Source organism: Maniola jurtina, chromosome 16, assembly GCF_905333055.1.
Source record: "Maniola jurtina chromosome 16, ilManJurt1.1, whole genome shotgun sequence".
NCBI classification, from domain to species: Eukaryota; Metazoa; Arthropoda; class Insecta; order Lepidoptera; family Nymphalidae; genus Maniola; species Maniola jurtina.
In genome coordinates, this window is record NC_060044.1 from 10,026,187 (window position 1) to 10,573,673 (window position 547,487).

Genomic DNA, 547,487 nt, shown 5'->3' on the forward strand with positions numbered 1-547,487 from the left:
TAAATATTCTTACGTGATACAGAAACAAGTTGCATCCCGGGGACGGGCTATTACGGAGAGGCAACTTTTGTTCTGGGAAATGAAAGGATCGGGATTTTTAAAAACCTAAATCCACGCGAGCGAAGCTGCGGGCATTAGCTAGTTGTAAATATATTTAGAAGCTACTATAAGATAATAGATAAGGTACTTATTTCCTTATATTTTTATTGTATGGCAGCGCGCGGTTTTAAATTATAAATTGCACGTCCTGTCCTTTTCTGTAATACATTTTTTTCTCAATATCTACCGCTTTATCTCATAGCAAGAGTCCGTAAGACATAATACAGTGAAAATAAGCAAAATATACAATTTTTGCAGTTTCCACGTCAGTACCTGTCGAATTTTTCTAACAGTGTAAGCAGCAGAGCTGAGTTTACCATCAAGTGTTGATATGTGGGTGTTCCATAGAAGCTTTGCATCTAACATTATACCGAGAAACACGGGGTTCTCCTTTATTTTCAACATATGATTATTTATCAATGAATTTATGTCATTTAAGGTCCTGGTTTTGGGCAGTGTGAATTCAACACACTTAGATTTCTTTGCATTTGGAAGTAAATTGTTAGCAATAAATCAGAGAGTGACCTGTGATATGGCATTACATATAGTATACATTGTCAAAAATTATAATATTAAAGCTGTGCGTATTGCGTGAGGAATAGGTTGCAAGAGAGTTGCAACTTGCAGGGTTTGATGCATGCGCTATTGCCAGCAAACATGAGACATATTTTTATCTACAGGCAACGTCTACGCATAACGGTAGGTAACGCATACGTCTAACGCAAGTTGAAATGTACCAGTGTATTTAGTTAGACCTATCGACAAGTTTGGAGTTGGGTGCAGTCTAAATGTGGCCCGTGTGTTTAGACTGTCAGTTTCTGTCAGTTTCACGTGTCGTCCCCCGCACTTCACCACCCCGCTTGCACAAATCGAGACAGCACGAAATTTTCAAGATTTCTGGGTGTAATTTCTGGTTTTCGTAGTTCCCACATAATTATAACAATATAAAATATATAACGATAATTTTTTTACTACATAATATTCATTAAATTTTCTAGGTCTGTGGTTTTTCCAAATTTCATTAAATTGCTTCGTTGTCTAGAAAAACGAGCACAAAGTTGGGCCTTTTTTTAAAGAAAAATACAAATCTTTGAGCCCCTGTAATTTTAAAACTACATATTTTTAGAAAAATCTAAAACACCACAGACACAGATATTAGTTTCTAGACTATGTCTGCAAAATTTCATGGACTTTGGTTGCTTAATATTCAAATGAAATGGGAACTACGATTGTATGGAGTAAGTGACGGAGAGAGCTCTGTTAGGCATGCGTAATACGCGATTCCTTTGAGTTTATAGCTAGCTATATCTGCAAGTTATATGTTAATACCTGAACTGTCTCTAGGGCGAATTAATTATACAAGATCTTCAATTGAATCCCTTCCCCGTAAAACGAACGCACCTGCCCCGCGCCCCCTTATCCGACCATCTTTGAAGCATTATTATAGTCTTCGCAAAGGCCCGAACAAACCTATCCACAGATGTCACCGACGCAGCTTCCAACTTGTGTCACGATCAATCTGCGTTCCCCATCGCGGACAAAGAAATCAGATTGAAATCGACGGACTGGTCTCTCAACTGGTCGGGCAACTGCTGATTCGTGTACTGCGCTGCGCAACTGATCCGTTGATTAGTTTAGTTGTGTGTACGTGGCGGCTTAATTTACGGTGTTGAAGATAATAGGTGCCGTTAAATTTGCTGTAATGGTGCCCTTTTTGGAGACTTTTTATATTGTTGGTTAGGCCGTCTCGCTTGTAATGAGGTTGATAGCTGTTGTTAATTATCTTAGATTAAGTTATTATCTGTAGGTATGTATGTCAATACGTTAGGCAAACTTTAAGGAAGCTCCATACTTCTATAGGTTGGTACTTTAAATTGCTCAAGTTTGAGATTCGCGGAATAAAATAATAAAATATAAATGTTTGCAACAAAGATGCTAAGTTTAATTAAAACAGTTAAAACAATAAAATTATGTTTGTAGAATAAAACAAATTTTGTAAGCCAAACCTTACACTAATTAGGACCACAGCTTATACTTAGTGCCTACTTATTTTAATTGCGTCATGTATACTGACCCTATACCCTATATACCATTTTATTATTCACTCGTCTCACTAAAGGTTGCCTGGTAGAGATGGATCTGTAAGCAATAAGGCCGCCTTTGCATATAAGTAGGTAGTAGTTTTGAGCTAGCTATTTTTCATGTGTTTTATATCTTAATATGTGCAATAAAGTATTTATATCAGCTCTATCTTCTCACAATTTGTCAGACATTACATTTTTAACTTACTGAATTCGTGATTAAGTCAGTTAGTTAAAAACAGGTTATTTAAATAGGCTACCCCTAAAAAATACTGTTCTTTTTCCAAGAAATATTATGTACAGAAAATGGCACACGAAAACCACTTGACTAGGCCATGGCCGACTCGAGGGCCGAGGCTTTAGCGCCAAGGATGAAGTTTATACTAGCTGATGCTCCCGACTTCGTCCCCACTCCGTATACCACTTCTATGGGCGAATCTTAATGAATTCTGTGATCGAATATTACTATGGTATACTATGGTGTGAGGGAAGCAATCTATAATGGCAATGGTTTTTTTAAATAAGTAATTTCTGCTGTTTACATATTGTAAAGCAATATGTAAATAGTGGGCGAAAAGCTTTATCGAACTCGTCATGGTGAGCCTTTTACATTGGTAAATTGTAGACTCCTCTTTCATTTGATTAATAGCCTTATTTCTATATCCATAGAACTGAAATTCAATTGACGAGGCGTTTCAAGTACCTTCTATGGTTTTCGCCGTTGCTCGTTCAGTTACAGAGGCTTTTTAATTTTTTTTAAATTATTAGTACCACTGAAATGGACGTGTACAAGTACACTGGAAGAGGTGTGCCGATTCGAAACGCCCCACGAGTGTATCGGGAATAAAAATTGTCTGAGATCGAGAAAATCGTGAGGTAACGAGTTACGGCTTAAAAATCAGAATATGGAGTTTATGCCAAATGATCTTTGTGTTGACAAAGATCATTTGTAGTTCCAAGTAACTCTCGCTTATTGCTGCTATCAGGGCCAAAATGGCGAAAATCAAGTTCTTTCAATAACAGGTCGGCAATCGCAGGTCTATCGTACTTGTTTTAGTAGATGTCAGTGATTAATACGCAGTTTGTTTGAGTGATTGCTAACTTTATATCGATATAAGCTTTTGCGGTTATTATGGCCTTTCCGCTAAATGTTGTCTATGGCTTCATCAAATTAATTAGTTAAGGACGTGAATCGGTAATTTATGCTATATTTGGATACCCATTAGTTAATGAGAACTGTAAAGACATTAGACAATGCTTTGATATTCAAATTTCAAATACATATCCTATATTTAGGTCTTTAAAATCTAATTTTTTCAGAAGAAACAATTATTTTGATAGATAGCTCAACGGTTATAGGAGCGGACTGAAAATCGAAAGGTTGCAGGTTCAAAACCCCACCCGTTGCACTATTGTCGTACCTACTCCTAACACAAGCTTAACGCTTGGTTGGAGGGGAAAGGAGAATGTTAGTCATGATTAAAAAAATTACTAATATTCTTTTTTTTTTTTAAAAAAAGATTAATCCCAAAATTTTCTTCAAATATTAACTCATATTAATATTATAAATTCAAAGATGTATCTGTAAGTTTTTCGGGTTGTCTGCCAGCTTTTCACGGCCCATCTGTTTAACCGTTTTTGAAGAAATTTGGTACAGAGATAGCTTGCATCCCAGGGAAGGAGGATCATACACAGGGGATAAAAGTTCCCTGCGTCCGTTTCCAGGATATCAGCTATTCTGTGCCTTGTGTCAAGATTGGTTAAGCCGAGAAGGTAACAGACAGACAGACAAAATGTCGGATTGATATTTTACTAGCTGCGGTTTGGTCCGCGTGGATTACACAATTTTCAAACCCCTATTTTACCCTCTTAGGGGTTGAATTTTTAAAAAATCCTTTTTTAGCGTATGTTTACGTCATAATAGCTATCTGCATGCTAAATTTCAGGCTGATTCGTCCAGTAGTTTAAGCTGTGCGTTGATATAATCAATCAGTCAATCACCTTTTCGTTTTTAATCCCTGACCCAAAAAGAGGGGTGTTATAAGTTTTTTTTTTTTTTTTTATTCTAATATTTTTAAGGGGCTTTTATAGGTGTCCTATATGCCAGCCCCATCGGTACAATCTAAATTAAAATTAAACTAGGTTTATATCTAAAACTACAACAATTTGAGAGAATCACTAACAAATTCATACACTTTCATTGCCGAAACGCTCAAAGGTTTGTTTAAAATACAGTTGAAAATACCAATATTCATAAAATTTAAATTTAGTTCACACATTAGTGTTTCTCTCAAATTGTGATTCCGAACACATTCCAGTAGCAAGTGTGAGACATCATCTACGTTACCACATACTTCACAATTGGGAGAATCCCTTTTCCTCATTAAATGTTTAAACTTGCCTAACGGCACGTGTCCAGATCTAAGTCTAAATGCTATAACTAACTTATTTCTACTAATTTTACTATTTACAAACCAAGGTATACGAGGAGGCTCGGATTGGATTGTTCTATACCATATTCCTTTGTCAAACGTGTGTATCTGTGTATCTGTCTGTGGCATCGTAGCTCCTATACTAATGAACCGATTTTAATTTAGTTTTTTTTGTTTGAAAGGTGGCTTGATCGAGATTGTTCTTAGGTATAATCCAAGAAAATCGGTTCAGCCGTTTGAAAGTTATCAGCTCTTTTCTAGTTACTGTAACCTTCACTTGTCGGGGGTGTTATAAATTTTTAATTTACACTTGTAAGTATATTTAGATAATAATGGTAGTTAGGTATGGGTGAGAGTTTATGGTTTTGTCAGTAGAGTGGTAACCACAGAAAACTAAATAACAATTAAGATTGTGGTGGTAGCTATCCGCGACCGAAGCCACCTATCAGCCAGACTTAATGTGAATTAGCAAACCAGCCATGTAAAAGTAGGTATAAAGTAAGTGTACATATTTCGGCTAGTCGATGAACCCGCGCCAGACGCGCCGTCAGTCTAGAGTCTAGACTTAGATTGCACCAAGTTTGATCGTGACGAACATTTTACCTTAGCGTGAACCCAAATCCTAGCTTGAATGGGTTTTACAAAATGGTACCAATTTCGACGTAAGTACCTACACCAAAATTAAACTATAAATTGGACGGGGCTAAAAATGGTTTTATTTTAGTTTAATTTAAGGTGCAGGGTTTATAAAATAGGTGAAGATATGATAAAACTCTAGTTAGATTTTTTACAAGCTTCCTGGCGCAGTGGTGAGGGCGCTGTAGTCTGGTCCCGGGTTTGATTTCCAAACCTAGGTAGAATGGGTTTTACAAAATGGTACCTATTTGGACGTAAACAAAAACTAAAATCGGAAAGGCTTAAAATAGAGCAGGGTTTTTAAAGTATTAGATATGTCATACAATTTATTAAAGTTCTATATTGTTAGAAGTGACGTGACGTGATTTCTAGTACTATTCCGAATAAAATATTTAAAAAATATAGGTACTTTATACGTGGACGTAACTTTCACGTTTACACGTTTATTACCTGTTATCTGCCAAAGCCACCATGATCCAAACTCCATAGTCGCGAATCGTTTTGTTTCTGTGTTGGGGACAATACGCAGAGAAACTTTTAGCTTTTATAAAATAACGAAGGTCTGGCCTTTGCTGGCTCTTTCTCTATGGGGGCTGCCGAGAAAAATGAAAATTGAAACTATGAAAAACAGAAGGTTTTTTTTGGATTTCTCCTTTCATATAGGTAGTACATATTTTATATAGATAAAATACTAGAAATATTGTGTCAAAATATATACCCTAATGGAGTAGGTATAGTCAGCCTTCTGTGGAACATTTCAAAAAAGGCTCGTCGCTTCGCCGTGTATTCATACTTTGATCCTTAGAAACCTTGTTAGCTCTAATGACGTTGGTAGCCGATAAAATTGTATCTATTTTTGAAAAGTCTCACTGTTTAGGGAAATATTATGGAAAAACGAATACTTATAAATAATAAATTATAATAATTATAAATGCAAAAGTGTGTCTGTCTGTCTGTCTGCTAGGTTTTGACGGCTCAATCATTTTAACCTATTTTGACGTTTAGCAAGCACAGAAATATCCTGCATTGCATCCCGTGGATATAGGCTATTTTTTTCCCCGGATAATTAAACCTATATTCTATACGTAGGTATCAAATGGGCTACATTTTGGGAGCGAAGTTCGCAGGACTAAGTTAAAGGATGTTGACCTAGCTCGCTGAAAGGAGGCTGTGTCTTAAGAGGTTGCGCCAAATATCATCTCCATGCAAGCTTCTGTTACGAAGATTGTAAAACGAAGGTAAACAATTTTTTACCTAACTATGAGATTTGTGTAGACAATACTACAGAATTAACATCATAGTCTTATTTCAGCAATGTTATCTACATTTTGTACCGAGGTACTCGCTAAGTACATACTTTTTTCAGTTTCTAAGGAATTTTAAAGGTTAATTATTTGAAAGTCGTAAATTAGTTTCTAAAATAGATAATGATGGCAATTCTGATGTATTTCTCTATACTAAATTTAGAATATTTGCATCTTTTCCTTTTTAATATTGCTAAAAAGAGGTTTTTTTTAAAAAAAAAGGAATTAAGGAATCATTCCTTAGAGCGAGGAGCTGGGATTTTGAAAAGATAGCTTCTCTATTAAACGTCATCGCTACACTACTCTTTAAATCACAATAAAAATACTTTATTTAGGTATATTTGAGCAGCATAACCCGTAAAACAGCACTTTATTGTCCCCATTCACACATTTTTATCAACGTATTAACACCGGAATAATCGTTGATCACATAAACTCGGCTCGTTTCGAGAATTGTAAATATTATCTCGATCTAGACATTCTGACCTTTATGTAGATCATGGGGAAACGGAAATAAATATTCGTAATTACGTGTACTTGTAACACTTCTTTTGAATGACAATATTATTAATTACTTGCTAATGCTCGCGACTTCGCCCGCGTGGATTTAGGTTTTTTGAAATCCCGTGAGAACTCTTTGATTTTCCGGGATAAAAAGTAGCCTATATGCTAATCCAGGATATTATCTATCTCCATTCCAAATTTCAGCCAAATCCGTCTAGTGGTTTTTGCACGAAGGAGTAACAAACATACAAACACACAGACACACACATACACACAAACTTTGGCCTTTAAAATATTGGTATGACTTGCTTATGCCCGCAAATTCGTCTACTAGGTATATTACGGTCGTCTACTATGTGGACTACACAAAAAGCTCCTATTTTACGTGGTTGTATTTTGAAAAATCTTTTCTTAGTTATCTGCATGCCAACTTCAACCTGATTCGTCCAGTAGTTTGATATATCAGTCAGTCAGTCAGTATGTCATCTTTTGATTTTAACTTTTCAAAGATTTGATATAAAATAATACCCTCGCTCGTGGAGATGGCGCCTTATTCTTTTGAAATACTACATAACAACCACACTGACACCACACAAGTATATCTCTATATTACACGCGTGCGTGCGAAGCTGGGAGCGGTCGCTAGTTTCGATACCAATCACTGCCCAAGTTTCGCCTCCCAGCACAAACTCTCCCAGGGAAAGTCTGAAATAAAATCTATCTATAGTATCTAACTAGTCTATTTGACAAGTTTAAATTAAAAATTTATAACACCCCCGACGATCCAAAGTAGGTATTTGAGTTTTCCAAAACATCATTTTCAAATAAATAATTATGTATTTAGGCAACGTCCATCTTGACAGCTTGACATTTGTCTATTGACATGATATTATGAACCTAACGTTTATCTAACCTTCTTTTCTACAAGAAAACTAGAAAAGAGCTGATAACTCTTAAACGGCTGAACCAATTTTTTTAGATTATAGCTAAGAACACTCTCGATCAAGCCACCTTTCAAATAAAAAAAACTAAATTAAAATCGGTTCATTCGTTTAGGCGCTACGATGCCACAGACAGATACACAGATACACAGACACACAGATACACACGTCAAACTTATAACACCCCTCTTTTTGGGTCGGGGGTTAAAAACCTGTGGGCACAAAATATCTCCTTGGAGAACGAGGAGTGTATTACGTGTTGATTCATGCCTTTGTTACGAAACTTTGACGGTAATTCTATTAATGTTAGTGCTCTTAAGAAAATTTGGAATGATCTTAGTTAATTACGTACGCCGTATCTTCCTATTTTAATCTTCACTTGTTTTAATTTATTACTTACCAGTACTGGCTTGCTCTAAAAGTTGAAACTAAATAACGGCTCGTTTAAAGTTATGAGATAAAAAATATATTGAAACTAGCTGATGCCCGCGACTTCGTTCGCGTGGATGAAGGTTTTTTAAAAATCCCGTGGGAACTCTTAGATTTTCCGCGATAAAAAGTAGCCTATTTGCTAATCCAGGGTATAATCTATCTTCATTCTAAATTTCAGCCAAATCCGTCTAGTAGTTTTTGCATGAAGGAGTAACAAACATACACACACACACACACACACACACACACACATACAAACTTTCGCCTTTATAATATTAGTGTGATATTCATTATCGTCATCATGCTCAACCCATTGCCGGACCAGTGATTCAGAATGGGTCTCTTCTCCGAATGACAAGGGTAGGTAGGTCCCTACTACATAATGTTACCTAGGTCCTAGTTGTTTAAAAAAACTACTGTTGTCCGAACTTCAAAGTCAAAATCATTTATACTAAGTAGGTAGGTACATACAATTGAACTCCTTTTGATGGTCGAAATTGTTAAATTTGTACGATATAGTGGTGATAATTAATTACGTAACTTAAACCTAAAGCTACGAGGTTCCAAACGCGCCCAAGTCTGAGAAGAGTCCACATTAAACGCAGCTGGGTATTCTTTTTTTTTATTATCACCATTCCTTCCATTTAATGAACCTATTGTACGAGTATCAAGGAACACAACATAAATGCAAATTAAAATAAATTTTCACTTATATAAGGGGATCCATCCTAGACCCCTAATTTTGAAAACAGACATGCCGACCGCTGCGCTCGACGCCGTCACAGGCTTATTGATTTTCATAAGGCCGGCTATAAACTCACATTACCGTGAGTATATTTCCCTGTAAGCCCGCAACTTAAGTAGGTATTTGTGTGTATAATATATTTGTCATCTACTAATGCGCGGATGCTATATCCTCAAATCCACCGTGTAAAGAGGTCTGTAATGCATCGATATTAGTTCACAATAGCTATGTTTATAGTAAAGTTTGTGATTTAGCTTGTACTTAAAAATTGAAGCGACCATAAACATAAACTATGTACCTTTATTATTGTATAGAGAAGGTAAATATTTAGGTAAGTAGCTGGTTTAATGTCTCATATTAAAATTAATAATATTACCCAGTCATATAAATGTGAGAGTTTGAATGGTTGGATGTTTGTTACTCCTTCACGCCACAATAACTGAACCGATTTAGCTGTTTGGAATGGAGATAGCTTAAAATATCTATTGAATTTCATGATTCTGATCAAAGCTGTTTAAGCTGGATCAATGGATCGGTCAGTAAGGAGTCATAACAAGTCATTTAATGTTGACGGTTTTAGTTCATAATCCGTTTAACAACTAGTAAAAGTTTCTTCTTATCAAACGCCAAAACTATGCGAGCTTCTATGAAATACTGGCATGTGACGTCACAATGTTTTGTCTTGCTTATTTTAGTTTAATCGATAATTTAAAATGATTATTACACTAAAACTAACAAAGTAAAGGACGTGGAATTTACGTATTTTGGAATACGCTCTATTAAAAATAATTAATCACTGAGAAATAATTTATTTTTGATATAGCCAAGTACCGTAGGTATTCTTCGAAAATTGATTTACCTATGTTCCCAATAAAAAAGTCTAAGCCGCGTAAAATCGTCGACTTGGTGGAAGTTGAAGCTCAATATTTCTATTCCGAAAACTGCAGTGCAGTTTTCGCTCGTCGGAAATGAAATCTATACAAAATTATCCCGGCTTCGCGAATCGAAAAATATGAGCAATTTCACTGGCGTTTCATCTGCATTATTAGCTGTACTATCTTATATTAGTTACTAGATGATGCCAGAGAACTTCGTCCGCATGTCTTAGGTTTTAAAAATCCCGTGGAAACTCTTTTTTTTTCTCTCTCGTCGTCTGGCTTTACAAAGATTAGCTAATGTCAAGTTTGTAGTTATTTGAAACGATTTATGGAAACTATACAAGTATGGACCCCATCTGTGCCGGCGCTCGCCGACATTTTATTCGGGAAAATCAAAGAGTTTCCAGGTGCGTACCTGGAAACTCTTTGATTTTCCCGAATAAAATGTAGCTTAGGTAACTAACTCTGTACCAATATCAAAATCGCCTTTATAATAATAGTATTGATTACAGTAAGTATATCCATAGATATTGTACTAAGTACATATAAATGGATAAACTGACTGACTAACATTATCACCACGAACTTGATTTTGTATGTAGGTTCTCTCTATGGGTATATCATGAAGTAGACTCGAGCAAAGCTGGGGTGGGTGACCTAATTAATCCATACTTGTGATAATATAAATGCGAAAGTGTGTCTGCCTTGTGTGTCTGCTAGCTTTTCACAGTCCATCCGTTAAATCGATATTCATGAGACACAGGAAAGCTTGCCGCCCGCAGGCAAGGTACTATTGTTCTGGAAAATTAAAGAATACTCAAAAATTAAAAAAAAAAACTGAAATTTACGTGGGCGAAGTCGCGGGCATCACCTCGTCGTTATATAAATATTATTTAAATTCTTACCCAATGAATTAAAATAAACTATAACTTTTAATTTCGTTATAACTTGAATACAATAGTTTTAGACCAGTGGTTCTAAAACTTTTTCTCGTCGCCCACTTTTCAGAAATTATGCCCATAACGATGTATATTAATATTTACTTATTAAGGAACAAAGTGTGATTTTGTTGGCAGTATATTATACAACGTGCATACGTTATCTTGTTAGTTTGGTACAAATAATGCTTCTATAGCAAAGGACAAATTCTTGTTTAAATTAATGCAAGGAGGTTCATTCAAATTTCATTAGAGGTCGACATGAAATCTTGCTTGATTCGTAAAGATGTCTCGTTATTTTTTGTTGCCTTATAAGTCTTGTACCTCGATTTCTTATAGAGGCAGGTGTTGAATACGTTATTGAACTTATTTATATTATACGACAACGATACCCATCGAAATCGTTAGTACTAAGTATTGTAATTAATCTACTTTTTATATGACTTTTTCTATCCATATTTTCCATCGCACAGTTTTTTGTGCGAACTTCGCTTTATTACTTGGATAATTAATAGATATTGTGGTGTAGCTTACGTAGATTATACACCTTCTACAAAATAAAATAAAATACGACTACAATATACTTTTTAAACACAAGCTTCCATTTATATTTGAAGCATGTGTTTAGAAATGTAAATAATATTGGTTCAGAATATTCAAGTTATCTAGGTAATTAATGAAATTCGTATTCCCAAAGTTGAAAAGTTGATTGTAACATATAGTATAAGTAGCTCTTTGTTATGAAATATTTTATTTTTTATTGTAATACTGGTTAGTGAACCTTATTAAGACTGATATGATTTTCGTGTAAAATAGGTATAAATATTTTTCTCAGGTCGTGTCGGTGGCTGTAAAAAGAGTTATCGAGTCGTTGACACTGCGAAACCAAAATGACATTGACAACTAAAAATAATGTTTTCAGCAACTTGCTGCTGTTATACGTTGTTTGACGTACAACGACTATTTGTGCCTGTGATTAATACATATGTACCTAATTATTTCTATTAATAATAATTCGACTAAGAATATTGGTGTCATTGTGTGACAAATGATTTGAATATGTAATGCGATAAAAATAACCTTGGGGATGGTCATCCGATTCAAAATAAACTCAAACATAAACTATATATTGTATAGTATACTATATACCATATTATAATGATTTTCGCATTTTAATAAATTGCCTGAAATCTGTAGGTATCTGCCACTCTTTTAGATATCTTTTCTCATATACAATATACAATACATATTTGAGCAATTGTTTAAAATCGTTAAATTGGTGGCTCGGAATTTTATTTATTTGCACCGTATTACACTTTCAAATACTAGCAGGTGCTACCATTAAAGGTTATTTTGGATAAGCAAAACTATAGGTAGTCTAGCTTTAACAATTGTGAGTATATTTTAATTATATTCACATAGGTATATTTATGCTTTCCATTTTAATCCTTTGTTCTTGGTCGACGACCGATCAATGGCCAGGTCATTATTGTTATAAAAATGTTACTACACCTTGTCACCAATAAATGGCATGACCGATTTACAAGGATTGCCTTTTTAGGCTAAAGCCGAAAAAAATAGTATTGACTGCTATATGTGCTGAATATAAAGTATCCTTAAATTATTGTGAGACTTTGGTAGGGAATTGAAGCTCTGTTGGGGACTACCATTGCTTTTATATGTATTCTACTTTTTTCCATGGTTGATAATATTTCGCCACTCCGTATATGGATTTTCTCTAATGTACGCATGGGCGGATTTAATAAGTTATGACATAGTCTATAATAATATGCGTAGGCACTGTTTTTCATTACTGTTAGAGTGTTGACGTTAAACTTGTTAAGTTCTATTAGTTTCTCTCAAAATATGTCTTTCAAGTACGTTTTTACTGCATCAGTTGCAACATAATATGTCTAGGTTTTAGGTTACGATTTGAACCGCATACTCTTTGTTTCTTACAACTCCTATTTTTTAAAGTTTGTCTTTTTTAACTAAATCACCTTATATTTTATTAAGTACATCTATTTAATTGTTGTTGAATCAAGCAGTGCATTAAAAACTATAGTTCGTTTTTCACATTTAACTATGTTACAGATAGTGTATAAACCATTATAGCTCCCGTTTTACATTATACACATCCATTGAGTTCAATAATTATAGTATCAACACACAAGTAGATAGATATACCAATGTATGCGTGAAAACATTTTTGCAATTTATTTAACGGAATGCTACGCTTGCGCGCAAATATGAGCCTGCCATTGTCGGTGTATTTTTCACATATTTAAAATCTTATCTATTTAGAACTATTTTTTGCCTGCGCCTCCTTTCACGATAATTTTATCTCATCACGTCACTTTTCTTTCTTTCACATAAGACTCAGATAATATTATATTTCTGGAATAAAAATAGTCTAAGTTATGCTTATCAATATGTAAATTAAGCCCTGTTACGGTAATTTACAGATAGATATAGGTATGTACCTGCCTATTCTCCCATTTATTTATACGTCATATTTAGATAAGTATTTTCACATACATATTATGATCAAGTTTTTCATTTTTGATCAAGTGAGATTCTTTGATGGTTTCAGTTACACATTTCATTCGACCTATAAGAATCTAAAAAATTAGGTAAAGGTATTTTTAGTACAGAATAATTCAATGTTACTTAGTTAGTATCTTATAATAATATTATGAAATCTAAAGTGGAATGCCAAAGTCCATTTCTGAGTTTATTAATCGTCAAAAGTCCTAAAATCTTATTCAGATCACAATTTAAGTAGCTATAAAGCCGTTTAGTTAATAACCGTAAAAAGTTGATGGAACTGTCACTACATTTTTTCAATAATCAAGGACTGGGCATTGCGGTGTGTGGGTATTTTGAACAAAACAATTGAATTTAAGCCTTGTGGTCCATGGATAAAGTCTATATTTGAATATGGTGCAGCCGTCCAAGCCTCGCGGCGTATCGGTGCCACAGCTGTTCGTGTATTTTCGACTATCCTCGGCAGACTTCGTGCAACGTCTTTGTTCTCGTTGAATCGTAGTGGTAATATATATTTATCACCACTGTTTCGTTTTCAAACTTAAATGTATACCTAAACAAACTGCCTACCCATTGGTAAGGAACTGGACTGGTGATTAAAACCTTAATTAAGTGAGTTATAGTAATTGTTAGTTAAACGGATTTGGCTTACTAATGGAAAGGGTTAAGTGTTTATTATTATATTAAGTTATTGCTAACATATTTATACACAAGCTGGAGCCCAGCAACACACATTACGTTATGTAGGTAACAATTCACCTACATACTATACCTATTTGAAACGTTAAAAATTTAACCCTTCGTTCGCGGCGGGCGGCTTTAATAACATATTTATCTTTCATCGTTATCTGTAATTTGTTTAGTGCATTATTTTGCAAACACTGAATAAAAGTAGGTAAGTTATATATATTTTTATTTTTTGTTACATAAATAAGTTTTGTTGTAAAATTTTTACTGTCTAAAAGTTACAAAATAAAATAAGTAGATATATGTTAGTTCAATCGGTGGTAGTTATGTTATGCTTATAATTTTTTCTGAGCTTAACGATGGTAGGTCATAATAATAGTAGCTTTTTCAATTGCAATTCAGTAAGAATTTATGTATTGTGTAATAACCAAGAATTGACGCGCTCTACACACGAACGCACTTTGGAACGGGAATAAACGAGAGGGGGAGAATGCATAAATGGCAATCGCTCACGCAAAAAATCTTTACGTTACCTACGCTAAAAATGAAAAAGGTTATATGAAAATTGGAAGGTCAAAATTCATATATGTATTTGCATATTAAAAGTTAAACACCGGAAACTAAACTGGTTTTCATACTCATTTTTTTCAACTTAATATCATAACTTTGGGCAAATATTATATCCAAAATATACTTACTAATAAAGATTACATTAAATACAAAAAATATTATTTGTTAGCGATTTAAGTATCTACTCCCTTTAGTAAGTCTCATAACTGTCTTTAATAAATCAGCCTCTCTTAGGTAAGTAGTTACAAAACGTCATAATAATTGCACGTCGTCTCTACTTCATGTTACGTAACTAAAATATATATAGCATTAGCGCATGCCATAGACGTATTAACAGCTTGTTAAATGCTTACGAGGTTATTTTTCACTTCTTTTGCAGCTATTTTTATAAACTTTCTACAGACTTGCAAGCGTACTCTAATACACCAATATGGCTTTGGTACGTCATTGTGGGAAATGTTTTTGTTTGACGTGGTTCTATCGGATCTAATGCAGCAGCACTACATGTAGGTTTTCTCTATAAAGTAGACCCACATAAATAAAAGATTTTAAGAAATTCCAACAGAATCGCTAACAACCGGACGAAGTCGCGACAGTCAACTAAAATGAAATAGGGTGCCTTGACCATGTTAGTTCACTAGGGTTCAAATGAAGGTAGAGTTAAAATTTTACTACTCTTAAACAAGAATATTCGGCAAAAATAAAACAAAAGTCAGTCAGTAACTGATTTACTAAAAGAACAGGCTTAAATTCTATAGGATATGGAATAAGATACTGCAGAACCGTGAAGCCGAGACTAGTTTGTGTGGGTACTGTTTTACACGCGGCCCATATTGAGAGAGCTGCGTATGTGTGGGTGGATTGTACCTATTTGAGGCGTGTAATACATTTTAGTAACATCGTTCACCGCATAAATGTGTTGCGTTGCATCTATCTTTTTCAATCGGTTGAATAATTTCGACATCCCAAAATAAAGTAATTCGCTTGTTGAGTTTAAAATGATGATTTAAAATGAAATCCTATGCCCTTGCTTTATTGAGTTCTTTATTATCAGTAGGTATTCTTTCTATCAATATCGTCTACTTACAGGCATGGCCCCAATGCATTGACAAAAAGGAATAATAATAACTAATCTTTATACATCATAGAAATATTTATTTTATTGATTCATCGCATTACAAACTGGTTTACGATAGCGGACTAAATACTCTTTTCCCTATAATTAAGTAATTACTTATTACAAATACACATTGACATTACCGATAAAATAAAACTATTGATAGAACTTCTTGCGTAACGTAGGTGCATTATTTATTCTACTACCTTTTTCCAGCGGTTTCGTGTTTTTGAAGATCACTTTAGAATATCTCAATGTTTACATATAGAAAGAACCTGCAGGCAAAATCTCAAGTTTGAGAATAGAGATTTAGGATTGATACGTAGAATAGAATAAAGTTAGTTTTATTTGCTGATCCAACACGCCCGAACTCAGTTAAATGTTGTTAAGAACTCATTCTCTCCTCTTTTTTAATTTAATTGCTATAGAACCGTCCACAGTCTTATCTTCAATTCAGAATTACCAAAAAGTTACCTCATGCTACTCATCCAGTTACTTAGTTACTGGTTTGAGTCACCGTTTTTAACCAGCATTACAGTTAAGCCACACTGCACTTATAGATACATTAAAACATGTACTTAATAAATATTTATTTGTCGAAATATGTAGATATACCTACCGCGCCTGCCTATCTACCTATTGCGCGTGGGTCAATACACCTAAGCTCTGGGGGGTGAAATTCATGCGGGGACCGTTTGACAGCCTCGTCCCCTCAATTTGTTTTTGCTATTTTTCTAAATTAGACCTTTAAAGTGATTTATTAAACCTTCTCGCGTTACTACGTTGAGGAAGTATTGCTGTTACCGATAAAAGTGAAACAAATTAAAAATCTGTAAATTACAAATGAATATTTTATTCAAAAATTATTTAATTCCTTTCCTCAACTTTCATTACGCCTTCTACCCAAATGATTTCTGATGCCTAATCTGATGACCTTCTACAGTCATATTATAATATTTTAACACTTAGTTAATATGGAAAACCGCACACTTTAGAATCTTATGATTCTTCCTTATTTACAACTTATTCTACTGTCAAAGTGTTTGTTATACTATTTTATAATTTTCTTATCAATCGTGGGCAACAATCGCACACTTTGGAAACCTAAGGTTCTTAACACCATACTTGCAATGTCTTTTCAATTAAACTCAAGAGTCAAGATACATTTATATATTTTTTTAAATTCAGACAGGTACCTTTTTCTTCTTCTTCTTTATTAGCTCTTATTTATCCATTGTCAGGTTTCCACGCCATTCCTCCCGATGTTAGGCGAGCCTCCTAGATTTACATCATACTTTTTTAAATATTTTATTGAATATTTGAATATTTTGTTTTCTATATTTTTAGAGGACCAAAGCCATTTTAATTGGTACGTTTTCGCCGCGTACCTAAGTACATACCTGTGCTGTTGAAAAACATTGCAAGATCAACTGCGTATTGTTTGTCTCGGAAATTTTCCAAACAAACAACACGGTTCGAAGAGAGTTCAAGTTATTTAATAATCACACGTCAATATTCTTTCATATTCAAGTTTTTTAAATAAAAATAATTCCTGGCTTTAATGTTTTGATTGGAATGCTGGAAAATTATTGAGGGGCACCAATTTTTAGGGTTCCGTACCTCAAAAGGAAAAACGGAACCCTTATAGGATCACTTTGTTGTGTGTCTGTCTGTCCGTCCGTCGTGTCTGTCAAGAAAACCTATAAGGTACTTCTCGTTGACGTAGAATCATGAAATTTGGCAGGTAGGTAGGTCTTATAGCAAAAGTACAGGAATAAATCTGGAAACCGCGAATTTGTGGTTTACATCATTAAAAAAAATTAAAATGTGTTTAAATTTTCGAAGTAAGATAAATATACCAAGTGGGGTATCATATGAAATGACTTTACTTGTACATTCTAAAACAGATTTTTATTTATTTTTAAGCATAACAGTTTTTGATTTATCGTACAAAATATTATTATTAAGTGATGATGCAGTCTAAGATGAAAACGGGCTAATCTGGAAAGGCTGCAGTTTTTAACCCAAACCCCTATGGTTTCTACACGGCATCGTACCGGAACGCTGAATCGCTTGGCAGCTTTGCCGGTAGGGTGATAATTAGCCACGGCCGAAGCCTCCCACCAGACCAGACCAGAACTTAGAAATTATAAAATTCCAAACCCCTGCGGGGAATCGAACCCGGAACCTCCCACTAATAAGACCACTACGCCAGGAAGATCATCAAAACCTAGGTCTACCCATCTCATTCTAAGAGGAGACCCGTCCTTGGTAGTGACCGGGAGCTGGGTTGGTGATGATGATGAAAATGACTTATAGTATTTGAACGTGTTGATTAATTTGACAGAAGGGCTGGCTCATTTTTTGCGCAACGGATCAACTTGGCTGTCCAGTGTGGAAATGCAGCCAGTATTCTTGGCACCATTCCACGCGGACATGATTTGTATAGTATGTAAGTAAGTTTTCTTGTAATATACCCATAATAATGTTTATGCATAAGTAATGTTATAAATAAACGTGTTGTTAATTTCACATTCACGTGCAGGGTATTCGGCATAAAGATAACAACTAATCAAACTTAACCGTTATCTTTCAACGTCAGAACGACCATTTCGCGATAAGGAGATAAACCGGGGAAAATATTGTCAAACTATCGTTTTGTTTCGACTTAAAAATGTTTATCGGGCGTTGTCATTGTTTGCGGAGGGTTTTTATGCTAAATTCTTCAAAGGATGACGCGAAAGCTTTTAGTGATTTTATGAAATTACTTATAAAAAATAAAAAATAATATTTTTTATTTTTTATAAGTAATTACTATACGACCTATTGTTGTTGATTATATTTTAGATAATCTCTAAACTTTTAACAGTCTTTATCTGGTGCTATCTTTTTTTGCAACGGGCATTGTGAAAGAGATAGCAATCGATTAAGGACTGACATTTTAGTTTAGTTATTAAGAGTTATTTTATTATGTACCTACAACAGATTTAGTCACAATAATAGGTATAATTTTAACTATAGGCAGTTACAATTTGCAGTCAAGGGATTTTGCTTTGGGGTGCATGAAAAATATATTTTTTTAAAGGACGACGAGACGGGTTAGTATTACTCGTACGTTTGTTCAAGTGATTTGACCTACGACATTTTCACTGTCTTTGTCAAAATCATATTATCGTCGTATCAGGGCAGTGGGTGGGTGTCGGTGCGATCTAAATGTCAGTAAGTTCTGTACCTTTGAGTAGGTACTTAGGTATTAACTACCTATTAGTTGCTCACCTCCTCAATTGTTTTTAAGAATTTCAATATAGTTGTAATATGTCCAATATCTTCAAAGTAGAACGGAGCTAAAGATCGTTACTGTTAAGTTGTACAATTTGCACCTAAGTAGATGCTATTACAGATTTTTATTTTATATAGGTAAGTAGTTCTCGCTACGTGATTAGAGTAGAGGTCTTTACGCACTGCATCTGATTCGAATACGAGAATTATTATCGATGCAATATCCAGTATGGTATTGGTAGACTATGGCCACCAAACCCTTAAGCCATCAGACTCCGACATGTACAGAGGATCAATTTTTCGTCTTTGGGAAGTGGAATGATAAGGTATTGACTGTTGACAGAGAAATGAAAATAAAATAGGCGCTTGGCTTTTTGGCTTAAACGGGCACACGTTAACCCGCTCTCATCTTAGACTGCATTATCACTTACCATCAAGTGAGATTGCAATCAAGGGCTAACTTGTATCTCTATTTAAAAAAATCTATCTTCTGGTAATACCAAGGTAGTGATAGGCAACATCCAATGTGACTCGTTGGGAAAACATTTTCGATAGATACCCAACGGTTAACACTGTTACCAGATTTGGTGTGACTCGTTGGGAACCCATCGACAACGATGTATAGGTATCGTAAAGTCGGCCAATATCCAATCCAATTATCACAATGTGATAATAACAAGTTCGGTGTAACACCCACAAGTTAACATTACGCACGTGTGCCTACACACCGGATTGTATAAATATAAAGGAGTCTCGAGTCTTGACTCTTGAGCCATCATCTCTATTAAAAGCATCGATTTAACGAGCGGAATGAGACCGTACCGGACCGTAAATATGGGTCGGATCTAGACGACCGTGTAAAGAGATCCGCCCACTGTATAACGTAATATAAGTAAACCTCTAATTCCTGCGTCGTTCCCTAAATTATGAGGATCGTGGCTACCCGTAGATGCAATCTTTGCTACGATGTTCTTCTATTGCTCTCTGTTTCTTGCCGCGTGGATTGCATCGCCGATAGGTGTGTCGACCGCTTCTTTTATTTGGTCTGACCTACGCGAACTACGGCCGCGGTCTCTTTTCTTTCCTTCTATATCAATAAATTTTTCAATATTACTGGCGTTCTTCCTTACGAAAATAAATAAATAACTGTGGCATAAAACATGGGCGTCCTTCTTTACGCTTTTGATAAGCTCTTTCGTACTTACCTAGTGTAATAATTCAGAATATTATTGTTATAGAAAATTAAAAGAGGTTATAAAACAGGTACTACAAGTTAGCCTTTAACTACAATCTCACCTGGTGGTAAGTGATGGTGCAGTCTACGACGGAAGTGGGCTAACCTGGCAGGAGTGTGGCAGTTTTATCAAACCCATACCCCTTTGGTTGACACTGCATCGTACCGGAACGCTAAATCGCTTGGCGGCACGGCTTTGCTGGTAGGCTGGTAACTAGCCACGGCCAAAGCCTCCCACTAGACAACGATGCGATGGGTTGATCATGATGAAAATAGTCTATAACTCTATACTACAGACGGAATGATTATTGTAATAGTATAGTAGTATAGTTGTAGTAGTTTAAAGTAGAAGTAAGAAGAAGTGTAGAAGTATAAAGTAGAAGTAAGACGAAGTAAGAAGAAGTGTAGAAGTATTGTAGTGTATCAGTTTTCCCTTCCACTTATAATGTGGGTACCTTCAAGAAGAGTGAATAGGCAATTTCTAGGCAAGCGCGCTCCATCTTAGGCTGTATCATCACTTGCTAGCAGGTCTGATTGCAGCCAAGCGCTGGTCTATTAAAAAAAAAAATTGTCTATGAATATGGGTCGGCTGGTAAACTCGCTCCGAGTTCCGGCCCAAAGCAGGTAATGAATAACAATGGGTGCTATACTGTAGCCGTGAACAGATTCCACCTCGAGGCGGCCCGTTACTTGATTTCAACGATTTCTTACAAGCGGTGTCGAAACTTTTTACTTAGGTATTTATTCAAATGGCTATTTTACCGGCAGTGTGTGGAATTTAGTCATTCTATAGGATACCTAACCATTCCATGAAATACCGGGTTTGTTTTAACAAGGTATAAAATATGTAATCTATCGTTTACCATTTCATACATTTCCTAGTATACAATTCTTAGGCATTCCATACAAATCGTAAATGCTCCTGCCTGTGACTTAGTCCGCGTGGATTAAGGTTATTAAAATCCCGTGGGAACTATTTTTCGGAATAAAAATCCGTCAAGTGCGGGTCAGACTCTTATACGAAGGTTTCCGACCTCTATGGCGGGTACTACGCTCGATATGGGTCAGTCAGGAATTGTAGGTACCTTATTTTTAACCGACTTCCAAAAAAGGAGGAGGTTCTCAATTCGTCGGAATCTTTTTTTTTTATGTGAGGCTGATAAAATTAGTAGGTATGCTAATAATGGTAAAAGGGTGGTGGGTCTAGGTCTTTTCAAACAAAAACTAGACGTAGAAGAGACTTTCCAAACAAAAACTTTATTTTTATTCTTATAACGAATATTAGTCATGCTAATTATGACTAATACTCCCCTTTCCCCTCCAATTAAGCGTAAAGCTTGTGCCAGGAGTGGGTACGAGTGGTTTGAACCGCCGACCTTTCGAAATTCAGTCCGCTCCTCAACCATTGAGTTATCGAGGCTTAAACGCTTATTGTGCGTAAAATACCTAAGCAATGTTTTCCCAAGAGCAAAGCTAGTGACGAATAAAGTAAGTGATAAAGTAAATGATCAATGAAACTATAGATTATTATCCATGACACTATTTAGCCCGAATGCAGAAGGATGTTGGAGCGAGGCTCAATAATCAAGACTTTCACCTTCGGCGCGCGCGCAAGGCCGCCCGTTCGCCGACCACTTCCGCGCCACGCGACCGCGCGAGCGGCGCTGCCGTCATTTGACGACAGTATGACGTTTGCAATCATCTCCGACTGACTGAGACGATGATGAAGACCTTTTCGACGGCCTTCCTGGTGCAGTTGCAAGCGCTGCAGTCTTATTAGTCGGAGGTCTCAGGTTCGATACCCAGTTCGGTTTATAATTTCTAAATTTCTGGTCTAGTCTGGCTAGTTCCCGACAAAGCCGTGCCGCCAAGCGATTTAGCATTCCAGTACGATACCGTGTAGAAACCAAAAGAGTATGGGTTTAATGAAAACTGCCATACCCCTTCCAGATTAGCCCGCTTCCATCGACTGCATCATCACTTACTGCCAGGTGAGATTGCGGTCAAGGGCTAACTAGTATCTGAATAAAAAAAAAACTCTCACTATTTATTGGCCGAAATGCAGTTGCAACAAGAATACCATTAATTTAACCGATCATAGCTTCATTATCCTCATTATTATCAACCGGTAGAGGTCACTGCTGGTCGTCTCTTGTAGAGACTTCCAGACGGCACGGTCCGCGCCGCCTAAATCCAACGGTTCCCTGCGACTCGTTGGATGTCGTCGGTCCATCTAGTAATGCTTTCCGGTGCCAGGTCGCCCATACTAGCACCTTGAAACACGATCGGTTTTTCGAATTATATGCCGACTGGTCATTCCACTTCAGCTTTTATAGTTGAGATTAGCATTTAGCAATCTGAGAATCATAGCTTCGTGAGAGAGGACTGACTTGTAATCTCAGCGATCATACTCACTGAAATAGAGCCTTTTATCTGTGATCAGACTTTGCGATTAATTACGTAACTATACCAATGTCACAAGTCACAACTCACAATACAAACTGTAGTTCCTATTACAATTAATTATTGCTTAGAGTTTAGTTGTTATTAACCCCCGACCCAAAAAGAGAGGTGTTATAACTTTGACGTGTGTATCTGAGTATCTGTGTATCTGCCTGTGGCATCGTACGTGTGGTATCGTAAACTAATGATTTAGTTTTTTTGTTTGAAAGGTGGCTTGATCGAGAGTGTTCTTAGCTATAATCCAAGAAAATCGGTTCAGCCGTTTGAAAGTTATCAGCTCTTTTCTAGTTACTGTAATCTTCACTTGTCGGGGGTGTTATAAATTTTTAATTTACACTTGTTCTTGTTGAGGTACATTCAAATTCAAAATATCCGCTACGAGATTCCCGGTTTCACTCTAGTAATATTTTTTAAAATCGGTGACGCGGTGAAATTTCCAAAACGTCACTACGTCCTACGTCACTAACATTTGACACTTGCTAGTGACGTCGAAGCCTTGACATTTTTAGGGTTCCGTACCTCAAAAGGAGAAACGATACCTTATAGGATAACTTCGTTGTCTGTCTGTCTGTCCGTCGTGTTTGTCAAGAAACTTGTAGGGTACTTCCCGTTGATCTACAATCATGAAATTTGGGAAGTAGGTAGGTCTTATAACACAAATACAGGAATAAATCTGAAAACCGTGAATTTTTGGTTACATCATTTAAAAAAAAAATTAAAACGTGTTTCAATTTTCAAAGTAAGATAACTATACCAAGTGGAGTATCATATGAAATGGCTTTACCTGTACATTCTAAAACAGATTTTCATTTATTTTTATGTATAATAGTTTTTGATTTATCGTGCAAAATGTTGAAAAAATACCTGAGTACGGAACCCTCAGTGCGCGAGTGTGACTCGCACTTGGCTGGTTTTTTTTAGCAGTTCGCTAACTGTCGTAAACTATGGCACACTGTGGTATACATCGGTGTGGCACAATGTGGTAAGACCACAGAAATAGGAAAATTATTAGGATCTCTGTGGGTAAGACGCTCTGACAGATGCGGCTTGCGTCACACTGCTTCACCTCCTCACCTCGTCTCTGTGGTGAGTGCATGGTGAGTGGTCCCAAGTCCGTTGCTCCTGCGGTGCAGCGCCGTACGACGCGACATCGCAACGCGTCGTATAGCATAATACTGGTACTATGATGTGTGGTGTAAGATGCGACACCGCTCAAGCGCCTCAACGCAACGTATGGCTTCATGGCTTCACTCTAAGGCTAGTAAGGTCTTAGACTGAGATCTATAGAGCGCCCTTTGACTTTGACACTGTTAAAACGAGATAGCGTTATACTGCTGGCATAAATCTGTCTCGTTTTAACTGAAACTCAAGTCTAAGCAAAGTCAAAGTGCGCTCTATAGATTTCAACCTTAGATAAGTAGTAAAGTCGAACGTCCTAGCAGGTTCCGCATCTTTCGCCTCACGACAAGACTCGTAATCGTTACAATCCGGAACCTGACTTGCGATCTAATTACGTAATTTGCACAATGTCACAACTGTAAGTGTAATGTCTTCGTAACTAGACCAGTGGATCATATTCGCAATATATAGGTATTGTAATTTTAGCATTTAAACTATTGTGAGTGATCTTATCATCATGATCAACCCATTGCCGGCTTGGTGACTGGTACTGTCTCCTCTCAGATTGAAAAGAGTTTAGCCATAATGGCGCTGGCATTGGCAGATACTCTCCCCCTTGTCTTCTCTCGTCTCCTTAGTACCGCGTTGCAAGCAGAGCCCCATTGAAGAAGGACCCCGGATGGGTTCGAAACTGATCGGGTATACTCCGACAAACACGTGAGTTTAGGCGTCACACATTATAATAATCACAGATTATAATATTTTGGAACTCTAGGTAAAAGCAGGTACGTAGGTACAAGACGAAAGTAAAGACTGGAAATTTTCCGATGTAACTTATTTTATTAAAAAAAAATTGAAATATTTCCTTCTAACATTAGATTAGTATATAGTACTAGCCGATGCCCGCGACTTCGCCCGCGTGGATTTAGCTTTTTCGAAATCCCGTGGGAACTCTTTGATTTTCCGGGATAAAAAGTAGCCTATGTGCTAATCCAGGATATTATCTATCTTCATTCCAAATTTCAACCAAATCCGTCCAGTAGTTTTTGCGTGAAGGAGTAACAAACATACACACACACACACACACACACACACACACATACAAACTTTCGCCTTTATAATATTAGTGTGATATACTTAACTAGTATGGAATATGGATCTCTATGACCTAACAAACGGCTTGAGAAAAAACGAGAAAAGTGATGGAAATTTTGTATTTTGACCGACTTTTACGATTCAATTTACGTAATTTTCACAACGCCCAAAGTTCACAACTGTACCTACGAATAATAGCAGTATTTTGGAACAAAAATGAAGAATTCTTATGTAATAATTGGATAAGTAACTAAGAATAATTATGTATGAGTTTTACAAAGTTTTGGTTTAATAAGATAGAGCAACTGGTTTAAACAATAGTAGCTAGTATCCAATTGCACAACTTTTTCAACTGATTATTTTATCAAACATTTTGAATCAAAATCATATTTTTTTTTTGATATCATGCAGGCCTACTTTGTGCTTAGTTTATATGCATAGTGATAGGTCGACTCAAGACTGCCACAGTATGGCTAGTATAAGATTTCACAGTTTTTAAAATACTAAACTCGAAAACGAGTTTTTTCATACATCTACAGCCAGCGACACAGGCGGAAACATTACGAACTAAAGTTGATCGAGCAAATGCGAGTATATCTTTTACTTTACCATACCAAATACCACATTAATACGTCACCATCGAGAATGGCAGCCGTTTTCGTCGACACGAATACCAATACCACATCAATACCAGCAAATCCGAACCACGAGTTCATCGTTTGACACCAATTTGACACGCTAAAACTAGTAAATGACGTCATTTTCGCGTAAGTTTACGAGTCGGTGGTCGAATTGTAACTCACCAAAAAATACTAAGTGAGAGAAGCTTGAGAGCAGTGATAAATAAACAAAATGATGAAATTTTATAAGTCCCTGGGCCTTAATTTGCCCACGGGAGGCGAGGAGAATGATCAAGCAGACTGTGAAAGCTAACCGTCGTGGTTGTGTAACTAAATTTGACTCAGCGGCGTTATTTGTGATGTACATAGTGCATCCGTCAAAGAAAGGTTCTAACATAGCCCAAACCACCAGCAAGTTGAAGTGGCAATGAACAATCCATGCCTGTCGTATTGGGCGGAGATTGGGTACAAGCACAGCGTACCTCAGGAACCTACTTAAGTGTAGTGTGGGATACCGTGTCATTGACTGGCGATATTACAGGTACCTTACGTTAAGTGACTGGATGAGGGCACAGGAAGCCTCAAGGCTGGGTGTGGTGAACCTCTTTGAAAAACCCTACATTTAGAAGTACCTACCTAGACGACAGACGTCCGTAGACTGAAATGATAAAAGTGCATCTCGAACGATCCATTTTGTGCAGCGATAGCCATTGGCTCGCAGAATGCATTTAATAATGCTAAATGCTAATGGTAGAATAATTGTAATGTTAGAAGATCGACCACAAAGAGTACCTACCATATCACCCTCACCATTGAGGCTAAGTTAAGAAAGTCTATGCACAATAGGTAGGTACGCTACCTACCTATATCTACATAATATTATTCTAAGCCTTATAGTAGGTACATAATACGTGTGACTCCAAGTATAAGCAGGTAGGTACTTAGGTGTTACTCTGTTTTTTCAATTCCTGAGTGATAGATTCATTAGTACTTGTCTCTTTATCAGAATATTTAGTTCTATTCTATTTAAATTTCTTCATTGCAGCTGTTTTTACCATCATTTACTTACCTGGAACATTTTGCCATGATTGGATTCACTTATAGAAAGTAGGTACTACCTACGAGTATCATAATATCTGATAAATAAAATTAATCTATTAAAATTCCACCAGAATAGTTACCTAGGTAGGTACTTGTGCAAAGCCATAGTGAGTTGGCTTGTTGCACAGCTGGGTCACGGTAATATTATCTAGTTGTTTAAAAGTATTCACCTAGGTAGGTACCTAAACACTCAGTACATGTTCTTCAAACTTATTACCTCACAGAGGTGAAGTGGGTAGGTATACTTATACAATTGCAAACAGTACCTGTAACACCTACCATTCCTTGCATCCATTGATGATGGAGCCACGCCAGCTTGCATCCACTCAGACAAGCAAGTACCTACCTACCTAACATGGCATAAGCGTAGCATAAGTTAGTGAAATGTTGTGTTAAATGAACCTCCCTATGTAATTTTATGTAGCTTATATTAAATATTTTCTGAATCAATTTTTTTTTTCAGGTTGCAGATCACCAGTATTATTACCAGATTATGATGCCTGCCTCCCTGATCCCAAGTACCTACCTAACTCAATTCAAGACTAACCCGAGGTCATCAATCTTGTAGAATACCTATACATATATTAAGAACTGTTTATGATGTAGGTGCTTAAATACATCTTATGTAATTTAATTATACAGGTGTATGGTACCTACTTATTTATGCACCTATTGGTACCTAATACCTAGGTATCTAAAAGTATCTAGGTATTAATATTATTTCAGGTGTGAGGTATAGATCTTTAAGTAATAGTCATTAAATCTTTATTGTTTTAATTTGTTTTATTTCATTTTAAAAATAAAAGTTCTTAGGGTTTAGATAAGTAACCATTTGCATAGTTAAAAGGTATCCTGGAATTTGCCTGCCTGGATAGCCAGAAATCTATGTTCAAAACTAAATTAAAGCGACAGGTTTCAATGCTATTCCTTTTGTAATGCTCCCTGCTCTACGGAAAAGGACAGCACTAGATTTAGAACCTGTCATTCTAGTTTAAAGATTGCGTCTCACCCCAAGTCCCAACTGCTTGTGAAAGTCTCATCTAAATTGGTTCTGTCAATTCAAAGATTAGCACACCAAATTGATTACTTATAGCTTAACGATTACTACAGTAACATACAGACTTAAATTTTTTTATTTGTATGGCTCAATAAAAAATAACAATGAAGACTGGCATGCCTGCCACAGCTCTCTAACCTAACCAATAACTCATTCAGTATATCAAATCTTTGAAATGAGCAATCGTCGAGTTTCTTGCTGGTTCTAGCTATAAAAAACAATTTATTTAATTTTAAATTTTTATATTATTACAAAATTATACAGGAGTGTTACTGCACTGACAGCTTATGGGAGCTTATTCTGTAGAGTGTAGTCTTAATGCAGGAACACCACAATGCAGTCTTCTAGCAAAGTGGATTAGGCACTAATCCACAGGCTTTCAAGCTCAGGTTTCACTGAAAAAGGAATTATTGATCTTTAATTTTCTAAATTGCTAATTAGACAATTAGGTAATATTCTTCTTATTTTACTATTTATCTACTAAGATAGATAGTAGTCTTAGTGTTATTTATAATATTTAATAACTACATGATGCCCTTTTAAGTTTTAAAAATCCAGTGCTAACTCTTTGATTTCCAGGATACCTAGCCTATGTAGTCCAGTATGACACCAAATACTCCATACCAAATAAATGATAATAATGACAACTTAATTTGCACGGATTTATCCCACAAGAACTGTTTTATTTTCTGTAATAAAACATCAGCAATGTCCATCTCCGCGAAGAAGATCCGCCATACAAGAACTTTGTACCTTTCGTCAAAATTGGTTGAACAGGTGGGCTGTAAAAAGCTAGCAGACAGACAAACAGATACACTTTATTCTGACATACAGCTTAAACTCAATGTCCTGATTCTGCATATTTGTAAGTTACTAAGCATAAACATTTAAAAATTTATAACAGCCCTGACAAGTGAAGGTTACAAGTAACTAGAAAAGAGCTAATAAGTTTCAATTGGCTGAATATAACTAGTTATTTAAGTAGGTACAAAATAATAATGAAGTTATGATTTCACTATAGGTGGCTAGATACTCTTGAAACCTGACCACTTGCTTGCCTAATTCAAATCAAGGTATGTAGATAGTTATATCTCTAGTCTTTTCTAGTTACTGTAACCTTTACTTGTCGGGGGGCCTTTACTGTATATCCTGTATATTAAATTCCTTTCATTCAGTTTGTTTTTATTTATTTTCACTTTAACAGACAACAGAACGGTAACTTTTTTTAATCTGACGAAAATTTGGCTTTGGATACCAGTGTTTTAGTGATTTCAGAGTGAATATAGATGAATTACCATAGACAAACATACCATAGAGTGTGGCGGTGGGTGTCGCTTGACTGTCACTGTCACGCTGTTAATCATCTGTCAATAGCGTCAAAAAACGAAATAATATATGCCAAATTAGACAAAATGTCAGCGTATATCTGTCCCACTTTTTTGTGAATGTGTAAGTGAGACAAAAGTTGGACCTACGTTTCCACATCACACATGTTAGTATCGTCGTTCTGTCGAAAACTGTCCGTTTGGACTAGCTCGTACTATGAAATAATACGTTAACCTTGGCAGTCGGGAGTAGTCGATACTATTAACCATGTATGCGGTGTTCAATGTTGTACTAACGGTACAGGTTAGAAATTTAAGTATTTATTTAAAGTTAGAATAAGAATTAAAATTTCGGCGTTTGTCGTTATTGCAAAATGTTACTCGGTTGTTGCGATCTCGTATTTTTAATTACGTAACAAAGTGTCACAAGTTTCTCGTTCAATGTGAAATTGTTGAGATTACAGATTAAAAACACTAAGTCGGTATAATTATTATCTAAGCAATTTTAAGTTTGTATGTGGACATGAATCGCTGAAAATGTTATTAACCTTGGAAAATTAGTCTATCCAGCTTACCTATCCCTTTCTCTAGAATTGTATTTTGTCGATTACTCCAAAATAATAGGTACACTGATTTTAATGAAAAAGGGTGGAATGATCTTAGTCTTTCCACCGGTCTGCACCCTGGACCGTTTCACTACCGTTCTACATATTATAAACGTTTCTCATACCAAGATAATACTGGATTCTTTCATTAAATAAAAAAATAGCATGTCGGTGACGTAACATTGCAGTTATTACCATCCCAAAAGAATCAATGCTTATAATAAGTAGGCAAATATCTGTTTATATTTATATCTTTTCACCAACTATAACTTCCAAGGTTTCGTAGAAGACAAACTCGTTTCGTCGCGTAGAACAAAATGTTTCTTGTATGATTAAAATTTCTCTGAGAACGCATCGTAGATACAACAATAGATTTAATTTGAATGAGAGCCAAGCAGCAAGTAACAGCTGCCGACCCTCGGATCGCCATGTCCGATCATGCGTGAAGGTGCACCGCACTCCGCACTACGTACTTTGCTGTAAGTAATCTATATTAATGTTCTAAAGAGGTAGAAGTTAGTTTATAATATGCAATCTTCTGAACTATTCATCCGATTATTCTTTCACTGATAAAAAGCTACATTATCTATTAACTCTTTGAATAGAAATGAATAGAACAAGTGTAAATTAAAAATTTATAACTCCACCGACAAGTGAAGGTTACAGTAATAAAAGAGCTGATAACTTTCAAACGGTTGAACCGATTTTCTTGGATTATAGCTAACTCTCGATCAAGCCAGCTTTCAAACAAAAAAACTAAATTAAAATCGGTTCATTAGTTTAGGAGTTACGATGCCACAGACAGATACACAGATACACACGTCAAACTTATAACACCCCTCTTTTTGGGTCGGGGTTAGTTAAACGGAACGGAACGACGAGATAACAGGTAACTTTACAACAGGTAATAAAGGTATACCTGGCAGGTGAGGTTACCTCCCAAACCATGATCAAACTTCGTAATCGTTCCTTCCTGTATAGGAGATAATACACAGAGAAACTTTCAGCTTTTATAAAATAACGAAGGTCTGGCACGCGCTGACTCTTACCAATAGAGATGACAATCAAACATTTTCCCGTTTTCACTAAATTAACACAGAGGTAGCTTTAATTTAAAAAGTTAAATTAAAATCTTGGGTTAAGGACCATAATTTATTAGTCTTTGATCATAATGAAATGCCATAAATATAGAGTATCCAAAAAAGAACATTGAAAACCGTATAAAATGCTCGAAACAAAGGAATGGCGCCAAGATGAACTAATCTCGGAATCTCGGTAACAATACTCCTAAATCTTAAATTCCTCTTCTAGTCGGAATGTGTTTGTTCTAAAGTCAACTTATTTCGAAAATTTGAGAGTAAGAAAATGGAAAATTTTGATGGATTTATGGATCTTTGTTCACACCCAATGCTTTTAGCTGCTAGTTTTCTATTTAAATATTAGAGAATTTCAATGCAGCTAAAAATATTTGATAACCGTTTTTTATGCTCGGATTTTTATCATCATCATCGTTAACCAATATCCTGCTGATAACTTTCAAACAACTGAACCGATTTTCTTGGATTACACTTATAACTTATAACACTTGGAAACTTATAACACTCCTCTTTTTGGGTCGGGGGTTAAAAAGGTGATTGATTGACCGATCTATCAATGCAAACTACTGGACGGATCGGGCTGAAATTTGGCATTACTGGCAATGAAATTGGCTATTAGGTATGACGTAAGCATCCGCTAAGAATCTTTGTAAATTCATCCCCTAGAAGGGGGTAAAGTAGGGGGTTGAAGTGTAGCACACGCGGATGAAGTCACGGACATAAGCTAGTTAAAATATAAATTAAAAATGTATTAACCAACCTAATAAGTCAGGAATGCAGTTATCCTATTTCATTTAGTGATGTAGAAGCAGCCTTGAATAAACAATTGAGCAATCACGATCATACATCATTCGCGCGAACTAGTTTCGCTGTTCACTTCATTATGATTCGGTTCATCATTTATCAACTGTCTTTGGTTTATTTACACACGTTTAATTTATTAAGAAATAGCTGATTCCCCTCTCCCCCCCTCCGCAATTTTGTTCGCTTGGATTTAAGTTTTTGGAATTGTGGGAACTTTTTGACTATCTGGGATGATGAAAATTTCCAAAATTTCTGCTTGAATTTTCAAAAATCCTTTCTTGGCGGATGTCTACGTCATATTAGCTCTGCATGCCAAATTTCAACCCGATCCGTCCAGTAGTTTGAGCTGTGCATTGATAGATCTCACCCTTTTTCTTTTATCACACTTCACACTAATATTATAAAGGAGAAAGTTTGTATGTGTGTGTGTGTGTGTGTGTGTATGTTTGTTACTCCTTCACGCAAAAACTACTGGACGGATTGGGCTGAAATTTAGAATGGAGATAGATTATACCCTGGATTAGCACATATGCTACTTTTTATCCCGGAAAATCAAAGAGTTCCCACGGGAATTTTAAAAACCTACATCCACGCGAACGAAGTCGCGGGCATCAGCTAGTATATATTTATATACGAAAATTTCATAACTAGGTATGCAATGCACATGCAACCTGCATACAATTATGCAATTTTTGAATGAAACCTAGCATGGTAATTAGTTAAAAAAAACACTCTAAGTATATCTATCTATATATCAAATCTAGTATATTAAAAAAGAAAGCTTAACGAAGATCAAAGCTTATAAAGCTCTAGAAACTGTGGGGATGATATTCAAAAAGCTCACTCGTGACGGTATACCTACCTAATATAATAACAATTAGTTATAGGCATTACAATAACATTGAAAAAGAAAATTGCATAACTATGCACTATGCAGCCTGCATAGTGCATACTTATGCAATTAGCCTGTGCCTGCGCAATTTTTAAACGAACAATAATCGTGGTAATAAGGCAAAAGAAAATTAACAGATAATAATCAAATTTTGTAGCGAAGATTAAAGCTTATAAAGCTCTAGAAACCGTGGGGGTGATATTCAGAAAGCTCTCTCGCAATTATACCTATCTTAGTATAAATAATTACATAATATAGGCATTTCAATAATATTGTAAAACAAAATTGCATAGGTATGCACTATGCAGCCTGCTGAGTACTTACCCGTGCAATTTTTAAACGAAACTTAACAGGGCTCTCTCCGTCACTTCCTCCATACAATCGTAATTCCAATTTCATTTGAATATTATAAGCAACCAAAGTCCATGAAATTTTGCAGACATTCTAGAAACGAATATCTGTGTCTGTGGTGTTTTAGATTTTTCTAAAAATATGTAGTTTTAAAATGACAGGGGCTCAAAGATTTGTATGTAAATTAAGACCGCGTAACTTTGAAACCGAATATTTTAACAGAAATCTGGAAAACCACAGGCATAGATATTAGTTTCTAAAATAATATGTCTGCAAAATTTCATGGACTTTGGTTGCTTAATATTCAAATGAAATTGGAACTACGTTTGTATGGAGCAAGTGATGGAGAGACCCCTCTTAACACGTAATTAGACAAAAGAAAACTCCCAGATAACTCTAGAATGAAAGAAAGCGTAGATTAAACTTATAAAGCTCTAGAAACTGTGGGAGTGATATTCAAAAAAAGGTCACTCGCTATAAATATAAATGATTAAAGGCGATGGATTACAGTAAATATAATGAGGTATCCTTTGCAAAGGGCCGAGTCGTTCGTGTAGGGACTGGGGTGGTTCCCTGCGCCATCTAGCTTCCAAACGCCTCTGAACGTTACTCGAAACTAGGGTTGACACCTCTTTATCATATGTATTATTTAACCCAAACATGCAAATTAAAACTTGTTACATTTTAGCAAATAAGGTTGTTTCCAGACTCATCTACATAAAATTGCAGGGCAGTTATATAAATAACAAAGTACTTAATAATATTTATTGATTTATTCAGAATTGACTATAACTTACTTAATTTTTAAGTTTTCTTTTTCCTAAAGTACTTATGAAGCGGGCAATTGAAAATCAAATCGATTTAAATACTAATTTATAATTATGATCTTTTAAAATACAAGTCAAGATTAAGAAAATAAGATTATTGAATAATTGCGTTTTTGTTAAATACGTTTTTCTGTCAAATACTTGCGAAGAACCAAAGATATTTATAATCTGTACAAAATGAGAACTCACGCGCTATTTTTAACCCCCGACCCAAAAAGAGGGGTGTTATAAGTTTGACGTGTGTATCTGTGTATCTGTGTATCTGTGTATCTGTGTATCTGTGTATCTGTGTATCTGTGTATCTGTGTATCTGTGTATCTGTGTATCTGTGTATCGGTGTATCTGTGTATCTGTCTGTGGCCTCGTAGCGCCTAAACGAATGAACCGATTTTAATTTAGTTTTTTTTGTTTGAAAGGTGGCTCGATCGAGAGTGTTCTTAGCTATAATCCAAAAAAATTGGTTCAGCCGTTTGGAAGTTATCAGCTCTTTTCTGGTTTTCTTATTACTTTTATCCCAGGACCACCAGAGGTAACGTATTTTCTGACACAGGAAATATGTACGATTGAGTAGTGTTAGTAAGTACTAAGAAAGCATGCCTAGCCTACGTGCTAGCTTGCTTAGACGGCCAATTTTCAGGTATCTGATAATCAAGGTACATAAAACCATTACTTACCTCACGTAAATTCTCCAAACTGATTTTTATGTATATTTTAGGCAATATCCTTAAAAATATGTCGCCAATACTTCCAGACACTTCCCGCGTCGGCCGTATTGCTTTGCAGACGCTTTAAAGCTCCCAAAATAAGTACTTAATTACTTAACTGCACGTAAATTCTGATGCTCCATTTTTATATATGTCCACCAGACAACTATTTTAAAACCTTTTACAAGAAGACAGACCGATCCAGATCCAATTATCCCCTAAATTCAATTTTAATGCCTCTGTGGGTTTGAGCGCGAGGGCATCATTATCTACGCGCATGAGACTGAGTAAGACATGTATTAGGATATATTGACTTCTCTCTCACTCTCTTATAGTTTACTTATGTCAATTAATTATTAAATATAAAAAAAATCAGCTAAAAATTAAAAAAAATTGGAGAATTTACATGAGGTAAGTAATGTTTTTATGTACCTTGATTACCTGATACCTGAAAATTGGCCGTCTAAGCAAGCTAGCAGGTCTGTAGGCATGCGTTCTTAGTACATACTAACACTACTCAATCGTCCACATTTCGTTCGTCAGAAAATACGTGACGGCTGGTGGCCCTGGGATCTTTCACTATTGTAACAGAGGTTCATAATATTATGTCAATTGGCAAATGTCAAGCTGTCAAGATGGACGTTGCTTAGATACATAATTATTTATTTGAAAATAATGTTTTGGAAAACTCCGATACTTTGGATCGTAGGCGCGGAGTTTCTAATTTATAAAATATTATAATCACAGTTAAACGAGAAAACATCAATTCAATTATAATATCCAACAGTCAACCAAAGGCCACGAACAATCAACCCAAACCCAAACCATAGTCAAACTATTTTTAGGGTTCAGTAGGTATCTGTAGAAAAAAAAAAGATGTAGTCGCGTAGGTGTGCATGGCACCATCAAATATCGTAGGAGGCGATGACCCTCCGCGCGGCTGAGGTTCCCGCATCGTAGTCGCTTTGTCGCGCAGGTTTGGATGATGCATTAGGCGCACCTTCTTTATATTTTATCTGCTTGAACTCAGCTTATTTACTTTGACAAAATACGTTTAAAATTCATCATCATCAGGATCAACCCATCGCCGGCTCACTACTGAGCACAAGTCTCCTCTCAGAATGAGAAGCTACCACACTGGCCAAGCACGTATTGGCAGACCTCACGCACCTTTGAGGGAGCATTATGGCCAACTCTTAAGCATGCAGGTTTCCTGACGATATTTTCCTTCACCACTTCGTTGTCTGTCTGTGTGTCATCTTTCAAGAGAATCAAAACTTATAAATTGGGTACTTCCCGTTTACGTAGAATCATGAAAGGCAGGTAGCAATATCTTATAGCCCAAGCACTCTACTCCTGTGGCCCAAGTAAACAGAAAAATCCGACAACTGAATTGTCATTACATAAAAAAAAACTTGTACGGAACTCTTCATGTGTGAGGCAGACTCGCACTTGACCGGTTTTTGAAAGTTATGTCAAATAAAAATTTGACATGCAATAACAAACAAAATGACATACAAGCCACTTTATTCCTTATTTCATCGGGTGAAAGTCGATTTCAATTTAATCGTATATCTTAAAAAAAGCGAACTATTATACGACTACGTAAAATGGGTACATTTTTAAAGCAACGACATGTTAGAAAGAGATATTTCGTTTTGGTCATGTTAAACTATGTGAGTCATTCAGATAATTCTTGATTTAGTGATGTTCGGTCAAAAATATTTCATGGAACGTATAATTAACATAACATTGATGTTACTTTTGAAGAGATATTAGCTGCCTTATTGGATTTATATTATTATAGAAATTGGGTTTTAGAATGGCACAAATAAACGGTAATTTATGAATAAAAGTTTAAAAAGCGTGAAATAAAAATTAAATTAAAAATTTAAAAAACCCCCGACACATAAACCTCTAAAAAGTAAAAAAATAATAGGTAAGTATGTATGGGCCCTTTAAGAATAGTATAAATAGTAAAGTTTTTATCCAAGCGTTCGTTGCGTCGGGGGACCGCTAAAGACTATTCTTTCTACAACAGATGACTTTCATAGTTTATGATAGGTAGCGGTCCCCTGGCGCAACGAGCGCTTGGATAAAAACTTTACTATTTATACTATTCTTAAAGGGCCCATACATACTTACCTATTATTTTTTTACTTTTTAGAGGTTTATGTGTCGGGGGTTTTTTAAATTTTTAATTTAATTTTTATAACTCTATGTGTTAACAGTCATGTCAAAAGTACGGTTCACTTTTAAAATAAGGACTATAAACACATATAAAGTTAAAATGGCAAGTGAGTTCTCGTTTTGTACGCAATATAATTGGTTTAAAAAATATTTAAGCCTAAGCGCTCAGTGACATTTGACGCTTGAGGAATAGCAATTTTTTTTAATTCTTTTTGATTTTTTGAGTATGTGTGGCATTGTGCTATGATCATTCTATCACTTTGACCTCGGTGGCAAGTGGCAGCCCTATTGGAAAGCCAACATCGCGCACTGTTCCGCCAGTTTGGCGCGAGAAGCCCGTCATTGTACTCGTGTGGACTGTCCCTCGGTTCAGTTATGTAGTGTGCTTCTGTTTGGACAAGTGTGAACTCGATTGTTTCTTGTGTTATATCCAGTTGAGGATGGCATTATGTTTGAATTAGGCGCCTTAAATACTTGAGTGGACTTTACAACTTTTTGGACTTGGTGCAACATCACTTTTTTTTGTATCGGATCTGATTGGACCGTTTTCTTTGTAATCAAAAAGGTAACTGTCACTTATTTATTTTTTAATGTTACTTCATTTAAGCTTGTTTTAACACTATTTCTTAACGTTTTTTGTAAAGCTAAAGCTATTAATGTTTGTTTTACTTATTATAGATGCCAATCGTTTACGTAAAATTTTGTTTAGATGTAAAAAACATATTAATTTGTGTTTTGTACATTAATAAAAAAAATGATAAAATTTTTGCAATTTTTTTGTAGATATTTTTTATATATAAATTAAATGATAAAAACTTTTTGTGGGGTGCAAAAAGCTTGAGAATTTTCTTTGATTAAAAAAAGTTGATGAAAATTCTTGAAACTCGAAAGATCCTGAATATTTCAGTCTCACTTTCTGAATGTTACCGAACCGCCTACTCTTGACCTAAGCCCTTTAGATATTAATAACAGTTTTAATAAATTATTAGCGCGAATGGAATTGCTTTAGTTACGTGTATCTGATTATAAAATTATAATTATTATGTAATGTTTTACCTAATATCACTATGCCCCTTTGCAACAAATTGTAATCGGTAAAATTCCAAAACCTCAAAATATCGTAACAATAACTTTTTAAAGTTGACAGTTTTAAAGTTTCGCTCTTCTTCTTTTTGATTTCAGATTTTTTTGCAATTTTTGCAATGAAGTTTTTTTAGTGCTTTCGCTACTTAAAAAAAAATTAAAACATAGGTCGACATCTTAATTATTCTATACTTATCTATCTAAATGTATTGATGAAGAATCTTTTTTGAGGTCCTAAAATTATGGAACTTAAGGTCATTGACAACTTGTTAAATATTTTTTTAATACCGCCACGTCTGTCAATTTCTACCTGACCGTACTTCGCTCGGGCTCTAACAAAGTGGTGCTCTCTTTCACTCATGGGCGTAGAAGCGTGCGGTTAAAATCCCTATTCTGAGATCGGAATAGTGACTTTATGCGTCAACGTTAAGGTTAGGATGAATGATCATAAAAAAATGTTCATTCTGTGCCTTACATACCAGTCTCTTTATGACGAAACTTATGATCTTTGCATTGCGATGACCGTGTTTGTTATTAAATTATTACTGGCTTAGTTTATGGCGATTGAATTTTAGTCAGTATGACGAGTGTCAGTCAATCGGAAGTTCAAATTCAAATTCAATTCAAATTCAAAATGTTTTTATTCAATTAGACTTTTACAAGTTCTTTCGAATCGTCAAAAGCATCTACCACTGGTTCGGAATGCCTTTCCTACCGAGAAGAACCAGCAAGAAACTCGGAAGGATTGGATTTGAAGTGGATTGAAGGATTGGAACAAGAAAGAAGGATTGGATTAAAGGCAGATTAAAGGATAATGAAATGGATAAATAGGGAAGTTACTGTGCTGCAACTGTGCATTCTAACAGGGGTTTGTACAAGTGTTTAAAACATGTTTTTTATTTATTTAAAAAATCAGCTTTTTTATACAAAATATTTTTCTTTAAAACAGGTTTAAAACATGTATAGTTTTAAAGTTAAGACCTATTTTACCAAAAATATTTTGTTTAAAAACCTGTTTTTTTCCAACCCTGCGTTTCAATAATAATAATTTATCGCAATCGACCTACTGGTTTGTAGTATGGGTAGGTAAACTGTGATATGTCATTAAATCTAACAGCAATTAGTTAATCATAAGCACCACTTAATGTTATTAAGTAATTTGTTAATGCACTATTTTATACATAACAAAATGTTTTAATATATAGGTAGGTACTACATCCTGCTTAGTAGGTATCTAATTAAAAATATTCAAGAGTTACGCCGGCATATGACAAAGAAAATTGTAAAGCTTAGTCTCTCAAAAGGTAACTTTATTCTATTTAAATACATACTTGTACAGACAGCACAAAAAGATAAATTAAGTATGTACTTTTTTCATAATTAATTGATTAATTATTTCCTTAAAAGTATAACTTTTTAACTGATAACGATCCAAGATAGATACCTATTACTTAATAGGTCTTTAATCTTTTTATAATATAAACAGTTTTTTTTTCTTTGTACTTAAGAGGGGTCTCTCCGTTACTCGCTCCATACAAACGTAGTTCCAATTTCCTATTTCCTTAATCGTATACAAGGAAACTGTTTTTCCCTTTCCTACAAGTAAATTTTCCGCGAAAATTGCTTTACAATTACCCCCCAGGTCAGGTGCAAGGGGCAGGAAAATTATTTTTGTTTTTCCCACTCTTAAAAAGGAGATGGACGAAATAATTGGGTCCGACTAAACACTAAATACCTACAGAAAATAATATACAAAGTTCTAAAATATACAAAGCTATAAAAATAATATACATAGTTCAGTCGAGGATATTGGAATTTTATCATAAACTTAACTATTTTTAGTAAACATGATAATATATTAAGTATATTATCTCTTTTACTCCTGTGGTAATGGTTGGAAAATAACTTTAACAATGTAATAATACTACCGTAAGAATTACGTCATACATATTATTATAGAAATAGCGGTATTATGATGGATAGACGGTGTAAATCCCCGTCTAGTGCCAATTTGAACAACAAATATATAAAATTAACTGGTCAAGCAGAAGTCAGAACTCAGAACTCATAACGCGCATAAAGTTTGGTTTTCTAGTCATGCTAGTTGTCTTGCCTTTGACGATCATTACTCCGTAAACAGTGTTTTTTTTTCAAAATCTGTTTAAGAAACCTCATGATGATTTTAAAATGCCTATTCAACGAGGTATCACTTGAGGTTGTAAATCAAAATTCATTTTCGACTCGCTGCTATGTTCGTACTTCATAAATCGCTATTGCCCAGTAACAAGGACGTTTGTTAAATAAAACGAACTTGAATCATTGAGCCCATTTTACAGAAAAGTCCTACTCTAGAAGTATAACAACTCACTGCCCATGAACATATTGAAGACTTAGAACAATTGCACCCATAGCATCATATTATGCATTTAAATTGAGAAGACTATACTTTGATAATATAAGAATTACATATAGGTAAAAATAAAAATAAGCAGAACATTAGAGATATCCCGAATTTAAGTATGTGTTTTGATATTATATTCAAGCAAGGCGGTGTTTTTCTTAGTAGAAGGGCATATTATAATACCTACAACAATTTAATATTTTTCATACAGTTCCCGCATATTCGTTATCAAAAGAGCACCAGATAGCGGAGTTCAGTGGTAGTTAATAGAATATCACGGCCTTGTATCGCGGCCGATAGGCGTGGTCAATTACACACCGATCTAGGAATATCATTATGAACATCCAACCACAGAATTACGAATAGAAGTGGTAAAGCGCGCAGATTTATAACTTTTATGATAGTGTTATACCTACCAACCTATTTGAGTACTGAACAAAAATACCTACATATTATCTACTTATCTAAAATTTCGGCACTGCGTAGTAAGTGATCCTGATCCGTGGACAAGTGGTCGGAGGTGCATTATACGAAAGTTCCAGGATATTTTTATCCTGGAACTTTAGACCTAGACTGACTGAAATTTCAACTAAGGATGTAAAGGCAATTAGTAGGTAATAACAGAGAATTTTGGATATGGGTTTGTGTAGTTAAACCTTTTGAACTATCAGTTAAATAAACCAGTGGTAGATAGATGCATTTGACGATTCAAAGTTTAATTGAATAGACAATATTTTATTATTTTTCATTTTAAATAGTTAAGTGTAAGACACTTAAGTGTTTTTATTCGTAGTCACTTAAGTATACCTACCTATTTTGTGTTCCTAGATTTTTCTTAATTTCTTTTGATACTTACTTATACCAATAAAATCATACATTAAAGAAAACTAACTTCATACTTAATCTATTTATTATATTTTTACGCTCGACTACGATTCACGATCTTACCTGGCTGATGTAAGTGAAAGTGATGTTAAAAACGAACACTCCACACAGGCAAGAAGGCACTGACTGCCTTATTTAATATAGTTTCTATTAATTAGAAAAGCAAGCAGTTTTCCGTTACCTATTTTAAATCATTATTAAAAAGAATAACCTAAAAGTAAGTAGTGAAATTAATAAAAAACTTTTCATTCTATTCCTGCTGATCTTACAGATTAGGAGGTTTCCACAATCGTTCATCAATTTAGGTTAGTTACCTTCAAGCGAAAAATTTCATTTCAGAAAAGCATAACTATTGCAAAGGAATATAATTTTACAACATATTCATATAAGGTTAATTATTTACACTTACTAGCTATGAGTACATAAAGTCCATTTTCCGATAACAATTTAAATACTACACGCAGTCAATAATTCCCGAGAGCGTCGACGGCACACCATTGGCTGTGATATAAAGGCATTGGACCATGTCCATTGTCTACTGCGGCCTATAAACTTTATGCGCGTTTGAACATAGCGAGCAATGTACATTGGGGATTATAGAGCGATTCGCTTAGATGGTGTGAGAAATTGTTTGCTAATAGTGGTTAAAGTACTTTGTTGGTTTGAGTTTGATTCAATATGATAAACGTTGAATTGTTTCCTTGAAATTGTTATAAAAAGCGGGTTAAATAGAAGTTAAAAATAGGTGCTTGTAGATATTATACCTTAATCATAACTATGTTTAAAAGTTAGTGGTACATATTAATTTATTAACCTAATTGAAAATATAACTTTTTTTTTTGCTGGCAGTACTCTCAAGTGCCAAATACGATGCGATTATCTTCTTCTTTGAAACGGATAGTACACTTTGCTATGACTTTGTACATATAAGTATACATTATACATAATAACTAGTACGTCTAGTTCTAGTCACTAGTGGAATCGCCTCACTTCGCAGGGAGGGGTTACGCGTTGCCTAGAATCGATATACCTACCAACCAGTGTATATTAGGTATCTCACTATTAGATACCTAATGCAAAAGCAAAAATTGTATTAAAAAAATGGTGAATACTGAACTCCACTAAGTAGTTTAGATGTTATACTAATTAACGTGTATATTTGATAAATACGGATTGCAGCTTTGATTAATTAGGTATATTATTATTTACCAAACATAAAGTAAAAGAGTAGGTAATAAGTGCCAGCCAATTAGAAATAATTACAATTATAACATTATAGCTTTGGCTTCAAACTGCAGGCTCCATATGGTTAAGCAAACTCCAGGCTGACTATGCTTGTATTTCTACCAGAGCACCAAATTCAGAAAACAGTTTATTAAAAGCAGTTCAGGCCTTACACCAAAAATTGACAGCTCAGTGTAACGATAGCAATCTCTCATTGGCTAACACCTCTCCCTATTGATTTAAATACATTACAGCAAGAAAGCCATAAAGTCAGCCAATTACAAAAATTTCGGACACAGACTGGTCCTCTTGTCCAGCAGCGGTCAGGTTAAGGTCGTTTAGCGGGACCTCAACGCTATTTCCTAGTGACTTCTCTGCTCTTATTTTAGTCCGAAGCTTATGATAGTTAACTCAGATAGTTAAGCTTAGTGTAACATAAAGTAAGACGTACAAACCCACATAGTTCCCTAAATTAATTTTTAAACAGGCCGTTTACGGTTTAAAACAAATTAATCTGTATTCTAATGTGAGACAAAAGCTCATGACAACTTTACGTTATATTTAAAAGAACAAGTGAAAGTAACTATTATAAATATAAAGTAGTGTAAGTGAAAGTATCTACCTACTTAAGTAGTTCCATAAATGAAATGTTTTTTTAATTTAAATACCTATTAAGTAATATTTAAGTTGAAATATCCGAAAATACTCTCAAACAAATTAATCTGTACTCTATAAAGACAAAAGCTCATAGCAATTTTTCTTATTTGAAAGAACGAGTCAGAGTATTTATTTAAGTAGTTCCATAAATGAAATATTTTCTCTATCAATTAAGAATATGCTTTTAAGTTAATAATAATTAATGAAATTCTTAATTTATCTTTTTGTGCTGTCTGTACAAGTAGAAATAAAATAAAGCTGCCTATTGAGAGCCCGAGCTTTGCAATTTTCTTTGTCATGTGCCTACCAAACCTTTGAATATTTTTAATTACCTACTATGTAGGACGCCTATTTATCAAATGTTTCGTTATAAAATAATGCTTTAACTAATAAATAACATTGAGGTATTATTATGATTAACTAATTTTATTGAACTTTAATAGTTATAATAATAAGTGACAATTTTATAAAATAAACTTAAATCTAAATTAAAACTAAAAGAAAAATGACAAACTAAAATAAATTAAATTAAATCTTAAACCTCATCGAGACCACCGCAGCGAGGCATTGTACCCAAGATGCTGGCAGCATTAAGATGCCCACGCACTTGAACTGCACTGCAGCGGAACTGCGCGTCGCGTCAGCGCCCCGCACGATATTCTCTCCAGCCGCGCCGCGCGGCTGTAACGTACGCGCGTCGCGGTTGAAGAGAATATCGTTCGGGGCGCTGACGCGACGCTCGGTTCCGCTGCAGTGCAGTTCAAGTGCGTGAGCACCTTTACTTTTTTGGATGGCCAAACTAATTCTTTGCACAAATGAGCTACCAGCTCTCGGGTCCCTGGTTGACTCGATAACTCTTTTCAAAATTTTATTGAAGCTAGATTTATAGTGACATCATCATTATGTAAGGTTACTTTTAAAAATTGATTTGAATTGTCAACAATAATATAAAATTATTAATTTATCTAATGCAGGTAGTTTGATAAAATCGATATTTCGCTCATTCGATGTCATACAATCTGTTGCTAGGAGGCCAACAAGATTGAACTTGCATAAATACGGGTGTTTCGAAGGTTTTAGTTCAGTCTCCTTCTGAGATTCGGAGCGATGTCGCATATTTTCGGTATTTGGATTGTGAACTGAATAATTAGATGTTGTGATAGCAATCACGCTCTAATTAAATTATTTATTTTGGCATTAATTTGTTTAGATTAAAACTCTCGGATAACCTCTACACATTGAACCTGGTGTTTTTTGTGTTGGTTTTGAGAGACATTCCAATTATTCGATAAAAATATTTAAATAATACCTGCTTTTCTGAGTGACGCCAATAATTCAGAAGCGGGACGTGTCTCACGTTGTCTTAATTTCGCTTTGGTATCTTTTTGTAAACAACCCACATTTGATTAAAAATTTTATTGAGATTGATTTGGTGATTAAAATTTTTAGTTTTTTTTTTAAGAATTTAGTCTTTTGTGAAGTGGAAAGTAACTTGCAGTAAATAATTCAGATTTCGTGTACATCGAATGAGAGAATGGTCGTTTGGATTTATTTTTGATTGGATATCAAAACTGAGAGTTCGGCAGTTCAAGGATAGGTTTTAATGATTTGACGGAGGGCAGGATAGCCCATGATTTGGATTTGACTTAGGGCAGGGAAGCCCGCGACTGACATGACAAGATTGATTAGAAACACGAGGACGTGTTAAATTCAGGACGGCCGAACTGTAAGGTTACTTTTAAAAATTGATTTGAATTGTCAACAATAATATAAAATTATTAATTTATCTAATGCAGGTAGTTTGATAAAATCGATATTTCGCTCATTCGATGTCATACAATCTGTTGCTAGGAGGCCAACAAGATTGAACTTGCATAAATACGGGTGTTTCGAAGGTTTTAGTTCAGTCTCCTTCTGAGATTCGGAGCGATGTCGCATATTTTCGGTATTTGGATTGTGAACTGAATAATTAGATGTTGTGATAGCAATCACGCTCTAATTAAATTATTTATTTTGGCATTAATTTGTTTAGATTAAAACTCTCGGATAACCTCTACACATTGAACCTGGTGTTTTTTGTGTTGGTTTTGAGAGACATTCCAATTATTCGATAAAAATATTTAAATAATACCTGCTTTTCTGAGTGACGCCAATAATTATCATCATTCTAACTTTTTGGATTTAGGTGCGTTTCAAATATTAAATATCACTAGCTTTAACGGGGAAGGAAAACATCGTGAGGGAACCTGCACGCCTGAGCGTTCTCCATAATTTTCTCAAAGGTGTGTGAAGTTTACTACTCCACACTTGGCCAGTGCTTGAACAGTCCTTCTGAGAAGAGACCTGTTCTGATGATGATAAAATTAATCAATTCTGATTGGCTGAAACTCTCACTTTGTCAAAAAAAATCGGTGAAGTGCGAGTCCAATGCGCATACGGATACGGAACCCTAAAATGCACAAAAAATGCCAGAAAATAATTGTGGTGACAGTTAACAGACAGACAAAAATTAACTTCGTGTTAGCCTAATATTTAATTACTAGCTGACGCCCGCGAATTCGTCCGCGTCGATTTAGGTTTTTCGAAATCCCGTGGGAACTCTTTGGTTTTCCGGGATAAAAAGTAGCCTATGTGCTAATCCAGGATATTATCTATCTCTATTCTATATTTCAGCCAAATCCGTTCAGTGGTTTTTGCCTGAAGGAGTAACAAACATACACACACACACACACATACAAACTTTCGCCTTTATAATATTAGTGTGATGTGATAGCACCTTTATTTTGAGACCCCTTATGTCTAAGATACTCATATAGTAAATAGCTATAAAGTTACACCCTGTAGCCTGTCTATCTTTAAACAGTTTAATGGCTTCCTTTTTACTTTTTGGTAGAATACCTCTGAGAGTCTCGGTTAGGGTTGCGACTTGACAAGGAGTCAAGTAGACGCAATGAAAAAGTTTAATTTAATAGATAGAGTAATATTTTTACTGAAGTAATTCTTCAGTAATCTTTTCGTTTCAAAAAACGTTAATTATATGCAATTGTATAAAAGTCACATAAAAAGAAATATTTTGACATTATATTATTAGTTACTTAGTACTTCAAAAATGATAATATCTTGAAAAACATAGAATGTAAGTATGAAATACAGAGATTTATTGTCATAAACATTTGATCTAATTGAACGTACTTTTTTTATAAAATCGATAATTTAAAATGGTAGCAAACTTGAAACTTACCAGCGGACGTGGATTTTACGAATTTCGGAAGACCTTCTATTTAATAATTTCAATGAAATAATTTATTTATTTTTGATATAGGCATCATCCCAATTGACATGCGATTTTATACTAAAGTTCAAGACTTACCACCTATGTGGGTGGTTAGTGGTTACTACCTTTGACATTTTCAGTCGCTTGCCATAGTTAATGGCGTATTACTTTTTGCAACCTTTTATTAGATTCATGATGTACCTACCTACTAGTTGTTTACAAATTAGGACGAGTTTTGTAAGAAGGCAAAAAAGTTTCTTTGTATCGTTGACTTACGTTGTTTTTAGGGTTCCGTACCTCAAAAGGAAAAAATAACCCTTAAAGGATCACTTCGTTGTGTGTGTCCGTATGTCGTGTCTGTCAAGAAAAAACCTTAAGAGGGCTCTCTTTGTCACTCGTTTCATACAATCGTAGTTCCAATTTCATTTGAAATGCAAATCTGATTAATCTGATTAATCTCATATTACTGCTGTCAGTTAATTGGCTGAACATACAGTCATCTGAATGAGCGGCTCCTTAGACCGGTGAGTCCGCAAACCGGCTTCCTATGTAGAGACGGTCATCCAAATGAATGAAATGAATATTAAAATATTCGGTTTCAAAGTTACGCGGTCTTAAAAATTTACATACAAATCTTTGAGCCCTGTAATTTTAAAACTACATATTTTTAGAAAAATCTAAAACACCACAGACACAGATATTAGTTTCTAGAATATGTCTGCAAAATTTCATGGACTTTGGTTGCTTAATATTCATATGAAATTGGAACTACGATTGTATGAAACGAGTGATGGAGAGAGCCCTGTTAAAGGTACTTCCCGTTGACCTAGAATCATGAAAGGCAGGTAGATAGGTCTTACAGCACGTGTTACGGAAAGTATCCGGAAACCACGACTTTGTGGTTACATTACAAAAAAAATTAAAATGTGTTCTGAACAAGTAAGTCTTGTAGTAAGTCTTTTCAATTTTCAAAGTAAGATAACTGTACCAAGTGGGGTATCATATGAAAGGGCTTTAACTGTAAATTCTAAAACATGTTTTATTTATTTTTATGCATAGGTAATAGTTTTTGATTTATCGTCCAAAATTACCCGAGTACGGAACCCTCGATGCGCGATTCGCACTTAACCGACTGTAACATTTAGTCGCGCCGCGGCCATCACTGTCGACGCGCGATACCGTTCCACGCCCACATACAGCGACGCGACTAGATCAGACAGCCTCACAGGTGATTTGAGACCTCTTTCAACAAAATGCCACTTAACTATGACAATTATATCATAGTTATAAGTATTAAGGTGAACGCACACTTATCCGAGCCGAAAGCGTCGAACGAAACGAATTTTAGAATTCTGATTATGAAATCTCATGAAACCTCGCATACTTTTCCGCGTCGAATCGGCCGAATCGAAAGTGTGCGAGGTTTCATGAGATTTCCAGAATTCTAAAATTCGTTTTGTTCGACTCGATAAGTGTGCGTTCACCTTAACGAACGGATATATAAATAATATATGTATAGCGTATAGAAATAGCCATCACTACCCGTATTATAAATGTGAAAGTGTGCTTGTTTGTTTGTTAGCTTGTCTTTTATTGCAAGGAAGCAACGGATCGATGTGGTTTTTTGCATCGTTATACTCGTATAATAGTCACATAGTGAGTGACATAATATCTAACTTTCTATCTCAGGAAACCAAAGAGTCCCCACGGGATTTTAAAAAAACGAAAATCCACGTGGAAGATGCAAACGAAAACGAATCCAGTCCACATAGATGCATTTCATTTGAAAATGTTTAATTTTACACAATTTTCACATAGTGGTACAAAATATGGGTAGTTGTAGGCAATTTTCCTGTACTCTAACCATGCATTTCAATAGTTAATAACGATTTCCATAATTGAATATTAATTACTAGATGATGGCCGCTATTTTATCCGCGTGGCTTTAGGTTTTAAAACTCCCTTTGATTTACTGGGATAAAAAGTCGTCAATGTGTATCCATGCAAAAAATTACGTCGATTAGTTGCTCTGTCGCGGTGTAACATGATTGAAGCACATACATGTTTTCGCATTTATAATAATGTTAACTAGTAGTGATTGATAGTTATTTAAGTGGGCACCTACAATAATGAAATGGCACCGATCTGTTCTTTTTCTAAACTAAATTTAGAGTATCTGCATCATTTTCTTTTTAATATTGCTAAAAAAGAACGGAACATGAATTTTACATTTAAAAACTCTCAATTTTAGTGCAGCTACTTTAAATAATAGCCTCGCTGATTTGACCGCTCTAAATTAAATTTAAAACTGTCAAACTGTGTCTCTCCTTTTCATATTACACTAGTATGAAGAGAATGCGAATACTCTAAAATTAAGTTGTGCTCAGAACCAGTACCATTGTTATATTTTTATTTCTCAAAAGATATTGAATTCGGAAGCTGTAATTGTCAAAATGAAAACGTGTATTTACGCCCATACGAAATTTCCATTCGACGAAATTCGGACACAAGGGTCGCTCGGTCGTTGTACCGACGAAAACCAGTACCCTCAGTATGAGATTTTACTTCTCCCCAATTTTGATAGTATTCGAGAGTCGAAACAAAATAACGACAAAGTAAAATAGAACCTAAACTTCCTTGACTTAAAGTCAACAATTCAGTACCATAGATTTTAATTTCGCAACGTTTCTGCTTGGAGCGCTGGTTGTAAATATACGTACAAACTTGAGCATTTTTACTTTAACGCTAGAGTGTTTCGAATCTAAAATACTATCAACGTTGGTGAGGAGTAAAATCTACTGGGGGTACAGAACGAACTGAGCCCTATTCGAATACTCTCCGCACTATATTAATATGTTATAATACCTGGTAGAGCTGCCACCGTTACTTACCTGTTTCAAGCTGCTGCGGTGCTGGCAGCGTGGTGGACTATGGCCTAGTGGTTAAGGCATCGGGCGCGATTCCCTGAAGATGCAGGTTCGAATCCTGCCGGTCCCCGCAATTTTTGATATGTATTAAAAATTATTTAGAAATTTCCTTGAGTGTAGGTAAAACACTATCATAAACAAGTGCAAATTAAAAATTCATAACACCCCCGACAAGTGAAGGTTACAGTAACTAGAAAAGAGCTAATAACTTTCAATTGGCTGAACCGATTTTCTTGGATTATAGCTAAGAACACTCTCGATCAAGCCACCTTTCAAACAAAAAAAACTAAATTAAAATCGGTTCATTACTTTAGGAGCTACGATGCCACAGACAGATACACACGTCAAACTTATAACACCCCTCTTTTTGGGTCGGGGGTTAAAAAATATTTAGGTACAAATATTTTCGATTTTAATTTACCACAGACTTATGTAATAACTAAACTAGTCAATTCAACATAATATAACAAACTTTAAAAGTGTGGTATGTTTTACAAGACCGGTTTAGTGAAATCAGAGAGCACGCGCGATATTCTACTCACCTACCAGTTTAGATAAAACTAAGTGATGTATGTTTCTGTTAAATGCATTATTTCTCTGTTGTTTTAACATTAGTAACTACAGTTGTTTGTATGAAAATGTCCACTCTATAATAGGTACTTATTATGATGTTAATAGCCAGGCAAAGTAGCGGGCTGCATTTATATGCTATTACTTGCAAGTACCATTAATATCTGGGCAACTTCTTAGCAATTTGCATTACAGGACTAAATAGTTTTCTAAATAACATGTTACACAATCTTTATCATCATCTCCACCCATCGTCGGTCAACTGAGTACGGGTCCCTCACAACGAGAAGAGTTTAGGCCGTAGTCCAACCCTGGCCAAGTGCAAACTGCTACAATTCACACACCTTTCTGTCCATTTTTTCTTTTTTGTCCTTTTTGTTACAATTTTTGGTAAGAAAAAGAAAGATTTTTAGCATTTTTGATAATAAATAAAATACAAAAACAAAAAGACCTCGTCAAGTAAAATGCAAGACCTTCTTAAAATGTTATAGGTCTGGCGAACTTTTGTGGATTTATAAAACTAACATCCACAAACAAAGTACATATTGCACGCGTCGCGAATCATTTTAACAGTAAAAATACCAGATCATTGCGAAACTACGAACAATAGGTAACTCGTAATGAGAAAAGTTATTGATGAAATACAATATACACGTTACATACCTATGTCCATACCTACATTTATATATTCGATCTAGTTAGTTCTCTACTTGTTTCAATCTTTGTGTTGAAATTTTTAACCCCCGACCCAAAAAGAGGGGTGTTATAAGTTAGACGTGTGTATCTGTGTATCTGTCCGTGGCATCGTAGCTCCTAAAATAATGAACTGATTTTAATTTAGTTTTTTTTTTGTTTGAAAGGTGGCTTGATCGAGAGTGTTCTTAGCTATAATCCAAGAAAATCGGTTCAGCCGTTCGAAAGTTATCAGCTCTTTTCTAGTTATTACTGTTACCTTTACTTGTCGGGGATGTAATAAATTTTTAATTTACACTTGTATATATAATAATAAATAATCATTGTTAATCGTGGTATAAATGGTTATAAATCAATATAAAAAATAAGGCTATAATTTAGAGCATCTAAAAGAAATGTTTAAGTACAATATTGATAATTACAATTCATACCACGCTCTTCGTAGGACGAAAACGTGTAGAAATAAATCTCAAGAGATGTTCAAGATAGTTTTAATCTTCTAGTCTTCACGAAGATAAAAAAAACAACATTTAATTACCTCAATATAAATCTCGGTTATTTAATAAAACTAAAGACTGTAAACTAAGAATAGATAATCAACTAAATGCTTACTATTTTACTCATAATTTTTTCCACCATCCCAAGCGTCATATCAAGACTCACTTTCAGAACTACAAAATTTAGTTAAATAATTACCGAATCAAAACTGTTAAAAGTATGCTTACTTATTACTTACTAGGTAAGTGAGACGTAGGTAATATTATCGTAACAGAGACCAATCCTTAGGAATCTAAAGGCTGGCTCATTTTTCCGCGCAAAATATCAGCCAAACTTCAACGTATGCAGCCAGTATTGTTGGCACCATTAAACGCGGGCATAATTTGTACGGCACCTGTATTATAGCTATAAGTTTTATTATTACTACTTTGTTATTACTTTCAATGAAAAAAAAAATGTAGCGGGTCGTTTGGTAATCAAGACTCACTTTCAGAATTATAAAATGTTAGTCAATTAGTCAACTACCGAAATCAAACCATCCAAAGCGCACTAATAACGACTCGTGTGGGTGTAAAAAAAATAGCTCGGTGCCATTTGGTTTCATGCTAGCGCTCGTGTGAGACAGAGAAAAGAAAGTGCAGGTAGTGGGTAACCTCGAGGCGAATGGAGCAAGATTTATTAGATCGTAACTTAGGGGTCGGCACTCGGCAGCAAGCTGCTGTCGCGTTTTCGTCTCAGAATCAAAAAAACCGGCCAATTGCGAGTCAGACTCGCGCACTGAGGGTTCCGTACTCGGGTAATTTTTCTGACATTTTTCACGATAAGTCAAAAACTATTATGCATAAAAATAAATAGAAATCTGTTTTTGAATGTACAGATAAAGCCCTTTCATATGATACCCCACTTGGTATAGCTATCTTACTTTGAAAATTGAAACACATTTTTAATTATTTTTTTAGTTATGTAAACATAAATTCACGGTTTTCAGATTTATTCCTTTACTTGTGCTAGAGTAGGTAACCTACCTGCCAAATTTCATGATTCTAGGTCAACGGGAAGTACCCTATAGGTTTTCTTGACAGACACGACGGTCGGACGGGCGGACCGACAGACAGACAACAAAGTAATCCTATAAGGGTTCCGTTTTTCCCTTTAAGGTACGGAACCCTAAAAACAAAAAAGTAAAAACATTTCAGAATAATATGCTCGAGACACATTTTATTTAAGCTTTTTGTGATACGCTTCTGTTAAATGGATTACTTATTTATTGTCTCATCGTGGTACTTTAATAAGTATCTAATTATGTAGTATGTTAATAATTTGAACGTTTAATATTTTGTACTCTACTACTTTTAATGTTGAATTCATCAAATAAATCGATTAAATAATTTCATTTAGTTTGCTCTTCATCTAATATAATTTCCGTTACTTACGTACTTTTAATGTCACTGGAATAATTTTATTTAGTGTACGATTAGTTAACATTTCACAATTCTAATTTCTTTCGTTGATTAAGAACCTTCTGTTTGGTGTTCTCTTCAGCCTTATCAAAATTTTTGATTTTTTAAATTGGTGAAAATTTGTACCACAGGTACTAACTACTAAGTATGGGACCCGTCCAGATTTTCTGGATACCTTTACAATACCATCACCTTTTTAATAAGTTCCGACAATTTTGTTATGTTACCGCACTTATTATGCGGTATATATATTATTATTATGTTAGAGCAGCGCGACGACGAATATTACGTAAGAGTTGTACTTTGTTTAGTTACTAGGTCATAACGTGAACGAGTGCCTGAGAACTTTGTCAAACCTCAAGTGGTCACAGTATGAAGATTGTCGTCCTGAAGAGCGCTTTTGATATTTGTACCCAAGTGTTCTTCAGCGGCTACAGCGGAATTGATTTGTAGCAAAAATGCGAGGGTAGAGTTATTCACTGTACACTATCCTTAGTATCTCATATCTCCCTTCTTGAATCTATCAAGGTGGCAGAAATATAACATAACAAATTACAAAAAAAATCCTTACAGACTCCGTACAGAAAATTTTTAGAGCAGTTTTTGGAATTTGCTTTCATATAGAAAAAAGTTGTTCTCGATTATGTTTCTAATTCTCAGCGAATTTACTTAAGGTATACTTATTTTTCTTCTGTCTTTGTCTCTATACTTTCCGAGTTACGGGTTACTTACCAAAATCGCTTCTAAAGCCTTTTGTCAATGATTCGATTTTTCCTATTACTCGTCGGATGGCTGACCTCATATTGTCTCGGGTTTTCCTTTTGCGATTCGGCATGATGTGTTAATGAAACTAAATTGACGCAACAAACTGTGTTTCAAATATTGTCCGCTTCGTTTCATTGATGTAAAATATAATGCGTATTAGAAACAATGGAGCTTGAATTATTATTCTCGTAAGAAGTAGATCTTTATCATCATACTCGTAGTTAACTAATAGACATATTATTATACTAAGTAATAATGTTTCCTAAAAGTCCTACACTTGCGTCAGACGAGAATTTCATTGTCGTTTTCCTTGTGAGTTTTAAAATGCACAAGTGAATTTGCTTCTAATAAGTCTAGATCCGGTTTATTTAATGTACTTGGTTTAACCAGTAGCTGATTGTTCGAGGTGGTAATTTGGTTGTTTTCAGGGGCTGAAGAATCGAGTGCTCCTGAGGATCTAAACAGATTTCACTGATTAGCTTGTCGCTGGAAGCTTTTGTGTCGTAAACAAATAGATCGAGTCTTGACAGTCAATAGCGTCTAAGTGACGGTTTATAGCGTACGTCACCCGCTTCCTCTGCGCGCGTACGTAGCAGTGCCCGGTGACGCAATTGGCTTTTTCAATGTCTTATCTACAGTGCGGCATACTGTCATTCGCCGAGTGGTCGTCGGGCTGCGCGCGCGCCTCTCGCGCAGTTTCATTTTGCTTCACTTGTTTGTGTTGCCTTTATACTTGCTCACCGTCGAGGACGAGTGACGAATTGCGCTCTTTCTGTGCTTGTGTTTGGAACTTTTTGTGATATTTGACGAGTTGCTAATCACCAATTACCGGATTGTTAGCGATGTACATGTCTGGATTTTTTATTTTCTCTCCTGAACTATCGGCGAGGTAGGTGTTAATTAAAAATATTTATAGGTCATCATATTATTAAGTATATTTAAAGCTCGTGTAATTTAGTTTCTCGCTCGTTTCGATGATTGCGGTCGTACCGATGTCGGATTATACCTATCGAGTGTTATTCTTATTGGCCCGTTTAGGCATCGAGGCATTGTTCTTTGACCTAGTACTTGCGTCGGCTGAGTTTATTATTAAATGGTATGCGTTCCGCGATACGTTTTAATAAACATTTATGGATAGGACAACTTTTACATTTTTGGCACCTTGATTTCAAGTTCGGCTAATGACATTTAGAAGAGAATTGTCGTCTGTACATTTACACATGAACTGGAACATCTCTTCAAACAGCCCCGATAACCATATCTACAAGTGCTAATGTGGCGAGTGTGTATTAACATATTTATTTCATTGTTACAGAATGACTCCGCAAGAGGAGCGAGAAAATTCTCGCGGAGCCGAGATCGCGGACACGTTTGAGGACGACATGTTCGGGCCGCCTCGCACCGAGCCCGCCGCCAGGCCCAAGCTCTCCATGATCTCCGCCCGCCTCCGCGCCAACGAGGAGCGCAAGCGCGTCATCGAAATCTGCTCACAGAAATTGGAGAACATCGAAGATCCCGCCAGAGACCTGCGCAGATCCGTGTGCATAAACAACACGTACTGCCGCCTCAGCGAGGAAGCGCGCAGGGAGAAGGAGGCCAGAAGACGAAGGGCGCGGGAAGAGTGCGACGACTCGTGGATAGGGAAGAAGGCGCGTCGCGCGGTCGAGGACGAGTGCTTGGCGTTGCTGGACGCGATACCGGAGCTGGGGGACGCCAACCTGGGCTGCGCGCAGCTCGCGCGGCAGATGCAGGATGGCTCCCGACAGGACGCGCTGCTGCCCGCCGGCCTGCTCACCGTGCTGGACTCATGACCGCGCCGCCCGGCGCACGTACACTCCTCGCTGTGATGCCAGCGCACCGAGTGAAGACTCGCGCGAGCCGAAGCGCTCGAGTCGCTGACCGAGATATCGGCCGCGTTAGGAACAAATTCACCCGAATGAGCCGACGCGCTCCGGATCGCGGTCGAGCGCGCCTCGCAACCTGACCGCTGGACATCTCATTGATAGAATTCTTGTCACCCCGGAACGGACGGACGACGACGTTAGCCAATTCTTTGTTATTAAGAGGAGTACTTACTTTGTTAGCGTGTTTTTATAATTTAGTGAAAGTTGCTCAGGTACCGGCGGGTGCGGTCCGATTGTGTTCGACGATCGCTTCTCGTGTCCGAGGACCCGCAGTGTTCTGTCAGATGTGACGACGTGTCGCAGTGTAGGTCGGGAGTAGAGTGAGGACGTTCATCGGTTGACGTTGGGAGATATGTAGATTGTAAGCCATAATTATTAATGCATTATTGTACTATAAATAATTAAATGAATCGTGATTAAGGTATAGTGCAAAACAACTGGGAACGGTAGCATTTACGAAGCGAAGATAACATCGGATCGGAGTAGCTTTCTTTGTTTGATTTTTTAATGTTCGGTGGACTGAGAAAACGCGTACGTGAGCGCTACGACGAAAAGATAACGTGTAATGTAGAACAACAGTATTTCGCATCCGATAAAATTTGAAAGTAAAAGCCAAATGCGCTTCGCTGCGAAGCGTGAGCGGGAAGGCAGCTAAGCATATTAAGAAATACTTGGAGTACAGTGGGCAATCGAATGTTACGTATTATCGTCGTATAATATGCTCGTAACAAAAGAAAAAACCTTATAAGTGATGACGTGTAGCCGTCGTCGGCGCTCCACTCAGCTGCAGATGAGCGTATGTGACCTTACTCGTGTATTAGATAGGCAAGGCCAAGCGTTGGCCCAACTACCCGAACATTTGTTCAAAAGTGCATTTCAATAAGTCTGATTTTCTCATCGACTGTTAAATTGGTTTATGTTTTAGTTTTGTATATACTTTTGTTTTAACGTTACCTTATCTCACAATTTACGCCGTGTTACCATTTTGGTTTATAATTGGTTGGTGTGAAGTATGCGAATCATTATGTAGGTGGCTACTTATCGTTATTTAGCGAATACATTTATATGTGTGTTGTGTCATTGTTAATTTATTTTAGAATGATTTTAGTTGGAAGTGTAATGGAATGGTAAAGCAGGTTGTGCAATTGCGAGTGTTTCGTATGCGTTGTGCAATGGAATAAAGTTGAGAAGTTATTTTATTGAAATCTTAATTGTCGCAAAATATATCGGTTGTAGCCCGTTTCGCCCCTCTGAATAGTAAATAGGTACCTGTAGGAGGGCGAGGGGATGCGGCAGTGGGGGTGAAGTGGAGGGGCGAGAGGGCATCAGAGGGAGTAGGGCGCTCCGTTCCCAGCACCTCCTGTGATATTAGCCTAGCCTATATGTCGTATTGTATTTTGTGCTAGTTTCCCCAACCGACTTTTTTTGGACTTAAGACGCTATGTATAAAGAAAACGCTTGTATAAAATTGATTCCTTTTATATGTATTGGCCATTTTATACGGATTAACCGGTTTTTCGAGTCGTATACCCGACGTTAGTGCGTTTAGATGTTTTTGTCACTGTATTATAAAGAAATGTAGGTTTCCTTTTTTTGTATGGCGTTTGTATGTTGATAAGAATTGTGTATTATACAATTAAGTGCTTATACCACTTCGCCGCTGGATGACTTCCGGCCTTTGATGCAACTAATACGGTTGAACGGGACTTATTATGCAAAAATAAGTATTCAGAAAGATGATTTCCATAAGTTATGTCGATGTCCCTTTCTATTAACGGTAACGATCAGGTGAAAGAAAGGGACGGATAGGGCACAGCCGTTGCCTTCCAGTCCTTTCTGAATACGCGTCCTAAATCATGTTGACTAGTTGTTAAACCAGAGACTACCAAATGTATTTTTAAAAGAATATAATTGTGAAGCGCACATAAGATTAAGAAGTATTTTTTTGTTATTTCAACATTTAGGAAAAGTTTGTAAAAAAGAAATGCAGATAAAAATGTAATTGTTGTTTTGTAGGTTAATTATCGCCTCTTTTACCTCGCTAAATTTTTTTAACTGTTAGATTTTAGAGTGTCAAATGTTTTACTTAAAAAAGATAACATTCCAGAATCAACTTTGACGATTACTTTATACTTATACCTTAGCGTAATTTTGCCATTGGGATTTATTATGCTATCAACTAGGGATAAGGTTCAAAATTGTGAGAAATTATAGGTATGCGGTAGCTATCACGAACTTCAACGGTAAAATGAGGAACTGATATAATCTAAAAGCACTTTGTTATTTTCTAGGAAAATAGTGAAATTACTTAACAATATTATGATTTGTAAAACTTAAGTGTTGAGTAGCAAAGTTTTACAAAAATTACGTCAATGAATTTTAACAATTTTACTATGATCTTAAATTATGGTCACAATATACTTTTTAATTTTTTATGTTTAGTACAAGGTTTCTATTATGTTAACGCCCCTAAATAAATAAGATGTTTTGTAAAAAGATAATGCGTTTATATTTTTTATGAAAGATATAATTGTACAATAAAAAGTCATACTCATTATTCCTACTGTTTTTAGTTTTTAATCCTTAATTATACATCGATGTTAATTACCCGTCAAAAGTATCAACGAAAGGTGACATCTAGATAGCATTTATCAAGCTAAGCTTTTATTTACATCTTCATATTAAATCATTAAAAGCTAAAGTCCAACCATAGTCTAACTAAATCTGGTGAATATGGCCTACCACTTCTAAAGTGTTCCAGTTACCACCAAATGATAAAATAACGAGGATGATAAACGATTATAATATGACCTACCCGTAGTGACCTACATAGAAAGTCTCTATGCCGAATTTCTACTCCGTAGGCGTAGAGTTAGGGAGCAATAAGGGATTGAATCACCGGTATTTTGATATCACGCATCACGCGTATATTTACCGTTAATTAACGATAAAAATATAACCATTAACGTTACCTTTTTATTTTTTAACGTAATAATGAAATGTTTTGGTAGTGTTACGTTGAAAAGTAACGATAACCGTCACTGGTAGCAACTAACTATCTTTTCCATCAGGTGAAATCTAACATTAATAAAAGAAGTTCTAGGGCAGCACTACTACGCAGTATGAATTTGTAGGATTACAGATACATCAAATATTATTCTTGGTAGTTTTAACGTTAAAAACTAACGGTGACCACTGACCATCTAGGTAGTGTTACCTTCTCCATTAAGTGAAACCTAACATCAATAAAAGAATTCCTGTTGCGCAGTACAACTACGCAACAGGAATTTATAGGTCTACAGGTACATGAGAGATTATTCAATTACTATTGAAGGTCATTAATAAATATTTCGAACTCAGTTACAATTCTCGGGATCCCTTACCTACTTTATTCGGTTGCTGCTAAAGTCAGGGATGACTAAGCCAATGTGATTATTTATAAAGAAGTTAAACGCTAAAAATGTTAGTCACGCAGTTTTGAATATAACAATATCTAATAACTTTCAATTTATACGAACTACGCCTGTTTTGAACATGGAATGTTCTTTGTGTTATGTGAATATGAAACAAACATATTTTTTACTTAAAAAAAAACAATGAAAAAATTATGTGGACAAAAATTTTCTACAAAAATTAGCCAGTTAGTTTTGAGCATAAAATTATAAGAATTTCAGAGATACTGACCGAAAATGACAAAATTAATTAAATGCTTATTTATGAAAACAATTTCATCTATTACAAGATATATACAGATTCATATACAGGTGCTTATTTTGAATAATTCCCAATTAATTAACTTGAAGAACTTTACTTTAAATGTTTTTTAATGTTAAAAAAAAAAACAAAAAAGTTAGTAAGAAAGTACTATTTAAAAAAAAATTCATTGGTTCTATTAATTCGATTGCCTGTAGTAGTAGTACCATTTATTTTACAATGTTCTTTGCGGGAAAGAATGAGAAAAGCATTTAATTTAGAGCTGTCAGTTTAAAAATCGTACAATCATTATAGGCCACTGTATACGAGTTGGAAATCGGAGCTACTAAGCGTTACAGAAAGCAATGACATAAATTTGATATTAAAATATGTAGAGCTTCGATATACAGTTCACTATTATTGGATTCTAATTTTGGAACTCCTTACCAACCCAAACACACCTATCTAATAATCTGCAGCAAAGTTGTGTAACATTCCCCCGCGTCTAAAGTGCTACATTTAGCATATTATCAGAGGTTAATGAGCCAGCTTACACCAAAGAAATTAAACGCATTTTTAACCCCCGACCCAAAAAGAGGGGTGTTATAAGTTTGACGTGTGTATCTGTGTGTCTGTGTATCTGTGTATCTGTCTGTGGCATCGTAGCGCCCAAACGAATGAACCGATTTTAATTTAGTTTTTTTTTGTTTGAAAGGTGGCTTGATCGAGAGTGTTCTTAGCTATAATCTAAAAAAATTGGTTCAGCCGTTTAAGAGTTATCAGCTCTTTTCTAGTTTTCTTGTAAAAAAGAATGTTAGATAACTGTAAGGTTCATAATATTATGTCAATTGACAAATGTCAAGCTGTCAAGATTTTTGGGTAAGGTCTGACGAAATCACAAACACAATCTTTATGATAAATTATTATACTTTTATTTCCTATTTAAATTTATTAACTTTTACATTTGTGTCAAATAAATGTTGTTCCTCTTACGTTAGTATATTTTCGAATGTCGTCGTTTTAAAACCACTCTTACAGGTAACCTCTCCACGTTTATTAGCCACTCCCCTTTTTATCTTATCGTTATCGGCCAATCCAAATTGTACAATGAATAAACTTAGTGACTAATATACAAATCATCAAGCTCGTTTAACAAATCATCTAAGTAATAAAGATGTTTTCATCTTATATATTGATTACAAATATTATCCTTTATTATGCTACAATTTATCAACTAAAAACTATAAGAATTTTATATACAGTACGTTTATCGATCAGATGTTGAACAACTTCAGCCAATCAATGACGCCTTCTAATATGATGTTATGATTTGTTATGATTTGAGTGGCGCCAACTATTTAATCAGTAACTTCTACACCTTTTATAGATAATTAATATGGGCCAAGCTTACAGCTCGGCCATCCTGTTTTAAGCGAGTCTCATCGCTTTTAAAAAAAAATTAAAACTTAAGTAACATGTAAACTTCACAACCAAAATGACAAAGACTTAGTTCAACAAAACAAAAAAAAATTAAGATAGTAATTAATTAAATTAATATTCTTGCTAACCTTAACTAGAAGGAATATACAGTTTTATTGATACATTGGTATTGATTATGATTGCAACTTAATTTTAGAGCACTCGCAGCAACCCTTTCCATCCGATATAATTAGAAAATAGCAGATAAACTCAATTCAATTCCAAACTATTTACCCTCGCAACTTTACCTGCCAGTCTACAGTAGCACTCAAATTTAGCCTTTAATCTAAAATTCATTTTTCTGTTCTCTTCCGCTAATATTAAAATAAAAAGATGCAGACACTCTAAATTTATAAATAATTTTTCAAAAATCATAAAGATATCAAAAATTGCGAGACCAGTAGCAACTGAAGGAGGCCTCAATTTAATCAAAGAAGGTAGGTATATGCATAAAGTCCGAAGTATCAATTATAACTCACAAGCCAATATTTTACAGGAACACTCAATAGAGATTTGGGGATGAGCATGTAAAACTAATTACTAAAAACTACTTTAAAGGGTTTCAAGTATCTCAAAATAAATTGTTAAAAGTTCTGTTCCAACTAGACTCTCCTTCCCACTAAAGAATTATATAAGAAAACTGATGAACTATATTATATAAGTCAATTATACAAATTCAAAATATGTCTATTTGTTAATGACCCTTATCCTAGGGTCCACCTCCTTCCTCCTATAGGACTTTTTGTCCATAGCCCGTAACCTCGGGGCTTTCCTTCCTTGGGACTTTGTGTCCCTGACCCATACCTAGTTTTGGGTCTTCCTTTTCCTCATTTGTTCATTTCCAACATCCTTGGATCCTGCAAACATAAAACACTTTGAGTAGACCGTTCATTTAATTTTGTTTCATAAGCATCCATCATAATACAATCCGACCTAAGAGAAGTAATTTTACTTGGTAACCTAGAAAACCTATTATCATTATTATAATTTAGTTTTCTCCAGTTCCGTACCCCTCGAAGGGTGCCTACGAGACCCTATTTTCTAAACCTCTGCTCTCCGTCCGTCTGTCCGTCTGCACGTGCGTCACGGCCTGAACCGTGAACGGCGTATCGTGAACCGTGATAGTTAGAGAGTTGAAAGGAACGTGATTACGGATGTATGAAAATCCTATGCCTGGTTGCTTCCAATTCAAACTTTTTCTTTTAATGCAGATTACGCTTCCCATATTTCTTACAATTACCTATTGTTTTTTTTTTTTTTTTTTTTTTTTTTTTCTAGCAAAATCCACATTCTGAAGTACTAATGGACAATGTTAAACAAACGCCAGGGTACAGTAGTTGCGTCACTTGTGCCTCTTAACCATATAATATCTACATGCAAAAAGAATCTTTGATTTATAATTTCACATGATACTTATATATTTTATTTTAGCCATAATATGCACCATATGGCGTACTTTGTCGTTTCGAGTAACATAAGCAGAACTACCAAATTCGACCCTGGGAACGACACAGTCGCGACTCGCCGCCGAATGATACCTATTAGTTTATCATTAATTCCTTTTCATAGAGAAAAGCGATATCAACATAATAGCAGGAAAAAAATGAAATAAATATTCCGTTCGATACATCTCTATTCTCTACGACATCAAGATCTCTATCACAAGCTGATCGATCATAAAGATTAGAAGAAAGTAGGTACCTTATACATTATTTTATATGTTAACCGTAATGACCCGCATCTGTTCGATTTTCCTTTATTCGTTTCGTAAAAGATTCATCCTCGTACGTCCATCATCATCATCATCGTCATCTACATCGTCATCATCATAAGGTCACTGTTGAACATAAACCTTCCCTAGTAAGCACCACACGTACTGTCCTCAGCCTTCCTCATTCAACCCCTGGTTCCTATTGATACAAACCACTAAACCCCCCCCCCATCAAATGTCCTATACACATCCACTATCCACATCCCTCCCTATCTACATCCATCCATCATACCCAAACGCCGTGCTGGTTGATGTGATGAGCGACAAAGTGTTAACCTCTTCAATACGTCATGGAACTGTAGGAATAGCCATGGAAGACCTCCAAACCGAACGTTGATATTTTGTGTAAGTGGTCCCACGAGTCAAAAAAAATATTCTTGTCCATAAAGGAACAAGCCACGACATAGATTCTTCTATCGGAACTTAAATATTCCAATCACTGCATGTATTCCAACTAATCAGTTTGCTACTGTATATTTGAAGTTGATAATAAATAAAAATGTTAGCTTAATTAAATTCCTATGATAATTCGATTTTTGGTGCATCAACCAGCTTCACCTATTATGTAAAATTAAATATATATATTTTTTTTAAATTACCGGCTGTACATTTTAAACTAACCTAATCAAAATATACTTTCTTACTAATAACTTAATCTTAAAATTTTTCCAGAGGATCCTTCCGCCTCAAATTAACTCAATGATAAAAATGAACAGGAAACTTTAAATGTTGTAAAATCCAGCCAATGCTTCGTACCTTGCCTTATTAATCCAATAGGTACTTCTTTGGATTTTGTCAAAACAAAATACTTTTACTTGTTGAGTGTATAATAAATAAATAATGTAATAAATCAATTAACTGTTAAAGCTAATAACTTTTACAGAAAGCGAACCTCATGATATCTCTTATGAGTTTTAAGCGTAAAATTACCACGCCGAAAACAAAACATGAGCTGACAGTATTCTTATTTGATATACGTAATCCAGTAATACTATATCTATCTACATAATTCGTAAATATGTATGTATAGTTTGTAAGTTACTATTTCACTTTATGCTGTTTCAATGCTTTAAGTTATTATTTTTATCTTTGTCTCATTTTTTTAGTTTAGCCTCATTCTATTTTTAAACTTACTATTTCGCTATAATATTTACAAGTAACCTCATCGAAGACTACACGGTCTTCTGATAACCCAACAAGCATTTATCCAACAGCTATCGCTTTTACCCGAACGGAGGTTCCCTGAAATATACTGAGATAACAATACCTAGTTGACACATGGATGTACAAGAGCGGCAACAAGCTATGACCCCCTCTAGTCATAACTATATCTTTATGATTGTAACATTTCAAACAGTGAAAGTATGTATAAACGATTTCGTCCATAGGACATGCGCTCTAAAGAATGTTAATATAATTATCAGCAACTAAAAGCTTGAAGAAACTAATAGGTACAACTTGTCTTTGAAGTATGAAAATATGCACATTTATCAAGTATACCAGTTCATCAAACATTAAAGTACGCATTTATAAAATGATAACTCACTTATTAATCAAGATAACTACCTGTTTATCAAACCTACCCTACCAAATATAAATAACTACTCACCAAATGTAATACTTTATAATTTAAGTAAAAATATGAAACAAATGTGCATCAACCACATACATACACTCTTCAAATTCATCCATTTATCAAAATGTTATATAATATAACCATTCACCAAATCCATTATATACTTAGTTCATTAAATAGTTTAGTCAAACTTTACTCCACTTGCCACGATTGCAAATTTTCCAAAATAATCAGCCGCAAACATTGCAGCTCATCTCACTTGATAATGCATCCCTCCCTCAGAAAAACAGGCATTAGGAATGTCTTTCCAAGACGCGCGAGAGACAGCCACCGTGGCTTTTCGCGAGATTTAATCCAAATTGAACTAATGCCTAAATAAATGTTTTAATTAGAGGGCGATTGCTTTTGCAACCTCTAACCGTCCAATCAAACACCGAAAGTATTCAATAATCCGAGACGTAAATAAAAAACCCGTCAGAACACCGTATTTATAAAAACAGAGACAAGAAAAAGATTCCTCCTCGCAATGAGATCGCGTGACATCCAACAAGTGAATTATCGACTTTATTACACAACTTATCCTCAACATGTTTTACATCATTTCCTACAATTGAAATCTTTCTATTTTAAATACCCTAACTACAACTTCATAATCCAACCAAAAATCACACTAGATTTATCCCTCGGTCCCACATCTTTAATGCTTTTTTTTTTCTGTTTCGGTAACTAAAACAAAAAAATATATATATATACTCATGTTATAAAACGTTGTCAAAGCTTTCCTGAACGCGCTAAATAAGCAAAAACATAAAATCAGGCGAAATGCCAGACCAGCCGAAAAACCTTCAATGCTTAATCAGCCTAAAAAAAAAAATTATGATCACTATTCATATTATCATGAGATACTACCGGCGCTCCTAAGCGAAATTTATAAGGCACCGCATTTCGATTTTATCAAACAGACTGATCAATTTCGAGAGCACAACAAACGTGGTTTCCTGAGAGTTTCGTTAACTAAATGCATACCGAAACTGAACTATCGCGAAGCGAGTCAAGCGAGCGTGAAAATTTTTTTTTTAAATATATTTCTGGGATAATGTCATGCCACAAACGCGAGCGTAGTGCAAAGATATTTGCCTAAAATTTCTTTCGTACAACAAAGAAAATAGTATTTTGGTAGTAGGTACTTATTATCGCGCCCTGCCCTAAGGGCAGTACTGTAGGTATATTACCATTAAAAAAAAACTTACTCTAATTTTAATAGAACATCTGCCAGGAATTTAACCCGTCAAGCGATGTTAATCCAATAAAAACAAAATCATATTGCATTTAAATGCGGCAGTACACAGTTAATTGCGTGAATACAGGTAAACAAAAAAAAAAACCCCGCTGCCCATATACTATACCTACCTGCTACTCGTAGTACTCAAATTATTGTGCCAGTATTAAAAGTAAATTAGCTGTTATCTAGCGTGGTAGACTACGGCCTAAACCCTTCTCATTCTGTGAGGAGACACTTGTTGCTCAGTAGTGGGCCGGCCATGGGTTGTTCATGGTGAGCTGTTATCAGCAAAGTTATGTTTGAAACTCAAACATTATGCGTTTCAAGTGGTAAAAATAGATAAATGAAAACATTTCTCCTCACTTTTGTAAAAAAAAAAACACTTATTTATGCACCCCGTATTTAAAACTATCTGACTACCTACCTACCATAATTTTAAATTTAGTTAAAGAATAACCAGATAAGATAAACCTACTTTTACACCCATTTTAGGATTTATATTTCTCAAAATGCTCAATTTATTAACCCTGGTCACTATTACTTTATTACAACGGATCACCTTCATTTTTATCAATTAACATTTTATATCCCCAATCACTTAGTAACCATTACAAGTAGAGACGGATTATTTCACTGGCAGGCGTAAAACGAAAAGCTATTTCATGTAACTTTTTCTACCTTATCCCAAAGCGGTTTACAAAAAATAATAATTTCACAAAACAACATTCAAGATGCCCAACGAGTGCTGTGTGATAATATCGCGTCACTGTGTGCTAGAAAAAGGAAAACATCTATCTATACAATGAGTGCAGCAAACGATTGAACCTAAATCCAGAACCTACCTTCCGTAAAACAAAACCACTATGTGAAAATAAATCCCTATCGTAACTCTTAACCAAACTAATTCGGCACACGATTACAAGTGTGAAGATTGAAATACCACGTTCCGTGAGATATTCACCTGTGAAATCATTTAATGAGAAATAAAACCCCGGCAGGACATAGTAGATACATCCTGAAAACTATTTAAAAGTAACAATAACGCCCATCATTAAGTAAACCACACTTTTTATATTGTTTAACACTATGTTCACTATCTATTCCATTGTACCCACGATACAGGATAACCTAGTGCGGGTACCACCACACAGACACAGGAAAATTGTACAAGACTGTATTTTGTAAATAAACATTTTTCATTTTTCATTGTAAAATAAGCCTTCTAAATACCTCAATGTTATTTAAACCACAATTTGAAGGTCGATCGCATTTGTATAACCAATATACAAGATGAATTATAAACATGTGGGTAATTCTAGGTATCATAACGTTATATAATTTCCATTCCAACTCGGAGCAAAGCTTTTTAACAAAATGATAACTAAATGTAGAACAAACAAAACGAAAACCCACACAAATAAAAAAAAAAATTACCATTAATAGGTATCAATAAAAATAAAATCATGGAAAGATCCTACCCGTTTATCCAGAAATCCTTTGATGCCATGACTAGGTACTTTGATATATTGAGGCCCAAATATTGGCCTTGTGCTCCAAAATGTCTGTGGTCTACTAGACCTCCACTTCTTTCTCGTTCCTCTGTATATTTCCACTTGTTTCTCTGAGTCGTGAGCGTGACAAGAAAATATTATATTTTCTTGATGTCCCTCTTCTGACCTTTTGGGTAAGGTCTGACGAAATCACAAACACAATCTTTATGATAAATTATTATACTTTTATTTCCTATTTAAATTTATTAACTTTTACATTTGTGTCAAATAAATGTTGTTCCTCTTACGTTAGTATATTTTCGAATGTCGTCGTTTTAAAACCACTCTTACAGGTAACCTCTCCACGTTTATTAGCCACTCCCCTTTTTATCTTATCGTTATCGGCCAATCCAAATTGTACAATGAATAAACTTAGTGACTAATATACAAATCATCAAGCTCGTTTAACAAATCATCTAAGTAATAAAGATGTTTTCATCTTATATATTGATTACAAATATTATCCTTTATTATGCTACAATTTATCAACTAAAAACTATAAGAATTTTATATACAGTACGTTTATCGATCAGATGTTGAACAACTTCAGCCAATCAATGACGCCTTCTAATATGATGTTATGATTTGTTATGATTTGAGTGGCGCCAACTATTTAATCAGTAACTTCTACACCTTTTATAGATAATTAATATGGGCCAAGCTTACAAGATGGACGTTGCCTAAATACATAATTATTTATTTGAAAATGATGTTTTGGAAAACTCAAATACTTTGGATCGTCGGGGGTGTTATAAATTTTTAATTTACACTTGTAAACTCATTAGAAACAAATACATTACCAAGTTGAAGTAGTGGATTATTTTAGAAACTTGCGTGTTTCCGAGCTAACGTGAATATGCGTGTCATAGAGTAAAAATAGCGTTCTGCCTTTGTCGGACTAAAACTGTTTTTAATTAAAGCAGAATTTTTCATTCTTAAGGTTAAACTTCTATCGCGCTTCTCGATACAATCATATTACGCCTACATATTATTCTATTATTTGTTGTTTTAGACCTATAATTAAGCCAGATTTCGATTTATCTCTGCTTTATCTATGCCCAAAAAAAAAAAACAGTAAAATTATAATTATTGTGAAAGTTATGACCCTTGAAATACCTCTATTTTAAGCTAAATTAAGCAATTTCGTGCGTAGGTAAATAAACCCTGTAAGGATATTTGCAAAAAATAGGCTTCGAGGCAAACTTTACTTAATAATAATTTCAATTGTCTTTAGTTTGTTGAAAAATGTTAATTAAGTAAATTACAACTTAATGTAATAGCAAACGTTGATTCCCGTTGCTCACACATCACGCTTTTCTCTCTCTTGAGTACATCCCATCCGTAAATGTTGATAGAATAGCATGGTCTTATCATACTTATGAGTGACCATGGAGCACTTTATTTACGACTGACAGAGGTTGTATGGTTTTCGATCTTTGCCTATTCCCCAAAAAATAATTTTAAAAAAATGATTCCGACGAATTGAGAACCTCCTCCTTTTTTGGAAGTCGGTTAAAAAGAACAAATCTATTTTCGAACGTCAATAGGCTGAGTTTTTAATTTTCTTTTTAAATTAAAACCCGTTTTATTTATGCAGGTACTTCCGAATAATGAGAATATTGCCTTGAAGGTCAGAGATAATTATAAAAACGTGAGCATTTCTGGATTTTAAATAAAAATATTAAAAAAAGAATCTTAATACCGAGCGTTTCGGTAACAAAGAGGCGATATTACAACCGTTCGAACAATAATGTTAAGTGTTTTTGTAAATGTTAATTATATATTATTGTGATTAGCTGCTATTTTATAAATGTTTCCTGTCTTAAGCTAAGAGATGATCATTAAATAAATATAAATTAAAAATATTCACGAATTTTCATTTTTTACACAATCCACACCAATATTATTATTGCGAAAATGTGTCTGTCTGTCTGTTACGTTTTCAAGGCCCGATCTATTTTGACGTTTGATTCGGACATACCTAGCTTGAAATCCGGAAATGGACTTAGGCTACATTTTATTCTGGTAAATGAGAGCTCCCACGGGATTCATACAAACCTAACTCTACGCGGATGAAGTCGCGGGCATCAACTAGTAGCTTTCAAAAGAGCTTTTGCCGGTTCTGAATACTTTATCACGATACATATTCTGAATCTATCCTCAAACAAACCAATATAACAGAATTTGTAGAACAGACTGATTGAACCGTCCCAAATCTGCCAAAAGCATTCCTCAGTCCTTGCCTGTCTGTACCTACCCCTAGTACGAATTAGCACATTTCGAAAACTTTGATGGTTTTCGTGAGTTCGATATTATTTTATCAACCAACAGTCTCTACGAAACTATCAAAATTATTATGTAATTGTAATAAAACGGTCAAGTGCGAACCGGGCTCGCACACGAAGGAATCCGCACTATCGCACAAGATATAACACTTAACTTCTTTCATTCACTTGACTATTTTGAAATTTTTATTATTTGTTGTTATAGCGGCAATAGAAATGGACACTGTGAAAATTTCAGATCTCTATAATTATACAGTGCAGACCTTTGACAGATGGACGGACTATCGCAATGTGCTACAGGACAATTACGTGCTAAAGCTAATGAATGAAAGCATTGATCTATTCGATAGATCGATATATCTATGCTAATTAAGATTTTGTGCGATACTTAAGATGCTTAGCTACCAAGTAGGTTGAGAAACTGCAATCCAAAAAGATGCCAATTTCAACGAATATGTAGGTATTCAATCTTGATATATGGACCGAGCTAAGTAAAAGGATTGCAAGGTCGGCTGCTTGCGTTTTGGAACAAGTAGGTAGCAAGGTAGGTAGGTATAATACGAGATCCAAACGTAAGGTAAAACAGCCTTACTGGTGTTAATTTCTTTATTTACTTACTAGCAAACCACCCCAGCTTTGCACGGGTAGCTTATTACAATTTTTATAGGGAACTCTAATTTTTTAAAAATAAAATATAGACTAAGTCACTCATGTGGCCACTCAGGTCGCTAACCTGGAGACCACCATTGCTGCATCATTCGTCAAATTCTTCAAAAGCTGGCAACGCATTTGCGGTTCCTGGGGCGCCGCTGTTCATGGGCGGCGGTTATCACCATCAGATGACCCTTCCGCTCGTTTGCTCGCTTTTTATTATTAAATAAAAACCGGCCAAGTGCGAGTTGGACTCGCGCACCGAGGGTTCCGTACTCGGGTATTTTTTCGTCATTTTGCTCGATAAATCAAAAACCACTATGCATAAAAATAAATAAAAATCTGTTTTAGAATCTAAAGGTAAAGCTCTTTCATATGATACCTCACTTGGCATAGTTATCTTACTTTGAAAATTTAAACACATATTAATTTTTTTCTAATGATGTAATCACAAAATCACGGTTTTCGGATTTATTCCTTTGCTTGTGCTATAAGACCTACTACCTACGTGCCAAATTTCATGATTCTAGGTCAACGGGAAGTACCCTATAAGTTTTCTTGACAGACACGACGGACGGACGGATGGACAGACAGACAGACAACAAAGTGATCCTATAAGGGTTCCTTTTAAGGTACGGAACCTTACAAAAGGTAACCCTAAGATAGCCCTATTTTTCTATGATTTTACATCACCATAGCCGAATAAGTTAAGTATAAAATAGAATAGTCTAAAATATAGTTTGCCATCCAGTTGCAGCTATTCGGATTACGTAAGCGACCAGCCTAGATATTCGCAAGTCGCAACTGAGCGGAGAATTCGCCAGTGCAACACGTAATGTGTTATACAAACACTATGCTAAACATTTTAATATGACGAGTGGTACCTAATTACCTACCTAGGAAGCAATGTTTTTCTTAGGTTGATTCCCAACCCAATGATTGGGAGCTCTGCCCAACACAACTCTGCACTCGAATATTGCAGACGAGTAGGTACCGTAGGTAATGTAGGTACCTATACATACCTAAGACACACAATCCAACTCAGTTGTGCAGCGCGGTGTTCGCGAAGCTTCAAGATCTCTTCTCGTCCGAAATTCCTCAGTGTTTGAAGACCCAGTCTTAGAAGAGTGCGTGTTGCTGGTGATGACATAATATGGATCCGAGACATGGTTGCTAACTATGGCTAATAACTTCTTACCATCGAAATGCAAGTAAGCGGTACTCTTCACCAGCTCACCACTGAGCACGGGTACACTCAGAATGAGAAAGGTTTGGCCATAATACCACTACCACGCTACCCAAGTGCGCTTTGGCAAACTTTACATACCTTTTATGAACATTATGCAGAATTATCAGGCATGCAGATTTCCTCATGATGATTTCCTTCACCGTTAAAGCAAGTGATATTTGGTGAATGACTGATAGAATATTTCATATACATAGTCGTAACATTGCGTAACTATTCACTCGTAGGTATTATCTCTAATGAAATGTATTTCCCCAATACAATACAATAGGACGAATATTTTCCCTCAACGATGATTCACACATTCGTCACATTTAAATGCAGAAACGAAAGATAATATTAAAAGACTTTGTCTTCTGACTTTGTCACATTTCAGAATGAGAAGGATTGCGCTATAGTCCAGTACACTGATCAAGTGCAGTTTGGCAGACTTCACACACCTTTGAGAACAATATGAAGAAACTTCAGGCATGCAGGTTTCCTCACGACGCGACGTCTTCATCGAGCTTCTAAATAAAGTCTTTGTTTAAGAGGGCTCTCTTCGTCACTCGTTTCATACAATCGTAGTTCCAATTTAATTTGAATATTAAGCAACCAAAGTCCATGAAATTTTGCAGACATATTCTAGAAACTAATATCTATGTCTGTCGTTTTCCAGATTTCTGTTTAAATATTCGGTTTCAAAGTTACGCGGTCTTAAAAATTTTCATACAAATCTTTGAGCCCCTGTAATTTTAAAACTACATATTTTTAGAAAAATCTAAAACACCTAGAATATGTCTGCAAAATTTCATGGACTTTGGTTGCTTAGTATTCAAATGAAATTGGAACTACGATTGTATGAAATGGTATAAAACGAGTGACGGATAGAGCCCTCTACTTATGGGCTACATTTAATTGAAACAAGAAATGATCGAACTCATAACATAAGTCACCGGCTAAAACTAAAAACAGACGTTGTTCACATCCACAATACAAGGGCCAACCACCGTGATTAGGGTAGCTATGCGAAACTTTTTTCCTGGATTTGACCGGCCATAGTATTTTTTATTATATTCAGATATAAGTTAACCCTTGAACGCAATCTCACCTGGTGGTAAGTGATAATGCAGTCTAAGATGGAAGCGGACTAACCTGGAAGGGGTATGGCAGTTTTGGTTAAACCCATATTTCTATGGTTTCTACACGGCATCGTACCGGAACGCTAGATGGCTTGGCGGCATGGCTTTGCCGGTAGAGTGGTAACTAGCCACGGCCGAAGCCACCCACCAGATCAGACCAGAAATTTAGAAAATATAAAATTCCAAACCCCTAACGGGAATCGAACCCTGGATCTCCCACTATTAAAATCACAGCATAAAACACACTATTAAAATTGGCATAAGAGTTCCAAAGATGTAACCGGAATAGCTGTGATAGCCTAGTGGTTAGGTTAGGCCTAGGCCTTAGGACGTCCTCCTCCTAATCGGAGGTCGGGGGTTCCATCCCGAGCACGCACCTCTAACTATTCGGAGTTGTGTGCGTTTTAAGTAATTAGATATCACTTGCTTTTACGGTGAAGGAAAATATCGTGAGGAAACTTGCATGCTTGAGATTTCTCTGTAGACTCGTGCTCTGTAGTGAGCCGGCGATGGGTTGATCATGATGATAACCCTGAATAGCCTATAATCCCATACCCACGGATCATCGTCACGTCATCGTCATCAACTGATAGACGTCCAGTGCTGGACATAGGTATCTTGTCTTGTAGAGACTTCCACAATCCACACGCAACGGTCTTGCGGCGCCTGAATTGTTTACCTAGTGGTGTTTGCCAACGCTGCTCTTGGAACCCCAAATTCTATTGGTTCTTCGAACTAGGATGGGTATTAGCATGGTATGGTATGGGCATTCAATTGTATTAACAAGTATTTACATTACTTTTCCGTTTACACTAAGTACTCTAATTAAATCCCTCAATAAAGGACCTTAATTACTTAATTATGAGCCCTTTATTGTATGTAATTACGTTTAAATCATAGGTAAATAAATAAGCTCAAAAGGTATTTTGTTTTCTATCTGGAAGAGTAAGTACCTACACCTAAACACATAACGAGTATGTCCTCAATAATATAATAATTAAGTACCAATTTTATTCGTAAACGAATAATAATATATGTATCATTAAGTAAAGCTTTTATATAAGGATTTCTTAGGTTACCTGGTAAATTACTACACGTAATAGAATTTTTTTGAAAATCATAGAAGGTAAGTAAACATTGATAGGTACGTGATGTAAGTAATTGAATTTATTTTCCTAATAAAAAAAAATGACAGCTACGGTAAGTACACAGACAGAAAACAGAAAGTACATAAATAAGTAGGTAGGTATAGAAGAATATGCAAAGAATTTTTGCAATTGTGCATTGTAAGGTCTACATCTCTGCATGTTGTACCATACAAAGCCTTTTTTAGCGGATTATAGTTAATTAAGCTTTTGATTCTTCCTATATCCACTGGACAGCAAATTACTTTACCTCGGGAGTTTTTAATGGCCTACGTATAGCTAAAGTGGCAGTGGAGCAAAGAGTAACTTTAAGATTATCATCCTGTTTTTGTCTAGTCACTTGTGGTGACTCTACGTTTACCTAGCAAGTGAATATAGGCTCCACACCATTCCCCGCATCTTACTACAAAGGCACAGCCCTTCGAGCATTGTGTTTATCACGAAGGGTAACTTTTATTATCCACCACCTAACAAAGACCTGCCGCATTCCATTCAAAACCCCCTCAGCCATACAACCGGCCTCACAGCCAGAGGGGGGCGGCAGACCAATACAGCTGGTCGTCATAACTATTGAACGATATGTGAATTAATGGTTTGCGAAGGAAATTGATTTTACAAGTCACACATTTCGGTATTGCTCGGGGCCAATTAAAGGCTATTCACTAAAATGTCACTTAGTCTGCTTCCTTGTTTTACTAGTTTACTTAATATACTTATTTAATGGCATTTTAATTTTATCTCAGACAAGATGTTGCTTACGATTTCGTCGGTGAAGCATATTTGTGAGTTCTGTGCATACTGTGAGATTTACTCGCAGATTTACTTACATTATGTAAAAGGCCCTACAAAATAGGTTTGACCGTTTTGAAGATTAGTCCAGAAAAACAGACAGACAGAAGTTTCAAAACTGGTGCTTAGGCAAAAAAATCATCTCACCCCATCGTCTGCCTGCTACTGAGAACAGGTCTCCTTTCAGAATGAAAGGATTTTGACCTTACTCCCTCAGTTCACTAGTGGCCAAGCGCGAATTGGCACATTTCAATACCTTTGAGAACATTTGAAGAAGTGGAAGGCATGTAGGTTTTGTGACGATGTTGCTTTCATCGTTAAAACAAGTAGAGATCACCACAGTTTTTAAATTAATTTGAAATAACTAGATATTTTGATACTTAAATAAAAAAATATTCAAAGCCATTTAAAAGTCACAGACAAAGATTATAATTTTATTTAGGTATTTTTGTAGATTAAGAGGTGTTTGAAGGGCCTTCAGAATTAATTTTTATGATAGCGTGGCAATTAAACTATGTTAATAAATACATAAAGGATTTAATTAGACTAAGATTTATTCATTTTCCTTTATCTTTGAACTTGAGTTATGTCTCACCTAGTAACTTATATTAGTATAATTACTTAGCAATCAGTATAGAAGAAGATGGCGGTAAGCGGGTGGATAAGGAATGCGGAGGACCGTGTTTGGTGGCGCGCTCTTGAAAAGGCCTTTGTCCTGCCATGGACGCATACAGACTGATGGAATGGAATATTAGAATTAGAATGAATTTATGTTTGGCAACAGTGTTAATAGTTAGGCGTTATATTGTTATTAAGGCGGCAAAAGTGTGAAATTTAGATAACAGCCACGCATAGGCCGCACGTTCGGCGATCGGAAAATAACTGCCACTGCGGGCAGCTCGCGATAAGACGTGACGTCACAGTGTCATCACCGCCAAAGTTGAGGTAAAACAAGTGCCCAATACACTTCACTAACGAGCTAACTGGAATATATTAGAATTTTGATAAGCATATTAACTAGGTGGGGTTTTAGTTATTGTAGAAATGCGGTCAACGAGCAGTACGTCTACGAGTATGTTACTATGCGGTATCTACACTACGCCACAGGTTGAGATGGCAATCCGGGTATGAAGCGAGGGAAGGCCCGTCACCCTAAATCCACGCGGACGTAGTCGCGGGCTCATCTATTAGAGAATTAAACTACCTACCTACTCACTTGCTACCTAGTAAGAACGATCAGTTATTATTAAAAGCAAGTTTATGCGATTTTTATGGGTTATCTCAGTCTCACATAAAGAATATTTTGATAGCCGATAAATATAATAAAATCGCTTTACATAATATTGAGTTATCAGCTTGTCTTGGTGATAACAAGTGACAATAAATTGAGGATAAGCACCGAATGCACAACTAATCGTATTTTTATGTAAATATTGTGAAAAGTTTTTTTTCTGAAGATTTTTCCTTGAACCGGTTAGAACAGTGATGCCTTTCGAGCGATGTAAAAAATTGGCACTTACTTATAAATAATCTATTTTTCTAGAGCTGGATGAGGCAAAAAAATCTTCGAAAAATCTTGAAAGGATGCTTATAGGAGAAGTAATAGTAGCGCGCTCCCCAGCTCGCCTTCCAAAAACGTAGTTTGATATTTGAAATATTTAATCAAACTCAATGAAATTTTGTAGAGAGTGCTCTAAAAACAAAAATCTGTTCCTGCGGTTTTTCAGATTCCTGTAAAAATATAGTAGCTTTACTAAAGATTGGCAAGTAGGTAGCTTGTGTAACTTTGAAACTACCTAACAAATTACTTTTATATGAAAAGCGCTGAGGACGCGCTTTTCCTGTCGCTTTAGACGTTCTAGTTGATTATTATTTCACTAGTATTCAGTACAGTTTTATTGCTAGTTCGCGGTAAGAATTACATAATAACCTATACGCCGTACACTGCGCGTCGCTTACGCGTTTCTCCGAGAAGCAACATGTTACCTTGAAGTACCTTGAGGAAAATATATTGTAATCGTTGTCGTTATACCTGGAAGGTAACAACGAGCAACGATTTTTATTTCCAAAAGTTCCTCAACTGAGTATCAAACGTGAGACTGGGGGTCGAACTTAGAATTTGCGCCGTTGCTCCATAGGGTGTGAAGTACTAAGTAACGTGAGAGTTGGCTATAAACAAATTCGTATGCCTAATTAAACTAGGTTGGAATGTCTTTCCATTTGTAATGTTTACGTTGGGCTAATTTAGACGTCGAATGCACGCTATAAAATCAATTTGATTATAATGGGTATCCTCCAATCATGGCTTTTTACCTTAAAAATATTATAGTGTTAAAATCATAGGTTAAAATAGTGCTATTGGTAGGCAAGTAATAATTTGGGTCTAAATAAATTGAGTCATGGCCGTAGGCAAAGGGGGAGTTTGGGCGTTCAAAGTTCAAATCGACATCCCAGACACACCAAATATTTTTAAAACTTAATTATTAAATTCACTTACACTCGTTCTTGATTTTTTTTTCATAATTCATAAAAAACTAACATTGGTAAAATTATGGAAGATTTTCGCGCGCGCTACCTATAGGTACCTATTTAGTATTTATGCCAAAATATTCTTCCAATTAGTAATTTAATTAAATAAGATTTTAAATAGGATTTTAATTACTTACTTAATTCAAGGTTCAAGATCAACTTTGACGAAAACTGAAAAATAGAAAGTTGAATCATAATTCATAATGCTGACTGGTCGTTACATCGATTTTTATTCTTCTTTTATCAGGGACGCTCTAAACATAAAAAGAATGCGAGCATGCCATTGACAAATATAACACGCATTCCTCAATACTTGTTATCAATCGACATAACTTCCCAAACAAAAGAAAAACTGTAACACATGTGACTACTAACGCCATCTAGTGGGAGATGCGACTAGCATAAAGCAATTTGTTTTGCTGAGTGGACAAGAACTTAGATACAAACTTATGTTACTAGCTGTCGTAGTCTCATCATTTGTTTGCAGGTGGTGGTGAAGATACGATTTGAAATTATTATTGATCTATGTTTTTTAACCCCCGACCCAAAAAGAGGGGTGTTAAATATAAGTTTGACGTGTGTATCTGTGTATGTCTATGGCGTCGTAGCTCCTAAACGAATGGACCGATTTTAATTTAGTTTTTTTGTTTGAAAGGTGGCTTGATCGAGTGTTCTTAGCTATAATCGAAGAAAATCGGTTCAGCCGTTTGAAAGTTACCTGTCAGCTCTTTTCTAGTTTTCTTATAGAGGTTTTTGTGTCGGGGTTTTTAAATTTTAAGTTATTCTATACTGCAAATAGATATATACCAATTGCCATATAATATTGTTAGGTACGGATAGGGTTGCCAGATGCCCGTATTTTACGGGTTACCCCTATGTCAGGATATGATAATACAGAAACCCGTAATTAGGAAAATAAAATACGGGGTAAATAAAGCTCCCGTATTTTTTACAACTCAGCCGGAGCTGGCTGGCAAAACCTTACCCTGACGTTTTCTCCAGTACAAATAATATTTTCCTTGTGCGGCAATGCGTAGACCAATACCCGCTGTGGCCAGGGGGGGGCTCTAATCCCCCCCTCCCCTAATATCTCAGGCAAAGGGAAATTATTTTTAAAATACTAATACTTAGTACTTACACAATTTCGTTTCTACCTGTGTACATCGAAATCTCCGAGTTTGCCTAATAGGAGGCTGACAAATTAACCGTGAGGCTATCACCACTCTCTAGAAGAGGATTCATACCCCCTGAGTCAATTTTAAGCAATTTTGACCCCTTATACTTTATTAATCCTTACTACTTAAAAACTTATTTTACGTAGTAAGGATTATAGTAGTATTAAAAAAGTATTTTACGTAGTAAGCATTTACTTAAAAACTTCAAAATTAAAAAGTCAAAATTGGCTCAAAAACGGCTCAGGGGGTATGAATCCTCATAATTTAACTACTTGAACATGTGGAAAGTCGGCCTTGAGTGAAAGAGGGGTCCAGGGTTGGGCGGTTATGACAATTTTGGTAATGTGGCACAGGGTGTGGCAATACGCCATTAACAACACCAATATTTTAATTCCTATTTATTGATTCAATTTGAACTTCGAACTCACAATAAAATGTAGCACAGGAAACACAAAAAATTTCAAACCATTTATTATAATATCTTCAAAATACGTGAAACAGTGATCTGAAGTTAGGTACATAAACCAGGGTTAAACTACGAACATCGAATACTGTTGACATCGAATAATTATTTAATTATTATTTATAAACATCGATTGGAATTATTTTCAATACCGACGAGAGACAGCTGATTTTGAGCAAAAGTTTTGTTAAAAAAATAAGTGGTCGGCTCGTTACTTAGTTATTAGTAAAAATACAGCGGATACGTGTTTGCAGGATTAGACTTACGTTATACAGTGAGTTATCTTACGAAGATGCCGTACAAGCTCGGGCGGGCGCCACGATACCTTCTCCATTACGACTCGCTAGTAACGCCATCTCTTGTTGCGTTCCCGGACCACGCGGAACTAGGCATCGACTCATCGTAGTGATGAAAGGGCTCAAAGCGCCGTGACGCTTCTGATCTGATATGACTTTCTTAACGTAGCAACGTCACAACGCCCATAAACAAATAGAATTAAGTGTATATAAATTAGCTTATGTAACAAATAAGCTTAAATGTATATAATACTGAGGCAGAATTACATCTTAACTACGGCGTAACATTAAGTGTGGTACCTGGGAATAGACACGAGCGCAAGCCCTTACATTAAACGGACGAATGCGATATATAATTATATTTTGCTTTATATCTATGTATCTGACGCTAAAACATCTATATAATGTATTACTTTTGTACATCTACTTATATATTAATCGTACATACACTCACTAAGCTTACTGCTTCGGCGTTACCGAGTACCCAATGTGCGCATACAACCGTTAAATAAACCGATTCTCTGATGCACCCATTTTTGACTAGATCATACGAAGCTCAGTTCGGAACTTCACAATTCACAAGAGTGGATTGCACGTCTCTCTCGCACACGTTGAGTACACAGTCCTCTCTTATTGGGAACTATGAGTATTGTCCCGCGGGTAAACGAAGAACGTTAAAGAGGAAGGGAGACAGAACAGGTCTGAGGTAAATCGTCCCAGACTAAAAAAAGATTTTTCAGTGACTAGAAGATAACTACGAAGGCTAGAGCGTTCACCCGCGCCGGCTTTGCCGCCCGTCCCTTTGCTAAGTACACATAATTATTATTAAAATATATTTTCGCATTTTATTACATAAAATTCACGTTATGATCTACCTACGTTAGAAAATGAAAGCGGGCTTTAAGAATAAGTAATTTAGGTTCAAATTTGTACGCGGAGTCTATATACACAGCGTACCATGGACGTTTATTCCGTTTTTCCGAGTGACGACATACAGTTCAAACCTAAGACATATAAATAAATATCTAGAAGAGTTTGTTGAAGTTAATTCGATTTGTCAACAGCGAAAAAGCATTTTTAAAGAATACGTAAACGTAGCGTGAGATATTTTCTCACCGTAAGTTGCCACTCGGAATGCGGTCTTGAAAACTTAATTTAAATAACTCGACTACAAGGTGACACTTATGAATTATATGACACTAGACGAAACTTAGATCTAACCTTAAATCCAAATAAATATTTTGGTGCAAACATAAAAAATAACATATACAAAACAATATAAATTCTAATATCAAGTATATATTTTGACTGATTGCGAGAGATCGCAAAAAATTATGTTGACTAATCACACAAGCTTTATTATTAAAATGAATGTTTTTGTACCACCAGGCTTGCTTTGCCATCCGTTTAAACATATCGCACGCATTCATTCCATAAAGAATTAATTACTCGAGGACATAGATATAAGGACGGGTCACGAAATGACCCAAACTACGGGGGTTCTAGCACACATCACAAATAATAGACATGAAAAGTTGTTCCATCCCTTTGTCGGTTCTATTGAGTTTAGCTAAAGCACCATTATCAATAATCTAGCTTGAAACTAAGCGATAGATGGCGTTACATTTGACAGTTCTTTTTTAAACAATAATTTCTTACTCTAATTTATAGATGGCGTTGTATTAATGGTTCCTTACTTCGATAGATGATTTTTTTGAACTATTAAAATCGCTTTTATTAAAAAAGTGTTACTCAAAAGAACCTCAGGGTTTTGTACGAGCAAAACGAGCTAAGGAACTGAATCCCTAAGCACTTGCCGTTGCCTATGTTTCCCGAAGAGAGAAAGAGAGGGAGGAAGGTAAGCCTGGTGGTTGGTGAGGGAGGGTGAACAGTTTACTCCTTGACTTCGAAGTATTTGTAGGTCGGGTTCTCGTAGCCGTTTATTTGCATGTTAGCTACGTGCCGTTCTTCGGGGGTAGGAGCGACGGCTCCCGTTTGCTCGACCTGCAAGAAATTATACTTGAATTTAAAAACTCTCTCGTAAATAAAAGCAAAGCAAAGCCTTACGCGTTTTTTAGGGTTCCGTACCTTGAAAGGAAAAACGTAACCCTTATAGGATCACTTTGTTGTCTGTCTGCTTATCTGTCTGTCGGTTTGTCTGGCGTGTTTGTCAAAAAAACCTATAGGGTGGGGACTTCGCGTTGACTTAGAATTATGAAAGGCAAGTAGGTAGATATTATAGTACAAGTAAAGGAAAAATCCGAAAAACCGTGAATCTGTGGTTACATCAAAAAAAAAAAATTGTAATGTGTTCATGAACAAATAATTAGTATTTTTCTCCGTAATTCGAGTGCATCTGAAAGCACTTCAAAATTCCTTACCTGCACGAAGCCTTGCGCAGAGGGCGCGCGGTCGCGGCGACGTGCGACCGCGAGCGCGACGGCCGCGGCGGCCGCCAGCGCCGCGCCGCCCACGCACAGCGCGGGGTACAGCGCGCCTGAGCTGTTGCTGCTCGGGCTGGAGCCGCGGACCGTGTACCCCTGCACAAACACAGATTTCAATATTATATCACATAAATGACACAGGACAGAATTTTTCCTACTGCTTGACTAATTTTTGTGTATGTGTAAGTTTTTTTAGGGTTCCGAATCTCCAGATAAAAAAAGGAACCCTTATAGGATCAGTTCGTTGCCTGTCTGTCAACACCCGTCAAAGGAATCAAAAGCAACCCTTATAGGTACACTTTGTTGTCTGTCTGTCTGTCCGTCCGTCCATCTGCAGGGTACTTCCCGTTTACCTAAAATCATGAAATTTGGCAGGCAGCAATGTCTTATAGCACAAGTAAAGGGAAAAATCTGAAACCGTAATTTGTGGTTACATTACAAAACATTGAAAGTCTTCACGACAGAATGAATCCAACAGCTCTATGCAAATCGTTTGATGTCTACCTGGTGGAGGAGTTTCCAACGCTGCACTTTCCGGTGCAAGGTCACCACACTTTGGGAACCCAAAATCTTCCGGTTTTTCGAGCTATGTACCTTGCCTATTGCCATTTCAGCTTTGCAACCCGTTTAGCTACATCGGTTATTGTGGTTCTCCTACTTAAGGCATTAGGTTTAGCACAGTATAAGGAGACACAGTAGTCCGACGCCTTTAATTTCGTGGTAAATGATGACTCTTCAATATAGGTTCCGGAATTACTGGGGCCGTATCGAGTCGCCCCTTATAGCACGATTGGCCTGCCTAGATGGCTCTTCTCTTCCTTACTCTGTGGCTTAAGTGTGTGCATACTTACAGGCTGGGTGTGTTGTAGTTCATTTTTGAGTGCGTGTGCTGGAGGTGGCGGCGCTCGCTCCTCCGCTTGCTCCAAAGCAGCGCGCAAGCCTTCGCCTTCCGTCTAAGACAATCATACAAACACATTTGAACACAGAATTTGAAACCTTTGAGGATATCACTAGTCCATCAATTGTGAATGGGCGTGTGGACTAGTTGTGACAACGCATATCAATTGATTGTGCAACGTTAACCCAAGCAACAAGCAAGTGCAAGTGTGTGTTAAGCAACGTTGACCCAAGTCGGTAACTGGATGGGCGGCCGACTTCAGAGGTCCGAATTTGGCCTTTGCGTTTCCTCCGTGCATCGGAGAGCACGTTAAGCCTTCGGTCCCAGTTATTATCACTAACATCTGATAGAATTTTGAAACAGGGTTTCTCTCGCAGAAGAGAGAATTTTCAGAATTTCTATCGCTTCAGCTAGATAGTAAGAATTTAGAATAATTAAACATAAATTGATCTTTTGATATTGATAAAGTACTTGGAGAATTAATTGAAAGTTATATTCATATTATTTGATTGAATTCTTACCTCGATAGTTGATCGTCGGCTGGAAGTTTCTCCAACTTCACTGGTCTCAGTTTCGCTCTCCGGAGCTTCGGTCATTGTGCTTGTAACGATTTCCTGTAGGTAAATGAAAAGATATCTCGTTACTCCGCTGTCTTTATCAATTCTCGCTCTTATCTTTTGGTTTTCCGAGTAGTACTTACCGTGGTAGTGGATTCTGGTGTGAACGCGGACCGAGTGGTGACGTCATGCACAGACACAGACGCCGAAGGGGAAGGTGAAGCCGATGGTGCTGGGGACGTCTGCGTCGTGGATACAGTGGTCGTATCTTCCGTCTCATTCACTTCACTGGCTTCGTCATCTGTTTCTTCGCTCTCTTTTACTCCGTTTGACGTCTGAAAGAAACAGATAATAATTCAGTGGTCTCATTTGCGTTCACTTTGGAAAATTAAAAGGGGAAGTTTTACTACAATTTGAAGGTCACATTAACTACATAGATGCATGTAAGCTGGCGTTGAACCCTGAATTTACCAACCGAATAAGTCTAGAGAAATATAACTTTGTATTTTTATTATCTCCTCACCCTAAGGTTGCCTGGAAGAGATCGCTATTTTAGCGATAAGGCCGCCTTTTGTCCATAAATCTATAATGTTATTTATATGTTACTATGTCTTGTTGGTGTACAATAAAGAATATTTTACTTTTACTTTTACTTATTATTTCTCATTTTCTGAGCGATATAGTGAATAACAATACAGTTTTGTAACCAGAAGCTGACAAGCAGGTTATTGCTGACGAAAAAGCCGTGAGAGAGAATGTGTTGCATTGATTGTGCTCGGACTGTTAAGGATTATTTTGCTTGATGAAATATTAACGTCACTTAATGGTCATTAAAAATTATGACACTTCTGACCTATTCACAAGTTTACAGCAGAGTAAATTTTGATTGAAAAGGTGAGTAACTAACTGACCGACTGATCTATCAACGCACAGCTCAAACTACTGGATGGATCGAGCTATTTGGCATGCAGATAGCTATTATGACGTAAACATTCGCTAAGAAAGGAGTTTCAAAAATTCAACCCCTAAAAGCGTAAGATAGGGGTTTTAAATTTGTGTAGTCCACGCGGAATTAGTCGCAAGCATAAGCTAGTATACCCTGAATTCAGAAATCTGTTGCAATTTAGCTACAACACTAACCCTTGCCCGTTCATTCTGGATGTCCTGCCGTTGCCTCGTGCGCTGATCTCTCTTAGCACTGAGCTGTTCCCGAGCGGCCTGCTCCCTCTGCACTTCAGCCTCGATGCGGTCCAGCAGGAGCTCCTCAGCTTCCGGCGTCATCGACATCAGCGAAACTGCCATATCGTCTTTGGATTGCATTGACTGGAACAATAAATAAATGCACTTATCGTCCACCTTCATTTAAACCCTTTTCCTTAGTGGTTTACAGTTTACATTTAGTGCTAAGCATTCCCTATTTTGATAATTAAAAAAAAAAACACAAAAATAAGTAAGCGTTCTTGAGAATCCCGTGGGAACTTTTTAATTTTTCGGGTTAAAAAAATAGCCTATGTCTGTCCTCGGCATGTAAGCTACCTCTGTACGAAATTTCATTAAAATCGGTTAAACTTTTGGGCCGTGAAAAGCTAGCAGACGGACACACTTTCGCATTTATAAAAAGTAAGTATGGATAGAGGGTGGCAGGAAGTAGTTAGATAAAGAAGGCTTCAATCCAAATGTGGTGGCATTCATTAGATAGGGATTAATTGATATGGGAGGAAAGTCTTCGGGCTGATAAGATATGACAACTAATGATTATGTCATACTCGTAGCATTAGATTTGTTACCTGTACGTAGTCTTCAATAGCAGTTCCGATGCTGGCATAGAGATGTGGGCGACGACGCAGGGAGGTCAAAGCACGTTGCAGAGCGCGATCGGCATCCTGGTAAAGAAAACAAACGATTTTTAAATTCTGATACAAGTTAGCCCTTGACTGCGATATCCACTGGCCACGGTTGAGGCTTCCAGATATCTCTCTTGCCAAATGAATTAATAAATTATTGCATAACAACTAAGTTTGTTGTATGTTACAAACGTAACTTTAGCTCAAGTTTTTAATCTTGCTTTGTTTCTAATTGGTCTGTGTACCCAATGAACGCTTTGTCCGAAATCTCCGGGTTTTGGATTTGATTTTGGCTGGGACAAATCGAGAACTTTTAATTCGTAAACTAGAACAGGTCTGGTCTGGCAGGAGACTTTGACCATGGCTCGTTACCAACTAGAAAATTCGTAATACCAAACATCCAAGTACCCAGTTATTTTTCATGCCATACGCCCTTTCCAGAATAGCGCGCTTCAATGTACTCCTTCGTCATTTACAATAAGGTAGTATCCCAGTCAAGCGTTAACTCATAAGGGAAATACATACCTGTAATCTATCAGCAGCACTAGCCCGTTCAGCAGCAGCGGCTTCCCTACCAGTGGCAGCAGCGCGGCGCCATGCTGCGAGCGCACCGCTCCGCTCCGCTGCAAGCGCGCGGACCAATCGCTGCAGACATTTCTGGACTCGGTGAGCCTTGATAGAAAAATATTAATGAATGGCTTATTCAGTATACCTGTCTATAAAAGAGATCTGTTTTTACAGGAAATATTAATTAATGGCCCTCCTGTCTCTAAAAGAGATGTGTTTTTGCAAGGGTTTAATCTACATCAGAATCTATAATTACATTAGGTGGAGTGTCGCGTAGAGAGCGGGTGTAGCACGAGAGTGCGGTGCGGCGTCTTTGAGCAAGATGAGCCAACACACGTTGCTGATGAAGAGCCGCTAGTCGCCGTCGCTCTGACACACCCTCCTCTTCTAGGGACTGTGAAGGAGAAACAATATGAACTAGGTACTAAAACGTTAAGTTCAAGTATATTGACTTGGAAATTACAAGGGTTTTTGGTCATTGTAATATTTTAAACACAATAATCTTTCTTTACAAAAAAAAAAGCTTTCGTTCATAACGAAATAAGTCCTACCATCACCGGCTAACTACTGAGCTCAGGTCTCCTCTCGCATTGAAAAGCATTTAGGCCACAGTCAGCCACGCTGGCCAAGTGCAGAATGGCACACGAAATAAGCGAAAAGCTTAAAACAATACGAGTAAGAACGACAGTAGTCCATCAGGTCAAATTCAGTGTTTCAGTGCACCTCCCAAACCATTGTGCTCAGAGACGAAGAATAGAATGGAGGTTTAATGGTTTCATTTTATTCTATCAATTTTATTATCATTCTTTTTATTTTGCTATTAATGAAGAGTGACTAAAAGGACATGACCGACTTCGTCTGTGTTGGTGTTGGCTGGCAGGCGTGCTCTGCCTTTTTGAAGTGTTTTTTTTTTTGTTAAAACTGACTGGAAAGCGCTCTAAAGGGGTACCGTGCGTATGTCGGCGAGTGCCGGCACAGGGTTCATACTTGTATACTTTAACTAACTTGTTACAAATAACTACAAACTTGACATTGGCTAATCTTTGTAAAGCCAGAAGAGAAAAAAAAAGGACATGACCAGTAAAACTATGGGCGCTCGCCTATTATACTTTACTGTTAAATTGAAATCGTGTACATTTTCCCGAATTGATAGGCAAACGCTGGTCATGTCCTTTATAACACTTGCAGTTATTTGAACTTACAAGAGGTAAACTGGAAGATGAATGGATACCTGAATATTAGCCTGGAACTTAGCAGTCATGCGTTGGCGGAAGGTTTGCGCAGCCGTTGGGTCGGAGGTCATCATTTGCTGGTAACGGTCCTCTAGTTCAGACCACTCTCGCATTACTTTGGTGATCTGGAAAAAACCAATTTAACATCAGCTATAAAAGAAAGCTCCAAAAATGTTCTGCCTGAAGTTCATGATACCTAAATCTAATTTAGGTACCATCATGAACTTCAAGTGAATTAGAACCTAAGGTTTCAAGTTCAATATTTTGAAAAAGTGATTTAGAAATATCTGAAGATTTAGAATACGATTTTATTTTGTTTGGGACGTATTCATTCGATTTTTTAATCAGACAGTTTTTTATTCACTCGCTCACTATTGGCTACAATTCATTGTTGTAACAAGAATACTATAAATTCAGTCAATCACACCTATTGCGATTGTAAAATGATTGATGCAGGGTTTTCGGAATCGACCTTCAGATGTGGTATTTACCTTTTCACGATGCGTTTCTTCAAGGCGCTGCTGGGCATCCTTGTAGCTCTGGTGTTCGGTGCGGGGGTCAAAGTGCGAGAAATACGGGTCCGAAGTAGCAGTTGACGCCTGCACAAAATGTACCGGTTATCTTGGATGATGATAATGTTTGGAATAATGTAGAAGGCGAGCAGTAATAAAAAATTTCACGATCTTCTTTGTTTAGTGATGAGCGCTGTGGTTCTATTCTCAGTGGAGTCAAATTGGGAATATATGATTTCTGGTCTGGTTTGGAAGAAACCTTCTGGATCATGACCTCCATATTGGCAAAGAGACGCTGTTAAGTAATTAAGCGTTGTGTTAGGTACGATGCTTGTGGAATGTGGGTTTAACGAGACAGAATCACACCACCAGTTGACATCACAGTCAAGGGCTGAGTAATCGAGTAAAAAAGTGCTTGTACTCAAGGCATACTTAACTGCAGAGTCAAAATGAGTCAGAACAATCTGTTCATAGAATCAATCTAGTCATCGTAAGAACGTCTATTGAACAACGTTTCAACGAAGTTACAGTGAACTTTACGTTCACTACGTGAGGTATATTAATATTATCATTATTAGCAAAGACTAACCGTAGTGGTGGTAGTAGTGGAAGCAGTAGTGGTGGAGGTGGTGGAAGGCGCGGCAGACGACTCGGGGCGAGGCCAGGCGGTGTCATCACCGTCGGTGTAATCATCGTCCTCAGCGTCATCGTCACGGGTTAAATCCGCGTCTTCGTCTTCATCCATATCTGTAATTGGTAAGTTTTTCTGTTCAGTTTAAAAACTTCATGTTATGTTCTACCATTCGTTCTTGTGGAATTATTTGATCAAATTCAATTTTTAATCCTATCGTTGGTTTTCTTGTGGTTCACAAACGCTAATCATTTGCTTCTCTCTTAACATTGTTGTTAACGGTTTTTGTTTTTTATTTCTTTTGTCTTGATCCGTATATTTTTAAAATTACTTTTCTTAGAGTAAGTACGAGTATACTTAGATTTCGAAAATTATTTAAGATGCAAACTGAATGTACATGCACATCAACATGAATTTTTAGATGGTTGGCTTAAATAAATTTAATAAAAAACAAAGTGAATACCATCGTCAGCGTCATCATCATCGTCGTCATCACTCAGGTTGAGGGAGTCATCATCGTCATCAGCGAGTGTGTCTTCATCATCAAGCAGTTCATCGTCCCGTTCATCCATAGCAGCAGATGCAGCCAACATCTCTTCACCGCCGGGGCTCACTGGTACACCTACGTCCATTGGTTTGTGCATTTTTACGTTTTCTGTAAAAAGAATAGTTGTTTCTTAGATTTACCTACTTAGTCATAAAAATGCTTCTATTTTTTATTCGGGGTCTGACTTCTGCAACCCATTAAGGGTAAAAGTTGCTCGGTTGGCAAAGCAGCTTGGCTCTACTCTAGTCTGCCTATTGAACCTAATAATTGCAATCAATTGATAGTTTAGCTAGGCCAGGCCAAGACACTAGCCATAAATTAAATTCTAAATAATGATAATTTTAAAATGGTCATACCCTTAAAATGTTTAGGGCAGCAAACAAATTCAACGCCAGAGAACAGGCTAATTCCACAGGGCAGGAGCATAGCGAAGGTCCGCAGCCTCAGTCCGCGTTGTGCGCAGGCGCGACCAGCGGTGGCGTTCCACCGCGAGAACTGCCAGCAGCGGCTCTGGTTGTGGATGTGGTCGAACAGACAGCTCTCCGGTACTAGCAGCGCATCCGATTGGAATGGGCCTTCTGCCGCCAAATAAACTTTGTAGTTAACGGGAACATTTTATGATTTATTTTATGTTTTTAGTAAAAGAACAAGGCTAAAAATAAACTATAAGTCGGTAAACATACTTGAGGATGATGAACTTGATAAAGAAAAAGAAGAAGAAAAAAATTTGAATAAGAAAGAAAAAGAATAAGTAAAAGAAGAAAATAGCGAGCGTTAGAACGTTTTATGATAAATCAGCAAATATCTAACATAACAAGAAGCAATTGTTTGAAATTCATGTAAATTATTACCGAAATCGTTTACTTTACAAAAACAATTTCCAAGCTTTAAGACAAAATAATGTACCAAAGGAATAAATTAACAAAGTCCGTTTTTGGACTCAAAAATATTAAGCAAGTATTTCCATTATACAAGTAATGAAGACACACTCAATATTATTTTGTCATTCCTAAAGTTTATGAATAAGTAGTTACTGAATAGGGAATATTCTACTTGAAATATTAAATTCTTATTGAAATAAAAATCATGGTGGCGTACGTACCAAGACAACGGAAGGGTTTCACCCATCGAGTGACCTTGCACTTGGCTGCATTGCCGGAGCCCAGCTTGCACCAATTGCTGACCTTTACGTAGTGGGACGCCTCTACGATGTTGGTGATGTCGTGACTTGGATACACCTGGATCATCAAATAAGATAAGCTTAAGAGTCATGGTAAACTGGAGAAGTCGTTGAGAGCTCTGCACTAGAAATTGTAGCTGAGTACACAGTCAAACATAAAAGTTATTGAAACATTTAAAATGAACTGGAAAAAACAGTCATAACAGGAGTCAAAATTTGTTTATGTGAAATGTTTTTAGAAAAGTGCAGAGCAAATAAAATTGTGAATGTAAAATTTACAGAAATTAATGAAAGATTTAGATTCGGCTTCCTTTAATTAAATCTTCGTATAGTAAAAAGTACGTGTATGAGATTTCTGGAATCTAGTAATGGTGGTAGCTTACATAAAATAATTTAGGAGAAGAGTTTCATTCAAACTATGTTAATGGATAGGTTATTGTAAGACCTCTACGTCCATACCAAAATATTGTTTTATTACTGTCTACGAAATGAAACTCTTATTTTTCATTTTACGTGTATGAAATTATCTAATATTTTATTATCAGATCAACAGGTAGCTTTCTTAGTCAGTTAGAGAAACCATTTCATATAACAATAGGAACAGTTTCCCATTTTGGCGCGACTAGTTGCATAAATTCGATTGTTGGAGAGGAATCATCTATGAAGCAAACACCGAAAACTTTACCCATAATCGAGAAAGTTCTCGCTCCGTCAAGTTGTTCGAACGAATAGAATATTCTATTTTATGCCATATAGTTAGTACTTTATGTAAAAGTTTCACCATCTCAAGCTTTGGTTGGGTGTTTTGTTGGTTTTAACTTTTTACTAAGTTAAACATATTTCAGTGGTTGACTTTAGATTTATCGTTCTTGTTACAAAAATCTTTTTAACCTTAAATACTGTTCAGTCAAGGACTTTTTGTTTTCCACCTTTATCTTTTTCTTTCTAGAGGTTGTTTTACTGATATGCCTAAACACTTTTGCGTAGTTTTATATTTAACTTCTTGCAATAGTCGAGGATTTCCATCTTATTGTTCAAGCAGTTGATGGTGGTTGATGGTGAGTTGGTGGTGAGGTGAGGCGTCCATCTACTTACGATGGTATGGTAAGTTACTGCGGGTGGGAAGTTGCTCCTCCTTCACAGTTAACGCAGCACTCCAGCTTGTGGCTCTGCTCCCCTTACCAGAGTTGTTATTTTCCGTGTTATATTTACCTTCTTGCAATAGTCTAGGATCTCCATCTTGTCCTTCAAGCAGTTGTGTGGCTTGGTGGTGAGGTCGGGCGTCCATCTGCCTGCAGCGGACATGTACTGCGGGTGGTAGGTTGCTCCTGCTTCGCATAGAACCGCGACTTGCGGCTCTGCTCCGCTTGTCGCCTGCAAATAAAGATACGACAGTGTTAATTGAATAATTCCTCAGGATCATTTAGGAGTTTCCGAAAGAAAAATTTCCATCTGTCTTTACAAATGTTTGAGAAATAAGGTATACGAACGATCACATTTTCTTTATCTTTTCTTTCCTTATGATAACTTGGTATGTAACTAGAACTTGACAGTAAGTAGGTGTAAGTCATGTTAAAATTCATACGAAAAGATTGGATGAACTCTGAACTGTGTCAGATCGCAAGTTGCACGTTTTAATTTGGATGGTAATTTTACACTTATAGGTCAATTAAACTCATGGTCAGCAAGTTTGGAGGAAAGAGACCCCGCGGACGAAGCCTGAGATGTCGGTCCGACCAGATAAGAGAAGCGGTCGACACACCCTTCTGCAATATTTTCCATACGGACTCCAAATGGGGAAAATGGCGCAACGGCGAAAATGAAGTGTTATATTATTACTAGATGATGCCCGTGACTTCGTCCGCGTGGAATTATGTTTTTTAAACATCCCGTCGGAACTCTTTAATTTTCCAGGATAAAAAGTAGCCTATGTGTTAACCCAATGTATAATCTATCTCCATTCTAAATTTCAGCCAAATCCGTCCAGTAGTTTTTGCGTGAAAGAGTAACAAACATACACACATACAAACAAACTTTAGCCTTTATAATATGAGTGTCCTCCTCAAAACTGTGAATTGATGCGAGAAAAAGAATATCAATTTTTAATAAGAACTATAATAACGTAGTTATAAAAATACTTTCTAGAATTTCTTCATATATCTATCAATGTTATGTGAATATTGTAACAGATCTATTCCTAAACGGATCCAGACGGCAAGTTTTACAGATAGTGTCTGGTTCTTTGCGTCTAGACGGCTGTCGGGCTGAGGAGGGTCGAATTAGGATACGTCGGAACTCGGGACGGGCAAATCGATATTATGGTTGTAAATATTAAATAAGGATATCTACGTCTTCCTTTACAATTTAGATAGGTTTGGCTGATAGGAGCTTAGCTTTGTTTGACAATATCATTTTGATTCTAACCCCCTAATTTTATTTATAATGAATTTAGGCGCACCTTGAATACTTATTACCACTAATAGGTATAGATAAGTTGCGCTTAACTTATTGATAACAAATTATATATGTTATTTATAATAATGTAATGAGGTAATATATGCTCAGGTACAACAAATTAAAATTAAACTAAGCTGAAATGACAATACTACTGTGTTTTATTATTATCAGACGTAAATAATTATTATAATTTATAATATTATATTTATGATACGCACCTCTGTTAAAACTCTTTATAGATATTGGAGGTAAAAATAAAAATATATCTACTGCTTCAGAAATAAATAACGATATTTTTATAATTCAAAGGCAATTTACTATTGCAGCGCAAGTTACGTCTATCTACCATTTCAAATCGTAAAACAAAGGAGATTTTGTATATTATTCTTTTGTTACCTTCATAAAAACCTGGTTCAAAGAGTAAGCGCAGGTGGGCACAGGTATTCACGTCGCTTTTTAATTAAAAACTCATATGAAGTAAGTACCTACGTACTTTTTGTAGACAATTTTTAAACTTTTTTATGTATCCCTATCTATTTTAAACCTTCTACAAGTTGGCTTATTATTTTAGTACTAGAGGATGCCCGCAACTATGTCCGCGTGGATTTAGGTTTTTAAAGATCCTGTGGGAACTGTTTGATTTTCCGGGATAAAAAGTTGCCTAGGTCGATGACAGGGACGCAAGCTACATCGGTACCAAATTTCATACAAATCGGTTAAGCGGATGGGTTTTTGGGAATCCCGTGGGAACTCTTTGATTTTCCGGGATAAAAAGTAGTCTATGTCCGTCCCCAGGATATAAGCTAACCCTGTACCAAATTTCGTCAGAATTGGTTACACTGTTGGGCCGTGAAAAAGTAGCAGACAGACAGACTGATAGACACACAGACAGACAGACGGACACATATTCGCATTTATTAAAGTAAAAGTAAATATATTAAGTAAATGTATGGATGGATTATAATGGAAATCTCTTACAGCAGTTTCAATTCAATTCAATTAATTTGAACTACCTTACAGATAACAGAAGTAAGATTATAAGAACACAAAGATATAAGATTTCATTTCCACCCTATTAAAAATGGAAGTAAAATTAAAAAAGAATAAACCATGTTTTACCATTTAATCATTGTTCCACGATCATCTCAATAAGAGATATTCAATTAAGCTCATCGACAGGCGTTGTGGATTATCGTTGACGTATTACCAGATTGCAATTAAAATGTGTACTATTATGTACACTTCATTTCTTTTTAACCCCCGACCCAAAAAGTGGGGTGTTATAAGTTTGACGTGTGTATCTGTGTATCTGTGTGTCTGTGTATCTGTGTATCTGTGTATCTGTGTATCTGTGTATCTGTGTATCTGTGTATCTGTGTATCTGTCTGTGGCATTGTAGCGCCTAAACGAATGAACCGATTTTAATTTAGTTTTTTTTGTTTGAAAGGTGGCTTGATCGAGAGTGTTCTTAGCTATAATCTAAAAAAATTGGTTCAGCCGTTTAAGAGTTATCAGCTCTTTTCTAGTTTTCTTGTAGAAAAGAAGGTTAGATAACCGTTAGGTTCATAATATTATGTCAATAGACAAATGTCAAGCTGTCAAGATGGACGTTTCCTAAATACATAATTATTTATTTGAAAATGATGTTTTGGAAAACTCAAATACTTTGGATCGTCGGGGGTGTTATAAATTTTTAATTTACACTTGTATAGTAATTTTATTCGTGTCATTGTTGGAGTAAAATATTCGTTTCGAGTCTTTCGTTTCTTCTTTATGAAGTGGGTGAATTTTGTTGTTAACAGGGCTCTCTCCGTCACTCGTTTCATACAATCGTAGTTCCAATTTCATTTGAATATTAAGCTTTATTTTGGTTGCTTAATATTCAAATGAAATTGGAACTACGATTGTATGAAACGAGTGACGGAGGAGCCCTCTTAATGACTTCATTTTTAGTCGCCACGTAATTTGAGGTTTAAATTTAACTTAGTTTATTCAAGTGTGATTGTGTGCGTAAAATTTAAAAGCTATGTTGACTTAGGCTCAAATGCTAACAGGAACGGTTTGACATCTGCTAAGTTCACTCACAAAAGTCAAAATGGAACGAAGTTGTGAGTGAAGTAAAGTTAGTAAGTGCCTTCAAACTGTGTTAGCATTTGAATAGAGTAATGCTTAGCGTTAAATGCCAATATGAAGGTGTAGTGGAAAATGAAAAGGCCGAGTCGTTGGAAAGTTTTGTTTATACGAGGTACGAAGCTAACCGTCCCGGCTTTGATCAGTCAGTCAGTCAATTTTCCCTTTATCCCAATCTGTATGATTAATTAGGTTAGCTTAAAAAAAAATTAAGTTTAGAATAATTACAACTTCAGTGTCTTCAAATTGACTTTACATAAGTTTTTATACATCACAGGTCTTCATGTAGGTGTCTTCCCTACATTTACTGAACAATTTATAAGTGCTTTGGTCAACACAGTCAGTTTGGGGCGAATTATAAATTAAAAATATACTAATGTTATAGGTAAATGCGAAAGTATGCCTGCTACTTTTTCACAATCTATCCGTTAAACTGTTGTTGATGAAATTTGGTAGGAAAGAGATAGCTTGCATTTTGGCTAATTTTTATCCCGTAAAATAGAAGAGTTCGCACGGAATTTCAAAAAACCAAAATTCACGCGGACGAAGTGGCGCGAGCATCACATCTATATAGTGTACAAATACCAATATTATATTTTCAATACTGGCATGCATGGTGTTTGTATTATGTAGTCGCGATTGAAAATGGGTTTATTAATTTCATCCGACTGAGATATTCACAGAATCTCGTCCCGTATTGTTTACCAATACCTAAATTGGTATGGTCCCATTGAACCAACAGCGATAGTGCGAAGGTTTAACATAATTCGGTGAATATACGAGTGGAATAACGTTGTTGTAGTTATTTGCTTTTGCATAAAGTTAGACCCCGTTCACACGGCATTTACAACGCACGTTTTTTGTAAGATAAATGTTACCGAATACGACAGACGATGTCAAGCGAATCGCAAGTAGTCGTTGGATCTACGCGACCCAAGACCGTGGCATGTTGAAGTTCTTACAAGAGACGTATGTCCGGCAGTGGACGTCAATCATTTGAATAAGTGTAAAACAATGAGTATTTGTTACTTAAATGACTAAATAATGCTAAGTTATCCAAATCCAGATTCTAATCATGCGTTTATATCAAAACATTGGACTAAACAAATCCCTCAGGAGGAGTGGACCATTCGGCCGCTGTCATCGGCAAGCACGCCATTTGTCACACCCCGTATTTTCGAACAAGGCCTGAATAAACGCCCCACTTGTCCTAAAAAAGCTCTTGTGTTCTGAAAAGCCTTGCATGAAAAACAGGTGACTTTTCTGACGTAACAGTGCTATCGTTTATTTCATAAGCGGATAGCCGAGTGCCCAGTAAAAATTTCATATCATTCATACTTAATCAGTTATGTTTAGACGTTATAATAGTGATGATGACTATTAGTCAAATCAGCGACTTTTTATCAACGCCAAAGCTTGATGAGATACACAAATATCACGTCATAAACGTTTGTCGTAATTTGATGTGCATAACTTAAAATAGTTTTGAATTTTTCTAATTTTGGAACACCCTATATTTAATAGTTCCTAAGAAATAATTTATTTTAGTCACCATCCCAAAATGAAAACACAGACAGACGCAAAATACGTTTGCTTTACTTTATGTTCGCACACACACTTGCAAACTATAATTTATCTGAGTTGCGTAGTTGATTAATATGCTATTGTCATGGCTGTGATTTGATACTATCTAGAGGTAGAGAAAAGGAAAGAAAAAATCTGAATATAAAAAGCTCACTAAACAAAACTAACTGACTGAACTGAAAGCAAACAGTCGCTCACTGTATACCTAATGGGGATACGGCCTTAGTCCGTATTTCCATTTCCACAATTTTCAACTAAAAGTTAAACTCTGTGAAGTAAATAACTTAAACACTGCTTATAGCGTTGCTGTAAAGTTACCGACTTTTCGCTTCGTTAATCTTCTCACTCCTTTCGGGTAATTAAATAAAATGCAGTCGCTTTTGCCTCAACGCTATTTTTATTTCCATTTCAGTCCAGTCTAGACACCACTGAAATATTTTGACTAATATTTAACACTAGATGTTGACCACAACTTTGTCCGCATCTTAGATTTCCCAAAAAAAAAAAATCTTTCATACAAACTATCCTGATAATTACAAACACAATAAAAAAGATTAAATTTGGTGCAGTCGTTTGGAAGTTCGATAATTTCAAAAGGAAGTGACGTAGACTGATTTTTACTCTAGAAAATCAAAGAGTTCTCACGGGATTTTTAAAATCCCTAAATTCATGCGGATGAAGTCCCAATTCAATCTACTAACTACCTAGTAAATCATAGCTCTCTAAAGTCTCTACTAAGGACAAAGTACAGACCTCCTGTCAGAATGTTAAAGGTTAAGCCATAGTCTACCACGTTGGCCGTTGACATTGGTAGACTTCACACACCTTTGAGAACTTTCGGGCCTGCAAGTTTCCTTGCGATCCTCCTTCACCTTTACATTTCCTTAACCGTTAAAGTAAGTGATATTTAATTGCTTAAAATGCACACGACTTAGAGATACAAATTAGAGATAGTAGTAGTAAATAATTCATTAGTTTATTTAAATCCATTTGGATTATCTAGAAGCACCCGAATCACTGTTTGGTAAGAGGTTTCGTTGAAGGCTTTCGCGCCCGTCCGTCAGTTGCCAGTGAATGGTGATCACTGCTTGATATGGGTAACCACTGGGTAACTGATAAGGGTAACTGAATATACCCAATCACAATACAAGACGGTGATTCAATTACATTAGCGAATAAAACCCATTTGGTCGATTATGGGATACGATCATTGTTATGAAATTGTAGATTCTCATATTATTTCAAGTGCTTCAAACGTAGCAGTATGAACAGACACTAATACTTAAATAAAAATACTGGTTAGACTTAAATGGAAATACTGGGTTTCATTTCATTATTTCATATTTAATTATAGACTAGATAGATTACGCCGGCGACTTTGTCTGCATGGACTACACAAATTTCAAACCCCTATTTTACCTCCGCCGAGATTGAATATTCAAAAATCCTTTCTTAGCGGATGTCTACGTCATAATAGCTATCTGCATGCCAAACAGTCCGATCAGTCCAGTAGTTTAAATTACACGATGATAAATCAGTCACTTTTCCTTTTATCTATCCTTTCTGTATAAGTGTTTGGTTCATTAAGGCAAATCAATGGGGAAAAAGTTATTAAACATTGAAAACAGTGCAAATCAATAGGTTTTTTTTTTCATGGTACAAAAAATATTTGAATTTTTTCGTGATTCCCATTGTCCACAACAACGCGACCTATGTCATTGTAGATCAGAGCCGTATTTGAATACTTACTGTTAATTTTGCTTGTATCCGTCGCCGGGTATGGTTTCTATACTAAAGTGCTCGTTTGCCTTTACATGGGTACTTATTATCATATTATTAACTATCACCAACTAACAACACGACGTAGAATCTCTGCGACCTTAAAACCTATTCAGCAGTAACGACTTTAGTGATGAGATCCGTATCTATTTACTGGTAGTAGCTTACTGTTAACGCATTTATCAACTTAGCTTAAATCTGACGAAGGATAAGTTAAGCAACCACAATTAGGAACAATAGGAGTTTAGAGAGGAATTTCATTAAGGTTTACGAAATGGCCGAGTTTTGGAGTACAAATTAGGCTAAAGCTAAAGCCTGAGAGAAAAGCGTTTTGCGGGACGGAGAGCGTGCACGCCTTTCCCTAAATTACTTGAGCTTACAGTATCCTAGAATAGTTTTGTACGACTCAAAAACTTCTATTGTTTTTGACAAGTAACTTAAGGTTAAGGGCTAACTTGTATCTGAATAAAAAAACTTAAGTTTCAACATTACATCTACAGAGTAAAGATGATAGGGTTAAAAAAAAAGAACCCGTATATCCCCTCTCAAATTGAGAAGTGTTTAGGACAGGCTCTCCTGTAGTCGGATACAAAGACACTTTGTTTTTAATTGGTATAACCAAATCTCCAAGGTGTCAAAGGGTGCGTAGACCCTGCACCAATATCTATGTAGTCTATGTCACACACATACAAGCGTACGAATTTGTCTTCACTTATTAAAATACAAATAATTGTATTACATGCTCATTGCTCACACAAAATATGAGCTTTGCTGTTTGCTTTGTATTCTGTACTCATCATACGACCCTGTAATTTTAGTTCAATAATTTCACTAGCGCGGCTCTAAAAGGCTGTGTTGCTTGTGTGAAAGTTTTCAAAAACTAAGGGTCCCCAAGTAGTACCTTTTTCCACTGGTAAAAATGCTACGCATCCCGCACTAAAGCGATATGTCTGACTCACTGGCTATGCTATAGCATACTTCAGCATACTCACTAAGAACCCATCGGTACCGTCCGCGACAGGTATGAGGCGTCTCAGGATTCCGGGTATCGTACATATATGCGACTGAGACGTCCCGATGTTGAACAGGTTTACACCTTCTAGTGCGAGACAAGGTGAACACAATATCTCCCTCTTCTCCCCTGTCTTCTTCTGCGGAGCGGGTGAGCTTCAGCGTCCAGCTCTTGTTCTCGCTCCGCGGCCTCCTTCAGCAGCACCACACTTAGTTATATCGAGTAAAGGCTGACCGAACGCTATCCGCCTCGCAAAACGCGCCTCACTCAGGCCTAGCCCTTCGTATCCAAAATAGTTTTGTTTTAGTCATGCAAGTTGTCTCGTTAGTGACTGACAAGCTTTTAGCAAGTTTGCGGACGCCGGCGGCGGGACTCTACCCGGATTTTGATGCTCGTAATTACTTATACATTCAAGGGTTGTGTGGCCTAGTTTCAACAATTATACTATATCTAGTAGCAGACACATGAAATATCAATTAATGGTTAGCAATGATCGCTTAAGTCTTGAGATTTCTGGTAGTTGGCCATAGATAGCCGACAAAAGCAAACTTTTTAAAAGAGCCTTTAAAAGTTTTTTTTTTTTAAATTTATAGACTAGCGCTTGGCTACAATTAGACTTGCTGCCAGGTAATGATGTAGTCTAAGAGCCCGCTTGCCTTGATGCTAATGCCAATAAGTAGGGTAATATTGTGTGTTCTAGCTCAAGTCTCTAGATGACGCGGCGCGCCAGCGCGCGCCGGATCTATAAGACTTAAGCTAGAACACACAATATTTTCACAATAGATATCAGTTACAAGAGAATGATCAGGTTATTGTTACTAACTCATGTAGAAAGATGATTCAATGGTTGATTTAGCACATTCTCAACTGATGCAACTACTTACGATACTGAGTTGGAATATTTTATACAAATTCTATTCTTAAGCATCGATTAGATTATTTAGAATAATTTATATTTTGTACTGGAACCCTCAAGAACCTACCTAATGCAATTAATGTAGCACTCATCTCAAATTTATGTTAAGCGGAGGTTCAGTTTATGATGGGAGCAAGTTAAAGCGGAACAGGTATGTCAGTTTATTAATATAAGTAATTAGTAACCACACTCCTTTATCGTAAAGTAAAAATTCAAGTGTTGCGGTATAAAGGTTCAAACACGATCGTTCAATTATTCAATCATTCATTTATTCAAGTATTCAACTCATGGTAAGTGGTGTGTCAGTTTAAGATGGAAGCATACTAAACCAGAACAGGTACGTTTGTCAGTTTATTAATATAAGTATAATTAGTGACCACACTCCCTTACCGAACATTCAAGTGTTGCGGTATAAAGGTTCAAAGACAATCGATCAATCATTCAATCATTCATTCATTCATTTATTCAAGTATTCAACTCATGGTAAGTGGTGTGTCAGTTTAAGATGGAAGCATACTAAACCGGAACAGGTACGTTTGTCAGTTTATTAATATAAGTATAATTAGTAACCACACTCCCTTACCGAAAATTCAAGTGTTGCGGTATAATGGTTCAAAGACGATCGTTCAATCATTCATTCATTCATTTATTCAAGTATTCAAAACATGGTAAGTGGTGTGTCAGTTTAGGATGGAAAGCATGCTATGCCGGAACAGGTAAGTATGTCGGTATATAAGTATCAATAATAATTACTAACCACACTCTTATAATAGAAGGTTAAAATTCAAGTGTTGTAGTATTAAGGTTCATCCAATTCATTCATTCATTCTAGTGTTATGGTATCCCACTAAAGCAAGTGTCCGAGTCAGAGGTGCATGCCCGGGATCGAACCCCTGCCCGACTTATAACCGGAGGCAGCGGACGTCTTAATCACTATGCTATCATGACTCATAGAGTAGATCGAGTTCGGTTGATAGACCTACTATTCCATAAAATACTTACATTAACACTTTTCTACCTAACTATTTTTGCCGATAAAATCATATTTCATATAAGTAAGTATAAGTACTTTTTATTCTCTAAATGGGCGATAATTTTTATAAAATTATTATTAATCGATCCGCTTTTGGTAAGTAACTAATGAAATATTATATTGTATTTTGGCATTACACTATTTCAATTGCTGTAAACATTACCTACATAGTGCATAATATGCATACTTATCTAATGTAGAAATACAGAACAGACGCCATGAGTGTTAAAAAATAATATCAAAGTAGGTATAGTCGGGATACATCATGTGTTAACTAAAAGTGATTCTTTTTCGGTGTCTAATGACTCGTATTGCAGGATTGCATATTTGCAGTTTGCTTCCTAATAGGGAATCCTAAACATGCATGCGGCATCTTATGTATGTGTGTAATAATGAGATCTTTGAATGTCATTCTAATTACTTTTATGTTTAAGAGTCATTATTCTATGCAAATACTATGAACTTTTGACTTTATTGATTGACTATTAGAAGAACCTAAATTCTGTAAGCACTGTTTTCACTACGCATTTCTTTTGTGAGCACTTCAACGAGCAAACGTTTACTTAATTCACTTAAAAAATCATTTTTTAAATTCAAAAAGCAGTTGTTTAGCTTCAGTATGTATGTATTTTTTTATTTTTTTATTTTTTACATATTTTAATGAAAGAGTTGTTGCATCTACAGAGAAATAATATTTTTTTTAATATTAACTTCTTACCTAATAGTATTTTAAAAAGTTACATTAAGTACATACATGTTTAAATTTCATTTCACCAAAAAATCTTTAATTGTTTCAGAACTAGTTAATAGTATGATGTAACAACATTAAAAAAATGTTTTTTCTATAACAGGGCTTCGAACTTTAGTAATAATCCTTTTAATTCGGATGACGACGAATTACCTATAACTTCAAATTCAACTTCAAAGAGTAAATCACTCAATAAATTGAAGAAATCGAAAAAGCGGCAGTCAGATTCAGAATCTGAACCGGAACCACCTGTAAAGCGTAAGAAAGCGCTTCAAAAAAAGCCTGTCAAGGCTGCACGTCCTTCATGGGAGTCTGAGGTGAGTTATTACACTTTATTTTTACTGTAAATATAATATTATTACAATTGTTTTCAAGAAATATTAGAATTCTGACTGAATATAAGCATCAACTAAACCCTTTAAGAAGATATTAATGGTTTTTTTACATCATTATATTTAATTATTTAATTATTAGTTAATATTAGCTTAGCACGTTTGAATATGGAGCCTAAGGTCTCAAGTTCGATTCTTGAGCTGGATCAAATAAATTGTTAGCTTTAGGGGAGGTTTCGCAACTCAACTCTGGGTTGTTGAATTTATTGATGGAAACCTATTTATTAATAAACATTTTATTAACTGAGTTAATATTTTTTAATAACTAAAAATATTATTTTTGTCTTTTCAGTACGAAGAAGAAGTGGTGCAAAAGCTTGAACCACTTAAAAATTTTATCACCAAAAAAATAGCATCAGGGTATTCTACCCAGCGAAAACCAGAGAAATTAATAACGGAAGGCGATTATTACTTAGAACTCCGCATCTATAACGCTGCTGAAGCATCAAAGATAAGCCCGGGTAATCGATGGCGTCACGCCCTTTTTACTTATAAGTCATGTATGGATACCAACTCAGAAATTTGGCAGGCAACGAATCGCTTGGTCGCTGCTGCTAAGGAAGATTTTAAAGGGGTTAAACCTACACTATACCCAGCATGAAAATTTTAACTGCATTTTACTAACTTCAAATAATAACTACTTAGTATAATCTCATAATGACTTTTTGTGATATTTGTAATATAACAGTGCCAAAATACTTTTCACATAAGAAAAGTTATATACATAAGTCTAATTGTTTACTTCGCACAGAATTCGATAATGTTCAAATAATTGGAACTGCTTTTAAGAACAGAATACTAAGCTATCGTGTATGTCCATCAAAAAAATTTTTGTTACCTGAGCAATTTTTATCTGAAGTTGTAAATACGATATGTAATTTAGTAAAAAGAAGTCTTGAGAAACATAATGCTCTTAAAATAAATTTTGAACTATTTGCGACTTTTACTTTGCCAAAAAATAATGAAAAATCTTTGAAGTCGTTTAATACTAAATATGTACAAATTTTTCAATCCACAAACATAAAAAATATATATTTAGAGTGTGTAAAAAGCCTGCTTAACAAATTATCAGAGTTTGAACATTCAGAATCAGGCTGGTCTTTTGACTCTTTGAATAATTTAGAAGTAAACATTAATAAATATAATCCTTTAAGGACAGGCTCCTATATTCCACTACCAATAAAAATTCTGAAAACTAGATCTTGTGTAAATATTAAAAATAGTGATGATAAGTGTTTTCTGTGGAGTATATTAGCACATATGTATCCCACCGATAAAAACTGTAATAGAGTATCTTCATATCCTCATTATTCAAAAGTTTTAAAAACAGATGGTATGTCGTTTCCACCATCTTTTGAGGATATCACATTATTTGAAAAAAATAATTCTGACATAAGTGTTAATATATACAGTTTAGAAAAAAATGGTGATATTAACGGACCTCTGTACAAAACCAGCAAGCGTAAACTTGTTCATATTAATTTGCTTTACATTACTAAAAACAATAAAAGACATTTTTGTTTGATAAGAAACTTTGAACGGTTGGTTCATAGTCAACTTACTAAAAATAAGTCTAAAATTTTTTTATGTGAGGAGTGCTTCATTTATTTCAATTCAGAAGAAAAATTATGCAAACATAATTGTGCTAGAATTAAAACTGTTCTTCCAGAGAAAAATAGTAAATTATATTTTGATAATTATGAAAGAACTCAAAGAATACCAATTGTGATTTATGGTGATTTTGAAAGTTTATTAAGAGAATATTCTGATAAAAGTAAATCTGGGCATACTGAAACCATACAGGTTCATGAAGCCACATCTTTCGCGTACTATATTTGTTGTGAATCTAAACCTGAACTTAATGAACTGGTTTCATACATAGGAGCTAACTGTGCTCAAAAATTTGTAGAAACAATTTCAAATGATGTCAAACGATTACATGCAATTTTGTTAGAAAATAATCCCATGAAACTACTTACTGAAACTGAAAAGAAATGTTTTCATAATGCAAAAGTTTGCTGTATATGTAAACAAAAATTTACATCCACAGATAAAATTGTAGCAGATCACGATCATTTTACAGGGGAATATAGAGGCGCGGCTCACAACATTTGCAACTTGAGTGCAAAGAAATGTCCTTTTATACCTATTATATTTCATAATTTAAGTAATTACGATTGCCATCTTTTTATTAAAGAGTTAGCGAGTATTAATGGTCGTATAAATATTATTCCAAAAAATAAAGAAAAATACATATCTTTCACAAAATTTATATCAATTGATTCAAAAACTGCTGCTCAGCTGAAATTCATCGATTCTTTTAATTTTCTCAGTTGTAGCTTAGATAAATTAGCTAGATCTTTACATCAAGATGACTTCGTAAACTTGCGTAGGTATTACAGTGATCAGTATTTATTTGATTTGATTTGCAGAAAGGGTGTGTACTGCTATGATTATATAGACTCTTTAAAACGTTACGATGAAACTGAGTTACCAAAACGAAAACATTTTTTTAATAAACTTACTTCAGAACTTATTTCGGAAGAAGATTATAAACATGCATTGATAGTTTGGAAAACTTTTAAAATAAAAAATTTAGGCGAATATACAGATTTATATTTAAAATGTGATGTACTATTACTAGCAGATAGTTTTGAAAAATTCAGAAAAATTAGCTTAGCAACCTATTGCTTAGATCCGTGCTATTATGTTTCTTCACCTTCTTTAAGTTGGGATGCAATGCTTTTGCATACCAATGTAAAATTAGACCTTATAACTGATGTGGAGATGTATCAAATGATTGAAAAAGGTATACGAGGTGGTCTAGCTCAGTGTTCTTTAAGGTATGCTAAAGCTAACAATAAATATATGTCTGACTATGATATCAACAAATCAAGTAACTTTTTGGTATATTTAGACTGTGTGAACCTGTATGGTTATGCAATGATGATGAAACTTCCTACAAGTAATTTTAAATTTTTGAACAAAGACCAAATTGAGACTTTTGAAATTGATTCTATTACTGTTGATAGTAACATTGGTTATATACTTGAAGTAGATCTTAGTTATCCATCTGAAATACATGACGCTCACTCAGATTTACCATTTGCTGCTGAAAAATTCACACCTTTTGGTCATAGAAATGCCAAGCTTATTGCAAATTTATACGACAAATGTTCCTATGTTATTCACTACATCCATTTAAAAGAATGTCTTAAAAACGGTCTAAAATTGTTAAAAATTCATAGAATTCTATCATTTGAACAAAAAGAATTTTTGAAACCATATATTGAATTGAATACCTCTTTGAGGCAAAAAGCAGAGTCTGAATTTGAAAAAGACTTTTTCAAAAAACAAAATAATGCTATTTTTGGTAAAACCATAGAAAATAAAAGAAAACAAGTAAATGTAAAACTTGTTAATACATGGACAGATAAGAATAATAAGACAAACAGGATTATTGGAGCAGAAAAGTATGTAAGTGCGCCTAACTTTAAATGTTTGTCGATATTTACAGATAATTTGGTTGCAATCCAATTAGAACAAACGAAATTAATTTTGGATAGACCAATTTATGTGGGGTTTACTGTTTTAGAGTTAGCTAAAACACATTTATATAACTTTCACTATTCTATAATGAAACCATTATATAAAGAAAATATTGAACTTTGTTATACTGATACTGATAGCTTACTATATCGCATATATACTGATGATTTTTATTCAGACATGAAAAAGAATATTAAGTTTTTCGATACCAGCAATTTTAGCGATAAAAATGTTTACAATATCCCTCAAGCAAATATGAAAATTCCGGGGTTTTTTAAAGATGAGATGGGTGGAGATGTTATTGTTGAATTTGTTGGCTTACGAGCAAAATTGTATTGTATTGAATCACAAAAAATGTCTATTAAAAAGGCAAAAGGAGTGACAACATCTGTTACCAAAAGGTTGGATATAGATAAATACAAAAATGTGTTATACTACAATCAATCAGTCAGAAAGAATATGTGTGTTATTAGATCTAAAAATCATAATGTATATACCCAAAAAATTAATAAGTTAGTTTTAAATAGTGAAGATGATAAAAGACAAATTTTAAAGAAGCAATTTAAAACGTTGCCGTGGGGGCACTACAGTACAATTTTTTAGTTGTTAATTTGTACAAGATTTTATGTTATTCATTACTGTGCAATTTTGATTGTTCATGTATGCATGCAAATATTGAAATAAATATTTACTACTCATCATCACTGTCATTTTATTATTTTACCTTTTAGTTTTTTATTTTTATATTTATCGAGATCAATAACTTGAGTTATAGTGATATCATAGCAGGTGATAATGTTTGCTTACTGACCTTTACGTTTGTTTATATAGACCTTCAATTTCAACATTATATCCTTATCACCTTGGTCAAGAAATGAAAATGCAGTAAGCAAACATTAAGCAAAATTAAAAAAAACCTTTACATTGAAGGGAATCGAACCCTTGAAATATTTGAAAAAACTTGATTGTACTACCTAATATTTACATGGAATACGTTAATATTATTAGGTACTTAGTACAATCATAATGTTTTCAATTAATAGTTTAAAATTTAAAAAAACAATTTTATTCTTTTAACTACGTTTATTTCATAAATAATGAATTCATGCTACAGCTCCTTACTCTAAAAAACACTATTTTTATAAACAAAAAAATATGATGATATTTAAAAATAAGCAAATTACATTTCAACAATAGTTCACATTTATATGGAGTGAGTAATTTTTGACATTATTTTACCTATCAAATTTTCTGTAGCATCCATAACTTCATCGTAATTATCCTTGACTACATACTGTGCACTAACACTAGGAGTATCACCATTTATATTTTCATCTTGTTCTCCTCCATTTAGTCCATAAATATTTATTTTTATTAAATGAAGCCGTCTTCCAGTTGCTTTGCGAATAACATAGGATGTTGATGTAGAAGTTGGGGGTGAAACAGGCTTCAATAGTGATAAACTGCATTTTTTCTTTTTTTTCATCTCCTTACTAGATGCTTGAACTGGTTCTGCTGCTTGTTTTTGAGCTAAATCCTCGCAAAGTCTCTGAAATTCAGTTTCCGCGAACCCGTTTACATCTTGTGCGTAGTAAAAAGGATTTGTTAGATTTTCGTTGGGTAAGATAGGAGTCGACATAATTCTGAAACAAAAAGAAAAATAATTAATAAATAACGGTAAAAAAATACATGCTTTATTAAAAGTCAGCACATTGTTATAAAATAATTATAATAACTTACCAAGTAAAATACTCGATATTTATTATGATAAAATTATGAGCGCGGCTACTGTTTTCTTCGGGAGCTGTAGCAGGAATGAAGCTTTAATAAATAATAATTAATCTAATACTGTCTTGCGATCTAAAACGATGTAATTTGAGCAAAACGAAAACATAATGCTTTAGTGACACAGCATCACATTCCAAGTTTTTCCCGAGAGCTGTAACAGGAATGAACATGCATCGATAGTAAAATCTTATATAATCTTGTATTCTCAAATGGGTAATTTGAGCAAAGTGAAAACAAATCTTTAGTGACACAGCAACGCATTCCGAGTTTACACGTGTATGGTGTCATTTCTTTAAATTGGTTATTAACATTATGTTACATTTTAGTTATAAAATTATATAGAATATAATGTGAAGACTTTATAACAGGATTTTATCTTTTTTAACAGAAAACACAATGAAGTTGATCAAACAACCAGTAACATTGGAAATTAACAATTTAAATATAGAAGCGTCATCAATCCAAAAAAGGCATAGTTTGCTATTGCCCGATACGATTCGCTGTATAATATGTGGACCGTCAAATTGTGGCAAAACAAACACAATGTTAAGCTTAATACTACATCAAAATGGTCTCAAGTTTCAAAATGTTTACCTATATTCTAAAACAACATTTCAACCAAAATATTGTTTTTTGAATAAAGTTTTAAGCATGGTTCCAGCTGTTAAGCTCTTTACCTTCAAAGATGATAAAGAGGTTATTCCTCCTACTGAAGCCTTGAAAAATTCTGTATTTATTTTTGATGATGTTACTTGCGAGAACCAAGTAAATATCCGAGATTATTTTTCAATGGGTAGACATAAGAACATCGACTGTTTTTATTTGACTCAAACATATTCTAAGATACCAAAACAATTAATTCGAGATAACGTAAATTTTTTAATAATTTTTAAACAAGATGATATAAATTTGAAACACATCTATAACGAACATGTCAATTCTGACATGACTTGGTCAGACTTCAAAAAATTATGTTCAGATATATGGAAAGATCCATACACATGTTTAATAATTAACAAAGATTGTGAATTAAATAACGGTAGATATAGAAAATCTTTCGACGTTTTTGTAAAATTTTGAATGAAATTATTTAAACAGATTGTAATTTAAAATTAGTTTCATTTTAATTTTTACTACATAGTTCAATGGTTGTGTAAAATAATTAAAAAAAGAAATGGAAACAAGTTTGAAAAAAGAGTTAATTAAATCAGTAAAGGCTATTAAAAGTAAAGTAAAAAGATTACGTGATGAAGATGAAGAGTTAGAACTGAGGCGGAAAAAAATATTTAAACCACTGTCTGATCCTTTGAAAGAAATTGTTACACTAAATAAATATGCTACAAACAAATCTTATCACGAAACTAATTGTAACAACGCAAGTGTTGAAAATAATCAATCGCCTGAAATTCCAAATATAAACTCAAAACAAGATGGTGATATTGAAATTACTCACAACGATAATAACTTTGAAGAAAATCCGAAAAAACAAGAGGAAATGTCTGAACCTTTGGAATTTCTAAATGATGAAGTCAACATTTCCGAAACACTGGCAGACAATGATCTGTTTGGCGAGCAAAGCAATGTATCTATACCATTTGGTATACGTCGCATTAACAAAAAATTGATGATAGGAAATACCCCCGTCAAATTTTCAACTGTAGATGATATGTCTTCAAACAAATTAACTTTTATTACTATTGATGATAAAAGTTATGAACTAACTGCTGGTTTAATAGAACTTTTATTAAGAAATAAACCAAACTTGAATAAAGTAACTGAAAGTGATAAAATCACATATAAAGATATCTTAATTAGTACTAGTGCTCATAAAAGGGATTACAATCCTGCTAATCAAATTAAAGGTGACAAAGGAAAAAAATATTCTCAAATCATCAAACCATTATTTTATGAAAAGGATATGTGTGAAACAAACAAATTAAAGTACGGTGGTAGGCTACCAGTTTTAAAGAAATACAAAACTGATACTGATCTCATCTATTGGGATGATCCTAATGAGTTAATTGAAAGATTAAGATTGATTATTGCGTCCAGAGACGCTGGCAACACTAATCATGATAATGAAATTCTTTCGATTATTGAAGAGTTAAAAGAAGCGGGTATAATAAAAGAATAAAAGAAAGCACATTTATGGAGCGTGTTCAGTATTGATAAGCAGGTTGAACATGAAAGTTGATAAGTTTGGACATCATGTTAATAAGATGCGAAGAATGAAAGGAGTGTTATTAGAATGCGCTTTGAAGTGTACAAACAATAATTTGGATGCTCAGCATAAAAGAGTAAAAAATCTTGCGCAGCCGGTAGATTCTAACGATTGTGTTACAAAAGAATACGTTGATGTTTTGGCAGAGAATCTTTCAAAAAAAATATCATCAATTAATCAGTTTATTACAGAAATAAATATTAAAGTAAGTAATTTGATCGAAATCACCGAGGCTAGTAAAGTAAAACATGAGCAAAAACAGCGTCGTAAATGAAATACATAAAAATGCAAGAGTAAACTTCCCTCGTCGACATGTTGTCATGAGAGATATAGACGATTTATGGCAAGCTGACTTGATTGATATGAAATCTCTTTCGAAACAAAATTCAGGTTATAAATATATTTTAGTTGTAATTGATACATTCTCAAAATATGCTTGGGCATTTCCACTAAAGTTTAAAAATAAAGATCAGGTCTCTAAAGCGTTTGAATCTATATTAAAGAAAGGACGTATTCCAAAAAACCTTCAAACAGATTTTGGAACTGAGTTTTACAACGAAAATTTTAAAAAGATAGTCAAAAAGTTTAACATCAATCATTATTCTACATATTCCACTAAAAAAGCTTCTATAGTTGAAAGACTTATAAGAACTTTAAAAAATAAAATGTATAAACAATTCAGTTTCCAAGGAAACTACACTTGGACTAAAGGTGTGCTAGAAGAAATAGTTGAAAATTATAACACCTCTAAACATAGAACGATCGGTTTATCCCCTAACGCAGTTAATGAAAATAATAAGAAACTTATACTTCAAAGATTTAATGTAGGAAAACAGTTAAAAATCCTTAAGAAGAGAAATTTAAAAGTTGGAGATTTTGTGCGGATTAGTAAGTATAAAGGTGTTTTTGAAAAAGGTTACACTCCTAATTGGTCCACCGAAATATTCCGTATTAAAAAAGTACAGAAAACGAATCCTGTTACTTACCTTATAGAAGATGCTAAACATCAGCCAATTTTGGGCTCATTTTATGCAGAAGAACTTCAAAAAACAGAAAATCCTAATGTCTATCTTATTGAAAAAGTTTTAAAAAGAAAAGGAAACAAGATATTTGTAAAGTGGTTAGGATTTCCATCGAGTGAAAATAGTTGGATAGATAGAACGAATATTTTATAACTAACCAGTTCCCAATTTATTTATTGTTATTTAAGTGATAGTATAGTTATTTTACATTCATTGTAATAAAAGTAATGAAAGAGAGCAGTATTCTCAATTGGTTTATAAATCATTTACCATTTGAACTTCATCTACCTGGATATAATTACTGTGGTGCTGGTACAAAATTGTATAAAAGGCTTGCACGGGGAGATCAAGGTGTAAATAAATTGGATGAATATTGTAAACAACACGATATTGCATACGACTTGTCAACTTCATTAAGTGATCGTCATAAGGCTGATAAAATATTGATGAAAAGGGCTAAGCAACGTGCTTTAGCATCTGATGCAACTTTGGGAGAAAAGATAGCAGCAAATTTAGTTAATAAAGCTATGATAGCTAAATTGTATACCGGGTCGGGACTGACTAGTAAAGCCAACAATTCTAAAACAGTGTCGCCAAAAAAATCCGCTTCAGGCACTGGTTTGAAAAAACACTTTAAACATGTTGTTGCTCATGCAAAAAAGCATGTGCAAAAAATGAAACCCAAATGTAAGAAAATGGCTATAGAATTAGCCATAGCAGCGGCTAAAGAATTGACTAAAGACTCGTCAATAAAACTTCCTCGAATTATACCAATTCCAAAAACTGGTGGAGTACTTCCTTTGATACCTATTTTTGCCGGATTATCTGCTGCGGGTAGCTTAGCTGGTGGTGCTGCAGGAATCGCTAAAGTTATAAATGATTTGAAAGACGCTAAAAAACGTTTTACAGAATTAAAGAGGCATCATGAAAAAATGGAAACCCTCCATATAGGCAAAGGTTTACATATCAAACCGCATAGAGGTAGTTTAGGAATTTACATTTCAAATGAAAAAAACTAAGAGAAAGGCTACCCAAACGAGCGCTCACCAATATCGACATCATCAACCATTCGCAAGACATTCCTTACTTTCGAGGGGTGTTTATGAGAGATGAGATGCCAAAACATCCTTTTCGAAAAGAATGTGGTATAGTTAATTTGGATAGCTCCAATAATCCTGGCTCTCATTGGGTAGCCTATGCAAAAGTAAATAATGAAATTCAATACTTTGACAGCTATGGAAATTTAAAACCACCTAAAGAGTTAATTCAATATTTAGGAACTGGTATGAGTTATAATTACAAAATTTTTCAAGGTAGTCATCCTTATAACTGCGGTCATCTATGTATAAAGTTTTTAAGAAGTTTTTGGAATACACAAAATAAAATGTATAAATAGTTCAGTGAAATCAGTAAATATTTAGTTTACGATCATGTCTGTAACAATCACTATTACCAGGCACAAATCTGTGTTGGAATCATTTTTTCAACCTCCTCTTATTCTCGATGGTGAATATGAATGCGGTTTATTATATTTTTCTGCTCTGAACTCAATACCAAACATAAATCATAGCAATAACATATTTGCATATGCTGATGAATGTAAATATTTAAAAATTCCATATGGTACTTATGATTTATATGACATAAGAGAATATCTTGCGAGTAAGTTAGACAACTGTGAAATTGAAATAAAACCAAATAATAATACTTTAACATGCTCGCTTTTTTGTTCCAAAACTGTACATTTTGACGTAGAAAACAGTTTAGGACGCTTACTTGGTTTCCCAAATGTAAAACTTGAAGCAAATAAATGGCATGAGTCTGTTAATCCAGTTAACATTCTTCCCTTGTCTGTCATCAGGATCGAATGTGATCTTATATTCGGATCATTTAATAATGGGTTTGCATCACATATTATTCATGAATTTATTCCTAACGTTCCTCCAGGATATCGATATATAGAAATTCCAAAAAATATTATTTATCTTCCTGTTAATAAGAGTAATATATCATCCATAACTGTTAAAATCATTGACGAAAACGGTAACAATATTGATTTTAGAGAAGAAAATATCCAACTGAGACTTCATTTACGTAGAGCAAAATGATAGTGTTTAATAAAACACTTGGATATGAGGTGAAAAGAATCAATCATTTGCCTGCTACTAAAGCGCGTACACGTATTAAAGCAAATCGTAATATTGTAACAAAAAGAAACAAAGATTTTCTCCGATCACTCGGATTCAAAGTATGAATATTCTAAATATTAATAACACCCCAGTATTCGATAATTCTATCGAAAGTTATGAGATCCACACGTACAATCCATACAATAACAGCTTTAAAGAAAATGATGAAATTCGCATTCCAATACATCAGCAAGACATATACATATTACCATGTAATAGTTCAATTTATGTTGAAGGCTTTGCCACAGTGACTGGAAAAGATCAATCGGGGAAAGAAATAAAGAAACCTGTAAATTTTACTAATAACCCTGTTATGTTTCTATTTCAAGACATAAGGTATGAAATGAACGGTATTGAAATAGATCGCGTAAGAAACCCTGGAATAACCACAACATTAAAATCATACATATCGATGAATGAGGGGGATAGCAAAGTCGCAGCATTGTGGGGTTGGCAAATGGATGGTTTTAAAATGACAGAGGGATATTTTAATGCTGTTATACCATTGAATAAAATAATGGGATTTGCTGAGGATTATAATAAAATTATTATAAACTGTAAACATGAACTTATTCTGAATAGAAGTAATAGTAATTTAAATAGTGTAACAATTCACAAGGATGATAATATAGATATAGAAGTACGAACAATTCAGTGGCGTGTGCCGCATATAAAAGTTTCGGATCGTGAAAGACTCTCACTACTTAAGTATTTAGAAAAAGACAAACCTATTCAAATAGCATTCAGAAATTGGGATTTATATGAATATCCTTTACTTCCTAAAACTACAAAACATTCGTGGTCAATTAAAACTACTTCTCAACTTGAAAAGCCTCGATATGTTATTTTTGGTCTACAAACTAATAGGAAAAACAGTAAGACTAATGATAGTTCTATATTTGATCATTGCAAATTAACAAATGTAACACTGTTTTTAAATTCACAGTATTACCCATACGATTCACTTAATTTGAAATTTGATGAAAATAAATACAGTATATTATACGAAATGTACACTCAATTTCGTCAGTCTTATTATAATCTTCCTGTTGACCCGTTGTTTGATCTGATCACATTTAAAGAAAAGGCACCACTGTTTGTAATTGACTGTTCAAGACAAAACGAGAATTTAAAGACAGGACCTGTAGACGTACGTTTGGAAATTGAAAGTTCGCAAGATATCCCGGATAAAACATCAGCATATTGTCTTATAATAAACGATCGCCTCTTTGAATATAAACCCTTAAGTAATATTGTTCGCAAGTTGTCATGAGTGTCATCATTGATGTACAAGGATTCAAGACGGATTCCAATGAGTTTATAGTAAAAGAAATAGCTATATTGTGTAATAACCATATCCAGACTTATTTAATCAAGCCACCATACCCATTTTATAATTTAACGAAAACGGAAAGAAAACAAGTTTGTTGGATAGAAAAAAACAGAGGAATACATTGGAAAGAAGGTTTTATTTCATACTTAAACTACAAAGATTATGTAAACATGAATAATTATTTAAATAATAAACGTGTTTATGCTAAAGGTGTAGAAAAAGTGCAGTGGATATCGAAAATGTTTGGTTGCGATAGTGTTTATAATTTGGAAGATAAATCTTGCCCTAGCTTATTAAGTTTGTATGCACAATACGAAACGAATAGTGATGTGTTTAGTTGTTTATACCATCCTTCAATATGTGCATTAAAAAACGTGCTTGTTTTAAGAAAATGGTGTCTCGATAATAAAATTTTCTAAAAAATATATATCTAGTAGTTTTTATTTACTTTCCTTTTGTTAAGGGTTGATTAGTAATATAAGTATGACTAGCAAAGTATAGTCAATATTTTTATTAGTTGTTGATTAATACGACTTTAGTTTATTCATGTACATGGTCTAAGAAAGTCATTCCTTTTCAAAAACTCAAAGTAATCATCATAATTATAAACAAATAAAAATGATATTAAAAGTTAATGATTTAGTTGACGTTGTTATTGTAAAATGGAATTTGTGTGGGCTGCATGATGTACATATATTAAACTATAAGGAATACGATGGTATTCTGATATCAACGATCTCAAAGAAATCCAACATTTATTATCAAGGTCTTAAAGTTTCCGCACGCGTATTAAGAATAAATAATAAGTATGTTGACTTGATACCATCAGCTGATTAATGTGTAACTAAAACCGTCTGATTATCATAAATAACCTTATAAAGCTGAGTCATTAGGATTTATCTAAAATTGACACATTAAAAGTAATTTGTTGAACGATTTAAAATAAACGATTACTTATATAAATCCAAATAATTCTAAAATGAGATGTCAATAGCGATAAGTAGGCTATCCAAGAATAATATCACCATTGAATCATCTTCGAGGAGTTTGTGACAACCTGATCATTCTCTTGTTACTGATTATATTTAACATCGATCGTGAAATTGGAAGTTGTAGCTCACGTCTATACGATGCGCGGCGCGGTGCAGCTACACCGCTAGACGCGCCGCGCTTTATCTAGAGACGTGAGCTACAACTCCCAATTTTACCCTACTCCAATATTTGACAGATGCCTTGACTTGAAGATACCTATATCAAAAGTGGAGGGCAAACTAATGCTGGAAGGGCGCTCTATATCCCAGTTGTTTGTATTAGATACGAGGAAGGTAAATCGCTTCGTGGAATTTCGACTAAGTATAAGGACGCAGACCTCTACGATGTCTTGCGATACGATAATAGAAAGGTGAAGGAATAAGTTGAAAAAAATTGGGAACACTTTCTGGAATATTAGGTCCTGTGGAATAAAACAAATCGATTTTTATCTATAAGCAACCGCAGTATGGCGTCTCTTGACGCGTCTAATATTTTCATATACGAATCAAGACCTATACACGAAATAAAAATTAATAAAAAGAAAATCCTAAACGAAGGAGTCAACGAACTCAAATAAAAAAGTAAAATAATTAGGCCAGGATTCAATTAGGGACTACGGCTCACGAAATGGGCAATATTATTCGCTTGATTGTAAGAAAAATACCAAGAAAGCAATGTGTGCTTTGCGTATCCCAGAGCAGTACTTAAGAAATGGAATTCGAAAATTAGAATTACTTAGACTGGATAAGAAAATTCTTTAGAAATTTTCTACAGTGGGAATTACCTACCATACAAATAAAATATACCATACCATAAAAATAGCCTCGATAGCTCAACGGACTGAATTCCGAAAGGTCGGCGCCCGGCGGTTCAAATCCCACCCGTTGCACTATTGTCGTACCCAATCCTGCCACAAGCATTACGCTTAATTGGAGGGGAAAGGGGAGTATTAGTCATGATTAGCATGGCTAATATTCTTTAAAAAAAAAAACAATAAAGACCTTTATTTATTGAACTTAACAAAATGAAGTTTTACAAATTATTGGTATAAAATTACTATATAAGTAAAGTGAAATTCAATAAGATTATGAAATGAGGTTTTTGGTCATTAACTGTATGTGGACGCCTATTTAGCATAACAATAAGAACTGGAATTAACTAATTAGAAATTTCAAATTAGATTAGAAAATTCCTAAGGCTTTTTCTTTAGTGGCCATTATAAGAGGCATTGTAGAATTTTTCAAGCCATTAAGCACTTTATTTACTAGCCGATGCCCGCGACTTCGCCCGCGTTGATTAAGGTTTTTCGAAATCCCGTGGGAACTCTTTTATTTTCCGGGATAAAAAGTAGCCTATGTGCTAATCCAGGATATTATCTATCTTCATTCCCAGCCAAATCCGTCCAGTAGTTTTTGCGTGAAAGAGTCACAAACATACACACACACACACACACATACAAACTTTCGCCTTTATAATATTAGTGTGAAGTGTGATAGCGATAGACTTACCTAATTAAAATACCTACTAGATCTCTTTACAGCATGAATATTCAAATGAAATTGGGAGTACGATTGTATGGAGTAAGTGACGGAGAGAGCCCTGTTAATAATAAATTTTATTGTGGTTGTTAACTAGAAAGAAAAGGTCTCGCTAAATTTTGACAGCATCGATGTGATTATCACAACCGCGTCTAATCAGAAGTTTGATTGTCTGTTTGTTATCCTTTTACGGCTCAACTGCAGAATTGATCCTGGTGTTTAGCACAGAGATAGCTTGTATCCTGGGGACGCGGGCGGGGAATTAAGATACTTTTTATCCCGGAAAATCAAAGAGTTTTCATAGGATTTTCAAAGGAAATTTGGATTTACGTTGAACGATTAGTAGCCGGCATTATTACCGTCATCAACCCATCGCTAGCTCACTACTGAGCACGGGTTTCCTTTCAGAATGAGAAGGGTTAGGCCATAGTCCTCCACGCTGGCCAAGTGCGGATTGGCAGACTTCACACACCTTTGAGAACATTGTGGAGAACTCTCAGGCATGCAGGTTTCCTCACGATGTTTTTCTTCACCGAAAAGCAAGTGATATTTAATTGCTTAAAACGCAGATAACTCCGAAAAGTTGGCCGGCATTAGCTAGTTATTAATGTTTCGTTTTGTAAAGCTAACAAATCATAATATTATTTCTAGTAAAAGTAACAAGATATTGCAATAAAGTTCAAGAAGATATCCATTATGGCTTACAAGCGTGTTGGGTTTGCTCATAAATTAGGTATTGTTCAAAACTTGTTTGTTTCTAACAGTCCTGAAACTTGCGAGCGTTAGATCTACAAGATTTCTCAACTTTGCTAAGACTTGTTCCAAAATATTTTGAACAAGAAATATTACTATTAATGCCTACAATTACATCCCTTAGTACGTTTCTCGTAACGTTTCAGAACAAAAATTCACAAGGCGATTTACGATTTACCTACTATAGAGGTTGGTAAATACTTGAGATTATTGTATGGCAAAGATTTTAGTGTTGAAACTATCATGAGTGATATTGACTAAAAATATAAATCTTTTACTTTGGTTACTCGAAAGTAAGTTTAACCACAGTCCGCATAGGTAGAAATTTTGCAAACGGAATTTCTCCAAAAAACGCCAATACTCCTTCCATCAAAAAAGCAAGCACGAAGCATTAAAATAACATGTCATACAAAGTCACACAACGACTTTTAGAATTGAAACGTCTTTTTCAGAAATACCTATTAGGTACATTTTAAACGACACAGAGTTCCTTTTATCCTTGTCGACTTGTAGGACCTCCGGGGGAGGTAAGTGCAAACTCTGGTAAGTACTGGAGTGGAAAGTTCTAGAGAATGACTAGATCTAAGTTCTAACATATTGTGACATTGCTTTCTATACACCTACTCGTATATACTTGAATTTACTTATATCTTAATGAAATACTAGCTGATGCCCACGACTTCGTTCGCGTGGATGTAGGTTTTTTAAAATTCCCGTGGGAACTCTTTGATTTTCCGGGATAAAAAGTAGCCTATGTGCTAATCCAGGGTATAATCTATCTCCATTCTAAATTTCAGCCCAATCCGTCCAGTAGTTTTTGCGTGAAGGAGTAACAAACATACACACACACACATACAAACTTTCGCCTTTATAATATTAGTGTGATAATATTAGTGTGAAGTGTGATAGTGTGATTGTTGTCGAGATTCGATATACGAGAATGCTTTCTCTACTAATGACTCATGAAATAATGTAAGTATGGTTCGCGACAGGTCGACATGGCAATCAATCGGAGTGGGGACGCCCCGCATACGGTGCGGGATAGCCCGAATGACCTGCGTGTGTGCGGGGCGTCCCGCTGCCTCATTCCCCGATTGTCATGTCAATCTGTCGTCAACTATAGGCAGAGTACCTACAATTTTTTGTATTTAGGTTAGGTAAGCTGTGGTTAAGTTGACCTCTTTGTCGAGGGGTCCGGGATTCGATCCCGGGTACACACCTCTAACTTTTTAACCGACTTTCAATGCGGCTATAACTAGGTTTTTTTTTCAAAGTTAACGGTGGTTTGTGCGTTAACAGAATGTAAGTACCTCTAGAGAACAATTGATAATAAAAATAATAATCGTCAGACACAAACCGTTAAACAAAGTAGAACCCTTCCATTTTTTGATTTTAAAATTTGTAAATAACTAGGACTCATTGTTGAAGCGCAAAAATTTATTCCCCACATACAAATGTAAAAACTTTTCATGTATTCTGAAATAGGAGTATTTAAGTGTGAAGGGTCGGGTTTTATTTAAATCAGCAGTTTTACATGAGCTTTATATTTTCAGCGCTTATATTTTACTAGAAGATGCCCGCGGCTTCGCCCGCGTGGATTTCGGTTTTTTAAAATCCCGTAGGAACTCTTTGATTTTACGGGATAAAAAGTAGCCTATGTGCTAATCCAGGATATTATCTATCTCCATTCCAAATTTCAGCCAAATCCGTCCAGTAGTTTTTGCGTGAAAGAGTAACAAACATACACACACACACACACACACACACACACACACACACACACACACACACACACACCACACACACCACACACACACACAGACAAACTTTCGCCTTTATAATATTAGTGTTATTTGTTAAGTACAATAATTACGCGCGTTTCAAAAAATAGAGCAGTTTACGCTAAAAATACTTTGTTTATTGAAGTCAAGTTAAGAGGAAAACCTATGCGAATGACATTGACGATTTCCCCTTCAAACTAGCAATTTCGACATGTCATGACCCTCTATTGACAATTAATCAAGCAGACATTTCAATCTGCGAAATTTACGCGGACTTTTAGTATTTTGACGTAGGAGGGTAAAAGATCCAGTAAATGAATGACTACCCTGACTTTGACCTAAAATTAAGATATATGAGAATCGTTCTATATATAATTTTTATATTTTTTTTTATCTGTGTCTATACACAGTAGGTATACACTCTTAAATTATTTAAATATCAAAAACGCAAAAAAATGCGTGGTATTAATTATTATAAATTATTTTATTTAACAAAAGGATAAATTGCCAGTAAATGAACTGGGAATTTCAGTGAATGAACAAACTCTATCTAGTGCATAAACTCTCGATTCCTATTAATAATTAATTCTTAAGTATATTTTCGGCTTGGAATTTAAAAAAAATGTCAGATTTTCAGTTTTTGACTTATTGTATATTTTTTTCTACATTTTGCGCGATAAATCAAAAACTCTTTTACATAATAATAATAAATAAAACCTGTTTTAGAATGTATAATAGAGCCCTTTCATATGATATTATCCCCTTTGGTATAGTTATCTTAGTTTGAAAGTCACCTAAATTTTCTGGAAAACAGTCCAAATGACTACAGAGAAAATGAAACTTAACGCTCTTGTTGCATCCAAGTCGCTGGAAGTGCAACATCAGCTACTGAATGTGTTAAGAGTAGTGAGAATAATATACCGTAACACAAGTGTCTGATGTTATCAGATTTGTTCCTTTGAGCCACATGTTCTGATGCTTTTTAGACAATCTAAGATCTCTCATTAAGTGATCCAAATAATTTTGATTGAATGGTCTAAGTTGAGATGTAAAAAAGTCACTACATCGTCACTACCTTCTGAAAGTTCTTGAAATGGTAGATTAGAGGTACTGGGTTGGGGCTGAGGTACAGATTTATCACCAGAAGTCAGAATCGTTCAAATTGCAGACTGCAAGTTACAATAGAGCCGCTTGGAACAATTTTTTTTGCTGTTTCTTCTGGTAATATTCACAACGCAGAAATAATAATCATCATGGTGTTTAGATGGTTCGCGCCAAATTATAAAATTTTTTTTTAGTAAAAGTAGTTAACTATTCTTATTTGCTCATAAACGCAACGAGGAAATACAGCTTCCACATATAAAAATTGGAGTCCAGGCCTTGCTGTTAGCTGCTAATGGGTTCTCAAAGTAGCCCGAGTATGCTTGTTTTACTGGGCACAAAAGGAAAGAATGAAAGGAGCTTACCCAGTACATCTTAAAAGATCCGTTATAGATACATGCATCCTGCCATGCCTTACCTATGCCAGCCAAACATGGGTCCAGACAAAGAATATAAAAAGAAATAGTGACTTGCTAAAGGGCGATGGCAAGGTGCATAAATTAAGCAAAAAATATTCAAAGTGAGAATTGAAGACATAAGAAAAAAGACAAAGCCTACCTTGAGACATGCCCTAAAACTGAAATGCAAATGGTCATATTGTATCGATTTTTACAGATGAAAGAAGAACAGGTAGGTAGACCGAAGACGCGTTGGTCTAATGCTATTGTGCAAATCGCGAGAGAAAATTAGCTTGATAGTACCAAAGACAGAGAGAAATGGGGATACCCAAGAGGGATCCATATTCAAGAAAGAAGAATACCAGAATAAATATAAAAAAAATTCAAAAGAAAAATAAAACCGACTTCAAAATCACAAACACTAAAAAGTAAAAAATAATTTAAGTTATTGTGGTTTTTGAAGTCGGTTTTATTTTTCTTTTGAAAATTTTTTATTTCAAAATTTTTAGTGGCCCCACTGTACTATAATAATGTGCCATGCCCAGCTAAAACCCTACTGTTTACTAAGCAATTACACTGATCGCGAGCAATTTGCTCTTATCCATTGAGGAGTTCTGTTCTCCATGTCAGAAGATATTCATCAGAACTTCATCAAATTTATATGGGACCACCTGCAAAGTATACCTAGCTTTTCAAAAAAAAAAAATCCAAATCGGTCCAGGCGTCTTTGAGCAATCGGTGAACATACATTAAAAAAAAAATTGAATTTGCTCTTATCCATTGAGGAGTTCTGTTCTCCATCTTCAAAGATATTCATCAGATCTTTACCTTTATATGGGACCACTTGCAAAGTATACCCTATCAAACAAAAAAAAATCCAAATCGGTCCAGGCGTCTTTGAGTAATCGGGGAACATACATAAAAAAAAAGATACCGACGAATTCAGAACCTCTTCCTTTTTTTAAAGTCGGTTAAAAATATACTAAGATTTACTAACATGGTGTTATACCACAGAGTAGCAAACAGAGGCAAAATTTATAACTATTTTGGTAGGGTTGGCACTGGAGGATACAATTTAATTAACAATAGTTATTTGTTCAACAAGATGGTAAAGTTTGTTTTTGTTGTGATTGCCTAGTTTAAATATCGATCTTTAAATATCGATCGATAGATCTAAATATCGATTTTGAACGAAATCAGTCAATTTAGAAAGAATTATAAATGGTGCCAACTTTTTTAAATTTTGGTTACAGTTTCCTATTTTGTGATCCCAGGGAGCTCTAAATATCGATTTTGAACGAAATCGGTCAATTAACAAAGAATTTCAAAATGGCGTCGACTTTTTAAATTTTGGTAACAGTTTCTTATTTCGTGATCCCAGGGAGCTCTAAATATCGATTTTGAACGAAATCGGTCAATTAACAAAGAATTTCAAAATGGCGTCAACTTTTTTAAATTTTGGTAACAGTTTCTTATTTCGTGATCCCAGGGAGCTCTAAATATCGATTTTGAACGAAATCGGTCAATTAACAAACAATTTCAAAATGGCGTCGACTTTTTTAAATTTTGGTAACAGTTTCTTATTTCGTGATCCCAGGGAGCTCTAAATATCGATTTTGAACGAAATCGGTCAATTTACAAAGAATTTCAAAATGGCGTCGACTTTTTTAAATTTTGGTAACAGTTTCTTATTTTGTGATCCCAGGGAGCTCTAAATATCGATTTTGAACGAAATCGGTCAATTAACAAAGAATTTCAAAATGGCGTCGATTTTTTTAAATTTGGTAACAATATCCTGTTTTGTGATCCTAGGGATCCTCAGATATTGATTTTGAACAAAATCTATGACAGTTCAAGAAAATAGATTTTAAACACTATTTAAATTATTATCATTAACATTAAATTAAATGAAAACACGACGCGCGACGTGTACTGCAGCCCCTGAGCTTGAGCACAGGCCGAGCCGGTATAAACCGATTTCTCTCCGTACGCGACGTAGCGCCTGTGCTCACGCACACACGCGCCTCAAGCTTGTAGTAGTGTACCTATCGTAGCGCGCTTGTATGAAGCTTTGACTCTGTTCGCTACTCATGTGGTTATACAACGCAATACCACACTAACAAACACTCGTACAAACATACAGACAAGTATATACTCACACACACACATGGACGCACGCACACGCACTTTTGAACGGTTTGAACGGAACACGGTTTTGAAATTGAAATTGAAAAAAGTGTAAGAATTTGTAAGAAAATATTTAAAAAAGGTATATCAGCCGGTTTTTTATTCCAGCTCTTAATACATGTAATAACGTCCAATCTGTTCATTTACTTGAGCCTTTACCCTAGTACCTAATTATATCGACCGCCCCATATCAAAACAAAGTAAAAGTCATTTTTCCGAAAATCGTTTTATGTCATAAGCCTAACTTTCATAGTATGTCCCGTTGTATTGTAAGGACACCCACATTAAAGTAAAATTAAAAGCTAGTAAGTCGCTTTGACCATTTTAAAACATAGTAAGTCTATGAACTGGCTAGGTTTTTTATAGATTAATGCGCCTTACTAAGTTTTTCAAAGGAATTAGATTAAATAAAATAAATATCACCCATTATCTAAATACCATGTCAAAACAGTAAATACTTAATGATGCATTAAAACTTAAAAGTAAGATAGGAAAAGTCAATGACCTCTACATGTCAACTGTTAAATATGGTTTGCAAGGGAAATACTTTGCATACTTACATAATGTTTTTAGGGTTGCATATCTCAAAAGGAAACACGGGACCCTTATAGGATCACTTTGTTGTCTGTCTTTCTGTCCGTCTGTCCGTCTGTCGTGTCTGTCAAGAAAACCGATAGGGTATTTCCCGTTAACCTAGAATTATGGGCAGGTAGATAGGTCTCAACTCTCATAGCCCAAGTAAAGGAATAAATCCGAGAACAAATTTCGTGATACTAGATCAACGGGAAGTACTGTATAGGTTTTCTTGACGGACGGACGGACAAATGGACAGACAACAAAGTGATCCTTTAAGAGCTCCGTTTTTCATTTTGAGGTACGGAACCCTAAAAAAGAAAGTGATGCACATCTAATGAATAAATGTGTAGGCCAGTCTTCACACTAAAATATTTAAACCCCTTTAATTTAAAAACTGTCATAGCCTAGTGGTTAGAACGTCCGCCTCCTAATCGAAGGTCGGGGGTTCGATCCTGGAATCACGCACTACTAACTTTTCAGTTATGTGCGTTTTAAGCAATTTAATATTGTATATCAAATCTTTGAAAAGAGCAACCGCCGAGTTTCTTGTTGAAGACTACGGCCTAAACTTCTCTTGAATTTAAACCACTTACTAGGTTTTGATCTGAGAAAGAAATTTGACATTAATTGACAAAATTGAGAGACCTAAGCTTGTATAAGAACACAGAAGTGTCATAATTCGTGTTCACTTTGCCTAACGTCTCTCGGAGAGCAGAGAGAGATTTAAACTGTTTCTTATAATTATTGGCCATATTTCAAATGCGAAAGTGTGTTTGTTGGTTTAATATTCAATCACGCTGCAACGGAGCAACCAGTCGACGTGGTTTTTTGCATGGATACATTTAAAGTGTGACCTTGAGAGTGACATCTCTCTCCGCATCGTATTCTTTATTGCTGAGGGTTGTGACCTCTTTCCATTATTCCTACATCTAATGGTAGGTTTTCTTGGGATGCGATGAGTTCAAAGAGCCTACGGAACTCGACTAGAAAAACGAGATTTTGACTCTTAGGTTTAACGGTTATGAATTAGTTATTATTATCAGTGATAAAATTGATTAGGGCTGCCAGGTAAAATGACATTTATCTCGGAAAATCAAAGAGTTTCCACGAGATTTTTTCCAAGTTTTCGCTACTAAGTACATATATTATGAAGAGGAAAGGTTTGTTTGTTTGTTATCGATAAACTCTGAAACTACTGAACTACTTGCACTAAAGACATAATCATCAACATCAACCGACAGACGTCCACAGTGAACATAGGTCTTTAATAGGGTCTTCCACATGCTACGGGTTTGCGCCGCCTGAATCTTTGCGCTTGCGCTTGACGACAATCATGCTTTAAAGAAAGCAATGATGAGGTCCAAGTTGGAGCACGCTTACCTGGAAGATGCCTATTCACTCTTGGCTTGCAGGTATCTATGGTATATATGGCAGGAAACACGGCCGCAGAAATGGCGTTCCAACCTTTAGGCTCTCCCCATTGCCCGCAGCATGAATCTGAGCTTCCTTATGATGGTTATATTATGTACATATAATATCTCATAAGAAATCTCTAACACACAATCCAGCTAAGTAGGTCCAATTTCAAAAAAAGCTAGCTAGCCGACAAATCTAACTCAGTTAGGCAGCCTTCGGGAACCTTCGAGATGTCTCTCGTCCAAAATTCCTCAATGCTTGAAGACCAGTCTTTGAATAGTGCATGATGTCAGTGATGAAAAATGGATCCGAAATATAGGTCTTTTTTTGTACACAGGAAATGCCTGACGCATACCCCTCCGTCATGTGGGACTTACACCAAACTTGCACTACTACGAAATCCATTTCGGAACACGGCGCCCGAAACGAGGCGCGCTATCTCCTAAAAAACATAGGTATAATACCTATTTAGAACACTTACTATCTGTCATCATAATCTATGACAACCTCCGAGTATTTACCTGGTAAAACCGTAACTTTCGAATAAATTTTAGTATATAAGCAGGCTTCATTTAGAAATGAAAAAATCCCTATTTTATTTTTCAACGATTATAAACACAACTTTCATTCAAAAATAATAAGCTTAAATTCATTTTAAATAATATTTTGCGACGAAATGACGCGCACAGTCCTTCCGCCATGACAGTCCAGTGGACACTGAATTCCATAGAGCGCCTGCAAGAAAATAAATAGCACAGGAAGTTTTTTGGTTAGTTTTAGATTATTTAAGAAACGAAAAACATTTAGTATAAAACTAACAGTTAAAATTGATTGCTAAACCTAAACATATCATTTTCTGGAGGTTTGCTTCAAAGTATCAAGATGTTAAAGAAAACTTTTACAGAACAAGTTGCGAACAGCAATGTTTTCAACTTGGTTTTTTTTTTTATTGGGATAATGTATACTAAATAAAAAGAGGCCCTTATAATCTTCACAAACTGAAGTTTTTAATTGCATGTATTTAATAGCTGTTAATGCTTTAGAAAAATAAACAATTTACTTCAAAGTACAGCATTTTTGCGATTTGTCAAATAGTAATTACCTTAAGTTTAAAGCCAAAGCCGGGACGTGGATTCAGATTTTTTTGAAATTCCGGGCGAATTCTTTGATTTTCTGGAGTAAAATTCTGTTGAGCTATGTCGGTTACACTGGTTCTCTTACGTATGTATCTCCTTATTTCTGATTTGACCACGTAAAGAAACCGCAAGCATCTACGTCGTCAGTCGAACAATGGTGCGTTCGGTGCGAGCAAATGTACGATCACGTTTAGACCGCCATAAAATTGATTGCAACTATAAACGCTACGTCATCAATATTCTAATTTGTCGAGCATAAATTCGTCTTATATTAATAAATCTTAGACGATAACGGGAAGATTAAAGACGCCCAGTCGACGTGATTAATCATATTATCTTCGGCGACATCGGTATCATTTACATTATTAATAAATAGACTAGCTGATCCCGTGACTTCATCCGGGTGGATTTAGGTTTTTAAAAATCTCGTGGGAAATCTTTGATTTTCCGGGATAAAAATTTGCCTATGCCACTCTCTAGGTCATCAACTATCTATTCAAACCGTCATTCAATCCGTTGCTCCGTTGCGGTGTGGTTGAAGAACAAATGAAAAGCTTACATTTAAGCGTTGTACTCTGTAAAGGTGAGTCCACACTCGGGCACGCGCACGAACCGTGCACACAACATGAATCGAACACCTATGGACGCGTCATTGTCTCTGTGCGCACGAGCGTAGGACTATTATATTATTCTGTGGCACGAGCAAGTTGGAAACGCGCGTATGTCATGTTTGTGTTCGCAATAACTAACAAGCATATGCACGCCTTGAATTGTAGGTCACTATCCTACCCTACTTTATCAAGCGGCAAGTGTGAGCAGTGGTAATTTAATAACACAATTATTTTTAACCTCGCTCATGCGACTTCTCAAAACTGGAGTCCAGCAATAAAGCTTGTATTTTTCAGTCCAAAAAGCTTCAAAGTTCAACCTGAAAATGACGCGATCACTTGACCACATAATGAAGCGAATTCTCAGAAACTAACTCGTTACCGAAGTTGCCAAGTTTTGGGAATAAAGCCTCAACAACAACTTCGACAATAGCAGACACTTACTGCCGTTTTATTTGATGCTTGGATGCATTTGTGCGGATTCGAAAGGAAAAATTTTCCCCGATATTTGATGGCAAAAATATAAATTGGAAACAGTTCTATTTTTACCTACCTTGTACTGCACGTTTTCAATTTATTCAGGAATTCCGGGGTTCAATCTCAGGTACGGACCTGTGCGTTTTAAATAAAATTTAGATACTATCACTTGCTTTGATGGTAAAGAAAAATATCTTGAGGAAACTTGTATACCTACATGAGATTACACTATAATATTCTTGAAGGTGTGTGAAATGGCAGGCACACAATTCGTTCTACTTGGCCAGCGCGGTTTGGACTATGACCTAAACTCTTCCCATTCTGAGATGATAAAACTACGTTTCAGACTCCGTCTGCTACATAGGCTGCACTAAAAGTATCGGGAATGGAATATTTCCACTGTCCTTGTCATATTAAAATCTTTTTAATTGAAAACTCCTTGGTTTTAAAAATGGAATACCATTTATTTATTTAAAAAAAGATTCTCGGTCTTTTCACAATATCTTGTTAAACTTGTTTAGTCGTTGAGAAAATGGAATTGACTCGAGAAAATTCTAGAGCGATGAATTATTATGACTTTCGAAGTGGTTTAACACAAAAATAGTGTGTTGACCGGATGATTTCTGCATTTGGTGATGAAGCCCCATCCAAAACCACAATTTATCGCTGGTTTGCTGAATTTCAACGTGGACGTGTCAAGCTCAGTGATGATCCCCGTCAAGGTCGTCCAAAAATTGCATTCATCCAAGTAAACGTTGATGCTGTGCGTAAGCTGATTGAGGAAGATCGACATGTGACATTTCGCGAAATTTAGGCAACTTTAGACATTGGCATGAGTCAAATACAAATATTCTTGCATGAACAATTAGGTGTAAAAAAGTTGTTTTCCCGATGGATACCGCATTTACTCTGTGAAGAGCAAAAAGCGGCTCGCGTTACTTGGTGCGTCAGAACTCTCGAAAGATTCCACGCAGGATCCTCAAATGCTGTATACAACATCGTATCAGGTGACGAATCCTGGATATACGCGTACGAACCCGAAACAAAAAACCAGTCACGAGTTTGGGTGTTCGAAAATGAGTTAAAGCCAACAAAAACTGTTCGTTCACGAAGTGTTGCAAAAAAAATGGTGGCCACGTTTGTCTCCAAAACCGGCCATGTTGCGACTATTCCTCTTGAGGGACAAAGAACGGTTAATGCAGAATGGTATGCTAGCATTTGTTTGCCACAGGTCGTTTCTGAACTCCGTAAAGAGAACTGCAACCGCCGCATCATCCTCCATCACGACAATGCGAGTTCTCACACCGCGCACAGAACAAAAGAGTTTTTAGAGCAAGAAAACATAGAATTATTAGACCATCCGCCGTACAGCCCCGACCTAAGCCCTAATGATTTCTGTACTATCCCTAAAATAAAGAATACATTGCGTGGTTAGAGATTTTCATCACCTGAAGAAGCTGTGGACGCCTACAAAACGGCCATTTTGAAGACCCGAACTTCCGAATGGAATGGTTGCTTCAATGATTGGTTCCATCGTATGGAAAAATGTGTCAAATTTCGCGGAGAATACTTCGAAAAGCAATAAATACATTTTTAAATAGTAATGTTGTGTCACTTCCTTGATTCCCGAAATTTTCAGTGCCGCCCTCGTATCACAGCTCTATTACTAGCTCTATTCAATAAAATCTGATGTAAGGTATACGAAAATATTGCGTTATAACGTGTATTTTTTATTATTTTTGAAAATATCAAGAGTCCAATTAGCAATTTTTCCAGTCCCATTATGGTTTATATCCATTACCGAACACCTATTTCAACTCTAAGTTAATTATGAATACAGTATTATAACTAGATTTAGATCGTGTTGTGCCAATTATTACTTTATTAACTAGATTTCACTATTTTGATTGGGTTTGGTTTGTTTATGGAAGTACAGATAATAATTATGTTTGCTTTTCATTTGTTGAAAATTAGGAATGATATTACATAGTTTCAGTTCCACACACAGTTAAGACCTATCCACACCTGCGAGAGAACAAAACCTTTGTAAGAACATAATGTAAACGAGTGGTTTGCGAGCGGTTCGCGTGAATTTTATATTTGCTAATTGAAACTAAAAACTGATTGTCCCTCGACTTTAAAGTTTTTTATAAATATCCGTTGGAACTCTTCGATTTTCCGAGGTAAAACGTAGCCTATGATGTCTGTCTCTGTTACTCCGACGCTGCAATCACCCTGAGAAAGGACCACACAGATAGAATTGAAGAGTTAATCATGGGCATGGTGGGATACAGCAGACTGGAACTAAGAAGAGAAGTATCCCTGGCGGCATACGTATTTAAGGTGCTAAGAGGGAAGGTGCATAACCCTGCTGTTCTGCAGGAGATACGCTTTTGCGTGCCGAATTGGTGCCGAGCGACAGCGGGTCACGCAGACGCAGGCCACCACTGCTGGCGCAACCGCGCGCTCGCACTTGCCTGCAGCAGCGGGCGCCGCTCACGCGCGCGACTTGCACGCTCAACTCGGTCGCTGAACACATAGACCTGTTCAGCTGCTCACTGAGCGAGTTCATAAGGGCCACAACGTTTTTGTTAAGTTTTAAATAAAGTAGGTTATTTAAGTTTAAGTCAGTTAGTTGTACATAATAAAAGTATGTAATAATAAGTAGATATTTTATTTTTTGTTGTTTCTGTTATTTTTTCTGTGTTTCTGTTATTTTTTCTATGTTTCTGTTATTTTTTCTGTGTTTCTATTATTTTTTCTGTTGTTTCTGTTATTTTTTCTGTGTTTCTGTTATTTTTTCTGTTGTTTCTGTTATTTTTTCTGTGTTTCTGTTATTTTTTCTGTTGTTTTTGTTATTTTATTATGTGTTGTTTAAAAATAGGATAAAATGGGAAAAATAAATAAATGAGAGTAAAAAAAGTAGATATAAATAATTTAAGTTAACTTAGCTATCGCATTAGGTTAGCCTGTAATGATAGTTTTAAGTGGTCAAATAAATAAATAAAAAAAAAAAATTTCTTTATAGACATATTATCTACCTATTCATTAATTTTTAGGTGGGCTAATAGATTTTAAAGTTGAATCTATAGTTTTCTTTATAGAAATATCTACCTATTCATTAATTTTTAGGTAGGCTAATAGATTTTGTGTTTTTCGATTATTTGTTTAGCTTAGACGATAGATTTAGACGTATATTATTTTATGAAACAGTCATTAGAAGTTTAGCTAAAGTTAACAAGAAGCCTAGAAAAAGATACGAACTGATATCAGGGGGCACGGCAGTGCCCCCGCCAAGACGAGCCTCTTGTTTACATACTTATACCTATAGTTACTAGATGGAGAGAACAATATAATTCACCTAGACAAACTCTATAAACCATAAACACTAAAGCAATTAAGTTGCAACTCGAAGCATTGACAAGCAAATCACTGTTCATAATCCCAATGCAAATGTATGCAAATACCCGTTGAGACACTATAAACGCAACTTGTTGCAAAAGTTGTAAACCTATTTCCCTTTGATTTAACCATCGAACAAGAGAATTAAAGCGCAAAACTTACGTAAGTTTTGCTATTTTATCTTAATACCTAAACTTTAAATTACAATCGGTATCTATTCATATTAGTGACGCGCTCAGTATTCTTACAATTATTACAATAAATAATTACAAGTGTAAATTAAAAATTTATAACACCCTCGACAAGTGAAGGTTACAGTAACTAGAATAGAGCTGATAACTTTCAAACGGCTGAACCGATTTTCTTGGATTATAGCTAAGAATACTCTCAATTACTATTAACTATTTATGGACGTTCAGAAAAGAAAGGTCCTCTATACGTAGGCTTTAGTACGCGACAGGTCGAAATTGCAATCGGGGTATGAGGCGGGGGGAAAGTCACGCACACCCGCACTATCCCGCACCGAGTTAGCGCGGTGTGCGGGGCGTCCCCAACCCGATTGCCATCTCGTCCTGTCGCGTAATACATTGTAAAAGAGGATTGCTGTTCATAAGTAGTGTAAGGACTTTAGTAGGTAATTGAAAATTTAATTAAGAGAAGAGAGCAAGTACGTGTATAATGTATGGTAAAAAGTTGCGAAGCCATCTTTCGGCGCTCTCATTACAGTGATGCTCCAGTGAAGTTCACCGAGAGTCACAAGTACCCGGGCACTCGGGGGCTACATAACGGCAATCTGCATACATTTGCACACCAACTACTGAGCTCTTACCAATTTCCTCTAAAGCAGAAACTTCGGCTTAAAGACTACTCAGATTTGTTCTCAAAGAAACTGAGCTGCTGATTACAAAGTTTTCAAATGAGCAAAAACACTTCCAGTGAGAAAGTTAGTAAAGTTCCGTGCCTCAAAAGGTAAAACGGAACCCTTATAGGATCACATTGTTGTCCGTCTGTCCGTCTGTCGTGTCTGTCAAGAGAACCTATAGGGTAGGTACTTCCCGTTGACCTAAAATCATGAAATTTGGCAGGCAGGTCTTATAACACAAGTAAAGGAAACAATCCGAAAACTGTGAATTTGTGGTTAGGTACATCACATAAAAATTTATTAAAATGCGTTCATGAACAAATAATTAGTATTTTCAATTTTCAAAATAAGATTACACTATGCCAAGAGGGATATATATGACAGACCTTTACCTGAACATTTTTAAACAGATTCTATTTATTTTTATGCATAATCGTTTTAGATTTCTCATGCAAATGACGGAAAAAAATATTCGTGTACGAAACCCAGTGCGCGATGCTGACTCGCACATGGCCGGTTTTTTATTAATTACGTTTCCACAGTGTAGTTGGCTTTTCCAATATTAATATATAAAACATGCACATTATAAGCGGTTATAACAAAGCTGAATTTTATTACAAACGTTTAGCCATCGGTATCCGCCAAACGCGCGAACCAATTTTCATATTAAACTGACGTTAACTGCACAAAGGGAGGTTTCATAAAACTCATACGTTATGCCAACATTTGAACGCTTCGAACTTTCCAAAGCTTTGTGCCACAAATTCCTTTGACCTTTTCACAAAATGCCTTTTAATTTCAATATAGTGGTTTACGGAGACATTTAAGAGGGCTCTCTCCGTCACTCGTTTCATACAATCGTAGTTCCAATTTCATTTGAATATTAAGCAACCAAAGTCCATGAAATTTTGCAGACATATTCTAGAAACTAATATCTGTCTGTGGTTTTCCAGATTTCTGTTAAAATATTCGGTTTCAAAGTTACGCGGTCTTAAAAAATTTCATACAAATCTTTGAGCCCCTGTAATTTTAAAACTACATATTTTTAGAAAAATCTAAAACACCACAGACACAGATATTAGTTTCTAGAATATATCTGCAAAATTTCATGGACTTTGGTTGCTTAATATTCAAATGAAATTGGAACTACGATTGTATGAAACGAGTGACGGAGAGAGCCCTGTTAAACGGTTAATAAATCATCATCATCATCACGATTAACCCATCACAGGTCCATCTCTCAGTACGGGTCGACTCTCAGAATGAGGTTTTGACCATAGTCTACCACGCTGGCCCAGTGCGAATTGGCAGCCTTCACAAACCTTTGAGAACATTACGGAAAACTCTCGGGTAAGCAGGTTTCCTTGATTTTGGCGTTTTGAAATCAAACTAATCACACTAATATAATATTATAAAGGCGAAAGTTTGTGTGTATGTGTGTGTGTGTGTGTATGTTTGTTACTCCTTCATGCAAAAACTACTTAACGGATTTGGCTGAAATTTGGAATGGAGATAGTTAATATCCTGGATTAGCACATAGGCTTCTCTTTATCCCGTAAAATCAAAGAGTTCCCACGGGATTTTTAAAACGTATATCCACGCAAACGAAGTCGCGGGCGTCAGCTAGTTTTTATTAATTGTTCTAGCGGCAATAGAAATAAACACTCTGTGACGACTCTTTACCTTACAGGCCGCTGACAGACAGGCGGACGGATGGACAGCGGAGGCTTTTAGTGATAGGGTCCCGTTGGCACCGGGTACGGAACCCTAAAAATGTATTTCTGATAGAATATATTTTTATCTACCCTTCAAATCTCTTCACTGATTTCCAATACATACAGCCAACATGATAAATGGAACAAGTGTAAATTAAAAATTTATAACACCCCCGACGATCCAAAGTATTTGAGTTTTCCAAAACATCATTTTCAAATAAATAATTATGTATTTAGGCAACGTCCATCTTGACAGCTTGACATTTGTCTATTGACATAATATTAAGAACCTAACGGTTAACTAACCTTCTTTTCTACAAGAAAACTAGAAAAGAGCTGATAACTCTTAAACTGCTGAACCAATTTTTTTAGATTATAGCTAAGAACACTCTCGATCAAGCCACCTTTCAAACAAAAAAAACTAAATTAAAATCGGTTCATTGGTTTAGGCGCTACGATGCCACAGACAGATACACAGATACACAGATACACAGATACACAGATACACAGATACACAGACACACAGATACACAGACACACAGATACACACGTCAAACTTATAACACCCCTCTTTTTGGGTCGGGGGTTAAAAACTCAGCGTTAGAACCATTTGTCTCGCCGTCAAAGAAAAAGTCACTCGTTATTTACATAATACAAGGCGGTTAACACAGCTGCCAAGTTGCCAAGTTTCAAACACTTGGTAACTCTTATGTGGTTGATATGAAATTGAAAGACTTTTCAAATCTTTGGATCAAGCTTCGTAAGGCTTTTACGAAAGGCGTCAGAAACAATAAAACGTTGATGCGTACTATAAAATTTTATATTTTGAGACTTTCTTAAAAGTACCCAATATGTGAAGCTACATATTTTTCTCTATCGATATGCATATCTGATGTATCTGATACCTATTACTTACAAATAAAATATATTACTGACACATATAGATACATAGTGGAAGCATGTTATCGATTCGACGCTATGTTGAGTTATATATTTGTCGTCAAAGTTGGAAACCCTCTAAGTGTTTATAACTTGGAACAAGTTGTGGATGAGTTCGATGTAATGAAATTTGTGTGCACTACCGCTTTATTTCTCTTTGAAATAAAGATGGGCCATTTCATAGGTAGCATGTGAAAAATCATATGAAAAACCTTTTCATATTAACACTTGCTATATGAGTTAAAGTAGCTAGTGAAAAATCACGATGCGAAATCTCACAAGGTTTAAAAATAATTATTATATTTCATCATCATCATTTCACATCATCATTACATTTCATCCTGCTTTATTGAATGAATTTTGCGTACGCACGGTCATCGACCTGAGTTAAGATAAACCCGCTGCATGTTAGAAAGGGGAAAACATCTAATTAATTAATATTAATGTAGCAAACACAAAAATAAGATTTTCGCACTTACAATCTTAAGTGTGAAAATTCACTTTCTGTGAAAAACCACCTGTGAAATATCATCATGATTGATCTTGATCATAATTCCTAATTTAATGAATGTAGGGTTCAAACGATTGTAAGTGCGTTATTTGAAAAACCGCTTTCCATGAAAAATCGCCTACGAAATCACTGCGAAAATAAAAATTTCACCAAATAGAAATAATTGACAAGTAGCAGTACTGCACATCTCTACTTTGAAGTTTTAATTAAATTGTTTTATATGTGTGTGTTGTTTTATATGTCCTCCACGGAGTGAACGAGGGACGAATACAGAAAATCTTCTAGGAACTTTTTCGGGATACACTTTGGTTAGTTTGGAATTGTAAAGCAAATTTAGAAAAACGTGGCCATAGCTATCTATTGTTTATCATGATTAAGTACTTTTCTGTATTTCTTGACTGGTATGACTGCTCAATTTTAGGTAAAATCATAATTCACGAGTTAATATCACAAATCCAGGTTTTCTTATTGCTACAAATTGCTACGAATTGCTACAATACCAAACCTTTTTAAAAGTTAGTCCCTTAAAAATTTATGAAACCTATTCCTATATCATTTACTCAACATAGTGGCTTTCTAACTTCCAACCGCCCATAGCATTTTAAATGGCTCTAGATACGACAGCAACATTTTATAGCGTAGCGTTTACCACATTTTAATGCATTTTCCTATATTTCTTCCAAGAAGGCAAGGAAATAAACTGTCATTGTCAATACATTATGCATTCGACACGCTCTTTAAAGCCCCCGATAATACTATTTATGTATCAGAGTCAAACGTGCAATAGAAAACTATTTCCAAGCGCGTTACTTTTCTTAGTAGGTACATTTCTGTCCACTTGACATGCTCGAATATGGCTAAAAAACTAAAAAGCTAGGAAACTGTGATGTTGTGTTGTCATCACATCACGTTTTTATTCTTTCCACGGAGAGAAGTTAGTACATTGTTCTCTCTGTTCCATACATCCCATTTTTAGTCTTTGTCAAAATGTATGTTTTCAATGAAAATGTTTTCAAAAACATTCGAAATTCAATTACAAAACATAGTTTCGTTTGTGATTGGTTGGTGATTCAAAATGGTTAACGGCTACGGGTTTATGTCTTAGTCAAAATGTACCTACATCGTACATTTATAATCACAAACGAAACTACGCTTTCGAATTGAATTTCGAATGTTTTTTGAAAACGATTTCGAGTTGAATTTCGTTTTTTTTTGAAAACATGTTTCCTATATCTACTTCAAAAATATCACTATCAATTAATTTAAAAAAAAATGCTTACGCCATCGTGACCTCTTAACCTGTTTGATATAAATTAACTTTGATACAAAAGAGCTCATAAATTCATTCCAGCCAATTCGCTATCAGAGAACGGTAATGGAGAGTCTTATAATTTGAATCACGATGAAGAAAGCCTCTGGAATTAATTGCGTGTTATGGGATCACAGCTAAAAAATTGCTGTTGTTCACTCAAACAAACACACCTTCGCATTTATAATGTAGTTAGTGATAAGTTACGCAAAAGCACAGGGAAGAAGATACATAATATATCTATCTATTTTTTATCTAAAGTAAAAAAAAAACTAAGTTATTGAGATTTCCTACTTCAATAATATTACTATCAAATTAAAAAACAAATGTAAATTAAAAATTTATAACACCCCCGACGATCCAAAGTATCTGAGTTTTCCAAAACATCATTTTCAAATAAATAATTATGTATTTAGGCAACGTCCATCTTGACAGCTTGACATTTGTCAATTGACATAATATTATGAACCTAACGGTTATCTAACCTTCTTTTCTACAAGAAAACTAGAAAAGAGCTGATAACTCTTAAACGGCTGAACCAATTTTTTTAGATTATAGCTAAGAACACTCTCGATCAAGCCACCTTTCAAACAAAAAAAAACTAAATTAAAATCGGTTCATTCGTTTAGGCGCTACGATGCCACAGACAGATACACAGATACACAGACACACAGATACACAGATACACACGTCAAACTTATAACACCCCTCTTTTTGGGTCGGGGGTTAAAAAATGCTTACCTGCCTCACCGTGACCTAGCTTTGATATAAAAGAGTTTACATTCATTTCAGCCAATTCGCTATCGGAGAACGGTAATGGAGAGTTTTATAATTTGAATCACGATCTGGAAGGAAGCCTCTGGAATTAATTGCGTTTTATGGGATCGCTGCTAATAACTAGGCCGCTCGTTTGGAATAATAATGTACACTTTAATTGTTTGTCCGTCAGCGAAATGGACTTTGTTTTCTTGGGTTTCGTTCCGTATAATTCTGTATAATATTATATGCTAATTAGCTGAGTCGCCCCTGCACCGCTTGAGTGGAATTTTGAAAATTGGCGAGGGGTGGAACTTCCAAAAACCCTGAAATTCTATTTATTCTTTCATTTATTTATCACTTTTAACTACATTTGTAACTGTTTGTATTTGGAATATTTCTTCATTTTTAAGCCCAAATTGAAAATAACTTGAAAAATGACGGACTTGCATACCCTTGGGGATAGAATTTTCAAAAAGCATAAAAAACGTACCTAATTCTTCATTTCTAACCGAAATCCAAAATAACAAGTTTCACGGATATTAATTCAAAAATTACGGACCTTCATTACTCATACGCTGCAAAACATTGTCATAAAATTAGGTGGTGAATTATATTTATTGACCGAAAAACTCAAATCGAAAAACATAAAAAAGTAATCTCGTCCCGAATTTCATATTATTTCTACACAAACATATCCGGCACTCAAAATTACCTTCCCATCAAGAACCCTCAACAAAATAAAAGTATAACCCGCCAAGTTCGAATCATACTCGCGTGAAGGTTCCGTACCTTGAAAGAAAACGCATTAATACTTCCATCTGCAACTAATAATAATTAATAGGCGTACCTGCGGTTAACTTCACTACCAATTGGATAAAGTTCGTAATAGACAACTCTGCAAATTCGATTTATATTAATCAGTATTAAATTTCAGAGTCAGTCTTTTTTCAGAAAAGCAAAAAAACTAGTAAAAAAATAGTATCTTTTTCATTTGTCATCCATTAAATTATTTATCTAAGACTGTGCGGTATTGTAAGGTAGGCAAACGTAAACTACTACTCCTTTTAAGTAACTACTAGTTACTAAAATCAGTAGCTATGAGCTACGAATTATGATAGACGGTCATCAGAAGCCTCCTCCGTCCATCCGTCAGTCCATCCGTCCGTCCGTCCGTCTGTCTATCTATCTACCTGTCTGACAACGGGCTGTATTTCATGAGTCGTAATAGGTAGAGAGTTGAAATGTTCACAGATTGTGTATTTTTAATACCGCTATAACAACAAAATAATAAAAAATCCAAAATAGCTGCCCTGTAATTTAAAAAAAGTACTATACGATGGTACGGAACCCTTTGCATGCGAGTCCGCGTCTCACTTGAGTTATTGTGGTACGGAGCCCTAAATACGATTCCTTGGCTTAAACAACTTCAACACAGTATTCAAATGTTGTGATTATGAATTCAAATGGCGTTGGTCCCAGAATTTGCAAATCTTAGCACCTTATTAATTAATCATGCACTATAGATATAGAGAGCTAGTGATGCGCGAAGCGACGACAAAATGTCGATAATTAATCGCAGCGACTATTACAAACTCATTAGCAACATTGAACTTCAATTACTGACAAACAGATGTTCGTGTAATTAGATTTTAAAACATATTCATACTACTTAGAACGGCTTTATAAATTATACGTATCAGAGCAAATAAGTTTGAGCTTTCGCGTTGAGTTGTTAATTAACATTTTGCGTGCATTTATTATTTTGTGTTTAAAATAATAATTACATAATAAATAATACTGTACTTCATAAATTACAAAGAGACACTGCTTTGCTTGCGTTACTACAAGCTACGACTTTTATGTAGTACGCACTATTTTCATTCCGAACAAAATTTTTTTTGGCTGTAACTCGTTTTTGCTTACAACTTGATGTTCAATGTAATACAAATTTTGAACGCGATCCATACATTTAATTCAATGCGTATAAATATTTTGAAAAATCTGCCAATCGGCATTTAGCGTGTCCAACTATTGGACTAAGCTCATTCAGAGAGAAGAACGGTTCTCAGTAGTGGGCCTGCGATGAGTTTAGATGGTGATAAAGAATTTGTTAAACATTAGAGGTTACTTTTAACACCATCTGATCCCCACAACTAGTTACTGTACATATCTACTAGTGGCTTAGCGTACTTTCAAAGGCAGTTATGCAGCGGAAAAAGGATTTTTTTCAAAATTTAACTATACCACTGTGTAATGGTAATACCACTGTGTAATAGGTTTCTATAACTGTACTTACGAGTAATTTCAGCCTTATATTACAGTTTATTTTTATAATGGCTGTGACACACACACAGATAGCCTGGACGAAACTATAAGGGTTCCTTGTTTTATTACGGAACCTTAAAAAGATAACTGAAATAAGGTTCAAAGGGTAAACAGTTGACCCTAACTTTATATATTTAAATGAGTTTGTTGACGAACCTAATATAATTAAGTCCCAGTACAAGTTCCATCGATACTCGAGCTATCGCTTGTCCATAACAACCCTACTCGTGCCTTATATTTGTGCGTGACATTAACCGTATTGATTTTGTTTGCGCGCGCAACCCTAATCCCCACCCCAGAGGAGGGGGGAGGGCAAAAAAGGAACAAGGGTGAACGCCGATTCGATTCGAACATTTTTATAGGGGTGCCTGAATCCCTAAGGTTAATTCTACGATATGTAAGATACACGAAATGCGCATTACCATTTTCCATTTAAGTGTCTTTCAATATAAATTGTTCTTTCTTGTGTCCATCTTCATCCTTATTTGGGGATACGGATACTCTTTAAATGTCAATCGTACTGCCAGAGATCTAGAGTACTGAGTTCAGAGTGTTTCTTGGATCTCTACAAACTTAAAAGTAGTTTAGTTTTACACATACACATTTCAGGTCTCTTTCTGTATCTTACCACTCATTGCTGAAGGTCGTGACTCTTTTTCATTAATCACTTTGTACATTGACTTTTACAACATGCACGCGAACCGCTTGGAAACCAGTAGTGAAAACGTCCACATTATGTTCCTATGATGCGCATTGGGTGCACATACGTGCGCGTGCGCAGGTGTGGATGAGACTTTATACACTTGTGCACTATAATATCCCCCGCATATTTGACTTGTCTCCGACAGATTGGGTGCCGTTGCCGATATTCGGTCAGGCGAGCATTAGCCTAGCACCCTCATAAATTCTCCTTTATATTCTAAAATCGGGAGATCCGACCGCGTGCTGATTTCATGATAAATAGCAGAGTTCATGCATTTTAAAATCGATCAGTACAAGGTTCGGGCGAAATATGGCTTTGATAATAATCCCCGGTTTCTGAACTGAGTGCTTATTTAAATCATTCGAAATGGATGTTTGAAATTGGAACGGTGTTGGTGAAAAGTTGAATTTATGCATTAACTAAGTATGAAATCTGGGCCTAGGTCCAACAGAAATGTATTGTTAAAGTGCTAGAAAAGTTTTGATATGTTTAAACATTGATGCATTATTATATCTATGTACGAGTAACTATGTATTAGGTATTCTGAGGTACCTAATATCGTGGACATACCAATTAAAGCATGGACCTATAAATCAGCTTAGCTTATTAGCAGGTTTTGCCTGTGAATTATTGAAATATTTAATAGTAGTATAAGTATGTATTTATATATGTATGAATAGAGCCTTATTTGTAGTCAGTAGACTAACTAAACTAAAAATTTATATTGTGAAGATAATGTTAAAGATTACTTACTAATATTATACTTAAAATGTCTTAGATTATTTAAATGATTTCTCAAATCCTTGGGACCCTAATAGTTTTATTTTGAAGTTTAAGCAATTAATTAAATATAACTATTACTGTGAGTTTCCACTAGTCGCTTACCAATAAAGAGATAGTCAATATTTTAATATTGAAAAAAAATCGAGATATATACTATAGTACCTATAGGTTTTATCTTTTATCGAGTTCACAGCGTAAATAAGGTGCAAAGCCATATATTTGTATGTATATCGAGAAAATCGAGTCCCAATGCAGGGTAGAGCAGGAAATTGGCAATTTCTGCATCGAACGGACCGACACGTACCAATCGGCGGACTTTGAATATCATAAAGCTGACTAAAAACCCCCATTAGTTTGTTGATTGCAGTTTCAATTCCATAGAGCGGAAAACAAAATAGGTTATATTTTTAAACTAGCTGATGCCCGCGACTTTGTTCGCGTGGATGAAGGTTTTTAAAAATCCCGTGGGAACTCTTTGATTTTCCGGGATGAAAGTAGCCTAAAAGTAGCCTATGTGCTAATCCAGGATATAATCTATCTCCATTCTAAACAGCCAAATCCGTCCAGTAGTTTTTGCGTGAAGGAGTAACAAACATACACACACACACACACACACACACACACACGCGCACACACACACACACACCACACACACACACACACACAACACACACACACACACACACACACACACACACACACACACACACACACACACACACACACACACACACACACAAACTTTCGCCTTTATAATATTAGTGTGATATTTTGGTAGGTAGTACATGTAAATTAGGGTCAGTGCAAATTGGCGGATGGGATAGCTGCAGAGGTATTTTTAATCCGTATTTTATACTTATCCAATCGAATTAAGGTCATATATTTGAATGCTTGGAGTATCTCAGTGGATTTTTTTCTGTTGTCTCCGAGCATTTAAATATACACCTAGTACCTACCTACCTTATTCCCATTGGATAAGATTTTAAAAATCTCTGCTGTCAATTGCCGCCAATTTGTACTGTTGGATCATTTATGGACATTTGAAAATAAGAGCTACCGGTATGCATGAACTTTATATGATGACAATAATTGTGAATGAGGTCAAAATAGTCACATCTGAGAGCTTCCGTGGCGTGCGCTGAGTAAACCTTTATGACCAGTTTGCCAGATTTGAATCTCACATTTTTAACACGAAAACATGTTGTGGAAATGGATCAGTTATCTATACTAATATTATAAAGAGGAAACCTTTGTATTTTTGTATGTTTGTATTGAATAGGCTCAAAAACTACTGGACCGATTTCAAAATTTCTTTTACCATTACTTAGAGGGATTCTTCCGAATCCGTATAGGCTATATTTTATCCCGGAAAATAGAAAAAATAAATGTCCACCCATGCGAAGCCGGGGCGGGTCGCTAGTTCTTAATACACGAGAAGCCGGCGTGGGTCGAAAGGAGTAAGTATAAAAGGATTTTTGTACCAATCGCAAATCATTCCACAAGTATGAATTAAAAATTTATAACAGCCCCGACAAGTGAAGGTTATTACAGTAATAACTAGAAAAAAGCTGATAACTTTCAAACGGCTAAACCGATTTTCTTGGATTAGCTAAGAACACTCTCGATCAAGACACCTTTCAAACAAAAAAAAAACTAAATTAAAATCGGTTCATTAGTTTAGGAGCTACGATGCCACAGATAGACACGTCAAATTTATAACACCCCTCTTTAAGTCGGGGGTTAAAAAAACGAACTTGGATGAATGATCCCTAGTTCGCATGATAGGTAGATATATATCTCCACGTTTATTAAGGCTCATCAAACATTCCAAGTAATAAAAGATCGAGATAATATTTAAATTATTAGACATTCCATTATCAAAGTATTTAATCCCATGAAATGGAAATAGACCGACTGCGGGAACTTTGAAATGGAAATTATTCCGAGTGACATTTACAGAGGAGCGGGAGAAGTTAACAATCTTTTGTGATATAATTTTTTAATATTAATAAAGAAATTGGGAGTTATGGCAGATCTTTTGGCAATATTGCTTTGACCAATTCTGGCAGTATGTGGGAGAAGGTAGGTCTGGAGCTCGAAACAGCGTAATTTGACATCTACGACAGATTTCGTAGTAGGTACAACACCCGCCAGTGTAAGCGACTATGGACGGGTGCAAACCTACTTTTGTCGCGGACTCTACCTAAGCTGTGATAGCCTAGTGGGTAAGAAGCCTCACAGTCTGGAAGCCCGGGGTTCGATCCCGGGCATGCACGTCTAACTTATTGGAGTTCTGTGCGCATATCAAAACATCACGAGGAAACCTGCGTACCTAGTAGAGTTCTTCTAAATGTTCTTCAGAGATATGTGAAATCATCCTATTCGTACTTAGCCAGCGGCGGTCATACAACATGACGTATTAAATCGCTTAAAACGCTCAAAACTCTGAAAAATTAGATGCGTGGCTGGAAACGAACTTCGGATCCCCGAATTGGAGATCGAAGTCTTAAGGCTGATTCACACCAATTGCGTACACGTAACACGTGCGTAGTGACGCGCGTAAACCCCTAACACACCGGGTTACGCATACGTCCACGCTTTACGCACGCAGTATGCCATGTTTCATACAGTTCTATACATTACAACGCAATGGTACGCGCTACGTCTACGCTTACGCAACCTGTGTGAACGAGCTATTAACCACTTGGCTATAGCCTATAACCGCTTGATTTGAGAATAGCCATTCATAGATACTGAGTTTATGCCTATTCAGTGCATCGATTAGATTGATGGATTTGGTTCTAAAACCTGTGAGAGCCAAGCGCATTGCGGTGATGACTGACCTCGAGACTAATGTAGACTAGTTTAGTGTTAGATTGCGACTCTATAGGCTAGCATTTATCAAGTAAATACCTAAGATTAGTGTATTTTCAGAGAATCCATGAAAATGGATGTCAAAAAAACTGGGCAAGTGCATGACAGAAGTGCATGAAGAATGAAGGTAGCCGTAGAAAAGCGCCCTCTGTTGAAAACAGTATATATATCCTTTGTAAAACAGAACCTAATAATTAATTCAAAGCTACGTAGCTCTGTTTAATGTAAAAATAAATCAAGTTTATTTTCCTCTTTTAAAAGCTGCTCGTACTAAGCTTAATTCTGTAGACGGGTAAAGCAATATTTCGCTGTCCATTGCTCAATTAATTTACAGCAAGGGAGGCACTCTGCTCATTACGCTGGCAATGTATTGCCATTATAAGGCAAGCGCGGCTAATCGCATTACGCTATCATGCCATGTATGGAATGTAATTAACGCCCTTGGTATTTTAGAGCAGGGTAATTTTTTGCTTTTTTCTTGTTGATATTTCTAGAAATAGCTAGAAAGTGCGTATATCTATTACTAGATGACTAATGATGGAATTTCCGAAAATCATGTTTAGTGGGGGGAGGGGGGTCTACGTTTTTTTATTCGATTGTTTAAACAAGGTAGCCCATTATGAGTTCTGGACCGTGGCGTGTGAAAGTCCCTACAAGAGACCCTATGTCCAGCAGTGGACTTACGTCTATCGGTTGGTCTACGGATATAGATCTTGACGTTCGATGCCTTGCTGTGCGATAGTAGAAAGATGAAGGAGGTACCAGTTCAAAGAGTTCTACATTTGCAGCACCAGAGAAACGCTTATACCGGCTATTGAGGAATTTGTTTATTCGCCATTTGAATAGCCCTAAATTGTAGTTTTAGTATCTCATAATGGAAACCTATTTGAAAACGTATTTACATGAGAATGATCACAACAGCGTTAGCGAATGAGCAGCCATGCGTTCAACCGTCAATAATATAATAATTGGGTACTCACAACCAATAATTACTGTGTGGTTGAGATAATCGATGCTGATTCTGTACGCTGCTCGCTAGATATTGATTTATTTGTGGTTATTTCTAACAGTGTATTCAATGAATTGTGTCTAATTAGATACACACGCTATGAAAGCATAGGTAATAATCGACGATTTTCCGACTGCATCGCCACAGTTTTGGAGACTAGGCTATGTTCAGATGACAAAAATCTTGATTCTCGACATCTGAACAGGTACGTAGACCCACTTCAATGCGCGACAAATGGTTGACCATCTGAACTTAGCCTAGACTAAAATAAGTGTACTGTATATCTAGTGGTGGTGGTGCGTATTGCTTGCTGAGTTGCTTGCTTTTCCTACAAGTTTAGTAGTGGTTTAGTAGATGGGTGGTGAATATAGCTTGCTGCACGTTGTACAACATGCGTGTTGTAGGTACGTGCCATACAGATTTGTCTGTGTTGGCTGATCATAGCTAACTAACTTATGCCCGTGACTTCGTCCGCTTGGACTACACAAATTTACCCCTTTTTTACCTCCTTAAAAATTACTCCCTTTCTCAAAAATGCTTTCTTAGCTGTTGCCGACGTAGTATTAACTATCTGCATGCCAAAAAGTCTAATCCGTCTAGTAGTTTGAGCTGTGCGTTGAAAGATCAGTCAGTCAGTCAGTTCCTTTTAAGCGTATAGGTAATTATTTAGATTAAGCTTATTCTTTGTGTGTTCTAGACACTAACCGACAGTTAATCTTGTATTCTTATGTTACTGAGTTATGAGTTCAATTGTAGATTTCAACGTCCAAAACGCGGTTGAATCGCCGAGCGCCTTTGCTAACAGTAGCGTGTGTGCGACGGCCCTTATTTTGCGGTTAATATTGTATAAATTTTATTCATGAAATGTATCAAATTAGAGATATTGAATACGTGCGCCTATAAAATAAATTTGGATTGTGGTGGTTTTGGCAGACGATTGTATTATTCGGCAAATTACATAAATGGTGCTTCGCAATGGTACGTACAACTATGTATGTGTTTAAATGAAATGACGGAGAATTGAAATGGCTCAAAAGGGATAGAGAGCCGAGCCAGAGCCGTAAAACCAGTTAAAAAAGCAGAAATAAATTATAGTTTCCAAAATCTTGCATCATAATAATATCAAAGGACATAAACTGACTCAAGGATTTAGAAACATGTAGGTTTTCTCTCTAATGTAGCCCTCCACTTAGGCTCTTTACGCACTACATCCGATCCGAATCGGAGAACTCTTGTTTCGAAATAGCCGTAGTACTAAAAGTAAGAGGGATTGTGCATTAGATCCGAATTTCGTTTTCCGAATACGCTTCCATTCAAAATAATTGTACTTTATCAATTTTTATGGAAAAAAATATTACACAAACACATATAACAAAAATTACAAATATAGATAGGTATTGTTTTCGTCGATAATAATGCTAATGTTCAATATTAAATTAAATTTTTAAGGAACATAGATTATCAAGTTTCAGTTTTATTATAGTATATACCCATAGATAATAATAAATAGGTAATTCTATTATTATTATAATCCATCTATCACAATCAGTGCCTCATAAGTCCATTGCAATTAATTACTATCGGATATGTATAATATTCAATAATTAGTCACGGTCGGATGCATCAGTTAGCAAAGCTTATGCTAATATCAATAATATTATGTAGGTATAGTAACAATAATACTGATATAATTTTAATTTTTTTTTTCATTAAAAGTTACCCTTAGAACGCAATCTCACCTGATAATGAATAAATGAATGAACTGTTACTGTACACCACCTTATCGCTACCTAGCGATCTCTTCCAGGCAACCAAAATAGTACAAAGGACACAGCTAAAGATCAAACAGTTCCCTCGGGATTTAAAACCTAAATCAACGCGAACAAAGTCGCAGACATCAGCTAGTTAACCATTATGCCTAAATGCTCCTAGGAAATGCATTTAGTATTTAACATTACGCCGTATTGAGAGTACAAGTGTAAATTAAAAATTTATAACACCCCCGACAAGTGAAGATTACAGTAACTAGAAAAGAGCTGATAACTTTCAAACGGCTGAACCGATTTTCTTGGATTATAGCTAAGAACACTCTCGATCAAGCCACCTTTCAAACAAAAAAAAACTAAATTAAAATCGGTTCATTAGTTTAGGAGCTACGATGCCACAGACAGATACACACGTCAAACTTATAACCCCCTTTTTGGGTCGGGGGTTAAAAATAGAAAATACAAATTAGAATGGCAAAGTATGAAATAAAAAATATTTTATATGTTCTATAGCCTGAATGGTTTAAGAATTCTATAGAATATCTAGATATTCTATGAAATACCAGAATATACAAATAGCCGGTGATATAATATGTTAACATCCTTACGACAACATTGTGCATTGCATTAAAAAGCTTTGATGCTGATGGGCCATGGTCTGAGTGATACTGAAGGTTGCGCGAAAGTGAAATTCATGCGAAACTACTTTCGTGTGTATTGAAAGTAGTGGCAGCATGCACGAAAGTAAATGCATAGTGTGATTTCGGCTTTACTGTTTACAACAAAATTGGTTATGGGTATCCATTTGCGTTTAGTTACTCTCGGTTAAACGGATGGCTGCGCCACAGTAGGTACCTAACTGTATTGTTTTAGTTTACGGTTCAATGATTTTCGGTACAGCTTTTTAATATAGAACAATGGAATGGAACGGATTAACAGGGCTCTCTCCGTCACTTACTCCATACAATCGTAATTCCAATTTCATTTGAATATTAAACAACCGAAGTCCATGAAATTTTGTGGACATATTCTAGTAACTAATATCTGTGCCTGTGGTGTTTTAGATTTTTCTAAAAATATGTAGTTTTAAAATTACAGGGGCTCAAAGATTTGTATGTGAATTTTTAAGACCGCGTAACATTGAAACCGCATATTTTAACAGAAATCTTGAAATCCACAGGCATATAAATTAGTTTCTAGAATATGTCTGCAAAATTTCATGGACTTTGGTTGCTTCATATTCAAATGAAATTGGAACTACGTTTGTATGGAGCGAGTGACGGAGAGACCCCTCTTAATACGTGTTATTAATCCAGTACTCACTGATTGTTTTTCTGTCCTGAAATATACTTTCTGGTTACGTCATATTCGTAGTTTCGTTTTTAGTTTTTTTAGTACAAATATTAATATTTAAACGGACGTTACTATAGCAAACCAGCAAGAAACCCGGTGGTTGCTCTTTTCAAACCTCCAATTCGATTTACAATAAATAATATTATGCAATGCTGTACATGCAATTGCAGCCCCGCGCATTGGTGGAGCGAGTCAAATCCATGCTGACTCAATGGGGAAAAAATCAATGGATTCCCAATGAGTCACAGTTACTCGATTGGGCGTGATTCGTTGGGTACCCATCGAGAGGAGAGCCGTGCTCAGTAGTGAGCCGGCAATCGGTTGATTATGATGATGATATTTGATAGCAAGTAGAGTTATTTCACATAATGAAACGAAATGCAAGCTGTACACCCATTGATCATGGGGGAACAATATGAGTCAGCGAACACCCAACTAATAACCCTATTTCACCAAACACGTCGATCGATGGCAATCGTCTAGACATCGTGAATCAGTGCCCTGGTTGTTTTAACACGTTATGTTTATATGAATAATGCGGAATGGAATAAATCGCCATATTTTTTGATTGCGGTGACTGAGGTTGGAATCTATACATAAAGCGCTCTTTGACTTTGCTTACACCCTAAAGTGGGTGTTTTAGGGTGTAATACACCCTAAAATAATAAAAAATAATACCCAAAAATAAAAAAAATTATAAGATGTTAATATGTTACGATAGTTAATATCCAGTGGCTGAAAAGCTTTATTAATTACGGTCATTATAACAAGTGTTATTGGTATAATTAATATTATTATCATTAATTTGCAGTGGCTTTTGAAAAAAATGTAGAGCACTTCAGAATCATGTTATTAACTCGAATATACTTCAGTATATTATGTCAACGTGCATAATGACGCTGATTTATTCAATACATTTTAGCAGATTCAGCAATCTATTATTCTGATTCGGTGCGATTTAATGTTGATGAGGGGATTTTGTGTCATTCATGTCATTATGTAATAGTGGATGCATTTATCCAGCATTATATTAATGACTAAATCCAGCGAATTAGAGGGATAAGAATGGATAATCAATACTATAATATTATAAATGCGAAAGCCTGTCTGTCTGTTTATATTATGCATGTCTCTTAGTCTATTTGTCCCTTTGTCTTATCTATCTGTCTGCTACGCTTTCACGGTCCATCCGTTTAAGGCGCACTAAACGGGTTTAACCGCGAAATTCAAATTTAATTTGGTTTTTCGCAATTTGTAAACTAATACGACAAAGTAGTTTCATTGCATTTTCATTCCGCCAATGACAGTATCATCTTCACAGGTTTACATAAAAATCTTTACTTGAAAATGTTCAATTTAAGAAATTAGTCGACATTAATGGTCGTAGTAGTATTAGTAGTAAGTAGTAGTTAGTCATAGTTATAGTCTACTACTACTCGAACAAACGACAGACGCACAGCGGAGGCTTAGTAATAGCGTCCAGTTGCCACCTTTTTTTTTTGTTCTCGTGAGGGAAATCCGTCATGGATACCACCGACCACGGGGGAGAGCAGTGGTTATGTCGGACTCCTACCGACTAAAAACCTCATGAAGTTCCATACCACCGCTAACGCCCGCCTCAGCAGACCCACCACTGGGAAGCTACGTGCTCCGAAACACCATTAGAGGCATGCCGGAACCGGAACCTAAAAATATCGAAATAAATACCTACTCTTTATTTATAGAAACAAGCGATAAAAAAATTTAAGAAAAAAAAGACTCCTTTAAAATGGTAATCAAATACCTACATTGTTTCCTGTTTAACATTTTCCTTCAACTTTAATTTCCACTTGAGCTTCAAATTCCATTATAGGCGCTAAAAGGCAATACATCGTGTCATCGATTTTCCTTTACACCCGAGAAAGCGAGCAATTTTATATCCCCAAGTCTAAGTTAATAAAATATCGTGACTGCTTTTCCTTCTTCTTGGTGTTGAAACGTATAGAGTCAGCGAGTACCAGACAAGTCCGAAGAAAATATAAAAAAAACCGGCCAAGCGCGAGTCGGACTCGCGAACCGAGGGTTCCGTACTAGGGTATTTTTTCGACATTTTGCACGATAAACCAAAAACTATTATGCATAAAAATAAACAAAAATCTGTTTTAGAATGTACAGGTAAAGCCCTTCCATGTGATACCCCACTTGGTATAGTTAGTTTACTTTGAAAATTTAAACACATTTTAATTTTTATTAAATTATGTAACCACAAATTCAAGGTTTTCGGATCAATTCCTTTACTTGTGCTATAAGACCTACCTCCCTGCCAAATTTCATGACTCTAGGTCAATAGGAAGTACCCTATAGGTTTTCTTGATAGACACGACAGACGGACAAACAGACAGACAACAAAGTGATCCTATAATGGTTCCGTTTTTCCTTTAGAGGTACGAAACCCTAAAAATAGATAGAGCAATTAATGAGAGCCTGCAATTGGCGGCGTCGAAAAAGAGACCATCCCAGTAATTTCAGAACGCAAATAGGCAACGCATACAATATTTCCGAACGAATTTTAATGTGATGTTTTCCCATCTGCAACTACAGCAAACGATTAAGTGTATATCAAGAAAAATGCGCTAATAGAATAAGTAAGGAAATGGTTACGTGTATATATGCTAAAGGTTATAATAATATAATGAAAGTAATTGTAATTTTATATGTTTCCCTTCCAGCTTGCAGTAATTATATTAAGTCCATTGTTGTGAGTTTTAGTAGGAATTCTAATTACTCAATCCGTCCAGAGCGAGGCTGCCATAGTTCAATAGGTGCCAATAAAATTACACCTCATACGGTCTATAACTGTATAGTACTAATACAGGTATCGCAGGCTCATACTAAATGGTTATTCTTTTTAGTATCAGGTTCTCAATACATATTGTTTTTTATTTTTGGTTGTTTTTCTTTAACCACTCATGGGTACTGAGAAATATCTAAAGCTAGGTTTGTTGAATGTACGATCACTTAACACGGGGAGGGCTGAATTATTAGAATCTATGCAGAAATATGAGCCTGATATCTTAGCACTAAATGAAACTTGGTTACGATGCGGAGAAAATACGGATGCATTCCATATCCCGGGGTACACATTTAAGCATGTTCCTAGAACGACTGGGAAAAGAGGAGGCGGAGTTGGTTTTTACATAAGAAAAGGAATTAAGGTACGGGTGATTCAGCAGCCACAGACAGAACTTGAACAGTTGTGGATAGAAGTAAGAATAAAAGGAAGTCATATAGCTGTTGGAACCGCCTATAGACCTGAATATCAGTTTGTAAATAAATCCATAGAAGAGCTTAGCGAGACACTGAGTGCCTTATCTGCCTACAGTTTTCAGTGTCTGCTGATGGATTTCAATGTAAACCTGAAAGATAAAGACAGCAAAAATGCCCAAGAGTTCTTGAGTTTCCTGGAACAACAAAATTACTCTCAACTAGTCCAAGAGCCAACAAGAGTTACTGAAACGACTTCATCGCTTATAGATCTAATTATAACAGATGCTCCAACACGCTGTAAAAATGTAAAGGTTATTCATAATACTTGCCTGAGTGATCATGCCCTCGTGACTGCAGAATTTAATATAAAAAAACCAAAGGTACAGGCACAGTACGTGAGGAGGAGGTGCTTAAATAAAATTAACGTGGAACTTTTTGAGAAAGACCTTAACGCCATACCGTGGGATGATATAATGTGTTTGGATGATGTAAATGCAATGGTCGAACAGTTTAACAATCACATATTAGAGCTTTTTGACAAACATGCACCTGTAGTGTGCATTAAAACTAAGGAGAAGCCTCACCCTTGGATAACAGACGTTATTAAAATTATGATGAATTTGAGAGATGACGCATTAAAAAAAGCGCACAAATACAATGAGGAATCGAACTGGTCATATTATAGAAACCTTAGAAATTACACAAACGCGAGCATTAAAAGGGAGCAAACTGCCTATTTCACGTTTTATGTCAATAATAATTTAAAAAAGCCGAATAAAATGTGGTATCACTTTAAAAAGATCTCCCCGTTTGGTCATAAAACCCCATCTCATATACCAGAACACTTAAAAATTCCTAATAGAATAAATGATCACTTTTTAACATTACCTGATGGCACTACAGTCCCACCAGAGATAGTAAAGAAATTTACAGAAAATAGGTGTACGGACAATGTGTTCTCTTTACAGGTATGCTCACAAAAGGAAGTTCTTAAGATAATTAAAGGCATAACAACTAATTCGGCAGGTCATGATGATATCTCGGTTAGCATGCTCAAATTAACTTTACCGCGGACTCTGCCAATAATCACTTACATACTAAATACCTCTATTTCCAAAAATGTTTTTCCTGATCGGTGGAAACTAGCCAAGGTTGTACCGCTCCCAAAATCTGCAACTGTTTCAGACTACAAAGATCTAAGACCAATTAGTATACTACCAGTTATGTCAAAGATCATTGAAAAACTGGTATGTAGCCAACTCTCTAGGTATCTAGAAACAAATAACTTGCTTCCAGCGGTACAATCAGGGTTTAGAAAGGGCCACGGGACGGCAACGGCTTTAACATCAGTCACAGACGACATACTGTCTGCATCTGACAGAGGGGAGGGTACCATACTAATACTGCTAGATTTCTCTAGAGCATTTGATTGTATAGATGTTGAACTTATGTTAGCCAAGTTGCGATATTATGGTGTCGATTCGAATGCATGTACTTGGTTTAGCTCGTTCCTCCGTTGCAGGAAACAGTATGTGGTAGTTGACGAAGACGTGAAAGTACCGTTGTTATCTCAGGTAAACACTGTTCCACGGGGTACTCCACAAGGGTCGAGCCTTAGCCCTTTACTATTTATAATTTATACTGCCGATATTATCCAGAATATACGACACTGCCATGCCCACCTATATGCTGATGACACTCAAATTTACTACCATTTTAACCCGGAACGCACAGCAGAAGCGGCAGAATTAATAAATAAGGACTTGGATTATATTTCTAAATGGTCGGAGGAAAATAGACTAGTTCTTAACGCCAAAAAGACGAATTTTATGGTGTTGGGAAGTAAGCATCAGAGAGCTATCATAAAAGGGAGAAAACCAAATATAGCTATAAAAGGCGAGCCTATTGATAATGTGGCTATCGCAAGAAACTTAGGGCTATATATGGATGAAGACCTAAGATTCATTGAACATCTTAACACTAAGATAAGGAACGCTTTCTACAAGCTAAAAGTACTATACGGGGTAAGGCGTTTTTTGACGGTCGGAGTCCGGCGGTTACTCGTGGAATCTCTTATTTTGTCAGCTTTTAATTATTGTGATACTATATACGGACCTAGACTGCTCAAAAAGACTGAAAAGGCCGTTCAACGCATACAGAATGCATGCATTAGATTCTGCTTTGATGTTCCAAGGAGAGGCCATATTACACCTGTTATCAATAGCCATAAAATCCTTAGTATGAAGTCACGTAGGAACTTACACATTGCAATGTTGATTCACAGAGTAATATTTAACAAGCGACCGCCGTACTTATATGACAGACTACACTGGCGTGTTGACAGAGGCACGACTCGATTTCAGCAAAAAAAGAAGCTGGCTATACCCACTCATAAAAAGGCAGGATTCAGGGGCTGTTTCCGTTTTGCTGCAGCTAAGGTTTGGAACGATCTCCCGCCTCCGCTTCGGGAATGGAATTATCCTACTAGCGAGATCACAATAAAAAAGAAATTAAGGAATTTTTATTTAAATGACCAGATCGAGGCAGCTAAATTTATTTACACCTAACTTACTTATTTACACGTCTTAATAATGAAATTAAGGCTAGATATGCTAAATATTCTATCCTAGTCTTATTTATATACATATATCTGACTAGTGCATAATGTAAATAATTTTAGTTATATAATACATAGATACTTGATTAATTGGAACCATACTATTATTATTGTTGTCTATAATACTACTATTTAAGTTATTAATAATATTATTCGTTAGGCCTAGCTGGGAAGGGACATCTTGTTTAGATCTTATCTTGTTTAGTTTTTATTTTCATTTTTTTTTTGCTTGTTATGTGTATGTGTGTGCTTTTTTCTCCTTTTCATTTTTCTTTCTACTGTACGGTTTTTAAGGTTCTTTTTGGGTTGTACTGTATTCATTTTAATATTGATCAATAAGCAGGGAACGCAACGGGCGCGGTGCGTTTTTATTTTATTAATCAATATTTTTTGGAGCAAACTGAAAACCAGCGCTGAGCATTGTCATCAATGCTCGGCCATGCTGAGTTTGCGGCCTATTGCTATTGTTAGTTTTTTTTTTTTTATAGATTTAATTTACTTATAACATATGTATGTTTGTCACTAGCAATAAGTAAGCAATAAAGCCTATTTATTATTATTATTATTATTATCTGTTTTAACTTTTAAGTGAAGGGGGCTTGATGGAGTTATTGGGTTTGATGGATTTAACGATTTTCAGAACTATTTTAAATATCCACGTTCAGTTCAATATTTTTTATGTTTTAATGTTAAAACAATGAGTGATTATGAGTGATGATACACTTGTGAGTGATTCCCATTTTAAGTATAGACATACTCACTATATACTATATACCCGGCTATACTCACAATTTAGTCGATGAAAGCCTTGTATGTGAGTACAAAAGATAAAATGATAGGCATAAATATGGCATAAATGCAAAATAAATGTATAGTAATTAAAAGTTACTATAGTACCTATCAAATAATATATGATAGATAGGTATAGGTAAATCTAAAATAAAATAAAATAATACACATAAATGTAAGTCAAAGTCAAAGTCATTTATTCAAAGTAGGTACAATTGTACTCCTTTTGATGGTCGAAATTGTTAAACTTGTACGATATAGTGGTGATAATTAATTACGTTACTTAAAACTAAAGCTACGAGGGTTCCAAACGCGCCCAAGTCTGAGAAGAGCCCACAACTAACTCAGCCGGGTATTCTTTTTTTTTTTTATTATCACCACTAAAGTAAGTAGTAAGTAAATCTCATTTAATTAATTAATTTTATGTATTCAGGGCGCAGCTTGAAACCTCATACCTACTAAGCGGACAGACGATATATAGGTAAGTAAAAGTGAATTTTTAACTACTTATGTTATGGTAAAAAAGTAAAGTATAGGTCTTCGAAAGATCTTGGTGGAATAAATAGGTCATGATTGGGCGATAGGTAATATTATATTCAGTTTCATTTTTATTCCGTGGACATCTTTAACCCCCGACCCAAAAAGAGGGGTGTTATAAGTTTGACGTGTGTATCTGTGTATCTGTGTATCTGTGTGTCTGTGTATCTGTGTATCTGTGTATCTGTGTATCTGTGTATCTGTGTATCTGTCTGTGGCATCGTAGCGCCTAAACGAATGAACCGATTTTAATTTAGTTTTTTTTGTTTGAAAGGTGGCTTGATCGAGAGTGTTCTTAGCTATAATCTAAAAAAAATTGGTTCAGCCGTTTAAGAGTTATCAGCTCTTTTCTAGTTTTCTTGTAGAAAAGAAGGTTAGATAACCGTTAGGTTCATAATATTATGTCAATAGACAAATGTCAAGCTGTCAAGATGGACGTTGCCTAAATACATGGAATACATGGAAAACTCAAATACTTTGGATCGTCGGGGGTGTTATAAATTTTTAATTTACACTTGTTATTATACTATATATCGTGTGACGAACACCCGTCACCTATATTAAAATGTATTTTAATTTAACCGACGATCACTGGCTCTTTTGCAGTAATAAATTTTATCCAAACTACATATTTTACTACCATTTTCATCCTTTATAAACTGCCGACGCAATTATTTTATTAACGTGGATTTAATTTTGCTAATGGATAAACGCGGAACTTTAATACAACATTTAATAAAATAATTATTATGAGTAATTACGACCCCATAAGTGAAGCGTTGAATGCTGTGACTTTAGAAGGGATTTTCTGTATTCGATTCCTGGGAGAGTCAAATTTAAAATTATACAAGGTGTATAACCAGAACGCTAGCGAAAACTTAGGGTTATTATTCTATTTTTCAAACCCGCAATGCATAGCGTGCAAAAATCGGGTCAAAGCCCCACCTACGACTCGGAATTGACCCCGAGTAGCCTATTCACGTAACGTTCGTTGACCTCTAGCGTCAGTCAGATGTTTTATTTGCAATGTATTGTGAACTTTTAAAAGTACAGGATTTTTGTGGTACCTTATCAGTAATCATCAGTACTATCACCTGTCTTCGTTCTTGCTAGTGTTCTGGTTACACCTTGTATTATTTTCAATATCATCGGTAGCCTATAACAGTCCACAGCTGGGCTAGAGGCCTCCCTTAAACGTAGGGTTTGCCCATAATTAATCACTACGCCAGGGCAGACGGATTGATGATCACAGTAGATGGTAGTAATAGCACAGAGGACGCTGCTGCCCGTTCTCTGTGCTATATTCCCTTAGTCGCCTCATACCACACCTGCTGTAGGAGGAGAGGTGGTGACAACTGGTGGTGGATTTGAACTTCGATTCGCTCCAGCAATGCGCAGGACTTCAATTGCTTTTATACATGGCATAATATTGTATATCAAATCTTTGAAAAGAGCAACCGCCGAGTTTCTTGCTGGTTCTTCTCGGTAGGAAAGGCATTCCGAACCAGTGGTAGATGCTTTTGACGATTCGAAAGAACTTGTAAAAGTCTAATTGAATAAAAACATTTTGAATTTGAATTTGAATTTGAAACTGTATTCTGATCTGCCATCATCACATGGCAGTTCCATTCCATTCCAAGTTCCATCAGCCTGTAAGTGTATACCTCCACTGCAAGATATAGGCCTTTCCAAGAGCGCGCCACGAAATACGGTTTTCGACCTTCCTCATCCACCCGATCCCCGCCACATTCTTCAGGTCATCGGTCCAGCGGTCTGGAGGTCGTCGTCGGTTATAACATTTAAATTCGCTTAGTTTACTTCGTATATTCCAAGAACCTTTTTCCTTTAGGGTTCAAAATCCCAAACTAAACGGTTTTAAACAATTGTTTTCGAGCTTTCGTAATATCGTCGGAGCCAATCAGATAGCCTGCAGACAACTCAATCAACTGCCTGTTCGGTAGTGGAGAGAAGTGGAAATGAGGATTTTCTGTTCCCGTCCTGTCCTTTATTGCGTGTTTATACGGAATATCTCGGTACACAGGTTTTAATTAAAAACATAGGTAGTGTAGGGTACGTAATTGCCTGTTCAAGCGAGAACACTTTGGGATATATCCTTTATACATATTTCTTATGAGAATGAATCGTGCCAAATAGATACGTGTGTATTTTAGAGCACAGTGAATGCAAAACAAGTATACTTTAGTTAGTATTTGTGGTTACAGCCCTGAAAATAACAAAAGCCCCACCGAGTATTGAAACCAGATCCGGAGCGGCGAATATTCCATGAACCGGCTTACCACAAAATACTCGGTCGATTGATAGCTGTCATTCGATTGGAAGTTGAACTCGCTGCCGGTACTCGCGTAATTCTTATCATCTCATAAGAGAGAGAGAGAGAGAGAGAGAGAGAGAGAGAGAGAGAGAGAGAGAGAGAGAGAGAGAGAGAAGAGAAGAGTATTCGGGATAGAAAGAGAAGTGTTTATTAAATTTTAGGTCACGCTGTGCGAGATGATTTGATTGCAACAAGTCTTTCCGGAATTATCTTTAGAACTTGAAAATTGCTTTAAAAGGTACTAGTCAGTGCAGCAGTGGTCACAGCCCTGAAAATAACAAAAGCCACACCGAGCATTAATACCGGATCCGGAGCGGCGAATATTCCATGAACAGGCTTACCACAAAATACTCTATCGATTGATGGCTGCCATTCGATTGGAAGTTGAACTCGCTGCCGGTGGACGCATATTGATTACATTACCTACTGCATGTTGTCATGGAAACGTTTTTTATGGTCTCGAGGTAAAATAGTTCCATATAATTTGTCTCTGTTTAAAAGCAATTTTAAAAATAAAATTTAAGCGCTTTAAATCAAAAACTATTATGCTTAAAAATAAATAAAAATCTGTTTTAGAATGGACAAGTAAAGCCCTTTTATATAATACCCCACTTGGTATAGTTATCTTACTTTGAAAATTAAAACACATTTTAATTTTTTTCTGTAATGTAACCACAAATTCACGGTTTTCAGATTTATTCCTTTACTTGTGCTATAAGACCTACCTACCTGCCAAATTTTATGATTCTAGGTCAACGGGAAGTACCCTATAGGTTTCTTGACAGACACGACGGACGGCCGGACTGACAGACAGACGGACAGACAGACAGACAGACAAGAAAGTTATCCTATAAGGGTTCCGTTTTTCCTTCTGAAGTACGGAACCCTAAAAATCGTGTTCTACTGGTTCGACTATGAAGCTGTCATTTGCAATAATGTCCATTGTAAGCATAAACATGTTGCAGCCCGTGTTGTTGTTCGTAATGACCCATCTAGTGATAGTGTAGGTAGGTACTATCCATTGATGTTGGAAGCCCTTTATTATCCTGAGGTACCCAGAGGTCGTCAGTTGACGACCACAAAATACCAATCCGATCGATGAACGACTGTCATTCGATTTGAACCAGTTTGAACTCGCCACTAGACGTATATTGATTACTTCCACGTTAGTGCTCCAGCGTTATGGAAGCGTTTGGAAAACGTTTTTATTTTGCAGCTCCCTCGGTATTAGGGTCTTGCTACCGACCGTCCAAATCGGGATTTAAAATCAGCTGAGCATAGATTGATCGATTTTAAAACTTGCATATGTGTTACATACATATGTACTATGCATATAGGACTGGATATTGAATAGCTTTCAGGTATAGATTTCCGTCTTAGAGAAAACATAAGTCACTTTGTCCTTTTGAGAATCTATTATTATGAGATACTAGCTGACACCCGCGACTTCGTCCGCGTGGATTTAGGTTTTTCGAAATCCCGTAGGAACTCTTTGATTTTCCGGGATAAAAAGTAGCCTATGTGCTAATCCAGGATATTATCTATCTCCATTCCGAATTTCAGCCAAATCCGTCTAGTAGTTTTTGCGTGAAGGAGTAACAAACATACACACACACACACACACACACACACACATACAAACTTTCGCCTTTATAATATTAGTGTGATATCTTTATGCGAACATAGGAAATATAGTTGCCTGTTCTTTGGATGAAACTCTACCTTTTCTGTCCTTTTGAGAATCTGGCTTTATGAGAATCTGTCTTTATACTCGTACGTACAAAGGAAATATTCTACGTTTAATGAAATCGTCATTAGCTTCATCTCAATGTTCACGTTATGTAGGTTTTACGTTAACTTGAAGAGTCTAAGGCCGCTGTAGAACAAATGGTATTTCCCTCCGGAACAGATTTCACATACGCTATCACAACTAGGCCACCGGAACAGAAACAATCACAAAATAATAAAAATATGCCATCTCAAACTCCGTATAACGATATACCTGTTCCTTCAACAATAGGGTAAACGTCCCAGTAGCGCGCCGCGGGCGAATTGACTCACTCACCTGTAACAATAGGGAGAACACGTCATATATCGATGTTTATTGAGTTATCGGCTTATTGTGTTGTGTTCATTATGATATTGGTCTTACACGATGAAACGTGTTGATTGGATTTGGGATGGTTTCAATTTCTCTATCTTCTAGGATACTATATCCGGCATACTGATATTGTAATTGATATATAGATGAGACTTAGTCCGCGTGGAATATCCACTATTTTACCTCCTCAGGGATTGAATTTTCAAAAATCCTTTTTTAGTGGATGTCTATGTCTAATATTTACATGCGAAATTTCAGCCCAATTTGAGGTGTACGTTGATAGATCAGTCAGTCAGTCAGTAAACTTTTCCGTTATAAATAAACTGGTACGATTTTAAACGCATAGATATAAAATGATGTTAAAAATAAACATATAATATGCAGTACAAGTGAGCATATACAATGCAGCTCCGCGGCCTCATTCAGCGCATCCGAGGCGTGGTTCCGTGATAGCTGATCCAGGCTTACGCTATACCTACGGGAACATGCTAAAATACACTGCCGGCTTTTGTTGTCTTTGTTGCTCCATTGTGCAGGGGAATAAAACAATGCGAGCGCCTCTTTGCTGTTTATTTTTGCTGCTGTTTGCTTATTAAAATAACACCTTTTTAAAACATAAATGATATTAAACATAAAAATACAGTCATCATGCATGCATACAGGCATGCAGGTTTTCTGACAATGTTTTCCTTCACCGTTAAAGCAAGTCATATTTAATTACTTAAAACCATCGATGTATACTTAAAACGCACGTAACTCCTAAAAGTTAGGGGTGCGTGGCCGGAATTGAACCCTTGAAACTATCACTAGCTCATCCAGGCTAACGATGTACTACCTACAGAACATGCCAAAATATACAGCAGGCTTTTGTTGTCTTTGTTGCTCCATTGTGCAGGGAAATAAAACAATGCGAGCGGCTCTTTGCTGTTTATTTTTGCCTCTGTTTGCTTATCAAAATAACACCCCTATTTTTTTCAATAAACACGTTTTCCTCCGACTTTGTAATGTAGGAAAATGGACCTACATTGCCTGATGCCTCGTATGTCTCATTGGTAAAGTTGTGACCCTTTGCCATTAATCACATAGGGGTTTTCTTGGGATGATAAAGTGAAATCCCAGGACCTTTCTCATATCCTAATTTATTATTATTAATGACTATATGATGCCCGCGACTTCATCCGCGTGGAATTAGGTTTTTGAAAATCCCGCAGAAACTTTCGTATTTTCCGGGATAAAAAGCAACCTATGCCCTTTACTGGGTTGCAAGCCACGTGTGTATCAAATTTCATCAAAATGTGATAAGCGGATGTGGAGTGATAACCTAGCAGACAGACAGACACACTTTCGAATTTATAATATTAATACTATAGTATGGATTAATAATATGGATAAAAAATACCCTCAAAACTGTTAAAATTACACTGCACACAATACCCAATTATCAAAGGTATGACTAAGACATGGGGGAGGTTTGTATAGTAGACAACCAAGTAACCAATAAAACTGCATTTTTATCGTCCTTATGTTAGTTGCAATAAGAGCTACGAGCAGTGTTTGCAATTTGCACCCATGCGGCCGTGTGTACATTGCGTGACTTGGCGAGGTTTACCTAACAATTCAAAGGGTGCGTACGGTTCATGGCCACTGCGGTATTGACTGACCGCGCCTTTGCATATTCGGCATTCGGTGGCTTTGTAATCAGACCTGGTACTTATACCTATTGCAGAAACCTAAAGCTATAAGTATATCGCACTAGCTGATACCCGCGACTTCGATCGCGTGGATGTAGGTTTTTTAAAATTCCCGTGGGAACTCTTTGATTTTCAGGGAAAAAAAGTAGCCTATGTGCTAATCCAGGGTATAATCTATCTCTATTCTAAATTTCAACCCAATCCGTCCAGTAGTTTTTGCGTGAAAGAGTAACAAACACACACACACACACACACACACACACACACATACAAACTTTCTCCTTTACCCCGCACCCTACCACTCAGTTATGAGTTACCTGTAGTACTATGGCGTCACCCGAATCAGGGTCCAAGGTACTCTTGTGTATGTACAAGGCATGCAGCATAATGCTGAGCTGGAACCTTGACATGAAATTGAACAATTGAAAAGAGCAACCGCCGAGTTTCTTGCTGGTTCTTCTCGGTAGGAACGTCATTCTGAACCAGTAAAAGTTTATTTGAATAAAAATCTATTCTATTCTATTCTATTAATGAGAAGAAATAGTTTATTTCCAGCGCGTCTTCTGCTTGAGCGGGTTGTGCCACACGTGTCACAGTTTATTCTGATGCTTTTGCTTGAGGTATGTGGTGGAAGTGCTGGGATAACCAACCCTTAGGTATTATTAGGTGCATGTGATGTCGGGCAGAACTTACAATATAAACGTCTTTTTCTTTCTTTCTTTTCTTGCAAAGATACTAAAATAGAAGTAATCTATTATTTACCAGCGGATATCATCAGCTCGCGACTTTTGATTCCTTGGTACTAAAAGTACCTAGTAAGTACTTGGTAAGTAAAAGTGTGGGCTTTGTCTGTCTCCAGGATGTATGCTATCTTTGTATCCTTCGTGAAGTTGTTCAGTGCTTGTTCATGGAAAGGTAATTTAAATAGAAACCCTATGGACTAATATGGATTGTACAATGTACATGTACCTATATTAAAAGGAACTCTTCCAGATAATTTGAAGGTAGAAGATTCAATAAATAAAGTTAGCGATATGCTATGGATAGGTATACCTACTAAATAATATAGTACATATGAAGAGGCACTTTAACGTTAGGCACAAAGAAATATCAAATAAAGAAAACTAATATTAGTGTGTAAATAATAATAATATTAGTAAGTAGGGTCTATAACGACAGATAAAAAGATAACGAAGAGAAATAAAATAAGTAGGTAGTTCTTGTTATTTATTACATACAGGATTATGACAGATATTACTGTACTATTCACTAATATAATATATTTGATGAAGCCTGCCTTATAATATTAGCCCGGTCAATATACAACTTTGGCCTACATTTTTATTTTGGTAAAACTTACTGTTTTCGAGAAAAATCCAAAAACCCTCAAATTTTGACCTTTGACCCCTAATAACTGTTGTAGCATACATAGGATCGATGGGGATTTTTAACACTTTATTTGTAATGGTAAACCCCAGCTCTCCACCAATATTTGGCTCTGTGGGATTTATTGTTATTTGACCACTATTTTTATGTCTAAATTGACCGGTCTATATGTCAAATAGAGCTAACAAAGTTGTCAACAATCCTAATTTTGATAAAAGACGAATATTGGACTGGACTGGGCTAATTTTTAGAGTTCCGTACTGCAAAAGGAAAAAACGGAACCCTTATAGGATCACTTTGTTGTTTGTCTGTCTGTCCGTCTGTCGTGTCTGTCAAGAAAACCTATAGGGTACTTGGCCTAGAATCATGAAATTTGGCCGATAGGGTAGGTCTTAATACCAAGATAATTATATCAGGTGGGGTATCATATTACCTGTACATTCTAAAACAGATTTATTTTTATTTTTATCCTTAAAAGTTTTTGATTTATCGTGCAACATGTCAGAAAAATACCCGAGTACGAAACCCTCGGTGCGCGAGTCTGACTCGCACTTGGCTGGTTTTATTTTTTGAAAGTAGATTATGCTTCCTTTCCTTGGAGAGCAAGTTCATATTGCATTTTTAAACGGTGTTAAGCCTTCGCCTCGTTGAATAAAGATATTATATTTATAACAAAAATTCTATGCTCGGCTTTTCAATTTCACACCCCGATTTCCTACAAAAGTTGACAATATGTTATAGCATATTCACATAATACAGGTGGCTACGGAAGCACGCCTCACTGATAACAGCTCTGTGATACGTAGGTAAATAATATATCACTGGTGTATTGTGCACTAGTATGCCCGTGTGTAATGGACTCTATACTCTTACTGGATCGATACTTTACTAATTCTCTATGGAAAATTACTTATTCAAGGCAAATGTTAAAAGCAAAAATATTACTAACTAGCTTTTGTCCGTGACTTCGTCCGCGTGATATTATTTATAGCCCAAAGTTATAAATAACCGGATGAAATATGAGCGATCACATAGGTTACAAACAGACGGACAGCTCCAACTCTACTTTGCTTGCACCATCCCACGGGATCCACGCGGACGAAGTCGAGGGCATCATCTAGTGATAAATGATTCAAACCTAATCAATTTAAATACACATTCAATCAAATAATAATAATAATCAAAATATAATTAGGACGAACCTACTATAAACCACATCCACAGCCGATTTCGCGGCAGCGTTGAATATCAAAAACCCTTTTTTCCAACACAAAATCAAACACTCATAAAAACCCAAAAGGTATAAAGGAAAAAGGCTGTGAATGTGTGGAAGCGTTAATACCTCTTAATGAAGCTCCGCTTACGTGAACGTTCTGAGGCAATGAATTCAGAGAATTTACCACCGTTCCACTCGTCAGCCTTTCCTAGATGGGCGTTAAAATGCATTCACGCCCCTATTTTATACGTTTCATGATGGTTTCACATAACCTGCGATATAAGGATGGGAAGTTATATCCTACAATCTTTAAGATAGGTATTATGTTTTAAAAGGCATCAGTCAAACGACAGCTTCATACATTTAACCCTAACGCCCTCAGAGTTTTCCAAACAAACGTGGCTTGATTGTCATTTGAATATTAACCAATAAAAGTCACTAAAATGTTATAAATATATTCTAGAAACAAATAACTGTGTGTGTGTGTGCATTTTTTCGTGTAAAAGCGTAGTTTCAAAGTTAGTGGGAAGTTATATTCAATGTCTGTGAGATAGGTATTAGTCAAACGATGTTAGCTTCAATATTCATACATTGAGAACAAGTGTAAATTAAAAATTTATAGCACCCCCGACAAGTGAAGGTTACAGTAACTAGAAAAGAGCTGATAACTTTCAAACGGCTGAACCGATTTTCTTGATTTAAGTATAGCTAAGAACACTCTCGATCAAGCCACCTTTCAAAAAAAAAAAAACTAAACTAAAATCGGTTCATTAGTTTAGGAGCTACGATGCCACAGACAGATACACACATCAAACTTATTAAACACCCCTCTTTTTGGGTTGAGGGTTAAAAATAACCCTTGAATATCAAATGATTTATTAAACCAAGTAGCTTATAAACTACGTCATTTCTAATACATAACTTCCCAGAATTTTTTTAGTTGGGCAGTATTCAATATGGTACTCTGTATTATTTTGGCTCCTGTATACTCAATAAAGAAGCACAATTTAAACACAATAGAGAAGATCAGACTGAAATATCGAATAAACATAAAGTATCCACAAATTCGTTAAAAGCTTTATACGGAAAATCCCTCGATCCCATTCCAGTTCATCAAGCCTGAAGTGGATCATAAACTAGCCATGGGCACCAACTTAAGCCGTTATTCATAACTTGAGAACTAATTCAACCAAAAACAGTTTTACGGCTAATCGTAAATCTCACGTATTTTAAGGAAACTTTTCTCTGAGTCCCGCTGGAATTCTAGAAAAGCTATTTCCCGAACGTTTTCATAGTTCTTCTAAGCGAGATAGCGTGCCCGTTAAATTATGTGCGCGTTTTAAATCTTCACGTTTCACGGAACCATAAAAAACCTTTTCATTTTCATAAATTCCAGAACCTAAGTACATATAGCTATCAAATTACAATTCTTACGATATTATGAACTAGCCGATGCCCGCGACTTCGCCCGCGTGGATTTAGGTTTTTTAAAATCCCGTGGGAACTCTTTGATTTCCCAGGATAAAAAGTAGCCTATGTGCTAATCCAGGATATTATCTATCTCCATTCCAAATTTCAGCCAAATCCGTCCAGTAGTTTTTGCGTGAAGGAATAACAAACATACACACACACACACACACACACACACACACACATACAAAGTTTCGCCTTTATAATATTAGTGTGATACGTAGAAAGGAGGGAAGAGGAATCATTGTGTCCAAATACCCCTTCTTCTTTTTCTTCTAGTGCCATCTCCTATCGGAGGTTGGCAATCATTAAGGCTAACTGGATTTTGTTCACCGCTGCTTTAAACAGTGACCTTGTGCTCATATTAAATACCCCTTAGGGGTTGATTTTTCAAAAATCCTTTCTTAGCGGATGCCTACTTACGTTATAACAGCTAACTTTACGCCGAGACCAATCCGTCCAGTGGTTACTGTTGTGCTTTGATAGATCAGACAGTCAGTCAGTCAAGTACGGTTAGTTGTACGGTTTGCTTTCATTTGACTATCAGGAAATTATTGCACAAGGGCTAGCCATGAAGCGTGTAATGAAACCGAGCTGTCATTTCATATATCCCACAATTGCAACCGTTGCACGCGTCGCAAACGTTGTCCATGTAGCGGCTAGGAAATTTATGAGTTGAGTGATGCGGCACTTTAGGTGTTGAGTGATTAGACATCTATTATCGCCGTGGTATTGTCGAGAGGGTACTACTAAATCACTGGCTTCATTCGGGTAAAATTTCTAAAAATCCTTTCTTATTAGAGGGCTCACGTTAACGAGAAAACCAGCATGCAAAATTCTAGACCCTAACCATTGGAGATGTACATTGATATTATACCAATCCGCCACTTTCTTCCTTAATTAAGCATCGATGCTTTTAGGTATACCTATAGATAAATCCATTAAATGAATTTCATTAGGTTGTGCTCTGAAACTCAAGGGTTCCGAGGGACGAGACTATTGTAGGTATTATCAATCAGTTTACGAAAGCTTTTGTCCCGGAATAGTTCAGCCATATACATGGTTAATGGGCAAAGGAAACTTGTAATTGAAACTTGTGGAACCCTCGGATGGGATCGCGTCACGCAAAAACAATGAGCTAAATGTCTACTTAGGGTGCTAGCCGCACCGACTGTCGGTACTGAAAACCTGCTTCTTTAAGCTAGAACGCTAAAACTGTGATTTTTAGACCGTACTTTGACTTTACTCAGACTTAAGTCAGGTTAAAACGAGACAGAGCGATGTGAGCGGTCTAGCGTTGTCTCGTTTTAACTGTGTTTTAAGTCTGAGCAAAGTCAAAGTACGCTCATAGATCTCGGCTTCAGACGGACCACACCACAGCTGGGCAAAAATGTGGCCCAACAGTGGTCGTGTGTGAATGATCTCGCGATCTCACCCTATATTAGTTGTCCTTAATTTGCGTAGTCGCAGCCACAAATATTACAAAACAAACTGTTTTTAACCCCCGACCCAAAAAGAGGGGTGTTATAAGTTTGACGTATGTATCTGTGTTTATTTGTATCTGTCTGTGGCACCGTAGCTCCTAAACTAATGAACCGATTTTAATTTAGTTTTTTTTGTTTGAAAGGTGGCTTGATCGAGTGTTCTTAGCTATAATCCAAGAAAATCGGTTCAGCCGTTTGAAGTTATCAGCTCTTTTCTAGTTACTGTAACCTTAATTTGTCGGGGGTGTTATAAATTTTTTAATTTACACTTGTGTATTTTTCAACTTAAGTTTTTTTTTTTTTTTTTTTTATTGAAAATATTACAATAAAACTTAAAGCTAGCCTTATCTAATTACTATACAAATCATGCCCGCGTGGAATGGTGCCAAGAATACTGGCTGCATTTCCGCGTTGGACAGCCAGGCTGATCCGTTGCGCAAAAAATGAGCCAGCCCTTCTGTCACCCGATGAGGCTATTAAACGCGGTGAAATGTCTCGTAAAAATTTCTTTGCACTAAGACTCCATGGCCCCAGGGTCTCCACGGCAAACGGAACAAAAATGTAACTCTCAATAAGAGAGGCATACTTGCGCCGCTTGCCGTTTTCAGCCATTTCTGCTGCGGCTCCCGGTCTTGATACTGTCTCCCTGATATGACACGGGGCCAATGTGTCAACGCACGTTGCGTCCCACATTAGCGCCCGTCCCCGTTCCCAGGGAACCAGCGTCAATCCATCAGGTCTCTTGCCATCATCCCGACTAATCCCTGCCGGCTCAATGAGCGCAGGAACGTCTATGGTGGCAAGAGCCCTTTTGATTGTGTCGTTAAGAGAGCCATGCCTAAATAGCCTACCAGCGCTCCTTTGGCAAGAGAGTCCGTGGATTCCAAATTTATCAACCTCTTTTCCACACGGACATCTGTGCTGATGGCACAGCGGTGTTCCCAATCTGAGACCTAGAGCCACACAAAAACTTTCATTATCTAAAAGGGTGCCGAGATTCCTGGATGGCAAGGCATGAAGCCAATACCCAGATTCCTTTTCCGATAATGCTAGGAGCCTGGCTTGATCTCTGTCACTTGTAAGATTTAAGTGTTTATATTATTTTTTTATTTATATTATATTATTTATTTTTATTATTTTATTATTTATATTATATTTATATTATTTATATTTACTTCTCTGTCACTTAAGTTGTATATATATATTATATTGTATATATATATATATATTGTATATATATATATATATATATTATATATTGTATATATATATATATATATATATATATTATATTATTTATTTTTATTATTTTATTATTTATATTATATTTATATTATTTATATTTACTTCTCTGTCACTTAAGTTGCACACCATTAAAATTAGTTTTCATTTTTATGTAGAAAATGAAGGCACCTGAGTTTCCGAAGACTTAATTAAATTGAAGCTTGCTTTGTGAAATATAATTACTAGTGAATTCTCCGAGCATGCCCTGGGGCTAAAGCTAGTTAGAGGTAAACAGGGCGACGCCGGTGCAGACGTCGCTAAAGGCTGGGCATACAAGAAGCGCAACGGATCCGACGCGACGCAACGGTAACAAATTGCTAAAGCTTCTATTGTAGGATTTTTAATAAGTACCAACAGAGTAGATATTTGTATGAAGCACATCTATTTAGTGGGCAAATAAGAAACTGTAACAGGGCTGCGATGCCTATTTTTTTATTTTATATTCTAGTATAAAAAAAATTAAAAAATACTCCTGAAAAAAGCATATAATAGAAGATTATGTAGTAAATGATAAAAATGAGTAGATTGGACTTGCAACTCCCTAGGAATCGCTCTCTTAGGAAACTTTTTACTTCCTAAACTTAAACACCTTTAACTTCTGTCATACAGACTGCATTCTAAACCGAGTCATGGATGTTTCTGTTGCGAATTTGAGCCGTCACGCTTGCTCTCTGTCCAAGCCTTCAGGCAGGTTAAGAGAGTAGAGACGTCGCCGGTACAGACGGCGTTAGGGTTAATTGGTTTTGCTAATTGCCGCTCAGTGCTGCGAAACAAGATTTATTTATGTCCCCGCTGCAACCTGATTGCTTTTGGAATTGGAGATATCTGTGGAAATCTTAACACTGCAGTTTACTCATAGATATGTAATGCTGATTGCACCTTACTTCCAATTCAATGGTGCGCTGGATTCGATGTTCGAATTCGCCGAAGGAATAAGCTGGATGATCCTAAATAATCCATACTTTAATATTATCAATGCGAAAGTGTGTCTGTCTGTCTGCTAGCCAATCACGGCCCATCCATTTGGATTTGGATTTTGAAGGGTACAAAGTTAGCTTACATCCTGGAAATTACTAACATAGACTACTTTCTATCCCCGAAATCAAAGAGTTCGCGACGGGATTTTTAAAAACCTTTATCCACGCGGACGAAGTCACGGTATCATGTAGTAGCTTCCTTTACATAAAATGTAAGGAGTCCTTGTATGATTTATACCCTTTAAACTTGTATCACTTAACTGACTAAACTCGCGCTATAAATTATTATCGTTTATAGAAGCTATTTCGAGAGATTCAAATGAATACGAAGAATGTAAAAATAACTATTTCACATGTATTTCACACATGACGTTCCTGTCCAGGCTCTAAAATGATTAAACCCCAATATTTTAGCCGGGCATACAACACAATTCAATTTGGGCGCAATAAAACTTTTAGGAGCGAGGCGTGCATGGGATATGAGCAATAAAGTTACGAGACCTACCTACGTGGATATTGTAGTTTAATATACTTACGTAGTTAAGTTTTGAGCCTAAAAGGCTAAGATAAGGACCATCATCATTTTGGGATTCAACATTTTGGGAATTGAAATTCAACATTTTACGAAATCAACATTTTGCAATGCCAAAATTCAACATTTTGGCAATTCAACATTTTGCTAATTCAACATTTTGGGAATTCAACATTTTGGACCTGAAAGATTTTTACTCTGGAACATAAAAGAGCTGTGAGAACTCTTTTACATTCCGGGATAAAAAACAGACTAAATAAACAAACCAACTAGTATTAAACAAATCAATTTTATTTCCGCCACAATACACGATATCTAATGGCGATTGAATTTACTGATACCGATGTTATCACTCCGCAAAATGAAATTACTCATATTACGCCGATGTGGAATACTGCATCATTTTAATCTCATTAAATAATCCGGAGTTATTATAAATTGGATTTTAAAATAGGCTATTAAACTGACAAAAAGTAGTGTGGATAGGCTAGTGATTGAGACGACGGGAAAGAATTGGGGAAGTTCGGGGTTCAATACTGTAACTTTTCGGAGTAACGAAAAGCAAATCACTTGCCTTGCCAGTTAAGGAAAACATCGCGAGGAAAGCATGCCTGAGAGCTTACCATAATGTTCTTACAGGTGTATAAAGTCTGCCAATCCACGCTTGGCCAGCGTGGTAGTCTATGGCTCATCGCTCCGCGCCGGCTCCTCCTACTCAGCAGTGATGAAAATTAACTGACATATTTTACCTGTAACTTTACATACATACATTACATACATCGACTGCTAAAATCATGCACTGCACCCTTTTTTTGGTTTTGCCGTAGTCGGGTAAAAAGTAAAACAAGCCACCCATGAGCCAAACACAAATATGAATGAAAAACTAATTTGCTAGATTGTTTCGCCTCGTATCCAATACAATTTTGACGTGACAACGTTTTTAGCGAGTCATGCATGTGATATGAGCGAAGGATTTATATTCGCTTGTAAATTGATCCTCTATTATTTACGCCTTTCATACTGTACATCGCGAATTGAATACTGTGTATTGCAGAGATTTGTAAGTATATTGCGATGGCGTGACACGCCTGACAGTGAAATTGTATTACAGTCAAGTGAAAAGTTATATTGACTTGCTGCCTTTGATGTTTATATATTTTTATTGCTTTCCATTCTACAGAAATTGTATTCAGGCTTTTTAAATCATAAAAGGAATGTTTGCCAGACGTGACTGTTTGCTTGATAGTGCAAAAATAAATAAAATATAAGTTAATATTACATAATAAGTATTTATATACACTAGAGGCAATAGCCGCGAATTAGTCCCCGCGTATATAAATAAAAATCCAGTAAGTAATATTCAATTTTCCGGGATTACAGGTAACGGACAGTCGACAGACAGATAGACAAACTTTAGCATTAATTATATTAGTAAGTATGAATAAATATACCTAGATTAGTATGGATAAGTATAGAAGACACAGCGATTGACACACACAAGGAGGTTATTTGAACATGATAAAATCGTAATTCCTCATAGATAAGGTCGAGTTGTGTCAATATTGAATAATAAGGGATGGAATATTCACATACACTACAGTATATAAATCCGACGTACATATAATATGCATGACGCACTCCTGAAAGTGTTATCACGCCCAAATTGAATTGTATTGGATAGACGGAAAAATATTGTCGCTTAATCACTTTAGTGCTTTAGATAGGTATAGGTATAGGTATATTATGGTCAGGCTTAGAACTGTTTTTAAATCTTTTAAAATATACATACAAACATTTATCGGTTTTTAAACTGCCAACTTGAATACAACTGAATTCATATTATTTAAATACCTACTAATATATATATATTTACTAATATATTTTGTTATACTTATTTTATATTTTTATGTAAATTTGGTGTATGATAAAGAATATTTTTACTTTAATATATTACTTTACTTTAATATTATTGATGTGAAAGGAACTCTGTCTGCTTGTTACTTTACCTTTCTTTTCAAGTTTGGCGAGATTTAGGTCATAAGTTCATGTGCATTATCTATATTAATACAAAAAATAAAAATAAAAAAAACGGCCCAATCGCCGAATCTTAACAAAGGCACATCCTGAGCATGGATACAATGTAATACCTTTTACCCCAAGCTTTTACCATGTAGGGTCTAAGAGTTCTTGGGCGTTACCTAGTAAACAATATGTTATTACAGCACCTATCTATCTTGTCCCATTTGCTCCAAGATAACTTCATTTAATAGTGATAGAGGAAAACATCGACGTCTCTATACATAACACAACATAGTTGCTAATCCATCGGAGTGGTTGGTGTGACATAAATCCCCGTCCCATCCTCGATGCATGAAGCACTCCTAAAAGCTTTGTCACGCTCAAATTGAATTGTATATCGCGCAAAAATATTGTCACTCAATAATTTTTAGAACGAATATGAATACAGAGAAAATCTATGTCTATCTCTGTCTATCTATGCAAAAAATAAAATTTGGAATGTGTTTTTATTGCGTCTTCCGTGCAAATTAAAAATTGTAGACAAGGACTTCAACTAGCGATTTATTGGAAGAAAAACTAACGTAATATATTCTTAATTAAAACATAACAGAAAAATGATACTCATTTCGTGCAAATCGCATATAAATGTTTTGAATAATTTCGGATAAGTAATGAATGCATGAAGCGCTCTTAAAAGCTTTGTCACGCTGAAACTGTATTGAATATTGCGCGAAAATTTTGGCACTAAATAATTTTTATCGAAATGAGTGTAGAGAAAATCTATGCAGAAAATAAATATGGATGTGTCAGTTTTTTACTGCATCTTCTGGTACGTTGCTAAATAAAAATTTGTAGACAAAGACTTTGACTAGCAATTTATTAAGACTGTTTAAACAAGCGAACCACCGTAACTAAAAATAGTATCACAAATATTGGTCATGTGTTGGAATTGTGCACGAAGGGTTCCGTACCCGTACCATGGTAAAAGAAATAACACTTTTCATAGCGGCCATTTTTAAATTTTTATTATAGCGTTTTTTTGTTGTTATAGCGAAAAATGTTGATTTTAATAATTATTTTGTTTTGTTGTCCTAGCGACGGAAGGATGGACAGCGGAGGCTTAGTGATAGGGTACCATCGGCACCCTTCGTTACGAAACCCTAAAAACATTAAAAAAACGAACAAGTATTTAGTTATATTCTACCAGTCGAAACTATATTTTCTTTCTCAAATAGACTAGACAGAAAAAGTGGTAAAAGTTGATAGTTTTCCACGATTCATTATCGAATTGGCAAAGGCGTCTGTACCGAAAACTTTCATTAGTGGGAGAGCCAATGTTTTCGCCCTCCTTTGTCGCCATCTCGGGAAAAAGATAAAAAAAAGATGGCAAAAGATAAAAGAGAAGAACACGCTCCAGTTTTTTCTTTCTTTTACCTTTTTTTGCTGGGAAGGGTTGTTTCGGAAATAATGAAGTGCGGTATGCCGCCTTACGAATATTATTGTCTGATGCATTGCGGAGTCTGTGAATGTTATGAGAAATTCGACTCTATGTAGGGTTTTCTTTTTCTCCCTAATACATTTTGTTATCTTATCTTTTAATACAAGATGTCGTTTACAAGCTGTGCTATGTTTACAAGTGTATGTATGTTATCCGTAGTAGTAAGGATAGCATAATTTAGCTTGTTTGTCTGTCTGTCTGTCTATCTGAGCGTCTGTCCGTCTGCGTGTCTGTCAAGAAAACCTATAGGGTACTTCCCGTTGACCTAGAATCAGGTAGGTACCTAGCACAAGTAAATAATTATATCCGAATACCGTGAATTTGGAGTTACTCATCAAAAAAAATTATTAAAATGTGTTTAAATTTTCAAAGTAAGATAATAAGTATTCACTTATTTAACTTTAGTAGGTATAGAATTCGTTTCAAGATGAGACAAACTACAATTTTTAATAAAAGAGCCCTAAAATGTGGGGAAATTAGATAATGCTGAGTATGAGTAGTTATTGAAAAAGTACTATGAGCTTATACCTGCCTATACAATTTAAAGGCTTTCATTGAAACAAAAGCTATTGAGTAAATTCAAATTTAGTTCAGTAGAACCGGTGTAAAATGCGATTTTAAAATTGAAACAAAAAACCTTGAAAATACAGCGTTAATATTTATTACCGCCCCTATAAATAATCAAAACAAGATACTTATACAAGTTATACAGGAATTTGAGTCACATAAAATTTTCCATCCCATAGGAAAACCGTCCTAAATATCATATAAACTATGCAGGTCATAAGGCCTATATTCGCTTGAGTTTCATCAGGTTAAAAGGCCCTGGACCGCGAGTTGGTCCAAAACGACATTGCATTGACTATGTATGACTACTTATTACGAATACAAGGCGGAAATACGAGTATCAAAGTTCTTATTACCTTCGAACTAAAGGCTATTTTGTAAGTGAACTTTTGGTCCCATTATTTGGTGCAGTTTCGTTTATATATTGCTTGTATACAGTAGTAATTAATTCGGGTATCTCGTAATATAGTAGGGTTGTTTAATATTAGAAATAAAGCCTAAATGCCAGAGCGAGGGTTTCACTGACCTAGTTGCGACATCATTTTAGGAAAGCGAGTTCAGTAAATTAATCTATTTTATTACCATCGATATTTCAACCCATGTTGTATGGATGGTGGTCACGACGGGACTGTGCCTGTTGTGCTTCGAGAGGTAAAGTTGGACTATAACTTTGGACAGGAAAAATGGACAGTATCGAACTACTGTATCTTTTTTTTCTTTTCGTTGGATCTTCACGACCTGTACCCGCTATTTACATTATATTAACTGATGCACGGTGCTTCGTTCGCATGGATAATATAGTTTACCAAAAATCCCGTGGAAACTCAAAGATTTTCCCGTATAAAATTAGCCTATAACACTCTCCAGCTCTTTAGCAATAACCATACAAAAAATCAAATCAATTCGTTGTGGATCTGTTGCTTCGTTGCGACGTGACTGAAGAACAAACCAGCAATGCATTTATAGTATGGCTAGTGATTTTTAATTAAAACGGCAGTAGGTAGGTAGTAAACAGACACCGAACAGACGGACTGGAAGATATTTTAGGGGTTCCTTATTTTACTTAGGGTTTAGAGTTTGAGACGGATAGACGGATATTTAGTACGGAACTGTAAAAAGGCTTACCTTATCTTGTACAACGCTACTTTCAGTGGCTCATAAAACGCACTAACGGCCACTAAGAACAAGCGAAACATTGCTGCAACGCGTGCCAAATTCGTCCGGCAACAAGCAACTGTTGCCAAAAGGACACAAAAACGAACCTAATACATCGCATTGTACACGCTATAAAAGTGTAGGCCAATTTGGAACTATGGTTCTCTTGTTTTCTGTAAAAATATTCTGAAACTGACCTTTGAAATACGAATGAGGCCAGTAGAGTTGGGCGGCTTTGTGAATTTTGGAAGTGGGCTAAACTGAAAGGGGTTTGGCAGTTTTTAGGGTTCCTAATTAAAATAATAGGAGCCCTATTAATGTCACTCTGATGTCTGTCTGTCTGTCTGTCCTCGTGTCACAGGTCCCTAGACGAAATGAGTTACAAACCTAAATTTTGGTATTTAGTGTAGAACATTGACCCAAATCCAAATTTTGAATTAGAAATTTAATTAAATTCTTTTTCAGGGGGGTTTCCAGCTCGCATACATGAGAAAGGAGTCGAAAATAATTTTTTTTCTGACCCTAGCATGTGGGGTATCATTGATTAGAGCTTATTGAGTAGTAAGTTGAGTAGGAATGTTTTTTTATTTATTTTTTTATCTTAAAAAATAAGGAAATTGGGGGGCCGTTAAAGTTGTCAATTTCAGACCATTTATGTAAGGAGGCCTTTCTCAAAAACTAATTATCAATATGGCCTTAACGCCCTTCTACTGGTCGGTTTCATAGCTACCTAACGTGTTGTGCATTTTAAACTGTACGACAACGACACGATCTCTAAATTTCGTTTAGATTAAATAAAAAGTACAGAGCCAGATAATTACAAGAAAAGGAAACAAGAAAAGCCAATTATTAGAGGACACGACCTTTATCTTTAACAATGAAATTCTTTTAAAAATACCCTCTTGCGATAGACAAAGGAAAATTATATTATAAAACTTAAAAGTAATAGATTTGCCGCTCCTAGATGCCCGAGCGTTTGGATTTAGATCACTTGAAGTTCCCGTAGAAAGTCCCGTGGGAATCCCGTGGAAAAGTTGATAAAGAGGCCATGAAAAATTAGCAGACAGACAGTTGGACTCTTTCTCTTGCTAATCCAGGATATTATCTATCTCCATTCTGAATTTCAACCAAATCCGTCCAGTAGTTTTTGCGTGAAGGAGTAACAAACATACACACACACACACACACACACACACACACACACATACAAACTTTCGCCTTTATTAGTGTGATGTAATATTAGTTAGTAAAAGGCAAAGATACGTTAAAACGCCAGATAGGCAAAGCTCACACAATTGTATTTTAAAAAGTGAAGACAAATTCATACGCATGTGTGGGGGCACATACACGTAGCGACATAGACTATGTCGATATGGCACGGAGTTCCTATATCCTTTGACACCATCAAGCGTGCTTCAAAGCATAGCGCCCCGCAGGGTTGACAAATAGATAAATGAATTTAATTATATAGGTAACCTACGCCCTTTCTAATTTTCTACGCCCTGAGATTTTATGATCAATTTTGCAATAATATTGTCCTAGTTCTATGAATAGCAAAATCTTATTCGGTACTAAATCGATATGTCGTAAAATATAAACGTCCTATCGCCCGAGGAACACGCAATGCGGGTTTTTGTCACGTATTCCAGCTATATTACAGAAATTGGAAATAAAAATTCTGTATAATATGTACTCGTATGGATAGGTATGTAAGTTTTTCTTTTATTCCACATACAGACGGTGTAGATTTTTCTCGTCAAAGAAAATAGAATAAGAAATTTTATGAATACGCAGAAACATAATTCATGTTCTCTATTAAATCAATGCCTTTCAAATTTTCTTGTTGTATAAAATATCTAAGTACCTAAATTTTTTTTCTTTTTAGACCTCTTAATAAAATTCATTGTATTTTCAATTTTTGTTCTCTTTCACGCTTAATTACTTCATTTATTTCCATTTTCTTATATAATATTTTATATTTTTTTTTTATAAAGTGCATAGTACTACATTTGGCTACAATCACACTAATCCAGATCTTAGCCATATTATAAATTCAAATTCAAATTATTTTTATTCAATTAAACTTTTACAAGTGCTTTTGAATCGTCAAAATAATCTACCACTGGTTCGGAATTGCTGTATTATGTTATGTATCATGTGGTTTTTACATTATTGCCGAAGGTCATAATTTTAACCTATACAAATCCACTGCTGGACTATTGAGTCCAACGGCTCGGTGATTCGCAATCGTCCGCCCACTTATTGAGTGGTTTTTCAAAGCTGTGTTTTGCATGGTCACTTGTAGATTTAGATAAACAAACGCATATTCCATCTTTCATTTTCAAAAAGCAAACAAGAGCCGCTTCTGCCGAGAACGTTTTTACATTATTACATAGACTCCAATTTCCATATAAAGTCGATCTCAAGTATGTCGGAGCAAACATAATAATCTCGACCTGAGGCGCGTGTTTTGTAAAAATATGAAACATCCGTGTATTCTCGGGTTAAATTCGTTTTTTCTTGAGTTCTCTCCTCCTTATTGCGTTATGGAACAGCTTTTAGAAACTCAGAACGCTTACGGTCACAATTTTTCATAAAAGGAACAACCACTTCCTTCATACTCTGGAGTGTAAGTGGATAAAACTCCATTCCCTGCCGATTGCAAAACGAGGTTCTGGCAACACTCGTTTCTGTATTGGTATTTCTTAGGTTTCTATTTTAGATTTGAGATTTTTGTGGACCAGAAATTATAGTCACTGTTATATTATGGTGGGGTTTCAACTTTGGATAAAAATATTTGTATAGACAAACAACCTTTTACCTTTTAATAAAACATATTTTACAGAAATATTGAGTGCCCAAACAGAAGTGTAATTGTAATTGCCGCCGAATTTGTATCGCTGAAATTGTATTCGTGGACGTGTAATATGTTTTGCGATATTTATTCGTTATCAATAAGACTTTATTTCTATATACTACTGGCGTATGATAACTAATGAATAAAAGGCTGCTAACATATTAACAAGTTGTATTACATGGGCCGTATTTACAACATGTGCCGTAGTTATAATTAAAACTGTGGTAGAAAACGAGGGCCGGAGTTTGATGCTCGACCGAGGTGTTTCGGTCTTGATGTTTCTGAGGTGAATGTGTTGCCCGGGGTTCGCCAAGGCTAGCAGGATATTCGAATCGTTCCGCATTCAAATTGTGTTCTAAGTGGCAGCTGCAAAGTGCAATGTTTTCTTCGCAGTTGCCAGGCTTAGAAGACTAAACTACGTACACTACGTACTAAACTGTGCTTACAAAGGTTTCTGTTTAGTCTTTATTATGTACCTATATTATATACCTATAAAAGCCTAGTGATTGTAAGATGGACGTAGGTAAGTACTTCTAGGATTAGCAACCTTATTTCTGTAATGATGAATGGTGGACCCGAGTAAGTATGATTAAATGATTTATATGATTTATATATTTATGATGTATAATAATTTAGTTCATAATTTATTAATGTTGGATAATAATCAATTAACGTGCTAAGTTACTTAAATCGGGCCTAATTCCAGTAATTAAGGAATAGGTATATTCCTTTAATTTGAAAATGACCAAACCTAAAATAAAAGAACAGTACTTATTCACACCCTTAGCACACCCCTCAAACAACACTGTCGCGGCTGCAAATGAAAAGGTGTTTGTATTGATTTACTTTTACACTTCCTGTCCGTGAAATAAAGCACCTACATCGCAAAACAAACCTTAAAATCTTGAAATTAAAGTATTAAATTGTTATAGCACTGTTATCGGTATACGAGGGTTGTAATGTACCCCAAAGGATTTCCTCCCTACCGCCCTTGTTTGCAATCAAGGACAAAACATAAATCCTCCCCACAACCTTAATCACTTTTACTTTGATCTCACTATTGACTTTTCAAATTTCATTCGAGACTGTCTCCTTGGGTGTATTCGTGTTCACGGTTATTTGAATAATGTCGTCATTCAGAATCATATTTTTAGGGTTCCGTTCGTTCCAAAAGGAAAAACGGAACTCTTATAGAATCACTTTGCTATCTGTCTGTTTGTCTGTCCGTCTGTCCGTTATAACCTATAAAGTACGTCCCGTTGACTTACAATCATGAAATTGGACAGGTAAGTAGATCTTATAGCACAAGTAAAGGAAAAATCCGCAAACCGTGAATTTGTGGTTAAGTACATCACAAAAAATTATTGTGTTCACGAACAAATAATACGTATAATTAGTATTTTAAATTTTCAAAGTAAGATAAGTTAGATATCAAGTGGGGTAGGTATCATATTATGAAAGGGCTTTACCTGTAGGTACATTCTAAATCAGATTTTTATGTATATTTATGCATAATAGTTTTTGATTTATCGTGCAAAATGTCGGAACCGTCGGTGCGCGAGTCCGACTCTCACTTGGCCAGTTTATTATATTTTATTTGGTTTGATAATGTTCTCTTCAACTTGGATTTAGGTTAGGTCAATATAATCTTTTTTGGCTAAGTACTTTTAGTAAGACGTCAACACTGTCGTCGTTTCATCTATTTACGTCCCTGATCAATAATAACTGGTTAACTATTGATCAGGGGCGTAACCAATGAGCTTACCGTGATTATTTATTCAAAATTATTTCACTGGTCACTATTTTCTCCACTGAACTAAACTGGGTTATACAAGTATTAAGGGATGATGATTACCATTAAGTACTTTCTACAATTTATTCACTGATGGTTTGTAGGCCTTGGCTCCTGACTTTAAGGCTTTGTTTATACCTTGGCTTATCGAAAGACCTTAATTTACATTTAATGACAGTTAAAAAAACTAAAGTGGGTTATATTTAAAGCACCCTAATATTGAGAGTAAACATAAATAAATTAACAATATTCTACAATATAGCCTGATGGTTCATTTGCTATATCTTCGTTAGCTTGTCGTACGACTTCAATATAATATTTGACTACTTTATCCGCGTGGATTTAGATATACGTGGGAGCTTTTTGATTTTTCCTGGACAAAAAATTGTCTATGTCACTCTTCAGGTCTTTAACTGCATCTATGCAAAAAATCACGTCGATCCATTAAAACGTGATTGAAGAAGTTACCAATGAACCAAAAAACCTACAAAAACACACTTTTGCATTTATAATATGGGTAGTGATTTGTACTGGACAAAGACATCCTCGGAGTCAGTTAAAAAAAACTAAAGTGGTTTACATTTATTTCACTAAGGTATCTTGATTATGATCTCATGCTACAAAATACCCTGATGGTTATATAGAGCTTGACCCTTGGCTTTTAGGCTTTGCTGTACTTATGTTAGCTTGTTGAAGGACCATAATTTACATTTAATGATAAAGCAAATATATAACCAAAACTTTGTGTTCCAAAAATAGTTAGATGATTACTCTAATCTAGCTGTTACTCCCACACAAAGCCCCTTTAAGCTGGAAGATAAGCTCTATCGCCCACGACGTCCCCGTGAAAGTTTAAGCCATGGATGTGAGTTATAGGAAAGTTATGGGGTTGTGGCAATATCGGGGGAAATTGTCACATCGGCTTTGGGATGATTGAGAGTGACTTTACAGGGTAAGGTTACAAAATGTACTTTATCTGTGACCTCCCTCTGCCACCTTAGCTATAAGGGCTGCTATTACGCCGGGTACCCCCCTACCAGGCGCCCTTAAACTTTTAACCTTTAAGGCTGTCTGGCAGGGGATTGCCAAGTGTCTGGCAATGCATGACGTGATTTCTAATACTATTCCGAAGAAAATACATTAAAAAATATAAGTACTTACTTCATTTATTTATTTATTTGTACGAGAAAATTGTAACAATACAATTGAAAAGAAAGAAAAAGTGAACATGGAAGCACTTATCTCTATAAAGAGATCTCTACCAGTGACCCTTTACTTTATAGTTTGGCAATATCTTTGACACCTTTATTGCCTGTTATCTCCCAAAGCCGCCATGATCCAAACTTCATAGTAGCTGCCCGTTCTTCCCTATGCTGGGAACAATATGCAGAGAAACTTTCAGCTTTTATAAAATAGCGAAGGTCTGGTATACGCTGGCTCTTAGTCCATAAGTCTTGTGCTTATAATATTGACGTGCACAAAAAAACATCCCCAGCTAGACTGGACTTATTAAGATCATGCCAGTAATTTCAATAAAGGGTTCATCTTTTTATCCGATGCAGACTTTACTAAGCAATATATTTTAGGAATGACATAAAGCTAAGCCTCTCTCATCAAATTGGGGAAGGTACGTAATAGAAAATTATCTGTAATCAAACTGGAGACCCCGAATGGGCAATGGGACAAAGTTATACGTGACGCTAAAAGTAGGGAATTGTAAAAATTTTACGTCCACCATACTCGTAAAAGAGTTTGGATGAAATTCTGTACTGCCGGCAATTTATATAACACGATTTTTAATTATACTTAGTACCTAACAACATACGAGTGATATAATCAACCCATCGCTATCTCACCTGACTCATAAATCAACGAGTATAAACAACAACAACAAAACATACACACACAACACATGTGTAACACGCACACACACACACACACACACACACACAAACATATACGCAAACGCACAAACGCACGCACAGGTGTACAGAAATACAATACATTGTAATACAGAAAATTATGTGTAGTCCATGAATCTAATTCATGGTGTAGCCCCACTGAAGTGCACAAAATTTAACTCACACCTCACTTTGCCCCAGACTGTCAATACGTTAGTTAACCGTCAACAAACGAAATTTGTTTACTCTGTCAGCCATTAACACCAGCCGTGTTTTACACCGCCATTCTACTGCAATGTCCCTCCAATCTTGACTGTTTGAACAACCTCGGCTTTGCTACTAGAATCCCATTAAGTTCCAATATAAAACCTTACACCTATCACATTTCCACTGCTGTAGAACATTCAACCTTATGATAAAGTAGTTAAAGTTTGAAATAGTATATAGCTTTAAGTGTAGTTACAATTTTTTTCCTAACGGGTTAATTCCAATGCGGCTTCGGCGATTTGCTTTATTTATTTCATCTGTAGTGAAGAGATATGGGGTCCTATTTCATGGATAATGGCTTAATAAACCCCCGGGGTCGTTCACCCTCTTTATGGGGGTTTTAATGTACACAATATACAGTAAACGTTTATATTGTGGGCCATTTGTCACCGCCAGCGTCCTAACTTGAACCCATCTTGAACCGCTCTAGGGACATCTGTGTTTTAGGTTTTGAAGGAAGTTTGCTATTTCACTGTTCTTCATTTCACATTCTTGATCGCATTATTTGCTGGTAATTGGAGGCTACTATCTATCATCGACAGACAGGACTGTAAGGTCCAAACAATTATTTTAGAATTTTGCTGTCCACGTAAGAGGGCAAAGTGCGTGTGAGGACAGAAAAACTCCTACCTATATTGAAGTATATTGTGTTTGGGTGTGCCCAAAAAAGAAATTCATATATAGGCTGCCAAAATCATAACTCTTCCTTTGGCTTTGCCATCGTCTGGTAAAAACATGATTGGAAGTAAATAAATATAAATTTAAAGCTGGGAAATGTTCGCAAAATTCATTGATCGATTCGTTAGTATGATAAAATGATTAAGTACTTACTTCGTTATAAACTGGAGATAGGCATTACTACTTTTATCGTTTTTATTTGATGTAATTATTATTATTTTTACAGTGATTTCACAGATAAAGTTTTAATGGTAATCAAAAGTAATCTTTCATCAATAACTTAAGTAAAGTAGCTAGTGTTATATAAACCCACCAAAAACATTTCATGTAAAAAGGTAGCCAAGACTCACAAGTTCATAATGTTTTCACTGTTAAAAAGTTATGAGATCTCTAGTAGAGCCAAGCCCCTAGCTGAGCTTAGATTTGTGCTGGCCATGGGAGCTATCCCAAGTCCAAAGTATATAGCTTTTAAATGTTCTTGACTATATGACATTTATAACAATAAATAACAAATCACTCTACTTACAAGCTCTGATTCTACAAACCCTACATCTTGGTAAAAAAGGACGGCTTGGCCGTTTAATGTTCGTAAAACTAATACATGACATAACATATTTTAAGGCCATAAGGAATAGTTTGTTCGACAATTACTAATTTGTATTGTACTTCGTGATGGTCGCAGAAGCTATTCCGGGCTTAAATGTTATTTCAGATAAAAAATCCACGAACTGGATCCGATTTCTTAATTTATCTGTTGTTCATAATTCTTGAAATTCCTGCTTAATGCCAAATTTCAGTCTTCTAGGACTTCAGAAAGTACCCTAGAATTTGTGACTAGAAGTTTTGACTGTCAATAAATCTGAAACTATGAAAGTTAGACAATTGATAGTCAATGCGTTTAATAAATCTGCCAAGGACATCTTATCCTGAAAATATCAGCATTCTAGCGACAGAATTTACAGATTTGCTTCCCCCATAAGAGGCGTAGAGGGGGGAAATTTCCAATTTCTTAATTTTTCTGTAGTTTGTATGCAATTTCTAGTCTACATACCAAATTTCAGTCTTCTAGGACTTCGGGAAGTACTCTAGAATTACAGACTAGAAATTTTGACTGTCAATAAATCTGAAACTATAAAAGCTAGACGATTGATACTTAGTGCGTTTAATAAATCTGCCAAGGACATCTTATCCTGAAAATATCAGCATTCTAGCGACAGAATTTACAGATTTGCTTTTCTCATAAGAGGCGTAGAGGGGGGGCAATTTCCAATTTCTTAATTTTCCTGTAGTTTGTATGCAATTTCTAGTCTACATACCAAATTTCAGTCTTCTAGAACTTCGGGAAGTACCCTAGAATTACAGACTAGAAGTTTTGACTGTCAATAAATCTGAAACTATAAAAGCTAGGCAATTGATACTCAGTGCGTTTAATAAATCTGCCAAGGACATCTTATCCTGAAAATATCAGCATTCTAGCGACAGAATTTATAGATTTGCTTTTCCCATAAGAGGCGTAGAGGGGGGGCAATTTCCAATTTCTTAATTTTCCTGTAGTTTGTATGCAATTTCTAGTCTACATACCAAATTTCAGTCTTCTAGGACTTCGGGAAGTACCTTAGAGGTTTTGAGTAGAGGTTTTGATGATCATCAGTGAGGGACGAAATCGGCGTATTTTAGGTATCAATAAATCTGTAACTATAAAAGCTAGATATTTGATACTTGGTATATTTGGTAAATTTGCTGAGGACACCTTATATTGAAAATTTCAGCTTTCTAACGTCATCTAGACCGAAGTTATGACGGGTCGAAAATACGGCGAAACACTTCGAGAAAAAGGTACGTAGCGCCCCGGCCGCCGTTTGGCTCGTCTTGGCGGGGGCACTGCCGTGCCCCCTGATGAAAAGTATTTTCACGTGTTTATTCACATGATTTTTATAAACTAATAAAAGTACGTATGAAAATATTAAATTATCCGAGAAATGCTCAGAAATGATAATGTAAAAGAATGTGATTTCACAGTCGATTTTCTCGCTCCCTATGGACAATACGCGCGTAATCTCCAAGGGACCAATTTGCAGTTGCCAACGCGATAAAAACCATAACGCCCCATGAAAAACTACTTCATATATTTGTAGCGTCACGGAATTTTTCATTTCTTTTTCACAATTATTCAAATCTAAAAACAAGGAACATTTACAAATCACCTCGGCATGACTGTCTATCCGTCAGTCACAGATGTTCTATTCAGCACCTTTGGCAAGACCAAGTCCCGCGCGCTCACATGTAGTATGAGATGGCGACATAATCTCCACACCCAAGTGTCAAAATATACTACTTGCAAACGCAAGAAATGGGAATTTCCTATCATGTGTTAACTTGTGTCAATAATAGCCTTTGTAGATTGCAAACCATAAAAAACGTTTCTTAACATGTAACTATGACTTGAAAATATCTTGAAACAGAAAAGGACATTACGTCAAAGGACAAAACTGATCGAGGAGTGTTGTGGAGACACAGGTCCCGCTGGAAATTGTTGTCTTGGCTTCATGCTAAGGCCGAAGGGACTATTAAAGTTGTAAAGCTGAAATCTAGTAGAGTTGTATTAACTAAACACCGCTACACAAGAGTTACTTACTCAAATTTTGAAAAAAAAATGAAAATATCGATTTTGTACACGCACGCAGAAGTACGTAATCTCAAACAAATTCAGTTTCCAACGCGATAAAAATCATCCCACGTCCCATGAAACTGAAAACTATGTTTGTACATATGCAAAGCTTCCGAATTTTTCGTTTCTTTTTAATCGTTTAATTTTTATATTGCAATGGCGTGCTCGATGAACATGCAAAAATTTAGCTAACGTGTGTATTTCAATTTTTGCAAAAAAATTTACATGTTTTTCTGTTTGTGATTTTCGCTATCTATCCCAAATAGGTAGGTACTCATATCACTTTTAAATCGGTCCATTTCGTTCTAGGAAGTGTCTTGTCTTCAAACACCACAAGTTGTCCTTTACTAAAAAAAATATAGATATATGTACTCATTCTTTTAGTCTGTATCTGACATCTGAATAAGTAAAGAATTGGGGGGTCTACGTTATAAAGAAATTATTACTAGTTTTTTTAGTTATTTTGGTGCTAAATCTCAAGTTTTTAGACTTGGTTTGAGATGTATGTTGATCCTAGTCAGATCTGCCTCAGTCCGAAAAACATAGAACTGATCATAATCATATTTTTTTTTCAATCAAATTTATTTATAGGGGCTTGGTCACAAAGTGAACATCTAAACCGTATACATTATACAAAAATATCTAATGAAAGAAATTTGTTGGTAGATCTAGACAAAAAAATTCAAATCCTTATATGAAAAATTTGGAGTAGGTATTAACCTAAATAAAACTTTAACTGTTATGACGAAATGATTTAAAATATGCATCTAAAATTTTGTAAGCGTGAAATAAGTAAGCGAATGTTCAAACAAAATAAAGTAAAACTATGCAGTTGAGATATTTTTTAAAAAACGTGCACAGTATAAAGAAACAAGATTGTATAAAATTCAACAATATGGAGCCGGGAAAGTCATCATTTCAGTTCTAAACTCTCTTCAATTTATTAATGACCGGGTAAGTAATTAGGTCAACTCCTCATAAAACTTATGGAGAAGCAAGAATATTGTTAAATGCAAGCAGAAATTGTAGTTTCCTTTTCTTTTAAAAGGCAAAGGAAAATGTTCTTTTCTACTTTCTTTTTTGTCAGTTTTACTACTGCTTTAATATTTAATTCTACTAATGAGAATGACGACTGTAAAAAAATACTTTGTTAGTCTTTGGCATAGACTGACAAAGTAATAAAAATATGGGCAAATAATATTGAACTAAGTAATAAAATTAAATTAGGGTGCATTTACACATTCGCAGAAGAGGGTGCGACGAGTGACAAGCCGCAACGCGAGCTATTGGTGTGCTTAGTTCGAGATTTTACATCATTGATGTACATACATAGAATTCGAGCATCTAAACACTTCAGCGTTAAAGTAAAAGACCTTAGCTTCGTTTTTTAAAGCTCTTTGTCTAAAAATTTACGTCCAGCGCTCCAAACGGAAACTTTCCAAAATTAACATTAAGTATATATTGTTGTTGAACTGAATTGTATTAATTATTAATGTTATTGTATTTTGACAATCAAATTCTATCAACGGAAAATGTAAAATAAGGCCTCATTCGCATGAGAGCTTTTTTTAACGTTCGTTAAAAAAGCGTTCAAATAGAACAAAATATGCATTCCCAAGGATCTGTTCACACGTCAACGCTTTTTTAACGCGCATTTTGTATTTTCAGCACAACGCTGGGTTTTGACGCAACGCTTTTTAAACGCTCGTGCGAATTAGGGCTAAGCACACTGTTCGCACATTTGTCGCAACCTCGCAGTGGCGGGATTATACGCGACATTATTCGCGATGGCGAATATGTAAATGTAGGGTAAGGCGTCTTCTACGATAGAGCAATGGAGTATGAATAAAGATAGATCTTATCTACATAGACTAGAATTGACTGTCGAAATGCCCTAACTAAAGTTACTCCGTTGCTTTGAACATGTTCGTTTATCATTCTCGCAAGGTCACAGGACGCGCATATTGCTGTACTGAATATGGGAATTTAGAATAAAAAAATGGAAATGAATTTATACAACTTACCAAAATAATTATTATAAACATAAATTTCTTTTTGAACAACAGAAACAAAAATTCAACTCTTTAAAGTCATAACAAATATTACAAGAATCATAGATAAGTAAGAACATCTGAAAAGGGAACAAAGGGTTTCTCGTTAAATTATTTCAAGAACCCACCGTTTTAATTAAAGCCCGTGGATTCTTCGGAAACTTCGTTTGTAATTTGTAAGGTGGATGGAGACTTACCTGGAAAGAAAACATATTTTAATTAGACGTAAGAATTTTTCAGGAAACGTAAAATCGATTTATTTACGTGGCTTTGGAAAGGAATAATTAAGTAAGTGAGATACGAACTAGATGACTTGAAATTTTGTACACACTTTGTAACTAAGTATGTTTGTACTTTGTCAGATTTTCGTAGAAATGTATAGTTTGGGGGGTTTTAATGGGTTTCCCCTCAAAATGTGTTTAGACCATAGTCCACAACGCTGACCAAGTTCAAATTAGCAGACTTCACATGCCTTCCAGAGCATTATGTATAGCTCCTAGGCATGCAGGTTTCCTCACGACGACGCGACGTTTTCCTTCCTTTTTTTTCTTTTTCACGTTTAATTTTTGGAATTTGATTGCTTAAACACATGATGCCTAAAAGTTAGGTGCATGCATACATGCATACGAGTATATAATCTATGATCTATAGTAAATCAATCAAGTTTGAACATCAATCAAAACTAAGCCAATTGTCGTGGCAAAATAGCTTGGCAGCTTCGGCGGCAGTCCAACAAAACGTTATTCCGACCTATTTTACGTTATTCCATTGAAAATACGGGTTCCCGGTACGAAATATTTTACTTTGTGCAAACTTAAACGGGAGTTGAGAGCGAAAATGAGTTTATAATACCGTGAAATTACCGAGTTGGCTTGCGTAGCTTTTCGTTCCAGCTACATGAATGACATTGTTGAGCATAAAGCAATTGCTATGTAAAATTGTTTCTTATTTATTGCGACAAAAGCTTAGTTTTATACTTTGTCGTTTTTTTAACCCCCGACCCAAAAGACGAGTGTTATAAGTTTGACGTGTGTATCTGTGTATCTCTGTCTGTGGCATCGTAGCTCCTAAACGAATGAACCGATTTTGATTTAGTTTTTTTTGTTTGAAAGGTGGCTTGATCGAGAGTGTTCTTAGTTATAACACAAGAAAATCGGTTCAGCCGTTTGAAAGTTATCAGCTTTTCTAGTTACTGTAACCTTCACTTGTCGGGGGTGTTATAAATTTTGTTTTGTTTTATCGCAGAAAATAGATAAGTAGTATTAGTACAATCTTATGCTGCTTTTCCAAAAGTTACATAACTTAAGGATTTACAAACCATCTAGGTATTTGGTTAAATTAATGCACCTAGCAAACAATCGTTTGCTACGTTCAACGGAAAGCGAATTTTCGCTTAAATCGGGATTTGTTTCAAATATTGCCTTTACAGTCTGTATTTTTTCTGTTTGATCGGAAGGGTGCATGTTGGTAATAATAATAATAATAATAATAATAAATTTTATTATTATTATTATTATTAGAGATAGATACTTTGACCGACATACATACGTTGGTCAAGAGAAAACCAACGTTGCCTTATCGTTGCCAATCGATACACACAAATACACACACACACACACACACCACACACACACACACACACACACACACACACACACACACACACACACACACACACACACACACACACACACACACACACACACACACACACACACACACACACACACACACACACACACACACACACACACACACACACACACACACACACACACACACACACACACACACACACACACACACACACACACACACACACACACACACACACACAAACGCATACATAACTGCTAAACCGAAGTCGGGTAATAAAGTTGTGAATGGGCATGAATTAAATAGTTACGAACATAACTAGTATATAGAAGATGAAAATACGGAAAAAATGGAACAGAAAGAGAATCAAGAATAATATAGACGTACTGGAAAATTAAATTAGAATCAAAAACCGCAGCAAAGGGAGTGGGCTATATTACCCATATTAGCCTACTTCCCCCATTGCGGAGATATGATTCCCCATTAGTGTAACAGCTATCATTGCAATCCATTACAGTAGCCATGTTTGTTTCATGCCTTTTGGAATTATACCGCATTAGATATCTATGGAATAAGATAATAGTTTTGGTTTTTTTTTCACGCTGATTCGTTATAATTCGATAATCTATTACGAATAATAGATGTTGGTGATTCACTTACGGAGAAGTTCTGAAACAGTGACTGAAACTTAGATATAATATCCCATACAAAATCCAAGAAAAACGTGTCCGCTTCGTAAATATTTGTCTGGTTGGAGGCTACGGGCTACGGCCATGGCTAGGTACCACCCTACTGGCAAAGCCGTGCTGCTAAGCGATTTAGCGTTCCAGCACGATGCTGTGTAGAAACCGATAATGGGTATGGGTGTAACACAAACTGCCATAAGCATAACCCTTGCAAGTTAGTCCGGTGCCATCTCAGTCTGCATCATCACTTACCACCAGGGGAGATTGCAGTCAAGGGCCAACTTGTAATGGATTTTTTTAATACTTACCTACTATACATTTCTAATCATCATCATCAACACCAAACCATAGCTGGCTCACTGCTGCTCTCAAAAAGAGAAAGGTTTAGGCCATATACCACCACGCTGGCCAAGTGCAGATTGGCAGACTAGATTTCTAACCATTTTTATTTTACTTTTATATATTTCTAATAATAACTCTTATACAAAAGCTTTCCCCAACGTTTATTATTAGAAGGTACACGAAATCTAATTAGTAAAATTGTAGAAGTATTTAATAAATAATAATTATTCCAAGAGTAATTTGCTTTATCAAACAAAATGTAATTGAAAATGATTTTCTCAGAAAGCGAAACAAGTTCGCGTGAGTGGATAAGGCTCAAAATAACAGTAAGTAGGTAACCAATTAGCCCGACCTACATCTACCCGGGAAACTCTTTCCGAACAACATGGCCTTAATGATATAGCTAATTTTTAACCAAAAGAAGTAAGCTAAACGAAGATACTATGCTATATTATGATTTTTTATGGCCTAAGACCCAACGAGGGCCTGACTTCGTTATTTTATAAAAGCTAAAAGTTTCTCTGCGTATTGTCACCAACAGTGAAGTGAAGTTGTGTGTGAAGTGAAGTGAGGAACAATCAGCGGTTATGAAATTTGGATCATGGTGGCTTTGGGAGATAACAAAGCCACCATGGCTAAAGGTGTAACAAAAATAACGTCAGTTTATTGCTGAGACTGTGCAGCGTCATTCTTATTCAGACGAGATCCCGGTCATGCAAAAATATTCTCGCTTAATTATTCACAAAAACTAACTTTTAAAATTTTATCAGTAATATTAAGTAAAGAAAAGTCCAGAAATTATAAGTCTTATAAAACTTGTAAGCTGTTTGCCCTCCTTTGCACACAGAGATTCTGTAAAAAGTAACATTAGGGTAAGTTTGAAGAGGTCTAAAGTATTTACGCACGTTTACCGTCCCGTTTGACCTGCACGTACGAGTAGATATAATCTTAGAACGACCTTTCTTCTACGAGTTTCTTTTTAAGTGTAAATCCTATATTTTCATTCTTAAGAGTTTATTCTAGGTAGTCTAGGAGTTTATTAACCAATTGAACTCAATGAAACACTTTATTAGACTTAGGTACGGATAGGGAGCTTCTTAGAGGAAAACGGTTTAGGCCTAGACATGTGTACGAAGCGACTAACGAATATAACGGAGAACGGACACCATGCTTCTTCTACCATCTACTGCGATCAAGAACCCGTCTGCCCAGCGTAGTGATTATGGACAATCCGGGATGGACAGTTGGGACAGACTTTTAGTCCAGCAGTGGACTGTTATAGGCTATTGATGATCATATTACCTTTACCTTTATCTTTCTATAGATTTCTCAGAATATTATTCACGTTTTTTCTACAACTTTCTCATATCTTTGTTGCGGGTCGTAAAATACCCAGAGTATCATCTTCTAAGGTTATTTCTTGTTTACACAGTGTGCATAAAACCAACTATGACATAAGTACCGTCAAACCCGCCTATAAAAGTTTATAGGCGTAAAAGACACTTGCAAGAGATGCTTGTAAAACAAAAACTACAAAATACGGTACATAAATCTAAATAGAAGGGGCGCATTTTTAGAAGCTTTTCTTTGCTTTTTTGAAGGATATAGTTGTGCTGTAACTTTTTAAAAAGTATTTTATACTCGAGCATTACTTTAAAACTGATTTATTAGGCTTTTCTATAACCGATTTTAAGCGTAGCGCATCCCTACACTGATTATAGTGAAAAGGTATCATAGCTCTCTGTATACATGTACAATAGATGGAGCATAGTGTGAAAAAAATTTTCAAAAGAAAAATAAAACCGACTTCAAAAACGACAAACACTAAAAAGTAAAAAATAACTTTTGTTTAGCTACACGTGTAATGTACCAAGGTATGAAGTCGAGCGAGCATATTAAAACAAAATTAGAAATCCAAGAGTGAAGCTCGCCCGACTTCATACCTAGGTACATTACACGTGTAGCTAAACAAAAGTTATTTTTTACTTTTTAGTGTTTGTCGTTTTTGAAGTCGGTTTTATTTTTCTTTTGAAAATTTTTTATTTCACAATTTTTAGTGGCCCCACTGTACTATAATATGCTGTGCCCAGTTAAAACCCTACTGTTTACTAAGCTATTACACTGATCGCGAGCAATTTGCTCCTATCCATTGAGGAGTTCTGTTCTCCATCTCCGAAGATATTCATCAGATCTTCACCAAATTTATATGGGACCACCTGCACAGTATACCCTTTCAAACAAAAAAAAATTTTCCAAATCGGTCCAGGGGTTTTTGAGTAATCGGGGAACATACATAAAAAATATAAAAAAAAAATAAAAAAAAAAAAAAAAAAAAAAAAAGATTCCGACGAATTGAGAACCTCCTCCTTTTTTGGAAGTCGGTTAAAAATCACGTGAAAATCCTTTTTACACGTATCACTAATTGCTACCTTATTTTAAGTAGACTGAAAAATCACGAAGCAAAATCTAACAAAGTTTGAAAACTACGACAACAATGTAACGAGCAATCATTTGCTAAGTTTCACGAAAAGGGAATATTCGCAACTACAAATTATTATCATAAGCACAAAAATTCACTTTCCGTGAAAAATATCTGCGCAATTTTCTATCTTGATCATAATTACTAGATAAATGAATACAGGAAACGATTAGTCTGTGAAAGATAGTCTGTGAAATCACTGAAGAAAAATAATAATTTCCCTAATGAAAATGATTGAAGAAGCAATAATATCCATCTGTACCTATTAGGTATATACCTATGCAAGGCATGTCTTGATTGTGGAGTCAACCTTACTTGAACTCCATACAAATGGAAGCTTCATTTCGTATTGACATGTCGAACAAAGAGCTTCCAATTGATATAGCTACGCCTACATCACCTAATAAATATATCTTCGAACCAAAATCAACTCTATTTCAATCGAATAAGGTATAAAATACACTGTCGGAAGGGTCTACGGTAAATGTTAGCCCACGTACTCATATTGTTCGACTGACGTCGATAGGCGTCAATTCAAGATACAGAGAACGTAATAGGTCCCTTTTGATCGCAGCTCTCTAATGTTCTTCGGCAACGACATCACGGTCAGTGGTTCTGAATGAGTCTAGGAATATCGATATTTATTCGATGAGTTATCGATATTTGATGCCTTCATTTAATCGAGCAAAAGAATGATATGATAGTAATTTATTTCTTTTCAATAAAGGTCATGAATGTACGGGTCATTATCTGTTACAAAAATCATCCAGTGCAAGTTTTTCAATTTAAAATCTTCCCGATATCGGATCAGATAGCGTGAGTCGGTGTGCCATAAGACCTTTGATTATGTCAGACACCCGTGCCATTAGAACGTTCATACTTCACTGAGCACTTATCGACCCATTAGCGTTGCTCTTTTCCGACTACCCGCATGCGAGCGGAAAATATAAGAGATTCACGAGAATGGTACATTAGGTACGCTTTGATCTAAATAAATATACAGGTGGTATATGTGATATTAATTAGGTATTATACGTATTATATTACACGTGGTTCGATCACATTTCAAAGCTGCCTGGATTAACTCGCGCCTGTCAAAGCTAACGATGCGTGGGAATTGACTAGTCTAGAATCTAGATTCTAGATGTCTAAGTTTAGACAGGGCTGAGCTGGACCGGACGTTATCGACTCTTCGCCGTATTCAGGCGACATGCCGAGGCTGCTTAGAATATTCCGATAAGGAGACCTGTTCTATTAGAATTTCTTAGGCCTTTGTTACATATCTAGGTGTCCTATATATATACCTACTTCGGTATCATGTGATATGGGAATATTATTCCATAAACTGTGATAGCCTGGTGATAATATCGGCCTTCTATTCGAGGGGTCCGGTATTCGATCCCAGGCACGGGCCGGGGATTGATTGATTATGATGATCATGACCCTGTGTTGAAATGTACCTCCTACCTAACTTACTCTGTTGCTTTTATTTTGCGGTGTATATTAAAAAAGTACTAATTCATTTATTCAGTGTAAGAGCAATTCAGACCTAAACCGTGGCTATAGCGAGGCAATATTGTCAAAGCCGTATTTATTAGCCCTGTTTTATTTGTGCACGGGTTTTAAAAAACTTGGCCACCAACCACTTGGCAATTGGCTTAGACAGAGCCAAGTTGAGTCGACTGCGAGCCCCTGAATAAAGTATTGGGTGCCATTTAAAGAACTGTAATGGCTCGTGACCTCATTCCGTTTACCGAGGTGGCAGTGCGGTAATTTGTTCGACTCTTTATTAAGTTAGTAGAGCTGCGTAGTTCAAATGGATCGTCGAATTTTTTTAACAATCGTTTTACGAACTTGTTAACTGGATTTCAAATCAAAAGAAATAAAATCGAGTGTTTGTCCCATTCGATTCAAATAATTTAATTTATGATGTACATTGAAGACTCTAGAACTCCTACTGGTTTCATCATCCTATTAAATATTCCAGTATAGGAGGAGTATATAAGTATAGGAGGAACCTCGCTAAGAAAATATTTTCAGAGTTTTTACTTGAGCGAAGCTGGAATAGCGAGTCCAAACTGACTGACTGACTCATCTAACAACGCACAGCTCAAACTACTGGACGCGATGGATCGGGCTGAAGTTTGGCATGCAGGTAGCTGATATCCGGTAAGAAAATATTTTTAAAATTCAACCTCTTTGAATTTATGTTCGCGCAAACGAAGGCATTAGCAAGTACGTAAACCATAAAACTAAGCACCTATAAATTAATTTAAATTGAAATATTATCCAACAACTTTAATTTCGACCTTGGTTTTGAAACAATTTTAATAAACACTCAAAGATTAAGATTGTCTGTGATAAAAAGCAACAAAGGCTTTGAAGGACGGCCGCCGCCGCGCTACTTCAGTAATATTACATGAAGTGGAAGCCTTCGCGTGACTCTGTCTGTGTGTGTGAGTCTATGTGCCCCACACACACAGGTATGTAATATTCGGAGAGGTAGATGGAAATTTTGTAGAGGTGCTTGTGAAAATTTTATAACATCTCTATTCTTCTTACAATGTTTCCTGTAAATAAATTTTAAAAAATGGCAGTCAGCAATAAGGATCCTGAGAGAAGCAAAAACTTAGCACTATGAAAAAATTACCGAAAATATACTACTATAAATAAATATACTAAATATTAATAACACTTCCTTAAATAATTGTACCTTAATAGGTTGCAGTCAATAACAAAGGGGTTCAAGGATTAGTGGCATAGTGTCCGGCCGCCATTTTGAATTTTTGCAAAAATAGTGTCGCGCGCTGAAACCTCTTTAAGTAAATCGATAGAGATAATCCAAGATGGCATAAATTTCAAAATAGCCCCCATGCAAAGAACAGAGTGTTATATCTTGTACGACGATGGTGCAAAACCTTTCCTGTGTGAGTACGTCTCGTACTTGACGGGTTTTTAATGCTAATTTCCACATTTCAGCTTTGTTCAAGCACTAGCTTAGATTTGTCCACCGTCTCTCGGAGCACAGAGCGTGTTCCAACTAGCTTGCACTGAAGGCAGCCTGAAGGTTACACAGGCGACATTGTGTCGTTTCTACGACGCAGTTGCAAGCACACACGTCACGTCTGCACTCTGAAACTATTTTGTCGACGTGTCTTTTGTGTTAGAGGCTAGAGCTCTTATATGCTATTCTGTAGAACTATCTATCATTAAAACCTACGAGAAGACCCATTGTAGAATATTTATATTTTAACTAGCTGATGCCCGCTATTCATTCGCGTGGATATAGGTTTTTTTAAAATCCCGTAGGAACTCTTTAATTTTCCGGAATAAAAAGTACCTAGTCTATGTGTTAATCCAGCGTATATTCTACCTCCATTCCGAATTTCAGCCTAATCCGTTCAGCAGTTTTGCGTGAAAGAATAACAAACATACATACATACACACAAACTTTCGCCTAAATATTAGCGCGATTCATGGTCAATTGGTCATCATCGCAACCCATCGCCGGCCCACTACTGAGCACGTGCCAGAATGAGAAAACCTTAGGACATAGTCCACCACAATGGCCACGCGTAGATTGGCAGATTAAACTCCGAGAACATACAAACAAGTTTGTTTAATCCACGCCGACGAAGTCGCAGGTATAAGCCAGTATTATCTACAGCGGAAATCTAAATTTTATTCTTTGGATCAATAAATAATGGAAACGATGAAGTCATCTCAATCAAAACTAGAGTACAACTTCCTGAATAAAGTATTGAGCGGCATGCGGCATTCCAATTATTTCAGCCATGACCTAATTCTAATTCTGAACTACCTAGTTCTGCTATTCAAAATCTACGCGCTACGAAAAACCTCCTATGAAGTTTTCTTTCTCAACTTTCGGACGGTCTGTTTGAAAAAATGTTGTACAAGTTTGAATCTTTTTTAACCGACTTCAAAAATGGAGGAGGTTCTCAATTCGTCGGATTTTTTTTTTATTTATGTTCCCCGATTACTTAAATACGCCTGGACCGATTTGGATTTTTTGTTTGAAAGGGTATTGTTCTTCGCAGGTGGTCCCATATTTTTGTGAAGATTTGGTGAATATCTTCGGAGATGGAGAACAGAACTCCTCAATTGATAGAGTAAATGCTCTCGATCAGTGTAATAGCTAGTAAACAGTAGGTGTTTAACTAGGCATAGCATATTTTAGTACAGTGGGGCTATTAAAAATGGTGAAATAAAAAAATTAAAAGTAAATAAAACTGACTTGGAACCCTCGGTGCGTGCGTCTGGGTCGCACTTGGCCGGTTTTTATGTTTAGTACATACAGAGAATCGAACCCGAGACCACCTACACAGGAGACCGAATCGTCGCTTTATTTGAAACCATTTAAATGCTAATGAGCTTTTAAAGGCGCCGTAATATATCCTGCTTTCTAAGAATTATGCCATGGATCTAAGCTCATGATCTGAGCTGGTTTTCTCACTTATTCCCGTTTAGCCCACGCGCTGCCCACGCTCATCCGAAGGCTACCTACGCGTTCCTATGACCGTCTGTGGTTTTAATTTATCTTATTACTAGTTGATATCCAAGACTTCGTCTGCGTGGAGTTAGGTTCTTAAAAAACCAGCCAAGTGCGAGTCAGACTCGCGCACCGAGGGTTCCGAACTCCGGTATTTTTTCCGATATTTTGCACGATAAATCAAAAACTATTATGCATAAAAATAAATAAAAATTTGTTTTAGAATGTACAGATAAAACTCTTTCATATGATACCCCACTTGGTATAGTTATCTTACTTTGAAAATTGAAAATACTAATTTATTTGTTCATGAACACATTTTAATATATTTTTTGGGACCAGCGAACCTGCATAAAGTTGATTTCAAACTACGGAATATAATAATATCATATATAAATATCGCTCACCCTACTTTTAAATGTCACTGTTCACACTTAGATGTAATATTATTTTACATCTAAGTGTGAACAGTGACATTTAAAAGTAGGGTGAGCGATATTTATATATTATTTTATATTTCCGTAGTTTGAAGGCACTTTATAATGAAATATAAAGTGGCCGCCCCATATAATATCAGCAGTATTTCCCTCACCTCACGTACGGCCGTCCGTTATCAAGAGACAAGAGAATCGTGAAGGATGCCATTTATCTTACCCGGCAAGAATGGCTTCTGGCTAGCGATATGTGCGTAGAGAAATTGATGAAATACGGCATGAGTATCCGACTGCCGTGAAGCCCAAAAGGAGGATTACCTGTTTGTATGTCCGTTCATATGTCCGCTCGTAATTACTTAAAGGCTCAATCGATTTTGATAAATGATAACGTCATTAGATTCGTCTTGATGGCGCGTGTCTGGTTACATAAACCTTAAAAAATTAAAATGGCGAATTTTATGCGCTTTTATGCTGCGTGTAGGTATAAAACATACTTTACAACTCGCGAAAAGATAGCTGTTGTAACAAAACTTTGACTTTGACTTTAAAGACGTAGTCATAGCAACTTGCCGCAGATTTGTGGACACTGCTGCGCTAAGATCGTTAAAATTACAGCTTATTTTTTTTTTTTAATTATTTTAAGGTACGCCCACAGCATGTTCACAAAACACTTAAAAATACAATAGTATAGTCTTATTCAGTGTGACACACCACTTACGCGCACACACAACTCATGCAGGTGACACAATGTAATATACACGAACGATCGCATAATATTAGTACACAATAAATTTGGAAAAATTATATAGCTCCGAAGGATAATAAAACAGAAACAAGATAATATTAACAAATAGTACCTAAAAAATAATGGCTGAATTTACTTATTTCTAAATATTTGTTATCAGTTTTTAATTATTAACGCAACGCAATTAAATGTGATTGAAATAACTACAAAATTAGGAACTGGCCGATTAATTTCAATTCGCTTAGCCAAATGCATATGCAGATACCTATAAAGATGAACTCAAGCTACAAATCAGAGCTGGTCGAAAATTGCAGACCTCACGTACGTCCGTTACCCAGAGGACAAGCGAATCCAAGCGAAACCCATTCGTCTTTACAGGCTAGAACGGCTGGGTCTAGTGATGCGCTTGTAAATGAGACCAATAAATTCATGCATATCGATAACTTTAATCAATGGATTAGGTCTATTTTCAGTAAAATACAGTTTAAAATGTACCTGATTGAAAGTTGTGATAATTTATTACAGTATAGTACAGTATAAATGATAGTTTATTAGTAGAAGTAAGTGCGATTTGTCTGTAATTATTTTTATCTTGGTCAGATTATTTGTAACTTCTTCATGAATTTCATCTTTTTCCTTTGCCAAATATAGCTTGAGAACTGCTTAGGCATATTTAATTTTGTCAGAATAATATAACCCTTGTCAACTCTGGAATTCTAATAGTTCAGAACTAGGAATACGTAATAGATTCCAGGTCAAAGATTAGCATATTCATATTAACAATCAGGTCAATATTATCAAGCAACTGCTTTACCATTCAAATTTGTCTCGTCAAATACCTCGTTTACTCCAATATTGACTCTGGTCAAGCTAAGGTACATAGGAAGACGCCATTTGCGCTTGTGCTATGCTTTTCAAACGTGAAGATTATCTGCTAAGTAACACAATAACACTTGTAGTTAAAAAACATTTACATCTTACAAGTTACAACAAGTTTTTCACTTGGGTTGTTGACGTGAAAACCAAAGGAACAATAAAGAAATCTTAATTATAAGTTTGTTATGATTTAATGTGGCGATGGTCTTTACATTTGAAATTCATAGGTAGTTTAATTAAACAATCGACATGCATTGTTCACATCCCTAATGCTTTTCTCCTTCATAGCAAACTATTTCGCATATAATACATGTATTATAATAAATTATGTATAGCAGTACCAGTGGATGATCACAGCGGTGCCCGGGTGGAATTCGATTTATTCTCGAATATTCCACTGTCTTTTATTCCGGAATTTCTAGGAATGCTTTCTCTACGCAATATTATTAGTTTGCCTATGCAACATTCCGCAAATATCTATCTATATATATAATAAATAGAACGAACGAAGCTCAGTTAACCTTCAGCTCAGTTATATCTTCTATCTTCGGAATATATAAAAAGAAAAGTCCTAAATCACTCATTGCCTGACTCATCAACGCCCAGCTCAAACTTTTGGAGCTAGAAAGCTGAAATTTTTCATAGAGTTTCCCTTTATAAAGCTGTAATTCTACCTATTTATCATGAAAAATGATGAGGGATTTTAAAACATCAAAATACCTATTTAGCCACCAAATTAATTCAACTGTTGAAATATTGTTAATTTTTTAACAAATGAAATCTGTTTCAAAAATGAAATCAAATTAAATTGCGTCCTATTTATTGCAAATTAGTGTTTAATCGCATTTCATTTAAAACGTGTTCTAATTTCAAAAATGTACTTAATTGCATTCTATTTTACAGACCAAACATTCCGTATTCTCTGGGCATAGACTCAAGTGTACATATTGGTACATGCACGCCCGCTGCGCTGTCTGCACTCTATCTATCTCAATATCGGAGGCTGGAGCCAATCCATTTGTCTCGGCCCCAATATCGGGATGTTCACAGCAAACGTGATTCCGAGCATATAGACTGCACCGACCTTGTATTTCGTATTTGTGTCACGAGCTCCGAGACCTAGCCTTTGCCTATGTAATGAAGTTGGATTTTCTATATCATATATTATTCATGGAACAGTCTCTACTGTTCTCTTTTTTTAATTTTCTCCTACCCTTTTTCCAGCTATTAATAAATAGTTACTTCATCACAGCAAGTCAAAAGTAAATATTTTAGTTATCAGAACTCTCTTTTTTTATGCGAAAGCTTGCTTGTTGGTTTGCCCTTCTTTCACGGAGCGACGGAGGGACAGAGACGGTACGGTGGTTTTTTTTTGCATGGATATGATTGAAGAGCTGAAGAGTTATTACTTTTATCCCCGAAAAAAGCATTCCTACATATTATCAAAATACAAAACCTTAAAAAGATTTGTAATTTGTTAAAACTACTTCTGATCATATTATACGTACTGAATATAATAAACATACAGGGAGTAATTTTGTATTTATAAAGTCAGTTATTATCGGGCTTGTTTTTTTACCACGGACAACATGTCATCTTCATCAAACGCTAAATGATTTAAAATACTTTAAGAGGTACTTACTAAGCGAGCAGGATATCAAGGGTTAGAGGAAAAATAATTAAGTCTGAGCACGAGAGTAAAATGGAGGGAAAAAGTTCAAGAGAGTTTAATATACCCCCGTATTATCCCGTTTCTCGAATTATTGCTCCGAATATTCGTTCCGTATTTACAGCGCACTAGTGATGTAGGATGTATAAACTAAAAGTTGTTGATAATAATTTACAAGTGTAAATTAAAAATTTATAACACCCCCGACAAGTGAAGGTTACAGTAACTAGAAAAGAGCTGATAACTTTCAAACGGCTGAACCGATTTTCTTGGATAGATAAGAACACTCTCGATCAAGCCACCTTTCAAACAAAAAAACTAAATTAAAATTGATTCATTCGTTTAGGAGCTACGATGCCACAGACAGATACACACGTCAAACTTATAACACCCCTCTTTTTGGGTCGGGGGTTAAAACCACAAGCAGATTTGCTGCTGTAAGCTCTCTGAGCGCTGAAAGAAAAGAGAAACAAAACACACTTGTGTTACAGACATTATGTGAGCCTCGGAAAGCGATGGTACGTTTATTGACCCATGTTTTTTTACTTTTTTTTTTGTGTCATTTGGTGTTTAATTTATTTTTTTATGATTTCTTTAGCTTGCTTTGGATTTTACACATCTTCATTTAAAATGTTAATTGAAAGAGAACGCGATGCACTAAGTTGGCCTATAATATTGTTAGCTAGCAAGTATGAAGTATCTATTTTACTTAGTGCAAAAAGTAACAATATAAAAAGAATACTATTCTACGTAATAACATTTTTTTTATCGGACTAAGCGCAATAAACTTAGGTGATATATTATATTACCGTCAAACACATCACAAAATTTTATCGACATGAACCCGCATCGCTCACATCACTAGTCCCAGCACATACCGCTCTAGGAATTTCTCATTTAGTGGCACGAATCTATGCACCTCAACACTCTAGTACGGAAGAAAGGAAATGGGGGATTTTTGCGAAGCAAGGTGTAAGCCTTTGAACGAAATGGGACCACATTTAGTCGGTATGACGCCGCGTTAGTTTTATACTGTGAGTGTATAAAATGAGGATTTCGTTTGTGAGCTTTTTAAGAGGGGTCTCTCCGTCACTCGCTTTATACAAACGTAGTTCCAATTTCATTTGAATATTAAGCAACCAAAGTCCATGAAATTTTGCAGACATATTCTAGAAACTAATATCTATGTCTGTGGTTTTCCAGATTTCTGTTAAATATTCGGTTTCAAAGTTACGCGGTCTTAAAAATTTACATACAAAACTTTGAGCCCCAGTAATTTTAAAACTACATATTTTTAGAAAAATCTAAAACACCACAGACACAGATATTAGTTTCAAGAATATGTCTGCAAAATTTCATGGACTTTGGTTGCTTAATATTCAAATGAAATTGGAACTACGATTGTATGAAGCGAGTGACGGAGAGAGCCCTGTTAATATGGCAGTGTATATGAGGTGATAGGTCTAGTTGTAATGTGGATAAAGTGACATTCCAACTTTGACAGTCAAGTCAGTTTGACAGTACAAAATAAAAGGTCAAGTCAAGGTTAGTTAACTTTAACCCATAATTTTATCTTTACTCTTAGAAATCACATAAGTATGAATATTGATATGTATAACCCACTTTGTTTTTTGTTATGAAATAGATTTCACCCGCGACTTAGTCCGCATGGATTTAGGTTTTGATAATACTGTACAATGTGATAACTCATTGCAATGTCAAGTATTGTCCAGTTTTCTTAGAGGTACTTAGCATAGCCCACTACCTGCCTGTATATGTTCCATCAAAATCGGTTCACCCGCTTCAAAAATTAGCTCACACACATGTTTTAACTATTTTTATCCACTAAGAGCTTAATAAAAGACAGTAGGTATACCTAATTTCGAAATCAGACACAGATACCTACTTGAATTTTATTACTATACACGAAATTATTTATTTTATTTTATTACTATTTACGAAACAATTTCATTTATGTGGGTAGTAGTGAGAAAGTTGGATCAAATAAAAAAAAATATCTTCATTTTGGTGTGACGACTGCAAAATTGCGAAAAGCTTGGAGGAGTAGCTGTGGCCTGTCTGGCACTATTCGTGATCAAACTTTACGACTCAGTCTAGAGTCTAGACATGGACTATTAAAATTTTATTATCTGTTTATTGAACTTCATACATAGGAAATGCAGCCCGTTTCACACAGATTTGATTTGCAGGTACACTACGTTCACGAGGTATAACTTATCCCTTGCCATCATGTTGGCACCATTGCTTTGTTTCCTTTATTCCTTAGAACATGAGCTTTATTATTGTGTGATTTGCAACAGTACGACGGACGGACGGATGGACAGACAGACAGACCGACAGACAGTCAACAAAGTGATTCTGTAAGGGTTCCGTTTTTTTTTTTGAGGTACGGAACCCTAAAAAAGAAAAATTCTGACTCACTCACTGACTGACTTAGATATATTAAATGCCCAGTCTAAACTCTTGGACCTAGAAAGCTGAAATTTAGCACAGAGCCCTTTATAAGATGACAAGGTTTAGGCCAAATTCTCAAAATTCCCAAGGGAGCGAAGGCATGGGCGACCGCTAGTAACTAGGTACCTTTTGAATTAAATTGAAGCAGAAAAATATAACATTTTGTATAAGTAAACAATGTAACAAGTCAGACAAATGTATCCGTAATAAGATCCGCTATAAAACACGAACCGTAACCAAATGCATTCCTCAATTTTATTACCAACCAAAGCAAAGGCGTAAATTAAAACCCCTCACTCCAGACAGCTCACAGTTACATGGGATTTATGTCGACAGAAGTGACTGATGTAACAAAAGGCCTGTGTCACACAGACCCATTAATACACTCGTTTGTGGACTGCTGATGACAGGTATTTTTCTTTTTTTTTGGTGACAGTTTTTCGATGTCACGTTATCTAGGACGAATTAGGGTTCCGTATCCGATAGTGCTAACGGGACCCTAGTGTCTGTCTGTGGGCTATCTCATGTACCGTAGTAGGTAGAGTATTGAAATTTTTACAGAATGTGTATTTTTATTGCCGCTATAAAAACAAATAATAAAAAAAAGATTCCAACGAATTGAGAACCTCCTCCTTTTTTCGAAGATGGTTAAATATTCAAAATGGCCGCCATCTCTCAGTCCAGATACTCACAGTTATAGGATTTATGTCGACAGAAGTGAGTGATGTAACTAGAGGCCTGTGTCACACAGTCCCATTAATACACTCGTTTGTGGACTGCTGATGACAGGTATTTTTCTTTTTTTGGAGACAGTTTTTCGATGTCACGTTATCTAGGATGGATGATTATTCGTTATTCAAGTATAATGTAATTAGGGTTCCGTACCCGAAAGTGCTAACGGAACCCTACTGTCTGTCAGTGGACTGTGTATCTCATGAACCGTAGTAGGTAGAGATTTGAAATTTTCACAGAGTGTGTATTTTATTACCGCTATAAGATTTGTTTTTATGTAAAGTTATCTAGAACGGATGAATTCATTGTTCGGGATATAAACCTAAATCTACGTGGAGGAAGTCTCGGTCTTCTCCTATGTAAATATATAAAAAAAAAAGCTGACTGACTGATCTATCAACGCTCAAACTACTGGACGGATGGAGCTGTTTGGCATCAGATAACTATTATGAGGTAGACATCCGCTTAGAAAGGATTTTTGAAAATTCACGCGGATGAAGTCGTGGGCAGCATCTAGTTTGATATAAACTAGATCACTACCACTGATGCTGAAAGTAGCACATACCCAGCTGTGTCACGCGCTATGACACAGTGAAAATTGTACCACATTTCCTCACAAAGGTAGTTTTAAACAATATAATATTTTTATCTCGACGCAAAGCCACGTTCTTTCATTAAAGCTGTCTCCCGATGTTAGTACGTTTTCCAACTGTTACTGCGGTTTTTGGATTTCGCTTTGCGAAATCTCGGCGGGGTTTTTGCGTTTTTATGTTGATGTTGTTCCGTGTAACATTTTCGTGTTCGTTGACACTATTTCATCGTTTAAATCCCACACTGGTAACAGATTTTTATTGCGAAAATTGCATTTTATTTCTGTGTCGCGTGTGTGTGAAAAGTCTTTGTTTCGTCTTGTGATTATTTTACAAAATATTATACATATTATTATGTACAAGATTGAGGGCTACTTTTTCATGGTAGTTGCAGTCATTTATTTAACTTTTAATCAACTTTACCGATTTTTGACTCCTCTCAGATCTAGGGCGTATTACGTAATTAATTAACTATTGCCATTACATTATTATCTTACGAATCCAACAATTGACAATCAAAAGTGTACAATGTTACCTATTTTCAATAAATGATTTGACTTTTATTTTAACTTTGACTTGCTCCCTGGTGTAAGGGTAGGTACCTTATATATTGTACAATTATACAATATTTTCATCATCGCCGGCTCAATAATGAGCACAGATGTCTTCTCAGAATAATTAGGGCTTAGGCCATAGCCAAGCTGTTCAAGTAAAGATTGGCCGACTTCATACATCTTTGAGAATATTATGGAGTACTTTCAGGTATGCAGGTTTTCTAACGATGTTTTCCTTCACCATTTAAAGCAAGTGATACCTATTTAATTGCTTAAAACGTACTTACATACTAAACTCCGAAACGTTAGAGGTGCGGATTCGGGGTCGAATTCCAGATCACCTAAATAGGATCACAAGGCTCTCACTGTTTATAGCTATTATAATTTACTAACATACTGGTATTCTTCTAGCTTAATACTTTATGGCCCCGTAAAGTTGCGTTAATAACAATAATTATTATTATTGGTCTAGACTTACCTAATAAAGTTAGACCTTGTACATAGCCATAACCAATAAAGCTTCAAATTAGTCGTGTTACGTGCCCGTCACCTACAATATAAAATGTCGTTAACAGGGCTCTCTCCGTCACTCGCTTCATACAATCGTAGTTCCAATTTCATTTGAATATTAAGCAACCAAAGTCCATGAAATTTTGCAGACATATTCTAGAAACTAATATCTGCGTCTGTGGTGTTTTAGATTTTTCTAAAAACATGTAGTTTTAAAATTACAGGGGCTCAAAGATTTGTATGTAAATTTTCAAGACCGCGTAACTTTGAAACCGAATATTTTAACAGAAATCTGGAAAACCACAGGCATAGATATAAGTTTCTAAAATATGTCTGCAAAATTTCATGGACTTTGGTTGCTTAATATTCAAATGGAATTGGAACTATGTTTGTATGGAGCGAGTGACGGAGAGACCCCTCTTAAATCATTAATAAACCAAACCCCTACCATGTTATTGCTTTCCATGATGTAATACTTTTTACAATTTAAGTAAAAATATATCATTGGGAAATTCAGGAACAGCTAGGATAGATCGAAGATCTTTAATCTCCTCATTTCTAATTCGAACCGCTAGGATATGGAATGCACTTCCTACTTCAGTTCCCCTCTACTTTCAATATACCTCCTTACGTACCTTTAAGTTAAAAGTGATTAGGCATCACCTAGGCAAGTTCCCTGGTGGCCTACAATAAACTTCAAAGAAGAAAGAAAGAAAAAAAAGTTTTTTTGGAGTCACAGATAGTATAGATAAAATATAATCATTCAAAATAACAAACTTATCTAAGAATCTGCTGTAGAGTGAGTAAATGAAAAAACCGGATCAAAATCGGCCTAACAATACTTGCTGCACATTCGATCGGTTATTTTGGCTTTGCATCTTATTTGTCAGTTCGATAAAACATAATAAACGAGAGGGATGCAAGGGGAATAATGGCGATTAGTCATGATTAAGTGAGAGGGTGCCCTCCTTTAGCCTCTTGAGTGTAATTTGTAGGCTCACGAATCAACGATTACAATAATGTTAGATATAAATGCATGAAAACCACTTTTAGCAGTTTAGATTTGTATGACATATTATTAAAAACGTCTAAGTAAAAGATGAAGCCCATACGTTGAATAACAAATAAGTACCTCTATCTATCAGCTAAACAACAATAAAAATCGAAACTGCATAATAAAATATGCCCATGTAATGTACCTACCTACGCGCCTTAAAAGCTTTGTAAGTTTATTAGCTCGTAGCATATTGTATTTTTCATACAAATCGTTAGCTGGAGAACAGATTATAATTTCATACACTGTTGATATTAATAAAATCTGACCTAACCACGAAACCAGAATAAAGAATGATAAAGAAAATCGTTATAATATCTTCCATATTTAAAAACTGAAGGAGTCGAAAGGAACCCCAAATACTTAGCATAAAAGATTACGACGGGGCGCGTTGGCATGTAAAAATTTTAAAAGATTTTTATGAAGTAGCAACACTTCCGAAGATAAACTCGCAAGGAAGACACGAGTGCACTCGAGATAACTAAAAGGCGACATAATGAAAGAGTGGCAGCGGAATAATAATTTCACAGGCACGCGACGGTGTAAAAATTAAAATATGTGTTACAGTTAAAATACGCGTATACAGTGTGAGAAAGGACTCGCCTTATTTGCTCTGTGTCAACTGTCAACTGTCATCAAAAGTATGGACTTTTAGGGTCATTACGCACTACATCCGATCCAAATCCGTCAATAGGTATATTATAATATTATATTCGTCCGTATATTTTTGAAGCCGGTGCCAATGAAGGGCCAATGTAGAGTCTCAAAAAATTATGTGGATTCGTGCAACTAATAAGCTAATTGGTATAGAACTACATTAACTCTTGTATACATAATATATTCAGTAATAAATTAAATTATTTTTTAATTTTTAGTGTTTGTGATTAGGTATTGAAGTCATCTTATATTAATTTTTGAAAAAAATGTTTCACAATTTTAGTGGCACCCGTATTAAAATACGCTATGCTTTATTAAGCTAAGCTGACTAAGCTATTACACTGATAGCGAGTAATCTACTATTATCCGTTGAGGAGTTCCATCATCAATCTTCGAAGGTATTCATCAGATCTTCACCAAAATATGAGACCACCTGGGAAGTATACCCTTTCAAAAAAAAATCTTAATCGGTCCAGGCGTCTTCGAGTAATCGGGGAACATATATCCTTCTAATAAATAATTAATTAATTTACCTAAATTTAAAAGCATTTAAAGCAGCTATTTTTCTTTTTTTTTTAGCTGTTAGTGTCGGCTCGCCAAGTTTATCGCTGAAATCTCAACTACTGCTATAATCTTCTTTACAGGCGTAATCTCAAGCCTAGCCTTTTTAGCTTTAAAGTATTTATTCAAGCAACTACCGGCGCTATAATTGCTTTATTGTTCAAACAAGATCATCCGTTTCGTAGCTTTTTGAATTTGCTTTGTGATTTTGTAGAGTTTTAAAACGTTGTTTATATTGAAGTTTACCTAATTGGGCCAACTTTGTTTTAAGGCTTTAACACAAATATATACATTCCAGAATTTAACACAAATATATACACATACTTAATTTAATAATTAACGATTCAATAAGCAACACGCCTAACAGATGATATAACATTCTTTTGATGCTGCCTGCAGAACCTGTGAGTTCTCCGTAATTTTCTCAAAGCTGTATCAAATCTTTCAACCCGCACTTGGCCAGCGTGGTGAACTATGGCTAAAAAGCATTCTTATTCTGAGAGGAGACGCATGCTCAGTAGTGGGCTGGCAATGGGTTGATGCTGATGTTGATAGAACATGGTAGATAACGCGAAAGAAATATTAGAGAAATCAGACCAGTGAACAAAATGGCAGAAGTATGTAAAAAACCGAACTAAATATAGAGGGGGCCAAGAGGTAAGTACTTACAAGTTACAAGGAAGTACATAAACTTTAAATGACAATATAACTGAGTCAAACAGCTTAACATACTCTCTGAAGCATAAAAAGTATGCAGTAATTTTTTAATTTAAGTGCCCATTAAAATTTTTACCGAACTTTTAATAAATCCATTTCAGATCTGAAATTTTTATTAAGTGATTGCAAGTTGATGCAGTATTAATAAATTAATGCCGTTGAAAAAGACGAGGTTTTTTACCAAAACCGTTTTCACTGATGAGAAATTAAAAGAGTTTATTTTTAACATTTCTCCGTATTTATTAAATTGGTACACAAATCCTTTGATGTTAACTGGAGTGATATTGAATATCAAAGCGAATACCGACTATCAAACTACTGCGGCCTCTTTCTGCGAGGTGTCTTTTCAAAGGAAAGTCTTTGATTCTGCGCTTCGGTTATTCCCAAGAGAAAGTACATCAGGGTTGCCATCTGTCCACGCTGGAGAAAATTAAGTTAACCTTATTATAGTAAATGAAATCTGTGTTCTATTTTATTTATAAAAAATTAGACATCTTGCTAGTTTTCATTATATTTGCTATGTATTGGATCGCAGTGTAAAATCACATTATTTACTCGTAACTAGGTATCTTCGTGCATAGTAACGACACCTTTTATATTCTTATTATTTATTCAAAATGGGTTTTGTATAATCTGTTTTCATAGTTAGGTTAATTGATTTAGGAATTCAGTAAGTCTGTCGTCACACGTTACTACTCCACTGATGAATTTGTGTTTAGCTTTCTAGTACGATTAGCTTAGCACGATGGATATAAGTATTGTACATTTCAAATATTTCTCACTTGATTTAATTTTAAGACATTTAATTGCTAAACCATCATTTCTCCTAAAAGTTACAACCCTCAAAATTAACATTAAAATGTTTAAATTTTACTTAACAGAAAACGACAACCTTATCTCGACCGTTATTCAAAACAAGTATGCCAAAGACACTCTAAAGATAGTCTCAAAGTGCCCCGTAATGAGGCCTTAGGTGGTATTGAAGTTAGGTTTACCTAACGAAAAATATCTCACGTCTTCGCCGTATTCTAAGCAAATGTACGTTCACCACTCAAACTCAATCTACTCTTAATAAATAAATCACACGTCTTTAATTTCTGAATGTATATTTTTAAACATTTTTTAACCTATTCGTGGTTATAAAATATATAACAATGTTTCTTCATTGGTACAATACTAATTTTCCCCCTATTCTCTCGAACTAAACGTAAAGCTGGGAGTAGGTCGAACTGTACTACAAAAGGTAGATAGAACCTAAGATATTCTTTGAGTCGATCCCCTGATTGTTGAGCTATTGAGGTTGCTGAAAGATTAAGGCTTTTGATATTTTTGCAAGTTTGTTAATATTGTTTTTATCCCTGAATCAGATAGTCTCTTCTATTTAGGCTGTTAAAATATTTTGGCAACAATCTCACGAGAAAACTCTGAGTGAAATAAAAACTAACAATTGTAAAAAAAATGTAGAATTACTTAAATAAATTGTTAAATAAACTTACTCTGTTATTTCTGTGCTGATAATAAAAGTTTTAATCACAAAGCTCGCGCGTCTGCCTAACAATACCCTAAAGAGTTAAAAGTGATACTTTTATGGTATAATAAAACAGAGTCAGTATGCCAAGGACGCTCTCGCATCAAGCAAAACATCTAAAAGTAGTCTTAGCTATCTCAACCGACACAAATGTTCTGTAGTCCATGAAATTGCAGTTCTATAACAAAATACACTGGCGAATAAAATTTTATCGACTCTCCAAGCACGCAAACAACTTTTTTCTCAAAACACACCTTACGGAAATCATATTATATCGTTAGAAAGCATATCTATAGTTTCAAATTTTATTTAGTAGCATTAACACAAAAAAAAGCTAAAACTATAGACTTTTCAATGACAAAGGTAGTCATTTCATGAATCAGTAAAGGATATTAGATTAGATTAGGATTAGATTGTTCATTGGTGTATTATTACCCAACGCAGTACTTTTACTGCTAATAAGAAAGAAAAAAAGGAAAAACTTTATTTCTTTACCTTACCTGGATAATTTACGCACACATCGATAACATCTCAATATATTTCTTGACCAAGTGGTCTATTCCTTGGTTGCCAGAAACGGTTCATATAGCATCTCCCCCTGTAAGGGTAAATCTGCCTTGCTCTTTGCTCTCGAGAGTCTCGAAGTGGCCTGTAATGAGGCCTCAGGGCTTTTGACACTGAGACTGTATAAGTAAATTCTCTGAATAAACTCTTCCAAGGTTTTCGGTTGCGTCTTACGAGTTGCGACAAATATCTGGGTCAGTTTTCCACTGCCATTAGTATTTAGGATTTACATTTTTAGGGATAAGCTAACCTAACCTAAATCTTTATCTTTTCACCCGATCTATTATAGTGGATTCGTTGTATGCGCCAGGACAAAAGCTGTTTCGAGTGACATATCCTAATAAAAAGTAACATAACATACCCTAACCTACCGTGGCGTCTACGTGGAGTCGAAGTCGTAGCTGGCAGAGGGGGGGGGGGGGGCTGTATGTGACTGTATGGGTGCCTTTCCACCAGAGATGTGCTATACAGCTATGCTGCGAAGATGTGAAATCTACGCTACGAAAATATGTGACCGTTCCACCAATACTAAGATATGTAGCTGTGCGAGGAAGATGCGCTATGAAGATGCGCCGCCGCAAAGTAGCTGCGCGAGAAAGATGCGCATACTGTAGGTATTCTACTCTGCACCACTGTCGACGGCCCATAGCAGGCATCCATAGCACGCATCCTTCCATATAAAAACATATCTTAGTTGAATCCGTTTCCACCAGTGCTAAGCTATGTGAACCAATGAATATGATTGGTGGATGTCAAACGCATCCATAGCAACGTAGCATAGCACATCTCTAATGGAAAAACAGCCTATGTCTTAGCTTTTACGAGGGGTCATCAAATGTAGCTGGCAGCCAGTGAACTGCAAGCGGCGAATAGAGGTACTATACCTACACCAACAATAGTTGCTTGTCAGAGGGTTCCCTGCTTTCAATGAAAGACGATCCCAAGATGATGCGTCATCACAAACAAGTAGTTAAAATTTACGCCTAATTTATTAACAAAATGTCGAGTCAGCGCTGTTGATAAGTATAACCCATAAAAGATGTTTGGGTTTGGTTCATAAATTAATGTTGGTAAGTAAATGAAAGGTTCACAGATTGATGTTGGTAAGTAAACCTAAGGGTTTTGTACCAGAATGTTTAAAAATGTGATCCTTGGTGGCTCAAGTTCACAGTTTGCGGTTAACAATCGCACGTCGGCAACGTAATATAAGCAACGTACGCATAAAAAAGAATGCATTCTCCATATTTGCTCAACTAAGTATGTCAAAAGTATGTAAAACGTATTAGAAACAGAAAAACCCCTCTCGCTTACGAAACGCATTTCTAATCTGGAGAAAAACTTATTCTAAACCGTGATACTCGTATTTTAACTATAAAAATAATTCTAAAAGAAATCTTCTGATGAAAATCTATTACTATAAAAATAATGACTCCATTAACTCATATTTAGTGTAACAAATTCTGCTTTGATTAAAATCGGTCCAACAGAACCCGAGATACAGCAGATTTGAGAAACCAACAAAGAAAACGTAATCTTTTGACAAAATAAGTACGGTTTTAAGATACTGATTTTCATTCATCACAATATTCTGTTTTATTTAACAGCCCAGTAACAGCCTAATAAATCGTTACAGATGTTAATTAAGATATTTTGTTCGAAGTTTGGAGCAATAATAATATAATTTGGTGCGTCATCACCATAAACTTTGAGATAATCTTCGGCTAATTGATTCTTATAGCGCCGAGTCAGCGTGTTTTGGAGCCTTGAAACTTGGAAGTCGAGATCAAACTTGCAAAGTTATATTTTGTAAGACATGCTAAAGCCCGTGTGATTAGCGTGGGTATAACTTTTTAAATTCGACTAGATAGATGATGGGCACCGAATGAAAACCGATAGACAATGGGGTTCCAAGGTGCTAGAATGGTGACCTCTTCAAGTTCAATAAACTGAACGCGCTCCAATATGAATTCCGACGAAGAAATGGCTGACGCGAATACGAGCTTAGACAAGCGCCTCTACGGCGTAGACTCTACGGGTCTACGGTTGAAATCTATAGACCGCACTTTGACTTTGCTTAGACTTAAGTTTCAGTTAAAACGAGACAGATTTATGGCAGCGGTATAACGCTGTCTCGTTTTAGCGGTGCCTTAAGTCTGAGCAAAGTCTAAGTGCGCTCTATAGATCTCAGCCTACGAGATGCACATGTGACAAAAGGCACGCGTACACGCGCATACAAAAACGAGCTTCTACGCTCAATAGCCCTATTCTAAAACTCTAAGGGGTGATATAACAGTTTTGCAGTGTTAGTGCCTAAAGAAACACTCTGTATAACTTTAAGTAGGTAATATCCTTAAAGTTAAGCAGGTCGTTACAGTAGACGGAAGTTTTAATGACGAGACGTGTCACTACAAATAACCGGACGTTAAACTACTAACTAGATGCTTTTGAATATGAGGAATTAAAGAGTTCACCATAGAGTAGTAATAACACTTCATAAATAAGTAATGTGAGCACCTAGTATGTAGAATACGCACCACTTCATTGTACTATCTCGTTCATTGCGGGTCCAAAATGCCAGATTACCTTTCATCTTTCTAAGATAGGCAGTTAAGGCTGTGCATTATTGATAAATCAGTCAGTAAATCAGTCAACAGGACAAGTCTTTTTATATGTATATATTATAGGTAGTAAACCTATTATTTGCTACATAAAACTTGGAAACCGGGAACAATCGAAGCTGAAAAGGCCAGGAAAGTATAGGTAGCTTTTTTCTAACAAAAAGTCTTACCTATTAAAGCTACATAAATTGTAGTTGAATCTAAATCAGGATAATACCGTTTAATATCTATGAAAGAAAAATAAAATCGTACTATCGGGCTTAAGATAAAAAGTATGAAATCTCTTAGATAAAATCGCAATGTATTTCCTTGTCTATCTTTTCAATTCTTACAATTCTTTTCTTTTGAAAGACGCGATGAAAGATTTTAGGATTCAAGACCTTTTCAGAACATTTTCCTCAACCACGTCAAAAGTCTTTTATCAATCTGTTCCCGAAATGTGTCATATACTCGTATATTTTGCGTTCGCGTATCTAATATTTTTCCTACAAGCTCTTATGAGGAGGAAGGAAGTATACCGTTTATATTATATCAGGGTTGTTTTTTAATAATTTTATTTGGAATGTTTTGGTTTTTGTTGAAGCTAAGGTAATCTTCAACGTTATTATTTATGTAAATCATCTAAAGATAAAGGAAGGAAAGATTCTTATCCTTATTAAAATCTACCTGTTATTTAGTTTCAAGCTTCGTTTAATTTTGAAGTCTTCGTTTAATTAGTTACAATTTGAACGTCTCCGATCTCTAATCTTTATAACTATGTCATGATCAACCCATTTCCGCCCCACTACTGAGTACGGGTCTCCTCTCAGAATGAGAAGGGTTTAGGCCATAGTCTGCCACGCTGGCCCAATGCGGATTGGCAGACTTCACACACCTTGGACAACATGGAGAACTCTCAGGCATGCAGGTTTCCTCATGATGTTTTCCTTCACCGTTTAGGCAAGTGATAACGCACATAACTGAAAAGTTAGTGGTGCGTGCCCGGGATCGAACCCCCGACCTCCGATTATTAGGCGGACGTTCTAACCACTAAGCTATCACAGCTTCAATTGCTATTTGTAACAATGATATTTTCTAAATGAACCAATCTGATTGATTGATTGTTTTCCTATTCCATTATCTCACATATCTTTGAAGGACAGGTACCTCATTATTTCTTCTTAAATCTAGGTAGGTATACCTCATTCTATGTTACAAGAACTCCCTTATTTAAATCCTAGAACAGCTTTTCACGAAAATAAATAATTTAAAATAACTTATTTCTCTTGTTTCTGAAATGGTTTCTCGCTTTCGCCATTTGCAATAAATCTTCAAACACGACTAGGTACACAATTTTAAAATAACTCCAGAATCTAGAGTGCTATCTTCCTTCAACGGTGGTTGAGAAAAAGTTAAATTGGATATCTTTTCCATTTCTCGCTTTACAATATAAAGTTTAACCTGAGAAATGTTCTTGAAACTGAATTAAGGTTAGCGCACAGTTCACCGAATTGAGACATAATTTGCTTGTAATACTGATACTGTTCTGGATATTTGCAATAAACTAGAATTAGTTTTTTACGCAGGTTATTCTTCATTTCTTATATGGATTTTCTGAAACCTACCTGAAAACCCTCAAGTTTTCCAACGGTTTGAACGGTTTGAGCGGTACATTGACAATGTGATAGTCAGTTTTTCCTTTTATTAACCCCCGACCCAAAAAGAGGGGTGATATAAGTTTGACGTGTGTATCTGTCTGTGGCATCGTAGCTCCTAAAAAAACAATTTTACTATTGGTAATATTTAGCGTTTATTAAGACGATCGCAGTCGGGTTTTAGTTTTCAACTTTATCTTGCTGTATAAAATAGATATTCTATAAGTAACCTACCTACTATACTTAAGTTCAATAGAGCACTCAATCTCTCCTAATATACATAGTACATAATAGATTGAGAATTCTGTGGTACCTACATACTACATAGCTCTTCAATACTACGGCCGACAGAACATCGGTAAAGTTGTTCCACACGAGCAACCTCAGCCTTCCACCCCATTTAGCGCCCTGGTGGAGGCCTTACGTGTAATTAAGTTATGATAACACAGCTTTATAGGTATTACATAGTTAATGGAACCTATATTGTAGCGCGATTTGAAAGGAAAATAAACATGATTTTAATGTTCAACTAAATAAATCGATAAGCTTTTGTAAATTCGTAAATGTGTAGTGTCAGATCCAATTAACTTCTTTGAGAACTTCAAGTTAAATAATTTATTCAAAATATTGTATAGTATAGTATTGTATAGTAATTATTGTATTATTTTTGGTTGTTATTTGTTGGATTTGTAAGATGATTGGTAACTAAACTATAGATACGAGGGTTCCAAACGCGCCCAGGTCTAGGAAGGCAAAAAGATTTCCTCACGATATTTTCCTTCTCCATTAAAGCAAGTTATATGACCTACTAAGTGGACCTCAAGTGAATGTAAGAGAGACTGGGTGCAAGCAGCAAAGTACCGTGAACTGTGGTAATCCCAATACGAATCCTATATCCAGTAGTAGACGTCTGAGTGGATTTGACCTGCAGCTCGCTCCAGCACTGCGCGGGACTTCAATTACTTTTATAATAGGTATACATGGCATAATATTGTATATCAAATCTTTGAAAAGAGCAACCGCCGAGTTTCTTGCTGGTTCTTCTCGATAGGAAAGGCATTCCGGATCAGTGGTAGATGCATTTGATGATTCAAAAGTACTTATGGATACTATATTTACTTAGTTATTTTATTTAGTGTGAGACGACAACGTTCAACAAGTGTAAATTAAAAATTTATAACACCCCCGACAAGTGAAGTTTACAGTAACTAGAAAAGAGCTGATAACTTTCAAACGGCTCAACCGATTTTATAGGATTATAGCTAAGAACACTCTCGATCAAGCCAACTTTCAAACAAAAAATTAAAATCGGTTCATTAGTTTAGAAGCTACGATGCCACAGACAAATACACAGATACACACGTCAAACTTATAACACCCCTCTTCTTGGGTCGGGGGTTAAAAAGCAAATTATCTAACAAAGTGAACGTGTTATTTTACGTAAATCGCCCATAGAACAGCTAACCGGGCCCAGTAGTCGTATTCAGGGTATAATCAAACAAGTAGATTGCCCGGCACATGGTAACGTCTGGCGAAACAGCCCTAAGCTAACAAATGACTCCATTTCCTACACGCCCGACTTTATTCCACCTTAAATGACCTTCCTCGGCCGCTTGGAAATACCCTCAATTCGGTCATTGGGTTTCCTTTTACAAAAGCTATTAATATAATTAGGATATTTGATGTAATTGTTTGGCTTTATTAGAAAATTATTCGAGGTGGGTTCTCGGTATGTTTAATCAGAGTTTGCTCACCCAGCTTATTTCATTTTTAAATCAAGAGTGAATAGGCATCTTCTAGGCAACCGCGCTCCATCTTGGGCTGCACCATCACTTACCAGGAGGTCTAATTGCAGCCGAGTGCTAGTCGATATTTTTTTTAAAGAGGCTATCCAACTAGGTATAGACATTTGACTTTACTCTTAAGTAGTTCTTAAGTTCTGGGATATACTGGCTAATGGCTATGTATAATTTTTTTTTATGCTTACGACATCTATAAGAATTCTTTCCTTCATGATATGTCTTATAATATCATGAAACACGCCTATGACAAAAACACATCAAGACTAGCCCTGTAGTTTTTCAGAGAATTCGTAATACAGTAAAAAATAAACAACGCCCTCGTGTGGTCTTTAACCGTAAAACAAGTGTTCTAAGATATACTTAAAAAAAAGTGCAAAATCGGTCACAAATTAGATTTTTCTCAAGAGAACTGGGCTTACAGTTCCTGAAATCTTCAGGTTCTAAAAAGCAAAAGCAATTTTGCACTTATACTTTTATCTTGGATCCAACAAAATGCAAGGAACGATTTTTAAAAATTCAGCATCTGAGTGGAATAGCTATTGTGCCGTCAACTTGTACCCTGGGGCGTACTCGAAACGATTTCATAGAGCGGGTATGTAGGTGTAATCAATGTGAGAGCAGTTCTGCAAGCACACCTATTACACTAACTTGAAGAGGAGTTTATTCGCAGCGTGCTCCAGACAAACGTAGTTTGGTGCAGGCATTTAGAAGTTATGGTGGAATAAAAGAAACGCACATATATACTTAAACATGAACCCTGAAAGCATTACACCTATTATTGTATTACATTACATTATACTTTTTTTAGGCATTCGTGCAGCATAACAGAACGGCAACGACGGCAACCAATGGCGTGCAAGTCATAGAAACGTAAGGACACTGTTTACTCTTTATTTTTCTTTCTTTTTTTTTTTTGTAAAAGAATATTAGCCATGTTAAATGACTAATATTCCACCTTTCCTCTCCAACTAAGCGTCAGGCTTGTGCTAGGAGTGGGTACGACAATAGTGCAACGGGCGGGGTTTGAACCGTCGACCTGTCGGTTTTCAGTCCACTCCTTTACCGGTTGAGCAATTGAGGCTCTATCTTCTCTCAGAATGAGAATGGTTTGGCCACAGTCCACCATGCTGGCCAAGTTCGGATTGGCAGACTTCACACACTTTTGAGAACTCTCATGCATGCAGGTTTCCAAATGATGTTTTCCTTCACGGTTAAATAAAGTGTTATTTAATAATAATGTGATAGTGATATTTAATCGCTTAAAACGCACATAAATTCGAGTCGCGTGCCAAAGATCGAACCCTTGACCTCCTCAATAGGAGGCAGATGTTTTAACCATTAGGCTATCACGGCTCTAAAACAAATTTTCACTGAAACTTTCATAATTCCGCGCGAACGGAGTCGCGAAAAATAGGTAGTGTGAAACAAATGAATCTCTGAAAGTACTCGAAACTATTTGCCTTCGATAAAGCCTTCGTGCGCTCGTAAATATTCAGTTCCAGTGCTTGTTTTGCTCTTAAAGTGTAATCGTTCCAGTACTTTGTCTGCGCTGAATGTACGTGGACCAATGTAATGGGTGCAATGCAAAATTTTCAGCGAGAATTACCAACGCTATTCTAGACCACTTTGTGCTACGTACTATTATAAATCTACATGCTATGGCTTTATAATGCAATACTTTTTATCTGCGTCTTATTTTTCATTGCTGGGGGTCATACCCTTTTCCATTGATCACATAACAGTTTTTGAGTTATCACCAAAAAACGTGGGAATTTTCTAAAATTGATATTTCTAATACAGAATGCTATGGAGGATCAAGGTTTTTAGTTTGTTCCTACATTTGGTCCTATAACTAGGCTAGCCTCATCTGGTGACAAAGAATGATTTATTACAATAATAATTATGATAAGTTTCCTGTTTAATTTACTCATTTTCAGTTTTCATATCCTCATGTTTTGTGGTAACAACTACAAACTACTCTTTGGGGTAAGGCATTTTTTAGCAAAATGACTGCAGTATACATCTAACCGAATACAACATTTGCGATTGCCATAATGTGATAATTTCAACTTCCGGGCTAGCCCACCGGCCCAGGCCTTAGTGGACTCATTATGTTAAAGAAAAAGAGAAGCTAAATGTTCTAGGCGTATAGTGTAGTCATGTAGTGATATCCGGAGACCATCAAGCGCCAATATCCGGCCAGTTACGGCCCGCTACATGCGAGTTGCTCGAGGAAACGAGATTTTATCATTTTACCATTCCATTAATCCCTCTCTGGCTTTCATAGGTAAGTTACTAGTGTATCACACTAATATTATAAAGGCGAAAGTTTGTATGTGTGTATGTGTGTGTGTGTGTGTAAGTGTGTGTGTATGTTTGTTACTCCTTCACGCAAAAACTATTGGACGGATTTGGCTGAAATTCGGAATGGAGATAGATAATATCCTGGATTAGCATATAGGCTACTTTTTATCTCGGAAAACCAAAGAGTTCCCACGGGATTTCGAAAAACCTAAATCCACGCGGACGAAGTCGCGGGCGTCAACTAGTTTCAAAATAATTTTTATCATTATGTGATGTACAGTAGAGAGTAGATACCTAACTATATTTTTTTGATATTAAAGCGTTCACAGTAAGAAGATACAAATTATTTTAATCAAGTCTCAATTCGAATCAAAATAGGAACCAGGCAACTTAAACCAAATTGATAGCACTAAAACCACCCATAGCAGGGCTAAAGTAAGGACGCTGAAGTGAAAGTGGCCAAGTCATATCTATCGTAGAAGACATGTTCTGCCGACTCTGCCGTACTGTTAATTTTATTAAACGCAGTGTTGGATGACCTCCAGTCCGCTGGACTGACGAAGCGGGTGGATGATGAAGGAAGAACGTTTTGGTGGCGCGCTCTTGAAAAGGCTAATGTCCAGCAGTGGACCTATCCAGGCTGAATAATTGGATTGGAAGAAGTCTACTTTCATAGACCAAATCGCGGGTGATATACAATGATTCAGTCAGTCACCTTTTCCTTTCATGTACCTATTTAGATAGAGTAGTCAACTAGTCATATTATAACAAATACCAACTTCAAAGTTCAAACAACATAAACATAATAACCAACACTCCCCGGCGGCCTGCCATAATGCTATTAATTGTTCAAACCGAGTGGGGCCTTCATAAATCCTTGAATTGTTATTCAAGCGTGCTTCCTAAGGTCACGCCCCGCCTTTATGGGCACAATAAAAAGCAAAACAACGCATCCATCTGACAGATGAGATCTGAAATGGGCTTTTCAGAGGAAATCATGACCGCGAAATGCTCTAAATATCATACTTTGTATCAGAAATTTCGCACAAATTGCATCATTTCTCTTTTGCGAATGAAAGTGCGAGTCCTTTTGTAAGTATTTTGTGGATATGTAATTTTAATTAAGGCTGAAACAAACGCCGCGTGACAGCAACCGCAAGGAAGTCTTGAATAAAGTACGTTACACTTCAACCAGCGACGCTTTATGTCGATTCCTATATAGTAAGATCTATAGAGCATACTTTGACTTTGCTCAGACTTAAGTTTCAGTTAAAACGAGACAGGTTTATGCCAGCGATAACGCTGTCGCCTTTTAACAGTATTTTAAGTATGAGCAGAGTCAAAGTGCGCTCTATATATTTCACTACCAGAGCAGAAGCGTGGCCGGCTTTTGGGGTTGAGATTTACGAGGTAAGTATATAATAACCGTAACGTCTGGTAAGCTGACTTTAGGACTGATGTGTATCAAAAAAATAGAGAGCCTCCTAGGGTGTGGAAATACCTGTGGTAGAAATAAGGACTTGGGAGAAAGAAGGAATATGTTGAAAACTCCAATGTACCTAACAGCTCTGCAAACATCTGATCGCGCATAAAAAACTTCTGTGAACAAATACCAGAGAAAACTAAAGAAGATAGGTATGCCACTACATAACTAGGTATTTGGTTTCGATCAATTTTGTGGTTGTACTTTCCTCTACCCCTAATTACCTATTTCTGGTTCTTTATTTCACTATACTTAGTGTATGTGGTAGGGTCCTACTAATTTTATTTTTTCAGAAAAAAGAAAAAACTCAACGCACGCTTTTATCTGCCAGATGAGATCTAAAATGGGTGTTCAGAGGAAATTATGACCGCAAAATGTTTTGTACTTTGTATCAGCAATTTGGCTGAAGTTAGCTGCGTATTTGTTGCGAGCTAAACTGTGCCAATTAAATACATAACATTGCAGCATTTACCTTTTCCAGCAAGTAATTTTATGAATGTATGAATTTCATTTACCTACCGATAAATCCATTTAGCTATGTTTTGTAACAATAAATTTTTATTTCTATGTACCTATACAGGTACTTACTAGCGAACGCCTTGCGTGCAACAGAGACGATACTCAGTTTTGCTTGGGCCGAGAATAAACTTGCTTCGTCCTACTCACCACTCCTCAGATTCTAGCTTTCATAGCAGTAGCAAATTCAGTGTGACAACCAGTGACAACGCATTCTTGGAGTTTAGCAATTCGACAAAACGTAGAAAAATCCGCAATTTTTCGTACTGATTATGCTAATGTCGTGACAAAAAGGAATGTAAAAAAGATTCTGTACGTATCACAAAAGTAGGTAATACAGCCTCAGTGTAACATAAATATTCTTAACTAGCCGATGCCCGCGACTTCGCCCGCGTGGATTTAGGTTTTTTGAAATCCCGTGGGAACTCTTTGATTTTCCGGGATAAAAAGTAGCCTATGTGCTAATCCAGGATATTATCTATCTCCATTCCAAATTTCAGCCAAATCCGTTCAGTAGTTTTTGCGTGAAGAAGTAACAAACATACACACACACACACACACACACACACACACATACAAACTTTCGCCTTTATAATATTATAGTGTGATAATAATTTATAGGTAAGCTAATGCTAACGCTACAGAAGAGAATATAAATAGATGGCTGTTTGAAATATTTAAGCAAAATGTCGTTACATAAAGGAATAAAAAGAGGTTCTGTACGTAACTCATAAGTAGCTAATACACTCCTAGTGTAACAGAAAATATGTACCCACTAATAATTACAAGTAAGCTAAGGCTGCTAAAGCTGCAGGCGAATAGGAAAATAAATGGCTTCTTGTAATATTTAAGCAAAATGTCGTTACAGAAAGGAACAAAAAGGGAAATTTTGTACGTAACGCAAAAGTAGGTAATACAGTCCCAGTGTAACAGAAAAGTATCTACCTAGTAATCAACTAGAGCGAAAAATGACAAAGTGACAGAGCCATCTAATTTGCTTTATAAGCCTTACAAAGATACGCACCCAACTCATTACCGCAAATTAGGTTAGAGAGCCTCTAGAAAAATGAAGGGGCTTTTATTGAATGAATATTCAGAAAGATGGCCGTCGCGGCGATCATTAAAAATAATTATGGAGCCTCTGTCATACTAACCGAGCTGTGTATTAAATAACTTAACACCTTTTGTTACTGTTACACAAAGGAATAACAATAGTGAAATATGAGAGGCTGAAAACTCGTTTCATAAAGACCCTAACTATCTTAATTTCTTTTTAAAGGAGAAATAATTAGCAATGTTTATCAAAATCATCATCATCATCGCCGGCATACTACTGAGCATGGATCTCCTTGAAAAATGAGAAGGGTTCAGGCCATCTGCCACGCTGGCTAAGTGCGGAATAGCAGACTTCACATTCACGCACCTTTGAGAACATTAGCAGGTTTACTCCCGATGTTTTCCTTCACCGTTAAAGGAAATGGTATTTAACCTACACCTCGTATCCCGATTGCCATCTCAATCTGTCGCAAAGTATACAAACGCTAATTACTTAAATGATAAAAGCGACCTAAATAAAACTATTTAAAATTGAATAAAATTAAGCTTTGATAAGGAGCTCGCTTTGAAAGCGTGCATACTCGTATTAGCTGAAAGCTATGTACACTCCTTATTCCATATTCAGACTGCACCTAAGCGGGAAAACATTTTCACATAGACGAGATAACTTTGTACTGGCGTCGGTAACACATAAGCAACAAATAAATTGAGAACAGTGTGACTTTGCACTGAAGTCCATATCTAAAGAACTAGAGGTGGACCATTTCACACATAGCATGTGAAAAATCACATTAAAGCTTTTCATGTGTGTAACATTTGCTATCTTCCTCAAAATAGCCTATGAAAAATAATCCATGAAATACCCTATGAAAACTAGAGGTGGACCATTTCACAGATAGCATGTGAAAAAACACATGAAAGGTTTTCATATTGTGTAACGTTTGCTATTTTACTCAAAATAGCCTATAAAAACTCACGAAGCATCATCATAAATATCATAAAGCAAATTATCATCTAACATTTACCTGAATGACCTTGGACCTAAGACGCTAAAGAGTGTGCGAGCGACAACACTCGAACTAAGTTTTGACAAGGAACTCACTTTGAAAGTGTACGTACCTACTCGTATCAGCTGAAAACTACATTCCTTATTCTGAGACTACACCTAAGCGGGCGAATATTTTCACATAGACGAGATAACTTTGTGCTGGCGTCGTCGGTAACACATAAGCACCAAATAAATTGAAAACGGCGTGACTTCACACTGAATTCCATATCTAAATAACTAGAGATGGACCATTTTACATGTAGCATGTGAAAAATCACATGTTTTTTTTTTTTTACTTTACTTAAAGTAGCCTCTGCAAAGTCACGAAGCAAAATCTCATATTACATTTAACCCCACTTTCTTTATTTTTAATTTATCGGGTGGGTTTTTATTCTAATTTATCGGGTGTTAAGAGGCTAAAGAATTTGCTAGCGAGAACAGTAACATTACTGTGTGTAAGAAAGAGAAAAACATCTAGTTAAATTACCGTAGCAAACAATCGTAAGTACAAAATTTGAAAAATCATTTTCGTGAAAAACCACTTGTAATTTATCAGCGCTGTTGAGCTTGATTATAGAACCTAGTTAACCCAATGAATCAAACGATTATTATTAGTGCAAAATTTGGGAAATCACTGTTAAATCACTGTGAAGAATGAAAATGATTTAAATCATTTTCATTCTTCACAGCACACACAGCACAGCACAGAAGCAGCTGTAGCCCACCTCTACTGCATTGTGCAAGAACAAATGATACGAGAAACGATAATTTATAGATCTTTCCTATGAAGAGCGAAGGGGTAGTTAAATAAACGACTCGACACGACTTCTGAACGATTTTCACATTTCAGTTTTACATTTTTATATTTTCTTCGCTTTAATATTCTTGTTGCTTCAAATAATGTGTTTTCAACTCTAACGATAGAACACGTTAACATAGAAAAGGAATACTTTATGTTTTCGTTGTTTGATCTTTTGAATATTGTTTTAGCAAAACTTTATTTAGATACTAAGATTAACAAGAACATTGCTAATAAAACGTTTTAGCACTGAAATATATCTCAATTGTTACATCTAAATAACCAAGTAACTACTGGAACGTAGACCTATCTACCTGCCAAATTTCATGATTCTAGGTCAACAGGAAGTACCCCGTTAGTTTTCTTGACAGACACGACGGACAAACGGACGGATTGGACGGACAGACATACAGACAGACAACAAAGTGATCCCATAAGGGTTCCGTTTTTCTTTTTGAGGTACGGGACCCTAAAAAATCATAATTAAGTACCTATTTCTGAAGTAACCGCTCTGAGGTCCAAGGTCCTTTGTATTTCGGTCATTGTCCTTTCTAAAGGAGCGAAAACAGTTGCCTACAAAAAAGATTCTGATGATCTCTCCAGAGGCATCGTTATGTTAAAACTTGATGTCCTACATGTGTAGTTGCCAACTAGCCTGGCAGGTTGCCAGGAGCGACCTGGACACGGGCTCTTAAACTAATGGCAACCAAGCCAACTTTATGTTTCACGTATTCTAACCTCCCATAAGATATATTTGGTAAGTTAGGCATAATTTGATATGCAGCAGCTAAATTATAACAAAATTGGTTACCGGGAAGCGGTTATGCGAGAATAAATTTTTAAACTAACGTTATTTATACCCAGTAATGTACATAGTACCTACCTACTGGTATTTTTTAGCAATGCAGTTACTTAATTTGTTAAAGAAATCACTTAATTTGCTCTTTGTGTATATTTGAAATGTGTACCAGAACGATGTTACATATTAGCTTAATTTAGTACCTAAGATATTATATTATTATTCGCTGTTGAAATGAGAAGTTGCCTGTGCCTTATTAACCATTTATCTCAACTCATAGAGACGGGATGAGCTTTTAATAATTTTATTTCCCCATTGTCCCCATTAACGAAGACACTGCTAACGGGGACAACGGGACTTGACGAAAATACTCTGCACAAATACAATAAATAGTTTAAACGATAAAAAAGTTTTCCAAAAATCTATCCAAAATGTCTATACTTAACGAAATTTTTTCCATCAAAGCCAACTGGTTACCAAACAATAGAGGAAAAACACTTGAAGAAATCAAATAATATAAAGGAAATACAAAATTAAAACTTAAAATGGCCAGACATTTCTGAACACAATTTTTCCATGCTTATTGGCCGGCTGGGCTTCCGTCGACAGCCAGGAAATGAGTTTTACCACCTCCCCCTCCCGCTTTTAGCACCCCTCTAAACACCCCTCTCAGAGGACAAGCAAACCAACCTCATTATTAGCTTGTCGGAAACCTTTATGCCATGAAAAATTATATTTCTCGCTTCTTATCACAATCATCAGTAACAACAAAAGCTAAGAAATAGCAAAAAGCAATCATTCATATTTACAAAGGCGAAAGTATATTTCAGCCCTAAGGAACATAATGTAATCAAAACTTCAGAACATTAGTACGTAACTAAAAATATTAACAGAAAACTTTTGCTACCTACAGTCCCAAGATGGTTGCCAACAACTCGCAAACGAAAAGCCTCATAAAATCCAATTACAAATTCATCGCACGGTCGCCAAAGAGCCGATAAATTTTCCGGAAGCAACAATGGATACGCAGCCCCTACTAGGATATCGTTACTGATAACGAATAAAATATCTTTCCCGTGCAAGCCACAGTCTTTTCTTTTGAAGTTAAAAACGTGACACCGCAGTTACGTAAAACTGCCTTTATATTAAAAAAGTTACGTTTTACATTTAAAAAATATATGATGTAAGTACAAATTTTTCAAATTTTTTCCTTCACTTGTGCTATATGACCCTACATGATTCTGGTCAATTGGAAGTACCCTATAGATTTTCTTGACAGACACGACTGACAGACGGTTGCACGGACAGACGGACAGGCGGACAAATGGACACACAGACAGACGCATGACATACAGACAACAAAGTGATCCTACATAAGTTCCTTTTTTCCATTTGAGGCACAAAACCCTAAAATCACATTCCCTCAAAAATCGGAGCCCAAAAGAATTATTTTCTAAAAAATATAGCTGTACTTAGCGTTCCGCTACCAAATAACTGTTTAGATTACTTTCTTGTTTTTCCCAAAAAGTATGAGCCAAATCTGAGGTTATGTAAAATTAAGTATAACTTGGATAGCTGCCAGTCGATCTGACAGCCAAATCTATGTGACCTTTCGTGATTTATTACGACAAAGTAAAGCAAACTCCTAGCACCTAGATAGTTTAAATGGTACAGGGGTGAACAAAATTTCAAAAAAGCTAGTAGCATAATGCGTACAAAATGAGATCCCTTTCTCTTTCGTCATTTAAACCTTATGTGTGAACTATCATGTCAAACAATGACTATCTTTAGAAGGTCATAGATGTCAAAAGTACGATTTTACTAGGTACTTATTTCAAAGACGAACCATACTTTTGTCATGACAGTACATTGAGGTACATGAGTTACATCTCGTTTAAATACGAGACAAAAGGACTAGTTTAGAAAACGTTGTATTGCCAATTCAGATTTTTCTTTACTAATCAAATGGCAGATACCAGGCAAGCATAGAGTGGTAGGAGATACGGCAAAGGGGTGATGCACAAAACGCTAGTGCGCCAGGAGCCCTTGAGTCGCGTGCCTCTGAGGGCCGGCAGTGATTAGAGCGCGCTAACAAAGCGTGGAGGGCTCTTAACCTACATGCTCCGTTTCACAACGCCGCAACACTCCTAGCTACCACTGCGAGCCTGGTAGTTGGTACTGGGCTCATCCTTTACCATTACACGTTACACAAGTCTTGTCTTTGATACTTATATGGCACTACTTAGGTAGGTAAGGCAAAAAAGAAAGATTAATATTGTCTAGAAAAGGTATCGTTATTTTACAATAAGTCACATGATAGTGACGAAATACATAGAAGTAGAACTGAATTACATAATTAAAAAATCAAAAAGCAAAAGATGAAAAGATTAGGCATTTATTATTGCTAATTCTAGATCGATGGTTGATAAAAGGAGCTGGTTTAGAAGGTTATAACTTTTTAAACAAAATACACCAAGAAAAACGGCATAAATGAACCAGACAGCAATGTAGAGAAACGAATTATTCAGATTTCGTACTTATACTACGTGAATAAACCACGATGAAATGATTCACTTTTATCCATACTAATATTATAAATGCGAAAGTGTGTCTGTCTGTCTGTCTGTCTGCTACGTTTTCACGGGCCAACCACTGAACCGATTTTAATGAAATTTGGTAGACTTGGGATACATCCCGGGGAAGGACATAGGCTACTTTTTATCCTGGAAAATTGAAGAGTTCCTACGGGATTCAAAAAAACCGAACTCCACACGGGTGAAGCCGCGGGCATCCTCTAGTTTTATATAAAAAGTAAGTAGTTGTCCTGAGTTTAATAGCTCTAGGGCAGACGATGAAACAACGTTTAATAAAAGGACTCGTCGAAAGACTGCACGAGTTTGAAGACCGTTTATTGACCTTACTAAGGCAAGCCTGCGCGCACATCTACTCGCTTGAACGCGGTGAATTTTTCAGTCGACAATGCGAATGACCTCGTCAGTTTCATTGATATCCCAAAACGTGCTCAAGAAATGCGGCGAGTTCAATTCAAATTCAATTCAATTCAAAATATTTTTATTCAATTAAGCTTTTACAAGTGCTTTTGAGTACTGACTAATATATCGTCATTCGAATTTCTTACATGCGTTCCGGCGCGTGCTACGTTCAAAATTGGTGCCGAGATGGCCCATGTGTGTATCTGACGTCATTTATTTAGATTTAGCTATCTGTTTTGCCACTGTAGATGAAACTAGCTATGTGTTTAACGTCGAAGACACGAGAACTGATTTTCCTCTCCCCTGCTCTATCATTATGCAAAAAATGTGCATTAATGGTACTGCTGAATGCTGATATAAATATCTTCTTCTTCCGAGAGTTTGTCAGTGTCTGCTGATAAATGGACACTCAGCTTAGCTCGTAAGCTTATTGATTCCCGAGGAAGAATGAATTCTGGCAACACGTCAAGCAATAAAGCGGTTATCTATGCTCGTTTGCGCCAAAACGGATCCGTGATATGGCCTGCGCCAGTGAAACGGCGCGCTGGGAGGGGACATTAGGGCAAATGCCACCGTAATTACGCGCGAACTTGGGAGGTGCGAGCAACTTTGTGCTCGTAATTTGTTCCTAAACTTGCTTAATATTCCCCTTGACAAGATAAATTTATTAAAGCGTCGGTGACGAGCGCTCCGTACCGAAGCGTGAATGTAGTCTGTTCGGGTAATGACGTCATTAATATTTAGGTATGTGAGTATGCCCAGAAGCCACATAACGATTAGGGTAATACCGAAACATGTCTCTTTAGTACCATTACACTATTTGGAACTCTCAACAGTAGGTATTATCATAAACTAGCTGACGCCCGCGACTTCATCCGCGTGGATTTAGGTTTTTCGAAATCCCGTGGGAACTCTTTGGTTTTCCGGGATAAAAAGTAGCCTATGTGCTAATCCAGGATATTATCTATCTCCATCCCGAATTTCAGCCAAATCCGTCCAGTAGTTTTTGCGTGAAGGAATAACAAACATACACACACACACACACACACACATACATACAAACTTTCACCTTTATAATATTAGTGTGATAATTGACAATTTTTATAGATAAACGAACGATACTGACTAACAAACAAGACAAATGTAATGGATTTATTACTTTGGATGGATAAAATAATGTTATTTTTTCAATAAAAAATAGTCTTAGTCGTTTAATTCATCATCATGATCTACACATGGCCGGCTTATGACTATGGTCTCCTGTAAGAATGAGAAGGATTCGAGCATAGTCCACCACCCTGCAAACAGCTGATCGAGGAAATGATTCCGTCTCGTAGGAGTACCGTTTGAATTTGAACGTTTGTCAAGTAACAATGAAAGAATGTATGGTATGGATATGTATGGAATGTATGGTGTAACTATTTGATTATACATACATAGGTATACCGCATTTTTTAATGTTATATTAATGATTTATCAAACATGCTGTAGATACAGGTATTTGAAATCTTAACAATAAAATTAACCATTGTTCACGTAAATATTTAAAAAGAACTGCGTCGTCTGTGGGCATTGTTAAGGTTTAATATGGCTCTTTGATGGATTACCTTGCTACGGATCCCCTAAGCCTAAGTGGTATTTGATATTCCAGAGTACCTACCCAAATCTTCTAATGGACTTGCTCTGGTCTTGCTATTGAATTGAGGAATCATTGATAGTCAATTTAACGGTGAATGAAATCATCGTGAAGAAAACATCAGAGTATGAAACTGTCATACCCCTTCTAAGTCAGCCCGCTTCAAGTTAGACTTCACTTACCATCAGGTGAGATCGCCGTCAACGGCTAACTTTTATCAGAATATAAAAAAACCGTCATGCCTGAAAGTTTCCATGATGTTCCCAAAAACTTGCGTGACATCTGCCAATCCGCACTTGGCCACCGTGGTAGATTATGGTCAAACTCTTCTCAATCTGAGAGGATATCCGTGCTCAGTAGTGGGCCAGTGATAGGTAGATGATAATATAATATAGCGAGCAAACACAAACGTTTACGAATGGATCAAAAACGGTTGGTAAACCCCTAAGTTGGTCATGGCAACAAAAGCTACGAGTATAAATAATATTACAAGTGTAAATTAAAAATTTATAACACCCCCGACAAGTGAAGGTTACAGTAACTAGAAAAGAGCTGATAACTTTCAAACGGCTGAACCGATTTTCTTGGATTATATTTAAAAACACTCTCGATCAAGCCACCTTTCAAACAAAAAAAAACTAAATTAAAGTCGGTTCATTAGTTTAGGAGCTACGATGCTACAGACAGATACACATGTCAAACTTATAACACCCCTCTTTTTGGGTCGGGGGTTAAAAAGAGGAGAATGACATGTGGCAAAATGTAGAGTAGTCAGCTAATGTAGTCCACGAGAAAACAATGAGTCCTTCAGAGCAAAGGAATCTCGTTAAACTTTTAGCATACTATTAGCCTGTGACATTTGCATTGTAGAAGCTCTATATAATACAAGGAAAATATGAATAGAGTGGTAGATTCCAACATACAGATAAGACTAGCAACTTTGTCCGAGGAGATTTAAGTTTGTGTACTGGGAACTACTACTACTTCATCATGAGCAACCCATCGCCGACTCACTACGGAGCACGAGTCTCCTCTCAGAATGAGAACATAGCATAGTTTTATGGATCGTAAAACTGTGGCCATAGTATATCTGGCCAGTAGGCCAATGCGTATTTTGAGAACATTTCAGAGAACTCTCAAGCATGCAGGTTTCCTCACTATGTTTTCCTTCACTGTTACAGCAACTCTGAAAAGTTAGAAGTGCGTACCCGGGATCGAACCTCCGACTTCCGATTAGACTTCCGATTAGGAGGCGGATCTATTAATTTTTTTTTTAATTTAGATTTTTAAAAAACGTAAACCCAGGCAGACAAAGTCGCGGACATCATATTCTAGTAATGTAATAGTAATAGTTTGTGTGTATGTGTGTATGTATGTTTGTTACTCCTTCACCCAAAAACTACTTGATGGATTTGGCTGAAATTTGAAATAGAGATAGATGATATCCTGGTTTAGCACATAAGTCAATAAATTGGGTTATAAAACCCAATATTATAAGTCTAATTCTAATCGACATAGAAGGCGATGCATATAACTTATTACTTAGATGATCAGATCCCAGCGTGCTACCGAATCCATCAGAAACAGAGCCCTGCACGGAATCCCATTAAACTTTTACAATGCCATTAGGCCGCGACGGTGAACGAACGCAGCACGCCCTTCTCAAGACCTTAGGCGTCGATCACACAGGCAACATTCTAGAACATGAGTAAATTCCTTACTCTATGGTTCTAGAATTCAGAATTCAGCGTTCCAAATCACTAACCATATTACAAATGCGAAAGTGTGTTGGTTTGTTGGTTTATCCTTCGACCACGTTGCAACGCACGATCGCAACAGATCGATGTGATCCTATGTGATCTTTTGTTTGGGTATAGTTAAAGACCTCGAGAGTGACTTAGGCTACTTTTAATCAAAGAGTTCCCACGGGATTTCAAAAATCCACGCGGACGAAGTCGTGGCATCCGATAGTTGATAATTATTTATTTATGCGACAGCCTTCTTTTCACACACAAAATAAGTTTATCAAGTTGGTCAAATATTTAACCTTATTAGGTATAATACTTTCTTTACTCAGCGAATATAGCCAAAATTGACGATTTTGACTTTTGTTTAATTTTTCCACGATTATTTAGTAAGGTGCGATTTTTATTTTATTCTTCCACTCTGCGACCTCGCCTAGGCACGGACCTAGACCTCACAGACCTAGTTTAGGCAGACTCCGCAGAACTAAGAAATCAAGACCGTTGGTAGTGTGATTGATGCCTAAAGACCTACGGGTAATGTCTAGACTCTAGATCGAATGGAGATACGACTACTTTAGCTAAACATAGGAATGCTTTTATTCAATTCTATGCTGCTGATATTTAGAATCTTACAAGTTATAATAGGTGTTCACTATTTGTTAATGTTCTTATGGCTATCTTATGGCTATTGGCCGTCGGGTTATCATTATATTTTGATGCCTGTGACTTCTTCGGCCTGGATTTAGGTTTTGCGAAATTCCGATGAAACTCTTTGATTTTTGCGAGCTTATATCCTTCCCAAAATAAGTCAATTTTTAAACCAAATAAAAAAATAAAAAATAAAATCTAATTCCTAGTAAAAAAACCTCTTTAGGAAAGCAACGATTATTGAGTTCACAAATTTATAGTCTTAATACTTATAGAAAACCTAAAAGTTAGCTTAAACAAATAACATGGACCGAAACCAGATAAACAGATTAAACAAGATACAAAATACATTAACGAAACCACGAGAGTAGATTAAACAAACGCATTTGGAAACATCCAAAACCAAAAGTAGACTAAACAAAAACAAGGACACAGTTGAGGCTTAACTGGTTAGAAACTCGCCGCAGGATTGGAAAGCTGACGCTGACAGCTAAGGAAATGACGGCCTCTGAGTTTTTCATATATCAACTGCCTCGTTGGTTAAAATATTTAAGGGAAGATTGTTTTGTTTTTTTTTTATAGAAAGGCTAATATGGACCGCGCTTGGCTAGAAAATGCCTATTTACTTTTGAATACCCCACCTTTGAATACCTCGTTGGTTTATATAACTTTTTGGCTGCGAATCATATGGGTCGGATTAAAAAAGGTTAAGTTATTTTCTGCGAATATTTTTTTCAAATATATAAATAGCGAGCAAGTGAGCAAACATCGCCACCCGTGAACATTTTGAGTCCCAGAAGAGAAAAATCCAAAAAGTTGCCGACTTCTCAGAAATTTATTGGATAACCTCATGTTGAAATCTAATGGGAACTGAGAACACCGTCGAAGGGAGTTGTTCTTACAAAAAACCAAAAGTAGACAATAAAAACATGGACACAGTTGAGGCTTAACTGGTTAGAAACTCGCCACAGGATTGATGACCTGATAGTGACAGCTAAGGAAATGACGGTTTCCGAGCTTTTCATATCTCAACTGCCTCGTTGATTTAGTGGCTATAGCTTATTTGGCTGCGAATGGTGAATGCCGGGTAAGGTCAAAAATTTATTGGATTTTTTAGGATTGGAAGCAAGTTAAAACGTAACTGCATTTGATCTTTCTCGTTTATATAAAGCACCTTTGTTTACGCACACTATAAATTATTGGGGACTATAATATTATCTTCTGAGTAGTTTAATAATGTAGCTATACTTCTGTTGTTCACTATCTCTAAACTTAAAAATAATAATTAAAGAGCTAAATCTAACGCTATCCTTTTTCAAAGAGAGCATTATAAAAGGGATGGTAATACAATATTTAGACCTGTGATAAAGATTGTGTACAACAGAATTAGCCACATTGGCTACCATGGCCTAGGTGATTTCGATCAGAAAAAACTGATGGGTTTTTCGTAGACGTAGTCACAGACTGCGGTGGTTTCCTAGATCCTTTCAATCCTAATTGATTTCGAGTGTGGTATATCAATGGAAAGAAAAGAGATATGCTAGAGATTTGAGCAAACGCATATGGCAAGTAGCTGTGCAACGTAAAATTTAACGCCGTTCAATAGTTAATTAAATCAACTGCACCATATTTAAATGTGGCACTTGAAAACCCCTCTTTAACAGCTTAACAGGGCTCGCAAAAATATAGTCCCGGACATTCGAGCCGGCACTTCGCAATTTACGATCCGTAACGCTTCGCACTATTATGGAAGTGGAAAAATGCTCGTAAAGCAATAACGTGATTGGAATGTTTATGTGGGTCCGTAAATTTCAAGTACTTTACGGCGTTATTTAAAGTCTGCCGCATTTTGACCCAATGCATTTGGTCGCCACATATCAATACGATGCGATACAGGCTGCGGGGTCTTCTCCGTTTGACCTAGGTCAAGGCGGGGTACGGGCCTCGAGGCATGACCTCCTTGCCCGGGTGTGGCGCGGGGAATAACGTTTCCCCGGTTACGTTCTTCTGTCGCCTACGGCCTGCCTTCTTGGTTTAGGGTCACGAGACCTTGATTGTATGTCGGGTCCAGCAACTGTGGCGGTCACCACAAGTTAATACGATACGAATCTAAGACTGATAGCAAGTCGCAAAGATCTCACTAGGTGGCACCACAAGTATCTTCAATCACTCACTATGAAACCTGAATCACGCTAACGAAGTTTTTTTTTAGTTTGCACGACGAGAAGGGAATAGATGCGCTGGAGATGTGGTGCTGGAGAAAAATATTAGGAGAGTCATGGAACAGGTTACAGATGAATAAGTCCATTCTCGAAGAACTCGGCATCAAGCAGCGTCTATCATCCATTGTTCAATGCCTGTCAATCACCAGAAATACCAATTTTGCTTTCATTTTGATTTTTGTTAGTATCTAATATTTCTGTTTAACAAATAAAGATTCATTTTATTTTCAGTTAAAAGAGAATTAGTTTTTGCATTTCCGACTAAAATTAAAACTCATTATGGTAGCCATTAAAAAGTGTCGCATGCAACATTAAAGAAAAAAGTGGAAAACCTACAAATATTTCGCCTTTGTGTGAGAAAAGCCGGAAAACTTCTACCAAAAGTCGTTAAGGAAACGCGATACAAGTTAACTGTGTAAAAAACTGCAGAAAGCTGCACCGAAAACTAGTCCTCGGTAAACGAAATTTAGCTACACAAGACTGCAATATGCGTTTATGTAAATTCGTTCTAGTAGTTTCCATTTTGAATGGAAAACTTCTTAAGACTTAAAGTACAGGATGTCTTTTCGAGCAACAGTTGTCTTTTCGTACAATTTTTTTTTTGTAATTTCTTCAAAACCACCAACGAAACGTGCTTTATACACGAGCAACAAAGGCTTTGAGTATTCAGTTTGTATATAAGTATTATTTTGTACACGGCTAGAACAGCTGTTGACAAACACTTAATGCTTAATTTTTTTACAAAATAATTGTTAAACTTTTTACTAAATTCGACGTTACACCAGCATTTCAGAATTTGTATCTATCTACTTATAGCAAACTGGCAGGTCTATTGCCTATCTCTGTGGCTATGGCTATGTGTACTTACCTAAGCCTGCAATGTACGTTTATGTAATTAAACTTTTCTTTCTAGTTATTTTTGTTTTATTTAAATCGAAACTTCTTAAGACTTATGGTCCAGTTGTCTTTTCGTGCAAACACTGCGGAATTTCTTTAAAACCATTTTTATACTCAAGCAACTTTTGAGAGAAAATCCGTGGGCACTTTTTGATTTTCTGGGATAAAAAGAAGTCTATGTCTATCTCTAAGATGCAACTATCTCTGTACCAAGTAGATTGCATCTCACAACTTCGTCCACGTGGTTTTAGGTTTCTTAAAACTCCCGGGGCAACTTTTAATTGCCCGGGATTAAAAGAAACTATGCCCTTCTCCGAGATTGAAGCTTTATCCGTACCAAATTTCATCAAAATTGGTTTAGTGGATGGGCCGTGAAGCTAGCAGACATACAGACATACTTTCGCATTTATAATATTAAAATAGGTAGGTATATGAATTAATTTGACTCAATTTCTGGAGAACTTATTCTCATTGCTCAGCATTCAAACCAATATGTTATCCAAGCAGCAAATACAGTCTACGATTAGGTAGATACTTGGTCTATCCCAGATATCTGTATTTGGAATTGATTGAAGTTAATTCATGCATTGCTGACTAAGTACTAACACATGCTATGATTGGAGCTTGCCGAATTGATTCGCTCGGCTAATTGAACAGGGCAAAACGGTTATCTAGGCTTTCATCTACAGCGTGTTTTATCGCACGAATATTATAAAGGCGAAAGTTTGTGTGTATGTGTATGTTTGTTACTCCTTCACGCAAAAACTACTGAATAGATAGATTATACGCAGTATAATTACATGGGCTACTTTTAGCCCGGAAAATCACTGAGTTCCCACGGATTTTTAAAAACCTAAATCCATGTGGACGAAATCGCGGACATCAGCTAGTATCATATACTAGCATCATATATTATTATTATTAACATGACAAAATATGAGGTATGCAGTACCAAATAGTTAGTAGGTCATCAGCTCTGTGGTTCGAAAAGGCATTATTTGACGATTCAAAAGTACTTGTACAAGTTTATTTAAATAGAAATACTTCTATTCTACCCTAAAATCATAATCACACAGACCCTTTTACTACGTGAGGATAAAATTCGACGAAATCCACAAGTGTATGCAGCAGCAACCTTTGTTAAAAAAATACAATCTTATACAACGGCGCGTCGAGTCGGATCTCTCGAAAAAATAAATTCGTCGACTCGAGAGGGAAATAAGCACGCAATAAGAGGCACCGAAAAGTAAATTATTCAACCTCAATTTACCCTCCTTCAGGCGCTAGAACAGGCTGAAAATTCATTTTTCACGGCCCGCGTCGCGGAGGGCGAGAGCCCGCGGGAAACTGTGAGGAGGTTGTGATTATATCTGCTGCAATCGCTATAAGAAGGTTGCTAACTAATCCAATCCACAACTCTTTAGGTTTTCCTTCTACCATAGTAGCTGTAGTAGTAGGAAGTACCATGGTTCTATTAGAAGTACTAATTAGTAGAGTTGGTCTGAAATGAAATATGGCGTCATAAACATTTAACATGCTTTTTAGGGATCCGTACCCAAAAAATGCCAACGGGGCTACCGAACTGGACCCTATTATTAAAACTCCACTGTCCGTCCGTCTGGCTGTCAGAGGGCTGTATCTCGTGAACCATTGGTAGAGAGCTGAAATATTCACAAAATGTGTATGTTTATTGCCGCTATAACAACAAGAAATTTCAAAATTGCCGCTACGAAAAAAAAAGTGTTATTTCTTGTACTATGGTACGGACCTTCCTGTGCGAGTCCAACTCGCACTTGACCGATTTTTAGTTTAATCCTAGTTTAATCGAAAATTTAAAATGATTACCTACTGAACTTGTTATTAGTAAGCGTATCGTAATAATATATACTCTTGCTAAAAAGTGACAGCATTACAAAATTTTTCTAAATCAGTTTGTCTGTCCTTGTGCATACCTTCCAATTGTCCATGGTTTTTATAAGAAGGTATTTACATGAGTACCTTCTCAAAATTTTCTACGAGCTCTCGAACCAGAAGTACCGTCGAGAGGATTAGTTTGTCCTCTCGGCTATCAATGTTAGGCCGTCAAGTGGGGCAGAAGGCCTATTTGCCGCTCCATTGGCCATTTTGTAGGCTCTGACGCAATTAAGCGCTACGTATATTATGTTGGTGTAACAGGGTTATTGAGCTTTTAACCTAAAACCAAAAGCCACTAGCAATAAAACTTGCAGAACTTAGCTCTTCAGTTCTTCAGCTCTCAGTCACAGTATGGTAAAATCGAGGTATCCCTAGTGCCTACAGAGGAAAATGACGTACCTCTTTTTCCTCTCTTGGTTTCTGTTAAGTTTCCTTGATTTCCCGGAATAAAATATGTGATGTGATTTTTAACTATATCCATGCAAAGATCCCTTTTTTAACCCCCGACCCAAAAAGAGGGGTGTTATAAGTTTGACGTGTGTATCTGTGTATCTATCTGTGGCATCGTAGCTCTTAAACTAATGAACCGATTTTAATTTAGTTTTTTTTGTTTGAAAGGTGGCTTGATCGAGAGTGTGCCATAATCCAAGAAAATCGGTTCAGCCGTTTGAAAGTTATCAGCTCTTTTCTAGTTATTACTGTAACCTTCACTTGTCAGGGGTGTTATAAATTTTTAATTTACACTTGTTATTGTTACTGGCTATTTATATAAAAAATCATATTTGCTAGGTATTTTTCTCCCGATACAGTGTATTTAATTGACAGACGGTATGGTAAAATTGAGGTATACCTATCTACCTACAGAGGAAAATAAAGTAAGTGCAGACAATCTGTCTGGAGCTTGGAAGGCTTTTCCTTTTTTCCTTAGAGATTTCTTCATTCTAGGAGTATTTTCACAGTTACTTAAGTATAAATTATTAAGTATAAATCTTGAAGGCGGGTTCTATTAGAATCAGTTCACTGAATTGTGATAGAGTTGGAAGTGATAAACTTATTGAAAAGTCAATATGTTGGTAATAAGTTGATTATCATCATCATCGTTACGATCAATCCATCGCCGGCGTACTACAGAGCACGGGTCTCCTCTCAGAATGAGAAGGGGTTTGGCCATAGTCTACCAAGCTATCCAATGAGTGCCAAGCTTCACAAACCTATGAGAACATTAGTACTTTCAGGCATGCTGATTCCCTTACGATATTTATCCTTCATCGTTAAAGCAAGTGATATTTAATTTTTTTAAATGGACATAACTCCGAAAAGGTGCCAGGGATCGAAGACGTCCTGAATAGGAAGCCAACTTCTTAAACACTAGGCTATCACTGCCCTCTTTTGTTATGTTATGTGTGGCATAAATAATTTATCTATGTCTTAATCCACGCGGACAAAGTCGCGGGTATCAGCTACAAATAGATATAATAATATTGGTACTAAACTTAAAGAAATTGTCAGTCAAATTATTATTAGCAATAAGTAGGCGAAGAAAAAAAAGACAAAAAAGTAGTACTGTTAGTATTTGAATAGATACTTAGGTGCTACACTTAACAAGTTAAACCTTCACACATGTAGATTATAGGCATTTTTTATCCTAAACCAGTACCAACGATAATAGCATAGGCATCTAAACAAGAAAAAAAACTAGCGTTTCAATGTCACCAGTCTAGTCTAACAGGTGCGCTAGGCCTGGGAACCAGTGCAAAAACACTCATCTCATCCTGCGAACGAGACTTTTTGCCATCCATAAATAGATTTACAGTATCTCGTAGTAAGTGTTTTATGGAATTCATTAGATAGCAAGGTTACCTTTTTAGTTTACTTGAAAAGCCCAGTTAGGTAAATGTTGGGTCTTAGAACTTCTAAGGTGTAGATATAGGCATACTAAATAAGGATTTCTCGAAATAAACTCCTTTGGGAAGTTGAGCTTAGGAATTGTTTGGAAAATTGTATCCCTAGCTTTTATAAAACACTAGCTTTTGCCCACGACTTTGTCAGCGATACATACCTATAGCACCTATCTTTAGGACGCTTGGACAGCTCCTCTAACACAATGAAGTACCTAATGTTACATCTCATCATTATTGATAATAATATTGTTAATTATATGTATTGTTAATTTTATAGCTATTGACATTGTATTCGTACTGAAATTTATTTACCTAGCTTAAAATTGCACAATTAATTTATATTTTATGTTTTATGATTGAATTATTTTATTTATGACGTTCAAAAAGTGTACATTGTTACCTACTTTGAATAAAACATTTGAATTTGAATTTTTATTAATTTACAGTCATTTGAGAATAATGTAGCTATTTTAAAAGACTTTTTGAAATCGGATGAGTAGTTCAGAGGATTACCTACCTCCTTCCAAACTTACAAACCTTACCTACCTCTTTATAATATTAATGTAGACTAGGATTAAATGCCGGAATACGTTGCAATGCCTCAATGAACGACTCGCATGCCACCAATTATTGTACTGTCTGTCAGAAACCTTTTTGCAAGTCCTAATAATAATTGTACAAAGTATTATCGCAATCAGATGAAAAGTATAGAAACCCAAAAGGGGCAAAAAACCAAACGAACAAAGATGCATTCATTTTAAAAGACAATATGGATTCAAAGTTTTTGCTTTTTATTAGTTTTTCATGTTTACCAAATGCTGCATATATTAATTTATCTAATTTAAATTCATGATAGTTACTTATGAACTACGTTATAAAATCAATATCTAGTTGAAAGGATATACATTCCAAACACACACACACGGATAATATGTATCTCCTTTAAGCACTAAGGGTGTTGACTCAGCACTCAGCTTACACAGACAATCCGTAGGACATGTATTTGCTCAGCACACAGCTTCTAACTACGTCTATAGCTTGAGCTAAGATTCATCGAATAACCTTTGTGGTTGCTAAACACTAAATTGCTATGCAGTCAGAGTTGTTGGGTTTACCTCTATTTATCTATCTAGTATTTTATTTACCCCCGACCCAAAAAGAGGGGTGTTATAAGTTTGGCGTGTGTATTTGTGTATCTGTGTGTCTGTGTATCTGTGTATCTGTCTGTGGCATCGTAGCTCCTAAACAAATGGACCGATTTTAATTTAGTTTTTTTTTGTTTGAAAGGTGGCTCGATCGAGAGTGTTCTTAGCTATAATCGAAGAAAATCGGTTCAGCCGTTTGAAAGTTATCAGCTCTTTTCTAGTTTGTTATAGAGGTTTTTGTGTCGGGGGTTTTGTAAATTTTGAGTTATTAAATACATTCTTGAGAGAACAAATTGATTTGATAAATTGTCTCTTGGTTTTTATGTACCTACCTACCTGACCTGAAAATTTTTATTCGAGAAAATTCCGTTTTTCCCACTGTGTACGGAATCATAATAATAATTTTTACTGAGGTATGGGTATACATATAGAATTATGCAGAAAGAGTGCAAATGTGAGTTTGTATTATTAGGAGGATTATCTCCAGAGTCGTAAAACGTTGTGATAGCCTAGGTTCGGACTTCAGGAGGACGGGGGATCAATCCCGGGTACGCACCCTATGCTTTGTGCATTATAACAATTAATTATACCAGCTTTAACGGCGAAAGAAAACATCGTGAGAAAATCTTCATGCCTGAGAACAAGAGGGATTTGCCTGGATTATAGCTAAGACCACTCCCGATCAAGCCACCTTTGAAATAAAAACAGACTAAATTAAAATCGGTTAATTAGTTTAGGAGCTACAATGCCACAGCCAGATACACAGATAGACACGTCAAACTTATGACACCCCTCTTTTTGGGACGGGGGTTAAAAATAGACTTGTACCTACGTCTAATATTTAGTACACCACAGAGTAGCAAACTTTATTTGAATAGTAACAAAGAAAAGGCAAAATGTACATTTTTGTGTATTGTCACAGGTATCTCTATTTCCATTGTGTTCCATTTTTACAAAAGAACTGTAACATTTTATTGTGAATCTTAGTTTTCAGGTAAGTTTTTAAAAAAAAGCTGAAAGAATGCAAAGCTATTTTCCTCCTGAAAGCTAATACAAAACACAGAATACCTAGGTACGTAAAAGAATAGCAATTACAAGTATACTGGAAGACTCAAATATCTCCCCATAGTAGGTATATACCTGTACTGCGCCGTTTAAAAATGCAGTATCTTACTGTATTTTATTCCATTAACTCTCTACTATTTTACAGACTATTATAAACAACTAAATGAACAAAGCAAATAGTTTTTTTTTTAATTATTATTAATTATATTATTTAGTCTTACATCACGACAAGTTACCCAAAGGACTAGTGTCCGTTTCTACATGCATCTCTATACTTTATCCCATTATGCTAATTAGATAAATGAGTATTTTTGTTTCTACTTGTTTTTGTTTGTACTTTAACTTCGTGATTCTATTATGTTAATAAACTAGTCCGTACTGTCCCACAAGTGGGCAAAGGCGTCCCATTGTTTTCTCCACAATTCTCTAAGCTTCTACAATATAATATTTACTAGCTGTGCCCGCGACTTCGTTCGCGTGGAATAGTGACTTTTCGGGCAGCGTGATTCTTTAAATTGACATAACTTTTTTTATTTATGAACCGATTGGCATGAAATAAACACTAAATGTTAAGTGAAGCTTACTACAATATATTAGTGAAAACCGTATCTAAATCGAATAAGCCGTTTCTGATATTAGCATGCACAAACACACAGACAAACAGACAAAAAAAATTAATTACAATTTCGGGTTCGACATCGATACAATAACAACCCCTGCTACTTTTTTTTATATATTTCCATTGTACAGACACCACTTTTCTACAATTTTATTATATGTATAGATTTTTAGTTAAAAGTGATAAAGAAACTGAAATGGCAGCCCTACCACAGATGGAAAATTGTGATATCATTGTGTTGTACAAGAGAATGGGTAAAACTTAAAAATAGTTCTTCCTGCACCTAACTACGTTCGTACGGTACGTATCTTTCACGAGAGAGCGTACTTTACGAACAAAAGACTACATGCAAACTGGTAGAAAGTTCTGTTGAATACGTCTGAAGAGAAGCTCCGGCCATGAAAGGAGCGGGATTTATGCAAAGTTAAACACTGAATAGAAATGGGTTATTTACGCGACCTTAATGTGGTTATTGTTATGGAGTAAGTCGAGTTGAAGTATTGGTTTTCTGGTGCTAAATTATTCGTAAGTTCTTTGTTCTAATGGTATCGAATAAGATATAAATTGGTTTTTAAAACAGATGTTAATCTTATGTTTATAACACCCTTACAAACTCAGATTACTTTAATAGAATAACGTCAACATAATAGTAAAAGTACACCTACATACAGCTTTATACGAGTATAAATAAAGTAATATTTTATTTCAACTTGATTTTTAGAGTTCCATACTCCAAAAGGAACTCTTATAAGATCATTTTGTTGTTTGTCTGTCTGTCCATCTGTCCGTCGTATCTGTCAAGAAAACTTATAGAGTACTTCCCGTTACATATAATCATGAAATTTGGCAGGTAGGAGCCCAATTAAAAACCTAGAGTGGCGTAGGCTACTTTATATTCCAGAAAATCAAAGAGTTCTGCGGGATTTTTATAAACTTAAATCGAAGATCCTAAACGATGTCGCGGGCATCAACTAGTCCTTCATAAACTTTCCGAACCGAACCTAAATATTTAACGTACATAATTCGTAAACCTCCCGAGTCTCCTAAGAAAATGGAGAGGGGTATTATTCCCAAACCGCCAATTTAGGGGCTCAACCAGTCTCAAGGCTTAGCTGAAGACTCCATCTTGTGAGCGAGGAATCAGGGATTATACTACAAAGAACGCCCCATTTCCTAGTAAATGCACATACATATTGAATAGGTATCCTGATAGAATATAATATTAGGTACCTACCCTTTATATGGGATTGTGAATAATATATAGCCCATATTTGCACTAGATGATACCCAACCACGTCCGGGTGGACTTAGCTTCTTAAATAATTCCGTGGGAATTTTTTAATTTTCCGGGATAAAAAGTAGTCTATGTCCACCTCCGAAATCTACCTTTATTTCGTTAAAATCGGTTTAGCGGATGGGCCTAATTTTTTTTTACCCATAAACTGATAGTGACACGACACATTTTTGAATCTTTTGTGAAAAGGAAGAACTTATGGATTAGTAGGAGTAGCACAAAATTCAAAGGTTGTTTGTTGCGAAAAATTCAAAGGTAATAGGATACCGTGTCGTCGATTTTTGGTACTACAGCCAGCTCAAACTATTGGGGTGAACTCTATAAACGTGAGAATTTGCACTCAGGTTCTCTCTATTATATAGAAAGAAAAAGGGTATTGAAAAATTCCAACGGAATTTAAAGAAATTAAATTAACATGGAAAAAGAGCTGGCAGCCTGTACAAAAACAATTCTATAGCTTATTCTAATCATATTATATCAATTATCATTAATTACTTGGTTAATTGTGCCCTGAGAGTTATAGCATATTAGTAATAGTTTTTCAATGGGTTGGAAAAATGCAGGAAAATCTACGACGAATACGCGGTGAAGACTGCATGGAAATAAACATGGACATTGTAATTCCTTAGGCTCTAAAAATACTACTATGAGTAAACAATAAAATCAAGCGTGAATACTTTTGAAGAAGTTTTTAAAATGGAGCTATATTGCTATAGTGCAGCATCTATTAAAACACGTACAGCGCACATAAAATCTGCCTTGTTTGCGCTCAGGTTTTATCTCCAAGCTCATATTCTGGGGAGGTCGAATTAAGCGCATTGCAGGTGTACAAATACTACGTAGCTACGCTAACGTAAGAAACACCGGTCAAGTGCGAGTGGGACCCGCACACGAAGGGTTCCGCAGGGTACAAGAAATTTCAAACCAGTATAATAAAAATTTGCAAGTCAATGACAGACAGCGAATTGATGTGATTTAGTAAAGTCATTATTTAGTCGAGAACACAAATCTTTGATTTTTCGTTTATTTCGTTTGAGTTTTCGGATATTTTCCTTTATATGTTCTTTTAAGACATTGCTACCTGCCTTCCATTATTCTAAGTCAACGGGAAGTACCCTATAGGTTTTGATTCGCCTGATTCGCCTTGATTTGATGGTTCCTTTCTTTTCGAGGTACGGAACCCTAAAAATACTTTAACCTAGCTCGTTTCGTTCAATCGACGTTTTTCTTCTACTAATGATCTAACTGGCACGTTGAGGCATTTCTTTTAGATTTGTTTCTTTTAATGAAACTTTTTGGACGTCTAATGTGTACGTTCGCTGAATTTTTTATGTGATTTTATTTCCGCTAAAGTTTTAAATTCCTTTTACCTTGCAGTCGAAATACCACTAAAACCCGTTACAGTACAAAATCTTGTTGGTAAAATTAGGGTTAGGTCAAAACCATAGTTAGTTATATTGACTGACTATAATTAAATAATCATCCCTAAATAATTTCTCCAGCGTTTAATTTAAATACTTTTTACTTTGTTACCCAGCATTTCATTTGTCATGATTCCTACCATTTATTATGCTTACACGCACAGCTTTTTCAGAATTTAGTAAAACAAAATTGAGTCGTTTGATAACTATACTCTACCCACGGAAAGAACAAGTAAAGCGTTCTTCTTTTAATTAAACCCATACAAATGACAGAGACAAAAATCACAGAGGGCGTAAACGATTTTGAATCATCAACCAATCATAAACATGTTTTCAAAAAGCATTCGAAATTCAATTCGAATATATTTTCAAAGAACATTCGAAATTCAATTCGAAAATGTTTTCAAAAAATATTCGAAAAATTGGTGTTCAACACACAGTTTCGTTTGTGATTGGTTGGTAACTCAAAATGGTTAAAGACCACTGAGATTTTTGTCTCTATCATTTGTATGGGATAACGTAACAGACAGAGCACTATACTAACTTCTTTCCGTGTGTAAAGTATAGCCATTGGCATTATCGATCGATATTCCGGTTTTAATATCCACAATAATTTTCATTGTGCACCGTAGTCTAAATGTAAACACGATACTTACTATGAAGCAAATTCTTTCAAAATATACTTTAGTGCCTGAAGCCCAGACAGACTGTATCAGAATAAAGTACGCTTCGCTGAATCTATTGAAAGAGCTTCTAAGCTAAAATCTCTTCGGCTGTGACGATGATAGGCAGTGAAGGTTCTTTAGATACAAGTAGTTACTTAACTGGCGCGATATTTGCTGGTGTCATTTAGGGATAGTTCTAAGTTAATCCGCTTCCATCTCAGACTGCATCATCACTTACCACCAGGTGAAATTGCAGTCAAGGGATAACTTGTAATGAAAAAAGGGGTACTAATTTAGTTCAACGGTTCCCGACATATAAACTTCTAATGCGTCACAAAGTCGCGAAATAAGCTAGCCTTGAAATAAAACTACAACAAATAGTCAAAACTTATAATTTAAATATTAGCTTTGTTATGTGTGAAAGAACTCTTCACAATGTGCCAAATTATGCGGACCGAATTTAATCAGAATATTTAAATTTCTGATTAAATAAAATTAGCGTGGTGGTTTATTTTAAAACGTAATTGCTTAAAACGTACGCGCGTAAAGTACTCCTACTTTTTAACCAATTAAGGCGAGGACGCGAATGAAATAAAATCCAGGACGCGAGAAAATTGTGCTTTATCCAAAACCCAAAACAAAGCCGTTGAGTTTTAAAACAATGGGTCTAATAATGGCCCAAAAGGTAATGACGTTGTGAGTTTCCGTAAGCCCCTCCAAAGCCTTATAAAGTTAGGCAGAGGTTACATTAGACCGCGATATTTAACGCGACTCTCGTTTTTCCTTATCTTGAAGAAAAGGTAAACAAGTAGTTTTTACGACCTTGTTACATCGAACTGACAGTGAAATCATGATAGAGTGAAAAACCTAACTCTAGAAGGCCAAAAGCGCCAGGAAAACCGCGTCGCTTAAGCGTTTCTCCGAGAAGGTCTCTTAAGCTAATAGTCTATTAAGCTTTTCTCATGAATAATTTCTATCTTTGTTGTACCTATTGTAATCCCTTTACAACCTCTCGCACTGCCAAGGGTCACTCATAGGAATCTCTTATTAGAGATCAGTGCTTTCTTGTCCACTTTTTCTTTCTTTTTCTCTTTATTGTTGCTTTTTCTGGTACAAATAAAAAAAGTAAGGAAAAAACTATACTACATAATATTATATCAAGTCACCCAGGCGTCTATTTTTCAGTAGTTGAGCATCTAATTAATATTATTAGCAGGTGGCCCGGTATACAGATGTGTTTAGAAGACCAATCAGACTCTTATTAAATGGCGTGAAATATTCATCACATAATCTCTCAAAACTACGACCATTTGCATATTATAGCTACGAGTACTGTAGAGATGCTTGAGCTTCTTCTTTAGATACCACGAAGTTACACGTTCAGGTAATATAACATAGTACAACATGAAACAGGTAACATGAAGTTGTTTCAATGCCTAGTTATTGCCATTACTAAATATCGATTATGGTGGTCGCTACGCGATGTAACCACGTTGTATTAATGTCTTTGTCATGAATCAAATCGCGTTACGACCCAGTGTAGCCTCGGCCTAAGAACAGCGGCGCGACGACGCGACGGACGGCAGGAATTTTCATCAAAAAACCTCAGCCCTTGGTTTAAAATGTCAAAAACAATTCCTATCAACTTTTCTTTTGTCTTTTTCAACCGCAAATCCGATTTCTCAAATATCGGATGAAACGATTAATTTTCTTCTCAAATACAAACTGAATAAGATTAAAGTCCGAACTCCGAAATGATGACTTTGTTGTTTTTAAGACAAGATTTTGTCTGAGGGTTCGAGCTGAGCACTAAGTAACATTTTGCGTGATTTTAATCCATTTGAATTTATTTTAATCCAAGAAAATTCTCTACTAACAATTGACAAAGGAAAAGAAAAAAGTTAATATCAAGTCGACATGCTACAAAAATACGAAATATGTAGTTATACTGTAGTAACCTTGTCAAAGGAATTTCCAAGCACTTTTATACGAAAAATTTAAAACATATCGGTTTCATATTCAAGCATAGCCAAGTCGTAACGAAAAGTACTAAAGTTCGGGCAATATAAAATACATTTTTCACAGCGGGAAGCAAAGTTCTGAACTTACAAGTTCTAATATAATTTCCACCTTTATGGAAACTTTTAAAAGCACTATGTCGGGACTCAGGTTACCTTTTTGGGAATAGTTTTCACTCTTGGAGGAGCTTTACAGCATTTTTACTGCCTCATAAACAAAAGTTGGCTTATTTATATCGTACGGCAGTGAATTACATGAAAACTTTATATGTGCTCTTCTGTGGAAAAGCTCTAGTTGTGAACGTAATTAAGTTGATTAGGTTTTAAATTTAATTGAATTTATTTTAGTTTTTAATTGTCAGTTATTACTATACCTAATTCTAACATTAAAAAAATACATAATAAACAATTAAGCTTAAGTTTACCTCTAATCAATGGTTTAGTGAGAAAGATCCGACATAAAAGTGAACTAATTTGTGAAAGCACCTTTCTTGAAACATAAGGCACTATTATTGGCACTATAATTATTTCATACACTCCAACTGCTTCACAAGAACGAATTTGTGAGATTTAAGACAATATAAAATGTGACCTAGAGATAAAATGTGGGGCATGTAGCTAGACGTATGAATTAATAATAATCATATCTCCAGTCAGCTAAACTAAATTCACGAGACTAAAGGCACGAGTGGTACGAACTCTTGCAACTTATCATGATAGGAAAAGCAAACAGACAGACTGGCAGTGTTGCCTGCCCTGTCTAGCAGTATATCTACCCTGTGCCTATAAATTTCCCTGAAGCGTAGCCTAACACTATAAAAATGAAATAAAAGTGAGTCAGTTAACGTTCCAGTACACAAGTCCGAGTCGTAAATGAGTAGTAAACTGTGAAGTTGTGTGTTTAGGACTAAACTGACAGAACTCACTGGGCTACCGACTAAAGTTAGCTACAAGTACGTAGGTAAAGACCTAAGTTTTAAGTTAAGTACGTAATACTAACTTTACTTTTAAAATATTGGGAGAAATAATTTAATCTGTATTTAGGTGGTTTATAACTTGAGAAATCGTATAATTTCTTACGTTTACGGTTTCAGAATATCCTTCTGATCTTCAAGCTGTAAGTTTTTGAAAAAAAAGTTATTAGAGGAGAGACGATAGAGTTTGAAGGTTTTAGTGAAAATATGAACAGCGCCCCTAGTGAAAATTTTTGGAACCTGTCTGACTAAACGTTGCTGTAATTCACAGTTATAAAGCCTCGATAAAGCTAAATTTTATTTATTAAAACCCCCCCGAATTTAAGATTGGCCTCATTAGGTATCCAAATTCCCCTTTGATTTGATTTTTGGACCAATTTCAAAAACAATTTTCAACAAATCAAGTGCTCATGGAGTCGTGATCTAGGGTTTCCAAGAACTCCTGGCTTTTATATACTGTTCATTCCATGTTACATAACAATATGTTTTGGTTATAAGGAGTTGTAAATATAACAAGTCTTTTATATGTTCGAGATATATTTGTTTCAAAATTCTCTATTACAGAGAAAATACCAGTAATTTAAGCTCTCTTATCAAATAGTTACTAAACTTTTTACTCTATAAGTACCTAGTTACTTTATTTACAGCACCTTTCATCTCGACCCCATTACTTATCTTGTAAACGTTGTCAGTCTTAACTGTTAAGGAAAAATGTAAGAGAAAAAGGAATAAGAAGTTAGCATACAAAGACGTGAGGTGACTCAAATGAACTACCTGAGACTCGTTTCATCTCTCCCCTTGAAGCTTATCTGATCGTATTATAACACTTGTGTTATAAAGATAGAAAGGTATTTGCACTGTGTCGTATTTTATTTTAACTATACTAAGGAGGAAGTAAAATAATAATAAGCCCTGGTCTTTTTCTCAGAAAAGGATGCTTTTGGAACCCTCATAGCTTTATTTATAGGTTGACGTTAAATTATCACCACTACTGCACCATAAATTCACCTATTCGTATTTGAAAAAGGTTTCATTGTTGCCATATTTTTTAAATTTGATTTGATTCGAAAAGTTATGAGTTGAAAAGTTATTTCATTTTCTACATAGAACTAGGACGGCATCAAAGCATGAATTCACCACGTATTCGTATTTGAAAAAGTTTAAATTGTTACCATATTTTTTTTATTTGATTTGATTTGAAAAGTTATGTGTAATCTCATTTTCTACATAGTATTACGTCATCAAAGAGAGTAGAGTAAAAATAAAAAATGCAATGCCGAAAGCAAGACATTTACTTACCTTCTTTTATAAAAAAATGTATTCTATTTATTGAAGAAATGTATTAATATTATTTTTCTTAACCTTCACAATATCCCACCCCTGCTATCCATGTAAATTAAGCGTTGTTAGAGTTGTAAAGAAATAAGAAGTAGCATACAGAAACGTGAGCGGACTTCAAATAACCACAGACTCGTTTCATCTCTCCCCGTGAAGCTTATCTGATCGCATTATAACACTTGTGTGATAAGAACAGAAAAGTGCTGTATAATCATAATTTACTTGTTAGTAGTTGTTAGTTAGGAATTTTTATTTCAGGAAGTTGTTTGAAATGAATGTGCTTTTTTTAAAATTTACCGAAAGCGCTTGGCTGCAAAAGCAGATTCTTAAAGCAGATTCTACTGAGAAGAGTCGGCAATGAACTCAGTAGTTGCTCTTTTGTAATACATAAGCAATGTAACTATTACGCTATTAATCTTCTAAATGCTTTTTAGCTTGGTTTCTGCAAATAAAGAATCTTGAATCTTAAATCATGGGTGGAATTTCTAAAAATCATATTTATCTTAGGATTTAAAAACCTTCATATAGCATGTTTCTACTAGAGCCTTCATTCAGTTCGAGCTGTAAAGGTCGATTTAAAGGTAGATATTTCCTAGCTCTGATCCTTCTAGCATCGCGTATTTTTAAAATGTATTTTACAACCACCGTATCATTTTAGAAATGTATTGTAAAGCTATTAATTCAACACTATTCTTCTACAAGTATACGTAATGTATACCTAATCGATAACAAGCAAACGCTCTCAGTTTGTGATAAAGATCGGGTTTCCTTACCAAAGGAAGGTATAGAAAGAGCCAGCGCGTGCCAAACCGTTATTATAAAAGCTTAAAGTTTATCTGCGTTTTGTCCCCAAAAAACGATTGTCGGCTATGAAGTTTGGATCATGGTGGATTTAGGAGATAACAGGTAATAAAGGTGTAAAAAATCTTACGTCAAAGTATAAAGTCTAATATTCTTAGAAATAGTTTTAGAAATCACGTCATGCATTGCCAGACACTGAGTGTCGTGGCAGCCCCCTGCCAGACGCCCTTAAAGTTTAAAAGGTCAAACCAACCAAACTTTATAGTTGCTGATCGTTCCTCCCTGTGTTGGGGATAATACGCAGATAAACTTTCAGCTTTTATAAAATAACGAAGGTCTGGCATACGCTGGCTCTCAGTCCAGTAGGTAGGTATATATTAGTTTCCTTATCAATAGAATAGAATTGCTAAGGCAATACACGCGATCGTGGGTCGAATGCGTGATTCGTATTCGTATGCCTTATTTGAATAATAGTACTGAGTATATTTTCTAGTAAATAGTAGAACTGTAACTGTGCCTTTTATAATATTAGGTTCACGTATGTATTTTCATTTTTACTTGATTTGAGAGTTAAGATGCAAAGATTTGATCTAGGTGAGTTAGTCTATCCATTAAACCGGAGAGGAGCGGAGACTTAGCAGACAAATCAGATTACGCAGAGGTAGCGTACAAAAATTAACACCTCATATTCTATTAATAAATCTGATTGGTCGTCTATGTCTGCACTCCGGTCCGCTTTAGTGGACAGGCACCATAACGCGGGATCAAAACGTTTAGATTTTTCAAAAACGTTCAAAAATGCTTATTATTTATTGGTTTGTGTTTAGTTACTAGCATAATCATTGAGAAATATAGGTAGGTATGTAAAGTAGTGTAGACTGTAGAGATCAATATAGGTAGGCACTAATTGCCTAGGTAGGTAGATATTGATCAAATTATAAAGTGCTCTATATACTAAGATATATGTACATTATTTTGAATTATGTAAGCATATACCTAATTCAAAATAATGTAAGAAAACATAATTTCTATTCTGGTCTAAAGCAAATCAATAAGTAAGTAGGTGGGTAAGTAGATTTGCTTACAAAGCTCCATAACTTAGTAAAAGTTAAATAAATGAATTTGAAGGGTAGATTACCATGTTATCGAACACGTCGAGTATAGTATACGAGTCTTGATTCTAATAAACGAAGGGTTATTAGTATTACTCATTGCGCTTCCATAGAAATACACTACTTCCGAATTACTAGTATTCAGGTAACTTAAGACCATATTTATTTCGCACCTTCAATGTTACGCAATCTCCACACCTACGTAGGTGCTAAAACGCCAAATCCGGCAAGTGTTAGTTAAAAATGAAACTTTTACGGCTTTGGTCGCTGAAAACAGTCGGTAACGCTATTTAACGCCTCGCTTGAAAACATCTTTGAGAGCGTGTAATCGATTTTAGACTTAGTGGCACCGGCTAAACGCCGCAATGCTACAAACGAGAATCAACCTTAGAAAAGTACAAAATAAAAGCTAAACTCACCTGGCTGGCGTGTAGGACGTCCAAAAATATAGTAAAAACACTAATAAAAAGCACGGCTCGCGTCATGATTGCGGCCGATATGCGCTCCGGGTCCCGTCTGGCCAGAACTGACGTTCGTGCAATACGCCAGAAACCTGCGTACTAGCTGCTCAGTACGACACAACGTACGTGTACCTAGCGTCGTATATATCGACCCTCCCGGGAGCGAGAGGGACGCACTCGATAATAAATACGTCAAAAAGGGAGGGAATTAAAAGTAGATCGCATGCGCGGTGCTGTTAAAACGCAACGCAACTTCGCCTATAACGAAGCGAATCACGAATGCTGTCTTCGTCTACCCCTGTCTGGGTTTCCCGATGATGAGGCATCAGTTTTTTAATAAGCCACCATGGGAAACTCACCCCTAATCCCATGTAAATAGCAGCTAATTATACAAAGCATAGGTCCTTGATTTACATTGTTGCCGATTCCTCGCGACGTCCCTATTTTCGAAAAGGCATGCGCTCGATGAGTCATCGTTGTAAGTTTTCAGGTTTAATTAAAAAAGTAATAAGTGAAAAGTCTCAGGTAATATCGATCAGAGGTGTTTGTCTCCCCGACAGCGGACCTGGGATTTCCAGAATTTCATTTTCTTTATTTGACTTAGTATTATTTGTGACGCAATATCAAAAGTATATTCTACCTAAGCTGAATTTTCATCCTTTATTTGGCTTACGAGTATATAGGATAAGGTCTTACATAGTACCTATATAGTATGCCCTTAGATGTAAAAAATGCCCTTAGATGTAACTCATGTAAAAAATGATGATCTTCCAATACTAGTGATAAAAAAACACGTTTGGCTTCTATCGGATTATAGAATTTTCTAAACTTAATGTACTAGGTGAGAGCTTTCATGACTTGGCAGATTCTTGTAAAGGGTCTAGTTTTATTTTATTGCATTCTAGTCTATTCCGTAGCTCCATTTGGCAAAATAATTTGCGCCCACTTGGCACACTTGATAGCCATAAACCAGGAATTAAAGTTACGCTTGAATTGTTGAAAAAGCTTTTTAAGCTTTTCAATTTTACTACCGTCTATCGCCCGCACTACTTAAACGAAGTGTAAATTGAAAATTTAAATCCAGAGGCGATTGATATAATGAGCAAGTTTGGGTCTACGTTTGATAAACCTGACAACCGAATGAATACCTACCTTCTAGCTCCATCATCAGACCTTGACCAATACTTGTCTACTACTCACCAAGATCATACGTATGTTGTGTATAAAATTAGAAACTGTCTGACTGAGAACTGAGATACATAGAATATTATGTTCTCTCTATAACGAACTGAGTAAGAAAGAATTTTGAGAAATGCGAACATGATCTTTAAAAATTTAAAATGGGGACGAAGTCAAAGCAAAAAAGCTAATAAGTAATTTAACTCTCTTTAAATAACCTCAAGTTACATCTGCTCTAGTCAAAAGAAAATGGTAGTGAAATTATTATAGGTACGACTCGTCATATAATTAATTACTCGTATGTCACGACTCACGAAACCCAAAAAATCAGGTTTTGTTTTTGTTTTTAAAAATCACACTAATTTCGCTACGTAAGTATAATAACTATCAACTATTTAACATTTAACATCAATAAAATAATGTATCAACTATTTATCATCTATTTATTAAAAGGATGACTCATAATACATTTACCCTATTTGTTCGGCATTTGCGACTCCCTCTATATAATCATGTGATAAAGATCCCTTTGTGAATTGTAGCCACTAGGGGCAAAGGTAAAACTTTGTTCGAAACACAGCTTTCACAATCTATTCTCTGAAAAAGGCATGAGGAAATCGCATTTTTCTGAATTCATCAAGTTCTAGTAATGCGAAAAAGTGTCTGTACCTGTGAGTGTGATTTTGGCAAAATTTGGTACAAGGATAATTTGCATTCCGGGGATGGACATCGGATACTTTTTATCCCGGAAAATTAAAGACTGTTCACGTGATTGAAGGACAAAAGCGTGAAAATGATATGCCGTCCCTCAGATACCATTCGTTTTCCTGGAATATGGCTATGTCTCTTTCCATTTTTAAAATATAACCATGCAATAAATCAAATCGATCCGTGTCTCCGTTGTGATGTGATTGAAGGACAAACCAGTACACCAACAAACAAACACAATTTTGCATTTATAATATGGGTACTGGGTAGTGACTAGTGATAGATATAATCAAAAGTCAATAAAGATAAAATCATTTATTCAAAGTAGGGTACAATTGTACTCCTTTTGATGGTCGGAATTGTTAAATTTGTACGATACGATATAGTGGTGATAATTAATTACGTAACTTAAAACTAAAGCTACGAGGGTTCCAAACGCGCCCAAGTCTGAGAAGAGCCCACAGGCCACAACAAACTCAACCGGGTATTCTTTTTTTTATTATTATTAGATATATCAAAGAAAGGAATTACTAAAGAAAGGCTATAGTAGTGAAAGAGCTAGATAGCAGTCACATGGAGTCACAAAGGCCAGGAATCTAGTCCGCTATCGCCTTTGTCCGCCCTTTGTGTCCCCTCGACGGCGGCAGGTCATTAACTTTACAATTAACCCTTATCTGGCGGACTCTTAAGAAGAATATATTTAATGTAACTCTCTGCAGTCTTATAACTATATTTTTTATGGTTAACGTACAAGTGAAGTATAAAATTAATTAGGATTTAGTTGAGTAGCTACTTTTACGAGAAAAAATCGTTCCAGAGTAAAGATATTTTTCTAGTCCCCGAGAAAAGCTCACCTACATCAGTTGGATTCACGTTCATCATATTGAATGTTTTTATCTTGATGTCGCAGTCCTATGATTAAAAAAGGGTAGCTATAGTTAGCTATATTTCGAAGTGTGTGCTAAGGAACACCTATTCAACCTATTTCATCCCTCGCCATTTTACTATATAGAACCGCGAGGCATCGATATGGTCTGCACCCCTGCATAGTCAAAATTCCATGGACTCGTACAAAGCGATTTGCTTCCTCGTTTCTAATACGCACTGTTAAACTATGAAATGCCCTTCCGGCTTCCGTTTTCCCTTCTAGAGCTATAATATAGGCACCTTCTGGGCAGACGCGTTCCACCTTAGGCTACATCATCTGTTTGGTGTGATAGCAGTCAAGTGCAAGCTTATATCCTACTTCCTACTAATGTTATAAATATGAAAGTGTGGATGCTTGGATGTTTGTTACTCAATCACGCAAAAACGGCTGGACGGATTTGGATGAAATGTGGAATGGAGATAGATTATACCCTGGATTAACACATAGGCACTTTTTATCCCGGAAAATCAAAGAGTTCCCGCGGAATTTTAAAAATTGTAGATCCACGCGGACGAAGTCGCGGGCATCAGCTAGTAATTTAATAAATTATGGTGCCCACTACAGCAGTAGATCTTAGATAATTTCGACTTGATAACTCCACAGACAGATAGACGGACAGCGAAGTGATCCCTTAGGTACTATAAGGCGTCGTTTGTTCCTATTTGAGGTACAGAGCCCTAAAAACACTTTAGAACTTTACCAATTCAAGCGTAGAATAAATTTCTAATTCTACACCATTCTCTGAAACTTTATTTACGTTTTTTCAAAGTCATTCCACGATCACTATCTATTAATCCATATACACGTAACACACTAGGTAGGTACGTGATTTACATGTAAGTTTACTGTAGAAGAAAATGTTGAATAATAGTTTTAATTTACTTGAAATGAGCCAACAATGTCGAGGGAACACAAAGGCTACACAAAGTCACGAGAGAGTCTAGATACAGCTATATATACATCTAGACAAAGTCTAGGTATAGCTAGATACCCAGAGAGGTATCGTTTCCTAGAGGTGGTTGTAAAACCAGACTGGTTTCATGAGGGCCAGTCATGCATTCAGTTTTGCGCTGTACCAAAAAGAAGAGGGCTCTCTCCGTCACTCGTTTCCACTCGTTTCATACAATCGTAGTTCCAATTTCATTTGAATACTAAGCAACCTAAGTCCATGAAATTTTGCAGACATATTCTAGAAACTAATGTCTATGTCTGTGGTTTTCCAGATTTCTGTTAAAATATTCGGTTTCAAAGTTACGCGGTCTTAAAATTTTCATACAAATCTTGGAGCCCTTGTAATTTTAAAACTACATATTTTTAGAAAAATCTAAAACACCACAGACACAGATATTAGTTTCCAGAATATGTCTGCAAAATTTCATGGACTTTGGTTGCTTAGTATTCAAATGAAATTGGAACTACGATTGTATGAAACGAGTGGAAACGAGTGACGGAGAGAGCCCTGTTAAGATGACTAGAGGATGCCAGAAGATTAGCTAAATCATTAGGTCCAAATCAATGCTAATTTTTTACTGAATCCTTTCAGGAGAATAAACTTTTCGTGGTCATATTTTTTGACAGACTTTTTGACAGTAGAACTAAAAGCCAAACCAAAGTAAATACGATTTTTTTGTTTTAATCATGTTTTAATACAGAATAATGATTTTAAGATTAGAAGCAAAACTCAGTCGTCACTAAGTGGTATGTTTTTAAAGTACCTATCCTTGAAATTAGAAAATTATTGTGAGATCATATTGCGAGATCAAATCCAAATTAGTATACCTAAATGCGAAAGCGAATATTTGAGAATTTCAAAAACAAGTTTATACTTACATTTTTATAAACTATGTATAAAGTATGTATGACCAGAAGGTACTTTTAGGTACGTACACTAGATGTATGATGTCTAGGTCTCTGTAGTCTTTAACTCTAAACATCTATCAGCCTTTGTGACAGCGATTGTAAGTGGGATAAATCGAGCACGGAAAACTGTTCCGAGTTCCATTGCTGTTATTTGAATGAATGAATATACGTACATTGTTTATTTAGCTATACAACTATGTGATACGAGGTTCTTTTAACTTCTCTAAAGGAAACCCCATCCTGTGATGCATATAAAAGATGCACTGCTGAAAATCACGCGCTACAGGGGCTTGTTACACCATCAATATAATTATCACGCGATACGCGATTTCACGATCCCTGTATCGAGGAAATATTGATACTTGGTATTTTCAGTATCACTGAAAAGGTAAATTATCTATTCAGTGTTTGCGATGTATCTGGATTTTCATGAAAACCCGCGTCTTAAGAGGGGTCTCTCCGTCACTCGCTCCATACAATCGTAGTTCGTCTCTCATTTGAATACTAACCAATCATACTCAATAGAATTTTGTAGAAACGTTCCGAGAACTAATATTTACGCATGTGGTTTTCCAGATTTCCGTTAAAATATTCGGTTTCAAAATTACGCGGTCTTAAAAATTCACATACAAATCTTTGAGCCCCTGTAATTTTAAAACAACATATTTTTAGAAAAATCTAAAACACCATAGGTGCAGATATTAGTTTCTAGAATATGTCTCCAAAATTTTATGGGCTTTGGTTGCTTAATATTTAAATGAAATTGGGACTACGATTGTATGGAGTAAGTGACGGAGAGAGCCCTGTCCAGCGGCTATCACCGCTTTCAGTAATATAGGATAGTAGGGTAAAGTAATCTACCTTCAATAATTTCAGTTTAATGAATATTCAGTGTGCAGTTTAACTATCGTATGTGTTGTTATTTATTTGATTGGCGCTACCCCTTTGCACTTCATGCAATCGAACGTTAAATCGACGCTTCTGCTTTACAGCCGGATATAATAATATTCCTTAACATATTATTTGATTAAGTGAAAATAATGTATTTCTCGTCCTGATAGTACATTTTACCTTGACTGGTAGGTACCATATTTTTCTTTTAACTCGTGGCATGTTAAATGGTAAATACCGTTTTCTGTAGTTAGAAAATGGTGAAATTGAAAATTATCAAAACCTATGTACTAACTAACCTAGTTTTGACTAACTTTCATTTACCTAACTACACTTTAACATACACGGTATTAGCCGGTAATTCAGTGTCATTTAGTGATATTACCTAACTACAGAAAACGGCGAAATTACTAAAAATGGGTGATAGTCAGACTTTCTATTCTGGAGGTCACAGTCAAAGCATTTATTCAAAATAGGTACTTACCTACTATTAGGTACACTTTTTAATATACTACGAGTATATATGATCAATGATGTAGTGATGATAAATAATTAATTACGTAAACATAAAACTAAAGCTATACGAGGGTTCCAAATGCGCCCTGGGTCTCAAAAGAAGGGGTCACAGGTCAAGTTCGATCCCGGATACACACCTTTACCTCTAACATTTTGGAGTTATGTGAATTTTAAACAATTAAATATCACTTGCTTTGCCGGTGAAGGAAAACATCGTAAGAAAACCTGCATGCCCAACGGTTCTCCATAATGTTCTGAAAGGTGCGTAAATGGTTTCTTGAAACTATAAGTATTTCTAAGTACAATAATATACAAAGATCTAATGTTATTTTCGGATATAACGCAAACGGGTAGCAGTTTGTAGTGTATTGTGGGATATGACGTTACAGTCCACACCCGGATTGTCAATAGCAAGCCAAATCGGGTCATTACACACGGTGAGCATACGGGTTCACATCCTGTTATAGAAACGCAGTTTTTAGTAGTGACGACCACGATCGCTCTATCAAGAATGTAGCGACAAAGAAGAAGACATTGGGTTACCAAAATTTTCCTTCAAAATTCATTAAATATTTAAAAATTCGTTCAATATTTTTTCAAAGAATATTGGCTAATATTCCCCTTTCCATTAAACATTACACTAATGACTGCCGGCAGGTTCTCTTGACAAAAATAGAAATTCCCTTTATCCCATCGTAATTTCAAATATCAAATATATATAAACACCATCATAGTTTCTTGTCTTCATTAAAAAAGTAATCTCTTTGTAAAATTTTAGCTTTCTAGCCCCAAAACTTAGGGCTGGGCGTTGATGAGGCAATCAGTAGGTAAACCAGGAGTCAGGAGTTTCCTTTTTATATGAATAGATATATGGACATGAATTACCATTTAACCGCTAGATTATGCAACAGTCTTATAGTTGCTGAACCCATAGCCATAGTAAAGCCAAAATTCTTGTTCAAAATCTACTAATCATTTTCTCACAACTCGCTGAAAAGTAAATAAAAGGACTGTACGATTTTATTTACAGTCATCAAATCAGCGGGGTGATTCGCTAACTGAAGCAGCAATGTGCAGTTAGAGCCTCGATAGCTCAACGGTTGAGGAGCGGACTGAATTCCGAAAGGTCGGCGGTCACCCGTTGCACTATTGTCGTACCCACTCCTGGCACAAGCTTTACGCTTAGTTGGAGGGGAAAGGGGAATATGATGTCATGATTAAAATGGCTAATATTCTTTATCTATACTAATAAATAAAATTGGAGTGTCTGTCTGTAATTTCGAAATAACTACCTCATATTAAGCTCATATGGTTATTTGAACGATACCAACACTGAATCACACGTTTTTAAAATTTTTGTCTGTCTGTCTGTCTGTCTGCCTGTCTGTTTGAAAAGGCTAATCTTGGGAACGGCTGAACCGATTTTGACGGGATTTTCATAGACAAGTAGAGAATTGACCAGGGAGTAACATAGGCTACTTTTTTAACCGACTTTCAAAAAGGGGGTTATGTTTTTCTACCTATGTACACCGAAATCTCCGAGATTTCTGAACCGATTTGCGTCATTTCTTTTTTAATCGATAGAGAAACTTTGCGACATTTTTTCATAAAAAATTTGGATTTCAACTCCTCAATCCTGATGCTGCAGGGGATCTGACCAATCCACGCGGGCGAAGCTGCGGGCATCAGCTAGTTAAAAAAAAAAGTGTAGAACCAACCACCCTCGGTGGCTAACATTCAGTGTCATACACTGACTTAGCAATTCACCTAGCAAGTGTACGTATTGCGGATATAATGACCATAGTAATACCGTATATTTTCAACGGACCGGTGCAGTTAGATGGTGTACGCAGTGTTGTCTAGAATGTTCGAGCTAGAATTTGCATGCGCGGCGAGCGACGAACACCCCATCCAGACGGTCCGATATGAGCATTTTGTGCAGACATTCTTCATTTGGAAAAATGGTATAAATGTGTGTTCAGTGCCTATAGCTTGTACATTTACCCTGAAGCGTTTATTATTTTTGAACATTTAAGTGACACTTTATCGATCATAGGGTTGTTCAAGAGCAACATGCGACAGTGTGGCATGCTACAAAATATGAAAACAATTTCATTGCGGACAAAGCAGCATGCGGCAGACGGCAGTCTATTTTATGCTGTAGAATATTAATAATTACTAGCTGACGCCCGCGATCCTGTAGGAACTCTTTGATTTTCCGGGATAAAATGAAGCGTATGTGGTAATCCAGGGTATAATCTATCTCGTTTCCGAATTTCAGCCAAATCTGTCCAGTCGTTTTTGCGTGAAAGAGTAACAAACATACACACATACAACACACAAACTCTCGCCTTTATAATATTAGTGTGATTAGTATGATACATATTACATAGTGTGATGTATGATGTGAAGTGTGATGGGTAATGATGGGTAGGGATTACCTACGAGACGGTACGATAGTCACACTAATATTATAAAGGCGAAAGTTTGTATGTGTGTGTGTGTGTGTGTGCGTGTGTGCGTGCGTGCGTGCGTGCGTGCGTGCGTGCGTGCGTGCGTGCGTGCGTGCGTGCGTGCGTGCGTGCGTGCGTGCGTGCGTGCGTGCGTGCGTGCGTGCGTGCGTGCGTGCGTGCGTGCGTGCGTGCGTGCGTGCGTGCGTGCGTGCGTGCGTGCGTGCGTGCGTGCGTGCGTGCGTGCGTGCGTGCGTGCGTGCGTGCGTGCGTGCGTGCGTGCGTGCGTGCGTGCGTGCGTGCGTGCGTGCGTGCGTGCGTGCGTGCGTGCGTGCGTGCGTGCGTGCGTGCGTGCGTGCGTGCGTGCGTGCGTGCGTGCGTGCGTGCGTGCGTGCGTGCGTGCGTGCGTGCGTGCGTGCGTGCGTGCGTGCGTGCGTGCGTGTGTGTGTGTGTGTGTGTTTGTTACTCCTTCACGTAAAAACTACGGGACGGATTTGGCTGAAATTTAGAATGGAGATAGATAATATCCTGGATTAGCACATAGGCTACTTTTTATCCCGGAAAATCAAAGAGTTCCCACGGGATTTCGAAAAACCTAAATCCACGCGGGCGAAGTCGCGGGTATCGGCTAGTCTTGCTATATTTTAAACTATTGTACCTAGTATACAACCCTGTAGCATGCGTCAATGTCGCCCTGTATTGCTTGCACAACTTTAAGTTTGCACTTCGAACTTTTCTCGTTAAAATAATAGGTCACACAGCTAACAATCTCAAAGTTTTAGCCGCTGAAAGGAACAACAATACCTAATAAATGAGGTTTACCTAACAAAAAAAAGAATAGCAGATAGAAGAATATAAACATTAAGTTATTTCTAAACACACATTAAGAATAATTAAATTAAATTAAAAACTAAAATCTAAATTATTAAAACAAAGAGCCTAAAACTAATAACCTTAAAAATATAATATAATAACTAAAATAAATTATTAAAAGAAGTCCCTTTAGGCAAGGTTCCGAAGATACTGGCAGCGTTCCCCCTTTTGGATGAATATTATGTAAGTTAAGTTGATAGTAAGTACCTATAAGTAGTTAGTTCAAGGTCCTGGCTGAAAATCAGCGCTGCATCAAGTAGTCTCGTGTGTCAAGGCATACCTACAGCAAAACCTACCTTCTGGTAGGCTACACATGACACAGTTTATTCCGATTTCCGGCACTCCTTATACTTGAGGCATGTTGGCTTTATTGCTCAAGTAGAGGAAGCGCCGGGATAGCCAACTCTTAATTTTTTTTTAATCTTTATTTTTTGCCGGGACATCCAACTCTTGGTGTTTTTTTTAAATTTTTATTTTTTGCTCGCCTGCGCCGATAAGGGGCAACACTAAATAAATAAATATATAATTAAATAATAATGCTGGCCCTCGGATACTGCCAACGGGGCCAGAGTACGGGAAGAACGAACAGTTTTCAACAATATTATTCAAATACCGCAGTCCCCGTTGAATAGGAATAGATAATGGGGACAACGGGACTAATTTTTAATAATTTTATTCTAATCCCGCTGGCCCCATTAATGGGGACACGGCTGATGGGGCCAACGGGACCACACCAAGCTAAGACGCTGTTACACATCCTTACACCCAAGTGTCCAGGAAGAACATGTAGTTATAACATGTGAAGTGTGGCACAATTTAAGAATTAATAAGTAAACGTTTTTCTTTCTTTCAGATTAAAAATGTCACTGGGCACCTTGGTACAAGTATTGTCTTGTGTCTGCGACCGCCATAACTACTTTATTATTGAGGCTGTGCTGAACGTGCGGCGCCTTATGCGAATTCTATGGGACCGAACCAATCGCCTATTGATGTCTTCTACGTTGGTAACGTCTGGAACGCCAGAGCAGTGATTGCCAAAGTGTACCTACTACAAATACTTTTGCGAGATATTTGGAGAACTTTTATTTGGAAAACTTTATTGCATACACAGACATAGTATATACTTACAGAAAAATTAGAAGAAACTATACCTACTATATGGTGCAAAGGCGGCCTTATTGTTATAGCAATCTCTTACAGGCAATCTTTGGTGTACGGATTTAGTGACCAGAGCGCGAAAAAGTTGCACAAAGTTAAGTTAATAAACGTAAAAGTAATACATACTTACTACAAAAATAATAAAATATCTAATTAAGTAAGTATATAATGCTACCCATTTGTATATAGAAACGAATAGATTTTATCACCTAAAGCAAAGAGCCATCAATGTACCAAACACAAATTAAATGGGTAGCACCTACTGTTTTGGTGTGATTTACTTACTGTGCAGATCTTCATAATCCAACCAACAACACTAAAGAACACAACGTACCTATCTACTTACTCGTACATCTCCCTCCGACACCGAAACATCTTCAGGAGTATAAAGTATACCTAAACTGATAAGTAATATAGATACTTATCTGTAAAATAAGTATATAATATCACAGTGAACCAGTTTGGAAATGCTGAATTCGAATCCTATGCTTTAATTGCCATCTATTAGTGATGATGATTGATTTAGATCATGATTGGAGTAACCGTGACAAATTAATTCAATAGGCATAGGAGGGTTGCACAGTGCACTTAATAGATATATTTGTAGTAGGTACGTTTTCTTAAATAAATTCATTTTCGTTTTATCGATCGATTTTCAGTTTTCCTCTTATAATATGGTAGTCAGAGTCTTTGACATTTTCTAATTAGGTATGTTATTGTTAAATAGAATAAAATCGAATTCTGTGGAAATATTTTGATTTTCCGGCATAGTACCTACTCGTAAAAGTAGCATGACTCTAGGATTATTAAAATATAGATGACGCCGTGAATCCCATGGGAACACTTTGATTTTCCGGGCCAAAAATTAGCCTATGTATGGCCGTCCCCAAGGTACCTACGGAGATAGCTTGCATTCAGAAGACATATAAACAATATTTTATCACAGCACATCAGAGTTCAGGTAGATACGTGTTTTTTTTTTTGAAAACCTAAATCCAAGCGAACCAAGTCGCAATGCCTAGTCTCCCATAAAAGAAGGTTTCTAGAAAGATGTGTAACCTATACCTACCTACTAGGTATAAGCCACTGCCATCGATCTGGTAGTTTCGCAACAATGCGGGCAAAGACGCGGGCAGTCTGCCAGTATGACACATTTAAGAGCACACTGAATGGCCTTTGAGAGCTGCAACGTCACACGAGTCCACGAGATTCAGTAACTTCTATGTAGATACATTATTTACTTACCTACTTAATTGCCGACCACAAATTGCCTATTCGCCCAGAAAGTATTCGCCAAGTAAGACTTAAGAAATTGAAAATTAATTACTTATCTTATAATTTTTGAGATTTATGACAATCTCGCTTATAGTAGGTACGCGACAGGGTACGGGGTTAGCGCGGGGGCTGTGCTACCATACTTTTCTTGAGCGAGAAAATAGTCGACTAGCTAGTCGCTTCCTCGTCAGCGGTACGACGAGTTCCTAGCAGAGGCCATAACTTTTATATCAATTAACATAAGTATACGAATAGCTATTCCACGTTGCGCACCGCGTTGAAGTTGATTAAATAAACTTGTATTGTGCATACGACGTCCATGGCTCAGTGGCATGGAATCGATACAACCTCAATTAACTGATGGCTTGCTGATACTGTGAAAACCCCATAGGGCCAGTTACGCTACAGCGGTATTTAAGTAATGATCCTTAAATTTTTAACCACCGAAAAAGGAGTTATGGTACCCCATTAGATCCTTAATTAGGTATGTCCTATTCAAAACCTCTAGTAGCTACAAAGTTAGTATAGGTTTTGAATTAAATCGAACCTACGATAATAATAATAGGTTACGATTTATGATTAGTAAGTTATGATGAGTAAAGGAAATGACATGATTAACATGGCTAACATTCTTTATTTTAAAAAAAAGCTAGCAAAGTGTCAATCACTCAATTTCAATGGTTCCAGAGAAACTTTTTGTACTAACCTACCTATTTTTAATTTCAAAACTTGCGTATATTACGCGACAGGTCGAGTTGACAATCGGGGTATGAGGCGGGGAGGCTCTCGCACACCCGCACGTCACCCGTACCGGGTTAACGCGGGGGCTGTGCGGTTGTGTGGGGCGTCCTCACCTCGATTGCCATCTCGTCCTGTCGCATGCTATAGGTAGAAGGCATATAGCTGATATAGATACAATGTAGAAACAAGAAACTTAAGAAAAACACTGCGTACGTTATTCCCTTGCGGAATTTCGCAAGATTTGTCCCTAGAGCCTTACGCCAAAAAGTGTCATTTTGGAACAATTTTGAAAGCTTTTACCCAGTTTGCGTACAAACAAGAAACCCATTAATAATTCTTCTTTTGTGTTTCCGCAAGTGCTAATGCGTCGCCCGCACCCGGGGGATGTGACGATCGCTTTCGAAATGTCAAACTGTCAAACAAAACCCCCATGTTGTGGTAAAATAAACATGCCTTACTTAATTTCTTTTCGAACATCCATAGGTACTGTTATGCCTGAGAGTATTCTCCATAATGTTTTTAAAGGTGCGTGAAGTCTGTCAGTCCGCATCTTGATCAGCGTGATGGACTATGGTCAGATCCTTCTCTCTGACAGGAGTTCGCGTTCAATAGTAAGCTGGCAATGGGATGATGATAATAATACTTAATATTATAAATGCAAAAAGACGTCTGTCTGTCTGCTTGCATTTCACTGCCTACGCCTAGGTAAGTATGTGGCCTATTCATTCGACCAACTTGACGAAGTTTGGTACAGAGCTTACATCTGGGGACGGACATATTTTACCGACGACTATTTTTAGAGGCTCTACTTTTGCAGAGTTACCCTACCTAACATTGATCAAAATCACTTCTGTAGATTCTGAGACACTTCAACCAAACTAATTTTCCTTGCGAAACCGAGGGAAAAACTAGTTAATCATCATAATCATCAATCCATAACCAGTCTCCACTTCTGAAAACGGTACTCCTCTCTCAATGAGAAGGGGTTGGTCACTCATAGCCCACCATGCTGGCTAAAGGCGGATTGATAGACTTCACACACCTTTGGCGAACATTATGGAAGACTCAGGCACGCAAGTTTCCTCACTCCTTCATCGTTAGCACGAGATATAAATGCTTAAAACGGACATAACTCCGAAAAATTGGAGATACGTGCCCGGGATCGAACCCCCACACTCAAATAGGAGGTCTTCATCTTAACCATCAGACTAAAAACTAGTTTGCATCGAATAATTAATAAGAAATGGAAACTACAAAGTTTCTGCAGTAACTAGCAAGTACCAAACGCTCAAGGCGGCCATTAATAATTCCCTTTTCATGTCCGAGGCAGTGTTAACTCGGCCCTGAGTCTCGAGTCCCGGCGCCAAGGCTCCTCGGGGATATACCTAGTATATAGTACGCTATGCGCTCTTCCCAAGTGTCAAACTTGAAAGTAAAACCCGGGAAGTCTCCTTGAAAGACTTCAACCTATCCAGATCACTACCCATATCGTTAATGTCTCAACACATAATGGTCTTTTCTCAAAATGTCCTTTCTCATAACGTCCTTCTCTCAAAATGTGCTTTCTCTAATGTAATCAGCTTAGTTCAGTATCTTGCAGCATCTAGATTGAGGAGTTGGAGCTTATAATTCGATTATGAAGTCTATGCTCGGCATTTACATTTTTTTTATTCAGATACAAGTTAGCCCTTGATTACACATCTGGTGGTAAGTGACGAAGCAGTCTAAGATGGTGCGAAAGTCTTTGTCTGTTGGTTTGTCCTTCTATCACACCGCAACCGAATGTTGATCGGCGTAATTTTTTGCATGGATAATGGTTAGAGTGAAGACCTGGAGAGTAACTTCATGCTACTTTTATCCGGGAAAATCAGAGTTCCCATGGCACTTTTAAAAACCTAAATCCAAGCGGACGAAGTCGCAGTCATTAGCTACTAAAAATTATAAATACCTACCTAAGTAGATGATGCCCGCACAATTTTGTCTGCGTGAATTTAGGTGTTTGAAAATTCCGTGGGAACTCTTTGATTTTCCGGGATAAAAGAAGGTAGCCTGTATCCGTTTTCGGGATGCAAGCGATCTTTGTATTGTACCTACCCCTCAAAATGAGCTGTGAAAGGTTACCAGATGGACATACATGGATTGGCATTTATTATATTAGACGGGCATTCAACCAGGCAAAAATCTAGTTTTTTTCAATTGATCGGGAAAATGTTGCAATAAACATACCTCTAGCGACACCTATCGTAATAAGATGGCAACAACCGAGTAACGAACCTTACCTACATGATGAAGCCTTTTGAACATGTAGTTCCTTCAGCCAACAGCAAAGGTGTTGGAAAACCTGAGGATGGCGGCACATGCCTCCTTGGGTTAAAGCTATGCTATCATCTTACATCTAAGACGGTACATTTTTTCTCTCTCTCGTCTGGCTTAACACAGATTAGCCAATGTCAGGTTTGTAGTTATTTACAAGTTAGGGAAAAGCAAGAAAATTTCTCGTCCGCTAAGTACGCAGTTTCCCGCCCTTTTTCCCAAGACCGTACATATTATATATTTATTATTTACTAGAGGATGCCCGCGACTTCGTCCGCGTGGATTTAGGTTTCAAAGATCCCGTGGGAACTGTTTGATTTTCCGGAATAAAAAGTAGCCTATGTCCGCCCCCGGGATATAAGCTAACCGGCCCTGTGCCAAATTCGTCAGAATCGGTTAAACTGTTGGGCCGTGAAAAGGTAGCAGACAGACAGACACACTTTTGCATTTATAATATTAGTATGGATTATTTACCGCATAATTGAGGAGGCTCCTGCGGTAGTGGAGCTGTGCGGGAGGGTGAAAGTTGAAATACGTTGTGCGTTAACAATAAAACAATTTATTAAAATATTAAATAAATAGTGACAAAAAATACAACACTAGTAAACATTTCCATATAAAAAACCTCTAAGTAATTTTTTTTATTATTCTTATTTTAAATAAAATTAAAATAATTAACTCTACTTATTTATATAAAAACATGAATTTCTTAAACTAAGACATTTTAAATATTTTTTTCTGTAATTTCAATGTATCACAGAAATGCTATCAAAGTCAGTCAATTTATATAAAAACAAACAAATAAGTCTAAATATAGTCTGAGTTATAATTACATTTTATTACAAAATGTCGATTTATATCAGTAGGATCAATAAAGACTTCTAAATTATAATAGTCTATTTGAAACAAAACCAAAATGTTATTGGTTTGTTTTTCTTTCATAAATCCATAAACCAATTTTATTTATAAAAAATATTGTATCTCTTTCATAAAGCACCCTGCGGAAACGAATAGCACTACAATAGTAAGATTTCGATTTGTCAATTTAGCTTTAGCAGAGTGAGACTTGAGTGAGGGAATTCTCGGTTGTGAAATATTAGACTATGGTGACATGAAATAAAAAAAAATAGGGTTATCTTAGGGCCAATGACGTCGAAACCTCAAAGTTTTGTTAGAAGTTCCCTAACTGTCGTGAACTGTGGTTTAGTAGGTATATACTATACTAGAATGACAGATGTCGATATACTTGGTTTCCTTTTCATAATGTTCCCTGCAGAAAAGGATAGAACTAGATTTAGATCTGTCAATTTCGTTTAGTTACTGTGTCTAACAGAATTATAGCCACATTAGGTAGAGTCTAGTTTAATACAGTCCACATACTCTATTCGCAGGTACTGCTTTATCTGAAAACGAAAAAAAAAAAATATTAAGTACAGCATCAAATATATGAATAATCTTGTTCTCTTCAAAATATAGACTTAAATATAATTTTTTTTAAGGCAAAGTTATTTTTTAGTATGAAAATATTTTTAAAGTTTTTTTAAGGACGGTTGGGATGGGAACCATAATAGCAAAAATGAAACGACCAACAAGGTATCTCATTGGTTGGGCAGCGTCCATATTATGAGTGAGACAGTGCACAGCTTCGCTCATGCTTCGCTTCTGTTGGTCTTCTTCACAGACTTTTTATTTGTTCTGGGGTAATTTTCGTTTAGATTCGTCAAAATGCCCATAAAATATTTATTGATATGTTGGCAACTGTTATCAAACGTCAAAACGTACTTAGTACGAGAGCTTGTATGAAATAATGGAATGTGACGTCATGCATATTAAGTAGATAATTTTTAAAAATTTATCATACTTAAAACTGATAGAGGACATAGATTTTACTTGTGGAAGACTCATTCCACCTACGAGCATTAATCACTATTTTTTTATTTTTTTTTGACATAGGTAACATTCCTATAATATTGAAAGAGAAATGCAAAATTCTATAACGTACCAATCATTTTAGGATACGGCAAATTCAAATTCTCCATAATATCAATGAATTCCTTCAGCGATTTGGTCAACCTCGGGTTATACTTCTTCTCCTCGCCCACAGTGGTGGCGGTTTGGCCCTTATAGTCGTGAGCAGGGTAAAGCGTGTAGCTGTCGGGCAAAGTGAATATTTTGTCATGAACCGATTTGTAAAGGGTTTCTGATGATCCCTCCTGGAAATCGGTTCGACCACAGCCTCGTATTAGCAGCGTATCGCCTGTGAACGCAATACCCTGAAATCAAAAAGAATGGTTTGAAAAACAAATAGAAATTTTTGGATTTTTTTTTTCCATAACAAGTAAGAATTTCAAGTTTTTCGTTTTTAAGAATTTTATGTACACAGTGGCACTCGCGTTAATAAGGTAAATCTAATGACGTATTATTTATCAAAATCGGTTGAGCCGTTGAGTAATTACGATCGGACATAGGAACGGACAACACATATACCTCTATACAGCTCAAACAGATAATTCTCCTTTTGGGCTTCGCCACAGTCGGGTACGCTTGCACTTGTGCGCATGCTTGTCGCGCCATCGCAATCGCACAGCAGCGCAGCTCAATGCTGTTTGTAGAAAAAACATAGTACCAGAAAGTTAGCTAAGCACAGCACAGTAAGCATAGCTCAATGCTGATTTTTCACCCTTACAACCCAAGAAGACTATAAAGAGCTATAGAGAAGAAAAGAAGAAGAAATAATCACCTGTTCATGCGATATGTAAGTCAAGCAACCATTGGTATGTCCAGGGGTGGCGGTAGCCAGCAACTGATGGCACCCGAAGCTCACCAGGTCACCGTCCAGCAGGTGCATATCAGCCTGGGCACCGGACGCTTTGCCGATCACGCTCTTAGTGCCGGGCAAAAGGGATTTCAGTTTGCCCGTGCCCGTTATGTGGTCTGCGTGCATGTGTGTGTTCACTGAAATTTAAGAAATAAGATTTTAAACACCTATTTATTCATTATTAAGTTAGTCATAGAGCTGCGTCGCGAGCAGACCCTTTGAAGAAAACCCCGGACAGGTTTGAAACTATAGTCGGGCATACTTCGTAATATACTTGATTCACCTAGGTGAATTACGCCAGGTTTTTTTTTTATTCAGACACAGGTTAGCCCTTGACTGCAATCTCACCTAGTGGTAAGTGATGATTCAGTCTAAGATGGAGGCGGGCTAACCTGGAAAGAGTACACTTGGTTTCTACACGGCATCGTGCCGGAACGCTAAATCGCTTGGCGGCACAGCTTTGCCGGTAAGACTAACTCGGACTTTTCCCTTACGACTAAATAAATCAAATTCTAGGTTATACCGGATAGTAGAGCGGTAGTAGGTACGCGCTTTTCCAAAATACAATTTTATTTTGAAAATACCTTTTAGTCTTTGTAGATCTATTATATCAAAACAATAGATAAAAGAATTTATTTATGAACCAGGAAACTAGTTATCAAAATCAAAGTGGTTTAACATCAAGTGTATTTGAGTATCTGTTTTCCATCAAACCATTGATGCAATTTTGTAATAATCTTTGACTGCAATAACAGCACGATTAATTCACGCTTATTCATTATGATCAGACCAGAGATTTAGAATTAATATTTTTTTTTTTTTTGAAGAATATTAGCTATGTTAAATGACTAATATTCCCCTTTCCTCTCCAACTAAGCGTCAGGCTTGTGCTAGGAGTAGGTACGACAATAGTGCAACGGGCGGGGTTTTAACCGTCGACCTTTCGGTTTTCAGTCCACTCCTTTACCGGTTGAGCTATTGAGGCTTTTAAACTTATAACTCCTGCCGGGAATCAAACCCAGGACCTTCCACTAATAAGACCACAGCGTTTACCACTGCGCCTGGGAGGTCATTAAAGGAACTCACTTGCGTATAGTAATTTGAACCCAAGTTCCTTTATCAATGCAGCATCCCTCTGAGCGTGTTCCAGCACTGGGTCTATCAACACCGCTTCCCGAGTCTTCATGTCACCCAGCAAGTATGTGTATGTGCTGCTCACTGTGTCAAATAACTGGAACAACGAATCTGATATTTGTGGCAGGCATAATGTCGCTACAAAATAATTATACATAATATTATTATTACATCTCTACATTTGTTGTGCTACAGTATTTTCATAGAAACATATAAATAAATAAAACAATAAATAATTTAATTGATTTCAATGGAAATCTCTTACTAGGAACCTTTTTAGATTTCGGTACCTCAAAAAGAAAAGCGGAACCCTTATAGGATCACTCTGTTATCTGTTTGTCTGTCTGTTTGTCTGTTCCTCTGTCCATTTGTCTGTTCGTCTGTCCATCTGTAGTGTTTGTCAAGAAAACTTATAGGGTACTTACTTCTCATTACCTAGAATCATGAAATTGCAGTTAGGTACTGAGGTCTTATAGCACAAGTAAAGGAATCAATATAACCATGAATTTGTGGTTACATCACAAAAAAAATTAAAATGTGTTTAAATTTTCAAAGTAAGATAACTATACCAAGTGAGGTATCATATGAAAGGGCTTTACCTATACATTCTAAAACAGATTTTTATTTATTTTTATGCATAATAGTTTTTTTTGCATAATAAAATGTCCGAAAAAATACCTGAGTATGGAACCCTCGGTGCTCGAGTCTGACTCGCACTTGGCCGGTTTTTTTTAATAAAGTAACATACTAATTACTGTTATTATCATTGTATGTCCATGTATGTCGTCATTTTTTATCACTCGAATAATAGGTACTTAACAGAACAAAATATGTGCTTGTCATATGTCAGTGCCAAGCGCTTGTCAATAAATAATCTTATCTGATGTTCAATTATTATGCATTCTATGCAAAACCAAAATGCAGTTAACTAAATATGTGTACACTTTCCAGTTCCTAAGCAGTATCTTACCAGAATTATAAATTGCTTGACAGCACAGCTTCACTAGTAAAATCCTGTATAAAATGTTAAAAAGCTTCATCCTTGTCATTTAGAAATTCGTTAATTGTATAATAATCGCGACTAAACAATGCTGTTTAACACAGTGTTTAAATTAATACAAAATAAATCACTGTACACCTTTTCATTAAAGTTTCAGCAATTAATTTATAGCAAAATGGGCTTGTAACCTGTCTAAAAAAGAAGTTAGTTCCCCTCTCCATCTCGCTAGACATTAACCTCGCGTTCCCAGCTTTATATGCTGCCAGCCTCTCAGCAAACTTCATAGTATGTGATAGTTTCCACAGCATCCTGCCAATGATAATGGTTATTATTGCACAATGGAACACCTTGTTACATAAAGGATTAACTTATAACTGTTTGCTCAGATGACTGCATGTGATCTGTCATTGTTTTACTATGGCTTATATACTTATTGATTACTCACTAAAGTGTTAGTAAATACACAATAAGTGTTGTACATACATCCATACTTACTAATATTATTATAAATGCGAAAGTGTGGCTATAGCCTATAACTGTATATACATTCCTTTTAACGAAATTTGACTAAATTTGGTACAGAGTTAGTTTGTTAGCATCATGGATAGGAAACAGACTACTTTTCGTTCTAGAAAATCAAAGAATTCACACGGGACTTTAAAAAACTTAAATCCAAATTGACAAAGTTACTGTCATAATCCATTTAGTACAGACTACTGAACTAGCTTAAAGCCTTAAACAGATATAGACTACTTTTTATCTCAGAAAATCGAAAAGTTTTTTAACACAAGATTTTTAAAACCTTAATCCATTCGGACAAAGTCACAGACACAGTTTAGTTTAGTAAGTAGATAGTGTAGATAGTTAGAAAAAAATTGTTCATTTCAAATTATATATTCTAGGCATGGGGTAAAAATATGTCCGGCATACGTCAACAGATTTCTAAATGACAATCTTGCGTGAAACTGTTGGCTTTGCATTCAGAAACCCATAAGGTAGTGTAATATATACTTATGTAGTTACATTGCTTATGTATTGCATGATATTTAGCATTTACATTTTGCAACTTTTTTTAAGTAAAAAAAGTCAACTACTGAGTTGCTTGCTAGCTCTTCTCTGTAGAATTTTCTTTCTGAACCGGTAGAGTCTTGGTGGCACATGTGGTCTTCAATTCAATGTTTTCGTTTTTCATCAGGACCTATTTTAAATACTAATTATATTTACCTACTTAAGCTTCTTGTTGAAAATTTAAATATAAACGTTTTAAATCATTACATATTACGCAAGAAGTAAAAATTAAAATACATAGGGATTACTTATTATGGCAATTACACATAAGATGGGACTCAAGACAAAAAAAAAACTAAAATTAATTTATAGTGGATTATTTAAATTATAAAGTAAAACATACCTGGCCATTGTTATCAACTGATCGTTTAAAAATAATACTTAATTTATTTTAAGTTTTTGATTCTGATAATATTATCTTTACAATTAAGATCTTATCAGTGTATATCAGCTAACCTAACCTGCAGATAAAACCTACAGCTAACTGAAATTAATTATTTACTACTAGTCTTAAACAGTTTGTTATAAGCAATATTATTATTATAATACTGTAGGCAAACTAATAAGTAACAAAACTATTATTTACAATTTATAATAATTAGGTACACAAACAACCAAAAGCAACTTTGTTTTGGTTCTTAAATGAATTGTCAAAATCGAATGACATTAGAAAGACATATAAAAAAACGATGCGTTCATAAATCCTTGATAATTTATTTAAGGGCAAGCTTGTATCGAAACATGGACTATTTGAATTGCATAATATCAGCTCAGGTCCAGCTTTTTATTTTGATATTCAGGTCTTTTGCCAGAATCTCCTTAAAATCAAGCAACCTTTTTGTTTTTGTAAGACAATATTTTCAGCAAAGACCTTACACTACAGTGTAAGGTCTTTGATTTTCAGTTTTTCACCAAAGAGTATGTAATCACTAGCCTAGTGACTATTGAAGCTCTTGCTGACAGTATTAATTGACAAATATTTCAAAATGTATAAATAAGTTTAAAATTCAAATAAAATTATAGTAATAATAATTGCATACCTAAAATAAAATAAATTGCAATAATTTAAAAATCCATCAATGAAGGTATGATTCCAATACTTAATCCATATTATTCATTATAAAGTATCATAATACAGTTAATAGATCCCAACTTTTAGGATCTCTGCCAGATCATTGCTTGATGCGAAGTCTCAAGTTTGAACTCTCAACATTCCAATTACTTCAATTAATTCAAATACATGACCGTTCACAGTTACTCTGTTTTGAAATTCCCTCCGATTCCAACATTGGAAATGTGTTGGAAAATTCAATTTATTTGCTGTCTCTTTTTTCACGCTAGGTTTGTATCTATTGGCATCTCTCTCTTTTTCAACAACGACGTCATTGACCTATCCCTTCCCGCAACGCCCCACGCTTTACTTTACTGTCACGCACACAGTGCATTATCGGTGTGTGAATGAAAACTGGTATTGCTATTGCGTCTGTGCAATGTATTGATGTAAACATTCTCTTGTCATTTTATTTCAGAGCGTTTAGAAGAGCGTATGGAAATCTTTTGAGGCGCATCTGAAACCATGTAAACAGCTGATACTATAGTAACACGAAAAACAGTTCCATATGTTTTCTTTGTGAAAGTGATTTCGAGTCTAGAACATCATAAATTCCTAGTCTTTAAATCACTAGTGCGGTAGAATTCTTTGTTTACAAATGCTCGAGTTTTTGTTGTAAATTATTTACTACGAAGATTTCTACGAGGACACCTTTATTGTTATGAGAAGTGTGAGCAACAGTTTAATTCATAATTCGAACTGGACTTTTTTTAAATGGAAATAACCGCTGTGTTTTAGAAAAGGATACCTACACTTAGTGAGTATATTTGAATTTAATTATTTTTGTATTCTCAGTATATTAAGTGAATATCTACGAATAAATATTATGCGATGGCTAGGTAGGTATAGTATTTTTTTATATATATCTACTGTCTAGGTATATAAAAAAAAAATATTTTGTTCAATCCAGTAAACGGGTTTGTTAGTAGATAAGTACCTAGCACGTACCTACTACTACCGCTCTACATAACGATTTTTTTGAATTTTTGTAAAATTAGTTTTTTTTTTCTTTCTCGTCTGGCTGTAAAATTAGTTTACTACAATTGATATATTTTAAATAAGTCCCTATGTAAGTAGGTGCATCATGTGCCTACCTATATCTAGGTAGATAGGTAGGTAAATAATATTTGAAACATAGATAAAAAACCGGTCATGGGTGAGTAGGTCTCGCAGACGAGGGAGCCCGTATCATCGTACCTACCTGCCTAAAAATAATGATTTAGGTACATATACCTACCTTATTGAACAATAAATTTAACTAGTGAATTTTTTTAATTAGACCATAGACGCAGAGTAAAAATTCCCGCGCATTTCGTAATAGGTAATTCTCCTTCAGAAATAGAGAGCCGGCCTTGCTTGCCATTTCCAGTGTAATCCACCTTGCTCTACCGCAATATCGTTCAATAACAAGGTACTTAGTAAGCACCTACAATACGCGACAGGTTGAGATGGCAATCGGAGTGTGAGGTGGGGGACGCCCCGTACACCCGCAGCGCGTTAGCGCGAGGGCTATGCAGGTGTGCGGGGCGTCACCACCCCGGTTGCCATCTCAACCTGTCGCGCACTATGTAAGGGCATGGCTTTATTGTTTACCCAATTCAAGACTGCATAGGTAGTTTTTTTACAATAAATAAACTACCTAGGTAAGTTCATAATATTATGCATGCATAAAAATGAAAAACAAAACATTTTCTTATTTAAAACAATTTTTTTAAAGAGTTAAGTAAAAACATGACTATGTACCTAGGTACTAGGGCTAATGTGTACCTAACTGAATAAAAAAATCATCCTCAGCTAAAGCTTTCACAAAATTAGTTAAAGAACCATCCCATCGCTTTTAAATTGGTCCAACTCCAACTGAAGATCTGTACCAGAAACTTTTGAAAAGCAATGACTCTACTGCGCAGAAAATAAAGGTGGCAGTATACTTGTACAACAATAGTTATAGGCACTATGCCGTAATATCCATGGAAGATGTTTACTAACAATACATGAATAATTTTCCTCTAGCCATTAGTTTATTGTCAGAATAGGTATAAAAACATCCACCTACTTAGATAAAGTCATACTAAATTATATTAACTATTCATTGTATATCAGTAGGTACCTACTTATGTGACGTGTACCTATTGTTATTACTAATTACTGTACCTAATCGTTGCGGCCACCTGACAAAGTGATGTTCAAATGTTTATGCCTTCAAGGATATACCTAATAAGTACAGTAGATAGGTATATAATTTGTATAGAACCCAATGTCATCATGTATTAAATGCTCATACTAGCTGATGCCTGCGTTCGTCCGCGTGTAGGTATTTACATTTTAAAAAATCCCGTGGGAATTCTGATTTTCCGACATAAAAAGTAGCCTGTGTCACTCTCCAGGTCTTTTACCATACAATTACATATATAACCATGCAAAAAATCTGGTCAAATAATATGGGTAGCGATGCCAACTGATGAACAGGAACTAAGAATGCTTATGTAACATATTCAAACAAATGCGCGTTAAAAATTATAAATCCCGCGCCCGAATACAAAAACGTAATAAACAAGCGATAAAGCGAAGTGAAGATATCGTAAAATAGAGGAAACAATAAACTTATTTGCCTTCTAACTACTGCGCAATATAAATGCAACGCAACACCGTTCGCAAACAGTGTTTTTTTTTTTAAACCGGTGAAGGACACTAGGATTTGGTCACGCGTTTTTATAATCGGGCACGTGCGATTAGCGGACGTAAAAAAATTAATTATGGTTTTGTTCGATACAATAATTTTATCAGAACATTTTGTGAAAAAAATTTAGGTCTACTTAGATTTTTTTCATTTACAAAGTTAACAACCGATAATCCAAAGATACTTCAGCGGTTTCAGAACATCGTACACTAAGAGCAATTTCTGGAGCGCCATGATTTACACGGAATGATGAAATCCACGGATACTTAGAAATGCCAACAATGAGAGAGAAAGTGAACAAGTATTCCAAAAAGTACAAGGTTCGACTGGATAAAACCGCAGAAATTGCATTTATAAACCCCTATGAGATAACAAATTCCTAGTTCAGTAAAATCCCTATAAGACAGTGGTAAACCCCAATTTTAAACGCCTTAAAAATGCCACGTACTAGAATTGGACGAGAGATGAACATACTCGATAATCTACACTACGAAAGGGAAGGGTATTTACTGAAATGCCCCCTAAATTAAAAAAAAAATACACAAAGACAAACAAGCAATGGTTTGTAAGTTTTGATATATATGCGCTTACGACATATTATTACGCGCTTAGCTTTAAAAGTCTGCCGTACGGTGGAATATACCTTTGCCTTTTCAAAGCATACAAAAACAACAAAAGGAACAAAAATATTTTAACTCTGTTTCTGTTTTTGTTAAGTGTTAATTATGCACACCCACACAAAGCATGGATCGGCGAGCTTTAATGCAATATGATTTGTCATACTGATTGAACTCAATTTTTTGTAAGTTCAATAGCCTTATTAACACGTTGAAAAAGGATTTTCAAGTGTTATTAAGATGATGACATCATAACAGATCTAAAAAATTCGGTCAAGTGCGAGTTGGCAGTCTTCGGGCACTGAATGCTAAAAAGTGCCATCTTTCATATTTAAATTAATTTAAGTTTCATGGCATCTGCGAGGGTACTAAGCTAATCCTAGTCCTAATTAATATTATAAAAGTTTGGATATTCTGATGTTTGTTACTCCTTTACGCCACAGTGACTGAACTGATTTTGCTCTATTTTAAAATTGAGATAACTTATAAGTTATCACACATAAACTACTTCTTATTCCGGAATATCAAAGAGTTCCCGCGGGATTTTTAAAAAACCTATATCCACTCGGACAAAGTATAAGGCCGACTGGTTCGTTAACAAATGCAATGTAAGTGGATATTGCACTAGTTTAATTAGAAGAATGTTATGCAGTCTCGTGATTAAATTAATTTTATATCCACTCGAATTAGTTTCGAACACCTCAGCGATATTCTACTAAATAATGAACAGAATATTATAACTGCCAAGTCCTAGGTAGGCATACCTACCCTCTCGTAGTCGTGGTTATGATTAACGTTCAGTGAACACATGCTGTAGAACAAAGAACTACAGAACTACCCAGCTGATACCTACCAGACGATGCACCGCTGAGCTTGCTCGAACTGCACTTAAAGTCTAGACGAATTAACCTATTTATAGGATTTACTTAATAGGTAGGTATACGAGGATCGTCTCTAGTCTCTACCTGTTGATTCTACTATACCTACTTGGGGGATGGAATAAAATACCAAGCAAAATTTTTACGAAATACACATATAGACTACAGGCCCATGTTCAAAAATGGATGGGTCATATGAACCACCAGGTGACGTATACAGGACGATATAAGAGCATAAAATAATAAGATTCAGCACTATGCCGTCACTTGTAAGCTGTCCAACAGAGTGCTGGTGAGAATTCAAAAGTGCAGGTAGAGTGAGTACATTTTGGTCATATATTTTTGTACGGCATTTTTACCATCGATAGATCCATGAAAAATAATAAGAAAGCGCGCAGTGCCGTAAAAAAATGGTGCGCCACAAAGTCAGTAAATTTTTTGATTTTCTGACCTTTTCCGGGGTAAATTTGGTCATTTAATTCTGTACGGCACTAGTTTCATACTGTTTCAATACAGCCTCTAATCCATTATTCCGCAACGCCGTACAAAAATCATGCGACAAGGGGAAAAAATTGAGGGTAGCAACCCCCTCTCTTTCCGTGGTCCGGGGGATGATTTGAAACAACATAAAATTAATTTATTTTGAAAGTGTTTTATGCATAGATAATATTTTTTTACATGCCGTACATTTTCGTTGGTCCAAAGGTTTGTAGGGGATGTGGATATTATATACACACCCGTTCACTTCAGTTAGACGGCATAGTGATTTTATCATATTATCAATTGTTCTCTTCAAAAATATGTTAATGCCGTACAGTATCAGGTGGCCATAAAGTACTACACCCTTAAAATGGTAGCGTCATTTTCATCAGCCTAAAAGATATGGTCTGCATTAAAATGTACGGCATATTTTTTTCCTAATTTATTTATCTTAATACTATTTAAAACAAGGGAAAAGCGTAGAAAATTGCTATATTTTATTAATCTATGAATATTTAAACTTTTGCAATAATTTGAAAAATTTCAGTTTTTGTATTTCTCTATAATTTTTTTTAGAACAGTTTCTTTTGAACGGCAATACTATACAACAATAGTATTTTACACTATCATGTTAAAAAAAAAGTTGCCGTACAGAGTCAAATGATTTTACAGCTTTAAAAATCAAGTATACCATGAAATTAAGATAATTATTGATACACATTCAAATGAACACTAATTTTTTGACGGCATTATTTTTAATAGTACTTTTGAGTGCTAGATAATGTTTTGGAACCAAAGCCGTACTTTTTCAAATCACCCCCCGGACCACGGAAAGAGAGGGGGTTGCTACCCTCAATTTTTTCCCCTTGTCACATGATTTTTGTACGGCGTTGCGGAATAATAGATTAGAGGCTGTATTGAAACAGTATGAAACTAGTGCCGTACAGAATTAAATGACCAAATTTACCCCGGAAAAGGTCAGAAAATCAAAAAATTTACTGACTTTGTGGCGCACCATTTTTTTACGGCACTGCGCGCTTTCTTATTATTTTTCATGGATCTATCGATGGTAAAAATGCCGTACAAAAATATATGACCAAAATGTACTCACTCTACCTGCACTTTTGAATTCTCACCAGCACTCTGTTGGACAGCTTACAAGTGACGGCATAGTGCTGAATCTTATTATTTTATGCTCTTATATCGTCCTGTATACGTCACCTGGTGGTTCATATGACCCATCCATTTTTGAACATGGGCCTGTAGTCTAATAATATATCATTTTATTCGTTCAAATTCAAAGTATCAACGGTTTTTGAAGGGAAGCGACGACCTACGAGGTCATCGCACAAGTGGATTCGCAATGTGTAAACCGAAATATTGTAAAGTCTTATCTATACTAATAAATAAAATTGGAGTGTCTGTCTGTAATTTCGAAATAACTACCGCATATTAAGGTCATATGGTTATTTGAACGATACTATAACCGAATCACACGTTTTAAAAATTTTTGTCTGTCTGTCTGTCTGTCTGTCTGTTTGAAAAGGCTAATCTTGAGAACGGCTGAACCGATTTTGACGAGATTTTCACAGACAAGTAGAGAATTGACCAGGGAGTAACATAGGCTACTTTTTTAACCGACTTTCAAAAAGGGAGTTGTGTTTTTCTACCTATGTACACCGAAATCTCCGAGATTTCTGAACCGATTTGCGTCATTTCTTTTTTAATCGATAGAGGATCTTTGCGACATTGTTTCATAAAAAATTTGGAGTCCAACTCCTCAATCCTGATGCTGCAGGGGATCTGACCAATCCACGCGGGCGAAGCTGCGGGCATCAGCTAGTACCTATATAAAGTAGGTAGTTAGTCCATTATACATCATAGGTACTTTGCCAAAATTCTGAGAACGTGGTAAAATTTAATCCAATAAGAAAAAAACCGCTTCCAAACTCTATTTGTGGTAGATTTTGGGATCTGAAAAGATGATCGAAATTAAAAATAAAAAGATAATATGGGTTGTGATCGCGAAAATGCAGATTTGAAGTCCACATTTAATGACTTGAAGTGTGAAAACTCTGATAACTAGGTACTAGGTAGGATACTTAGTCCATACTTCATCATCATCATACTTTGTCATAATACTAAGAATTGGTAAGTAAAATGAAATCCAATAAACAGGAAACAGCTCCGGAAGAACATACTCGTGCACTCCCAAATTCTGCTTCTGGTCGATCTTGCGGCCTGGAAAGATGACCAAATTAAAATAAAGATAAGTGGTAGTAATCGCGAAAACGCAGATATAAACTTGTGCAAACTCTGACTACTTTAGCTTAGTCTTTACTTCATTATCATCATATTTCGTCATAAAGTGGTAAAATGAAAGCCAATTATTGGCGTCACTCAGAAAAGCAGGTATTATTTAAATATTTTTATCAAATTATTGAAATGTCCTCTCCAAAACCAACACACCCAAATTCTTTATAAGTACTTACTACACTTACTAGTTAATACATAACGGGCTTCTGGTTGTAAATTTAATTCAAAGATAAACTCTGCAATAATATAAATAGTGCAGACAGCGTAGGTGTCACATCGCATGCTCATATTAGAATCGGACGTTAGCTCAAAACTAAGAACAAAAGACCAGACTCCAGACAGACGCTGCGTGGTACAGGTTCAGCGACCCCCGTCCCGAAAGGGCCTCAAAGTGTGTCTGAATAGTGCAAGGCTTTTACACCCCATCACTAAACCCTCAACTTATAAAAGTAGAAATGTAAAAAGCAATAATTTCTGAAGATAAGCGTGTCTCAAATCTCAATCTAATTAGGTATGTAAATTAAAGAAATGTAACTTAAATAAGCCAGACATTAATGAGTCTATAAGACAAAAAAAATTGATACGCATAAATTGCGCGTAGGTTAAAACTTGCAAGGTACGAGTAAATTGCGATCTAAGTACGATTTTTATCTTTTCATGCTCCCATCACAATAGAGTGATCGGCATTTATCAGGCCCAAAAAGAGAGGTGTTATAAGTTTGACGTGTGAACATATTTGTGTATCTGTGTATCTGTCTGTGGCATCGTAGCTCCTAAACTAATGAACCGATTTTAATTTAGCTTTTTTGTTTGAAAGGTAGCTTGATCGAGAGTGTTCTTAGCTATAATTCAAAAAAATCGGTTCAGCCGTTTGAAAGTTTTCAGCTCTTTTCTAATTTTCTTATATAGGTTTTTGTGTTTCTGTGTGTCACTTGTCGGGGGTGTTATAAATTTTTAATTTACATCGGTCAATATATTATTCGTTAATCTGCAAGTTAAAATATTAAAATGCAAGTGAAACTTAATACACTTAAATTAAATTAAGAAATAGGTATAAGATTCCATATTTCCGTATCGTATAACTGGTTATTCTTAAAAATCTCCGCACTTAATTAAAATTTAGCTAACATTAAAGTGACCCAAATCGCCTCGTTTCTTTTGTATAATGTTACATCATTAAAATATTATCATTATTTATGAAATCTAGCTATCGTGGAGTGAATTATTAAAGTTTTAATGGGACCTTGGTTGCGTCGAGTAACGCAGCAAGGTCGATGTTACAATAAAAACAGATTAACTTTCAGCAGGATGCTGTAAAATTATTAATTCAAGGTCCTCGGCGAGTTTGAGATGATTTTGTGGGCGATTGTTAGCGCTTGTTTTTAAAATTATATCTATCACTCATCAGCATTATGGTTGCAATGTTCATCAGCAAAATATGTTCTCATCATGGTCTAAACTCTAAACCGATGGACTTTATTTGGACGCAAGTTTCTTGTATGGATTTTCATAATCCGAAAAATTCAAAACATTCAATAGTCCAATCAATCCATACTGAATTAGGTATTTCCTTTTATTTCTTGAAATTTTTAGCCTTCGCTTGGTATTCTAGTTTTGTGCATGATAAAATATTTTGACCCAGTTTTATTACCCAGGTACTTTGACAATATCTGGCGTACGTATAATTTTACTATCTCAATGTTTTAATTCTACTCTACAATAAGAAGAAAATTCATATTCACACTTAAGTAGTTAAATACACAGATACACAGATACACACGTCAAACTTATAACACCCCTCTTTTTGGGTCGGGGGTTAAAAAGAACTGAAGCTGTTGATTTTCTAATATGAAAATCTCTTTAAAATATAATTAATAGACCGAGATGGATGCATGAAAGTAGAATAATATGTATAAAGACACATAATCTTTTAGTGGTTTCTAAGCTGACATTTGAGGGACGGCTGGTTACATTCAGCTAATTGGAGTGCGGTTGAGTAGCCTTGTTGTACCTAAGTAGTGAGACGTAGTTGCAGATAAGATAACGTAACAATCAAACGTAAAATGCGTCTTAATTCTTTAGTATAAGGTTTCAAATAATGTGGGCAAAAATAATCGCGTTACTTCCTGTATCATTTGGTACGCATTCATTATGTCTAGAGTGTGGAACATATTCCCTAATTTTTTTAAATTCTGAAATCAAAAATTCTGGTCATCTTTTCGAAAACAACTTTCATTTTCCATTTTAACCCACACCATACAGCTGCATAATTTTCTATCCAACGACATTAATATTTCAATTTTCTACCCAGCCTTATCTAAAATTAACAATTAATCAATCTATCTGTAATCTAACTTGTCAAAAAAAAAACTGTATAATTTTTAACAAATAACACGTTGTAAGGTACCTACCTAACTTACCGACAGATTGCAGACAGGAATGATTTTATTAATTTCGTCAATTTTTTTTAGCTTTCAAATATAGATGGCATAGTAAGTAAAAACCAAATGTAGGTCAATCACTGCATTTTATAAATGAGTCATGATGGTCTAAAAATTATTGCGATTTTTATGGATTTAAATAGAAGACTTCTTTCTCTTTACCTTTATCTATTCTATGCCTTTATGGTACTACTATTTTCAATGTTTTTACTTTACTTTAGATGATTGCGATATGCTATATTGTTACATTACATCACAAAACAGCTCGGCTGTTTATTGTAGTTTTAACTTTTTATTCATGCTTTGTTTTTTCTCTACTCTCTAAGAGCGCTTCAATGGATAGAGTAGGGGCTGACTTTTGCTTTGTGCTAAAACTAAAAGTACTGTTTCTACTAGTATGTACTCAAATATAGGTACAAAAGAGCTAGTCTAGACTTTGACAAGTGAACCTAGCTTATAGGTACTTTCTTGCCTTTTAACTAAAATATAAATAGGTTCTAATATGGTGTTTCCCTTAAAAAAGGTTTTGTTAAATTTAATCAGTGTTATCAAAAATTTCAACGCTATTTGCCCGTACCTGTCTACGATACAGTCAATAACATCGTTCGATTTTAAGTCAGTTTACCGTTTAGGTACTCATAATTTAATTAGGTATTTTAATTCATAATTAATTATTATACTTAAACTAGGTAATAAACTTTAGATGTTTTATGTATCAGTCAACCAAAGATAAGGATAAACCAATAGTCACCACAGTTTTGTGTACGAAGATGAAATCGTTGATAAAGTAAAAGCCTTTTTAAGCGTAAAAGCTAAGAGCCTAGCAATGAAGTAGGCCTACCTACTATTCTCTATAGGGAATTCTTCATTTTACTTTACGTTCAAAAACTTTGTTTTCAACTCGGTTTTCAGAATATTTCTATCTACATATATACCCGTATCTAATCTGATATCGCTTTGCATATCTTCTGCAAATGATATCGTATACGAATTTGATACATTTTGCTTGCCCCCGTATCGGATCGACCTCAAATATCTGATAAGATAAGAAACATCATAGTTATCACAAGTAATTTGTTCAAACTGGCACAACTAGTAAAATTTTAATGAATATATACATCATTGCTAAGTGTAGTTTATATTAGGTATGTTCGTTGACCTAATTCATCATCATCACCGTGTGCCTTCTTCGAAGAAACGAAGTTTGGCGGTCATCATACGAAAAGTTTCTCTATCTAAAGCCATCTCTTTTAACTTTGGGTAACTGTGCCCTGTCCACCCCTTATATCGTCCAACCATTTATTTTTCTCTATAATATTAATAGCTGTAGGTAAAAATCTTAACTTATTAGCTAGTTAAGTTGGTATGTTCATCAATTCAAGGTTAATGATAATGTGGCTTCCTAATACAGAGATTTTATCGCTATTAACAGAAGCCATTGTCTAAGTGTTGAATATGTTGAATTGTTTCATTGGATACTTGATCTTTGTCCTTTTAGATATATTACTGGGTATCGTTCCACGAATATTAATTTTTAAAGTAAGTGCTATTTCGTCAAGTAAGTACTTAGGTAAATAATAGTCTTGCCTTTACCTTTGCAGAAATGACTGAATAAATGGCAGAATAAATATTTTAAGTTACTCGCTAAAAGAGCTAACTGCAAAGAATATTTAGAATCAAAATCTATTTCAAGACTTTCAGGACCATTTTTAGACTTCCGTACCCGAAGGGTGCCAATAGGACCCTATTACTAAGACTCCACTGTCCGTCCGTCCGTCCGTATGTCAAGCAGTGGATGCAAACACTGACTGAGTGATTGATTTATTCCAAAATTTAGTACTTATCAATTTTAGTATCGATGAAAATTTAGAAGATTAACTGGATAGGTCAATATGCCAATGATAGGTGGAATTAATAACCGGCAGAAGACTGTTTATTAATAACGCATATATCTTCAGAATAAAACCGACGCTGATGTTGATAAATCGAAGGTAATTTTATTTCCTTTATTTATTTTCAAATACAAAAGATATTCTTTTTCTTCTACTCTTGGTTTTTGAATTTTTGAAGAGCACTGCAACATTGGCATGTTGCGTTGATTTACAAAAAAAATATTAAGGCGGTACCTACTGTGCTTTTCAATTCTCTACAATAATTACATTAAAGTAATCAGGGTTATAAAGTTTATAAATAAATCAAAATAATCGATTGCGAATATAATAAGTTCATGAGCACACAAAATGAACGGTGGTAACCTTGCTTAAAGTCACGATATGACCTTCCTTACATTTCAAATTTTAGTAGCAACCCTTCTAAAACTAACGGAATCATTCGGTTTCTTATCAGGAAAGAAAGGTGAACTTTTAAAAGAAAATCACGTGCAAATCCTATGGTAAAGAAAAAGCGAAGTTGGAAATAACTAGTAGTGAAATAAAGGAACATAAAGAAATAAGTAGGATTGAAAAAAAAATAACCAGTTGCCCTCAATTAATGTGCGTGTTCCATCTACGTTGATAAAAAACAAAAATAATCGCTTAATATATTTTATGTTATTGCAAATACAATATAAGCCTTATTAGAAATCTAGATCGGTCCTAGTGGGGAAATACCTATTATAACATTCAAGGCTGTGCGCCACTTTATTATGAAGATACCTATTTCGCATATCTTGATGTCTTTGTTTCATCATACCTCAAACACTACCATTATTAAAATCGGAAACGGAATGATTTAGCTGCAATATTTTTGCAAAAAAAAATTAAATGTACGAGAGGACTAATCGTCATGTAGCTGCTTACCATTACAATATTATATTCTGTGGTGCTAATTAGTACAATAGTCTAACTTGCATTGACTACATCCGACATCTGCTAGTTATCCTTTGTAAGAAGTAAGAACCGGCCAAGTGCGAGTCAGACTTGCGCACCGAGGGTTCCATACTCGGGTATTTTACCGACATTTTGTACGATAAATGAAAAACTATTATGCGTAAAAACAAATAAAAACCTGTTTCAGAATGTAGAGGTAAAGAAAGCCCTTTCATATGATACCCCACTTGTTATCTTACTTTGGAAAATTGAACCCATTTTAATTTTTTTTTTAATGATATAACTACAAATTCTCGGTTTTCGTATTTACTCCTTTACTTGTGCTATAAGACCTACCTACCTGCCAAATTTCATGATTCGAAGTCAACGAGAAGTACCCTATAAGGTTTCTTGATATCAAGAAACCTTATATGGTAGTGTCTATATAGACACGACGGACGGACGGACAGACAGACAGACAACAAAGTGATCCTGTAAGGGTTCTGTTTTCCTTTTGAGGTACGGAACCCTAAAAAATTGCAAAAACTGTCCATTTACATTAAAACTAAACTTAAAATCTATCTTCATGCTGAATGGCAAGTAATACAGAAAACAAGAGTTCGAGTATACCTAAATGCAAAACTCCAACTTGCGATTCGGAAAATATATTTGACACGTTACTACTTACCTATATAAAGTGTTCATATTATTAACCAAATATCAAAATAGAAAGAAGATAAAACATATTGGGACACTTTACAGATTAAATATTTTGTAACCATCATTAGAATACCATCAGAATCATTGCCAAATCAAAATGACAATGAAGCAAGCCTGACCAATTTCATATTACAAAATTTGTGAAAAGCATTAGTGCCTACTGCCTAGTATCGTTAATGCATTATTTGGATACGCATCCGCATGATTGAGTCGATAATATAATTTCTATCGGCAACCATTAACTATCAATTAGTGGTTTTATTGTTATTGCCCGTTTTATCGTTATGTCTAGTTAATCAATATTATTATCACCAGTAATGATTTACAGAAATTTACCATGTGTAATAAAACAGTATTGAACTACTTTTGCTCTACTTTTATTACTTTAAGGAAATCTTTTACATCCTTATCGATTTCTTGAGTGATAAATTCTGAATAATCACTCACCTACTCGTAAGCTTAATTCCTTATACATTAAAAAAACTGATGTTACATTTTTTAGATGTCCAAGTTATACCTTCAAGCGTAGTGATTGCTACTGTGTTCATTGAGTCTACTTTAGAGGATTAAATATAATCTGTGTTCAACGTCGTCCATTAAGTTAATGACTATGAAAACGTTACTTAACCGATGCAATTATACTTATGCGCTTTGGTAGCTTGTTCACTTGCTCTTTCGTTCAAATCTAAACATCGTTCGTACATATCTAAATAGTAAATACATACTCGTAATAATTTTTGATGTTCATAGTATTCTTGGCATGGGTGATCAAGTGTCATCAATTGTTGGCTAATGCGATTTTTTAGTAACCATCGCCTTTCATCTTTATGGGAATAGAAATACCCTTGATATTTTTTATAGACTGGCCTCGCAACGAATGCCCTTGGACCTTAATCCGGCAACACAGTCATAATTCCCTCTGACACAGTTAAGCAAATATCACCGTTTCTAGGTTTGACTAGCTAATACTCAAGTCTAGCAAAAGGTCTTAGTCAAAGTCCGAAACCTTGACGATTGACTGCCGAAGTTTTGCTCAATCCTATGACATCTAACAGGCGATAGGTAGGTATAATACGTGACAGGTCGATATGGCAGTCATCCCGCACCGGGTTAGCGCGGGGGCTGTGCAGGTATGCGGGGCGACCCTACCCCGATTGCCATGTCGATCTGTCGCGGACTATAGGTACTGTATAAGTCAATTCAGTTGTGAGTGATAGAGTGGATCAGATGCAAACATCAGTCATCAGAGAGTAGTTAAGTTACTTACCGTTCGCGTCTAAAGAAGTTATTCTTTAACAAGTGTAAATTAAAAATTTATAATACCCCCGACGAGTGAAGGTTACAGTAACTAGAAAAGAGCTGATAACTTTCAAACGGCTGAATCGATTATCTTGGATTATAGCTAAGAACACTCTCGACCAAGCCACCTTTCAAACAAAAAAAACTAAATTAAAATCGGTTCATTAGTTTAGGAGCTACGATGCCACAGACAGATACACAGATACACCGATACACAGATACACACGTCAAACTTATAACACCCCTCTTTTTGGGTCGGGGGTTAAAAAATAACTACTAAAAGTATATTAGGTTAATTAAATATTGCTTGATTGACAACCACCACTGTTATTGCAAGATACTTCGACACGCTCGAAATCATTCTCAAAGGAAATAATTGCGTTGGTAATTACGGAATATTTAATCATAATTTCGAATTATTATTGATTATAAATAAAATTACTAACGTGATTTTGCACAGCACAAATACAATTAAATTATGTACTTAAATTATTATTAAAATAAAAAATAGAACTGTGTCGAGCAACGCTTAATATTTAATTATAAAAAATATACTTAACAACAAAAACAAATTTTATTAAATTAAGTGCAAGTTAAAAAGAATGTATTTTAAAGGCGATAATGATGATGAATGAAACCATGTCGCGAGTCGTGACCTATTATAATTGTTTTCGACTTATGGCTTACCTAACTACCAAGTTGAAAAGCAAATTTTTTGCAGAACAAAATAGAATAGAAAAGCCAACGATTTTAAAATCAATATTCTAAAGTCTACATATACACGTAGGTACATAATTAGTAGTTATATCCGAAAATAAATTATTCAATACTAAATATTATGAGATACCTACATTCAAACAAAAAAAATTTTTTTCTTTCAATCAAGATTTTTTAAGCTTGCTGATTTTAGCTAACTTTTTAAGCCACACCGAGCTGCACCGATCAAATCACATTTGGTCCAGGGGCAAACGTAGTGGAATAAGAGAAAACTCTACGAGCGAACGTTGCCCGTTACATTCCGCTAGAATTTGATTTGGAATAGGCTCGATACTGCCAGATTTGTGATCGAATTTATAGAGCTGGTTTATAAAAATCAATAAAATTGTGTTTCTTTGTCCACAGGTAAAATGCCGTCGCTTTTAGAAGCGCTGGAGCGCAAGTACGGCGCAAAAGGTGAAGTAAATCCCGCCATAGATGATATACCAGTTGCGATCTTCGTGCCCAAACGCTCGCACAGACTCAGCGTGCCCACGCTTTTGGTGCTGAACGATTGTGATATTGACTGCGCTGGAGACGCGAATGCCTTAGCTGATAAATGTGCTGATGTGGTCGAACTGGATCTTGCCAATAATAAACTTAGTGATTGGAAGGAGGTAAGCCATATCAAAAAGCTAAGAGCTCCTTGCATAACTCCTGAATCAATTTTTTTTTAAGTCTAATAACATTGTGAACAGGATAGTATGGCAAATAGGTTCAGTGGAGGCTGAACTAGGTCCACAGTCAAATATATTGAAGCTGACTGGAAGCAGCCTGAATTAGATGATGATTGAGTCTGAACTAAACCCCGCTTAAGATGTCTATAGAGTTATTGACTATTCTTCTTTTTGAAAATCTGTATTTACGAAGTGGTCGACGTATTTGATCTAATTAAATATTCCACACAAGTACTTATTCAATTTTAAAAAGCTGTTCTAGCAACTTTATGATAGTTATTCTTAAACTAATCTAAACACTCTTTTTAACAGTTATTATACAATTTTATTGTCAACGAAACACTTCCGCGTTATAATAATCCTAGATATGAACTACAAGTAACTGGAACATTTGTCTTCAGATATTTGCAGTACTGGAGCAGACTCCTCGCGTCAGATTTTTAAACCTGAGCTTCAACCGGTTGTCCGCACAAATTCAAGCGGCGCAAGCACTACGTCCGCGCTGGGACTTTTTAAGCCATCTTGTCTTAAATTCCACTTATGTCGGGTGGCAGAGCATCCTCGGTTTACTCAAGGTTCTACCAGCTCTTGAAGAGATGCATCTGAGCCTTAACGAGTATTCCTACGTGAATTTAAGCGGGAAGGAAGCCGATGAGAAGGACGTTTGCGAAGGATGTTCCCGCCTCAACATTGACGTTACTGAACCTGTGCATGAACAGTTGAGGCAACTCCATTTCTCTGGAAACCCCTGCAGCAATTGGAGGGAGATTTCTAAATTGGGTTACGCTTTCCCGAACCTAGATACCCTTCTGGTCAATGACTGTACCTTGACTACTTTGGAACCGGATCCGTGTGATAAGTGTGATGACAAAAATGGGAATAAGGAGAGCCATGACGCTTTTCCGTAAGTAACTCTTTCATATAATATTATCCCTTAGTCATATTATATGTTGGTAGTTCTTTCTTTTCCAGCATTAGATAGGTATAATATAATTTGTATCTGTTATATGTACTAAGTTCTTGGAATAATATTCATAAAATTATAGTACATTTGCTCTTTGCTCCTAACAATAAAACGTAACATGGGGTTATCAAGCTAATTTTCAATGTCATATTTATTAGCGCGTGGTAAATCTGTTTCGTAATTATCAACTATCATTGACCCACTGAACTTGCGCTACGTGTAACTCTATCTAACTACGCATTGCCAAACTTAAATTCTAATTATCTTGAGACTTTTAGCTAGTAGCTCTTATATTTCCATAATTTTATACTGAGGTAGTTACAGTACAACAATAATAATGATTATATTATGATGATGAGTTGACGTATATTATAGCAATTTAAAATAAAGCTGGCTTGAGAAGAAGCCCTCTACAACCTCGGGTATTCTGTTTGTTATCCCATCATCTAATCAGAATAGTAGCGTTTGTCATAATTGCTAGCAATTGCAAGCTTTTTTGTCATTTGAATAAACCATCAAATAGTAATAAGATTTTCCACTGTGAATGGATTTGCCAAACTTTCACATAAGTTTTGTAAAGTATGATTAGGTAATATCCATTTGTTTGTATCACAGACACCTGCGGTTCCTCAACCTAAACAACACTGGTCTGGCAACGTGGGATGAAGTGGACAGGCTTGCCAAATTTCCCGCTCTCAAGAGTTTACGAGTGCAGGTAGGTGTCTATCTCTAAATATAACTAATAAAATAAGATTGAAAGTTTTTTTAAACTTTATGGGGCACAATGCAGATTGATTAAAGTTAGGGAAATGGAAGTCGCTAGGTATGTAGAGGCGGTCTGATCGCTAAGACCGATTACTCAAACTTCGGTCACAGTTCAAGACAGTTATTTATTGTAAGTTTGTTTGTTGTATAGTTTTGTTACATTATGATCTTCAAAATGTTTAAATTGCCAGGTTTTTAATTTTTAAAGGTGTTTTAATAGGCCATGAAATGACTATAAGACCTTTGATTTCACCTCTATCCTAATATTTGACAGATGTCGATTCAGGATCAAACCGAGATTTTCGTTACTCTAGGTCACTACTCACTGCTTTGGTGACAAGAATGGTGTCAAAGAACATGATAATTTAAAATCATACTGGTGCTTCCATATCCGGACCATTTAGATGGATTAGCGTATTTCAAAGAATTGTTTATACAATAAAGGAAGTTCTTAGAATCTGCGTTACTCATTAGTCAATTAGGTACGAGTCTCTGCCACATCCCTTACACTGCATCGAATGGTTATGTTACGGGCAATTTGATAAGTCCGGGAACTATTAATAATGGCCGGTCTGTATTAATAATGCCCGACTCAATTGGGCAATGTGATTAAAACAGCATGATTAATTACTTTTCCCGGCCATTATGAATAATGCCCACCCTATCTTGGGCAAAGTAATAAAATAGGTGAACTGTAGTGTTTTTGTATATTAAATGAAAGAACCTAACCTAACCTAAGCTTTTTTTTTTATACGTGGGAAAATCCTCATGGATACCACCGTGCTCGGGGAGGCGAAGTGGTTATGTCGGACTCTTACCGACTAAAACCCCACGGCTTACCGTGTCAATCGTTGTTGCTGGGCACAGAGACACGAACGTAATCAACTGCGACTCAGCTAACAGCGCCCGCCAAGGCAGGCCCAGCTCTGGGACTAAAAGGGGCCCCAACACCGTTTAAGGCTCGCTGGAAACAAGGGCTTGCCTTCCAACTCGAGGACCTACTCTCCCGCGGGTAATAGACTCCCCGTGTCTATTACCCGGAGGCCCTACTCAAGGGGGCAAGCGACGGTCGTGTGCAGCTCGCCTGCGCCAGATTCTCTTGCAGCACATGGGATGAGAGCTTTCGGCTTCCTCTCTCAGCCGCTCCGCTGCCTCCTTTTGCGTCATTACTCCCTCGCTGAAGGAGACCATTGCTTGCCAGGCCCTCTCACTGTCCACCATGGGTTTAGTCACGGCGGGCAATGAGAAGTCCTGCCCCATAATATCCACCAGTGACTGGCGAGGCTCCGCCCACGCCGGGCACTCAGCCAGCGTATGTTGTCCTGTGTCTGAGACACTACCGCACTGGTGGCATTCCTCTGTGGGCTCTCTTCGCGCCACCCTGCACAGGTATCTTCCAAAGCACCCGTGCCCCGTAAGAACCTGTACAAGGTGGAAAGGAACGTGAGTGCTCCATGCTTCCTCTTCGTCCAATCCTCGAGGATGGGATGGATAGCTTCGATAATCTTATGACCAGCAGTGGGTGACTCAAGCCTCCTCTGCCAATGGAAGAGGAGCTAACCTAACCTTACCTAACCTAACCTAACCTAAGGTCCAATTTATCACATCGTCCGGCTACAAGTAGGGAATTATTCATACTGCCCGGTCCAAGTGATAAATTCAAGCTATCTCAAACACTGACTTATTACATGGACCACGAGCCGTCGGACATTATTAATAAGGGCCGGTCAAAGTGATAAATTAATCACTTTGCCCATCGCTCTTGGGAATTATTAATAATGGCCGGTCCTTATTAATAATGCCCAATTAATCACGTTGCCCGTAACAGTTATATGGTTGTTGATTTAAAAAAAATCTAAAAAATACTACCTATGTTGCGAAATATGTAGGTAAAGTTTTCAATGTATGAAATTCACAGCCGCTCTTACAGCTGTTTGCACAGAATAAACCTTGTGGTTTTATCGCGTACACATAAATCTTCAAAATGCAGCTATATTTTTACTAGTTGAAAAACAATTTATGACCTGAGCTTGGTATATTAACTTTGTAACTTATAGGCTAGCTTTATTAAATTTTAATATGGTTTGGACTAATAGACTATCTTTGGTTTAATATGAACGTATTAGAAGATGCTGCGGAGTGTACATAGCGTTATTATTTCAAACTTAGCATCTGTACTTGATCACTTTTTCATTCCACATTTGTGTTGTCAGTTGTGGTATAGCTTCATCAATATGAAAAATGTTATTTTTATCTTATCCGTCTCTACGTCCTACGTTCATCAATGTCTGTGTTTCCACTTCACTTTAATTTAACATTAAGATATCACTTCGAATAATATTATCGTTATTATTTCCTCTTAGCTACAGATGCTACATCTGGATCTAATTAGGAAATGCCGAGAAAATTTTTGCCTTGATTTAAAACGCGGAATTACTTATCACATAGATATCTGAGATCTTTACTTCCCTTTGATTTCGCATTAATGTGTATGTCTTAATGTCTACCGTAGTATCTTCAAATGATTACAAACCAATATTAGTTAAGTGTTTCTTACTGCTGAGTTTCTTGCCAGAACTTCTCTGCAGCATCTGGTTTTCGAACCAGTGTAGTGAGTTCTTGACTAAAAAAGCCACAGATTAGTCTACAGGAAATAAAGTTATTTAAATTATCTTTTCACTTAGAGATAGATGTGAAATAGATGCAAGGTGGATAGCAGTCAATCAATCAATCAGCCTGTTTGCGTCCCTTGCTGGTCATAGACCTTCCCAAGAGCGCAATCACACACGTTCCTCTGCCTTCCTCATCCACCAATTCCGTCTAGTGAGTTGGAGGTCGTCCCACACTGCGCTTACTGGCACGCGGTCTCTACTCGAGCTCAAATAAATCTGCCCCAGGGGCCTGTGATAGACATGGGCTACTCACTGCCACTTTAGCTTGCTAATTCGTTGATAGCAAATTAAAGGATTATCATTATTTTTGCCTTGATTTAGGTAGGTATGTTACATGCGGTGTCGTTACATCATGAACAAAATCCATTAATCATGAAGATGTCTGCCTACACTTCAAAGTAATATTTATCAATATTATCGTTATTATTGCTCTTAGCGATAGACGATAATATCTAGTACATAACTGCAACTGCATACTTGATTACTCGCGCCAATCATTACATCATCGACACCCTTCCGAGTTTAGAACACATGATGTGAGTAAGTACTGGCGTAAAGAAACGTTGGTCGATTACTTATTTTTATTCACCTTTCAATTATGTTGGCGTTTTGCACCACTAGTCGACTAGAGTCATTAGAGATTATTTTAATCCCTTCATCATCCGTATCTCAGTGGGCTATGTAAAGCGCGATGTTAGAAAGTTTTCTGAGGGGTGTAATCCAAAATAAAGATATCTGGATGAGAACCAATGTCACTGACATATAGCCCACAAACCATTAGCAAGCTGGAGTGATGTAAGTCATGCTTGTCTTAGGGGCTATGCTCGTTGACGCCGAAAACTTCTAGACCCAAGAATAGACATTAGACACCGTGTACAAGTAAGTGTAACATTGAGCACCTGATGGACCGGCAGACGACTGATATAAATAAGGTTTCGGGAAGTGGCTGGATGAGAAAGGCTGAAAACCGGGTGTAGTGGCGCTCACTATAGTTCCCTAATCAGCTAGTTGGAGATAAACAAAATGTCTAAGGGCTGATGATGATGACTGGTACATAGTCGAAATTCCACGGACACGTAGTTACCTGCTAAGCAATTTGCCTGCTCGTTTCTAATTCGAACTACTAGGATATGGAACAACCTTCCGCCATCAGTTTTCTCCTCCAATTTTAGTATAAATACCTTCAAGTCAAGAGTGAATAGGCATCTTGTAGGCAACCGCGCCACATCTAGTGCTGTCTGACAGCAGTCAAGCGCTAGTCCATAAATTAAAAAAATATATATCTAACACTTTTATCAGTGAGTGTAGTTCAAACTTCATCGGTGTATTAAAACATCGGACTTAACGCGCGTAACGTGACTTCCCTCGGGAACCGGGAGCAAATGGGTGAAGGTCCTCCATTTATAACTGCGTCCCATTTTGCGCCGGCGTTTGCGCAAGGCGTAAAACACCCATTTGCATACCTATACTACGCAGCAGATGGCAAAAGTGATATTTTTATAAATCTTGTCTAAATTCTGACTTCGGCCAAACCGCAAGACGACTTTAATAAAATTGCAGGAAAAATGCAGGTACCTATAGGTATAAGCAGCAGCAGTGTCACCACAGAGTCAGGACAGTATGGTATTTGACTCTCTTTACAGGCCTACTGTGGAGATATTTGCCTCTATAGGTATTATGAAGATATTAGTAGTTGACAAGTACAGCCATTACTAGGTAATACTTTTGTGACTACCACCAAATTTTTAGGTGACTTTGCTATATTCCGTAAGGGTCTCATTAAACAATAAATTCTGTATCAGTCAATGCCGTTATGAATGATGGGGCATGAGAATCATACAGATATCATGCAAACATCAATCATTGAATAAGACGGTACCTCAGTAACCCGTCAGTTACAGCAGTGATGTGGCCAAACTGATAGCTAAGCATCCTCTAATGGACCTCTATGACGATCTACATACGATGCTGCCGCGTAAGGCATAGGTAAATGGTGTATTTTATAACACATGAAACGATGCAACGACTTGCTATATAAGTCTAAGAAAGCGTGAACATCCATATCATGGCAGACCATATCCAGACCTAATAATATATGCACGGGCCAAAGGCCAACCACTAATCAATAGCCACATATACTTTCACGCACCGATGCTTTATAGGTAGTCTATTGCTTCCAAGAAAACACGAGCCTTTGATCTAGTTTTGCATTAAAAAAGGAGTTTGCTTCCTTAGATTTTTAGAACAACCATATAAGTATCATCCAAATTCTGTAAGACTTCTGCACATTTACCTCCACAGGAAGATCAGCTTTGCAAATTAGAGCTAAGGAAACTAGCTTTTACAAGAATGTAGAAATTGTGCCACTTCCGCAGGTCGAAGCACGTCTTGAAAACCATAAGGATCATTAGTATCTCCAGAAAATCTATAAATCCCAAAGACCCAGATCGTAAACTTGCCAGGCCTAGACCGCTAAACCGGGTACATTTTGTAAACAATATACACGATATAGGTCATAGGCATAGGCAGGTGTTTGCCAACACGGGCTTACACGATGCCTCGTAAAGGTCGTAAAAACCACTAAAAACCATCTATTCCAAGCGTCAATTTTCATTTCTGTTACTCAATTTTCTATTCTAAATTCCAAGATATAGAGTAGGATTTACAATGACAGTAACGTGACCGTCACGCTACAAATGACGTGAAAGTGTTGCCTCCAGTGTGTGTGGTTTTTGATCATATTCGCTCTGAATGACATGCGTAGCGTTATACTAGACCATGCAACGTCAACCTATTGACGTAATATTACGAAATTATAAGCCTATATTGAAAGTAATGCGTAAATAATGGAGCTGTGGTGGCCTAAGTAGGTATTGCTTTATTGTGGAGCCTTATATTACCAAAGAGTCATCAGGATTAAAAAAAACTCAAAAACGGTTTTCCCAATCTGATGAAGAAACAAAAGGAATAATAAGCTTAATTTGCTATAATCAGCCATAACAAACTTGTTCTTATGCCATCTAGCGAAAGAACTTGTGGCCATGAAAAACTCTTTGTCCGAAACGGGTAGCTAAACCGCTTTACTTATTAATTTATTATCTAAATCCAACCAATTGCGTCTCCATACAAACTTATTTATATCTAGTTAACATGAAAATATTTTACTTTCAACAGAAATTTAAAAAAGTCGAATAATTTTAATTCAACTGGGAAGACGTTGCAAAAAACAAGAACCACAAAACTATTTTTACCTGCATCCTATTCAAGAAACATTGCTTATATTGTTGCAGTGGGAAACAAAATAAAACACAACAAAACTGGGGTTGGACTGGTGATTCATACACAATATGAAGTAATGCGTCACGTGCATAAAACGACACAAGCGAGCTAGTTTTATGGCAATTTCTAGATGCAATTTTGTACAATTTTAAAATAATAAAATATTCATTGGATTTTAATTTTGCCAAGCTGTTATTGCTACAGGTATTCCTACCGTTTGATTGAAACGGCTCATTGGTGTTACGGGAGGGTGACAGAATATAAAATCTCGCGCTATCATTCTCCTGCAGCCTACCCTATGAAGCGTGTAACACTGGAATTTATAATCAAGATACTTGGCTTCATGTGTCATTATTCAACCTTAATACATTGAATATAGGTTGAATATAACACATGTCGTCTGAATGAACCCCTAAAGAAGCCCCATGGAATTCATAGTCAAAATTCCAGTGTAAGTCAAGCGGTACATCTATAGCAATATTTCCAGCAAGATTGCAATATTTAAAGCCCGTTTATGAGCCACTATACGGTTCGTTCACATTTGCAATTTATTCGTACTTGTCGACCTTACGTGCATTGGATCTACCTTTCACAAGTACTTATACTCGCTCTTCTTGAGAAGGAAGCAAAAAGCAATTATAAAATAGATGGGATGAAAGGAGAACCTTGTACATAGTACAACCATATCGGGAGATACGAGTACGTCTTACTGGAATGGGATATTTTTAGGGGAACTGTGATAAATCCTGAACGTAGGCTTAGGATAAAGGAAATAGATTTTGAAGATATGATTCAAGTTTTAGGATACATATTAGGTTTTTCACGGTTTTTATCATCCATTCATCAGCCTGTATGAGTCCACTGTTGTCTGCTAGATTGACTTCTACAGGATTTTCGCGAGCACGCCACCAGTAGGAACTATTTATCACACAGGGTCCACACATGGCATACTCTTTATTAAAGTTTTATTTATTTATTTGATGGACAAGTCACCCCTTGAGTGCAATTTCACATGGTGGTACAAACCTAAGTGGTCTGCATAAGTCTAAGATGGTAGCGAAGTGATCTGGTATGGCTATGGCGGTTATTTCAAGCCCACATTCCCTTGGCTTCAATCAGACCTGCTGGCAAGTGATGATGCAGGCTAAGTGTTTACTTGAATCCAGAAACTCCAATTTATAAGACCACAACGCTCACCGCTGCGTCATTAATAAAATATATAAACTGATCACAAGAATTATTGAACGTAGTAGAATTTACGTGAAGGAGGTCTTAAGCTAAATTATATATAAATGCTAAAATGTTTGTTTGCATAACAAATGGGTCTGTGACGCCTCGTTACTATAGAGACCGAGGTGCGCAGTACATTCCTACTAAAAGCTCAAGGTCTTATCGTTTTGTACCCAATTCTACGCAGTACTTATACCTAAGCCACAAACATACCTACATCCTACATATGCTAGGAAATACGAAACCATCAAAACTTGTGTCTTCGTCTATAAGCAAACCCTGAAACTTAGAATATGATATATTCTAAGTTCCAGGGTTTGCGAATTATGACGAGCTTCTACAGTTCTATTCCTGTACTGAAGTTAATTATATCAATTATTTCTTAGAGCTTGTAGATAAGTCAAGTCGCTTTATTTCATTATCTATAGCAGAGGCCGTTTCAGTAATTGCATTGCCGAGTTTAAGTGGCTGCCGTGATTGCAAATCTGAGGCCTGAGTTACCTAAGTTTGTTAGCAAAAGACGTTTACACGCTACAAATTTTGCGATTAGATCTTTGTACTAACTTATTTTTTAAATTGTTGTTCAATGTTGATAAGATAGATAAATTCAAATCAAGCCTTTATTTTTAGACCTATAGGTAATACCTAGTAGGATATTAAGTATCTCAATCCTATTGCTTAGTAGAGTCGAGTCTTTTTTTTTTAACCCCCAACCCAAAAAGAGGGGTGTCATAAGTTTGACGTGTGTATCTGTGTATCTGTCTGTGGCTTCGTAGCTCTAAACGAATGAACCGATTTTAATTCATTTTTTTTGTTTGAAAGGTGGGTTGATCGAGAATGTTCTTAGCTATAATTGAAGAAAATCGGTTCTGCCGTTTGAAAGTTATCAGCTCTTTTCTAGTTTTCTTATACTAGAGGTTTTTGTGTCGAGGGTTTTTTAAATTTGAGATTCAAATAAAGCACACATGTCACGCTTTGTTCCTCTCCGCTCCAAAGAATTGAGATTTTTGCACCCTTTAGACCGCGTTGCTGTAGTGCGGGTAGTTTTATGGAGCTCACCGTAGAAAGTCCTTACTGCTTACACTTCTCCAATTTCCATTCCACAATCCAGGTACCTAAATTCAAAAATTGATACTGATAAAGATTGATATCTATTCAGTCGCTAGGCCTTACGCATACTTTGGCGAGACAAGATAAGAGATTGTTAGAGGTATCTCAGAAACGAAATGCATTATTAAAAGTGTGACCAAAGGTCATAGAGTAATTAAACTGAAATTGTAGGTACCTATACTTACATAATCAACTTTTACATGTTATTAAATTTATTGAACGAGATCGACGTGTCCTGCTGTCAATTAATTAGCGCTCTTGACCCATTTGTAGTATTTACATGTATTTCATTGCAAACATTAAATTAATTATTGTTGTTCTTTCAGCAACTCTATTATAATAATAATAATAATAACGTTTATTTGCAAAAAGAAAAGATTTACAAGGTATGCATGGACCCCTAACTCCCAAAAAAGTATAGACTGTGTTATGGGAGTTAGTTGTTATAACCACAGCATAAACGCCTAACGATAAAATCACCAGGATCATATTGTTACTCTTTGTGAAGCTCTAGAAAGAGAGAGTTTTGTCATCATATTTTGTGACTGATACTACTTCCAAGTTCCACCACATTTTTGGTTCCATTTATCCTGAAATCTATAAAACTGTACTTTTGTTAGTCCTACATATTGACGTAGGTAAATCTATGTTAAAAGAACTTTAAAAGGATAACTTTTTATGGTCTTTTATACCTATTGACCGTAGTTGTAAAAAAATGATTTGTATTAACGATAGAATAAAAACCCGATTGCTCTATCATGGTTTACCCTTCATGCTCCGCTAAATAAAATGTATGTAATTTAGATACCAACTTAGGTATGCTATAAAATCAGTTTCCGTAATAGTGTGAGATTAAGTTGGTATTTAGGTATGCAGTCTTTACGGTCGGCATATAGATAGAAGCGATCTAGCTGTTCCACTGGGTGACGTAATCCCCCCATCCTTGACCTCTAACGGCAGACATTGGCACGTCTCCGGCGGGAATTGAGGGCAGTTGAACACAAAGGAATTTCGCTAACACTTAAGCAATCAGCTAGTAGCGATATATAATCGTCTAGGAGACAAGTTAACGAATCGTCGCCTAGTAAATTGAAAAGACCGTTGAGAGTTCGAAGAATTACTGTCATATCACTCTCTATAGTATCTCTATTAAGTGATGGTAGATGCTCATGCCTCATGACAAAACTTTAACGTAGCTACCTACCTACTTAAACACATAATTTATTTTGCATTAACCGATGTGAGATTTCGATTTTCAGTAGTCTCTACCACAAATCCAAGGTCTCACTGCCAAGGATTACTTTTGAAGATCTCAACTTAGGGCCTGTTTCTGATGAAACCCTAAGTTGAGATCTTCAAAAGTTATCCGTGGCAGATAAATTTTATCTAACGGATACATTTTGACCGAATCAACATACAAAAACTGTCATAACGTCACATATTTTATTCGTTAGAAAAAGTTTAACTGGAGGTCGTGAAACAGGCCCTAAGAGATCTTCAAAAATGACCCTTGGCAGTGAGACTTTGAAATTGTGGCAGAGACTACTGAAAGTAAAGAAACAATGTAAATTTCACTGTTAATAAAATAAACAATACATCCAAAAACTAGCGGCAGAATTAAAAATTCAGATTAATTTTAGGTTTAGTTATTAACTAGATTAGTTTTAGGGTTAGCATTATTGAAGTTTCGAAATCGAAACCGGACACGAGAGTCAATAGTTTCTGTGATAAAAGTTCAGAGCGTTTCCATCTTTACCCAATTGATATTATCCTCACATATCCTCCTCAGAAACAGAAACTGCGTTGTAACAAATTGAAAGATTACCTGAGTTCAAACGAAATCAGTTGGAAACCAGTTATGAACACGTGAATTGTGAATCACGCCCGATCAACGGTCGACTTGATTTTATTCCTCCCACACTCATCACCTCAAGATAAACAAGGAATTCAAGAGTTCATTCTTTATTTTACGTTGAATTTTTACTAAAGTTCTTTTTATGTTATGGATTGTTATATACAAGTTTTAATAGGTACTTCTTCTCCAACCCTGTGGACAAATCTTGTCAACTTGAATGTGCCCCTTTTTTATACAGATACAAGTTAGCCCTTGACTGCAATCTCACCTGGTGGTAAGTAATGATGCAGTCTAAGATGGACGCGGGCTAACTTGGAAAGATAATCCCAGTTTTTAAGACCACGGCGTTCACCACTACGACAGGGAGGTCGCTAAACCAATATAAATTATACCTAAAGTTTACAAGATGCCTCCAATCTTAGTTATTTTTCACGATCCAAGATGACAGGCACACTCAATTTACAACGCAGTTTTTACCTATATTCATTTGATATTCTCTGTTTCAAAATACTTATTGGCAGAAAATTTTACGCAAGTAGATACTCAACAGGTGGATAATTAAATTTTCGATATTGCCTAGATACCTAAAGGTCAAAGTAGGTCAGTTTTTAAACAGTTATACGGCATTTACGTAGGACGGACCTAGAATGAGAAAGCTATGGCTTTCTAGTGAGTTCTACGTCCTTGAATCAATAGAGTATGAAGGAACGATTTAAAGTTGTAGCTATAGGTAGGTAAGTATTCAAGTTTGTACCAAAACAAAGACTAAAGACGGATATCAAATCAATGAACCCTAAGTTCGAGATGTAGGAGTGGTTTGACCCAGAAAATCCCCTTGCATTAAGTCAGTTGAAAGGATTATAATACCTACACGAGGCTTCTGTTCGCTTCCTTTGTCTGCTACACTATGCAGCTATAGTAACTAGGTCTTAGTATGTTTACAAACGGCTATACTAAATGCTAGTTTCTAGACGCAGTGTTTACGTTTTACATAACCACAGGGTATTGTTGAAACGTGGTTGAAACCATATTGAAGACTAGAGCAGCGAATGCAAATGCAAGTAGCAACAGTGAATTCAAAACTAATGTGATTTTATGGGAATGAGTTCGTGAATGTATAGATATTCCCGAAGTAATAATTTTTTTTTAATGGAGAAGTATGGGGATTATTTTGGTTTTCATTCATTCATTCACCAGTCAAAGGTACCTTAGAGGTATACCTACCTCTAAGGTACCTTTAATATGTTAAGAGTTCTCGTAACTCTTAACATATTTAAGTATACGAGATAATAAGAATATTATAAAGAAATCAAGTTTGTTTGTAAACGGTAATCTCCGGAATTAGCTACATTATCCTCGTGCTAGATCATAATTGTATCACACAGTCGTGCGCTAATATAAATATTTTAAAATAAAATCTTCTTTTTTATATGCGGATAAACATTGATTTAGAATTTATGCTGCTTTTACAATATTTAAGAAATAAATACATCCAAGGAAAGCTTGTATCTCCCGAAAATATTACTTACTGTTACATTATTGTTTACTGAGAAAAGTACCCCTTTAGTTCTAGTTCTACAAAGTACAATTTAGCTAAGTATAGTATGTTCGCGTCCCACATTACAATATGATATCCACCCCGTGACCTCCTGTATGCATTACCATAATAGCAGTCGGGGTCACTTAGCTCTTTATTTATTCACGTGTATTGAACTAACAAGAGGATTATATTATGAGCTTTAATATCCTGACTTCCTAATGGGAATAAGGATAAAGCAGGTATAGATACCTACTCCATTATACTCGTAGCTAATGGACTAAGAGCCAGCGAGGGCGAAACCTTCGTTATTTTATAAATTAGCTGAAAGTTCCTCTGCATATTGTCCACAACTTAAACTTCAAACACCGTTCAACAACAAAGACACCCTTTAACTTTTAAACTTTAAGGATGTCTGGCACGACTCTAAATGTCTGGCAATGCATGATGTGATTACTTTTTTATATTTTCCAAGGAAAATATAAAAAATTATACTTTTACGTAAAAAAAAATTACACCTTTAATACCTGTTTACTCCCAAAACCGCTAAACTTTCAGCTTTTATAAAATAACGAAGGTCTGGCACGCGCTGCATCTCTCTCTACAAAAGATATAGTCGTGCTATGGTCCTGCTCTATCATTTGATACTGATCAGTCTAGAAACTTGAAATGCAAGCTTCCTTCTCTAACCTAAAGTCAGATTCTAAACTTCGAAAGAATTTTCAAAATTTACCAAGTGAGGCCGAGCAGACCAGTTAGTTTGAATCCAGTAGGTAGGTTAAAAAGTTTTCATGAAACCTCCGACTGTGGATTGCACTACATCTTTTTCAGTCCGCACATTCGCCATTTTTTTTTAAAGAATTTTATGTATATGTTTACCTAGTGACACTCGCACCATCAAGATTAATCTAATGACTATCATTTATCAAAATCGGTTAAGACCTTGAGTAGTTACGAGTGGATACAGGAACGGCTATACAGGTCAAAAACATTACCCTCTATTTGGACTTCGCCGCAGTCGGTTAATAAAATATTCTTAGTTGTTCAAAATGAACTGCAGTAATCGATATTGCAATTAATGATTCAGAACGGTGCCATTACCGCGTGGCACGCCTCGCGGGTGCAATGTTCAAATTCGAGTTTGGCGGTTGGATGAACGCGTCCGGGCCGTTTCACGGAGCGCCTATAAATTGGGGTTGGCCTGCGTGTGCGCTTTATATCCTGCTCAGACGAATTAATATATGGGACGTGCCCGATGCAGATGTTTCCGGTTTAAGGGGCATGAGACGGGTCTGCCCGCAAAATTCATATTTAATTTGGTTTTTCGCAATTTGTAAACTAATATGACAACGTAGGCTTATGGCATTTTAATTGTGTTATTAATGTACTATAACTATAACTCACAAATTAGTCGATAGGTACTAGAGCTAATTCCTTAAACTCGACCCTTTCAAGTAAAGATTTTTATATAAACCTGTGAGGATGATACCTACCTAGTATGAAGCTACTCCTGTAGCGTACTTAATACTTCAATATTCATCTAAATATATAAAAGAAAAACGTGACTGACTGACTTATCTATCAACGCACAGCTCAAATTAAGAGTTTTTAACTAAAAAACAACAACTTAACAAAACACTTTTCACTCACCCACTTCCAACTATCCAGTATAAAAGTTACAAAAAGTAGTTAGCAAAATAAACTTTTGTTAAGCTATTTTAATTTTCCCAGTTCCCAGCAGCATGCACCATTTCATGCCCTTAAATGTCCCCACAGGGCAGTGCCGGCAAGATTTACGAGTTCGGATAGCCGTTCTGCATTTAAATTGTTTTGCACAAATGGTACTATCTGTACCTACCCACTTGAAACCTTTTCTTCTAGCATTCCTTTTGTTTTAATAAAACATTTTATTGTGAGCAACTGTAGACTGTTTGGAAGCTGAATGTTTTATTGCAGTTTCAAGAAGACCCAGAACACGGTCCCAGAAGGTCTTTACAAAACAAAATTGGGAATTTTCTCGGTTTCATTTGCTTTGCTAAACCTATCTACACGTGGAAGTGCCTAATATAAAATTGATTATACTAATAATACTTACCTATACATGTAAAAAGAAAAGGTGACTGACTGACTGACTAACCGACTGATCTATCAACGCACAGCTCAAACTACTGGACGGACGGATTGGACGTGCAGATAGCTATTATGACATCCGCTAAGGATTTTTTACCTATTTATATTTCGAATAGGTACGGAAACAATTTCGAATAAATTTTATTGTATAATTTTGTACTATATATCACACTAATATTATAAAGGGTAAAGTTTGTATATATATGTGTGCGTGTATGTTTGTTACTCCTTCACGCAAAAACTACTGAACGGATTGGGCTGAAATTAAGAATGGAGATAGATTATCCCCTGGATTAGCACATAGGCTACTTTTTATCCCGGAAAATTAAAGTGTTCCCACGGGATTTTTAAAAAACCTACATCCACGCTAACGAAGTCGCGGGCATCAGCTAGTTTGTATCTAATTGTATAAATCTAATTTGATTTTATAATGCGGCAGTCTTCATACCGCAAAGACTTGCTTATCCGTGATCACGATCGCTTGATAAACCTTCCGCGTTCCGTTTTGGGGCAAAACAAGCTCTCAGCTTGCAAGGTTGGACGTGCGATCAAAGAAAACGAGAGATTTTATTGCTAGGCACTTGGTATTGTTATTCGAACTTTTAATAATGCCTGGAGTCGAAGTCGCCGGTTTCAGCCTATAATATTTTGTCGTCATTGCAAATCTAGGAGCGCCTTCTGCCTTCATGCGCTTCGAGGAAAGGATAGATTTTTATTAAGCGGAGCGGAGAGATGTTACTTCAACAGACCAATCACATTTTAGAACAGACGCAAGTAGGCATAGATTTCTATGTAGGTATTGTGAATATTTCTAGGTAGGCTTATTATGAAATAAACATACTCATAACCTACATGTATTGTCCGTACAAGCCAGAATGGAGCCTAGGATTAATTCCTTTTCCAATATGGAAACCAGTTGGTATCGCCGAAGCCTTAAGATGAACAAAAACCCATACAATAGGGCATCTCTGCCACTTTTTATGTAAATCATTATTGTGGCCAGTACCGGAATTGTATCAAGAAGTCGTGACTGCTTAATTCAATAGATCAGTACTTATGTGAGCATCTTTTTATTTCAAGAATATTGTAATCCTTATCGGTCCTTGCGAGTCGTGAGAGACTTAATTGTATTGTAGTGTTTATTCTACTAGACGAAATACAAAGACATGAAATACAAACGATAGACAGTAAAAAACCTGTCCTACCATATTATTTACCTTTTTTTTCGTGAGGAAAATCCATCATGGATACCGAATAAAAACCTCATAAAGTTCCATCCCATCGTGACCCTAATAAAGGAAACACCTTGCCTTGTAGCTGCTTTGCTGGGCAGGTCATGTATGCTTTATGCCAGATAAAGAAGATGAGATAAATATGGGCAAAATATGCTTCTTTCTGGACACCAAAAATCATCAACGCCAGCGTGGCAGGCCGAGACGACGGATGGTTTGACAAATTACGATACATAAGTGGCTCGAAGAGGCACAGAATAGGGAGTTATAGTACCTAGAGAAATCTTAAGCAGGCCTTTGCCTAGTTGTGGGACAGTACAGCCTAATTTGGACTAGACCTTTATTAATTAAAAATTCCATTAATGTACTTAATCCTTCTTTCCAGGGCTGGCCGCTATGGGAACGCTTCGAGTCTACGGAGCACGAAAGGCGATTGCTGCTGTTAGCAAGACTACCGCATGTCAGAACTCTAAATGGCGGCGGCACCGTACCGCCTGAAGAAAGGGACGCGGCTGAACGGGCCTTCATCAGATACTACATGGAGAAACCAGAGTCCGACCGACCTGATAGGTACTTACGTACTACATACTTATGTATTACTAGCTGAGGCCCGCGACTTCGTTCACGTGGATACACATATGTTTTTTGAATATCCAGTAGGAACTCTTTAATTTTCCGGGCTAAAAGTAGCCTGATGTGTTGTATGGTGTTAATCCAGGGTATACCTAATCTATCTCCAAATCCGTCCAGTAGTATAAAGGCGAAAGTTTGTGTGTATGTTTGTAACTCCTTCACGCAAAAACTACTGGGCGGATTTGGCTGAAATTTGGAATGGAGATAGATAACATCCTGGATTAGCACATAGGCTACTTTTTATCCCGGAAAATCAAAGAGTTCCCACGGGATTTCGAAGAACCTAAATCCACGCGGGCGAAGTCGCGGGCATCAGCTATTATTTCTAAAAGCAATATGTCCCGCAATGGGTCATTTTTAGCTTGTTTACTTTACGGTTTTATAATTCGTATTATGCAGGTGAAGACGCGAGCTTCTCGATCAATAAAATGTATGTGACCTATCGGCCTTTACGACTTGTTTATCACCTTATGCGCATTAACTGCCTACCTAGGATGTCGCAACTTGTACGTAGAATATTGAACAAAGACCTCAAAGTAGGTACCTGTGTAGTGCGCTTATGTCCAGTTAAAACCGGAAGTCTAAGTAAATGTTCCGTAAAACATAGGTGTCTACTCCGTTTGACCCAATTTCACAATGTAGACGCCGTGGTCGATTCATGACACGAAAAAGCAAAGTAGGTGCTCGAAAATCTCGCACGGCTGGGTCACAAAATATACCTACCTAATAAGTATATATTGTTAACCTGAACCAGTATATTTTGTGAACCTTCCAGCTGTTAGGTATGTATGTACGAGTAGGTATGTCCAAAGTTGTTCCGGAAATTCTTTGGCTTGAACAAAAATTGTGTGTGCAGAGGGACCAGAATTTTATCATAGACTACACTAGCGGCACGCTATGATGGCCGGTTTGACACATTACAATAGTGATGTGGAATGTCAATTTATTCTCGAACAAAAAACAATTAAGTTTTGTTTTTGTACCTGATTAAATAGGTTTAATAAAACAAAAATGTATATGTTTATTTAATTTATTTGAACGAACTGAATATTTGAACGAAAATGAATATACATACTTTATATGCACACAAGAAACATATGAATACAAAAGATACCAAAAAAGGTGCCACAAAAGGCCATAATTAATCAGATTCGTCCATACTACTATTTTCACTGTCGTCACTGCTATCATCACATACATTAATAATTATATGTTCGTTTTCTATAATATTATCTATTTTCACATCTCTTTCATAATCTTCCCTTATTAATTTAACAGTTCTATTCACAACCTTTTCCCAGTCTCCTTTAGTCACATGTTCACAAGCTTCTTCTAATAATTTTAGCATTTTTTTTGTGGTAAATGGGGGTTCTGTATTGTGTCTTGCAGCATATCCCTTAATTTGAGCCCACACCAACTCAATCGCATTATACTCACAATGGTAAGGCGGTAACCGTATAACTCTGTGCCCATGTTCTAATGCTATTTCGTCAATGACGTATCGGATCTTGGTTGGTTTGTTTTCTTTTAAAAGACGTACTAATTCCGCTTTTAACATATTCATGTTTGCATCTACGCCATTTTTACGAAGCCATGCGACGATATCAGCTTTCTTTTGGGATTGGGCAGGTGGCTTGTCAATTTGCATCGAGTGGTATGGGGCGTTGTCCATAATTATAATAGATGGTTCAGGGAGGCTACACAACATTGAGGTAAACCATTCAGTAAACTTTTCTCCATTCATGTCTTCATGATAGTCTCCAGTGGTTTTTGACGCAAAAGCCATGAGAGAACCTTCGACAAACCCGTTGATGGTTCCGGCGTGACAAATTATAAGTCGCGATCCTTTTCCTACAGGAACTTTGGAAGTAGATGCTGCTGTGTCATCGTTCCAAGAACGGCCTACAGTATGGTTAGCATTAAGCCATGTTTCATCCAAGAACACAACATTTTGCCAATTTTTGATTTCTTTCACTTGCCGTAAAAAAGTATACCTTGCCATCGCTATATCAAATCTTTCTATCAATATTTTGCGTTTGTTACATTTTTTGTATCGAAATCCAATGGTCTTCAAAATCTTCGTTAAAGAACTTTCCCCACCGAAGAATAATCCAGCTTCCTTCAGTGAATGCACCAACTTTTTTCTTGTTGGATACTCCTTCTGTAAATAGTAGCCGTAAACATGTCTTCGGATAGCATCGGCATCAAAGCTATCGATGCCTACGACTGGTTTTGCTCGTTTTCTCTTTTTTGGTATGTGAAGTTTATTTTCTTCTGTGCCAGTCTCGCCATATTTTTTTTTAGTTATCCGTCTAACAGTTCGTTGTCCAATATTAAGCGCATCAGCTACGCGTTCAACCACTGACGTTATAGGTAAAATTGGCCCTCCATTTTGAGCTTCACGATCGAAATAGTTACGAAGGCGTATTACGAACTCACGTGTCTGACTATTTAGAACAGTTCTCTGCGTACGTTCGGTCATATCGACGAAATCCACAACAAAGGGCTTGAACAGAGTCCAAATTAACGAGCAAGGGTCAACAGTAATGCAGTATCAATATTTGAAATCCAAAGCCAGGTCAAAACTATATCACAATCGCATTGCACTGACAGTTTATACTTTTCGAAGCAACGTCAATTCGAAACTGCTTTGTTTTGCATTGAGCATTGACGCGAGTTTGCCGGAGGTAGTAGTTGTGCTAGCCAGCGATCCTATGTGACGATCGTATTAGATTCCATTTTTAAAAATTTATTGATATTTTTTTGCGATTTCAGAGGTTTGTCCACATAGTGAAAATTGTTCATATTCACAAGTACATTCACCCCTTAAATGGTGCAAACTGATTTTTCTACACTTGTATACATTTAAGAAATCAATTTTAAGAAATCATTTTTGTTGCCAAAAAAAAATGAAATAATCAGTTGGTATTAGGGAACTATATAAGAAAAAGAATTATCAAAGAAACAAACAAATTCCTCCTTATAATATTAGTAGGTAGGCATGTAGAGCTGGCAAGCATTAAAACAGCTGGCAAGAAACTTGGCATCCTCAACAAAGTCAAGCGGTACTTCACGCCGGAACAGCTTCTCACCCTGTACCAAGCTCAAGTTCGATCGTGCATGGAGTACTGCAGCCATTTATGGGATGGCTCTGCCAAGTACCAGCTCGAAGCATTGGATTCGGTGGATCGCCGAGCTAGAAGACTCATTGGTGACGAAGCACTGATGAAAACTAAACTCCAAAGTTTAGAACATCGGCGTAAAGTTGCCAGTCTATCGGTATTCTACAGGATATATTTCGGAGAGTGTGCACAAGAACTCTTTGACCTGGTTCCTCCTTCACCTTTCTACCATCGTACTGCCAGGCATCGTCAAGGTCTGCATCCGTACGTAGTCGAAATGTGAACAGGACAATATAAATACAATTGTATAGTGGCAACCCAGTGTCTATGGTCTAGTCTATGGTTAAGTCTGTCAAGATGTCCGACGCTACCTAGTTCTAGTTGTGTGAGGCTACAAGTAATGTTCCTTATAGTCGACCATGTTAGCTCCGTACCTAATAAACAGTTCAAGGCTCAAGCTTCCAGCAGACTTTCATTTGTCCTAACAGGTTATGGGCCCAGCAGGCTCATAATTCTGTTTTAGGTGAAGATCGGAGCTAATAATATTGTGTGGCGATGTTACACTAGAGTTAGTGTTGACGGCGAAAAACGGCGGTGTGTTTTGTCGAAAGTGGCGTCTGAAGGAGGTCGTGCGGAGAATAGTACGACATCAGGCACACACGAGGGTTTCGACGAGTGAGCGCGTTGGAGTTTCGCAAAATGGATGTTCACACAATGGCGATGGCGTCGACTTCAAACGTAATAAAACTAGAAGGCCAGAAAAATTGGAATGTGTGGAAATTCCAAGTGGCGGTTACCTTGAAAGGGGCGGATGTGTTCCTTGTAGTGAATGGAACGGAAAAATCTGATGAAAAAAATATGACAGAGTGGGCGAAGAAGGACGTCAAGGCCCAAACGATAATAGTTTCTAGGCTGAGCGAGGCGGCCATGGTTCATGTCTTAACGTGTGAGACGGCGGCAGAAATGTGGCAAAAATTACATAGTGTTTTTGAAGCAAAATCAGCAACAAGTACCATGATGTTGCAACAACGTTTTCTTCAATGCAAGTTTGAAGATGGAGAGCTGTCAGTGTTCTTAGCTAAAGTTCAAGAGATGGCTTGTCAATTAAAACAGGCAGGTGAAGAGGTGTCAGAGAAATTTTTGATGACTAAAGTTTTATTGTCATTACCTGCCACATATAGTCACTTTATCTCTGCGTGGGAGTCAGTTGAAACTTCTAAGCAAAAGTATGATGATTTGGTGGCACGCCTGCTTGTAGAGGAGGAAAGATTGAAAGCCAGAGACAAAGATAAAGAAGAGAATAACATGGCATTGTTTGCGAAGAAGCGAGGTGGATTTGTCAAAAAGTGCTACAAATGTGGAAATCCAAAGCATTTTGCTAAAGATTGTAAGAGTGAGAAGGAAAATCGCAAATGTTTCCTGTGCGGGTCAATAAATCACCTGAAAGTTAACTGTCCTAAGCGTGAGAATACAGAAAAACACAGTGGAAATTCATCAAAGAAAGGAAACTCAGGAAATGCGTTCACAGTGGCTATGACAACAGAGTTGGAGAGTGAGTTTCTGAATTACATAGATAATAGAGCATACAATCAATGCTGGGTGATTGACAGTGGTGCGAGCAGCCATATGACAGGAGATCGTTCACTGTTTACAAACTATAATTCATTGTCTATGCCGAATCAATTTGTTGTTGTCGGAGATGGAAGGTGTTTACCTATTGTTGGGGTTGGTGATGTAAAACTAAATGTGTATAATGGAGAAATGTATGTTGAGTCAACATTGAACAGTGTACTGCATGTTCCGGACATTAAAATTAACCTGTTTTCTATACCAAGTGCGACTAAAAGAGGTTATACTGTCACAATGTTGAACGAACAGTGTTTATTTTACAAAGACAAGTTACTGTGTGCTTTAGGAAGTCGTGAGGGAAATTATTATGTACTGAAAGTGTCAAACTATGTTTACGAAGGTGCTGCAGCTGTTGCTTCATTAACCGAGTGGCACGAGAGGCTGTGTCACCAGAGTATGGAGTATGTAAAACAAGTACTCAATAATAATAACATTACATATACAGGAGAAAGTTTTAAATGTGAGTCATGCTTAGAAGGTAAGATGCATAGATTACCTTTTCCTAGAAGGGAGCAGCATACCAAAGAATGCTTAGAGTTGGTCCATGCTGATGTGTGTGGCCCGATGGAGGTAGATAGCATAGGAGGCTCTAGATATTTCTTATTGATAAAGGATGATTATTCGAATTACCGTGTAGTATATTTTCTGAAGAAGAAAAGTGATGTATTTGTTCAGATGAAACTTTTTGTTACATGGGCAGAAAGACAGACAGGGCTCAAAGTCAAAGTGATCCGAACGGACAATGGGGGTGAGTTTATTAATAGGGATATGCAAAAGTTCTTAGAAGAGAGAGGTATACATCATCAGACAACTGTGGCCCACACTCCTCAACAAAATGGTAAAGCGGAGAGAGATATGAGAACAATTGTAGAAGCTGCTAGGTCTATGCTCAAAAGTAGGAGCTTGCCAAAGGATTTATGGGCAGAAGCAGTGAACACTACAGTATATGTATTGAATAGAACGTCAAAGAGTAGAGTAGAAGGACAGACACCCTATGAAACATTTTGCAAGCGTGATTTTGACATTCAGAGCTTATGTGGAGTATTTGGTGATCATGTGTACGTCCACATTCCTAAGGCAAACAGACGAAAGTTGGATGTAAAGGGAGAGAAAGCTATTTTTGTCGGTTATGATGATAGCAAAGGTTATAGGGTATATTATGAAGACAAAAAGGAAGTGCATACTAAGAGGGATGTAGTATTTATTAATCAAGAAAGGCAAAAAGAACAAATACAGACTAAAGAAAAAATAGTTTTACTTGATGTTCCTGTAGAGAATAGTTATGAGGACTCTTCCTCATTAACTAACGAAAGTGAAGAAGAATTCTGTGATCCTCATCTAGGAGAGAATCAAGAAGGAGAACCGGATGTGACACCTGATATAATACCTGAAATAACTCAAGAAGAGAGACGTGAAAATGTAGAAACAGAAGAAAATCCAATACAAGAAAGTAGACTGCGAAGAAGGGTAGAAAAGCCAAAGTATTTAGATGATTATCATCTGTATGTTGCTGAACCCAGAAATTACAAAGAAGCCATTATGTCAGCGGAGGCTGAAAATTGGAAAACGGCTATGAGAAAAGAGCTTGCACAGCTAAAAGAAAATAATACATGGACAGAAGTAGATCAGATACCTGAAGGAAAGGAAGTGATAGGCTCGAAATGGGTTTTAAAGAAAAAGGCAGATTGCTATAAGGCTAGATTAGTGGCCAGAGGCTTTCAACAAGAATGTGATGAGAACTTGTATGCCCCTGTGGCAAAGTTAAATACATTTAGGATTTTTGTGTCTGTAGCTACTAAGCTAAATTTAGAAATTAATCAAATGGATGTTTGTGGAGCTTTTTTAAATGCAAAACTTGACGAGGAATTGTATTTAATTCTACCAGAGGGAACTGGTACCAAATATGTAAAACTTAATAAGTCAATTTATGGTTTAAAAAGGTCTCCTAAGTATTGGAATGAAACATTCAACAATGTAATGATATCTTTAGGGTATAAACGATGTGATAAGGATTTTTGTTTGTATTCAAAATGCGAAGGGGAACAAAAAACATTTTTGCTATTATATGTGGATGATATTTTGTACTTTGGAAGTAATGAGGAATCTTTGTGTGAACTAAGAGATGTATTGTGTAAAACCTTTAAGATGAAAGTTATGGGAGGAATTGGTAAATTTTTAGGGATAGATGTAAAACAGGATATTAAAAAGGGAACCACTATTATTTCACAGAAAGATTATTTAATAAAACTGTTGTCTCAGTATAACATGTTGGATTGTAAAACGTTGCAGTTACCTATTGATAAAAATTATAATTTTCATATTTTAAAGCGAGAAGGGTCAGAGAGTGTTGAAGTCGAGAATAAATGTAGAAGGTTAGTGGGAAGCCTGATGTATGCAGCCATGGGCACACGGCCAGATATTTGTGCAGTTGTTAATATTTTAAGCCGCTATCAAAGCTGTGCATCAGAGCTTTTATATAAATTATTATTAAATGTTTTAAGATATGTGAGAGGGACTATAGACTTGTGTTTGACATATAATAGAGACTGTAATAATGATGTTGTAAGCTATGTTGATAGTGACTGGGGTGGTTGTAATGATTGTAAATCAACATCGGGGTGTATTTTTAAAGTATTTGGTTGTTCAGTAATTTGGTTTTCAAAGAAACAGCAAACTGTAGCATTGTCCTCAACAGAAGCAGAGTATATTGCTCTATGTTTAGCAACTAGTGAGGCTTGTTGGCTAAAACATATTATGATGACATTTGGGTTTGATGTGAACATAACTGTTTATGAAGACAATCAGTCCACTATCAAAATGGCACAGATGGCAACTGGTAATTCTAGAGTTAAACATTTGGAAATAAAGCAAGCATTTGTTAAAGAAAAGCTTGAAAATAAAATAATTGATTTAAGATATATAAATACAAGTGAACAGCTTGCTGACATACTTACAAAAGCTTTAGGGGGTATAGCATTTAAGAGATTAAGGGAAAAATTGTTTTGATATTGAGGGGAGATGTGAACAGGACAATATAAATACAATTGTATAGTGGCAACCCAGTGTCTATGGTCTAGTCTATGGTTAAGTCTGTCAAGATGTCCGACGCTACCTAGTTCTAGTTGTGTGAGGCTACAAGTAATGTTCCTTATAGTCGACCATGTTAGCTCCGTACCTAATAAACAGTTCAAGGCTCAAGCTTCCAGCAGACTTTCATTTGTCCTAACACGAAATTCCTCGAACACGTACGAAACGATTTGCTTCCTCTTTCCTAATTCGAACCGCTAGGATATGGAACGCCCTTCCGGCGTCAGTTTTCCCTTCCACCTATAATATGGGTACCTTCAAGTCAAGAGTGAATAGGCAACTTCTAGGCAAGCGCGCTCCATCTTAGGCTGCATCATCACTTGCTAGCAGGTCTGATTGCAGCCAAGCGCTAGTCTATATAATTTAAAAAAAAAACCTACCTATTTGCATAAATTCCTTTTTGAAGGAGTTCACGGTCAACAAAGACTTGGTTAGGTAGGCACTCAAGAGCCGATATATTTTTAAAGGATGCTTCTTCATTAGGAATTTATATTGAAGGTCTAAGGAATTTATAAGGAATGAAATCGTAGGTAGTAAATAGGTATAACATTGCGAATACCTAGTGAATTAACCTCAATTTCTGGCCAGCAAAATGCTAATGAGACAATCCGCGTTGTGTGAAGACATTGAATTCGCAATAGTAAACAGTTAACACACTTTTATTCCGCTCAAACGTACCTATTCACTCACGAGCAAGTAGGTAGGTATCTACGTTGTATAATAAATTACGTTACTTTACAGTCTTGAATTTCAGAATGTGATGACTAAGTAAATTATGAAGTAAATTATTATAAACATATAAGTTATTACAGCCGCCGAGTAGTTGGAAACAAGTTCAATTTAAGTGGTGACTAAATTAATTTAATTAAATACAAGCATTCTGTGGTATCGTAATTAAACCAGTTTAATCATCACTTAAATTTTTAAATTTGTTTCAAGCAACTCACCGTTAGCAAGCGATTGCTATATCGAAAACCTTTTTTTTACATCAATCATTAATTATTTATTGATACCAATACCAATGAATTAGGGAAGCCATTGAAAAATCGATAAGTTTCAGCCGTAGGTATCTACGGTAGAGTGGTACGTTCATTTCATACGTCACTTCTGTTGATAATGGCCACCAAATATAACAGCTGTTTTTAGGCCGTCATGTTTTAACCGAGGCAGATATATTTTTATGATAGTGTTTTACCTACACTTCACGCAGACCCAGGTTCGATTCCTGCCGGTTCTGCAATTTTTGATATGTATTTAAAAATTATTTAGATATTTTAGTTTAAGTACTACACACGCGCAATTTTTTTAAATAGCTACAGATGTACTATGTTTTCCGTCTCAACTTTTGCTGTATATATCCCTGTAGGTCCCATTTCCTATTTGACCTAATTTTTGATGTTACAACGAATAACTCTATAATTCCATGTTCTAGGTACTGGGAGCTAGTAAGCGTTCATGGAAAGCTCGACCCTCTGGTGTCGGTTGACCTGAGACCAGAAAAGCGAGTGCAGATCACCTTCACATGTGGAGATACTAGCGAAGTCAGAACTGTCGATGTTTACAGGTAGATTTCTCATAATTCATACTCTTTTTTGACTTAAGGACTTTTATAAGTTACGCCCATGTACCAGCGCAGAAGTTTAAATTTTGAATAGCGTAGGCGCGAAAATATCTCAGACAATCATAGAGCGCGTGTCCGCTATTGGTTGTTGCCTGCGCGCCATGTTTTGTACGCGCGAATTATGAGCGAGATAGCACGAGTCTTTATTGTTCTTGAATTTAAAATCTTAACGTTATGTAATATGGTCTGTATTTGATTGGTGTTTACACGTGTAAACGTCTAATTCCTGCATGCATTACGAAATTAGACATTTACACATGCAATTATTGATATTGAAATTAATGTTGTGAAACTAATTTCATAATGTAAATTCAGCTTTTTTGCACGAATTTTGCCGATGTGACATAAAAAAGTGGTACTTACCTAGTAAGTTCTTGTAACTACTGATCAACCTGAGCTACCTGGGACTTACCTACACTGCCTAATTGTAACAATAATAAAAACGTTGAGCTAAAACTGTTTTAATATTTTACCTGTCATTAAAGCTTTTACCTGTCATTCGCTAAAATGCTCATTACAAGTGAATACTCTTTATCATCGCCTTTAGGAATTCCGATATTATTGAATTTCAACAAAAGTCTTCAAATTCTTTTCTTTTTTTTTGCTGTTACAGGACCGTCTCCGATCTGAAAACACGGCTGGAGCGGCTGGCAGGATTCCCCGCTTCCAAAATGCGTTTGTTCTACGTCGATCAGGAACTCCGAGACTCGCAGGTATTCTTAGGAATTACGTATCCTAACATAAATCCTACTAACTAGATTATGAAATAATTTATATCTATCATCGCTATCTAAAATCTGTCATAGCTTAGGTTGAGATCTACAGAGTGCACTTTGACTTTGCTCAGACTAAAGACTCTGTTAAAACGAAACAGCGTTATACGGCTGGCATAAATCTGTCTCGTTTTAACTGAAGCTTAAGTCTAAGCAAAATCAAAGTGCTCTCTATAGATTTCACCTTAGTTGCTACGACTTCCACCTTCTATTCGGAGAGTCGGGTATCCGATTCCGGCCATGCACCACTAACTTTTCAAGCATTTGTTTGAAGCATTTAAGTATCACTTGCGTTAAAAGTGAAGGCAAAAGTCGTGAGGAAACCTGCATGCCTGAGAGTTCTTCATAATGTTCTCAAAGATGTGTGAAGTCTCCCAAATTGCACTTGACTAGCGTGGTGGACTATGGCAAACCTTTCTTATTCTGAGACCTGTTCTCAGTAGTGAGTCGGCAATAGGTTGATAATGATCACCGTTATCATCAGTTTTCAATAAATTATTCAAATGTGCTTAAAAATTCAACTTTTTATGCTGAAATGTACTTTGTGTGGTCATTACATTTTTATAGAGGTTTAAATCCTAATGCTATGCTTTCAGGGTCCAGAGGAAATGAAATTCCCCACGAAACAGCTGTACTCGTACAACATCCGGTCTGGCGACGAAATCATCATAGAGTCAAAACTTAAGCACTCTATTTCCGCTAACTCAGGCGCGTGAAAATGTATCTCGAAAGTTTTATCAACTACCGTCATTTACCGTATTGAAATTGCAAGTTTGAACTTTGAATACAGTAGATAATTACTATTCTTATATCAAACATAACTTTTTGATCAATGAAATAGCAATTTAGTATATTAATTTTGCGCCAATGAAATCATTGAAGGTAATTTTCTGTAGTTAAATATCAAAACATATTCTAGTACCTAGTATTTACAGTATAACAAGTAGATACTTAAATATAAATCTATAGAACGCACTTTAGCTTTGCTTAGACTTAAGTTTCAGTTAGAACGAGACAGATTTATGACAGCGGTATAACGCTATCTCGTTTTAACAGTGTCTTAAGGCTGCGTAAAGTCAAAGTGCGCTCTATAGATCCATAGTTTCGAACATTTATTTTACCAAAACACCACAAATTGCAACGAGATTCGATATTTATACAAATTATACATACCCTATTACATATTATTATGTAATACTAGCTGATACCCGCGCCTTCGTTCGCATGGATGTAGGTTTTTAAAATTCCCGTGGGAACTCTTTGATTTTCCGGGATAAAAAGTAGCCTATGTGCTGATTCAGGGTATAATCTATCTCCATTCTAAATTTCAGCCCAATCCGTCCAGTAGTTTTTGCGTGAAGGAGTAACAAACATACACACACATACACACACATACAAACTTTCTGCTTTATAATATTAGTGTGACTATTATGGTTTATAGTGTGGTTTTTGGATGCTTTTCGTTAGCATGTTTTTTACTCTAGAAAATCTGAACGTGAAACCTAAAATCAATGCAAATGTTTAGAAAGCCACCAACTAGTTTTTGGTGGTAGTACAATGACGGTAGTTCACTGGTCATAAAGATTAACAATTGCAGATTTTTATCTAGACTAGGTATGTGTTAACGTTATAGAAAATATTGTACCTACTGTACTAACCCTATTATCGTAATCTTACGATTTATTTCTTAAAGGAGTGTTTAAGTTTAATACATCCCTCCATTATGTTTGCAATGAAGTAAATGAAAGGACATCATAAAACATTTAGTTTTAAGTTACGAATATATTCTAAGCTGAAAGCTTTTTACGATTATTATTTCTGCACATTTTTTATGTGCAATTAAAAAAAATACACCACATTTTTAATGCAATTGGTTTTTTTTAATGCAATAAGCATCTGTGATAGTACATTTTATTGATAAACGAATGACTAATAAAGCCGAGATTGGATTAACAGTAATGGTGTACCTATGTGATTATTTTCATGTATTTTTTAACGTATTGAGTGAATAGTACCCACTTTTATAAGTTACGTCGATGTACCTGCGCAGAAATCGTATTTTTAAATGGCGCGAAAATATCTCGGCCAATCATAGCGCGCATGGTTGTTGCGTACGCGCAGTTTTGTACGCGCAATTTACGAGCGAGATAGCACGAGTCTGTTGTTTTTGTGTCAAGCAATAATGACCTGTATTTCATTGGTGTACATTCGGTTTTAGTTGGCGTTAGGTTGTGCGCTTTACTGTGCAAACGATGCGACTTAGAAACGTGGTAGTAATGTAATTTACTATGAAAAGTCATTGGCCACTAAATGTTTTGATCATGCTTATTATTATTAACAAATATAAAAGTGATACTAACTGCCATTTTGCAAAAAATTTGTAATAAGTACCTAATTGATAACTAACATTAAGAAATTCACAAGTAATTGTGTAAGGAAAACTGTTTTTTTTTGTACGCACAGTTTCTTTATTTTTGTTAAAAAGATGTTCTACTGCTCTGTCAAAAGCAAAATGTTTTATACTGTTTAGAGAACAGAGGCAGCGTGTAATGACTAATGACAAAACAGAATAGTTAATAATTTGTCTTTATCTTGATAGAAGGAAAATAAAATAAACACATGAAATGAATACCTTTTTTGTTTTATTTTTTCCCTCTCCTTTTAGTTTAATAGGCTTCTGTTTGAGAATTTTACACCAATGTTAGTAGGTAACTATAGTGCACGAGAGGTTGAGATGGCAACCGGTGTGAGGATGCCCCGTACCCCCGCGCTAACCCGCTGCGATTGACATGCGGGGCTCCCCCCCCCTTCATGCCCCGATTGCCATCTCAACCTGTCGCGTACTATAGCAGGTACCTACATCTCATGAGTAGTCTTAGTTTTGTTAGGTAGGTAGTTTATAAAATAAATTACTTAGGTACAAAAAATCATTTTGTGAATTAACTATTGTTTAATCGTTTATGTACAACTTTTTCCCGTAAACAGTCAACATAGCATTTTGTACTGCTTCAATGACACAATTTTCCACCTCAATCCAATTACTATTCTTCATTTCTCTAATTCTTCGTTTTATAAAATTAATCAGAATATATACTTTATCAATGTTCTTACTAGTGACCATACCTTTTAGATATGATACAATTAAATCAACATCACAAGGCTTTGGTGTCTGGCCACTGTCAAACCATGCCCTCAGTAGTTCCCTTACTTTTTCCCATGGTAGACTCAATAAACCTTGTGGTTTTTCTACATTTTTAGGAGTTTCTTTTGGCAAATGTTCAATAGTAAGCTCCTTTTTAACACAAACTTCGTTTGAGGTACTTTCGACTTGTAGAAATTTGCTCATTAGATTTCGGGTTGTGGATACTTGAAGCTTCACAGATTTACTTGGTCTACCTCTTCTCTTCCCTGTTATAGGTTTCATAGATCCTAAAACAGGAGATTTCTTCTCAGGTGAAATAGCTTTATGTTTCTTTGGTGTTGTTGAATTTTTGCTAATTTTCTCATCTTTTCCTAAAATGTTTTGATCTAGGTTATTAATCAATTCAATGTTCCATTGTTTTTCGGATTTAATAACATTTTTGCTTTTGAGGAATTTACTAATTGGTCCTTGGGTGACTTGTTTACTGTTTATGGATTCTAATTTTGTTATTTGAATTCCAATACCCCTCATTTCCTTTGGGTCTATATTTTGTTTTTTGCAAATGGAAAGTACTTCTTTAGTTATTATGTTCACATCGTCAGTTGCATTCTGCAGTGTTGTAGATTTGTTAATGGTATCACAAAAGCCATGGCCCATAAATTTGGCAGTTTCTACAGGGGCATCCTTAGCTCTTACCATAAGTTTCAGAGTTATACACTTTCCTAATACTTTGAATTGCTGCATTCTGGAATGTACTTCTGCTGAAAGTTGTCTTAAAAATTCATCACATTGCTCATTATTCTCAAAGCGGATACCATAATTGACTTCAGCTGACACTGATTTTCTAACTGTATAGAATGTTAGAGGATGTGCATCACGCCCACGGCACTGGTCATATAATTGCTCTCCAATTTTGACACCCAAATGATTTTGAAGAGAGGTAAGTGATAGATTCTGAAGCGAACCACACGTCACATGCCCAAGAGTTTCCAGTTTCTGGGCTATCTGCCTGCCTACTCCAGGTAGATCTCTCAGATTTATGTTAAACATAAATTCATCAACTAAGTCAGATGTTAGAAAGAATTGGCCATCTGGTTTAGCTTGTTTTGTTGCCAATCTTGCTTGCAAACGATTACCACCAAACCCAGTTGAACATGGGCATCCAGTTTTACTTTTAATTTCTTCCCTTAAGGCCAAAGCAAAATCATGAACACTGACATTTAATGTTTTTAATAGTTCAGTGCAATCAACATACATTTCATCACACGAAACAGCCTCTATGTCCAAAGTATATTGAGATATGGTATTGTATAATGTGTATGCCACTTCTTTGTAGCCTTCAAAGTCATATGGAATTGTTTGCAAGTTTGGGCAAAGCTTCAAGGCTGCTCCCATGAACATCCCATTCTTAACTCCTCTTGCTCGGGCCTCGTATGAGCATGAAGCTATTTCACTCATAGAGCCAAATCTATCATCCTCATCTGTGATATTGTCTACCCTTGTCTCGATTTCAATATCTTCAGCTATTCCTGTAGTTTTACATAGTTTTTTAACCTGTTTCTGTTTATATAAACTAAACTCGGTTGCTCTATCTACACCAGGTCTTTTTGTCCAAGGTTGTCTGCCCTTAGAATGTGTAACAGCGATAGGTTTTCCTCTAAGTTCAGGTCTATTACGTAACCCCACAGATACAAAGAAACAATCCATATCAATATGCATAATTGTTTTAGAATGCTGAAACCCAAATGTGGTATTATCATCGGGGTTCGATGACATTATTCTTGATTTCAAATCATTGCGGGCAGGAAATTCAAAATCATGTTTTTCTCTAAGATCATTAATATACTGTTTGAAAGTTGCACCAAGTTGAGAAATATGGTGCAATCTTGAGTTATTGTAAAATTCTGATATAAAATTAGGATCAGCTGCTGTTTTAGTAACAGGGTCGCCTTTCTTGAAGTCTTGTATACTAAGTGTGCTTGATGGCACCTGTGGTGCAGTTAAATTCTCATGAAATACTTCAGGACTGCTAACCTTCTTAATATCTAGCTTTGTTTCAGGGTCTTCACTTGAATCTGCTGTATGGTTGTTGTCATGTTTAATTTCTAAAACTGAGTCTTTCCTTTTCTTCTGAATAAAATTTAGCCTTGGTTGAGATTTAGAATTCCTATACAGTAAGTAGTCCTTAAAGTCCAACAAACGGTGGGCTGATATGCTGTCTGATATCCATTCTGGTTTAACCACTCTAGATAGAGACATGTTTTTAACTTTTGTGTCAGGTAAGTTAGAAGCTATAACAAAGTCGCCACTCCTTTGGTATGTGTGATAAACACCACCATGCTTTGCCATTAACTCTTTTAATTCGTCCGCCGACGGTACGGTGAAGCCATTAACGTAAATACTTATTCCATTAAAAATATTTGTTAACTTTTCGGCATTTCCAATCCCGGAAGAAAACTGTTCTTCCAGTTTAGCAATTTTAGCCTGCATGTATCCACCCCAGGCCTCAAAGCCATTGTCGGGAAATTTTTCATCTCTAGGCATTATAAAATGTTTGTCCAGTTTTACTTCGAATCTACATAAAATCAATATTACCTATTACACAACAAAACTCCCTAGCTCCCATCTAACATACAAATTATTATTTGAAACAAAAGTTACAATAGTTTTGGGTAAGGTCTGACGAAATCACAAACACAATCTTTATGATAAATTATTATACTTTTATTTCATATTTAAATTTATTAACTTTTACATTTGTGTCAAATAAATGTTGTTCCTCTTACGTTAGTATATTTTCGAATGTCGTCGTTTTAAAACCACTCTTACAGGTAACCTCTCCACGTTTATTAGCCACTCCCCTTTTTATCTTATCGTTATCGGCCAATCCAAATTGTACAATGAATAAACTTAGTGACTAATATACAAATCATCAAGCTCGTTTAATAAATCATCTAAGTAATAAAGATGTTTTCATCTTATATATTGATTACAAATATTATCCTTTATTATGCTACAATTCATCAACTAAAAACTATAAGAATTTTATATACAGTACGTTTATCGATCAGATGTTGAACAACTTCAGCCAATCAATGACGCCTTCTAATATGATGTTATGATTTGTTATGATTTGAGTGGCGCCAACTATCTAATCAGTAACTTCTACACGTTTATAGATAATTAATATGGGCCAAGCTTACAGCTCGGCCATCCTGTTTTAAGCGAGTCTCATCGCTTTAAAAAAAAAATTAAAACTTAAGTAACATGTAAACTTCACAACCAAAATGACAAAGACTTAGTTCAACAAAACAAAAAAAAATTAAGATAGTAATTAATTAAATTAATATTCTTGCTAACCTTAACTAGAAGGAATATACAGTTTTATTGATACATTGGTATTGATTATGATTGCAACTTAATTTTAGAGCACTCGCAGCAACCCTTTCCATCCGATATAATTAGAAAATAGCAGATAAACTCAATTCAATTCCAAATTATTTACCCTCGCAACTTTACCTGCCAGTCTACAGTAGCACTCAAATTTAGCCTTTAATCTAAAATTCATTTTTCTGTTCTCTTCCGCTAATATTAAAATAAAAAGATGCAGACACTCTAAATTTATAAATAATTTTTCAAAAATCATAAAGATATCAAAAATTGCGAGACCAGTAGCAACTAAAGGAGGCCTCCATTTAATCAAAGAAGGTAGGTACATGCATAAAGTCCGAAGTATCAATTATAACTCACAAGCCAATATTTTACAGGAACACTCAATAGAGATTTGGGGATGAGCATGTAAAACTAATTACTAAAAACTACTTTAAAGGGTTTCAAGTATCTCAAAATAAATTGTTAAAAGTTCTGTTCCAACTAGACTCTCCTTCCCACTAAAGAATTATATAAGAAAACTGATGAACTATATTATATAAGTCAATTATACAAATTCAAAATATGTCTATTTGTTAGGAAAATACTATTAAAGTCCGTACATACACGCATCACTTTAAAGCTAAATCTCATAAATATGGTACACAAAACGAACATACCTATTATGCTACAATTACATAAAGCTAGGACTAATTATGGTATGTAAACTACCTAGCTCTACTACATAATGTACTTGCCGAAACTCATACTGGAGGAAAAATCTTTTACAAAGTTTAATCAAACAGTGTCAAACACCATAGATATCTTAGCTAGATGTAGGTATAGTTTGTTAACGAATATAACGTGTTTTGACTTTTTATATTATTGTATAGTCACCATATCTTTAAAGATTATGTTTTCTTCTATATTTATATTTAGAATCGGGAGCGATTCTTAATATGAATATGTGTAAGTGAACTTCTTGTCCTTTTGATAAAATAAACTCTCTAAACTTAAAGTTAATCGCCGCCAGTTCTCGATTTAAATCACAAAACATTTTCATACACTTTCAACGCAATAGTTTTACGCACATATTTTCTTCTTCCCTTCTTATTGGAAAATCGCGGATTCCGAGCCTTGGCGCGTCTCTCTTCTACCGGGATACATATGTGATTGTCCTTATTTCCCTCCAGATCCAAATTTTTAATGACCCTTATCCTAGGGTCCTTTCCCTCCAGATCCAAATTTTTAATGACCCTTATCCTAGGGTCCACCTCCTTCCTCCTATAGGACTTTTTGTCCATAGCCCGTAACCTCGGGGCTTTTCCATCCGTTCCTTCCTTGGGACTTTGTGTCCCTGACCCATACCTAGTTTTGGGTCTTCCTTCCCCTCATTTGTTCATTTCCAACATCCTTGGATCCTGCAAACATAAAACACTTTGAGTAGACCGTTCATTTAATTTTGTTTCATAAGCATCCATCATAATACAATCCGACCTAAGAGAAGTAATTTTACTTGGTAACCTAGAAAACCTATTATCATTATTATAATTTAGTTTTCTCCAGTTCCGTACCCCTCGAAGGGTGCCTACGAGACCCTATTTTCTAAACCTCTGCTCTCCGTCCGTCTGTCCGTCTGCACGTGCGTCACGGCCCGAACCGCGAACGGCGTATCGTGAACCGTGATAGATAGAGAGTTGAAAGGAACGTGATTACGGATGTATGAAAATCCTATGCCCGGTTGCTTCCAATTCAAACTTTTTCTTTTAATGCAGATTACGCTTCCCATATTTCTTACAATTACCTATTGTTTTTTTTTTTTTTTTTTTTCTAGCAAAATCCACATTCTGAAGTACTAATGGACAATGTTAAACAAACGCCAGGGTACAGTAGTTGCGTCACTTGTGCCTCTTAACCATATAATATCTACATGCAAAAAGAATCTTTGATTTATAATTTCACATGATACTTATATATTTTATTTTAGCCATAATATGCACCATATGGCGTACTTTGTCGTTTCGAGTAACATAAGCAGAACTACCAAATTCGACCCTGGGAACGACACAGTCGCGACTCGCCGCCGAATGATACCTATTAGTTTATCATTAATTCCTTTTCATAGAGAAAAGCGATATCAACATAATAGCAGGAAAAAAAATGAAATAAATATTCCGTTCGATACATCTCTATTCTCTACGACATCAAGATCTCTATCACAAGCTGATCGATCATAAAGATTAGAAGAAAGTAGGTACCTTATACATTATTTTATATGTTAACCGTAATGACCCGCATCTGTTCGATTTCCCTTTATTCGTTTCGTAAAAGATTCATCCTCGTACGTCCATCATCATCATCATCGTCATCTACATCGTCATCATCATAAGGTCACTGTTGAACATAAACCTTCCCTAGTAAGCACCACACGTACTGTCCTCAGCCTTCCTCATTCAACCCCTGGTTCCTATTGATACAAACCACTAAACCCCCCCCCCCCATCAAATGTGTACCTATCTACATCCATCCATCATACCCAAATGCCGTGCTGGTTGATGTGATGAGCGACAAAGTGTTAACCTCTTCAATACGTCATGGAACTGTAGGAATAGCCATGGAAGACCTCCAAACCGAACGTTGATATTTTGTGTAAGTGGTCCCACGAGTCAAAAAAAATATTCTTGTCCATAAAGGAACAAGCCACGACATAGATTCTTCTATCGGAACTTAAATATTCCAATCACTGCATGTATTCCAACTAATCAGTTTGCTACTGTATATTTGAAGTTGATAATAAATAAAAATGTTAGCTTAATTAAATTCCTATGATAATTCGATTTTTGGTGCATCAACCAGCTTCACCTATTATGTAAAATTAAATATATATATATTTTTTTTAAATTACCGGCTGTACATTTTAAACTAACCTAAGCAAAATATACTTTCTTACTAATAACTTAATCTTAAAAATTTTCAAGAGGATCCTTCCGCCTCAAATTAACTCAATGATAAAAATGAACAGGAAACTTTAAATGTTGTAAAATCCAGCCAATGCTTCGTACCTTGCCTTATTAATCCAATAGGTACTTCTTTGGATTTTGTCAAAACAAAATACTTTTACTTGTTGAGTGTATAATAAATAAATAATGTAATAAATCAATTAACTGTTAAAGCTAATAACTTTTACAGAAAGCGAACCTCATGATATCTCTTATGAGTTTTAAGCGTAAAATTACCACGCCGAAAACAAAACATGAGCCGACAGTATTCTTATTTGATATACGTAATCCAGTAATACTATATCTATCTACATAATTCGTAAATATGTATGTATAGTTTGTAAGTTACTATTTCACTTTATGCTGTTTCAATGCTTTAAGTTATTATTTTTATCTTTGTCTCATTTTTTTAGTTTAGCCTCATTCTATTTTTAAACTTACTATTTCGCTATAATATTTACAAGTAACCTCATCGAAGACTACACGGTCTTCTGATAACCCAACAAGCATTTATCCAACAGCTATCGCTTTCACCCGAACGGAGGTTCCCTGAAATATACTGAGATAACAATACCTAGTCGACACATGGATGTACAAGAGCGGCAACAAGCTATGACCTCCTCTAGTCATAACTATATCTTTATGATTGTAACATTTCAAACAGTGAAAGTATGTATAAACGATTTCGTCCATAGGACATGCGCTCTAAAGAATGTTAATATAATTATCAGCAACTAAAAGCTTGAAGAAACTAATAGGTACAACTTGTCTTTGAAGTATGAAAATATGCACATTTATCAAGTATACCAGTCCATCAAACATTAAAGTACGCATTTATAAAATGATAACTCACTTATTAATCAAGATAACTACCTGTTTATCAAACCTACCCTACCAAATATAAATAACTACTCACCAAATGTAATACTTTATAACTTAAGTAAAAATATGAAACAAATGTGCATCAACCACATACATACACTCTTCAAATTCATCCATTTATCAAAATGTTATATAATATAACCATTCACCAAATCCATTATATACTTAGTTCATTAAATAGTTTAGTCAAACTTTACTCCACTTGCCACGATTGCAAATTTTCCAAAATAATCAGCCGCAAACATTGCAGCTCATCTCACTTGATAATGCATCCCTCCCTCAGAAAAACAGGCATTAGGAATGTCTTTCCAAGACGCGCGAGAGACAGCCACCGTGACTTTTCGCGAGATTTAATCCAAATTGAACTAATGCCTAAATAAATGATTTAATTAGAGGGCGATTGCTTTTGCAACCTCTAACCGTCCAATCAAACACCGAAAGTATTCAATAATCCGAGACGTAAATAAAAACCCGTCAGAACACCGTATTTATAAAAACAGAGACAAGAAAAAGATTCCTCCTCGCAATAGATCGCGTGACATCCAACAAGTGAATTATCGACTTTATTACACAACTTATCCTCAACATGTTTTACATCATTTCCTACAATTGAAATCTTTCTATTTTAAATACCCTAACTACAACTTCATAATCCAACCAAAAATCAAACTAGATTTATCCCTCGGTCCCACATCTTTAATGCTTTTTTTTTCTGTTTGGGTAACTAAAACAAAAAAAAATATATACTCATGTTATAAAACGTTGTCAAAGCTTTCCTGAACGCGCTAAATAAGCAAAAACATAAAATCAGGCGAAATGCCAGACCAGCCGAAAACCCTTCAATGCTTAATCAGCCTAAAAAAAAAAATTATGATCAATATTCATATTATTATCATGAGATACTACCGGCGCTCCCAAGCGAAATTTATAAGGCACCGCATTTCGATTTTATCAAACAGACTGATCAATTTCAAGAGCACAACAAACGTGGTTTCCTGAGAGTTTTGTTAACTAAATGCATATCGAAACTGAACTATCGCGAAGCGAGTCAAGCGAGCGTGAATTTTTTTTTTTAAATAGATTTGTGGGATAATGTCATGCCACAAACGCGAGCGTAGTGCAAAGATATTTGCCTAAAATTTCTTTCGTACAACAAAGAAAATAGTATTTTGGTAGTAGGTACTTATTATCGCGCCCTGCCCTAAGGGCAGTACTGTAGGTATATTACCATTAAAAAAAACTTACTCTAATTTTAATAGAACATTTGCCAGGAATTTAACCCGCCAAGCGATGTTAATCCAATAAAAACAAAATCATATTGCATTTAAATGCGGCAGTACACAGTTAATTGCGTGAATACAGGTAAAAAAAAACCCCCGCTGCCCATATACTATACCTACCTACTACTCGTAGTACTCAAATTATTGTGCCAGTATTAAAAGTAAATGAGCTGTTATCTAGCGTGGTAGACTACGGCCTAAACCCTTCTCATTCTGTGAGGAGACACTTGTCGCTCAGTAGTGGGCCGGCCATGGGTTGTTCATGGTGAGCTGTTATCAGCAAAGTTATGTTTGAAACTCAAACATTACGCGTTTCAAGTGGTAAAAATAGATAAATGAAAACATTTCTCCTCACTTTTGTAAAAAAAAACACTTATTTATGCACCCCGTATTTAAAACTATCTGACTACCTACCTACCATAATTTTAAATTTAGTTAAAGAATAACCAGATAAGATAAACCTACTTTTACACCCATTTTAGGATTTATATTTCTCAAAATGCTCAATTTATTAACCCTGGTCACTATTACTTTATTACAACGGATCACCTTCATTTTTATCAATTAACATTTTATATCCCCAATCACTCAGTAACCATTACAAGTAGAGGCGGATTATTTCACTGGCAGGCGTAAAACGAAAAGCTATTTCATGTAACTTTTTCTACCTTATCCCAAAGCGGTTTACAAAAAATAATAATTTCACAAAACAACATTCAAGATGCCCAATGAGTGCTGTGTGATAATATCGCGTCACTGTGTGCTAGAAAAAGGAAAACATCTATCTATACAATGAATGCAGCAAACGATTGAACCTAAATCCAGAAATTCACCTTCCGTAAAACAAAACCACTATGTGAAAATAAATCCCTATCGTAACTCTTAACCAAACTAATTCGGCACACGATTACAAGTGTGAAGATTGAAATACCACGTTCCGTGAGATATTTACCTGTGAAATCATTTAATGAGAAATAAAACCCCGGCAGGACATAGTAGATACATCCTGAAAACTATTTAAAAGTAACAATAACGCCCATCATTAAGTAAACCACACTTTTTATATTGTTTAACACTATGTTCACTATCTATTTCATTGTACCCACGATACAGGATAACCTAGTGCGGGTACCACCAGAAACAGGAAAATTGTACAAGACTGCATTTTGTAAATAAACATTTTTCATTTTTCATTGTAAAATAAGCCTTCTAAATACCTCAATGTTATTTAAACCACAATTTGAAGGTCGATCGCATTTGTATAACCAATATACAAGATGAATTATAAACATGTGGGTATCTAGGTATCATAACGTTATATAATTTCCATTCCAACTCGGAGCAAAGCTTTTTAACAAAATGATAACTAAATGTAGAACAAACAAAACGAAAACCCACACAAATAAAAAAAAGAAAAAAAATTACCATTAATAGCTATCAATAAAAATAAAATCATGGAAAGATCCTACCCGTTTATCCAGAAATCCTTTGATGCCATGACTAGGTACTTTGATATATTGAGGCCCAAATATTGGCCTTGTGCTCCAAAATGTCTGTGGTCTACTAGACCTCCACTTCTTTCTCGTTCCTCTGTATATTTCCACTTGTTTCTCTGAGTCGTGAGCGTGACAAGAAAATATTATATTTTCTTGATGTCCCTCTTCTGACCTTTTGGGTAAGGTCTGACGAAATCACAAACACAATCTTTATGATAAATTATTATACTTTTATTTCATATTTAAATTTATTAACTTTTACATTTGTGTCAAATAAATGTTGTTCCTCTTACGTTAGTATATTTTCGAATGTCGTCGTTTTAAAACCACTCTTACAGGTAACCTCTCCACGTTTATTAGCCACTCCCCTTTTTATCTTATCGTTATCGGCCAATCCAAATTGTACAATGAATAAACTTAGTGACTAATATACAAATCATCAAGCTCGTTTAATAAATCATCTAAGTAATAAAGATGTTTTCATCTTATATATTGATTACAAATATTATCCTTTATTATGCTACAATTCATCAACTAAAAACTATAAGAATTTTATATACAGTACGTTTATCGATCAGATGTTGAACAACTTCAGCCAATCAATGACGCCTTCTAATATGATGTTATGATTTGTTATGATTTGAGTGGCGCCAACTATCTAATCAGTAACTTCTACACGTTTATAGATAATTAATATGGGCCAAGCTTACAATAGGTAGGTACCTACGATTTACAAGGTACCTACCAATCTACAACAATTTTTTTTACTTTTCCCGCTAAAAATAAAATACCCTTGGCTGTGATATAGGTACGGTAGGTTAGTCCTATGCCCGCGCCAGACGCTTGTGGCAAACAACAAACAAACAGCAAGCATTGGCCAATACCACAAATGCCTTGCCTTGGAACGCTCCAAAGGTTCTTCAAAGTGTTGGCAAGCATACGCAAACACCGTCCACACGTTCGATCTTTGTCACAAATCACAAGCAAGCATATGGATCCGGCATTATATACTTCTTATTTTGCACTATGGATGGCTTTTTTTTTCTCTCTCGTCTGGCTTTACAAAGATTTGCCAATGTTAAGTTTGTAGTTATTTGTAACAAGTTAGTTAAACTATACTTAGTATGGTCCCCTCTGTGCCGGCGCTCGCCGACACACGCACGGCACCCCCTTAAAGCGCTTTTCAGTCAGTTTTTACAAAAAAAAAAACACTTGAAAAAGGCAGAGCACGCCCGCCAGCTAACACCAACACAGACGAAGTCCATGGATGGCTTTTACCATATTAGTGCCACTATTCTGTGCCACTACTTATCAAGTGTCAGTGTCACTGACTTGACCGCCGTCAGCACAGGCCGTCAGCCGTCAAATGTTCGCAAAGGAAGATTTGAATTTTATCCATTTTAACCGACGTAAATAAAAGCTGGTAAAAGTAAAGATTTTAAATTTAAAGTACCAGTGTAATCACTACATAAGTTAAAAATTAAGGAAGTGGTGTTAATAAACAAAACCTGTGTTTATTCTTTTCAAGATGTCTACAATAGAAGAAAACGTTTTAAAAGCACCATGGGTTGGCCCAACTTGCTACAAAAACAGTCTATCAGTTGTCGTGCTCTCTCCGAACACTGTTGTTATTCAAAATATTTCTGAAGCCCTTTTGGATGTTCACGCAATGGGTGACTTTAGGTGGAAACTAGTTGTGTTGCGTTCATTATCTTTGGAAGATATTGTAAAACAGTCCAATTTTACAGGTAAACTTTCTATAGATTTCGTTATAATCGCAGTGGATACGAGTAGAATGTTTTGCATAGATTGGGCGAGTAGGATGCTAGAGCAAGTCCACCCTGACCTGAGGATACGACGCGTGGTGCTCGTGAATGCAACTAATTCTCCAGTACATGCAATGACAGTGAATTCAAGTGAACTAATGACATTCTGTTCCGAGAACAGACTTGAGATGTTGACTGCAGATGTATCTAAGCAGGAAGATGCCAATTTTCTGGCACAAAGATTGCTCAAATATATTGAAGTATCAGTTGGTGTAAATACTGGAATACCCAATATAAATATTTGATTTGTTGAAGAATGTTTCATTTGATATATGGAATGTTTGGTGAATAACTACTGAATATGGACAATTATTTTCACAATGTTCCTACTACTTTCCTATAGTGTGGTTAACTTATGTAGAGCCAGAGAACATACTTATTTCTCATAATATTATGTTCTCTGACTCTCATTTGGTTACAAAGACGTTTTCTTACACGGCCCAAAGTTAGTGACCATGTCTCTGGTCCATGCAACTGTCTGCGACATGCAGTTTGAAAGCTTTGGTCTTCAAGTATTGAGGAATTTTAGACAAGAAAACTTCCTTAACACTGCTCAGCTGAGTTGATTTGGTGGCTAACATCTTTCTCCAAATAAAAACTAACTAGCTGGTTCAACAATAATTTCTATAAATTGTCTGGTGTGATTGTGGCGAATATATTTTCACCTGTTGTCACAAGTAGCTTGGCTTCACTCAGGCAGAGATAATTTATTACAAGCAGTTGATATGTACCTATATAATATACATTATACATATCATTTATACTTGTAATTATAGCTTACTAATGGTGAAAGAATTACTAAAATTGATTCAGTAGTTTTAGAGTTTATTGATTAAGCAACAAACAAGTTTTTCCTCTCTATAAAATTAGTATATAAACTTTTGTTATGTATGGTTAGTCCTTAGATGTATTATGAGATAAAAAATAAACTGTGGACGTTTCCGAATCATTTATTATACTCAATTGTACTACAAAATAATAGGAAGTTTTCTACAGTTACAATAATTATATTATATTACATAAATAATAAAACTGTTACAACAGTTCTAGCACAGATGTTCAATCCTTACATTAAATCACCCACAAAAAGCAACATTTGCCATATTTCAAAAGGTAAACAAAAAAAATTAAGTCAAGTTATATTTTAGATATAAAATTACCTTATTTTCTAAATGAAATACTGTTCATTCATTATAATTTGTGTAAAACTATAACTGTATCATAAGCATAAATCTAAGAAATATGTAATAATAATAATAATCAACATTTTAAATGTCTTGTTATCATTAAAACCTTGAACAATCGTTAAAAAATTAAAACAGTATTCAAATTTAAAAAAAACTACACATACATTTAAGTTTTAACTGATACCTACCACTGGTATATTTATTCATCTAAACATTATTAAAAATAAACTACTTAATTATAATATTTGCTGATTTTAATATTAACGTCACAGAAGTGACTCTATAAATAAACGTATACAAAATTTAAAATTAAACTGTATGCTAGAATTGAAGGGAAATCGATCTGTAGCATAGTATCAGTATTGCAAAATTACAAATAATAATAAACAGTTTTTTTTTAATAATGAATATTAGGCATGTTTTTAAAGTATTTTTTATGTAATAATCACATGGTAATTTATTTCAATTATATATTCTATGTATGTTTTAAAAAACACCATCATACCTACTATTTCCCTTTCCCCTAAATCTAAACACTATTTTGAATAGGTAAGTCCTGTAAGGACTTCGTCTGTGATGGCGTTTGCTGGCGCGCGTGCTGTGCTTGTTTGGAGTGTTTTTTTTGTTAAGAGTGGCTGGTTTTTGTGTTAGTTGGTGTTTTTTGGTGGTGGAACTGACTGGGAAGCGCTCTAAAGGGCGCCGCGCGTATGTCGGCGGGCGCCGGCGCAGACGGAGTCCATACATGTATAAATTCAATAACTTGAAAATATCACAAACTTGACATTGGCTAATCAGAGTAAAGCCAGATTTAAAGAAGAAAAAAAAAGTCCTATAAGTAGCACAATGGGAGTTGAATCTATGACCTTTTTGGCTGTGGTCTGTTACATCACACAACTTACAAACGTAGACCGCGTACAGCGTCAGACCACAGCCTAAGATCTGCCTGCCCATAAACTGTTGAACTACTGAAACTAAACATAGTTATTTTTTAATTTATACTTACTAGTTAATGACCAATTTCCATTCTATTCTCTACAGAAATAATATAGGCAATATCACAACTTAAAACACCTTTCGCCCAGGCTAATAAATAAAGTACTCATTGGATGGATGTTTCTAAGACTAGTGACAGGTCATTCAAAATTCTGTATTCTCCACCAAGTTGTTGAATACATGTTTCTAGCAGAGAGTTCTCTAGTGTCTCTGATCATTTTAAAACTAGAATGAGTGGTTTTATCACTAATCTTAATAACCAACAATGAAGTAAAAAATTGCAATAATGTAAAAAATAAACAACAATCATTAAAAATGCCACTTCAATTTTTTTAAATCAAATTGTTATGAAAAAAATATAATATTGTATATAATCATTTTGGAATGACCCTTACTATTAGAATTTTTGACACAAGAATTTACCATCAGGATCTTTAATAAATAATTAGATTAATCATGAAAAGAAAGCTGTTATAAACAATGTATTCTTTGAAGACAAGTTGAAATTGTGTTATTTTTTTCGTTTTTTTGCTTTAGTGGAAAACATTATTTTATCTTTGCATTGCTGACATTCCACTAATAATAATGTAAGCTGGCATTGGCTGGCTTTTGGCTCTAGCCTGAGAATTATTTAAGTGTCAGGTATTTGCAAATAAATCAAAAGAAATCAATAATAACTATTATTGCGAATCTTCCAATCCAATAATAATAAATAATCAATCATCATTTAAAGTAAGGAATGATAAATATAAAACAAAAAGAGAGCATAATATAACAGGCTCATGCCATCCAATATTTGTAATATAATTGGCAATTGCCAGCAATTGGCAATTTCTAAGTACTCAATAAAATTAACATTGTAATATTTATAATATTTATTGTATTAGTGGTCAAATATGTTCTTCATATAAAATAAATTGTGTTACAATGGAAAAGCTTAATAGATACCATTTGCTTACTAAATCCGTAGATCCAAGATCTGAAAGATCTTTAAACTGAATTTTAATACATAAGATATATCTAGTGCCTAAAAAAATTGGTTGTCTGTAAAGTCGGTTTACTGACGATAGTTGAACGTGACAACAAAGGCCGATTGTGCTTCTTTGTCGCTCGTTCCGCGCTCTCGCTTGCACTTCAAGCCTTACATGGAACACCTCAGAGCGAGGTAACGCCGCATGAGTCATGTTTTTTCGTGCGTGCAGCCGGCTCTATCGAATTATAAGACGTTGTCACGTCAAAAGATAGAAAGGATTTTTTAAATCAAACTGTATATTTTGTGCAGACACAAACGCAGGCATATGCTACTATTTAACTATTATTTTTAGAAATTCCAAAATTAATTTGTAAATGCAAATAAAGGTATAATGTTTATCTGTTTTTTTTCCTACAACGTTAAGGCCCTGTTTCACTAAGCCCTAATATTTTTTTTTAATTGAAGATTATTAAAAAAAAATGCTTAATCATATTTTCTACTTTATTTATGACAAGATGATTGAAGATAGTTCATGACTTGTATGTATTCCTTAAATTCTTAATGAAGTAATATATTTATTATGGTATCCAATGGTTTAATGTTTGTTGGTTGACATTAGGACTTTGTGAAAGAGGTTATGCGGTCAACACACAGGTTATTACATAGCTACTGACATACAATATAGCTTACACTAATTTCCTGTACTGAGAGATATATTTAAAATCGTCAAGCTGACTTTTTAAAGCCTCCCATAGACATATTTTATTTATTAAAGTTTTTTGATGAATGCCAATGAGGTGCTTTAAACTTTAGTTTTATGCAAATAACACTAACTCAAAATTCCAAAATACAGCTTTACACACAGTAATTTTGAATGAATAAAACATGTCTTTTATACAATACATAAAAATATTTACATCAACTATGCATCTGAATATTTTATTGCGGGAACCTAAAATGTTATCCACATAAAACTGCCTAATATTCATCTAAATTACTATGTATTTATTTATACCCATTAAATATAGTAGCTCCGAAGTAGTGCTACATGTTGTACACATTTTCTGAGTCACATAGTTAAAACTCCAGTTTCCTAGGTTCAGTTTTTGACACAGACGTTAAGCTGCCTGACCACTAAATCCAAGCAGAGCGGAGACCAGTGCAGCAGATCATTGATAGATGATGTAATAGTTTTTTCATCTCATCTCTGAAGTCAAAACACATTTTCCCGCTGCTCTCAGTTCTAATGGATAGGGATCCTTAAAGTGACAAAGATTTTTGTTGAAACAATTATAGAAAATGTAGCGGCCGCTGTCTTAGGAAACTAGAGCGTTAAGCTGGAAACATACCTATAACATGCAACGCGACGCGTATTAAGTCGAAACAAATCGTAGTATATTCGATGAGCAGTACAAAATCCATTTGGGTCTTGGTCACCTCAAATATTTGGCGAATCCCATATTTGTGTTTTGTATGTTTCCACCCTTAATCTTTGAGCACATTTAAATTACTCAAGAAAATAGAATTATATTAAAATTTGAAGCTTGTGCCAGTAAAATTGAGTCATACTTCAGGCTGCACTGTATGGAAAGAGATTCTATGATATGTGATTGCAACCACCATTTTTTTTAATAAACTGACAACCAGAATCAATAGTTGAAGAAGCAACAATATAAACGTTCCACTAGATGCTGACTAATATTCCCCTTTCCCCTCCAATTAAGCATAAAGCTTATGCCAGGAGTGGGTACGACAATAGTGCAACGGGTGAGATTTGAACCGGCGACCTTTCGGTTTTCAGTCCGCTTCTTTAACCGTTGAGCTATCGAGGTTAGAGTTGGGTAGATGGTGTGCTTCACAGTAACATGTTCCAACGAACATCGGTGTCCGCACACGTGTCAATCGTAATTTGCTTAAGGCGCCTAGCCCGTTTGTAAAAATGAAACTTGAACGATAACTCTAAATTATTATTCACGTTATCATCATAGGTTTAGGTGTATTTAGTGGCTATAATTTGTTTTAACTTATCTAAGTTAGAATAAACGGACTTCATCTAGCGGATTGCGATTGACAGCAGTTCGGATATCGATGTTCCTTGGAATATGTTACTATGAAGCGTCACATCTAGTGAAAAATTTATATCGTCGTGAAGAAGAAAATGAAAATGAGATTCGTGATATGTGGTGGTGATGCAAGCCTGAAGGCAACAACCTATACTAATATTATAAATGCGAAAGTGTTTGTTTGTCCTTCCTTCACGCCCCAACTAAGCAATCAATCGACTTGATTTTTGGCATAGAGAACGAGAAAGGACAAAGAGTAAGATAATCTACTTTTTATCTCGGAAAATCAAAGCGACCCCACGGGATATTTTAAAACCTAAATCCACGCAGACGAAGTCGCGGGCATCAGCTAGTTACATATTAATGCGACATTTAAAATCGTTCTTAAATTGATTAAATATATACTAGTCTATGTTGAGATCTATAGTGCGCACTTTGATTTCGCTCAGACTTAAGACACTGTTAAAACGAGACACCGTTATATCGCTGGTATAAACTGAAACTCAAGTCTGAGTAAAGTCAAAGTGTGGTCTATAGATCTGAGCCGTAGAGTAGACCAGTCCTGCCGACTCGACTTCAACTGCCACTCCAGTGTCCAAATGTCCAAGCCTACTCGCTCGAAACGTAGCACCGTATAACTTTCACTGTACACATTTGTTTATCAATTAATCTTACACTGGAAATCTGTAAGAGAATTGATATGTTACAAAATAATTTGACGAATAAATATAAAATAAAAATATAATAAACAACTTGAGTAGAATGCTTGAGAAAAAACATATTTGGTATTGTGCTGGATCTGTTAAGGTGGACGCCCGATGGCACATCCTCTTTTGGATAACTATTATAAGTCTAGCTGAAAATCATCATCTTCTCGCAGAAATAGAAGAGTTTAGGCCCTAGTTCACCATACTGGCTAAGTGCAGAATGTCAAACTTCACACACTTTTGACAACAGCATGGAGAAATCTAGGGCATGCCAGTTTCCTCACGATGTGTTCCTTCACCGTTGGAGCATATTGATATTTTAATTGCTCAAAACGCACATAACTCGTAAAAGTTAGAGGTGCGTGCCCGGGACTGAATACCGGACCTCACTGAATAGTAGGCCGACGTCATAACCACTAGGCAATCGCTAAATATTGTGAGTTGAAATTCATTTCCACGTAGAGTTATACACATCACTCACACCGCACTTACCGGGCCAGTGGGAGCAGCACACCGTCGCAGGTCACACACGTATGACACTTCACGTCACTTCTAGTTGTGGTAGATTGACGTAACACGTCTCACCAGCGAGGAGACAATAACACTTCACTCACCAGTGGCTCGAAATGACAGCTTCTCCCAAGTTGCATGCATGCGCGCACACACGCGCACGCACGCACGTAGCACGCTCGCACGCACACGTCACTCACCGCGGCTCTAGTCCGAGTCGAGGTCGACGACGTCCCCGGAGTGCTGGGGTGCGCGGGGTCGCGGCGCGGTGGTGCCCGGGGGCCGGCCGCGGGGTCTGCCGCGCTCGCCGAGCATCATCTCGCGCGCGCGCTGCTGCTGCAACGCCATCGCCACGGGGTCCCGGCTGCCCAGCCCGCCTGCGTAGTACTTGGCACCCATCTTTGGTTATAAATATGTTAATTTGCGATCCTACGCGAGTACGGCTAAGCGAGGGGAGGACTCATGAGTTTAACTTTATAATTATAATAGATTTTCGATTTCAATAACTAACACAACATGCTGACATTTAAAGTTTTAACTAGCAAGAGATTAAAGAGACTTATAAGCGATAGCAGAAGAGTTGACTACAACCATTGACGTAAAATAAAACAAAGTTAAACTAAATTCTTGATTCTTTTTGATCTTTGGTATGTTTCGGTTACTCAAGCCGGATTAATTATTTATTGTACGTCAATGGTCATAAAGAATAAAGACTAGTGAAGTTTGAAATCCCCAAGCGACCGTGAAGATGGTAGCTTGCTTGTAGGCAAGTTCATAAGGTGCCTTCAAAATGAGCGAAATGAGATAGCTTGCGCTTGCAGCTATTATGATTGGAGCTTCTTAATATCACAATATGTGCTGAGGATAGTCTCCAAGAGATAAAATATTAGAGTGCCCATTCTCTAAAGCTGAGTGGAAATGTGTTCAGCAAACCAATCAGGTTGATTAAACACTCAGTTTGCTCCACTTCAATTGCCAGGCACCCTTATAGAAATGTCACAACCCGATCTTTCCCGGGAGACGAGTGTTCAGGGAAGAGAGTGAGAGTATGGAGGTGCGCTCACGTTCTGCTGCTGTTGCTGCTGCATGAGGCGCTGCAGGTTCATCTGGTGCTGCTGTTGTTGCTGGCGCTGCCACGGCGGCTCGTACTGCAGCCCGCTGCTGCCGCCCAGCGCCATGTTGCCGCCCGCGCCGCCCGCTGCGCAACACACGTCATATTTAATTTGATTTATTTATTTAAACATCTTTATCGCCTAATATATGACAAAGAATAAAAATACTTGATATACTTAAAAACAAAGGGCGACTTTATCACTACAGTGATCTCTTCCAGGTAACCCATACTTAAGAACTTATAGAACTGTAAGACAGGGAGTCGTACACTATTCTAATATTTTTTCTTGATCTAAATTTCTTTTGGACTGAATTCTTTCAAATCAATATCTGAGGTTTCTTGTGATCATAAAAAAAGAAAAAATTTAAAAGTGTTTTTTTTAAGTGGACGCTAAAGAATTTGGATGAATAGCAAAGGATTTTAAAATAATCATTATAAATTTAAAATGATCATAAAATAATCATTTGCTATTGATCCAAATTCTTTCAATATCGATACATATTATATTCCTCGTGATTTATTAAAGAGCATATTATTATGTCAGGATAACAAGCCACCATTTTGAAATAGTACGCAAGGATACGTGCTAAGCTTGTATCAGCATAAGAGGAATGTCCTAAAGTGTAAAACATACCAGGATTTAACACTGGATTAACCATTCCAGGATTCATCATAGGCGCCTGAGCGTATTTGTAGATTTCACTCATCTTCTGCATCAACTGTACAAAGAACAAAAACATCAATTATTTATTATTACTTATTGTAAATCAAGTTGTGTTAGTACTAAAGTACAATAAGGCATCAATCCCTCTTCCAAGACTTAAGCTGAGATCAATAGAGCGTACTTTGTCTTTGCTCAGATTTAAGTTTCAGTTAAAACGAGACAGATTTATGTCAGTGATATAACCCTGTCTCGTTTTACCAGTGTTCTAAGTCAGAGCAAAGTTACAGTTCGCTCTTATCGCCTTAGTGACTTCAGTGTAATTTTTCCATATTTAGAGCAATGCATATGTCATGTTGAAAAATGAGACTGTTAGAGTAAGCCCACACTGCGAAATTGCATCGCCCGATTTTTTTCGCAGATCTCTGTTGATGGAAATTGTATGAATCCTTCCGCTCGTATTCTTTACGCGAGTGTATAGATACAGCTTCATACAGTTTTCATTCTTCACAGTATTTTGCGAAAATCGCGCGGTGAAAATTTGCAGTACGGGCGCCCTTAGGTCTGCGTTCTACTGTCGATACTGACCAATACTTTATTAGTTGCTTATTCGACCGTCCGCGTCGCGGTCAACTGTTTTTGTGGGTGCAAATATCAAAACCCATGCATAGATTACACCTCGAAGTAGAACGCAGAACTCCGTTCGTCGTGAGGAGGACGCCTTATAACACTAATTCGTAAGATAATATACAGAATACACATGCTATTATAGAAGGAGTTAACATAAAACGGACATGGCGTAAATAATAAAACTGATACAAACAAAAAGGAATCTAATCAAGTAACTTCGATAAAACTTACGCCATAGTCATATCCACCGAACATCTGAACAAATAAATTTCATAATTTTAATAACTGTTTAAAGGGACATTTGAGATGTTAAAACTTAAAAATTGACCCATGGAATTTTTCAGTTAATTAACTTAACTCTTCTTTAATTTTAAGAACACCTCTTTTAATAAGCGTGGTATACAATAACACAATGGTACTGATTCTGACGGCAACTGAATTTTAGAGTATCCACATCTTTTTCTTACCAATATAAAAAGAAAAGGGCAGACAAACTTATTTCAATTTAAAGTCAAACCTCATGACTTTTGAGTGCCAGTCTTGAGCATAGTGTTTGTAGAGAAGCACAAAATTTTAAGTTGATAATTTAAAATTTATTTTCCGTTTTTAGCAATATTAAAACAGGAAAAGATGCAGATACTCTAAATTTAGTTTAGAGAAAGATATTCAAAATCTGATGATTCAGATCTGCAGTAAAAGAGCACTACAGGTGAGATCTAAAGAGCGCACTCTGACTTTGCTTAAACTTAAGACAAGAGTTAAAACGAGACAGAGGTATATCCCTCACATTTTGTCTCGTTTTAACTCAATCTTAAGTCTGAGGTAAGTCAACGTGTCAAAAATAGATCTCAGCCTACAACTGTTCGCCTCAAGGGTGGATACTCACAGCTGGATTAGAGTTGTATATGAGAGGTAGCATATTTCTGATCTGATCGTCGTTAATGTTGGGCATGTCTTTACGCAGCATGGCCGCGAGTGCTGCATACGCCAACTGCTGTTGCTGTTGCGCGAGTAGACCTGGAACTGTAAAGACAGGAATTGTTTAGTGATGTAGAGGCATGCGACCTCTACTCGCGTTAAAATGGTCAATCTATGCTTGGACCATATTTTTGTCTTTAATTAAATTCCAGCAGAACCCTACAAGTCAAACAAAGTTTCGGAGGGCCCTTCCGGCTATTTAAAAAAAAAAACCTCTACTCGCCGATGACGTTGGATGGCTGGCAGGCAACTATTAAGAAAAGTTTTACACAGCTGCCAGTTTGAACAAATCAAATTTGGAACGTTTCGAAAATCCTGCAGCTCTCGTAGACCGCCGAGAGCCTCATTCTTCCCGAGACCCTCATCAACCACTTCTTCTTCACGTGATTGGTGGCTTAATGTAGTGCCAACCCAGCACAATGCACTTCGCCAATGTCGAGTAGCTTGAGGGAGGCTCATAGGAGATTGGTCGGCCACTGTCGAGCGACTTGCTCCAGTCTCATTACGTTTTTATTTCGTTCTTTGCGTATTGCTTGAACGTTGGTTCACCAGAAATGTAGCAGCGTGGTTTGGTTCTCCAGTAAAACGCCGCTCAGTTTCACGTCAGAAGACGTTGCTAGAGGGATTTGTTTGTTTGAAAAAGTCTTTATTCATTTTGAACATTAAAAATGTAGCTGTGATAACCTAGTGTTGTAGTAGATGTGAAAGCTGTGATAGCCTAGTGGTTAGAACGTCCGCCTACTAATCGGAGGTCGGGGGTTCGATCCCGGGCACGCACCACTAACTTTTCAGTTATGTGCGTTTTAAGCAATTAAATATCACTTGCTTTAACGGTGAAGGAAAACATCGTGAGGAAACCTGCATGCCTGAGAGTTCTCCATGTTCTCAAAGGTGTGTGAAGTCTGCCAATCCGCATTGGGCCAGCGTGGCAGACTATGGCCTAAACCCTTCTCATTCTGAGAGGAGACCCGTACTCAGTAGTGGGGCGGAAATGGGTTGATCATGATGATGATGATTAAAAATGTATACATAGTTTGTCCTAATAACCTAAGATAAAAACAAAAATATAAATAAAACATAGTTTGGCAGGCTAAGTTGCCCCTTTCGAGGGATTGTGTAGTTATATAATACGACATACCCATTCCGTTGTGCATGTTGTAGGCGTTGAAGGGCACGGGCGGAGGCCGCGTCTTCTCGTTCTCGAAGTCCTCCCAGGCGGCCTTGCGCTCCTCCTCCGTCAGAGTTTCCTCCTCCTTGTTCTCGAGGAGGGAATCGTGCTCGTGGTATTTGTAGATCTGATAAATGTAAGGAACACATCGGTTATAACCTTACATTTTTGCTTATAAAATAGAGGTTATTTGAGTTTCTTTGGTCTGCTTACTATTCTTAAAACTACAAGTGTCCTATAGCGGAATTTCTCAAATTTTGTCTCTACTTTATTCCAGTGCAACATTTGTACTATATTATAATATTACAGTGTATTTACGTACGTCTCACGTAACAAAACAATGGTCGAATAGATCAAGCTGAATGAAGGGACGATGAAGCGAGTCTCTAACTTGTATAGCTCAGCAGAATCGTTCTCTCTTGCCGTCTGTCTGCTGATATTACCTGGGCCTCGTACTCCTTCAGGATCTCGGCAAACAGCCTGTCCTTGGGCAGGGGCGGCAGTTCCCGCGGTGTGGGCGGGTTGGGCTCGAACTTGTATAGCTCGGCTAGATCGTTCTCTGCGTAGTGCCGGTCTATCTGTTGCTCGTCGATGACCCGCTTTGATATGGCCTGCTTCGTCACTTGGCGCTCGTAAATTTTTTCTTCCATTGTGCCCTGTACAAAAATTATTTTATAAGGACTTTATGAGGAATGGCTGACAACAATAGCTGAATGGCATATGGCTAAGGTTTCGAATACTCATCCGTAATCTGTGTTTTCTACCAGTAACAATCTGGGTATCTTTAAAACAACAAGAATGAATAACTAGTTTGTAGGCAAACAGTCTTATTTAATCATCAGGTGTGATTTTGGTCAAGCGTGTGCCTAAAGTGAATAAAAACAACTCCAGGCAGAATTGAGGGTACTCATGAAAATGGACCCGCTTGAATCCAGCGGGCTCCTAGGATATGCCTCATTTGCTGACGTTTATCCTCCCAACGGGGGTCTAATGCGTTTGCTTGCGCTGTGAGGTCACCACTCCAGCACCTCAGGATCCAGATTACAGCCACTTAAGCTGCACAACTCAAACCATGTCCACTTTGTATGTACACTCACCATAGCTAGAAACCTGTAGATATAGCACGGTTTCTTCTGCCCGAACCGATACACCCGGAATATGCTCTGTACATCATGAGAGGGGTTCCATGATACATCGAAAATCACCACGCGGTTGGCTGCAACCAAGTTTATTCCCAGACCACCCGCTCGGGTCGATATTAGGAACAATCTAGAACAATATACATACAGTTAACAACGTGTAAGGTTACTTTTAAAAATTGATTTGAATTGTTAACAATAATATAAAATTATTAGTTTATGTAATGCAGGTAGGTTGATAAAATCGATATTTCGCTCATTCGATGTCATACAATCTGTTGCTAGGAGGCCAACAAGATTGAACTTGCATAAATACGGGTGTTTCGAAGGTTTTAGCTCAGTCTCCTTCTGAGATTCGGAGCGATATCGCATATTTTCGGTATTTGGGTTGTGAACTGGATAATTAGATGTTGTGATAGCAATCACGCTCTAATTAAATTATTTATTTTGGCATTAGTTTGTTTAGATTAAAACTCTCGGATAACCTTGCACATTAAACTTGTGTTTTTTTGTGTTGGTTTTGGAGAGGACATTCCAATAATTCGATAAAAATATTTAAATAATACCTGCTTTTCTGGGTGACGCCAATAAACGCATCATTAATCTTTTTAAATAAATAACTAAAATAAATATCATTTTAATTCAGACCATCTTATAATATACTAAACAGCCCATATAGAAAGTTAGTGTGTTGGTAACAATAAATCCTTATAATTATGTTAATACAAAGTAAATAAATGAAGTAGCCTACTGAGGCAACTCTACTTAGACTTTCGAATACAGACAGAAAACAGCTAGGCAAGAAGTTTCCTGGGTTTTAATCGGAAAAACAAACTGTTCACAGGGGCTTTTCATTTGTTGATTTTTGATTCACTATATAGATTTTTTGAAAATCCAATCTAAATATATGGAGAGGAAATCCCAGGCTAGTAAAGCACCTTTGATACATACCTAGCTCTTGGATTATCTTCTCTATTAAAATTCTTGCACCAGATAGATCTGTTCTCGCACGACGTCGATCCGTCCAGTCGGAAGTAGTCCACGCCCGGTGACCATGAGCCTAAAATAATTACAAATTGCTCAAAATATGTAATGAGATTTAAAAAGACAGTGGCGTCGATTCTGATGTCTTTCTATAAACTAAATTTAGAGTATCTGTATCTCTTTCTTTTCAATATTGCAAAAAAGGGACGGAAGATGGAATAAATGTTACTCTACAAATTTTTAAACACTACGCTTAAAACTGACACCTAATCACGAAGTTTGACAGTTTTAAATTTAAAAAAAAAATGACAGTGTGACAAGAATACTTTACTGTAAAGTGTGAAAGTAATTTATACTTACCAACATGGCCATTTAATTTTTCGTCAACCCTGCCCTCTTGCGTCGCTTCGTCCACTTTGCCCAGGAAATGTTCTATTAGATCTAACGAGTATAGGGATTGTGAAAATACCAACCTGAAAAAAAAGTTTTCAATATTTTCACCGCAAATTGGAATTCTTTTGGTAGGCCTATGCCGGCTTCCAAATTTTACATAAATGAATCAGTAAAACAGATGGGGCCTCTAGGAATCTCGTGGGAACTGTTTGATTTTCCGATAAAAAGTAGCCTATGTCCCTATGATCTAAGTTAACACTTCACCGAATTTCATCAAAATCGGTTATACTGTTGGGCCATGAAAAGCTAACAGACAGACACATTTTCACATTTATAATATTAGTATGGATCTTATTAGATGGTTCTGGATTAGTAGAGATCCGAAGGAGAACCAAGGTCACTGACATAGCTCAAACTATTAGCAAGCTGAAGTGGCAGTGGGCAGGCCATGCCTGTCGGAGGCGATGGCCGTTGGAGCCGGAAAGTCTTTGAGTGGAGACCGCGTATAAGCAAACGTAGTGTGGGACGCCCTCCAGCACGATGGACCGACGATATAAAGTGGCTGGCGGGAAGTGGCTGGATGAGGAAGGATCGGGTGTGGTGGTGCTCTTTAGGGAAGGCCTATGTCCAACAGTGGACTTCCACGGGTTGATTATGATGATGATGGATCTTCATAATACTCACAGCTTATCTCCGATGGCCTCACACTGGCGCAGTATGTCAAACAGCAGCACCAGTTTATGCGAGTGCCGCAGGTCGTCCAGTTCGTCCTCACTGACGAGGGACATCCACCACTCTGTAGGGTTCTCTACCTTCGCTTGCCCGTCGTTTTCTACTGCCATTACGTCTTCCTCGCCTTCCGCTGAAATAACTACAAACAAATATGTGATATACAAATAGGTATTGTTTTTTTTTTTCTTTAAATCTGGCTTTACTCTGATTAGCCAATGTCAAGTTTGTAGTTATTGAATCTATACAAGTATGGACTCCGTCTGCGCCGGCGCCCACCGACATACGCGCGGCGCCCCTTTAGAGCGCTTCCCAGTCAGTTCCACCACCAAAAAACACCAACTAACCCAAAAACTCTTAACAAAAAAAAAACACTCCAAACAAGCACAGCACGCGCGCCAGCAAACGCCATCACAGACGAAGTCCATAGGTACTGTTAGCGGCAGGTCGAGATGACAATTTTCTAGTGAGGTGACATCACATACCAGGTTAGTTAGTATAATAGGGCTTCTTCTGTTACGTAATCCCATATAAATAACGACAAAAAACTCAGGCGCTATCCATTTTGAGTCACAAACCAATCACAAACGAAACTATGTTTTCGAATTGAATTTGGAATGTTTTTGAAAATATTTTCGAATTGGATTTCGAATATGTTGTGAAAACATGTGTGATTGGTTGGTCTTTCAAAGCAGTTAACGCCTACTGAGTTTTTCGTCTTTGTCATTTGTATGGGATTATGTAACAGAGAAAGCCCTATACTAACTTCTCTCCATGGATAGAGTATTGTACCTCACTATTGCTCTTTATTAGGCATGATTATGGCCAAGCACAAGCCTATCATCTACAGTAAAAAAAAATATAGTCTTACCGGGATTTGCCCGCGTCCCTCGCCGCGCCGAGCCTTTATTTTTGCTTTTCTTGGTCGCTTTCTTTTTCTTGCTCTTCTTCCGACTGTCGTCACTCAAGTCTGACAAGCTACCTGACGACTCTTCTGTTGACGATTCCTGGTAGACAGTTATCAAACTAAACTCAAACTCAAGTCTATTCAAATTCATTTATTTAATTTTACTTGATTGAGTAGCTTTCTTATCATTTAAATAATCCTTTGAATTCTAAAAGGATTATAAAACGATGATCGTAGAAAATAATAAGCTCGACCAATAACTTACATCAGGTGTGGAGTCATCATCAATGAAATCAACTAATGAGCCTTCAGAATCTTCTTCTTCTCTTTCTCTCTGGAAAATAACACATTTGTTTTAAATTTTGTAAGATACTTCTCTGATATTTCTTAGGCCCTACCGCGGTAGTTTCACATCGCAGGCATGCGGCTTTAACTTTTAAGTTTTAAGCAATTAAATATGGCATATGCAATACGTATTGAATTTAACAAGCCACAATGTTATTGACTAATATTCCCTTTCCCCTCCAACTAAGCGTAAAGCTTGTGCTAGGAGCAGGCACTACAATACTGCAACCGATGGAGTTCCTGAATTCAACCAACTCCTAACTATTGAACTATTGAGGTTTTCAACATTGTTATTTACTAGGGTTTCCGCTTACCTTTTTCTGTTGCATAATCTCGTATCTTTCTGAGTTGTATTTGAGAACGAGCGGATGCGTCCATATCCTTTGCAGCGATTGGAAATCTGGGAACAGGAATCCGGACGATTTGCCAGCTAGGGGTCTGTTGAGGAAAGACAATTTATAAAATAAACACGTAAAATTGCTCGTAAGTGAAAATACAAGAGTCGCTTTATCGCTCCTTCATTCAGCTTCACATATTCAACTATCGTAGGCTCGCTTCATTCAGGACCAAACAGGTTATATTTGAATCTCACACATTACTGATTACTGATTAGGAAATGTATAGAATGCCTTGGTAAAGTATGAAAGAATGCCTATGTATTATATACCTAATTATACAGGTTGGTGATAACATACACATATACCAGAAAAAGAAAAAATCTATTAAAGCTGTGTACAAATTCAAAATAGTTTCCTCTAGAAAGTTTCATACAAATCATCTATTATAAGTTTTTCTACATATACCTTCTGGAATAATTGTCCAGGTAGTGTTGGTAGAGCTTGATCTGCACCTCGCTGAGGGTGATGAAGAGTACGAACTCATGCTTCGGAGGAAGGAAGGGCGCCAGCACCCCGTAGTCTCGCCTCTGTCACAGAAAATAAAGAAAAATAAAAAACAGTCAAGTGCAACAAGTTTTTTTTTTTTTTTTTTTGTTACTATAGCGGCAATAGAAATACACATTCTGTGAAAATTTCAACTCCCTACTTATTACGGTTCAAGAGATACAGTCCACTGACAGACAGAGGGACGCACGGACAGACGGACAGGCTCAGGCCCAGTATTCACCAAAGCGGAGCGGAGAGGAGATATGTACAGTTAACCAATCAGATTTTTAAAAGATGACGTGATAATTTTTTCACGACATTTATTAGGATCTGTGATTGGTAGACTGAACACATCTGCTCTCCTCTCTGCTTAGGCGGATACCGGGCCTTAGTAATAGGATCCCGTTAGTTTAAGATGTTTATTGTTGTTGGAGTCCGTGTACTGTCCGTTGGTGATGGGGTTCATGAAGTAGTTGAGGTAATCGTTGTATGACAGATGGACAGACAGTCTAACTACGATCTCACCTGCACGGCTCCGTCGAGCATTTTATGCAAGACATGGGAGCGTCTCTTCATGATGCGTATGTCGTGCTCGTTGGAGTCCGTGTACTGTCCGTTGGTGATGGGGTTCATGAAGTAGTTGAGGTAATCGTTGTATGACAGATGGACAGACAGTCTAACTACGATCTCACCTGCACGGCTCCGTCGAGCATTTTATGCAAGACATGGGAGCGTCTCTTCATGATGCGTATGTCGTGCTCGTTGGAGTCCGTGTACTGTCCGTTGGTGATGGGGTTCACGAAGCGGTTCAGGTACTCGTTGTATTTACCCAGCAGGTTCGGCTTCACGAATTGCACCATGCAATAATCTGCGGGCAAAACAAATATTTACGCACGCTCTTATAGTTTAATGCTAACCTAGGCATAGTGCATATATTTTGAGAATCCACTTGCAAAACTGGAAGTTCCGAGAACTATATTGGCTGACGCGTATTAAGCTTCTCATATACAATGCATGGTTCACAAGAAACTCCGAAGCGGCTTTTCTTCATTCACACAACGCGGTGTGGTCGTATAGCAAGATAAAGACGACAGCGTTTTCATAAGAGCCAACTCGAATTTCACGTCGAGGCTTTCCTACGATTGCCGCAACGCGTTGTGAGCAGTTTTTTCGCTCAATGACAGTTTTCGGTCTTTGAGTGTAACATAATATTTACGGAGAATACAGAGAAAATTATGTGTAAGCCAACTTACACTCTTTGAGGTTATTCTGCAGCGGTGTACCAGTGAGCACAATGCGTCGAAGCGTCTTTACTCGATTCATGGCTTGCGATAAACTTGTCTTCTCGTTCTTGAGTAAGTGGCCTTCGTCGCAAACCACTAAATCTGGCCCTGGAAAAAGAACACCATCATCATATTCATATTCTTTATTTAGCATTTCACATATAGGTACATTACACATGAGACCCTGTAAGAGTATAGCAAAAAACATTGATACCTACATTAGAAAATTGTTTCATGAAAATTCACATAGTTAAGTAGGTAGGTAGCTAAAATTAACATGAAATCCTGATAACTCCTAACTTAGGGCAGTTGAAGGCAGAACAAACATTGATTGTTAAGCAAACACCTCTCTGTTCTAGGTATCATCGACAGCCCTATATGCGACCATGCATGGAGAGTAACGGCCCCTGAAGTTCTCCCGACCTTGGATTTTGGAGTGAGCTGGGTACCACAACTCACAACTCTGTTCTGCTTGCGCCTGGTACACTGTAGACACATACCTGGGTCCACGAGGCTCTCCTGAAAGCTCTTGAGCATCTTCTTTTTGAACTTCTTGACGTTGTCAGCGGACAGGTTGCGGAACATCTCATAGCCCAGCACGCACACACCGCCGCCACTGAACCACTGCTGCAGTTGCCAAGCGCGCTCTGAGTTTTGCTTGTACCTACAATGGATACCCTCATTTAACACGTGCTCAGTGTTTAATAACCTACACAACGGTAACATAACGGTATGGTAAGGCTGGCAACGCATTTGCGATTCCTCTGGTACTGCAAATGTTCATGGGCGGTAATCACTTAACATCAGGTGACCCACCTGCTCGTTTGCTCGCTATTTTTATTTTAATAAAAATCTAGACAGAGCAATCGTGAGGAGTACGAGGAGCGAGATGCGGAAGGGATCGTCCTCAATGTATACGCCATATTTATGAGTCGCTAAGGCATATGAATCATGTCGCTATTTTGAAGTTTATGTGTGCGAAGCCACTAATCCTTAATATCATGCGCGCTAAGTGACCGTGCGGCGGCCTATGCCAGCGGTTTAGAATGTTGCCAAAAGTGTCGTCGCAATCGCAAAGCAAACGAGTAGGTCCCCTAATGTTAAGTGATTACCGCCGCCCATGAACATTTGCAGCGTCAGAAGAATCGCCAATGCGTTACCGGCCTTTCAGGAATTAGTTGGTCCTTGAATAACTCCATGTTGAATCGATATACATAATTAGTTATACATAAAGTTTAAAAAAAAATGTGGAAACTCACCTAGACAGCTCGTAGATGTCTACCTCGTAGTCTGAGACGGCGTGTTTGAGCCAGATCTTGAACTCGTTGACCCAGTTGAGCACAGTTGATAGCGGACATACGACTAACACTCTGTTTACACGCGTCAAATCACTATGAATTAGCAGCGTATGTGTGAGTGATACCACCTAGAAATATATATGTTTGGTTAATTAATAATATAATACATGCTGACCCACCCTTACTTCACTCGGATGGAACTTCCGAAAACTTCTTGGGGATAGAATTATAAAAATCCTGAAACACGTATTTTTCATTTTTTTTTTACTTTTTACACGACTACAGCAAAGCTAAAGGAAGGGTTATGATTTAAGCAGTCTATGTGTGTATGTTTGTAACAGGTTCTGTGCGTTCCACAGTAGCGCCTAAATTACTGGGCCAATTTTGATGAATGAGGTGTCAATTCATCAATGAATGTCTTTCAATCAATTCATTATTATTATAGTTCGGGTGACATAGGCTACATTTTATACGAAAAAAATGGACCTGACGGATTGTATCAAATGAAAGAGGAAAAAATTCTGAGTTCATAAATATAAATATAGTACAATGTTAAAATACACCAAGCGACACAAAACTATTCTGTCGCTGTCTATCGGCAGTTCGCGGGTAGTAGTCGGGTCGCATACAGAATAAATTGTGTACCTAATAACACTTAACTTATGTTAGAGTAAATTTTAAAGAACCACGTTACCATAATGAAACTGTCCAGCAATGTCCTATTGTCCTGTTGGAAATTGATCAACGAAAGAATACCGTTTTTTTTACTCAATAGGTTTCAGAATCCTGGCTTCCTTTATGCTGGCTATAGTCATAGCTAACTTAGCAGACGAAATCGGATATAAAAGGTAACATAAAAGTATAACATTGACCTGTAGCGTTTTGCCAAGTCCCATACAATGTGCTAGAATGCATCCAGAGCCCTTGTCCTTCTTTATCCGTTTCACACTTTCGAAGCACGCGTCCCACATGAATTTTATGCCGTTTGCCTGAAATATGTATAACATTTTAAGTCTTTTACTTCATCTCTAAATAAACACCTTTATTTAAAGTTTTAATTACAATGTATAATTTAAGCAAAAAAACGTTATATTGAATGCAAAGTATTTTCTTTGCAAACCGTAATTTTCACGTGACAGTTATATAATAAAGCTAAGCTCAGACATACCACTTTCCGCCCACTTTAGAACCCCAAAATAGCGGTCGTGTTGAGAATATTAAATTAGTATGAAATGTCGTGATAGCGCGCACACAGACGACAAATTGTGGTTGGTTCCAACAACAGTCATCATGCGTTGATATCGCTCATAAAACTGTGAATGTTGATATCGACCGTTCAACCACATTACAACCACCATTTTGTGGACGGAAAGTGGTACGTATCGCTAAGGCTAAGTGCCGCATATTACCTGATGTGGTTTTAATTTTTTAACAAGTCCTTTATCAACCTCGATGAGTGGTTCCTTAGTTTCAGGGTCGAAATCTAGAACAACTTTATCCAGGACAATTTCATCTGGTTTACCCGACTCGTCGAATTCCAAATTATTATACTGAAATAAAATTCAACGTAATATGAAAATTCCAAGTAAATGTATTCAGAAAAATATATAATAGATTTTTCATAATAAATCGAGATACATAATAGAGACGTTTTTAAAATTTACCAATTTCTGTCGTTCAGCTATTCGAGCAATCCTCTCTTTTTCTTCGCGGGCAGCCTTTTTCGTCGCTTCTTCCAGTTGGTTTTTACCCATTACCTAGAATAAAAGTTCAAATTGTAGACGATTTATCTTTACCCTAGAATATTTGAAAGAAAAAATAGACAACTATAGAATTATGAACCACTTTGAATTAAAATTTCTTTAAGTAAATAGATTTTTCTATTTACTTAAAGAAGTTTACTTCAAAATGTTACTTTTGTAAGAAAAAAAAAGTGAGATAGAATGTCATGTCAAAGGTATGGTTTACGATACTAAATCGTACTTTTTACAAGAGCAAATGTTACGAGTCCTTTTTTTTTTCTCTCTCTCGTCTGGCTTTACAAAGATTAGCCAATGTCAAGTTTGTAGTTATTTGTAACAAGTTAGTTAAACAATACATACAAGTGTAGACCCCGTCTGTGCCGGCGCTCGCCGTCATACGCACGGCACCCCCTTAGAGCGCTTTCCAGTCAGTTTTAACAAAAAAAACACTCCAAAAAGGCAGAGCACGACCGCCAGCTAACACCAACACAGACGAAGACCTACGAGTCCTTTCTCTTTACGCACTATGTACGCTGTATATAAGCTGTAATCCATATCACTCACTCATATGTGCAACAGTACTCACTGCCCAGCCAATGTGGCGCCGCATTTGTTGTAGTCTGATATAGTCGCTCGTTCCCACTACTTCAACTGATTAGTTCAAGCGAGTCAGTTACGCCCTTTTACGTAGGTCAGTTACGCCCTTATACGTGGGTTAGTTACGCCCTTATACGTAGGATACGACGATTGTATCTTATATTGAAAACATACCCTTCGTATATTCTTCCTGCCGTGCTTGTTTCTGCCTTCGTTTTCAGTTTCGGAGCCGGAACCATCGCTGTCGTCGATATTCTTTATGCGACGCCGCTTCTTCTTACTACGAACAATTTATTTTTAAGAGTTTAATTATTTAGTTTAATTTTAAAGGCGCATAATATTCTCAAATTACCGAGCTAAGCAGTGGGCTGATGACGGGTTGATCATGATGATGAATGTAATGAATGTGAATCATAAAATCTTTACCCTTCGTTGGACGACCCGCCGGACGCGTCACTGTCGCTAATCTTTTTCTTCCGTTTCGACCTTTTGCCAGTGACTGAGTCATCGTCCGACTCCTCGAAGTCACTGAACTTGACGTTGGGGTCTTTCTTGCGAGAGCCGCCCGCTTCAGAGTCCGATGAGATCGTCGCGTGCCCCTTGTTGCGACGTCTTGCTCTGACGCTGTGATAAATAAACCCAAAGTGATAGCGGTAAGTAAGGCGATGGCAGCTAATTCATAGCATCAAGCAATTATTATAGTACTTTTTTAGTTTTGAAAATGTCCCAAATCACCATATTTTAAAAAAAAGAATTTTAGCCATGCTAATCATGACTAATACTCCCTTTTCCCCTCCAATTAAGCGTAAAGCTTGTGCCAGGAGTGGGTACAACAATAGTGCAACGGGTGGGGTTTGAACCGCCGACCTTTTGGAATTCAGTCCGCTCCTCAACCGTTGAGCTATCGAGGCTCTAAAGCACTCTTAGCTGCCATAGTGTGAAATAAATATTAGCCCAAAAGCTTTCATATGGCATCAGTTTCAACACTGTTGGAGAATTGAACAAAAATGACTCAAGCTCCTTTGATGGTACAGACTGTACAGAGATAGCTTGCATCCTGAAGACGGACTACTTTTATTCCGGAAAATCTAAGAGTTCCCCACAGGATTAGGAAAAATCTAGTGGATAAATAAAATAAGTTTATTACATATTTACATTGAAAAGAGTGTTTTTTTTTATATGATATTTAACATAGGAGAGGACTTACGCTTCATCCTCATCAGTGTCATCCTCGTCTTTGACATCCTGGAAAAAATTATTTCTTTAAATTGATTTAAAAAATGGGAAAATTATAAAAAAAAAGTCTTAGATAAAAGCGGACTAAGGAGTACGGCAGTTTCGTTAAGTCCATAAGCCAGATCGGTTTCTACACGGCACCGTATGGAACACTAAATCGCTTTGCCACGGCCGAAGCCTCCCACCAGACAAAAACAAAGTCAACCACGCTGTTCAAGTGCGGAGTAGAATGTGATGGGTTGATCATAATGACGAAGGGTTTACCTGTGAACTCTTAACGTGTGAACTTGACGAGTCACTTTCCCCCAGTAAGTCATCTTTGGCGAGATGACCTATGCCATCCCCGTTCAGATCTGATATTGGCACAGCAGGCAGTTCCACTTCTGTAACAGAATAATAATAACTTAAATAGGTATCTTCTATACTAATAAATAAAATTGGAGTGTCTGTCTGTAATTTCGAAATAACTACCTCATATTAAGCTCATATGGTTATTTGAACGATACCAACACTGAATCACACGTTTTTAAAATTTTTGTCTGTCTGTCTGTCTGTTTGAAAACGCTAATCTTTGGAACGGCTGAACCGATTTTGACGGGATTTTCACAGACAAGTAGAGGATTGACCAGGGTGTAACATAGGCTACTTTTTTAACCGACTTTCAAAAAGGGAGTTGTGTTTTTCTACCTATGTACACCGAAATCTCCGAGATTTCTGAACCGATTTGCGTCATTTCTTTTTTAATCGATAGAGGAACTTTGTGACATTGTTTCATAAAAAATTTGGAGTCCAACTCCTCAATCCTGATGCTGCAGGGGATCTGACCAATCCACGCGGGCGAAGCTGCGGGCATCAGCTAGTGTATAATATACTCGTTATTCTCTGTCTGCAAGCTGTGTTTACCTATAATAATAATTAGCTAATCCTATATTGCCTATTGTTTAAATTTGTAGCACTATTTAGTCATTCAAGCTAAAATTCACGTTCTGTCCTTTTTTTGCAATATTAAAAGGAAAAAGATGCAGATACTCTTTTAATTTAGAGAAAAACAAGAGAATCGAAGCCATTCAACTAAAGTATTTTGCAAAATTAAAATTGTGTTAAGCTGCTAGCACTAATAAAGAAAATCACTACCAATGTTATAAATGTGTAAGGATGATTGTTAGTTGGTTCGACCTTCAATCACGTCACAACGGAGCAACGGATCGACGTGATTTTTTGTATGGATACAAATAAAAACATTGAGAAAACAACATAGGCTACTTTTTATCCCGGAAAATCAAAGTGTTCTCATGGGATTTTCAAAAATCTAAATCCACGCGATCGCCTGAAACTGAACGAAAATTCAACGCCTCATGGGATAAAATATGAATTTAAAATTTGTGTAGTCCACAGGTCGCGGCGTAAGCTAGTATTAATATTAATTTTCAAAATATTTCCTATAGATTTCCTACCTTCCCCAACATCACTATCTGCCAGTGAAGCTTCTTCGGAACTGTCTTCAGCCTTCAAGAAGCCCTCCTCGCTGATTTGGGGCACTTTGGGCATTTTGTTTCTTGGTTTTCTGGAACTGCGTGTGCGATCTGTTGACGTGGAGCCCCGCCGTCGGTTCTTCTTAAAGAGGGTTTCTAAGTTTGTTAGCCTGAAACAGATGGTTGTGATAATCAGAAAAATGACAACCAGTCAGTTTCTCCTCTAAAAAGTAAATGATAAACTGATTGGCTGATAAGGTTTTAAGGGGAAATTTTCTTAAGATACCCGCTCGGGTAATTTGGGATTTCTACCCACTAAAACCCCCTCGGTAGCCCTCCTCAGCACACATAAGTTCCGGGAACTCTGACGAACGTGCACGACGCCCATTGGGCTCCTCCTGAACGATGTACTTCCCTGCCCTCATGCAACTGCATCTAGGCACTTCTAGGCACCGACTTCTCAGGGTTGCCGGCTAGAGCACACTCTAGGCTATGACGTCGAAGTCCTAACGCCAGGGACTATTGCAGAAACGGATCCGGACGTTGATTAACGCCACCCTGATGTCTTCGCCTCCGAGCAGGATCTTTCACAGAAGGAGACCACTGCCCGCCATGCAAGGTCCTACTCTTCCTCGTTTCTAATATGCACTATTAAAATATGGAATACCCTTCAGGCTTTAGTTTTCCCCGACAGCTAAACTATTGGGACCTGCAAAAAAGAGTGAATAGGTATCTTCTATGCAGGCGCGCTCCACCTTAGGATGCTCCACCTACCCTTTAGTGTGATTGCAGTGAAGCTATGCCATTTTAATTTTAAAAAGTACAGCTTAAACCATTGGATCCTAAGAAATGACATTTTGCATATAGGTTCTCTTTAATGCAGACCTCCACTAAGAAAATATTTTCAGGAATTCCTATCGAGCATCAGGGCGAATCAATGATAGAAACAGGAAGGAAGGGAGGTTTAATGCTGATATTCGGTACTGTTGAAGATAACGGTTTTACTTTTCTAAGAGTACCTATGTAAAAATCATTAATTTTTTTATTATAATCGGCAGGATATGTGCATTCAAAGTTGCTAGAGCCGTTACAAAATTGCTAGGCAGCAAATTAGAATGTCAGAGAGTTCGATAGTAGATGGAGTTAAGATGAGTTATTGAAAATAATTAATCGATTGCTTGTTCAATATGGATGGGGTATCTATCTTGAACAAGCAACCAGGGTTATGTAGATATGATGTGAATGTTGTAGGTTCCTTTCTTTGACTGCATCGTTTTATCATCAGGTGAATGGTGACATTTTTTTTTAATATCATGGCACATACCTTGCTTTTGAGCCTGTTCCATTTTTAACAAACTTAAAAAAAAAAAGGTTTTTCTTTGAGTATGTACAGTACTACATATATTATTCTCTGAGATTTGTCTACTCATAATCTAAATTTTTTTTACTCAATAGAGGAAGTTCACAAGATGGTCCCATACTTAATATTTGGATCCAAGTCTTTAATCCTGACACTGTAAAGTTACTGCACACCTAATATATCAAGATTCAGAAAATGTTAATAGCCGATTGATATTGTAGGAAGGTATCAAGCAACCACTGCATGATTGCTCTCCGAGTCTCAAATCCTCAACTCTGTGCTGCAGGGATACAGCACTCCTAAACCCATAAGGATTTAGCAACTGTTGGTGGCAAAACGGTGAAATAATATTGTAGGTCCAGCATAGACTTTATTATTGTACTCTAAGTTCCAACTCTTCAATCCTGATGCTGCAGGGCATTTCTCTCTTAAGCCATGAGTGATGGTGAATTTATATGGTAGGTACGAAGCAACAACTTTACCTTTGTCCTCATAAGGCTTGTAGAGTATAGAATTCAATGGTAGAAGGTCCCTCTAATGAGGGGATAAGTGTGTGTTGGTATGCCTGTGTATGGTGTTCCACGCTGCAGAAAACACGCTTTTCTGGAGCGCGGTCTTATAATAATGTTTGCTTAAATTGTAATCAGCTGCTACACAAAATACAATTCTCTGACTGGACACCTTAGATTTTGATTAGGTAGACTTATGCGGTTAGAGGTATGAACACTACTAAAACTTTCATGTATCACTGAGTGTCTATTATGTACAACCACTTAGAACAGATTAGGTAGGTACATAGATAAGCTAAACATAACTGACTAGTAATTTTATTAAATATTCTGATAAATGTTAATGGGAATGTTGGTAGAGTTAAGTTTCCTCCAAGTTTTTGAGTTTCTGAAAGAGTTGATTTATTACTGAATTCAAATACTTTCTCAGATAGGTAAATTAAATTAAAGCAGTAATATCAGAGTAAACTAGACTAAGTGAACTCTCAGTTTGATCCTAATCGAAGATGTCAAATATTAGGCTTTGGTGACGTAAAATCAAACAAAAATAGGGCTACTTTAGGGCTATCTGCGTCAAATGTACATTTGACGCCTGCCAATAATGTCGAAGTTAGGAGTTCCCTGTCGTTATATCTTATACTTAACCTCTTAATATTGGTATCACCTAAGTAGGTATTTCATAAAAATAGTGTTTTAGGGTTCCTTACCTCAAAAGGAAAAACGGAACCCTTATAGTTTCACTTTGTTGTCTGTCTGTCCGTCCATTGTGTGTGTCAAGAAAATCTATAGGGTAGGTACTTCCCATTGACCAAAAATCATGTTTGGCAGGTAGGTAGGTCTAATAGCACAAGTATAGGAATAAATCCGAAAACCGTGAATTTGTGGTTACATAATATAAAAAAATTAAAATGTGTTTAAATTTTCAAAGTAAGATAACTATATCAAGTGGGGTATCATATGAAAGGGCTTTACCTGTATATTCTAAAACAGATGTTTATTTATTTTTAAGCATAATAGTTCTTGATTTATCGTCCAAAATGTCGGAAAAATTACCTGAGTATGGAACCCCTTCGTTTCCAAATAATAACTATAATAAGACAATCAATATTAAATATATTGTGTACTTGTCCAACACAAACCACCATGTTGCATTGTACCTTGCGATTGGACTTCATGTTTTGCGCATACTATCTGATTCTTTTTGATTTGAGCACACACACTTTATATTATTATTTATTATTATTCTTTGATAGCCGCAATTTTAGATACCTACAGTATGAAATACATACAAATAATTCTTCTACAGACAAATGAGCTTAATTGTTGAATGTATTGAATACTATGATTGATAGATTAGTGTTGTTAATAAATAAATTTCTTTTAATCTTCATAAATAATAACTATTAATTATAACACAATCAAATATCTTGTATATTGTACAACACCACTAAAGAGTAAAAGATTATATTAGAATTAAGTATTTGTAATACTTAATGCCATATTGCACACCTTTTGCATGCATGTAAATATTTCAAATTGTACCCAACACCTAATTTCTTGTAATTTTCCTATTATTTCAAACCATGCACCATATTTACACCTATCATAAACTCATTTTAATTCTCCCCAAAATAAGTTTGCACCTCTCATGCACAACTAATTTTATTATATCCTACCATATCAGCTTAATATTTTTCACACAAAATCTGCCTTGCCCTATTCACGAAATATTTACCCATCAATAACTTTGTCATGAGACTCTTGAGTATCTGAATTTTGGCTGCTGCTGCCAACTGATTTAGAGCTCCCCATCTGTAAATTGTAACTTCTGTTTGAATGCATGTAAGTCTCTCCCCTATAAACAGCCCTGAAACTATCGCCTGATCTACTTTGCCAATTGTAATCAAATGAAAAACCAAAAGTTTTAATCAATATTTAATATCAGAGCCGTAAAATTAAACAATAACAATAATGTTATAGTTATAAATGAAAAAGATACAGTTACTTTAAATTCAGATTTCTGGAATACATCACTTAATAAATCATTTTATGTACAAATTCACAAGTAAACTACTCATTACTATATTTGTTAATATGGCATGAAGTTAACACATGAAATGAAAAAGGTTAAAATTAAATCTGAATTACTAAAATTAAGAATTAAGCTTTGGATGATACACTTAAATCTAAAGTTAATAGTAATGTTCACTTTCTTCTAACCTTTTGAAAACTGCTATTAGAAATCTCTTCAGTATCTTGATCAACTTGGCTGTTTGTATCTTTGGCCAAGAAAGCATCTTCTGAAACAACTTCTTTCTTTGAATTATTCTCATTCTCTGATAATGAATTCTTACTTGTGTTACGCTTTTTCATTTTCTTAGCCTTAACAGAACTTTCATCTGAATCTGAGGACGGCTTCACATTCTTTTGTATTTTCTGCTCCTTACTTTCATCACCTGACATTTCAAGCAATGAATCTCTAATTTCTTTGAATACATTACTCAATTGTTCATCTTCAGTGTCAGAACTTGAGGAATATGTTAACAACATTTTTTTAGCGTGCATACTTTCCATGATATGCTTCCTTTTGGAAGGTGGAGTATTAACATTTTTTGTTATCTTCTTGGTAGGTGTTTTATGGTTTTTATCAGTGGAATCTTTTAGTAAAGAAGATTTTGATTCATCGTTTTTATCTGATACTTTATTTACAGGTTCGGGTTCTGGTGATTTGTTATTTCTACCTTCTTTATCAGAAGCACTGTTCTGTTTTTCACTTTCGGAATTTCTTTTGTCATCACTTTTGGGGCCTGGCGATAGAGGATTTTCTTCTTTTTTAGATCCAGAATCTCGAAGAAGTGCTTTTTTTGCCTTCCTAGGTGTATCTACCAAATCTTTACTTTTGTCTGAATCAGAATCGCATAGTAATGCATTTTTAGCAGTGTTTACATCTGATATGTCCGATTCTTCCAAATGATTCTTTTTCTCTAATATTTGTACTTCACAAACCACAGACCCATTTTGGGTAATTTTTCTGAGGTTTTGATCACAGAGATATTTTTCTGATAATTGTGGTAACCGTTTGACATTAATGACAAAGTTCTTGGGCTTAAATAGTTTCACCTCTTTCCTTTTCTGAATCCAATATTCTTCTTCGTTTTCCTTAGATGACTCCTCTGAACTGGTCAGTGCTTTATCAAGCTTTCTTCTTTTCCTGTCACTCTGCTTTATTGGAGACTTCTCATGTTTTGTAGAAAATATTTTGTTTTTAGATTTTAGTTCTTTTTTAGTTACATCAATTTTTGTCTTGGGGTTTTCAACATTCTTTTTGATCAATTTATCAAGACTCACACATCTTAGAAACGGTCTTGGTTTTGAATCTTTGTCATTTTCATTTTCTATTGTATCTTTTTTGTTACTATCTTCTTTTTTATCTATGTTTGAATTGTTTTCTTTGTCTTTGGTGCTGTCTTTCATTTTTTCAGATTCTGATTCATTTACACTTTCTTTACCAGACTTACTTTCATTATTTTTAGTGTTTGTTTCCTCATTGCTTGAATCATTTAATTCCACTACATCTACACAAGTTTCAGTTTGCTCTTTATTTGTGCTGCTGTTTAGGGTCCCATTATTTGCATTTTTATCTTGTGTAATATCAATTCTTTCTTTACTATTGCTAATGTCAATAACATCTTCCTTTTCCTGAAAATTATTAGTTTTATCTGTTTTAGTCTCATCAGAATCTTTCGACAAATCTCTTACTGAATTTTTCTTTTCTGTATTAACCTCAGTACTTGGTTTGTTCTCATCACTATCTGAACTATCATTAATTACTTTAATATGCTTAAACTTTTTACTTTTTTCAGATTTATAAATTTTGGTGGATGGTCTATTTTTATGTTTACCAATTTCTTTGCTTTTTGAACTTGGATACTTCTCTTCTGGGTTTTGTGGTGATTTTTTATTGGAGTTTTTTTTTGTCTCGTTTTCACTGTCTTTTTCTGATGCCTCTTTGGCATTACTTTGTGTATCTTGAATTTTCTGTGCAGTATCGCTAACAGATTTTTTGTTTTGTTGGGTAGTTTTATCCTCAATATTATTTGACTTTCTTTTTTCTTGGGAGACATTGAGGTCACTTTGTGGCAGAGACGACGATTCATAGTCCTTTAATGAATCAATTTCCTTATCACTAACATTCTGATCATTGCCTGATTGAGCAATGTCTTTCTCAGATTTCCATTTTAAATGTTTGGACAATGACTTCTTACTTTGTGATTTACTTTCATCTACTATATCACATTCAATTAGTTCATTTTCAGATCTACCTATAGTTTTATCATTACTAAATTCACTATCTTCATGTTTGTCTGCGTCACTGTGTTTCGGAGAGCTATTATGCATGTCATCAGAGATATTCTTATCAAGTTCTATGGATTTTACACTTCTCAAACGATACAGCTTACAGTTTAAAAATACAGGATATTTGTCTTGCATTGAAATAGGCATTTTTTTAGCTAAAACTTTAACTGATGTGTAATGTTTCATATCAACCTTCTTTCGTATTCGTAACCTATGGGAATCATACTCAATATAGTCGTAACTGATAACTTTATTATTTTTCGCCGATTTGTAACTTGAACTCCCGCCATCACTTGTCGTTGGGTCTTGAGAAAGATCGATTTGCTTCAATACCTTTTTAACACCGGTTTCGACGTTTTCGAGAGATTTTTTTGACAGTTGACAAATCAAAAGTACTTTGTTTGCGGCTTTTTGAACTGCATGGACATTTCTTAATTTATCCTTGCGTATTCTTTTCTCCTTTAGATTGTCGGAACGAACTCTTAAATTCGAGCCGAGTTTTGATAAATATTCCATAGCCTCGCACAAAACGTCAGAGATGGGCACTGCGTCCGCCATTTCGTATAATTGCTTATTTACACATTTACACGCTGAACTTAGGTCCGAAACACTTAAAGAAATGTAATAAGCCAAGCTTTACATTCAAATCGCAAATCGCAAATCAGGAATGAAATTTATTGAGTTACTGAAAAATATTCGCGGTATATTATCGATACCTACGCTTACACCAAAAAAAATAGAATAAAACCACAGAGTAAAAAATGTATTTTTAAAAATGGAGGCTATTGACACCACCTCTTTTAGCCGCTGCGACTTCATAGTTTTAAATCTTGTTAACTTTTCTAATTAGTTTTTGCAATAGCAATGCTGAATAAAACTACAACAGTATTGATTTTTCAATGCACAATTAATTATACAGTCAAAACTAAGGCAAAGTGCTCTAACATTAGTAAATCTTGGAGAAAACTAGCTCTGTGCAAATGTACATTGCATAGATCGGAACGTACCCTTTACAAATCGCTCTCAAACTTGGTTGGATTATACGATACCTATACATAAATATATCACAAAATAGCGGCAATGTTATACATAGGAATAATATTATGTATATACCACGACGTGCATAATTTCTCGCAATTTTCTAGTAACTTAAACGTTTGATAAAAAGATGTTATTTAGAGATAACCAGTCAGATATTTTTGTTAGAAGGGTGAAACGGTAATATCTTGCACCAAAACAAAAAATGTTGAGGACCAATTTTTTGTACTTACCTTTCATGTAAATGGCTGATCTAGCGTTTTACCATTTAATTTTCAATAGATACCACTTAACTATAATCAGAACACATCATTGTACTTAAAAGTACACAATAAACCTTAAATCATACACATTTTCCACTCCTAATCCAAAAAATCGGCGAAAAAGCAAGGTAGGTAAACTATCCAAAACAGTCGTGAAAAAGGCCCATAGACAACTAGACATACTGTGCCAAAGCGAGAAATAATAGAATAGAAGGAGAAGGAAAACTGGCAATTTTCGATAGTGATTTGCCTTATAAATATTATATTATTACTGCAATAAAATAAATAATATTATAATTTAACGGTACCTAACCTACCTACTTTAATTTTATATTCCTAAATCATATATTTCATAATAGTTACTAATTTAATAGTTATTATAAACTGCCCGTAACGTGGATTTAGTTTAATGTTTAATAATCTCGTGTAAACTGGAATTTGACTGTCCAGTATGGGCCAGTAGAGAATGTAATAGTATATTCCTTGGCCAAGGATAAAAACATGAATGGATAAAAAGTCATTATTTTGCCCGTTTGGGCTGGTGGCTATCCTTGTAACTACTAAACGTCACAATTGGTACCCCTTGACCACAGCCTTCACTTGGACACTGATGATAATTTAAGGTACCTAATGTGATACATGTAGATAGAAACAGGCTAACTTGGAATACCTACATGGTGGTAACTATGCTATAGTACATGTACCACATACCGCCATGTACCATTTATTCCTAGACATATAAAGGGTAGATTTACAGTACCCTTTATCCGTTCATATGTAAACGTTGCGCGTACCGGTAAGCGCAGTGTGGAACGACTTCCAGCCCGCTGGACCGATGACCTGAAGAAGGTGGTAAGGAGCGGGTGGATGAGGAAAGCTGAGGACCGTGTTTGGTGGCGTGCTCTTGGAAAGGCTTATGTCTAGCTGTGGACGCATACAGGCTAATCGAATGGAAATATCCACCCTCTATCGATTTCTGATCGGCATCCCTACTGGAACACTAAATCGTTTGGCAGTTGCCACGGCTAAAACCTACCGCCATCAGAGAGACAATTTAGAAATTATAATTTCCAAAAAAAATCCCCTGCCTAGTATCGAACCCGTCCCATATTTTTTTCTTCTCATGGCTTTTAGCTACACTACAAAAAAATAATAGATGGGTACCCTGTCCGAACTGTCAATTATTTGTCAAATGGTGACAGGTGACATTTAATTTTGTATTCGATATTCGATTACTGGTCTGTGGTATTAAATTAAATTTTCCTCTGTAATAATTTGTTGTGTAATGTAATAAAGTTTTAGAATTTTAACATCTAAAATGTTATCGAGATCCTTGTTGAGAAACAATGGTTTAAAATCTCTAGTAAGATTATACACCGAGGGGACTGGACAAAACCAGGGCACGTCTTCAAATGCCCCGCCACCGCCAGCATCTGCAAAAGTGAACGCTAACGTCCCAGGTCTTAGCAGTGCAGTTATACATCCAGCATCAGAGCCTTTAGGCCCCGGTGTAGACCCTCAGAAGTCGGGACCGTATAAAGTACCAGAATACTTTTGCTACGACAATATGAGTTACTTTGAAGCTGAAATTGAGATGTCCAAGTTTAGGTTGCCACAGCCCTCTGCGCTCAAGAAGTAGACTGCTATGTTAATAAGATTGTTTAGGTTAATATATAATACCAATTTGTTTGATAAATTATCTGTATTTTAATCCATACCTATTTGTTTTTAGTGATAAATGTCTACAATATGACCAGAAGCATAGAAATAATAAAGGTTTAATTAAAAAGAACTCATAAGTATTTTTACTTTTATTGCATGTACCGATTTCCATACATACTAAACCTACTAAAACTTAAGTAACCTCAAAATGCAATATTTAACATAATTAATGACATACAGTACTACATTTTACTTTTATACACTTAGCAGAATTCTTATAGGACAAAACAAATGCTAAACAGCTACTGAAGCCGCGCCACTAATAATAACAACAGCTTCTTCTTCGGAAAGAGTAGGCGCAGGCTCCAGGCTTATGGCATACTCTTTCTCAGCCTTATGTTACTTCTTTTTTGTAAGTTTTTCTGATAAATCATCAAAGGATGGATCTTGGAGATTGATCATTAAGCTGTTGCCAGAGAGGAATACTCTGTTTTGTGACTGCGCAATCATTCTTGAGATACTTTGGGCTGCACGTATTTTCCTTAACTTCAAGTAACCGGGATTCATTCCCATTGCTTTACCCAACATATCAGCAGCTTCTGCTTCTCCCTCAGCCTGTACAATCTTCTGCTGGCGCTCTTGCTTGGCTCTTTCAACCACGAAAGCAGCACGCTGAGCTTCCTGTTGTGCCACTTGTTTGGCTTCAACAGCTGCTGTGTATTCCTTTCCAAAACTCAATTCTGTGAGTGAGACATCATCCAAAATAATGTTGAAGTCAGCAGCCCTTTCCACTAACTCCCTTCTGATCAAAAGTGACACTTGTTGACGCTGAGTTATAAGTTGAGATGCATTAAATTTGGCAACCACCGACTTTAGAACTTCATTACAAATAGATGGCAAAACTTTCTCATCATAATCTGTACCCAGTTGTCTGTACATAGTAGGCAGGCTGTTCGAATCGGGACGCGAGAGGACTCTCAATGAAATGTTGACCATTTGCAAATCCTTGGAGCCGGTCGGAGACGAAATCTTGCGGGGTCTTGATCTTATGTCATATATTATGGGATATTGGAACCAAGGGATGCGGAAGTGCAGTCCTTCTGTCATGACGTGCTGTTGAATTCCGCCGATTCTATTGAACATGATAGCACGGTGACCACCTTCGACTGTAAATAGTGATTGGGAAATTCCATAGGCCGCTGCGCCGACGACGGCCACGACTTTCAAACCGATGCCGAGACCGGGAGGCCCACCCTTGGCAAACTTCCCCGCCATGTCGTTTAACTTACTTTGCGCCATCGTTATTTGTTTCCAGACAGTTTTTTAAGGCGAAAAGACTTGTGACAAAAAATAACCTAGCAAGCTTGCCCCAAAATTGTGCAACCTGAGCGAATGAAAGAATGATTATGATTATTAATTTGACTGAAATGCAAACCAGAACCAATCTAGATTTATGAATGAATGCTTATATAAAATTTTGATCAGCAGCCCGATTGCGGTAGAATAACAGCTACAATGTCACGATCGCAATGTCTCTGATTGGTTGATGCACGCTCACTATTGCCTATTGGCTAATTGCAACAAGAATACCATAAATTCAGCCAATCACAATGATTGCGATTATAATAATGATTGATGCAGTTTGTCCATGGTTTGTCCTCAATCGAGCAACAGAGCAACACAGTCATTGTTACTTTAGTCTATGAGCTGATCTGTTGTCTATGTGTTAAGTCAACAGATAAAAAATAAGAAGTGATAAAGGAAAACAGAACATTTTGTGCAAAATAATTTAAAACATACAAAATTTCAAGAACAAAAACGTTTTACCCCTGGTAAATACAGCACGCTGGTTTGCCCGTTTTGAAAACTCCCATACCATTCAATATAAAGCCCTTTGTTGGGCTGAACATACATAAACAATGGATTCTTGCCTCGGTGTCGAACAAGATTTGGACAAAGCTACTTCAAAATTCACTGCCCTCAATGACCATACAAACAAAATTTTAGAAGACCTAATCAATCAGGTTGAAGAATTAAGGAGAGAGATATCTCAGCGTAAGTGAAAGCCATGTAACGCCTCTTACCAAACAATGATATAGCATTTATGACTTCTTTGAACAGTTACTTTCTCCTATTTTAACATAACTCTGCAAACTTGTGTAGGTTAAAATATGTAATTCTAACCATTCACATGACTACTTTGACCCCAAATATGAACAACTCTCAATAAATTTTATCATAAATCTCATTTATAGTCAAGCTTAAATATTGTTTACTCAATATCTATCTAAGTAAATAAAAAAGGTTGAATTGGAAAATTTAACTGTCACCTGCAGACATTATAATAATTATACACTCTGTTTGCACAGGTGGGTCTCCAACTACTCCTAATCTATGTTTTTAACCCCCGACCCAAAAAGAGGGGTATTATAAGTTTGACGTGTGTATCTGTGTATCTGTCTGTGGCATCGAAGCGCCTAAACGAATGAACAGATTTTAATTAAATTTTTTTTCGTTTGAAAGGTGGCTTGATCGAGAGTGTTCTTAGCTATCATCCAAGAAAATCGGTTCAGCCGTTTGAAAGTTATCAGCTTTTTTCTAGTTACTGTAACCTTCACTTGTCGGGGGTGTTATAAATTTTTAATTTACACTTGTTTCGTAATCTTATAAACAAATTTTTGAATAGACTGATTGACAACACACAGCTGAAATAGAAACTTGAAAATTTGTATTATGCTCTCTATAATGATCCTAATGAATCCCTAAAAACCTAGATCCACACAGCAGCGCGAATCAGCTAATTTAATATATTGTTAAAATTAATGTTTATTATTTCAGAACCTCCAAACACACCCTTAACACAAAACCAAGCAACGATTGTAAATGACCTGGTGTCATCAGTCAAACAGTCAGTGTTCCAACTGTCTACAGGTAAAACTAAACTTACTTTACATTACAATTGTCTAATATTTTGAGCTGAATCCAATTATTTTTATCTTTGCTTAATATGTACCTAAGTATTTAAATATGAAGAAAAGTGTGGGACAGTAGAGGCTAATTAAGATTAGATTAGAATTTAAACTAGAGTTAGACCATACCAATAACTGATAGGTATCCTTACAGTAGCCTCTCAATATATTTACAACAACATAATTTTTGTAAGACAAAATATAGATTACAACTTATTAGACTTAGTTACAAGAGAGTTGGCGATCTACACAACAGGCTGACTAGACACTGTAACAGGCTTGCGACTCCTACGCTCCGCCTCAGGAAGGTCCAAAAATCATTTGTGGGAATGGGTATAATCTTTTATAACAGAATTCCTGAGTCAATTTTGGACTTGCCTTTACACAGGATCAAAAATCTATTAAAAATATGAAATGAAATGATTCTTTATTTTGCGTAATGTGAGTAACAATGATGGTAGGTATATTGACAGGTCCTTGGTCCTTCACATTTTGCCATTTGTGTATGGCGTGCAAAATATATAGTTAGACTATTAAATACAATAAATAACCAATAAAATGTGCTCCTGAGAAAAGCATATTATTCAATCAAAGATTATGTAAATGACAAACGAGCGTGGATTTGACCTGCAATTCGCTCCAGCAATGCGCGGGACTTCAATTGCTTTTATGCATGGCATAATATTGTATATCAAATCTTTGAAAAGAGCACCCGCCGAGTTTCTTGTTGGTTCTTGGTAGGAAAAGCATTCCGAACCAGTGGTAGATGCTTTTGACGATTCAAAAGAACTTGTAAAAGTCTAATTGAATAAAAATATTTTGAATTTGAATTTGCATTAATAGCCTAGAAATACCAAAAAAAGCTCAATTTTGTTTGTGTTGTACCAGATCACCGTGAATTGCACGCAACAGTGTCACGGGTGGGCAAGTCGATTGACAGGCACTTCATAGCGGACTATGCGGCCGTAGCGCCCAAGGCTGAGTCCTTCTGCTCTGACACCAACAGACCCATCATGGAGCAGGCCATCGCACAGCATTTGTATAGACAGGTACAGTTGGCACTCATCAAACAACTATCTACAAGAGTTTTATGTAACATATCACGGGTTCTAATAAGTTTAAGTGATTTTGTGAAGTGGTGATCGTAAAAAGAGTACCTGGGCGCGTTTGGGACCCTCGTAGGGTTTCAAACTTGCTCAGGTACTTAAGTCTTAAGTTTACATAATTAATATCACTGCATCATTAACTTTCAAATCCAACAGTTGACAATCAAAAACTGTACAATGGTATTTATTTTAAATAAATGACTATACTTTCAGGATCTGGAAGATGTAGGCGACTCGCTCGTAGGCGAGGCCCGAGTGGGCGTGTCGGAGCGCGGCAGCACCTTCGCTCAGCTGCAGCGATGCGCCGCGGCGCTGGCGGCCGCCGACCCCGCGCCGGCGCTCGCCTGGGCCGCGTCCCGGGAACATGACCTGACGCACTCGCCACTGCTTTTTACTCTACATCGGATGCAGATGATGAAGGTAAGCTACATTAAGTCACTGCTAGGCGGACTTGCACATGCCCACCCCCTCGAGAAAAAACCGGTCAAGTGCGAGTCGGACTCGCACATGAAGGGTACAATAATTGTACAAGAAATAAAACAATTTTTTGTGATGTAACTACAAATTAAAGTTTTCGGCTATAAAACATTGCTATCTGCCAAATTTCATAGTTCTAGGATTACGGACAGTACCTACCATACGAGTTTTGATTTCTTTGACGGGTTTTGACAGACAGTCTGACAGACAACAAAGTGATCCTAGGTTCCTTTTTATCTCTGGGGGAATGGAACCCTAAAACAAGTTAATTTGTGCAGCTGGCGCGTTCGGAGGGCGTATCGGCGGCTATCGCGTACGCGCGCGCGCATCTCGCGCCGCACGTGGCGCGCCACGAGCGTGCGCTGCGTGCCTGCATGGGCGTGCTGGTGTGGTGCGCGCCCGCCGCGCCGCCCGCACCGCCGCCGCCGGACTACGCGCATCTGCTCGACCTGAAGGCGTTGGGTGAGTAATGAATTCACACTGGAATGGCAGCGACCGGCAGGCTCCTCTTGACCTCTAGTTTCTACATGTACATTGGTACAGGTGCGGAAGCAGGCGAGCTGTTCCTGCGCGAGGCGTGCTCACTTCTCCGGCTCGCGCCGCACTCGCCGCTGGCGGGCGCCGTGCTCGCGGGCGCACGCGTGCTCCCCGCGCTGCACGACATCCGCGCCAAGATGTCGCACCCGCACGTGCTCGCCGCCTGGGCTGACGACGAGTTGCCTCTCGAAGTGAGCTCTATACACCCCTATTCACATGTATCAGTGAAGTTGTAGTTCCACGGAGCTGATAAATATTTGTGTTGTTTGTAATAGGTGGAACTAGGCGAGGAGGGCGGCGGATATCACTCTGTGTTCGCGTGCCCCATCCTGCGCCAGCAGGCGTCGGATCACAACCCGCCCATGCGCCTGCTTTGTGGACACGTCATCTCGCGGGACGCGCTCAACAAACTCGCCATGGGGCTCAAGTGAGTTCACACACTCTGTGTGTCTACTGGCCTGATCCACATAAAACACACATCCAATTCGTGCACCCCATATGACAGCCGGTGTCCAATTTATTATATCCACTATTGGACATAGTCTCTATATAGATCTGAAGTTCACAGTTTAGCTTTTGTCTAACGACTCACCTTGGAACTCAGTTGAGATAGCCTGTCTACTTGAGTCTACTTATGAGTAAATATAACATCAAATGAGTATAATATATAATATATACACAATAATATGGGCACTCAGGTAAGTGGTCCAAATAAGTCCCTTTTTCTTGACATATTATGTTATAATGCCCGCAGCTTCGCCCGCGTGGATTGGTCAGATCCTCTGCAGCATCAGGATTGAGGAGTTGGACTCCAAATTTTTTATGAAACAATGTCGCAAAGTTCCTCTATCGATTAAAAAAGAAATGACGCAAATCGGTTCGGAAATCTCGGAGATTTCAGTGTACATAGGTAGAAAAACACAACTCCCTTTTTGAAAGTCGGTTAAAAAAGTAGCCTATGTTACTCCCTGGTCAATTCTCTACTTGTCTGTGAAAATCCCGTCAAAATCGGTTCAGCCGTTTCCAAGATTAGCCTTTTCAAACAGACAGACAGACAGACAAAAATTTTAAAAACGTGTGATTCAGTTATAGTATCGTTCAAATAACCATATGACCTTAATATGCGGTAGTTATTTCGAAATTACAGACAGACACTCCAAATTTATTTATTAGTATAGATTACAATTTTTCAAGTCACTGTTCACTAAAATAATCTTGTACTATCCAACACACATAATCTCTCCTCTCATCAAAGGTTGTCTCGGGGAGATTGCTTTAAGCAATAAGGTCGCCTTTGCATATTAGTGTTTTTAGTTTATTCCTTGATGTTTTTTGTCTTGTTTTGTGTGCAATAAAGTTTTTTTATCTACTAAAATATCCTTGTACTATCCAACACACATAATCTCTCCTCTCATCAAAGGTTGTCTCGTGGAGATTGCTTTAAGCAATAAGGTCGCCTTTGCATACAAGTGTTTTAAGTTTATTCTTTGTGTTTTTTTGTCTTGTTTTGTCTATACTTCTATACTAATGTTATAAAGAGGAAACCTTTGTATTTTTGTATGTTTGTATTGAATAGGCTCAAAAACTACTGGACCGATTTCAAAACTTCTTTTACCATTACTTAGAGGGATTCTTCCGAATCCGTATAGGCTATATTTTATCCCAGAAAATAGAAAAAATAAATGTCCACCCGTGCGAAGCCGGGGCGGGTCGCTAGTGTGCAATAAAGTTTTTTATCTATCTTGTTTCAGATTGAAATGCCCATACTGTCCGATGGAACAATCGCCGTCAGAAGCCCGGCAGATATATTTCTCATAAATTCACAGAAACTACGACAGATTATACTAAGCATATTAAGTTTAATCGTTAAACATTTCAAATAAATCTAGTGAGTAAAAGGTAGCACTTTTAATGACGATTTTTATGACATTTTATAAGTGTATATGACCTTGAATGTCACCTAAATGTGTAGTGTTCTGAAAAAACGTAATCGGAATCGTATAGTTACATTTGGACTAACTGACGTATACGTACAGTTCAAACCGAGTCTAGAAACTCGAGTTTTGCATGTGGGTTCTCTCTTCTAAACCCATGCGGACAAACAAAGCAACAGCTGGTAAAAGCTAGCTAATATTGCTACATGTCAGAGAATAAGGGTGTGTTTCCACCGAAACGCCTGAACAGGAATGTATGGGGTATCATTAGAATTCGTACATCATCTCGAGTAACACTGGTCACTGATAAATTAAAAAAAAAAACAATATGGCAGGGCAGTTGTGTTTTTTTATAACATTATAATAAGACTTGTTTAAATAAAAAATAATTATCATAGTTCAATTATAGGTAAAATAAAACATCTGGATACCTATAGGTATCCTAATATTATAATTTACTTCCTTAGAAATAATCATGTTACAGCCTAAGAGCCTATGAAACAAGTTATGGATGGAATTCAGTTAGGCTCTCGCACTATTATTATATAGGTTAGTTCGCGACAGGTCGACATGGCCATCGGGGTATGTGGTAAGGGGGGACCCCCTGCACTGGGAAAGCGCGGGCAGTCTGCGGGGTGTTCCCATCCCGATTTCCATGTCAACCTGTCGCGAACTATGCCTATGCATCAACATAAAGCTGTCAATACAGAACTTTACTAAGTCAGTGGTACACCAAGTACACTAGTTAAGTTTTGTAAATCTATTATTATTAATATTCTAATAGTTATTGTAAGAATGTTCAGGTTTGTATTTTTGGTAGTGAGTGACGGAATATTAAAAATTATGTAAATTATTGTAGCAAAACTTATTTATTTGGTTAAGCAACGTTGGCCCTAGTAAACAATAAGTTATAGACAGTATAAAAATCATAAGTACCTAATAGAAAAAGTAAACATAGCCAACTGAGCCTTATTTGTATTAATAGAGGAAATAGGTTATAGATGGGTTATAGTAACTTCAGTCAGCTGCAGCCAGTTAAGCTGTCATAGGCTGTGGCTATGACATCCGCCTCCTATTCGAAAGTCAGGGGTTCTGTATTTAAATATCACCGGTGAAGGAAATCGTGAGAAAACCTGCACACTTGAGAGTTCTCCATAATAATCTCAAAGGAGTGTGAAGTCTGCCAATCCGCAAACCGCCCGAGTGGCATGGTAAGTAGCAAAGAACAGAGACAGAGACGAAGTGTGGCCGTGTTCATGCCCATCGCTCCCTATTTTGTCGGTAAGTATGCAATAGTATGTATGTAATGCACGCTGCCAGTTTCGACGTCCATCGCGTTGCAAAGGCAAGCGACCTAGTGCGGCGTGTGAGCGATTATTTGCGCGAGTAGAGCAGTGTGTGGACGGGGGGTTACAGGAGACCCGTGCTCTGTAGTGAGCCGGCGCGTGGGTGTATCATGAACTTCAGTCATAAATTGCATGTATCAACGGAATACTAAGGTTTATGAATTCTTACATTGTAATAAATTGATTTCGGGATTACTTTGTTTCTTTTTCATACCCACAATAACCTATGATCCTTAATATTAAACAAATAGCCAGTCCCGTGTGAGCAAGAAATACTCAGCTCGTGCTTAAAACGATAAAAAAGCTTCAGTCGAAACGCACCTTAGTCTCTAAACGCAGTCGTGTTTCAGAGTACATCGATGGAGTATATTGAAAGACGGCGTGACAAAATCATATCATATGGTCATCTAACAATACTCCTCTCCGCTCCGTTCCGCGTTAGTGGAAAGTTTTTACCAAGGGACCCTAAAAATTGTATTTTTGGCTTCGGAATCGACACTAATATGTACGAGATGATACGACTTTCATATAGATTCCAATTCCATAGATTTATAATTCAGCGCGTTTTTAGGGTTCCGTCGTCAATAAGGAACCCTTATAGCTTCGCAATGTTCGTCCGCGGCTTAACTCAGAGATTCTTATATACAATAGGTATAGGTACACAATTTGGCATGTACGCCATGGTAATATCACGCAGACTGGTAAAAAATTCTTCTAGAATATTTTTCCAGTACCTTCCTAAGACGTAGTGGGGGCTATTTTTTCCTCTTCCCCGTTAGGAGCTCTTGAGTTCAATGGAGATTTGTGGAAGACAAGTTCAGAAATACCCATTAATGGGAATTAGTGAAATAACCCTTATCTATAGTCTGGGGTGTCGTTAGATAGGTCTTTCAAAAGTATTATAATGGGCGTGTGAAATAGTATATTTCATTACAAGTGCGGAAAGGCTGTCATTGCAAAGAGTTCCGACAAATGTCTACCCGAGCCGAGGCGTAGCTGAAGGCGAGGGTTGACAGTCGGAACGAGTTGCAATGACGGTTCCGCACGTGTACTGAACGACTATTTTTAATACAGTTGCGAAAAAATGAAGCAATTTAATAAAATAATAAAAACACAATAAACTCAACTAACTAACTTAATTTAAAACAACTTTATTGTTAATAGATATAAAAAACTAGGGTCGAAATTACTCATTTTAGGCAACCAACAACTAAACTCGCAAAGAAAATTTCTGAAAAATGGCGCCAACCGTAGAATATAAGCAGAGTTTTTTTTTTCTTCACCCATTCTGGTAGGCAAAGGGAACTATGCCCATACAGCCAAGTCTTCAGTAGAAGTTTTTTATTGATATGAAATGAAAATGAAATTTAATGAGATGAAATGAAATGAAACCTAACCAAACTCATTCAATCAAATCATTAAATCTGATATTGAAACAAATTAGTAGCTTCTTATTAGAAATACGTATTTGCATGAATCATAAAAACTTCTATGAATTTTTTTAGTAAAAACTTCATGGTTGGTTTTTTTTTTTTAATATTTTGACAGTTGGGAAAGAAAAAGCACGAGTGCGGGAAAGGTAAAGAAAAAGCACGAGTATGTAATAGCCCACATCCCGAACGCTATACGTCCCTGCAATACGCCACTTTTTGAGCAACTGTATTAAAAACCATTTTTCTATTCAGGGATTTGTTTGCGAAATATTGAGATTGGCTTAAAAGTGCTAAGTACCAGTTTTTTACAACTAAGCCAATATGCTCCTACCAAATTACTTTGCATAACCTCATCGGTTATGCAAAGTAAGAGATTCTATTCATGCGTACATTAATTCCCTACCTACCTAATAATTATAATAATAAGAACGACCAGGGAAATCAATAAAACAAATAATTATCTTTAGTACATAATTTATTTAATGGATATGTACACAGACAAAAAGATTTTTAGGACAAATAAAAAATTTGGCAATAACTCTCAACAATAGCAATAATAATAGTGGTGTTCGTTCACAAGCCAAAGAATATTAACAACAACAATGATTCCACAGCTTAAAATTATATTGGACATACAAATTACAAACATATATTATAAATTTTATTCCAAAATATTTAAGTTACCTTTGTACAATAATGCCCGCAAATGAATCCTTTTTATTTTGGTAACATTGTGATTTTCCATATACAAGTAATACATATATTATGTATGATACAAAATATAATTACCTATTATATTCCTGTACTAAAAATCTAAATTACATAAAGTCCATAAAGTATGATCGCAAGTTTGAGAGCTCGAAGTTTTCGAGTCTAAAAATATCAAAAGCTGGAAGCAACGCATGTTGAAAAGAATTAGTAGGCCATCCAAAAGAATGCTGCTATCAGCATCTTGGTTAGGGCTACCCTCGCTGAATTGAAATCAATAAGGTTTTCGTAATAATACAGAACCATAAAAATTAAAATTTTGACTACAAAAAAATATTAAATAAATAATCTAATTTCTTTTCCAGATACGTAAACAAGGGTCAAACCCCATCTATGAAATTGTGAAAACCGACCGGTATTTTCACATTGGATTTTCTTTTGATTTCTTTAGGAATTGGACATTATTTTCAAAGGTAACGCAATAAGATTACAATAAAATGATCATTTGTTTACAAAACCAATAGAAACTATCTACAACAATCATTTCAAAGAAATTGTTTCACAATCCAATTGTTACAAAAATCAATAACAACATTACAAACTAATTAAAAATAAATTAATTGATAAATTATATATTATTTTTCTTTATGGTAAAGTATGAGCCGCAACAATTTTAATATCATGTTGATATAACCTTATTATGTAATTTTGATTACATAAACATATTAATAAATAGACGTTACTGATTCACCTGAATTGAGTTATCTATATATATTTTATGTATTTTTGTCACGTCAATCAATCAATCATTAATCCTTATCAATATTGAATAAACAAAATTAATTTCGCGCTTGGTCAAGATTTCACTGTAATACTGAAATCAAGACACAGTAAGTATTATTTTGAACAGAATTTGCAGGTTCTATTAAATAAACAATATGCTGTGATAATATAACATTATGTATTCAAAATCACTTAAATATATCACTTAGTAAATAAACCGCAATGTATCACACAATTATACACATAGCATCTACCAGCGAAGTCCTAGTATTAGGTACTAATTATTGCTGTAAAATTTCATCTACACATTATATTTATACCACCAAAAGAAAGGCTACTTATTGTACAGGCGCGGAAAGATATATTAGAAACCCGTTTATGTATAAAGTAGGTGTTATATTTTATTTGAATCATAATATTGAAAGGCAGCAGCCAATGTGCAAAATATACAGGTGATTTGATATAATGGCTGAAATCATATTTTATTGGCCGACCGATCATATTTTAAACGATATTGGCTTAAAAATTTATGAAGTTGAATAAGTATATTATTTATTCATGGAATTCTATTTGAATAACAGCAATTTTTTTTGCTTTTCATTTTTTTTTATATGATTTATGATAATAAAATAGACTTCAGTTTATTTTTTCTACATTTAAAGTACATTTTTCATATAAACAAACTATTTACCAACTCAATCAAACCTTCAATGTCTTTCGGAAAATAGCTGCACAAGCTACTACCCTTGCAAAAAAAAAAAACCAAAATAATCTAATAATGATATATTTCCGCAACTGTACGATATCTAATAGATCAATGAGTTAAAGATGGAAGACGCTTCTAAATACAGCAAAAATGTATGTATTCAATTTAGCATTTAATTAATTAATTACATAACTATAATATCACTTATCACCTAATCTAAGTATGTGTTATACATATATTCTTTTTCTTCATTTATAAATACACTCGATTTCTGGTACCTATTTTTATGGGATTGTTTATTTAAACCGGCCATTTAGGAAGTTTCAAATCCATAAAACCCCATTTCAGTTCAAACCTTCGCATATTTTAAGAGATAGCATTGGAATTTGTCTTGAAAAGTTCTTAATGACCAGAATATAATATAAATTGGTATAAGATATGGTACTCTTTTATTTTATCAATCAATTTGGCACACAGCTTATTATAAATTACAGTGATACGATTTTTTAATTATCATTAATACGGAAATTGTAATAATGCCTTGCAATTCAATATATTATATTATGAAACGGATTTGAGAATAAGTTGCGCAACGGAATTGCAATCAACTTCAAGACTTGCAGTTTGATTGGATTTTTTAAAGTTTCATTCATATTAAAAGGAAATTGAATTTACTAATAAATAATATTGCTTTTCAAATCAGTCGTGGTTCAGTCTAGCGTAAGTGTTTTATAATAATTATATTAAGACAACATCAAAAGCAAGCGATGGAAATAAATTGTGTGGGTATATTAACTGTGTGTGAAATCGTTTTTTTTTAGGAGGAAGTACAATTATCTAAAATTATTTACAAATTTGCTAAAAAAAAATTGTTACCATTACTTTCAATTATTGCCACAGTAGCAGTATTTTTATTTAAATAAATATATAAACGACAATAATTAAATAAAATAAAAAATGTTTCATTTTATAGAACTTAACAACCAACCAACAATCATGTACTTACTTGTTGAAATATTAAGAATAAAATTATTTTTATACTTAAAAATTAGAAGTCTAAATTTTAGAAAAATAATAAATAAATTAAATATTGCAATAAATTAGTTTTTGCGATTTGTATCATTATGAGACTGTCCATTCATTTGTTAAACAAAAAACCACTTTATAAAAATACAGTTATTATGTCGTACATATAATAAATAATAATAAATAGATGGGCCCTTTGAAATTCGCATAAAATACAATAAATATGCAAGACATTACTTAGAGAGTATATTCATTACTTAGAGTTTTAAGCGATAGTAAGTAGATCACATGGTAATGAACACAAAAATACAGCTTATAGCTAAAAGCTATAAATATTACAGCTTTATTCATATTATTATTATATAATGTATCGAATTAAGACTGTATCACTTTAAAGTACAAGAGATGCTTTAACACTCAAAAACTTCTTCACAGTAATTTTGTCATCAAAACTATAACACAGAAAAGATAGTTGCCTAACCTACCCCCAAATAGGTTCCGGGCTACGGCCCTGTCTGATATTCAAATTTTACTCCTTATTGAATCCTGAAGATTTTTCGCTTACGCGGCGTAGTGGGAGATAGTAGGCGAATCCAAGAAGCAAGGCTCGACTTATCAACCAATGGCGTGCACCCACGATGACTAATCAACCAATCGTGTGCACCCACCATTCGCGTCAATGTTCAAGTTGTTTACAGGGCACTATAGGTACTAATACATAAATTGTTATTTATTATAAATTACTTTGGAAGTGTTTTTTGATAAATTGTTATTTTTTTGTTGTTTAATTTAAAAAAATCTTTGATTTCTGTAGATACAGTTTGATAATACATGGCAAGCAATTCAACAGTGCTTAACAACTGCCCTGCATATTACACAGTATTTTTTAGTAATTACGTTCAGATCGCGTAGGTATATAATGTATATGGTATGTATATGGTATTTATAATATTGAAATATACCTAAATTGCTCAGTTTAGAATATAATTTTCATAATTCCAATTTTATTATATAGCACGAAAACGGACTAAGCTAAATAAATTACTTTCTTTTTTAACTTAAACCTATCTAAGTGTTAAAATATAATATTTCCGTCGACATCCATTCATTGTGGTAACAAGTTTAATTTAGGACCCGTTTATTTGATTACTGATTTAAAAAACATATAGCTGTTATTGAAATTGTATAACTAGCCACGGCCGAAGCCTCCTCCAGACCAAAAGTTAATATTAAACAAAAAGAGAAATTTATTTTATAATTTTAATGCAGTGGACCCCCGGTAATCCGACAAACGTTTTGCAGGACATTGTCGAACTATCGAATTTGTCGGATTATAGAGTACTCCCTAAGATCACTTATAATCCGGATTTTTTAACAAAAGAGTACCTTGTAATCCGGCAAATTACAGATCCAATGATAGATTCTATATGTTATTCACACTCTGAAGAACAAATCATACTTCACTATGTATTTCAAATTTAGTAAATTCAATAAAAATAGACATGTCACATTACAGGATGTGCCGGATTAGACAGGGGCCAGATTACCGAGGGTCCACTGTAATGTGGTTTACCTACACTTGAACATGGGGTCTTTGAAAGTAGATCGTCAACTGTAATATATCACTACTAGATGTAATTACCAGTCGCTTAGACGGTTGAAAAATACATACCCATGTCATCGGTAATTATTTCAAAAATCGGTAATTATATCACGAAATGTAAAGGAGTCCTTATACTGGCAATAAATAATCGAAATAAATAGGAAACCGACGGGAATACAGATAACACATTTGCCCTTACTACAATAATTTCTTATTAAATATATTTTATTTTCGACTATAACTTTTGAATGTTCAACTATATTTAAGAGGGGGGTACCTAAATGCAGGAGAGTCTATTTAGCTATTTTCCATTCCTTTTTATAATAATAAATGATTGTTATTTTTTAATAAATATTAATTATCACATCTAAGTAAGTATTCACTATTATTCTCCTACGTAATTTGTAATCGAATTATTTTATTAAAGGAGTACATTTCGATAGCCAATTTTATATATTTTATTTATAGTTATTTTTCTGAAAATTTTAACCAACTTCATGTGATGTCTTTTAATGTATAAAAAAATTTAGAATGGAAAAAGTTTAGGTCTTAGCTAAGGAGTGAGCTTATATGTATAAGTAATAATAATTAAATAGCGTAATATTTCATATTAATTGAATTTATAATTTAAATATATCAGTAGATGTAAATAGGATTGTGTTACGGGTAAAGATGAAGATGGGCTAAGTAGAGACTACCTGGGTACAGGCCACATAGTACTACCACTTTTATAAGTTACACCGATATATCTGTGCAGAAATCATATTTTTTAATGGTGATCAAACATGTCGGCCAATCATAGCGCGCGTCCGTCTGCTATTGATTGTTCCCTAAGCGCCATGTTTTGTACGCGCGAATTATAAGCAAGATAGCACGAGTCTCTGTTGTTCTTGCGTTTAAAATCTTAACGTCAACCAATAAGGTCTGTATTTCATTGGAGTACATTCGGTTTCAGTCGGCATTGCCATTAGGTTACGCTTTTCCGCGCAAACGAATTTTGCCTATACGATTTATAAGTGATAGGCATTGTACCTAGTGTCTGGGCACAGTTCTCAAATATTGGTATCAAGTATCGGTATGTTGCCTTTCAGCCAATCATACCTTTACCCGGAAGATCTGTACAAAACCATTTTTCAAACTCAGCCCGTAACATAACGATATCATGTATATCACTGAAAGTTTAAACTTTTTTTATCTATTGAATTGTCTTTATTGGACTAGAGATTGGTAAACTTTTGTCTATACATAGGGGTCATAAGACAAATAAAATTTGCCGCGCAACTTTTTAAGATATCAAAATCATTCTTTTTTGTTCTTGGAACTATTATGTCAACGATCACTATACGCGGGCTTTGCCCCTACCACGAACAGGATTCCGCTACGAAATATTTTATACTACATATTATTTTAACTTAGAATTACAAATTTACTAAAAAGATTAAATAAAAATTTGAGCAGTACACGTAGCCAAAATCAAAATGTACGCACGCTAGAACCTCTTTAGTATATCTCAAAAAAAGAGCGCTTGCACACGGCGACATTTTCACGCGCTTTAAGGTGCCCACGCACTTGAACTGAACTGCAACTGAACTGCGCGTCACGGTAGAGCGCTGCACGATATTCGTGCAGCGCGCTACCGCGACGCGCACGTTGCAGTTCAGTTCAAGTGCGTGGGCACCTTTAGTTGCGTCTGACGCGCTTTAATAGGAATGATGACTACTATTCACATCAGCGACTTTTTATTAAACGTCAAAACGCTCGCTGAGTATGGGAGCTTGTATGAAATACACAGATGTGACGTCATACATATTTGGCGTAGTTTGACGTACTATTTACATCGAAATACTATCGTACTATTTACAAAATCGATAATTTAAAATGGCGAGCAAACTAAAAACTAGGAGTTAATGTGGATTTAACGAATTTTGGAAGACCTTCTATTTAATAATTACTAAGAAATAATTAATTTTTGACCTAGGCATCATCCCTATTGCGTGTGGAAATCCCGCTATATGCAGACACATTTTGTTTGTAATTAAAATGTAGTATAACGCATAAACTTTAAGTTCCCACTCGGCATTTTTACTCTATGTCTACTGTCATGTCAGTCGGTCCACTTTAAGGGCGATTACGCACTGTATCCAACCCGTATCCGTGAAAATACATTCCATAGTCAAAGAACTATTTGTATGGTAGCTTAAGCACTAGCTCCGACTTCTGTCATCCGAGTTCTCTCCGTCATATGTGAGAATATCTCGGATGCACGCACAACAGACGGAAACGTTTAAGTGCGGAAACCATCCCAGAGATAAGATAGAGAAGATCTCGGTTGTGCCTTAGATTCAAATCGGACATATGACTTAGATAAAATATGTCAAAGATATCCACTGAATAGCTTGGATTTGGATCAGAGATTGGATAAGTGCGTAAGTAATGTCTGAGTTCGGTCAGTTTCTTATATATGTATTTTTATGGATTCGGATCGGATGAGTGCGTAACCGCTCTTAAATTAAGGACTAAAACCGTACTTTTGACAGGTTGACAGATTGAGCAAATATAGCGAGTGCGTTTTCAAAATATATGCACTATGCAGATATCCTGGTTATATGATGCGTGCATGTTGCGTGTGGCTCCGCCACTTATTCAACTGTCGTGACGCATGATACTGATCGCACATTAACGCACGAGGCGAATATTTTAGTACTGAACAATCACCAAAGGAATGCCCAAAAATGCGATGCGCGCATTTGAATCTAGGATCATGTTAAAGCCAAGCGTCCACTGGTACGTCCGTCCGCATTTTGTTGCAGATGCCTGTGCCTCGAGGACGAATATTTTGTATCTCAAGTAAACTAATAGTATAGTACTAATAGTAACGTTAACTTTAGAACTCTGCACTATTTTGAACAATCTTTTTGGTGGAACTCATTAATTTTCAGGGATAAAAAGAAGCCATATTTGTCCTCGAGGTGCAAACTGCCACCGTACCAAATTACGTCAAAATCGTTTAAACGAATGGTCCGTTAAAAGCTAGCGGACAGACAGACATATTTTTACATTTATAATATAAATATGGAAGTATGAATATGGATAAAGATTTTCAGAAATTGACTGGACTTCTCCAAGAAAATTTGCCAGTGGATACTTGGCCTAAAATATTTTGAAGGTAGTTCGCAAATAAATTAATACAAATGTTTAAAACATATAAACAAAAAGACAATACATATAGTACTCTGTACGTCGCAAAGTGTAGAGGAAATGAGTGCAGTACGCAGTTAGTATCAGTTTGCGCGGCGCTCGTCCGGAAGACTTACATCAGGTGTTACCACAGCGCCCGCCCGCGTCTCGCGGCGCCCGCGCTGCGCCGGGCTGCGCGCGATGTGTCACCAACCACCCAGGATTACCTGGAACCCCAGATTCCTAGATTTAGGCTATCCCTATACTTTGACTTTGCCCAGACAGTGTTAAAACGGGACAGATTAATACCGCATAAATCTGTCTCGTTTTAACTGAAACTTAAGTCTAAGCAAAGTCAAAGTGCCCTTTATAGATTTCAACCTTGAAGCCCGTTGTACACTCGCCGCCGTGGAAATTTGCCCGCGATTCGATGTATGAAATATGACGTCACTACTCAGTCTGTAATATAGCACAAGAGCGATTATGTCACTAGCTTTAATGGGAAAACATCGTGAGGGAACCTGCAAAGGGTACTCCATAATGTTTTCAAAAGTAGGTAAAGTCTGCCACTTCGCTCTAGGCCCGCGAGGCAGACCTCCTAGGTGATTTCGCTAACTCAGTGAATTAACATTGAACGATAGCCACGGAAGTATGTTAGTTCTAAATTGCTGCTTTACTGGGTGGTATTAAAATATTTTTCCGTAGTAACCTTCAATGGATTAAAAAATGAGCTTGGTGGCGAATCATTCTGCAGAATCCTTCTCACTTTGAGAGGAGACTCGTGCTAAGTAGTGGACCTGTGATGAGTTGATGATGACAATGAAAATTGGTGGGCAGAGGCCAGAGCTAGTGACTCACCGCTCGTGAGCGCTAGCTGGGCTGCGGCGGGTGCGCGGGCGTGACTCCGGCCAGGTTCAGCAGCGCCTCGGCCGTGCGCCGCTCCTCGCCGCCGCTGTACGAGTGCTCGTCGCGCGCACAGCGGGATATCACCAGGTGGGCTTCTGGGGGGAGCTGCAATGACGACTTCTATTTAGTAAAAACCTTTTGACAGCCCAAAGTCGGTCGATGCAGAAAGTTTAGACAGTAATTTAGGGATGAGTATCGATGAGATTTCGGGGAGAGTAATTTAGAGGATCAACGGGAAGGTATATAGGTTTACAGGTTTTCTTGGCAGACACGACGGACGGACAGACGGATGGACGGACAGACAGACAGACAGACAACAAAGTGATCCTTAAGGGTTCCGTATTTCCTTTTGAGGTACGGAACCCTAATAAAGGCTGAAGTGAGCTCTCACCTGGTCCAGTACAGCGGGCCCGTACTTCATGGCGAGCACGGTGGCCGCGGCGAGGTATTCGTCCGCGCCGGGCGGCGTGCGCGTGTCGGCCAGACGTCTAGCTAGGTATGGGAATAGTTGAGGATCCGGCCCATTCTTGTCTGACTCCGTGGGCTCTGATTCCACTTCCACTTTAGGTACGGGTTGACGACCGAATGCCTGGCAAAATGAATTACGTTGTTATAACTATTAGAAACCGGACAAAAATGAGGGATTTATCAGTTACCTTATAAAAACTGAAATGTTTTAAATGTTGAAAAAAAACAAAATTAGTTATTTTTATAAAATACTAGCGACCCACCCCGGCTTCGCACGGGTGGACATTTATTTTTTCTATTTTCCGGGATAAAATATAGCCTATACGGATTTGGAAGAATTCCTCTAAGTAATGGTAAAAGAAATTTTGAAATCGGTCCAGTAGTTTTTGAGCCTATTCAATACAAACATACAAAAATACAAAGGTTTCCTCTTTATAATATTAGTATAGAAGTATAGATATGTACACAGCTTTAATGTATAGCATGTAATTTCAGTAAATAAAGGCTTATAAAAAGCGACTGTAAAAATACAGTTGCCACACTGTGCAGTCCGCGTGAAGTTCACTGCGCTAGAACTGCACGCGTACTACGCAGTCAGTCTGCAGGTGTTTCAACTGCATTCCCACTGCAATTCTGCAGTCGATTTACAGTACAAGTGCAGTCTGTCTGTCATCATCATCATCATCATCGCGTGCCTTCTTCGAAACGAAGTTTGGCGATCATCATCCGAAAAGCTTCTCTATTAAGAGCCGCCTCTTTCAACTTCGGGTAACTAAGCCCTGTCCACCCCCTTATATCGTCCAACCATTTGCGTCTTTGACGACCTTGAGCTCTTTTGCCTGCAATTCTCCCTTGCAAAACTATCTTGGGAATGAGAATTGTCCTCCTCTCTGTAAATGCCCAAAGAAAGCGAGCTTCCTTCGCATGATTGTGGACATGAGTTCTCTCTCTTTGTGGACCAATTCCAGTACCTTGGTGTTCGGTCTGTCTGTCTGTATGAAACTTAAATTACATTATGTTCGGCGTCACTAGATTAAAATGAATTTTTTTATTACCTGTAGTAACGTTGATCGATGTTGAGGATCCACTGTCCAGAGTGACCCTTTTCCTAAACCTGGTGCTGCTGCTACCTGTGAATTGAAAGGACGTATGTACCAATGTAGGAATAAAGCGACAGTGACAATATGTCCTATCTCAAATTGATGATTTCACTTTATACTATTTGGTAAACTGCAGTGTCACAGTTCAAGTCAGTTATCTACATTGGAACAATCAACAATCACTACTTAGCTGAAGGACACTAATTTTTCCTTCATCCTAAGTTTAGTATCGGTTGGCAGTTTAGTCGATATGATAACCATAGAATGGAAAGGATTGCATTATGCATCGATTGTAATTTCATACTCCTTCAATATAATTAGATCATGAATTTAACACCACTTTCGATGCCAAAAAATTTCGCCCAAATAAAAACTCAAAACTAACCTTGTGAAAGCATTTATTGAGCGACAGGTTATGCCGCACGCTGTTCTTCCAGCCCTGAGGTGCGTGCTTGAAGTACGGGAAGTGTCGTATGATCCACGCGTATATCTCTTTCACGGGCAGCGCCCGCGCGGGCGCGGCCTCTATCGCCATGAAGATTAGACAAGAGAAAGAGTATGGGGGTTTTGTGTGCGTGTTGACTGGAGGGGAGGGAGGAGCTTTGCAAGGGGTGCGGGGAGGGGAGGGGACGCGGCATATCGGCGGCGGTGTCCTCGCTTCTGTCTGTAAGACGATTTATACATACAGAATACAGAATATATTTAAATAGATCTTAATAATTAAATAGATCTTAATACTTAAATAGACAGAAATCCATACTTGTATTATACAATGAATCAGCCATTTTTTATCACATACATAAAATATCATTGCATTTCTATCAATTCAAGAAAACTGGCCAAGTGCAAGTCAGACTTTCGCACTGAGGGTTCCGTATCTTTTTCTACATTTTGCACGATAAATCAAAAACTATTATGTATAAGAATAAATAAAAATCTTTTTTAGAATATACAGATAAAGCGCTTTCATATGATACCCCACTTGACATAGTTATCTTAGTTTGAAAATTTAAAATACTAATTTATTAGTTTATTTATTAATTTCTTTTGTGATGTAACCACAAATTCACGCTTTTAAGACCTACCTACCTGCCAAATTTCATGATTCTAGGTCAACGGAAGTACCCTATAGGTTTCTTGATACAAACGACAGACAGACAAGGAAATGATCCTATAAGGGGTTATGTTTTCCTTTTGAGGTACGGAGCCCTAAACAAAAAAGCTTGGATTTGACTCGCTCCAGCAATACACGGAGCTGCAATTGCTAGTATACAGTACCTATGGCATATTATTGTAAATTGAATATGTACTTGAAAAGAGCAACCGCCGAGTTTCTTGCTGGTTCTTCTCGGTAGGAACGGCATTCCGAACCATTGGTAGATTTTTTTGACGATTCAAAAGCACTTTTAAAAGTTTAATTGAATAAAAACATTTTGAATTTTGAATTTTAAAAATAATCTATTAGGTTGACAAGGTATCGAAAAAATAACCTTAGCGATTGCGATACCTTTCAAATGCCTAACGATAAAGAAATAAGATAAATTAGCCGCAATCGTAGAGGAAACTGCGTCGCACTAACATTTGGTAGATAAGCGAGTATGACAATCCAATTTTTAAAGGAGGTCAGCAAAAGTGGATTTTTACTTAAGATAGAAGAAAATTACTTGGACAAATAATTATTTGATGTATTCGGGGACTGATTGCCAATATTTTTCGGTTTCTTTTTTTTTTTTATTCAGATATACTTCTAAGTTAGCCCTTGACTGCAATCTCACCTGGTGGTAAGAGATGATGCAGTCTAAGATGTAAGCGGGCTAACCTGGAAGGTGTATGACAGTTTTCATTAAACCCATACTCCTTTGGTTTCTACAAGGCAACGTACCGGAACACTTAATCGCTTAGTGCACGGTTTTGCCGGTAGGGTGGTAACTGTCAATTAGCCACGGCCGTAGCCTTCCACCAGACCAGACCAGAGACAATTTAGAAATTATAGAGCCTCAAATTGTTTCTGCCAAGAATCGATTTGAGACCTCCCACTTATAGGACCACAGCGCTCACCACTTCGCTATAGAAGTCGTCAATGCTTGTTTAAGTTTTTTCGGAAAGGCCGTACATGCAAGTTTATAGAATGTATTTTGTCTGGTGGAGGTTTCGGTCGTGGCTAGTTACCACCCTACTAAAGCCATGTCGCCAAGCGATTTGTCGTTCCGGTACGATGCTGTTTAGAAAACAAAAGGGTACGGGTTTCGTAAAAAGTGTACCTCTTTCAGGTTAGCCCGCTTCCATCTTAGACTGCATCATCACTTACCACCAAGTGAGATTGCAGGCAAGGGCTAACTTGTATCTGAATAAAAATAGTAAAAAGTGCCTAAAACGCGTAACGTATCTACTTTTAGTCATACGTTTTAACGTAACTTCACGATCTTTTATATTGATTTAACAAAGCAACTGTGTAAATATGTACATACTTTGAATAAGTAGGTACAAGTAATGGTGGCGAAATTTTACTTAATAATAATTGAACATGGAGATTACTTCAATAAATTACTTACTTTTACCACCACTTGACTGATCAATTTACTATCTTCCATGTCGCCTTTTGTCAGGTTAATACCTGAAAAAAAAAGTATAGTAATACATATTTTAAAGTAATAGATAATATAGAGCAAGAGTCATCATCAGACTGGATTTTGAGAAGAGTTATTTAGAAAATGTAGTGTGTGATAACTGTTATGCTCTATCCACGGAAAGAAGTTAGTGTAGCACGCTCTCTGTTACGTAATCCCATACAAATAACAGAGACAAAAATCTTTTCCGTCCGTCAACCATTTTGACTCACCAACCAATCACAAACATGTTTTCAAAAAACATTCAAAATTCAATTCGAAAAAATAATAATATCTAGAGAGGAATTCGTTTAAGCTCAGGAGACCCGTGTTCAGTAGTGGGCCGGCTATATAGTTGACTAGCTGACGCCCGCGACTTCGTCCGCGTGGATTTAGGGTCCGGGTGGATTTCCGGGATAAAAAGTAGCCTATGTGCTAATCCAGGATATTATTTATCTCCATTCCGAATTTCAACCAAATCTGTCCAGTAGTTTTTGCGTGAAGGAGTAACAAACACACACACACACACACACACACACACCCACACACACACACACACACAAACACACACACACACACACACACACACTTTCGCCTTTATAATATTAGTGTGATAATGATGATGTTAAGACTGCATAGTAATTTCTGCATCATTCGTGCGACAGCCCACATGAATATACACGATATGAAAATAAAAACATCAACACCAAGTGTAAATTAAAAATTCATAACACCCCCGACAAGTGAAGGTTACAGTAACTAGAAAAGAGCTGATAACTTTCAAACGGCTGAACCGATTTTCTTGGATTATAGCTAAGAACACTCTCGATCAAGCCACCTTTCAAACAAAAAAAAACTAAATTAAATCTTTTCATTAGTTTAGGAGCTACGATGCCACAGACAGATACACAGACACACAGATACACACGTCAAACTTATAACACCCCTCTTTTTGGGTCGGGGGTTAAAAAGGTAATAGCTACGTAATACGCTATCTAAAAGATTTAGGTCCGTCCGCCGCCTGGCACTATTAAGGCTTATTATATCTTTGCTTGGTGTAGGTTCGTTGCTAAGCCAGCGCCAGGCAGGCTTAGACGCAATCAATATTCTGTCCACGGTTTAGTAAGGTTTAAATGCCTAAAAGGTACTATTCTATTTTTTCAGCCCTTGGAAACATCGTGACGTTTGTATATTATTTAGGGTCCTTGAAATAAATAATCCATATTATAAATGCAAAAGTGCGTCTGTCTGTCTGCTACCTTTTCAGGGCCCATCAGTTTAACCGATTCTGACGAAATTTTGTACAGGGTTAGCTTATATCCCGGGGACGGACATAGGCTAGACGGATAACATCATTTCCTTGATCTGTGGAAATAGCACTAGTTTAGTCTCTACCCACCAACGAGTTGTCGCTTCCATGAACGGGGCTCTTAAGATAAGGAAAAGGGGAAGGATCGTAGGGTTTTCTTCTGCTTAAAATTTACCTCTCAACAAATTTCTGTCCTGTAACCAACTGAGGCTGGTGAGATCGTCGTCGTGGTCGGCCGGCGGCAAGTTGCCCGCGTTGCCTCCGCACGCCACTCTATGTGAAAAATAATAATCACTTTAAAAGGTCATGGACAGCAATAACGTATGGACCCTGGTCCTCCGATACCTCAAAATCCCTCTACTGTGTTCAAACCTACGTCATAAGAAAGCTTTTGTGGTACAATTTATTTCATAATATGGCGGTCAAGTCGAAAACTAGCGCGAACATGGTGTTTTAACTTAATCTAATTAAATTTCTATTTTTTTTTTTTAATTTTACAGACTAGCGCTTAGCTGCAATTAGACCTGCAAGTGATGTTGCAGCCTAAGATGGAGCGCGCTTGCCTAGAAGACCCTATTTACTCTTGACTTGAAGATACCAATGTTAAAAGTGGAAGGGAAAACTGATGCCGGAAGGGTGTTCCATATCCTAATATTTCTTAATTAATTAATGCTTTCTCAGTTTGGAAATGTATGAATTATAAGTCGTAATTTAAACATGAATGCAATTCTGGAGATAAATTTTAAGACCCCCAAAGAAAGCTGATAGAAAAAATATTCAAACGAAAGTGTTTTTCTGTCAGTAGTATGAAATCTCAGGTAATCAACTAGTGATGGATCTTCGAGTACACTTTCCATATAAAGCATTGTAAAGCATTGCATGTCAGAAAATCGTTAGTATCTGCAGCGTATATCTAAATTCCAGCTTATTGCACAGAAACAGATCGTTGATTATTTATTTATCTATTCCCTTTCTAATCAGTCCGATAAATTACAAGAATATTGCCATACATAATTCTTACGTAATAGCTTAACACCTTCTTAAATTAAAAATTAGCATAACTATTTCTAACAATAAAAGCATTGTAACTTATTAGATTAAGTGACTCATGTTACATAACTTTTCAAATATACTAAGTATTACCAATTATTGCAATATATAGAAATTGCCCGCATCGCCGCTCTCCAAAAGCATCCAACAACAAGTGTAAATTAAAAAAATATAACACCCCCGACAAGTGAAGGTTACAGTAACTAGAATAGAGCTGATAACTTTCAAACGGCTGAAAAATTTTTCTTGGATTATAACTAAGAACACTCTCGATCAAGTCACCTTTGAAACAAAAAAAAAAAAACAAAATTAAAATCTTTTCATTAGTTTAGAAGCTACGATGCCACAGACAGATACACAGATACACACGTCAAACTTATAACACCCTTCTTTTTGGGTCGGGGGTTAAAAAATAGTGATAATAAGTGATAACTCCAAATTAACGACACTATCTCCATCTGTTTATGAAACGACTAGTTCGTGTAACACTAACTTGTTTCAACGGAGCTCTAATCTTGACATTTGATGATAAAAAATGTAATATAGGTCATACATCTTATACGTGACCCAAAACAAATTGTCTCTTAAATGAAAATCTTAATCTTCACGTACATCAATCAAAGTAAGAGTAAGGTGCATTCTTATCAAGGTCCTCTATCGCCCGGTAACCCATAATATGATTACTTATCAAGTTATCACGTAGTTTAGGAGGTTCATTGATTGATGAGCGATGACGAGCGAGCGAAATTATGCTACGCTGTTGCATAATACCGTTTTAAAATATCGCGTCTATTTGGAATGATGTTTTGCTTTGGACTCTTTGAAAATTAACCTTCACGTCGACTTCTGGAGGTGTCTCTTGTAGCTGTAGGGACTTCCACAAGCCGTGGTCTTATAATGCTACCTGTATTTTTAGGAAATGTCGTATTTATTCTTAGGAAAAACATCTAGCCTGTGTTTTTTTTAGCAACGAACACCCTAAATCCTTAGTCCTATTTTTTATTCATAGACATATAATTAATTGATTTTAAGCTCTACGCGGGTTAAGACGTCTCCATGTCTGACTTGTCTCTATGTCATCAAAGTTGTCGATGACGCGTTCCGAGGCATTGAAGTCGTCACAACGACCAGCGACGAAGGCGACAACGTATCGTGCGATTAGTCGGCTGATGTGACGCAGGCGTAGTAGTGGTATAAAATATTTATGTATCCAACTTACGCGGTTTGAGACATCTCCATGTCTGACTCGTCGGACGCGTCGTCTATGTCGTCAAAGTTGTCGATGACGCGTTCCGAAGCATTGAAGTCGTCACAGCGACCAGCGACGAACGCGCGATTAGTCGGTTGATGTGACGCAGGCGTAGTAGTGTGGTATAAAATATTTATGTATCCAACTTACGCGGTTTGAGACATCTCCATGTCTGACTCGTCGGACGCGTCGTCTATGTCGTCAAAGTTGTCGATGACGCGTTCCGAGGCATTGAAGTCGTCACAGCGACCAGCGACGAACGCGCGATTAGTCGGTTGATGTGACGCAGGCGTAGTAGTGTGGTATAAAATATTTATGTATCCAACTTACGCGGTTTGAGACATCTCCATGTCTGACTCGTCGGACGCGTCGTCTATGTCGTCAAAGTTGTCGATGACGCGTTCCGAGGCATTGAAGTCGTCACAGCGACCAGCGACGAACGCGCGATTAGTCGGTTGATGTGACGCAGGCGTAGTAGTGTGGTATAAAATATTTATGTATCCAACTTACGCGGTTTGAGACATCTCCATGTCTGACTCGTCGGACGCGTCGTCTATGTCGTCAAAGTTGTCGATGACGCGCCCCGAGACCTCAAGTCGTCGCAGCGAGCGGCCGCTGGATGCGACATGTCGTGCGATCTGTCGGATGAGGCGGCGCGGAAGCGGCAAGGAGGCGCGGGCTCCCCGAGCCGGAGATCCGCCGCGTTCGCCGCGCATTGGCGCCATCTATGACAAAGCAGAATAAAAATAAATTGCACTGTATTCATGCCAATTCTTCGACCCGTAAGACAACTGAAATTAGAATATGACTCCTCCTAAAAAAATTACAACTAGTGAAACAAAACTAGCCCCGTGGTGCAATAGAGGTGATTGCGATCGTAATGGTCGGTTCTGGAAAAGCTGTACAAATCAATTTTCCAAACTTATGCTATTCTTGTTGCAATCAATTCAATAGTGAGCGAGCATAATAGATGATTGCCACACTGTAGCTATCAAACTATGGCGGTAGGCCCCCTGTAGCTGTCAAACTATAGAAGTGCTAATCGATTCCGGGAACAAGCCAGATCTCCATTAAGCCACATGAAACACAAGCCTCACAAGCCATGACAGGCATCTTTGCGCATGAAAGAATAAACGAGGCAGCAAAACGCCCATCTGAGTAGACATGGCATTACCATGGTATGGCAGCTTCAAGACTTGTACCACGACTTTCAAAAAGAGTATTCACCATGCCAACTGTCGGACATGATTTTTAGGTGTTTCGATGCTGGCATTACGACATCGGCAACCTTCGGGCTTCGATTTAACGACAGCATCATTGCAATCAGAATGACCTTAAACAAGTAGTTAACAGTAGAATTGAAATGTAATTGTCCACTGCGTACTCACGTAATGATGGAAATAAATTATAAATGGACTTAAGACTGAGCTCTTATGGCTATAATATTGTAATGCCACCAATGATTCAGAATGACTTCAAAACTTAAGGTCATGAAATCGCTGTGACCGAAACCTAAAATCCGAAAATCGTGAATTTGTGGTTAAGTACATCACAAATAAGTGTTATTTCTTGTATAAGTAATGGTAGGGAACCCTTCCTGTGTGAATACGACTCGCCCCCTGCCAGGAATCGAACTCGGGACCTCCCACTTATAAGATCGCGCTTACCACTGTGCCAGGGAAGTCGTCTAATGTAGACCTTAATTGACCTTCTCAACAATTTATTGCATCCGTATTTGACTAGTTAATAGTCAGTTTTATTTGAACTCCGACCCTTTTCCTGGTGAACAAAAAAAAAATCACAGTATAGGAAATCCCATGGTAACCTGACCTTGCTTAAACGGATTAAATCAATAATAACTAAATATAGCCACCGTTTTCAGTAAATATAATTAAGCTAAGTTCTTGGATAATGGGCAATCATTTTGATAGAGGATTTTCTACTGTTATCGAATAATTTACATATCATGTAAGTAGGTACATGTTATCAAAGTTGTACCAACTTTGGTCGAGGAAGTATGCCATATGAGTCTTCAATGTCACAGGTGTAGTTAGTACACTTTCTTTTCTTACGTAACTAAATTTTTAAAATAAAGATCTTGCATAATTTTCTTATATTTCTGATACCACAACACTTTTGTAATACATAAAGGTAGGTATGCGACCATTAAATTCGCATGCTTTATGTGAAAGCTTGCAACCAAAATACCCAAAAGCCTAGAGGCCAGATTCGTCATTAGATTTAGGAGACATAAAAAAGTTTATCTAAATTCTAAATCTATAAAATGATTACTTTTCTAATTGATACAGCTTGATACCTGTAATGAAACAAGGCAGGGCGACCAACAACTAATTTATTATCAAAATACCCTCAAGTACATTATAGTAATAATTACACTACATCTTTCTTTTTCTATACTGAAAAACAATTGATGTGTGTGTGAGACATGCATAAAAATTAATATCCTTTAATATCTCTATTAATCTCATCATATTACAAAATCTGTTACTGTATAAAACCATTCTATTACATATTCAATATAAAGTAAAAATGCACAACACAAAATAACATTATTAGTAGTACTTATACTAAATTAAAATAATTCATTTCTAAAATTCATCATTGAGTAAAATAAAATAAGATAAAATAACAATGGTGTACACTAACAACCTACGCAACAACACTATTCTGAATTATTTTTATCATATAAACGGCAAGCCCTTCTCGTGCGACGAGGCAAGGCAAAATCCTGCGGTGGAACAGCGTCTTTCGACGGTGCTCCGGCTGAGCCCGCACTCATGGGATCTGTATCTGTAACCGTACCGGACTCACCTGCATTTGTACTATTTTCCGTTGCACGTGTCTCGCATTCATTGTGCCTTCCCTCGGACGCCTGTTCGCCCTGTCTATTTACCAGGTGTCGCCTATTGCGCCGATATTTACGCCTGGTTTGATCCTCTACAACATAAGACCTAGGTTCCGCAGTCTGCTGAACCACTTTTGCGAGCTTGCGTTCCTTGCCGTCTACTATCACAACCTTATCATTCGTGTGAAGCGGTGGAAGGGTTTTCGCTGACCTATCATAGTATACTTTTTGTTTTTGTTGATGCTTCAATATAGCGCTGTAGTTTCTTTTACGATCAACCGTTTCATCAAAAAGTTTGTGATATGTCGGCAACCGCGTATTTAATCTCCTACCCATCAGAATTTGCGCGGGCGAATCGATATTTTCGCGTGGCGTGGTTCTCAAATTTAACAACCCTATATAATAATCTTCGCCTGAGTCGCAACATTTCTTTAGTAAATTTTTCACCGTACGGACACTCCGTTCGCTTTTGCCATTGCTCTGTGCATATAAGGGAGAAGATGTGACATGTTTGATGTCCCACGCACGAAGGAAGGCCTGAAATTCACTAGATACATACGCCGAAAAATTATCTGTCAGTAATTCGTTTGGAATTCCATGTCGCGCGAATTGTTCTTTCATAGCCTTTATTATGGACTTACTATTTATAGAATTTAACTCGGTAACTTCAACAAAGTTAGAAAAATAATCCACTAAAATGAGGAAGTACTTCTTTCTATACTCAAATATATCCGAGCCCAGTTTGAACCAGGGTACATCCGGAATATCGTGCGGCAACATCGGCTCGCGGCGCGGCGCCGGCGCATACCGTTCGCACGTCGCACACTCGCGCACCGCGCGTTCGATGTCGCGCGACATGCCTACCCAGAACATTACTTGACGCGCGCGCCGCTTGCACCGGTCAATACCAAGATGCCCCTCGTGGATTCTCTGTAACATATCTCCTCGTAAGGCTGCTGGAATATACAACAAATAATCCTTTAATATTAAACCATCTACATATTGAAAACTTTCCCTATAAGGCCAAAAAAATCTAAGATCCCCTTTTACGTCGTATTTATTTCTAGGCCATCCTTCTACTATATACTTAAGTATTTCTTGGCATTCTTTATCCTTTTCTATATGTTTTTTTATCAGCATCAACTTTTGATTGCTGAACTGTAAATTATTAATCATAAAACAAGTCTGAGCCTCTAAACTTTCATTAAATTTTTCATACATACAGTCCGATAACGGCGCACGAGATAACGTGTCCGCTATATACATATACTTTCCCGGAGTATAGGTGACCTTAAAATCATATCTTTGAATCCTTAACAACATGCGTTGTAGCCTCGCGGGAACCGAGGAAAGCGGTTTTGCAAAAATAGCTTCGAGTGGTTTATGATCACTCTGTACCGTAACATCGCATCTTCCAAATATATATTGATGAAAACGTTCACACGCAAAGACGATGGCTAACATTTCTTTTTCTATTTGCGCGTACCGTCGCTGCGTGTCGGTGAGCGTGAGCGAGGCGAACTCGACCGGGCGGCCCCCCTGCAGCAGCACCGCGCCCAGCGCCTCCGAGCTCGCGTCCACCGACAACACCACCGGCAGCTCGCCGGAATACAACGCTAGTACCGGAGCCGTTGCGATTTTGTTTTTTAATAACTTCACCGCCTCCGAGTGCACCGAATCCCAGACCCATTCCGCGTTTTTCTTTAAAAGATGCCTAAGGACAGCTACGGACTGCGAGTAATTAGGAACGAACTTCGATAAATAATTAATCATACCTAGAAACCGCTCCAACGATTTTCTATCCTTAGGCTCAGGCATTTCCAAAATAGCTTTAACTTTATTAACGTCCGGTCTCATACCGTACAGTACAAGTTTAACAGTACAAGTTGAGCAGCATTTGTTTAGTTAAGCAGTTGCTTAGATATTTTTCCAGTTTTTTCTCTGCACATGGAAAAAACCATTTGTACAGTGTGCGCAAAACAAGTTTAGTAGTACAATCTGAAATATTAATGCACATTGTACAAAAACAGATCTCAGGCGGGCTTGTGTAAGTACATAACCTAATCCTTAAGGTCGTAGCTCACTTACACGACTCAACTCTCGCACGGTAAAAGTATAATCTTTCAAATATGGGCTTAATGTCGTACTCTGTACATACATTTTACAGTGACAACATACAATTGCAAACAATATGCAGCAAGCGAGCTTTCCGCAATCTAGCCATTCGATGGTTGATGTCTCGCTTACCAACGCGCTTCAAGGGAGCCGGCCCATTTGAGCAAGTTGTTACGTGCGCAGTAGGGAGACGCAATACTACTGCTAGCTGTCATCGCGTGGACGGAGAGCTTTCTGCTAGCTGTCAGCGCGTGGATAACTAGCGGTAACTTCGATTTGAGGCGGAGCCGTGCGTGTGTTATGTGGGAACGGTGTCTTCTAATGCCCGTATTCACAATCTCTATGAGGTCTCACAGTGCGCTCGAACGCACAGTGTAGGTTCCACCAATCAGTTAACAGTGTCACGTCAATTTACAATGATCTGATTGGTGGAACCTACACTGTGCGTTCGAGAGCACTGTGAGACCTATCATCAATCATTACTATGGAATGATTGTGAATATGGGTATAAATGAGCTACAACCTTTAGTCCTGCGTAATCCGCTCTATGCTGCAATTTGCAACATCAGACTAGACTACTTGTTTTGCCTGCACTATATGCGGGTCAACTAACACTAATGTTAAGTAAATAAATAGAATAATGATTTATTGATTTATTTATTTATAAACCTATTGTATTCATTCATTATTATTATATCAACGTGTCTATATTTAAGGCACACTGACCGACTAACTGACATTCCTATTCGTTGGCACAAATTGTGGCGTCGCCGTTTCGATAAAACAATTTTTACGGACGACGCGAACTTTTCAGATATTTTTAGAGTTATGCAATAAGAGGTAGGAGTACGTTGATACCAGATAATAAATAACGGCTCACGGCGCGGTCGAGTTATCAGCCGATATGCCAAGAATTGTTTGGAGATAGATAGCACTTATCATGGCGCCAGAATAATATAAAACTACTAAATAGTGCAATAATTTTGATTACGAAATAATGGCGTTTCAACTTTGATAAAGAATGACACAATTTCACCATCATCTGCACAGTCTGCTACAGGACAACAATTTGTACTGTACGGTACAATTTATTTGTATATAAGTACCTATAGTAGGTACGCGACAAGTCGAGATGTCGATAAAATTGGATAAGTTTTGCCTCATTTCATACTAGCTGTGCCCGCGACTTCGTTCGCGTGGAACGGCTCTCAGTGCGCTTTATATAGCCACGGACGCTCAGGCGCGAGGCGTGTAGTACGTACTCTGTACGTTAAAAATGTTCGCCGTGATTCTTTAAATTGACATAACTTTTTTATTTATGAACCGATTGACATGAAATAAACACTAAATGTTAAGTGAAGCTTACTACAATATATTAGTGAAAACCGTATCTAAATCGAAAAAGCCGTTTCTGATATTAGCGTGCACAAACACACAGACAAACAGACAAAAAAAAAATTAATTACAATTTCGGGTTCGGCATCGATATAATAACAACCCCTGCTACTTTTTTTTTATATATTTCCATTGTACAGACACCACTTTTCTACAATTTTATTATATGTATAGAGATGTACAATTTATGACGACTGTACTGTATATTTAAACGTTGAAAACGCCGGCTGTGACACAGATGGACAGACAAACTGGGCGAAAGTACCTATAAGGGTTCCTAGTTTTACTACAAAAACCTACAAAAATTAAAGCCAGTGGTTATGTAGATATTTAGTACATAATAATATTGTGCTACTGCTCGTTAAGTAAATTCCTCAGGAAAAAGATAACAAAATTGATTGCCAACTTGATTCACGCAATACAATTACTAAGTAGGTAATAGGTATAGGTATGTAAGTATCAATACACGAGTAAGAGTAGGTATTACGATTTACGTGCATACGCCCAACATCCATACTTACTTTAATATTAGGTATAAATGCGAAAGTATGTCTGTTAGCTTTTCACAGCACATCCGTTAAACCAATTTTGGCGAAAGGTGCAAGATAGCTTGCAACCCGGGGACGGACGTAGGCTATTTTTATCTTGGAAAAGCAAAGTTCCCACGGGATATTTAAAGGCTCATCTGTTTAACCAATTTTGACGAAAGGTACAGAGATAGCTCGCATCCCGGAGACGAACCATAGGCTACGTTTTATGCCGAAAAATCGAAGAGTGGCACCGCAGGATTTTTAAAGACCTTAATTTACGTGATACAAAATCGCAGGCATCATCTACTTATAAAAATATAAGTCCCTATTATTATATTATGTACTAGCTGATGCCCGCGACTTCATTCGTGTGGTTTAGGTTTTTAAAAATCCCGCGGGAACTCATTGATTTTCCAGGATAGAAAAGATCCGTCCTTTCAACTGTCTTTACAAAAATCAAAATCAAACAAACAAACACACTTTCGTATTTATAACATTAGTATAGATTTATATAAAACTAGACTATGATTAATCATCTCATGTAAATAACAAACAGTCCTTCACGAGAGTGAAGTAAACAATAACAAACATCGCATTAGTATAACTTGTTAAGTTATAAACATTGGAAGGTTTAAATAGGTTTAATTAATTATTTTTACTATCCATATAAATATTATAAATGCGAAAGTGTGTCTGTCTGTCTGTCTGTCTGCTACTTTTTCGCGGGCCAACAGTGTAACCGATACTGACGAAATTTGGTACAGGGTTAGCTTATATCCCGGGGAAGGACATATGCTACTTTTTATCCCAGGAAATCATAGAGTTCCCGCGGGATTCCCAAAGTCCCACCCACTTAACCGATTTGTATGAAAGGTACCACCAAAGTAGCTTGCGTCCCTGTCATCTAAATAGCCAACTTTTTATCCCGGAAAATCAAACAGTTCCCACGGGATCATTAAAAATCTAAATTCACGCGAACGTAACAGGTATTTACGTGTTTTTCCATTTCACTAGATTTGATTATGAAATGAGATAATAATCAATTGGGGTACTTATTCGGCTTCTTCTGGGATTTCGTGATTCGATATCCCTAGGAAGTTCGCGAAATCATTGATATCGCCATTTTCCTGCTACGTATATAAGAATTATTAAGAAGATAAGATATAACATATTATGTCATACTAAGTAACTATAGGAGCGTTGCTAACAAGACTATTGAGAGTAGGTAGAGACGAAAATCATTAGCATGTCTTGTCACAAAATATATGTTAAGGTTATTCAAATACAGTTATAACCATAGACATACAATTTTCGCTTTTGGTTATAACTATTGGAAATATTTGACAAATAGAAGATTTGCAGCTGGCTGTAAACGTCTCATTACCTTATATACCTACTAAATACATTTATATAGAATAGAATAGATTTTTATTCAAAAATAGAATCAGTTGATAAAAAAATTGAGGATAAAACATATTTCTGCAGTTCATTGATTAACTATAATTAAGTAATAAAACAAATATTTCTTATAGTAAATGCCAAAATGGAAATAACATGAGTAATCCATGGATAATTGTTATTAGAATATATAGTTATTGTTAAAGAAGGTTTTTGTATTAATTTATGTGTCACAGTGGCTGTCTATTTTATTCAAGATTTTTATTCTAATTCTTTTTAAATTTGGAATGTCTCTAACATGTCTTCTAATAAAAATATGTTTTTCTCAAAGTATAATATTTATTTAATTGAATTTTTATCGATCCTAAAACGGACTCTAATATGGTAGCAGAGCGTAATATGGTAGCAGATCGAAAATAAATTCAAGAATTATTTTAGAGCAGAGATAAGCTATAATTTCTATTTTCTTTAAAAATTCTAACAAGATTTATCAAAATGTCGTCTTCATGGAATTCATCCACAAGCTTCAAAATTGATATTGGTCGTTTAGAAGGAAAGGAAAATTGGACAACATGGCGCTGCAAGGTACTGTTAATGCTAAGAGGTACTGCTGGATGCTTAGATGCGATAAATGGCAATCTAAACAAACCAAAGGAACCAGATAGCACAGCATCAGCAGAAGACTTTGATTCTTATCAAAAAGCTCTGAGAACATACAATGAGATAAACAATACTGCAATGTTCATTTTAATGGCTAATATGTCAGATGCTACTCTACAAAAAGTGATGAGATTCACAAATGCTAAACAGGTTTGGGATGAATTGCACACTCTGTTTGATGGTACATCTGAAGATAAAAGCTATACACTATGCTACAGTTTCTTCGGCTATCGTAAAGATCCTTCTCATGACATATCAATGCATATATCTAAATTGAAAAATATATGGCATGAATTGAAAGCAGAACTACAAAAATCTGAAAAAGATAAAGGAAAATATGACCTTCCAGAAATTTTACTCATCTGCAAGATCTTAGAAACTTTACCTGATGACAGCTATTTTCCATTTAAGTCTAGTTGGATGCTTATGTCTAAAAAGGATCGTAATATTGATAATTTGACAGCTCAAATTTGCGCTTATGAACGATCGCTTACAAGTAAAGAAGAAAATACTGAAGCACTAGTTGTACATAGTAAAATGAATAAAAAGAAGAAATGCGGTTATTGCGGCCTTACTGGACATAAAGTCAAAAGTTGTTATAAGTGGATATCGGATGGTAAGCCTCCTAAGCCACAAAATCCATCAACAAGTAAAGCTAAAGATGCCAACTTTACACTTTCACTAATGCAGATTGAAACTAATGAAACAGTTAATGTAATTGAAAGAGATCATGAGAATTGGTATGTCGACAATGGTGCAACTAGCCATGTGTCTTGTTGCAACGACATATTTTCTACATTTCAATATTTTACTGATAACCAATCGGTTACAACTGCAAATGGCGCTAAAATACAAGCTATCGGTAAGGGTACAGTTGATCTAATAGCAGACGTTCATGGACAGCAAGAATATATAAGGCTTTGTGACGTATGGTATGTACCTGAAATAAAAAGAAATTTATTTTCTGTTCTTGCCGCACAAGACAAACTAGAGGACAGTGTCTTTATATCTGAAAGAGAATCGTGTGTTTTGAAAGTAAAAGGAAAAATTAATTTAATTGGAAAACGTGTTAAAAATGGAGGTTTGTATAAGTTGAATATACAAGCAATTAAAAGAAAAACTCCTGAATTGAACACTGTATCCAATGATAATATCCTACAACTGTATCACGAACGATTTTGTCACCAGAATAAAAGACATGTTAAACTTTTGTTAGAAATGGAACTTGGTATCAAAGTAAAACTCGATTCTGAATTATGCACAGGATGTGTCTATGGCAAAACACACAGATGTAAATTTGGAACAAGAGAAAGAGCTAAAGTACCAGGAGAGATTATACATACTGATGTGTGTGGTCCGTTTCCAAATTCTTTCAGTAAATTTCGCTACTTTGTACTTTTCAAAGATGATTACAGCAAGTATCGTCAAATTTATTTTATCAAAAACAAGTTTGAAGTTAAAGATAAGCTTGTACAGATGATTAATGAAACAAAGACTGCTGGTCATGTAATAAAAACAATTCTCAGCGATAATGGTGGAGAATTTCATAACGAGGCTGTAGAAAATATTTTGAAGTCTCATGGTATTCAGCAAAGATTGATAATGCCATATACACCAGAGCAAAATGGGTGTTGTGAAAGAGACAACAGAACTTTAGTTGAGGCTGCTCGTACTATGATGCATGCTCATGAAGAACTTCCACTTGCTTGTTGGTCAGAGCTTGTCAACACTGCTGCTTATGTTCTGAACAGAACTGGACCGACTTCTATAGAAGGTAAATCGCCATTTGAGTTATGGTTTGGACAAAAACCATCCATTAAACATTTAAGGATAATTGGTAGTGAATGTTACGCTCACGTTCCAAAACAAAAGCGAACAAAACTCTCCAAGAAAGCCGATAAATGTATTCTCATTGGTTACGATGGTAATGATGGTTACAGATTACTGGGCTGTGATAATAACGGCAATGTTAAATTAATCAGATCGAGGGATGTAACATTTAATGAGTCGATTATTAGATCAATTGGATTAGATTCAGATGCAACTGAAGCAGATGAAGAAAGTAAATCTACTGAGATAGAAATTCATTTCCCTAAGACTAGTGAAAATCATCCAATGTTCGATGCAAGGGAGGATGTATTACAAGGTGATGCTGTTTCTAGTATGCCTCAAACATTGAATGCTCCAGATTCAAGCTCACATGAAGTAATTCCCACTTCGTCGACTAATGGAAATGAAATCATCAGTCAAAATGAAGACGAGTCTAATGAATCATATGTTACTCCAAATTCCTCTGATTCTGATGATGAAGAAATTCCTGAAACAAGAACTCTTCGAGATAGATCTACACTAAGACCACCAGTGCGATTCGATGACTATTATATATCTACTGTTGTAAATGATTTAGGCGAACCTAAAACATATAAACAAGCTATAAATAGTTCTGAAAAAGCTGAATGGTTGAAAGCTATGGAAAGTGAGCTAAACTCTCTGAAAGAGAATAAAACTTGGATACTTGTGGATAAACCAAAAGACAGAAAGCTTATTTCTTGTAAATGGATCTATAAAAAGAAGACCAATGCTGATGGAAGTCTCGACAAGTATAAAGCTAGGTGACATAAATTTCTCAAAAAGGGAGGATGTTAAAGAAGGTTTTTGTATTAATTTATGTGTCACAGTGGCTGTCTATTTTATTCAAGATTTTTATTCTAATTCTTTTTAAATTTGGAATGTCTCTAACATGTCTTCTAATAAAAATATGTTTTTCTCAAAGTATAATATTTATTTAATTGAATTTTTATCGATCCTAAAACGGACTCTAATAGTTATACTAGAAATAGTATCTTCATGATTAGGTATGTCAAAAGTAAAATTGAATGATCGATAAAATACAGCACAAACCACATTCAGTACAAATACCTATATTTCTTGCTAATAAGCTACATTTTATAAAGATTAACAATTTATAAGAATCATATGTAATGCCCAACATATTGCATTAAAATCAATTTTCTTACACACAGTAAAAGTTGTTTATCTACATTCACCATAACTCAATTCAAGATTTCTGTTCTTTTACATAAAATTAAAACTAACCTTGGAAAAAGTGAATGTGCAAAGAATCATTTTATCCAATAAAATTAGAATAAAATATTGATTTTTTGAAAGAAATAATTATAATATATAATATATAAAAGGAATTATTTCAGAGTAATTTTTTTTTGAATATTTCAATAAAAATACTACTCAGAATCTACATAGTAGAATCATATGATACTTAATAAAACTATTTTTGGAATAAAATGGCTCTTACATAAGTCTTCTGATTTTCAAGTAAATGAGGGACAAATTTAACACTTTTTACTCATTTTTAAATTTCTATATATACCTAACTACCTAGTCACTTATCATACATAGGCATATAGAGATAAAGTTGGGCTTCAATACCAATAAAATTGATATAAATGTATTAGATAAGTTTAATGCTAATTAAAATAAATTTGAAAAGCCACTTCATACCTGCTATGTCCATTAAAATACCTTGTTCCTAAAATAGAGCATAGTACTTATTTTTAGAGTTCCTATAGGAAGTGCACAGTGGTAACTAGGTCACAGTAAAGTCTAGACACTATTAATAGCATCATTTTGTCTAAATGTGCTATAATTATCTGGTAGTGACCTGTCAATTAGCATATTTAAATGCAATTTAGATATTTGTATGAAGGTCACAGTACCAATAAAAAGGTGTTTTGTCATGTAAATTTGATTTACTTAGAAGAACAAAGTTAGAGATAAGCTCACAAATAAAAATTCATACATATCGACTAAGTAATAAAATTGATTAAATTAGGTATCCTAGTCATTTGATGAAATTAGTAAAATAGCTAGCAGCATGTGACATAAGTGTCTGATATTTCAGTCATACATACACCGGTAAAGTTTGCAAGGTATAGTCCACGGTGCATAAATAAGAGTAGAATACACTGACAAAATTTGTTATAACACAACAGCTAGCTAGAAATATCTAGCAGTATGCACTATGTAGAACGCGAAAATACTGACGCGTGGTCGAAGTGATGTAACAATAATTACCATGTGTTTTTGTATTCATTGGGTCAGCAGTCGCGTCAACAGCGTGTTGCTAGGAAACTGGGATTCGAGATACCGCGTGCGCGCTGCGCGCTGGGCTTCTACGTGGAACGCCGCCGCGTGCATCGTCACCGTATGCACGTGCCGACGCACAACGCAAAGGGCCATTACATAACTGCACGGGCAGACGCCTGCTTGTGCGACACCCAAGAAAACGATGCGGTGCGAATGCCACCAGTTCCAATTTTAGATAGAAGCGCCAGACTATCTCTAAGTCGAGCTACGAGAAGCGTTCCGTCACATTTTTAGAACAGCATGTAAACGACACCGCTTCACTCTATCCCAAACTTCTAAAGTCACTCAAGTAACACCAGATGCTTCGCGATCAGGAAGGAAAATACAAAATGCGCACCAAGTTAAAATGCGTCGCGTTTTCAAGTAATTATTTTTTATCAATCTTATTTTCATCCTCTCAAAACAAAAATTGCTAACTAAATTAGCAAGCCTATAAGAGGAAGTGAATGAACTCACCTTATAGATGTGATGTCTGATTTACGCACAAATTAATTATTGATAACATTAAACAGCATTCCGCTGTCTTCGTACTTGAAAATAATAAATCAACCAACACTTTGCAAACACCTCAAAGCACCCAATCAAACCATAAACTAAAGAACAACCTACATAAATAAACCATAGTGTGCCATAGTCAACCAAGATGCCAAGAAATATGTCTACTACGCGAAATAGATCTATGCAATATGCGATGACATTCCGTTTTTATTTATGGTTTTTAACGATTATATCGATGGATCCAGCATGAAAATGCGCGTATGAAATAGGCTGTGAAAAGGATAAAAAGGGAAGCCCTTAGACATTTCCTCTCTCCGTTACACAGCTGCATAGTTCAATTTCATAAAATTATAATTTGATTTTCGCGGGGTTGACGCTATCTAGATCTAGGTTTTTGACGTCACAGTCCATGACTTTTTGTTCTGGTCGGTGGTCCATGACGTCATAACATGGAGTGACAAACATAGACAATAATAATATTTGATAGTGTTGTTAGTTGTAGTCCGATTGGGTCGGGTTAGGTTGGGTCTGGACATGGTCTGAACTAAGATGACCCAGGACTGAATCGTTGTTGTGAAGTGTGAATGAACCTTTAATTCCATAGAGTACAAAAATGACCGGGACAAAAAGTATAATAATGTACCCTATAATGGCAACATCAACAACCAACAACGTCATTGACCAAAAAGAAGAAAACACGTTAAACTTGACGTGGACTAAAGCACTAAAGTAGCTGGCCCACTTTGCTAAATAAAATGTACTAGACATTCTAAATATTTAACTTATAATATACGGAATACACAGGAATTTAACACTGGATGAGAATTTGTGAAAGAAGATGGCCCTAGTTATTGTAAGTGCATACATTTTATCAAAACATGGGTTGGAATGACAGTCCTTTCACCGCTAGGCGATTTTTCGGCATTCTATGTAAACCTAAATTTTACGTGTTTCTTACAGAAAATGTTAAGTGCAGTTTGTCTGGTGTTGTTACCGTTACTTTTAAGTCAAAATGTTGATGCGGCAGCAGTCATATCCATAGATTTTGGCTCAGAATGGATGAAAATCGGCATAGTGTCACCTGGAGTACCTATGGAGATTGTGCTTAATAAAGAGTCTAAAAGGAAAACTCCCGCTGTAGTTGCGTTCAGAGACGATGTGAGGACATTCGGGGAGGATGCTGTAACAGTCGGAGTAAGGTTCCCGAAAAATTCCTACAAGTATTTATTGGATCTACTTGGAAAGCCTTATGATCATCCTATGGTGCAATCTTTTAAGTAAGTACAATACTATGGTAGATAAATACAATAATTATGTTAAGCTAATCTGTCAGAACTAAGTAATGGGTTATCAAATAACTCTTCCTTTCGGCTTTGCTGTAGTCGGGTAAAAAATTATACTTTACCCTCTTTTGGGGTACAAAAGTTGTGTCTGGCGATATAATGATCATTGATCTCATACAGCTGTGCTTTCAAAAGATGTTTAAGTCTCAGATTTTGTTCATTTCTTTTGATATAGTCTTTTACTAAATAAAATGGAAATAATTTATTTCAATTCAATATGATCAATTAGTTCATCATCATCTCAACATTCTCTACCCATTGCTGATCCTAAACATGGGTCTGCTCTCAGAATGAAAATGTTTAGGTCATAGTCCACCATGCTGGCCAAGTGTTGATAAACAGACTTCACACTGAAAGCATGATAGAGAACTCTCCTGCATGTGGGTTTCCTCACATTTTTCTTCATTATTAAAGCAAGTGATAATTGCTTAAAACACTCCCAGACAGATAGACAATATGTATGTCTAGGATCGAAACCCTGACCTCCCGAATAGAAGGCTGAAGTTTTAACCACTAGACTATCACTGCTTTAAAAATTTTGTTCTAAAGATTTCTTTAAAAAATAACAAAATTTATTTTTTCAGAGATAAATTCCCATACTATGAGATAGTGGCGACAGACAGAGGAACTCCTGAGTTTGTGCATGATGATAAAACTAGATACACACCTGAAGAGTTGGTTGCTCAACTGCTGGCTAAGGCTAAGGACTTTGCAGAGATCAGTCATGGTAATGTTTTTCTTCAAAATTTATTAATTAATTTGGGAAATTAATCATCATGGTCATGATCAATCTATCAGGACAGGTCTTTCAAAATGAGAAGGGTTTAGGCCATAGCTCTCACACTCCCAGTTCGGATTGGCAGAAACGACACACCTTTGAATTATGGAGTACTCTCAGGCATGCTGGTTTCCTCACTATAGATCGTTTCAACGAATAGTTCCCATGGTGTTATGTTGGCTCCCCTGTCTGTCTAAGTCATTAGCACCATATTGGCATGAGAAGACGCAGATTTTGTTTATTTTCATTTGATTTTCATGAATGAATGAAATATATATGTTTTCCTTTGCCATCAAAGCAAGTGATATTCCATTGCTTAAAAAGGTGTGTGCCTGGGATCGAACCTTCTGTGTTCCAAACAGGACGCTAACATCTTACCCACTCTGGGAAATTAATGAAAGTCATTAATAACATTATTTTAGAACTGAATTGAAAGCACATAAAGAACATATATTGATAAACTAATTCAAAAATCTTTTTTAATTCCTTCATTGTACTTTGCCTACAATAAGTCTTCTTTGCAGGTCAACCAATCACTGAATGTGTTATCACAATACCTGGCTTCTTCAACCAAGCTGAGCGTAGAGCTATGAAGGAGGCAGCCGCGCTTGCTGGCCTCAATGTGTTGCAGCTGATTAATGATTACACAGCCATTGCTATCAACTATGGGATATTTAGGAGGAAGGTAAGTACATCTACCTATCTGAATGGTAATAGGCATGGTTTGGGATCTGCTAACTTCACTCCCAAATGTAATCCTAATATACAGGGTGTTTGGTAATTAGTATATAAAGACGACACATACCCATGCTACTTTGATCTGATAAATACAATGCTGAAACAAAATTATAAAAATTTCCATACAAAATTTAAAAAAAAAGTATTGTCAAAGTTTTCATGACCCTAACATGCCCAAATCACTGAGTTCGTTGGCCATCTTTAGATAGGCCAAGGCCAACGATTTCAGTGAGTTAGGGCATGTTAGGGCCATGAAAACTTGGACATAAAAAAAAAATACTCTCAACCATTTCTAAAATCAAAATCAAAATATTTTTTTAAAAATCAAATCTATGTTTCTTACCTATTACCTATCTTTGAAACCAACTAACTGATGTGCCCCACCAAACCGGTTCATTAGAAATGCAATAATGCAAAGATGGTTTCAATCCATTAAAACAATGCATTAGGCACATTTTTTTTTAGCATAGTAGGATATGTGGGGTATCTGCTAGTAAATAATGTTGGTTAAGTGCAGTAAAAAGAATTCTGGCTTAGAATCTCCAGATTTATCGGTCTATTAGCAACCGCCTGCGTGTCCACTTCCATGGGAATTTTGAAAAATCCAGTCTTACGTCTTGTCTACATCTTATAGGAAACCTCTATACAAAATTTTAGTTTTCTAGGTTCAAGGGTTTGGGCTGGGCTTTGCTGAGTAAGTTATAGAGTGAGTAGGACTTTTCTGTTTATTTTATTGATTGATAGGTAATAATATGTTTGGCTAAATCACACCTGAGAAATGGGGATTGAGGATGGGAAATGGAGAGTGAGTAAAGTCTCACACAGTTCAGCACTTTTTAGGAGCACAGCAGGCAGGCTAAGTTCCAACAATCTTAGTACTTTAATGGTCCAAATTTTTTTGATGGAATTTGATCTTGTGTTCACATTTTTGCTGGGAATCATTGTTACAGGAAATCAATGAGACCGCATGGCACGCTCTGTTCTTCGATATGGGCGCAGTGTCCACTAAAGCAGCACTTGTGGAATATAGAACAGTGAAGATAAAGGAGAAGGGCTATGTTGAGACCGTGCCGCAGATGCAAGTCATTGGAGTTGGCTATGACAGGTAAACAACTATGATTTTTTCTTAAGTTCTGATATTTGAAATAATTGAAAAGGTCATATTATTCAGAAGTGACTGAATACACAAAAAAATATGGATGGTCACACCAATAAATGAATCCAAAATTCTAAGCACATTTTCGTCTTTATTAAAATTTTAGTGCAGGGTAAAAGCACCTATCCATAATATACATTTGATTTTAAAATTAAATATTACTAATATTAAAACAGATCCTATTAAAAAGCATTATCTTTTTTGTCCATTTCACATTTCCAATGCAAAGTCTATGCAATTCTTTACAAACAAAATTTCCTTTAAATTAAGGATTTGTGACTAATCAACTTTTAACATTGGAAACTCCAAAGCAATTTTCTTGTTGTCGGTGATAAAAAATTTATAGGTAAAGGAGTTAAGACTTACCTTGCCAATGTTCTTCAGATTTGAAATGATTAGTAAATTATAATAAAAAACAAATATGTAATAATTAATTAATTATCAAATAAAAATTATCTAGTCTAGATGATGCCCGTGATTTTGTCTGCTTGGATATACATTTTTTACAAACCCTACGGGATCTCTTTAGTTTTTTGGGATAAAAGTAGCCTATGTTGATTAAATGTATAAACTATCTCTATTCCAAACAGTCATATTGTGAAGCAGTTACAAACTTCCAAACAGGCATGGCCTGCCCACTGCCACTTCAGCTTGCTAATAGTTTGGGCTATGTCAGTGGTGTCTGGTACAAATAAAAAAATAAAATAAATATAAAGTGAGATAAGGCATCTTCAAAAATATTTTCCACAGAACACTCGGCGGGTTAGAAATGACTTTACGTCTTCGAGAGCTCTTAATAAAGGCCTGGGAAGCGAACGGTGGTGGAGACGTTAGGACGTCACCCCGCGCCATGGAGAAGCTGTTGCGGGAGGCCGAACGACTGAAGATAGTCCTCTCTGCCAACTCTGAACACTACGCGCAGATTGAAAGCTTGCTCGATGATAAAGATTTTAAGCATTTGGTAAGTTTTTTAAGCAATCTTCATCATCAGTTCATCAGGCATCAGTTTTCCCTTCCACTTTCAATATGGTACCTTCAAGTCAAGAGTGAATAGGCAACTTCTAGGCAATCTTAGGCTGCATCATCACTTGCTAGCAGGTCTGATTGCAACCAAGCGTTAATCTGTAAATTAAAAAAAAAACAATGCAACCCTATTTCACAATTAATTTTTTTAAATGTTAAAGTATAAATCCTAACTTACCCTAAATACAAATATTCTCCCAATCTAGTGTCTGATTAAGGGGATATTTTCACTAACTCTTGTTGATGTCTGTAAGGTCATCTTGAAAGAGTAGAGAGGTCAAATGACGCACGGGAAGTCTAAATGACTGGCTGTTCAAATGCCTTGATTAAAATTTATATGATAACTTGAGGCGAGTATTTGACAGCCAATAATTTAACTGCCTGTGTTTGCCTTTACTCTAATTATTCATGAAAGTATTTTACAAAAATCGATTTCATGCCAAAACAGATCAAACTAAGAAAACCTGGTGATAAATTTCAAACTTTTCAATAGGTAAGCAGAGCGGAGCTTGAAGCTCTATGCTCTGACCTCTGGCCACGTGTATCTGGCGTTATCCAGCGCGCCATAGCCGCGGCCGCCGGGTCCGGTACCGGAGCTCGACTTATAGTGGCCGGGGGCGCTTCTCGCGTACCAGCCGTACAGGAAGCTTTGCGTTCGGCCGCTGGACTTGAGCTCTCGCGGTCTATCAACGCTGATGAGGCCGCTACTCTTGGAGCTGTATACAGGTGAGCTTAACCTCTCGTCTGTGTTGACATGGATCTGTGCGGGGTGCCTTGTGTGTGTTGTCATGGATCCATGTCATCCATGTTATACTACCTTGCCTTCTCTTATTGGATTTTAAACTTTATTTCGATTGAAATAGAGTTTAAAGTCTAATGTTATAATATAGACAGATAAATAATGAACAATATACAGTCATTCATTTCGTTCAAAGTACCAAACGTTGCTTGGTACGTCCATTTGAATTTCACTTCCGGCGCGCAGTTGACGTCATTTCCACACAGACAACGGTAATTTATTTTTAATACTTATAACAGACGAGAGCTTAAGGCTAATATCTCACTTGGACACCATACGCTGTCACCGGTCGCGCCACTACGGTGTCTTGAACTACCCATGACTACTTCTCATGACGTATAGTATTATGTTGCTACCTTATATAATCTTTAATAATAAGAGGTTTGTGTTTGTAGGGCGGCATCCCTTGCGACCGGCTACAAGGTGGCTCCGTTGAACGTCCGCGACGCAGTAGTGCTTCCAATACAAGTGGTATTCACTCGCCACGTCGATGGCAACGACAGACTGGTTAGTATGCCTATTATATAGCTTAGTGGTTAAGACCTCCATCTCCTATTCGGGAAGTCTGAGTTCGATCACGGGCATAGACCTCTAACTTTTCGGAGTTGTGTGCGTTTTAAGCAATTTAATATTATTGCTTTACTGGTGGAAAACATTGTGGATTTCTAATTAAAACAAAGTTATCAAAATACTAATATTTAATGCTTTGTAACATGTTTTTAAAGCATACTTTTATTTATTTTCAGGAGTTGGTAAGCTATTTTGATTGTATACCTCTCTCTTTCTTTTATCTCTATCTTTCCCAATTTATTCTAATTTTTTTCGGTTAGACAATCTTTGTGTGATTTGCGTAAAAATGTACGAGCAGAAGTTCCTAAAATAATTAATTAATAATATAACTTTGTTGCAGATAAAGCGTACACTCTTCGGCCCCATGAATCCTTACCCACAGAAGAAGGTTATCACTTTCAACAAACACACAGATGACTTCACTTTCACAGTCAATTATGCTGAGTTAGACCACATACCATCAACTGAATTGAAAAATATTGGCACATTGAACCTATCACAAGTCGTACTACGCGGTGTAAGCGAAGCCTTAGCTAAGAATTCAGGCGATAATATAGAACATAAAGGCATTAAGGCACACTTTAATCTCGACGATTCCGGCATCCTTAACTTAGTTAACGTCGAATTTGTCGCCGAAAAAACTGTAACAGAAGAAGAAGATGACGACAGCACACTATCCAAAATAGGAAGTACCATAAGCAAGTTGTTTGGGTCTGATTCAGAAACGCCAGAAAAACTTGAAGAAAAACCAGATGAAAAACCCCAAGAACAAGCAAAGAATGACACAGCTAAAGCCAATGACACGGCGTCTGAGAAACAGAACGCAACAGAAGCGGAGAGTAAACCGAAACCAAAAATTGTTGTTCTTAAAGAACCTATCAAAACAGACGAACAGATTTTGAATCTGCAACCATTGTCACCGGAAGATTTCAAAAAATCTAAAAAGAAGATAACTGACTTGAACAATATTGATAAAAAACGCATAGAAAGGGAAACAGCTTTGAACAACTTGGAAGCTTTTGTTGTGGATGTTCAACTGAAAATCGATATGGAGGAATATGCTGAATGTGGAACACCTGAACTCATAGAGGAAATCAAAAAGTTGTGTTCTGAAACATCCGAATGGCTATACGATGATGGATACGATGCACCGACTGAGAAGTTTGAAGAAAAGCTCAATTCACTCAAAGAAAAGACAAACTCTATATTCTACAAACATTGGGAACACAGAGAAAGACCCGACGCGGTAGCGGCAATTAAAAAACTGCTGAATAGCTCTGAAGAATTCCTAAAAATGGCCAAAAACTTCACCAAAGAGGCAAATGCTGACAAAGATGTTTTCACTGAAATAGAAATTACAGTACTCGAAGTTAAGATAGAGGAAACTAAAAACTGGTTAGAAGAGTCGATTAAAGAGCAAAATGCGTTGAAGAAAAACGATGATATCAAATTAACTGTCGATAGTATTAGGGAGAAAATGGCGGCTTTAGATAGAGAGGTGAAGTATTTACTGAACAAGATGAAAATATGGAAACCAAAGAAACCGGTTAAAACGGAGAGTGATAATAAAACAGAAACAGTGGTAGAACCAGAGAAAGAGAAAACAGAGAACCAAGAAGAGAAACTGAAGGCTCAAGAGGAGAAACCGGTTACTGAAGATGAAGAAGGGGGTTCTGTAGGTGAGGAGGCTCCAGAAATCCTTCAAATTGGCGACGAACATAATGAAGAGGTCGAACATTCCGAGTTATAGGTGATGTGTTGGAAATAAGTTAATTTATTTAGTCTAATTTGTTTTTTACTCTGAGTATCTACTGTAGGGGTGTGGTGTGTTCTCTTTTTGTACTGAATTTACCTAAAGCACAACGTAACACGGTGGTTCCTTCACATGTTTTACCATTATTTATAGCTAGAGCTGGCGGGAAGTACTGATATGGATTTGATAAAAGTTATTTAATAAAAGATGGCAATCTCAAAACAGCTGTTCTGTTTGGCGTACATGTGCGTTAATAATAATACTGCAGTCTTTGTAGGAGGTCAACAGCGAGCAGTAATATTTACTCATACATGTTCGGTAATAGATCAGTTTTAATGTCCAAAAAAGAGCCACTATGTGTGTAAATGTAAGATAATATGTCTTTGTTTCACTTGAGCAAAACCACTAAAGGTACTATAATAAAACCTTTAAGCTATTTTCAAGTCCTTTGCACATATCCCGCTCGCTCTTGGATCATTATTGATTAGTGATTTAGTTTACTGAAGCTACATGTTGAGGCTTAACTTAATTACATAATAAGTTTCATTACCTACAGTGTAAGTTTGTATTTTGTGTGTATCTGTCCTTGCCGGCTGTTAGGGCAGCTTTCCATCTGATTTGCGAAGCGATAAGGGTAAAACAGTTGCTATACAGAAACTGGAGGAGGTTAACTCGGGGGTATATGTGTTGTAACTGCTCATCCGCGCGACTGTTCGGAGCGGTCGGGACTGCTCGAGCGTGTGACAATGAAAGGAAGATCGTAGTTCACTATGAAGCAGTCAATTATGATTAATTCATGCTTATGACCGATCTTAGTGCAAAAATAAGCCAAGAAAGAAAAGAGTAAACCAAACGAATTTAATAGTATTAAAGTTTTATTACTCTTGAGTCTAATAATAATAACCGATTAACTTTTGAACCAATCAACATCGCGTCGCTGCGTTTGCAAAATCCGTTAAATGATTTTTTCTAGATTTTTAGGGTTCCGTACCTCTAAAGGAAAAACGGAACCCTTATAGGATTTGTTGTCTGTTTGTGTATCTGCCCGTCTGTTTAGTCATTGATGCCATTTGGTTCAATGCTCCCCTTTTTTTAACATGTGTGTTTGTTTAAGATAATATTTTTAGCCATGTGATTTTAATCAAAATTAAGCAGAGCAATTTTTTTTAACTTAACTAGTAGCTAGCCTGATAATAGTTTGTGATTTTCTACATAACGGAATTTGCATGCATAAAGGACGATTCGTTTACACAGAAGACGGTGAAAAATGGCATTAAAAACTCTGCTTGCCATCGCTTCGCATTCTGTAGAAAGCCGTTGTAACAGTATACCATTACAACTATTTAGAATTTCATATTATGCTCTCACTTAAATATACTATAGTTAGTTTAATACCTTTAGGATATTGTGATAAATTAGTGCAAAAAGCGAACGCGTCATTGCAATCGAAATCTTAAATCTCAAATCAAATCGGCTGCCTATTCTTTTTAACCGTCTCTCCTTAAGCCTTTGCTTCACGTACAACAGACGGAAACGTTTATGGGCGGAAACCAGCCCAGAGAGAAGAAAGAAGAAGCCTTTGCTTATAAGGGTTGCTATACACACAGTCGGGTCGGACATTCGATTCGGCAATTTTTATTGCACAACTAAAGCAACCCCGGTGTAACCTACGTATAATATGTTTGACTTTCATTGGGTTCACCCGATTGGCAATACAGCTCGGTTAATCCAGCTCCGTTCAGCTTTTAGCGCTCGTTACCATTTCTCGCTCGAATCAAGTATTTGTATAATGCGGGCAGGTCGTTCGGCTTTGTCTCTCGAACTTTCGTCTCCAACCAATAGGCGTCCACTGCTAGGTTTCTTGTAGGGGCATCCACATTCCTTGGTGTTTCGCCGCCTGAATCTAGCTAGTGAACTTACCGAAGCATACGTATATGTTTAAAGCATCATCCAAACCAGCAAGACCAAAGCAACTACGAAGCGGGAATATCAGCCGCGCGTTGGTGCCTCCCACGATAATTTAATGCACCATGCACACCTTCGCAACTACTACATTTCTACGTGTAGATTCGGGTCCCTCGTTCATGATGCGCAGGTGTGGCCATAGCTTAATAATATCTACCGCCCAGTTGTGCCGAGCCGATTATGTTTATAGCAACCCAAAAATGGTTATTGGTCTTATTATTGCCGATTTGCAATGATCGGTTTTTGTTTCTTATTTATTTATAAGAAAAGATTTATTTTTCATTGAATTGAAAAATTTGTATTTTCCTGTAAGTGAGATAAGAATAAATCAATACTCGACACGTATTGTAATTTACTTTATTGTAAAATCGGTCTGTGCATTAATGAATTAAAATTTTACTCACTTTTTATATTAAAATTATATTACGAATATTCAGTCTCAAAAATTCGAATAACGTGATTAAAGTCGTCGCACATATTTCACAGACTTATCACTCGACGCTGACTCCACTCCAACTCGACTCACCGTAAAGCATGGAAATGAAGGGGTTTGGTACAGTTATGGCCATCTCTGACCCATTTGCTATTCGTTGAACCTGCTTGTCTATGCATCGGCATCGACAACGCGCTTGCAGCTCATAGCTGGCCCACTCCACCCAATGACAAATTAATGCTATTTTTTTTATACATGACGTGACGAGGACGTGACGACGTTGAAGATGTGTTGCCCACTCATTGAGGCTCTGTTGTCCACTGGCGACCGTCGGGTTAATCGCCTAATTAATGCTGAATCGAAAGTTGAAGTTGGAATATTGATGCCGAGCGAGTCTGTGTGATGAGCGAAGACCCTTATTCAAAGGTCATACTAAAAAAAGTTTGAGTAACGTAACTGATCTACAATGAAAAATTCAAAACATTATTATCTAAATAATATAATAAGTCGGCATTTTAATGTATATTAATGTATACTATTAATATGATGTATTATTTTAATATGAAAAGTTGAATGATTGAATCATATTATTTTTTAATAAGGTAAAATTCATAATATTTAAAAGAATGATGAATTGGTGCTCTAAAAATCTACACAGGATTCTAAAATATAAAGTATTTTGAATTCTGTGGTGCTCTATCATTTGGCTACGGGTTCGAATCAAAATGTAGACAAAATGTCGATAATTTAGTTACAATTTTAATAATTCAAAACGTAAATTAAACTGTTAAGTTATGCAAATACGTCTCTTTTTGCTATAACGCCCAATGATGTTTGGTTCCAATATAGGTATGTAAACATTGTGCAGCGAGCTCATTCATGCTCCTTTACTACTTCTATTTTGAATTCTGTGGTTGACTAAAAAAAACTATGTTTTTACCCTTGTTTTTAAATCAATTATATTTATTAGTTTGTTTATTTATACTAGCGGCCCCTGTTTTACATTTATAATAATTTTTCAGTGACCTTTAAAAACGATGAATGCGCGAGATTACAGTATAAATTTTGTTGTTGTAAAATTTTATGTATTGTGATAATTTAAACTTTAGCTTGACGAATTGCATGTTTGGTTTCTCTGATACTGACTACGGACACAGTCTAGCAAGCGTACAGTTTGAGAACGGTGTTATTTTGCCATATTACACATGACTTTTAAGCACTAGTTTATATATTCAGTTTTACTTCTCTTATAAACCAAAGCCGCTGGCTTGTAGGCCTAATTTAAAAACACATAAGCCACTTAGACTATTTTCAACTTTTGTGATGTTTAATAAAATTAATGATATGAAAATTTAGTGCGTAGTATGGTAAATCAAGATTACCACCGCGCCTTATTATGAAAGCATATCTATACTATCTATACATATAATATTATGAAAGAGTAAAGTTTGTTTGTAGGCGGTAGTCTCTGAAACTACTCATCCGATTTCAAAAATCTTTCACCATTTTAAAGGTACATTATTCCAGATGGGCACAGGCTATATAATATTATAATATTACTATGTATATAAGAGGTATACTAATCTTTCTCCCGAGCAAAGAGGGTGGATCATCTAGTTTCTATTTGTGTGATGTATGCTCAATTCACAATAAGATCGTAGGCCGACGTTCTTCGTCAGTAAAATCGTTACTTATCTGTATGATTGCTAAACTGTGCTAGTGGTTTTTAATTGTTAAAAATTACTCACATATTGAATTTATTAGTATTATTAATAACATCAAAATGTAGTTGTATCAGAGAGACATGTCTGTGAACTATTATGTAAAGATTTAAGTGAGATAGATATGAATACCCAGTCGCAAACGATGAAAAAATAAATTATTAAATGAAATGAACCATTCTGGTTTTATTTTAACTTAGTCTATTCCACGTACAATTTGATTAATCAATAAATAATTTTATTGCAAAATCGCGTCTCTTAGGGTTCTGTACTGCCAAAGGAAAAAAGGAACCCTTATAGGATCACTTCGTTGTGTCTGTCAAGCCTTTTTTTCTCAAGAACGCGTGGAGGTAGGTTCCAACTTCCAAGTTGAAATTAGTATGAAATACTCAGGTCTTAACAGGACTCTCTCCGTCACTTGCTTCCACTCGCTTCATACAATCGTAGTTCCAATTTCATTTGAATATTAAGCAATCAAAGTCCATGAAATTTTGCAGACATATTCTAGAAGCTAATATCTGTGTCTGTGGTGTTTTAGATTTTTCTAAAAATATGTAGTTTTAAAATTACAGGGGCTCAAACATTTGTATGTAAATTTTTAAGACCGCGTAACTTTGAAACCGAATATTTTAACAGAAATCTGGAAAACCACAGACATAGATATTAGTTTCTAGAATATGTCTGCAAAATTTCATGGACTTTGGTTGCTTAATATTCAAATGAAATTGGAACTACGATTGTATGAAGCGAGTAGAAGCGAGTGACGGAGTGAGCCCTCTTAACAATCCCTTGGAGTCGAAAAATTAAACTTCTAAGTCATCGAATTTATCAATCAAAAGGAATCAAAGCCTAAGGGTAAGGTACTTGCCGTTGATCTACAATCATAAAAAGAGGTAAATATCCTAGAACTTATAACAAGTAAAGGGAAAAATCCGAAAACCATAATTTTACGAATCCTTCCAAGGTACGGGGACCCTCACGCGGTGTATCAAATAGTATATTATGGTTTTAGTTGGTGAAGGAAAACGTGAGGAAACTTCCATGCCTAGAGTTCTCCATACTGTTTTCAAAAGTGTGTGAAGTCTGAAATATCCGCAGTTGGCCAACGTGGCGGGCTATGGCCAAAACCTTTATTTCGAGAGGAAACCCGTGCTCAGTATTGGGCCGGCGATATGGGTTGATCACGTGTTGATCATGATGATGATAATATTATAAATGCGAAATTCTGTCGCTCTATCTGTTACATTTTCACGGCTCCGAGCTACTGAATCGATTTTGGCAAATAGAGAGCTAGATAGTATCCTGGAGATGAAAGGATACTTTTTATACCGGAATATGAAAGATTTCCCACAGGATTTTTAAAAACCAAAATTCACATAATATTCAGCTAGTACTTACCTAAAGAATGTAGTAGTCTATATCTAGGCACTCTATACGTTTATAAAACCTGTTCAATCTTTTAAGAATCGGTCAAGTGTGTGTCGGACTTGCATATGAAGGGTTCAGTAGGTACCATCGTACAAGAAAAACAATTTATTTTATTTTTCATGGCGTTCATCTCTCTCATAGTCATTGGTCATAGTCATCTTAGACTAAAGTCTAAACCCCCACCAAAAAATAAAGAAAAAAAATGGCGGTCAATTTGAAATTATTTCGTTATAGCGGTAATAGAAATACACCTGAAAATTTCAACTCTACCTATTACGGTTCAGGAGATGCATCCCGCTGATAGACAGACGGAAGGTACGAACAGCTTAGTAATAGGGTACCGTTGCACCATATTACCAAGCCTCAGCCTGTTGTGCAGTAGGGTACCGTAGTAGTAGAGTATCCTTCGGGTACGGAACTCTAAAAGCGATCTGATTCATATAAGTAAGAGGTCGTTAAACCACGCATTTCCGTTTCACGTCGGTTGGAATTCCTTCGAGATGACAGATATTAGATACAACGAGTCCAAGATGAATCTGTAATATCCTGGAATGCGGTAGATTGCGAAGTAAAAAATATATACGGGAAGTCTATGAAAATATAATTGCAGCTCAGTTCATTCAAGATAATATCAAAAGTTTATTTTTTAGTAGCTTTGTTTTACAGGATACTCGCCGGCGAAGATATTTTTATTACGTCTAAATCGTGTGAACTGGATAAGATGAACTGGTTACCTATACGTGCCTATCTCTACCTACAAATACCTACCTTCATTAACAGCCTCTTAAATCGACTCAAATCAAATTTTGCTAAATTATGGGTAGGTAAATATCAGATCGTACCTACTACCTATAATAGTTAATCCCGTACACAATCTACTTTTTTTTTACTTAAAGACTAGCTCTTGGCTGCAATCAGACCTGCAAGCAAGTGATGATGCAGCGAACTTGCCTACAATTTGCATATTCACTCTTGACTTGAAGGTACCTACTCATATCAAAAGTGGAAGGAAACACTGATGCCGGAAGGGCGTTCCATATCCTAGCGGTTTGGATTAGAAACGAGGAAGCTAATCGCTTCGTACGTGCCCGAGGAATTTCAACTACGTTCGAATGCAGACTACTGCCGCAGACAATGTGCAAAAATGCAAAAATATAATGTAGGTAAACTAGGTAGGTACATAGATCTGATCAGTAGTCACTTTGAATTGAATTAAATTATACCTACTTATTAAAAAATAAAATTATGGGCATTGGGCAAGTACGAGTCGAACTCGCACACGAAGGGTTCCCTACAATTGTACAAAAAAAAAAACATTTTTTTTTGTGATGTAGTTAGTACCTAAGCACAAATCATGGTTACTTGCCAAAATTCATGACTCTAGGTCAACGGGAACTACCCTATAGATTTCTGGACAGACAGACAGACAGATAACGAAGTGATCCTATAAGGGTTCCTTTTTTTTTCTTTTGAGGTAAGTAACCCTAAAAATATCCAAAATTGAGTCAAAATAAATAAAAATAAAATCAATAATAAAAAATAATAACAAGAACAAGAAGGTGCAGGGTCGCAAACAACTCTAACTCTATCAAATTTACTTTGGCTACCCGCCTGAAGCCAGAGCAAATCGTTAGTAGGTGAATAAAAAAAAAAAAGATTCTGACGATTTGAGAACCTCCTCCTTTTTTTGAAGTCGGTTAATAAGTAATTGTTTGGCATACTTACACAACATACACACATACCTATTTCGTTTTAAATACGTGATGAGTCCCATTAGAGTCGCATGACCATTAAAGGCACGCTTTTTACAGCGTTCCTCTCAGCCGGTAAGAAGCTGATTACATGATTGTCGATGCCTTCGGGGAAGTGCCAAATGAGGCGAATTAGGGTGGCTTTATTTTACACCACGGCTCCAAGGTGAAAATAATATAATTCATGCTAAATCATAGAAATAACACAAATAATCCATACTAATATTTTAAATGCGAAAGTGTGTCTGTCTGTCTGTCTGTCTATCTGTCTGTCTGCTACCTTTTCACGGCCCAACAGTTTAACCGAATCTGACGAAAGGTACAGAGTTAGCTTATATGCCGGGGACGGACATAGACTTTTATCCCGGAAAATCAAAGAGTTCCCACGGGATTCCTAAAGAGTAAAGACCCGTCCGCTCAACCGATTTGTATGAAATTTGGTACCCAGATAGCTTGCGTTCATGTTATTGATATAGACATTTTTATCCCGGAAAACCAAACAGTTCCCAAGGGATCTTCAAAATCTAAATCCACGCGGACGAAGTCGCGGGTATCCTCTAGTATTCTTTAATTTTAATAGCCGTGGTAGCCCAGTGGTTAAAATGTCCGCCTCCTATTCGGAAGGTTGGAGGTTCGATCCCGAGCAAACACCTCTAACTTTTCGGAGGGTACCCGTACTGTGCCCTGTTCGTTCGGGGCGCAAATATATGCACGTACGGAATAAACCATGGTGTAACCTCTAAGGCCTTATTTGTAAGGAAGTGTATTTATTTTTTCCTTGAAATATAGACTAGATTTTAATCGCGACGTGGGTCTGCGTGGGTTAAAGATTTTATCAGCTTATAGAGGGTCACTAGTCATCTCATCATCATCACCAACCCATCGCCGACTCACTACTGAGAACGGCTCTCCTCTAAGAATGAGAAGGTGCAGTGTAGACTTCACGCACCTTTGAGAATCTTAAGAAGAACTCTCAGGCATGCAGGTTTCCACTTTTCTCACGGTGTTTTCTTTCACAAATAAAGCGAGAGATATTTAATTACAACACACATAAATATCTAACTCCGAAAAGTTAGGAGTACGTGCCCGGGATCGAACCCCGGACACCCAAATAGGAGGCCGAAGTCTTAACCAGTGACACCAGTCTTTCTTCACCTTCTTTAATAGGAGTCATCTAAAAAACTTTTAAAAATCAGTAAAATGAGCTTTTGGGTTGGTTCAGGTTTGACATAAAAGAAAAGCCCGTCTATTTAGCGTCAAAATGATCCTACTTATTTAGGTACTCAAACTCAACACTCATAATTTCTTTGAGAGCCTCCTGAGGCCAAGCATTGAACCACTAACCAGACTTGTTTCAAAAGAGCTTTTGTTTCTTGAGACTCGAATCCCGGAGGAAGAAGTCGGCGCCCGCGCATTGGCGCCTTTCTCCGAGCAAACGAGACGACTGTTCCCCATCCTTACAAAGGAAAGAGACAAAACAATAGCATTCCGCGTCGGACGGACAAGTCGAATGAACTAACCAGTTTGCTTTTAATGCGCCCGCCTAATCGGTCGTGTACCTATTTTTGTGTCAATTTTTCGGTAGTGATGTAAAAAGTGAAGGAAATATTTTAATTTTTCGTGTGTGTATGAAAGAGTTTGTACAATAAATGTATGTCAACAACATAGTGAAGTGGTTTCTGTGTTGTTTTAGTGGATGTATTGTGTGAATCGGTAAGGAATCTAGTTTTAAGAATGCAACCCAATCCCTCTCCCTCTTGGAAGAATGCAGTGCACCGTGTTCGGTGTATGGACTCAGGCGCAAGTCGAACCGCACCTTGCCGGTTCGGTTTTGGTGCCGAAACTACTCAATCAATATTATTGTTTATGTGCGACAGTTAATCGATTGTTTATAATCAAACCACAAAGCCAAGCCGGTCAACCTGTTGATGCGTGGTATGGGTAAATTACTAAACTTTTCAATTTTGTACCTAAGTGCTTTTCCTACCTTCTTACAGCACTCAAACTTTTTTTAAAGTAGGTAGTTACCTTACTATTTAGTTGTAGTTACCTACTGTTATTGTATAGATTGCTTGAGCAAAATTTGGTAGAACTTTTCAAATGGGTAGGTTAGTATAGGTTGTCTTTGCACAAAGCGAGGTCCTATAATTCAGTAAAAAAAATCCATTTATCTACTAAGAATACCTAAGACTTAGCTACCTACCTACGAGTTAAATCTAGCTAGAGTTCCATGAAGTAAGCTTAGATTTAAGTACCTAGCCTACCTATTTACTACCTATGTTGTTATACGAAGCATCAATAGAAATACACACTCTGTGAAATTTTTAACTTTAAGTTATTACTTATTATCTACGGTTTATGAGATACAGCACAGACAAACGGACGGACAGCGGAGGCTTAGTAATAGAGCCCCGGGTACGAAACCCTAAAAACATTATGGAATACAAATTAGGTAGGTACTTACCTAACTAACTATGAAACTATAGAAATGAGTTTATAAAATAAAATTGATTAAAAATGTCATAACTCCCAAACCAATCAGTATAAAACTTTTCAATAAAGCCCCATCATTAAAAGAACCTTTGATCTGCATGAAAAAAACAGTCAAATACTGAGGTCAACTGCACAACGACTAACAAGCGTACCTATATACGTTGATCCATGTTGATAGTGTCAAGTTCAAGCTGTCCAAACATACAATCTTTGTACACACTACTATAGGAGCTGGCGCACAAAACGGTGTTTTTTTTCTCTCTCTCGTCTGGCTTTACAAAGATTAGCCAATGTCAAGTTTGTAGTTATTTGTAACAAGTTAGTTAAACTATACAAGTATGGACCCCGTCTGTGCCGGCGCTCGCCGACATACCCCCTTAGAGAGCACGGCACCCCCTTAGAGCGCTTTCCAGTCAGTTTTAACAAAAAAAAAAACACTCCAAAAAGGCAGAGCACGCCCGCCAGCTAACACCAACACAGACGAAGTCCAAAACGGTATAATAGCACGAAATGAAATTTTAAAGGACCGAAAACAGAATGATAGCTTTTTTTTATTCTATTGCAAGTTAGCCTGACTGACAATCTCACCTGGTGGTGATGCAGTCTAAGTTGGAAGCGGGCTAACTTGGAAGAGGTATGTCAGATTTATTAAACTCATTCCCTTTATCTGTTTCTACACGGCATCGTACCGGAACGCTAAATCGCTAAAACTAGAAAACTAGAAAAGAGCTGATAACTTTCAAACGGCTGAACTGATTTTCTTTGATTATAGCTAAGAACACTCTCGATCAAGCCACCTTTCAAACAAAAAAAACAAAATTAAAATCGGTCCATTCGTTTAGGAGCTACGATGCCACAGACAGACATACAGATATACACGTCAAACTTATAACACCCCTCTTTTTGGGTCGGGGGTTAAAAAGTAGGAAAGCTGTTGACACTTTATTATAATTGTACCGTTTTGATCGAAATCACGAACATTTTAGCACTGTTTGATGCAGGAACTATCATGAGATTGAGACTGTTTTGCTTGAAAATGAGTTCAAGTTTGTTTTGTACTTATTTAGTGATCAAAATGATGAACTTAAGACTTTCAGTACAGTTTCAGGCCGTTTTGCTTGGATTTCGATTTGCAAGTATTCAGTGGGCCAAAAACTTCCGGATTAACAAGTGTAAATTAAAAATTTATAACACCCCCGACAAGTGAAGGTTACAGTAACTAGAAAAGACCGAAAAGACCTGATAACTTTCAAACGGCTGAACCAATTTTCTCGGACTATTCCGCGCCTACGATCCAAAGTATCTGAATTTTCCAAAACATCATTTTCAAATAAATAATTATGTATTTAGGCAACGTCCATCTTGACAGCTTGACATTTGTCTATTGACATAATATTATGAACCTAACGGTTATGTAACCTTCTTTTATACAAGAAAACTAGAAAAGAGCTGATAACTCTTAAACGGCTGCACCAATTTTTTTGGATTATAGCTAAGAACACTCTCGATCAAGCCACCTTTCAAACAAAAAAAAGTAAATTAAAATCGGTTCATTCGTTTAGGCGCTACGATGCCACAGACAGATACACAGATACACAGACACACAGATACACACGTCAAACTTATAACACCCCTCTTTTTTGGTCGGGGGTTAAAAAGAAAAAAAGGATGTTGGTCAGAAGTGTAATTACACCGTTCTGTTTATCAGCAGCTCCTCTGTTAGCGGTCTGATTATACAATAAAGCGTAATTGAGTTGTATAATTGCAATGTTGTTACAGCTGAGTTTAGCCGAGTTAAAACTTTAAACACACATGTTTAATCACACATACACAGTGTACCTACAGTATAATACAATACACTGAGTACCTGTTTGATATTGTGGCTAATTTTGTTTTACGCATCGATGTGTTTTACGCACAGAACTCCAAGGACACGACGGACGGACGGACGGACGGACATACAGACAGACAACAAAGAGATCCTATAAGGGTTCCGTTTTTTCCTTTTGACGGTACGGTACGGTACGGACGCTAAAAACAAAGAAATAAGCGAAAGGAATTAGAAATTCCCCAGATAAGTAGGTAGGTATGTCGACATCAGACTGGCATATTTTAGAGACGCACTGTTATCTCTTGCGTCTGACCTACTCGTGCAGCGGACTGATCACATTCTCATCAATCATCATTGATCTTTTGCAACCAGTGCGAGTAATTAGCGCTACTTAACCCGCTGCGGGTGACGTGCGGGTGTGCGGGGCGTCCCTCCGTCTCATACCCCGATTGCCATCTCAACCTGTCGCGTACTATACCTACATAGTAGAGTTTTTTAGTAAGTAAACATTTTTGCTGAATGCTGCGTCAATTGATTTGAGCGATTGATAAACAATCAAAATACCTACTTAGGTATTTGTTTCTTGCAAATACTTACCTAAGAATTTGTGCAGATAAAAAATCAAGAAGTTCCCATGGACCTTAAAAAATCTATATCTATTCAAAAGAACTCACGGGCATTAGCTAAAGCTGTGGAAAAAATTACAATCACGGACCTACTAGGTAGGTACCTACCTACTGCAATTTGGACAGCAAACTAAAGATTTATCTAGACTTTCGAAAAATGTCTTAGTTCTATTAAAATTAGAAGAACAAATAATCAATTCTACTATCATAATATTTATTAATATATCATATACTTATTATTATCTGGAATAACCAATTAAGTACTTATTTTACTACCTACCTAAATAATGTTTTAGATGCACTTTGAACTAAATAATTTAATCTTCATAAATCATTTTAATTTTCTGCCTAAACATGTTCCGATCAATTGACTCCAGTAATAAAACAAGTAGCTATTATTTCGTTAATTGGGTATTTTAATGTGTAAGAAATACTTGGGTTCGTAATGTATGGTTAAAGATTATTATAACATATGGAACGGTGATAAGAAGATGCGTACGTGATTTGCGGGACATAGGCATGTTTGCGAAAAAAATACCTAAGTATATTTTTATTGTTCTATAAAATTATGTACCTAATAATGTGCATTACTGTTCCCGGTTAGGGTACTTCTTAGTTCTTTTTAGGGTTCCTCAAAAGGAAAAACGGAACCCTTATAGGATCACTATGTAGTCTGTCTGTCTGTCAGTTTGTCCGTTCGTCCCTCCGTCCGTCCATCTGTCCGTCTATCGTGTCTGTCAAGAAAACCTAAAGGGTACCTACTTCCCGTTGACCTAGTACAGAGATATAGTTATTAGGTAGCTTGCGCGTCCCATGGAAGCAAATAGGCTACATTTAGTTCCGGAAATTCAAAGAGTTCCCACAGGATTTTTAAAAACCTAAATCCTAGCGGACTAAGTTGCGGTCAACATCTATAAATAATCATGCACCTACCATATTATATACCTATGTAATGTATCTCATATAAAACTAAAATTAATAATAATAATATTATCGAATTTAATAACCAGCTGGTTTTACAGGCAAACCGATGACCGCAACAATTAGCGGTGTTCACAAAAATACCAAACAAACATTCAAATAAATAATTGAGTGGAAAAAGTAACTGTCGAAATGTTATCCAATTGCGTTATCGCTCGATATATTTCAATTAATTGGTAATAACTGGGGAGCGGGCGATAAATTGGCGGCGGTAATCCTTGTTGGCTGTTCGCAATGCACCTGCGGTATATGTACAGCAGTACAAGTTACGACAAACTTTGTAAACCTTCGCAAACTGACTGTTTTGGCGTAAAATGAAAGATGAATGTATTTTGTCTGGTAATAATTACTTAAGCCAAGAATAAAGTAAAAAGCACTACAAAACAGATGGAATTCAATAACCGCCTGGTTTTACCGGCAAACCCGTGACCCGATTGATTATTTAGCGGTGTTCATAAAAATACCAAACAAACATTCAAAATTTTCTCAAAGTAATCTTTGACCTTTGATGCTGCATCTTAATCCCACAGATTGGCTATTTCATACTTCCATGCTCTCGTAAGTAAGCACCTAGATATTTCTGTTTTATTAACCTAACTAAAAGTTAAAAGTCAGTAAAATAAATTTAGAATATAAATCCGCTGCAGTTTGCAATAAATATTCATATGGTCATTTAGATTCACTAAACAAACTAGTTTCGTTACTTTATTGCTATTTTTGTATGGGAACAATGAATTATTTAAAGTTTAATTGTGTTTATCTACCAGGCTTTCAATCTCTATTCTGTAGTGAAAGATATTTTCTGATAATAAAAGCTCTGGTTATAGAATTCTAGTATAGAATTTTTCAATTGATTTTCAAAAAGAAAAAGGTTCACAATTGAGCTGCTTTTCAAATTTTTGTTTTCATACTCTATCTACTGTAATCCTAATTGCTGTTAGGCGATAAAGTTTTGCTTGTAATAAAACTAAATCATTATCATCAACCGACATACGTCCACTCACTGAACATAGATGTCTTGTAGGGACTCCCACATGCTACCGTCTTGCACCGCCTGAATCCAACGGCTTTCTGCGACTCGTTTGATGCCGTCTGCCCTCCTCATGGGGGGGTGCCTTCCAATGAGATCGTCATTTAAACACCTTGGGACCTCAAACGTCTACCGGTTTTCGGAACTGCCCTGCCCATTGCTATTTCAGTTTCGAAACCCGCTGAGCCATGTCGGTTACTTTGGATCTCCTCATTTCTGATTTGATCACGTAGAGAAACTCCAAGCATAGCTCTTTCCATCGCCCGCTGAGTGACTCTGAGCTTTCTTATGAGGCCCTTTGATTAGTTAGCGACCGTGGCTCGGAACCGATGTCATCACTTCCACTTTCGTAGGTATAAAAAATAGTACCGCTCAAAAGTAGACGATACAAGTGTAAATTAAAAATTTATAACACCCCCGACAAGTGAAGGTTACAGTAACTAGAAAAGAGCTGATAACTTTCAAACGGCTGAACTGATTTTCTAGGATTATAGCTATCCAAAGTATTTGAGTTTTCCAAAACATCATTTTCAAATAAATAATTATGTATCTAGGCAACGTCCATCTCGACAGCTTGACATTTGTCAATTGACATAATATTATGAACCAAACGGTTAGTTAACCTTCTTTTCTACGAGAAAACTAGAAAAGAGCTGATAACTTTTAAATGGCTGAACCAATTTTTTTGGATTATAGCTAAGAACACTCTCGATCAAGCCACCTTTCAAACAAAAAAAAACTAAATTAAAATCGGTTCATTCGTTTAGGCGCTACGATGCCACAGACAGATACACAGATACACACGTCAAACTTATAACACCCCTCTTTTTGGGTCGGGGGTTAAAAATAGGAAATTAAATTACCTACTATTCATCCAATCGATGTTTTGAACTAATTGAACTCCACACGACGTGGTTCTGTGTCGCCAATCAGACGAGTTCATTCTGAGTTCACTTGTTACTTCATAGTTCATAGTGTGTCTGTGTACATTTCAAAAAATATCTACACATGTTCCAACTTTCAAACCTAATTGGTCGGCAGCGGATTTGTACAGCTCAAAATCGCACAATGATAGAAAATGCTTGTATTACAAAGTTTATTGATTGCTAGTTAATGCTTACATTATTGCTATATTATGGAAATGATGATTAATGACACGTACAATGCTCGCAAATCGTGATGATGGCTTATTCACGTTCAATATTACTGATGCGACGACTTGGGGTCTACGTAGGTAGGTATATACAAAATTAGTTGATTGCGCATCGGTAATTTATTTACCGACAGTAAAATAGAATAGATAGGTAATCGGCACAGATTTAGAGAGTGAACTGAGACTTTGAACTGTTGGAGAAAAAACCGAAAAAAGTCGGACGAAGAGTTCCGCATCATCGTACAAGAAACCTCAAACCAGTATACTAAAATCTGCAAGTTAATGACGAACGTAGCCATCTATATGTGATTTTGTAAACAAATTATGTTCGTGATATTTAATCTTTCTTGTGATGTAACCACAAACTCATGGTTTTCGGATTTTCCCTTTACTTGTGCTATTAGACTTACCTACCTGGTAATTTACATGATTCTAGGTCAACGAGAAGTACCCTATGAGGTTTCTTGACAGACAAGACAGACAGACAACGAAGTGATGCTATAAGAGTTCCTTTTTTTCCTTTTGAGGTACGGAATAGGCAGAGTAATATTTAAATTGAAACGCTGCCTGGGCTGGAACGACATGTCGGTACATCTGTTGGTGGTTTAAATTCTCATCCACGTGTATATGGCACTTAAGCACGTGCGAGGGAAAAAAATCTCGCTAATATTAGAACGCGGCAAAGCGATTTTAAATTTCAACTCTATAGTGTTCGTGCCAAAGAGTTTTCGACACATCCTGTTTCTTGGTGGTCCTTTTGAACCAGGGAAATTCTGTAGTGGTTAGTTTTTAACAGATTTTACAGAATAAGGATGTTCTCATTTTGGCGGAAAGTAGATCGATTTTCTAAAAAATCTAAACAAGTTATAATATGCACTTATACAAGGAAATACCTATTGAATACCTACTAACGACAAGGTGAAGAAAATGACTGAATTATTCTTGCACTGCAGAAATTTTAAGACATCACGTAACTAATCAAGAATTCTCTAAAAAAAACAATAATATTCAAGTAAGTACTTAGAAATAACTTACCAATGTAAGTGAATTCTACTACTGGACTTAAATAATTAAAAAGCGATTTTTAAGTAGGTAATTAACAAAAACACGATTTTTGCAAAGCAAATTGCATTTCAATAGCATTAATGAAGTCAGATTTTTTGTTGAAACTTTAAAAATGGATTTATAAATAGGATGTAGGTGCTTAATGATAGTCTAACAGTAGCAACGTGGGTGGTCAGGAAATCAGAGAGATGTCATTTTTAAGTTTTTTAGTAGGTACTGTTAGCGATTTTACCTTTGCCTAGAGTTGAATTAAAAAAAAGAAAAGACAAGGAGAGGGAGATGGAAAAATGGCGGCAAGAAAAGCGGTCGATATTGATTCGAAGCAGAAAAGATTGGGATTTATTAATATGTTTTCAAGAAGTTAGTAGTTTATAATTAAAGTTAAAGTTTATCATGCATTGTATAGCGATGAAATAAAGTCAGTTCTTATGAGTTGAGGATATTTTTATTAGTTCCGAAGTGAAGATTACTCAACGCCCACAATTTTGTGAGTATACTATTTATTATTCATTTAATGTAATTCAAGAGTTTTAATTGAGTAATTAATTGATTTTGTTTCGATTACAAATGATTATTATCAGTAAATATGATTATTTTCATAATATGTTTGAAAATATTTAATTAGTTGGTAATAGCAAAAGTTTTTTTTAATTTATCCTCTTTAGAAAAGGCAAAGGTCGTAGACCGTACAGCCAGGTTTTATTTTTCTGGGATTTCATTTCAATATTTTCTTTTTAGTCAAAGAAAAATTAAGTATGTATCTACTTATTGAATATTTGTTTTTGGAAAAATTAAATAAATAAAATAATTAATAAGATTAAAGTGTAATGGTTATTCTAGACGCATGCATGTAGGTCTGTGTTTGTTGGGTAATTATAGCTGCTGACTACTGTCTGCTACTGAACTGTTACAAGTGTAGAGACACCATAACAACCACCATAGAGTATTCGTACATTTCAAAAAAAAAATATGTAGAAATATGTGCGCGGGAAAATTATAAAATCTTTTACTTCTAAAAGTTAAATGTTCTTACTCAATACTCATTCATTATTTCGTAGAAGCTTTCAATTCAAATTTAGAATTCTTTATTCTTGTAAAAAAAAAATGGTTTTACATGCGTCCGTTAAAGATTTTGAAACCATCCAGCCGATATGCTCCAAACCATTTTCATTAGAGAGACAATAATGCGATGATGGTTTTAGATTACTAAAACGATGCATTAGGCATTTTTTTTAGCGCAGTAGCACACGATGGATATTCGAATATGGGTCAATAGTGCAGATATTATAAAACATTTGTAACAATTGTTTGGATGTCCAGCGCGGAAATGTGGCCAGTATTTTTGGCACCATTCCACGCGAGCATGATTTGTACAGTAGTAATTAGTAAAGGCTAACTTTTAGTTTTATTGTAACATTTTCAATGAACATTTGGAATTATTAGTAAAACATTGTTATTACAATGTAACTCAACTCGCGTGGACCATGCCTGAAATGATTAACACTCTAACACTAGATTAACACTACAGTAAGCTTTAAAAGCGGCCAAAGAACCGCAAACGACAACGTTCGTTATCAAGTACATCAAATTCGTCTACTTCGAGTGCTAATAGAAAGACGGAATCGTCTTTGCTGAAACAATTGGTACTAACCACAAAATACTTTGTAAATATAGGAAATAGAGACCAAACTACGGGCCTTAATTTGGAAATGCATCACTAGTGCCCTAGATTTCAAATTTAGAACTATCAATTACACTATTATATTATTTACATCTAAGGTAGTTGAATCTATACGTGCGTATATAGGTATTATAGCTATAGTGCCTACGATGGCGCATAAATATTATTATATTATACTAGGTACTTTTTCTATAATTTAAGGTTTGTATTGTATTGTTTGTTTGTTTGTAAGTTCTGGGCCGATTTTTCAATGGCCAGGTGACGGAAGGGATTCGATGTTTGACAATTTATGCGTCCATTTTATTTGACCATTCAAAATATCTGCCCGGAATATTTTTAGGATGATTTATAATTTCTATACTTATTTAAAACAAAATTGATCATTAAAATCGTAACTAAAATGTTTTGCTGATTATACTATAATTAATATACTTTCACTTTATATAAATACAAAAGTCCTTGTCTACTAACAAATTACTTATTGAACAAGATTCTTAACTCACTTGCTCAAAATATATCACTGTGATGAACTTGACCGCAGGAATGATAGCTTAACTCAAAGGCAATAACAATTTAGTGCAAAAACAACGTGACAGTTAGTGTCTTATCTAATTTTTTACAAGAAAATAATTTCTTTAAAAAAATTAATAATTGCTTTTATAAAAATTAAAATTATAAAAAATGAAGTTTTTTATAAAAGCTACCACTTTAGTAGTTTTTACATGAGCTGATACACCTACAAGATGCCACATACCGCCATTTATTGAAGATTTTTTTAAAAACATACGCAGTTCTAGTGTCCTCTGCACTTGGACGTTAAATTACTTGATTACAACACTGCCAAATTAAAATATTGTTATTTTAGTATAAGAACGCAGAATTTTGCGTACTATGTAATTTTGCAGTATAATACGGAATACATTTCCCTACTTTTGTACTAAGTTTGAGCACCCTGGTACTAACTACTAACTTCTAACTCAGCGAGAACAGGAAGTCCTTTATGGCCACGGGTCACAAGTCACAACATAATAAGAGAATTAATGCGATAAAGATTTACATATTCTAAAATTCACACTGATGAATGGCCAATATTAAAGGGTTTACTAATGCATTATAGCATACTGCTAAGATACAGAGAACCCTAAAAATCAACTCAGTAGGTAAATGAAATTATAAACGCTTATGTTATACATACCTACTTACCCTGGCTCACTTACTCACACCAAACCCTTAACTTATGCTTCAATTACTATTACCAAAAGGTTTCAATATATTGACATGAGAAGATTTGACAGAACTTCCAGACACAATAATTTGTTTATATAATTGTACCTAATTCTAAGCCACTTTAGGTATAACTGAATGCTCTCTGGTATTTGCACTACTCCAGTCTTCTTCTTCAACGGCTAATTAACAAAATATGGTCCCGGAAATGATACTTAGAGTTCCTTCTAGCTTAATGGGTGATATTATTTTATTTAAAACTATTGACGAAGGCATTTATAAATAACAACAAGCATTAGAAATGCTTAGAGAAGCTAAACTTACTTTAATTTCGCCAGACTAGATTAGAATATCTTGACTATGAAATTTCATCATCTTGCTTGTAAAGCTTGCATTGAAAACACTGAGGCTGTTGCATCCGATGAGAAATAAATGGCAAATTATTATTATGACGTACAAAAAAATTGCAATTGTAAGGTTCAAAGCACAAGAATATTATATAATATTGAATACAGACTTTTAAAAATGTTTAATACAGCAGCATAATGGTAGTACTGCGTGATGCTCGATGGAAAGTTTCCCATAGGTTATAATGACAAAGTGCTAGGATATGACCGCAATGAAGTAAGCAATGTAGATAGTACACTAAGCTCAATACAAATGTATATAATAGCGACAGCTGAGAAAATGAAACCTTGAATAACATTTTCAGTTCCAACCAATGATAAATTTAGTGAGGAATTTAATACAAACACAGATTCATATGAATAATCGATTGTTTTAAAATGGTCTAGAATGTAAATCCGTAGGCTTAGATTGTTCTTGTCCTTTATAAAAATGCTAGTTAATTTAAATCCTGAAGTCTTAATGTAATTGGGTAGATACATAAAAGTTCATTTTATTTTATACATAAGTAAAACTAAAAGTAAACAAAAATCAGGTACCATAATGCTTTGATAAATGTTTAATTGCGATTTTGTTGCTGCTTTGTGTTTTCTTTCTGTTTCAGCAACAATCTATAATGATGATCAAGGCGTAAATGCGCTACAATTAACGACTTATTAAAGATCATAGTTTAATAGAGAGATTAATGACTTACAAGAAACAAATGAGCTATTGAAACGATCAGAAGATATTATACCAAAATAAGAATGTTGCTATGACGTTATGGATATGATAACGATTACAATAAGAGAATGAGACTATTAGTTTGCGACCATTAGGTTGGAGAGAGGGCCACCATGGCGCAAATGATATAGTTAAATAATGATGACACGTAATAATAAGCGAGTATATTTCTAAAGTTAAACACTGCATTTACTTATTTAAAGAACTCAGATACTGCTTAATTGTTTTTATTTTGTTCCTTTCAGGCATCATTGACATAATGATCATGGATATTTTACTGATGTCATGACGTTGTGGATATGATGACAATCACAATAAGAGATTGAGACTATTAGTTTACGACCATTAGGTTGGTGAGAGGGCCAACATGGCGTAAATGATATAGTTAATTAAGATGATGATTAAAATGATGATTAAGATGTTGATAAGAGAATGAGACTATTAAGTTTACGACCATAGGCTAGTGAGCGGGCTGCCATGGCGTAAATGATATAGTTAAACAATGATGTCAAGTAATAATAAGTGAGTATATTTCTAAAGTTGCACTACATTTACTTATTTAAAGAACTCAGATACTGCTTAATTGTTTTTATTTTGTTACTTTCAGGCATCATTGACATAATGATCATGGATATTTTACTGATGTCATGACGTTGTGGATATGATGACGATCACAATAAGAGATTGAGACTATTAGTTTGCGGCCATTAGGTTGGTGAGAGGGCCAACATGGCGCAAATGATATAGTTAATTAAGATGATGATTAAAATGATGATTAAGATGTTGATAAGAGAATGAGACTATTAAGTTTACGACCATAGGCTAGTGAGCGGGCTGCCATGGCGTAAATGATATAGTTAAACAATGATGTCAAGTAATAATAAGTGAGTATATTTCTAAAGTTGCACTACATTTACTTATTTAAAGAACTCAGATACTGCTTAATTGTTTTTATTTTGTTACTTTCAGGCATCATTGACATAATGATCATGGATATTTTACTGATGTCATGACGTTGTGGATATGATGACGATCACAATAAGAGATTGAGACTATTAGTTTGCGGCCATTAGGTTGGTGAGAGGGCCAACATGGCGCAAATGATATAGTTAATTAAGATGATGATTAAAATGATGATTAAGATGTTGATAAGAGAATGAGACTATTAAGTTTACGACCATAGGCTAGTGAGCGGGCTGCCATGGCGTAAATGATATAGTTAAACAATGATGTCAAGTAATAATAAGTGAGTATATTTCTAAAAATGCACTACATTTACTTATTTAAAGAACTCAGATACTGCTTAATTGTTTTTATTTTGTTCCTTTCAGGCATCATTGACATAATGATCGTGGATGTTTTACTGATGTCATGACGTTGTGGATATGATGACGATCACAATAAGAGATTGAGACTATTAGTTTACGACCATTAGGTTGGTGAGAGGGCCAACATGGCGTAAATGATATAGTTAATTAAGATGATGATTAAGATGTTGATAAGAGAATGAGACTATTAAGTTTACGACCATAGGCTAGTGAGCGGGCTGCTATGGCGTAAATGATATAGTTAAACAATGATGTCAAGTAATAATAAGCTTGTGAACGGGCTGCCATGGCGTAAATGATATGATATGATGACGATCACAAAAAGAGATTGAGACTATTAGTTTGCGACCAATAAGTTGATGAGAGGGCCACTATGGTGGAAATAATAAAGTTAATAAGATTGTTGTGATCATGTGGGTGAGCGTGTTGCCATGACACAAAGTAGCCTAGCGAGCTTAGATAACATGTAAAGAGGAATCGTTAGTTATCATAAAGCTGTTGATATTTAATGTCGATGAATAGAAGATGTCTACGAATAGATGATGATTAGGAGAAGTTATAAGAAGCAAGAAATACAAGAATGAGGACATTCTAAGAAAAGGATGGCCGAAACGAAATAATTCTTCGAATGTTTCAATCAACCAAAGATGTGGTTTAATTAAAGACCATAATAGTGATCATGAGATTAAGATCAAACTATTAGTTTGATGGAATGAGAAACTCTTTCAAGAAAAGTTGAAATTCTTCGAATGCAACAATCAACCAAAGAAGTTGCTTGATTAAAGCAGAGATGGTGATCATCAGATGGAGATAAAGCTATGAGTTTGATGGAATGAGAAACTCTTTCAAGAAAAGTTGAAACTCTTCCAATGCAACAATCAACCAAAGAAGTTGCTTGATTAAAGCAGAGATGGTGATCATCAGATGGAGATAAAGCTATGAGTTTGATGGAATGAGAAACTCTTTCAAGAAAAGTTGAAACTCTTCCAATGCAACAATCAACCAAAGAAGTTGCTTGATTAAAGCAGAGATGGTGATCATCAGATGGAGATAAAACTATTAGTTTGATGGAATGAGAAACTCTTTCAAGAAAAGTTGAAATTCTTCGAATGCAACAATCAATCAAAGAAGTGGCTTGGTTAAAGCAAAGATGGTAATCATCAGATTAAGATAAAACTATGAGTTTGATGGAATGAGAAACTCTGTAAAGAAAAGATGGAATTCTTCGCATACAATCAACCAAAGAAAAATCAAAGAAAAGTTGGTGATAAGGCTATGAATTTGATGGAATGAGAAACTGTTTCAATGGAGCCTATTGAATGTCTGAGGACAGACATGAGGTCAGAATGGCCGACTGTTAGCGATTTTACCTTTGCCTAGAGTTGAATTAAAAAAAAGAAAAGACAAGGAGAGGGAGATGGAAAAATGGCGGCAAGAAAAGCGGTCGATATTGATTCGAAGCAGAAAAGATTGGGATTTATTAATATGTTTTCAAGAAGTTAGTAGTTTATAATTAAAGTTAAAGTTTATCATGCATTGTATAGCGATGAAATAAAGTCAGTTCTTATGAGTTGAGGATATTTTTATTAGTACCCACCCAATAATGAGGTGATCGAGAGTTAAGATAGCCTTCCGGGTTTATTAAACGATGTTCTTAATACCGCATCGTGTCTTGTGATGTGATATAATTTAAGAAACGTGACCAGGATTTTTTTGTAGTAAGTATAAAAATTAAGGTGCATGAGACGGGTCTGCCCGCGAAATTCAAAATTAATTTGGTTTTTCGCAAGATATCAACTAATTCTACGAAGTAGGCTTATGGCATTTTAAGTTCGACAATGGCAGTATCATCTTCACAGGATTACATAAAAATCTTTACTTGAAAGGGTCCAGTTTAAGAAATTAGCTATAGTATCGACATGTCAAACTCATTATTTTAATTAATTTCTTAAATTGAACACTTTCAAGTAAAGATTTTTATGTAATCCTGTGAAGATACTGCCACTGTCGGAATTAGAATGCCATAATAAGCTTGCGTGGTAGTATTAGTTTACAAATTGCGAAAAACCAAATTAAATTTGAACTTCGCGGTCAGACCCGTCGCATACACCTTAACAACGTAAAAAATAGACTGGACTACTTGTCCACAACGGAACACCAAAATGGAATCTTCTCAATGTGTCTTTCAGTCTGTCTTGATTCATAATTTACAAAAAAAAAGCCATAAAGGTATCTAACACAGTAATAGAAAATCGATATTTCTACACAGTGCATTCACCATTTCTTTGAAATGATTTGACCAGGTAGATCTAGAGGATAATATATCTAACTATAGTAACTATCCATGCTCTATATCCTACTAGCCGATTCCCGCGACTTCGCCCGCGTGGATTTAGGTTTTTTGAAATCCCGTGGGAACTCTTTGATTTTCCGGGATTAAAAGTAGCCTATGTGCTAATCCAGGATATTATCTTTCTCCATTCCAAATTTCAGCCAAATCCGTCCAGTAGTTTTTGCGTGAAGGAGTAACAAACATACACACACACACACACACACACATACAAACTTTCGCCTTTATAATATTAGTGTGATTATTACGTAACATATTTTCTAAATCAGACCTAAATAAGAAGATTAGTAATCTTACTGATTAATTATTACTGTTAGTTCTAATTACTCAGGTCATACCAATACAGAAATAAGAATTTTCCCGTAGAATACACTTAGTATTTTTCCCGTAGAGTGTAGACACTATTATTTATTCTATACCACACTTAGCCCTTAGGTAGGTATCCGAGCTAGTTCATGAATTATTTCGTACTAATGTTTTTTCGTCGGTACTCAATGAGGGTTTGGCTCGCCTGTGCTTAATTTACCGGAACATCAACATCAGCTTTGGGAGAAGGGCTTTTTGGAATATTTAGGCAACTTTTCACGCTAATGTCTCGAGTATTCTGTATTAAACTCTTCGGTAATGTCTCCTTTGTGCCATATTTTAACGTCTTCCCTGTATATTTAATGAAGCAAAAATTAACGAGATAAGCTGCTCTAAAGGCAAGGTTAATGATATCGGTATATTGTAATTTTATTCGGTATTCAAGTACAGATTCTATTATCTAATGTTCTTTCTACTAGCTTTTGCTCGAGAGTCGAGTTTACGCTGACGTGAATTTATATCTATTGAAAACCCCGTAAGAACAATCAACAGCAATCAAAACAAATAAAAAGTATTACAATAATATAATGTCTCTAGGATGCAAGCTTGGATCGAAATCAGTTCAATAAATAAGTAAATAACAAAAATATAAATGTTTTTGTAGTTATGAATTTTAAAATTATCTAAGCATAATTTATGCCTAGTTATAGTATGATCTAGTCACTATAGGTTGGTAGATAGATATTTTAATAAGTATAAAATTTCATCTTTCGCAGAATGTATTTCAAAAGCATCGAAGTATACTTCAATGTTCGATAGCATATCTAGATCTTCCAGATGTCTTCAAGACAGTTAATTTTGACCATATTTTTTTAACAGTTACAATTATTATTATTTAATACATATTTTGAAAAGTAGTTTTAAAACAAAGTAAAATATACTTAAATCTTGTTAAGTAACCTTCAGCTTACAAGTTACAGCGCTAGGAAAAATAAGTTCAGTGAAAATGTAGAATAAAAATGTTCCGTAACCTACTTTAGTTTAGTTCCTTTATAAGAATCTGACCGGTCAATACGAAGTTTACAAGGAATTTTTCATCTGTTATATTCTGCATTTGAAAAGACCGGTTGTAAGCAGAAGCACGCCGTTAAATTTAAAATACGTGAGTGTAGGGTCACCACTTTAAAAAATAACTCCAGGATAATCCTACACAGCCCTTGAGTCTAGCTATAGAAGCTTTAGGTATGTTGTACGCTGCCTTCAGTATTATATGATGGAAAAGTTGCTGTACTTTAAGAGTGCCCTCCATGAGGGAGATGCCCTCCGTAAGAGCATTCTATACAAATAAATAGACTTTTATTTCTGTGTTAGTACTAACTAATGAGTTACAGTATTGTGACAAACTAATAAAAATAAAAATATCGAACTGTTCTGATATTTTCATTTTCATTAATTGTTGTTTACGCACCGGTACTTTATTAATTACGTACCAAAAAAGCAATGGCAATACACTATCAATTTTAGAAAGATTCGCACGATATAAGGCACGGGGGCTTTTTTGTAACCATTCTTTAGTCGCTTCATATTGCGCTTCATATGGATATTTTTAATTAATTAATAAATAAATAAAGAGTTTTTAATAATATCTCTTTAATTAGCAAGTGTATAGAGCTATGTTTTTGCAGATAGATAGTTGAACTAATACGCTAATTATTATTATTATTGGTAGGATTTGTGGTTAGCCATCTCATAAAAAACTCGACCGGACTTTCGCTTTTCAGAAATTTCCAGGAACAGTTTCAGGAATTTTCATACCGTGTCCACCCTACACATAGAGCGGTATTGTTACACGGGTCGCGGTATTTCGAGCTGCAGCAGAATTAGCACGAGTTTTACTTGGAAATAGTTGCTTTGCGAACCCTGAACTACACTCGTTGTTTTCAAATTGTTCTGATAATAAAAAACAAAATTTAAACAATAAACTTCAGAAGGCAGCCTGCTAATTTGGTTCATGTTTTAAACACAAAAGAGAGTTCGGTATTCGGCATACTTACCGTAAAAGCCAAAATAGCTCATGGGCACAATGATGAAAGATACTTACTATAATTTTATTAGACTCAAAAGTCAGGAGTGAGATCTATCCATACTTAGGCCTCATTCGCACGAGAGCTTTTTTAACGTCCGTTAAAAAAGCGTTTCAAATAGAACAGCATTCCCAAGTATCTGTTCACACGTCAACGCTTTTTTAACGCGCACTTTGTATGTTCAGCGTAACGCCGGGTTTTAACGCAACGCTTTTTTAACGTTCGTGCTAATTAGGGCTTAGGTACATAATACTCTAAATATTAAATGCCAAATAGTGTCTGTTTGTCCGCTTGCTTTTCACGGCCCATCTGTTTAACCGATTTTGACCAAATTTTGTACACAGATAGCTCTCAACGTATATACGCATAGGCTAATTTTTGTCCCGGAAAAGCAAAGAATTCCGTCGGGATTTTTTAAAACCTAAATCCTAGTGAACAAAGAAGTCGCGGGTAGTGTCTATTGGATACAGAGATAGCTTCCATTCCGGAGGATATACAGGTTGCTTTTATTTTATCAATTCAAAGAGTTTTTTCAATTCAGAAACTCTTTGACTCCAGGGAAACTTTTGAAAAACCCACTTAACTCAGATAAGACTCTAATTTACCTATGTCCCAACTGTGTCTCATTTTCACGTGGTTTGAATTTATAATCATTGAATTAATAATAATATACTTAAATATGAATTATGTAAGTACTTACCTAGTATTTTATGTACCTCTAACACAAAAATGTTGCACTGCACCTCTTAAGTAAATAGGCTGCCTTCAAATGTTGCTACGTTTCTTGCCGTCAATATCACGATAAATATTGAGCGTGTGTGTGTATATATAATACCTACTTATTATACGTAAATAACCAAAATTTTCGTACATATGTAAATTAGTATACAAATATGATAAGTCTATGTCCAAAACATACTCTTTCATGAAGGTAAGCAATGTTTTACTTCCCATTACCGCCTTTTCTTAAACTAAATGTAAAATCTAATCACACTAATATTATAAAAGCGAAAGTTTGTGTGTATGTGTGTATGTGTGTGTGTGTGTGTGTGTATGTTTGTTACTCCTTCACACAAAAACTACTAGACGGATTTGGCTGAAATTTGGAATGGAGATAGATAATATCCTGGATTATCCAATAGGCTACTTTTTGTCCCGGAAAATCAAAGAGTTCCCACGGGATTTCGAAAAACCAAAATCCACGCGGGCGAAGTTGCGGGCGGGACTAGTTAAAACATAATACTGAATGGTTAAAACAAGGTTTTCTCAAAGCTTAGCAATGTAAATTACTTTACTCAATTGAAAATGCAAATATTATGTTTTAACTTAAAGAGCTTTAACATAAAGTGTTTTACTGTTTTTGAAGGCAGTTACCCAGAGGTCCACGTTACCATTGGGCAGATACAATACGGCAATTTTAACGGCATTACATTGAAAAGCTCTTGTACTATTATAAATATTCTTTATTTCTGTGCTTTGGTAAAGTAAGGTTGCTCAGTCATTTGATGATTAATGTTTCTGATTAGGTACCAGTTTTTGCACTATAGCAAATAGTTACTATCTTTTTGTATTGATAGAATATAATAGAATAGATTTTTATTCAAATAAACTTTTACAAGTGCTTTTGAATCGTCAAATAATTTACCACTGGTTCGGAATGCCGTTCCTACGATATGATTCATTTGATATTTAAAATGATAAATAGGGTGACAAACTATTTTATAGACTTTTCTTTATCTAGGTTTCTATATTTTTATCTAAGTCAGAACCTACTTATAGATCTATAATATAATAATAACTTATGCTTACTGGTGTTTACAGAAGTGTTTATAGTGTCCCTAGCGACTTAAACTTCTTAAGTTTTGGTCAGTGAAAACATCGACAATTAGTGTAAAATATTTTTTAATTTGCTACAGTTTACACACTACTTATCGCTCGGCAGACTTTTCTGTTTTACCTGGATGATATTTTCAATGGAAACGCGCTCCAAAGTTATAATTGCTATGCAAATGAAAATTATTGTCTCTTCGCACATGCTTCGCACATTGTTAATTTCTTAACGATTTTAACTGAAAATATGTAAATGCTTATTACGAGACAATCAGTAATCCGACATCAATGGTTTTGATTCATTGTTACATTCAAGTGTGTAAGTAGGTATTTACGAACTATAGACATGTTGAAAAGTCCAATTCAATATTGATTTTTACACAATTTTTTTTTTGTCATATTAATTTATATCCGCCACAATCATCGATGTTATGTCCACAATAGATTAAACTCATTTATCAGAATCTAGATAACTCCTTCATCTTCTGCCACATCCTTGGTCCTTGGGGCTAAGCCCGATCCAATGTTTAGGTGATTTGGTAGGTTAGGTAGGCATGCAGATAGCAAACCTATACATAAACAGATAAAAACATAACTCTTTACCCGTAGTTCTAGGCGGGTAAAAAAGGGCCCAGCACGTAACCCGTAACTGTGTCGGGGTCCGGAACAAAATCGACGTAGGTGGATCACGTTTTGAAGTAAACCCGGCTTGAGCACTCATTATTAATTTAGCAGAGCTTCGTTAGTTAGGGAACCCAAAGGTTCCCGAATATACCTAGGTAAGTAAGTAAGTAGAATACTCTTTATTGTACACCAAATTACATACAAAATATAATATTTGTACAATAGGCGGCCTTATTGCATAAAAAGCGATCTCTTCCAGGCAACCTTGGGGTAGAGGATTTAATTTATGTAAATAAAGAAAGCGAAAAGGGTGTACTAATGAAATAAAACAAATTGATGTAATGGTGATAATTAATTACGTAAACTTATCTACGAGGCTTCCGCGTCCAGGTCATGAAAAGTGGGGTTTATTTTGAAAGGCGTCCCAGTCCCATGTGTCATCGATCGTGCCACGACACCGCAACGCAGTTCCGGGCGGTCGAGTTACTGATCGATGCCTCAGTTCCTACTCTACTAACATACAGCTAAAAATGTTTGTGCCATACTCAAAAATTATTATTCTATGATATTATTATGGTCGTTAACCACTATACTATAGCGCGCGATGGAGAGAGCTTGCTTTTAGCACATGAGTAGATATTTTGGAGTCTATTTTATTGGCAAATTGTCGACTGCAAATTCTGCCCTTTGATTGCTTGATTCGCTGTTTACATTTTTTCACAGCCAATCAAGGGGCAAATTCTGTCCTTTGATTGCTTGATTCGCTGTTTACATTTTTCACAGCCAATCAAGGGGCAAATTCTGTCCTTTGATTGCTTGATTCGCTGTTTACATTTTTCACAGCCAATCAAGGGGCAAATTCTGTCCTTTGATTGCTTGATTCGCTGTTTACATTTTTCACAGTCAATCAAGGGGCAAAGTCTGTCCTTTGATTGCTTGATTCGCTGTTTACATTTTTCACAGTCAATCAAGGGGCAAAGTCTGTCCTTTGATTGCTTGATTCGCTGTTTACATTTTTCACAGTCAATCAAGGGGCAAAGTCTGTCCTTTGATTGCTTGATTCGCTGTTTACATTTTTCACAGTCAATCAAGGGGCAAATTCTGTCCTTTGATTGATTGATTCGCTGTTTACATTTTTCACAGCCAATCAAGGGGCAAAGTCTGTCCTTTGATTGCTTGATTCGCTGTTTACATTTTTTCGCAGCCAATTAAGGGTCAAATTCCGCCATTTGATTAGTTGATTCGAATGTTTACATTTTTTCACACATTTTTTTTCGATTACGATAACGATGAATACGTTTTTCTTACACACTCAATTGTTAACAAATAAGAAATGAGACGATAATTTGCCGAAAAAAAATGAAGTAATATCACTGTAAACTGTTCTACAATATCCACAAGTTGGTCCCATTTTGTTTTGGAAACTACAAACATTGTTGTAGGCAGTCAAAACAGGAACATTCACACTCGTAACTTCATATTTCAATTCCGTAAGTCCCGTGTTAAGTACCGTATACGCCTCAAAGTCCTGGAACGTTAAACAAAACGTCGTACAAAGCACGTTCAGGCGTACAATGTAACAATCTGATCTTAACAATGGTATTTACTCTTCAAGTAAACAGTGGTAGGGCGCGCTGTACCAACTACCAACAAGAAATGCTTGCTTTCATAACCTTAGCTATTTAGATTCTGAATTCAATGTTCCAGATCAGCGTTTGCCAAACTTTAAACTTATTTCCTTATTCGTCTCCGTAACATTCCCACTTCCCAGTATTAATTAAGATTTAGGTTAAGTATCTAGTCTGGTAATTTGTTTCCTCGTCCTTAACTACCGTATCATATAATATCGTATGGATACGGTAAATAGGAGAAATCATAGGGCTACATTATCTACGAGTGCTATCACTAGCTATATTATAAATGCGAAAGTGTGTTTGTCTGTTTGTTTATTGGTTTGTTAGTTTGTACTTGAGGATTTTATTAGGTTACTAGCTGATGCCCGCGACTTCGTTCGCGTGGATGTAGTTTTTTAAAAATCCCGTGGGAACTCTTCGATTTTCCGGGATAAAAAGTATTCTATGTGCTAATCCAGAGTATAATCTATCTCCATTCTAAATTTCAGCCCAATCCGTCCAGTAGTTTTAGCGTGAAGGAGTAACAAACATACACACACACACACACACACACACACACACACATACAAACTTTCGCCTTTATAATATTATAGTGTGATGTGATAGTGTGATTTGTTTGGCAATGGTGCAACGTATCCACGTAATTTTTTGCGTAGGTATTGTTAAAGGTTTGCAGAAATAAATAAGCTACTTTTATCCCGGAAAATCAACACGCGGATGAAGTCACAAAATAGCAATTTTTGTCCAAAAATATCATTATACTTAAATATAATTATTAATTTTTGTGATAAAAAAATAATACGTAGGTAACCGATTAAGCAGTAGTACGAACTTAATGAGTTTATTGGTTTTTGAACAATACTTTGATTCCACTTTTGGTTTACGATGTCTCGGTCAGATAAAAATGTTATTTATTAGGTGAACAAGATAGATGGTTTAACGTGCTTTCCGAGGCACGTTAAGGCACAGTAAACTTAGTGGAGGTCACGTCTTCGGTCCTACCCTTTGAGAAACGTTGCTCAAGATGGTTTGCATACTAAAGTAAAAGCTTAAGCCTTGCTTAAGGCATTAATTAATTATTTGTGCTGCAAGAATTTAATCTAAATTCATAGATAAAATTAACAAGAGATTCAATTTAACGAGAATTCAGAATACTACACATGGCGATATAACTTCGTCTGCATAAATCTTACTAGCTATATAAAATCGAACTTAAAAATTCAGTACTTCTAAGATACAATATATAAGCACCGCGCTAAGACTGCGCCAGTGTATGTCACACAATAATTATGAATGGTATTTGGAAAAATTGGAGTGACCTAATCAAACAATATGATTTTGACCGTATTTTGATGGGATATTAGTTAGGTACCTCGTCGACTCTTCGATGTTGTTATATAACTGATTTTTTCACTATCAAAGGCCTTTTCGAACTTGCGTGACCAAATACCTACCGAAGAGGATCTTAAAGATAGACCTCCAGCTAAGTGGATAGCCGAGACCCTAGACTGCGACAAATATGTGCATTTGTAACAAAGGCTCCTGAACTAGTGACCGATTTGAATGAAAGCTTTTACAAGCTTTTAAGCTCAAGAAAAGCAGCCATTGTTTGTAAGCAGTTTCTTGTTGACATCCTGTGTCAGAAAACTGTTTCCATTTTGAGGACAACTCAACGCCTGGTTTGGTTTATTAACCCCATTTTCTACTAGTATATTCAAAAGTAAAGATGTAAAATGTTGCATGGGCACTATAATATTATGGCATCTGTTTAATAATAAGTAAGTATATACATGTTTCTGAAACAAGTCGTAAGTCGTAATTTAAAAAATCAAAAAACGAACTCAATAGTAAAAAAAAACACATTTGACACACACCCGCCATATGGGATTTTTTTTTTAATAATTATAGCCAGTGTCACTCACGATGATATAACGATTCTAACGGTACCCTATATATGCAAATCTATTCAGGCATTTAGAAGTTATGATGGAACAAAGACATACGTGAACCCTGAAAACAATGCACTGCTTTTTTTGGGCAGTCATCTAAAAATTAAATAAGAGTAAGACAGACAGTGTAGTCAATCAAAATATTTTTATAGTCCAATTAGGTACGCATTTTAGTCAAGTTTCATACCTAGCGTTTGAATTTAAGATCACAGTCCGTTAGTCACTCGGAATAATTAAGTACTTTATATTAAAAAGCTTTTTGATATTGAGCGATGTAGTTACTAGGAGCGTCAGGCGCGCGATATCTATAAAGTTTCAATTTGATTCCTGATTCTAATCAAACGAGTTTATTTTGATGAATTAAATTAGGAATGTCAAGTCAAAAGATAAGCTATAACAGCTGAATCTGTCTATTTTGATACTACCACAGCTTTTTTTTTTTTAAAGAATATTAGGCATGCTGATCATGGCTAATACTCCCCTTTCCCCTCCAATTAAGCGTACAGGCTGTGCCAGGAGTGGGTACGACAATAGTGCAACGGGTGGGGTTTGAACCGCCAACTTTTCGGAATTCAGTCCGCACCGTTGAGCTATCGAGGCTCTACTACTTACTTTGTGTTGTAAGTAAGCTGTGAAAGATTTTTTACAGAATTAGATATAGATAAGTAGTCCAAATAATTTTATTATGTTTGAATAGTGAATAGTCCATAATTATACTTAGTTACTTAGGTAAATTTGCGGCCAACTGCTATTGAGCTCATAGACGAGAGTTAATAAAGAATATTGGAGTGAAGTGGTGGATTTATTCTTAGACTGCTTAAACGATTCAATTTGTATTCAATCATCTGTATGCACATAAGCAATCTTTTGCAACTCAATCTCACAATTTCACCGTCTGAGCACTATCTACTCATGTGGTCTGAGTGCATCGTAGTTAATAACTATAGTGAACTTTGTAAGTTCATACTCAAACTGATGTGATGAAGTTTTATTTATGTTGTGGTGCAGCTTTAGTGGTGTTTTGCTTATATAAGAATTGGTTTAAGTGCGTGGTAGATAAGACTTTGCTTCCACTGCTTTATTAAATATTACATACAGATAATACTCTAAGATTCTGAAATGAGTTATTTTGTGGTTCCACATTCATTTTTATAACTAGAAAGTTTTCGACTGTTGCGCGGCTGAATGTTTGCATATAAGATCCCAAAACCATCATATTATTGGTATTTTACAGTGAATTTTTATTCAGTACTTATCTAGTTAATTATCACTTGACTGTGATTTCGCCTGATATAAATATTATATGATGATGCATAAGTGGGGTCCCGTCTAGATTTTTAATACCCATCGCACGCAAAACTTAGAACTTAGAACTCCGGATTGTTGGCTGTAGGATCAATGCCTCAAAGACCGGCTTTTTACAATCTTATGGACAATTAAGACTATGAACAATCTCTTTAAGTTGCCTATTCATTTCTTTTTCTTTTTTTTTAAAGTTAATAGTAAAAAGCTAAGTAAAAACCCACATTCATGCGATGCGGGCATACTCAATTGTTTATAGCGGATAAAAAGCACAAACCAGACGTCTTTATAATATTTTTATAGAGATATCGCACACGGAGATTCACGAGGTTGTGAAGTTAAAAAAGTGCAGTTAAAAAATAACGATTGTGGCGACGACAATGGAGTCGTTTGAATTTTACGGTTTCATTTCTAAATTTGAATACGCCCGTTATTTTTTTTTTTTTTTGGTATAAAACCGGAGACAGTTTATGGAGGGATGTATTGTTTTGTTTAATCAAAATTCCGAATCAGTTTAGCATTTGGAAGGGGAAATAACAAAGGAATTGATTTTCAAGTCTACATTATCTTTGGGACATAATATTCCAACGGTACTTAGGTATTTAAAGTATACCTACTTACGACAAAATATCCCTTGCCCTTACATTTGACAGTTCCACTGCTGATATTCAAGTTCTTGTAATTTGTAAGTAGGTATGTATATCTATTAATTATTGTATTCAGTCTAAAGTTACGAAGTAATTAGTAATTACCATTATTATATAGATCAGTGATAATATGATTCCACTGCCAGGAGCACCATTGTTTGTCTGCATGATTTATTTGAATGTGTTTGTCATTGTATCATAATGCAGGTAGTAATGCGTGTATAGCAAAGTAATGGAGAATGCAATATTGTTGGTACGGCTAACATGCTTATCATAATATTGGATCATTGGATTTTAATTACTCTCAAATCGCAAACGATTATTGGTATTTCCACAAAAACTTACATCTACTATTAGATAGATTTCTTAATAACACATCCTATGTAGCACCATGACAGTAATTGTCTAGGAGTCTATGGTTTGGTCAACTCTATGAGACTCTCTGGTAACGTTTGACACGCAAACGCAACGCAACGCGGTTTTTTTTAAATTTGGAAAAACGAATATATGCCAGTAAGAACTAGCTGGGACCGTATGTTATTTTATCATAATTTTTCTGTACAAACAGTTCTAATACACAAAATATGAGCTTAGGTTTCCGATTTCCGGCAAAAGTACTCCTTGTCGGATGTCTCTGTTTGGAATTTCTAACCGTCGCAAATCGCTGTCACCCAATAAAAACATCCGATTAATCGATAGCCTTATAAAGCAAGCATCCGACGTTCGTACAGTCGGTTGAGTCAGACGTCAAGGATGCATTAAATTAAGCCATACCTAAACCGATAAGCCGTGACTTCCTAGTGGTTAGTGGGTAGAGCTTCTAGTTGCTCACCATAGGGGTATATATAGGTTTGAATCTTTTCCCGAGATTCCCAGAACTGTCGCGTTTTCTATTATTGCACATCTCTTGGATGTCCGGTAATTTTATCTTAAATAAAAAAGAAACCAGTTTCCACCTGGGCTGTTCCTTCAAATCTACTTACTAAATGGAGTTATTCGCTAGCAACGAATTGGCAGGTTCCCCTGGTAGATATTCTCCTGTGAGTGGTGATCAGAATATTCTCCTGGCTAGCAGCCAATCTCAATGGAGATTCTCCAACTATGCAAGGGATATTTTAGTGTACTAGTGAGTGCGCAAAAACAGGTTCTCACGCTATTCTCTCACTCTCATAGTTAAAGTTTCATAGAGGCACGGGGCCACGGAGTGTAATAACTGTCAGCTGAATACCTAAGTAGCCACTAGTGATTAGATCAACGGGTCTATGGCGACCTCGCACTGGAAAACGCAGCGTTCGAAGACCCCCTACTAGATGGACAAACGACATCAAACGAGTCGCAGGTAACCGCTGGATTTAGGCGGCGGCGCAAGAATGTGACGAACGAAGTTTCTACACGAGACCTTAATATGTCCAGTAGTGGACGTCTATCGGTTGACGATGACGACCATGAGACCAACGAGACAGTCAAATAAGTTGATGATGACACAGTTAAGAATTAAGATTAGCAAAGGATATGTCAATATATTATGTGTGAATTACGCGCAGTGCCGTCGCGCTCGTGGCGTGCATACTAAATTGTTTTATTACCACGCGGTGATGATTCTTGAATAATAAACAATGAGATCCCGTTTAAAAAACTCAAGGGACCCTTATTTATTATGGAGTGGACACACGTCTATGGGCCTCGAGCGATAAAGGCTTGGGCAGACAGATAGCGCAGCGGTAGTGCTGCGCGACATCAGGCAACTGGTAGGGCGTCACGTCAATACAAGGAATGTATTGAAGCAGGTTAAGGTGTAGTGTGCAGCTATTTGGCGTGACAAGGACGCGACGACTTAAATTACGTGTCTTAAGTGCCACAACAGAGTATTAATGTGCGCTGTGCATGTCTTCATATAAAATGTATGATTTTTTATATCGAGAAAACGAGCAGGCGGGTCATCTGATGTTAAGTGATTACCGCCGCCCCTGAATATTTGCAGCACCAGAGGAACCGCCAACGCGTTTTTGGCTTTTTAGGAATTTGTTGATACGCTCCTTGAATAACGCCACGTTTAAATCTAATGGGATTCTAATCGCTTTCTGTCTCATCCCCACACAATTGTGTGTCTGTACCACAGGATTTTTTTTATAGTTTTGCACTTTAACACTGCAATGTACGTTGACTAACGCACGACTACAACTTAGTTCCTTTTTACTACGCGCCCTCATTATGTACACCTTCAAACAGTTCCTTTTTACGATGACTTATTGGATCCGAGTTAGATAGGTTGCTGCTGCGCGTTGCGTGTGCTGAAGTCTTTAATCATTAGGTATACAATTAGCTTCGACGCGCACGTGCTCTGTAATTGAATGATGAATTTTAATGCTTGTTAGCGAAAACATGCTGCTTTTTGCCTGTTTAGTATATTTGATGTAAGTATTATGCAGACAGGGTTCTTAGACATTGGCGCCGTTTGAATAAGCTAAGTGTTCCCTGCTAATAAATAATCAACCACATAAATCCTGCCGTCTATTACTAGCCAACCAGCTAGATAGTTATGGGTACCTACCATAAGTATTAAGTACCATACCAATTCCAGGTTAGCTCGCTTCCATCTTAGATGCTATCATATTATCACCAGATGATATTAAAAAAAGGCCAAGTGCGAGTCAAACGGATGGACAGCCAGACAAACAGACAACAAAGTGATTCTATAAGGCTTCCGTTTTTCCTTTTGAAGTACGGAACCCCAAAAATGAAGGGCGTATGGTTATTGAAAGTTTAGAGCAAGGTTGCCACCTGTTAGGATTTACAGGATTTATTCTATAGGATGATTTCGGAGAGTGTGCTAAGGAACTATTTGATCTAGATCCTCCCTCGCTATTGTACTATCGGACCGCGCAGCATCATAAAGCTTTGCACTCTGCACTATGCAGTATGCACCCCTAAATAATCGAAATTCCACAGACTCGTAGGTAGGCGATTTGCTTTCTTGTTTCTAAATACTAATTCGCACTACTAGAATATGAAAACCCTCTTTTGGCTTCTGTTTTCTCTGGGATTGCTAGAATATGAAATTCCCTTCTGGTTTCCGTTTTCCCCGCCAGTGACATTATAATGGGACCTTCAAAAGAAGAGTTAATAGGCATTTTCTAGGCAGGCGCGCTCCATATTATGCATCATCACCTACTATCTGGTGTGATTGCAGTCCAGCGCATACCTGTACATTTAAAAAAGCTGGCTTAGTATCGAATAAAAATACTTAACCCTGTCGACGGCTCAGTTCCACGAAAAGCGGTTAAAATTACGATTACCGTGACTAAGTAAAGGGTAAATAAAATTTTACTCCTACATGGTCCTAACTTGTGCAACTTATTGTACCTATTCCAAAGCCAATGTGTGTGCAAAAGAGTAGGTAAAGGCTACTTTATTGCTCACTATTATTTAAAAGATAATAATCCTATAGTCGCATTCAATAAGATTTTTTTCACTTCGCAGTAAACAAGTGTAAATTAAAAATTTATAACACCCCCGACGATCCAAAGTATCTGAGTTTTCCAAAACATCATTTTCAAATAAATAATTATGTATTTAGGCAACGTCCATCTTGACAGCTTGACATTTGTCTATTGACATAATATTATGAACCTAACGGTTATCTAACCTTCTTTTCTACAAGAAAACTAGAAAAGAGCTGATAACTCTTAAACGGCTGAACCAATTTTTATAGATTATAGCTAAGAACACTCTCGATCAAGCCACCTTTCAAACAAAAAAAACTAAATTAAAATCGGTTCATTCGTTTAGGCGCTACGATGCCACAGACAGATACACAGATACACAGATACACAGATACACAGACACACAGATACACAGATACACACGTCAAACTTATAACACCCCTCTTTTTGGGTCGGGGGTTAAAAAGTCATAATTAACTGGTTTGTTAAGTTAAATAGGACTCGACTCAATTACTAACTATGCAAAAGCTATTTCATGATTTCGAATTATATCTGCGTCACGATGTTCAGCCGCCGAGTTGTTCAGGAAAGTTACTAATTAAAAACTCTTTCATTAATCACACTAGCGTTGTTCTTGGCGCCATTCGTATTTTAAACTAGCTGATACCCGCGACTTTGTTCGCATGGATGTAGGTTTTTAAAATTCCCGTGGGAACTCTTTGATTTTCCGGGATAAAAAGTAAGCCTATGTGCTAATCCAGGGTATAATCTATCGCCATTTTAAATTTCAGCACAATCCGTCCAGTAGTTTTTGCGTGAAGGAGTAACAAACATACACACACAAACACACACACACACACATACATACAAACTTTCTCCTTTATAATATTAGTGTGAAGTGTGATCGTATTAAGTGAATCATTAGAAAGGAGAAAGAGAGAAAAACTTTTGTTTCTAGAGCTATTGAGGCTCTATGGAACCATGATAATTATTGTAAGAAGAGACCCGTGATCAGTGTGGGCCGGCGGCTATGAGTTGAGATGATTCTGGCTGCATTATGGCATTTTTAGGGTTCCGTACCTCAAAAGGAAAAACGGAACCCTTATAGGATCACTTTGTTGTCTGTCTGTCTGTCAAGAAACCTATAGGGTACTTCCCGTTGACCTAGAATCATGAAATTTGGTAGGTAGGTAGGTCTTATAGCACAAGTACAGGAATAAATCTGAAAACCGCGAATTTGTGGTTACATCATTAAAAAAAAATGTGTTTCAATTTTCAAAATAAGATACCTACCTAACTATACCAAGTGGGGTATCATATGAAAGGGCTTTACCTGTACATCCTAAATCAGATTTTTATTTATTTTTATGGATAATAGTTTTTGATTTGTCGTGCAAAATGTTTTGAAAAATACCCGAGTACGGAACCCTCAGTGCGCGAGTCTGACTCGCACTTGGCCGGTTTTTTTTATTCAGATACAAGTTAGCCCTGTACTGCCATCTCACCTGGAGTTAAGTGATGATGCAGTCTAAGATGGAAGCGGGCTAACCTGGAAGGGGAAAGGCAGTTTTTTTTATTAAACCCATACCCCTTTGGTTTCTACACGGCATCATACCGGAACGCTAAATTGCTTGGTGGCTCGGCTTTGCCGGTAGGGTGGTAACTAGCCACGGCTGAAGCCTCCCACCAGACAAATTGGCATTGTAAGATTTTGCCATTGCTTTATAGGTACTGATTTGGATTGCGATATACATGTATCAAACATTTCGAAAAGATCATTTCTTTACCCTTATAGGAAAAATTCGCAGACGGTTGTAAGATATTCTTCAATACATAGAGGGAATACCGCTCTGCTTCAGTTCACTTTTTCTCTTGTTTCTTGTCTAGATACAAACTCCGTGTGGAATTTTAAATCCAGTCCGTCGAAGTTGCTTCAGCTTTTGTATTTTAAAAATAGCTAATAGCCCTTTATTTGCCAATGATTTGCAGTTTACTTCGTTGAAAATTCTCGGCTATTGGATTCGGGAGTTGGTTTTTATTTTTTGGTTCGGCAATTCTGCATTGCATGCGGTTATTAGAGCGAAATAACGAAGTGGACTTTATAAATTGTATCTGAATTTTTAGAATTTTTTGGTCAATTTCAACGTATGTTTAATAATATTTCACTGGGAAATTCCTATTTTAAAATTAAAACAAATGTCTGTAGTACCGATTGTTTGCTCGATGAAAACTATTGTGGTGATGACAATTTAGATAAAAAACCGCACACGAAGAATTCCATACCATTTTTAGTTTTCATGGCGGCCATTTTAAGATTTTTATTATTTGTTGCTATAGCGGCAATTCTGTGAAAATTTCAAGCCTCTACATATTACGGTTCACGAGACACTTTTGCTGATAGACAGACGGACGGACGGATGGCCAGCAGAGGCTTAGTAAAGGTATCGTTGCCAGTGCCACGCCACCCTTCAGATACGGAACCTTACTATCCAAAAAAACCGGCCAAGTGCGAGTCAGACTCACGCACTGAGGGTTTCGTACTCGGGTAATGTTTCCGACATTTTGCACGATAAACCAAAAACTATTATGCGTAAAAATAAATAAAAATCTGTTTTAGAGTATACAGGTAAAGCCCTTTCATATGATACCCCACTTGGTATAGTTATCTTACTTTGAAAATTGAAACACATTTTTTTTTTTTTAAATGCTCTTATAACGAATTCACGGTTTTCGGATTTATACCTTTAATACATAAAAACTACCTAACTACCAAATTTCATGATTCTAGGTCCACGGGAAGTACCCTATAGGTTTTCTTGAACGACACGACGGACGGACGGACGGACGGACGGACGGACGGACGACAGACAGACAGACATACAGACAACAAAGTAATCCTATAAGGGTTTTGTTTCTCCTTTTGAGGTACGGAAGCCTAAAAACGGAATAAATATGGAACAAAGATACAAAAAAATGAAAAATTAGTACTTAGTTCTAAGCTTGGAAACTATTTGAAACATGGCAAAACACTTAAAAGGGTTATTAAGCTCTACATCAGGTATTGCCACATTAAGACTTGGTTTCAGGATTAACAATAAAGATAACAGTTTATTTACTATTTGCAGTAAATAACTAGCAGACATGTTATTTTTTATGCCTTTTCATAGGAAAGTAAAGTTAGTTCACTTGTTTTGTAAAAAATAACATATCAACCATTAGGGTATAGGTATAGGTACGGTACTGAAGCGTAGCGGAGACGTGTGTTTTCGTCCAATCGAATAGTATGATAGACTAGCTCACTCATGAAATTTGGTAGGTTGGTCTTATAGCACAAGTACAGGAATCAATCTGAAAACCGCGAATTTGTGGTTACATCATTAAAAAAAAATCAAAATGTGTTTCAATTTTCAAATTAAGATAGTTATACCAAGTGGAGTATCATAATATGAAAGGGCTTTACCTGTACATCCTAAAACAGATTTTTATTTATTTTTATGTATAATAGTTTTTGATTTATCGTGCAGAATGTTGGAAAAAATACCCGAGTATGGAACCCTCAGTGCGCGAGTCTGACTCGCACTTGGCCGGTTTTTCATATTTAGAAATGCATGTTAAAATTACTTCTCTAAGCACTTCAAGTCTTGGACTATAAAGATAAAATCTATTGATATGGACCATTAGCAGTAAATAACTGGCCGGCAATTTGTTCCTTATTGCCCCATATATTTAGCTTCAAGCTAAGATACATTTACAGCTTTTTGTACGATACAGCTGTGAAACATTAGCTGAATATTATATATAACTTGAGGACTAGGTTCAGTTAGAAAACACCTTAGACAAGAAAACGAGTAATATTAAATTATTATTAGATGATGCCCGCGATATTGTCCGCGTCGATTTACGTTTTGAAAAATTCCGTGGCAACTCTTTCAATTTTCCTTGATAAAACCGGCCAAGTGCGAGTCAGACTCGCGCTTGGCCGGTTGATTCCGTACTTGGCTATTTTTTCCGACATTTTTCACGATAAATCAAAAACTTTTATGCACAAAAATAAATAAAAATCTGTTTTAGAAAAGCCCTTTCATATGATACCGACTTGGTATAGTTATCTTACTTTAAAATTTGAAAATACTAATGATTTGTTCATGAAAACATATTTTTTTGTGATGTATCATGTAACCACAAATTCGCCGTTTTCGGATTTCTTCCTTTCCTTGTGCTATAAGACCTACCTACTTGACAAATTTCATGATTCTAGGTCAACGGGAAGTACCCTATAGGTTTTCTTGACAGACACGGCAGATCGACATACAGACAGACAACAAAGTGATGCTATAAGGGTTCCGTTTTTCCTTTTGAGTTACGGAACCCTAAAAGTAGCCAATTCCCATCTACGGGATCCATCTCTGTACCTCGTCAAAGTCGGTTAAGCGGATGGACAGTTAAAAATGAAATTGTGTCAGACCGACAGACACACTTTTGCATTTTATTGTTAAGTAACATGGAAGTATGGACGTCGTGGACTATAATCATCATCTTACTAAGAGGAAGGTTATAGACGATAAAGATAGTATCGACTGATGTGCATCATTACAAGGAGTTAACCAGATGGTAACTTCCTCATTATCGCTTCATGTACCATTCGTATCAATCATACATCCGCCGGTTTTCACAGACGCAGTTGTGAAACTTAGCAACAAAGCGTAGTTGGGTATAATACTGTTTAGTAATAGGTTTAGTATTTCACATTTAATATCAATGATTTAGCTTAGATTTAGTTGTTCTTTTACAGTATTCTTGCTGAAGGCGGTATTTAATATTATTAAGGGAAATTATTTTACCGGTGACTAAAAAATTCAAGTGCCTTCCTAAGTATTTTATGGTTTGAAATGGTCGCTTAATTATTCAACCGTATTTTCCGGATTTGCATCGGATCAATTTAAAAGCGTCCCCTTTGTTGGCCCAGTAATATAATTAATTATTTTGATGTTTCAATATTATTAGATATGCGTTAAAGTATTAATAATTTTATTATTCATTCAATTCATGTGATCGTGATAATGAATATGATTATGCTTTTCCAAATTAGTGCTGTGTTGTGCTTAGCGCGCGAATGTTTAGCTAAGGCTTAGCGTAAACGGCCGACTAACTAAAAGTTCTGGTTCTGAAAAATTTGGCGAAAGTAAAACACGAGTCATTAATTATTACTTTATTGTCAACGCCCGTCATACAAAAATTACATTACGTGCTTTTATTACGTGTTTGAATCTAATCGATCCGATCATCTTTGTGTCTGTCATTATTTCTGAAAAACGAATACGCTCCAATGCTGTAGAATAATTATTTTGACAAGTCTAGTCGGTCCTCGTACGACGATGAAGGATAAACCCGCTGACAAACTGAAAACAAAACCAACGTCGGATGGGGAATGTTTCGAAGTGCGTACGTGAATCTCTCTGCCACTAACCACACTATTGTTTCGCGACATTCGCGGGCTGTCGTTGTGAGATGTTAGTGAAAAACGGGTTTTAGACAGTGCATAGGTGCGTGTTTAGGTGCTGCGGCTATATGGGGGAAAATAGCTGCAAACTGTCTGACGTAAATCGATGACGGAACGAAATCGACGGTCTGCGTTAGGCCTTATGAATACTTATTAAAATAGTGATCATAAATTAACTAATTTTAAACTTAATTTAAATATAGATTTATGTTAAATCAAATAGATACATTGTATCAACGGCGTATGTTGTTTAATAGTGTGGAACTCTGTTTGAGTACTTAATTAATCCATATTTGATTTGTAATTAAGTTACATATAATATAAGCACTTTAATATTTATTCTATCTATATTTAACAGACAAATATCTATTTTGCGTACTAGTTAGGTATGTTATACCTAGCAAGCAAATTAAGTTGAGACCGGGGGCGGGTCAGCTAGATATATTACGCGACAGGTCGAGATGGCAATCGGGGTATGAGGCGGGGAGATGTTCCGCACACCCGCATGTCACCCGCGCTATCCCGCACCGGGTTAGCGAGGGGGGTGTGCGGGTGTGCGGGGCGTCCTCACCCCGATTTCCATCTCGACCTTCCCGGCTAGCATGGGCAGTACATAAAAATTATATCCCCGATTATATCCACTAATTTGTATGTCATCAGTGGATATAATCGGGGGATATAATTTTTATCTACTGCCCATGCTAGCCGGGCTGTAGTATACTATAGCTTGAAAGCACGACGCAAACAGCGGAAAAGTTTCATTTCCATTCAAGTAAGTACGAGACTATAAATTCGCTTTTCATTCAGCACTGAAGTACATTAACGATACCTTTATGAACGCAGTGAAGGTATACTTAATATCAATATCGTGACGATCATTAGATTTCCTGCGATCATTAAAGCTCGCGGGATACATAAATAACTAATTTATTTGACACATTCAACCTCTTTACACTCGAAATCAATTAATCGAGGAAGGTAGGTTGAAATTTAAAATGGAAACGAGCTTTTAGTCTGAGAGCTTGTGGAAAATTTCTCTACATAAATTATGTCTCGTTAGAGGGTGAAAATTTTAATAAAAATCAATATCCATACTGATGTGCCGTGTGGTGACGGCAGACCAGAATACAGTTGTGAGTTGTCACCCCTTCCTCCTCCGAGTGTGGTACGAGGCAACTAAGGGAATATAACGGAAAACGGACAGCAGCGTCTTCTGTGCTACTATTACCATCAGCTACTGGGATCACCAATCCGTCTGCCCAGCGTGGTGATTATATAGTTATGGGCTCACGTTGGAAGGCCTCTATTCCAGCTGTGGACTGTTATAGCCTATTGATGATGATCCATACTAATATTGTGAAAGTGCGTCCGTCTGTTTACACGGTCCATCCCTTTAACCTATTTGGCAAAATTTCGTACAGTGATAGCTTGCGTCGTGGAGAAGGAAATAGGATACTTTTTATTCCGGAAAATAAAAGATTTCTCAATGGCTATTTAAAGGTTAATCTGTTTAATCGATTTTGACGAATGGATCTTGCATATCGAAGACAGACAAAAGCTATATTCACGGAAAATTAAAGAATAAATTTTTATTTTCATCCAAATTAAGTTTGTTTTAAGAAGACGTCCCACTGTAAAATGCCTCCTCAATACTTCCCAGGAGCTCTTGAACAATTAAGTAGTTCCTATAAATTCCGGTAAATTAGCATGATATATCGAGAAATTATTATCGAATTAGCATCGAATATCGGTTTAACAGGGCTCTCTCCGTCACTCGCTTCATACAATCGTAGTTCCAATTTCATTTCAATATTAAGCAACCAAAGTCCATGAAATTTTGCAGACGTATTCTAGAAACTAATATCTGTGTCTGTGGTGTTTTAGATTTTGCTAAAAATATGTAGTTTTAAAATTACAGTGGCTCAAAGATTTGTATGTAAATTTTTAAGACCGCGTAACTTTGAAACCGAATATTTTAACAAAAATCTGGAAAACCACAGACATAGATATTAGTTTCTAGAATATGTCTGCAAAATTTCATGGACTTTGGTTGCTTAGTATTCAAATGGAATTGGAACTACGTTTGTATGAAGCGAGTGACGGAGAGACCCCTCTTAACGATAATCGAAACATCAAAACGTAACTCTTACTTGTTTATGCTAATACAATACGGATTTTGCTTGTTATTATCATCATGATCAACATCGCTGGCTCAATAGCGCTGATATTTTCACAGGTGGTTTTTCACGCAAAGTTAGTTTTCACCGAGCAAAATAAGCTTCTTATTTTGTTTCTCGTTAGAAGTATAATTGTACATATTTATTTTATTGTTCCTTGTTTTGATGTAATGTGAATAATGTTTCTGTCTTGTTTCAGGGTCCACAATGGGGTTTCCGTCGCTGCTTTGCGTGGTCATTGGAATCGCAGTCCCAGCAATCGCAGGTACGTACCTACCTATCTTTTTAGGGTTGCATACCTCAAAAGGAAAAAAGGAACCCTTATAGGATCACTTCGTTGTCTGTCTGTCCGTCTGTCGTATCTGTCAAGAAAACCTATCGGGTACTTCCCGTTGACCTAGAATCATGAAATTTGCTAGGTAGGTAGGTCTTGTAGCACAAGTAAGGAATAAATCCGAAAACTGCGAATTTGTGATTACATCACAAAAAAATGTGTTCATGAACATGGTGTTAAATACCTGAAATTTAATGTAAAAAAACTTTTTAAAGCCAGATCTCCCCAAAATACGTGATTCCTTGCAATGCTACAGTGAAAACTCGATTTGTTTACTCATTAAAATTAATTGCTATTTGCCAGCAAAATTATCTACTTTTTTAATCCAGAACAAATTGATGGAACAGTCTGTTTCATTCCAAGCGACCCATTTCACCCTTCGAGATAAACATCTTTAAGTGACGTGACTTTCAAATTATGTGCTGTCCATTGTCGCGTGTGTGAGGCTACATTCCAGCTTGTTAGTAAGTAAACCAGCGTTGTACGATATGAAAGGAGAAAGGCTCTTATAGATTTTTATTTCTTTTATTTTTGAATTGGTCGTTGTCGCTCCCGAGTCCCGGCGGATGCGGCAGGTAGCCATGCACACATTGACAGTTCGTGTATTGACGTGAAGTTAAATAAAAAAAAATCGGCCAAGTGCGAGTCAGACTAGCACTGAAAGGGTTCCTACCATCATAAAAGAAATACCAATTTTTATTGTAATGTGTACTATTTACCTACTTAATCACAAATTCACGGTTTCCGGATTTTTCCCTTTAGGCAAGTATGTGCAATAAAAATTGCTAGCTGCCAAATTTCATGATTCTAGGTCAATGGAAGTAGAGACCAGCTCTATAGGTTTTGATTCCTTTGGCGGGTCTCGCAGACAACGAAGTGATCCTTGAGTGAACGTTGGGTGCCTTTTTCCTTTTGACGTACGGAACCCTAAAAATCACTAATCCAGTAGCGGGTTCTGTAGATAATTTATGAAGTGATATGTCTTACTTGGACGGTGTTAATAATAAAAACTTGTTTGAGTTTCCGAACCGGTAGAGTTATGAACTTATGATGTCCAAGCAAGTTCTACTTACTATGTAGGTAGTTGCTGTTAAACTTTGTTGTATGTACGACTACATTGCTACTGTACAAACTGCAGTTCTTATGGCATATACCTAATTAGCTGGATCTCATAATTGTAGCTTTATTATCATAAATATAATCCATCCCCACTCATATTATCTTTATCTAAATATATAAAAGGAAAAGCTGACTGACTGACAGATTGATTTATCAACGCACAGCTCAAAGTATTGGACGGAACGGGATGAAATATTTGGCATAAAACATACTATTATAATCACATATAACATTTGCCATGTTATATGATTTCGAACAAACTGTGTAGTCCTTACATCTACACAGCATTTTGGCATTATCTAATACGATTTTTTTTTTAATCTCGGATGTAACAGATGTAACACCATTGTTATCCCTGACGACATGGTCTGACGCTAAATACAGACTCACACTATTACACCATAAGGCCATTATGTGTAAGCTACTTGCGGATCTCAAAAAAACCGGTCGTTGCAGCCGGGGTCTGGAGCCCAAACCTCAATGGCTGCTTGCGTTTGTGTGTACACAGCAATTTCACGGTAACTCGTCATAATGTTGGCTCTCTTATTAGAGGCAGGTCATTAGGTGGTAAGTGTCGACCAGTTTGGCTGTTCGAAATGAACGGTTGATACTTGATACTCGTACCTATAGTACGCGACAAGTCGAGATGGCAATCGGGGTGGGGATATCCCGTACATCCACACAGCCCCCGTGCTAAACTTATACCTACTTACTAGCTTACGTTTGGGACATGGGGTTAATTGTAGTTGCTCTTTTACTTCTTGACTATACTTTACTGAAACTTGCTACTCGCACTTTGAGCTCTTTTGAACTGTCAACAATCTAGTTTTTAACCCCCGACCCAAAAAGAGGGGTGTTATAAGTTTGACGTGTGTATCTGTGTATCTGTCTGTGGCAGCGTAGCGCCTAAACGAATGAACCGATTTTAATTTAGTTTTTTTTTGTTTGAAAGGTGGCTTGATCGAGAGTGTTCTTAGCTATAATCCAAGAAAATCGGTTCAGCCGTTTGAAAGTTATCAGCTATTTTCTAGTTACTGTAACCTTCACTTGTCGGGGGTGTTATAAATTTTTAATTTACACTTGTGATACATAAAATTCCAAGGATTTTCGCTGGTTTCTCAGAATTTTTGCAACTGAAAAAATGATTTACCAAAGAGCTTTCACTGTAACCTTTTGCTTTTTCAATCTCTATATGGAAATCATACCTACGTATCCGAATTCGTGCTGAATATCGTTCAAATGTTAAATAGAAGCAGGCGTTATTTTGTGGAAGTTCATGTAACACAAGAAACAACAAGTAGGAATAATTCGCTACGATCTACCAAAACAGACTTTCATACTTAAAAAAACCGGCCAAGTGCGAATCAGACTCGCGCACCGGGGGTTCCGTACTCGGGTATTTTTCCGACATTTTGCACGATAAATCAAAAACTATTAAATACATAAAAATAAATAAAAATCTGTTTTAGAATGTACAGGTAAAGCCCTTTCATATTATGATACCCCACTTGGTATTTAGTTGTCTTACTTTGAAAATTGAAAAACATTTTATTAATGATATAACCACAAATTCACTGTTTTCGGATTTATTTCTTTACTTGTGCTATAAGACCTACATACCTGCCAAATTTCATGATTGTAGGTCGACGGAAAGTACCCTATAGGTTTTCTTGACAGACAGACAGACAGACAACAAAGTGATCCTATAATAAGGGTTCCGTTTTTTCTTTTGAGGTATGGAACCCTAATAACGATAAATGATGAATATCATCCATCATTATCACAGTTATAAAAACCATATAAAACAGACTCCAGAGTCAAACTTAATTTCTGAAAGCTCCATAAAGCTTGCTATCAAATTATATGGCGAGAATCGTTTCAACGTAAATTAGAAAAAACTCATGATAATTGCGCTCCGACATCAGTCGTTAAGTACTGAATGTAAAGTAAGTACGCAATAAAAAAATATTAGACAGAATAAACAAGGCTTTAAACTGGATGACTTGCCTTCTGTTTTCCTTAAGGTTAAGATCCACACAAAGTGCGAAAATCGTTTTAGTATCGTAACTTTAGGCGTAAATAATAGAAGAAGGTATGAAATCTTCAAAACTATTTTCCAATAGGCTATGAAGTATGGACTAATAGGCATATATCCCAAAAGTTGACAGAAGGGCTGGCTCATTTTTTGCGCAACGGATCAGCCTGGCTGTCCAACGCGGAAATGCAGCCAGTATTCTTGGCACCATTGCACGCGGGCATGATTTGTATAGTAATTAGATAAGGCTAGCTTTAAGTTTTATTGTAATATTTTCATTAAAAAAAAAGTTGAAATAAGTTTATTTTGCGTGAATCTATTTAGTTTTATTGATTAAGTAGTGTTTTTTGTAAGAACATTTCCAAATCTGCTGTTCAACATTTTTTGCACGATTATTTGCGATACAAATAGTATGTTGATCACACGACACGATGCTTGCTAAGATGCATTTTACGAGTAGCTTTAAGTTCTGCATACATGAACTATGTTGGCCAGTAATGAAGATCAGCAGAAACCATCAGGGAATAAAGTGGAACCACTCCTGCCCAACCTCGACATTTTCTAACAGCGCGCTTTGCGTCTTGCGTTTATTTTGTGCCACGTTTCGTGAACTGGTTTCTTGAATGAATATGGTTCACGGATGGTTCAAAACCAATCGTGTATGTTCTTATGTGTATATTAGACTGCGACTCGCACTTGACCGATTTTTTATATAGAATGCATTTTAGTCATTCATGCACTTACATTGAACGCATTGTTTCGCGTTTGCCGTTGCGTCGCGTCTGCCGTCACGCTTTGTGTGTGTACAAGCCTTAACGCCTATTTTATTGCAAATGGGGTACAGCTAAGTTTTTTCGATTTCAATTCAATCCATTATTATTTCCAAATTGAAAAACAAACGTTCATGTAGCTTAATTGGGTAAATACAAAGATATTTAACCTTATGTTATTGATAGATAGGATTCACAAAACTCGTTAAATATACTATGAAAAAAAACCAGCCAGGTGCGAATCAGACTCGCACACGAAGGATTCTGTACCATATCGTACAAGAATTAACACTTTTAAATTTTTTGAGTTTACGTAGTGGCAATTTTGAAATTTTTAGTACATATTTGTTGTGTTTTTAGTATTATTTGTTGTCATGTAGTAACCACTTTATATTGTAAATATTATTGTAAATTTTTATTAAGCCTTCATGTTAAAAATTCTGTGTATATCTTGTGTAATGTATATTTTATTTAGGTATAGTATTGCTGTGTACACCTATTAGGGGTTGTCACTTAGATTAGGATCTTTTGTTTTTATGTTTGGACCATTTTTAGTTACAACCTGTTGTGTGTACCTTTGAATAAATAAATAAATAAATAAATAAAGTGGCAATAGAGATACACATTCTGTAATTTTAGCTCTCTACCTATTATGGTTCACGAGATGCAGCCCACTGACAGACAGACGGACAGAAGGATGGACGGACGGACGGACAGCGGAGTCCGTCCGTCAGTATGGAGCGGAGTTGTTGGCAGTTTGGTTACGGAACCATAAAAACGAAAGTCATTTAAATGAATAAAATAAAGGTTTGTGCAGCAGATCCAGCCTCAACAAGACAAATACCGGAAAAATATATCTACTTCCGTACAGCGTGACGTTAATTATAATTAACTAGCTGATGCCCGCAGCTTCGCCCGCGTGGATTGGTCAGATCCCCTGCAGCATCAGGATTGAGGAGTTGGACTCCAAATTTTTTATGAAACAATGTCGCAAAGTTCCTCTATCGATTAAAAAAGAAATGACGCAAATCGGTTCAGAAATCTCGGAGATTTCGGTGTACATAGGTAGAAAAACACAACTCCCTTTTTAAAAGTCGGTTAAAAAAGTAGCCTATTTTACGCCCTGGTCAATCCTCTACTTGCCTGTGAAAGTCCCGTCAAAATCGGTTCAGCCGTTCCAAAGAATAGCCTTTTCAAACAGACAGACAGACAGACAGACAGACAGACAAAAATTTTAAAAACGTGTGATTCAGTTATGGTATCGTTCAAATAACCATATGAGCTTAATATGAGGTAGTTATTTCGAAATTACAGACAGACACTCCAATTTTATTTATTAGTATAGAAGTATAGATTATGTTAAAATTTTCGAAAAATCTAATTTAAAAAAAAAATGAATTCTAGCTTCATAAACTACCGCTATATAAAATATCACATCATTTTATTACAAGAGTCCAAGATCCTATTAATTATTGGCTGATCTGTTTTTTAACAGCCAGCAAGAGTATAGTCAAAAGTCGGCCGACCAAAATCATACTCGTATTATGATCATACATATTATGTTACTCGATGCCACGATTCAATATTAAAAGATTTTGTTATATAAAGTTGCTCTACTTTTTATATAGTTCAATCTCCTTGGGTAAAAAAAAAACTAAATGTGGAGTGGAAATTCTTTCTAAAAATGCCCGGTTGGTTCCGTTCTAATATGTACAGATTAAAAGGAAATGAGTGTAATTAAAACAATAAAATTTTATCCTGTATTTACTGAATGTATGTAATCTTGTTGCAGTTCTCCATAACATTCTCAAAGATAGGTGGAGTCTACCAACCTGCACTTAGCAATCATGGTGGATTATGCCTAAAGCCTTCTCATTCTGAAAGGAGACTCGTACTCAGTAGTGGACCGGTGATGGGTTCATGGGTTCATGAGAATAAAAATGAGATCAATACCTTGACATACTAGGTAATAGGTATAGGTTCAATATCATGCTTATTTGGGTTTGGGACCATACCACAAGGTCAAAAAATATTTTCGAAACCTGAGAGCGTCAATCAACACAAGTTATTATATCTTAACCAGCCAGACGAACGTATTCCAAGGTAGTGATTCAACATACAGATAAAGTTGTTTTAAATTCTCCCAGCGGTCGTTGCTTCGTAAGAAGAATCTGATAATTTCGCGTCTTCCCATCCCGAACGTCCAATATCAACTGTAAATATCAAACGATTGTTCATCTAAATACATTTAAATAGGGTTCAATTTCCTTTGGGAGGTGCAATAAAATATTAATCACACGATTTGATGCGTCATTCACGTTTCAAGATCAAAATGTGTGGGTAACAATATTCCAAGGACGCCGACTCGAGATTTCTCTCATTGGTTACGTATGTATCATGGAACGAAGAACGCAAACAAAAAAACGTAACTGACTTCTTTTTGGATTTTAATAGGTGGCTGACTGCCCACTTGCGACAGCGATAAAATATGTAGCATGACTTCCGAACAAAATGTGCTTTAAATAGCTTCCTCAAAAGTCAAAATGCATGACTTAAGGTTGGGTGCATACTTTCAAACAACGATGACGATACAACCCTGTAATTGTTACATAGATACAATTAGTATTGTAAAAAAAAAATGAATTTCAGACCCACGCACGGTCGACTAGTCGCCCGGCGTGGCGACTCAGTCGACGGCGACCGACGTATAGATATAAATTGCAGATTCAAGGTCGCCGTCGACTGAGTCGCCGGGCGACTTGTCGGCCATGCGTAAGGCCCCGGATAAGTGTAGTTAAGTAGGATTCCACTTACGGCTATGTAAATTGTAACGTATTGAAATAGGATTCGCCCGCGTGCATTAAGATTTTCAAAAACCCCGTGGGAACATATAAAAATAAACTATGCAATTATTCTAAGCTATGCAATCAAACAAAGACATAAATAGGCTGCTAAAATCATAAAACCTTCCCTAGTTACAATTTACAATACACCCACGTCACAATAAAAAGAGACGTCATATCACAGTTACTAATCCGATGCCTTTGATCTCGTGGTAAATGATCACCACGACGACACTTCAACATAGGGCCTCCCTTAACTACGTAGATCAGTTCGGGTCACTCCTTTGTCCCGCACTTATCACACGATTGCTCTATCTAACTTCGTCGAACCTCTGTATGTAATATCATAATTCATATCCTTACTCTGTGCCCACAGTAAGCGAAATCATTTTTTCCAGAAATCGAAATGGAGTTCACCAAGTACCCCGAGTCAGTGACCGCGCCAGTAGGCGACGAGGTGACCTTCGAATGCACAGTCCGGGTGCCTGGAGAGAGGCTGACCTGGCGGTGGCGACCCGCTGATGACCTGGAGTGGAATGACTGGAACAACGTGGACGGTGTCAATGACAAGGACGGTGTGTCTACGAGATTGGTGGTGCAAGTGAGAGAGAAGACTTCCTCTGCGTTGTATCAGGTGAGGTGTTGTTACAGCTGGATATATAGCAGAGATTTTTACAAATGTACTTTTGCTCCTCAGTAAAATTCCTCAGTGCTTGAAGACCAAAGTCTTCGAACAGCCTTCAAATTACCAGTGATGACATTACAGTCAATCAACGGGCGATAGAGAGAACAAAGGTTGGAGATTCTCTATGCCAGTTCAGAAATGAGGAGATCCTTAGGAGAACCAGAGTTACCGACATAGCTCAACGGGTTGAAAGCTGAAGTAGCAATAAGCAGGGCATATAGTTCGAAAAACTGATAGACGTTGGGTTTCCAAAGTGTTAAAATGGTGACCTTACATCAGAAATTACATCGTTGGAAGACCTCCTACGGATTCTCTTCTACGGATCTCATATTATTCTTCTCAACTTTTTGGTTTGATTACGTAGAGATTCGAGAATGATTTTCTTGATGATGATAAGAGTATCTAAGTAATGAATATTAGCTTCCATTGCGAAAAAAACCTTTATAAAACGCAAAGAAACCCTGTCAAAAACAACACGTTTGTACGTTCTATTGTTATTCTTTTATTATCCCAAGGATTCCTTACAAAGACTGTTCTAGAAAATGAAACACGTTAATTTTATTGTAACAGGACATTCTTTGTCAGTATTATGTCTCATTCTTGGAACTCGGCGTATCGATCGAAATACGAAACAAATACGTAACATTTTCTGCGGTTGGCTTCTGGGCTTTATAAAGACGACATTAATTTTATCTAGACATTTCGATTTGGTGATAGCGGTGAATCTCATGCCGGCCCACTACTGAGGATGGGTCTCTACTCAGAATGAGAAAGGTTTGGCCATACCTAGTCTAAAACGCTGGCCAAATATGGCTTGGCAGACTTCAGATACCTTTGAGATCATCTCGTGGAGAACTCTCAGGCATACAGGTTTCCTCACGACATTTTTCTTTATCGATAAAATCGCACATGACTTCGAAATTTGTAAGTGCAAGCCCTGGATCGAACCCCGGATCCCTCCACTAGGAGGCTGACGTCTAAACCACTAGGCTATCACCGTTTTCAAGATGTTCTAATATGTGCGCTATGGAGCAGGGTGATGGCATATGCCGGTGGCTTTATACATCGTTCCAAAAAAGGCACCGGTAGCGTCTGCCGAATATGTCATATAATATTTTAATAACTTGTCCTCAGTGCATGGTGTGGTATGGAGCGATAAGCCTAGTATCGATTCCTGCACGCCTCACGATCGCCAAGGTGGACATCAGCAGGAACAGCCCCGAGAGACGCGTCATAACAGCTCCTCTGCATAACACCGTGGTATTGCATTGTAAGGAACCGATGTCGGAGCCGCCCGCTAGACTTAGCTGGTGGAAGGAGACTTCAAAGGTAAGGTATAATTTAGATTGGATTATTCTCTTTTTCAACTTTTTTTTGTATCGCGAATGAGTACCTATCTATTTTTTTTAATATTTTTATTCAGATTAAAGTTAGCCCTTGACAGCAATATATCACCTGGTGGTAAGTGATGATGCAGTCTAAGATGGAAGCGGGCTAACCTGGAAGGGGTATGGCAGTTTTCATTAAACCCATACTCCTAGTCCTTTGGTTTCTACGTGGCATCGTACAGGAACTCTAAATCGCTTGGCGGGTGGTAACTAGCCACGGCCGAAGCCTTCTACCAGACCAGACCATGCAAATTATAAAATTCCAAACCCTGTCGGGAATAGAGCCCTGGACATCCCACTAATAAGACCGCATCGCTTACCACTGCACCAGGCAGGCAGGGCTATCTATAGATCCGTATTTATTGTCAGGGTTCAAGAAAACAGCTCGACACGCCCCACGGAGTCCTCATCATAAACAACGCCACTGTGGAAGACAGCGGTTCATACGGGTGCGTGGCGACCAACGACATCAGCGAGCAGACCGTAGACTTGCCCGAGAGGACGTATCTGAAGATACAACACGAAGGACATGGAGGATTCAGGTTAGTTGTGTTAAAACCAACCTTAACCAAGTTGCTAGTTGCCCAGCGTTGGCAAACTCCCCACTAGATGGACATAGGGCATCGAACAAGTCGCAGGGAGCCGCTGCATTCAGACGGTGCAAGATCGTGGCGTGTGGAAATCCCTACAAGAGACCAACAACCGACGTCTATCGGTTGACAATGATAATGATGATGATTACTTATTGCACAACCCTTCAAAAACGTTAGTGTGATAAGCCCCATAGTACAATATTAAAGGCCTGTAGCGCAAAACCGTGGCGTATGGAAGTCCTTATAAGAGACTACGAATAGGTACCTATGTCCAGCAGTGGACGTCCTGTCAGTTGATAACGACGATGACAATGATGAAAACTTAATCGCATACTTTGGCCTCGTGTTCCATTTGTACACAATGTGTTTGCGTATTTCTTAGGCACTACTGATAAGAGCGTATAAAGATTTTTGGCCTAAGTTTCAGAATTTTATGCCAAGAGTTCAGAGTTGAAATAAGAAAGACTATAACTAATAGGCAAGGCAAAGACAAAGATGAAGAATCTTCACGATTTCTGAGTAGATAAAAGTCCTATCGAAGAGTACCTACTCATCTTAGAATTTACTCGTTTCATTTTTGTGGCGAACCAAAGCTTCTTAAAACTTTTTTTAGAGGTGAAGCTTAGGTAAAGTTAAGTTAAGTCGAAGGTAACTTTCGTGGTACTTTCTTTATGGAAAAAGAGGAACATTTTGCTATAGTTTTAAAATTTTAAAAACTATGACTTGCATGTTGACTGTAGGTGCAGGTATCTAAATCAAGATAATGGGATATCCATCATCCATGAAGGCTCATTTGTAATTCATGTGAGCTTTTACAGCACTTAGCGGTTTTTGGAAAAAGAAAAGCTTTTATAGTTACTCGTATTATTGCAACATAATTTTTAAATCGTAAAAATTCAACTGGCAAAAAAGTACTGAATTATTTATAAAGGTACCTTTTAAAGATCATGATGTCACGTATTTTAAATTACGGCTGATATTGAGTTACAGCTATGGACAAAAAATATATCGCAATTTCCGACGCACTATGAAAGAGATATAACAATACCTATTTAATTCACCATTCATCCATCACCAGGGGTGACCAATGACTGAACATAGGCTTTATCTTGAGCGTACCACCACACACGGTCCTCCGTCTTCTCTTTCCACTTTCTTGAGTTCGTCGATTGAGGTTCGTTGAGGTTGTCCCAAACTGCGCTTAAAGGGGTGTGGTCTCCAGATCCCACCTGCCAATCTCAAATCCAGAAAAATCCTTAGACAATATTATGATATGTCACTTGCTACTTTGGACCCTCGGATAACATCCAAAAGAAGAAACTGTCATATCAACGTATAGCTTAAGTTTCAATTCTAAATCCGCTGTGTCCAAACTTTTGAGAAAGAGATTTTGTATGAAGGTTTTCTTTATAATGTAAACCCCTACTAAAAAGATTTTCAGATTTTCCACCCGCAGCAAAGCCAGAAAGGTTCAGCTAATAGTCAATAAAATATTTTCCTACAGATTCCTAGAAACAGAAGACTATGTGGGCAGAATAGACAAAGAAGGAGTATTAAGCATGCCCGTACTGCCAGATAATTCTTTAAGACTGTGGTGTGGAATCGTCGGTACTCCTCAACCAAGAGTCGCCTGGAGCAAAGGCACTGATACCAACTTACCTGGACAAACCAATAGCCTGGTTGTGGAGAACTTTACTGGGGAACATGAGGTATGCAGTATTATTGCTTTTTAAATATAACTTGCTTTTGTCGTCAACTATTGAACAATTAACCATTAAGATTAACTTTTAACTATTATCCTAAGCAAAATATCCTGAAGCGGTTTCTAGATAGGGACGAGGAAACGATATTAACTTCATTTCAACAAATTTCGTGAAATAAGTGTCATAGCTAGCGCATAATTCCACGGGAGACGTAATTAAAGGCGACTGAAGGTGGATTAAGGTTTCCACGGTCAAATTTTTATAGTATCGTGAGTATCGTATGAACTTATGCTAGACTGTATCGCACCTGTGCCCTATCCCTAATGACAGCGGTGGCTGTGGTATTCCGTCCCGTGCACCAAAACCTCTCATTACATAATAATCATACTTTCACTATTTAAATGACACCAAATTTTCTCAGGGCGTCTACTCCTGCTCAGCAAACGGCCTCCGTCGCTCGTGGAAGGTTATAGCCCTCCAACCTCCTCATTGGGAAGGGTCAGCGGGCAGCGTCAACGCTAGTGAAGGGGCCAGTGCCCAGATCTCCTGCGGGGTTCCTCATGGCCAGCCTGCACCTGTGGTACACTGGATTCTGAACGCTGAACTGATCAAGACTGGCAAAGGGGTGAAAGCTACAGGTTGGTAAAATTATTAAGATTCTTGCACCTTCGTACTGAGAATGCTCGGCGGGCAACGTCAGCGCTAGCAAAGATGCCGATCCCATCTCACGTGTTGCGTAGATTCAGGTTTTCCAAAAATCCCGTGAGGACTCTATTTTACTGGATATAATGTGTCCTATGGCCTACTTCAGTATTGTGCCAATCGTCAAGATGAGTTCAGCGGTTGAGTCGTGAAATTGTAACAAACAGACACACTTTTGTATTTATAATATTAGTGTGGCGATTTTTCTACCTTCATACGAAAGAACTGGTTTCGTTAACATTTTCCATTACTTTTAGACCAGTCAATTAAGTTCACATTAAGTTTAGTGTAGAACCTTACTTTAAGATAAGTGTACTTCCGAATTAGCACCATTGTCGTAGATAAATCAATACAAGGCAATAAAAAGCTTCCTCTCTCTGGGAGTAATAGAGCGAGTAAGTTTAAAGAAGTAATTTAGTGCGCACTGAACAGCGGAGTCCCCTTTCTTCTTCGATCGTTGTTTGGAACTTGTTATCCACTTTGACGTAGTGTATAAAGGGAACTAACAGCAATTAATATAATTTGCGAAGTCTCGTAGAAAACAATCTCTTTTACAACTTATTTCTCTAATTAGAGCTTGAAGAAAAAATACTTTTAAAGTGTAAGTTACTACTTACATACTACAAAAACAATTATTTAGATGTATTTCAATGTATTTGTTAATAATTTTTATTTTTATAACTGGCATCATGTTACTGATTTGGCTGGGTAGTGGAAATAAAGAGTTCCATAGAATTAGAAATAGACGTTGAGGTCCCAAGATGCTAGAACCTACGTACTGAACCTGTGCTCAGGTGCGATCTCGCACCGCAAGGCGCAGCAGCTTTGGGAGTTGGGACCTCAACATCCATCGGCTTTTCGAACTATGTGCTCTACCTATTGCCACTTCAGCTTCGTAAACCGTTGAGCTATGTCAGTTACTCTGGTTTTCCTACCGATCCCCTCATTTGATCACGTACAGAATTACACTAATATTATAAAGGCGAAAGTTTGTGTATGTGTGTGTGTGTGTGTGTGTGTGTGTGTGTGTATGTTTGTTACTCCTTCACGCAAAAACTACTGGACGGATTTGGCTGAAATTTGAAATGGAGATAGATAATATCCTGGATTAGCACATAGGCTACTTTTTATCCCGGAAAATCAAAGAGTTCCCACGGGATTTCAAAAAACCTAAATCCACGCGGGCGAAGCCGCGGTCATCGGCTAGTGTTCTCTATGGGCGATGGATCGGAAACTTGGAGTTCCAAGCATCGCTCGCTGAGTGACTCTGAGCTTTCTTATGAGAACCATAATATAGTTAGGGACCATTGGCATCACGCCTTCAAAGTTTTACACACGTCTTAAAAAAAAACTCTTATAGCTAAGCTTAACAAATTGTAAAGCAATAAATTCACAATTTTTCCCTTTCTACAGCAGCAACTGCGCGAGTTAGTTTAAAAGTAATTTAGCGCTAAGGATCCGAGTTTCCCGACTTGTTCGATCGTTGTTTGGTGTTCACAAATAGCGCTCTGTTTTTACCTGAACACCTACAACTCACTACATTGTACGTTACTTTTAGAATGAATTTATAGTAAGTATGTGCGACAATCTCAGCACGATAAAGGGTGAAAAATATGGTTTCTATTTGTGATGGTTCCTGAGTAGGATTGCGCATTTGATCGTAGATTTGTCTTTCAATCAAGCTGCAACGTAGTTACTTTTTCCATGGATAGAATTAAAAACTTGGAGAGTGACACAAACTTTTTTGCCCTAAGAAATCAAAGAGTTTCGACGGGATTTTTAAAATCCTTAATCCACGCGGAGTAAGTCGCGGGCATCATCTAGTTAAGCGTACAGATTAGTCTGATAAGCCAACTCAAATAAGCCAACGGATGGACTTTAAAACTACGACCTCTCGAATTTGAGTCCATCTCTTGAATAGTAAAGGTACTGAGCTACAGAGGCTATGAGCCTATCATTTTGGCTATATTAATTAAAAAAGGAATTCCTTATAGATTCAGATCTGCACATCGAGCACGTGGAAAAGCGTCACGCGGGTATCGTGCAGTGTTTCGCGTGCAACGCGCTCGGCTGCGCGTACGACGCGGCGCTGCTCACCGTCGTTCCTGTGCAGATATCAGATCAGGTTCAGTACTACCATTTTTATAAGTATATACGGATATACCTGCGCAGAAATCTTATTTTTAATGGCGTGAAAATATCTCAGCCAATCATAGCGCGCGCCCGTCTGATATTGGTTGTTGCATACACACCATGTACTGTATGCGCAAATCATGAGCGAGATAGCACGAGTCTCTGTTGTTCTTGGGTTTAAAATCTTAATAATAACCAATAAAATCTGATAATGATCTGATATGAATAAAAACTATCAACATTTTGCAGGGTAAAACTAGGTAAAGGCTTGAACATAGCGAAAGAAACTTCGTTTACCTTGATAGGAATAACAATTATTTTTTCTTACAGGATTACTCCGCAGAAACGCCGAAGCTTCATATTCCGTCGCAGCTTCCCAAACGACATAACAAGAAAAATCCTAGGAAACATAAAGGTAAATTACTAACAAAATTAGGACATACAAACAGGGCAACCCCCTTAAAGTTTAAAAGGTTAAGGGCATCTGGCAAGGGTTGCCACGATACTGAGTGTCTGGCTTTGCATAACATGATTTCTAATACCATTCCGAAGAAAATATAAAAAAATAGACTTCATACTTTGACGTAAGATTTTTTATACCTTTACTACTTGTTATCTCCCAAAGCCAATGATCCAAACTTCATAGTCGCCGATCATTCCTCCCTATAGAGATACTTCAGCTGTTATAAAATAACGAAGGTCTGGCCCTCGCTGGCTCTTAGTCCATTATGACTATAAATTAATTTTTTTATTGCAGCGGTATTAATACCTCCATCTCGACCAAATGTGACAAGATTGTCCGACGAGAGTGTGATGGTGTCATGGTCCCATGACAACCACGGACTTCCAATACAGTTTTTCAAAGTAGGTGCTCATAGACTACAGGCCCATGTTTAAAAATGGGTGGGTCATATGAACCACCAGGTGACGTATACAGGACGATATAAGAGCATAAATTAATAAGTTTCAGCACCCCCCGGACCACGGAAAGAGAGGGGGTTGCTACCCTCAATTTTTTCCCCTTGTCGCATGATTTTTGTACGGCGTTGCGGAATAATGGATTAGAGGCTGTATTGAAACAGTATGAAACTAGTGCCGTACAGAATCAAATGACCAAATTTACCCCGGAAATTGTCAGAAAATCAAAACATTTACTGACTTTGTGGCGCACCATTTTTTTACGGCACTGCGCGCTTTCTTATTATTTTTCATGGATCTATCGATGGTAAAAATGCCGTACAAAAATATATGACCAAAATGTACTCACTCTACCTGCACTTTTCAATTCTCACCAGCACTCTGTTGGACAGCTTACAAGCGACGGCATAGTGCTGAAACTTATTATTTTATGCTCTTATATCGTCCTGTATACGTCACCTGGTGGTTCATATGACCCACCCATTTTTAAACATGGGCCTGTAGTCTATCATCTTATACTGAAACCAACATTTATTTGAACAAAAGTTTATTTTCTCAAAATATTACAGTACCAACATTTTCAAAAGTAACGCCGATGTACTTGCGCAGAAATCGTATTCTTGAAATGGCGTGAAAATATCTCAGCCAATTATAGCGCGAGCCCATTATATATACATAAGCTATTGGTTGTTGCCTACGCGTCATGTTTTGTACGCACGAATTATGAGCGAGATAGCATGAGTCTCTGTTAATAAAGCCGGTGATTTATTGGCGTACAATTGGTTTGTTACGTTGCGCTTTTTTAACCGACTTCAAAAAAAGGAGGTTCTCAATTCGTCAGAATCTTTTTTTTTATTTTTTTTTATGTATGTTCCCTGATTATTGCGCAAACAATTTTTGGAGATGCGACGTATAAAAATGGCAGTACCTATTGTACAATTCTTATACTTATAATTTCTGCTACACTCTGTCTCTAGAATAATCTTTACAATTTGTTTTCCTCAGGTGCAGTACAGAGAAGTAACGAATTCTTCCAACATCCAATGGCACACGGAAAACTACGACATCCCCACGCACATACATTCCTTTGAGATAGATGGCCTCGTACCAGACAAATATTACAAGTATGTAGCTTTTACCCACTACGAATAATGAAGCTGTTCTAAAGTGTAAAATAAAGATTTCCAGTATTCTTAGGGTCCCTTACCTCAAAGTTAGTTAGTGATTTATCGTGCAAAATGTCGGAAAAAATACCCGAGTACGAAACCCTCGGTGCGCGAGTCTGACTCGCACTTGGCTGGTTATTTCAAATTTTACCTCACATTGTTATAGTAAATGTAACTTTCATGTGAAGATTTCAAGTAACTTTCATTTCATGTAACTTTCATACGCTAGAACTACCTACCTATTGAAAGCTGACAGCTTTATAGATCTTAAACTTGCAGAACTGTGTAATAGCCTACTTATTGAAATGCGAAATTCTACTTTAAAATGTAACAGAAAATCTGTGCAAGAGACGACAAAAAATCTTGAATCAAAAAGCCTGATGCGTGATATGGATACCCTAATCCAATACAATTTCTAAAACCGCAATCCCAGGCAAATATCCTATATTTTATGTTCAAATACCGATAGCAAATGCATTTCGGGTTCTATTTGCTCTTAATAATCAAATTTCCGTTCTGTTATATTACTCAAAAATAAATAACGAGTGGTGAATTATGAAATAATTGGATTCGGTTTCGAGCACAATTCAATTATAGGTTTTAGTTTAAATTTCCAATTTAGAGTTTTAAAGGATTTCATGTGTGGTAGAGACGATGTGTTGAAAATGTCTCAATGAATAAAATGCTATATTTTGTACCTCTAAACCTCCCAACTGACCGGATTTGTGATTCCATTTCGTAAGTTTGTGTCAGCTTCATTTCAAAAACTGAAAAGTTCGCAAGCACGAACGCGTATATATTGACACAACAGTGAAATAATGCGTTTTAGAGCCGTGGTTAAGTGAATCGCCTAAGTCGGTAGGTACTATCCATTTACTATATTGACCTCGGTCTTAAAATAAAAGAATTGAATCGAGAAATTGTTCTTTGGAAAAATTCGTGAACCAGTAGTTGTACCCCACCGCGTCGCTGTGTCAGAACAGCAGCGTGGTTGTCACGTAGCGCTCGGCCACTACTAATGTTTCTCACAGATTCGAGTTTCAGTATATTTTTTTAATTATTTTTTTAATAAAAAAGTGCCTAGTATTTCAAAACAAACAAGTGTAATCGATAGTACTGCTTGATGCGATTCCCTTAGCCAGGATTCCAAAACCACTAAAATTTCACAGTGTAAATCGGGAAACATTATGTCTTAGAATAATTTTCCGATGCATAGATGCCCTTCCGGCCTCAGTTTTCCCTTCCACCTACCTATATAATATGGGTACCTTCAAGTCAAGAGTGAATAGGCAACTTCTAGGCAAGCGCGCTCCATCTTAGGCTGCATCATCACTTGCTAGCAGGTCTGATTGCAGCCAAGGGCTAGTCTATATAATTACAAAAAAAAAATGTTTTGTCTAGATTCCGGATCGCGGCGGTGTACTCGAACCAGGACAACAAGCTGGGACGCAGCAGCGGCAAATTCTACTTGCAGCGTGGAGGCTCGCAATCGCCGCGCGCGCCCGTGCTCGACAAGGCCACCTCGCTCTCGCCTCACAGCATACAGCTTAACTGGACGGTACGACCTTAACGAGCAGACAAACAACAAGTGTAAATTAAAAATTTATAACACCCCCGACAAGTGAAGGTTACAGTAACTAGAAAAGGGCTGATAACTTTCAAATGGCTGAACCGATTTTCTTGAATTATAGCTAAGAACACTCGATCAAGCCACCTTTCAAACAAAAAAACTAAATCACAATCGGTTCATTAGTTTAGGAGCTACGATGCTACAGACAGATACACAGATACACACGTCAAACTTATAACACCCCTCCTTTTGGGTCGGGGGTTAGTAACAAATAAACGGATCTATAGTCACTTTTGAAAAATGAACTCGTAGTAGTTTCAAGTTTACGTAATTTATTATTTATCACATCTACATCATTTATATTGCATTTATTGCAAATTCAGCAATCGACCACATTGACACAGAATTGAACACATTCAATCAAACTGTATTATAACTGTACACATTAAATCTAATCAAATCATTTATTCAAATTGAGTACCATTACACAATGCACCAACTAACTTGTAGATTTCTTGATGTTTAACTGTAGCTAGTGTACATTTTTCTTATATCTGATGTAGTGGTCAAGCCACGGTGGGGTGGAAGCGGAAGGATTTTACGTCTACTACCGGGCGGTGTCATCGGCGGGCGCCTACGAGAAGGTGACGGCGGGCGGCCACCAGCGCAGCATGGTGCTGTCTCACCTGGCCGCGGACACGGCGTACGAGCTCAAGATACAGGCCTACACCGCGCAGGCCCCATCCGACTTCAGTGCTATACTGGTAAGGGGCAAAGGCAGTGATACCAGTGTAGAGGCATGCAGCCTCTTTTAAGACCGGCAGCTGCGAAGAAAGCAACACACTTTGCAGCTGTCACTTAGAGAACACAATTTGAATTCGGAACGATTCAAAATATCCTGCTGGCCTGGACGAACCCCGGGCAGCGCATTCAATCAATTCACTTCAGATCATCAAGACCGCAACACCTCGGTCTAGCATCAAGCTCCGGCCCTCGTTTTCCTACCACAGTTTTAATTATAACCAAGGCATATATTGTAAATAATAATTGTTCATGTAATACAACGTAATAATTGTAGCGGCATTTCATTTATCAGTTATCATACGCTGCATGGCTGCTACACCAGCAAGACAAGACAAGATCCATGCCCTGGAAGATGCGCTGCTCGAGAAGTACTTTGCGATGCTGGTGTATATCTTTGCCATTGTTCAGACGGACATAATTGGGGTGGCTGACGGCGCAGGGTTGGAGCATGTCTGCGACTGGATGTTTATATTTTTACGTGTAGTGTTATCAGTGGCGTGTCTCGACTTCAGCGCTTTGCAATGCAAAATTCATAACCAGGAGAACTGTGTCTGATTGTGCTTGGTTTGCAGTAAATGAACGATGCTTTGAGGAGATTCTCCAGTTGGATATATGGTTCGGTAGGCAGAAGAAGGCAGGCGGAGGCAAGAGCGCGGCTGAGACTCGATGTTATGTGTAAACTGATTTTGTTGAATGGGAGAAACTTGACATCGAATTTCGTTCTCAAAAATTATGATAACTTGTACTAGGGTTTCCAAGTATTTATAGCATTTTAATCGGTTTATAATTATTCTGGGTGCAGATGGCGAAAACTCAACGTTCATTGAACGCACCAAGTACAAGCACGGAAGCACCAGCTAAGGAGGAAGAGAGTGCTCCCGGTACCTTGGTGACGGCGGGCGGTGCGGCGGGAGCGGCCGCGCTGCTGCTCATACTGGCCGTCACCTTCCTGCTGTGTCGCCGCGCCAAGCGACCGCATGCCGACAGTTAGTATTTTAATACAGGGAACCAAAAGCTTAATTTGCTGTAATCCGCTAAACTACAGCTACTGAAGACATACGTGGCTGTCAACACGCATGAATTCAGTACGTGACGCTATCCATACAAACTTAGTTTAGTTATCATTTGAATAATTAGGTACATCATGAAATTTTGTAGAAACAAATATTATCCGTGTTAGTAGTTATAAAGTTTCACGGTATCATACGTTTGTATGGAATACGCTGGGGAGCGCGCTAAGGTTACTTCACTTAAAAACATTATTAAGGGTTTGTTCCTTCTTGAAAACTTGTTTCAACACTACCTGTAATCCCACTTCCTAATCGCCACAGTCGAGCAAAGCAACTAGAATTTATCTGAGCGTCTGAACCATATTTGAACATGTCTAATTAAGTGCCCAGATAAAAAGCATCCCAGTACTATCTCCGACCGCAAATACACTTTGCATATGCGAAATTTCCCAACAAAAACATGTACAAGCAGGTTTAGATAAACAAATTTTCATTAGCACGACGTTCGCACGGAACTTTTGCTCACAAGCGTTGTGATTGTGCAGAACATGTGCAAAACATTCTCGCAAGTACCGTCGTTTTAGTCGGCTATTGTTTACCGTTGTAGCCAAGAAGTTAGAAGATTGTTTTTGCAGGCAAGATTATAGTAGTGTAAAAGTTTTTCGTAACAATATTTGGACCATTATGTGTAAGAAAAGAGAATATTAAAGAGTATGAGTTTTGCAAAAATTTAATATTACATTTGTGTTGGAATTCCTGTTCTAAAATGGGAATACTTCTCCATATAAATATTTCGAGTTCCAACTTTTCTGTATGCTCTTATATGTATGTATTATGTATCTAATCTCTAAGATCTCTAAGATCGACGGATAGTTTTTTTAATTTCGTGCCAATTTCAATATATTACTTACAACATTATAATAATATAACTAATTCAGTTTAATTAGAGGTTATGGCAGAAATTTTCTAGAATTTAGTGTAGCTGATTTTATAAAATAAAATAAAACTACTAAAATCAACTTAGCTTCAGAACTCTAAAGGTGCCCACGCACTTGAACTGAACTGCAGCGGAACTGCGCGTCGCGTCAGCGCCCCGCACGATATTCTCTCCAGCTGCGACGCGCAATACTTACTTAATACCTACAGTCACAACTTGGTCACAACAAGCTATTCATACCTAAATTGCCAGTCTCCCTAGCTACGAGAAAAGAGTCGAGAGTAAACAATCGAACAAATGGAACAACGTAACACCTATCTAGTATCTATCATTGAATGAACGACAAACAGCGATATAAATGTTCCACTAGATATGGCGCTTCATAGGAACAACAAAGTAAATGTTCCAACGAACATCGGTGTCCGCACTCATTTTAATTTCCTTTAGACGCGCGCAGTCCGTTTTTACGAACATAGATAATTTATAAATCAGTCTATCTATACATATAATAAAATTGTAGAAAAGTGGTGTCTGTACAATGGAAATATATAAAAAAAAGTAGCAGGGGTTGTTATTATATCGATGCCGAACCCGAAATTGTAATTAATTTTTTTTTGTCTGTTTGTCTGTGTGTTTGTGCACGCTAATTCGAATTCGAAAGAACTTGTAAAAGTCTAATTGAATAAAAACATTTTGAATTTTGAATTTTTTTTTTTCTAATATCAGAAACGGCTTATTCGATTTAGATACGGTTTTCACTAATATATTGTAGTAAGCTTCACTTAACATTTAGTGTTTATTTCATGTCAATCGGTTCATAAATAAAAAAGTTATGTCAATTTAAAGAATCACGGTGAACATTTTTAACGTACATGCTGCCCGAAAAGTCACTATTCCACGCGAACGAAGTCGCGGGCACAGCTAGTAGATACTAAAGCTACCTACATCTACTCAAATAGGTTAACGTTAATAATAATTTAGAGTTATCGCGCAAGTTTGATTCTTACAAGCGTTTGACTGGAGTACGGACACCGATGCGATGTTCAAAACTCAATCATTTATTCACTACACCTTTTGATAGTCAGAATTGTTAGATTTGTAAGATGATATACTTAGTAGTGATAATTAATTACGTAAACTTAAAACTAAAGTAATGAGGGTTCCAAACGCGCCCAAGTCTGAGAAGAGTCCACAACAAACTCAGCCAGGTACTCTTTTTACTATCACCACTTTAAAAATCACTTATACTTTAGAACAGCTATCAAAGCTGCTCATTCCCAAGCTTTCTTATCATTTTAATAATCCTTTACATCGTAGTAGGATTTTTCAAACAGCTTATGTAACAGTGTTTTTCAAACAGTTCGTTGTAATATGTGACTATGAAGCGCCGCATCTAGTTGAACATTTACATTGCTGAAGACAAAGAATCCTGTTTCCTGTACGCTGCGTGAACACAATTGTTATTTAACGTATCGTTGGAAAACAGTCCTTTTATTCTATGCCAATTACCTTTGGAGACCAGACAATGTGCTTGAATACATGAGAAAAATTGTTTCTGGAATACGATGGCGTTTCCGAGAAAATTTTATCACGAGTTCTGTACATAATGAAGCCTGCGTAGCCTGCCTGATAACAGTATTGTTATAGATAACAATACTGGTTATTAGAAATTGGTTTATTTACGTACAGCTTTGTGTCTATTTAAAAACTGCAACCTAGGTTTAGAAAATCAAAAAAAAAAATCCAGTCCATTTTGAAACAAGTAAATACTAAAGACCCTGAGAGTAATGAGTATTATTGTGGCGTGTCTACACTAATAATACAAATTATTCCCGTGTAACGTCAAGTTTGACGAAAACTAAGTCGTCAGTGTGGAAGTCCTTTTTTCGACTGTATTTTGTCCTCCGAAAAAATAATTTTCTCCGAACGCTACGCCAGATAGAATACTCCTGTTAAGAATTTGGTACGAGTAAAATATTGAAAATAGTGAGAATTTTTGGATAAAGCAGTTCATTTTAATTGTTACGATGGGTAACAACGTACAAGTAATACAAGCATCCTTGCCCAAATTGAAGTTTCATAACTGGAACGTAAAAAAATATTGAATGAGCTGAAAAAAGACCACCGACGGCACAATCGTAAGCAATAAACGTCCGGAAGAACGAATGTGTATCGATAAACGAACGATTGAGCGAATAACTAATAAAAAAACAATCCCGCTTCGTCCACGATATTGAAAATCGGGTTTTTACTATCAACTACCGTAAATTGACGAACGATTCTGTCCCGGGGCGTTTTCTTTTGATAGCCATAACAGTTTACTGAGCTTTTATTAAATGGATCTTTTTAGTGTCTATCTGAATATTTGTAGCCAGAAAGATGACTATTGAAAGTTAATAGTCTCAGACTTGGGCGCGTTTGGAACCCTCGTAGCTTTAAGTTTTAAGTTACGTAATTAATTATCACCACTATATCGTACAAATTTAACAATTTCGACCATCAAAAAGTGTACAATTGTACCTATTTTGAATTAATGATTTTGACTTTGACTTTGAATAATATTGTTACCTATAGCTTTTTAAAATTAAGTACCTATAGATTCTACTTTATTTATGCCAATAATGCAAATAAGCATACTTATCACTAAACTATTTTTTTAAATTAAAAAAATGCACTAAAACGGTCACAAATTTTTCTAGGCAAATGTTTTTTTGAATCCATCTTAAAATTTGAAACCCTCAGAATAAACTGATATCCGTAAACAAATTGGTCAAAAAGTTTCGCACCCCACCTGTTACAACTTGGAACCTGGCTGTAAAATATCTATCTATCCACCAAATGTAAGCGTTTTTAGTGCATTATTGCTAATTCCTTTCTGCGCGCATCATAAATATAGTTTAATGATATTATATTCGCATGAATTCCAACATTGTCGTATCTATTCCTAGCACAAACTTTAATTAGATGGAGGAAAAAGCGGAAAATTAGGTAGGGCTAAGTCATGATTACTACTAGGGCTAAGTCAAGCTAAGTTTGCACCTCGCGTCGATTACGTCACACTGACGCTTAGGTACAGTATACGAACCGTACTGACGCGACGAGACGACCGCGGGAAGGTGAGCGGGGAAGTGTGGGAGAGGGTCCACATTCCAGCGAGTTGCAAACGCAACTCGTTGCAGCGAGTTGCGGACGGACGGACGGACGGACGGACGGACGGACGGACGGACAGACAGACAGACAGACACAAAAGTGATCCTATAAGGATTCAGTTTTTACTTTTGAGGTACGGAACCCTAAAAATAACTGTATTAACTCAAATAATTTTGTTTTCAGAGGAGAAAGGCCCGGGACCGGAAGGCGGCGCCAACGGCTACCTTCCAGCTAAAGTGCCCATCACGATCACGGCTAACCCTATGCACGGAGAGGTACGATCATTCTCCTGAAGTCTGAAGATGAACCTTTTCACAGTCCGCGAACGCCGCAAAACCATACTTTATTGTGGATGGTTTCGCCTCTTCGCGTTAGTGCTTCGCGACTTCGAAGCGTGGTTGGCCGGAGTTATCCGTCCGTTGCCGGTTTGATTAGTTTAACTGCCTGTTCCCTCAAGCACTAAACTTAGCCGTCAAATCTGTGCCCAAAATTTGGTACAAAACATAATAACGTCGCGCAGTGTGATTCAGGTCTCTTTAGATAGTTACCAGTTACCACCCTCCTACCAGCAAAGACGTAGCCACTTAGCAATTAAGCGTTCTAGTATCGTACTAGGAAATCAGAAGTATGGGTTAAAGACTGTCCTCCCAGGCTAGCCTGCTCCCATCTTAGACTGCAGCGTCATTTAACAACAAATGAGATCTGCTAACTTGTATCTGAATAAAAAAAATCGGTCACCAATTGCCCAATTGCTCTTTTAAATTTTTAATTAAAATAGCTCAAGTTTATTTACACGAAATTCATTTCCAGGGCGGTGATAGTGGCGTGGAAATGTCCTTCCTTCATAACAACAACTGTGGCAACACTGCTAGTAGTGATGACACACTACCACACTCGAGAAAGAATGGACCAGCCAGACAATATGTGTGAAAAAGCTCAATGTGAACTCTATTTCGCAGATAATAAAGTTCTGTTCAGTTTGAATCTGCAACTTTGTGTTGCCCATGTGAATAAATTTTCTACCGTTATGGTAGTTTTAAAAGATTGAAAATGCAATAATTGTGATAACTTTACCGGCCGAAGTGCGTGGACTTTTGAGAGTACAAAAGGATATATTTATTTATATTTAGACATATTTTGTTTGAAGTGCGATGTGTGGGTTGGGTGATTTAGCATTTATTTGCGTTTATTAGACGTATTTTTTAAAATTTAAGATCTTATAGATTAGGACTTGTGACTAAGGAATAGGTTAATATATTGAGTAAAACTGGACTTTTTATTGTATTTTAAACGCTTATTTAATGTAAATATTTGACTTAGTTCTAAGTTCCATTTCCAGTTGAATAATGAGTGAATTAAAATAGGTAACTAAATAATTAGTGTAAGCTAAAATAGATACTTATTCATTATATTTATCAAAAGAAGAAAAAGATCTGTTTCTTATACTCAAATGTTGCCATTTATAAAATAATATGGAAGATAAATATTACTCTGACCTCTCTCTATTGGGCAATGTACTTAATAAATTTTGTTTTTGTTAATAAAAATTTAATTTTTAATGGAACACTTGTTTGTTTTGGTTTCAAGTTTTATTTTCTCTTTTGTTTTAATCGAGCGCCACGTCAGAGAGTGTGTAATTTGACAGACTGAATTTGTGTAAAGGTAGTATAAATAAAGTGCTAAATTAACGGTGAAATGTTTTCGTTCGTTCCCGCCATATATTTGGTTTCACTCATACAACATTTATTTACGCCACGGGGTGTACGAACCACTGATATACAATACCCCGAAACACGAGATTATAACTCTCGCACTCGCACACGAAGAGTTCCGTACGCGCGTGAATCCGTAGACATAACTGCACGCATTACGTCTACGCGAACGTTCACGCCACGCAAGCGGTATGCTATGTCTCATACAGTTCCATACATTATAACGCAATGGCATGCGCCACGTCTACGCCTACGCCACGCTTACGCAGCCTGTGTGAACGAGCTGTTAGGTTTAAGAGAAATACGCACAATAGAAATACGCACTCTGAAAATTTCAACTCTACCTATTAAGGTTCATGAGATACAATCCGCTGACACCGTTTGGGATACACCAATTCGAGCGTGACGGTCTTGTTAAAAAAAATGAAAAAAGAACATTAAAGAGATAAAAAATTAAAAAAAAAAAATTAAAAAATGACAAAATGTAAAATAAAAATAATTCAAAAAAGAAAATTTAAAAATTTTATGATAAGAAAATGAGATTGCAGTCAAAGACTAACTTATGAACGAATAAAGAAAAATAGTGCGCCTCTTACGCATTTCAGCGAGAAGCTACTTGTTTAACTTTAAAGCAAACTAAGAAAAACCAAAGTATACGGTACCTATGTAATAATAATAATAATAATAATAATAAAGCCTTTTATTACTGAAAATTTTTACAAATAATTTACAAACATAAGTTATACATGCTTTTAGGTAAGATAGGTAATACATAATTAGAAATGTTAATCTTATAATTACAGTAACAACAAGTAGGTAAGTATATTTCAATTTTTCCATTCTTTTTTTATTTCTTTTTATGAACACAATTTATTACTACAACTATAATTTAAAAAATTGATTTTTAATCACTATTTATTCTGAATAAAACTGTTTTTAAATGGAAAAGCTCATATACACCTTTATCACATTGTAGGTATATGCCTATTGGAAGGTATATATTTGTTGTTATCGATATATAATAGTTAAATACAAATTTACAATTCATATTTTTACTAGATAACAATTTATTATCTTATGTTTTTATTTATAATATTTTAAAAAAGCACAATATATGTTGCATAATATATGCAGGTAAGTACATACATATTAGGTACACATTCTTTGCATTACAACAGCATATTGAAGAAGCAATGATTACACATATTATATCTATCTTTATCTATCATATCGCATGTAAAATATACGTATTTAATTCTTATAACTGATACTACAATTAATAACAAACATTTCCCTGTCTTATTTTCATAATGGTAATTATGTAGGTAATACAATTTATAATGCACCTAAGTTTCCACTGACGAGTAAAACTTTTATAGTCACTTTATGTTATGTAAATATAAGTTTTTTTTTTTTTTTAAAGTAAATATATGCATGTATTATATATTGTATACAGTGTACTTGTAAGTAAGGATCTTTTACACCACAATTGATTCCTAGTTCGTACTTCATAATATTAAGTATTTAAATAATAATATAATTTATTAGTTATTTCAATTTTTAATAATCCTATTCAAATATTTTTAAGCTATGATATTATGTTCTGTTATTTTCAGTACGCCTGTTAGGCGAAGGCCTCCTCCTGTTGGTTACGTTTTTCTGAATATTTTATTTTATTACTCTTGCCATTTTCACCATCAGAAGGGTAGCAGTCTAGCACTCCCACGGTGACCAGCCGGCTTGGAAGGCTGAGAGGGGCAATCTGGACTTGAAAGTTATTTTTGCTTTTGATTTTTATGCTTTTTTCGTGATAACATTTTGTTATTTTTGTTATATTTTTGAATGTTCTGATTATTATTTGTCTCCAAAGGGGACACCATATTCATTTCATACACAGAATTTTTAGAAAGCAATCCTTTTTGGTTTTTTAAAAATACTATTTTGTCATATTTCAAAATTGCGTTTCTTCCTTGCTTTCTTTCTTCTTCAAGACTTTTTCTTAATTCTTTCCTTTTTTCCAGAACTTCTTTCGGAAAATCTTCCATTATGTAATAATTCGTTTCTTTTAGGCACTTTTTCTTTTTCAGCAATTCTATTTTTCTCCCCACTGAGGATAAAACTACTATTACTGGTCTCAACTTATTTTTATTTTTACCCAATCTTCCTATGTATTCAATGCAGTTTTTATCAAAATTTAAATTCATTTTGTTGTTTATTATATTTATTATGTTTTCCTCTAAATCTTGGTAGGTCTTCTCTTTTTCCTCAATGCCAAAGAAGATTAAGTTTTTTCGTCTAATATATTTTTCCAAATAATTTATATGTTGCTGCTGATTATTTATTTTTTCCTCCAGCTCATTATATTTCTCCAAGACGACTAAGAATTTTTCATCAATGTTTTTATTTATTGCGTTTATTTGTTCTTTCATATCTAGGAAATCCTTTTTTTGAGAGTTAAATTGTTCTTTAATCTCTTCTAGCATGCGCAGAACACCTTCCATTGTTAGTTTATTATTCGAGGAATAGTGCCTAATGTGCAGTGATATCTATCACTCCCGTAATTTTGGACCTAGGTAGATAGCCCAATTTTTATGAGCTCAAATTAATGTAAGTATGGTAAGTATGTAAAAATAGTAATTAATATCTGTTTTGGTTTAGTTATGCGGCAATAAGTATGTAGGTACGCAGTGCACAAACGAATGTTTTGTTCGCTCACCGTCTGTTTCCAAATATTTATTTTCTAATTTAGTAACTATTTCCATTTATTATTATCAGACTTGGCACAAAAGAAAAATAACTTCATAGGATCTTCTCTTCTACTATTTAATGTTTTGGTTTACAATGGGCACTAGTTTACCTTGAAATTGGTAAGTTTTATTGTTGCACATGGAACATTGGCGCCATATTGTCACAGTCGTCATGCGTAGATAGAACGAAGATAATATTGCACTTTTCACGTATTTATCGGTCACTTTTGATTACTATAACAATTCCACGTAATTATTGGATATAGATCTTCTGTTTATTACTAGAAATAGACTTAGTTTTGCACTTTAAATATGTGATATTCTCATAAAATTACGGAGCTAATAGACTACACTTCAACTGCAGCGCCCTCTCTGCAAACGCGGTACCTATGTACTCAGTATAATATTGTAGTCTTTGGTAGAACGCCACGGAGGCGCGGCCGCACCATAGATCGTTACCATGCCGTAAGCGTACGTCGGGTCTTATCAATCTAGGGCTTTGCTTCTTTTTGTTTTAGTTTATGGCTTATCTAGGAATTCTATATCAACGAGGTCCATACATTATTTAGACAAGGCGTCACATCAGCAACGCGATCTTTTAACGTCGGAAGACTTTATTGGGGACGTGAGCTCGGTTTTGTAGCGGTATCATTATTTAGACATTTCCACCACTTGATACATGGCGAAATGGCTGCCAGTGTTGATATGTCACTTGTACTTAAAATAGGGAATTATATTATTTCGAAGTGAAACATTGCTTATTTCAAGAATAGAATAGAATATAGTTATTTTTATTCAAGTAAACTTTTACAAGTGCTTTCGAATCGTCAAAATAATTTACCACTGCTTCGGAATGCCGTTCCTACCGAGAACAACCAGCAAGAAACTCGGCGGTTGCTCTTTTCAAATTATTTACAATAATATGCCATGCTATACAAGCAATAGCAGCCCAGTGCAATGCTGGACCGAGTCAAATCCATGCTTTTTTATCATTTACGTAATCTTCGATCTCAGCTGGGAATCGAACCTGAGATCTCACATTTGTAAGGCCACAGTGCCAGGAAGGTCCTCGGATTGTAGTTGGGATTAAAAGAGTTTTGGCAGTGATCCAAACGGGTCCTTGTTCAAGCGTTGAAGCGACGCGACGCAGGTGGTATGGATACGGCTGTAAATTGGTTCACAGCACGGCTTTGTGATTGCTGCAGTCAACGGGAACATATTGCAGAGTAGTAATATTATAATAACCATTTGGGTGTGACTCCTCTCGTTGGGACCCACCTAATAATCACACTAATATTATAAAGGCGAAAGTTTGTGTGTGTGTGTGTGTGTGTGTGTGTGTGTGTGTGTGTGTGTGTGTGTGTGTGTGTGTGTGTGTGTGTGTGTGTGTGTGTGTGTGTGTGTGTGTGTGTGTGTGTGTGTGTGTGTGTATGTATGTTTGTTACTCCTTCACGCAAAAACTACTGGACGGATTTGGCTGAAATTTAGAATGGAGATAGATAATATCCTGGATTAGCACATAGGCTACTTTTTATCCCGGAAAATAAAAGAGTTCCCACGGGATTTCAAAAAACCTAAATCCACGCGGGCGAAGTCGCGGGCATCGGCTAGTTAGTTATAAAGTTCTCCCGTGTGGAGACCACTAGGCTTGTTTGGCTCTATCATTTGTATGGGATTACTTAAAAGAGATAGGGTTATAGTGGTTAATCATGGTTAATTGTAATGGACTATTCTCACAAATTAGTCGATACTAGAATTAATTTCTTAAACTGGACCCTTTCAAGTAAAGATTTTTATATAAACCTGTGAGGATGATACTGCCATTGTCGCAAGTAAAATACCATAAGCCTACATTGTCGTATTAGTTTACAAATTGCGAAAAACCAAATTAAATTTGAATTTCGTGGGCAGACCCGTCGCTTCCACCTTAAGCAATTTACTTTGACCAATAATTGATCGAAGAATGAGGATACCTATTGCTGACGTTCATTATGTTATGTAACATACATCCTATGTTAAGCTATTTCTGATCATGCCTTCAATTATTGAGTGGGGTATAATAGGCATCTAATATTAAACAGAAATATCATGTAACGTTGTAGGTAGTGCCTACGGACTTATATGCCGATTTGTGTAGGCAGAGTTCACAAAGTTAAAGGTCCAGGCGTCCAGGGCACAGCTTGCCTCAATCTCAACTTGGACGGGTTGTATACGTACAATATACAAGAATTGCTCGCCTACCTATCTACCTATATCTATATGGAATTAGAAGATAATTAATTCAATCATTCTGAGAGAAGACCTGTGCTTAGTAGTGGGTCAGCGATGGGTTGATTTTTGCCTTTTGGTCTAGTGGAGAAATCAGTGTGACCCCTAAGGGTCACCCTAAGGTAAAAAGTTTAGAGACCCCTGATCTGTCGAATAACAAGATAAACTTGAAAACTAAAATCCGACTGCGATCGTCTTAATAATCGCTGAAATATTATAGTAAAATTGTTTTTTTGTCGCTTGGTATATTTTAATGTTGTGGCACATCACATGGTACCACTCGATACAATAGCAAAAAACAAAAATTTTGCAGACCCTACTCTTTTTCATGTAACATAAAATGTAGTCTATGTCACCCGGACCTTTACGACGAATCGATTGACACCTCATTCATCAAAATCGGCCCAGTAGCTTAGGCGCTACGGTGGAACACACAGAATCTGGTTACAAACATACATACATACATAGACTTCTAAAATCAAAACCCTTCCTTTTGGCTTTGCCGCAGTCGGGTAAAAAAGACAAGGCTATCCGTTCGAAGTCGGGGCATGGCGCGGCGAGTCGGTTGGATTATCATCGCAACCACTAGGTACCTAACTGTTCTCAGAATATGCTTTATTATCTACTTATCTCGCTCGTAAACAGTCAAAATAGATGCCATAAAATGTCAACTCTCAGCAAGTAATGAGGTCAACCGTTTTGTTGGCGTCAACTCACAGTATCGCTACGGCTTTTGACCCCATCATAGGTACTTGGCCTCTTTTGTTTGGCGCTCCCTATTCTTTTCTTTTATTCTACGAGGCTTCGATGTTTTAAGAAAAGAACACAACGAAAATGATTTTAGATAATAATAGAGAAGTTCATTCCATAAAAATATCAAATATATTTTTAGGGAAAAATACCGGTTTCTGAAATATAAGTAAATTGACTTTTTTTGTCATTGTTATTAAAAATTCCTCAACAAAATTTTTCGCTACCTACTTAGTACTAAGACAAGAATGAATTATCGGTTTTTAGCGATTGGCCATTTTACTTACCTACATTACGAAATTATAATAGCTTTTCTGACAAATTCGAGAACCCAGCTTTCGTGTACTCATAACATTCTCAGGCACCAAATTACCTACTGAAGCGATTATTTCAATAGTCAGAGTTCTTCACCAACTGTAATAAAGCAAAAATGTAAGCAATTAAAATGTCACTTACTTTAACGGTGAAGGAAAATATCGTGATGAAACCTGTACACATAAGAGTTCTCCATAATGTCCTCAAAAGTTTTTAAAGTCCAGAGGTCAGACCAAAAGGCCAATCCGCACTTAATTGGACTAGGTGCAACCTCATAGGGGTGGCTCTCTTCTATAATCAAGGGGTTACATCGGATCAGGGTGTTATAAGTATTAATGTTTGCATAACTTACAGTAGACAGTAGCCTATAGATAGTTCGTAGATTACAAAACCAATACATCATAATTAGCGGCTATATCTAAATCAATTATGAACATCTGTCGCTCGCAGTAAATCATTCAATGCACAGTATATTCCAACAGTCTCTCGGCCCCTCGTTAAGTCATCTTTAGATGAGCCAACAAGTCAGCTGCTAACTTGTGTCAGCCTAGTCTCTATTGTTTAAAAAATATTTTGTTAGACGTTGTATTTTGACAGCTGCATGCAGTATGACGGTCGTAATCACCTATGATGGACTAGACTGACACACTCATTTATTGGCCAAAAATGAACAGTTGCAGCAAAAAATTCAGCCAATCCGCAATTGGCCACAATGCAAGTTGTAGCAAAATATAAATTGGACAGTCATCGCAATAATTGATACTACAGCAATGTTGGATAGTCACAACTTTAATGCGAAGTTGGCAGGAGAAGAAAGAAAGTGAACCGCATTTTCAGTGAAATGAAACTACTTGTTTTACACGTCGTGGTCTGGAACCTGAAATCAATATTGTATGAAAAACCTATTTTAGGGTCTCCGCTCTTCTGCTCCGTCTTATAGAGGTTAGCGCATAGACTGAGTAGGCTCCTGCGGTAGTGGAGCGCTGCGGGAGGGACTCTAGAGTTCACAGTTAACGAACCACTGAGCTCTCACCCCTCCCGCACATCACACACCCTTCCCGCACTGCTCCACTTCCGCAGGAACCTACTCAACTATGCGTTACGCCTGTAGTAAGACTGAATTAAAACTACGGTGTTTACATGGTCATCCCACTAATATTATAAACATGAAAGTTTGTATGTATGTATGGATGTTTGTTACTTTTTCAGGCAAAAATTACTGAACCAAATTGGCTGAAATTTGGAACGAAGATAGAATATACAAAAGGTTAAAACGCAGGCTACTTTTATCCTTGAAAATCAATGAGTTCCCCGAGGGATTTTCAAAAACCTATACCCACGGGAATGAAGTCGCGGGAATCAGCTAGTATCTAATATTTTTGAGAAGAGATAAGAAGTTGGCATGTCTATATAGTTAATATAAATAACGGCCCCATGAATTCAAATTGGCGACTAATATAGCAGTAATTTCTCCCTTCCACGTCAGGTTTCGACACCTGAACAAAAGCGAATTTGGCATGAAGCCTGCAATCCTTTAATAGAGGAGAATCTTCTCCTACATTTAATATAATAATTATGTAAATCTTAAACAAATTCCAGCTTGCGCTGGTAGCCAAGTGGTTAAGATGTCGGCCTCTAAATCAGGGGGTCCAGGGTTCAATCCCGAGCACGCACCTTTAACTTTTCGGAGCGATGTGCGTTTAGATAAATATCACTCACTTTAACGGTGAAAACATCGTGAGGAAATCTATATGCCTGAGAGTTCTTCATAATATTAAAGCGTGAAATCTGCCAATCTGCACTTGGGCAGCGTGGTGAACAATGACCAAACCCTTATTCTCGTCAGCAATGGATTGATGATGAAGATGATGATGAAATGGCTATTAATTAGTTAGAATGTAGAAACCTCCCACAAGACTTGACAATAATCTATAAAAAAATACTAAAATACCAATACTGATTCAAACTCTCATAACTAGAATGTAGGTAGAGACTCAGAGAGCTTGTCACTCGTTAGTGTGATTACGTCGCTATTTCTGTATTTGCTAAAGCCTACTTCTTCTATATTTAGATTACTTACCATATGCAATGTGCATATTATAATGTACCTAGGCTTTACATTGTGTAGGCGACAATACGATGTTCTGATCAAAACGTAGGGGTAACATTTCAGTAGTGCGTAGGAATGACAGGAATAGAACCGGCCTAAGGCTGAGATCTAAAGAGCGCACTTTGACTTTGCTTTGACTTTTGTATATCACTGGCATAAATCTGTTTCGTTTTAGTTGAAATTGAACAAAGTGGGTGGGCTTTATATATCTCAGCCTAAGTATTACTGAGGTTTGCAAATTCGAGCGTCTAGGAACATCTTTTAGCGTTAGGGATATTTGGTTACTTCAGTTAATTTTTAGGGTCATAGCAGCTAAGAGCTAGTTTGCGGCACGCAAATCCACGCGCTTCGTTCTATAGTGTGTAATTATGTCACCTCTCTTCACTACAGAAATAATCGGGGCATAATTTCACCCTTTCGGATAAGACCAAGTTATAACCAAGAATGGACCAAGACATGGCCAAGACAACATCTAGACGAGACTAAAACACATCCGAGATAAGACCAAGGCAAGACACAACCAAGACAAGATCAATGCATGACCAAGACAAGATGAAGATACGACTTAGACAAGACCAAGACACGACTAAGACAACACCAAGACACGATCAAGACACAATCGTGTCCGCAGAGCATTTTACTTACATTTGACGCGCTTCAATTGCTAGTGAAAGTATCGCTGTGTGTAAAGACCCTAAGGTTTGAGACTCCAGTTCGATCCAGCCAGTCCAGGCAACAGATAGGGATAATTGACGCCCGTAGCTCAATAGCTCTCAATTACCAACACTCGACGTTCGTATTAACGTCACTGCGATCAAATTAATTGCTTAATCAATTACTTATCAAACAGCATCTATTACGAGCATTAGATATTGCTAAGAATAGAACAGAATAATTAGAATATATTTTTATTCAATTAAACTTTAACAAATTCTTTTGAATCTGAATGTGATTTATATTTCAGTAATTTTGAAAAATAGGTGTCCATAGCTCAACGGTTTGCGAAACTGAGATGATAATGGGTGGATCACATAGAAGAATCGATAGGCAGACATTGGTGCTCATTTGTTGCTGGTCTGGCGACTTCGCACCGGAAATCCGATCGTTGGAAGACCCCCCATTAGACGTCTATCAGTTGATAATGATGATGATGATGATTATTATTTGTAAGGAGATCAGAAGACGGTCGGCGAATCTTCGGGCGGGCGGCAGGCAGACCAGACAGGCAGACAGACCGACAGGCAGACAGATAGATAAACGAAGTGATCCTTTTTTAAGGGTTCTGATTTTTCTCTAGAGATACGGAATCGTTTAGGTAAATACTCTTATTCTTATAATCTAAGGTCAACCAGAATCATCTGAGCGGTCTACTCCCTAAACAAAGCCTAACAGTAAAACTCGTACAAATTAGCAGTGCATTTATAGTCCCGTTGATTGGCTTTATGAGGATTCTCAGACAGACAGGCGATATCAGCAATTAGCTTCATTTTGTATCAATAGTGGCTCAATTCACAACTCTCATGTACTCAAGTGTTAATTGGCATGTAGTAGGATGGATGTGATCATTTTAATTAAAAGCATACAAAGTAGGCACCTATGTTATGTCGAATCCTCCGTGCCTCGGAGAGCACTTTAGGGGACGTTTCCACTGAATGCGATGCGGTGCGTGCGTTGCGGTGCAATGCGATGCGGTGCGATGCGGTACGATGCGGTGCGAAGCAATGCAAGCAAGCGATTATACTTAGCACCGACTACTTACACTAAAAATAATTTTTGTTTTTACACGTGTATGTATGTACATGAAATCGGGCGAGCATAATAAAAGAAATTAGAAATCAAAACGTGAAACCCGACTTCATACATACATACACGTGTAGAAACAAATTTATTTTTTACTTTGTAGTGGTTTTGGAAGTCAGTTTTTCTAATATATTTTTTTGTGCCATCAAGACGAATCTAATGACGTATTGATTACTTTTTTATCAAAATCGGTTGAGCCATACATGTATACCTACAGGTCAAACACATAAACCTCCTTTTGGCTTCGCCGCAGTCGGGTAAATAGTGTTTCTATTCTATATTAATGGAATTGCCTGATGCAGAAACTGTCGTATAATGAACCCCTACACTCGTATGTCACTAATAAAACACGGCCGGCTGAATTGCTACAGCACAGAATCCCCAATTTCGGGTAAGCACATAACTGAACATGCAACGTTACATCCCGAACGGAACGCGATTGTTTATTTTAACGTCCGATCGTTCGTTTATCGATACACATTCATTCTTCCGGACGTTTATTACGCAAATCATAGATATTTAAACTTTATATCGACAGGAAAAAGTGATATTAAAAGTTTCGCTCACTAATATGCAAATATTTCGTCGGTCGTCAAAAGGGGTTGTGCAAAATTAGTATTCAACCACGGTTGCAGTTGTGCTCTTAACCATATTATATATACGAAAGGCGACTTGTTTGTTGGTTTATTGGTTCGTTAATTTTGTTGTTATAAGGTTAAAAGAAGTTTAAAAGAAATTATATGTTTTTTTGCTTTTTTAGTTAATATCCACTACTATGGCGTATCAACATTCGTTTGCGCATTCTAGTAAGTGTTCTGTGTGCTGCGCTGATAACGCTTCATAACGAGTATCAGTATGCGCTACTATCATAATGAGAAGCGTAGAAGGAATTCATGACTAGGTATAGTTATCTGTCGGTATTTTTGTTAACTATGCGTTCAACATTCCGATTGGGATGACATACAGCTATTATTGTTGACATTTTCTTGAAGGTTTCTGTTATAGTACCTACCATGTACCTATAATGGGTGATCTGCGAGTCCTAAAAGGTCCCAATAGCCGCTCTACCAAATTAATTTATATCTTTAATCGTTCCTTTATTCATTCATTCGTTCGTTTTACTGGTTATGAAATTGGAATATGGGCGAAGATAAATTAATAATGGACACAAAAGGTATAGGCGTGTTAAAGTGATTTACCGCCTTTGAGCGGCAGAGTTATAGACGGGATAAAGCATACGTACTCCAATTCAAGTGCTAATAAAGTTACGGTACTGTAACCGTGAAAGCTTAGTGGTTAAGACGTACGCCTCCTATTCGGGAGCTCGAGGGTTCGATCCCGGACACGCACCTCTAAAAGTGCCCACGCACTCGAACTGAACTGCAGCTGCACTTCGCGTCGCGGCAGCGCGCAGTTCAGCTGCAGTTCAGTTGCAGTTCAGTTCGAGTGCGTGGGCACCTTAACTCTTTGGAGCTGTGTGCGTTTTAGGTACTTAAATATCACTTGCTTGGAAGGTGCTCACATAGGAAGGAAACCAGCATGCCCGAGAGTTCTCCATAGTAATGCTCTCAAAGGTGGGTAAAGTCTGCCAATCCGCATTTCGAATAAACGCGTTCGAGTGTGAATTAATCCGTTAATTTGGCATATTTGTGATACATTATAATGTATTGGATTGTGGTTCATTAATAAATTAATTTGATTCCTATTAAAAGTGTATTTTATGTGAAACAATTGACGATATTATTATAATGAGTAAACTATAAATATTATTTAAATCCGATAATGGATCAACTTAATAGTACCTAGTACCTACCTACCTACTTTAATTTAGAGAATTTTGGTAAGCTTCAACAATTTTGTTTGGACGACATGAACGATCGTTTCGTCCATCAACTTGAGGTTGACTCAGACGTATGTAATTGTTTTGCCTCATAGCCTGGCCACCAGGCGATGCGTGGAACACCGTTGGGTTTTAAGGTAATAGGCCGACATAAGGATTATCCATGAGGATTTCCCCACGAGTAATAAAGAAAAAAAAAAGACGTATGAAATACAAATGAAAGAGTACGGGTTGTTCACAATTGCTAGTGTTTCATAATTACTGTACCTTAAAAACATTGTTTTAAATAAATAGAAAGTGAGATAAAGCAAAGTTTTCCGTTACTACGCTTATGAAACAGTACTTAAAAAGTTGATCATTAGTTTTAATAAAGACAACAACTTGTTAATTAAAGGAGCCCGTACAAGTAAGTTGTTTTCTTCCTTCTTATAAATAAATGGCGACAAATAAAGCTTGAAACAAACACTTAGTGGACGGAACATTGGTAGAGGCGAGTTGCAGCGTCTTTCTTCATCAATCGGCTCACTACAGAGCACGGATCTCCTTTCAGAATGAGAATGTTTGGCCGTAGTCCTTCACACACCTTTTTTTAAAAATAAGAATATTAGCCATGCCAATCATTACTAATTCAAACTAATAACACCCCTCTTTTTAGGTCGGGGGTTAAAAACGTCGAGGCTTAACCTATATTTGACAGGCTATGAAACGACTATAGTTCGCGACAGGTCGAGATGGCAATCGGGGTATGAGGTGGGGGGGACGCCGCGTACACCCGCAGGTCACCCGCGCTATCGGGTTAGAGCAGAGGCTGGGCGAGTGTACGGGGCGTCCCCACTCCGATTGCCATCTTGATTTGTCGCGTACTACAGGTATCTTTGATTTCACCATGGGTGTAGTAAATAATAATTCTTATTCACGACACTCTTAGCCTAATATTTGACAGATGTCGATTCAGGATCAAAACCGATAGTTTTCTCACTCTAGAGTGTAGACTTTCACTGTTATTACAATGCATAGACATTACGATTTCATATCATATAGTTGTAGTGATAAATGGGCCCATCAGTGAAGTGAAGTTAGTAGAATTAGCATGCTAATCCGGGATATTCATGTAGCTTATCTAGCTACCTGAGACTAATTAGTCTGCCTAAGTTAGCTCAGACTACGAGCTATAGACAGGACTCGAGTCGAGATTGAATTATGTCATAAGTTTATAACATAGAGAGCCCTGATGTGAAAGTTTTAAATGTTGGATAGAAACAGGTGTTATTTAACGGATTTTTTTTAAATTCAGCAGTAAAGGCTTTATTAATTTATTATAGATTGTTGTTTTTAAAGAATATTAGCCACTAGCCGATGCCCGCGACTTCGCCCGCGTGGATTTAGGTTTTTCGAAATCCCGTGGGAACTCTTTGATTTTCCGGGATAAAAAGTAGCCTATGTGCTAATCCAGGATATTATCTATCTCCATTCTAAATTTCAGCCAAATCCGTCCAGTAGTTTTTGCGTGAAGGAGTAACAAACATAGACACACACACACACAACACACACACACACACACACACACACACACACACACACACACACACACACACACACACACACACACACATACAAACTTTCGCCTTTATAATATTAGTGTGAAGTGTGATGCTAATCATGACTAATACTCCCCTTTCCCCTTCAATTAAGCATAAAGCTTGTGCCAGGTGTGGGAACGACGGGGCGCCAGCCAGGTAACCTCCCAGTGTGCCTGGATGCTGCTGGTCCCTTTTGGATGCGTCCGAGGGGAAGAGCAGTGCTCGGGCCGGTGCGCCCCGGTAACATGGCTAATAATTTCTCTTCGGAGATATTGTTGATTATGGCTAATGACCTGGCAGGGGGGGAGGTTTCTCCGCGTGTCCCTCTGACTAGCAGAGGGCACAGACGACGAAGCGTAGGAGGACACGGGCGACGTGCGCGTCCCAGGGTCGGGGGACGCACTTCGTTGGTGCGTCCCGGAGGTACAGTGGTGGGGACCGAGCAGGTCCCCGGTGGAGGGTCTGCCTCGACAGACGTCGCTGGCTGGGTCGCGGTTGTTTGCTTCGGCCGTTCCCGTGACCCAGTCGCCAGGCGACGCGCAGTAGCGCCGCTGGGGTTTAGTGGGTATTCCGGTCGCCTCTCGGCCGGCGAGTCCCACATACCCTCCCTCAGCTGGCTGGCTGCCTTACGGCTTGCTGGCTAGCTTCCGGGGGGGATGCGTAAATGCATTCCCCAGCGTCAACAAAAAAAAAAAAAAGGTGTGGGAACGACAATAGTGCAACGGGTGGGGTTTGAACCGCCGATCTTTCGGAATTCAGTTCGCTCCTCAACCGTTGAGCTATCGAGGCTCAAAAGCTTGACACTCATTATAGCTTGGCAAGTATAACTTATGATATTATATCAAGTTATTCCTACGTAAACAGTCGCACGTCATCATATTTAGCGGCGGTAATGGGATCAGTGGGAGATTAAGTGAGCCGCTGCAGTATATCGCGGCTTTATTTGCTAATTAGTTTTTACGAGCGCTGCCGCCCGCCCGCCACCGCGCCGCGACCTTAGGCGGGGACCAGTTTTATTTTATTTCCCCTTGACAATAATGAATTTCATAACTTTTTATGGTATACTGTGCAAATTTTTAAGGTTTATGAAGTTCTATAAAAGTTAGTGTTGCTAAATCATGACAATTCATCATCATCATCATTAAACCATCGCTGGCTCACTACTGAGCACGAGTTTCCTTTCAGAATTAGAAGGATTTGGTCTTATTTCGGCCGCTGCGCTGGCCAAGATAAGACCAAATTTGGATCAAATCTGGACTGGCAGATTTCACACACCTTTGAAAACATTATGAAGAACTCTCAGGCATACCGGTTTCCGCACAATATTTTGTTCACCGTTAAAAGATATTGAATTGTTTAAAACATAGCTCATATACTGAGAGGGCTGTCTCCGTCACTCGTTTCATACAATCGTAGTTCCAATTTCATTTGAATATTAAGCAACTAAAGTCCATGAAATTTTGCAGACATATTCTAGAAACTAATATCTATGTCTGTGGTTTTCCAGATTTCTGTTAAAATATTCGGTTTCAAAGTTACGCGGTCTTAAAAATTTTCATACAAATCTTTGAGCCCCTGTAATTTTAAAACTACACATTTTTAGAAAAATCTAAAACACCACAGACACAGATATTAGTTTCTAGAATATGTCTGCACAGTTTCATGGACTTTGGTTGCTTAATATTCAAATGAAATTGGAACTACGATTGTATGAAACGAGTGACGGAGAGAGCCCTGTTAAGTATGTGTAATTAGATATCTAAACCGCTGCACTAGAGAGCTCATCAAGACAATACAGGGCTATATTGGCCGGTTTCATGTATATTACGATCTAAATACCTTGTAAGTGATATGGCCAATATCCGAGCAGCTCTCTCATTGCCTAAAGGTAATTCCAATTTACATACAGAAATGTATAGCATAATTTGCATTCTAATAGGTGACCTGAAGTGCTTAGGAAATGAGTATTAAATAGATGGGAGCTCGTTTAGCGCAATAAACTTGTTCGGACATGACGTACCTAACTGTTACATCGATAATTAGAAATTAAAACAGTTCTGGATTATGAATTGAGGGTTATTTATAAGGCATCTATTGGATGACAGGTTCTTTAGCAGTCATTGAAATGAAAATAATATACGAATATACTGAAAGACGTATGCCATTCAAAATAACATTTATTTTTTGTTCCAATTCAAAGCGCCACACCCAGCGTACCTACCGAAAAACAAAATTTTACACTTGTAATTTAAACCTTTAAAATTTTAAATTTTACATCTTCGAGTTGATACTACGTTGCTAGATGTCTCATCACCTAACATTTAGTTTGGAGTATGCTTACACGACTCTCACTATCAGCCCCAAAATGGTGAAAGTCAAATTGTTTCGAAAACAGGTCGGCAATTGCAATCCAGCGTGTATTATAATACAGGTCAGTGGTATCAGTCAATACAGTATTAAATAATGATGTTTATAAATGATTGACGTTGCATTTTCACAATATCGTCTCTATGTAATAAGCGAAAAAGCATTTTCACTAGGGACGTACCTATCAATGGATATGTGTGAAACCCACTAGCAATGAGATTGCTTCATTTTCATGATCAGAGCTCATTGAACCCTTTCTACTAGTGTGGAGCTAAAACTTGGCTAAGCTAAGGCTTTAACAGACGTATGACAATACTAGACACGATAACAATTTGGGCAGGCGATCCCTGAATCTCTCTGACTATTCGCTGAAATGCACTGCCGTAGCAAAAATGCCATAAATTCAGCCAATCACAACCATTGAGATTGTAGCTAGTCTATTCAATGGTGCATTGTTAAGTCTATATCTCCTGAGTATATAAAGTCTACATCTTCATTGTAAATCATATACGCGACTGCGCTTTGATACCCTGGTGTAGTTGTCGCACCGTCTGTGTCGAGCCTTAAGTGATTTAATCTATGCAAATACGATATCCTTTATGCTTAGAAAGGAGTTAGTGCTTTGCGAAAATCGACTTATCCTTATGAGCACGCTCGCGAGTTGAGCATGCATTAACTCGATAATTGGAATTACAACGATTGTGGTTATTCAATTGTGGTTGAATTTGCGAACAATTGACTTGTGGCTTAGTTACGTAGCGAGACAAAACTATTGAATATAATAGGTATACATATAATAATAGATAATCAAATTAGGTATTTAAATCATGTTCTAACTTTGATCAAAATTACTTAACTTAGTCAAGAACATAATATTATAATAAATCTTCGGTCTCAGTGCCACAATCACTGTGAAAATTTTCATTTGTTAACAAACTCGTTCAATAGGAAGCCTTTTACGAAATCGGGTAAAAATCAGTTTTAAGTTTACTTTACGTAATTAATTATCACCATTACATTATTGTAATCAAAAAGTGTACGATGGTACCTACTGTGAATCTTTGAGTTTGAGGATGCACTATAAATACTTCCCAGTTTGCTACGTACTCGTAGCTAGCTGCGTAGCAATAGCGTAGTAGACTACGCTGTAGTAGGTAATTGCTACGCTACTTGAATCTACATGGTATGCACAAAAAAATAATATCCGTGTTAATATTCGTGAGTAATTTAACTTTGGCCAGCGTTTACGAGGTTGTGTTAAATAAGTAAATGGTATTCAAATTTACTACAGCGCGTATAAACTTAGCGCGGCTTAACAATAATACAGATAGTTAAGGAATGTTTTATGTAATCAAGAGAAGGGACTTGTTTATGTTGTCCTCTATATTATGGGGATCTGTATGCTTGAGTAGAGTGGAGTGAGACTAAAGTGACTCTAAAGAGATTTAGAGAAAAAGTAACCAAATATGAAACCAAGTACCTACTTATATTATGAGAAATAAATTTTATCGGTACCCAGAATCCCGTATAGGGGATACGGGATTCTGGGTACTTTTAACAATGGTAATTTATATTGTCTAATGCTTGCAATCTTACTCCTTGTTGATTTTTTTAAAGATTGTGGGTACACTGTATTTTCCGGGGCAAAAAGTATCCCATATTCGTCTTTAGGTTACAAACTATCACTGTTATCACTGATTAGTTTAAAATTAGAAAGTAACATACTTACACACTTTAGTACAATATTAGGGTGATTTAAGTAGCCACTCCCATTTTTGGTTACTCACTCTATCAAATAGAGACAGCAATCTTAGTTGCCTTCGATTAAAAGCACTGTCCAACTGTATGGTTGTCAAGCTATGGCTACTGCTGTTCTCATCGGGCGGTTTCAGTAGAACGTACTACTTTTGGTAAGTCATGTTTTTTAAAACACAGTTGATTTATGGTAAGCGTATTCATAGCAATTAGCTAGGGAAGCTAATTTCCATTAGGAGCTCTTGTTGTTTCGAATAATGGAATTCTTCTCGCGGCCCCCGTCTATTAGTTGGATGGACAGAGTAATACACTAGAAATACTAGGCATTATTTACACAGTAATGCGCTAACAGAATTTCGGCCTCAGCAGTCAATCTCAACGGACGTTGCATAGAAGCAGGCGTTACTTAGCAGAATTCCATAATAGGTATACCTATGAGGAAGTAGATACAAGCTTACAGTAAGTTCGCCTAAACTTTGTAATGGTATATACTCTTATATATAACATGTGATGTCGTATGTGGCACAATTTTCAAAATATTCAGCATTTTTTTTCTTTTTTTCTTTTTTTGCATTTCCTGATAATGTTCCGGTGTCTGAGTGAACGTACATTGAGTACATTGAGTGTGTATTTCTTGCTTTTCCTGCCTTTTTATCGTATACTGTACTTCGTACCATACAAAATCTGTCATGAAGTTGCAGGCATCAGCTAGTATGTAATAAAGGAGCAATCACATTATAACATTTTTTTTAAAATAAAAAATAGTGAGCAAACGAGCAGGCGGGTCACCTGATGTTAAGTAATAACCACCGCCCACGAACATCTGATCGTGATCGTGATTACTTATACTATTCGCAAGAAAAATATATAAAAAATACACTTTATACTTTGACGTAAGATTTTTACACGTTTATTACCTCCTATTTCTCAAAGCCACCATGACCCAAACTTCATAGTCGCTGATCGTTCCTCCCTGTGTTGGGGACAACATGCAGAGGAACCTTCAGCTTTTATAAAATAGCGAAGGTCTGGCACGCGCTGGCTCTCTCTCTATTACATTATGGTCAAATGATACAGGTCAGTAGATATAGCTTTAAACTCTGATTACGCACCATCCAGATATTGATCGAACCATTTCAATTAAAATTTGTTATTCCCATTCACATTTCGAAATGGCGAAGTAGGAAATACAGCGGCATTTAATATTCAAGAGTCCTTCCGGCTTAATAACTTGGAAATACAATTCATCCCGGGAGAAATTGCCACATTAAAACTTTAATAAGCATAATGCGCTCTCTGTTACTTATCCTACACTGCTGTCGATCCACTAAAACGTAGCTAACCACGAAAAACAAGTTTTTAGGTACGAGCGAAAACTTGGGCAAGATTTCTGTAGTTAGTTTGATAGTTTTTTGTTACTTTTATCGGTTTGCACACACAAATAAGTTGTAACTTGTGACTTACTTTGTGACTTGTGTGTTGTAAATTGTGTGTAAATAAATATATTGTGTAAATATGCGAATAGTCTAAATTGTAAACCAGAACCAAATTCTAAATATATTGTCTTTAATTAGAATCGTGTGTTGACTTGTCGCTTTCGATTCTTTAATAAATGATTATATTTATTTGAATAAATTTAATATGGATGAATGGATAAAAAATATTATCATCATCTCAATCCACCGCCGACACACTATTGAAAGACCTTAGGTCATAGTTTACCGTGTTGGCCATGATTGGCGGACTTCACATAACTTTAAGAACTTTCTAAAGACCACTGAGGCATACAGATTTTTTTGCGATATTTTCCTTCACCGTTGAAGTAAGTTAAATTTAATTATGGCTTAAAACATATATAGCTCCAAAAGGTTAGAGGTGCGCGCCATCAAAACCGCCGAATCCAACATTTTAACCGTTATATTTAAACAAGTACAGTACTGGATAAAAATAAAAATAAATGGAATTTCTGTTTTAAGCTCTTTATAAAATAGTTCGAAAGCTTAAAATCGGTTATATACGGCTTAGCTGTGTTTTAGTTACCGGACGGCAGAGTGGCATTCGGGACGCGTACCAATTACTACTGTAATTAAAACGAAAATACAAAACACCAATACGAAGAGTAATTTTTAAACAATCCTTCGCTTACTTTTAAGCTCAAACGTGAGTTTTATTTATTCCGAGTATTTTTTATTTATTTTTAATCCACAAAGTGTAAGCCAATGAATAAACAAATAAGATTGTATTGATTGAAAGCGGGTAAACTTTTTTGTTTTCGGTGGTAATTTATTAGGCAACTTTCCATTGAAAAAATAAATTGTTATTTTTTTATATAATACAGTATGTCTGTAAAGCATCTCAAAGGTGGTTTAGTAATAATATTCAGTATCGATGCGATACGATTTAAACTTAAACATTAAAATTATTAATACCGCATATCATTACTTATATTTAACCCCCGACCCAAAAAGAGGGGTGTTATAAGTTTGACGTGTGTATCTGTGTATCTGTCTGTGGCATCATAGCTCCTAAACTAATGAACCGATTTTCATTTAGTTTTTTTGTTTGAAAGGTGGCTTGATCGAGAGTGTTCTTAGCTATAATCACAGAAAATTGGTTAAGCCGTTTGAAAGTTATCAGCTCTTTCCTAGTTACTGTAACCTTCACTTGTCGGGGGTGTTATACATTTTTAATTTACACTTGGATTGAATGCAAAAGTGTGTTTGTTTGTTTGCTTTTCAATCACGCTTCTACGGAGCAATGCAAATGGATCGACGTGATTTTTGTATGGATAGTAAATAGATGGTTATTAAAGTCCTGGAAAGTGACACAGAAGTTTATCCTGCAAAAGCAATTTTTTGAAAACCACGGAATTCTTTACAACTTTCCGATTTATTTAAACTGGGGGTATCATATATATTATCAGTAGGTATATTGTATTAGGCAAAATAATCGCATAAAGCCATAAAACTTTCATCCTGTAATAATATATGTGTTCTCAGGTTCTATTAGAGTGCGTCGAGCTTTACGAAATTATGGAGGAATAGCGTTAGGTATGTAACATAATGAGGTTTTGTATGTTTGCGATATGTCTATGTTAATAGGTTCGGTTTCGCGTTATACATGATTACATGCTCATTGGGTATTGCGGTTCCGATTGTTATGTGTAATTATTATTTCCGTAATTTCCAATATTTAGCAGAATAGCTTTCTGTTTATATTGCTATGTTGATATTACGATTGTAATAAGACAATCGTAGTTTTTTCAAAAACAAATCTAAATTGGCCCTACCGAATCGAACCCGAGAATTTCCACTAATACCAGACCACAAGCATACGGCACTTTGCCAGGTATGTCACCCAGTAGAAGTGGGACCAAACCCACAAAAGTTTAACCTTTTGATATACCTTAGCTGTATTTTTTTTTGTAGCTAAACTGATTTTGATTCATAAATTCTCCAGATTTTTTTCTTTTTCTTGATAACTTTTTAAACCATATTTTTCATGGAGTGAAACACAAAAATTCCATGAAAAAGGATGTCCAGTTTTCTCACATTTAAAAAAAAATCCAGGGAACTTTGCAATTTTTCTTTCCATAAAAATGTAATCCAAACTATTACGTACATTTTTAAATTCTAAATAGCCATAAAAACCACTTACCAACAAACAAAACATTTCATTTTTATTTTTATAGATTTGATAATAGCACATACCTAACACTAATAAAAACCTTGTAATTAGGCGGAATCTCAGCCTTTGTATACAAATTATCACCACGCATTTATCATAATAATTATTTAACATAAGTAATCACGTTCTCACCTAATTAGGTAATTGCTTGTTAGATAATAATCATTAGACGACGCGTTTATTTAATTAAGTCGAGTCGAGTCAAAGCGAATTTCTCAAACAGAAAAGCTCTGTATTTAATAATTCACTTCCCGCGAAAAGCACTTCGTCACCCTTTCTTGTTGGGAAGACGTTATATACATCGTCTTTTGCCAAATAATTGGATCAGTATATCTGCTCAATAGGTTGACGATAGAGCGTGGCGTTAAGGGGCTGGATGAGGAAAGTTGAGGGCACTTGACGGGTCATTATGGAATTTGGATTACAGTTTAAATTTTTTATCATTGATTTACTTACTACATAATTTTATTGCTGGTTCTTCTCGGTAGGAACGGCATTCCGAACTAGTGGTAGATTATTTTGACGATTCAAAAGCACTTGTAAGAGTTTAATTGAATAAAAATATTTTGATTTGATTTGATTTGATTTATTGATTACTGTCATAAAATTACGTTGGTTTCTTATCATCATCATCATCATCATCATCATCAGCCTGTGGACGTCCACTGTTGGACATAGGCCTTCCCTATAGAGCGCCACCACACCCGGTCCTCAGCCTTCCTCATCCAGCCACTTCCCGCCAGCCGCTTTATATCGTCGGTCCATCGTGCTGGAGGGCGTCCCACACTACGTTTGCTTAAACGCGGTTTCCACTCAAGGACTTTCCGGCTCCAACGGCCATCGCCTCTACGACAGGCATGGCCTGCCCACTGCCACTTCAGCTTGCTTATAGTTTGGGCTATGTCAGTGACCTTGGTTCTCCTGCGGATCTCCTCATTTCGGATCTTATCCCTCAGTGAAACTCCTAACATAGCCCTCTCCATAGCTCGCTGAGCAACTTTGAATTTGTGAACAAGGCCATTTGTCAGTGTCCACGTTTCAGCACCATAGGTGAGGACGGGAAGGACACACTGGTTGAAGACTTTTGTTTTCAGGCATTGAGGAATTGACGATGAGAAGACTTGACTTAATTTTCCAAAAGCTGCCCAGCCTAGCCGAATTCTTCTGTTGGCTTCCTCGTCGAAATTGCTTCTGCCTAATTGAATTGCCTAATTGATTGGTTTCTTATCAAAAAGCCACAAATAAACAAACAATTGCCTCCTTGGTCTAGAGGCTAATTAATTCTACTGGGAGACTTGAGGCCCTAGGTTAGATGTTCGGGTTGGGTTTAAAAAAACTTGTTGTTTTTCTTTTAAGGAAATTATTAGTATCTACTCGTAGCAGTCAAGAGTTGAAAAGTACGGAGTGTTATACCCCCTGTCTCGGAAAACATGCAAATCTTCTGATTCTGCGCCTGATCTCCCTCCGGTGTCAGATTGCTGTCTCATCGATCATCGAGCTATGAGAAAAAGTGAATAAACATAGATAGTGCACAATTTGAGCATACACTTGTATGTCCTTCTTTGTGTCTAAGATTGGCTGCCGTGGTAAAAGTTCTGTCTGGAGAAAATTCTGCCAAGAAAATTATTCATCTTACCAACCAACAAACTTTTGCATTAGACATCAGCTTTACCTTATGTCTTCTCTTTGTCGAGTTGCTTATCTCGGAGATATTATTAACGCACGAAGAAAGTTTTCTCTCGTAAATTAGGTGGTGACTGACTCGCTACCTACTCGTAAATTTACACCCTGTCAGAAACTGGTCTTTATTTATCTACATGTATGAAAGGAAAACTGACTGACATAATATCATCATTTCACGTACAGCTTGAATCGTCTGGGTCTAGAAACATGACGTTTTGCACTTAGGGTTGCGCTATATCGGTTGAGCCAAAACCCACCGGCCCCCAAAATTCAAAATTCAAAACAGTTTTATTCAATTAGACTTTTACAAGTACTTTTGAATCGTCAAAAGCATACTACCACCATACCATATGTCCACCACTGGTTCAGAATGACTTTCCTACTGAGAAGAACCAGTAAGAAATTCGGCGGTTGCTCTTTTCAAAGATTTAAAAAAAAAATATTTTTGAAGCACGCTCACAGGTGTCAAAAGGTACGTTTACTCCGCACCAATATCTTCTATCTATCTATAATAGTCTGTGTTGCTTATATGTGTCACACACTCATAATCAATTTTGTCTAACAATTTTATTGTATGATCTTTCTCTATCTGGTAGTTTTACAATATTTTTGTCTAACAAGTGTAAATTAAAAATTTATAACACCCCCGACAAGTGAAGGTTACAATAACTAGAAAAGAGCTGATAACTTTCAAACGGCTGAACCGAATGTCTTGGATTATAGCTAAGAACACTCTCGATCAAGCCACCCTTCAAACAAAAAAAACTAAATTAAAATCGGTTCATTAGTTTAGGCGCTACGGTGCCACAGACAGATACACAGATACACAGACACACAGATACACACGTCAAACTTATAACACCCCTCTTTTTGGGTCGGGGGTTAAAAACATACAAAAAATATTGGAGCCACGAGTATTTCATAAGTTCTATTACATTTCGCGTGGATTTACTGTGGGAATTTCTTGTTACCAGTTAATTCACTACGTGCCCGTGTTTTTAAGTTTTACATCCAAGTTTCCTTTATTGTAGAACAGGTTTTGTGGTTCCTAATAACAATCCCTTTCCCAGAAGAGTTGCTTCATATTTATTGAAGGTCTGTTTATTATTATAACTTATAATTATATTTACCTGGTTTCTTTTTCACATAAATGAAATAATATACCCTACATTTCAGTCCAACGCTTTGCAGTTACTAGTACAGCTTTTCTCAACGTGAAAATAGAGCACTTTGTGTTTTTTTTTAATTTTTTTTTTAGTTTTAACGTCTCCTCGATGACTTCTAAATTACGGTTAAACTAGCTGATGCCCGCGACTTTATCCGCAAGGATATAGATTTTTAAACATTCCGTGGGAACTCATTGATTTTCCGGGATAAAAAGTAACCCATGTGTTAATCCAGGGTATCTCCATTCCAAATTTCAAGCGTGACAGAGTAACAAACATCGATACATCCATACATACAAACTTTCGCGTTTATAAGGATTCGCAAAAGTTTAGAAGTTATTAGCGAGCACACCGCCAAATACGAATTACTTACTAATTAATGTTTACACTTAAAAGAAGGTCATCAAGTATAAAAGCTCAAGAATTTCCATTTATGTTAATATTAGTTACTTAGATAAAATTGTGTTAATTTATAATTTGAACCTGGGACTTTCCTAACCGATCATCTTCAGGCGATCATATTGTCACACCGTTGCCGTTGGGGTCCTCATAAATTTCTACTATAGTACCAAGATGTTTGTTCAAAACTCACTAAATATTAATTAGATTCAGCCCATTTATTATTCAGTAGCCATGTTTAAGTTTAAGATTAATATTTAAAGCATGGCGATTATTCCGTCCCCGTATTATGACTTTATTGGCTTAATTTTGGCTATTTATCTTATTAAGGTGTTGTTGAATTTAAGGTGAAGAAATGTGACTAAATTAATTAGGGTTCCTTATCTCTAGAGAAATTGGATCACATCGTTGTCTGTCTACGAAACCCTTCAATGGAATCTCAACTTATACCTATATACTTCCCGTTGGCCAAGGATCATGAAATTTGGCAGTTAGCAATGTCTTATAGAACAAGTAAAGCGAAAAATTCGAAAACAGTGAATTGGTGGTTACATCTCAAAAAAAGTGTTATTTCTTATACTTATAATGGTACGGAACCCTTTGTGTGTGAGTCCGATTCGCATTTGACTAGTTTTTTTTTTTAATTTTACGCATTAAATATGCCTAAAATTAAAAAAAAAACATTAGTATCTAAATCATTTGGCGGCATGTCTTAGGCACCCAGCTGGTAGGGTGGTAAATTAGAGTCGAAGCCCACTGACAAAAGATGCAGTACCAAAAAGTTTTGCTTGTCCTAAATCTATGCTAAAGAAAAATATATAGATCCATCCAGTCGGATTGTCCAGAATTCAAAAAACTTTTATAGGTCTACTAACTAGAATGGTTTGAGTTTCAGTTCCATTTGAAAGTGAAAAATAGAGTTGATGAAAAAGGGATTTTTCGAATAGTTACGTTTCGTCGTAAATAATGAACTTTCAGAAGGCTAACTAGGTACAATTGCGACTTTTTATTTCTACGATAAAACTAGCGCCTGCAGTCACAGAATAGTTTTAATTGCACAAATGGAAGCCAGTCGGCGAGATACAAAATGTTAAAGACAGGTAAAATTATTGTGAATAAATTAATTAAAAAAAAAGCTGATATTTTTAAGAGTCATTGAAAAATGTGATTCAAAGACATTTGATATCTTGATTTAAATTATCTACTATAAGGTAAGTAATAAATGCGGAAGTGGCGGTATACGGAACTTTAGAACCTACCGTATTATTATACCAATAAAAGCCCTACTGATTAATGGAAAAGAGTCATAACCCTCAGCAGTGGGGAATACCATGCATAGAGAATAGTGGATAACGTTACACACACCGATTGCAGTCAAGGGTTAGCTGGTAAAATAAACAATAAAAAAAGACTAGTCAATTACGCAGCAAACATTATAGTGCACAGGTGTGTGTCGAAGCTCCACCAAACACAGGTGCACCCTCCATTCCCTCACTCTCGTTGTCCGGTGGGATAACAATCTGACACGAGCGGAGAGGAATCAGACGTAGGAATAACAACTTTACATACTTTCTGAGGCGAGATGTAATAACACAACTCCGGGTTTCTACTGAGAATTTCTCGAGTAACTTTTTGGAATAGCTCGACTCAACTCTAACACAGCTTCATGATCTGAAACCGAATAAAGCTCCTCGCACATCAAACAGACTCGACGCTGACTCTACTCCGACACAGCTCAGAGTAAATAATGAAAATGTGAGTTTTTTATCGTGTTCTTTACGGTAGAATTTTCTACTTTGATTAAAGTGTGTAATTGAAAGTGGGCGATGCGTCAACCACGCGTAGTTCACTTCTTTCAATTTAATATTGAAAGCTATAAGGAACTCGACATAAAGATTACATTTTCATGCTTTACTCCGAGTCCAGAGTATCAGTCGGCGTCGAGTCTGTGTAATGTGCAAAGACCTTAAGCTAACCATTAGACCAATCAAGCAAACTATGTCCGTATAAATAGATTTCAAACAATAGATGTGTGTTTCTTTAGCAAATGTCAGTAGAGTTTAGCTCTCCAATTGATGTTGAAAAGATGAATATTCATGAGCTTTCGGAACTGCTCGTAGGCGTCGCGGCCGGCCTCCACACCGCTCGCTCAATGTTGACAGATGAACAAATGAACTTTTAGCGAGTTACGACTGGCTGAATACCAAATTAATTTGCAAATCTTGACGGATCTGTATATTCATGTTATTCTTTGACAAGTTTGCGTATAATTATTGTAATTTTACCTACTGGTCACTAGCAACTTTGTACCCACACACAATTTACAGAAACCTAAGAAAGATTTTGAAATTTTATAGGGATTTAAAAAAATGAAATCTACGCGGACCTTATGAGATAATGTTAATTATTTGTACAAAAGGTACTGACTGACTGACACATTGTCGACGTACAAATCAAACCGCTTATTTTAGAAACATGAATGCATTAAGGTTTTCTTTACGAGATAAGAAAGTATTTTGACAAATTCCATGCGGACGAAGACGCGGAAAGTAGTTATAGGTATTTTAAGGATAATGGACTGACTATGGATTGGACTAATGCAATATGCAAAAAGCGCTTGTAAGCAAAATAGCAGAGCTTATAAAACTTAAGAGATATATTAGATTCTAGAGCTAACTACTCGTACATTCCCTAGTTTTCAACTAAAGCACTTTGTCACAGATAGGATATGACTTACGAGATGTACCTGAGTTCTCTCCATTCTAATAAGAAAATGCTAATATAGGGACCTATTTCAACTCTTTGATGTGTTACTTAAAAGTTAGTTAATTCACTTTATGTCTGAGAGTTCTCTTTACTGTTATTAAGAGGGGTCTCTCCGTCACTCGCTCCATACAAACGTCTCTCATTGGAATACTAACCAATCATACTCAATGGAATTTTGTAGAAATGTTCCGGGAACTAATATCTATGCCTGTGGTTTTCCAGATTTCCGTTAAAATATTCGGTTTCAAAGTTACTCGGTCTTAAAAATTCACATACAAATCTTTGAGCCCCTGTAATTTTAATACTACATATTTTTAGAAAAATCTAAAACACCACAGGCACAGATATTAGTTTCTAGAATATTTTAGCAAAATTTCATGGACTTTGGTTGATTAATATTCAAATGAAATTGGGACTACGATTATATGGAGTGAGTGACGGAGAGAGCCCTGTTAAAGCCGTGTGAAGTCTGGCAATCTGCACTTGGCATATGGTGGCCAAACCCCTTCTCATTCTGAGAGGAGATCCATTCTCAGTAGTGAGCGGGCGATGGGTTGAGAATTGAGATGATGATGACAATGGTGAATAATTTATATTAATATCTATGTGAGTAAAATAAAAAAAACAGTCCTCACAAAAAAAATATCATCCATTAAAAAAATGTCTCTGTTCTCATTCATATAATAATAATAATGTTTACTTTTAAAACCCACATATTTTATTCCATATAAAAGGTTTGCAGCTACATTCAGTCCTTGCCGGGTAGCAGGAAAGTTTTCTTTTAATTAACTTGTGTAAAAACGTGGCTGTAAACATGCCATATAGTCGGAGAACTGGTGGCAAACATTTAGGGAAGTGCTTGTTAAATAAAAGCTATGAAGTACCTCTATACTTTATCAAAGTATGACTAGATTTTACATTTCTACTTATTTTTCAGTTAAAATCAGTGAAATCTACATAGCCGTATTCCTCATTGCTAGAGTCGTGATATACCTTTGGTAATAAGATCACGTGATTGGGATAAGGAAAAAAAAAATGGACTTACTCCTCGGTAATCAGATTATTTTGTAAAAGTCATCTCACTCAAACTAAATGGAGAGTTGTTCACTTTAGCAACTAGTTTATATCAGTTACAAAGTGAGGAAATTGATGTTAAAGCGATGCATATTCATGAACCCTAGCCTTGCCAACTAGATTCATTGGACCACCAAAACTGTTCAACCAATTTACCTCTTCTAATAATAATGAGTTTCATGCAATTTGCTTACTATGTAAAACGGATTCAATCCAATCCATCAGCCTGTATGTCATTGCTGGACATAGGACTTTTCAAGTAATTAGATAAGGCTAACTTTAAGTTTTACTGTAATATTTTCAATAAACAAATAAATACAATAAATAAGGTTACATAAGTACATACTTTTGATACCTTATGTAGAAGTGTGTTACTTCTGGATAAAGTAGCATTCAATGGTGGTTTTCCTGGATAAAAAGTAGCCTATGTCCTTCCCCGAGATGTAATCTAACTGAAATTTCATCAAAATTGGTTGACTGTTGGGCCGTGAAAAGCTGGCAGACAAACAGACACACTTTCGCAATTATAATATTTGTATGGATTGTAATTAGAATTTCCGAATCTCGCACGAATAACGAAATGCAAGCGGCGAAAACCTGTCATGCTATCAAACACAGGTACAGCTGCGGGATGACTTAGTACTAATATTAACTTAATACTGATTGCGGGCATATTTTGTGACTAGTAATAGATTCTTATCACACTAATATTATAAAGGAGAAAGTTTGTATGTGTGTGTGTGTTTGTGTGTGTGTATGTTTGTTACTCCTTCACGCAAAAACTACTGGACGGATTGGGCTGAAATTTAGAATGGAGATAGATTATACCCTGGATTAGCACATAGGCTACTTTTTATCCCGGAAAATCAAAGAGTTCCCACGGGAATTTTAAAAAACCTACATCCACGCGAACGAAGTCGCGGGTATCAGCTAGTATCTAATAAAAATCTATTATTACTAAAACACAAGCACTACAGTATGAACCATCTTACTAAAAAATAATTTAATTTGATTCATTTAAAAAGACAAAGGGCAGCTTAAATGAGATTACAAAATATGTATTTACTGCAACTTCCGTCGTTTCATAAAAATATTATTTACTTTTATTTACTTACTTACTTACATAATTGTCTATAGAAGAATTTCTGTAATATTTCCTTTTTAATAAAGACAAAATAGAATCAATTAATTTGAAGTTGGAATTTATTCAGGAAATTTAATTATAAGAAGATAAAGGAAAGTATTTTTGCCAGTTATGTCAAAAGGAAACCAATTAGATAGGTACCTATTTATTTCCTAAGTAGACTGAAATTAAAAACATTTAATAAGGCTCTATTGCTCAACGGTACTAAGGACGGAATTCCGCTTATATTACAAACTAGCTGATGCCCGCAGCTTCGCCCGCGTGGATTGGTCAGATCCCCTGCAGCATCAGGATTGAGGAGTTGGACTCCAAATTTTTTATGAAACAATGTCGCAAAGTTCCTCTATCGTTTAAAAAAGAAATGACGCAAATCGGTTTAGAAATCTCGGAGATTTCGGTGTACATAGGTAGAAAAACACAACTCCCTTTTTGAAAGTCGGTTAAAAAAGTAGCCTATGTTACTTCCTGGTCAATTCTCTACTTGTCTGTGAAAATCCCGTCAAAATCGGTTCAGCCGTTCCCAAGATTAGCCTTTTCAAACAGACAGACAGACAGACAGACAGACAAAAATTTTAAAAACGTGTGATTCAGTTATAGTATCGTTCAAATAACCATATGACCTTAATATGCGGTAGTTATTTCGAAATTACAGACAGACACTCCAATTTTATTTATTAGTATAGATTTGAAAATGTGTTTGTTTCTTGGTTTAAAAGCATCCGCAAGATTTCGAAATTTTTGATGTGCATTTAAAATTATTTAGAAATTTTCTTAAAGTATAGATAAAGATACTGTCATAAAAATTACAAATATTATTTTGGCGAATGAAAAATCAGCCCTAAGTATATCAAATGAGATGGATACCTATGTAAGTATACCTAATCTCTTTGAAACAGTTGATAGGAATCTCTCCTTTAAATGGGAATCCACATTGCAATGCTCGCATAGGATTAAACGCTGCTTGGTACGAACGTATTTCTACGTCAAAGAGAACACAAAATATACATTGAACTAGGATTACATGTCTTACTAATGTTCTTTCACACTAAGGAAATTTTTGTTTCAAGACTTTTTGTCTTATCGCCTTTCAGGGGCCCAGCACGATCAGTGCGACACATTTAGTCCGAGACTATTTTAACGCTTTCTTCATGAAAAAGGAGCGGGAAAGCCAGGGCTGTCCCTTGTAGCACTGATTGATAAAGAATAACATTAATTCTTAAAAATAAAATTATTAAAAAACTAGTCAAGTACAAGTCGGACTCGTACACGAAGGGTTCCGTAGAATCTTACAAGACAATATACACATAACATATTATATTATGCACTTTTTTAAATTATCGAGCTAAATGTCGCGTTCCAAATTTAAATAACCGCCCGTCCGCAGTCAGTCAGTCACCTAATTACGCTGCTCTGTGTGCTTTTCAAGTTACTTATGTTATCTAAACAAATACAAAGAGCCCTGCTTTATTCAACCAAATAATTTTGCATGCGATAATCTCCCGTATTACATTACAACAGAATCGTAATTTGTATGCATTATTTTAAAATACCCAGTACTGTGGGTGTATCTTTTTCAACGTCCTTAGTTAAATACGGCATATATGCTTTGGAAATGGTTTTCACTGCGTCTTTTCAGAGTGTAAGAAGCTGATGCTGTAGTCAAAATAAGAGCTAGTATTTTTTTTCTATAGTACCTATTTAAATCTAAATTAGGTACAAACTTATCTATTAAAAATTGTACGCTGACATGGATAATGTGCTGGATTATGTTTCTTACATTTAACATCATTTACCATACTCATGACTACATGGGTGGTCCTTATTCCTAAGAAAAAAAATCTCGACGCGTCGGTAAAGATGAGAGGTCGAGGGGAGGCAGGGGAAGAACCGATTGTCTATGTGAGCGCGTAAAATGTAAAATAAACACCTAAATGAAACCATAATTTGAGCTGTCCTTCAACGCTTTTTGTAAAAATCTTAACAAAACAAAAAAAACAAAAAACTTATTTCATATTTAGAGGTATATAATCAAATGAGAAAGTGCCCCGGGGATAATTCAAAAGTCGAAAAATAAGGACCACCCTACATACAAAAGAATTATAGTCATAGTCATAGTCATAGTCATTTATTCTTGATAATATACATTATACGTCAATCCAATAATTCAATATATTATTGTTATTATATTATAAACTGCCTTGTTATGTGATTAGCTTATTCTGCGTCATGGGCTCATGAGGTCTCGGGTTCAAGTCTCGATCTGGTCAGAAAAGTTATATACTGGGTTTCTCTGTCAGAAGATTTTCAGCGACAACTCGGAGTTTAGAAATTGGGAGCATTACCACGCCCCCAACACCATACAATTCACCCTAAAACCATAACACCGGCCTGCCCTCCAATACTTGTGTGCGTGGGTAACGGGCTGAGGTCTGCGTGAAGCTAATCGAGCAGGTCAAAGACAATGCTATAAGCAAGCAACACCAGAAAAGATGTATTCTTTTTAACCCCCGACCCAAAAAGAGGGGTGTTATAAGTTTGACGTGTGTATCTGTGTAACTGTGTACCTGTGTATCTGTCTGTGGCATTGTAGCTCCTAAACTAATGAACCGATTCTTTCTTCTTTCTTTCTATAATCCAAGAAAATCGGTTCAGCCGTTTGAAAGTTATCAGCTCTTTTCTATTTACTGTAACCTTCACTTGTCGGGGGTGTAATAAATTTTTAATTTACGAGTACACTTGTGTACTAATGTGCCTACAGAAGATATCGTCAAACTTCAGTAAGCTTCATTCGAGGAAACAAACCACCTTTAAAAAGTTGGATTATAAAATCCCATAAATCACAATTCAACAATGTTTTGTTTAAAGACTACCCGAGTATACCTACCTGTGCAATAAAACAAACGAAAACTTAATTAAGGAAAATGCTCCTTTACTCAACTGTGAATAAAATCACGGCTCATTTCCCAAAAATCCGGTCAAATGCGAATCTGACTCGCACGCGAAGGGTTCCGTACAAGATGTATCTACACTTTTACGCATAACACTGCAAGTTAATGACGGACATCGCCATTTATATGTATGCGATTTAGTAAACTAATTATTTTATCGTGAATAGGTACATTTTAATTTTTTTTTGGTGATGTAACCACAAATTCACGCATTTTTTCCTTTAATTGTGCTGTAAGACCTACCTACCTGTCTAGGTCAACGATAAAGTACCCTATAGGTTTTATTTCCCTTTTCTTGACAGATACGGCTGAAAGATAGACAACAAACTGATATAGGATCACTTTGTTGTCTATCTTTCTATCTTTTTTCCTTTTAAGGTTCGGAACCCTAAAAACGAAACCATGGCGGGCTTTACAGGAGTTGGCAATTTATTTAAATGATAGGAATTTGTGTACTCAATGCAAAAAATAAGAAATAAAGATTACTTTGCCCTTATCTGTTAGAGAGAGAAATATTTAAACGTTACTACATGATGCCCGCGGCTTTAGCCGCGTGGATTTTGGTTTTTTAAAAATCTTGTGCGAACTCTTTGCTTTTCCGAGATAAAAAATAGCATACGTACCTCTTCGAGTTTTTATTACAGGGCTTGTTTTAGGGTCATTGGTACACAAATGATTTATATGATGATACAGACTAAGGTAGAACTAAGAAGATGCCTATTCAGTCCTGACTTGATGGTATCTACAAATATTAAAAGTGGGAGGAGAGAGCACGTCTTTTTAATGTGTAATGTGTTACCGGACCTCTTACTTTGGAAAAAACGATCAACAAATGTAAATTAAAAATTTATAACACCCCCGACAAGTGAAGGTTACAGTAACTAGAAAAGAGCTGGTAACTTTCAAACAGCTGAACCGATTTTCTTGGATGATAGCTAAGAACACTTTCGATCAAGCTACCTTTTAAACAAAAAAAACTAAATTAAAATCGGTTCATTAGTTTAGAAGCTACGATGCCACAGACAGATACACAGATACGCACGTCAAACTTATAACACCCCTCTTTTTTGATCGGGGGTTAAAAAGATCAAGTTGTTACATATTCTTACTGTATTGCCCGAAGAAATTTAGCGGAAACTAAAAAATTGTTTCAACGCCCTCATTCCCCGGAACAAGGTCAAAATTCCGATTCTTAACATTCCGAATGAGTATAGATGCGAAAAAATACTAGAGCAAGAATAAATCAACCTGTGGTACAAGATAAAATAGCCTATACGATTCATACATTATATTGGGGTGCAAGTGGTGCGAATTCGATTATAGTGGCCAAGTCAGCCTCGTTTGCCTGTGGAGCATCCTGCTAATTATCAAATGAGGCTCTGACACTCGCAGTCCCATTTATGGGTCGCTGTGTTTAATACCGCACGGCATAATCTCGAAGGTAGGTATGGTAGGCTTCTATCTTGAGTCCGCCTGGCAACGACCACACACTCCAGACGTAACCAGCCACAAAACATCCCATGGCTGCAAGCTGGAGAGTAGTTTCCTACGAGATAACGAGAAGCGACTGTGTAGTTGGGATAGTTTTGTCGCTGGGCTATGAGCAAGAGTGCTAGTGCGATAGGGGAGCAGTCACCCGTATCATATCATACATTAACTATTCACTGCGAAAACTGCGCCAGTGATTTGGCCGTCAAGAGAGCGTCGCTGAGCGAGTTTTTCTTTGATATTTCTTGCCGCTGCGATAAACTCCTGGAGAAAGAATTCTCGCCACAGTCTGGGAGCAACTATTAACATTTTTATTTATTTTACTAGTGCATAGCTAGTCGCTTCGTTGTTGGCGGTGGCACAACCGCATATTACTTAATACGTCATAGGTAGCTGAATAAAAAAGGCTGAGGACCGGGTGTGGTGGTACTCTTTAGGGAAGGTCTATGCCCAACAGTGGACGTCCACAGGCTGATGATGATGATGATGAGGCACTTTACTAACTTGCAGGTAAACTTTAGGTTTGATATAAAACATAGCACTCTAATAAAACAGTACATAATTAATGGAAATAAAACAAATCGTTAGCCATCACCGCAGGCTATTATCATAACGCTACCGCTCATCGCTTTCTCCATCAAACTGAAACATTCTAGAGGCGTGAAAGAAAAATTGTAACAATTTATTTGAGGCGGCCGGCCCTTAAATGAATGGAGTGAAATTCGCTGTCCCGCTATTAGCGTCTACTTTCACCATTTCACTATAATAGCAACAACCCAACTACTTAGGCGCTTTCGTTTTTGCTACTCTTGGAATTCTCTTGTTTTTGTTTCGCATTAAATACAGCTGGACGCATATTGGCTTTTGTGTCTCAACACTATTTTTAACCGACTTAAAAAAAAGGGGGAGGTTCTCAATTCGTCGGAATCTTTTTTTTTTAGTAGGCACTTTGAGTTTGTCCTTAAAATAACCAATCATACATCGCTGACTCTCTTCACGCAGCCTGCGCTTTCCGCTAACTTTGGTGACCTAACTTAGAACCATGCAAAATTATCGACATGTGGCATCTACTGGGGGTGATCTGTGCTTCTATGACTCTCTTCTACTCTTCTTTACCTATAGCAATAATTAATTTTTATGGGTATAAATCGAAGGTGTAAATTGAAAAATAATGGATTTTCACACAAACTTTCATCCCCTATCTAACCGACTTAGAGGAGAGTTTTCTAAAAACCGTTTCCTAGTGAGTGCCTACGCCATAAAAAGAACCTAGTGTGAAAATTTCAAGTATCTAAAGCGCTTTGGCCTATAAAGCAGCTATGCGTTGATAGCTGTCACTCCATCAGAACAAGTCTTTTACTAGTTGATGCCTGCGACTTCGTCTGCGTAGATTTAGCTTTTTAAAAATCCCATGTTGAACTTTTTAATTTTCCCCGCCTCATAACCCCGATTGCCATCTCGACCTGTCGCGAACTACAGTTTTACATGACAAAGTTCTCTCATTGATTTTACTTCAATTGTGAATTTTGGTAATAATTGCTTCTGCGGTTAATTTTATTGGTTGATTGGTAATAACAATAATTAATTGAAAAGACAATCATAGCGATATCATCACGAAACAATGCAATAATAACTTTTATTGTTTCTGCCTGATTTATGTACCTTTCAGTATGTTGAGTAAGTGTGATGAGTTATGTCTGTCTGTGGTTATGTTATTGTGTAGTTCGGTTACCTATTGATAAATAGCTTTAGTTACGAAAATCAACAATATTCTCATTATTCAATTAATGTTTTCAAAGATGTGTGAAGTTTGCGACTTTGCGGACTTTGGCCTAAACCACAGATCACTTTTCTTTGTCTTATCTATGGCCTAAACCTTATTCATTCAGAGGAGAACTGCGCTCAGTAGTGAGCCGGTAATGGAGTGATTATGATGACGCAAATCAATTGCTTATACTGGAGAAAGGTTTTTCAAAATCGGTTTAATAGTTCCAGAGATTACTACCTACAAACAAACTTACAAACTTTACCTCTTTATAATATTAATTCAATTTATCAATCATATCAAAATTCAATCAATTTATTTCCAAGATGCTCGCGATTTCATCTGCGAGCTTGTACGGAGCCAGGCCGCGTAAGCGCGTTTGGACCATAAATCTGGTTTATGTTTTGAATTTTATGTTAGGGTTACATAATAATAAGCTTAACTATACAGTATCCGTAACATAAATGCCACAAAACTACGACTCACGTTCCCATATCTATCAGAATAATGGGGAAGAAAATCCGGGATGAGCAAGCTTCGCACCTAATTAGCGGGACACAAGTAAGCCCTGTCTGACCCCAGCCCGCTCTGTCGCACCCATCTCAACCGTGACGCCCATACTTGTAAATATACTGGGTTATTTTTACCCATAGACGACGTAAGGTATTTAGTATGAGCTTTATTCAATAACTAGTTTATCCGCCCGGCTTCGCTCGGGTGAAATTTGAGAAACCTCTCTACACATATTATACATAATAGATTGTGTAACGGAATCCTATTCAACCAACAGATTTCCTCATTTCTGATTTGATCATTAGGTATGTAGTATGAAGATTAGTCCTCGTGAACAAAAAATTGAAGAAGAAAAATTGAATTGGATTAAAAACATATAATAAGTATATCCTCTGGACTCTGTAGCATGTATTTTTAACCGACTCGGAATCTTTTTTTTTTGCATTGCTTAAGATGAATAAATCAATGTAACCTATTTATTCAGTAAGCAATATTAATAACCCATTACCTGATGTTATATAAAAGTCGTAAAAAAGAAGACACATTATGAGAATGTCAACCAATAAAATCAAGTTCCATTTTCGAAAATAAAACGAGGCAGATATTTATGGAAGTCAGTTATTTACTTAAATGACTGGGATTCGTGCAAATTACGCTTTTCGCCAACAATGGAAATACTACGGCTTCAGAATTAACGGATTGAGAAATTAATGGCCCCGGGAATAATAATGACGATCTGTATGTACTATATGGGCAATGCTTTTGTCAGTACTCATGTACTTGTTTCAATGTACGCTATATACATACCTACTTGTTATTTACAAATGAATTGGTATATAACAAGGTCAAAGATATTATGGATAGCTATTATTGACGATTTGACATGCGTCTCAAGCAATTACTTATGTAGGTACATAATATTGCACAAAAAATAGAGAAGGTTTTATTCAAAAAAACTGTAGTGAAAAGGTCAAATGTGAAAAGATCCCTTTAGTGATAAAACCGCCTTTGAATCTTAGCATAGTTTGTTATCCTTATTATTTTATTTTATGACAAACAAATGAATTAGATGTATAAAACAAAGGGTGGAAAAACATAAAATTGTCATCGAAATAATCAAATTCAATTGCTTCAAAGCTGTCTAAATGAACAATTGTCGTAAAGGGATGATTTGTTACTCCCCGCTGAGCGGCAAATATATCAAAGCGATTCATCCCGGATTATGGAAGGGCCAGTAATCTTCAGTAAACAATCGTCGAAGCGTGCTGGTTTTACATTTTTATTTATTTTTGGCTCGCTTTAACTAAACACAAATAGAATAATTTTATTGAGAATGCTAGAATGCACTTACCTAGATTTGATGACTGGTTTTCTCAGGATAATCCATGCCTATAACTTCCATACTCCATACCCATACTAATATTATATACTAATATTATAAATGCGAAAGTGTGTCTGTCTGTCTTCTAGCTTTTCACGGGCCAACACTTTAACCGATTTTGATGTACAGAGTTAGCTTACATTTCGGGGAAGGACATAATCTACTTTTTATCCCGGAAAATCAAAGAGTTCCCACGGGATTCTTTTGTTTCACCGTCCCATCCGTTTAACCGATTTTTATAAAATTTGGTACAGAGGTATAGTAAGTCATATATTAAATACAAAACATATAAAATTCAACGATTATAAAATGTCAATATTAAAATTAATAAAATATGTCAAGTAGGAATAAAAAAAAACAATGGTTAATATTTATCACCGTTAATATTATTAGGTACAAGAAATTATAATAATACTAATATAATAATTATTATAATAAAACAAGATGTTTTCAGCCAGTAATAATTATTGTAATAGGTAGCTAAAGCAAGTTAGAGGTGCGTTAAAGTTAGGAAATCTGCAACAGTTCCATGTTCCAACTTCCCTAGCCAGTTTCTATACACAAGCATCTTAGGCGTTTCTAGTTACGCGGAACGTTACTGCGGTAACTGTTACTTGCCGGTAACGAGACACGGTGTAACTCTTGCACTTCGCCGACATAAGTTTAAGCTGCTTGCGTTAGATGGAGTCTTGGCTCCAGTGCGACTTAATTAAGCTATTATTATCACAGTATAAACAGATACACAGTAGTCCGGCGCCTTTGATTTCATGGTAAATAAGTAAATAAATAAATAATAATAAATCTTAATCCTGATAGTATTATACTTAAATGTGAAAGTTTGAATGTTTGGATGTTTGCTACTCAATCATATAAAAACTACTGGATGGATTTGGCTGGGAATGGAGATAGATTATATTCTGGATTTACACATAAGCTACTTTTTATCCCCGCGGGATTTCGAAAAATGTAAAACCACGCGGACGAAGTCGCGGGCATCAGCTAGTAATAAATAAATGATAAATCTTTAATGACTTAACAAGTGTAAATTAAAAATTTATAACACCCCCGACAAGTGAAGTTACAGTAACTAGAAAAGATCGAAAAGACCTGATAACTTTCAAACGGCTGAACCGATTTTCTTGGACTATTCCGCGCCTACGATCCAAAGTATCAGAGTTTTCCAAAACATCATTTTCAAATAAATAATTATGTATCAAGGCAACGTCCATCTTGACAGCTTGACATTTGTCAATTGACATAATATTATGAACCTAACGGTTATGTAACCTTCTTTTCTACAAGAAAACTAGAAAAGAGCTGATAACTCTTAAACGGCTGCACCAATTTTTTTGGATTATAGCTAAGAACACTCTCGATCAAGCCACCTTTCAAACAAAAAAAACTAAATTAAAATCGGTTCATTCGTTTAGGCGCTACGATGCCACAGACAGATACACAGATACACAGATACACAGACACACAGATACACACGTCAAACTTATAACACCCCTCTTTTTGGGTCGGGGGTTAACAAAACGTAGTATTTACATGCTTTAGTGAGAGTCCCTGCCTCCTGATGAAGTAAAAACTGAAAAATGACGACCGCGACGACGACGGCCTTTAACATTAGCCCCCAACTAGGGATTATGCCCGCGACTTCGTCCGCATGGATTTTGGTTTTTAAAAATCCCTACCCTACGGTACCCTAAGATTTTCTAAAATAAATAAATAATAATAAATAAGGAATAATAAGGAATAAAAAGTTGCCTATGTATGTATGAATGAATGAATGCATTTAATATTAAAATGCACTCCCGTGGTGTGATCTTTCTAAATCCTATGAATTCAGCTTATCTAAGTGTGCAACGAGCTCAAAACTGCATCCCGTCTCATTACTGAGGGCAAACATTTACCGCATTAACATATTCGTAGTGGGAATATTTAGCTAAAACAATATACCACGACTAATATTTGCTTTGGTACTATCACAGACTACTAAGCCGGTTACATTTATTTTAAGTTTGTTTTAACTAGAGTAAATAGGATGTAGGATTGGTGGGCAAATAAAACTGTCGTTTGTAAATAAAACTTAGCTCTTCATAATACTTTCAGGCACCGGCACCTCTACTAATCAAGAAGAAGCGTCCGTTTCTAAAAATAACTGAGCTAAGTTTTAAAAGTATCAGTATAGTGCGCGACAGGTTGAGATGGGAATCGGGTTGGAGACGCTCCGCACACCTGCACAGCCTCCGCCCTAATATACTGCGGGTGAGCGCGGGTGACGTGCGGTGTGCGGGGCGTCCCCCCGCCTCATACCCTGATTGCTGTCTCAACCTGTCGCGTACTATAGGTAAGTATTTCACTTATCTCCAAAACAGCTCTATACACTCCCAGATTTGTTAGTAAGTTAAGTAAGTGACTTAACTATAAAAAGATTCCAACAATACTGCCACAATCTACTGACCTAGTGCAGAAAATCTCTATAGTATTCAAATGACCTACCCAAAGGAGCAGAATTGCGCAACTGAGCAAATGAAATAAACAAATCCGCATGCATTTAAATTGTCTGAATGCGACCGCGAGCGAGTTATTCAGGCTATGCGCTGCTTTGTACGAAATCGCTCGAAGTATTTTAGCTTCCTAAAACAGTTATATCCTAGACTGATTAGATCTCTAGAACAGTTATACTAGACTTTTTTATTTAGTTTCGAAATCACCAAAGGATTTGCCGCAGAGTTAGGACAGCTTTGCTACAATCCATAGCACTTCCGTTTAGCAATCAGATTAATCTTCTACTTAGGTAATAAGTAACCTAATAACTAAACGGTATTCTATCCTTAAAAGATTAAAACCATCAAGATTACTAATATACTGTAGAAAATCTTTATAGCATTCAAATGACCTACCCGAGAGAACTAAATTGCGCAACTGAGCAAATGAAATAAACAAATCCGCATGCATTTAAATTGTCTGAATGCAACCGCGAGCGGCTATGCCCTGCTTTGTACAATCACATGGTGAAATCGCCCAAAGTATTTTAGCTTCCTAAAGCAGCTTTAGAAAACTGTAATTTTTTGTTTAGTTTCAAAATCACAAAAATCTTTTCTGCAATTTATAGCAGCTCCGTTTATCAACCTGAGGCAATAAGTACCTATTTAATAAGAATAACGAAACGGTATTCTCTACATACAAATATACAAGATTATAGAACCCTATCGAACTACGCCCTACAGAGTAACATCTTCAATGCAGTAAGCAATCCATTAACAGGGCTCTCTCCGTCACTTACTTCATACAATTGTGGTTCCCATTTCATTTGAATATTAAGCAACCAAAGTCCATGAAATTTTGCAGACATATTCTAGAAACTAATATCTGTGCCTGTGGTGTTTGAGATTTTTTTATAAATATGTAGTTTTAAAATTACAGGGGCTCAAAGATTTGTATGTGAATTTTTAAGACCGCGTAACTTTGAAACCGAATATTTTAACGAAAATCTGGAATAGGCATAGATATTAGTTTCTAGAATTTGTCTGCAAAATTTCATGGACTTTGGTTGCTTAATAATCAAATGAATTTGGAACTACGTTTGTATGGAGCGAGTGACGGAGAGACCCCTCTTAACTCGCTGCAGTAAGTAGCAGCAAGCAGATTTTTTCGTTAGACTTCACTCGGGAATTTTCTGCGTCGACTGCTGCAATGTTAATTTATGTTAAGAAAACTAATCGTAGGTTTCTATTTTTAACCCCCTACCCAAAAAGAGGGGTGTTATAAGTTTGACGTGTGTATCTGTGTATCTGTCTGTGGCATCGTAGCTCCTAAACTAATGAACCGATTTGAATTTAGTTTTTTTTTTTGTTTGAAAGGTGGTTTGATCGAGAGTGTTCTTAGCTATAATCCAAGAAAATCGGTTCAGCCGTTTGAAAGTTACCAGCTTTTTTCTAGTTACTGTAACCTTCACTTGTTGGGGGTGTTATAAATTTTTAATTTACACTTGTACAGATCTCTAACACACTAAGTTGCAATGTAACATGTTCAGTGCAGTAATCCGCCAGTTAAGTTACTATGGTAAGTAGCAGGAAAGAGACTTTTGTTATAGGAGCCGCGCTCCGATTTCTAGTGTCCAACAGTCTACAGCTGCTATGTTAATTTGTGTCAAGGAACGTAGAATAATAAGCATAGTAATAAGTTATATTATGTATGTTACATACAACCGTGTTGCACTGTACCTTACCACAACAATCTGTAGTATAACATCTTCAGCGCAGTAAACCATCGGTTAAAAGTCGCAGTGTTAAGTACCAGGAAGCAATTTTCATTAGATGATCAAAATGTTAATTTAAGTGAATGAAATTAGGGTAATATGTACTTACGAACGAGCTCTATCATTTAACTCTACCACACTAAGCTGTAGTGTAACATCTTCAGCGCAGTAAACCAACGGTTAAGACGCTGTGGTAAGAAACAGGAAGCAGTTTTCGTTAGACCAGAGAATTTCCTGCATCCACAGCAGCTATGTTAATTTAAGTTAACGAAATTAAGATAACAGGGGTCTATTTTACATACCTAAAACAGAGCTCTGTTGTAGAACCTTACCACAATAAGCTATACTGTGGTAAGGTTCTACAAGTAGATTAGAGTAAGTCTTTAGTCTAAATCTATTGATTTGCTGTAATAAGAAGCAGGAAGTCATTCAAGTTGGACGTGGCAATTCCCCACGTTCATATCGCCCATGGCTGCAATTTTAATTTATAACATAAATTAAAATTATAATAATATAACATAAAGTAAAAAAATGTATGGAAGTAAATAAAACTTAGTTTGAGTCGTTATTAAGAAAAATGCCGCGGATTGGCTCTGCCGGTAGGTAGGTAAGCGTTGCGTCTTATGCGCCGGCCACACAGACCGCGTATGCTTCGCGTAAGCGTAGACGCGCTACGCGTACCATGACGTAATATATGGAACTGTATGAGACAATAATATAGCATACCGCTTGCGTGACGTGAACGTTCGCGTAGACGTAATGCGTGCAGTTATGTCAATGGATTCACGTGCGTCACTACGTGCATGGCCACGTGTACGTGCTTGGTGTGAATCGGCTCTTAAACATGCCAACTGTGGTTCTCCTCCGAATCTCCTCATTTCTGATTTGATCATGTAGAGAAACTCAAAGCAAAGTTCTCTCCATAGCCCGTTGAGTAACTAGAGTTAATGGGAGTTAATAAGGAACCGCATTGCTCCTGCCGGTGTACGTTGCGCCTTAACATGCCAATAACATGCTACGTAGAACTTTAACATTTCTTGTGCTCAGTAACGTGCCCCAAACATTCGTGTATCGTCGCTGCGGTAACTATCAGTTCTTGTTAGCAGCCACGCGGGAATTCCCCGCCTCACTACGAGCAGTTATGAGATTGTTTCAAGTTAACGAACATTCTTGTTTTATTGATGGAGTATTTCTAGAAGGTTCTAGCCAAGATTTATAATAAAAGAGCCACGATAGTTCAACGGAGTGGACTGAATTCCGAAAGGTCGGGCGGTTCAAACCCCACCCGTTGCACTATTGTCGTACCCACTCCTGGCACAAGCTTTGCTCTTAATTGGAGGGGAAAGAAGAGTATTAGTCATGATGAGCATGGCTAATATTCAAATTCAGAAGAAAAAAGAAAAAAAAGAAATATAGCTTAGCACAGCTGGGCATAGTTCTCTTGTAGGGACTTCAACATACCACCGTTTAAATCCAGCGGCTCCTTGCAACTCATTTGATATCGATATTCCACCTAGTGGGGGATCTTTCGACGCTGCCCTTTCCGGTGCGAGGTCGCCATTCTAGTGCCTTGGGACCCCAAGTCAGTTAGTATACAGGTTTTCCGTAATACTCTTTAGAGTTATACGGCACTGAGCATATAACTTAAGTTTAGTTCACGTACGCTTGAATCGCCATCATAACACCTTGCTACTCGACCTGCAGAATTGAATAACTTTAATTAAAACTTAAACAGACAACACTTCAGCCAACACTCGTGACGTGAGGTCTCCTTTATAAGCTCTGATGACTTTACCTTAGTTTTCAAGCACCTTAATATGCTCAAACTAAATTTATTAAAGTAATATTTGCAAGCAGCGTACAGTTTTGTTATTATTAAATTAGTTTTAGGCTGCGTCAAGATACTGAGATAAATAGACCTGTCTCTCTCTGCACGGATTATGTATTATTATGATTTCATGAGTAACAAATACCACTAACACCAACTAACCTATTATTGGCTGAATAAATGAATAAATATTCTTTATGTCCGTGACTTTGTCCGCGTGGACTACATGAATAACAAACCCCTATATTACCCTCTAGGAATTAAATTTTCAAAAATCATTCCTTATCGGATTTCTACGTCATAATAGTTATCTGTATGCCAGTCCGAACCGTCCAGTTGTTTGACCTGTGTGTTGATAGATCAGTCAGTCAGTCACCTTTTCATTTTATATACCTATTTATATTGCCTTAGAAAAAGAGTTAGTAGTAAAATATATAGTAATATATATATAGAAAAATAATAAGTAATGTTAGGCAGAGAGGAGACGTGTTTAATAGACTAATCAGGTTATTGTTAGTGTCAAAAACACATCGCTTAGCTCCGCTCTGCTGCTGTGGTAACGCACCCTATAATGCTTTCTTTCGTCGTACTTATCTTCATATTATAATTATACAAAAACTAACTCTATTAATATGATTAATGATTCCTTTAGCTTGTATTAAAATTGAACGCTAGACTAGAGATAGGTATAATATTAAATTTTAATTGAGTCTAAAGTGGAGTAAAGGTCAAGGAAACTGTAGATAGAACTACAGTCCATAGAATAAAGGTCATAGCTTATTAGGGCCACCTGGCACCTGATCAGCACCACCTCGTCGTTCGGCGTGCACTCGTAGTCTACAGGTGTCCCACGAGTGGACGCCGCGTGGTCAACGAGTGGACATCGCGTAGTTACACCAATTTTCGATTGATCTGTCAGTAATTGGCACTATCGAAATATCGAATATCGGTCGAATATCTCTAGCTTGAATTACTCGCGGGCAGCGCATGATCCAGTCGGGAGCCGTGCGTTGGCAATGAGCAGTCAATGCAAGGCAAGCATGCGAGCAGATTCACCGTCCACGTGTGGACAGCTTGCGAGCGAGGCGATCCACTGGCGCTAAGGAGTTGATGTAGATGTATGCCAATATAAATAATACTAACCGCATGAGTCGAGGCAGTGCAGATTGGGTGCTGGGTAACTCCAATGAGCTATGACTTTTAATCTGAAACCTTAGAAATATAGGTACCTTTTCATAGCGAGGAGAAACAGGCATTCAATAGTGGACATTCATCGCCTCTGAATCACGATGCAGCGGTAAGATAACCTTATGTATTCATTCAGACATCAATGTCTGGTGAGTTGATGTATTCAACTCGGCAAATATAGTTTCAGAGGTGGTGGTCCATTTTAAACATGGCCTCCTCTTAGAATGAGATAAAGTGCAAATTGGCAGACTTCATACACCTTTGAGAACATTTTGGATAACGCTCAGGCATGCAGGTTTCCTCGCGATATTTTCCTTAAAGCAAGTGATGTTAAATTGCTTGAAATGCACATAACTCCGAAAAGTAAGAGGTGCCCGGAATCAACCTCGCATATACTGACTAGAAGCCGACGTTTTAACCATTACGGTTCATCATCGACGGCTATTGTTATAAGCCCAACTAGTTTCGGACCCATCTGGGGTCCTTTTTCATAGGGACTCGGCCCTTACGGACCACTGTGAAGGTGCCTGAAGTGCACGGGGGGGGAGGGGGGGGGGGGGGGGGGGGGATGGCTGCAGACCATCTCCTGAAAGTTCCTGCTGATCTTCATCGCTGGCCCCGTCACCGTTATCCAGTTAGTGATATCCTGTCCGACGACGGATGACGTTGTCTTAGCATTCAAAAGCGGTGTCCACGCTGAGGGTAGCATCCATCCATTGTCACGATTGAATTATATAATCGTAACAATGGATCGGTATTCCTGTCATTAATTTAGTCCAGATCGTAACTTGCGTCAGTCGCTTCGGCCGTGATCCACCTTTAAGCAATGAGCTGCTTGTTTGTCAAATATTTTGTCAAAATTCACCACAAGCTCTTAGAGTATTAGCAAATAGAGCCACTATGACAACTCGGGCGGAAGCGTTCCTTTGCCGACGGCGGGCGCTATGCAAATACTAGCCTAATGGCCGGCCTTGGTGATAACATCAAAGCCTTTCACGCGTGCCCCCTCTGGTCAGCCTGAATACTCTTACTCTTTGCTCATATAGAAATAACTCTTTATTTCTACCATTGAAAACTGAAACATTTCCGTCACTGAAAACCGAAAAATCTAAGGCTTTATATTTTTTCTTCTACAAAAAGTGCACAAATAAAGGTGCACTCTCTATTTCCTCATTCTCACAGTCCGATGGAGCAGCAACCCGACACAACCGGAGAGAGATTAGGTGCAGAACCGACGACTTTACCTGCTTTCACGTCTCCAGACTAATATCAGAATTTGTTGGCAGAAAAACCTTTTTTTGTTCGGTCAGATTCCGGGATCCAAACCATGGACTTTACTATTCTCAGTCAAATATACCACAGCCATTCCAATAGCACTAGTTAAGTGCGGATTAACAAATTTCACACACCTTTGAGAACATTATGGAGAATTCTGAAGCATGCAGGTTTCCTCACGATGTTTTTTTCCCCAGTAAATGACTGATATTTTAATTGCTAAAAGTGCACATAACTCTGAAAAGTTTGAGGTGCTTGCCCGCGATTACTAGGGCTTAGGCCATCCTAGGTTATCCACTTTCCCACTGTAATCCACTACCATACATACTCAATACTCATAAACTCATAACACCCATGTCCCATATAGCAAAAGCACCATGTTCGTGCATGTTCATAACGATACATAACGACCTTTCGCCGATATACAGCATTGAGCTGCGATTCTAAATCAAGGAAATCAAGATACACTCGCGTGCTTTTACACATCCATGCAATGGAACTGGCGTATGTATTCACCAAATAGCCACTGAGGAATGCAGTGAGGTAACTACGAAAAACATTCCTTTGCCATTAGTGACATTTTACAAATACTAGCCTAATACGCGATTTCGGTTCCATTTGCTTTAGTGGGCGTCCAGTTTTACGACTTACAAATATAACTATAATGGAAATGAGTTCTTTTTAGGGTTCCGTACCTCAATAAGAAAAGCGGAGCCCTTACAGGATCACTTCGTTGTCTGTCTGTCTGTCTGTCTGTCCTTCGTGTCTGTCAAGAAACCTATAGGGTACTTCCCGTTGACCTAGAATCATGAAAGGCAGGTAGGTAGTTCTTATAACACAAATACAGGAATAAATCTGAAAACTGCGAATTTGTGTTACATCATTAAAAAAAAAATTAAATCTGTTTCAATTTTCAAAGTAAGATAACTATACCAAGTGGGGTTTCAAGGGCTTTACCTGTACATTCTTAAACAGATTTTTATTTATTTTTATGTATAATAGTTTTTGATTTATCGTGCAAAATGTTGGACAAATACCCGAGTACGGAACCCTTACTGCGCGAGTCTGACTCGCATTTGGCCGGTTTTTTTAAAACATTTTGCAGCCACAAAAGTAAAACTTGAAAAATCCAATAGTTTGAATTTATGGAAAAATGCAGGAGTCAAAATTAAATTAAGTAATATTAGGAATTATCGATCGATAAGTAAAATTCGATGGGTCGACAGTTTTTCTATACAAAACCTATCAAAATGTCACAGTGAACTTACTTCAGCCTAAAGTTATCGGTGGTAATCTGAGACTGAGAAAAATTTACTTAAATAATTACGCGCACTTACTTACTTATTTTTTCACGAATTATTAATTATTTGCTAACTTTATGAATAATTGTGTGTTTTCTTTTTATGGTTTTCAAAATTATAATCCGATGAAATTGATGCCCACGACTTTATTCGCGTGGATTTAAGTAGTTTAAAAATACCTTTGATGTAAATGATATTAATCAAAGTCCTTTGTTAGCGGGTTGCATGTATAAAAACAACGTATAAACTCTCAAACTCGACCGTGTGGTTTGAGTTGTAAGATGATAATAAATCAGTCAGTTTCTCCTAAAATTATATACCTACTTAGATGATAACAAAATTATGTTAGAACTAAAAAAATAGCACGATTTCAGTATAAATAATGAAACATTTCATACTGGTGACATTTTCCTTGAAAAGCCCACAGTACAAGCTTGAGCTATTAGTGCGACCATGTCGGTAAATGCGAAGGCCTGTGTGCCGGCAGCAAGGTCGGCTTAGACTAGTATTTGTACAGCCACTGCAAAGGAACGGTTTTGCTCGAGTGCCACTATAATAGATCCATAATCTACGCTGAAAAGGGCAGGCAATAATAGTGCAAGTAGCCAGCCACCATATAAAAACCTCGGCCAAGTGCGAATTAGAGCCGCCCACCGAGGATTCCGTAGCTTGGAAAGGAACATAAATAGATGGTTGGTTAAGTTTATTTACTTTCACAAAAACAAAAATTTTATTTAGACCACAAAACTAAGTTTGTTTGTATAGGTTTATAATTGCTGATTTCTAAAAAACTGCGCAAGGTAAAGATTGTGTTTTATTTTTCCTGTTTTTACATAAACTTCTATCAAATCTTATTTTGGTTAGATTTTTTGCGGATATTTAAGAGGTAGGTACCTATGCAATTTTTTTGTAACTTTTCATTATTTAAGTCAAAAAGTAAGTCACTTTAAAATAAAAATAAACATATTTTAGAATGAACCAAACGTGAAAATGAAGACCTTTCATGTGATAGCCTCCACCCCATTTCATTTAGTAACACCATTTTAAAGTTTCAATCTCATATTTCGGAACTTTTTGCAATTATAATAATAATATTTTTTACATAACAACCCACCCCGCTACTAGTGGGATACATTTTATCATATTTTTATTCAATGTTTTTTTTTTCTCCGTTACTTTAGTTTTTTGTTGTTTATGTTATTTTATTTCTCTTTTGTTTCTGTTATTTGTCTGTTGTTTTTGTTATTTTATTGTTTGTTGTTTAAAAATAGGGTAAAATGTGAAAAATAAATAAATGAGAGTATATTTTTTGAATTCTTTCATGAAAACTATTCAGGATACATTTAGTAATTACTGAAATAAGCAGATGTGACAGATGGATGGACAGATAGTCACACAGTCACACCGTTAAATTAATGTTTACTTATTTACCATTTTGGTACGGAACCCTAATACATTCAAGTCGTACCCACGCATGACCGACAGGTCAGCTTGAATGTCACATAATAATGTCACATATGTGAATAAGGCTATTGTAAAATCTCGTTTCAAAGTTAACCGGCTGAACACTAACACGTAATAAATTTTAGTTTATATTTAAAAGCGTCTCAAACGCTAAGTACTTATAACCGAAGAACTTTAGTATGCAACTCTGTACTAACGCCGAAATACGTTGTTTAATGCTGAGTTCTTGGAGTATAGAGACGTTGATGCGAATTTCAGTCCATGAGACTCCTAACATTCATCTTCAGTACATCTCCAGAGCGTCAATCTTCTTCTTCTCGACTATACGCAACGTCCACGTTTGTGCAGCGTCCTCATATTTCTGTAGGAGAAAAACAAGTGTTCAAACGAGCCGGATCTTCGTAGCTTTTGGGATGTTTTTCCATATTTCCCTCAGCTTGTTTATTACAGTTCTTGCTATCGCCATACATCGCTTTACTTCTACTCTAGACTGTAGCCAAAGTAATTTTTCAAGGGCCTTATCGCATTTTTTCGGCTAGCCAGGCGTGTAGCCTTTGACGTTGTCAGCGGAGCTACAATATTTGTACAACCGCCGCCGTCGGCAAAGAATGATTCCGCTCGGCTTGTCAAAGTCGCTCTATTTACCCAGTTGAATTTATAAGCACTGGAAACGTTGGTGTTAAATTGAATAAGGGTACTGAGATTAACATCCTTTTAGCATAGTAATGATGCTTTAGCATCATACGTTTACCTTTTTATGTTCCACTTTTAGGAATACGAAGAAAAGCAAGTTACAAATTTGTATACTTAGATACAAAAAGTTTTGGTACTAAGACTACTAAGTGCCATCTCTGTTCCTTCAAGTTACTCTGCCAGTACCACAGCACCGGTTTGAAAAGCAAGCACACTGCCATCCTTTTTCTAAAAAGTCGTTAACTGCAAAAAGTAGCTTTTAGTATCGCCAAAAACCGTGGGTATTTTCAAAAAGTGATTTTTTAAAAAAGAAATGCTACACAGGGACCAAGGTATTTAGTATGGGTCTTAGATGGCAATTATTTCTGAAAAGTAGTTTTTCTTAATTCCCTTTTTTCCCGATAACTTTTTGTAGTTATATAGGAAAAGCACGTCAATGCAGTTTTTCTCCATCGTGTGGTATGGTATTACTTGGTGGTGGTTCGTATTGCATGCACCATAGCGAAGATGAGACACACGCACATACATTTGTATAGGTAGTCAGCGCAAGTTGAAGACGCAGGTTAGACATGTGCGTTAGAAACTTGTTCGTAGAAGAAATCTTAAACTTTTTTCCATAACATAAACCCAACAAAGACATAACTTTCAAAGAATCCATTAAGGCAAAGCACTTTTAGTTTTCGCCGCGTGAGACCTCTCATATTCTTAACATAGCTACAAACTAATTTCATAACAAACTCCAGCGTTCCTTCCGAATATTATTTTAATAAATTTTGCTGAAGCATCTCAGGGTAGCAATGTTTAGCTTATATTATAATAGTAAAGATTGTAATATTTTGTGGTATCTTAGACCTAATAATGACAGACTTGAACCAAATAAAAAAAGGTCATAATAATTGTGAAAGGTCATATTAATATTAATAATTGTGAATTGGAATTTGTGACTTTGTTGATATTGACTGTAGTTTAATTCTGTTTTTTTTTTTAATATTAAAGATGTACTTTTATAGATTATTTTGTAATCCTGTCTACTTTATAATGTGATCTGAAGTTTTATTGACAGTAGAATATTTTGTTGTAATTAGTTTTTGTATTTCTATTTTAACGCCCTACCCAAAAAACCTATTAAAAGTTTGACGAGTGAATTTATGTATCTGTCTGGAGTATTGTATGGATTTCTGCGGCTAGCTTGAGATCATCTGTCCAACTAGTGGGGGACTCTCCCAACGCTACGATTTCCGGGGCGGGTCAAGCATAATATTAGGACCCACTGAGTTTTTGGGATCCAAATAATATCACTCTGGTTCCTCTAAAAAACTATAAATATTGCATATCATCAATCAATCATTGCGTAAAATAGGTTTGCGCAATCATAATGTCTTTCACATCATGATTACGCAACCTATTTTGCGCAGTGATGCTGGTGATGAGTCTAGATTTAAAATCGCTTTTCTAGAAGATGCCAATTTAGCTCCCAAAGTTTCAATTTCACCGTTTACGGCTGAATAGTGAAAATTTATCTTTAAGACGCGTCTCCGTCCGACAGAATCAAAACTAGCCGACTTGAAAACTTTACAGACTTTATTATTGTGATATAATTAACAATTCAAATTAGTGCAAAATATTTATACTCTAAGAGTAGACATTGGCTTAGCCCACGCGAAATTTGGGCAGCTGTGGCTCGGGTTCTAAAAGATTAGTTTTGATTACAGTTGAAGTAAGTAAGTTTGACTGAATTATGCTTTCAAACCGCGAAAGTTTTGTGAATTTTCCGTTATAGGTCGATGACACCTAAATCGTTGGACGTCCACGGCTGGACAAATATCTCTAGCTCGTTAATGATTTACACACTCGAGAATTGTATAGAAGCAGGCGTTAGTACTTTGCGGAAGTCCATGATATACAAGGAACCAAAAGCTTTATTTGCTATAATCTGCTAAACCAGACAAATCTGTATGGTGCAACATGCATGCGATATGTAACGCCCGCCCTCCCACTGCTAAACACGCAGGAAAAGCCAGCCACCAAGCAAGCAATACGCAACACTACCACCTGACACTGGAGCATCCTTCCGGTCCGGTGTGGGGGCCAAACGTGCGTCGACTGGTTTTTGGGATTTGTGTAGTGCTGCGTGGTGGTGGTGCGTATTGCTTGCTTGGTGGCTTTTCCTGCATGTTTAGCAGTGGGAGGGTGGGTGGTGCAAATCGCATGCTGCAGTTGCACCTTACAGATTTGTCTGGTTTAGGGAATTATAGCAATAAAGCTTTTGGTTCCTTGTACATTCGACAGTCTTATACAATCATGTCTAGCAACTTTCTGCGACTCATTTGATGTCGTCTATCTGCCTAGTGGAGCTACTAATACTGCGATTTCGGTGCAAGGTCGCTGTTCGAGCAACTTGGGACCCCCAATGCTCATTAGTTTTCCCAACTACGTGCAGTGGGTTTGCTTTATATAAACAAACAAATTAATCAATAAAAATTTCTCTATTAACCAATCCCAATATTATTGTAATTATAGAGATTTAATAATAATCAAAACACATTATCATTTTACATATTCATTAAATTCTATTTGCTTAAAACCAAATCACTATCAATTAATGTTTACGTTGGAGCTAAATTTCAATTAGACCCCGAAATAATTTAAAATTTAATGAACACCTGCGGACCGCACAGTAAATTAAACATTACAATGAACGGATAAACTTCCAATTTAAACTTTTATTGAGAGTTCGACGTAAATTGAAAAATCTTAAATGTTTTGCTTTAATTTTTAGACCTTAGATTTAAAATAATAGAAAAGTAACTGTGTATACGTTTTATATTTGATTTGATTTACGATAATAATTGTAATAAAAAAACCGGTGAAGTGCGAGTCAGACTCGCACATGAATGGTTCCGTACCATCTTACAAGAAATAACGTTTTTTTTGGTGCGCAACCCTTCATACAAGTAATAGTACGGCTTTTTTGGATCGAAAATTCTCGGATTTGGATCGGAATTCGGGTACAGTGCGTAAAGAGTCTAGGGAACGATACTGTCCTTGCACGGTGTCCTACACAACTGCATTGCACTTTTGTATAATAGGTATATAAAAGGAAAAGCTGACTGACTGACTGATCTATCAACGCACATGCTCAAACTATTGGACGAATTGACTGTTTGGCATGCAAATAGCTATTATGACGAAGACATCAACTAGGAAAAGATTTATGAAATTCAACCCCTTAGGGGGTAAAATAGGGGTCTGAATGTGTAGTCCACGCGGACGAGGTTGCGCGAGAATAAGCTAGTAATAAGTAAATAGGTATGCTTTGAATCGTCAGAGTTTATAACAATATACTCCATCTCCTTGCTTCTGTAATATTTTATTACTCGTAGCTTCTCTTGTAACTTTGCTAACATCTATCATACCAATAATAATCCCCCAGTCCTAGTTCTAACTGTCGGATTAGTTCGGAACTTCGCGAACTTGTGCAATTCTGACGACAATACAATGTTCTAGTGTTGAACTCTCAAGATCAGTACAAATTAACCCTAGAGATCCAACAGAGTATAGTCAGTATACTCATAGCAAAATATGTTATTAATAGGGCTTTATCCGTCACTCGTTTCCACTCGTTTCATACAATCGTACTTCCAATTTCATTTGAATGTTAAGCAACCAAAGTCCATGAAATTTTGCAGACATATTCTAGAAACTAATATCTGTGTCTGTGGTGTTTAAGATTTTTCTAAAAATACGTAGTTTTAAAATTACAGGGGCTCAAAGACTTGTATGAAATTTTTTAAGACCGCGTAACTTTGAAACCGAATATTTTAACAGAAATCTGGAAAACCACAGACATAGATATTAGTTTCTAGAATATATGTGCAAAATTTCATGGACTTTGGTTGCTTAATATTCAAATGAAATTGGAACTACGATTGTATGAAACGAGTGGAAACGAGTGACGGAGAGAGCCCTCTTTATAAATAGTCTAGCTGATGCACGCTTTGTTAGCGTGGATTTAGGTTAAACGGAGAAATCCCTATCTCTGTAACTTTTAACTTACCCCATGTGAGATAACATCAACGGCTAACTTAGCTAAGTATCTAAAAAAAATAAACCGGCCAAGTGCGAGTCAGACTCGCGCACTGAGGGTCCCGTACTCGGGTAATTTTTTCCAACATTTTGCACGATAAATCAAAAACTTTTATGTATAAAAATAAATAAAAATCTGTTTTAGAATGTACAAGTAAAGCTGTTTCATATGATACCCCACTTGGTATAGTAATCTTACTTTGAAAATTGAAACAGATTTTAATTTTTTTTTAAATGATGTAACCACAAATTCGCGGTTTTCAGATTTATTCCTGTATTTGTGCTATAAGAACTACCTACCTGCCAAATTCCATGACTCTAGGACAACGGGAAGTACTCTATAGGTTTCTTGACAGACAGACAGACAACAAAATGATCCTATAAGGGTTCCGTTATTCCTTTTGAGGTACGGAACCCTAGAAAACTATCTAAAATTACTCTCCGGACGTGTTTAAGAAATCTGGCGCATATGGCAGGTGCTGCTAGTTATGCGATCAGTTTATACGTAGCTTTTTCCTTGTACTTTTCTAAAATAGGTCCAAAAACACGCTAAGATTTAATAAAACGCCAGACGTGAATTATTCGTGAGTTTGCGTATGCTTCACACCCGCGCTGCATATTTATGAGCTAATCAACCGCTGCAGATGTTGCCTCTACAGCGCTATTGCATTTGTTTAACATGCGTCTTAGAACCACGACGCCCTTTGTGATTTAGAACTGTGACCTGCTTTGTGACTTCAAGTTAAATAACTGCGCTGATGTTCTTCTCTAAACTAAATTTGGAGTATCTGATTCTTTTTAAAATTGCTAAAATAAGAACGCAAAATGGATTTAAAATTAAAGACTCTAAATAGTGCTAATGTAAATTTAAACACTGTGCTCAAGACTGCTAACCTAGAGTCACGATATTTGACAGTTCCAAATTAAATTAAGTTTATGTTTCCTTTCATGTTTTGTCTTGTACTTAATATGAGCTAATCAACCGCTGCAGATGTTGCCTCTACAGCGCTATTGCATTTGTTTAACATGCGTCTTAGAACCACGGCGCCCTTTGTGATTTAGAACTGTGACCTGCTTTGTGACTCCAAGTTAAATTACCGCGCTGATGTTCTTCTCTGAACTAAAGGAGTATGTGGGTCTTTTTCTTTTTAAAATTGATAAAATAAGAACGCAAAATGGAATTAAATTTAAAGACTCTAAATAATGCTAACGTATAGTACGCGACAGTTCGAGATAGTAATCGGGGTGGAGACGCCCCGCACATCACACAGCCCCCGCGCTAAGCCGGGGCGGGATAGCGCGGGTGAGGTGCGGGTGTGCGCCCGCGTCCTCCCGCCTTAAATCCCCCCCGATTGCCATCTCGACCTGTCACGTACAAATACCTTTAAACACTGTGCTCAAGACTGCCAACCTAGAGTCACGAGATATGTGTCCTTTTTAATCCCCGACCCAAAAAGAAAGGTGTTATAAGTTTCACGTGTGTATCTCTATATCTGCGTATCTGTGTATCTGTGTATCGGTCTGTGGCATCGTAGCTTCTAAACTAATGAACCAATTTTAATTTAATTTTTTTTATTGAAACGTGGCTTGATCGAGAGTGTTCTTTAGCTATAATCCAAGAAAATCGGTTCAGCCGTTTGAAAGTTATCAGCTCTTTTCCAGTTACTGTAAACTTAACTTGTCGGAGTGCTATAAATTTTCAATTTACACTTGTCTTATAACATTGTTAAGTAAACATGTTTTGTCTAGTAGGTACTTATGAGATTTTAAACAGCTGCAAATGTTGCTTCTACAGCGCTAGTCTATTTGTATAACATGCGTCCTAGAACAACGGTACCCTTTGTGATTTAGAACTGTGACCTGCTTTGTGACTCTAAGTTAAATTATACATGTGTTTAAACATGAATGTATTAGTGAATTCAACATGTTTTGTTGTTTGTGTTATTTAGCTTATAAACCACTGCAGACGTTGCCTCTGCAGCGTCTTTTCTTTTTAACCGACTTTAAAGAAAGGGGGAGCTTCTCTATTCGATTGTGTTCGTTTTTGTATATTTGTTATGCGAGTACTCCGCCAAATATGAACCGATTTTAATAATTTTTTTTTGTTTGGTAGGGCATACTTCCGAGGTGGACCCATTTTAGTTTGGTGAGGCTCTGCCTAATATCTTCGGAGATAGAAAACAGAACTCCTCGATGGATAAAAGTAAATTCCTCGCGATCGGTGTTTGACCTTCTGTAACAGTAGGTTTTTAAGCAGGTTTTGCATATGGGTTTATATTGATAAATAAAAATATTTATATTTTGTTCTTCTATATTACGATTTTCAGCTTTGGTTTTAATTTGCAGTGTTAACTTAGACATCTACCTACTTCTTTAAAATATATAAAATACTGAACTCTCATGAATAGGAAACTGAACCAACCTCAATAAATCTTTTAGCTCAATAGTAAAACACCGAGTAAACGATTCCGGAATTCATCAATCCACGCATATTTGGTTAACACGTTTTAAATTTTAATTTACATTAAAAGAAATTGCTTTCAACTGAAGGTTTTCATTTAACATTACTATTAAAAACAAATATATTTGCGGTGTGGGAAACAATCACACCGTCCAATTAGTGGTTCGCAGTGGTTAATGAAAATTGAAGTGTGTAACTAAATTTGCCAAAAAACAATTTTAAGCACGTTTTGTGGGCTTACTCGTGTAGGTATCAATTATTGACAAACGAGTGCATTGTTAATGAATCGTTTTTAAGAGGGCTCTCTCCGTCACTCGTTTCATACAATCGTAGTTCCAATTTCATTTGAATATTAAGCAACCAAAGTCCATGAAATTTTGCAGACATATTCTAGAAACTAAAACCTATGTCTGTGGTTTTCCAGATTTCTGTTAAAATATTCGGTTTCAAAGTTACGCGGTCTTTAAAATTTACATACAAATCTTTGAGCTCCTGTAATTTTAAAACTACATATTTTTAGAAAAATCTAAAACACCACAGACACAGATATTAGTTTCTAGAATATGTCTGCAAAATTTCATGGACTTTGGTTGCTTAATATTCAAATGAAATTGGAACTACGATTGTATGAAACGAGTGGAAACGAGTGGCGGAGAGAGCCCTGTTAATGAGATGTAATGGTCTAGCTAAGTGGTTTAGAAATCATGTGTCCATGATTCTATAAAAGTGTCAATAATAATTTCTCTTTCTTCTTTATGAAATGCCTCTCGCCTAAATTATATAGTTTTTAACCCCTGACCCAAAAAGAGGGGTGTTATAAGTTTGACGTGTGTATCTGTGTATCTATGTATCTGTCTGTGGCATCGTATCTCCTAAACTAATGAATCGATTTTAATTAATTTATTTTTTGTTTGAAAGGTGGCTTGATCGAGAGTGTTCTTAGCTATAATCCAAGAAAATCGGTTTAGCCGTTTAGCCGTTTGAAAGTTCATCAGCTCTTTTCTAGTTATTACTGTAACCTTCACTTGTCGGGGGTGTTATAAATTTTTAATTTACAATTGTTAATATCGTCCTTTTTAGGTTTCCACAGTAAATATCCACACAAGGGATCCTTCTAGTTTCATCCGTTCACCTGACTGTCTGTCCGTCTATCCGCGTATCCGTTTATGTACTATACAAAGTCATATAAAAAATAACCTTTTTAAAATTCAGCAGATAATGTAACCTGTTATGTTACCGGTACATAGAAGCGCAATTTTTGAAAATATATTTCACGCAAAGCGTGAATCGAAAAAAAAAATTATTTTCCTCTTTCGAGTTCAAAATGTGTATTATAAAACCATTATGAGGTTTTAGATAATTCTTGGAAAAATATTTCCTTGGCTATCCTAGCTTATGCATTAATTGATTTCTGATATAAAGGGCAAGATAAAAATTGTATTTACGTAGTACAAAAAATAACTTTTAACAAAGGTTGTCCATCATTGTGGCAACTTGAACTTTTATTGAACCGCTGGCGCAGGTTTTCAGCCTTTTCTATCCTACGCCCTTTCTGCTCTGTATCTTGTCTTGGATAATAATTAATTTAAGATCATACGAGTAGCTACGTACCACACCAGTACCTAGACTACGAAGTATATGACCCAGATACCTACTCAAATTTCCCCATTTTACGTACAATACAATAAAATCAATTTAATTTTAATTTTTTGTATTGATGCTCACAATAATATTATCAGGATGTTTGTTTCAGAACACCCAATCGGAACGGATATTTGCTGGAGACTTCTGAATATACATTGGCGCGATGCCACCTGATATTATATCGTGTAAATTGTATTTGCTATTGATTCTGCATGGACCAAATGAAATTGCTACTTCAAATATCTATATCTCCAGTATTGAAGTAGAACATAGTAGCAGCATTCAAAGGCATCTTTAGATATCAATAGTACCAAGCGTGCCCTGCCTGTAGTGCAAGTATTTATATATACTTTTGCATGTAAAGAGAGTGCTAGCGCATGCCAGACCTTCGTTATTATTTTATACAAGTGTAAATTTAAAATTTATAACACCCTCGACAAGTGAAGGTTACAGTAACTAGAAAAGAGCTGATAACTTTCGAACGGCTGAATCGATTTTCTTGGATTATAGCTAAGAACACTCTTGATCAAGCCACCTTTAAAAAAAACCAAATTGAAATCGGTTCATTAGTTTAGGAGTTCGATGCCACAGACAGGTACACACGTCAAACTTATAACACCCCTATTTTTGGGCCGGGGGTTAAAAAGTTTATCTGCGTATTGTCCCCTAAAAAGGGAGGAACGATCAGCGACTATGAAGTTTGCAGACTTTATACTTAGTCGTAATTTTATTTACGACTTTATTACCTGTTATCTCCCAAAACCGACATGATCCGCTTTACTGTAATTATTGATTAAATTATTAAATGGGTGATTCTAAACGATTTTTTCCAAAAAGAATGTTTTTCATTATTATTTTGCTCACCAAGATCCTCAGGTTGGTTGGAGTACTGTGGTTCCGGCATGCCTCTAACGGTGTTTGGGGGCACGTAGTGTCTCAGTGGTGGGTCTGCTACGACGGACATCCGCTGGCGGAGTAACGAGGTGTTTCCGGTCCCTTGTGCTCCGTCATCAGCGGTGGGATGGAACTTCGTGAGGTTTTTAGTCGGTAGGAGTCCTCTGTGCTCCCTCGTGGTCGGTGGTATCCATGACGGGTTTTCTTCACGAGAGCAAAAAAAAAAATGGTACATTGACTCAAAAACAATATGGAGTAATACTAGTAATAAAAAAAGAAGTTAAAAACATTTATTTGCATTTTAATGCCACGCGGGAAATGAAAGCAAATAAAATTACAACATGAAACGGCGAGTCGCCGGCCGCGACAAATTAATTTATGACTTTATTTTGAGCAATGTTGGCGTGCTTTGTTATAATGTAACTTTTTATGTTTAATGTACTACACACATGGAGATAGTTATGTTGTAATTATTCTCATAATCTTTACTTGTAATAAAGTTGAATTAAGAGTAAAACCACATACGAAACCAGTGCTACGTTAATAGTTTCGTACATATAATATTTTGTCTCACTACGAAACCAGCTACGTACGAATACATTTTGTTCTTTGTACCATACTAATTAACTCGTGCTAGGTAACCAGTATCTATCTATCGTAAGATCAGAAAGTTTTTTCTTACTACCAAAATACTATTGTGTTGTGTGCATCGTATTATTAACTAGATATAAACACACATAAAGAAACCTAAAGTAATAATTAATTAATGAGTGCAATACAGGCGACCTTTTCTCTTTTTTACGTTAGAAGTTAGCTTTTTACTGCAATCTCACTTGGTGGTAAGTGATGATGTAGTCTAAGATAAAATATGGATAACTCGGAAGGAGTATGGCAGTTTTATTGAACCCATACCGGTTTTTACTCGCCATCGTACCTGAGCGCTAAATCGCTTGGCGGCACGGCTTTGCCGGTAGGGTGGTAACTAGCCACGGCCGAAGCCTCCTTATAGACCAGACCAAAGATAATGAAGAAATAATAAATCTTAAATTACCTCTGCCGGAAATCGAACTCGGGACCTCCCGCTTAAAAGACCACAGAGCACTAGGGAGGTTGTCAAATATATATATTTTGTACCAGCCAAAAATTCGTAACGCATATAGATACAAAAAAAAACTTAGTTAATATTCAGGTGGGTCGCGCGCTTTGTGACCTTCCATAAAAAACCGGGCGTGGATTCCCTTTGTACGAGGGAATACATTTATACAACAATATCATATCTAATTCCCGCCGTCCGACTTCTGAAGCCGTTAACACGCGTAGGTGGTGTAGGCTTACGCTTAAATAGCTATTACGTATGAGCTTATATCGCTTTAGTGAACCTCAATAGCTTAATAGGATATTTTGCACCAAGCGAGAAAAAATCTAAAGATATAGAAACAAGATAGTAAGTTGTAGAAGTAAGCAATCGATTTTTTTAATTCCAGTTCATGAAATTAAAATATGATTCATTTTATAATTCATTTTAAAGATTTCACTTGTTTCATATTATAGTTCCATACATTACAACGCAATGGTACGCTCTACGCTTACGCCACGCTTACGCAACCTGTGTGAACGAGCTGTTAATCTGAAGGAAATCTGTGATATTTAGGGTAAAAAGTAGCTTATGTCAGTCTCCGGGATCCAAGCTTCGTAAAAAGATACCAGTCAGACAGACATTTAAATAATAATAATATGAGTAAATAATAGTAATATGATTTTTTTTCCCGTTACTTTAGTTTTTTGTTGTTTATGTTATTTTATTTCTCTTTTGTTTCTGTTATTTATTGATTTTGTTGTTGATGTTATTTTATTTTTCGTTCTTTCTGTGTTTCTGTTATTTTTTTCTGTTGTTTTTGTTATTTTATTGTTTGTTGTTTAAAAATAGGGTAAAATGTGAAAAATAAATTAATGAGAGAAAAAAAATTAGGTGAGTAAGATTAAATAACTTGCCCTATTTTGTAGATAAATTATACATACCATGGAAACCCATGGAACTAACAATCAGTTTAGCTTAGAAACTAATATCGGTGCCTGTGGCTTGCCAGATTTCCGCAAAAAGATACAGTTTCAAAGTTACAAGAGTTCCGATATAAACTTTGAAACTACATATTTTTAGAGAAAGTAATTTTTTGTTAGATTTTATGTGATTTTTCGCGCACCGTAACATGCACGTATTTAAAACAATTAAAGCCCGTAACTCGGTTAGGGTTGCGTAATTGTTTTGAGGCCACTAGTAAACCTTGTAACAGTTTATTCGCCGGAGCTTTTTGTAGAGTCAATGTAGAACGTGTTAAAGTGACATATTGCTGACGCGGTTAACTAGATTTTGTGATCAAATAAACTGTGATTTTCATTTTATTTGCGGATCGTGGGAACTATTTTATTTTCCGGGATAAAAAGTAGCCTATGTCCTTCACCGGAATGTAAGCTAATTCTGTACCAAATTTCATCAAAATCGGTTAAATTGTTGAACCGTGAAAAGCTAGCAGACAGATATAGACAGACACACTTTCGCATTTATAATATTAGTATGGATAAATAACGGTAACTTGTTCTCATATTTATAATAAAAAAGTGCAAACACGAATAATAATACCTCCCAAGTTTTCGCATAGTTTTTGTTATAAAAATTCTCATTCTACTAAACTATTAGCCGTGAAATAAAATATGTTTGTACGAAATATACCCATACACGTGTGGTTTCAGTACAATCACGCCCCAATCAGCGGTTAGCAGCGGCTAGTAAAATTGAAATTTTGACTAATATTTTCCGAAAACCAATTTGAACATGTCCACCGCAGTCCTCGTTAAAATATATTGGAAGATAGATAAATAAGCGTTTTTTGACGTATTTTATCTAAAGGGCTTATTGCAAAAAGCAATTTTGGTCCAAAATGCTTTTAGAAATATTTTTCTGTATTATTAACAGGTAGTCTGTGAGTTGTATGTAGAGTAATATCCGGAACTATGATCTGATTCAGAAATTCTTCCACTAACGTAGATTGTACCTATATGCTGCCCAAACACTATCAGCTATCAATGCGACAAAGCTTTTAATTTTGTGATATACGAGTATGTCGATATTTTTATTGATAAATAATAAAATTAATCAGTGGGATATAATATATCGAAAAAGCTCGAGTTGGTTTCCACCACTTTTTGCTTTTTCATCAGCAATAGATATTACATAAAGGTTTAGTTGTGAACTATGCGCATATTTCACCCTCCAAAGGGTAGGTACAAGCATACTGAGTCCTATTTTTTCATAAAAAACCTGAATATTAACAAAGTTTTATGTGTTTCCAACTTTTTGGGACAAAGCGCCCGCAAGGTCTGCAAACACAGAGTAACTTTTGTTTACAGTTGCTTTGTAGGTGGTAATAATATTATTATCTAAGAGTATGTATAATTATAACTTACTAGCAACCGCCCGCGGTTTTGCGAGGCGAAAATAGAAACCTATCCCTTCACTATCCCTTGGGAATTTTCGAAAATCTGGTCTTATTCCTCTTTGTAAAATTTCAACTACATATCTAGATCTAAAGGATTGAACCTAGACAGTAGTCACAACTTTTAATATACCTATGTATTCAGATTTATAAAACTGAGCTTGTTATGGATGAACTTTTTCTCGGACCAGGAGTTTTTTGAACCTTTGTTTCACAAAAGTAAAATATTATGATTATTATTATGCCAGATAATGCATTGTGTGTTGCCTGTGCCTATAGATTTTGTAAAACTCTGGGGGGGTTTTCATTTTCCGAGGTACTCTCATATTATGTCTCTATATGCAAGCGATCTGTGCCTTTCATAATGATCGATTGTGCGGCTCGGTGATAGATAGACAGAGCACTTGCTCATATATTATACAGTGTGACTGGAAATGCGATACATTCCACGCAAGGCGTTACAGTAGAGCTCATTTGCCGCTAATTTAGTCATATGATACCATATCCGATTTTGGTTATTTCTAAGGTATTCAAGATTTAAGAATTTCAATCGAAACCCCACTTTTTAACTTAAAATGTAGTGATGTACCTACCCTTGTAGTGAATTATACGGAATCTTGTTTATTATTTTGTGGTTTTCTGATAGGAAAGCCATAAAGTTATTGAAAACCAGAAGTCACACAAAATAATAAACAATACTACGTATAATTTATCGCAAGGGTACAACCCTTACGTTCAGTTATGGTATTACATGATAAAATTAGCTGCAAATGAGCTCTACTTTAACCCCTTGCAAGGAATGTATCGTATTTCCAGTCACCCTGTATAAGTTTTTTTTTCTTTTATATTATTTATATGTACATGTCAGTCCTCTTATAAACTAATTAAATACAACAATACAACAAAATTCTTAACCTAACAAAATAAACAAGAACTATTTACATTTAATACAGTGCATTCCATTGCAATAAATTCAGTCTTTCTCACTACCCATAATTTGATTTAGAAAGCAGCCATGTACAGATGTCATTATCCCCAAACCAACCCTGTATAAGTGAGGATACGAAATGGTTAATTTTTAAGATCTAAGTAAGTTGAGTATAAAAAGTTTGATTTTTGACTTTGCTAAATAGATAAATGAAGAAACTATGATGGCTTGAGCATCCATTTGGTTCAACTTCACCAAATGTAGCAACAGTCACATTTTCAAGTTGCAGCTAACTGTGGTTACGTACAATATTAGTAAACCCACGAAACTGTTTGTTATTTACACATGCAACAAGGTTTCGAGGGGTGTCAAATGTAACATTATTTTTGATGTGTAATGTGTTTCATAAAGTTTAAATGTGTTACGCTTGATGAATATGATTTCCGTGAATAAATTCCTACATAGTAGCATAACTCCCTCGTTGGTAGGGAGTTAGGTTATTTATTAGGTTAGGTTATTCTTTTGTAGATTTATAAGGAACCAAATGCTTAATTTGCTATAATCCGCTAAACCAGACAATGTATGGTGCAACATGCAGCATGCGATATGCACCGCTCGCTCTCCCACTGCTAAACATGCAGGAGAAGCCAGCTACAAAGCAAGCAATACGCACCACCACCACACAGCACCACACAAATCCCAAAACGGCTCGACGCACATTTCGTCTCGACACCAGAGCATCCTCAGGAGATGTAGACCTTACAATGCACAAATGCAATCTTTTGTAGATAGTTTGTCCAACGAAATTTTCAGTAACAGCCTGGACTTGGGAAGATGGCGGTGTTACACCCCACGTCTTTTTTTTCGTCGATTGCTTTTGGTAAGCAACGGTGTCACAAGTCGGGAACTGGATGGGTGAACGACTCAGGCTCAGTCACTCTCGCCGTGCCTCGCAGAGCACCTTAAGCTCTAAGACACGATATTACCACTAATTTGGATAAAAATTGGTGAAGTGGAGTCGTATGTAAAAGGATTCCACCGCGTTATTATTACAAGAAAACCCCTACCATTTGGAAACAACGATCATTTGCGTATTCCTAAAAGAGTAAGTAATATTAAAAATTAAAACAAATCAAAACAGCAAAAGTTGTAAATAATAATTGCAGAACAAATAAAGGAAATAAATCCTTTAATCCCGCACTTGGTTTAATCTCCGAATTCAAATTACCATCCGACCCCAGTCACCTAATTCCGCCTTGCTCTGTCCTCTTCATGTTATTTATGTCATCCAACGAGCTACAATCCTCCCAGCTGAACAATTTATCACAATTACTCACCAGATTACAACCCTAATTGCATGCACATAGAGACTGAAATGCTATCCTCTATTTTAACCTTTTTGAATGTTGCAGGATGTATATCTGCTTAGCATCTTAAATAAAATACTCCACGTTCTATGTAACTTCGCTCGCTTTCAAATGTAGCTACTATTAAACTAGCTTCAGTTAACGAGATGTTAAGTCCAAATATTTTAATTTTGAACCTAATAGCATTGGCTGAATGAATGAAAAACACGGTAATTGGTATTTACCTTTACAAATGTAAGCAGCACGAGATAAAATGAAAATGTAAAAAGCAAACTTAAAGCACTTGTATGACTCAAAACTCTAAAATCGGTTCTGAAAGCAGTTTCTACTGACACAGAGTGTGTGTGTTTGTGCATATGTGGGTGTGTGTAGGTGTGTGGGTTTGGGTGTGTGGGTGTTCGTGTGTAAGTGGGTGTGTTTGCAGAAATTTAAATTTTATCCGAGCGAACCTGGGGCAGGTGTGGTAGTTATCATATCAAATCAAATAATATCAGTCAAAAATCGAATGCAAAAATCGCGAGGCAGCAACTTCAAAGCACAAGAACCTTTGATAAATAAACAGACTTTCATCAACGAAGATTACTTACACGATTTTTTTTCTTTTAAAATTAATCTAAAAGCAAAGCTATATTATCTTAGCGATCAGTGCGAAGGAGCGTTCTCAAAACAATTTCGTTTAACAAGGTTTTGGAAGATTACTATCGAACAAGCAAAGGATGTTTACTTTAAATTGATTGTTTTACTGGGTGAG

General features: G+C 36.4%; 14 protein-coding genes and 4 long non-coding RNA genes across 34 annotated transcripts; 10 read left to right on the plus strand and 8 right to left on the minus strand.

The window, feature by feature from the left end:
• The first annotated feature begins 357 nt into the window (after positions 1-357).
• LOC123872995 lies at positions 358-21,057 on the plus strand. Its single transcript, XR_006797581.1, has 3 exons — positions 358-368; positions 6,673-6,755; positions 21,046-21,057. It is a non-coding gene; the product is annotated as an uncharacterized LOC123872995 (long non-coding RNA).
• A 15,949-nt stretch (positions 21,058-37,006) lies between these two features.
• On the plus strand, positions 37,007-57,572 carry LOC123872940. Of its 2 annotated transcripts, none has more exons than XM_045917545.1 (2): positions 37,007-37,239; positions 54,427-57,572. In XM_045917545.1, exon 2 carries the CDS (start codon positions 54,428-54,430, stop codon positions 54,920-54,922), a length of 495 nt encoding a protein of 164 aa, XP_045773501.1. In that variant the 5' UTR covers positions 37,007-37,239; position 54,427; the 3' UTR covers positions 54,923-57,572. The 2 variants fall into 2 exon arrangements, with proteins under 2 accessions (XP_045773501.1, XP_045773500.1); XM_045917544.1 differs by lacking the exon at positions 37,007-37,239 and adding an exon at positions 53,755-54,000.
• Positions 57,573-77,690: 20,118 nt separating this feature from the next.
• Positions 77,691-249,376, minus strand: LOC123873041 (amyloid-beta-like protein). 3 transcript variants are annotated; one of them, XM_045917705.1, is made up of 17 exons: positions 249,225-249,376; positions 89,691-89,852; positions 88,401-88,536; positions 87,655-87,873; positions 87,215-87,406; positions 86,710-86,867; positions 86,100-86,207; positions 85,608-85,733; positions 84,633-84,770; positions 84,335-84,481; positions 83,753-83,848; positions 83,106-83,288; positions 82,109-82,300; positions 81,930-82,022; positions 81,362-81,463; positions 80,448-80,606; positions 77,691-80,070 (listed from the first exon to the last, which is right to left on the minus strand). In XM_045917705.1, the coding sequence occupies exons 1-17, from the start codon at positions 249,288-249,290 to the stop codon at positions 79,960-79,962; spliced, it is 2,388 nt and encodes a 795-aa protein (XP_045773661.1). In that variant the 5' UTR covers positions 249,291-249,376; the 3' UTR covers positions 77,691-79,959. The 3 variants fall into 3 exon arrangements, with proteins under 3 accessions (XP_045773661.1, XP_045773662.1, XP_045773660.1); XM_045917706.1 differs by having other exon boundaries at positions 86,100-86,147; positions 87,655-87,876; XM_045917704.1 differs by having other exon boundaries at positions 87,655-87,876.
• Positions 235,570-270,827, minus strand: LOC123873049 (persulfide dioxygenase ETHE1, mitochondrial). 3 transcript variants are annotated; one of them, XM_045917715.1, is made up of 7 exons: positions 270,522-270,827; positions 269,299-269,419; positions 268,063-268,207; positions 266,899-267,113; positions 266,161-266,431; positions 265,495-265,561; positions 235,570-235,613 (listed from the first exon to the last, which is right to left on the minus strand). In XM_045917715.1, the coding sequence occupies exons 1-6, from the start codon at positions 270,527-270,529 to the stop codon at positions 265,521-265,523; spliced, it is 801 nt and encodes a 266-aa protein (XP_045773671.1). In that variant the 5' UTR covers positions 270,530-270,827; the 3' UTR covers positions 235,570-235,613; positions 265,495-265,520. The 3 variants fall into 3 exon arrangements, with proteins under 3 accessions (XP_045773671.1, XP_045773670.1, XP_045773672.1); XM_045917714.1 differs by lacking the exon at positions 235,570-235,613 and having other exon boundaries at positions 265,018-265,561; XM_045917716.1 differs by lacking the exons at positions 235,570-235,613; positions 270,522-270,827 and adding an exon at positions 270,168-270,186 and having other exon boundaries at positions 265,018-265,561.
• Positions 248,220-259,395, plus strand: LOC123873055. The gene is made up of 3 exons (XR_006797592.1): positions 248,220-248,231; positions 251,720-251,721; positions 259,310-259,395. It is a non-coding gene; the product is annotated as an uncharacterized LOC123873055 (long non-coding RNA).
• An 869-nt stretch (positions 270,828-271,696) lies between the features above and the next one.
• On the minus strand, positions 271,697-291,320 carry LOC123873054. Its single transcript, XR_006797591.1, has 3 exons — positions 291,311-291,320; positions 274,953-274,956; positions 271,697-272,037 (listed from the first exon to the last, which is right to left on the minus strand). It is a non-coding gene; the product is annotated as an uncharacterized LOC123873054 (long non-coding RNA).
• Positions 271,909-315,403, plus strand: LOC123873045 (tubulin-specific chaperone cofactor E-like protein). Of its 2 annotated transcripts, none has more exons than XM_045917708.1 (8): positions 271,909-272,046; positions 286,647-286,897; positions 287,359-287,861; positions 288,537-288,636; positions 304,117-304,301; positions 313,635-313,766; positions 314,437-314,536; positions 315,193-315,403. In XM_045917708.1, the coding sequence occupies exons 2-8, from the start codon at positions 286,652-286,654 to the stop codon at positions 315,310-315,312; spliced, it is 1,386 nt and encodes a 461-aa protein (XP_045773664.1). In that variant the 5' UTR covers positions 271,909-272,046; positions 286,647-286,651; the 3' UTR covers positions 315,313-315,403. The 2 variants fall into 2 exon arrangements, with proteins under 2 accessions (XP_045773664.1, XP_045773665.1); XM_045917709.1 differs by having other exon boundaries at positions 313,635-313,760; positions 314,431-314,536.
• On the plus strand, positions 307,771-312,337 carry LOC123873050. Of its 3 annotated transcripts, none has more exons than XM_045917718.1 (2): positions 307,771-308,583; positions 311,947-312,337. In XM_045917718.1, exons 1-2 carry the CDS (start codon positions 308,186-308,188, stop codon positions 312,119-312,121), a joined length of 573 nt encoding a protein of 190 aa, XP_045773674.1. In that variant the 5' UTR covers positions 307,771-308,185; the 3' UTR covers positions 312,122-312,337. The 3 variants fall into 3 exon arrangements, with proteins under 3 accessions (XP_045773674.1, XP_045773673.1, XP_045773676.1); XM_045917717.1 differs by having other exon boundaries at positions 307,771-308,578; positions 311,942-312,337; XM_045917720.1 differs by having other exon boundaries at positions 307,771-308,574; positions 311,938-312,337.
• A 324-nt stretch (positions 315,404-315,727) lies between the features above and the next one.
• LOC123873053 lies at positions 315,728-317,351 on the minus strand. The gene is made up of 2 exons (XR_006797590.1): positions 316,023-317,351; positions 315,728-315,797 (listed from the first exon to the last, which is right to left on the minus strand). It is a non-coding gene; the product is annotated as an uncharacterized LOC123873053 (long non-coding RNA).
• A 172-nt stretch (positions 317,352-317,523) lies between these two features.
• Positions 317,524-320,398, minus strand: LOC123873040 (DNA repair protein Rev1). The gene has a single exon (XM_045917703.1). It carries the CDS (start codon positions 320,280-320,282, stop codon positions 317,547-317,549), a length of 2,736 nt encoding a protein of 911 aa, XP_045773659.1. The 5' UTR covers positions 320,283-320,398; the 3' UTR covers positions 317,524-317,546.
• Positions 320,399-329,075: 8,677 nt separating this feature from the next.
• On the plus strand, positions 329,076-330,877 carry LOC123873051. Of its 4 annotated transcripts, none has more exons than XM_045917723.1 (2): positions 329,076-329,187; positions 329,293-330,877. In XM_045917723.1, the coding sequence occupies exon 2, from the start codon at positions 329,293-329,295 to the stop codon at positions 329,833-329,835; it is 543 nt and encodes a 180-aa protein (XP_045773679.1). In that variant the 5' UTR covers positions 329,076-329,187; the 3' UTR covers positions 329,836-330,877. The 4 variants fall into 4 exon arrangements, with proteins under 4 accessions (XP_045773679.1, XP_045773677.1, XP_045773678.1 ...); XM_045917721.1 differs by having other exon boundaries at positions 329,122-329,221; XM_045917722.1 differs by having other exon boundaries at positions 329,122-329,197; positions 329,290-330,877.
• Positions 330,878-333,218: 2,341 nt separating this feature from the next.
• On the minus strand, positions 333,219-361,271 carry LOC123873038 (transcriptional regulator ATRX homolog). Of its 6 annotated transcripts, none has more exons than XM_045917700.1 (30): positions 361,080-361,271; positions 357,188-357,264; positions 353,566-353,753; positions 352,376-352,494; positions 352,083-352,120; positions 351,302-351,499; positions 351,050-351,155; positions 350,201-350,293; positions 349,946-350,086; positions 349,409-349,525; positions 348,498-348,664; positions 347,739-347,902; positions 347,209-347,346; positions 346,648-346,823; positions 345,875-345,996; positions 345,386-345,509; positions 344,992-345,060; positions 344,691-344,826; positions 343,775-343,961; positions 343,058-343,170; positions 342,665-342,773; positions 341,672-341,843; positions 341,018-341,230; positions 340,545-340,701; positions 339,315-339,451; positions 338,660-338,683; positions 337,772-337,856; positions 337,088-337,221; positions 336,224-336,422; positions 333,219-335,490 (listed from the first exon to the last, which is right to left on the minus strand). In XM_045917700.1, the coding sequence occupies exons 2-29, from the start codon at positions 357,262-357,264 to the stop codon at positions 336,231-336,233; spliced, it is 3,696 nt and encodes a 1,231-aa protein (XP_045773656.1). In that variant the 5' UTR covers positions 361,080-361,271; the 3' UTR covers positions 333,219-335,490; positions 336,224-336,230. The 6 variants fall into 6 exon arrangements, with proteins under 6 accessions (XP_045773656.1, XP_045773652.1, XP_045773651.1 ...); XM_045917696.1 differs by lacking the exon at positions 361,080-361,271 and adding an exon at positions 357,673-360,716 and having other exon boundaries at positions 336,224-336,410; XM_045917695.1 differs by lacking the exon at positions 361,080-361,271 and adding an exon at positions 357,673-360,716.
• A 1,060-nt stretch (positions 361,272-362,331) lies between these two features.
• Positions 362,332-362,901, plus strand: LOC123873052. The gene has a single exon (XM_045917725.1). The coding sequence runs from the start codon at positions 362,428-362,430 to the stop codon at positions 362,746-362,748; it is 321 nt and encodes a 106-aa protein (XP_045773681.1). The 5' UTR covers positions 362,332-362,427; the 3' UTR covers positions 362,749-362,901.
• A 4-nt stretch (positions 362,902-362,905) lies between these two features.
• Positions 362,906-364,192, minus strand: LOC123873048 (prohibitin-2). Its single transcript, XM_045917713.1, has one exon. It carries the CDS (start codon positions 364,068-364,070, stop codon positions 363,171-363,173), a length of 900 nt encoding a protein of 299 aa, XP_045773669.1. The 5' UTR covers positions 364,071-364,192; the 3' UTR covers positions 362,906-363,170.
• A 291-nt stretch (positions 364,193-364,483) lies between these two features.
• On the plus strand, positions 364,484-370,186 carry LOC123873046 (E3 ubiquitin-protein transferase RMND5B). The gene is made up of 8 exons (XM_045917711.1): positions 364,484-364,826; positions 365,610-365,702; positions 366,629-366,789; positions 367,060-367,266; positions 367,602-367,785; positions 367,867-368,051; positions 368,136-368,287; positions 369,612-370,186. Exons 1-8 carry the CDS (start codon positions 364,691-364,693, stop codon positions 369,676-369,678), a joined length of 1,185 nt encoding a protein of 394 aa, XP_045773667.1. The 5' UTR covers positions 364,484-364,690; the 3' UTR covers positions 369,679-370,186.
• A 2,846-nt stretch (positions 370,187-373,032) lies between these two features.
• Positions 373,033-402,985, minus strand: LOC123873047 (forkhead box protein N3-like). Its single transcript, XM_045917712.1, has 10 exons — positions 402,849-402,985; positions 389,775-389,989; positions 387,141-387,238; positions 385,603-385,664; positions 383,436-383,714; positions 383,006-383,080; positions 381,874-382,071; positions 381,435-381,587; positions 379,078-380,803; positions 373,033-378,949 (listed from the first exon to the last, which is right to left on the minus strand). The coding sequence occupies exons 2-8, from the start codon at positions 389,987-389,989 to the stop codon at positions 381,447-381,449; spliced, it is 1,068 nt and encodes a 355-aa protein (XP_045773668.1). The 5' UTR covers positions 402,849-402,985; the 3' UTR covers positions 373,033-378,949; positions 379,078-380,803; positions 381,435-381,446.
• A 569-nt stretch (positions 402,986-403,554) lies between these two features.
• On the plus strand, positions 403,555-415,344 carry LOC123873039 (hypoxia up-regulated protein 1). Its single transcript, XM_045917702.1, has 9 exons — positions 403,555-403,743; positions 403,851-404,167; positions 404,818-404,960; positions 405,536-405,696; positions 406,700-406,854; positions 407,656-407,866; positions 408,422-408,654; positions 409,123-409,234; positions 409,638-415,344. The coding sequence occupies exons 1-9, from the start codon at positions 403,729-403,731 to the stop codon at positions 411,045-411,047; spliced, it is 2,757 nt and encodes a 918-aa protein (XP_045773658.1). The 5' UTR covers positions 403,555-403,728; the 3' UTR covers positions 411,048-415,344.
• A 4,542-nt stretch (positions 415,345-419,886) lies between these two features.
• Positions 419,887-482,283, plus strand: LOC123873044 (interference hedgehog). The gene is made up of 16 exons (XM_045917707.1): positions 419,887-420,061; positions 456,934-456,999; positions 464,234-464,469; positions 465,655-465,849; positions 466,278-466,450; positions 468,006-468,210; positions 468,626-468,842; positions 470,901-471,031; positions 471,370-471,454; positions 471,797-471,903; positions 472,963-473,081; positions 474,525-474,681; positions 475,257-475,457; positions 476,300-476,483; positions 480,778-480,869; positions 481,405-482,283. The coding sequence occupies exons 2-16, from the start codon at positions 456,942-456,944 to the stop codon at positions 481,522-481,524; spliced, it is 2,280 nt and encodes a 759-aa protein (XP_045773663.1). The 5' UTR covers positions 419,887-420,061; positions 456,934-456,941; the 3' UTR covers positions 481,525-482,283.
• The last annotated feature ends 65,204 nt before the right edge of the window (positions 482,284-547,487 follow it).

What these genes read in the sequence shown, in the direction of transcription:
- LOC123873038 (XM_045917695.1), bottom strand. Translation starts at nt 360,366, where the DNA reads ATGGCGGACGCAGTGCCCATCTCTGACGTTTTGTGCGAGGCTATGGAA. An exon ending in GACATCTACGAGCTGTCTAG is followed by an intron (nt 347,903 to 348,497) that starts GTGAGTTTCCAC and finishes TATCCATTGTAG; the next exon opens with GTACAAGCAAAACTCAGAGC. An exon ending in AGGGACGCGGGCAAATCCCG is followed by an intron (nt 343,962 to 344,690) that starts GTAAGACTATAT and finishes ATTTGTTTGTAG; the next exon opens with TTATTTCAGCGGAAGGCGAG.
- LOC123872940 (XM_045917544.1), top strand. Translation starts at nt 53,954, where the DNA reads ATGTACATGTCTGGATTTTTTATTTTCTCTCCTGAACTATCGGCGAG. An exon ending in TCTCCTGAACTATCGGCGAG is followed by an intron (nt 54,001 to 54,426) that starts GTAGGTGTTAAT and finishes TCATTGTTACAG; the next exon opens with AATGACTCCGCAAGAGGAGC.
- LOC123873049 (XM_045917715.1), bottom strand. An exon ending in CTAACTTCTTTTTTAGACAG is followed by an intron (nt 268,208 to 269,298) that starts GTTACAAGCCCA and finishes TCGTTGTTCCAG; the next exon opens with TTATTTGACACAGTGAGCAG. An exon ending in GCCGTATCCTAAAATGATTG is followed by an intron (nt 265,562 to 266,160) that starts GTACGTTATAGA and finishes TTTCGTTTTCAG; the next exon opens with ATAAAGCAGTACCTGCGAAT.
- LOC123873051 (XM_045917723.1), top strand. Translation starts at nt 329,293, where the DNA reads ATGTCTACAATAGAAGAAAACGTTTTAAAAGCACCATGGGTTGGCCCA.
- LOC123873044 (XM_045917707.1), top strand. Translation starts at nt 456,942, where the DNA reads ATGGGGTTTCCGTCGCTGCTTTGCGTGGTCATTGGAATCGCAGTCCCA. An exon ending in TTCCAATACAGTTTTTCAAA is followed by an intron (nt 471,904 to 472,962) that starts GTAGGTGCTCAT and finishes TGTTTTCCTCAG; the next exon opens with GTGCAGTACAGAGAAGTAAC. An exon ending in GCATACAGCTTAACTGGACG is followed by an intron (nt 474,682 to 475,256) that starts GTACGACCTTAA and finishes TATCTGATGTAG; the next exon opens with TGGTCAAGCCACGGTGGGGT.
- LOC123873046 (XM_045917711.1), top strand. Translation starts at nt 364,691, where the DNA reads ATGGATTCTTGCCTCGGTGTCGAACAAGATTTGGACAAAGCTACTTCA. An exon ending in AAGGAGAGAGATATCTCAGC is followed by an intron (nt 364,827 to 365,609) that starts GTAAGTGAAAGC and finishes TTATTATTTCAG; the next exon opens with AACCTCCAAACACACCCTTA. An exon ending in ACGACGAGTTGCCTCTCGAA is followed by an intron (nt 368,052 to 368,135) that starts GTGAGCTCTATA and finishes TGTTTGTAATAG; the next exon opens with GTGGAACTAGGCGAGGAGGG.
- LOC123873050 (XM_045917718.1), top strand. Translation starts at nt 308,186, where the DNA reads ATGGATGTTCACACAATGGCGATGGCGTCGACTTCAAACGTAATAAAA. An exon ending in GCTAAAGTTCAAGAGATGGC is followed by an intron (nt 308,584 to 311,946) that starts TTGTCAATTAAA and finishes GGCACAGATGGC; the next exon opens with AACTGGTAATTCTAGAGTTA.
- LOC123873040 (XM_045917703.1), bottom strand. Translation starts at nt 320,282, where the DNA reads ATGCCTAGAGATGAAAAATTTCCCGACAATGGCTTTGAGGCCTGGGGT.
- LOC123873041 (XM_045917704.1), bottom strand. Translation starts at nt 249,290, where the DNA reads ATGACGCGAGCCGTGCTTTTTATTAGTGTTTTTACTATATTTTTGGAC. An exon ending in TGATGATGACGCTGACGATG is followed by an intron (nt 86,868 to 87,214) that starts GTATTCACTTTG and finishes TACCAATTACAG; the next exon opens with ATATGGATGAAGACGAAGAC. An exon ending in AAGAAACGCATCGTGAAAAG is followed by an intron (nt 85,734 to 86,099) that starts GTAAATACCACA and finishes GGTTTTTTCCAG; the next exon opens with ATCACCAAAGTAATGCGAGA.
- LOC123873048 (XM_045917713.1), bottom strand. Translation starts at nt 364,070, where the DNA reads ATGGCGCAAAGTAAGTTAAACGACATGGCGGGGAAGTTTGCCAAGGGT.
- LOC123873052 (XM_045917725.1), top strand. Translation starts at nt 362,428, where the DNA reads ATGTTATCGAGATCCTTGTTGAGAAACAATGGTTTAAAATCTCTAGTA.
- LOC123873039 (XM_045917702.1), top strand. An exon ending in ATTGGAGTTGGCTATGACAG is followed by an intron (nt 406,855 to 407,655) that starts GTAAACAACTAT and finishes TATTTTCCACAG; the next exon opens with AACACTCGGCGGGTTAGAAA. An exon ending in ATAAAGATTTTAAGCATTTG is followed by an intron (nt 407,867 to 408,421) that starts GTAAGTTTTTTA and finishes ACTTTTCAATAG; the next exon opens with GTAAGCAGAGCGGAGCTTGA.
- LOC123873047 (XM_045917712.1), bottom strand. Translation starts at nt 389,989, where the DNA reads ATGGCGCCAATGCGCGGCGAACGCGGCGGATCTCCGGCTCGGGGAGCC. An exon ending in GGACAGAAATTTGTTGAGAG is followed by an intron (nt 385,665 to 387,140) that starts GTAAATTTTAAG and finishes TTTTTTTTTCAG; the next exon opens with GTATTAACCTGACAAAAGGC. An exon ending in ATCGATCAACGTTACTACAG is followed by an intron (nt 382,072 to 383,005) that starts GTAATAAAAAAA and finishes TCATTTTGCCAG; the next exon opens with GCATTCGGTCGTCAACCCGT.
- LOC123873045 (XM_045917708.1), top strand. Translation starts at nt 286,652, where the DNA reads ATGCCGTCGCTTTTAGAAGCGCTGGAGCGCAAGTACGGCGCAAAAGGT. An exon ending in GAGTCCGACCGACCTGATAG is followed by an intron (nt 304,302 to 313,634) that starts GTACTTACGTAC and finishes TCCATGTTCTAG; the next exon opens with GTACTGGGAGCTAGTAAGCG. An exon ending in AGAACTGTCGATGTTTACAG is followed by an intron (nt 313,767 to 314,436) that starts GTAGATTTCTCA and finishes TTGCTGTTACAG; the next exon opens with GACCGTCTCCGATCTGAAAA.